General features: G+C 48.2%; 17 protein-coding genes across 27 annotated transcripts; 10 read left to right on the forward strand and 7 right to left on the reverse strand.

Annotated features, from left to right (window-relative positions):
* Positions 1 to 93,179: 93,179 nt before the first annotated feature.
* Positions 93,180 to 97,201, reverse strand: DOK2 (docking protein 2). The gene is made up of 5 exons (XM_082656785.1): positions 97,078 to 97,201; positions 95,789 to 96,070; positions 95,478 to 95,556; positions 94,400 to 94,584; positions 93,180 to 93,903 (listed from the first exon to the last, which is right to left on the reverse strand). Exons 1-5 carry the CDS (start codon positions 97,138 to 97,140, stop codon positions 93,274 to 93,276), a joined length of 1,239 nt encoding a protein of 412 aa, XP_082512911.1. The 5' UTR covers positions 97,141 to 97,201; the 3' UTR covers positions 93,180 to 93,273.
* A 5,320-nt stretch (positions 97,202 to 102,521) lies between these two features.
* On the forward strand, positions 102,522 to 188,589 carry XPO7 (exportin 7). 3 transcript variants are annotated; one of them, XM_082655736.1, is made up of 28 exons: positions 102,522 to 102,594; positions 151,028 to 151,174; positions 153,449 to 153,542; positions 154,081 to 154,247; positions 155,255 to 155,347; positions 157,664 to 157,768; positions 159,391 to 159,556; positions 161,418 to 161,491; positions 163,278 to 163,397; positions 165,122 to 165,268; positions 166,032 to 166,204; positions 167,774 to 167,967; positions 168,423 to 168,528; positions 170,850 to 170,985; positions 171,502 to 171,575; positions 172,736 to 172,816; positions 173,741 to 173,804; positions 174,215 to 174,323; positions 175,299 to 175,405; positions 177,690 to 177,778; positions 178,516 to 178,623; positions 180,817 to 180,899; positions 181,073 to 181,287; positions 181,519 to 181,657; positions 183,501 to 183,661; positions 184,993 to 185,091; positions 185,631 to 185,758; positions 186,998 to 188,589. In XM_082655736.1, the coding sequence occupies exons 1-28, from the start codon at positions 102,577 to 102,579 to the stop codon at positions 187,089 to 187,091; spliced, it is 3,291 nt and encodes a 1,096-aa protein (XP_082511862.1). In that variant the 5' UTR covers positions 102,522 to 102,576; the 3' UTR covers positions 187,092 to 188,589. The 3 variants fall into 3 exon arrangements, with proteins under 3 accessions (XP_082511862.1, XP_082511864.1, XP_082511863.1); XM_082655738.1 differs by having other exon boundaries at positions 185,648 to 185,758; XM_082655737.1 differs by having other exon boundaries at positions 155,255 to 155,320.
* Positions 160,490 to 161,298, forward strand: LOC309823462 (mitochondrial transcription rescue factor 1-like; the record flags this gene model as incomplete). Its single annotated transcript, XM_082655739.1, has 1 exon — positions 160,490 to 161,298. The coding sequence occupies one exon, from the start codon at positions 160,490 to 160,492 to the stop codon at positions 161,138 to 161,140; it is 651 nt and encodes a 216-aa protein (XP_082511865.1). The 3' UTR covers positions 161,141 to 161,298.
* Positions 188,590 to 196,876: 8,287 nt separating the features above from the next.
* NPM2 (nucleophosmin/nucleoplasmin 2) lies at positions 196,877 to 218,851 on the forward strand (the record flags this gene model as incomplete). The annotated part of the gene is made up of 9 exons (XM_082656924.1): positions 196,877 to 196,951; positions 197,218 to 197,370; positions 197,470 to 197,634; positions 197,801 to 197,926; positions 215,964 to 216,057; positions 216,845 to 217,017; positions 217,187 to 217,221; positions 218,486 to 218,519; positions 218,630 to 218,851. 9 exons carry the CDS (start codon positions 196,877 to 196,879, stop codon positions 218,672 to 218,674), a joined length of 900 nt encoding a protein of 299 aa, XP_082513050.1. The 3' UTR covers positions 218,675 to 218,851.
* Positions 218,852 to 224,323: 5,472 nt separating this feature from the next.
* Positions 224,324 to 229,318, forward strand: FGF17 (fibroblast growth factor 17; the record flags this gene model as incomplete). Of its 2 annotated transcripts, none has more annotated exons than XM_082657446.1 (5): positions 224,324 to 224,358; positions 224,530 to 224,566; positions 227,503 to 227,680; positions 227,920 to 228,026; positions 229,025 to 229,318. In XM_082657446.1, 5 exons carry the CDS (start codon positions 224,324 to 224,326, stop codon positions 229,316 to 229,318), a joined length of 651 nt encoding a protein of 216 aa, XP_082513572.1. The 2 variants fall into 2 exon arrangements, with proteins under 2 accessions (XP_082513572.1, XP_082513573.1); XM_082657447.1 differs by having other exon boundaries at positions 227,536 to 227,680.
* Positions 229,319 to 247,300: 17,982 nt separating this feature from the next.
* DMTN (dematin actin binding protein) lies at positions 247,301 to 259,164 on the forward strand. Its single transcript, XM_082656360.1, is given in 15 exon segments — positions 247,301 to 247,440; positions 247,678 to 247,752; positions 248,145 to 248,300; positions 249,228 to 249,272; positions 249,612 to 249,711; positions 250,096 to 250,152; positions 250,407 to 250,559; positions 251,021 to 251,145; positions 251,767 to 251,872; positions 256,745 to 256,809; positions 256,982 to 257,030; positions 257,206 to 257,332; positions 257,334 to 257,460; positions 257,744 to 257,824; positions 257,959 to 259,164. Coding segments are annotated over 15 exon segments (1,398 nt in total). The 5' UTR covers positions 247,301 to 247,422; the 3' UTR covers positions 258,073 to 259,164.
* Positions 259,165 to 263,377: 4,213 nt separating this feature from the next.
* FHIP2B (FHF complex subunit HOOK interacting protein 2B) lies at positions 263,378 to 277,856 on the forward strand. Of its 4 annotated transcripts, none has more exons than XM_082657403.1 (17): positions 263,378 to 263,471; positions 267,967 to 268,045; positions 270,210 to 270,382; positions 271,044 to 271,148; positions 271,434 to 271,556; positions 271,774 to 272,001; positions 272,108 to 272,304; positions 272,617 to 272,725; positions 272,957 to 273,033; positions 273,395 to 273,584; positions 274,180 to 274,325; positions 274,415 to 274,543; positions 274,710 to 274,800; positions 275,003 to 275,146; positions 275,486 to 275,626; positions 275,839 to 275,939; positions 276,174 to 277,856. In XM_082657403.1, exons 1-17 carry the CDS (start codon positions 263,427 to 263,429, stop codon positions 276,310 to 276,312), a joined length of 2,217 nt encoding a protein of 738 aa, XP_082513529.1. In that variant the 5' UTR covers positions 263,378 to 263,426; the 3' UTR covers positions 276,313 to 277,856. The 4 variants fall into 4 exon arrangements, with proteins under 4 accessions (XP_082513529.1, XP_082513531.1, XP_082513532.1 ...); XM_082657405.1 differs by lacking the exon at positions 276,174 to 277,856 and adding an exon at positions 276,069 to 276,156 and having other exon boundaries at positions 275,839 to 275,943; XM_082657406.1 differs by lacking the exon at positions 263,378 to 263,471 and adding an exon at positions 263,945 to 264,053.
* A 1,507-nt stretch (positions 277,857 to 279,363) lies between these two features.
* On the reverse strand, positions 279,364 to 282,116 carry NUDT18 (nudix hydrolase 18). Its single transcript, XM_082657086.1, has 3 exons — positions 281,852 to 282,116; positions 280,706 to 280,919; positions 279,364 to 280,456 (listed from the first exon to the last, which is right to left on the reverse strand). Exons 1-3 carry the CDS (start codon positions 282,011 to 282,013, stop codon positions 279,861 to 279,863), a joined length of 972 nt encoding a protein of 323 aa, XP_082513212.1. The 5' UTR covers positions 282,014 to 282,116; the 3' UTR covers positions 279,364 to 279,860.
* A 5,504-nt stretch (positions 282,117 to 287,620) lies between these two features.
* On the reverse strand, positions 287,621 to 302,333 carry HR (HR lysine demethylase and nuclear receptor corepressor). 2 transcript variants are annotated; one of them, XM_082656629.1, is made up of 19 exons: positions 302,107 to 302,333; positions 300,179 to 300,829; positions 298,657 to 299,440; positions 297,287 to 297,437; positions 297,021 to 297,208; positions 295,448 to 295,615; positions 294,494 to 294,583; positions 294,200 to 294,315; positions 293,273 to 293,354; positions 292,716 to 292,879; positions 292,381 to 292,599; positions 292,017 to 292,182; positions 291,748 to 291,817; positions 291,442 to 291,572; positions 291,201 to 291,320; positions 290,987 to 291,102; positions 288,984 to 289,148; positions 288,444 to 288,572; positions 287,621 to 288,306 (listed from the first exon to the last, which is right to left on the reverse strand). In XM_082656629.1, the coding sequence occupies exons 2-19, from the start codon at positions 300,788 to 300,790 to the stop codon at positions 288,244 to 288,246; spliced, it is 3,534 nt and encodes a 1,177-aa protein (XP_082512755.1). In that variant the 5' UTR covers positions 300,791 to 300,829; positions 302,107 to 302,333; the 3' UTR covers positions 287,621 to 288,243. The 2 variants fall into 2 exon arrangements, with proteins under 2 accessions (XP_082512755.1, XP_082512754.1); XM_082656628.1 differs by having other exon boundaries at positions 295,448 to 295,612; positions 302,107 to 302,197.
* On the reverse strand, positions 302,285 to 304,971 carry HRURF (HR upstream open reading frame; the record flags this gene model as incomplete). Its single annotated transcript, XM_082656630.1, has 3 exons — positions 304,887 to 304,971; positions 303,133 to 303,503; positions 302,285 to 302,731 (listed from the first exon to the last, which is right to left on the reverse strand). Exon 3 carries the CDS (start codon positions 302,387 to 302,389, stop codon positions 302,285 to 302,287), a length of 105 nt encoding a protein of 34 aa, XP_082512756.1. The 5' UTR covers positions 302,390 to 302,731; positions 303,133 to 303,503; positions 304,887 to 304,971.
* Positions 304,972 to 309,891: 4,920 nt separating this feature from the next.
* Positions 309,892 to 313,332, reverse strand: REEP4 (receptor accessory protein 4). Of its 3 annotated transcripts, XM_082656350.1 has the most exons (8): positions 313,215 to 313,332; positions 312,332 to 312,404; positions 311,862 to 311,938; positions 311,650 to 311,770; positions 311,119 to 311,232; positions 310,569 to 310,704; positions 310,249 to 310,403; positions 309,892 to 310,155 (listed from the first exon to the last, which is right to left on the reverse strand). In XM_082656350.1, exons 1-8 carry the CDS (start codon positions 313,244 to 313,246, stop codon positions 310,090 to 310,092), a joined length of 774 nt encoding a protein of 257 aa, XP_082512476.1. In that variant the 5' UTR covers positions 313,247 to 313,332; the 3' UTR covers positions 309,892 to 310,089. The 3 variants fall into 3 exon arrangements, with proteins under 3 accessions (XP_082512476.1, XP_082512474.1, XP_082512475.1); XM_082656348.1 differs by lacking the exon at positions 313,215 to 313,332 and having other exon boundaries at positions 312,332 to 312,708; XM_082656349.1 differs by lacking the exons at positions 311,119 to 311,232; positions 313,215 to 313,332 and having other exon boundaries at positions 310,569 to 310,659; positions 312,332 to 312,708.
* Positions 313,333 to 317,865: 4,533 nt separating this feature from the next.
* On the reverse strand, positions 317,866 to 325,643 carry LGI3 (leucine rich repeat LGI family member 3; the record flags this gene model as incomplete). Its single annotated transcript, XM_082656978.1, has 8 exons — positions 317,866 to 319,825; positions 321,899 to 322,063; positions 322,217 to 322,386; positions 323,042 to 323,113; positions 323,214 to 323,285; positions 323,606 to 323,677; positions 324,491 to 324,562; positions 325,438 to 325,643. The coding sequence occupies 8 exons, from the start codon at positions 325,641 to 325,643 to the stop codon at positions 319,008 to 319,010; spliced, it is 1,647 nt and encodes a 548-aa protein (XP_082513104.1). The 3' UTR covers positions 317,866 to 319,007.
* Positions 325,644 to 331,857: 6,214 nt separating this feature from the next.
* SFTPC (surfactant protein C) lies at positions 331,858 to 334,499 on the forward strand. The gene is made up of 6 exons (XM_082656123.1): positions 331,858 to 331,942; positions 332,665 to 332,817; positions 333,160 to 333,282; positions 333,511 to 333,621; positions 333,972 to 334,119; positions 334,307 to 334,499. The coding sequence occupies exons 1-5, from the start codon at positions 331,901 to 331,903 to the stop codon at positions 334,107 to 334,109; spliced, it is 567 nt and encodes a 188-aa protein (XP_082512249.1). The 5' UTR covers positions 331,858 to 331,900; the 3' UTR covers positions 334,110 to 334,119; positions 334,307 to 334,499.
* An 891-nt stretch (positions 334,500 to 335,390) lies between these two features.
* BMP1 (bone morphogenetic protein 1) lies at positions 335,391 to 375,449 on the forward strand (the record flags this gene model as incomplete). Its single annotated transcript, XM_082656805.1, has 20 exons — positions 335,391 to 335,544; positions 342,595 to 342,708; positions 345,628 to 345,792; positions 345,982 to 346,099; positions 346,402 to 346,580; positions 347,326 to 347,431; positions 348,931 to 349,055; positions 349,563 to 349,678; positions 357,691 to 357,793; positions 359,259 to 359,375; positions 359,638 to 359,783; positions 359,885 to 360,080; positions 361,340 to 361,465; positions 362,242 to 362,402; positions 362,802 to 362,982; positions 366,782 to 366,907; positions 369,978 to 370,105; positions 370,491 to 370,704; positions 372,560 to 372,810; positions 374,727 to 375,449. 20 exons carry the CDS (start codon positions 335,391 to 335,393, stop codon positions 374,859 to 374,861), a joined length of 2,961 nt encoding a protein of 986 aa, XP_082512931.1. The 3' UTR covers positions 374,862 to 375,449.
* Positions 375,450 to 382,361: 6,912 nt separating this feature from the next.
* PHYHIP (phytanoyl-CoA 2-hydroxylase interacting protein) lies at positions 382,362 to 387,576 on the reverse strand (the record flags this gene model as incomplete). The annotated part of the gene is made up of 4 exons (XM_082656980.1): positions 387,400 to 387,576; positions 386,035 to 386,209; positions 384,057 to 384,174; positions 382,362 to 382,896 (listed from the first exon to the last, which is right to left on the reverse strand). The coding sequence occupies exons 1-4, from the start codon at positions 387,562 to 387,564 to the stop codon at positions 382,362 to 382,364; spliced, it is 993 nt and encodes a 330-aa protein (XP_082513106.1). The 5' UTR covers positions 387,565 to 387,576.
* Positions 387,577 to 400,191: 12,615 nt separating this feature from the next.
* Positions 400,192 to 407,782, forward strand: POLR3D (RNA polymerase III subunit D). Its single transcript, XM_082657172.1, has 9 exons — positions 400,192 to 400,326; positions 400,554 to 400,723; positions 401,707 to 401,750; positions 402,363 to 402,514; positions 402,677 to 402,801; positions 403,012 to 403,180; positions 403,513 to 403,778; positions 404,195 to 404,347; positions 404,520 to 407,782. The coding sequence occupies exons 2-9, from the start codon at positions 400,559 to 400,561 to the stop codon at positions 404,640 to 404,642; spliced, it is 1,197 nt and encodes a 398-aa protein (XP_082513298.1). The 5' UTR covers positions 400,192 to 400,326; positions 400,554 to 400,558; the 3' UTR covers positions 404,643 to 407,782.
* An 11,699-nt stretch (positions 407,783 to 419,481) lies between these two features.
* On the forward strand, positions 419,482 to 506,285 carry PIWIL2 (piwi like RNA-mediated gene silencing 2; the record flags this gene model as incomplete). Of its 2 annotated transcripts, XM_082656381.1 has the most annotated exons (22): positions 419,482 to 419,676; positions 421,248 to 421,339; positions 421,486 to 421,620; positions 422,122 to 422,328; positions 422,949 to 423,059; positions 425,344 to 425,461; positions 425,916 to 426,040; positions 427,104 to 427,191; positions 427,481 to 427,587; positions 465,589 to 465,777; positions 466,354 to 466,438; positions 467,140 to 467,229; positions 468,717 to 468,857; positions 471,307 to 471,420; positions 472,894 to 473,082; positions 475,381 to 475,482; positions 476,022 to 476,138; positions 476,721 to 476,809; positions 477,934 to 478,039; positions 504,529 to 504,782; positions 505,232 to 505,339; positions 506,129 to 506,285. In XM_082656381.1, the coding sequence occupies 22 exons, from the start codon at positions 419,485 to 419,487 to the stop codon at positions 506,283 to 506,285; spliced, it is 2,916 nt and encodes a 971-aa protein (XP_082512507.1). The 2 variants fall into 2 exon arrangements, with proteins under 2 accessions (XP_082512507.1, XP_082512506.1); XM_082656380.1 differs by lacking the exon at positions 505,232 to 505,339 and having other exon boundaries at positions 419,485 to 419,676.
* Between the last annotated feature and the right edge of the window lie 2,328 nt (positions 506,286 to 508,613).

The following is a 508,613-nucleotide window of genomic DNA, read 5'->3' on the forward strand; positions in this document are numbered from 1 at the left end:
GAGGGGTCACTTACAAAACCTGCAGCCTAGCCTTCGCTAGTGGAAAAGCTAGAGGGAGCAACTTCCATCTTGCGGATTCAGGCGGGAACGCGGCTTCTCCAGCCTTGGAAGCGCAGAGCTGAGGGTCTCCTCCGAACGCCTCACATCTGCCCCATCCTGGGGCGTCAGCCCTCGCTCCATCCTGTCACCCTGCCATTGAGTGGTGCCCGCTTGGAGGCGTGGCCCTAGACAGTGAGTGGAGAACCTGGGGCAGGAAGGCTTGGGGCTTGGAGCTGGGGAAAGTCCCCTCGGGGCTGCCCTCCCTGCCATTCCAACGGGCCTCTTCAGTTCTAGGAAAGGACTTCACATTTTCACTCCAAAAGCTGGGAGACTTAAGGAACCGGCTTCAGAAAAGTTTAGGTTAAGGGTTGAAAACCTGATAGGAATTATACTCTTGGATCAGAGGCTGGGGGCTGGGAGACTGGTATGAATAAATTTTCCCCCTCTCCTCTCCTACTTCCTGGGCCTTCTGGCTGCCCACATGCCCTCCACCACTTCCACATTTCCGTATCCCACCTCGGATTTTCCCTCTCCTAAGGCCCTACTCCAGGCTCCAAAATTGGTGCTAGGCACATCTCTCTACCTCCCCCACCTCAAAAACAATTTCTATAACTTTCTTTTAATCCTGGCTGGGCATAAGAAGGAAAATTCTCTGAAGCATGTATGGGAGCTTTGCTGAGAAAGCAGTGATGAACACCCAGGGGTGGTGCCCACTGATTTCCCATGGTGGCAGTGGGGGAATCTAGTAGCAGGAGGTGAGTGGCTGAGATCCTTCAGGGACTCCAGATCACAGAGTCGTCACAAGGACAATGGACAACACCAGCCAGGCCAACATTCACCTTGTTGTGTCCATAAGGCCCTCTGACCTTGGGCCCTTTCTTCCCTCCTGTCTATACAAGCATCTCCCACTACACCTCAGTCTCTGCTGACCCACCTTCCACCTGAACTGCCCTTAGACATGGCAGAGTCCAAGTGTCACCCCATGATTTCCCAAGAATCTCCCATATGCACGCACCCCTGCCCCATGCCAGGATCTGCAGAGGAAACACAGATGGACATGTGCTAGCCATAGGCAATTTAATCTCTCTGAACCTCAGTTCTCTCATCTATAAAATGGGGATTTTTTTTAAAAAAAACCCAACCTTGTCCAGATGAGATACTGTACACAGAGCAGCTAGTCAAATGCCTGACTCTTAGAAAGTTGCTCGTAAAATGTCACCCCTTTCCTCCAGGATCCAGAAGAATTCGGAACCTATGACAAGGCATAAACACCAAAGTGGCAAATGAAAACCAGAGATAAAAGGCTATGGGGCTTCAAGGGAAATAGAGACAGCTTTGTAGAGGGTCAAGAGAGAGACTCTCAGGAGGTGTAAACAGCTGCCCTTAGATTCACGGATACACGTTCACACACCCTTTCTCAGACTTTAAGGGCCCATCCCAGCTGAGCTCATGGGTAGATGAGCCCACCCAAGATGGCCCATCCGCCATCACAGATCCGGGAGTTATAATGTGCAGGGAGAGGGAGAAAGGGCACTCGGGCCGTTAGTTTCTTCCCCTTCCCTCTTCTCTCTAGGTCTAGTCGTCTGGTGGAGTGGATTCTCTGGAGGGGAAGAACAGTAGGGAAGCAGAAGGACTGGTGGAAGGGGGGAGGGTTGCAGGCCTACCCGAGGATGCACGCATGCGCACACACACTCTCATTAGCCACACGGCTCAACAGACCAGACTTGTGCTACTCCCAGCAGAATCTCATCCCCTCTTTTCCTTCTGTGGAGCAAAGAACGCTGAGGATTCCCTTGCCCCAGAGAGAAAAATCCAACCAGGAATAAAAAGAAGGAGGTGCAACTAAGATGTGTCAGAAACCATGGAGCTGGCAAGCGGAGGTGCCCTCAGCCATGGGACAGCAGCTGACCCAGGGCCTCCCACAAGCCATCAACCAGCACAAACTTACTGGATCCCGCACCACAGTGCCAAGGGCTGTGGGGAATACGGTCCTGAGCAGGACTGCCCCTGCCACGGAAGCGTGCACAGGTAGAGTTAGATCGGGGACCCATGAAAAGAGTGAACAGCCCAAAGGCACACTGGGGCCAAGTGAGAGGAAGGAGAGGTTAGTACCCGTGGGCTTCAGGAGGACTCACAGGGGGATGTAGGATTCGAGATGGACCTGGAAGGATGGTAGAGTCTGGGAGAGCACAGAGGAGGGCACTCTGGGGAGGGGACAGCATAGGTCAAGCACAGTGGTAGGAAAGGTTTGAGGAACAGTCCAAGCGTTGGGAGGAACAAAGGGCACAGGTGGGGAGGGGCCTGACAGAGAAGATCTGGAGGGTCCGATCGGGAGGTACAGTGGAGGACAAGCATAGAAGGCTTAGCCCTTGTTCCCCTAGGAGCCACTGAAGGTGTTCGAGCAGGCCAGTGGCATGAGAACAGTGTTCTAGAAGATTGATCTGACAGCTCCATGAAGGATGGAGACAAGAGATGGGGTAGGAAGCGATTTTAACAGCCTCAGCCTGAAGTAATGAGGGTCCAAAACAGGAAGTAGTGCTGGCCTGAACACGAGGAGAGGGTTGTCAGAGGCTCTATAAAGATGAATCGGCAAGATGTGATAGTTTCAACACAGGGGACAAGGAAGAGGGGAATTACCTTCTACTCACACAGTGACCAGCCAGGGGACAGTCCTGACTTCTCAGACTTTGTCATTGGAAAAAATAATTAAGGTAGCCAACTTTATGGCAAGATACATGTGGATATTCCTTTAATTTTTATAATAACTCTATGGGGTAGTTACTATTAATAGCCCCAATCTACAAATGAGAAAACTAAGGCAAAAAAAAAAAAGGTGATATAACTTGCCTAAGGTCATATTTTAAGTGGCAGAACCAGGATTTGATCCAAGCCCCCACCCTGCTAACCTCTATGCCCTGAATAAATAAGCAAAGTAACAGCTCTCCAGGCTATAAATTTTCATGTCCCAATTCAGAACATCTTAGATACCCCCTTTCTCCCTGCCCTGTCCGGCAACAGAGTAAAGAAATCATGAGAATTGAAATTTCTTTTTTATCTTTCCTGTGGCCTCGTCTGGCCTAATCCTTGGAGTTCAAATCTAAAGCCTAGAAAGGATCCTGTCTTACCATGGCACGTGCCACAGTGTCCAACTCAGTGCCCTGGGCCTGAGTCATGATCATCCGTGAGCTTTCCCAGGCCCGTTCCAGCCCTGTCCCCCCTCCTAATGGCAGGCTGACCCACTCACCAACCTTCCCTCCCCACAGGGGCCACTCCAGATCCCTGAGGCCCAGCCTGGCCAGAGTGAACTAGTCTGGGGATGGAGAGCAGCAGGGATTTAACTAAGGCTTCTGATTCCCAAAGAGTGAACAGGGCTGCTGGGGCGGGGTGGGTGGGACCAGGCTAGGAGGAAAGCAATGCATACCGCAGTCAGGGGCATCGATTTCTCTAATTGATTTCGGTCTGTGCTCCCGGGTTTCATCATTCTCTTTAGAGGTAGGCACCAGCAAGAGGTGGGAATCTGGCTTTACTTAGCCTCTCCCCAGGGCCTCAGAGACCTCTCTGCAGCTGCACCCATGCCAGAGAGGCCCCCCTAGCCCCAGGGTAGGGGATGAAGGGATGCAGACGGGGAGTCACTCGGTCAGGAAGCTGTCAGTACCACCTCAGGTAGATATAGCACCTCATAGTTTCACAACTTCTTTCTCCCAGATCTTGAAGCCCTTACACCATCCTCCCTCCCTCTGGGAAGAAGGCGTTGCCAAATCAGCATCCCTTCCAAGTGAACAAACTCAGGCTTGAAGATGGCCTATGACGAGGCCCAGGTTACAGTGCAGCCAGCAAGTGGCAGAGCCAGGACTGGAGAGTAGGTGCTCCCACACCCTGGTCTAGTAAGCTTTCACCTTCGGACAGAGAAACTGAGCATCCAGCCAGCCAGGGCTCCAGGGCTCTCTGCTGCTTTCTCCCATGCAGGAGATCACGGAGGAAAGGGAGAAGGCACCCAGCAGTTTTGGGCTCTTCTTTTCATCTGGGATGGGTCTGGGAAGGGCTTTTTCTCTAAACTCCTCTTCCCCCAAAAGTCACAGGCGTCCTGAGAAAACTGAAGCCCCACACCTCCCCTGCCACCTTCACAACTCCCCAGTGGCAGCAGGAGCTGAGCTGGTAAACATCCCTTCTGATGAGCTGCTGTCAGCTTAAAATATCCCAGCTGTCGAAACCTCCTCCCCACTGGCACTGGCTACGCTGCCCTCAGCTGATGCTGGCCCCATCCCGGCCGCGCCCCAGCGTTTGTCCTCATGCCAACCCTGCACTTGGCAGACCCCAACTGCCTTCTCTCCTGAGCATGCCACCCACCCCAGCTCTCAGGCGCTGGTGATCTGCCAGGTTACCCAAGGTCAGAGGCAGAAGCCAGGGAGAGGGGCAGTGATTGCTCCTGCTAAGCTGTGGGGAGCCGGCTCCTGCTGCCTGGAGCCCCCCGAGAGAGCTCTCAGCCCCAGCGGCTCCCCACAGGCCTGGCAGGGTGGGTGGAGCCTCAGAGCTGGGTCTGAGATGGACTGTCACTTGAAGGGCCCAGCTTGGTCTCCAGGGCCTGGAAGGCAGCTCACATGGGGCTCTGGACAGAAAATGGGGACCAGAATGTCCCTCTTGGAGCAGACATGCCTTCCTTAGGCCCACCCTAGAGTTTGGCCAGAGGAGCACATTTACCTGCGTGCCCACCTCCCTCACCCCAATCTCTTGTCCTGGGAACTTCTTTTCCCATCATCCAGAAGGTTGTTTCCCTATCCTCACTGTCCCCAGGTACTAGCGCTTTCCTGTTATCCTATCTCTCTTACTGCTCCCAGGGGGAGGGGTAATGTTTAACCAGAAAGAATGAATTCCAATCATCATCAGCCCTCAGGCTCTTAGAGTTGGAAGGAACCTTCCTTGACAACAATAAAAAACGGTCAAGTGCAGAGCACTCAACAACTCACAAAGTTTTTTTCTATAAATTCATCTCTCTTAGGCCTCCCAAACAGCCTCTTGAGGTGGGCATTTTTCGGACGAGAAAACCTAAAGCCAAGGCACCCAGTGACTTGTCCGTGATCACAGTGAGTGGCTGACCTAGGACCTGAACCCAGTCCTGACGGATTTCAAACTCCCTTATTTGGGAAGTGGTCTTTGCTTAAACGGTTCAGTAAAATAAAATCAAAATAAAATCCTTGTAATTACAAAAACTAAGACAATGTCACAGAAACACTTCCCAGGACAGGGTACTCCCGGGGCCCCCATTCCCTGATTCCAGACAGCTTTGGATATGTGAGTTGTCCCTTTGCCTCCCATAACTCCATGTCCACACAGATGGGAAGCCTGAGGGAGTCTCCCAGAAGTCCCTCAGACCGCACACGTCCCTGGACAGCCAGCTGCCCGTCGGCCTCCCTGGTGGCAGGCCTGCGTGGATGGTGTCTGCCTGCAGCAGAGCAGGCCGAGTCCGCTTCTGTCAAAGCCATCAGGTACAGTCCCCACCTCCTACTCCACAGCCCAAGTCACCACACCCCCAAAGCAGGTTCGGTCTGGAATGGGCCACTCCCTGGGGTCCAGGCACCCGCTGCCTCCCTATTCCAAAATGGGTGAGTCCCTGCTCCTTGGAGGGTCCGGGGCTGGCTTCACTAGAGGGTCTGCCCTGCTGAGAGCAGTGTGCGCTCCACGATTCTGCCATCATCCTGGACCTAGAGTGGGTCCCATTTTATCATATTCTTGCTACCTGACTCCTGGGATGATACCCCAACTGGCAAGTGTGGCATTTTGGGGTTTTTTTGGGGGGGGTTGGGTATTTTTGGGGTTTTTTTTAACATTTTTATTAGAGTATAATTGCTTTACAATGGTGTATTAGTTTCTGCTTTATAACAAAGTGAATCAGTTATACATATACATATGTTCCCATATCTCCTCCCTCTTGCGTCTCCCTCCCTCCCACCCTCCCTATCCCACCCCTCTTGGTGGTCACAAAGCACAGAGTTGGTCTCCCTGTGCTATGCGGCTGCTTCCCACTAGCTATCTATTTTACGTTTGGAAGTGTATATATGTCCCTGACACTCTCTCGCTTTGTCCCAGCTTCCCCTTCCCCCTCCCTGTATCCTCAAGTCCATTCTCTAGTAGGTCTGCATCTTTATTCCCATCTTGCCCCTAAGTTCTTCTGACCTTTTTTTTTCTTTTTTAGATTCCATATATATGTGTTAGCATACAGTATTTGATTTTCTCTTTCTGACTTATTCACTCTGTATGACAGTCTCTAAGCCCATCCACCTCACTACAAATAACTCAGTTTCGTTTCTTTTTATGGCTGAGTAATATTCCATTGTACGTATGTGCCACATCTTCTTTATCCATTCATCCGATGATGGACACTTAGGTTGCTTCCATCTCCTGGCTATTGTAAATAGAGCTGCAATGAACATTTTGGTACATGACTCTTTTTGAATTATGGTTTTCCCAGGGTATATGCCCAGTAGTGGGATTGCTGGGTCATATGATAGTTCTATTTTCAGTTTTTTAAGGAACCTCCATACTGTTCTCCATAGTGGCTGTATCAATTTACATTCCCACCAACAGTGCAAGAGGGTTCCCTTTTCTAAGTGTGGCATTTTGGAATGAGGGTCCAACTAGGGTTCAAGTTCCACTTTTGACCTGGGCTTGCTGGCAGCCCAGGAAGGAGTTCAGTACTGTAGCACCATGCACGTAGTCAATGCTCAGTAAGGCTTTCCACGTTGCAAGAAAGAACAAAAGGAAGAGGAAGGCTGAGCTATGTACTATTGGAATCTCTGTCCTCTCCTCGTCTCCGTCTCCATGTTAACTCCCCAACTCATCTTCCACCAGTGCACCCCATGGAATGAGGGAGCAAAGTGTCCTCGGGTTCTAGCCTCCAGCTCTGCCCCCAGCCACACATGTGACTTTAGGTCCCCTGGAATGATGATTCCAGCCTCACAAGGAAGAAGGAAGATCAAATGAGATGCTGAACAAGGCAGTGCTTGGAAATGTGTGTGGTGCGGCGCTCTGCAGGTGCAGGCAGCAGCCATTCTGTTTGGGGGCAGCCCACACCCCAGGGGGATGTCTGGGGTCACCCTCTCCCACCTGCTTCAGGGACCAGCAGCCCACGCCCCAAGCACTGCTGGGATAGCTCTTGCTGCTCTAGTGACTTGGAGACAAGATAAAGAGGAACATTCCCATTTCACAGATGGGAAAACTGAGGCCTCCAGATCTCGGCACCTACCACACTCTGTCAAAAATGCCTACTTCTTGTCTATACTCCTCATTGACCCAAGCTCTATGTAGACAGGACCTATGTCTTCTTCATCCATATATCATCAGAGGCTGGCACAGGAAGTGCTTGTTGAATGAATGAATGGATGGATGAACCAATGATTCCTCTCACCTGACATAACCTTAGTACAGAGACTCGGGCCGGCATCGCTGACCCGGTTCAAAGCACTTATTCCCTGTCACTGGACTCACTGGGCTAAATGACCCATATATGAATATTTCACTTTCCTCCTATTCTGTTCTTCTTAGAAAAAAATTGATAAATCTGACCAGAGGATTTTTTGACCATTTAAGTTCTTTTCATTCACACTAGATTGGCTTATACTCTTCAAAGTCTAATTCTGCAAAGACTTAGTACATTAATGGAAGTCGGACTCGTTAGAATTCCCGATCTACACAGTGAACTGCCTGGTTCTTACTCGAGAGCGTGTGAGTCCCCCACCCCCTGACACGCTGCCCAGTGACCCCAGTAATTGTTCAGTCTGAAAACTAAACCTTGGTCCTCCCCCAGCCTGACCCCTCTGAAGCGGGTGGCAGGGGTACAGCCCACAGAGAACAGACCACAGTGCTGGGAACACGGGGCTCCCCCAAGAAGGAGTTTCGGAACAGAAGAAAGAGTAAAGCTGAGCTCGTGTGCCCGCACCCCAGGTGGTCAGTGCCCCTCGTCACCTCTGGCTCCCTGGTGTCCCTGTTGCAGGGCGAACCCTGATGGGGGAGCCCCAGTGTCCAAGCTTGCCTTCCGCCACATCCAACTAGTTTCCCGTTTCCTCTCAGCCGGCTGCCACTTTGCAAGGCCGTCTGATAACCCATCCTAAGCCAAAACATAATCTACGTATTTGAAGAGTTGCCAGTGCATCCTTGCATCTTCCAGACCGAGCAAAACTGATAATGATCTGTTTTGGGTCATCAGTCCCAATCAATCAATCACTGAATTCTTTAATACCTTCTCGGTACTCCTCTCTGACGCATATGCATTTTAAAGAAATGTGAACAGAGACAGGCCTTAACGCGAAGTAAAGGCTCTCTAATAGCAGAAATGAGGCACCAGGAGAAGGAGGTTCAAATGAGAATCCGAGAAGATGAATCTGCATCTGTGGCATGTCAGCCGCTCCCCTCTCTCCACTGGGGCAGATGCCGTTGATTGATTACAGCTAAGACTTCTCAGCGCAACGCACCAGGCAACCATAACCAGTCACTTGAGCCGGCACATGAGTCCAGCGAATCCACCTGCAAGTGTGGCTCCATGAATTCTGAATGCCCTCCGGTTCTAAGATCTGGGGTTTGGGCAGGTACCTGGGAAGCTGTTTCCGCCGCCCTTCAAATCACACTCAGGGCTGAGCCCCATGTATGCCCAGCCATGCCAGGAGTGTCCCATGGGGGTGTCCAGAAGGCTTTTCAAAAGAGAGAAAACTTCCTACTCCCTGAAGGAAGACAGGGAAGGGGTGTGTTGGAGCAGACCTATTGTTCCGAGAAAAACCATCAGTCCCTGTTGGAATCTGATCCCTGCTACAAAAGTGCTTCCAACCTCCCATCAGTCCTGAGGGAGGGGGCATTTCTCCCTGAGGTGCTGCTCGGTCCCTACCAGACCACCATACCCAGAAGCTCCATCCATCTCTCTCCTGGCTCCTGGGTGTGACTCAGGCCGCCTGAAGATGAGAAAGGGCCTCCCCTCCGGCCTCCCCGACAGGAGGAGCCAGGAGTCGGGGAGGCCACAGGGCGCGCCTGATGTTGTGTCTGTTAACGAGTGATGGAGAGCGCTTAAACGGGCTGCACAAGTGCCACACCAGAGCCGGCCGCCCCAGTCCCGGGGGCAGGAGACAGGGGATGCAGGCAGCCAGAGGGCACACATTCCCCACCTCACGCACTCCATCCCAGACCCCTGCTTTCAGAATTCAAGTTACAGTTTCCTTTCTTGCCTCCCCACACCTGCTTTTTCCTTCCCGTTGGTTCAAGAGGACGCTGTATGGAGCACCTGCTCTGCTCCCGGTACCATCCTGCTGCTGAGGGTAGAGCAGACAAGCCTCCTTACCCGGGAGCCCCACCCAGTCCTCTCCTGGACACACTACCTTGGGCCAGCCAGGCCCTTCTCCGGTTAGGACACCACCACGTGGGCCTCCTTACTGGCCTTTGGAAATAGGAAATGCAAAAGTAGTGGAATGCCTTACAAGGCACCCTGGCCCATACGATCTCATTTGATCCTCAAAACAGCCTGTGCACAAACAGGCAGGTCAGGCTCTCCAGTCAGAAGGAGGCTGGTTGGCTCTGCCACTTACCAGCTGTGTGACCTTGGGAAAGTCCTTTAACCGATATGCGCCTCCAGAGGGGGACAGTAGGGCCTCCCTGTCTCCCTCACACAACCATCAGCCATCATTAAAGCACCTGCTGCAATAGACACAGGCAAACCAAATCAACGAGGCGCTGCCTCTGTCTTAGATAAGACGGTATCAAAGAGCTTCCAGCCTGGCTGGGGGAGGCAGATGGACAAGCAATTAAGTGCAACAGAGTTTGGAAGCTACAGCGTAAAATTAGGGTATAGTGGGGAGAGGGGTTGATTTAAAACTGGATATGTATAGAAATGGGGATTTTAGAGCAGTCAATGCATAAAGAAATAACACTAAGCTCTTAGCAGGGGCATTCCCATATATGTAATTGTTCCAAGGATCAAAAACGATGGTAGGTGTGAGCCTGCTCTGTAATAAGCTGCAGAAAGCTGTCCAGTGCAAGGTATTATACTACTAATGTAAAATGTCATACCTCACCCAACCAAGATGGGTTGTATTGGTTAAGCGAGGCTACGCTACAGCAAAAAAAAAAACAGCTGCAGCGTCTCTGAGGGTTACACCATCAAGGTTTATTTCTTCTTCATGCAACATGCTCCGTGTAGGTTGACAAGGGGCTCTGCTCCACACAGCTGCTCAGGGATCCAGGCTGACTGACGGGCTGTCATCTTGCATCTCCCGGAACACAAGGCATTCTCAGTCACTGAGGCTGGAGGAGACAGAGCTGGAGTGTGGAGAGCCAGGAAGAGTGATAGGTGTCCCTTTCACCTACAACCCATTGGCCAGAACCAATTACATGGTACTGTCTAACAGCACTGGGACTGGTAGATGTGGGGGAACAGGTGGGATGTCTAGTGGCCATCAATGTCCTTATCACAGGGGCCAAAGGAAACCTCTCTCCATCTTAGGTGTTGGGGCTAATCAGAGAGTCCTTTAGGGAACTCTGTGTCTGGTCCCCTGGGGGCCAAGAAGTCTCAGGGGGATGGGACTGGACCTGAATTCTACCCATCTCCAGAGTGACTAGCCATGGCAGAGAACTCAGGGACAACCACAATATTTGAGTTATGTCGGTGACTCAGATAAGCCCAGAGTTAATAATAATCATAGTTAACATTTATTGAGCAACTACTATGCTCTAAGTCTATAGCACCTAAGTTTTTTCATTTAAGCCTCACAATAACCCAGGAAGGTAAACGGTATTGTTAGCCCCAGTTGATATATGAAGATAATAGAGAAGTCCAGAGTTCTTCATACTCTTCAGTGAGTAAAATAACAGAGCAGGAAGTTGAATGCAGAACTACTCTGTCTCCAAAAACCATTCACTTTACCACCAAGCTATACTGTCTCCCACTGTAGTCCCAAGATCCGGATTCTCACTGGGTATATGACCTCTGGTAAGTCAGTTCACCTCTCTGAACCTCAACTTCCTCATCTGTAAAACGGGATTAATAGAAATACATTATCTCATGGAATTGTTGAGAAAATCAAAAGATTATCTCTTAATTATCTTACAGAAAAGAGTTTTTGTCAACTATACACTTCTCTGCTGTTACATGACCAAAAAATAGCTGTGGATTAGACATCTCTGAGGGACCAGGCAAGAGTCTGAAGAAAGATCACACCTGCTGGATGGGGGCAAAGCAGGACAGATCCCTTATTCCCCGAGGAATCTTGCTGACACACTCGAAAGTGCCCCAGCCAACCAGCCAACTACAACTAGGTATAGACCTTCCTTGCCTCTTCCTCTGGCCCCAGGCTCCCTTTGGCAACTCTGTTACAGCTTCATATTCGTTTATTTTTCCTGCAGAGGTTTCTGCAATATTTCTCCCGAGTGGGACAGCTACATCAATAAGTTCCATTGCATCACGAATGTAATGAAGAGCAGAGTGTCTGGCTTGCTGGCTGGGGCTTCTGGTCCAGTGCACAAGGCACGGTATCACACACCCCTCCCCCCTCGACAGTTTGGCCCCTTATGCCCTCGCCGGCCCTTTTCCCCTTCTCCAGCCTCTAATTCCATTCTGCCCCAGGACCCCGGCTCCAGCCTGCTTGGTCCACACATCCATCCCCCAAAGTGCTGACCACAGATCCTACCCTTCCCCAGCCTGGAGCTTTCTGTCAAGACACTTCCTCCACCTAGAATATCCTCCCATCATCTCTGCCTGTCAGATCCTCCCCGATACACACAAAAGAGTCAACAGCGGTTATCTCTGGCTGATGAGATTACAGATTATCTTTATATTTTTCTTTCCAATTTTCTCTCTTCGGAGATTTGGGGGAATGAGCACATGTTATTTTTACACTCAGAAAAGCACAATGAAGTCATGCTTCAAGTCCCTGCCCTCCTGCAAGGCACACCCCTCACCCTAGCACACAGTCATCTTTCTCCTCTGAAATACTATAGCTCTCAGCTCTATCACAAATTGTTTTGTACTCGAGTTAATTTACTGCCTGTGAATGTCTGATACCCTCAACCAAATCGTAAACGCTGTGAACACAGGGGCACGTCATCCGCATCTGCCCTCCCCTGCATAGCCCTTTGCATACATCAGGGCCCCAGGCACACACGAAGTTGTGAATGAGACTTAGCGATTTCCAGTAACAGGGACAGCCCTGGTATACTTTACATTGGCTTGGGCTGGGGCGGGGGAGGCGGGTGAGATCATTGGAAGTTAGAATGAAGGGGCATTGGAGTGTGTATAACCCAATGGCCTGAATTTATACAGACTTTCTGACATTGAATTTGCCCACTAATAGGGCTTTATTACTCCCACCACATGAGCAGCAAAAGCTAAGGCCTGGAGAGATAAAGCCATTTGGCCCAAGAGTCTAGAACCCACATATCCTGTCGCCCAGCCCATGCCTTAACCACTAAACCACAGCTGCCACTCCAAGATCTTATTAATAGCCATTTCTCCCCCCAGTCAGCAGCTGGACATGGCTTGCCAGGTTAATAATTCGTTCATTAGGTGCCTAATGAATTACTTGTTAATTGCTAACTTGATGCACAGCCAGCAGTCCCCATCTGCCTGGAGAAATGGCAGCAAATAACCATAGAAGGGCCGCCCAAGCTCCGGGTTCTGGAGAGCAGGAGTTTTCAGCCTGAGAGGCTGGTGGCAGTGGTTCCCAGGGAAAAAGCCTCTCTCGGCCAGTTGCCTGGAGCACTGAGAAGTCCGCAGGGAGTGGCACTTTCCGGGTGAGCCAGCACAGACAGGGCACCTCTTGCTGGACCGATAAGTTCCCTACAAATGTTCAGGGCTGCCCAGATCTTCATCCCCCATCTTTCAAGCCTCCTCTCCACAAGACTTCCCCTAATGATTTTCTTATATTTTCATTTTCTCTGAGCTTCCACCACTTGAAGTCAGCACCATTCAATTTAAACGTCACATCGTGTTTTCTCTTGAGTATCGGTCTTGTCTCCCCATCTTGAAGGCTGCTGCAATATCCCTAGTGGACTCCAAGCTTCCTGAGAGCAGAAACCACATATTTCTTGTTTGTCTTCATATCTCCTGTCCCAATAGTGCCCAACTTAATAAGTATTTATTAAAGGAGTGAATAATTTACACCTTCCTGGATAAATGTGTACTAGTCTGCTAAGGCTGCCATGACAAAATACCACACACTGGGTGGCTTCAACAACAGAAATTTATTGCCTCACAATTCTGGAGGCTGGAGGTCCACGATCAAGGTGTTGGCAGGTTTGGGTTCTCCTGGGGCCCCTCTCCTTGGCTTGTAAACGGCCGCCTTCTCACTGTGTCCTCACGTGGCCTTTCCTCTGTGTGTGAGCATCCCTGGTGTCTCTCTGTGTGTCCAAATTTCTTCTTATAAGGACACCCTTACAAGATTGGATTAAGGCCCACCCTAACAGCCTCATTTTAACTTAATTACTTCTTTGAAGGTAATTATCTCCAAATACAGTCACATTCTGAGACAGTGGGGGTCAGGACTCCAACACAGGAATTTGGAGATGGACACAATTCAGCCCAAAACAATTTCCCACCCCACAATGCCTACCTCAGTGCTAGGCATGTATTAAAGAGTCATTACATGCTCCAAAGTTGATAAGCCTTCCATTTTCTCTGCAGGAAGGGCTCACCTTTGTGACCTGGGTTCGCAGTCCTGCTCAGGTGCCAGAAAAACTCCATGGTGGAATATTTAAGGCAACCCTCTTGGTCATGTTGGCTCCCAAATCCTAATAGCTCTGTTATTTTTGAAATCATTTTAGAGGAGCCCTGAATAAAGATGATGATTTTTCACATTTGCATAGCAATTTTTCTTATCAGAGCAAGTACCCGTGTTATCCTTCCAGCATTGCTATGAGGGAGGAAGAAGAGGGTTACGACGTCCATCTTACTGACAAATAATTGAAATGGGAAGGAATTAATAAACTTTCCCAAGTCGTGACTTTCACTCCCAGGTCCCTTCCTAGGAACCCCTGTAGGACGGGCCTCGGTCATTTCCTTCTCTGTGTCTCAACGCCCGGCCTGGTGCCAGGCACGGAGAGGATGCTCAGGGGGTGTTTGGCATTAACAACAGTGGAGCTGCCAGTAGAGCCTTGATCCACAGCGGAAAGAGGCTGACGAATCAGTACTGACTACCACCACCCACCCCCACCCAAGCACCCTCAGGAGAAACCAGCTTGAGGGGCAGGTAGATGGCCAGCTTCAGTGTCTGAGGTTCCCATGCCAGCCTGCTTTTCAGATAAGACCCTGAAGGCCAAGGTTAAATCGAACATGATTCTGGGAAATAATATATCTATTATCACTTTCACACTGCTCCCAGCGACGATAAGGAAAACGTGTTTATGGTACAATCGCAAAATGATTTCACGTATTATTTATTTTTATCCCTTTATATCGCAGGTGTTTTTAGAAGTTCTCTCAAATTCGTTGCGGAGTGAAGCAGGGGATACATTTTAAAAATGCACTATCTCATTTCGTCCTCAGAACAAAGCTTCAAAGAGGATGAGAAGGATATTATTATACCCATTTGGCAGAGAAGTAAAGCAAGGCAGAGAGAGGTCAAGTATTTGCCCAAAGTTGAACAAGGAGCAGCGGGCCTGACTCAAACTATCTGTCCTTTCCTTGGTATCACTGGATTGATGTGGGAAGAACTCTGAGGAAATGGACCAGGAGAGGCCCCTTCTAAGGGCAGGAGGCAAAGAGAAAACTTTGCACCAGCAGGTACCAGATTCTATCTGCAGATGTATCATCTTTGGCAGACATAGAGTTTTTAAGCATTTTGAATGATCTCAGCTGAGGTGCAGACTCCCCACCCCCACACAGGCCGCACCACATCAATCCCCACTGTCCACAGTCATGTTGCCATCCGGATGCTGATGGCTTTTGAGTTTGCAACCCGTTTAGCCTGTGAACAGCAGCCTTGCAGTGGGCTTCCTTGGGCAGCCCAGTGGATGTTTGGGATGGGAGAGATCTTTAGGTATGAGACTCAGGAAGGGGAGTGGGGGAACAGCCAATGCAAACTGCACCCCCCGTCACCCAGCAACAGAATTCTGCCACAGTCTGGCAGACCCTGAACCAGGTGATGAGCTCTGGAGGCTTAAAGCCCCCAGAGGCTGCTTACCCCTACAGTCCTGGGCATAACTGAACCACATTTTTTACCCTCCTTGATCATCCTCCAACACATGGTGTGACATAGGCAACAAAATAAACCAGCCGAGGTCTCCCATCAGCTCAGCCAACCAGGAGAAGTTGTGAGCCTCACAATTTCCATTAAAAAACCAATACAAGGGGCTTCCCTGGTGGCGCAGTGGTTGGGAGTCCGCCTGCCGATGCAGCGGACGCGGGTTCGTGTCCTGGTCCAGGAAGATCCCACATGCTGCGGAGCGGCTGGGCCCGTGAGCCGTGGCCACTGGGCCTGCGCGTCCAGAGCCTGTGCTCCGCGGCGGGGGATGCCACAGCAGTGAGAGGCCCGCGTATCACAAGGGAAAAAAAAAAAAAAAAAACCAATACAAGAAGCACATAGCCGATGACACAACAGTCCCACTGCTGCCTCCCTGCTGGCTTTTTCTCTGATGAACACAGGTGCCCCAAACCCAGACAGGCTCCCTGCTGCTGTGTATAACTCTGGACTCCTGTGTAAATGACCTAAAACATACAGTCCTTCTCCACCCCTCTTCACAAGGGACGTCTGTCTCCAGCTTGGGTGTGGTCGGCCTCCCTCCCTCTCCCCTCCTCCCTTAATTGGTCTGGAGCTTTAGAGTTGCTCCTTTGTGTCATACTGATGTCCCCAATCTCTTCAAGCCCTTCCCTTCCCCAGGCAGAGGCCATCCTAAGCATTTGCTGCCAGCATAGGTCAAACTCTATGACCACTTGGTGCCAACTCCTTGGCACACTGAGGATGCAAAAGGTGTGGCCTGGGGGTGGGGCGGGAGCATGACAGGTCCCAGCGGGATGGGGGAAAAGGGAGGCATCAAAGGGGCTGCCACTCAGAGACCCCCTCTCAGCAGCACTGCGGCACTGCCAAGGACCCAGGAGAATGGCATCGGGAGAGTGGGCTGCGGGCATCCAGTGGAGCCGATGGTGTTGGCGGGAATGTCAGCTACAGAGGCCGAATTCTCTGGGACTCTGTGGCACGAAGAGGAGGCGGTGCAGGACCAAGGCCCCGGCTCCTGGAAAGGGGCCCCAGGAATGAGGTGAGAGATGCACTCAGACACGCCTCGTACTTCTTGTGCCCTGGGTACCAGTCTCGGTGGGATTGGGGGGATCTCCCAGCAACCAGGCAACCCCCGTGGAGAAGGGGAACCTGGAAAGCACCTGGCTCTGCCAGGACCTCAGGGGAGGGGGCTGCCCCTTGATGGCCTTGCAGAAATATTGGACACTTCTGCCCTTTCCAGAAAATCCATTTTCAAATCCCACGGTCTTGGGAACAGGACAGTGGCTGCACTGGCCTCTCAAGTCCCCAGGAGAGAGGGTGGCAGCGTGCAGAGAGCAGGACAGACCCAAACCCCCAAGCTGGGCCAGGACGGAACATGCACTTGCAGCCACCTCCTTGGAGGCCACCAGGGCCCCTGTGGAGTGTCCCTCTGCTCTCTCTGCCTCATGTCTGCCCTGGAACAGAAGGCAGAGCTGGCCTCCCTCTGAGGCAGCATCACAGCTGGTCCACAGCCCAGCCAGTGCTGCAGGAGGTCCCAACCGAGGCAGGGTCTTCCCTGCAGCTATAACCCCTTCTAAATTCCCAAGCCAGGAGACCTTAACTGTCCGCTTTTCCCTCTGTTAGAGAGCTTGGGGCGGGTTTCCCAGGCTGGATCAGCCAGATAATTGAGTGTTCCTCCCAGGACTAAACCCCAAAGAATGTCTCCACTAACCAAACTCTAAGCAAACTCATGGGCGGGGCCCGAGCGTGTGGAGTCTCCTCAGTCCCCTGTCCAGCTGGGGTGAGTGGTGGGCTCAGCAGCCCTTTATATTCCCAAAGTCCCGGGCCCCTTGTCACACGTTCTTCAGTTGCCAGAAATCCTGGGGTCCTCCTGCATACAAAGCCTCCCCCTCCACACGCCCCCAAAGGCTGTCCTAACAGCTCCGTTCCAGGAGTGAACGGAGATCTGCCCCTCCACTCCCACCCCTAGGACACTCATTGCAGAGTCTGCCTTAGCTTCTTTTGTTTTCTTTCACTTTTAAAAAAATTTAATTACAGATTCACAGGAAGTTGTAAAAAATAGTTCAGACCCTTCATGCAGTTTCCCCTCAGGATTACCGTTTACATAACTCTCTTACAGTATCAAAACCAGGAAACTGACTCAGTACAACTACAGTGCATGCCATTTTCTCACAGGTGCAGATTCACGCAACCACCACTGCAACCAAGATACAGAACGATTCTGTTGCCACAAAGGTCCCCCCTCTCCCTCCTCCCCCTCACCTCCCCAGCTCCAGGCTGTCACCAATGGTTTTCTGTCTCTGTTAAGTGTATCACTTCCGGTCTTTGCCCCACTGAGCTAGTGCCCATTGGGAAACACCTCAGACACCAGGCAGACCCCAGCTGAGAAGAGGACTGACCAGAGCAGGCAGGCCCAGGACAGAAGTGGCCCAAGGCATTGGGAGCCCAGCCTCACTTGGATTCAGACACCCCACAGACCTGGAGCCTGTGTGCCACAAACCCGTCCTCACCTGCCCGTGTCGGGCCTGCCCAGTCACTCCTGCCCCATTCAGCCTCCAGGCCTCTTGCTGCCCTAGACAGGGTCCCTCACCTGCCTGGTCCACTCCCCCACAGGTGAGTTCTCCAAAGCAGCTGCTCTCTGCTGCCCCCATCAGGCAGTCTGCCACTCAAGTGTCCCAGCCCCAGGATTTTAATTTGAAATTCTCCCAAGTCACGCTTCCCCATACTGTACCGACATAATTCATTTTTATTACCTAAATATAGAGCTTAATATTTGTCCCTGTTAAATTTCATCTTGTTTGTTTCAGGCATCATTTAAGCCTATCAGGATGTTTTCAAACCCTCAGCTATCTCTCTGGACCTCAATTATCCCTTCTAACTGTCATCTAAAAATTTAATAATCCTGCTCTCTGTGTCTTCACCCACGTCATAGATGAAATGGTTGAACTGAACAGGGTTTAGAACTGAGTTCTGTGGCACAATACTAGGAACCCCCTTCTAAACTGAGATTTGAGATTTAATCAATCCCCTTTAGGGAACAATTTTTCAGCATCTGTAGGTCCCCCCAAGTGCATATCAACTGCACTTCATTTTTTCATTTATTCACAAGGCTGCCACGGATGATTTTACACTGTCTGCTCAAGGGCTGACCAACCCAAGTAGCTAAGCCTCATCAGCCCCTCAGTATAAAACGTGTGCTCACGTTTCCTTTCATACCCAAGTTAGGACGCCTTTTGAGTCCTTACTCACTTAACTAAGGTTCTGATTCCCAAATATTCCCAAGAATACTCAGGATTGTGTGCATTTGTCGAAAACACAGCCCTCCTCAAGGCTACCTGGCTGCTTTACCTGCAAAGAAACTGGAAACCCAGAGACCAGCTCCCTGGCCTTGTTGTAGACCTCTGCCTGATTTGTGGAGGCAAAGATGGCTTTCTAAGGTGGGAGGGAGGACATCCAATCTGCTCAGGACCCAAGTTTTGCCCCTGTAATTGGAAGTATGCAGCTTTTCCCCAGAATCACCAGGGTCCTGGGCCACTAGGGCTCCAGAGCTGTCCCCCACATCCCTGACTGAGGGTCCTGGAGGCCTGGCCCCAGGCCTGATTCCCCCTGCCTTACTGGTGAGTTTCCACCCGTGGAACCATGCTATTCTTTCCTGCCTGCTGGCCTCAGCGGCAGCCATCCAATACATCGGTGTGGACATGGGGTCCCATTCCCCCTGTCTGTGAGCACCCCTCTGCTCCTGTGTATGTTCAGGATAAAAATAGAGACTTAAGAGAGGTACCATCGACAAGGCCAACCCAAACCTAAGTCCCAGGTGCACATGGACAATGTCAGGAGAAGGGTGACCCCCACCCATCACCCTCGGCTGAGCAGAAGCGCCCTGGGCCACACTGCCGATCAAGCTAACAGCTGTCAAAAAGAGGAAAGAAGGTGGGTTGATCTACTTTGTTCCAAGTGAACTCACGCTGGCTTCTAGCAATCACCTTTCTTTTCTAAGAACTCACAAATCAAAAATGTCAGGTATCGGGCTTCCCTGGTGGTGCAGTGGTTGAGAGTCCGCCTGCCGATGCAGGGGACACGGGTTCGTGCCCCGGTCCAGGAAGATCCCACATGCCGCGGAGCGGCTGGGCCCGTGAGCCATGGCTGCTGCGCCTGCGCATTCGGAGCCTGTGCTCCGCAACGGGAGAGGCCACAGCAGTGAGAGGCCCGCGTACCGCAAAAAAAAAAGAATTTCAGGTATCTGTTTTAGAATTTTGCCAGGAATCCACACTGAAATTACTGAATAATCATTTCCAGAATCAGGAAAGGTTTCAGGCTATCTGGGGCCTGATGAATAAGATCCTTAAGTGGAAGCCAGGCTTCCCCAAGCCCTGACAGTTGTTCCTTCCCCTCTCACTCGCCATCATGATCACACACACGCACACGTGCACACACGCATGCGCACACACGCACATGCACCTGTGAGGCACCCCCCCACACCAGACTACACTCAGAGGACAGACAGCCTCTCTAACACAGACATGCCATCCGGCACAAAGACACCCAAAGTCAACTTTCCTGATTCTTCCCCATCTTTTCATCTCACTCAGAATTGCTCTGTCCTCTGTCCATCACCCCCGCCCCCCCCCCACACAGGTGGTAATAAACATCTTCATATCTCTGTAATTGTGACTGTGGCTAAGGAGCCGTATGATGGCAGGGAAAGGGGAACCAGGTGCACAGGAAAGTGCTCAGGCGGGCTCTGACCCGTGCCGCGCACACACCTCCATCTGTCAGTGGTCGCCCTCCCTGCGTGGGGAGTTGGTGGAGCGTTGGGGAGTTGATGGAGCGTTGACTGCCAGTTCACTAATGTCCTTGTCTGCGGACGCTGCAAAGACATAGTTTTCCGTGGAGGAATTCTAAGTCTTAGACTCAAGTCTTCTCAGAATTATAGTAATTAAAGCTGAGAAGAGCAGCATGCCAGGGCCCCTTCTTAACCTGTCATTTCTGGGCTGATGACGGGGATCCGACTTCAAGGTCACTCTGTCCTCCTCCCAGATGTCCTCTCTCTTTCCTTCCTGCCCCTCTCTCCTCTCCAAGCCAGGCCTCAGACAGCCAAGGGCCCAGCCTTCCCCGGTCACTGATGAGAGGCCAACCAGGTCCCCTAGAATGGCAGGAGCCTTCAAAAAGCAGCTCTTGGGAGGCCGCTGAGTCTTCCTGGGCTGGTCTCTTGGGGTCTGGGGCTGTGTCAGAGACAATGTCAGAACTGAAAGAGACCTCAGTACCATCAGAACCTGCTAATTCCACAAAGGAGGAAACTGAGGCTCCAAAGAGAGAAGTAACTTGCTCAAGTTCATCTGAATAGTCACAGGGTCAGAAGGAGGGCTCAATTCTCCTGACTCTTGGTTTATTCCACTACCTCAGGGCCATTGATTGAAGCCAGGCACTGTGCTAGGGGCTTTAGATAAATTATTTCTAATTTTGAGAAAATGGAGTGATTTGCCCAAGGTCACATAGATGGAAAATGGTAGATGAGAAATTCAAGCTCATTACCCTATTCTTTTTTTTTTTTTTTTTTTTTGCTGTACGCGGACCTCTCACTGTGGTGGCCTCTCCCATTGCGGAGCACGGGCTCCGGACGTGCAGGCTCAGCGGCCATGGCTCACGGGCCCAGCCGCTCCGCGGCATGTGGGATCTTCCCGGACAGGGGCACGAACCCGTGTCCCCTGCATCGGCAGGCGGACTCTCAACCACTGCACCACCAGGGAAGCCCTACCCCATTCTTTCTCATAAATAGCTATCAAGAGAAGACAGAAGCAAGTCTAAGTAGGTTTGTGAACATAAGAGTGTTTCTCTCTCTCCAATGGGAGAAGTCCCGAAGGCTATGCCCCGACTATGAGGCTCCACTGATAACATTCAACTCAACATGTCCCTCACAGTAAGGACCACATGTGGCCAAATGTCATCAAAGGTGGGGTCAGGAAGGAGAGATGCACCTGAATACAAGAGACGAGGAAGGACGCATGGGAGAAGGTGTGCCCGGAGGTTGACCTTCCACGAGGAGGATCTGGAATGTCAGATGGAAGCAGGGAGAACCCTGGAATTGATGGAATCTCAAGGCAGACCTAGTAAGACCATAAGCCTCCCTTGGGTATGGTGGCTCTTCGTAAAGGAAACAGAAGGAACACAGATTCCCAGTCTAGCTCCCAGATGTCTGCCCACCCCCTCCCCGTTTTCCATCCCCTGCCTCCTGGATTGACAGGAGGACTGATCAGACCTCAGAGAAAGTGCTGGGATCGTTTTGCTTCTGAACACTGGATCCATACACCACACGCCTACCCAAGCTCTTGGGAAGTTAAGAGGTTTTGCAGAAAGAAGTCAGAGGAGAGGGAGTAGAGGGGAGGGAGCAGAAAGTGGCTGTTTGTGAGCCCGACACAACTTGGGGATGGCCCGAGGGGATGACCACCCCCTTCAGGGACTTAGGCACGCCCCCCGAAACTTTCGCGGGTGCTGGGGCACTGCTTTCTTAGCTCTCTCCATGAGATGAAACAGTTGCCATGTCATCAGCAGTTGAGTTATACCAACCTTCTCATCGTTTTTCTTTGCAAAATGAGGATGATAATAGCATGCACCACACAGGTTGGATTAAATAAGACGCAGAGCACCAGCTATAGTGGCTGGCACATAATCGGCACACAATAAATGTTAGATTTTTATTATTGTCTTTATTTCTAGCTTGATGAAAAATGTATTATTTTTACACTGTTATAAAACTAAGAAAACCACAAGTCAGGTCCCACAAATTTCATTGCCAAAATCATGTATTTGGACAGTTCTATTACATTTGTGTTATTTAAACAAAAATTTACCTTCTCGAGCAAGTGGAGAGGAAAGTGTTCCCTCTACCACCCCAGGGCAGTGCCTATGCCCATAAAATACACTTCTTCATTTCAAGGTGATTTCTGACTGCTCGTCATCATATGCTCACAGTATAATGCTGAGGTCAGTGGGGCAGACATTGTTACACTTCCTTTATTAGATGCTGAAACTCATGGTAAAGAAAGTTTGTTGCTGGACCTAAAGCCAGGTCCCTGATGTCCCGCTCAGCCCACAGTCCAAAAACACTGAACACAGGTAGCTCAGCAGACTGCTTGCCTGTCCACCGCAGCAGGCACAGGGGGCTCTATTTATGACCTGCCCCTGCCCTTTGCTGAGTCCTGCAGCTGTCTCAGGCTTCAGCCCAATCCAACGGGACCCTCACCTGGAAATGAGATGTTCAGAATCTTGAGGAGTCTAGAATCGTACGCAAAGATGCTAAGACTGCTCTTTTAAAAGGAGCATAATACAGATCCCACAGGGGCTTCTGGTTCCAACCCTGCCATTGCCAGCTCCACCACCAGCCCCTGCCCCTGTTCACAACTAATCCTTTTCCTTGCCTAGCCTGTTTCCAGAAAGATGGCCAGGCTTACACTGGTATTATTGCTTTGAGGGGGGTCACAGCTGGTACATGTTCTGATTGGTCAAAGCCCATGTTCCTCCAGGTATCAGAGCTATTCTAGGTATTAGCTATTTTGAATATCACCCCTGCCTGTTTCCATATTTCCCATTATTCCCTTTTGCCCACTCTCCAACAGGTAGGCTGACCACCATTCACCAAACATCCAGGCTCATCCTCCAAGGCTTTGCTCAACCTTCTTTCCTAGAAAGACCTTCCCTTACTAATCCAGCTCCTGTCCACCCTCATGGATTCCAGTCAAGGGCCTTTTCCTACGGGAAGCCCTCCTAGACCATCCCAGCCCACAGTGTTTACCACCACTTTCTAGCTCCCTAAAGGCTCTATTGCATAGGCTGTTTTGTTTTTTTTTCCAAACTGCAGGTTTTATATCCTTAAGGGTCATGGAAATCAATTCTGTGGGTCACAATGAGCATTCTTTAACAAAATATCAGAATATATTGCCAGTGATAGGTATTGAAGCTGGCATACCCATGCAAGTATACATATATATATGTGTTGCATACGGATGTAATGTAAGATCTGTTTCTCAGGGGAAGGTGCAGGTAAGGACACGGCGCCCGGGGACACTGCCCAGCTGCTCCTGCCCAAGAGCGTGCTCCCCAGCCTGGGCTCACAGGCTCTGGGACCCCGGTGGAGGCAGCAGCAGAAAAAAAAATGTTTCACTCTGAGTTGCAGTCAAAACTTTTTTTTAAATATTGGATATTAATGCTTTTCATCCTCAATAGAACCACAAACCTATAATCTGCCTAACTTCTCCACCAAAGATGCCAGGAGTGAGGCCGTCAAGAAGGGAAGGGGTGGGGAGCTTCCCTGGTGGTGCAGTGGTTGAGAGTCCACCTGCCGATGCAGGGGACACGGGTTCATGCCCCGGTCCGGGAAGATCCCACATGCCGCGGAGCGGATAGGCCCGTGAGCCATGGTCGCTGAGCCTGTGCATCCGGAGGCTGTGCTCCGCAACGGGAGAGGCCACAACAGTGAGAGGCCCGCGTACCGCCAAAAAAAAAAAAAAAAAAAAAAAAAAGAAGGGAAGAGGGGGAGCTAAGCTGGAGCCTCTCCCACCTGGGAGAGAAAACATGAACTGGAAAAACACAGTCAGAACTGTCCACGACCTGGCGTGAGTGACCTGACGACAGGCTAAAGAGGGTAGGGCCTCGGCACCCCCAACTTACCTCTCTCCCTAGCACCTAGAACCAAAGAGCAGGAGTTCAAAAGTAAGCGTTAGTGAATAGATGGTGCAGGTGAGGCTAGATCACTCTGGTAACAAAAGAAGAAACTCCATGGCTTGATGTGGTTTGTTTCCCACTCATGAAAAGTCTGTTCTGGGTAGCTGTCCTCCAAACAGGAGCTCAGATATCTGGGCTGCTTGCATCATATCACACTGCCTGCTGCATCAACGCATGGATTCCAGGTAACTGTGGCAGGAAAGAGAGAGCTGGAGGGCTGCACACAGTGACACGTCACTTCCCCTCCCAGCCATTGGCCGGGCCTTGTCATATAGCTCCCACCGAACTGCCAGGAGGATGGAAAATACAGAGAAGCACGCAGACATCTGGTGAGCAGTCAACGTCTCTACCACGACACCGTGTGACCCCCCTTTGCCTTGTTGCTTAACTACGCTTCACTCTGTGTATAGACCTATCCTCCCCATCTGTCCCATTATTCATTCCACTGGGCTCTAGATGTCTGCTCTCAAGTAAGCACTGTGCCGACCTCTGGAAATACAGAGATGACTAAGATGATGCTCTAGTTTGGATCACCCCAGAAGCAGACCCGGAGCCAGGGACCAGAGCACACCTGGCCAACTTGAGGGGATGCAGGAAACACCAGCTGTGAAGAGGGAAGTGACCCAGGAGATGCATTTTATTAAGCCAGCTACCTGGGTGGGTGTCTGAGGTCAATTCCATGGAGAAGCTCTGGAAAACAGAGTGACGCCCATCTCAAAATGGTCCCCACTTGAGGGTTAGGGAGCTCAGCTACTTCTCAACCCATTCCCATAAGCCAGTTATGAAATCCTCATCCCCTTGCCGGATTCTTGGTCTTCTAGGCTCTCCTGCACCTAGCAGTGGTCATGTAACCCCGTTCTGGCCAGTGGGAAGTAAAAGGAGATCTGCTGGCAAGCGTTCTGGGGCAGCATCTGCTCTCTCGCACCAAAGAACAGATGGATTTGCTTCTGGCCTTTCCTCTCCTCTTGTCCTGAAGGCAAATGTGATGCCTTAAGCCACCATAGGCAGCTTGCTACCATCAGGAGTTGAGAAGAAGGACAAAACGCTGACAAGCAAAGCATGTGCAGAAAGGGAGAAGGGACTTGGAACTCGGACAGCATCACTGAACAGCCAAACAATGTCTGCCTGTCTTCTTGCATTGTGAAGGATAACGTCCTCCAGACTTAAGCCCCATCTACCCCAGCACCCTCTACTTGCAGCCCAACGCAATCCTAACCAACCCAAGTGGGAGACTTCAGACAGAGGGAACTTTGTGCACATCTCAGTCACGCGTGGGGCTGGTGAGAGGTCTGGTTTGGCTGGAGGATGGCGTGTGTGTTACAGACTGGAGGGAAAGAGGCTGCAGAGGAAGGTTAAGAGTAGCATATCAAAGGTCCACTTTGCCACACAAAGGGATTCAGTGGAGAGGTTTACAGGGCCCCGCACAATGACGTGAGATGACCATTTGTGTTTTAGAAAATAACTGTATCAATCATACAAAGGGGAAAGGACTAAATTAGGAGTTGGGGATTAACGTATACACACTACTATATATAAAATAGATAATCTACAAGGACCTACGTAGAGCACAGGGAACTCTACTCAATACTCTGCAATAACCTAAATGGGAAAAGAATCTGAAAAAGAATGGATATATGTATATGTATATGTATAACTGAATCACTTTGCTGTACACCTGAAACGAACACAACATTGTGAATCAACTATACTCCAACATAAAATAGAAATTAAATTTAAAAAAATTTTAAATCATACAGAGGAAGAACTCTCAGCCCCTTAAAGACATAGATGATCTCCTGTGGGTGGCGTCCAGTACTGTCTTGCATTCTCTACAATTTCTGATACAGTTGCCACTTAATACTTACTGAATTGAATTGAAATGAAGTTACCCTAATTACTTTCCTGCGACACACTGCTTCCATCAATTGCTAAAGCCATTCAGGCAGGTTTCAGGTGTGTTTCTGGCCCTGCCACTAACCCAGTTTAGAGACAGTTTAAGACCTTGGCCGTGTCCCTTCCTGCTCCGGGCCTCAGCATCCTCACCTGCACAAGGAAAGTGTAGAACTTAGTCTCACTTTCTTGAATAATCCTGGGGACCTCGACAGACTGCATGCAGCAACCAGGACAGGTGTCTGAGCTCCCCACTCTTTATTTCCACAGAACGTGAAGGAGAGGTTGGTGGGGCAGCTTTGTCAAGGCCCTTAGCCACCGAGTGCTGAGCAGAGAAAATAGGTCAATAGCTATGCCATTCCAAACCTGATTTGGGAAACAAAAACTACAGATCGAATATACATATTTCTATAGGTCTCTGATCCCAGTTTGGTTTTTTATATATAACATATACCCAAGTTTGGGGGGTTTTGTTTTTTTACTCTTCCAACTATTATTTCAAAACCAAAGATGAGGGGAGGGAGGGAAATCAAATATTTTCTCATGTGGCATTCAAACAGTGATCAGTTAACCCCCCAAATCAGGTTCGTACCAGGGAGACCCACAAAGATAAGGCGTTAGACTTCATGCTCACACACCTATCAGCACTCCAGTCCTAAATTATATTTGACATTTAATTAAAACCCCAAGGCAATGAAGTCAAGAGCTGAACTACTACATTTCTAGGAAAGGAGCTGCTCTTTAGGATGGATTCATTTATCTCCTGTCACCAAAGGCATCAACATCCCACCATCACCACCACCACCCCACCCCCCGACCACTAAGGGAGAAATACAGTGACAGGAGGAAGGGACCGCCCCCCTCCCTTCCCCTCCCCCACACACTCCCTCAGACTCTGCACCTGTAAGGATAGAGCTGGTCCTTCCCAGATCCCCGGCCATCTAGAGCCGACGTCCCTCCTGGACACTCACCCACACTCCAGCCCCAATTCCCCACTCATTTCCTTTCCTAGAGACAGCATTTTTGCCTGTCCCAGGACATGAAGGTTTTCAGCATTGAGCATTTTTCCTTTTCCCCTTCCCTCTCTCCCTCCTTCCTTTCCTCCCTTCCTCCCTCCTCCCTCCCTCCTTCCTCCTTCCTTCTTTCCCAGCTCCACATTCTAGGGCTGTGCTAAATGTGATGGGGACAAAGACCCATAAGACTCAACTCCTGATCTTTTGCCCCTGGAAATTTTTTTTTTTATTTGGTTGCGCTGGGTCTTAGTTGCGGCAGGCGGGCTCCTCAGTTGTGGTGTGTGAACTCTTAGTTGCAGCATGCATGTGGGATCTAGTTCCCTGAGCAGGGATCAAACCCAGGCCTCCTGCATCGGGAGCGTGGAATCTTAACCACTGCGCCGCCAGGGAAGTTCCTCAACTCCCGATCTTTTGGTGGAAGCAAGGGAACTCAGGGCACGCTGAGGGTCTGCACTGGACAGAATGAGACAATGTGTAGTTCATGTCCATGGTCAACAAGGGCTCCAGACAACAGGGGCTTTTGAGTCAGAGGGGAGGAAGGGGAAACTCAGGCGGGCAGGAAGGTCTTCTTCATGGAGGAACCCGGGCTTGTGCTGGGCCTTAAATACGATGACATCTAGGAAGACAGCAGGAAGAGCAGAGGCATTCCAAGCAGAGAGAACAGCACGTGCAGGGGTATGGACACAAGAAGTAGTGAGAATGCCTTTCTGCCTAAAGAGAAAAGAGGGTCCGTAAAAGGGGTAGAGAAGATGGAGTGGGAGAAGCCTGCTGATAATAGGAAGTGCGGGCGTGGGGTCTGGACTTCCTCTGGAATCCGATAGGCCCTGCAGGGACTGCATGTTGGAACGCTACAGCAGGCAGAGACTGTGCTGCTTTCCGACTTTGCTGGGGATTGTCTGTGTAGCCCTGGGCAGGATGCTTTCTCTCTGAGAAGAATTTTCTTCTCTCTGTGAAGTGAGGAACATCACCCTCATCCCTGCTTCCTCCCAACCTACCTTTCTGGGACCAGGTCGGGGACGAATGGTACCACATGCCAGGTTGGGGACATAGGGAGGGCCCCTGGACTCTTCTTCCACAGGTTTAGGTATCAGACCAAATGGTGCTTGCCTAAATCAGATCACAAACCCAGCACGGGAACAGGACACATTAGCAATGATTCAAATGCACAGAAATCCCACTCTGCTAAGAACAAAGCCTTCCATAACCTCTTGACTCGCCTGGCTCACAACTTCATCTGCAGAAGGTTTAGGAGGTAACAAAGGCAGCAGCCCTCTCAGACTTAATTCTGATCCACCGAGAAGAAATTACTGAGTAGTGGAAACGACAGAAGCCATGAACAGAGGCACAGAAGCTTAGAGGTAAGTAAACGTGTCATCTTAGCAATTCAGAGCGGCCCAGAAAGAGAACACTGGTGCAGAGACTTCTGGAAAGTCTTCGACGCAAAGAGAACACTGGTGCAGAGACTTTTGGAAAGTCTTCGGTGCAAAGAGAACACTGGTGCAGAGACTTTTGGAAGTCTAATTTCAAGTCATTCAGAGAAAAGGTGGCTATAATTCTGTGACCAGAGACTCTAAACGGAGAGACAGCTCAAGAAAGATGGGAAACAATTCCTGGAATCAAGATGCTCACTACGTGACTGCAAAATATTCCAGTGGGCAAGAGAGGAGAGAGAAATCTAAAGAAGACAATAAGAATTTGGGGTGCACTAGAAGCTCTCTGGCTTCAGCAAGAAAGCGGAATTACTAAGCTCCTACCTCCTTCTACATCAAGGAGGATGATCTTTGCCCTGAACATCCAGTTTTAGTCACATCACTCCTGGCTCTACAATGTTCCGTGGCTCCCTCTTTCACTGTGAACGGCCTACCTGAAGCGGACCTGGCTTCCCCTCCCAGCCTCAGCTCCACCCCACCACCGCACTGCCACATCCGATGCCCTGGCCAGGGGTCAACAGGCTACAGCCCACGGGCCTAACAAAGCTCACCGCCTGTTTTTGTACATCCCACCAAGCTAAGAATGGTTTTCACATTTTTTTAATGGTGTGGAAAAATTGAAAAAAAAAATACTTCATGTTGGTAGGAATGTAAATTGGTGCAGCCACTATGGAGAACAGTATGGAGGTTCCTTAGAAAACTAAAACTAGAGCTACCATACGACCCAGCAATCCCACTCCTGAGCATATATCCAAAATAGACAAAAACTCTAATTTGAAAAGATCCATGCACCCCAACGTTCATAGCAGCACTATTTACAATAGTCAAGATATGGAAGCAACCTAGTATCCATCAACAGGTGAATGGATAAAGAAGATGTATATATTCTCTATATATACAATGGAATATTACTTAGCCATAAAAAAGAATGAAATAATGCCATTTGCAGCAACATGGATGGGCCTAGAGATGATCATACTAAGTGAAGAAAAGTCGGACAGAGAAAGACAGATATCATATGATATCACTTATATGTGGAATCTAAAAAAATGATGTAAGTGAACTTATTTACAAAGCAGAAACAGACTCACAGACATAGTAAATAAACTTATGGTTACCAAAGGGGAAAGAGGAGGGAGGGGTAAATTAGGAGTTTGGGATTAACAGATACACACTACTATAGGTAAAATAGGTAAACAACAAAGGCCTACTGTAAGCACAGGGAACTATATTCAGTATCTTGTAATAACCTATAATGGAGCAGAATCTAAAATAGAACATACATATATATATATATATATATATATATATATATATATATATATATATATATAAAATTGAATCACTTTGCTGTACACCTAAAACTAGCACAACATTATAAATCAACTATACTTCAATAAAAAAGAATAATACTTCATGACATGTGAAAATAATACAAAATTCAAATTTCAATGTTCATAAAAAAAATTGTATTGGCACACAGTCACACTCATTCGTGTACAGACTGCTTGTATCGGTTTGCTAGGGCTGCCATAACCACAAACTGTACCACAGACTGGGGAGCTTAAACAGCAGACATTTATTATCTCACAGTTCTGGAGGCTGGAGGTCTGGGATCAAGGTGTCAACAGGATTGGTTTCTCCTGAGGCCTCTCTCCTTGGCTTGTGGACAGCCGTCTTCTCCCTGTGTCCTCACATTGCCTTCCCTCTGAACACATCCGTGTCCTAATCTCCTCTTCTTATAAAAACACCAGTCATATTGGATCAAGGCCCACCCAGGGACCTCATTTTAACTTAATCACGGTTTAAAGACCCCATCTCCAAATACATTCACATTCTGAGATACTGGGCGTTAGGACTTCAACAAATAGATCTGGGGGACACAACTCAGCCTATAACTCTGCCTGTGGCTGTTTTTTCGCTACCACAGAATTAGTTGTGACAGAGACCGTGTGGTCCCCAAAGACTATTACAGGTAGACTTTTACTAACTGTGGATTATTTACTATACAATCCTCTACAGAAAAGGATTACCAACACCCCCCAAGACAATCTGTGCTTGCTAAAGATCCCCCCAATACCACACCTCCCTTTCTTATTGCTGATCTGAGCTCCTGCTGAAACTTACATGCCCTCTCTTTTTTTTCACTTTTTGCATGTTAGTATATTTTATTTTTTTTTACATCTTTATTAGAATATGATTACTTTACAATGGTGTGTTAGTTTCTGCTTTATAACAAAGTAAATCAGTTATACATATACATATGTTCCCATATCTCTTCCCTCTTGCGTCTCCCTCCCTCCCACCCTATCCCACCCCTCTAGGTGGTCACAAAGCACTGAGCTGATCTCCCTGTGCTATGCGGCTGCTTCCCACTAGCTACCTACCTTACATTTGGTAGTGTATATATGTCCATGCCTCTCTCTCGCTCTACCATATGACCCAGCAATCCCACTACTGGGCATATACCCTGAGAAAACCATAATTCAAAAAGAGTCATGTACCAAAATGTTCATTGCAGCTCTATTTACAAAAGCCTGGAGATGGAAACAACCTAAGTGTCCATCATTGGATGAATGGATAAAGAAGATGTGGCACATATATACAATGGAATATTACTCAGCCATAAAAAGAAAACGAAATTGAGCTTTTTGTAATGAGGTGGATAGACCTAGAATCTGTCATACAGAGTGAAGTAAGTCAGAAAGAGAAAGACAAATACCGTATGCTACCACATATATATGGAATTTAAGAAAAAAAAATGTCATGAAGAACCTAGGGGTAAGACAGGAATAAAGACACAGACCTACTAGAGAATGGACTTGAGGATATGGGGAGCGGGAAGGGTGAGCTGCGCCCTCTCATTTTCACTGATAAAGCCCTTCCTATTCTTCAAGACACCAGCACCGGCAATGAGTTTGTGTGTGACCACTCCCAGGGGCATTTGCATTCAAGCCAAAGAAATGAATCCCTCATGAGATAACTTTCAGGTAGTCAGATACACTGAACAGAAGGACAGCAGCACCACCCATGTTCCACACGTTCCACACGAGGGTGGGTGTGAGGGCTGGAGGGCTGGCACCAGAGAGTCTGAATGAGGAACAGGAGACATGGCTGGGACTTAGATGTGGATGGAGCTGTCATCTCTCTGGGAATGGGTGGGTCTGAGGAATGAGCTTTAGAGACACAAGTGGAAAGAAAAGGTAGCAGAAGATTCTAGGCCAGAGAGCTCTAAAATGTTAGGCCTCATCTTTCTCTCTCTCTCTCTCTCTCTCCCTCTCTCTCTTTTTCTTACTCCTCTTCCTCTTCGTCTTTCTCTTTCTCTGCTATGTGAGGACACAACAAGAAAGCAACCATCTGCAAGCCAAGAAGAGAGCTCTCACCAGAGCCCAACCACACTGGCACCTTGACCCCAGACTTCCAGCCTCTAGAACTTACGCGGGCCTCTCACTGTTGTGGCCTCTCCCGCTGCAGAGCACGGGCTCCGGATGCGCAGGCTCAGCGGCCATGGCTCACGGGCCCAGCCTCTCCGCGGCATGTGGGATCTTCCCGGACCGGGGCACGAACCTGGGTCCCCTGTATCGGCAGGCAGACTCTCAACCACTGCACCACCAGGGAAGCCCTGAATGTGGATCTTGATGTTTGAATATGTTTTAACCTTGCACGATGTCTATACTAACAATGTATGGGTTGTTTGATAAATAAATATTTTAAAATAGTTTTTAAAAAAATAAAATAAAAATAAAAGGTTAGGTATCAGAGGAGAGAAGAGGGGCAGCTGAAAGAGGAGGAAAGCCAGGTGACAGGGAATGGAAAGGGGGCTTGGAGAGAGCACAGGGGCACCTTGGCATCCCCTGGAGACAGGTCCCTGAAGCACAGAGTTTCCTGGCGCCCTGAGGGAGATGCTGGCATTGAAGGGAAGTGGCACGGAGAAATGAGTCAGGGACCTGGGGTTCTCATGCCACCAGGTTGCGTTACAGGGCTGGTTGACTGGGCACGAGTCTGTAAAGGACACAAAAACGTCAATGGGATAAAGAAGTAATTAGTACCAAATAACTCGGGTCTCTCCACATAGCTTCTTCAGTAAGCTGGTCCCCACTCCCACTGAAACAGTCTTGGGTTGGAACCCCCAACTCTCCTCTCCGGCACCAACTCCAACCCCACTAAAAAAGGGTAGGATGGATATTTCCCAAAGCCTGTTTGTAGCACACCAAACACATAACCTGCCTGGATATGTACATAAGTGGTCCAGGCCCAGGCTCCAGCTCTACCAAGCATTAGTGTGTGACCTCAGACAGCTGCATCCCTCCCTCAGCTTCAGCACCCTCATTGGAAACACAAAGGGCTGGGTCAGGCCCTTCCAGCAGTAATATTCTGGGAGGGGAAGGCTGAGAGAGATTGGGCATAATGCGGGCCCTGTGGCGGCCTGACAGGTGTGCGGAGGGCTGAGGGGAGCAAGAAAGAGTGCCAGTTGGATGCAGCCCAGAAACCCTCACTGTGGCTTGTTTGCTTTGAAAGCTTAGTACGGGAGTGATGCTGAGGGGAAGGACAGTGACCTTGCAAATGGGGCTACTGGCAGACAGAGGGTGCGCTTAGCAGGCTGAGCTCACGTGTATGTGTGCGCGTGCGCGCGCGTGCGCGCACACACACACACACACACACACACACACTCAGCTGGCGCACACTTGTCTTGAATGTGCCACCCCAGCTGAGGGAGAAGCAAGGGGCTTGGCAAGGAGCTGTGGAGAAGGAAACGACAGAGGGAGATCAGGAGACCCTGTTCTGCTTCAGTCCTGCACAAAGCCATGTAACTTTCCCCATTTTATAGAGAGAGAAACTGAGGCAGCCCTCAGGAGACTATCCTCTTACGGAAGAAGGCGGACGCAGGACGGAAGCCTCAGGCACTGACAGTCGTCTGGGTGGGTCTCACTTAGACTGAAAGGCAGTCCTCCCTCGGCCTCAGCAATCTCATTGGAAACACAAAGGGCTGGGTCGGAAGACTGGTAAATGAAGATGGCTCAGATGGAGGGTGTGATGGAAAACATCTCACCCTTTCTAGAGGAAAAAGCCACAACGAAACAGAGCTGCCATCAGCAGGGAAGAAAGAGCAACCTTCCGGGCACTGAGGCCTGCGGTCAAGTAAATGGTCCCACAGCTTCACCTCCTGGCCCCTCCTTGGTGTCTGCTTCCATGTGCCCAACCTCTAGAAGGAGGAGCCTTCCAGGGTGACTCAAGCCCTCACCTCTGTATTCCTACTCCTCAATTTAGGGCGCTATTCTCTTGACTCCCAGACGTACTCCAGGCCTCACTCGCCGAAGTCCCCCTCCACAGGGATGTCTCAATCCCTCACAAACGTCTCTCAAAATGAGACTCATGCTCATCTTGTTAATTCTGCTCTTTCCGTGCCATGGAATGGAGTCCAGGAGCTGCTGGGGGTTTGGAGGGGACCAGGCTTCTTGCTTGTAGACGTTGAGTCCTGTCCTAAGTTAGGACCACAGGGAGGGAGTGGGGTGGAAATTACATAACTAATTCTTACAGAACAACTGGCCTGGGCTTTACTACTCTATTGGGGTGAGAATTTCCCATCCGAGGTGAAACTGCTTCATCGGGCTCAGGCTCTACTCAGGAAGTGGCCTTGAGGGATGACTTCCGGGAGTGAACACACTGGGGGTGGTTGTTCTCCCACAGTCTCATCCCAAAACATCCTTAATTTCCTCTAATAACATGTCATGGAGCCATCAGCACCCACAAAGTAGATGAAACTCTGAGTGGACCCATTCATAATTCCAGAAGGGCTCCTCTCAAGGGTGACACGCTCCATCCACTAGCTTTCTGTCTGGCATAAAACTGCCTCCATCAGCTCCCTGGGGCCCCTTATTCACCCCTTGTCCTCCCGGATGCAGCATGTCCTCCCGGGCAAAGGCAAGGAGTGAGAGGCTGAATTCTCTGGCCAGCCCTGCTGCCATGAGTTCAGTGTGGAGGACCCCGGTAGGCCTCAGGGGTCTCCAGTGGGGAGTGCAGTGGGCCCCAAACTGCCCTTGGGGAAGCAGATCCCACCAGCCTTCACTGCCTGTCATGTCCCTCGTTCTAAACAGAAGAATTCCTGGCTGCATGAGTTTCCTGCAGCTGCTGTAACAAATTACCCCAAACTAGGTAGCAGAAAACAAAAGACATTTTCTCAGCAATCCAAAAATCAAGGTGTCAGCAGGGCTGTGCTCCCTCCAAAGGCTCTAGGAGGGAATCCTTCCTTGCCTCTTCCAGTTTCTGGTGGCTCCTGGCATTCCTTGGCTTGTGGTAGCATCACTCTAATCTCTGCCTCTGTCTTCACATGGCCTTCTCTGTGTCCCTGTCTCAAATCTCCCTGTCCTATCTCTTATAAGGACACCAATCATTGGATTTAGGGCCCATCCTAAATCCAGGATGACCCTATCTCGGGATCCCTAACTGCAGCTGCAAAAACCCTATTTCCAAATAAGATCACATTCCTGGATATCAAGGGTTAGGACTTGGATATGTCTTTTGGGAGGACACAGTTCCTCCCACTATACTGGTTCACTGGGCATTTTCTTGAAGGTGACGCCCTCTACCCAGCTTTGAGGTCTAGACTCTCCTCTGAGTTATTCAAGGTTACCCATCCTACTTACCCTGCCCCATTCCACGTGCTCCCCACAGCATTCGCCCACAGCAGTCTACTCCGTTCCCCCCTCTCAGTGTCCTCATTCTTGTTAATAAACCCTACTCAAGCTGTCCCCCTACCCGAGCTGTCCTCCCTTCTTCCCCCTGGGTCCCGCCTCAGAGGCTTCCCTGGCCACTCCAGCCCCTGACGGATGGTGGGGAAGGAAGAACCTGGCCCCAAGGCCCTAAGCACTGGCTCTGTCACGTACCAGCTGCTTGAGCTTAGACACGCCTCTCCATGTCTCTGGGCCTCAGTTTCCCCACCTGAAGATGGAAACAATCCCTTCCTCACAGATTGGTAAGGAGTAAATGGCACAATACACATGAGAGATTCTGTCACCCAGTAAATGCCCAGTAAACGTTTGTCCTCTAGTTATTTGATCTTCCCTTCTCTGAATCCAATTCCATTTACAGCCAGCACTGCCCTGCATCCTTTGCTTCTCATCTCCCCAGGTTAACCTTCTTGAGGAAAGGGACAGGATGTGAGCCCTCTCTGGAGTGTCTCACAGTACCTGGCATAGACTTTAGTCAGTAGAGGTCTGATGCCTGGGATAAACTCCACGGCAACACCCAGACATCTGTATTTCAGACCAGAGAGGCGGCCTCGGCCTGGATCCCAGGCCCTGCGTCCCTCTGGTCACCTCCCTGGTCTCCTTACCCCCAGACCTCACATCTCATAGGAGAGGCAGGGCCATCCTGGCTCCTGCAGGCAGCAGACAAATGGGGTGCAGTAATGGAATGAGAGGCACTGAGATCAAATTCCACAGTGATTAAGGTGAGGCGACAAACTCCAGAGGCCAGTTGTTGGTATAATTAGGGTGAGAAGCGAATCACGGCAGGCTGAGAACCCCAAGGCCAGAGAGGCGGGGCCCATCCCCGTTCCAGGAGGACCGCTGTGGTCAGCCAGGTCGAAGGAGATGGCTCTCCATTAGGTCCTGGCAGGGAAGGACGAGCGGGCTGCTGCTCTGCGTCATCTGGGTAGAGCTGTTGAGTGGATGTGACATAATTGAATGAGGCCTACACATCCTGCACCCAGAGCGGGGGAATTAGCAGTCCGACCCTCGCCTGTGGAGACGGCGTTCCGCCCTCATCTGCCTGCATGGCTCCATTCGATGGCCGCCTAGCTGGTGGGTGGGGGGGGCGCCGGGAAGGGGCTCTGGCCAGGGCTGTGGAAGGCAAGGAGGGGCAGCGGGAGATGGGCAGGGAGAGGGGGCTCAGCCAGGGATGTCCCAGAAGAGGGGGCCGTGGGGAGGGGGCAGGGGGATAGGCAGGGGCAGGAGGGAGCCATGGGGTGTTTGCCAGACTGCCAAACGGATGGCAAGGTGAGATAACCAGAGTGAGGCGGGAGGATGGGGCTAGAGGGACCGGGGAGGGATGGAGACAGGCAGAGAGTGGGAGATGAGGGCAAGATAGGCAGGGAGATAACATGACAGCAGCCAAAGATAGAGAGATGAGCTGAGCCATGGAGGGGAAGAAAGGGGCAGATAAAAAGAGGCTTAGTGAGGGCTTCCCTGGTGGCACAGTGGTTGAGAGTCTGCCTGCTGAGGCAGGGGACACGGGTTCGTGCCCCGGGCCAAGAGGATCCCGCATGCCACGGAGTGGCTGGGCCCGTGAGCCATGGCCGCTGAGCCTGTGCGTCCAGAGCTTGTGCTGCCCGCATACCGCCAAAAAAAAAAAAAAGAAGCTTAGTGAGAAAGACCGACTGACGGGCAGCCGGAAGAACAAGCAGACAGGAAGATAGGAGCTTCCGGGCCCTCTCCTGCAGTAACAGCAAGATTTCTTTTTTCCTCTGTGCACTCACTGTGTGCCTAGCATGGTTCTAAATGCTCCACGTTACCTCATTTCTTCCTCACAATATACTATCTTATAGGTGAAGAACCCAGAGTTGGGGAGGACAGGTTACCTGCCCAAGGAGACCCACCTAGACACAAAGGAGCCAGATGTGAACCCAGGTGAAGCCTGACTTCATGCCCACCCCCTCACCACCACACTAGCAGGGGCCCCTCCTGGGTTCAGCCCCAGTGAATCTTTCCCAGGCTAGGGCTCCCCAGGCTGGCCAGATACAGAAGATGTCCTGGTGGCTGTAGGTGTGGAGAGTGGTCAGGAGGCTGTGTCTTTTTCACCTTTCCTGGTCTCTGTCCCCTTCTCTGAGACCCCTGGCCCTCCCCCTTGCCATCGGTGGAGGCCTCTCCAACTCTCAGCTGGCCATCAGTAGATCTCCAAAGTGTGGACTGATGTCATTTTAAGGTATGGCCTCTGCCAGGGGGCATCAGGGAGTAATAAGAGAGACATTTGAAGGACAGTAAGGGTTCCCTGTAACCTTTAGTAACCCAACATGGGTAGATTCCTCCTATACTGACTCAGCAAGCTAGTTCTGGCTGTGTGACCTCTGACCGGGTGGGGAGAAAAGATATCTAGAGACCTGCTACCTGTTGCCTTTGCGCTCCTCCCCCACCCACCACCGCCCATGGAAAATTCCCAGCCACAGGCACAAGCTTCGAAAGCTCGGCCAGCCAGACCCACCCAACCTCTCCCCAGAAGCAGGGGCAGCCTTGCCTCTGGTAGGAGCCACTGATCACTCCTGGAAAGAGCTCAGCTATCCTCCCTGGCTGCCCTCGGTCATGAGGGTCTGGCGAGGGCCCCCTGTCCCGCCCAGCACCTTCCCAGGCCCCTGTGGGGAAGACAGAGGGGTTGCCCATTTCCGCTCACAGACAGCTGTGCCAAGGGGCCCTGAAGGGAGGTGAGAGCCGTTCACCTCCACAGGCAGGTGCTTCCTAACAGCAAAGCTGGGATGCTCGGTGCCCGGGAAGGAGGTGCTGAGCCCTCCTCCTACCTTGGCCCTGGCGCAGCAATGGAGAGAGCAAATCAGCTTCTCCACTCTGCCTGCGGGAAGTGGACTGGCAAGGAAGGCAGGGGGAGAGGCATGGAGGAAAGGAGGGGAAGCAAGGAGAGGTAGGCAGGAAAGAGACTGGAGAAGGGACACCGGTGATAGAATTCACAGCTGAAGGAATGACTTCATCCAAGCCCCTACTTTTACCCATAAGGACCCAGTTAGGTGAAGGGACTCACCCAAGGTCACCCAGCTAGTCCGGATATTGGATGGGGTCCTCCCATAGCACTCCCCTCGTCACATCCGGATGTATGACTCCAAGAGGAAGCTCATGGCTTAATTATCAAGGGGCCAGGAGTCTAACTCTGCCCTGGGAACCAAAAAGCCATGTCTCCTCTCCTGCCCAAAAAGCCTCCATGGCCTCCCCAACCCAGGCTGCCTCCCGAGCCTGGTGGTCAGTGCCCTCCCAACCTGGGCCAACCTCTTCTCCATTCTGCCTCCCACTAATGCTCCCCACATATCCCTGATCCAGCTCACCCCTTGCAGTATGGTGACCACCTGTACTCTTCCATGTTGGCTCACACTGGAATCCCCTTCACTTCAGTGTTACCCTCAGATGTCAACTACTTTGGGAGGCCTTCCTCGAGGTTCCTGGGCCTCAGGAAGCTCTCCCTGTCCTGTACTACCATGCCACATTTTGGGACCTCTTTTACGGAGGAAGGAAAGTAACATTTATTGAGATTTAGCTCTACCTTCAATACGCCTGGTATCATTATCTCTACTTTACAAATGAAGAAACAGATTCAGAGAAGTTAAGTAACTTATCCCAAGATCACACAGCTAACTATTAAATGAATGATGGAGGCAGAAATCAAATCTAAAGCTAACCCTAAAACCCTGCTGTGCTTTGTATTATAGTTGCTGTATATTGCTCATTCACAACCTCTTGTGCAGTAAGTTCCTTCATGTAGGAGCTATGCCTTCTTATATCTTATGTCTAGCTAATCTAGTAGAGTGTTTGGTTTATAATTGGCACTCCAAATAACCATTTTTAGGATGGATAGATGAATGGGTGGATAGATGGATGGATGGATAAGTGGGTGGGTGAATGGATGGATAGATGGATGGATGGATAGATGGATGGATGGATGGATGGATGGATGGATGGATGGATGGATGAGTGGATGGATGAGTGGATGGAAGGATGGATGGATGGATAAGTGGGTGGGTGAATGTATGGATAGATGGATGCATGGATAGATGGATGGATGGATGGATGCATAGATGAGTGGGTGGGTGGATGGATGGATGGTTGGATGGATGGATAGATGAGTGGGTGGGTGGATGATGGATGGATAGATGAGTGGATGGAAGGATGGATGGATGGATGGATGGATGGATGGATAGATGGATGGATAGATGAGTGGGTGAGTGGGTGGGTGGGTGGATGGGTGGATGGATGACAGAAGAGTATAACATCTCCATATGACATCTGCAGAGTGGGGTTTGCGCACGACCCCAGGAATCATAATCAGCCACCAGCAACATCTCAACGGAGTCTTAGGAAAGAAGTGATGATGGGGGCGTCACCATGGAATCTAGTGGGTGGAAAGTTGCTCTACTGCCAGGACAGGAGAAGGCCACTTCAGCAAGTGGCAAGGATTCTTAGACTTGAAACATCAGCACTGAACTGGAATATCCTTAGAGATAATGAGGTCCAACCTCTCATCACCCCTCCCCTCTCATTTTGCAGATGAATAAATTGACTCTCAGGGAGAGGAAATGACAAGCAATACCACACAGCTAAGGTGATTCTAGGCACTCAGTTTCTATAGCAACAAAGTGACTTTTGTATTATACAAGAGGGCAGTCATTTGGATGAATTAGATGATATTCAGTGTTGTGTCCTGATCACAGGAACCTCTTCTGGGAGACCCTTTGTGAGGGGATCGTGGAAAGGTGTGATACAAGGGAAGTCCCTGACGGCCAGGACAATTGACCACCAAGCCCAGGGCACTGAAAGGGGCTGCATCTTCTCCCTGCTGGCATCCTTGCCCAGCCCAAAGGGGGCTTGGCAGTGCAGCCCCCTTAGGCTACCATGTGTGACCCCAAGTCTTGGACTGCATGGGAAGGACTCTTGATCTACTCCACCTGCCTCCATCTTCAGAGGCTACTACAACCCCAGGCCACATCAGCTTCTCCAGGCCACCCTCGGTCCAGCCTCTGGGCAACTGCCCTGGGGGGGGCAAAGGGACCCTCTCTCTCGGGTTGTCGTTATACTCTGCCCTTTGTTCCAGGGGACACGGGCAGTGTATCCAGACACGTTTGTGGTGCTTGTTTGGGCCCCCGTGATGGGTAAACTGAGGCACTGTGCAGCTTGGGCCATTTGTTCAGGCTCACCCAGGAAAGAGAGACACAACCATGACTCCAGGGCCCCTCAGTCCCAGCCGACCCAACCCTGCCCGCCCCCTGAGCCTCGGCAAAGCCCAGAGGCACAGCTGAGCTGAAAGAAAATTCTCCCTGAGAGACAATATCAGCCCTTCTTGTTCTCGTATTCCAGATCCACATCCTCCTGTTTACTAATTTTCATTTCTGAGCACTCATGGGGCCCCTGAAGGAGCTTCACATGGAATTCCCCATAAATCCCAAGAAGAAGGGGAGCATCTGGGGAGGGCAACAGAGGCACAGGGAGGGGGACGACGGGGCTCAGTGTAAATTCTCAAGGCCTATAGATGTCCACAGAGCGTGTTAGGAGCATAACAAGAGAGGCCACAAGACAGGCCCACCCCCGACCTCCCTCCATCCCCCAGCTGCCCCTAATGGTGGCAATAAAGTCTTCAGAGACACAGGGCTGGGTTTTAAGCTCCATGCAAATCCTTGATCCCTCCCCCTCCCCCAATGAGAAGAAACAGCAGCACTGTCACCCCCCACCCCCTCTCCCCACCCTTCATCCTGACCCAAATGAGATCCAGAGGCCAAGCACTGTTACCCAGATCAAATTCCACTGGGAAGAGTTCTCTCTTCCTCCCTCTGCTCTGCCCACACACCTCCTTCTAACCCCTCCCCCCTCCCATTCCACTCCTGGAGATGCCAACGGAGACAAAAGTTGCAGCCCAGGTATCTGAAAGGCCCTGGCTCTCAGGGGGCGGGTGGAGGGGACTGGAGATCCACTTGCCTGGCTGACCCAGAACTGATCCGTGGGGCACTTCAAAAGCTCAGGGTCGGGGCTTCCCTGGTAGCGCAGTGGTTGAGAGTCCGCCTGCCGATGCAGGGGCCACGGGCTCGTGCCCCGGTCCGGGAAGATCCCACATGCAGCGGAGCGGCTGGGCCGTGAGCCATGGCCACTGAGCCTGCGCATCCGGAGCCTGTGCTCCGCAACGGGAGAGGCCACAGCAGTGAGAGGCCCGCGTATCGTAAAAAAAAAAAAAAAAAGCTCAGGGTCTGGTGAGCAGAGCCCCCCAGGAGCACCTGATTTCTAACTCTGCTTCTGCCACTCCCGAGCTGTGTGATTTCCAACAAATCCTGTCCCCCTCTGGGCCTCAGTTTCTTTATCTGTGTAATGAGTGAGCTCCGAGTTTGTTGCTGAGGAAACAAGGGGAGGACTTAGCAAGGGGACTGTGGCCCCGCATCTCATCCTGAACCGGAACAGCCCTGCTCTTATCTCTCTTATCTGCAAGGCTTCGGCTAAGATTTCACTTGAATAAAAGGTTTGGTGGTTGTAAAAAAAAAAAAAAAAGGCAGTTTAAATCCATTGGCCTAGAAATGACCTCTGTGATTCCTTTCTTCTATCTCATTCTGTGATTCAATCGATGCAAATGCATTTTTTACTAGCTGCCCCAACCTGGATTTCACACATTCTTGCCGGTGGTCCCTACAAGACAGTCGTAGTCACCAGGCCTCGTGCCTTCATTTGACTTCAGAAAGTAGGTCCCCCCGAGCCTCTGGCTGGGTGTATAAGACATAGGTCCCACCTTAAGGTTCAGGAAACAGGTGTCCCCCTGAAAAGATAAACAACCCAGCCAGGACACCTATGCCAAGTGTGGAGTGAGTACTTTAGCCAAGAAGGGTTGCAGGGCATCCAGGATGCAGAGGTGACCAGGGGTTCCCAGATACATGAGAATACCAAGAAGGGATTACACTGGCTCTATGTGGGGGGCTCAGCAAATGGACTAAGCAGGCTTCAGGGGTGAGCAGGGAGGTAAGATGTCAAGAGTCAGAATACCTGGGCTTAACTCGGATTCTGTCACCGACTTGCCATACGACTTGGGCAAGCCATTTACATTCTTAGCCTCAATTTCCCCATCGGTACCTAGGATTCTACCCAGCTCCCTGTGATTCTCTCCTGCACCTACCCCAGGCTCTTCCCCAGAGGTGGCCTTGGTCATGGGGGAAGGACAAGGGATGAATCCAAGGCCTGACAGGTCAGACTGAAACCCACAAACTGGGGACCAAACATAGAACCCAGGCCTGGCTGCCCTGGTTCTGCCTCTGCCCAACCCTGTAAGTCAGGAGGGGGCAAGAGGAGGGTGGGAGAGAGGAAAGCCAGGATGAAGAAGGACCGCATCCCACGCTTTGCCTCTCCAGGTTCATCAGCCAGGCTGGAGGAATCCCCACTGCTCAGAAGGGAGAACCCCTAATGAATATTCATAGTCACTAGAGGCCTCATTTGCATCATCCATATCCCCAAATGCCATGAGGATCAGCTGTCTCTGTCCTCTCTGGCTGCCCCTCTCGTGAACAGGAGAGCCTGCCCGCCTAATCCTCATCACTCCTGCAACCCGCCCACCTCCTTCACCTCCTGTCGTCCTGGCCTTTGCCGTGTGCCCTGACCCAGGCCCTCCCCAAGGTGCCAGGCATGTGTCAGACCCTCCACGGCCAAGGAACCCCCTCCACCCCCCAAGCTGAGCAAGCAAGGAGGTCTGAGCCGGTTAGGTGGGCTGCCAGACCCCGTGAAGCAGGACAAACAATCCCAGGGGCTGGGATTAGGTTGGCGAAGCTGTAAAGTGAAGAGATGTGGGTAGGGCATGCGAGGGACACGTGAGGCCCCGTCACTGGCTCTGGGAAACGGGCCCTGCTTGTCCCACCGAGGCCTCCACAGTGACCCAATCTCCCTCCCATACCTGCTTCCACCTCTGGGCTTGACTAGATAATTCAGAACTATCCCCCGGGCGCCCAGACTAACCAAAGTGCAGTAGCATTTGAAACGCAGGGTCTCCCAGGCTCCCTGGGTCTGGAAACAGCCAGTTCTGCCTGCCTTTACCTCCCGAGGCTGGGCACTCGTGGCCACCTCGGGAAGACTGTATCAGACACTACGATCCCAGGCAGATAGGTCTCCTTCGGGGTCCTCTGAGCAAACAAGGCTCATGTGAGTCTCCACCCCTTTGTTCATGCTGTTCCCCTGCCTGGAATGCTGTTCCTATACATCCCCGTGCACAAAGAATAAAATGCAAACGCTACTCCCACTGCAAAGCCTTCTTCGTGTGATCCAGCTGGACTGATTATTTCTCAGAAATCCTCAGTCACACCTGCGGAACCCAAGTGCTTAACTTTCTTTCATGACTTCCCTGTGTGTGTGTCTTTACCTGTGTAATAGTGTGGGCATGTCTATGTGTGCATATGCACGTGTGTGTGTGTGTGTGTGTGTGTGTGTGTGTGTGTATACAACTCAGTTGTAAATCCCTGAGGGCAGTAACGTGGTCCTGTTCTTCCTGAGTGTCCAGTATTCTCCAGTCCATTCCAGTCACGAAACAGTAACTCTGTACATCTGCTGCTATGGGAGTTGCCGCCAACTCCCACCCCGCCCCCAAAGCCCCCAGCTACACCTGCAGCTCCATGAGCCCCTCTGCATCCTCCAGGGCTGGGTGTTTAGGGAGTGGTCAATGTGTAGATGTTGAATCGTGCACGTTAGATCGTGCACCTCTGCCTGGAACCATCACTTCTTTGCCTGTCGCGCCCTCTTCCGCCCGTGGTCACCTCCCAAAGGCACCTGCCAGTGACCGAGAACTCAGAAGCAGAAGTTCCCAGTGGAGTCTCAGGAACTCAGCCAGGGCTCCAGACTGAGGAAGGGAGTGGAGGCTCCAGGAACCCTAAGTCCCTGGGGGCCTCCCCACCTCGGAAGATGCTGGGTGTCCCTGCCTCCCAACCAGCGTACAGGGAGTGAGGACTGGCCAGGGGGCCTGTCCTTCAGAAAAATGACTCAAAGAGGTAGCCGGAGTGCCTTTGGGCCTTCAGCTACAAAAGTGGGTCACCATGGGGGAAAAAAGTCGTTAAAAAAAGAAATCTGTTTCTGGAAACTGGTCTAGTGCTGGCTGGGAGCTGAGTATCCCCTGAGGGAGTTCCAGAAATCTCCCTGTTTTCTTCCCCGGCATCTCCTAAGCCACCAGGTCTCCAGTCTCTGGGCCCCAGAAGCCAAAATGAGCTCTAGGTAGAAACAAGGGGGGCCTCTCCCAGCCCACCCCCCACCACTGCCACCTCGCGGGGGCTCCTCTCTCCGACCAGTGGCCCAGAGCCAGCGCTGGGCCCCTGGAGCAGGGGCTGCCGGGCTACATGGGCTGCGTCGCTCTGCTTTCTGGGTTGTTCCTAAACTGCTCCACTTCCTGTTAAGTAGGACACACCAGGGAGTGAGAGCATGGAGCTCAAAGAGGGGCCGGGAGGATGTGCAGACATTCCCCAGGCCAAGGAAGGGCCTCTCAGGGTCAGCTGGAGGCGGCAAGGCCTAGAAGGGGAGGGGGTCTCGCCCAAGACCACCCCCTTAATGAGTGGTATAGATAGGACTACCAACAGCTGCTCACAGCGTAAGAGGGCTGGACTGGAAGCCAGAACTCCCAGGGTCAGTGCCAGGCTTTGCCCCTGGCAGACAAGTGACCTCACTGCACCAGGCCTCAGTCTTTCCATCTCTAAAATGGGACTAACAATATCTACTTCATGGGTGGTTGTAAAAATTGAACCAAATACTTTATGCAAAAGACATTTGTGTACAGGACTTAACAATATTCTATACAAACATCAGGCATTATCATTCTTCTTCTTAACTACAGTCCCTTTGGCCAAAAATCCCCCAGACTGGCCGGTCACATGTTGATAACTGCTGAACCCGGGGGCATGGGGGCTCGTTATGCTATTCTCTCTCCTTTTGTACAGAAGAAACACAGCTGTGTTTCTGTTTCCACCTGCATAGCCTGCCCTGGCCCTGAGATCCTTGCACTCACATGTGCGGCTCTGAAGGACTCTCAAGGCATGAGTGACCTCTGACCTCTGACCTCCAACCTCCAAGAGTGCCGCTCACGAGAAAAGCAGGAAACGGGGCCGCTATTGGGTGCCTGCTGTGGGTCAATCACTTTAGAACATGTGACACCGGTATCATAACCACTTTATTACTGCTATTATTATTACCATTATTCCCATTTTACAGAGATTTGAGTGACTAGTTTTGAGTCAAATTCTGGCCACACTCCACACCCTGCTCTGAATGCTCAGCCCACTGCCCTTGGACCTGCTTTTCTTCAGCTTAAAGCCATCAACGGGGAAAGGCAGCTTCATTTTTCTCTTTTGTTTTAGGGCACAGGTGCAGACAGTCAGGTTTATCACACTCGTCCACCCCTAGCACGTTATTAAGACAGCGTCCAGATAAAACAAGGTCCCCTCGTGTCTTCCTTCCTGTCCCCTCATTCCCATCCCCACTCCAAATCCGTCTCCTCCACAGGGGCACCTGCTCCGATATGTTTGCTGCATGTCCTTAACTGTGCATATGTCCCTGTAAATTATGGAGCATTGCTATAAGTATGTGTTTTGAATTTTCATAAACGGTGTTGTGTTATGAATTTCTAGTCTGCATTGTACTTTTTTCGGTCAACACTTTTTTGAGACCTATCCTTGCTGTAGGTGGCTGGTTCGATGATTGCAACACTGTGCAGGACATACCCATCACAGTCCATTTGTCCATCCCACACTGATGGACACAAAGGGGGCCCGCCAGCGTCCCTCTGCCACAAACAGCATACCTGTCCCTCTATACCTGTGTGTACCTTTATGTCCCTTTATCCATTGTGGGAGATCTTTGCCAAAATCCATTCCTAGGAGTAGGATCCTTGGATCATAAGGCATACGCATAGTCAATTAATTAACTTAGTAATGATGGAGTCAGAATTTGTAAATTGCCTAGAATAGTATCTTAAGCCCAGTAAGCACTACATGAGGTGTGTTCGATTCAAATAATTACAGAAAATAAATAGCTCTAAATTGCCAGATTGCCTTCCCAAAGAAGGGTACCACCCTACACTCCTACCTGCGTTTCAGGAGAGGCCCCGCCTTCACACATCCTCACCAACTCCATGCTTCATCCAGCTTTCTGACCTGCGCCATTCTGGGGCTCAAGGTCGCCCCTCGATTGTTTAAATTTACATTTCTCTGATTCATAGTATTTGAATCTCTCTTCAGATACTTGTTAATCATTTGGTCTCTTTTCAGGGTAGAAGCGGTGTTAGGAACAGGCTTCCACTCTCCAAGGTGAGCCAGGAAGTCTGAGAAGCTTTGGGACCTCCCGTGGTGGAGGTTGATTTCACATCTTTGGGAAAAAAAAAAAAAGAGGAAGAAGAGATGAAGAAGGAAGGGGGAAATGGGGCAGAAGGGTAAGAAAAGAAAGAGCGAGTTGTTTTCTGTGCAGGTGAATTGTTTCAGTCAATCGACAAAGGCCCCTCCCACCCCTGCCAAAGGCCCACAGAGCAGTGGCCCTCACACGGCGGTGGCATCAGCATCTCCTGGAGGGCTTGTTAAAGCGCAGCTCTCTAGCCCCATCCCCAGTTTCTGAGTCACTGGGTCTGGGGTGGGGCTGAATTTGATAGACTGAAATCAAATTCACTGGCTGAGGTGGGGCTAGAATTTGCATCTCTAGCAAGTTCCCCAGTGGCGCTGATGCTGCCCGTCTGCCCTCCTCTCTGGGCATTAGAGGAGCTCGCCACCCCAGCCAGTGCTGCGTGGTCACCCTGGGCAGTGAGCCCCCTGCAAAAACACCACCCAAGCCATTGGAAAAACCGGGCCACCCAGAGTACCTACCCCACCTGCACAAATTCATGGCAGCTCTCACCTCCAGGGCCCAGACTAGGGGCAGCTGAGTAAGGCCCATAGGAGCAACAGTCAAGGAGGCACTCCCTCTCGGGGCCAAAATCTGCAGGGGTGGCAGCTGAGGGGACCCCAGGTAGGGTCACACGGGACGCACCCAGCCCTGGCCCAGGCCGCTCACCCCACTCCTCCCTTCCCCTGACCGGAAGAACACGCTGCCTTCTGTCACGTTACTCATTTTCACATTATCTCATTTGATTCTCAAGACAACTTCCATCCGCATTTGACAGATGGGGACACAGAGGCCCGGAGGGTTCCTGCAGCAAGTCAGGGAAGAAGCTCCTTCTCTTGCCTCCTCAGCCAGGCGGACCCCTTTGCACCACTCTTGCTGCCCTGCATGTCCCAGGCCTAAAGGAAGCGCCACCAGGCCCCCAGCCTACACAGCCACCACCGTACTGCCCGACCAGAGCCTCAAAGGGGCCGCAGGACCCTGCCCATCCCTCAGCTTCTCACCACCTACCGTGCCGCTCACCTCCAGCATCTTATCTGCATCCTCCCCGAAGCTCTTTGAAGGAGGTTATTGGGTGTTGGGCTGCATCCCACAGGCCTGCAAGCCCTGCAATTGCCCAGCCTCAAGGCCCAAGAAAGAGCCTGGAGTCAGCCACAAAGACATCAATGGTATAATGGAAGGGGGAGCTTACACGTCTGGAGCAAGCTCCTGGAGCGATACCCCACCACGTACGGCCCAGGCTGCGGGCAGGACATGGCAGCAGGGGAAGAGGGAGATTACTGGTTATAGGGGAATTGGCTCATTGGTTGCCAGGGAAACCAGCAGAGGGGAATGCCCCTCACCATGCTTTTGATAAACTATCATAGTGGAGATAGTTCTGATCTAAAGATTAGAAGAATCACTAGCTGGGGTCAGGGGCAGGTACACATTTACTGATTACTGATTAAAAGGGAAAGTCAGCCAGGTGAGTAGGGCATAGGTGAGGCAGGTTCTGGTCGAGCAGGGGACATACAGAGAGCAAGAGAACAGCCATCTTGGATGGCCTGATCATACATTGGGACTACATTCCCATTTCACAGTGGAGGACATTGACGTTCAAAGAAGTCAAAGGCCTTGCCTGAGGCCACAGAGCTAGTTTGCAACTGCTCACACTCTAGACTTGGCCAGCCTGACCCGCTGCCATTAATCCAACCACACCACTCCTGCCCTCCTGGTGCATGACCTCAAACACCCTTCCTTCCTCCTCCTGAGCTGCAGGCCTGCCTCCTCCAGGAAGCCTTCTGTGCTCCCAATCCCTTCCTAGGCACTCCCAGAGGACCCCATATTAGTCAGAGTTCTCCAGAGAAACAGAGGAATTGGCTCATACAGTTGTGGAGGCTGGCAAGTCCAAAATCTGCAGGGTAGGCCACCAGTTTGGAGACCCAAGGAAGAGATGATGCTGCAACTCGAATCTGAAGGCCATCTACCGGCAGAATTCTCTCTTCCTCAGGGGACCTCCATCTGTTTTCTCATGAGGCCTTCAACTGATTAGATGCGGCCCACCACACTGCACAGGGTAATCTGCTTTACTCAAAGCCCACTGATTTAAATACCAATCTCCTCTGAAAACTACCTTCACAGTGAACACTGGAGTGATGTTTGACCAATATCTGGATACCGTGGCCTCGCCAGGTTGACACACAGAATTAACCATCCCAGACCCTGAACTTCTCCTTCTTCGCATGTATCTGACTCTGCCACGGTTACCTGTCTGAGTTGCCACCAGGCTGCCCATTTCTTACAGCGGTCATGCATCTGTCTGATTCACTGCTGTATCCAGGGAACCACACAACGCGATGCCCTGCCCTCGGGAGGTGCTCTGTAAGCAGTCACCGGATGAACAAATGGGACTGGATGTCACTGCCTGACACCTCCCAGTGCTGTTGCCCCAGTGCACGCTGCTGTTTAGTGACCAGTATGCATGGCCTTCTTCCCCATCTGCTGCCCCTCACTCCCTCTCCTCAGTCTCCACAGTAGCAGAGCCCATTCTGACTCAGCTAATCAGGGGACGTCATTGAGCAGAGGGAGTCCGGCCCAACCGTGTGGCTCCAGGCAGATCGTGACCACCTTCCACAAGGGCTCTTCTCCTCATTCTCCCCAGGGCCCTCTGTTCGTCTCTGGATGTGGCAGCCCCTACTACAGTTGTCCAGGCTTTCAGGGGTAGGACCAAAGGAGAGGCTACAGGACTGGCTTCCCTGGGGACACTCCTGTGCTAGGAAGGGCAGGGCTGTGCTGGGGAATCCCAGGGTCCAGTCTGCCCCTGGGGAGCAGGGCTGGGCCATAAAACACAAAACCTGTCCCTGCCTTCCTACCATCCTCCCCCTAACATTTTACCTGGGCGACTTCACATAAAACACGTATCAAGCTCTGTTTTCAAGCAAAAGAGAGGTTGCACAAAGATGACCTGGCATGGCGGCAACAGAGCAGAGGGCTCAAGGTGAACGTGTGTGTGTGTGCGTGCGCGTGCGTGCATGAGTGCGTGTGTATATGTGTCTGTGTGTGTGCATACAACTACACCCTAGGTCTTTTATGTTCACATGTGCAGGTGGAGCCCCTCCTGCCCTGCTAGCCCCCTCTCACTAAACACACCCACACGGGCCCCGGTTCAGGCTTGCTGTTTCCCTGGCTGGGCCCTGGGCCCTGGGCAGAGGCTGCTCTGCAGAGGGAAAGTTGAGAGACTGGGAAACAGCCTGCAGCCAGGATTGCAGAGGCAGGTCATGGCTAAGAGCCTCTCTGGAGCCAGGAGAGCAGGAGAAAGGCTCTTAGGGCCAAAGAGGAGATGGAACTAAACCCAACAAGACCAGTCTAGGGGGGAATCACCAAGGATGCACCTGGATAATGAGATGCAAATTGCCAGGGGGGGCGGGTAGCACGGGGGTGGGGGGGTTGCTGAGGAGATGTTTATATGCAAATGAGCAGACCAGGCCTCTATCTGGACTAAGCTCAGTTACATTTTTTAACCCCTTTTTGGCAGAATTAATCCCCAAGCTGAAGGGGTGCAAGGAGCAGCCCTCTTCATTCTGCAGAGGGGAAAACTGAGACCCAGCCATGGAGAGTGTCCGAGTGGGCACCAGAGAAGTAACCAAGTGCCCAAACTCAGAAGACGTCCAGAACCCCATACCAAAGCTCCTCCCCTACTGACCCCCAGGAATCTGCTTACAGTCCAAGCCCCACGGTACAGATGCATATATGCAAACAACCCAGCCCCCATCTAGGGGCCAAGCCTGCATCAGGCAGAAAAGTATGCGGCCTGAAAGATAAAAGGACCAGGAAGAAGGAGCAGGAAGAAGTTTCGGGAGGGAATAACATGCTCATGGATATGGAAGGGGAAGAAGTCAGGCACAAGGAGGAGAAGGGGCCTAGGGCAGCATCTGCCTGGCATTCCCAGAGAGGAGCAGAGCAGAAGAGGAGGGAGAAGCAGCTGGCAGCCCACACACCTGCAGGGCAGGGCCTCCAGGAATTTTGAATAGAAAAACCTGGGTTCTGATTCCCTTTCTGCAATAGACGTGTGACCTTGGGCAAGTCACTTAACCTGCACCTTGGTTTATTCTCTGTAAAGTGGGAACCAGTGATTCCAACCTTGCCTCCCTCACAGAGGAAACAAGGATCAAACGAGATCCTGGATGGGAAAGCCGTGCAAATGGGCACTGTCGGTATCGAATCAACCAGGGAGCTGGGGTCAGGAGGTAAGTGTCCTCCCCACTGCTGAAAGCCAGTAAGTGTGCTGGGATGTGCTGGAATTCATTCCTAACATTTCTCACCTCTTGAGTTCCTGTACCCAGTGATTTGGGGTGGGGTCAACCCCAAGCGGCTTGGCTTCTGGTCTGGGCTCTGGCACCGGTCACCTGGGTGGCCTTGGGCAAGACACTCCCCTCCCTGGGCCTTAGCTTCACCATGCGCAGAATGAGGATTTTGAACTTGATGGTCTCTGAGGCACAGCAGGGAAGCCTGCTTTTAATGCAGAACAGAGAATCCCGCTGAACCCTAAGGCTGCTGGGTGAGAACTCAAGTTGGGTTTGATTTTAGTTTTTGCTTCTTTAGCAAGAAATTCTTCTCTGCACCACATGGAGCAATGGAAAACATTTTCACTTCCGGTTCAAAGAGCAGAGGGTGGGCCTTTCTGTTCTAAGAACAGGGCCTTTCCTGGAGAGTGGTCAACAGGTCTTTCTCAGTGACTTAAGTGCAGGGTCCTTTCTGTCTGGCTCTCAAATCCTATCATGGAAAGAAACCTGGAGGGTACAGAATGGGCCTAAAAAGCACTGAGCAGGACAGAGAGGAGGAAATGGGAGAAGGGGCCCTGGTCATGGGTTTGGACCCTGGGTCCTGTCCACTGAAAAAAAAGGCACAACCTAAAAGCTGAGAGTTATGTTTTATTCAGCGGACTTGCTGAGGACTTTAAGCCTGGGAGGCAGCCTCTCAGATAGCTCTGAGGGACTGCTCCAAAGAGGTAAGGGAGAAGCCAGGATGTATAGGAGTTTTTGAAAAAAAACAGGTAGTCAGAACATCAAAAGATTACTGTTAATTAAAGAAAAATTAGACATCTCAAGTTAATGAATTTAGCACTTTTCTATGTACGGGAAGATGCAAGAGTCTGAGCTTGTTGAAATTACTCCTTCAATATGCACCTGAACAAGAGGAGACACTTCTGCACACAAGCGACTTGGATCCATGCTGGCCCCTGGCCTCAAGTATAGATGTTCCACCGTCACTTTAAGAAGCATTTATGGGCTTCCCTGGTGGCGCAGTGGTTGAGAGTCCGCCTGCCAATGCAGGGGACGCGGGTTCGTGCCCTGGTCCGGGAAGATCCCACATGCCACGGAACGGCTGGGCCCGTGAGCCATGGCCGCTGAGCCTGTGCGTCCGGAGCCTGTGCTCCACAATGGGAGAGGCCACAACAGTGAAAGGCCCGCGAACCACAAAAAAAAAAAAAAAAAAAAAAAAAGAAGCATTTCTCCACCTTGGCACCATCGACATTTTGTACACTTGAGGTAAGATAATTCTTTATTGCGGGAGCCGTCCTGTGCATTGCAGGGTGTTGAGCAGCAACCCTGGCCTCAACCAACCAGATGCCAATAGCAAGTCTCTAGCTGTGATACCAAAAATATCTCCAGACATTGCTAAATCTCCCCGGAAAGCAAAATCTCACCCAGTTAAGAACCATCGCCTAAAAGGTTTAGGGAAGACAGTGTCCAGAAAAGATAGAGGCTGTACCCCTGACCATGAGAAAGGCCCAGGTTTTCTCTCCCATCACCTCCCCACCCCCACCTTAGCTGAGCACAAGACACATAATGAATTTTTAAGGCCTGATTAAAGCCATGCTCAACCTGGGTACCATCACTCACTGCATAGAAGTTTGGACCTTGTGATGGAATCAACTTGTAGAATCCACGAGCCTCAGCTCAGACGCAAGATGTGTTAGAATCTTATCCGTGGGCCAGAAAGAGTAGGAAGACAATTTAGGATTTGAGGGAAGGAACTTAGAGGTAGAGTGGGCCCCATCCCCATCCTGGGCCCAAATCACAGAATCCAATTTGAGTCCAAATTGGACATCAAGCTACTATTGATGTCCATGAATCCAGTGAATACACTCACTTAGCAGGAGTCCTCACTGATTGCAGAGGTCCGTCTAGGTTTAGCAGAACCCTAGCCAGTGCTTGGAGGTGCAGACAAGAGTTGGCAGAAGTTAGTCAGAGAGACACTGCTCTGGTCAACGAGACTGGGATTCAGACGGGCTCCCTCCCACTGAGGAGCAGACTGCCGTGGCCAGACTGCTGGACTGTTATGCCCAGCAGGTTTCAGAGGAAGGCCAGGGCTCATGGGCACCTGAGGACACCAGGGACTCACCTAGGACACACATTCTGACAGTGGAGGAGCCACTAAAGCCCTTGGTTGCCAGTGACTCAGCTGTCAGATCCTGTTGGAAGGAAAGGCGCCTGGCTGAGGGCAGCTGTACTTACACCTTGGAGCCGTGACATCCATCTCCACGCTGCAGTCTGGGGGATTTCCTGGTTGATAAACTGCCCATCCCCCTTGAGTGCAGAATTCACAGTAAAGTCCTCCATTGTCACGTCATCAAGCTTGACATTTATGGGGTCCAAGGAAAGCCTCCAGTCAGGAAGATTGCAGGATGCGGCATGACACGGGGACGGGGGAGCAGAAAGAGCTGGGCTTTGGACTGTGCCGAGCCCGCGATCCGTCCCAGCTCAGCCATGTACAGGCTGTGTTGCCAACAGCAAGTAACTTATTCTCTCTGAGCTTCAAGGTTCTCCTGTCTAAAATGGAAAGAACAGGAGGTACTGACATCAAAGCACTTTAGGATTAACTGAAATGGCATACATGAGGCTCTGGCACAGTGCCCAACACACAAAAAGTCCTCAACAAATGTGCTTTATTCTCTGACAACCCCATGTTGCAGACATTCCAGGAGTGGCCTCCACCATAAAAGCCTTCCTTACAACACCATGCAATATGTCCACTCATGCTTAACAGTGGTGTGGCTCCCAGGTAGCCATCAGCTGGACTCAGGGCCCCGCAACGACCAGCAAGTGTGCCCTCCCCAGCTCCCCGACCGCCCTTGGGCACAGCCGTTGAGGGCCAGAGTGTTCAATCCAGACCGCCAGGCCAGTGCTCCTGTTGCCCACCAGCAGCAAACTCAGAGACCTACAGCGTGACCCGCTCTGGGAGAAGCCATGGGGCAGGGCCAAAGTCTCTTGGAAAGGAAATGGAGGTCTAGGTTTGCATGAGAACAGCCCAACCAGAGGCCAGTACCAACAGATTTCTCCAAATAGCCTCAGAGATGTGGGTCTTTTTGAGGAAAATCAGAGCCAAGGCTACTTGGCAATAAGCAGCCATTGCTTTCTTTCCTCACCTCCTCACAGCCATCATCATGCTTTATTGTTGACTGTCTCCACCGTTCAACCGTAAGCTCCATGAGAGCAGGGGCCGTGGCCGATTTGTTCTTTGCCACGTCCCCAGCACCCACTCCCCGCCTGATGGACCAATAATTAAAGATCTTTAGAATACAGAATGTTAACGTGTCTTTGAAAAGACAAAGCATGGGGTATCATTAAATCAGGTGATCTGGAAACGTTTTGTGAACTCAGTGAGTATTATTGTCGCTGCTAACGCCTAATGGTTCTAATGGTTTGATAAGTCTGTGGAGACTGCAGTGTCCTGTGACTGAGGCGTGTGACACAGTAGGACATGCACATACCAGCCCAGCAGTGAGTCAGCTCCGCCCTCTCGCAAACCTCATCCAAGTCCATGGACAGGGAATCCGTTGAAATACTGCCAGGGACCCACAGATCATCATCACTCATTGAGAAACACTCGGAGTTAAGCACCTTAAAATGTAAGACGTGTCCTACCTCTAGAACTCCCCAGGCATCAAGAACTCTGGGTGGAGAACCATATTCTGATATTGCCCCGATCTTGAAATCAACAGAAGATAAACTCACAAGAGGTTTTCATAAGATCCCACACCTTCTGCACATATCAGGCAACCTAAGGGAAAAGGAGAGAAATGTGACATCGAACCTCACTGCCACCTTCTTAGGCTGCCACCCCACCGGGGCTGCAGCCAGCCGCCGCTTGCCTCTCCCACCAAAAGGCAGCGTCCGTGCAATCCGTGATGTGTTTGTTCTCCAAACTAAACAATAGCCTCCAGCCTTCAGGAGGCAACGCCATCTCTATGATGTTTTCCTTCCTTGAAAAGCATCACAAAACCAATTTAACTCCTACTAAGAAGACATCCGTGGTATTAGACTTACCATTCTGGGGACACTTCCAGGAATGTCAAGCAATTATGGACCTCTAAGTCCACACGGGCATATTATAATAAACAGAATCCACCATCTCTGATCAGTATGCCCTACCTAACCCCACCTGGGCTGTGCTCAGCCGTGAGATGCCAGAAAGAACAGATAAGCCAATTGCTTTTGACTTGAGTAACATCATCTGGGCACAAATTGATAAAGAAGCCCTAGAGATTATCACAAAAGTCAAGAAGCCTTAAAACTAATTCTGTGTCCTTGCAATTATAAACCCTTTTTGCAAATCTTTTCCAAGGACGAGGCTTCCCTCTTAATTATGCCACAACGTATGCATCCCTGAAATTAGAGGCTCTGTTCATCATTTATGACTATGTGCTTATCTTCCAGCCTGAAAATGCACTTTCACATGCTGATGTGCTGAACCGTCTACTATGCCAGGTTCCAAAAACTGCCCCTGAAAGCACCCTAGAGAGGGGAGAGACGACCACAATGGAGGTGTAGATGAGACACAGTGAGGAGTGCAGTCAAGATGATGTGCTTCAGAGAGAAATGATGAAAAAGAACCTACTCCCCTAAAGCAGGAAAGACCCCTCCCCCAACCTGAGCAGTGGAACAGACTGAGAGGTGGGGGACATTTAGTACAGGGACAGGTTTGAAGAATGAGACAGAGAAATGTAATACATGTCCCTGTTTCTAGGGTCCTTGCAAGCTAATGGGGGAAGGGAATGAGCAAGAAATTTACAAGTTAAATATCCAAACAAGCCATGCAGAGCAAGTGCTATAGGAACTCAGAGGAGAGTTGACTACGAGCTTTGGTGGCCAGCAGGGGCCCTTAAGTAGAGTGGGATCTGGATAGCAAAGGGACCTGTCTCTCTAAAAGGACTTTTCCAATGGACTGCGGAGAGAGGTGATATTAAGGCTCTGAGGAGGCTGGAAAACGACCCCAAAGCCCTCCAGGGCAATGGGGAAAGGGCAAGTACAGAGGTGGGCAGAGACTGGCAGAAACCAGCAGAGGCAGACTGAATGTAAGGACTACGAATGCAAACTCCAGAGGCAGGGTGACCTTATGTCCTAGTTTGCCTGAGACAGTCCCAGTTTACTTCTACTGTCCCACTATAATTATTAATGGTGCTCCCTTACACCCTCAAAAGTCTCCCAGGTTAAATGAAAAATTGTATTGTCACCCCAGTCAAAAGGATTTTTGGACAGTGGCCGACCACACCCACAGGCCCTAACACACCTTCTAACAGAGGGGCTGAGATAATGCAGCTCCCATCCCACCCCGAGGGAGCCTTTCCAGGACAGACCCATGCACAGCCTCATTCCCACCAGAAGCCTCCCCTCCCCACAGAACCCAGATTCTTTCTTTCTCGAATTACCATCCCCTAGAAGCCCTTGACTTCCCCCAGCAAAGGAAAGGGTTGATTTAAATTGAAAAGCTAAAAAGACCTGTTCAGAACAAGAGACTCCATGAACAAATGAAAAGATAAGCTGTGGACTCTGAGTAGGTGGCTGCCATGCGTGCACTGAGAATGAATTTGTAGTCACAATATATAAAAAATCCCTACACACCCAATGAGAAAATGGGCAAATAAAATGGAAAGGCGGGCTTCCCTGGTGGCACAGTGGTTGAGAGTCCGCCTGCCGACGCAGGGGACACGGGCTCGTGCCCCGGTCCGGGAAGATCCCACATGCAGCGGAGCGGCTGGGCCCGTGAGCCATGGCCGCTGGGCCCGTGAGCCATGGCCGCTGAGCCCGCGCGTCCGGAGCCTGTGCTCCGCAACGGGAGAGGCCACAACAGTGAGAGGTCCGCGTACCGCAAAAAAAAAAAGAAAATGGAAAAGCAAATCACAGAAGAAACCCAAGTATTAATAAACATGAAAGATGTTTAACCTCACTAATAATTGTTGAAAAATAAACTAAAACAACAAGGAGACGCTCCTTTTTTTTTTTTTTTTTTTTGGCCGCGCCATGCAGCATGCGAAATCTTACTTCCCCGACCAGGGATTGAACATATGCCCCCACCTTGACAGCACGGAGTCTTAACCACTGGACCGCCAGGAAAGTCCCAATGCTATTTTATATTCACCAAATGAAAAAAAAATTTTTTTAAGTCTGACAATGTCGAGTGATTGTGGACTAACAGGTACTGTCATACAGTTTGATGGGAGATCACTCAGAAAAACAATTTAGCTCTATTTGGTAAAGTAGAAGATGTACGTGCTCCACAACTCAGCAGTTCAATTCCTTGGTACACATCTTAGAACGATTCTCTCACCCATGGCATAAGGAGACCCATGTCTTCTTGTACAAATGAATACTTAGGTACCCAAGAGTAACAATGAAAAAAATGGAAAAAACCTAACGTCCATCAACAGACAAATGGACAAATAAGTTTGGTATAGTCACACAATGAATATTGTACAACAGTTAAAACGAATGAACCAGAGTTATGAGAATCACATGGATAAGCCTCAATAACGCTGAGGGAGAGAAAAACAATTAGCAGATTTATATAGTATAACTGTCTATATACATGTTAAAATATGCAAAACTTTATATGTACATGTGTATATACTCTATGTGTGTCTACTATATACACATGTATATGGAAACATACATACGTAGCACAAGTTTAAAATGATGGGGGGGGGTGATAAACTCCAAATTCAGGAGAGGGGTTACCTCTGGGGAAGAAGGTGAGACAATGGGATTGGGGAGGGATACTCAGGGGGTTTCTATTAGATGTGTAATTTTTTTTTTTAATGTGAAACAAAGACTTCCCTGGTGGCACAGTGGTTAAGAATCTGCCTGCCAATGCAGGGGACACGGGTTTGAACCCTGGTCCGGGGAGATCCCACATGCCGTGGAGCAACTAAGCCCGTGCACTGCAACTACTGAACCTGTGCTCTAGAGCCCATAAGCCACAACTACTGAGCCCACGTGCCACAACTACTGAAGCCTGTGCACCCTAGAGCCCGTGCTCCACAACAAGAGAAGCCCGCACACCACAACGAAGAGTAGCCCCCGCTCGCTGCAACTAGAGAAAGCCTGTGTGCAGCAACGAAGACCCAATGCGCCCAAAAATTTTTTTAAATTTAAAAAAAGAGGGTTGGTGCATGAGGGTTGGGTAGCAAAGGCGACAAACGAAGAGGTCACAGGCTGGGATGAGCTTGAGTGGGCCTCCCCAAGCCCTCTCCATGGCAAGCACCAACCCTACAAGCCTGGCAGGGTCACGCATGGGGTTAGGACGAGTCTCCAGCCTCTGGTGGATAGGGACAGAGCTGGCAGCTGGGCGTGTGGCTCCCCCAGCCCTCCTTTCCCTCCTCTGTCTCGGGCTGGCCTTTGTTGATCTTTTCCCCCGTTGGTCTTCAGCACTTTCCAATATCTACTTGGACACGTTTCCTCTCCACTTTGTTGTGGCAGAGAAGAACACAGTTTTCATCCGCCAGATTGACAAAAGATTAAAATGTTTGATACAGCCCAACATAACAGGTATGACCTTGTTCTGCAACATTCCGGTGTAAGAAATGTTACATTACTCATTTGTCTAAATCCAGTTAAACTTGGCAACAAGCCCCCACTCTCCAGGACTGGCAAAAATATTCAATCTAAGTCATGATTTCGAGGGCCTTCTACCTCTTGAAGATCATACTAAAGCCCTGGGAGGGGCTTCCCTGGTGGTGCAGTGGTTGAGAGTCCGCCTGCCGATGCAGGGGACATGGGTTCTTGCCCCGGTCTGGGAGGATCCCACGTGCCGTGGAGCGGCTGGGCCCGTGAGCCATGGCCGGAGCCTGTGCTCCGCAACGGGAGAGGCCACAACAGTGAGAGGCCGGTGTACCGCAAAAAAAAAAAAAAGAGGGGGAAGAGGCACTGAACTTCAATCTGTCACGGGCACCACTGAGATGTCCGTTGTCCCAGCTGCCATGGTCCTTTCAAAGGCACAAGCTCCATGCCCTTCATGCCAGACGTAGGAAGAGTTCCCAAGATCACATTGCTTAGCTCTGTCTCCTGGAATCTAGAAGCTACCCTATCAGAGGTCCAGCCACCTCCCAAGTCCTTGTGTGAGTCCAGTGCAGGTCCCTGGGACCCACAGGAATCTGCCACCCCAAACCCACAGCAGGAAGCTGCCTCTGGGGTTGGCTCACCCGCCAAACCATCAATTACAAAACAGCATGAGACGGGGGTATAACACCTTTGGATGACTACTCTGACATATTGTTGAGTTTGGGGGGAAACAGCTACTATAGACTGAATTGTCTTCCCCCATAACACATATGTTGAAACCCTAACCCCCCAATGGGACTTTTGTGAAAAGAGGGCTTTTAAAGAGGTACTTAAGGTTAAATGAGGATATAAGGGTCAGGCCCTAATCCAATGTGACTGGTGTCCTTACACAAAGAGGAAGAGCCACCAGGTATGTGCACAGACAGAGGAAAGGCCGTGTGAGGACACTGCAAGAAGGCAGCCACCTACAAGCCGAGGACAGGGGCCTCGGGAGAAACCAACCTTGCCAGCACCTGGATCTGGGACTTTCAGCCTCCAGAACTGTGAAAAATAGATTTCTGTTGTCTAAGCTACCCAGTCTGTGGTATTTATGGCAAACCTAGCAGACTAATACAACAGCTAAGCGTGTGTGTGTGTGTGAACTAAAAGCAGCAATCCTAGAATCTAGGCAAGGGACGTTCCGCAGCCTGTGTGGTGGCTTTCCTGTGCTACTCTACTGGGCTTTCGGATCAGGTTGACCCCTTTAGTCTGAATTAAACATCCCAGGGACAGGGGGAGGGGGAGGCCCAGGATGGAGATACTGGGTTTTCTACTATAAGAAGAAGGTTGACGTGACCATACTTTTAGCCAATCTGGGGACTGGTACCCATGATTATCTCTGGGCAATGGGATTATAAAGGGATTGTACTTGTTTTGATTTATCCGTGTTCCCTCAATTTTCTACATGAACACGAACTGCTTGGGCAATAATTGAAAATAGTAAGTTATGAACTTTGAAGATATCTGCCATTCTTCTGGGCCCAAATCCAAAGCCACTCACTCCCCATGTTGCTCCCCAACAGGTGAGTGCATGAGCCTTTTCTGCCCTTGAAAGCCTTTGGGAGTCAGACTCCTCCCCTGCTTCCTCCATCTGGGCTGCAGTTATTTCTGTGCGTGATTTTGCTGCACTGCTGGCCACCCACCTCCCTGCACTCTGCCTGCCTTTGTGGTCACTGCAGAGCTTAGCCTGGCCCTGTCCCATACTAATACTAAGCACTTTTTCAATCATGATTCTTTTGGTTTTTACAACAAAACTGAACAATATCTATGATCGTCCTTATTTTGTAGATTTGAAAAGTAAAGCTCAAACACTGACCAGCCAATGAGCCTCGGGGAAGGAGACTGGGGACCAGGTCCATCTGACTCCAAAGTCCTCATGGCATAACCACAGGCCATGCCGGGGGTCAGACCCCAGGAGGAGAGACTGTGAATCCTCATCTTCGGTGGGGTTTCCATTTCTACCTTATCTGGGTCTGGGCTGCTCTGGCTGCCATTTTAGGCAAAGAACAGTTTATTGGAGTGGGGAGGGGGACCGGGCACCCATGGCTCAATGCAGTGCACGCCCTCTTCCTCTGCCTGCCATGCCAGGCCCTATACAGAGGCCGGTGTTTTCAAGGGAGATGAATACATTCAACTCAGGAATGTTATCTCCCTCGGATAACAGACTAAACTCTGTTCTACCAGGCAAAACTCTGTCCTCCAACAGTTTTCAGTAATAAAAGAGGTATTTGATCTCCTTCTGCCTGATTCACGGTTCAGAACTTGGGCAGGGAAGAGAAGGCGTCATATAAAGATCCCCTGAAATGCCACAAGAGTCCACGGGACTGCCGGGGACCCCGACGTCCTTCCTACTGTTGAACTTCCTATTGTTGAGCTAACTCTAGGACGCGGTTTCTCAACCTTGACATGATTGATATTTTGGGTGGGATCATTCCTTGCAGGAGGGGGCTGTCCTGTGCACTGTAAGATGTTTAGCAGCATCCCTGGGCTGCCAGTGGATACCAGGGGTGTCCCCTCAGTCAGGACAACCAAAAACGTGTCCAGACATTGCTGGAAGCCACGTGGAAGCATATTTGCCTCCAGCTGAGAAGCACTGCTCTAGAGTCTTGTGCCCCAGATTTCTCACCCAGCACAGTGTCAGGACGTGAGCAGAAGTCCCAGACTGGGCCCTTCAGAAACAGACACCAGGGGAAGCACACACAATATAACAGGAATAGGGGCTCTGACCCCGAGTCAAGACTAATTGCTGGGCAGGCACAGACACACACATTCCTAGCAGAGATGGTGAAAGGCAATGAAGGACCCATTCATTCAGTCAGCCAATCAACAAATGTATCTATTTACTGATCCATTAGTATACACTGGGTGCTGGTCTAGATGCTGAGGACACAAAGATCAAGTAGATAAGCAGAGTCCTTGTCCCAACATAGCTAAATCTCTAGCAGGAAAACAGATATTACACAATCAATTATAATAAAGTGTATTAAGAGCTATGATGAAGTACAGGAGGCCCTGAATGAATTTAAAGAAGATGAACTCCGGGACTGGAACAGGATCCTTTGTATCATCCTGAACTATAAAAGATTAGCCTATCCAACAAGCCGTCCTTTCCCCACCCCAGCACCCCGCCCCCCGCCACCAGGCTCCTAAGTGGCCCCTTGGATCTGGAAACCTGGTTGTGACAATAGTCACCTGGGACCAGGTAGGCCCCAAAGTACTGAGGGCGTGTCAGGATTGTCAGGATCCAGTTGACTTTGCTCCCTCATGTAACTTCTGATTCCATTTTGAGCCAGCTGAGGCCACAGAGTAATCGAATTAGGCAAATATTATGGGGAAGAAAATGGGCCTGTAAGTAGCTTAAAGTGATGGAAATGACCTGAAGGTGGCCATGCAAACGGTCTGTATAATATCCTGTAATAACCCTGTCCAGGCAGCCCGAGGAGGCAGGCTTCCAATAATGAGGTGTCTGATTAGAATAATGTTCAGTGGGAGAACCTGTGAGTGTCCGCATAAATCAGCCCTGGAGAGCCTCCCCAGTTAGCCGGGAAGGAGACGGGCAAGGTGGGTACCAATGCTGTAACCAAGAGGGAGGCTGCCGGGCAAGCTGCAGAGGTGGGGGAGGAAAACAAAGCATCCCCATAATAATCCTGACATTTTATAGCACTCTACAGTTTATAAACTCTTTTCCTGTGCAATATTTCACCTGGTCCTCACACAGCTGTTCTCAAGATTAAATGAGATAATGGTGTCTTGGGAGATAATTAATGGTCATGACCTTAACCCCAGCATCCAGCATGGTGCCTGGCACATAGTAGTTGTTCAATAAATAGAAGCTATGAAGGACCCCGTAGCAGAGAGATGACAGTTCTCCAATCATCTGCTTTTCTCCCCACTGGTCCTGGGGACACTCAGGAAACACTCGGCTCGCATACATCCTCGGGGAGGTTTCTTTCCCTTTCTCTGTTTCCCAAACATTGGGAGTAGATTAGCATCGTCCTCAGCAGACAGTCACTTGAGGCATCTAAGTCTCTGTCTTTATCTTCCCATCTCCATCCACTCCAGCCGACAAGGACCTAGGTAGGATGCTTCCATGGGCCCCACAAGACACCTCGTTCCATTCAGTAACTGGTATTGTTCACAACGTGCCATTCATTCATTTATGCATATTCATACATGATTATTGAGGACCCAGTATAGGCCAGGGCCAGGCACATGGGGGAAGAGAAGAAAATGGAGCAAACCAGCAGCCATGGCAGAGGATGCCCAGCCTGTGGTCACGCCTCCTCTCGGGGAGAGGAGAGTCAAGGGACCACGGGAGGGGACAGTCAGAGAGTAGGACCAGGCCACACAGCCTCAGGGGAGGCGAGCTTCTGGAGTCCTCACCTCTGTGGGCAGCTGTAAGCTTACCAGGGTTTCCACACTCACTCCCCTGTGGGCCTCACAACTCACCTCTGACAAACATTCCCATTCTCCCTGTTTTAAAGGGAAGAAACGGAGGCCCAAACCAATTAAGCCATCTTGCCTAAGATAACAGCTGAGAAGCAAAAACTTAGTTTTGACCCAGCGTTTCAGACTCCAAATCTGGTCTTTTCTATGTGAACAAATGTATGCAGTGATCGAACACACGGGCACACCCACAGCCTCATTTTGTAGGTCCCTGTGTGACCACTTACACTTACAGAAATGCTTGGTGTCCACACACAAACCCACACACGGATAGAGCTCCACGTTCGTGTACAACCCTCTTGGGCTTTTATCTTTTGATGCCAAAGAGTGATAATTTGGGGAGAGCAGTTAAAGGGACAAAACAGGGATGAAGGGACTTCATCCTGGGCCCTGGAGTGCTGGACTGCACGTGAGGCTTCTGGGGAAGTTTGGACCAAGATGGGAAAAACTTGACCCACAGTGACCTTGTTGTGATGACTCGAAGCCCAAACAAATTTGAAGATTCCTTATAAGTAATCCATTATGCATGAATGTGCTACATGCTTGAGTGGATAAATGAATGAATGAATGAATGTTCCCTCATGCTTTAGTCAGCTCAGGCTACCACAGGCAGACCTCAGAGATACTGCGGGTTCAGACCATGGCGATAAAGTGAATATCGCAATAAATCGAGCCACATGAGCTTCTTAAAAAGCCCAGTGCATATAAAAGTTAAAATTATATTGTAGTCTATCAAGTGTGCAATGGCATTATATCTAAAAACAACAATGTACATACCTTAATTTTAAAAATATTTTCTTGCTAAAAAATGCTAACCATCGGGGCTTCCCTGGTGGCGCAGTGGTTGAGAGTCCACCTGCCGATGCAGGGGACACGGGTTCGTGCTCCGGTCTGGGAAGATCCCACATGCCGTGGAGCGGCTGGGACCATGAGCCATGGCCGCTGAGCCTGCGCGTCCGGAGCCTGTGCTCCGCAACGGGAGAGGCCACAACAGTGAGAGGCCGCGTACCGAAAAAAAAAAAAAATGCTAACCATCACATGAGCCTTCAGGGAGTCATCATCTTTTTGCTGCTGGAGGGTCTTGCCTACATGTTGAAGGCTGCTGACTGATCAGGGTGGTGGCTGCTGAAGGGTGGGGTGGTCGTGACGATTTCTTGAAATGAGACAAAAATGAAGTTTGCCACATCGATTGACACTTCACTTGAACACTTAGAGGCCACTGTGGGGTTATTAACTGGCCTAATGTCAATATTGGTGTGTCTCAGGGAATAGGGAGGCCCAAGGACAGGGACAGAGATGGGGGAATGACCAGTCAGTGGAGCAGCCAGAACACACACAACATTAATCAATTAAGTTTGCGGTCATATTGGTATGATTTTGATGCCCCAAAATAATTACAATAATACCATCAAAGATCACTGATTACAGGGCTTCCCTGGTGGTGCAGTGGTTGAGAGTCCGCCTGCCGATGCAGGGGACACAGGTTCGTGCCCCGGTCCGGGAAGATCTCACAGGCCGCGGAGCAGCTGGGCCCGTGAGCCATGGCCACTGAGCCTGCGCATCCGGAGCCTGTGCTCCGCAAGAGGAGAGGCCACTACAGTAAGAGGCCCGCATACCGCCAAAAAACAAAAACAAACAAAAAAAAAAAAGATCACTGATTACAGATCACCATGATAAATATAACAATAATGAAAAAGTTTGAAATAGTCTGAGAATTACCAGGATGTGACACAGACACAAAGTGAGCAAATGTTGTGGGGAGAATGACTTGCTCAATGCAGGGTTGCCACAAACCTTCAATTTGTCAAAAACACAATATCTGTAAAAAGTGCAATTACACAAGATATGCGTGTATAACAAGATACAATAGGGGGCTTAAGCAACAGACACTCATTTTCTCACAGTTCTGGAGGCTAAAAGTCTGAGGTCAAGGTGTCAGCAGGGTTGGTTTCTGCTGAAGCCTTTCCTCCTGGCTTGCAGACGGCCACCTCACTGTGTCCTGGCCTGGCCTTTCCTATGTGCTCATACAGAGAGAGAGAAAGAGAGCTAGAGGGAGAGAGAGAGAGAGGTCTGGTGTCTCTTCCTCTTCTTTTTTTTTTTTTTTTTTAATTTTTCTTCCTCTTCTTATAAGGACACCAGTTCTATTGATCAGGGCCCCACCCTTATGACCTCATTTAACTTTAATTACCTCCTTAAAGGCCCTATCTCTATATATAGTCATATTGAGGGTTAGGGCTTCAACATAAATTTGGGAGAGACAGTCAGTTGATAACACCTCCATATATAAGCTAGAGGTTAGCTCTGGGGCACAGAACATAGAAACACAGAAAGAGTTCCATGTCACATTCACCCCAGGAACAGCCCCTGCAGGGTCCTGGTTGCTGTGCATCTTGGATACAGCTTCCTTCTGCAGGTCTGTAGCATATGCTCGTGGAGGAGAAAGGTTGTCAGAATGCAGGAAGGCTAATGGGCAGACTCTTCCCTGGTACTCAGGAGCCTTCCGCCTTAGCCCCTCCCCAGTTCTGTAGATGGGGTTGGGGGTACACATGCTCCAAGAGCAGCAGGAAGTAACACAGCCTTTGGAGAAGTGGGTCTGAAAGGAGAAGAAATGAATATCCACATCTGGAATCAGCCAAACTGAGGTGGAGCTATCAAATTCCAACTTGCACAGCTGGAAGGGAGCCTAGAGACAAGCCCATCCAAAGCCCTCATTTCACAGATAGGAAAACTGAGGAAAGGGATTTGCCCAAGTTATAACTGGTCTGAACACCATGGGCTACTGGCTTTCATGAACCCATAACCCAAAACTCTTTCAGCCAGAGTGATGTTTCTCAAAGTGCAGGCTACAGACCCCCGTGGCTGCTTTTTTCTAAAGGCAGATTCCTAAGCCCCACACCAAGAGTCTGTTTCACAATGTCTGAGATGGACCCAGCATGTTAAAAAGCTCCCCAGGTGGAACTGGTCCCCTCCAAAACTTGAGCATGATGCCCCAGAGGTCTGCAGTAGCAACTCAGAAACTCCCAAGTGACACAGGGACAGGGAGAGGCAGCATCTAATTGTGACATGGTAAGAGGAGGCAGTCCCCCATCTGTGACCAGCACAGAGCTTATGGACAGTCTCACATGGAACAATGAGGGTGGAGGTGGACCCCACCCATTTATCAAGGTCAGCCAAGTCCTCCTAGTGAGTACCAGTACCACAGCCAAACTGCCCTTATATCAGAAATATAGGCACGCCCTTTTCACTGGGGATCCCAGGATTTAGCTCAAAGAATAGTAGTAACCAGCCAAGCATGGAAATCTTGATTGTTAACTTGGAAACTTCATGTATATCAAAGTATCCTGGATATTTGCATACTACCTCTTCCAGCCAATCAGAAGTCCCCTCAAACAGCACCAAGCAGTGCTGCAGCTGCGAGGCCACCTGGTGGCCACATGAGGAACTGTCTGACTCTTCCTGATGATGCGTGACTCACCTCCTTTTCTCTTTTTATCTTTTATTACTTCTGTCAGTTGACTCCATCTGAGATCATCTCTTCCATGCAAGTACACACACAGTCTCCTTAATCCCCTTCCTCTTATTAAAGTACATCACTTAGGGTTTTCAAACTCAAATGTCTACAGGGTCTAACCAGAAAATACCTTCACTAAGTGAAGAAGACCTGGTGGGTAAGCAACAGCCTACAGTCACCCTGTGGAAGTTTAGTGCCACAAGTCCAGGTTGCTAGGGCTTCCCATTCCCAGAAATCTGGATATTTTTAAATGACATTTTAATATCCTGGCAAGTAATTCTTTTAAGCTTTAAAATGCTATATGGCTACAGTACTGTATACCTGAAATTTGCTAAGAGGGTAGATCTTAAATGTTCTCACCACACACAAAAAAAGAGGTAACTATGCAAGGGGACGAATATGTTAATGACCTTGATTGTGGTGATTATTTTACAATGTATACTGTATCAAAACATCGTCATACACCTTAAATGTATACAGTTTTTCTTTGTCAATTATACCTCAGTAAAGATGGAAAAATAGAATTTTAAAAAACAGAAAAATAATTGTTATATGGGACAGCATGACACGGACACAATAGCACATGCTAGAGGGTCAGCAGCTTGTGATGTTAGGATAATTCTTGTCCCCTGTTTTCCTTTCTTTTCTCTCCCTCTCTACCTGCCAAGGCCTAATGGTTACAACAACTGTTAGACATGAGAGGACTTAGGTCAATGCTATCTCAAGGAGAAGACAAAGTGGTACAGGAGAAATCCTTGAATTTTTCACCGAAATCAGACATTTAAAGAACTGGTACCATCAGCCCCAATCCCTCGAGAGAGCCCAGAAGAAGCTTTGCAGACTCTCCTCAATACATTTCCATAGATCTCCTCCTCTTCTAAATTAACCAGCTTCCCTCAAGCACCAGGATTCTAGATAAATTAAAGAGTTCTTATTCAATGGAATTGTTTTTCCATTTTGTTTAATTACTAGTATTGTGGCAGTATTTTTTTTCTACCATTTCCAATGCAAATGTGCAGTGTTTCTGCTTCATGGTGGATTAAGCTGGGTTTCATGAGCTAGCTCAGGAAGCTAACCACCACTTAAAAACTACTCCTATGGGGAAAAAGTGCCAAATTCCAAAGAGCCAACTTTTACAGATCAGCTCTGGGAAGTACAGTCTGTTAATACACTGAGGGCTGCCTGGAAAAATGCTGTGTTTTCAGGGGTACATTTTGCTTTTCACACCATTCTTACTTGAATCACAGACTGTGAGGGTGAGAAGATCCTTAGACATCATTTAGTCCACCCCCTCATCTCACAGATGAGAAAAACGTTTACATGTGAGAGAACAGCAAAATGGAGTGACACGCCCCAATTCCCACAGCTAGACAGTGACCCGGGTCCCCAGGCTCCCAGTGAAGAGAACAGAGCCTTTTCAGATGATGGGAAATACCATGGCCACCAGGCAGCCAAAGAAGAAGAGAAATAAAAAACGATCACAGCCAATGTTTATTGAATACTTGGTACATGCCAGGCACCATGCTAGATGCTCAAGAGCACTTAATCTTCTAAACATCGGGTAGCACCAAATCTTATCTCCAATACACAGAGAGAACTCAGAGGTTAAGCTGTCAGCCAGTGCATACGTGTCCGAGTTGACTGTCATAGTTAATGAGTAACCAGGAATTCAAGAAGCTATGCTCTTAATCAAGGTGCTCCTTCAAGTTGCCAGTTTACTCCACTGCCCCAGCATACCCCAGCCATCTGGTGGATGTACTGCTTCACAAACCCCAGATCTGCATCCTTCCTTCCGTGTTGTAAGAGAGGTGTCAGATTTCTCTGTTGAGAAGTACCATTAAGACCTTTCATTTCAGGTAATACACGACAGTCTAGATATCCAGGAAATTCTCCCGGTAAAGAACACCAAAAATACGATCACTAAACATCAATTAATGTTGTCAATGCATAGCTGAGCTGGGGGAAAAGAAAAATTCCCAAAGGTCAAAAATCATCGGAAAGCCCCACCTCAAGAGGTAAGTGCCCACGAAAGCCCAGGGTGTGGTGAGGGGGGATCAGATGATCCCTGTTGACCTAGAGCTTGGGTTTTAATGGATCAACGTGAAGGGGAGTAGCTCAAGAGACAAAATGGGCTCAAGAAGAGTGGAAGGTAGGTGAGCGATCCTGTCACAAAGCCAGAACACCTCTACACCCTAAATAAACCTACCCCACACCTGGATATGGTGGGGATACCTGCCCGTCTCTGCACTGGGTAGAGTCTCCCCTGGTAACTCCTAATTCAAAAATGGCCCTGACATGGATTTGGGGTGAAACTTGTACCAGCTGTGAAGCACCACAACAAAAAATTATTTTAAAATGGTTTTGCTGGAAAAAAGCCAACACACAGACCCTCTCTGGAGGAACATGGTTCAAGCTTAGACATCAAAGAATTCCTGCAAAAAAGCACTAAAGAAATGATCTGCATTCCCATGTTCACTGCAGTATTATTTACAATAGCCAAGATATAGATACAACCCAAGTCTCCATTGACAGATGAATGGATAAAGAGGTAGTATATATATACCAAGCGTAAAATAGATAGCTAGTGGGAAGCAGCCGCATGGCACAGGGAGATCAGCTCTGTGCTTTGTGACCACCTAGAGGGGTGGGATAGGGAGGGTGGGAGGGAGGGAGACGCAAGAGGGAAGAGATATGGGAACATGTGTATATGTATAACTGATTCACTTTGTTATAAAGCAGAAACTAACACACCATTGTAAAGCAATTATACCCCAATAAAGATGTTTAAAAAAAAGATGTAGTACATATATACAATGGAATATTACTCAGCCTTAAAAAATAAGGTAATCCTGCCATTTGCAACAATACAGATGGACCTGGAGGCATTACGCTAAGTGAACTAAGCAGAGAAATACAAATACTGTATGATATCACTCACATGTGGAATAAAAAAAAAAGACAGAACTCATAGAAACAGAGTAGAATGGTGGTTGCCAGGGGCTGGGGAGTCGGGAAATGGGCAAAGGTTGGTAAAAGGGTACAAGCTTTCAGTAATAAGATGAATAAGTTCTGAGCATCTAATGTACACGTGTTGACTACAGTTAACAATACTGCATTGTGTACTTGAAATCTGTTAAAAGAGTAGATATTAAGCATTCTCACCAAACCAAAAAAAAAAAAGGTAACTATGTGAGATGATGTGTGTTAATTAACTTGACTATGGGAATCCTTTCACAATGTATACATACATCAGATCATTGCATTGTACACTTTAAATATATTACAATTTTATTTGTAAATTATACCTTAATAAAGCTTAGGGAAATCAAAAATTACAGGAAATGAGAAGTACCTATAAGGAAAAGCCAAAGGGAGAGAAGTGAGGTGGGCTTCAAGGTGCTGACGCCAATGCAGGTAATGAGAGCAAAAGTAACAACTGACAGTCACAGGGGTTACCATGAGATGGACTCCGTGCTAACGGCTCTACACGGACAAATCCCTGTAACCTTCTGCTGCCTATTCAACCCACCAAGCAATGGCTGGCTTAGAAATAAGCTTAGAGTAGCAAAACTGGGAAGAGCATGATCGACCACCTACTCTCATGCTTTTCAAACTGCAAGTCTTATAATTTTTGTCCAGTTAGATAGATAGATGATAGGTAAATAGATACATAGATAGATGATAGAGAAAAGTGCACACATATAGATAAACACAAATGTATATGTGATGTGTGTATATATATATATATTAGTCAAGGTTCTCCAGAGAAACAGAATAGGAGATATATAGAGACAGACGGACAGAGAGAGATGATAGATAAATACATGATAGATAAATATATCTCCGTCCTCATATACACACACAATATGAATACATATACTGGGTCTCAATGTAAAACGTATTTTTTACTGCAGATTGAGGTTATAAAACAAAAAGGCTAGGAGGGAATTCCCTGGTGGTCCAGTGGTTAGGACTTGGTGCTTTCACTGCCATGGCCGGGGTTCAATCCCTGATCAGGGAACTAAGATCCTGCAAGCCACACGGCATGGCCAAAAACAAAACAAAAAAACAACAAAAAGGCCAGGAAACACTGATACAGTCCCAAGTCACCATTTTGTTTCATGGGAAACTGAAGTCCAGAGAGAGAGCAGAGCCACAGTTGCTGGCCTGGCTAGGACAGAGTCCAGACAAGGACTAGGACTTTCTGCTGCTCCCCGTGGCAGCAAGGTGGCACTGGGAGCCTACACCATGCACAGCTCCAGGCTGGGAGGCTTCCTTGCGTGCCCCTTGGAGAGGGAAGCACAGAGAAAGTCTGGCTTGGTGATGCCTCCTCCTTCCCCACCCCTTCTGCAAAAAGACCTGTGGTCCTTCTGTTGTCTCTCCTCTCCCACTGTCAACAGTTGGTCTCAGGAAAGGAGTTCGTATCCTCCTCCACACAAAGGTGTAAGTTACTCCCATGCTATCTTATTCCTGATTATTTGCTCTTGTACTGAAGGATTGAAAGTTTAAGCCAAAGACAAGAATTCCTCATCCTAGAGTTTCTCCCTGGCACCAGCAACCCAGCAGAGAAGCATTGAGGACACCAGTGGGGGAGGGGAGAACACACTTGACCTCCTTAGTACCTGATGACCCATTGTGTCTAGTGCTGGTTAACCAGGAACTACCAAAAGACAAGGGTGGTCCTAAGGGGTGACCAAGGGGTTAGCATTATTCATCTCCCCATGATCTCCTCCAGCTGCTCTTTTCTCTGACATGGAGCCCTCTATCCTCCGACTTGCAAGGCTGATAAAGAAATTAACAGATAAGATTACAGAGTTATGCTTTTTTAACTGACTTAGCAAAATTTATCATTCTAGATAAAGTCTGTCCCTTCAAAGCCATCACCTTGGGGATGAATCGCTTATTTCAACAATTCATTTCAGGATCTCTGTTTTAGGAATATTAATAATTACCAATTATGCAACGCCTGTTACGGATCAAAAACTACAGCAGGCACTTTACCACTATACCTTATTAAATCCTGGAAGAGAAGTATTGTCCCTTTTTAAACAAGACAAAGCTAGTTTTATTCTATCCGTTACCAAACCTCATCAGTGGCTGCAAAACTCCAATCCCCAATTTTAGTCATCACACTTGGTCTAAATTACTTTAGGCTGTTTCCAGAAATCAAATCTACCCTTGAAATGCAAAGAGTGACCCCCACAGAGAAGAGAGAACAGTGTGTAACATACTAAGTTGGATTTCCCAAAAAGGAGTTCCAGGAATATGATGTGTCATGGCAACATGTTTGCAAGAAGTTCACGGGCCCAAGATGACTACTTTGATGTTTGAACTTGTGTGTGTGTGTGTGTGAATAAAATTAAAATTAAAAAATAGAGTTGCAGGTTATACTCTTAGAGAAACCTACCTAAATGTCTGACCTGGCACTTTGAGAAGGGTGGGAGCAAGAAGAAGGGGTCCCAGGAGTTTCCTGTCCTGAGAGATGAGGGGGCGTGGCCACCACATCACCTGGTGCCCTCCTGTCTAGTCCTGCCTCTTCCTTCTCACCCCACTGGCTGTATTTCTGGTGGCTGCACACAGCTAGTGACAGAGGGGATGGCTTGTATCTCAGCTGTAAGGTTCAGCTGGCCTAGAAGGCTCTCGCTCCCCTTCCCCTGCTTATGGAGGACCTACCTGGGGGTTCTCAGGTGTTGGCCTTATTTTTCTCCCCCTTCAGCTCCCCTTCTCTTTGACCTGGATGACTGAAGTTTCTCAGCCTTATGTGGGTGTTTTGCAGGTTCACTGTCAAGCTCCCCTTCTGACTAGCTCTACATCTCCTACATCCTTCAAATATAGAAATTCTGGAGTTGCCACCAGTCAAGGCGGTCCTTGGTGCAATTGTTACGTTTCCTGAGTCCACTTTCTCTCCTCTCTTCAAACTTCCAACACCTCCTCCCTACACCTCACCCTCAGCCGTGATTCTTATTTCACTGAGGAAAGAGAAGCAACCAGGAGAGAGTTCCAGGGGCTCCCACCACGGGATCTGCCATCCTGCCTCTCTCCGCCTTCCCTCCTGTGACAGTGACCTACCCATCAGCAACACTTCATGAACTGATGGCCACCCCTCCTCCTCAAAACACTGGCTTCCCATGGCTTCCAGGGCGACCACTCTCCCTCCTGGTGCTTCTCTCACCTCCCCGACTGCCCATCTCTGCTGTCTTTGCTGATCTGTCCTCATAGCCTTACTGATTGCAACGCCCCAGAGATCAATCCTTCGTCTTCTTATCGTTTTTCCAAACACTCGCTTCAGAGCGAGCTCGTTGTGTCTCACGGCTTTAAAATACCATCTAAACTCTACTAACTAACCCATAAAATTCCATCTCCAGCCCAGACTCTTCCCTAAGTTCCTGCCTCGTATCTGCACCTGTTCACCCACCGTCTTCACTTGAAAGTCCCATCTTCACCTTAAGCCACCTCACTAGGAACACTTGATTTTCCTTCCAGACCCACACGTGCTGCAGCCTTCTCCATCTCAGTAAACAGCAACTCCATGCTCCCAGCAGCTCAGGCCAGACACCTTGGAGTCCACCTTGACACCTGTCTCTCAACACTCATCCAATCAGGAAATCTCACTGGATCTGCTTTTAAAGACTATCTAGAATACGGTCATTTCTCCCCGCTCACCATCACCTTCCTGCCATCACCTTGGTGGAAACCAGCATCACCTCGTCTGGGTTACTTACTGCTCGAGCTCCTCTCTGCTTCTCCTCTTGTTTCTCAGAGTCTATTCTCAGCACAGCAGTGAGGTGATGTGTTTGAAATTAGGTGCAATGACTGATTTCTCTGCTCAAAATTCTGGACACTTAGGATAAAATACAACATCTTCACCTACATGGGATCACCAGACCCCCAACCGCCCCAAGACCTGGCACCCACCCTCACCCCCCGCGCCTCTTACCTTCCTTTCCTGCCTCTTTCTTCCCACCCGCGCTGCTCCAGCCCCACTGGCCTCTGCCGTTCCACTCCAACCTCTATGCCTGCTGCTCCCTCTGCCAGGAATCCTCTTCCCTGTCCTCTTGGCCTGCTTTTTCTCCTTAGCACTGTCACCACCTGCTGGAGCGGCTGTCTGTCTCCCCATCCCCCACTCGGTAGAGCTTCGAGGCTTTCTCCACTTCCGCTCACGGTGGTACCCAATAGAGATCTCCCGCCCATGTCTCTGAAAAACTCCCCCTGGGCCTGCAGCTGCCTCTCCATCCTAGAAGCCACAGCATCTACCCCTCCCACCCCCACCTACCTCACCCACCCGCTTGGCCCTTTCCACTGTCTTTCTGCCTTGGGCTGCCTGTGGCCGGCCCACGAGACCAGCCACTCCAGGGCAACATCCGGGAACCCCGCAGGGCTTTGCACTCAGTGGGATCTCAGTAAATGCTGGCTGCTTGCAGGGAGGTTTCTATGATGCTGATCTTGGATCCACGGGGCTGAGGAAGGGGTGGCTGAGAGTCCTCGGTAAATACACCCACCCCAACCCTGGGGCACCTAGTGGCCCCAGAGCTGACTTATCAAAGGCCCATTCAGGCCTCAAGAACACCTGCTGCTCTCTTGAGAGCTAAGGGGATCCCATGCTCCTTAGCCTAGAAGGAGAAGCAGGGGCACCTCACAGCCTTCCCACCCCCCTTAATGTACTATTTCTCCACATGTGGGTCAAGTCCCACTGCTGACCCTTGGACGGGCATCCAATAGCATTGACCACACGATGAAAAAGTTCTTTTTCGCTTCTATTTCAAAGACCCTGTTACGGGAAGAATTGCGCCTCCCGAAAAAGATACGCTGAAGTCCCAACCCTCAGGACCTCAGAATGTGGCCTGATTTGGAAATGGGGTTGTGGCAGATGTAGTTAGTTAAGATGAGGTCATACAGAAGTAGGGTGGACCCCGATCCAACATGACTGTTGTCCTTATCAGATGATGGCCGTGGGAGGTCAGAGACCCAGGGAGGAGACCGTGTGGCAACAGAGGCAGAGATTGGAGGGATGCAGCTACAGACCAAGGAACGGCAGGGTTTGCCAGCCAACCGCCAGAAGATATAAGAAGCAAGGAAAGGGGCTTCCCTGGTGGCACAGTGGTTGAGAGTCCGCCTGCCGATGCAGGGGACACGGGTTCGTGCCCCAGTCCAGGAAGATCCCACATGCCGCGGAGCAGTTGGGTCCGTGAGCCATGGCCTCTGAGCCTGCGCGTCCGGAGCCTGTGCTCCGCAGCGGGAGAGGCCACAACAGTGAGAGGTCCGCGTACCGCAAAAAAAAAAAAAAAAGAAACAAGGAAGGGTTCTCCCCTACAGTTTCAGAGACAGCACGGCCCTGCCGACATCTTCATTTTGGACTTCTGGTCTCCAGAACTGTAAGATGACAAATTTCTGTTACTTTAAGCCACCCAGTTTGTGGCAGCCCTAGGCAACTAACACAGATCCTGATTACCTAGGAGACAGTCTCATCTGGGGGCTAGCAGGTTTTTAATGTCTTTCCAACACTTGCTAAATTTCCTTTTTACAAAAGGAAAAACAGTCCTTGGGCTAAGAGCTTCTGGCAGGAAAGGCAGCTAACTAAATTTTAATAACCTTGTTTTGATCTCGTTATATTTATTTTGATGATTACCATCTATTCTCTCGCAAGTGATAACTGGTTTTCATTGCACAATAGAAAAACAAAGTTTCCTTTTTAAATAAATAAAGTTTAAAAAGAGTTCCTTTAAAGAAAAATAGTTATGTCATATTAATAAAAGTGGAATAAAATTATGGCAGAAATAGCAAAGGTAGTGATGGTAAGTGAAGACAGTCTCAAGGAACGCCAGGCCCAGCTATAGCCACTATAGAGCTGCCTGTGATGTCATGAATCATAAATGCAAAATGGATAAAATGAAAATGACAACACATACGATTAGAAAAAATAGGACACAGTGAAACTGTTGTCACATTGGTCTTGCTTTTCTATACCTTTTCTCTGTCACACCCCATCCCCACCCACCTTCTTGGCCTTTCCCCATTCGGGGGCCAGGGCCTACATATGGCCAGGCTCCCTCTTGTCACCAAAGAAGACTGATCTGATAAACTACAGCCCACTGAGCTTGGAGTCAGAGGATGTGGGTGACAGTCACATCGCTGCCACTAACGTGATAAGTGACCTTTGGGCAAATCCCTCAGTCTCCCCAGATTTCAGCTTCCTCTCTACAAGAGAAGATAAAACTATCTTCAGACTCTGAAATCTATGCCTCTGGGATGTTAGTGATTTAATGCATTTCCCTCTTAGGGACTCCTATCTCACTTTAAATTCATAGGAATGATTCCCCACTGGAGGAATTCCAGGTTCAGTGGCACATGAAGGAGAGAGATTTTCAGGGTGGTGGTATGGGGCACTTCTAAAATCACACAGCAGGCACCCTCTGTCTCTACAGGAGCCTGGCCCCAACCCCCAGATGATGTGCCTACCATCATCTCAGACCCCTCCTCCTCTCCCACCAAGCATGCCCCTGCCCCCAGGCTCTCTGCCTTCCACTCTATCAGGAGTCAAAAAGCCAAATGTCCAATAGGGCTGAATACTGCATGTTTAATTTTTAAAAGCAAAATATAGGTATTTATTTATATGCATGTTTGTACAAACACACACACACACACACACACACACACACACACACACACACACAGTTGGGGGCAGGAAAGGGCCAAGGAGAAAAATCAGCTTTGACAACCTAATAAATGTCAATTTCTGAGGGGGGGCTGATTTAGAAGATGAATCCTCACAACTTTAATTGGAGACATGATGGTCTCACTTTGCCCAGCAGCTCTGCCTCTCCCCCAGATCCCTCTACAGATAGCAAGGCCCTTGGCTCACTCTAATTGACAAAGAGGCCTCTGTCTGCTAGGATTTGTTTCTGGGATCTCAGAGATACAAGGGGAGGGGTGCTCAACTGCCCCTCTGAGAGGAGAGACAGAAGCAGCATGACATGGGACACAGCAGCCTCGGGATGGTGCCCACACTGTGCTGGCCCTAAATGAGATCCAGTAGAAACAAAGGAGTCCTCCCGCTGGTGATGCTTATCCCCACCTAACAAAAACTCAGGGGGCACCTTTCTGATCCAGCAATGGTGTCCTAGTCCAAGGACAGAGGGAGGAGGGACAAAGAGGGCTGAGGGCGGTACTAGGAAGGAGACAAGGAAGCCAAGGGCCTTCTCCCGAGAGGTCGTGTCCCATAGTAGTCGGAAGGACGGCCCAACAGCCAGACTGCCTGGAATCACAGCCCAGCCCCACCACCGCTGCACCCTGGATACAGTGCTTGACTTTTCTGGGCCTCAGTTTCACCATCTGTAAAATGGAGATCATCACAGTACCCACCTCTGCTTCAAGAGGTGGGAGACGACCGGGGAGAAGGTTTAAAGGGCTAACACAGGACTTCCCTGGTGGTCCAGCGGTTAAGACTCCGCGCTTCCAATGCAAATGTTACAAATGTTACAATGTTACAAATGTTACAAATGTTACAAATGACTCCAACCCTTCCAAGGGATGAGGGTTCGATTCCTGGTCGGGGAGCTAAGATCCCACATGCCGCATGGCGCGGCCAAAAAAAAAAAAAAAAAGTTAATCGTTAATACAGGTAGTGTACTCACACGCATGTCCAGCACATGGTAAGAGCTCAACAGAGAGGAGCTTTCCAGCCCAGCACGCCTCTCTCAGCCAGAGCCTTGGAGCCGGCACTCCTCAGACGACTGTGGAGCCTTGGCACCATCACCCAAATACGCTGCACGTCATGCACGAGATAGCTCGGCTGTGACTGACTACAGCCAATGTGATCAATCTGGGCGGGAACTGCAGTCCTCACCACCAATCCCAAGCCCGCCACGTCACACCAACCAACCACTTTCCAGTAAAACACAGAGGAACACTTTTCTCTCAAGACCCCCCACTCCGGCTGCTCTGCCCTCTCCAGAACCTCCAGCCATGCTCCTTTGGCCACCCCTGCAGACCCCAGTCCTAGCCATGCAATTTAGGTCATTTGTATATTAGTAATAGCCCAAGTAGCTAGCACGTGCACAGTGCTTTACAGTTTACAAAGCCACCTTTAATTTGCAGGTATGCGTTGTTAACACACTCAAATGGTTCAAAAAATTAAAAATATATATTAAGAGGCAAACAGTGAAGACTCTCTGTTACCCATCTCCTGCCCTTCCAGAACCCAGACTCACCCCCAACACACACACACACAGGTGACCACTGTTCTTAGTCTCTCAGAGATTCTTCTAGAATTTCATTATGTAGACACAAGCAAATACTTCTATTTCCTCCTTTTTTAAACACAAAATGTAACATACTGTACATACTGTTCTACATCTTGCTTTTCTTCACTTAACAGTTTGTCTTATTCATCGATACAAAGCTTTTTCCTCTTTCCTCTTCACAGCTGCATAATACTCCGTCACATGGGCGAACCACAGTCTCTCAGAGAGATTCCTCCCGATGGACATTTACGTTGTTTCAAATCTTTTCCCATCGCAAACAACACTACAACAAATAGCCATACGCGTGGACCTGTTGTACTTACACAACTGTAGTTGTGGGATAAATTCCCCAAAGTGGAATTGCTGGCTCAGAAAATATGTGTATTTACAATGCTGCTAGCTCCTGCCAAACTGACCTCCGTGCTGGTTCCACACACTTCCCTTCCCATGAGAAATACGACAGTGCCTGTTTCCTTACAACTTCACCATTCAGAGTGTGTTATCAAATTTCTGGACCCTTGCCAGTCTGATAGGAAAAATTATTTATCGGTGTAATTTTAATTTACATTTCTCTTATTTTGAGTGAGATCGAACATCACTGTTTACGTTTAACAGCCATTTGTATTTCCTTCCCTTAGATGTACTTTGCTACCCATTTATATCCTTTGGTCTTCGCAACACCCCTGTGAGATACAGAGGGCAAGTATTAATAAGATCTACAGTTTTTAAATGATTAAAGCTCAGACTCAAAGCATTTAAGATACTGGCTCAAAGCCACAGGCTGGTGTGTGGCAAAGCCAAACTCCATCCTGCATTTTTCTCTCACCTGCCTTGCATCACCCCCCTGAAACTGGAACAGTGCTGAGATGTGTCACAAGGAAGAGCCAGGGGACAGGAGACCTGGCTTCCCACAGTGGTTGTGAGTTACCAGCTCGGTGCCTTTGGGCCAGAACCTCCACTCTTGGGCGGATTTTCCGTATCTCTAAAACCAAGATTTGAACTAAATCACCAAGGTCTCTTACAGGAAATAATTATAGTGAGGAGCACTCCATGAATCTTTTATTATTATTTGTTTTTGAGTGGAGGAAATAAAACCGTTTTCAAACCTCCCAAGATGAGAACTTTCAAAGCATACCCGATTATGTGAACCTAGTCTAAGTAGAGGTGTCGGGAACGAAGGGGGCAGGGCGGGGGAGGTGGTGTTGCACTGGAGCGCTGGACTTGGCCCGTACTGACAGCCGATGGTGAGATTTTCGGGAGTTTTGCAGGCCGACTGACGTCAGAGTGATAGCTGAAAGCGGCCAGAGTGGGAATATGTACACCACGGAAATCAGCAAATGTTACAAATGACAGCATCCCCACCTCCTGTCCCCAGAGACGGTTGTCTCTACCACCTGACCTCTGCTGGAGGGTCTGCAGAAAATCACAGGCAAGGAGGAGACTGGGGAGTTGCGTTGAGAAGACTCGCCGGGAGTGTGGAGAGTTCCGGGATTGAGGCGAGCATGCGCAGTACCTGCACGATGCGCAGACAGGCAGCTGGTTCACACGCTCCACGTTACCTCCAGGGCTAAGAGCGTGGACCCTGAGGCAGACGTGGGGGTCAGATTCCTGCTCCCACATGCTAGCTGTGTGACTCTGAGTAACCACTCAGCCCCAGGTTCCTCGTCTGCAATAACCATGGTCCCTACCTCAAGGGGCTTTCTGCAGATGCATGAGTTAATCCACAGGAAGCCCTTAGAACACCTCCTGGCACGATCCTCCTTCAGTGATGGCTACTGTTGCTTTTACTGCAGCTGCAGGGCAAGCGCACCGGAGGAGCATCCTGGGAGGGGAACCTCCCCGTCTGTAGCTGTGGGGCCTTGAGACCTCTAGAACATATCTGACATTCCTCCCCTTCTCTAGAGCCAGTGTCCCTTGATCCTGCTGGGTCTAACCGTGATGAACACAGCTGTCAGAGGAACGCCTGCTCTGGGCCTCCTCCCTGCCCCGCCCACCAGGCCCAGGATGGCGTCTTCAGGATCCCTTCTTGAGAGGGGGTCCTTTCCGTTCTGAGACAGGACTTCTTTCGCTAATCACACTCATGTTGCCGTCTATCTAGTCACCAAACTCTCCGTCTCTTGGCCCGGAGGGCCCTTTTCCCCTCCCCGGTATAGGGTGCTGCTGCTGCATCACCTCCCCCGGGAAGCCTTCCCTGATGCCTCCTTCCCCCTGTCGGGTGCCTGAACTCCAGTGCTATGTCTGTAACCCCCACCTCACCTCCTGAGCACTTGGCCTTGAGCACCTGCCCCTCGAAATTCCTTGAGGTGGGAATTTGTCATTTTCTTCTCTCCCCCATACCTGGCCAAAGGAGACCCTATGGGGGACTGATGGAATGAGGGAGGGAGGCAGGAAGGGACACACCCTCCCCTGCCCCCCACAACACCCTCCCGCCACATAACACCCTCCCCTCCCCTCCACAACACCCTCCCCTCCCCACACAACACCCTCCTCTCCCCACACAACACCATCCCCTCCCCCACACAACACCCTCCCCTCTCCCCCACAATACCATCCCCTCCGCCACACAACACCCTCCCCTCTCCCCCACAACACCATCCCCTCCCCAACACAACACCCTCCCCTCCCCCCACAACACCATCCCAAGCTTTGACTTTCTATTGCAGAGTGACCCCTGCTACTCCACACGGCTGCACTGCTCCCTCCAAATCTTGGTGTGAAAAAAGAGAGAAATTGCTCAGATTAGGGCTGGGTAATGAGCCATGCCGGGTGAGCAAGCACCATATTCCTCACTAATCTTGGCTGGTCCAGAGCTTGCCAGCTCCACAGGCTCCCTCCTCCTGCCAGCTCAGGGAACATTTCCAGCTGGTGGTCTGCCAGGGGGCTATCTTCCCAGGGTCCCCTCCACTGGGACCTGAGAGCTCTGTGGCTCTTGGGACATTGGGCAGAGGAGGAAGCAGGCAAGCACAGAGGGTAGGCCCCAGGGCATTTGCGGGCCCCTGAGAGCAACAGCCTCCTTCTAAGTCCCAGAACCTGCAGAGGCCAAGAGGCTAGTCCTTCCCTCACAGCCAAGCCCCCTACGAAGAGGTTTGCACCTCCTCCAGCAGTAATCCTCCCCCCTCCCCTGCTTTATTCTTCCCCATAGCACAGACTGCCATCCGACATCCCATAAATTGTATTCATTTTCTTTGGTTTGTTTATTGTCCCCCTTCCCCCCAAAGAATGTAAACTCCATGAGGGCAAATATATTCATCTCTCCTTCACTCTGCATCCCCGGGACCAAGAACACTGGCTCTTCACAGGTGCTTGATACGTATTTGGACAAATGGAAAAATACATCTCCCACCCTCAACCCAAACACACACACACTCACCACACACACTGATACCTCTATCCAGACCAAATTTCTGGCTGTCATCTATTTCCTGCTAGAATAATAATGGAAGGTTTCTCTGATAATGAACTTAATGCATGACCACTTTGTAGAGGTTTTTGCATTTTATAAAGGAGGCCTTTAGAAATGATAAAATCTTTCATGAGCAAATGCAATGAAGCCATGATGGGTGAATTATACGGGGGAGATATTTGGGGGACCCCCTTCTGCCCCACTCAGAGTATCTCAAAGCAGATGAGCATATAGGGGAAAGTCGGGCCCCCAAAGCACACAGCCCACAGCTACGCCCCCTCTGAAGCCCACTTCAGCTCCCTCTGATTCCTGAGGAAGCTGTATCAGCCATCCTGACCTCTCCCCGTCTCCCACTGAGGCTTTATTTTGGCTTTTCCCAGCCTGCCAGGGCCTGGAGTTAGAGTGCAGGGGAGCATGGCTGTCTAGAGCAGCCGTCCCAAACCAGGCCAGGCCCCCTAGCATTTCAGCTAAGTGTTACTAGGCCAGGAACCTCAGGTGCGCAGAAGAGCTGGCGGGCTGGCACTGTGGGCACGGCCCCCGAAACAAAGGCCAGGTGATTATGGATGAAACAGAGACCCCGCAGAGTGCAGGGGTCAGTGAGTCAATTGAGGAAATCCTCATGTGTGTAAAGCACGTGTTTGGGCCCCAGGAAGAGGAACATGCCACGCCCCAGGCCACTGTCACCTGCCCCCAGGGCCCCCATCATCTCTGATCTGACCAGGGCTAAGGCTGCTTTAGGGAAGCCAACCCAGACCCTAGCCCGGGAGGACCCCTGAAGGAGTTCTTCAGATTTTCCCTTCATGTAGGAAGATCCCATGCAGCAGGAGTCTGCGCTTTCCCATCCCGGAACCCCAGCCGGCTGAGCCAATCAGATCACCTTTCCTGGGGGCTCTCTGTATGGGGGCCCATCCCAGGTCCAGACCTCCTGGAGGAGTAACTGATGGACTAACCTCCTACAGCCCCACCTTCTGGAGGCAGGATGAGACCCCAAAGACCAAGCCAGCAGTGATCTAAGGGTGCCCACAGGCACCAGCAATGACAAGCCTGGGGCATTAGAATGTGACAACATCCAGATGCAACAATAGAAGTGCATTCTCTCCACCCCACCTCATGACGTTATCTGGGGCACCTTAAACTGCTAGCTCAGGTGGAGACCACAGCCTCACACAGACAGAGCCTAGCCTGGGGTGAGGTCAGCAGGGAGGACTTCTGGGCTGTCCTGGGGTGGGACGTGGGGGTGGGGAAGGGCACTGGGACTCCAGCCAGAACTACCCTCTTCTCTGGAGATGGGGCAGCATATAACAGGTTCCTGGGAACCTAGGCACTCACCACCAGGGCCCTGAGTGCAGCCCCTTTATCCAGATGGTCTCCATTGATCTGCCGGAGATTTTGCCAACAGTTCAGTTCTCTATCCCAGTTCTTCTTGCAACTCCAATCTCTTCCTCCTCAGGCCATCCATCATCTGTCCACCTGCCTGGGGCAGCAGGAAGGGGCAGCCTCTTAAAGGAGCTGGGCCCAACCCTCAGGTGCCCTGCCAGCTGCCCACAGGTACCAAAGCCTCCCTCTGCCCTGGAAGCTGGACACTGGGTCTGGCCATCTGTGCTGCCTCCAGTGAGCTTCAGAGAGAGACTGTGGAGCCGAGATCAGGTGATCTGAGAGTTCTCCACCCCTCATCCCCTCCACGGGGCCACCTTGTGTCCTCTTCCCACTGCTCTTAGTCTGATGCCTCCTGGAAGCTCAGATGACTCCTGAGACACGTGCTGATAAGAATTTAGGCATTTGTCTGCATAGGGGACCCTGGAAGATGATCATGACTCACCATTGAAAAGAAGCACACAATTCCCACTCGCCCCCTGTGATCTTATTTAAGCTGCCCAACAACCCCATGAGGTTAATGGGTATTACTAACCCTATCTTACAGATGAGAAAACCGAGGCCCAGAGAAGTGAAGTGATTTGCCCAACGAGGACCTAGGGCTCTTTCCACTCCGCCACACTGCCTCTTGGAAATCTTCAAGTCACGGAGGACTTTCCTGCAGGGACTGTAATGAATAACATCGGCAGGCAGCTGCCAGGCACGGCCACCCCACCACGCCAGGCGCTCTAGCAGGCTACAGAGGGCTTGGCTCAGCCCAACACGGTCACGTAGGAGCCTGGTGACCTTGGGCAAGTCATCAAGTCTCAAGTCTGAACTTCAGTTTTCTCATTTGTAAAATATAAAAAACACCCACCGCCTGGAGAGGAGCAGAGAACACGGGATGCTCTGGATTCTAGGAAGCCATGTGCCCAAGAGAGGGGCCGTGATCACCACACCCCCAGACGCACCCACACCCTCATGCTTGACACAATGTGACCTACTGTGACAAAGCAGCCTCCACGGCTGACTGACTTCTGTAAACAAAAGCTGCGGTCTTCCTCTCATGATTCCCTTTGTGAAGGGAATCAAGAGTACCAGGCCTGTGGCTGAGAGAAGCAAGGAAGACGGCTACACAGAGCAGGGAAGAGCCTCAGGTCAGGGATGGTTTGGACCTGGAGAAGGGTGTTCCTGGTACCTGAACAAGGGTGAGCCCAGCTTGGGACCATGGGAGGGAGAAGAGGTGGCTGGACTGAGGGACAGCTCTGAGGCCAGCTTCCAAGGAAGGAGAAGCAGGATTTTACAGCCCCTTGCAGGCATCTGCTCATAGAGGACCCCAGTCCATGAAAAGTGCCTCCCGGGTGTTGTTTATGGCTGTCCCCAGGTGCTGGCTCTCTGTCTTCCGTCACTGATACTGCACATATAAGTGATAACATACGGTCTTTGTCTTTCTCTGTCTAACTTATTTCACTAAGCCTAGTACCCTCCAGGGCCACCCATGATGTTGTAAATGGCAAAAAAAAAAAAAAAAACCCTTCAGGCACTGAGTCCTTGGATCTGTTAGCAATGTCTGTCAACCTGTAGCAAAGGAAGGAAACTCTCCCTTTCCTTTCCCTTCTCTGTATCAACCTCCACTATAAGAATGCCCAAGTGTGCAGCCAGTGTTCTAAGTGAAAGCAGGGATGCTGAGAGACAAGTCTTAGAAATAGATACCCAGACATGGCTCCACTGTGGTCTGTGTGAATGGTATCCCCTGCACTTGGGCAGTGCACAGCCTGTGCCACTGTACCTGATGTCCCTGTAGACTATACACTCCTCAAAGCACCCCATCTCTCTGACAACTTGTGCTTTATTCCTTGGTCAAGCATGTCAGGCTCACGTGAGCCCTCATTATGAATGGTGCCCCCTAGAGGTGTTCATTGCTCAACCTGCACGACCAGGCACAGAGCTCCTGCAATGCCATCTCCTCCTATAGGGTAAGTCCTCTCCCGGAGGCTCCTCTGTCCCTCACAGGATGGGACCCACCCCACCAATTCTCCAGACATTTCTGAATTCCAGCAGTGGGCCCCACTACATGTTTAACTTAAGACTTTGAAACCATATTTTCCACACTTCCTCTTTTGAAAGTCATTTCTGCTTCCTTGCTGTCCTGGCGATTTCCCCAAAACAAAGGATTGTACAGCTAAGGGGAACTTTGACAGTTCTTCTTGAAGAACTGTCAAGAAGTTCTTCTTATCCAGCTCTGTCATTTTGCAGATGGCAGAATAAGCCCAGAGAGGATAAGAGACTTGCCCAGCATCCCACAGTCCACAGCCAGTTAATGGCAGAGCAGGGATTAGGGCTCCTAGCTCAGTGCTCTGTCTAGCATCCCTCCTCATGAACAGATGGAGGTTAAGGACACAGAGATGCAGAACAAGCAAAGGTTCCCCAAGCACGGAGGCCTCGACACCACTGGTGGCCTCACTGCCTTCACCACCAAAGAAATCAAAAGGCTTTTTTTTTTTTTCTTTTTTTAAAGGAGGCAGTTCTGTTTTGTCCGCTGGGAGGAAGGATCCTGTGCCGGGCCAGCCAAACCAGAAGGTAGAACCAGGAGAGCTCAAGTTGGTTCTCAGGGTGTGACAAAGCCTGAAGGTTGGAATGTCCCACAGGAAGTTGGCCCAGTCTCTGCCTCAGGCTCAGGCTGGGTTTGGCTGGTCAGTTCTGTCCGCTGGCCCTGCGGGCCCCAGACACTGGCTGCCTGGCTGTGAGCACCCATTCTTACTTCCCGCAGGCCCATCACCAGTCTTCCAGACTTTGCCGATGAAAGCCTGCTGAGTGCTGTACGTCCCTACTCAACAGCTGAGCCCATCTTGCCTGGCCGTGCTCCCCTGACCCCCTCAACCCCTGCCCCAGCACCACCTCCCTGCTGTCCAGAGCCAGCCAGGTTCCCACTCCTTCTCAGCCAACAGTCCTGGAGAGAACCAGGGCTTTTCTCACTGGTTCTCAGGCGTAACCCCAGCTTTGGACAAACCAACCTCTCAGGCCTCCCAGCAGCGCGGGAACCTGGCTTCACCAACCACTCTGCTTTCAAAAGCTGTAACTTCTTTTTTTATAAATTTATTTTATTTATTTATTTATTTTGGTTGCGTTGGGTCTTCGTTGCTGCACGCGGGATTTCTTTAGTTGCGTCGAACGGGGGCTACTCTTCGCTGGGTGTGCGGGCTTCTCATTGCGGTGGCTTCTCTTGTTGCAGAGCACGGGCTCTAGGCGTGCGGGCTTCAGTAGTTGTGGCACGTGGGCTCAGTAGTTGTGGCTTGCGGGCTCTAGAGCGCAGGCTCAGTAGTTGTGGTGCAGGGGCTTAGTTGCTCTGCAGCATGTGGGATCTCCCTGGACCAGGGCTCGAACCCATGTCCCCTGCATTGGCAGGCAGATTCTTAACAACTGTGCCACCAGGGAAGCCCAAAAGCTGCAACCTCTTGATACTTCTCCTTCCTCTGTGAGCAGGCAGGGTGGTCTTATCCCAGTTGCTCTCCCGGAAGCTGCCCTAGATAACTCCTCCATCCTGACTCCTCCCATCCCACTGGAACCTCTGCTTCCCCACCCAGTCACCATCTCAGTCCTTTCCTTCTCTTATCCACACCTTCCCACCCAACCCATCTTCCTCTCCATCCTCCGTCTTCTCTCCATCAGCCTCTCCCCTGCCCTCACCTCATACTCATGGACCAAGTGCTTCCTGTCTATAGGTGGAAACAGGAGCCTGGGAGCCAGGAGCTGGCTGCTGTACCCTGCTTTGGAGTTGTCTGGGCAGGAAAGCTGCCCCTGAGGATCAGGGTCAAGGATAACGTGGGTGAGCGAGTTGGGGGTGGGGGGTGGGGGAGGGGTGGAGTATAGTTACTGGAGGAAACTAGAAAGGGAATAGGACCACATAGCATCCCTTCCCATACGGACCAGGGAGGTAACCAGCAGAAAATGAACAGCCTTGGTCTAAGCTACCCTTAATTAACCTGGGCCTCTGGCTCAGGGCATTTGCTTGGGGACTTGCCAGTGGTGACTTTGGAGAAGGGAAGAAAGCTTTGCTCAGAGATAGTGAAGTAGGGGAATCCAGAGTCCCCTCCCCTTTGTCCCTCCCCCATCTACCTAAAAGGCTACAAATGATCTCCCTGTGGATGTCGCCAGTGTCAACATCAACGGTTTGTTCCTGCGGATTAAGCACAACGGTAAACAAATTCTAATAAAATGTAAATACATCTGAGAGGGATTTAAAACTCAACTTGGCCTCAGTTTCTTTAAGTGGAAGATAAGGACTCAGGCGAGAGGATTGCTAAGGCCTCTTTCTGGCTCAGACATTCTGCTCCTTGAAGTGTTAGGGTAGAGGGGTTTCTCGGCACCCAGGGCACCCAGGGCCCCGGCTGTGGAGGAGCAGGGCTGTGATGTGGCATGGAAAGGGGCACAGGAAGACAGGCGGGCATCAACAGGGGGAAACCTGCCAATTCACAGTTCTGCTAAGAGTTTGGTCTGCCAAGAAGTGCATCCCATGCCGAGGGCCTGCCTGCACCTCCTGCACCTACAGGCCTGGCTGCCAGGTTTCCGGCTTCACCAGAGGCGCGGCACCAACCAACCATGCCTCCAGACCCGATCAGGGCCTCTCTCCTTCAGCCCTCCTTCCTGCCACCACAGGGACCTCCTGCCTCCAGTCCCAAGACAGCTCCTTTCACACTCCCTCTCCCAAGGATTGTTAGTGGTTCCGGGGATGCCCTGCCCCAGGACATTTGCATTTTAAAAGAGACCTGGGGGGTCTTCCCTGGTGGCACGGTGGTTGGGAGTCCACCTGCTGATGCAGGGGACACGGGTTCGAGCCCCGGTCCGGGAGGATCCTGCGTGCCGCGGAGCGGCTGGGCCCGTGGGCCATGGCCGCTAAGCCTGCGCGTCCGGAGCCTGTGCTCCACAACAGGAGAGGCCACAACAGTGAGAGGCCCGCGTTCCGCAAAAAAAAAAAAGAGAGACCTGGGGAGTTCCCTGGTGGCCTAGTGGTTAGGATTCTGGGCTTTGGGTCTTTCACTGCCATGTGGCCGGGTTCAATCCCTGGTCAGGGATCTGAGATCCTGCAAGCCACATGGCGTGGTCAAAATAAATAAATTTTAAAATAAAATAAAAATGAAAAATAAAATTTCCATAAAAATAAACAAATAAAAGAGGGCTGCTGGGAGAGGTTGGGTGGGGGGGGGGAGGGTGGGGTTGGACCAAAATGCTGAAGATGGGATTCCTGGAGCCGATGGGGGAAATGTTTCTGGATGTGGAATCCCCACAGGGCTCCACAAATCACCTGTGTCCACCCCACCGCAAGTAAAGTGGGCTTCATTTATTCTTTCCATCCTGAAATAGTTATCCGTGCCTACCTTGTGCCCAGCAGTGCGTTAAGTGCTAGGGGTACAAGGATGAATTAGGTTAAGAACAAATCCCACCCTTAGCACATTCGCAGTCTAGCGGAGAGACGGTAAACCTCCTTCCTGCCCAGCCTCCAGCTGCTGCTGCAGGGCAGCAGCCCCCGGGGGGTATGTGATCGCACCCGTTGGCAGGCCTTGACAACTGGACCCCCAGGTGCTCCTTTCTGGCAGAAACCTGCCCCCACGCCCAGACGTGCCAGCTGCCAGACCATGAGGGGATGCAGCAGCTCAGATGAAAGGAGGCAATCTCCCCTGTGGCTTCTGCTCTCTGGCCTTTCCTCAGGCCAAAGGCCTTCTAGTCTAGGAAGCAGCTTCCCTCCCAAGCTCTCCCATTTCTGGGCTTGGGAAAGTGCAGGCTAGCCCCACTCTGCCTAGGTGTACAGAGTCTGCCGGCCAGGAGTCACCCAGTCGGGGGCTGAAAGGTCTTTGACGTTGCTCCCTTCCCCTCTCCTCAAATGGTCATCTGGTTTTCTTCCTTCTTATAAGAATCCCAACCAGGTCCTCCCATTTCCACAAAGCCTGAGTTCACCCCAAAGCGAAAGGACTCTGCTTCTCTGGGCCTCCATCCCCTGGCTTATGAGACAGACATCTCTGCCTGCCCACCTGGCGGAACCCCTGGGAGGTAAAGGGCAGTCGTGGGTAACACGGAGCTCTGTGGTCCAGGCACCGTTCTAGGAGCTATGCATTCATTCATTCACTCAGTCTTCACAGCAAGCCTCTGAGAAACATATTATCTCCATTTTACAGATGTGGAAACAGAGGCACAGAGCAGATACCCAAAGACACACAGTTAGCAAGGAGCAGAGCCAGAATTTGAATGTGTGTGTGCGCCTAACCAACTCTACTCAGCTGCCCCCGGAGCGCTTTATAAGTAAGGGAAAGCTGTACAAATTCAAGAACACTATTATTACCCAAATGCTGTTGCCCCCTCAGGCACACCTCAGGCAGCGCCTAGCCCTTTCTGATCAGACACCTGAAAGGACAAGCCTGAGACGGTCCTGGGCTGCAAGTCCCAGAATTACTTAACCCAGCTCTGGGACTCCAGCTCCCCAACAAATCCCTCAGACCCTTCCTGAACCCACCAGCCACCTCTGGCCCAGGGATCCGGGAGCTGGTGTCAAGAAGAAGGCTCTGTCATAAAAGAAAACGAAATTGAGTTATTTGTAGTGAGGTGGATGGACCTAGAGTCTGTCATACAGAGTGAAGTAAGTCAGAAAGAGAAAAACAAATACCATATGCTAACACACATATATGGAATCTAAGAAAAAAAAAAAAAAGGTCATGAAGAACCTAGGGGTAAGACGGGAATAAAGACACAGACCTACCAGAGCATGGACTTGAGGACATGGGGAGGGGGAAGGGTAAGCTGTGACAAAGTGAGAGAGTGGCATGGACAGATATACACTACCAAACGTAAAATAGATAGCTAGTGGGAAGCAGCCGCATGGCACAGGGAGGTCAGCTCGGTGATTTGTGACCACCTAGAGGGGTGGGATAGGGAGGGTGGGAGGGAGGGAGACGCAAGAGGGAAGAGATATGGGAACATATGTATATGTATAACTGATTCATTTTGTTACAAAGCAGAAACTAACACACCATTGTAAAGCAATTATACTCCAATAAAGATGTTAAAAAAATAATAATAATAAAATAAATACTTGTGATGGAGGGGAAAAAAAAGAAGAGGGCTCTGGAGGTGGGAGGGAGCAAGGAGGAAAGAGGCAGGCCTGGCCAGAGCCTGGAGATAGACGGGCCCTGCTCCATGCTGGCCAGTGTCAGGTGGGCCTGGGAGCTAAGGAGCGAAGCAGGTCAGTGATGTACAGCCCCGCCCGCCAGGGGGAAGCCAACCTGATGCCTAATCAGATCAGACACCCCTTCCCAGACCCCCTCATTCCTCCCCCTCCCCCTCCCAGCTCACTGACCTCCCTGCTCGCTTCCCAGCCGCACCCTCCCTGAGATCTCCAGCTGCTCCTGCTGATTTTATAAAGGGCTCTGGCAGGAGGCGGGCACCTTGGCTAATTGAATCAGCGCCCACGAGGCGGGAGGCAGGGGGCTGGTTAGCATCACGGCCGAAAGGTGGTGGCAGCGACAGCCTATGCGCAGCCATCGGGGAGGAGTCTGAGTGAGCAGAGAGGCCCAGACAACCTGGGTCGTGGTTTATTCTGAAGCTCCAAGGTGGGAATTCACCAGGGGGGCCTGGCCGCCCCCACCACAGCCTGGGAGCAAGCTTATGGGATGGACCAGGGGCCAAGATGCACACACATGAACATACACACACCCACACCACACCACTGCTATGCTCTGGAAGAAAGAAAATGTTATACGAGGGGAGGCAGAGAGGGAAAAAAAGAAACATGAAGAATGGTATAGCATGCTTGTGTGTGTGAACACACAGTTACACCAATCTGTGTACGCATCTCTGTGCTGGGCACCAGTCATGATGCCATTCTTATCTGCCCTGATGTCACCTCTGCATAATAATTAGCAAATAAAAGCAGTCCCTAAGTGCCCTGGTCACGGCAGAGGATCTCGTGGTATCGAGAGCTGCCAGGTAGCAGACCTGGAGCCAGGAGACCCTTTCTTGGTGGAGCTGTCTCTTGGTCTTACATTGCCCCCTCCCCTTCGAGACCAATCTGCTTTCTCCTGTATGAATTTGCCCCTTGACAGCAGGCTGCCAGAGAAACACTGTAAGAAGGGCTTCATCTCTGTGTTTCTGTTTGCGGAGATTCATGGCTGAGGCTCACGCCTGCATGAATCCATTTCTGTATAGCCACTGGGCGCGCAGGCTCCACGCACGTGGGGGGAGGGACTGGCCCAGGGAGGGAACTAAGGAATGATGCACATGTCCGAGGCGACGGTGCCATTGAGGATGGGCTGACCCAGCTCTCTGCAGGAAGACCCGCCCGCCCGGTCACATCTTCTGAGAGGGACCCTGCGGGCTTGGTCAGCATTCTCAGGACTCTCATGGCCCCTCCCACTTCCCCAAACCCTCCCTTCCCCTGCCCCCACCAGCCCTCCCCACCTTTCCCCAGGGCCCCAATCTACCACTTTCCCTTTCGAGCAAATCTAGCTTCAGAAGGAAAAGCTCCGAATTCCTCGGATCCCAGCAGGGAGGAGAGAGGCCAGGAGAGGAGCAATTTTCAGCTGAGGGTCCCACACCTCTCGGAGGCAGGCTCCACAGTCCTCCAAGCGGGATTCTGAGGTTCTGAAGGGACAAGCCCTGAAATGCAGATTCTTCCAATGATCCCGCATTCTTTTGGGCGGTAAATCCTGAAGTTCCCTCCTTCGGGTCCAAGCCCCCACGCCTGGCAGCAGCTAAGCCCCCAGTGGCCTTTTCCACAGGCTAACACTGCCCCCTGCTGGGATGCGCTGGGATGTCTGCCTCAAGTGCTCTGAAGGAAATGAGGGAGCATCCCTGCCTAAGAGCTCCCCAACTCCCACCTGGAGAGGGGAACTACTGAACCCCTTAGAGGCATTAGGCCTGCCTGCCTCCAGTGTATTCTGAAGCTGGGATTGGGTGGGGTGGTGGCAACCGGAATAGTCCTTTGGCACAGACAAGAGTCAGGGCTCCTGGAAGGCTTCTCCCTCTGTCTCCAGCCTGCTCACCCATTGCCTCAAATTCCTTTAATAAGGAGCAAAGGCATGGTGTGACATAATACTCGATCACACCCCACGTGGGAGGCTGGGAAGCCCACAGGTCTCTATCTTGTTTCCCTCCCCGGCTCCAGAGCCCCTTTCCAGCTGCTGCGGAGACTCCTCTAGCAGGATAGAGTAAGGCCATCTTAGCCTCAATCAGAAACTAAGCTCACCTTCTTCCCCAGAACTGAATCTCTCCCGAAACCCTATTTCTCTGTGTTCCACATCCAATGTGAATCTAAGATCTGCAGGCCCCATCTCTGCAATGGCATTTGAATCCCCAGCCTTTCTGCATTTCCCCTCCCAATGAAGCTCACTCTGCCCCCAGACCATTTTCCAAGGGTTGTCGGGGTTATTGACCTAACACACAGCTCTACACAACGCCCTGCTCAAAAGCCTTGTCAGTAAGATTGGCCATGTGTTGATAATTCTTGAAGCTAACTGATGGATTCATGGGCATTGATTACACTACTCCTTCCGCTTTTGTGTATGTTTCAAATTTTCCATAATAAAAAAGTTAAAAAAAAAAGACTTTGTCATTCCTCCTTCCCCTTTAATTAGGTACAAATTCCTCCACATCACGGTTAGGATCTGCCTTCCCAACTAGATTGTCCCATGTCCCCTCCATTCTTAATGTAGAACTCTTTCCTGAGTGTATGCGTACCTCCCCCTATGCCTCCATTCACGTTCTTCTACCTGGGATGCTCTTTTCACATTGCTTCCCACCCTTGAAGGTCCACCTTAAATGCCACCTTCGATATGAAAACTTTCTTGGTCCCCCAACAAACAGCTATGTCCCTTGATCCCCAAGGCCTTGATTCACATCTTGTGGCACTTATGTCCACCTTTTGTGATAGACATGTGTGCCCTCATCTCAGCCTCCTCTAGACTGTAAGCATCGTGAGGCCAGGGCAGGCCTTACACGCAGTGCCCCATAATATTGGCTGAGTTGGCCTGTAGCAGAAACATACTGACATCCCTTTCCATGGAAGCGGGTTTTGATGAGAGGAGACAGCACAGAGCCTGCCTGTGGGGAAATGGGATACAAGGGCCAATGGGGAAGTTCAGAGCAGGAAGGGTTCTCAGTGCCTACATGGAGGAACTCCCTCAGTTTACAGACGAAGAGGGCAAGTCTCAGGAAGGCAAGGGATTGAGTGGGAGTAGTTCCATTTCTAACGCTGAAGAGGCTCAACTCTTGCCTATCTTCCAGTCCAGGTTTACTCACACACACACACACACACACACACACACACACACACACACACACACACAGCTTCCCCGCTATTTTTCTGGTGTTGACCCTACCCCAGCAAATGGTTAGAGATGCTTGAAGATCTTTCCTGGGGCGCCCTGACTTGCACAGACTTCTACCTCTGTGGGTAGGTGACGCTTGGGATGGAGCTTAGGCCCAGAGAGGACTTTGCTGCTGGGAGAGGAGGTGTCAGTGGTGGCTGGTTGAAGCATTCACCCCCAGCAGGGCTGTGCCTGTCCCATCCCCGCCTCATACACTCATGCCGCACAGAAATATTTCAGAAACGTTTATGCCACAGAGAAGTCCAAAACCTGCAGGAAGCTGCAGCCATCCTCCAGGCTGCCCGGAGCCACGGCTGTCCCCTGAAGGGGACACCAGCAGGCAGGTGGCCTGCATGAGCCAAGGAGCCAGGGCCACTTGCTGACATCCTTTTGTCCTCTGCCCTAAATCTGGAGGTTCCATTTAGGCTGGTGGGGGGTGGGGGGAAGAGGAAGTGGAAAAGGGGTAGGAGAAGTGTGGGTCTCTTCAGGGTACTCTTCCTGCTTTGGGATGGTGACTCACCCAGCTGGCCCTGGGAGGGACAACTCCTCAGGCCAGACTAAGGCGGCCAAGACTAGGGTTCTGGAAGGAGCGGAGGGAGGTTCCTGGGATGCGGTGGCCAGGAGGAGTCGCCGCAGAAGCTAGAAGGGAGGCCCGCCTGCCCCCCCCCCGCCCCCCGCCTTCTCACCAGCCTCTAAGCCCGGCCCAGCAGGCACAGGACCACTTCAGCCCTGGCAGCTGACGGAGTCCGCATCTCCTCCACCCTCCATCACTTTGGGCCTTTCTTAAGTACCATGACATTGTCATACTCAGTCCCCTGTGGCCAGCCAGAGGCAGCAAAGTCCTGTCCCGCTGGGTAGACATGCTGGAGGCCGCTGGGGTCCCTGTCAGCTGCGGCTTGCCCCCTCCAGGCCTCACCCCGGATCTCCTGTGGGCTGTCATACAGGGACAGGGCGGCCACCCCCTCAGGCTCATCATATATGTGGTCGTGTCGGGAGGGCGGGTGCTCCTCGATGCTCTCGTACAGAGGGTCGGCCGGGGCCTGGGGAGGGACGGCCAGGATGCCCCTCAAGCTCTTCCGCGGGTTCTGTACCACTGCATCGAAGGGCACCGCGTACTCCCCCTCTGGGCCCCGCTGCAGCCGGGGGGCAGGAACCCTGACGGTGGTGGGCGATAGTGGTGGGAGTGAGTCGTGGGGTCGGGAGTAGGGACTCTCCGGCCGGGGCAGCGCCGCAGGGTTGGGGACTGGCTGGGTCGGGGGCCCAGGAGGGGAGGCGTTCTTCTGGGCAGCGATGGCCTCTTCCAAGGCCAGGAAGATCTCATTGCCTTGCCGGGTTTCAAACTCAAAGTTGCCCTCCCCTGAGAGGCAGCGCCGGCCTGCCTCAAAGGAAAAGGTTGCCTGGGTGGAGAAGAAAGCCGATGACTCGCAGGCCACTGGGCGGGGCTGCTTGCCACTCCCGGACCCAGCTCCCAACCACAAGCCTGTCCCCCCAGCCTCTCCCCAAGCTGCTTCCACTTCCCTCCCGCCATGCTTTTGCTTACAAGCAAAGCCCTCTCTCATCTTTTCTCCTTCTTCCTCCCATCCATCGAGTATGAAGCTCGATGCAGAGTTCATCCTCCACCACGCCAGCCACTCTCCACCCTCCCACCTCTCCCCACCTCTTCCTCTCCTTTCCTTCTCCCCCACCTCGACCACCATTTCTCCCTGCCGTGGTTCTCTCCTCCAGCCCCTGGGCTGTGCTGTTTCTCTTCTGCCAGCCTTTATTTCGTCGTTTCTTCCTCCTCCATTCTCTCTTCCTTTGAGGGCCCCTTCGCCCTCTCCCTGACGCTCTCTTTTCTCTCACCGCTCATCCTTCCTCTCACCTGCCCGCGGCAGCCCCCCCCCCCCCACTCACCTTGTCCCGCCCAAAGCGCCGCAGGAACCTGTAGGGCCATTCATACAGCTGGGTGCCCAACTGAGGGCCGCCCCACAGCTCCAGGGCACTCTCCCCGGCCCAGAGGGTGTAGGATCCCCAGAGTCGGCACCTCTCACTGGCTTCTGTGGGTCTCACAGTCACAGCAAACTCCTTGCAGGGGGCCCCTGGGGAGAAGAGGGTAGACAAGGAGGCAGTTCATGGGAAGCAGCCGACCTGTCTCGACTCTGCCCTGCTTTACATAGCATGCCGGGTCTCCAGAAAAAGTATTACCCACGGCCCCATGACCCTGCAGCCTGCATCCTGAATGCCGAGCTGCCCTGCGCCAGGTCAGACTCCCTAAAATGCCAGGAACCTCCAGCCCTCCCTCAGGAGGCATCATGCCCTAGCCACACGCACCCCGACCCCGTACCCACATCCTTCCTGCCCCTCTCACCAGAGCCACAGCCTTATCTCCATCTCATCTCTCTCCCCAAGCCAGCTGCCTCCCCAGTCCCGACTGTCGCAGCTGCAGATGCAGCTGACCCTGCCCTCCCAGCTCTCAGCCTACCCAGCCCCTGCCCATGCCATCAGGTGCCCTCCGAGAGGTGGAGCCTGGATGTCCCCCCCCATGTCCACCTGCTCTCCCCACGCGCCCACCCCGAGGGCTAGACAGAGAGCAGGAGGGGCCTTGCCTGGTCAGCAAAAAGCTCCCTTGCCGCAGGACAGCTCAAATCCACAGAAAGAAAACCATTCTTTTCACAGACAATCGCTCGGGTGCCAACAAGGGAGAGTTCAAGAGCCCCACCTTCACCTGGACCCCTCAGCCGGGCCCTTTCCCACCAGCAGGGCCTGCACAAGAGGGAGTGGGCCAAGGGTGCAGGGCTGACATTTCAGGCAGGCCAGCCTCCACGACCTTGGGCTGTGCCGGAAGCAGCGATTCGGAGAGACTGATAAGGGGGCTGGCCGGGGCCGGGGGCAGCCACAAGGCAGGAAGACTGAGCCGGCAGCCGGCCAGCCCTCACCTCCTCCCCACCACGCCCTGGAGAGAGCACCCGGGGAGCAAAGGCAGGGCCCTCACCTGTGGTCGCACTGCTGTACAATTCATTCTCCTCCATGCGGGGCCGGCCGCCCTTCCCCTTCAGCTCCTTCCTCTGGCCCTGGCGGGGAAGGCCAAAGACTCACCACCATCGCCAATCCCAAGCCCACCACTGGCCACCGCAAGCTTTCTTTCAAAACACACTCAGCCTACTGCCCTGTCTTTATTCTGAACTGGGATTCCTCACCCCCACCAAGGAACCACCTCCAGCATCCTGACCTTGGCTCTCACGACATCTGCCCATGGCAAGCATCCAGTGTCCCGTGCCCTTTCTACAGCCCTGGGTGACTCACGGGGAAGGCCAGGAGGCAGATGGCCTGTATCCAGTCACCCCGCTCTGCAGTGGGGGCCGCCAGCGCGTACAGGCGCTCCGTAGTCTCCAGGAAGAAGGTGCTGGCATCCCGGGGGCTGCTGACCTCCCCTCCGGCCTCAGCCACCCGCAGGCAGTCACTGAGGCGGATGATCTTCCGGGGGGCCTCTCCCCGGCGAGGCTTCTCCGGGCCCTCCTGGAGCTCCAGCCGGGCCAGGGCGCAGCCCGACCCTCCGTACAGCGCCGCCCCGAACCGGCGCCATTTCTGCCCCCAGATGCGTAGCAGGTGGGGAGATGGAGAGATGGTGCCCAGCGGGGAGAGAAGGACCCGGGGGAGACAGAGGTGAAGGTCGGGGGAGACCCAAGGAGGCAGAGAGCCTAACAGAGGCCTTAGGAGTTAGAAAGCATTGGAGATGCACCCCAAGCAATCCAATAAGAGGCCTACAATGACAGCAGAGAGGAAGCCAAAGGCAAGAAAGGCACAGGAGTGAGCCCCATGGAGGCGACTGCAGGGAGGCCGGGCAGGCCCAACCCAGGGGATCCAAGTCAAGAGGCAGAAAACCTGCGAGTCCCGGAGCCCAGAGGGCTGAGGAGGGCAGCCCAAGGGCCCAGACTGGGGAGCACGCTTCTCATTCTCTGTGAGGCCCCATAGAAGGCCCTGTCCCCCGGAACCTCAGCTGACCCTCCTGAACCTTCCCGCCTCATCCTCTGACAAGTTAGGCCATGAAAGAGACAGAGAGAGGAACCCCGGGGTGTGTCCGCTGAGGGAAGGAAGACGTCCTCATTCAAGGAGGCCAAAGAAGGAAAAGGAGTTTGGGCACAATGGGGCCCTGGCTCCCAGAGACCCCAGTTCAAGTCCAGTAGCAGCCAAACGTACCCCACTGGGGCAGGAGAGGAGGAAGGAACCTCCACGGCAACCCTGAAGTATCCCCTCCACTGTGCCTTCCATTCCCTCCCAGGGTGTCCCGGTGAGAAGACGTCACCACAGAACAAGAAAGGCAAGAAAAGCAGAGTCAGAGCCTCTTTTTCCCCCTCCTCCCGGGCAATGGCTGTCAGCAAAGAGCACAGTTTGGAGCCAGCTCGCAGAGGCAACAGCTGCTAAGGCAAGAGCCCTCCCAAGCTTGTACTCTGGGCCCAATGTGGTAGATGGCACAGTCTCCACCATCCCATAAGGGTTTGGGAACATTCCAGGGCCTCCTCTCCTCCCCAGGGAAGTCTCTAGCAGCCCCCCAGCCCCTCGGCTCAGCCCCAGCCCAGCCGTGCTCTTCCTACCTTCCCAAAAGTCTGCTGCTGCTGAAGGTACAGGAAGCCCTGCTTCACCACCACATCCTCCATCTTCCCACCATCCTGGGCCCCTGAGCTTCAGCTCTCTGCTTCCACTCCCGCCCTCTTTCTCTCCTCTCTGCTCTATGTTCCCCCTTCTCTCAAGTTCATTTCCTCTCTGCCTAGAGTTCTGCACTATTCTCGTCTGCTCGATGACGACAGGCTGATAAGCCCTGTGGTTTCTTGCTCTGTGTGTATGTGTGTGTGTGTTTTCTTTTTGATGAGTGAGTTTCACGCTCAAGCCTCCTGCGTTTTCAGTGAGGAAGAGAGAATTTCCAAAAAGCCAAACTCCAGCGCTTTGGTGAGCAGCAACTCAGGTACAGAGACCCAGAAATGAAATTCGACAGTAAAACCAGCAGCCAAAGGCCCCCCATGCTCAAGCTGGATGCTTATTAGCGTGACAGAGCTAGGAGAGAACTTAGAAATCAATCAGCCCAAGTCTGTCATTTAAAAATGAGGAGACAGGCTCAGGAAGGTCTGAGGGATGGGTTCAAGGCCACCAAACCAGAACCCAGGTCTCTCAACTCAGTAGGAGCTGAGCCACACTCACACACACTGGACACATGAGCCTCGCCACTTTCACACACTCCACTGCAACAGTTTCAGTCTGTGGGGAGCACTCCCTGTCCCCCACAATGACACACACTTACACCACCTCCTTGAGCTTCTAGAAACATGAACATTCCCACACTGAAACATGCTATGCTCCCTGAGCACATCTCAACTGTCGGAGTTCACCTTCTTTCCAGCCTTTGAGAGCTTTATAAAGACACTGGAGTTCCATCTGAAGGTTAGCTTTTTAAGTTACAGTAGCAATTCTTATATTTTTTTTAAAAAAAGCTTTACAATGATCAAAAGTGCTTCACAGTTACCAAAGTTTCCAGGCACACACTGTCTCCAGGCACCCTATCTAACCCTGAAAGAAGGAAGGGCAAGTATGAACACACCTGTTTGCAACCCTCCTGAGGTCACAGGAGCAGAGAAGGAAGTACCGGAGCACCTGATCTTTAATTCAACAGTCTTTTTATTGCTGACCCCTGAGTGGGATCCAGACTCCATGCAAGAAGATACATTGCTTTGGGGAAATCTAAGCTCCCCAGAGAATATTTAACTTAGATCCAGATGGTTTAGAGAAGCAATCTGAAGGAGGCATGGTGCAGAAATGTTGGGGGAACCAGAGAACTAGACCAGCACTCTTGGGGTAACCCCATAATGGGTGCTTATGTAACTGAGCCATTTCCTCTACCACAGGGGTTCGGTTGCCTTAGGAAGGAGAGCAGAACAGTACACCGCTCAGACCTTCTGCTGTACATGCCATGTGCTTTACCAAAACAGCTCTAAAAGATAAATGTTATGAGTTCTGGGAGGAGAGGACTGAGTCACGTAAAGCTCACGGCACTCAGCCCAGCTGCCTGGATTTGAACAGGTGAATCCACAGACCAAGGGGGAACCAAGGATGTCGGTGCAGGAAAAGCTCCTTGGGAAGTGGTTAGGAGTATGGAAATGGGTGGCCTATTCCATTTCTCTAGTCCCTTAGGGGAGGCAACATTACCTGGGGGCTGCATGGTGTGTGGTGGACTCAGCATCTCCTTATGGAGAAAAGAAGAGCTTTTCTTTTTTTTTCTTAGGGCCATCCTGGGGGCTGCCAGAGCAGTGCCTTTCAAACTTCAATGTGCAAATCTTGTTAAGAGTGCAGATTCTGATGCAGTAGGTGTGGAGTGAGACCTGAGATGCTGATGCTGCTGGTGGGTGGACCAGACCTGAGTTTGAGGAGCAAGACAACAGAGGATGTTCCCCCCACCACGTTCTCTGATCACCTCCCCGCGAAGTCGATTGGACACATTCCACTCAGAGCCACAGGGGGGCACCCGAGCTTGCCAGATTACTTGGAAACTATTTAAACCTGGAGGCCTGAGCCCCAGGAATTTCAGACACCCTGCATGCCATCCCTTGCCCATGGGAGCTAGAAAATTTCTCTTCCCGTGGCTGTTGTCTGCAGCAGGAGTGAACTCAGAGCAACACCCACTTTTCCTAGCAGGACTTGTGGGAACCCCACAGAGGAAGTACTAACCCCAGTAACTTTCTGTCTGGCCACAGGCAAATCCTGTGAGCAGGGACCCAGAAGAGATAGCTCCAAGACACAGCAGAAGGGCAGAGAACCAGAGGCCCTTAGGTTACCCAGGCACCAATGATAAGGAGAGAAAGCAGCAAAGAGGAAAGGGTCCCAGTGGTTTATACTGAGGTCTGGGTGGGGGTGGGGTGCCCCTTGGCTCCTCATGGCTCTTATTGGAAAGAAAGGGACACGCACCTCATTTGTGCCTCAGTATTCGCCACCAGGACGCTTTCCTTTACAAAGGTTTCTCTCAGCGGGAGTTAGGAACCATACAGATCAAGAGATCACAGCTGCAGGAACTTGGCAACTTTTTGTTACTATCCTCACCAGTGATTAGCAACTAAATCTTTAACACAAAAGGGCTTCTGGGCTTGTCTTTGGGGGCAAGAAAGGAAGGAGCAGAAGAGACTGATTCCTTGGACATGTCTGGAGATTAGGCAACACCCCCCCCCCCCCGCGAGGATGAACGGGGAGGTGCAGCTACTCAAGGGGCAGCTCTGGACACACAACAGGAAAGAAGGTATAGAATGGGCAAGGAGCTGGGGGGGTCCTGAGAAGGATGGAGGACTGAGCACAGAAAAAACGTGAGCGGGGTTCATGAAAGATTCCATCCCTGCCTCCTCCCACCCCAGTGGCTCCTGACCGTGGAGAGGAAGGACCAGTCTCTTCAGTTTCATCCCCAGTCCTCACCTTTTCTCCACTACGTATATCATTATTAACATAATAATGTTACTTAACATTGTGATAACACTTCAAACTCTTTATGTTCTCATAAGACCCCAAATGCTCCCTAGAATGAGACTGAGATAGGAAGAATTTAATTAACTCAAAAGTTTTTGGTTTTTTGTTTTTTTGTGGTTTTTTTTGAGCATCTACTCTGTGCAGAAGTAGGAGAGACAGAGCATAAACAAGACATATATAGAATCCCTGTTTTCATCGTGGTTCTTTTCTAGTTGAAGACCCAGACAATGAAAAGAATAAATATGTAACTAAATAGTTTTGTACAGACAGTGATCAATGCTGTAAGTATGACAGTGAAGGGGTCGGGGACAACTTTCAATAGAGCCGGTGAGAAAAGCTTCTCTGAGGAGATAACAACTGAACTAAGACATCAGTGATAAGAGGGAACCAGCCACTTAAAGATCTGAGGGGAAAACATTCCAGGCAGAAGTTCCTTCAAGGGCAAAGGCCCAGAGGCAGGTACAGCTGGATGTGAGGAAGTGCAAGAAGGGCAGAATGACCAGAGCATTGTGAGCCAGAGGGGACACGGAGAGAGGGTCCCATCACATGGCCTCTTGGGCTATAGCAAAGATTTGGAATGTACTCTAAATGTAATGGGAGGCCACTTGAGGATTTTTAAGCAGGGCTGTGAACTGATTTATGATTTTAAAAGGATGTTCTGCAGCTATAGGGAAAATGGATTATCATGGGGCAAGAAGGGAAGCAGGGAAAGAAAGGACTGTATTATCAGAGCCCAGGATAAATGTGATGGTGGCCTGGATCAGGGTGCTAGCAGTGGTGATGAAGAAGAGTGGCCAGATTTGGGTATGTACCGGATATAGATTCAACAGGATTTGCAATGGATATGGGGGGACTGTTGAAACACTAAGTAATCAGGGCAACTCCTGGGTTTTTAGTTTGAGCAACTGGGTGAATGACGGTATCATTTACTGAGAAAGGGAAGATAGAGGGAGAGAAACAGGTGTGGGGAAGGGTTTTGGTGGGGGGTGGATTTGGGCCTGGCCCACAGGGAGCTGCTATTTCTACGCAATCAAGCAAGTAGGGAATTCGAAGACTGCCACGGCAATCATCACGTCAAGAAGATACCAAGGAAGCACCTGACCCACCACCCCTGCTCTCTACCCTCAGGGAGCTAAGGATTGGACATTGGAAAGTTGTTGAAAAACAAAAACAGAAAAATCCCACATCTCAGGGTCTAGACCTGCCAAAAGCAACAGTCAAACGCTCTGCCTCCAAAGTCTTCTCTGAGTGAATCTAATTGGCGGAGCCGAACTTGCATACAGAACCCTAGCTGCAAGGAAGTCTGGGTAATGTAGTTTTTAGGTGTCCTACCTCTGCAAATCAGGAAGACACACTCGGAGGAGGACGAAGCTTGAAATGAATGCTAAGTACCAGTCCTCTCGATCCACAACAGAAAGTGTGTGTCATTCACTACTATAATCAGTTCCATCGCACGTGGTGGCCCCTAGTCAATACAAACTTCAGACAACCAATACTCTCAGAATCCAGCTAAAATCTAATCTGGGGGCCATGATTGGAAGCCAGAGTGGAATCCAATTGAAAACGGGATCCGGCATTATCTGACACGGATCATTCCTAGTGGGAAAGGCTGGAATTGGCCTCAGCAGGCAGAGCCTTATCTGACCTGACCCAGAGGGATGGCTTCCCCACTCAGACTGAGCCAGGGGTCCTAAAACTCCTTTATCACTCCCCACCACCACCTCCCCCAGCTTCTGACCCCTCTCAGGAGGCAGCCTAGACTGCTGGTTAAGATAACAACCTATTGGGGAAGATCGGAACCGTGCCTTCTGCACGTTTCCAACATCACCACTCTTTGGCGGCTACTTCCATGAATGTTCATCGTGGAGAAAAGGATAGAAATGGAAACAAGGAGATTTGGATTGCTGGTAAAACCCAGGATCAGAGAGCAGTGGCTCCTGTCCACTGGAGCTGAAAGACACAAACAAATTCGGCCACCGTCGGCAGTGTAAAGTAAAGAATAATGTCGGCGCCCCAAGCGGGGGTTTTGGGCGGTGGGCGCACCGGAAGACCCCCCTGGGGGTGTGGTGTTACAGCAGTGGCGCGGCCGCAGAGCGGTAGGGAGCGTCCGGGGGCACGTCGTGAGGACACTCGGGAAGAGAGGAATCCGCCAGGTGCAGGGGTCTGGGCGGGGACAGGTCCTGGCCCCTCGAGGAGCCCTCGCGAAGCCGATGAGCTAAGGCAGCGCCAACTCCCGCTACCGCTCTCGCCCGCCCGCCGGAGCGAGCACGGCCCCTTTAAAATCCATGTAAACAAAGCTTTGTTCCCCCGGCCCCCTCCCCTCGCGCCCCTCGGTCCGCTCCTTCCTCCACCCGCCCGCAGCGTCTCCGGGCCGCTGACGTTGCCGCGCCTTTACGCCGTCCCAACGGCGCTGCGCATTCTCCAACCGCGGCCCCGGCCGCCCGGGCCTACGCAGACGGGCGGTGCTACGCCGCGAGCGCTGCGCGACGAGCCCCCAGCGCGCAGGCGCAGCGGCGACGGCGGCGGCGGCGGCGGCCCGGCCGAGGTGCGCGCTGGGGGGGAGGGGGGCCAGAGAGGAGCATGAATGGAGCAAAATGGCGGATCATGTGCAGGTGAGAGGAGCCGCGGGGGAGGGGGCGGCCGCGGAGAGTGGGGAGTGGGGTCGCACGCGGCCCAAGGGGCTCGGGCCGGCTTGGGGCTCACCGGGCCCGCGCCGCCGCCACTCGGGGCTCCGGAGCCGCCGCCCGTCCCGGAGCTCTGGGGCCTTTCCCGCCTCCTGGGCCGGGGGCCTCCTCCATCCCCTCCCACCCCGTCCCACGCCTCTCGCGCTGGGCTGGAGGTTCAGGGATCGGCGCCCCAGCTGGCACAGCCTACATCGCTTATCAGTGACTGCCCTCCCACTGGAGGGAGGCCTCTTGCAAGTCCTCAGTGCCCCCCAAGACGGGGAGGGGAGGGAGACCCCTTGCCGACTCTGTCCTGAGGGGAACTTCCCCATCACACCCGCCAGCCCTAAACAGATAACAAAAAGAATACCTCGCACTGACAAACCTCGCTCTACCGAGTCTTTCCCGCCGCCTTCCTCTTCACGCCCCCGAGTACAAGAGACCCCCCTCCGGCCTCCTCCCCCCTCCCACGGATGCGTCCTACACTCCCCCACTGCTGGTCGCACAGCCTGCAGGGCCGAGCTCCCCCGTCCTCCAAAATGGGTGCTCAGGCCTGGGCCCGCCCTCCCTCCGGTGCCCCTATCCCCAGTGAAGGAGTTGAGTGCCCACACCTCCTCTGAAACACGGGGTGGAGGGGGTGTGTCTGAAACGAGAGATGCAACGTTGGGTGCAGACGTTGCTCTGGAGGGTCCTGATCGGGCTCCAGGGCTGCCCCAGGCGTGCTTTGGGCCCAGGCCACTTTTCTTCAAAGACACGGCACAGGCCCTAGGAAGGGACAACCCATACCGAACCTAATAGTAGCTGTAGGACTCAGGGTTATTTCTTGCAAACTCGATAAAGTTTTTCCTCTCTGTGCTTTAGATCTGATATTTTTATGACAGTTATTGTTACAAATCTGTTGTCAGAAACCTTTGGATTTTCTAGCAGAGGTTTTGTATTGTGGGAAGTAGAAAAGAGGATAACAAGTGTCGCCTTATTTTGCATACTGTATAGTTATCATTCCTCGAGTAAAGAGGATGATCTTATTCCTCACATTATGTCTACAAGGAGGTGGATGGTGTGACTTCTACCAATTTCTTTGGGAGAGAAGGGACTAAATAAATTCTCAGGCCAGGGATCAGTAGAGTAAATCTTAGAAGTGTGAGGTACAAGTTATCAGGACAGAATTATATCAAAAATTGTAATCACAGATGGAAGACCACAGGATTTGTGTTTCAAAGCCAGTATCGTGGCCTAATTCAGAAGTAGCAATAAAACTTGGTACAAGGTGATAGTAATAATAATAGTGAGCACCTTGAGTTTTATAGCAGCCATTTCTAAGAAGCGTGAAGGATTTTTTATGTGTTTTTTTTTTAATTCTTCCATTCTAAAGGAGTAGATAGGCAAGAACTACTTCTGTCATTTTGAAGAAACAAACCAAAGCACAGAACTTATATGAGATTTGCTTAGGGTAAGGCTAAAGTGGATCAAAGGCTTTTGACTTTGGGTCCCGTGCTCTTATCTATTGGGGGAAAAAAAGTAGTGTCTGTGAGCATTCCAGAACATGGTTTGAATAGATAGCCTTTCTGAATGATGCTTTGGAAGGCAGAGGAAGTCCGTGTACTTTTATGAATATACATCTGTTTTATCTCTTGCAAAGAAGTTTCTCTTAATGTGATCTCTCCTACCTTTTGAACAAAAAGGTTGTCATTCCTCACTAGAGGAAAGTCAAGATGGGTCAAAGCAGTCTTCATAGCAATTATGTCTCAAAGGAGGGTCTGCCTTATTTTTAGTAAGGGGATTTTTTCCCCCACCCATCCCCAAATAAAAATCTACCAAAGTAAGAATTTATTAATTTTTCAAAACAAAGAGGACTATGCCAGTCCATTGTTTTATTTGACGTTGGAGAGTTGTAGTATGTTACTCTCTAAATTAGCGGTCTTTATAACAACAGGGTAAGTTTGCGAGAGCTTTTTCTCTTTAAATAGAATGGGGCATATTGCTTTTCTTTGTTAGACCACTAGATTACTTTTAGTATTGGATACTCGGAAAGTTTAACGTGGTACCTTATTGTAGCAGAAAACCTTCCCAAGAAAAAGATAGATTCTCCCCTGTGTGGAAAGAGTAAATAAATGAAAAGATTAAAGACAAATCTGAAGTGCATTGAGGGGGAATATTTTTCTGAAAACACTATTGGAACATGAAGTTTAAAAAGGAGCCTATCAAAGGTCCAAGACTGATTATTTGAAAGTTTCATAGTAATACTAAATAGTTGACTTATTATGTATCTAGTGCTTGTCTGAACCACCAGGGTGAGCAGTTTTTTTTGTTTTGTTTTTTTTCTATTGACACTAAGCAAGTGTCATATGATTCTCAGGCTGGAGTCCTGAGCATCTCTTCTGATAAGTGTTTAATGGAAGTCACAAAATGGTAGTAATGGGAAAATTGTAATATTTGTGTCTTTTAGCTCTGTTGGTGTCATAGTCAAGCCTCTTAAGAAGAGAGACTTGTAAGAAAGAATCTCCTTGTTGTGATGAGTTTCTTATTCTTGGTCTTAGATGACTCTAACACCCACCATAGAGGCAGTGATTAACTGTAAAAAAAAAAAAAAATCAAACTCATTTGTGTTTATCTTCATAAAATGAACACTCCTCCTTCCTTTTTTTTTTAATATCTAAAGTTAGATTAGATAATGAGGATTCAGTATTTCCACTTGCTGACTACTTATTGTAAGGAAATGAAGATGGCTTAGTGTACAGTGGTAATGAAAAAATTAAGGATCAGATGTTAGCTTTAATTGTGCTAGCTGTATTCAGGCTCTTGAGAGGAAAAGGAAAGCGTATATAATAATTGTATATTAAGTATATTTAACATATAATTATATGTAAATATATTAAATGAAGGATAACTCTGGAGTTCATTGGATTTATTATGTTGTTATGCTGGGCCTTACCCACAGTCTTACAGTATTATTTACTGGGCTCTATATTATGACTGTGTAGTAACAGAAAATACGATTTTCAGATAGTCATATTTGTTTAAATATTGACCACCAGTGTAACTCTAGAGAGTCAAGAAGAATCATTTAAACTGGCAGGTTAAAATTTAACAGAGTGCAAAAGTTTAGCCTGATTAGAGCAAAAGATAGTTGTCTTTTTAGCTTTTAAAACTATGCAAGGAAACATCAGAGGATCTACCCGTGGTTCATTTTGAGAAGAGAATTCTGTACAACTTTCGAACATTTTTAATGGGAAAAAAAGAAAAAACAGTTACTTTTCTAACTTTCTTTCAGTTAAGCTAATACCATAAAGTTTAATGTGTGCAAGGCCCTTTGCTGTGCTGGGCACTGCAAAGGATTCCAGGCTGAGAAAGATACTGGAGCCAGACTGCTGAAGTGTCAAATTCTAATGCTGTGTTGGGCAGGCTTCAGAAGGCAAATGGATACAAGAACTTAATACATTGATTTCAAAGCATGCTACGTTTGTGTTGGATGATATGAAATAGCTACGTCCCCTCACTCACCCCAGCTACCTCTTCTGTGGATTTGTATAAATAATATGTCTGTATTTTAAAAGAACATATTTATATGTACTTGATAATTCTGATTTAGTTTTACTTCCTCTCGTGAGAAAAACCTTCAGAAAAATTAAGGGTTGTATATATGCATGTAGTATCATTCAAACACTTATGCAATAAAACAAAATATATTACTGTAATGGAATCTCTATTTAGATGGAGCCAGGAGAAAGGAGCATTAAGAAGATCCCTGGTCTGTATCTTACAGATAAATTAACTTCCATTTGATCCAGAAATTGATATTCATAACCACCAGCTGTATTTTCTTTTTTCTTAGTTGGGTTTTGAAACCAATATTGTACCACAGCCCTTCGAGAAGGGAAAGTTGCCAGTTTAAACCGATAAGCTGATGTCTCTGTAGGTACAACTACTGAGGCCACTTTGCTCACTTTAGTATACTAAGGAAGATAGTATTTAGATGTTGCATCATTTTTTTTTTTTTTTAACACCAAACATATATTATCTCACAGGTATTCTGAGTCAGGAACCCGGGAGTGGCTTAACTAGATGGTTCTAGTTCAGGGTCTTTGATTTGCCCTCAAGCTGTGAGCCAGGCCTGCAGTCCTTCTCAAGGCTTGACTGAGGATGGAGAGCCTGTTTCCAAGCTCACCCACATGCTCACTGGCAGGCATCATCAGTTAGTTGCTTGCAGGCAGATGGGCTAGGGGCCACAGCGCCTCACTGGCTGTTGTCTGGGGGTTTCAGCTCTTTACCACATGGACCCTTCCTAGAACATAAATTCTAAGAACTTCTGTTTTACATTATGTAATGATGTCTGCTATGTATAAGTGACCCATCTTTGTTACTGTTTTTTTTTTTTAACCTCTTATTGAAATATACCTTCGGACAGGTGCAAAACTCGTAACTGTTCAGCTTGATGAATTTTCACAAAGTGAACACTCTTGGGAATTCCTGGTGGTCCAGTGGTTAAGACTCCACACTTTTCCTGCCTAGGGACCAGGTTCGATCCCTGGTCAGGGAACTAAGATCCCACAAACCGCACAGTGCCGCCAAAAAAAAAAAAAAAAAAAAAAAAAAAATGAACACTCTTCTAACCAACACCGAAATCCACAATATTTTCAATGCCTCAGAAGTCCCTCTGGTGCCCCCCGCTCAACAACTACCCATAGATCCTTCTGCCTGAGGGTAACTATTGTACTATCCTGCCATTTAATTTTTAAGTATGCTTTTAGGAGTCCAGCTGAGGAAGTCCTGTCCATGAGAGCTTAAACTTCAGAGCCAGGGGAGAAGCTGTATAGAGCAGTGGTCCTTCAGCTGTGGGGGGAGTTGGTTTGTTTTTTTATTTTTTTAGAATGTAATGGCAGCTGTGTGCTCTCTAAGGAGGGAAAGTATACCTACACAAAGATTTGCCTACAGTTTCAGGCCATTCATGAACTTTAGAACTCGAGTTTAAAGATACATTCCTTTTTAGATGAAATGCTTACCACATTTTATTGAGAAACTGATTTACAAGTCTTTCTCTTTTGACCTGTGTGAAAGGCTAGTTCTCGGTCTCACTATGTATTCCTGGAGAGTTACATGCAGGCTGAATTTTTAAATATGGAATTCTTGAGGATGATTAAAAACAGTTAATGACTATTAAGCATCTGATGGCCTGTTCTTAGACACATGCAAGAAAGTACAAGATGTAATGCCCTATTTTCGGGGGCGTTGCATGTTAATTGGAGAGATAACGAGCCTGGGTTGAGTTGTGAATTTGCAGTGAGACATTGGTTTTTGTCAGCATGTCTCTGAATGAAGGGACTCTTGCTCCCATCACCTTTTTCCTCCAGTCCAGTACATCTGAGTTCACGCCCCACACTTATAGTGACTCACTGTGACAGGGAATTCTCAATGGAATGAGATTGGTACCCAGGAGTCATATCAAAATCTTGCGGAAAGGAGGGGAATTGTCAAAAATTGGGTCTTAAGTATAGCTGATATTTGCATCCCTCGCTTTTCACTCCTTCATACGTTTGTGCGCACGCACACGAAAACACACATACACACATGCTCCTACCGTCATAAATGGAAAAGATGTGTTTGAGAGAAGGCAGCATTGGAAACTTCATGCTAGCATTTATTGGACTTTTAGCTGCTTGCCATTTTACATGATCTCATTTAATGCTCACAGCCAGTCTATAAGGTAGGTATCATAGAGATAATAGTAATGGAATGTTCCTTGAAATAGGTTGATGAAAGGACTTAGTGTCTCCAGAAGACCAGAGAACTGTTGGAAGATTTAGGTGACAGTTGTGGTGGTGGTTATTGTACAACTTACTGGTGGGGGACCTTGGTTGGGGGTAGATGAAAGGGTGACAGCAACATTTATGGAACATCTGTTATGTGCCAGCACCATGCTAAGCCCCTTTATTTGTATTATGCCATTTAACTGGGCAATTCATTTAGTCTCCTTGAACCTGGATTAGGTGATCTCTTAAGTCTCTTATACTTCCAGCATTGTGGCTGGCATTTCCAGTTGTCATTCCTTACCGTTCTCTCCCAAGTAAACTACATGTTCTCAATTCATATGTACATTGTCATAAATTTTCCTAAAATATTTATTTTTTTATAATATTTTTTAAAATATTTACTTCCTAAAAAATTTATTTCCTAAAATATTTATTTCCATTTCTTCTATCTTAAATATGCCTTCCTCTACCCCACCTCCCAATTTCTTAACTCTCAGAGGTGGTGTTTTTTTGGGGTGGGGGTACTAATAGTCTGTAGCACATCTCACAAACTGAGCTCTGATATACCCCAAATAATAAGTAAAGAGCCCTCTTAGTTGGACAGTAAGTAGTGAAGGACATTTTTTGTGGGCCAAGAAATTAACATTATTAGTCAGATGTTGTTGCTTGTAGACTGAAAAATGATTCTCACTTAAAAGTCCCTGGGTTTGGGGCTTCCCTGGTGGCGCAGTGGTTGAGAGTCCGCCTGCCGATGCAGGGGACATGGGTTCGTGCCCCTGTCCGGGAAGATCCCACATGCTGTGGAGCGGCTGGGCCCGTGAGCCATGGCCACTGAGCCTGCGCGTCCGGAGCCTGTGCTCCACAACGGGAGAGGCCACAACAGTGAGAGGCCTGCGTACCGCAAAAAAACAAACAAACAAACAAACAAACAAACAAACAAAAAACAAACAAAAAGTCCCTGGGTTTAAGCCTCTCTTAGAGAGAAACTAGTTAGGTGAAAAGCAGTCAAAATGCTTTCCTATAAATACCTTGGAAAACAATTAGATTAATAGAATATCCCTTGTACTACATCAGGAAGTTGTGATCCTACAGCTCTGATGGCCTTTTAGAAGTTTTAAGTGTATGAATGTGTGTTGGTCACAAAAGCTGATCTCGTTTCTATTTTGTATGATAAGAAATTATGGTATTTGAAGTGTGTAGTCTCAGAAAGAATTGAGAGCTATGCTAGACATATGCCCTAAAATTTCAGTCAAGTTTATGATTAAATGGGGTGTATTTAAGGTCAGAAATGGGAAAAGCAGGGTTTTTTAAAGGATTTTTTCCAAGTGTATTTAGTATTGTTTGCAGAGTTTTGAAAGCTTGTGTCCTAAGTTTGGCAAATCATTTCAGATCTTTTTTTTTTTTTAACTGAGTCACCTCCACTAACTCCTGAATTTTGGTATTTTATTTCTCTCTTCCAAAAGGACATTGTCTAAAGTCAAGCATGACATTTAATTTGACTCTAGGAACCTGTAACACCGTTTGCTCTGAAAAGAATCTGGGAAGCCATATTTGCATTTCACATATCTGTACTCAGTTAAAAAAATAAAACTCCATCCCAGTTTTGCCCAATGTATAGCCATAAATTATTTAAAATATTATTTATTTTGTGTTAGTGGGTGATTTTTTTTTTATCATTAACTTGTCATTGACCCATCTGACAAGTCGCTGTAAGGTCTTGTCAAAAACTAGTCTAGAATTTAAAAGAATGAATAAAACTTGCTAGAAAATGGGACCTTGTTTTCTTTCCTTTTAATATTTTTGAATTGATAACGTCATTCCAGAGTTGAGCAAGTTTCATCAGGCCTTCGTAAGCATATAACAAATGTTTTTAAACAAATTGAATCTGAGCAACAGGTTCGTTGTTGTTGTTTTGTTTTGTTGTTGTTGTTTTTGAATAAGGACAGTATCTCAGAGGCGTTACAAATGAAAGCTTGTTTTAACATAAAGCATTATTTACTAATTCTTGGACTCTTACATTTTAGTCTTATTTAAAATACATGTTCCAAACAGGGAGATCAGAATGTTGTGAACAGGAAAGATTTCAATTCACAGAATTCCTAAAACCTGTCCCTTCAAAGCTCTTTGATATAGGTTACTATTAATGTGCCCTGCAGATCCCATCCGCTGTGATAGTGTGAGACTTCAGAGTAACTTATCTATCCCTCCCTTACCCATCTCCTCAAATTTAAACAGCACTTACAAAAGTGAATATATCAGTTCACAGAGATTGCTGTGAGTAAATCTGATGCCAGTGGAATCAAGACTTTCTTTAAATCACCTTTATGTGTACAGTAAACAGCATCCATTTAAAGTGTACAATTTGACAAATATATACCTGTGACTGTTTCACCACAATCAAAATACAGAACATTTCCTCCTAACTGCAGTCTACCCCTCCCTGAACCCTCAGCCCCCAACAATCCTGATCTGCTTTTTGTCATTGTAAATTAGTTTGTATATCCTAGAATTTTATGTAATGTACTTACTATGTACTCTGGTTTTTTACTTGTTTTGCTCAATGCAGTGATTTGGAGATTCATTCAGGTTGTTGCATAGTATTAGTAGTTGGTTACTTTTTATTGCTGAGTAGTATTCCATGGTATGAAGTACCACCCTTTATGTATCCATTCACCTCTGCGGGGGGGGGGGGGGTTGGTGTTCAGTTTTTAGTCCCTGTGAATAAAGGGACTATGAGTATTCATGTGGAAGTCTTTGTATAGACACACATTTTCTTTTCTCTTGAGTTAAGTACTTGGAGTAGGATGACTGGGCCCTATGGTATGGTTAACTTTTTAAAGAAACTGTCAATTTTCCAAAGTGATTGTACCATTTTACTTTCTCACCAGCAGTGTAGAATAGTTACAAGGAATCCATATCTTCACCAGCCTTTGGTATTGCCATTCTTGTGGGAGACCTTACTGTGGTTTTAGTTGGCATTTCCTTGATGACTAACAGTGTTGACTGTCTCTTCCTGTGCTCACTGACCTTTCTTGTATCTCAGAGGTTCGCGAACCAGGCTGGTGGTTTGGCCCTACAAACTGTTTTTGTATGGCCTAAAAACTAAGAACAGTTTTTATATTTTTAAATGGTTGAAAAAATCTAAAAGAGAATAATATTCCATAACACATGATAATTACATGAAATTCTGATTTTTTTAATTCATAAATAATAGTTGTAATGGAACACAACCATGCGAGCTCCTTTACACATTCATTGTGTATGGCTACTTCTGTGTTACAATGGCAGAGTTGAATAGTTGCAACAGAGACCGTTTGGCCTACTAGCCCACAAAGCCTAAAATATTTACTATCTGGCCTTCGACAGAAAAAATTTGCAGACTCCTGGGGGTTGTCCCCTCAAATCTATTGCCTGACTTCTGAGTGGGGAGAGGGCTAGCCCAGTATGGTTCTAACCCAAGCCCAATTTGACAGGAACCAGATCAGACTTCATCCATTTTGTTGACTGTGGCATTTATACTGCACTGTCCAAAATGGTAACCAGTAGCCACATTTTGCTATTTTAATTTAAATTAAAAATTAAGTTCTTCACTCACATTTCAAGTGCCCAGTAGTCACATGGTGACTGCCATATTGCACAATGCAGGTATAACATCTTTCCATTATCATGGAAATTTCTTTTGGACAGTGCTACTCTAGAATAATAAAAATTTGCCACAAAACCAGAGATTGGACGCAGAGGTGGAGCATAGGTTATAGAATTGCTTTCCTGTGTGCCTGTAAAAATAAGCTAAATCCTCATTCTCCCAGGTATGTGAATGTAAATGGATATATTAAATAATTTACTTAAGATTACTTACTGTTTATGCTATGAACCTATGATATGTTTGTTCTCTTAGCCAAGGGAGTGAGAGGAAGCAGTCAAATCATAAAAGAAATTCAGAATTCTACTGATAGGAAGTAGTGTTTTAGGGACTTCTAAAAAGTACCCTAAATGTATTCTCCCTCAAAGCACTTTGCAAAAACAAACCTTCTAAAATCCCCGTGTATTTGTAACCATTTTACAGATAAGATGGAGGGAGAATATTGAGGAAGGTATTAAGCCATTACATCACTTATTCAAGGTGCTAAGTCTTGATATAGTAGCAATTCTGGTTCCCTTCAGCTAACTAATTTTAAAATATTATTGACCTTAAAGTATCTCATAATTATAGCGTTAGCTTTGAAAATAACCCAGAAATATTCTAAATTAAAATGGTTGAGATGGCCTATTTTAAGGTTGTATTTAAAGGCTTTCCTTCACATCGGTGAAAACTGTTTTTTGTGGTTCGACTCTTGGAGGCAAGCATAACCAATTCTGAATACTGAAGTGATGGGTCAATAAATATATTATCAAATATAGTCACCCTCTTCTTTAGCAAAAAAGATGTAATTATTATAGTAGATGAATTATCTTGTTCTTAACATGAATAGAAGTGTTTATAAGTTTTTGTTGACTGTTCAGTCATGTCAATATGGTACAACCTAGAAATGTTTTGCTGAAGTAAGAAAATAAATACACCAGCTAACAGTAAGAAAGTAGCATGTTGGTATTCTAGTGATGTTCTCGTATGTAGATATAAGGAAATGTGTAACGAGTGAGGTACAGCATCAATGCTCAAGGACCTGAATAACTAGAAATGTATACCAACAAGGACTATGGCGTGATATAGGTGATGTGACACATGTATGCATAGAACATAATGAGACATAAATGTTAGTCCTCCTTTAGAGACCCAGGAAAGGCTTCTTAAAGTAGTGAATGCCTAAGCCAGATCTAAAAAGACATGGTATTCTTTCTCCCAGTTGGTAAGCGTATACCAGGCAGAGAGAATACCATAAGCAAAGCTATATATGTTCATGGAACATTCCAGGAAAGTGAAAGCAATGAAATATTGCAGCTGTATAGGGAATAAAGTGGAGCAAGGTAAGAAATGAGACTCTAATGGTAGAAGAGAGCAGAACATGAAGACCCTGTTATATCTTAATAAGGAATTTGTACAGTAGATGTGTAGTTGAAGGTTTTTAAGTAGAAGTGACAGAATAATTACATCACTGGGGTGATGGTATAAAAGATTGATTGGATGTAGACAAAGTAGGAGATGAAGCAGTAGTCTGTGCAAGAAATAATTGGGACTTGAACTAACATAATTTAGCTGTAAGGATGGAGAATTAGGAGATTGATGTTAAGGAGGTTATACTATGGGGTTTGGTTAACAGTTGAATGTGTAAAGTGAGAAGGCAGGCTCCCACATTTCTGGGCAGAAAAGTTGAGAGCAAATGAATGAACAGGATGTTGAAAAGATAGTAAGGTCAGTCTTGAATATACAGATTTTGAGGTGCTGGTAAACATTTGAGTGGAGATGTCCAGTAGGCATTGGCTTACTTGTTGTCCACTTGGGTTGGAACTCATGTTTTCATAGTGAAAGTCCATTTCAGTAGCCTTTAGATATTGTAAATATGTAAAGTGTTAGCTGCTCACAGTATACACCTATCATATTTCTTATTAAGTCTTACAGCAACTGTAAAACTTGAGTGAAACCCTGATGTTTTATTCTAGTTTGGTTTCTGAAACAGCCTCATATTATGTTACCAGCAGCAGGAGTAAAAGGCTTTTGACAATCAGCAGTGAAATTGGCATGCATGTAATGCGAAAAAGAGGTCATATTCCAAGGAGTTTGAGTAAACCTTACAATGTTGACAACTCTGGCCATCAATATGTCTTAAAGGTTTCTTTATTGTTAAGGCAGTTAAAACTAAATCTGCTTGATCTTGAAGTAAATCTATAGCCCTTGGTCTGTTTTGTCTCCCCATCCCATTTTTATCTTTTGGAAAACCAGATTAGTTTTTCTTTATTTCCCATCGGAACTAGTGTTTGAGGGGTATTCAGAAAAGGCTTCTTTTTTAAAAACTCGTAATTTCTTCTATTAGAGGATTCTCCTAAATCTTCTATTTCACAGCTTGCCTGATCTTCCTTATTTGGTGACTTGATGAGTTATTGGAAAACATTTTTCATAGATCATATAATAGTGTAAACTTAAAGGCAAATAGATACTTTACAAAACTGTTAAGGGAAAAATTATTTAGAATTCCAGAAAATCAGAAAACTGGCATGTACGGGGTGTGTATGCCAAAACATCTTAGGAAACATTTACTCAAAAACTCTTTTTTACTTTTTTTATCAGAGGGTAAATATGGAACTCTAAATTCTTGCCTCTCTGAATCAGAGTTCAGGGTTCCAAGATTAAGTATTTGTGATTACCTTTATCTTTCTTCCTTTAATATTCTGTTTTGAGCTTCTTACACTTTTTTGTTGAGTCTTCTAAAGGAGTACATACGGTGTTTGGGGTTTTCTCATGGGAAGAGAGATAAGGAGAGTTGAGAAGCTTCCTTCTGAATATTTAGGCCAGTAAAAACTCTCTTTTCTCTTTATCCCTTTATTTCTTACATTTCTTTCATTCTTACTAGCAAGCTTTTAAACATTTTTTAACAATAGTTAGACTGCTAGTCAATAGGCCAGAGGAGATGCTGTCTTAATATCTCAGAATATTAAATCTCACTGTGGCTCAGAAATTACAGGCTGTTCATTCTTGATACAAACAGACTGTTCATTCTTGATACCTGTAATACACAAGTATAAAGAAATAACATACAAATGGGAGAATTTAAGGAAAGTCGGCTTATACACATTGTATATTGTGTATTTGATACATCCATTGACTTAGAGAACCAAAGACACTTTTCTGTAGGGCAAGAAAGTATTAATTGGCATGTGATATACTGTACTACTTTATTGCTACAATTATAGGTGTATCTGACATTCTGAGGTATTAGAAAACTATTAAAATGTCTCCTTATGATGTTATCGTCATTACTGTCGTTTAATGGTTGATGTGCTGTTTTGAAAAATTCCTGTAATTCAAGGATTCAGGATTATATCAATCATGAGTTCCCCAATCACATGTACAGGTTTAAGATTGGAATACTGCCCTGACCCCTGTGTTTAAATGGACAGCTATTTTAATGATGTACAATAGTAGCTTGCTTCCTATTTAATATTACATTTTATTTAAGAAAGCGTTTTAAAGCCAGTTAACATGTCTCCACCAAGTATACTGGTTTTTTTGGTTTTGGGGGTGGTTGTTTTTTTTGCAGTACGCGGGCCTCTCACTGTTGTGGCCTCTCCCGTTGTTACGGAGCACAGGCTCCGGATGCGCAGGCCCAGCAGCCATGGCTCACGGGCCCAGCCGCTCTGCGGCATGTGGGATCTTCCCGGACCGGGGCACGAACCCGTGTGCCCTGCATCAGCAGGCGGACTCTCAACCACTGCGCCACCAGGGAAGCCCAAGTATACTGTTTTTGTTTAGCTACAACTGAGTATTTAATGTTTCATTTATGAATGCTATAATTGTATGACATGTCCATGGTAATGAGAATAATAGTGTTACCAGGTTAATGAAATGGGATTAGAATCACATAATTTTTAAGCTAAAAAGAATCTTAGAGTGTGATGATAAAATTTTTAAAAATTCATATGCCCTCTTTTTGGAGGATAGCTAGCTGTATATTATTGTTTTTTAGAGATAATGCAAGAATTTTAACTATCCCGACCATTAAAATCTTAATTTTGTTATACAATTAGCAGAATTAAAGAAAAATTACAAGTCATCATGCTTAAAGAAGGTTTATTAGACAAGAATAGGTTTAGACAAGAAAAATTTTTTTTAATTGTGTATTTCATTTCTATGGAGCAGGCACTGTACTAAATACTAGAGATAAAGCAGTGAAGAAAATAGGCATGGTACTTGCTCAGAGATAGATACTCAGAAATTGTACCAATAAATATATATTTACAGTTTGTGATAAGTGATACGAAGGAAAAAGGTTGTATTGAAATCTTTTGAGAGTGATTTCTTATTTTTATTTTTGGGTGGGCATATTAAGGAAAGGAAGGGGACAGTGTACCAGACAAAAAGAAATGGCATGTTTAAAGGCCCTGAGGTCTGGAAGACCTCCCCTCACAGAACTGGAAGAGATCATCCTGGCTGCAGCTTAGTGAACCAGGAAAGATGATGCTACAGAGATTAGCAATCCCTAGCATATGATGGATTGCTTTTCAGGTATTCAGATCAGATTTTCAGAGATTTAAATGATTTATTAGAATGCTCATTCTATAAATTAAATGAAAAGAGCAAGGAGTGAAACTTTGTGTAGTGTTCCAGTTCTGATTTTTAGTTGCCAGGGTGGAAGTTGTAATGGCAAGAAGGAAGCACACCACAAAGGAGATCGTGATTATCTATGTGATTTTTTTTTTCCTTCCTGTGTTTTTAGTTTGGCTATTTATTAGAGTTATGAGAAATGATATGACTAAAATAAGCATATTTGTGTTAGTAAATGGGGACTGTCTTTTGAATAAAATACCTTTTTCCCCAAGATAATTTGTTATCTCTAAGAACTATAATAGTTGTATATACGTTAAAAGTTGTGTTTTGGTATATCGTGTGTGTGTGTGTGTGTGTGTGTGTGTGTATACCTTATTATGTTATACATATATAACCTTGTAACCTTAGTTCCAACTAGCTGGAACATTTATTCTGGTATTCATCAAAAATCAAACTGTTTTCTTCAAGAATATTTAATGCCCTTTGATTAAATCATTCTATTCTGAATATATTGCTATTTACATGAGAAAGTAAAAACTCACATTTTTATTATACTTTTCATTTTATCCATTGAAATTCATTATGGGGTAGAGATCTGATTTCACTTTTTCCCATGTGGCTTTTCTCAACCTTGTTTATTGTGTAGTCCACTCAGCTTTTCTCCCATGATCTGTATTACCATGACTGTGATACAAGTTTTCTTTTGGTGTTCTGTCTGTTCCATTGATCTGTTTCTCTGTCCCTCTGCCTATACCATACTCTTAATCAATGTAGCTTTATAATAAATTTGGGTCTCTGGTAAGGCAAGTTCTCCCAGACTTGATCTTCTTCAAAATATTCTCCATTATTCTTGGCCCTTTTTCTCTTCCACATGAATTTTAGGATCAGCTGGTCAAATTTATTATATTCAGTTTGGGTTGCTAATATTTTATTTAGGATTTTTGTAACTGTTCATAAATGAAAATCGGCCTATAATTTTCTTTTGTCATACTTTGCTCTCCCATTATCTGGTTTTGGTATCAAGATTATACTAGCCTTAGACTCAGGTGAGGAGCTTTCCTATTTTTCTTTCATCCCTCCCTCCTCCCTCCCTTTCTTTCTTTTGTAGAGCAATTTAAATAAGATTGGTATTAGTACTTAAATGTTTGGTAGCAATTACATAAATGTTTTTTGCAGTGGGGCAGTAGATCTTTTCAGTTAAGTTGTAATTTTCTAAAATTTTTCATTTTATCAAAGTTTTCCAATTAATTCACATAATGTCCATAGAATTGTTATTTTTTTAATTTCTGTGCTGTCTTTCTAAGTGAATTTCCTTCTTTCTGCTATGTGCATCTTTTAGTAATTATTTCAGCAATTTGAATAAGAAACTCAGTCTGCTTTTGTCTGAAAATGTTTTTCTTTAGCTCACTCACTTTTGAAAGATAGTGTAGCTAGAAATAGAAGTATAGAAATACAATACTGTCACTTTCTCTCACCCATTGAAGAGATTATTCCATTGTCTTCCATCTTTTGTTGTCAGGTATTCTGTCAGGCTCCTTATCGTTTCTTTAGTAAAATTACTGTATGTCTTGGCTGGGATATATAGTCTGGAACAGTCCCAATTTTTTACTCCTATTGTCTTGGGATCCCATCTGGTTTAACATTTGTCTCAGAAAAAAAAAGTGTCCCAGTTTGGAAAATAAATTATGTGCTCACTCTATTTAAGATCTAAGATCTTCTCCTCTTTGTTTTACTGCAAAGTGGGATGGGTTGATATTTATTGATTCTGTTTGATACATGTTATATTTCTTGAAATTGGGGATTTCTAGTTTTCATCAGTTCAGGAAAATTCTCTGAATATTGCCTTTTGCATTCTCTGTCTTCCCTTCTGGAAACCTTTTTAGACATATGTTGGATCTTCTTGTTCTGTCTCCTGTATGTCTTAACCACTCATATTTCATGTCTTTTTTTTTTTGTCTAGTCTGCATAATTTCCACAGATTTCTCTTTTAGTTCACTAACTCATTCTTCAGCTGTGATTATTCAGCTGTTTAACTCATCTTCTGAACTTTTTGATTTAATTGGCTTATATTTTCCAAAGTTTCATTTCGTATTTATTCAAATCTGCCTCTTCTTTTTTTCCAAGTGTCTTGTTCTCTTAAGGTTTTGATTATTTCAACATCTGTACTCATCTCTGTCATGTTATCTTATGTGAATTTCTTACAGGTTTAATTCTTCTGTTGGTCTGCTGATTCTTGCTCTCTTCATGTTTTCAGTCTTAGATTATGAGATAAACTGGAATAGAGAGTTGTCTGTGGAAATCTTGTGTGGCCTGGATCAGATGTGCCCTCTAGTGGAGAGGTTTTATATTTAACTCCACCCGTCAAGAAGTACCATTGGCCCAAGGTCAATTTATATGTTACTTTCTTACCTGCGATATGCTGAACCAGAGTTTGACACCAATCCTTGGTTACAGATTCTCAGGAGATTTTTTTCCTTTTACCCGGAGTCCAGATTAAGATAGACACGCTTCCTTATTGTCCCTATACAGTGGGCAGATTTTAAACTTATATTTTATATCTTTTATTTTTTTTTAGTCTACCTTCTCTCTGAGATATTTTATTTACTAGTATGAATCAAGAATCCTTGGGGACTCATTTCCAACTTGGACCCAATGCAGGCCCAGAGCATCTCTTTTCCTTGCACAGATGTCAAAACGTAAGCCCCTAGATTACCAAGACCGAAAACCAACACCCCACCCTCCATCTGCACCAGGACAGTCACAGGTTATCTTTCATGCTTACTTCTCTGGTTTTTCGTTCTCGCTTAGTTTTTGGCCCTCATTGATTCCCCCTACTCTTTAGTTACCACAGCCACGCATTTAAAATGATTTTTGTCTTATTTAAATAGCAGCTCTAGATGTTTGTGTCAGGAAGGTTTGAAGCTAACTAGTTGACCATATTGCCAGAACCAGAAGTATGAACCTCATTTACAAAGTATTTTTAGATGTACTATTTCTTTTGATTTCCATATCAAGGTGCAAGCTTCCTCCGGGCAAGCAAAATAATTGGAAATTGAGCTTTTTGCCCAAATCAGTGAGAGCCAGGATTAAAATTCTAGTATTACGCTCCAAGTCTAGGTCTCTTGCCAAAACTCCCTCTTTTCTACTAAATACAGGTAGTAGAAACTCATGTATTTATCGGAATGTATATTTGTTTTTACTAAATAGCTTGGTCTTTTGCTTCTTTAGGATTTGAAAGGAATTTATTTTTTCAGGAAGTATGGTTTAGTGGAAAGAGCATTGGATTTGAAGCAACACCTAAATTTTAATTTATTTAATGGCAGCATAACCTTGGGCAAATAATTTTAATCGTCGGGGCTTTAGTTTTCTTACATGTAGGTGTTGTCTGGGGTATTGAGACTTCCTTCTAAATAAATCCGGGGCCCCTCTCATGCCCCCTGCAGTCCCTGTGAAGAGTATGTATGGGCAGGATTTTTCTCTCTCCAGTTTCTGCAAACTCCGGGGACTCAGTCTGCTTTCATTTTTGTTATTTCATTTTCATGTTTCATGTTGCCCCCATCTTTTCTGTCCATTAGGGTTTTCTTTTCCCAAACATTTTTATGGCTTATATCCCCCTGAAACAGTGTCATAGGGCCCTTTTTTCTAACAGTTTTACTCCTAATCACTACTTGAAGACTGACCAAGAGTAACTATAATAACAGTATATATTGAGCTCTTATCATATATCAGGGACTTTGCTAAGTGCTTTTATATATTATCTGACTTAAACCTCACAACACAATCAGGTATATGTTGTTATTTTCATTTTATAGATGAGGAAGCAGGCAGAGAGGTTAAATAACTTGCCCAGTTTCACACACTTAGGTGAAACCCAAATCTGAGTAGGAACCCAAATCTGAACTATTCCAAGTCATAGAATCCTGCAATATACACTGTACAGTAAAGCTCCAAAGGTTACCAAGTTCTAATGGTCATGGTCCATGACCTAATGTTTCTTGATTTCCTTGAGGTGGCAGCTGGAGGCATCTCCCCTTCTATTCTGTCCTCTTGAAAGCCAAGCTCTCTAATCTCTTCCCTCTGTTTTCTAACACTACCTTTATTAGAATCACCTGGGACCCCACTTCAACCTGCTGAATCAAAATCTTGATTGTGGCAGTTTAATTTTTTTAATAGCCCCCCCAAGTGATTCTGATTAGCAGTCATTTAGGGATCACTGGTACTTATTTCTTCCACCATGACTCCCTTTAAGCCCAGAAGATATAATCAACAGAGTAGTTGATTTTTGCCCTTTTGTTTCACAGAGGCTGTTTGAATCTCAGAATCTACAATCCTTCATAGCATCCAGGTCACTAGATTTCGGTTCTGTAGAGAATGATTGTGAATGATGCCTGTCCAAACCAACAATACTATAATGATTGAATCATACATATTCTGTGATAGTCTCAAAAGCTTAATTCCCAAACTTCCATGAATCGTCAAATTTTGTGAGACCACAGTAGCAGCATGTCTTAAGTTATTTCATGGCTCGTTGGTCTGTCACCTGTTCTACACATCCAAAAGGTTTATGTGGCCTTAGAAGTTACGAAGCTTACATATTTCTCTCTTAGAAATTCATGGTATACATTTGCATACTGAAGTACTCTTACAAGTTTTTCAGTTAAAAAATTCTTTTTGTTTTGTTTAACTTGGCAGTTCACAAACTGGAATGTCTTTTATTCGTGTCTTTTATCCGTGTAATTCTGTTAAGTAGCCAGTGTGAAACACTCACTGCTCTGTAGGTAGAATTTTCTGTTTTTCATTCGCAAAGGGGGAATAATATCTACTTCATATAGGGTGGTTTTGAGGATGAAATGGGAGTTAAGAGGTCAGTGTTGAGCAGTTAACTAGGCTACTTGCTACCTACGTAAGTGCCTTGCTACTATATACCAGCCTCAGCAAAATAGAAAACTTACTCTGTCATCATTGGGTCACTCTTGATAGACACAGGCTTTGACTAATCAAATCTATGAGTTTTCAGTCATAAAAAAGAATGATATACTGCCATTTGCAGCAACATGGGTGGACCTAGAGAATATTGTGCTTAGAGAAATAAGTCAGACAGAGAAAGACAAATACTGTATGATATCACTTATATGTGGAATCTAAAATATAATACAAATGAATGTATATGCAAAACAGAAACAGACTCACGGAAACAAACTTGTGGCTACCAGAGGGGAAGGGGGAGGGACAGTTAGGGGTATGGGATGAACAAATACAAACTACTGTATATAAAATAGATAAGCTTAAAAAAATTTTTTTAATAAATAAAATAAAATAGATAAGCAACAAGGGTATACTGTATAGCACAGGGAATTATAGCCATTATCTTGTAATAACCTGTAATATAATGTAACCTGCAAAAATACTGAATCACTATGCTGTACACCTGAAACTAATACAATATTGTAAATCAACTATACTTCAGTTTTTAAAAATCATATTAAAAAAATAAAAGGAATAATTTTTTAAGAAAAAAATAAAAATTTCTAATTTCACGGTAATGTGAAAAACCAGAAGAATATAAAAAAGAAAAATTTTAGGTCATCCATAGTCCCACAATCTAGATATAAACACTGTTAACATTTTGTTGTATTTTCATCTAGTTTTTGTAATATGTAAAATTGGAATCAATATAGCATTAAAAGTGTATTTTCCTATTTAAAAAAAACCAAATCTATGAATTTCAAAATTGGACTGTATTTTTAAATGCCTACACAATAAGGGCTCCAAAAATTTTAAACTTACATATTTTCTGGAATTTTCAATATGGCTAGGAAAATTTTAGATTGACATCTATATATAATTATTGGTAGATTATAAATACACAAATTCTTTTTGGTTGAATGAATGAATCATATTTGGGCTTATTAAATGTACTTCCAAAATACACTTGTCATTAAACTATTTGCTTTTTAAAACATCTTTGATCTGTTGGCAGAAGTTACTTTTGATCTCTCTACTACCAAGATTAAACATCTTAGTACTCGTATAATAGGAAAGACTTGTATCTGCTCTTTTGCTGCCTGACTCCTCAGAATCTGAGCTTAGTATACTTTTCAAGCTGTGCTTGTCTAATTCCTTAGCATTCAGAAGTAGCTCTTAGCCGATTCCTTCCTATTCCCATCGCTGTTCCTTTCACGGCAGGGTCCCTATCTGAAACAGCCTACCAGTTGTCAGAACAGGGAAGGTATTCCTTTTGTGAGTTGATTAATTACTAAAAGACTCACTAAAATCACTGGAGGTTATTGACTAGTAACTCTGTTTAATTGTAGCAGATCAAGCAGAAACTGAAGTACCCTGGACCAACACAGAAACCTGCATTTCTGTTTCTCAGTGCCTGACTCTTGGTATCTTTGTTCCTCTTTCTTAAAGCAGTGTGTATTTGTTGAACAACTACTGTGTTCAAATTGGTATTCAGTTTTTGCAAGTATAAATGATATATGGATAAATGAGAATCTTTTTTTTTTTTCCGGTATGCGGGCCTCTCACTGTTGTGGCCTCTCCCATTGTGGAGCACAGGCTCCGGACGCGCAGGCTCAGCGGCCATGGCTCACAGGCCTAGCTGCTCTGCGGCATGTGGGATCTTCCCAGACCGGGGCATGAACCCGTGTCCCCTGCATCGGCAGGCGGACTCTCAACTACTGCGCCACCAGGGAAGCCCTTTAAATGAGAATCTTGAAAGGTCTTGGATTAATTTCTAAAGAAGATAGAAAATTTGTATTAAGTTCCCATTTTTATTAAACTGTTTTATTACTAAAGCTTCAGAGAAATAAGGTATGGATAATGTTTATGAGTCTTACATATCAGTTTTTCTAAAACTTTCTTAATATATAGCCATTTTTTCAAAGGCAAATTGTGTCTCACAGATCCCCAGTATTAATTTAGTATATAAATTAATGTATCTGTTTTAACCTGTTTTAATGTAACAAATAGGAATAAACATAAAACTAGACATAAATTTCACAGAGTTATCACTCTTAGGCAACTGTAAACGATTTTACAAATTTAAAACAAACCTTAAGACCAATTACATTCAAATTGGCAACATACATTTACAGTGCTAGGTGATGATGTCTATAATGCCAACTGCTGTGCTCTAAATTCTTTTTTATTGAGGTAAAAATCACATAATAGAAAATCCACCATTTTGAAAATATATAATTCAGTGGCTTCCAGTATATTCACAGTGTTGTTCAACCATTAGCACTATCTAATTCCGGAACATTTTCATCACCCCAAAAAGAAACTCTGTACCCATTAAGAAGTTTCTCTAAGTTCTGTTTTGAGTTCAACATGCCGGTACTATTGTGTGCCATTTGATGACCCAGTTCTCCCTCCATTTTTCTGCAGGGGAAACATTCATTCATACTGTAACTTGGCCTTCCCTTGGTAGAATGCATCATTTACATATTAAGCCTACCTCTGCTCTTTTCTTATTAGCCCTCAATTATTCAAGTAGAACTGCTTGACCCAAGTATATCCTTAATCAAGTACATGAGCACCAAAATCATGAGGTAGTACTTGATATTAAGGTGGTTAGGCAGATGATCCAAAATGGGCTTATATTATTTTAAAAACAATCTTAAAAGAGAAAGTACATCACTAAAATTCTCCTAGAGCACTTATGGACAACTGAGACTATATCTGAGGATCCCAAATTGAAGAACACTGGTTTATGTAATCGCTGAGGTCTTGTGTGTACTTAATGAGAATGAGGAGCATGGGCATTTTAAGTCTCTTATTATACTTGAAATTTTTTAAGATAATTGCCCTGCAGTGTGAAAATAATTTTTGGGAAAGTCTTATTCCTGTCTCATTTTGGTGAAAACAAACTTTTTATTTACATAATTTTGCTCACTGGAAACATGAAAAATATTTTCTCCCTTTTGGAAACTTCAAATTGATGATAAAATGAAATTTCATTTTTTGCCCTTTTGGTTATTATTTTGTTCCGTATATATTCTTTGTTAACTAGATATAGATTTTCCTGTAGAATGTGCACATGATTTTCAAGCAGTAACTTATTTTCAGATTTTAAAATTTGCTTTAGAGAAATTACTTCCAACAATTGAGCCGTATTTTTTATGCAAAAGTTGGGTCAAATTCTTATAAAATAATTGTAGGGGCTTCCCTGGTGGCGCAGTGGTTGAGAGTCCGCCTGCCGATGCAGGGGACACGAGTTCATGCCCCGGTCTGGGAAGATCCCACATGCCGCGGAGCGGCTGGGCCTGTGAGCCATGGCCGCTGAGCCTGCGCATCTGGAGCCTGTGCTCCTCAACGGGAGAGGCCACAACAGTGAGAGGCCCGCGTACCGCAAAAAAATAAAAATAAAAAAATAAATAACTGTAATATGAACTGTCTTTAGATATTTATGAATATTTATGAATATCATTGTATTAGGAAAACAGCATCACCAAAACAGACAACTGTTTTTTTAATTTATACTACCCAAAAAGATTAGATTCAGTTTATACTACCCATATCTTTAGTTATTTGTGAATAATTTTTCAACATTGTATCAGGAAAACAGCATCACCAAAACAGACAACTTTTTTTTAAACTTATACTACGCAAAAAGATTAAGTGTGACAGAGTAGCAAAATATGAGGCTAAAGAGACCAAATCATGACATGCCTTATGAACTAAGTTAATGAGATTTAACTTTATTCTGAAAACCAAGAAGTCACTGAAGGATTTTTAAAAATATAATTAGCAGACATTTCCTAATCTTTTATATTTTGTCTGAACTTATCTTAGCATTTGTGTTAAGAAAATCATATTTTTAGATGTACCCTGAATTTTGTCATATATTTGAGAAGTAATTAGTTACCAGCCTCTTCCATAACTAAAATGTCTTTGCTAATGGAGGTAGACCTTTTCAGATGTTAAGCTGATCTTTACACAGCTAAATCTGTAGTTAAATCTAGCCCTTGGTGGCCAGAATGTGCTGTTTGAAAATTTGGCAGAGAAGTTAATCAAATATGTTTAAGTCCATTAATTCTTAATCGTATTTTAAAAGTAATAATAAAAATAATTGGTCACCTTCAGAGGGTGATAGGAAACCAATTCATTATCTTGAAAACTGGTAAAGGAAAAGAATCAAGTATTACCCCTGCCTTTTCTAAGTGAACGGAGCCAGTAGATAACCAAATAGTAGATGAGGGGTAGAATCGCTTTATAAATGTATTCCAACTAATAAGTGAAAAAGAAATTGTAGAATTAAAGTATCACCATTTTATAATCCCCACTGACAGTGGCAGTAATTATCAGTGGCTCCTAACATCACAAAAGAGAGATAATTAGGCGTTATGTGCCTCCTGTCTTGCCAAAGGGGGACAGAGCCTGAGTCTAATCCAGTCTCTGGATCCATCTGTCAATTTTTCGGAAATACCGAGGAACATGCTGAACTGCACCAAGAATATGCAATTGGCAAAACCCAAACCTGGGGAACTCTATAGATTCCTGTTCTATAGAGCAGCTGGGTTCTTCAGTAGACACATTATATGTAAATGAAAGGGAAGCTGGGGAACCCTGTGGATTGAAAGAGACCTAGAAGACACCAATTTTTTTTTTTAATGGGGAGAACTAAACTGTAGTGTCTAGGGAATTAACAAAAAACGGAAAATGGCAAGGAAGTGATTAATGTAAAAGCAGGATAATGGTACAGAACGGCAGGAGAGGGAAGGTGTGATTGGGATGGGGCTTCTGGGGTGGTTGGCAAAGTTCTATTTCTGGACGTGACCGATGTTCACCTTAGAATAGTTTATTAGGTCATCATCGCAATGTTGGAGAAGATGTACAAGTAGCAAATAGTAGTCCTAAGTATTTCTTGGTAAGTAAGATAAACGAGGTAGTTTGTAAGTCCTGCATGAAAGTGGAACAGGGCTTCCCAAAATGATGCTTTCTGTCAACTGCAGGAGCAGTTGTCAGATATTTTGGTCTCAGGACCACTTTACACTAAGATTATTGAGGACTACAAAGAGCTTTCATCTATGTGGTTTATATTTATCAGATTAGAAATTAAAGCAAAATTTTTAGAGTATGTATTTAATTCATTTAATACAATAATCATAACTTGTAAACATTTTAAATTTTTTATTAAAGTATAATTGACATACATTATATATGGTTTTAAGTGTACAACATAATGATATATTTATATATTGTGAAATGATCACCACAATAAGTCTAGTTAACATCTGTCACCATGTACAAACTGGAAGTTTGTGCCTTTTGACTCCCTTTACCCATTTCACCCACCCCCAGCCTCTGGCAGCCACCAGTATGACCTCTGTATCTGTGAGCTTGGCATTTTTTTTGTTTGTTTGTTTCTTTCTTTCTTTCTTTGTTTTAGATTCCACATATAAGTGAGATGATACGGTATTTGTCTTTCTCTATCTGGCTTATTTCACCCAGCATAATGCCCTCAGTGTCCATCCATGTTGTCACAAATGGCAAGATTTCATTCTTTTTTATAGCTGAGTAGTATTCCTCTGTGTGTGTGTGTATCATATTTTGTAAATAATGCTGCAGAGAACATGGGGGTGCATATATTTTTTCAATTTAGTGTTTTTGTTTTCTTCGGCTAAATATCCAGAAGTGGAATTGCTGGATCATATGGTAGTTTTATTTTTAATTTTTTAAGGAGCCTCCACACTGTTTTCCATAGTGTTCGTACCAACTTACATTCTTATCAACAGTGAAGAAGGGTTCCCCTTTCTCCTCATCCTCTCCACAACCTCACTTGCTATTTATTTATTTATGTGTTATTTATTTATTTAGATAATAACCATTCTAACAGGTGTGAGGTGATATCTCATTGTGGTTTTGATTTGCATTTCCCTGATGATTAGTGATGTTGAGCATCTTTTCACGTGTCTGTTGGCCATCTGTATGTCTTCTTTGCGAAAATGTCTATTCAGGTCCTCTACCCATTTTTAAAACGGATTGTTTGGTTTGTTGCTATTGAGTTGTATGAGTTATAAACATTTTTATGAAAAAAAGTCCCAAAACACAAAAATTTAGTAAAGTAGCATTGTTCTGTATTTATTTCTAAATCTCTTTAATGCCTTGCTTAATAGAGTACACCCAGATTCTCATATTTACTTCTGCATTCAGTCTGTTACCATACATTGTTTTGGTTGAAATGTATTTAAAAAAAATCCAGCCTCACACAGGTAAGTAGTTGGAAAAGGGAGGAATATTTTAATAACCTTTTCAGATAATTATGGATATTCTTCTTGGATACTTCTTTGACAAGTAGTAGTTTCATGGAGATTAGTTGCAGTATGGAATCTGAAACCGGGTCTGAACTTTCCTTGCTCTGTTATGTGAAAACCCATTGGTATGCAGGAGAAATGTTTTATGCATACTTCCCATTCATCACATAGAATATTTTTTAAAGTGCCCTCAAGGTTGAGATTTCATAAAAATAATAATTTTTCTGTTCCCTCCATCAAGGATGTTCTTAAGTGAAACTGTCTTTTTTTTTTTTCCTCCAATAAGTGTGTGGCAGTGAAGAATATGAATACAATGACTACTAGTACACTCTGATGCCACTGCCTTGGTTTGTACTAAGTTACCAGCAATTTTATCCACCATTGCCTTTGTGCACCATTTGTGCAAATGTCAATACAGTGAAAAAGGTAAATAATGTCCTAGTATTATTATGAAGATAGCTTGGATCTTATAGACCTCCTGAGAGAGTCTCAGTAACCCCCAGAGGTCCATGAATCATAGTGTGAGAAACACTGAACTGGAAAACTTTGTGGATTCTCACTGGCTGTAATACTCAGCACTCGTCTTTGTCATTTTTTGAGAAAGATATGAAAATTTAACTTCTTGTGTTTTCAAGAATTGGCACACAATGTGGCTTTCCTAGGCTTGTCAGTAATTAAGTACTTGATAATTTATGGAAGTTCCTTTTTGGGCATCATCAATTGGATAAAATATTTAGGACTGGAGTGTTAATATGCTACAGTGGTTGACAGTATGTTTCAAAATATTCTATTTCACATCATCTGTAAAATGTATAGGCCCTCATTCTTTGGGTTGCTGTAACTGAATACATTTCTTTCACAAGTGTTTGTTGCTCTGCTGTTTGAAGAAATAAGATTTTAAGGATATAAAAGCAGATTTTAGTATCAAAGGGTGAGTAATTTTATTAAACATATACAGCATTCTTTATTTACTTCCCTTGAGGGTAACTAAATACAAAATCCTATTTCTTTCCTACAGTTTTTCCTCCAGTGAGGGTGGGACTAGAGATGAGTTCTCCTTTTCTCCCCAAATATCACACATTTAAAAGGCATCCTGCTATAAAAAGCAATTCTTTATTGACAATTTGCTATATGAACAATACTGTTAAATATCGTGGGAAGATAAGTTATAAACTCATTAAACAGTTAATAAATAGGCAGCATATAGTTGAAGTGTAAAAATGTGTGTTGCTGAGTTCAGAGTTGTACTAAAGAAATCAGTATGATCTGAATGTTTAGAATGGCTTCATGAAGGAATTAAGATGAGTCAGTAAGGCTAGTAGAAAAGGGAAATGCTATAGACAGAATATATCTGGATTTCAGCAAAGCACTGGATGAAATCAGGATATCCTCATAGACATTAGGTAATTGGCTGAAATGTAAAATTTAATACAGTCTCAAATATTTGTTGAATCACTGAATAACTAGTTGAATGGCCATACACAAGCATGCTAAGCAATGAGTCATTGACAGCTAGGAACAGGGTCTCTGTTATGGCTCAGGGCTCTGACCATGGGCTTATCCTGTTCAGTACTTTTATTAGCAACTTAGATAAGGACATCCATTCAGTATGCATTTATTGAATATCGCCTGTGAGTTATATTCCAACATGCTCTCAGAACTCAAAAATAACAAACATATATCCTATCCTTTAATCTCAACGGATAATAAAAGAAACGATCATATAAACAAATAGCTGCTGTAATAAAAGTTTAATGGGCTGCTTATATACAGAGTGAACGGGTAAACTGTGTGATAACAGGAGCTCAAAAGATCTCAATAGAGAAGAATTCTCCAAGCGTGACAAGATAAGTTTATATAGATCAATGCATGATCCTACATGTAGGTAAAGAAAAGCTACATAGGTATAAAATGGGAGAGATATAGTTTAAACACATGTTTGAAGAAAAGAGAACTCCTGAAGTTTCTAGCAATGTGGCAGAGTACATTACTTGAAAATTCTTCTGTATAACACCTAGAAATGCTTAGTAAAGTATTAAAGTAATTCCTTTCAAATACGTGGTTGACCTTAGCCCAAAAAAAATTCCTTGGGAGCAAAAATGAGTAGGAAGGGACTTCCCTGGTGGTCCAGTGGTTAAGACCCCAAGCTTCCACTGCAGGGGGCACGGGTTCCATCCCTTGTCAGGGAACTAAGATCCCGCATGCCAAAAAAAAAACATAAGTAGAAAGATAGAGTTGCATAAGTGGATCCTGTTGAATTTGAATAAGCATTGACAAGCTTGCAAGAAATAAGGGAAATCTCCAGGTCCTCGACCCCTATCGATTAATTTAAATGCACCCATTCTAACTGGAGTGTGGGGAGTCAGCAGTGAAGCAGAAGTGGCTCTAGGGTCAAATCCCAAAACTAAACACTTGTGCCCACTGCAAAGTAAGGAATCTAAAGCTGAAACTTCCACATTAATCCAGGACCCTAGAAAGCAATCGGAGTTGTTACCACTCCCTTGCCACTAGCAGAAACAGGAAAACGTAGGTATTCAGGATTTCCACAGCTTTATGTCAGCCAATTGTGAATTTATATTATCCCCCCACATGGGAAAAGCCCCCATAAGTGAGGTTGAGCAGAAGCTGTAAGAGCAGATTTAGATATTACATCCCCTATCATCCCCCCTCACACATACATACCAGATACTTCAGATATTGGAAGATCATCAAATGCAGAATAAAAAATTAAACTATCTATGAAATACTTAACAAAATAATGCATTTTTTTAAAGAACAAAACGTGACCATCAAAAATGATGAGGCGCATTTGAAAAAAAGTCAAGTAGAATATAAGTTGAAAATATAATCGTTGAAATTTTTAAACCCAGTGAATAGGTTAGCATGTTAGACAATGAGGAAGAGTGTTAAAGAACTGGAAGATCTAAAGATGTTGTTCAGAATACAGCACAGGGAAACAAGGACAGGAAAAGTGTGAAATATGAAGGGTCAAGAGACATGGAGGATAGAATATTTAACATACCTAGAAAGAATGAAGGAAAGCCAAATATTTGAAGAATGTTGGCTGAGAATTTTCTGAAACAAGTTAAAGTTGCTTTGCATATAAAACAAGATAACATTTTTTAAAATCACACCTACACATATAGTAAAGCTACAAATTCTCAGAAAGAAAACATCACCTACAAAGAAGAATCATGCTGATAGAGACATCTCAACAGCAATCTAGAAGCCAAAACATAGTACAGAGAGAAATCAATATCAGCTTAGAATTGTGTACACAACAAAATAATTTTTCAAGAATGAAGACATTCTTAGTCGTTTTTAGATAAAGAAAAGTTGAGTTTACCATCAGCAAATTTTTACTTAAGGAACTTTTAAGAAGCATACACTTAAAGAAGGAAAATACCCTAGAATAAGGGTAGTGAGAAGTAAAGCACAGCCAAGAAGTTGGCAAACATAAGTAAATCTAAACAAACATTATATTAAATGACAGTAGTGTCTAATTTTTAGGGCTAAAAATACACAACCAGTAAATCAACTATACTCCAATAGAATTAAAAAATAAGAAAAAAATAAAAATATGAAACCAAAGTAATGGACAATAACAGACTAACACAGGAGAGAACTGATCATAGTTTATGTTCTAAGGGCATTGTTTTCTTCAGGATGGGGGATAAAATACTGCTAACTTTGGGCTTTATTAAGAATGTGAGGTTACTAGTATTGGGGTGGGGGTGGGGGGCGGAATTCAAGAATTAGCAAACCAAAAAAAAATTTTTAATCCAAAAAAGATCAAGGAAAGAAAAACAAAGAGAAAAAGAGGACAAACACAGCACAAAGGAAGAGTCCATAGTAATAACATAGAGAAATAAAGCTTGACCACCACCACCCCCAACATAACAAACCAACCATGCAAGATAGTCACTTCCAATTGGCCTTTAGATCTAAAGTTAAAAGTAAAAGAAACCAGGACTTCCCTGGTAGCACAGGGGTTAAGAATCCACCTGCCAGGGCAGGGGACACGGGTTGGAGCCCTGGTCCGGGAAGATGCCACATGCCACGGAGCAACTAAGCCCGTGCGCCACAACTACTGAGCGTGCGCTCTAGAGCCCGCAAGCCACAGCTACTGAGCCCGCAAGCCACAGCTACTGAGCCCGCGTGCCACAACTACTGAAGCCCGTGTGCTTAGAGCCCACGCTTCACAGTAAGAGGAGCCACCACAATGAGAAGCCCGCGCACCGCAACGAAGAGTAGCCCTGCTCACCACAACTAGAGAAAGCCCATATGCAGCAACGAAGACCCAATGCAGCCATAAATAAATAAGTAAATGATGCTTGGGTTTTAAAATTTAAAAAGTAAAAGAAACCAACATTTAAAAGATAACATAGGGCTTCCCTGGTGGCACAGTGGTTGAGAGTCTGCCTGCCGATGCAGGGGACACGAGTTCGTGCCCCAGTCTGGGAAGATCCCACATGCCACGGAGCGGCTAGGCCCGTGAGCCGTGGCCGCTGAGCCTGCGCGTCCGGAGCCTGTGCTCTGCAACGGGAGAGGCCGCAACAGTGAGATGCCCACGTACCGCAAAAAAAAAAAAAGGACAAGCAAAACACTAATCATAAAGGAAAATAATGATAAATTGTACTGTATTAGAATTAAGAACTGCTCTTCATCAAAAGACATCATTAAGAGTAACAATACAATCTACAAAGTGGGAGGCAAGATTTATACACATAACGGGCAAAAACTTTAGAGATCAAAATAGTCACTAAATAGCAACAGACCCAGCTCCTAAACTTGTATGCACCTCATGAAATGGCTTCAGAATATATAAAGTAAAACCTGATAAAAGTATAGGGCAAAACCACAAATCCACTAATTAAAAATCACTCAGTCATTGATTGGACAAGGAGCCAGAAAGAATAAAGCTACAAAAGATTTTAACACAAATTACGGGGTGGATCTGATGGACAGCACGTTCTTATCAAGCACACATGGGACATCTACAGAAATGAACAAGAAACAAAAAACTAAAGTATCAATAATAAGCAGATGCTATTAGCACAGAAGAAGAGTGAGTGATGGATCTGAAAGCCAGAGACCAGAAGGTTTGCATTGAGCGGTAATGGAAAGTAGATAGGTGCATTTGAAGTCAGATAGTTTACCAACTTTGTAATATGGATCACCCCAATATATTGATCTAAAAGTGAAGTCTAACCCTTACTTAGAAGCAGGACACCTAACACCATACACAAAAATAAACTCAAAATGGATTAAAGACCTAAATGTAAGGCCAGACACTATAAAACTCTTAGAGGAAAACAAAACACTCTATGACATAAATCACAGCAAGATCCTTTTTGACCCACCTCCTAGAGAAATGGAAATAAAAACAAAAATAAATGGGACCTAATGAAACTTACAAGCTTTTGCACAGCAAAGGAAACCATAAACAAGATGAAAAGACAACCCTCAGAATGGGAAAAAATATTTGCAAATGAAGCAACTGACAAAGAATTAATGTCCAAAATTTACAAGCAGCTCAATATCAAAAAAAACCAATCCAAAAATGGTCAGAAGACCTAAATAGACATTTCTCCAAAGAAGATGTACAGATTGCCAACAAACAAATGAAAGGATGCTCAACATCACTAATCATTAGAGAAACGCAAATCAAAACTACAATGAGGGCTTCCCTGGTGGCACAGTGGTTAAGAACCCACCTGCCAATGCAGGGAACACGGGTTCAAGCCCTGGTCCCGGAAGATCCCACCTGCCACGGAGCAACTAAGCCCGTGTGCCACAACTACTGAGTCTGCGCTCTGGAGCCTGTGAGCCACAACTACTGAAGCCAGCACACCCTAGAGCCCGTGCTCCACAACAGGAGAAGCCACCGCGATGAGAAGCCCACGCACCGCAATTAGAGAAAGCCTGCGTTCAGCAACGAAGACCCAACGCAGCCAAAAATAAATAACTAAAAATAATAAATTAATTTTTTTTTTAAAAAAAAAGAGGGCTTCCCTGGTGGCGCAGTGGTTGAGAGTCCGCCTGCCAATGCAGGGGACACGGGTTCGTGCCCCGGTCCGGGAAGATCCCACATGCTGCAGAGCGGCTAGGCCTGTGAGCCCTGGCCGCTGAGCCTGTGCGTCCGGAGCCTGTGCTCCGCAACGGAAGAGGCCACAACAGAGAGGCCCGCGTACCACAAAAAAAAAAAAAAAAAAAAAGCAAACATTTTAGGTAGGTAGGTTTGTTTTCGACTTAGTTCACAACCCTACCCTGAAATATTTCAGAATCCAGTGGGCTGAATGGATCTGAAATTATTTCATTTCCTTATAAGTAGTTTCTTTAATCTTATTTGTTTCACAGGCTTTTAAGGACATTTTCAAAGAAACACTTGTCCGAAGATTTAATTATCATTAGTACCATTCATCGAAGGAATATATCATGTTCCTAAATTATATGAGCTGATTTTTGTTCTCCTAAAGAGAAGAGTAGATTGTTCTCCCCATCAAATAAGTCAAATTTGTTAGTGAGGTTATGCTGAGGTACACCATGTCTCTTTCTGGGATTATTTCTATTGTTTTCATTTCAGCTGCTGGATTGTCAGTTTATTTCATGTTATCTTGATCAGTTTGCAAATGTTGCATGGACTTTCTTTGGGTGAATTCAGTTTGAAGTATCTTGCAATATACCATTGTTAATTTCAAAAAACAGCATTAGAAGGATGAATTAAATGTATTACATATAGTATATACACATTTATTCCTATTTCTTTTTCAGTAGTCTTTCTTTAACTCATAAAATTTACATTTACCTTTTACTTTTTTAAAAATGAGAATAACTTCCAATGGGATTTTAATATTCTGCCTTAAATTTTTATAGAAAATGAGACACGTATTAGTGTATAGCACAGGGATTAACACATAACCGGTACCCAGAAAAATGATAGTCTTTCCCTTTGAGGACTTAATGTATATCGTCTTATTCATAGCGAATCCTTGTTAAGAATCATAAGTAGATGTGCTTACCTCTTTGGTCAACTCCCTCCCTTTCTAAATGTGTTATTTCATTTTTTCACCTCTCTGTGAGACCTACCTTAACTACCCTATTGCATGCTGCATCCTGCCCCCATCCCCATATATACTCTCTTATTCGTCACCTTGTTCTGTTTTTTTCCCGTAGTATTTACCACCTTCTAACATACCTTATAATTCATTCATTCTGTTTATTATGATTTGTCTTCCCTCACTGTAATGTCAGCTCCGAGAGGGCAAGTGTCTTTGTTTTTTCACTGATACGTTTCAAACATTTAGAATGGTGCTCAGATATATGTTGTAAAATGAATGCCCCTGTTTCCTATATGATGGAATAGAGACCTTCAAGAGTTAGGGAACTTTCAGTGTCACATAAATAATCTAAAGCAGAGCTGCACATAAAACCACCAACTAAATGTAGATACAGTGAACAGAGTAGAGGTTACCAGAAAGGAGGTCAGGGTGAGGAGGGCAAAATGAGTAAAGGGAATCAACTGTATGGTGATGGGTGGAAACTAAATTTGTGGTGAGCACGCTGTAGGGTATACAGAAGTAGAAATATAATGTATACATGAAACTTACATAATGTTATAACTCAGTGTTACTTCAATAAAAAAATAAATCTTAAAAAAACCAATTATTCATATCTTTATATACTATTACACACACACATGCACACCACCGGTTAAAACCATCCTTTCTTTTCATTGTCTGCCATTCTGCCTATTTAGTTAAAACATTGATGCAGCTTGTCAGTACCTGGTCACACTTGGAGAAGCCTGTAACCATATAGGTGTGTTATCAGCTGTTTTGTTATTGAGGGTCTTCAGCTACTGCTAATGTTTTTTCAGAGCCTCATGTTGTCAGCCCAGTATTTTTGGAAAATTACTTTTAAGGAGTACGGTATTTGTGGTACTAGAACTTACAGTAAGGTCATATATTCATTATGAGTACAGTTAAATATGAGTCCTGTGGTTATGTTGACTGTGAAAGAGAAGATCCTGTGCTGTTTAAACAGTGACAGTCCCTACTGGGATGATGGAGACATAATAGTTCAAGATAGGAGTGATTATCAATAACCTAACCCAGTCTCAACAAATTTAAATAAAGATCATCCAGTACCATCCCTACATTGTTAGAAAGTTCCTCCTTGGTATTAGCGACCTGTTCAGCAGATGTCTCTTCTCTTCTAGAATATCAAGTGCATTTGGCCTCTTTCTTTTCTAAGAATTTAACTGAGGATGTGAGAGATGGTAAAATACCTGTAGTCATTTCCTACAGGTTTGTGAATGAAGACATTAGGGCTGTTCAAAAATAGCTTTATTGGTATGTTGCACACACTAGTTTTTCGCTGTTGTAGCACGTTTTGTTAGTTGCATATGTGGCAACAAATCTGCTAAAATTTACTGTAAACTCTGTTCTTCAGGTGGTGGGGTGCTTTTTTTAAAAAATGAAGACAAACGCATGATTAAGCTGAAGAAACTTACAGAGAAGATATTTTCGATTGTCAACGTGCACCAGAATTGTATTCCTGTTTTTGAAGGAGGGCAGAACACCAGAGATACTATATAAAATAGAAGGCTCATAAGGCAAACCAAGTTACATTTTGCTGACCTTTCCCATTTAGACATATTTTTGAGTGGTGGGGGATGATTTAGAAGAGTAACAGCAAGTTATTTAAACATGAGCATTACTTTGAAATGACCTTATAAATCTAACTTTTGAAGATTTTTCCTGTATACATCCTCTAGCAGAAGAATATTTTATACCAGATAGATACAGTATGGATTCTAATTTATATCTTCAGAGAACCCCTGTCAATTACATCATCTCTGAATGATAGTGTTATAATGCCTATGTATTAAACTAGAGAATTTTAACCGTTTTATTGCCCTGTCAAGTGGACCAGCAGGGTGAAAGCTAGGATATGAAATGGAATGTTTTATTATAGAACATTGGTTAGTAAACTAGACAATATTAAGACAAAATTTGGGGAAGAATAGTAGGAATTTTTATAAATTGACAAATTAGATTTGTTTTTAATAGACTGTATTTTGTAATATACTTTACTTTTTTTTTTTTTTTCGGTACGCGGGCCTCTCACTCTTGTGGCCTCTCCCGTTGCGGAGCACAGGCTCCGGACGCGCAGGCTCAGCGGCCATGGCTCACGGGCCCAGCCGCTCCGCGGCACGTGGGACCTTCCCGGACCGGGGCACGAACCCGTGTCCCCCGCATCGGCAGGTGGACTCCCAACCACTGCGCCACCAGGGAAGCCCTATACTTTACTTTTTAGAGCAGTTTTAAGTTTACAGAAAAATTGAGTGGAAAGTGCAGAGTTCCCATATACCTCCTTATCCTCAAGACAGTTTCCTCTGTTACTAACATCTTGCATTACTGTGCTGTGTTACAATTGATGCGCCAATACTGGTACATTATTATCGTACTAACTGAAGTAACTCTGTGTTGTATGTTCTGTGGGTTTTGACAGATGTGTAAGGGCATGTATTCATCATTAAACTATCATACAGAGTAGTTTCACTACCCTAAACATCCTCTGGGCTCTTCATCCCTTCTTCCCCTTCAAACTCTTGGTAACCACTGTGCTTTTTGCTGTTTCTGTAGTTTTGCCTTTTCCAGAAATTTGCATAGTTGGAATCATACAGTATGTAGCCTTTTCAGAGTGGCTTAGTAATAATGCATTTAAGGTTCCTCCATGTCTTTTTGCAGCTTGATAGCTCATTTCTTTTTAGCAATGGTTAATATCCCATTTTCTGGATGTACCACAATTTATTTTTCAATGCACCTGTTGAAGGACATCTTGGTTGCTTCCAGGTGTTGGCAGTTCTGAATAAACTTGCTGTGAACACTCATGGGCAGGGTTTTGTCTGTAGATGTAAGTTTTCAACTCATTTGGGTAAATACCGAGCTGCTCAGTTGCTGGATGCTATGGTAAGAGTATGTTTAGTTTTGTAAGAAACTGCCAAACTGTCCTCCCAAGTGGCTGTACCATTTTGCGTTCCCATCAGCAATGAGTTGAGAGTTCCTGTTGCTCCACATCCTTGCCAGTAATTGGTGTTTTCAGTGTTTTGTTTCTTAGCCATTCTCTTAGGTGTGTTGTAGTACCTCACTGTTGTGTTTTTTGTTTCTTTGTTTGTGTGTTTGTTCTGTTTTTTTATGCGGTACTCGGGCCTCTCACTGTTGTGGCCTCTCCCGTTGCGGAGCACAGGCTCAGGACGCGCAGGCTCAGCGGCCATGGCTCACAGGCCTAGCCGCTCCGCGGCATGTGGGATCTTCCCGGACCGGGGCACGAACCCGTGTCCCCTGCTTTGGCAGGCGGACTCTCAACCACTGCGCCACCAGGGAAGCCCTCACTGTTGTTTTAACTTGCATTTCCCTGATAATGTACAATGTTAAGCATCTTTTCATATGCTTATTTGCCATCTACTTTGGTGAGGTGTCTGTTTAGATCCTTTGCCAGATTTTTAATTGGGTTGTTACTATAGAGTTTTAAGAGTTCTTTGTATATTTTGGATACCAGTCTTTTCTCAGATATATGTTTTGCAAAGATTGTCTACCAGTTTGGCTGGTCTTTTCATTCTCTTAAGCAAATTAGATTCAGTTTGTAACTGCAATTCCTATCAGCCATGGAAACCGAAAGAACTAGTAACATTAAAAGAAGAGGGGAGGGCCTTCCCTGGTGGTGCAGTGGTTGAGAATCCGCCTGCCAATGCAGGGGACACGGGTTCGAGCCCTGGTCCAGGAAGATCCCACATGCCGCGGAGCAGCTAAGCCCGTGTACCACAACTACTGAGCCCACGTGCTGCAGCTACTGAAATCCTCACGCCTTAGAGCCTGTGCTCTGCAGCAAGAGAAGCCACCACAATGAGAAGCCCACGCACCACAATGAAAAGTAGCCCCCGCTCACCACAACTAGAGAAAGCCCATGCACAGCAACAAAGACCCAACGCAGCCAGAAATAAATAAATTAAAAAAAAAAAAAAAAGAATGGGGGAAACCCTAAGATTCCTGAAGTTGTTTGAATACTCTCCCAGCCAGTTGCATTTATTTGGCTGTGCTATTAATAAAACAAGTATAGTGCTTGAACCTGAAATTCTTTTTATTTATTCTTTTTATTTAGTTTATTTAGAAAACATAGTCATGAAGCTTGATGATTGGGGGCATCAGATAATTGATGATTGTTGGCCTGATCACTTTCTTTGCTCTATTATATGTATTTAATGGCACTTCTAATATTTTAATATGATTCTGCATAAAATATCCCCAGTACTCTAAAGTTTGGATCTTGTACCGTATTGATATTTTAGAACATAAAATTGAAATAATAAATACACACTGACCCAACAGTAGCCCTCTACAGTGTAGCTTAAATGGTAAAGAACTCAAAGACAAATAGCTCTTGGAAACCAGGACTAAATGAAGTGAAAGACTGTACAACTCTCCCATTTTGGTCCCTTTAATACTTAACCAATAAGCCATCACTTTCTGACCTTTAGAAGTCACTTGTTTGACCATACTTGCTATGTGGTAAAGAAAAAAAAATTATTAAATTTGTAAGGAAAAATATATTATCAGTCGATAGTATCATTCCAATTTAAATTGTTAGAGATGTGATTTAACACTCTTAACAAGAGTATTGAACTATTACAGGATTTTTCTCCCTGCATAGACCTGCTTTTAAAACTGAGGTTTTAGGGAAATGATAATGTAGCAGAAAAGCTTATTTACAAGTATGATTGTTTCAAACTGCAAATTTGGGTTCCCACATGGCTGGGTGTTGGCTTCCTTTTCTGAGGTGATCTACTTGGCCTTCATAATCTACTCTCTTACTCAGCCATTTCCATAGCAAAGTACATTGTTTTGGTCTTTTAATACTGTCAGCATGGCAAAATCAAGTTCCATAAAAGGCATTTGAGAGACAAACAACCTTTTTTATAAAGGAAGTGAAGGTGGCAAAAACCAAGTATGTTCTTTTTTTTTTCTTACTGGAACTCCATTTATAAATCATAGGATGCAGAATTTTTATGCCTGAAGTCTATTACAGCTTTTAAATGCTGTAAGTAACCATACTGTGCAGTATTCATTTCAAAGCTATCTTTTATGTTGCACAACTGCCTTTGTCCTTGGAATGTTAGTTTAAAATGATTTCATAGCTCTATAAAAAAAACTTTTCGAAGTTTAATGGAGAATGCTTACTTTGTCAGTTAAGGGCTTTTCTGTGAGCTAAACTTCAACATGGATTTAGGTGAAATCGTCTTAACATGAGAATTCTGTCCTCAATGGCAGCAGGGATCTTGGTGATGACTTCCTCAGCATGACTTGTCCCTTGAGCCACTTTGCTTGATTAAGGCCTCGTTGCTCTCCATGGGTAGCTCAGTTGTCATCCTAGTCTCTCCCTTCACCATCCTCCCAGAATTCCTTCGATATCACTTTCCGGTGTTGGAGTTTCCATTTGCTGCACTCCATGCTTATACCTTTTTATGGTATTACTCTTATTTTGGTGTGATGCACATTCTTTAATAGAAGCATGGGTGATAAATTCTTGTGGCCTTACGTGCCTGAAATAGCTTTGTTCTGCCCTCCCACTTGATTACTTGTTTAACTAGGTAAACATTCTGTGTTGATCATTTCCCTTCAGAATCTTGCAGACATTGTTCTGTTGGCTTGCTGCTGAGTGTTGCTTTTGTGATGCCCAGAGCCATCTGATTCATGATCATTTATGTGTTTACCTGGCTTGGGTTTTGCTTTTGGTTTTGGTTCCCATCACCCATCTCCCCACCCGCGTGGGCAGCTTATAGAATCTTCTTTTTGTCCTCAGGTTTCTCAGATTTCATAGCAATGTGCCTTGGGTATGGCTTGATTTTCATTTATTATGCTGGGCTTTGGTAGACCCTTTCCTTGTGGCAACTGATGTTCTTCAGCTCTAGGAAGTTTCCTTGAATTATTTTGTTGATATTTTCCTCTCCTTCTCTATTCTCTGTTCTTTCTCTGGAACTCCGGTTAATTGGATGTTGGACCTCCGGATCCTGGCCTCTGATTTTAATCTTTGCTGTCTTATTTTCCATCTCAGTTCTTTTGCTCTATTTTCTGAGAGACTTTAACTTTTATTTTCCAACCCTCTGATGGAATATTTTGTCTCTGTTATTATATTATTAATTTCTAAGATCTCTTTTTTATGTTCCTTGAATGTTTCTTTTTTAGAGCACCCTGTTCTTATTCAACAGTTGCAGTATGTTTTGTCTGTTGGGTGAGCTTAATAATATTTTTGTCTTTTTTACTCCCTGTATCTTTTTTCAAGTTCCCTTCTCCCTGCATGGTTTCTGTTTGTTCCAGGTTGCTTTTTATGTGTTTGTTTTGATTGCTATTGTTAAAAGAGAAACTGAGGCATGTTAAAAATTTTAAGAGCTTATTTGAGCAAAAATCGATTCCAGTCAGGCAGCATCCAATCTAGCATATAGAAAGGTCCGAGGAGCTGTACAAAATAAAAGACTTCAGGTGGGAAAGGAGTGGGAACAAGGGAGTCACACTAAGCAAAACAGCAGGTTAGTTATTGCAGAGTTGCTTTCCTTTAGGGGATGGCAGGGGTCTATCAGGCAGGTTACCTAACTAGTGCTAATCAGGCAATTCCTGATTGACTGGTTTAAGATTCCATTTCTGGGAGAGCCGAAACTATAATTTAGTCTCTTTTTTTGACCAACCATAAACAATTCCATTTTAGGCCTGTTCTGTTTTTTAACACTATCTTCCCTGTTAAAGGCTTTCGTCAGATTTCTGGTAATCCTTGATTATTCCCTCATAATCAAGATTGATAGACTACAAAGCTGACTGGAAGCTCTAAATGTGGAGGTGAGGTTTGTCTGCTTGAGGCATCACAGTCGGGTAATCCAGTTGTGTCATTTGTTGGGTAACCCCATATCCGTGTATCTTTAGGTATTTCCTTTGTGACTAATGAGATTCTCGGGGAAGATTTTCCAAACTCCTGCCGAGGGATTACAATTTGGACACAGGCATTTCTGGGTGGAAGGAGCCCAGTAAGGGAAGGCTCAGCAGCATTTGATGTGTATGTAGCTGCTAATCGACCTGTAAACTGTCTGGTGCCCATGTCCTCAAAGGTGCTTTTGGCTGGCTTGGTGTCCCCCAGTCCAGAGGAAGAGGGGCAGTCATTCAGAGGCATCGAGTAAGGGAAGGTATCTGGGAATCTTAACTTCTCAAAAATACTTTTACCCTGTTCTTCCTTGCTTTGGCCACCCCACTTCACCTTAACATCTGAGCATGGAGTGTAAATCAGATTGGCTTTCAGGTTTTTTTTCACCACTGGCAAGATATTCGGCTTTCTTGAGTCGGTTAAGTCAGTTACTGCTGATTTTTCTATATTCCAAAATTTTGCAGCTGTTGTCCTGTCTCCTGTCATAATCCTTGTGGGATTATGATTTTTTTTTAATCCCTTTAGTGTTGTTTTAGTTGGGTTTGGGAAAGGAACAAGATTAGATATGTTGTCTGCCATTTTAATCCAGACCCCTTTAGAAGATTTTTAAGAGTTTATGCAAGACATTTTTATGAAACTTCTACTGTGTGCCAAACACTGAGGCATGCTCTTGTCCTTTCCATGCAGTGTGTGCGTTAGTGCTCATTTACTAAAATCACAGTACCTAAATAGTATAAATGGCCATTTAAACAAACATTTGAGTCATCTGCAAGAGTTTGAGGGTTACGTAGTTACGTAAGTTAATAAATACCTCTCTTTGAACAGATGCCTACAACAATGGTAATATAGTTCTGTTTCTATGGGGAAATATGTACTGAATATCACCCAGTACTGGAAATGTGTGGAAATACAACTGATCCTCATTATTTATGGTAGTTTGTTCTATAAAGTCGCTGAGAACACTGAATTAGCAAATACTGAACCCTTTCTCCTATAGGATATATAGGGTTAAGTTCCTGCCAACCTCTGGTCACATTTTCATCAGACAACCTATAACCTTGTTTTATTTGTATTTCTATTTACAGACACCTTTTTAACACACCTGAATGAAGCTTATCTAACACGTTTTTTCACACAGCCTTCTTGAGCTTAGCAGCACTAGACAGCACTGCAGCACTGTTCCTGGGGCCATTTTAAATGGCAAAATCGGCAACAAAAAGCACAAAACCGCAAAAAAAGTGTCATTAAGTAAACTACAGAAAGGACACTTCTACTCTCATTGTTTACGGTATGAGAGCTGAAGCAAGAACACAAAGCATTGCCTTGTTCCACCTCAGCTGGGAACATGTGTGTCTGGCCACTCAAAATTTTCACCCTTCTGTGCGTGTCTACAAATGTGCACAATTGCTGAGAGTTTTGATTTGGGGATTACAAATAAATTTCAGCAGGTAGGTAAATTTGCAAATAGGGGACCCATAAACAATAAGGGTCAATCGTATATCCTGTCCCCTAGCCCTGCAGGGAAAGGCATTTATAACCCCTCTAGAAGAAACTGCAGATTTTATATGCATTTATGCACGTGCTTAAAAAGCTGCTGTTCTCCAGTTGTTAGTAACCAGTGTATGCCATATAGACGCAGTAATCAAGTTTACATAACTTACCTCATTGACTTTTACATTGATTTGTGAAATAGATATTATTTCTACTTAAAAGAAATGAAAACTAGTTTGAAAGATTTGAGGGGAGTGGGGATTTGCCTGACATCTGAGGTCTTAACTCAGATTGTACTGAACCTCCACTCCAAAAGGATCCTTGTTCCTGCTGCTAGGTCACGGGATGTGTGGGAGTGTTCACCTGGTTTATTTTTTGTTGAATTCTCTCTTTTAAAAATATTTGCCTGATTGTTTTCATGATCTTTTTAATTTTAGTATTTGCTTACTTTTAAATCTGATTTACTTGTATAATTAAAAAGTATAGAATTTAGAGGCTTCCCTGGTGGTGCAGTGATTGAGAGTCTGCCTGCCAATGCAGGGGACACGGGTTCGTGCCCTGGTCTGGGAAGATCCCACATGCCGCGGAGCGGCTGGGCCCGTGAGTCATGGCCGCTGAGTCTGTGCGTCCAGAGCCTGTGTTCCACAACGGGAGAGGCCACAACAGTGAGAGGCCCACGTACCGCAAAAAAAAAAAAAAAGTATAGAATTTAGAACCGGGAGTATCTTTGTTCAATAACATAATAAAATCCATTTACTTTACCCATGAGAAAACTGAAGCTTCAGGAAATAAACTTGCCCAAAGTCACACCGTTAGTTACTAAGACCAGTATCCACATTGCTTAACTCTCAATCTAATTCTTTTCTCTGCCTAAGCTTTATGTAGCCCCGTGTACTCAAAAGATTGTTTTAACCAAGTTTGACAAAGAGTTAGTACCCAAAGTTAAGTCAAAATCTATTGTAATATGATATGCTCACTACTTTTTAACTTTGACATCCGGGAGTGAACCACTGATATGAGACAAAATTGCATTACAGCAGGTGGAGAAAACTCCACTGTCTACAGGGGCCAGACGCTTAGGAACTGAGTCAACTAGAGAGAGCCTGTCCCCTGGGAAGCACTGTGCTCTTACCGTCATTTGATTAGTGACACTTGAAAATGCAGGTCCAGTGTAATCAGATCTTCTAATTTTTCATGGAAAGCTAGAAAACCAGATATCACTATGAAATATTGGCAACTATGTCAGACTTTAAAATGACACTGTAAGACGAAAAACAAAAATGTCTGTGGGCCAGTTGGAGGCTACCAGTTTGAAACCTGTACTTTAGAGGATTCAGCTCATACTGCAGCTTTCATTTCTCTGCACCATTAGTGACTATGAGAAGGAACCAAAACTGGGTTCTAGTGACATGTTAAATGGAAACTCTTGAGTTAAATTTATAAGTCAATAAGCCAGGCACAGTTAGTCTGGCTGTTTACCTCATGAAATAAGTTTTTTACATGTGTTCTGGCTATGTGTTACCCACAGTGCAAACATCATATGTGTTTATTACAAGTTAGGATTGATACATATTTTGAAGTTAAGTGTAGAATTTTGCAGTCTCATATGTTAGCAGACTTGCTGTCCTTATCTAATGCACGCAAGGCTCTGGCACTGCGTTATCACCTACTGAAATACGTATTTTATCTAGATTTACGACAGTAGACATTACATAGCATCTGCAGCCAAAAAGCTTCACTCACCCTCTTAGTACCCTCAGAAATAGAACGTCCCCACGTGCATCCAAAAATCTTACCTTATTTATTTCCTGAGCAAATAATGGGAGTTACAGTTTTAAAAGCAGGAATTGGTGTAAAACTAAAGCATTCTAAACCTAATGTGCAATTGTCAGTTATTGATGCACTTCTTTTCCATAAGTATCAGAAAGAAATAGATGAGAGTAAATACCTGAAGAATTTGGGGAGAACTGTGTTATTCTTCCATCTTTCTTAAAAACGCATTGAAGTATAACATACTTATAGAAAAATACCCAAATTACAAATGTACAACTCAATGAATTTTCTCAAAATGGACGTGCCTCTGTAATCAGCGCCCAAATTAAGGAATGACACATTTATCCATATTACTATTGATGGACATTTGGCTTTCACATTTGGGAACTATTACATTTAGTGCTGCCATGAACATTCCTATACAAGTGTTTTTAGCATGTATCTCTGTTGGGTATATACATAGGAGTGGAATAGCTGGGTCATAGGATATTTACATGTTTAGCTTTAATAGATCCTGCCAGTTTTCCAACGTGTTTGAACCAATTCCGACTCCACTGGCACTGTGTGACAGTTCCAGCATCCTAACCAGTGCTTGATGTTGGCCTTTTCATTTGAGTCATTCTAGTGGATATCTCCTTGTGGTTTGGATTTACATTTCCTGATGATTATCGAGTTGAGCACCTTTCACTTATTGGCCCTTTGGATATTTTCTCGTAAAGTACAGATTCAGGTCTTCTGCACTGGCTTTGTAAACTTTTTTTTTAACTTTTTAAAAATAAATAGTCTGCCTATATAAATACTCTCATTCAAAAAATGAGAATATTCCCCCCCCCCCGCATTGACTCCACTGCAGTTGTTAACATCTTAGAGATCTGCTGATATATGTATAAAACTAAAATGGCTTTGGCCCACAAGATTGCCTTCTAGGTAACTTTATAAACAAGGAGAAACCTTGCGTGGAATGTTCTTTTCAGGCCATTTAAACTATCAGCATTTATTATTAGTAAGAAAGAACAAAATAAAAGTAGTAATAAACACAGACATAACTTTTTAAAACTTCAGCCACTAGAATATATTGCCTTTTTGGTTTCATGGATTTGTTTTATGAATTCTGATTGGAAACAGTCAGCTGGTAATATTACTAATTATAGTAGTTAATTTAGAAAAAGAAGGTAGCTTAAATTTTTCCTTTTAAAAAATATTTATCTGTATAATTGTTGGGGTTTTTTTCTGCTTACAAGTAATATCTGGTTGTGGTCAAAATTTTTAAAGTTATGGAAATACATGACAGAAATTAAAAGTCTCCCATAACCTCAGTTCCCAGAGATAATTGTTGCTGTGTTTTCATCCAGATTTTCCTTTATGAATTTGCTAACATATATCACAAATAATATACTCTACATACTGTTTTCCCACTTGCTTTTTTTTTAATTAGAGTATAGTTGATTTACACTGTTGTGTTAGTTTCTGCTATACAGCAAAGTGAATCAGTTATACATATACATATATCCACTCTCTTTTAGATTATTTTCCCATATCGGTCATTACAGAGTACTGAGTAGAGTTCCCTGTGCTATACAGTAGGTCCTTATTAGTTAATCTATTTTATATATAATAGTGTGTATATGTCGATCCCAATCACTCACTTTTATCCCCTCTGCTTTCCCCCCCCTGGTAACCATAAGTTTGTTTTTTACATTTGTGACTGTATTTCTGTTTTGTAAATAAGTTCATTTGTACCATTTTTTTAGATTCCACATATAAGCGATATCATATGATATTTGTCTTTCTCTGCTACTTGCTTTTTTATACATATAAATTTTTTTTTAATTTATTTTTGGCTGTGTTGGGTCTTCGTTGCTGCACGCTGGCTTTCTCTAGTTGCGGCGAGCGGGGGCTACTCTTCATTGTGGTGCGCGGGCTTCTCATCGCTGTGGCTTCTCTTGTTGCGGAGCATGGGTTCTAGGCGTGCAGGCTTCAGGAGTTGTGGCACGTGGGCTCAATAGTTGTGGCTCGCGGGCTCTCGAGCGCAGGCTCGGTAGTTGTGGCGCATGGGCTTTGTTGCTCTGCGGCATGTGGGATCTTCTGGGCCCAGGGCTCGAACCCGCGTCCCCTACATTGACAGGCGGATGCTTAACCACTACACCTGCCACTTGCTTTTTTAACCTAACAATAGTTGTTGTTACTGGATTTTTAGGAGTTTTGAAAAACATTATCTATGATAATTGGATATTCATTATAGACAATAGGAACGCTTTATTGAATAGATAAAAAATAAAATTTAATTAGTATATCAATTTTATTAGCCTTATACACCTCTTAAATCATTCATTTTCTGGCAGGTTCAGTATGCATCTTTTAATTTACCCAACACAGTTTTTTTCCGAATACACAGAAAAATTCCAACTAAGGAAGATCTAAATTAATAGAGTTTATGAACAGGTTGGAAGTGGCTTGATTTTTCAGCAATTCTTTTTATATTTCAGGCATCCTAATCATGAAAATTCAGCTACCAAATTGATAATTCTGACTACATATTCTTCGTGAGAACTTCTCTGGATTGAACCTGTACTTTTCACTTTGTAATAGGGTGGTGCTTCTGATCATTTCAGGTGGTTTGGGTGGCTGTCAGATCAAGGATGTACTTTGTGGAGAACCTAGTCATCCAAGGGTTATGCTTGTTTTCTAGTTCACTACTCAGCATTATTGGGAATGTCATCAAATCCTTCCTAAAAGCGAGTATCCTGGTGTCTGATTGGAAATCTCCAAGTGGATATTTTTTTTCCAAGCAGTGAGGCTAAAAGTGTATACTGTCGGGCTTTTTAAAGCAATATGTGACAAATTAAAATAAATTCCAAGGTATTCTGCTTTCTGGTGTAGTATAACATCTAATGCAGAAACAAAGTCTTCATTTTCCTGTAACGTACAGGCAACTCTCCGGATAAATCATTAAATTCTGAGGTCCATAGTCTCAACTGGTTGCACCTTATGTTGAAATGAGAATAATTGAGCTGCATTTTCTCTATCCAGGCTTAAAAAACTGTATAAAATAACGTTGTTGCTAAATATTAAGGAAGATATATTCATTTAATACCTTCATGGTAACTGTTGTTGGTGAAATCCAGGTGGTTTAGGTTTGGAGGTTTGACTGTCTTGAGTTTCTTGTGCTAAAGCAGTGCTTTGCTAGTTGAAGATCACTTTCCAGTTTTGTTGAGTATTTCACCCAGACATGCTTTTATGTTCCAGTGGGACCAGATGGACGTTTCTCTGTGGATTATCAATTTGGCAGCCTCAGGAATAGAAAATAGACATTCTTCTCTGGAGGCTCTTCTGTGACTGAACCGGCATCATGTAATAGATGTCCTTATTAAGAACTGGTTGAATGGAAGAAGGGACTGCGTCAAAGGGGAAACACGGTGGTGTGTTGGCTGCTAAATGTGAAATAACTAGTTTCCATGGCTAATCAAACATTGTAGGATAAATTGTTTTATTCTGGGTCCCCAAAAAAGGTGATTCAAAGTAATCTATTAGATTTGCTTTCGAAACATTAGGATCCAAGAGAACAGAAATGTAAATGTCTCATTCCCCTCTCCTTCAATGCGTAGTACTGGCAACCCAAATAAAATGACTTGGTTTTTAGATGTTTTCACTAATTGTTTGGGAAAACAAGATTGTTTCCCATTTGTTTTTCTGGAAACAAAGAACTAGAGCTTCGGTTCTTCAAACTGTTTGTGTAAATGGTCAAATTACTCTTTTGTTTTTTAAACGGTCTTGTTTCCTAAGCTGAGAACTCATTAACAGACTTACCCTGCAGTATGTTTTTGTCTGCTAAATTAAAGCAAATCAAAACAAAGCAACAACCAAAAAGCCCACCATAACCTGCATGTAGTTTTTTAGCAGTAAGGAACTACCGGTGACAGATGCTTAGCCATCGTCTTGTGAACAACTTTGTTGTAGTAAACGAAAACAAGAGTTGCACTGGGGGAGCTACCAGAACTGATTGATCAGACTTCAAGGAGAGTCTATACCTTAAGCAGCCGGACTCTTTAGGGAGTGTCTGTTGAGGATATTGGGAAGCTCGTAGTGCGTGGTAGCTGTGGAGGTTAGGAGGCTGCTGCTGCTCCCTGACACCTAATACCAGATTGTATAACTATCTTTCAGTTTCAGTTAGGGTGTCTTTCTATTGATGTCTTCTGTGTTACGTATTTTGAAAATAATTTGTCCCCTTTTAAGTTAGTCATTTCATGGGGGCGGGGAGGGGGGAACCAGCCTGCTGGGTTGAAACAAAAACGTTGTGAAAGAGATTTAATCCCTTGCTTAGGAATGTGGGGATTTATAATTAAACTGATTCATTGGATGTTTGGCCAGTACTGGCAGGCCTAACACTGACTTTCACATGTGTTTTATGGAATAAATGTAGTTAATTAGCCTTATTATCTATCCCTTGTATTTATATGCTATATGAAAAAATCAGCTATTGCTTATAGAACTTTCATTACTTGAGATCTGGCTTTGCAAGTAGTTTTCTCTGTGCTTTTGAATTGAGGAGGGTATTAAGGGGGACCTCTGGAAGTCAGAGAGGAACAGATTAAACGGGAGCCTAATCAGAGTCCCAAGATGTTTTGAAGGGTGGTTTGTTTATCTTGTTTTGGAGTGCAGGTGGTTGGTTTGTAGAGGGCTCCCTGGAGTGAGACTGGTGATCTCCGTGGGTCAGTATTTGTCTTTCTTGTTTTCTTTAGGTTAATGTTTGAAATTTATTAATCAGATTGAATAAAATAGGTATCCTGCCCTAAGGGCTTTACTGCTTAGTAGAAAAGCTGTGATTTATAAAGTCACAGCATAATGAAATAAAGTGATAATGAAAAGCCTTGGGCAGACTGTGTAATGTATTTTAGGCTATTTACACAGGTTGGTTTGTCTAATTATTATTTTGTTGTTGTTGTTCTTGTCAGAATTGTCTTTTCTAATAGTAGGATCCATCAAACTATTTAAACCAGATCTTGCTCGCTGCTGTAGAAAATACGCTCAGAATTTCTTCGTAATGTCCAAACTGGTCCTTTGAAAACTAGCAGATGTTTGCCCTTCTCTCCAGTCAGTGAAAGGTGACAGTTACTTGAACTCTTACACATTCCTTTCCTCTTTGCTTTTGAACACATTAAGTGGAAGTGGATTTGCATCCCTTTGGGGTTTTGACCAAAGCACGTACCCATCTCCTTCCTGCCTCCCTGGAACTGGTTCAAGATTTGGAAAGAAGGGTTTGTTTGAGGGCGTTTCCCATGTCTTATCTCTGAGCACATGCTAGGGTTGAATTTATTTTGACCCTGCGTTTTAAATTTGGATCCAAAGCAAGAGTTTAAAGTGCAACAGAAGAGAGTCCGCTGAACTTTAGACATGAGGGATCCGGGGAGGAAGGTACGTACTTGCATTCGGAAGCTTTCGCATAGAGGTTGGCCATCTTTGTGCAGACACATAATTGTAAACTGATGACTACTAGGCAAAGTATGTAAAGATCTGTGTGATGCTTACATTGGGTGTTTATGTGCTTAATTGTACAGTGATGACTCTAGTATTCATAATCTTGAAATTGATGGCGGAGCAAGTAAATTCTGAATTTTTATTTGAAAACCTTTTGGAAAAGCTTAGGATAGCTATTTGCAAGGAAAAAAATATGTCATTTGTGATTGACCTTTAAGGGAATGACTGAAAAAGTATCTAGATATTTTAGGCATTCTATCATTTTGTCTTCTAAAGCATCAAATAAAGAAGGCTATAAATGGTTATTATTAAAGGTCACCCAGATTCTCCTCCATGTTGAGAAGCAAGTCTCTCTTCATTGATTATTATTTATCTTTATCCAGTAATTTCGAGCACAAGTATAGTATAGATACTTGGATCTATAGTAGGCTCGACTGATTTCTTTTTTGACTGATCTTTTCCAGAGCCTGGCCCAACTAGAGAATCTGTGCAAACAGCTGTATGAAACAACAGATACAACCACTCGACTCCAGGCAGAGAAAGCCTTGGTTGAATTCACCAACAGCCCTGATTGCCTGAGCAAGTGCCAGCTACTCCTCGAAAGAGGAAGTGTACGTAAGATTTGAAAAATCCTAAAGGGTAACAGCTTCAGGAAAATATATTCTGGTTCTGAGTTTAGGGGTGGATTGGGATAACTTCTGTTCCTTGATTTTTCTAAGTACCTCTGCCTTCTTAATTTCACTTTTAAAACGCACCACACCTGCCAGGTTGGCAAAAAAGGCCTTACAGACTCATCAGGGAAAATCTCATTGAGGAAAAAAAAAAAATGTCATCGAGCGTATATTTTTGTCCTGTAATTTTTCGTCTTGAATCAAATTTCTGGGACTCCTTTTCTGTTTTTTACACTTAAGTACCACTTCGTATCCTTTACAAAGAAGACAGGGCTGTATATAATTGACATTTCTTATCCACAAAGTTCATGTCACCTTGTAAGATCCCTAGTCTTCTCTGTTTTTCCTCCCCTGTACCACAGCTGCTTCTTGTCTTAGAAGTGTAGGGGAAGAAATTACCTCGACAATGAAAATTACAGGAAGTTACAGTTTTTAAAACGGAATTAGAACCTCTTCCAGCTTAAAAATGGCATGCAATGATCAATAATGCTCTTAATGAGACATGATTTGATTAAGTTAATATTTTTGGCAAGATGGAGGTCTTGGGAAGGGTAAGCATCCAACCAGGGTATCACGAAAGGGCATCAAGAGAGTTAGAACCCCAGCTAGACCGGGAGCCAGCAGAGTAGACTAGAAGGAAATGTGAAAAGGAGGAGAGCAGTTAATTTGTTGAGAGTATAGAATTCTAGATGACTTCATTTTTGAATTTGGTTAGTAGTGTTAACAGAATTTATTCAGTAAACTGAACAAATTATAGTTGGCTAAATAATATCCTTTAGTAGCTGAGGGAGCTAACTCTTTTCCCAGGTTTACAAGATTAACAGTCATGGTCAGAGATTGTGTAGGGCTCTGTTCTATTTTCAGATTTTTTTGTAATTCCTTTCAGTTCCTTGGTTCTAGGATTGATCCACTTAGATTTGTACTGTGGGAGATGCACAGCTAGCTCTCATTTGACTCCCACTGGAGCCCCACAGTGTCATTTGTGACACTGTTAACTCCAGTTCCTCATGTTGTCAGTCAACAGGCTGGAATAAAACAGGGTTGGTGCAATACTAAAAACACTTAATTATAGTGGGTTCTTCCTTTTTAATCTCTGTTGACTTCTTAGTGACTTAGCAGATTTATTGGAATTATATGCAGAAACCATTTACATGTTATATAGTGTATAGATATACACTATGTTCTATAGTTATAGTAGCCTGTCTTGCATTATTAGTGATTTGACACACCTGCTTTAGTCAGTTTAAACCATGTTCAAGGGTGTTGAATAAAAATCACATGTCAAAGTCACTTTTATAGATTTTTTCCATAAACTTAAGTTATTTTTATAACTGATGCGATGATGTAATGCATATGGCTAGCCTACTGTCTTAAGGACTTATAGTTTTATGGGAAATTATGTTTGACCCTTGATTAAATTATTTTGATGATTCTGAGTCTGTCCCTGTTATGTGACATTATATAATATAGCCACATGGGGGAATCTGAATTTGCACACGGCTCCTCCTTATACATTATGATCAGATAGAATACTCTGATTCTCCGTAAGGTTAAAATTCATTAAAATCCACACTTGAGAATGATAATGCTATTCCATTGCTTAGGGCATAATTTTTCTTTCTCATAAATAATTGTTATGAATTTACTACTAAAACCAGCATATACATTCCCCAAAGCTGTAGCTGATTGGTAGTTGTGCTGATGGGAAGATAGAATTGGGGGATTAACTACCCAGCATAATGTGGTGGTTCCTTCTAAAACTACTTCTTGTCTTCTTTTTTTTTTTCCCCCTCTTTCTAATGCCATACTATAAGAATATTATGAGGTGGAACTTTTTGAAACATCATTATAACAAGGCTGTTGGAGGGAGAAGATTGCTTGATTTAAATGAAAGAAGAGATTTAGCTTCTTTTCTGAAAAGAGCCCGTGTAACTTCTGCCCCCTCAAAGTGATACAGATACCTGTATTAGATTCAGTTTGATCAGCCATTCACTTTATCCTGCCCTTTGTTCATGACTGAAATCAGCTTATGAGCACATATGCTTTGTGGGGCTCATTTTTCCTTAGTATGTGACCCTTTAAAATCCTGAGGATTAAGTATAGCAAAACCGATTAATTTTCTTGAATTCGAGAACAGATCTCCAAGTTAAAAACTTTATGACTGACTAACTCAATAAAATTGAATTCTAAGTCCTTTCCCCCCTCTTTTCACAGTCATCTTACTCCCAGTTACTGGCAGCTACATGCCTTACAAAGCTTGTATCGCGCACAAATAACCCTCTACCATTGGAACAACGAATAGATATTCGTAAGTAGAGAGTTGTCTTTTTTCTCTTAAAGAAATTAGTTTAGTGATGTTCTGGTAATAGTTACATTTATGTTGCTTGTCTGATAATGTTCTGAAATTGCTAAGCATACAGAATATCTAGAATCCAGTTTCTTTCCAGAATTTGGGCTTAAAAGTGAAGAGGACCCAATATAATTGCTTCTAGATAAAGCCTGCATTATCCTTTCAGTTTTCAGAAGGTTTCTTTCATTCAGTCTTTACTGTCGCTAATAACTAAGAAAAACATTGTTAGGGATTTTGAATTCTGTGCAGACCATGCTATTTAACCATCGAGGGATAGATTCAAGGCTGCCTTACCTCAGATTCTTCATTGTGACACGTTGTATATTCTGAGTTGGAAAGCCTATGAATCTTAAATTCCAAGTCCCATTTCTCAGTAGTGTGAATAATTAGGGAAGTTTAGGGTAAGTAGTTTAAATTTACCACTTCTTAGACATTTAAAGATGTACACCCTTCCCTGGCAGAGCCTTCTACGACGTAGATTACTTTTGTTTTATAGGGAACTATGTGCTCAACTACCTTGCCACTCGGCCAAAGTTGGCTACTTTCGTGACACAAGCACTTATTCAGTTATATGCCAGAATCACAAAACTGGGCTGGTTTGACTGTCAGAAGGATGACTATGTCTTCAGAAATGCAATCACAGATGTCACAAGGTTTTTACAGGTATGATTTATGTATTTCATGGAATAAAAATGGGTGAAGCAATATATGCTTACTTATATATTGATCTGTAAGTGGAATTACTTGGTATATATTCTTCTGTGTCTTTTTAACTCTTCATGTGTCTCGGCTTTACATGTTTAGATGTCAGTACAAAACCTGCTTCATTCTTTCTAATGCTTACATACCATTCCAGTTTAAAATACCATAATTCATTTAACTCTTATAAGTGGGCATTTAGTTAGTATCTATATCTTGACTTAAATAAATACTTCAGTGAATATCCTAGTGTGCGTGTGTGTGTATATATATATCTTTTTATACTTTGAGTTAAGTGTGTTTATAGTGTGAATTCCCAGCCTTTGAATTATTCAATCAGAGGGATGTGTGTATTTTGGGTTTGCAAGGATATTTCCAAATTACCCTCAAAAAAAAGTTGTTCCCTGCACAATTAAAAGAATGCCTATTTCCCTGTACCTCCACCCTGTGACCTCAGCTTTTTTATTTTTCCAGTTTGGTAGGTAGAAAGAATCGGTAGCTCAGCATTTGAGTTACAAATGAGACAGAACAAATTTTCATATGCTGATTTACTACTTATTTTTGTTTTTCTGTGAACTTCCTGTTTATATCTTACGTATTTTTTTATTGGGTTCTTTGTCCTTTTTTGTGTACAGTCTCTTTGTGAATTATCTTACACGTGCATCGTTTATCTTAAATGTGATTTGCTGGTTTCTCTTTCTGTGATATGTATGGTATGATACTTAAGGGTATTTTTTAAATACATAGGGTTTCAATTTTGATGAAGTCAGATTTAGCAGTCTTCTTTTATGGCAGGTTAGACTTCATGCCCTGCAAAGCAGCAGTTTTAAACTACAGTTTCTTGCTACATTGTCTAGGCAGTTTTAATAGCAGCACGGGACTCTGTTATTTCAAAAGTATGACTGCATTCCAAATGCTGAAATCAAGCTGCACAGGCCAACTCTTTCTGCCTTTTTTTTTTTTTTTACCAGGATAGTGTTGAATACTGCATCATTGGTGTCACAATTTTATCTCAGCTAACCAATGAAATTAATCAAGTAAGTGCTACAGCCTTCCTCATTGAAGTAAGTGCCATATTTTTTCTCAGTATTGGTGTTTTCTGCTGTGTGTGGGATGATCTTTTTTGGCAGTTGTGTGCTTTTGCGGTAAGTGATTAATGCCCTTTTGAAACAAAATAGTTCCATTGGGTTTCCCTCTGTAAGTGCAGTCTACCTCACTCTTAATATCCAGATCCCCTTCTGTCTCCAGAATATTTTTTCCTCTCATCTCAGCTTTCCTCAGTGGTATTAATGTTCATTGTTAGAGATGAGAGCAATGGTCCTAAGTCAGAACTTAGGAAACCAGCATCATTGGTGTGCCCCTTCTGCTGTATAAATAAATGTGTTTGTAAAGATTGAAAAATCAGTTCTCATGTGCTATTATTAAAGATTTTGCTGATAATCTTTTCAGAATGCACGAAACGTTCTGCTAAATACCAGGTAATTTTTTTAAATCGTCATTGACATCACAGATAACTACAGAGGAAACACCAGTGGCTTTCTTTTGCTCTGGCTCTTATTTTTAGTCATTTACTTCTGTATCCAGCTAAAATGTTATAATTATTGAACAGGCCAGAATTAATATTAATTGTAACATCTCACCCTTCAGTTGTCAGCTATTAATTACATTGGCATCATTGTTGCTACTGCTCATATTTATGCAGACATTTCTATTAACCCTGAGAAATTTTAACTGTGAGTTGGTACTATTTTAAATGCACTAGCTTATAGTCTGTTAAAATCTGGAGTCCATATTGTGTTCTCTGTCACATGCAATCCCCATTGCGGTTGGTAATTATCGAAATAATAGCTCACACTTTTGAGTGATTTCTATGTGACAGGCACTGTTGTAAGCACTTTACTTATATTAATTTTATTCTCACAATAGTCCTGTGAGATAGGGACTCTGGTTATCCCATTTCCTAGATAAGGAAACTGAGGCTCATAAAGGTTGAATAATTTGCCTACAGTGTCACAGTTACCTGGCAACAGTATATGAATTCAAACCCATATAGGCTTATTGCAGAGCCTGTGCTCTTAGCAACTAACGTATTATTTACCCACTATTACCCCTGTAGTAAGAGAGCATGCGTTAACTAAGTACAGAGATGGTGGGGTTAATGCTCTCCCCTTTGAAGCTTGGTTCCAGAAAATCCATCAGTGTTGGTATTTTTAAAATCTTCGAAATTTTGTCTTTTTTAAGAAAATAATAGAAATGTGTGTGACATATTTAAGATGTAATTATTCTCTGTATTATGATCAGTATAACAGATTATATATAGCATCTGGTATATAATCTAGCATCACCTTTTTATCCAAGACATTTATGATAACACAGTGACACTGAAGCTAAAATTGGAACACTTTGAACCTCTATGTAACTTAGTTTTCTGTTGGCTTTTTTTTTTTTTTTGGTTGTCATTTAAATCAGAAAGCATATTTCTGTTACCATTCCTATTTGAACTTAGAAATAAAATTAAGGGGGCATTCCATAACTTGGTTGTCTATCAGAAATCTTGCTGCATTTTTTCTTTAATGTGCCAGAAGCGAAATGAGCTCCCTCCTGGTTGAACTGAACAGTATATAGAAGAGATTTAAGCTTACAGTAAATGGTTGGACTGAAATTACTCTAGGCAACCTTGAAATTCCTTTATTGCACTCATTGAGTACCTACTGTGTGTCAGAAATAGAGGGCATACTAAAGAAGTAAAAGACTTAATCCTTGACCACAAAAACCTTTAAAATATGACGAAGAGACAAGAACAGAGGAGTGAATGAAAGACGAATACAACCACTTAAGTACTCACTTCTGTGGTATAGACTACATGTTGAAATAGGTTAGAGAAGGAAGAGAGTATTACAGGCTATCGTCTATCTTAAGTTCATGGCTGTTAGTCAATGACTGTTTTAGAAATTTTGTAGTAACTTCAGCCCTGACTGGATTGTTTACCAAAACCCAAGCCTTGCTACTGTCTGGTTTTGAGACTAAGCCACAATACAACATGATAGAAATTATCAGCAATGTCTTCCAACAGTTTGTTAAATTTTACCTCCCTGAGTGCAGAGGAAATTAAAATTTTGCAGTGGAGATACTCACCTCTCCTTCTGTCTTCCCTCTGTATGCGGTAGAGACATGATATCCTGGCTAGCTGTTATTAGCAGCTTACTGTCATCTGCATTCTCTCACTAAATATGGTCTAACAGTAACTTAAATGTTTAAAATGTATTTTGTTATTTATGTTGGTCTTATTGAAAATCCTTCTAGTTTACTTGAAGTCTACATGAAAATTTTTTTCTTTGCAACTAATTCTAAAACTTGCGTTGGTTTGTTTTTCTGCACAGGCAGACACCACCCATCCTTTAACCAAGCACAGAAAAATAGCCTCTTCTTTCCGAGATTCATCGTTATTTGATATCTTCACTCTTTCCTGCAATCTGCTAAAACAGGTGAGATTGTATGCTGGGACCTGATTCACAGATCCTTTTGAAAGGATGAGAATAAGTGGGGACTTGTTATGACCCCATGAGAGTTTATGCATCTCTTTAATCATCGTCATGTCTCACGTAATACATATGTCCGAGCTGTTGAAGAAACTTACCAAACTGAAAGAAAGAATTGTGATTTCCCTATTTCACATCTATTCCCCTAGGTAAAGAGCAGTATGTGAACACTTATCCCATGCTCCTATTTTGAAGGAACTAGTTTACCACAAAGTTTGAGGTTTTTCTTGTTTGCTTTTTTTATATCCACATAAGACCTTCCTATGTGGAGTAAAAGCATCTTCACTTTATGGTGTTTGGATTCTCAGTGCTTTGAAAGCAGTCTCAGACTACATTGTTAGCATACTAAAACAAGCTGGCTCCCCTGTCCCCTGCTGAGTTACAGGCAGCAAATAAACAAGCAACATCTGTAAGGAAAAGTAGATTTTGAACTTTTAACATCCACTTAGACTTCATAACCTGAAGGGGTAGACAGTATCACAGAAGGAAATTACCAGTTTTAAAATAGCAAGTTGGTATTTCATTTATTGATAGACTTGAACTGAGGAAGAAATGTTAACTTGTGAGTTCTACACATGTATAACCATGTTTGGATGCTTTGTCGCTCTAGAAAGCCAAATGGAATTAGCCTCTGGCTTCGTGTTCGTTTGGGGGTTTTTTGTTTGTTTGTTTTCTTGTTCTTGTTCTCATTTTCCAGTGTGTCTCAATTGTAGTATTAGAAGCAGGTTTGGATTTTTCTTTTGTCCCAGTTAATGATGTCCATCTTTTCCTTCAGTTACCTAGTTTTACTTCAGAATTCCCAAAAAATTCTCAGTTTGGGCAAGCTGCCTCGCAAAAGCTGTTGTAGCTCACAAGCTGCCTCGCAAAAGCTGTTTCTAGAGGGAAAAAGCTTTTGAGAAAACTGAGCCTTGAAACCTCCTCTAATACTGATTCTGTCAAAAACAATGAGCCAGCCAGTCACTGAGGTCACAGCTGGTAGAAATTTGAATCTCATAGTCACCGTAGCTCTGGACCACTATTGAGCTATAGGCCGGTACACTGCTGATGAATAAATAAAATTCAGTGGTGATTTTGTTTTGATTGTGGTTTGAAAGATTTTTGTTGATGCTGGCTATGGTAATGTTAAAAAGAGGAAGGAAGATGGGGCAGGGTGTAAAATTTACTAGAACTCCCTCCAGAGTTTAGTCCCAGCCCTGTCTAGAAATAATAAGGATCTAAAATTCAAATAAAGTAACCAAACATCCCATATTGCTTCAGAATTCACTGTGGCCACGATGCCTACAGCATATAAAGAGTAAGTGTCAAAGGGGGAATTTCTTTAAATACCAGCTTCATGTTTTTATAGTAAATATGTTTTAATAGTAAATAAGGAGCTAGGAGTTTCATAGTGATGGAAGGACTTTGAAGGTGATGGAAGTGCAGCATCTTTGGGGAGAGAAACGTCACTTGACTGTGTTGGAATACCGCCCTCCTTTTCTGGCTTAGCAGCCTCCTCGTAAGTAAGTCTGGTAGCAAGCTTGGAAGAGAGGAGTGATTGTTTGGGGCTCATTATGTGGTCATTTTTACAGGCTTCCGGAAAGAATCTGAACTTGAATGATGAAAGTCAGCATGGCTTGCTGATGCAACTGCTCAAACTCACTCATAACTGCCTAAACTTTGATTTCATTGGCACTTCTACTGATGAGTCCTCAGATGACCTGTGCACGGTACAGATTCCCACCAGCTGGCGATCAGGTAATACAGTCGCGCCCTCTGAAACAGGTGGCCTCTCCACTCTACCTGGAGTCTGCAGGGTGGTCTCAGGAACCCCTGGCAAATCCCCTGGTTGCTCTTAGAGAAAACTTAGGATGTCAGTATGGGTCTTTTTAAAGTCAGAGAGAGGCTGTTGGAGGATCCTCCAGCCGGGGAGAACTCTTTAATTACTGGGTTCCTGGCGGATGTGAGTTTGACCTTGTGTTGATCACCTAGAGACTTCTGATATCTTACTCATTTGAGGGAATTTCTAACTTTAAAAACAAAATCAAATAAAAGAACTTGTGCTTATGCTTGGTATTGTATTCCTAAGGATAAAAATTCTTGCTATGAACAGAGTTCTGATTGTCTTAAGTTGTTTGAGAATCAGAAGAATGAATCCATTTCTTAGAGGAGCTAAAAACAAGTGCTTAAAAAAAAAAAAAGAACAGAAAACAAAAAGCCCCTATTAGCTTATCACTTTCAAATGAAATAAACATTCTGTAAGATAAGAAAGCAGGAAGATGTGTGGAGTCCTGCGCTCGGCGAAGCCATGGGGTGGGGGGGCGGGGAGGGGGGAGAGGCGCTGACGTACAGGTAACGGCGCCGCTGCCCGGTGTGCGGTGCCCCTCTGTCCGCTCCCGCTTCTGTTTCTTCACAGCAAGCACATGGGAAATACGGGCAAGGCGAGCTCCAGTCCCCCACCCGCGCTCCTGCCAGGTCTCCGCGTGAGTCTCTGGCGTCCTACCCCAGCCGGGCCAGCTCGGGATGCCCCGTGGATCTGGGGGCTCTTAAGGGCCTTGCGAACCCGGCGGGCCGAGGCCGTCTTCCCCTGGACCCGGCCGTTCCTGTTGGCTGCAGGCGCAGACCGCGAGCTCGAGGACGCTGGTGTCCAGTTTCCCTTGACCTTGAGGACCCGGGAAGGTCCTATGAGCCATGGCTATGACTAGCGTCAGATTGCCCAGCAGCGTTTTAAGAAAGCCAGATGCCTGGATTGGGCTCTGCAGAGCGCTACGAGGGACACCTTCACATAAACACTGTGCTTCCTGGAATCGATACTTATATTTGTCTAGTACCAAGTTAAATGCTTCAAATTATAAAACACTTTTGCATAACATTTTCTCACTGAGACTCTCAGGGCTTTTAATATCTCAAGAATATATTTTCCCATTTTCCATAAGACTCAAAAGTAATGTAAGCTCTAAAAAATCCACTAAAAAGACTCTGCAAAAAGTGGAAGATGAAGGGGACTCTGATGAAGACAGTGAGCATCATGAGATGAGTGAGCCGGAAGAGGAGCCAGAGGACGACCCCAGTGCGGTCAGAGAGCATAGGGACCTGGGCAAAGTAGTGCAGTCTTTCCGATATGATGTTACCCTGAAGACGGGCCTGGATATCGGGAGAAACAAAGTGGAAGATGCATTCTACAAAGGTGAACTCAGGCTGAACGGGGAAAAATTATGGAAGAAAAGCAGAACGGTGAAAGTGGGAGATACATTGGATCTTCTAATTGGAGAGGATAGAGAAGCAGAAACAGAGACAGTGATGAGGATTCTCCTGGAAAAAGTGTTTGAAGACCAGCAGTGAGAAATACAGAGTGGTGTTACGGCGGTGGCAAAAGTTAAAATTGCCTAAAAAAAGTACGCTCAAATAAATGGATTGCTTTTTAGCGATAAAGCTGCTTTCTAGTGGTGGGGGAAGGGGCCAGGTTAAAAAGAGGACGTTTTTATTAAAATAAGGTTCTCCTACCAAAAAAAAAAAAGCAAGCAAGCAGGAAGATATGCTCCCCGATGACTGTATAGCACCAGAGTGTGCCAGCGGCATGGTGCAGACATACTCAGCAAAGTGCTCTTTTGTCTTTCAGCGTTCTTAGATTCTTCAACTCTGCAACTGTTTTTTGACCTGTATCATTCCATCCCTCCTTCGTTTTCACCTCTGGTGAGTCAGGACCACAATTTCTATTTCTAGAACGTAGCACTGGTGAATGAGCCTTATGTTCATTTTGTTGTACAAAATCATAAAAGTAAAGCATAGAAATACTAGGGTTAGTTATCTAGGCTTTTGAGATAAAGCTTGTCACCTAAAGGTTCTCACAGTAAAGTCTTAATTCCTTCTAAATTGTTCCTGGGAATTCCTTGGCGGTCCAGTGGTTAGGAATTCACGCTTTCACTGCAGGGACCCAGGTTCAGTCCCTGGTTGGGGAACTAAGATCCCACAAGCTGCACAGTGCGGCCAAAAATAATTGTTCCTGTCATTAATGACAGATTGCTGCAGATGTCAAGCTCTTTCGGTCTCCCTTTGTATCTGACTTTATACTATACCTCAAATTGACACAGGCTAGAATGTGGGGAATTCACCTTATATTGTCTATTTGAAGATTGTCAAGACTTAAGAAAATTTCTGAAAATCCCTCAAGCATATGTTACATAAATGCTAAATGGAAGCTGTATTGGGAAGGCATATTTGCATACTTATCCTGAGTAACATTTGAAACCTCTTGGGAATGCTGCATTTCTCCTTTAAAGCAATAATTAACCTCCTCAAATCTCAAAATTCATTCAGGTCCTAAAAGGCGTTGGTCTGATATTTCAGATTGTTGGTATAAAATACCATTGTACAAAACATGCAGAGAAAATACAGTAAAGTAAATGGGTGTTTTGCATAGTTTTTCTGCAGTAGACTACTTTCCTGGTAGTAGTACTTTTCCAAATTAATGTGGACCTTCACTTTAGCAGAAACATGAGTTCATGTTTTTTGTATCGTTAAGTTTACTTCAGGAAAAGGTAACACTTAAGAAGGGTAATTAATGAAAGGACTGTTTGTAAAGGGGTGGGCAAAATTAAGGGAATCCAACAAGGGGTGGTGATGTACACCCCCTGGGGCTAGCAATAGTGGGGAGCCTCAAGGGGCAAGGGAAAGAAACCCTGGAGAGAGCTGAAGCTGGGACTTAGGGGAGGGCTGTTCACCAGAGGTAGAGAAACTCTGCCAACCATGGCCCAGCTGGGGATGGGGAGGGGGCTCCTCTTTCTTCCTGCCCTTGATCTCCTGCTGGTACTTTCCAGTGGTTGAAGCCAATGAGAAGCAAGAAGGCAAGGGAACTTGGCTGTTGTTAGTCAACAGAGGTCAGCCTCCCAGGGAGCAGAGCAGGGAGGAGAAGGGCAGAAAATAGATCTGGAGGGGCAAACAGAATATAAATATCTAGCACAGTGGGGAAAGGGGAAAATGTTTTCATTATAAAATCTGTTTTCTTTAGGGCACAGATTGACTTGGTTATTTCATTATAGCACTACAGAGCAAAGGCTGATTAGCCAAAAGGCCTTAATAAAACAAAAAAAAACTAAATCTAAAGCATTATTTAAACTATGAATTGCTTGGTATTTTCAAGCTTTAAATATATATCTTAAACACAAATCAAAGAAGCCATCAGGGTGGTCAAAGAATAAAACGTAGATGAATTTCCAAACTATGGATTTAACTAGTTGTTACAATCAACCTGGATCTGATGCTCTTTTTATTTTTCTTTTAATAAAGCTGTTTCAGATATCCTAAGCTACATCCCCCATCCCCCTTGATCGTTTTTTTATATCATTATAATGGTAGCAGGGGTTGAAAGAACAGCGTTAGTGCCATATGTAAAGAAGAATATTTACAGCAGGGGAAAGGGTAATGAAAATAGCTATACAATCTTTTTGATCATTTGTGTTTGGGTTGTGCCCTGCTTTAGGTATTATCCTGCTTAGTACAGATTGCCTCAGTTAGAAGATCCCTGTTTAACAATGCAGAGAGGGCCAAGTTTCTCTCTCACCTTGTTGATGGTGTTAAACGAATACTGGAAAACCCACAGGTAAGATTTTTGAGAATGTATTTTTATTTGTGTGTGTATATGTGTGTATGATTAGTATATGCCTATCTGTTACGGCTCCAAAGAAAAATCAATCTAGAGGTCACACTTAGCAGAAATCATAGAAAACAGTTCAGTCTGTTTAAATCTTCAGAAGATTTAAGTGAATCTTAATCTTTGTAGATTTAAATAATACCCAGAAGAGGAGCTTGTATCCTCTAGCTTCAGGAATGTAGGAATTGTGGGAAGGGATCCCCTTTGGTTGTTGTTGTTGTTCATTTTTATTGGAGTATAGTTGATTTACAATGTTGTGTTAGTTTCAGGTGTACAGCAGAGTGAATCAGTTATACATATACATATATCCACTCTTTTTTTTTAGATTCTTTTCCCACATAGTCCATTACAAGGTATTGAGTAGAGTTCCCTGTGCTATACAGCAAGTTCTTATTACCTATTTTATATATAGTAGTGTGTATATATCAATCCCAGTCTCCCAATTTATCCCTCCCCCTCTTATCCCCTGGTAACCATAAGTTTGTTTTCTACATCCGTGACTTTACTTCTGTTTTGTAAGTAAGTTCATTTGTACCCTTTTTTTTAGATTCCACATGTAAGCGGTATCATACGATATTTGTCTTTCCTTGTCTGACTTACTTCACTCAGTATGACAATCTCTAGGTCCACCCATGTTGCTGCAAATGGCATTATTTTAGGGAAGGGATCACTTTGAAGGAAAACAAGGACAGAGCTAGTCATTTTTCCCAAAGAAACTAAGAATCTAAAATTTGTTTTTTGTTTTCATTTCCATTTTTTTGAATGTACATTATTTACCTAAGTATATAGGGCTACATTTAGGTGGGAGGGGAGTTATTTCTCGTTCAAATATTTATTCCATAACTCAGTTGCCCTTTTTGTCTTTTTCAGTCCCAGAGACTCAGCTAACACCTCCTTTTTTTAAGTATTTCTTCTTCACACTAGAAAATATCATAAAAACAGTTCACTTTTAAATATACTCTGTTCTCTCCCTCTTTTTAAAAATTCATTTATTCTATCAACAAATTGTATGGAGCCGCCTACCATGTGCCAGGGACTCAGTGGCAGCAAAACAAAACCTGCCCTCCTTCTCTAATAGAGGAGGACATATGTAAGGAAACAAGTATGCTGGTGTAGTATGCAAACAGATGAAAAGTGTTTGATATAAGTATATAATAAAATACATAAACACACTAATATAGGAGTATGTTTATTGTAGCAAAGATGATATAATATATGAAATATTTGTGTAACTTTGCTACTGTAGTTTAGTTGTGCTTAATGACAGATTTGACAGATGTGAAAATAAAAATCTCATTACTTTTCATTTGATTGGTGGGAAGCAAACAGACCAGTCACATCTTAGATCGTGCCCGTTTTCTGCCATTAATCAACTTTACAGCCCTGGGCAAGTAGTGTTGTCCTCCTGGGCTTCTGTTTCAGACTTTTCCAATTGAGGCTAATAACCCCATCTCACAGGATGATTATTATGGACAGATGAGATAATAGATGTAATAATCCCTTTTAAAAGTGACTTTTTAAAAAAATGCTTTTAAACATTATACAAATGTGTCATTCTGAATGATGACCTGCAGCAGATTCCCCCCTGTCCTCATGCCATCCCAGATGTCATTCGGGAAGAAGTATAATGAACCACATTTTACATTTTATTTTCCTCCCTGTGCTGTCACCAGAGTTTATCAGACCCAAACAATTACCATGAGTTTTGCAGACTACTGGCCCGATTGAAGAGTAACTACCAACTGGGAGAACTAGTAAAGGTGGAAAACTACCCTGAGGTCATCCGATTGATAGCTAACTTCACAGTGACCAGCCTACAGGTTTGTCTTTAATTGCTTGTCCTTTTCTTCCTAAACGTTGGAACCTCTTCTCTTACTCACTGGTTTTATTTAACCTTGTAAGAATTTTTTTTTCCCTTGGCAGAAGTGAATGTAAGTATAGGGCAACCCTGCACAGAGTGCTTACTATTGCAGCCTACTCATTCACATTACAGAAGTTCAAGGAGTGTGGTTAGAGGAGCATAAGGGAACTGCAAGAGTAATATTTAGATTCAAGACTGGGAGAATTCCCTTGTAGTCCCCCAAAAAAGGCAAGATTGGAACAGGGAGCTGGGCAGAAGAGTGAAGAGAGACTCAGCGCCCTCTCTTTCTTAGTCATGTGTAGGCAGTGGTTCTCACAGGCGATGGCTTGCATCAAAATCATCTGGGGAGCTTGATGAGAAATGCAGGTGCTTGGGTCCTACCCCCATAATTTCTGGCTCACTAGGTCCAGGGTGGAGCCTTGGCGTCTCTGTTGCTAACAAGCTCTCCACGAGATGCTCGTGCTACTGATGTTTGAGAGCCAGTTACTCAGCCAGCTCAAAACAGCTCTTGTCATTGGATGTTTAATCTCTGAAATACCACTAAACACATTAGACTAGTTGCCATGCACAGAACAAAGCCCATCAAAGTTTATCCTCATTCTCTCGCTCTCTTTTTTTTTTTTTTTAAGAAAACTCTTTATCCTTTGTGTCAGATGGCATGGGACTAATGTATTATGTACAAAAATGAGAACTATGCCTCCTATTCTCTTGGTTTTCCTTAGCATTGGGAATTTGCCCCAAATAGCGTGCACTATCTCCTGAGCCTGTGGCAGCGGCTGGCAGCCTCCGTGCCATACGTGAAAGCCACAGAGCCCCACATGCTGGAGACTTACACTCCTGAGGTCACCAAAGCCTACATCACATCCCGTTTGGAATCTGTGCACATCATACTGAGGTAAGGAAACTGGGCCAGCCTCCCTCTTTCCCCACAGGTATCCTGGCATCCGACTTGCCAGAGATCAGACACCCAGTTGGCAAAAGCGTACTTGATATGAGTCATATCGGAGCTAACACCATAATGGGCATTTTTTTCACGTTAGCACAATAGCTGAGGAGAGCATAAAGTCCAAAAGAAGAGTTTTTCTCTTTAATATCCTATTCATGTCCCTACTTCACCAACCATAGCAGTATCTTTGAATACAAAGTATATCAGTATAATGTTTGTCCTTGCCAGTGATTTCCTTTAAACATGAGAGAAGCATTTATAAGCTATAGATGACAACAATTATGATGTGTAAAATATAGGTGCTTAATGTGAACTTCTAAAGAAATGAGTAGATAAATAAGCTACACAATGCAGAGCTTACTAGAAGATGTAAGAATTCCAGGCAGCCGATCACTGACTGCATTATACTGACACATGGTTTCTGTCTTCCTTGACTACTAACTGGACCAGAAGTCTATAGTAAAGAAATGTCAGACCCTTTAGAAATGACCTATGTAAAATGGAGTTATTCTAGGGACTTCCCTGGCGGGGAATGGTTTAAGACTCTGAGCTTCCTGCGGGGGGCATGGGTTCGATCCCTGGTCAGGGAACTGAGATCCCACCTGCTGCATGGCGTGGCCAAAAAAAAAAAAAGAATGAGGCTATTCTTTGTGTAGGGACTTATCTTGTATACTTTTTTCATTGGCTGTTTCTCAGGGGAATTTACTTGGACTCTGAAGGTTTGGGGTGTTTTGGGGTTTTTTTAACTCAGATTCTTAATTTGCTCAGAATCAAATACTTTTTTTTTTTTTTTTTGCGGTACGTGGGCCTCTCACTGTTGTGGCCTCTCCCGTTGCGGAGCACAGGCTCCGGATGCGCAGGCTCAGCGGCCATGGCTCACGGGCCCAGCCGCTCCGCGGCATGTGGGATCTTCCCGGACCGGGGCACGAACCCGCGTCCCCTGCATCGGCAGGCGGACTCTCAACCACTGCACCACCAGGGAAGCCCTATAGTCATTTTTTTTTAATTCTACTTCGTTTGACTATTCATAATATTTATACATTTTGCTACAGGAATATTGTATTGGACATGCCACAGCCCAGGGAGGGTTCGTATTACATGGTAGAAGCATCATAGTGCCTCCCTAAAATCTGAAGATTTCTGAATTCCAAAACACATGTGGTCACAATGGCCTCACACAAGGGACAGGTTACTTGTAGTCACAAAGTTTACTTAGTCAGGAACAAACAAGAGGCTGAGAACCAAGAGCTTTTAGGGGTGAGAAGCATAGGACTGAGAGGATCATGGCAGACAAATGTTAAGCAACTGGGAATTGGAAGACTGGACACCAATGGGCAGAGCATACCTACAGGAGACTGATGCTAGGTTGAGACACCTTCCTTCCTTGGTAAAAAGTGGGGTTGGGATCTGGGCCTCTACAACAGTACGGGGTGGATAAATGGAGAAGGAGAACTGCTGCGACAGAGAAATCAGTAGGCATATTTTAAGAGAGCGCCTTCCTTCTTCCCTTGGGAGTAGAGATGGACTGGAAGATCCCCTGGAGGATACAGGTCTGGTCCAGCAGCAGTTGGACCAGCTGTCTACAATCGGGCGCTGTGAATATGAGAAGACGTGTGCACTCCTCGTGCAGTTGTTTGACCAGTCTGCCCAGTCCTATCAGGAGCTGCTCCAGAGTGCCAGCGCCAGCCCCATGGACATTGCAGTGCAGGAGGGTGAGTGGACAGTGGACTGGGCCTGGCAGAAGGTGCTGTCAGCACGCTTTCGCTCGTTGCTACCTCTCTTTCACCCTTCCCCCCAGAATTCTTCCATCATCAGTTAGCTCCATACACACAAAAGAATATTTGATAATAAATGCCACAGGGAACTAGGGAGGAGCACCTGAAATCATACCTGCAGCGGGTATGTTTAACTTTAAGAAAGTACTGCACTGTAAAAATAACGACCCTGTCTGATAGGGGAGCCTTGGTCATCTAATGAATTTCGCCCTTGGCATCACCCTTACCAGAGCAGAGGAGTAGCTATTCTCTGGAAGAAAAGTTAAACTTTATGACTTTTTCAGTTTCTTGAGATTAAGGAAGCTCATAGTAAGAAATGAACCTCACAGTGTGGAATTTCTTCATGAAATGATCACTGGTGGTGACACTAATGGGTCTTCTTCCTGTTGCAGGAAGGCTGACGTGGCTGGTTTATATCATTGGTGCAGTGATTGGTGGCCGGGTCTCTTTTGCCAGCACTGATGAGCAAGATGCTATGGACGGTGAGCTTGTCTGTCGGTAAGTGCTCCCATGGAGGCTTCCTATTTCACTGCTATGACCCTCCCACCCCCTTTTGGGTCGTGAGACCAGGGAACTTGACATGCTTCTGTTAGTGCATTTCTCCCCATTTATAGAATATAAATATAATCTAAGCTGATTGACCATGAAGAACTGTTACAAGTTCAAATTCAAACCTTTTATTAAGTACAGCAACAACCATGCCTGCAGTCCTTACTAAAAAACCATCTGCAGTAATTCAGCAAAGGAAATGATGGATATAGAATTAAGCATATTGGATACAGAGTGGAGAGTAGCTTTTAGTTCTGTTTAAGTGCAGCACCTCAGAGTTAATGAAATGTGGACTGCTTTTGCCTTACCAGAGTAAGTCTAATAGGAAGCTGTGGGTCTTCAACTATCCCCAAAAATGGAATTACAGAATTTCTACAGCCTTTCAAATCTCTTGACCATACACTTTCCCTCATACAGGATCTCAAGTTACTTCGTGTCTGTGATTCTAATCTTACTAAAAACCTGTAAATGAGCATTTAGTGATTTCTGAAACTTTACTTAACATAGAAATAAAAAGGCAGGACTTTTTAATAGCCTGCAGAGGTTCTCAAACCTTTTCTTCAGGACTCTTTACCTTCTTAAAAAGTATGGAGGCCCTCAAAGAGCTTCTGTTTATGTAAGCTATATCTATCGATACTTATTGTATTAGAAAGTAAAACTGAGAAGTTTTTAAAATATTTATGAATTTGTTTAAAAATAACAATAAGCCCATTTCATGTCAACATATGTTTTTTCGTTGTTGTTTTATTTTTTGTTGTTGTTGTTTGTTTTGTGTGTGTGTGTTACGCGGGCCTCTCACTGTTGTGGCCTCTCCCGTTGCGGAGCACAGGCTCTGGACGCGCAGGCTCAGCGGCCATGGCTCACGGGCCCAGCCGCTCCACGGCATGTGGGATCTTCCTGGACCGGGGCACGAACCCACGTCCCCTGCATCGGCAGGCAGACTCTCAACCACTCTGCCACCAGGGAAGCCCCATAATGTTGTTTTTAATAACTATTTTTTCAGAAGAAGTGAATGAGAAAACTGGCTTTGTTTTAATGTCTGGCATAGTAGAAGTCAGCTGGATTCTCCTTTCTGCTTCTGCATTCAGTCTGTTGTGATATCACATGTCTTACAGCCTCTGGAAAACCTCACTGCAGCCCTCATGTGAGAATGCGAGTGAAAGGGCAAATAATGTTTTAGTATCTTTATGAAAGTGGTTTTGTTACCTTGCAGAGAACTGCTACCCTGAAGGGTTCTAAACTTTCAGATGCTCTCCTTAGAGATAAACACATTTTAACATGATGCCTTAGAATTTATTGGTCCCCAGACATTTCAATCCATAATTTTTATTCTTATTCTGAAAATCCCCATTGGTCTCTTTCCACCCCCACTTTATCTGTCAGATGCCTATCTGCCCTTAGGTGCCTTAATCCTGACTAAAGTCTCCACGGCATATCACACTGGCATTTTTTGAAGAGTTGATCAAAGATTTAATAAAGATGAAATCCAATACCTTTCTGATTCTGTAGCCTGCTGTGATACTGTGTGTCATAATATAGATTGAGTTTAGACAGTGTCTCATATACTGGTTCTCAACTTGAGTGTTCCAACACGATGAATGAGTCCAATTCACTCATGATGTCACAAATAGTTTGTTACCTATTTTCACTATCAAAATGCCAAGTGACTCACTTGTAATCGCATCATTCTTATTCATCCCAGCATTCCAGTATGCTTTCTTTTGAGGGGATGGGTGCAGGGAAGAGGGATGAAGTCACAGGTAGCATATCTGCTCTTGGTCCCTGGAAGTGTCACCTGCCTGTGAACATCGTCCTTCATGTGTCTCCTTTCCTTTTATGGCTCCATGAGAAAAAAGATTGAGAGCCACTGGTATTTAGTCCAATTGACCTCATTTTATAAATGAGGAAGTGGGGCTCAGAAAATAAATTGCTTTACCCAGGGTCTCACAGAAGTTTCAAGGATGACCATAACCCTGGTACTAGTGTTTTTTCCACTATTTTTAAGCAATTATGAGTTCTGCCTCCATCTACAGTCTCGGGCGACTGGAAGTTTTAAACATGTAACCGGTCCTTCATACTCCTCGGCTGAGGTTCCTGTAGGTCAGAAATGGAGAATTTTGTTCCCTCAGTGGAGCTTAGAGCTTGCAGAGAATGCCTTTCCAATAGGATGGGTGAGGAGAGGGGACGTGTGCCTACTTCAGGGGAGGTTGGTTTTCTGCAGTGACCAGGATATCCTGCTGTTGAGAGAATCATTGCTCTTCCACCTCTAGGGTGCTCCAGCTGATGAACCTAACAGACTCTCGCTTGGCTCAGGCGGGTAACGAGAAACTAGAATTGGCCATGCTGAGCTTTTTTGAACAGTTTCGTAAGATCTACATTGGGGACCAGGTGCAGAAATCCTCTAAGGTAACAGACTCTCAGTTGGCTCCATTTAGTTCTCACTTCTGGTTGTGGCATTTCTGATTAAGAGAAATGACAGAGAGCAGTTTAGATACAATCTCCAGATTTCATGTATCAGGATAAACCAAATAGCTCCTCTCGGCCTGTAGAATTTGGGGAGACTCATCAAAAAATTGGGTCCATTTTTCTAGTACTTCATGTGCTTAATAAATGACCAGTCAAAACATCTGTTGGTCTCCCCCAAATTGGCAATTCTCAGTCTCTGTACATGAGTTGATGTTCAGAACAACAAAAGGTTTTGACAGTCTTTTTGTAATTTCAGGGTTGAAGATAACTCAGCATCTATCCAGTATTTAGTAATACTTAGAAACTAGCTCATTCCTTCAGTAAAGACTTCCCCAGCATTGTTGTCCAGTTTCTTCTTATATCTTAGGCTCCTGAATGAGGACAAAACAATACTGGGATACGATTTTTCTAATCCATATTTTCTGGTTACTTTCTCTTCCCTAAACACACCACCAGCTGTACCGCCGACTCTCAGAAGTTCTGGGCTTGAATGATGAGACCATGGTCCTAAGCGTCTTCATAGGAAAAATGTAAGTGTTTTGGCTTGCCATCAGCAAGAGTCCCTTGCAATCCTGTTGCAACTGTAAAATGTGATCTTGGCATTGTGCTGCCAGTGCCTTGGTATTCCGGCATTGATCGTTTGCGTCAGAAAATTGTGCATTTGAGTGTGTGACAAGCTGTGCTTAGAGATATGGCCCGGCCCCAGAGCATTCCAGGCTTGTACAGGCAAGGATTTCATTTTGTTCACACAGAATCTCATCTACAGCCTCTGGAATCACGGGTGAAGCCCTGCCATGGCATTAGCAAAACAGACCTTCCTCCCCAGCGATTGGTGCTCAGCTCCTCACCAGATCACCCTGCTGCCAGGATGCCCAGAGTGGGCTTTCACTTTCTGGCACTGATTTCCACTAGGTGTGCCCCCAGGAGCAGAGCCCCACTCTAAAACAAGGCTTACTCCTCTCAAGAAGCATAACACCCTTCGAGAGTCTTGAATCTCCAAAATCTAGTGCTATTGTTTGGATTGTCATCAAAGTTGGAGCTCCTGATTGGCCCTTTTTTATTTTTTGTTTGTTTGTTTGTTTTTTAAGTTATGCCCCTTTGTTTACATTTCCCCCTTTTTAGGAGCTCAATTTATCAAAGCACACATTAGGAGCCAAATAAATATATTACCCAGGGCTTGTGCAATGTGACGTTTTGCCTCCTTCCAACCATCCCAATCCTAAACACTCGTATCCATGAGCTGGTTAATCATTTAAGATGAAAAAAGCAAAGGGGGTCTAAAGGACTCTGCCAGCCAAGAACCCAGAAGCAAGGGCTACTAGAATTCTGCAGCTGACAGTGGATGGTGCAGGTGCAGAATTGCATACGTCTGCATGTTATCACTGCCGCAGAAATCTCTTACCCTTGCTGCAGAAATCAGCCCTGGAGTGCCCCAGAATTCCAAGGGCCTGGGTATGGGCCAGTGTAGCTTTGGAACCAAGTAGTGAAGATTATCTGAAGGATAATTTTTCTAGTCAACCAAATGTAAGTACGGAGATTTTATACCCATTTTTTGTGGTTGTGATGTCTGTGAAGTGGTGATGCAGATGTGTGGTGACTCTTGATGGATGATTTTCTTCTTCTCCCAACTCTCAAAGATACCAGGCACATCAAAAGTGTCTCCTGCTTTTTTTTTCTTTTTGTCCTCCAGCATCACCAACCTGAAGTACTGGGGCCGTTGTGAACCAATCACCTCCAAGACACTACAGCTTCTCAATGACCTCTCCATTGGATATCCTTTTCTAAGCTGGCTTCTGGGCGAAACAGGAACTGTGGAGTGCCACAGTCTTAGAGATCATGGCCTCCTCCATTTCTCTTTTAATTTAGCTGTATGTGTACTTAAGTATCTTCCATTCTCATAGGAACCAAAGACAATACCCAAACAGAATCCAGGAATAATTCCAGACCCTAAAAAATGAGCCAACCGACAAGCTAATAGTCTACCACAGATTAATTCCTGTCTATCTCTAAGATCCAGAAATACCCAACAGGTCTGTCTGATAGGTACACACTCTTTGTAAACAAGGTTTTAGCATAGGTGGCAGCAAAGTCCATCTGAATTTTTCTATCAGCTTATAGGTAGAAGCTGCCTGATTACAAACTTTGCAATAAAAGTAGCCACTACACTTCCTCTTGACTTGGACTCAGTCTGCTGTAAAGGTTGAATTGCTCTAAGACAGCCTTTCACAACCAGGGGTCTGCAAGAGAAGTAAACCCTATAAAAATGATCTGAGTGACTTTTTTCTCAGTTCTCCCAAAGATCGTACATAGCTAGTCTCATTCTAAATGCATAGGAGAGAGGTTAATTCACCACACAGTGGATGCCTGACGTGGGCTTTAGGGCTTAATTCTCTCTTAGAAGCCCCATTGAGAAAAGCTACTCTAGGATATCATGATTCTTGGGGGAAACTGCTGAGTTTTATCTCTTTTCTTACAGATAGGACTTTGGTATGGGTATTCTCTCACTAATCAGTTAAATTCTGCTTAAAAGAGAACACCTGTTTTTCCCATTTGGCAGTGCCATACTCAAATGGTTAAGAAAAATAAGATAGCTGGGTATGGAATTCATAGTACTCTAACCTAGAAAGTGCGCATCCTGCATTAAAGATTCTTAGTTTGCATCACACTTTCCTTGACCCTCTTCCTTTGTCTTTACATACAGTAGTGTAAGGAAACTGGTGAAGCTGAGTGCGGTACAGTTCATGCTGAACAATCACACGGTGAGTGGTTGAGCCCCTCGTCCTGGTTCTGCTCTCCAGCCACACACACACTCTCTCAGCAAACAAGGGAGATGTTTAAGTTGAGCTCCTCGGCGCTGCTGCCGCCAAAGGCTGTGCCCTGACTCCTGTCACACTGCCAGGTTACACTTACTGTCGTGAGAGCTGCTGTTTGGGATCCAGATAACCTGAGTTATGGTGAAGTCACCGACTGTTACTCATATGGAGATAAGTTAGTTGTAGGTAACAATAACAATAGTTTTTTTTAAAAAATTTTAATACCCCTTACACCCTTAAGGAATGATAATAGAGCCATTAGCTTGAAAGGGCTCAGTAATTCTGAAATTACTGGCTTGCATTCTACCTCTGACCCATGTTTTTATCTTTTTAACTTGTTTTCTTTTTTTCAATAGAGCGAGCACTTTTCATTTTTGGGTATTAACAATCAGTCCAACCTGACAGACATGCGGTGTCGAACTACCTTCTACACAGCACTTGGGCGTCTCCTCATGGTGGATTTAGGTACTGCAATAAGTCCTAGAGGCTCATGAAGTAATCTGGCATGGTTCTAAATTTTCACTTGAGGCTAGAAAACTAGATGTGGGGGAGGTCTTTTTTGTTGTTTCAACAGTAACAAAACTAGCTGAAATGACAGTCTGATTTCACCAAGAACAGATCATGCTATCATGGTCCCTGTAACTGGAAGAGAAAAACAGTATGAGTCTGAAGTTTTCATTTGATGTGCAGTGGTTCTAAAATTCTATTCATAATTCTCATCTATAAAATAAGGGAATTGAGAATTCCTAAATGCATCTTGTTAGCCAGATAATCCTCTCCTCCCACACTGAGGTGCAACCCACCTGAGCCGGCCAGCACTCCTCAGTACCCACTTCACTGGCACATGTGAACCAGGAGAGCTTAAGCACCTTTCTGGCTCTGGTTGTGATATTAGCAGTTTGGGCTCAACTTATAAACTGAAGCTTAATAGTATCATAATTTTTTAGCTATTTAAATTTAATCCTACTAAAATTACATTATAAAACCTTCTATATTTACGAAAGATTACTTAAAAAAACAAAAAGAAAGGTATAAAAAGAAGGGCCTCTCCACAAGCGCCTGAATGAAGTTCAAGTCTCATCTAGTTCTCATACCCCAGCCTCAGTCCTTTCTCAACTGACTATAGTTCTCAATTAAGGAAACATAAGCAACATAGTACGTTGTACACATCAGAATCTCCGATATTGAATCTCAGTATTGAAAAAATTGGGGCATCCCCGGACTAGATGATTTCTGCCGTGACGATTTTTCTAGTTTAAAAATTATTTCTATACATACATTTTATTCTGAAATTGCTACTAGTACCTATTGGGATTATCAAGGGACCCCCTCTGAATTATCCTTGGGTCTGCTCATCTGTCATACCATCTTATTTTCCATGCATACACAGCCTTGCATTTTTTTCTGTTGGGGTCACACCCCGGCTTGTTTTCCTTGCAGGAGAGGATGAAGATCAGTATGAGCAGTTCATGCTGCCGCTCACAGCAGCGTTTGAGGCTGTGGCCCAGATGTTTAGTACTAATAGTTTCAACGAGCAAGAGGCAAAGGTGAGTCCTTCACCCACTGATTGATCAGCTTCTGGTTGAGGGCAGTCCCTGAGAGAGACTTGATTGGGTAGCACTGCAGAAAATGGTGCTTATCCATAAATTTTCCACTAATTTAGCTTTTTACTCAATCTCTTGGACTCCAAGGATTTTGAAATAGAAGAACCAGTGTAAGTTTATAAACTCTATTTTTATGTTAAAGTGTGTTCTTAAAACAGCCCTTAGGATTTTTTATCTAAGTTTTTAAATGTATTAGCATCAAGTTATTTTATATGTTTTCTCATTGCCTTTTTAATCTCTGTTGTATATTTAGTTATGCCCCCTTTTCATTTTCAATACTGCTTATTAGTGCTTTCTCTCTTTTTTCTAGACGTCTTGCCAGAGATTTGTTACTTTTTGCTTTGTTTTAGCTCCATTTTATCTGTGTTTTGTATTTCATTCATTTCTACTCTTTATCTTCATACTTTTTCCTTGGTGTTATTCTGTGGTTGTAACTTCTTAACTTTTCAGCCCTTCTTTCCTAATGTAATCATTTAAAACTATAAATATCCCTCTAGGTATATTATTCCACAAGTACTTTTTGGTTTTGGTTTTGGTTTTTTTAATTGGCATAAAACTTACTGTCTTAGCCATTTTTAAGTGAATGGTTTAGTAGCATTAAGTATATTCATATTGTTGTGGAACAGGTCTCCAGAATCCACAAGTTTTGGTAGGTAACATTTTCCATTAGCATTCAGTTCTCTGTATTTTCTAATTTCCATTAAGATTTCTTCTTTGACCCACGAGTCATTTAGAAGGGTTTGTGAATTTCCATACAAATGGAATTTTAAAGTTACCTTTAGTTATTGATTTCTGGCTGTCAGAATGGTCATTTCTTGGTTTTTTGCTTTCCTCATCTTTTTACTTCATGCACACCTGCTCTCTTTACCTATAGATCTCTGTACCAAAACCAGAAAACACTAGACTATTAATATTTGTAGGACTTTTTTGCAGTGTTCATAATGACACTGATACTGAATTTTAGACCCACCAAATAGCTCAGGGGTATTGCCCCCCAAAATGCCAGACTTTACCTGACATTCTAAAATTCTCCTTTTTCATCTTTAGAAAGCCTCTTAGTTTTCTCTCTCCAGATTAGCAGGGAAGTCAGAGAGCAACACCATTTGCCCAACTCGCTTCTCTTTACTTCAGCGTTCTGGGGTCTGAGATGGGTACCATTCAAAGCTAAGGTTAATGTGGAACAGATCAATAACAGGATAGAGTATCAACCACTGTCAAGGATAAATGAGGGATATCAGTGAATATCAGCCCTTTCCCCCATCAAAAAACAAGTAAAATTAATGAAAGAACCACCTTGGCCATGAACTACAACCATCACCATATCTCTGTCGTGCCTCATATAACAAGTCTTTTAGATTGCCCATGTCTTAGACTTAAAATTGAGCTTATGGTATCTGTTCAGGAATAGAACTGTTTGCTTAAAGCAGACTGTTAGCAGAAGTGCAGACATTTTTGATAAATGAGTCAGGATACCCAACTGTGCCTACTGACGACTGTTAGCTTTTGAAAGGGCTTTTATTGCTGTTCAGAGCCCACTAGTAAAAGTTCTACTGAGAAAGAGAGCACTGGATTTGGAGTCTTGGTGTTGTAAGTCCTAATCCTGGCCCTCTTGCCACCTGCCAGCACAACTATGGGCAAATTATTTGACCTCATTAGGTCTCACTCTTTTTCTGTAAAAGTATAGTATTAGTACTTCTATAGGTCCAAGATCCGGCACATCAGTCTAATTTCCAGACACCCCAACCAAAGGGCAGATACCTGTAGACTCTTGTCTTGCTTCTGGCGGAGTCTACATTTGCATTCCTGTGGCACTGGCACCTTTGTAATTAGATGTGGACCAGACCTTTAGGAATATGCCTCTTCTCCCTCTTCTTGTATGTACTTTTTTGCCTTTTTTTCCCCTTATTCTTCTTGAATAAGCTTTTTTGCTTTTCTACTTTTTACATATGATTTGTCACATTAATGTCTTAAAATTTTATCAGCCTCTATTTTTGCCATGATGGGCCAGGAACCATCCCTTTCTCTTGGAATAAAAAGCTTCCAAAATCAATTTTCCAAGTGAAGAGATTCCATTCTAGTATGGAAGAGATCGATTGAGAATATTTGGGAAGGAGTATTTGTTGAATGATGGGAGGAAGAATTTGATTACGGATATGTGAAATCCCCATCAGGTGGTTACAGGTTTGGTTTTTCTTGTATCTTAACATATTTTTGCCTTCTACTACAGCGAACTCTAGTTGGCCTAGTAAGAGACCTGAGAGGGATAGCTTTCGCCTTCAATGCCAAGACCAGCTTCATGATGCTGTTTGAATGGATGTATCCTAACTCAAACTAGGAGCGTACCACAGCAAGCCTTGACTGGAGTGTGAATGGGTGATGAAGTCATCAGGGAAGGTGGGGGGAAGGAGTTGTGAGGCAAAAGAAGGTGAAGAGTTACCCAGAAGGCCTGCCATATGTCTTGTAAGCTGTCATTCCACAGTGGTCCAATAATATGATGCCGCCTGCTTTGGTCACTGAGATTGGGAAATGAGTGAGGTGGCTTCTCAGTTTCTCTTTTGGGTCCCAGTTATACACATGCCTGTGGAATTGTTGCATGGGAATTTTGCTACACTTAGAAAAGAGAGACATTACAGTCTACTAAAAAAGACGGCTGTACTAGGAATTAGAATGTCTGACCTTACTAACTTCATAACCTTGAACAAATCACTTCAAATCTAAGTGCCTCTGTCTCTCGGATAGTTAGGTAAAGGAACTAGCTGCTTCCCTGTCACATTACAGAAGTGGTAAGAGGACAGAACAATATGAAATACATTGTGCTCCTCAGAAGAAAGGCATTATGTAAATTACAATGTGTCATTAGATGCCTATTACAAGTTAAAGGACACACATCGCTTTAGCACCTTCTGGTTAGAAAGACTCTTAAGATTAGCAAGGAAGAGACGGGAAATTAGAGAACTACAATTTGGTAGACTGTGCTTGACCAGTGCTGAGAAATTATTGTAAGTTCTGTACCTTTCTGGATTCAGAATTCTTCCTTAGCTTTTCATTTACAGCTACCCATCCTACATGCCAATTCTCCAGCGGGCAATTGAGCTATGGTACCATGATCCAGCCTGTACCACACCTGTGCTCAAGCTAATGGCTGAATTGGTTCATAATAGGTAAGCAGGGAGATTTTCAAAGGGTACAGCTGCCCTTTTATCTGAGCGATCCCTAAGATAATTTGCTTTATCTAGTGTTTTCAGCAGATTGTGGAAGATATTAAGATTCACTGCTGTCAAAATTTGAAAACCTCTAAAAGATTATAGTGTATGTTTTTATTTGTTTGAAAGAAGGGTGTCCCCAACCACACAATGCCATAGCTGCATGCAGGAAATAAGTCACTTTAAAAAGAGTCTCAAGGGGCCTCCCTGGTGGCGCAGTGGTTGAGAGTCTGCCTGCTGATGCAGGGGACACGGGTTCATGCCCTGGTCCGGGAAGATCCCACATGCCGCAGAGCGGCTGGGCCCGTGAGCCATGGCCGCTGAGCCTGCGCATCCGGAGCCTGTGCTCCGCAACGGGAGAGGCCGCAACAGTGAGAGGCCCGTGTACCGCAAAAAAAAAAAAAAAAAAAAGTCTCAAGATAGCCACTCTTAAGAGAAGTGAATTTGGCAACCAAAATTCTGATTTCCCTGCCCACATGTATAAAAGTTAACATTTAGCGATGATGCCACGTCCATCACATTCTATAGTTCACATTTCATAGAGACTATTGAGAGGGATGCAGACATGTTAGAACACTCAACACTCTTTCTGCAGAAAGGGATTTGTTAGGCAGATTACAGCTGGATTGGTAAAGATTTATCTTAAAAGTGAGAAAGATTTCCAAAATACCACATTCTAGATTTGCCCAGCAACTTAGGGATGGAAAGGAAAGAAAACTCTAGCACCTTGACTTCACTAGGATTTCAGGTCTGTATCTGCCTCTTAAGGCACCCTGAGAATTAATAATTTTTAAAACTGTCTTAGTGAAGAAGTGGGTAATATTCATAGAAGCTATAGCCTCCCATGAGGCTTATAGTTAAGACTTGTTCATTTATACAATAGACATTTAAGAACATCTACTCTTTGCCACTTAGGCACTTTCATCTCGATTGTGCCAGACAAAACCTCTGCCCACTTAGATGTGCATTCTGGGGGGACGACAGTAAAAACAAAGTGTGGAAGATAATTTCAGACAGTGGTACATGCTATGAAAAGTTAAATAAGGTAATAAAACAGAGGGGAATTGGAAGGAGAGAAGGCCTCTCAGAGAAGGTAATATGAATGAGCAGAAAGATTCTGGTATCCCTGCAAGGATAAGGGGGAAAAGCATTCTAAACAGAAAACAACTGCAGAGGTCCCAAGATGGGATGAACTTGCTGGGACTTGAGACAGCAGAATGCCACTGGCTGGAGCCTGGTAAAGGAGGGGAGGTCAAGGTAGGCGACGAGTCAGACAGATCGTGTGGTGACTTAGTACAGCGGTAGTGAAGAATGGCGTGTACTCTCATTACACGGGAAGCTACTGGAGTATATTAAGCAGGAATTAAAATGGTATCATTGACATTATTTAAAGGTCTCATTCTGGCTACATGTGGAGAATGAGACTACAGGGGCAGGAGTGGAAGCAGAAGGACCACACGGGAGACGGGTGGGTTCAGGGCATATTGTAGAGCTGGATCTTGATGGATTCTGTGTAGGGAGGGGAGGAAGAAAGAATCAAGAGGACTTCTGGGTTTGAGACCTTAGCAGCCATGAGGTCCGTGACGCTCATTAAGCAGGAGAACAAACCAAGGAGGAGGAGCTCTGGTCTAGGGCACAGTCAGGAACCCGAAACTCAGGTTGTTGACATCGTCTGCCCTCCTGACCTCACTCCCCTTGTAACATTCTCAGTTCCTTTACAGCTTTTCCTCTTCTAAAGTGGACACGATGCTCGTACCCCTCCTTCAGTTGCTACTGAAGCTGTAAAGGTGAATGTAGATTAAAGTCTGAAGGGCTGTGAGTTAGTACGACCAAGAAGTGACTATGATAAAAGCTAAACTTTAAGCAACTTGAGAATTTTAAGAGAATAATTTTATCTACTGCCTCATTTTCTTTGTTTCTTTTAAACGTTTTCAGCTTGAGCAGCAGAACTTGAATCTAGTATGTTGGTCTTCAAGATACAAGCTACATCACTGGTTATCTTGGGTTAACTTGGTTATTTCACATTAGGATAAGTAATCTGCATGTCTCCGTGCAAAAAGTATCACCTAACGTACTCAGGGGAGAGCCTGAAGTAGCCTAGTCTTCCAGCAACATACCTCTGACTTTGTCTCCTCTGTGTTCTCTGCTCAGATCCCAGCGACTCCAGTTTGATGTCTCTTCCCCCAATGGCATCTTACTCTTCAGAGAAACCAGCAAGATGATAACAATGTATGGTAAGTGCTTAAGAGGAGCAGAACCCTGGAAGTGAGTTCCAGCTCAGTCACCCCTCTGCAGTGTGGGTCTCATACGCTCGTGTCACAGCGCCAGCTGGTGCCAAGAGGATTGAGGCAGTATGTGAACTGTCAGTTACCACGTGATTGAGTAAATATATATCTTGTCTACTCAGGCAATCGCATCCTGACACTAGGAGAGGTCCCGAAGGATCAGGTCTATGCACTGAAGCTCAAGGGCATCTCCATCTGCTTCTCCATGCTGAAGGCTGCTCTCAGTGGGAGTTACGTCAATTTTGGAGTCTTCCGTCTCTATGGGGATGATGCCCTGGACAATGCTCTACAGACCTTCATCAAGCTGCTTCTCTCTATTCCCCACAGCGACCTCCTGGTAAGCCCTAAGCGTCGTTGACAGGATCCGAGCCCTACGTCATGTCAGTCTTTTTTTTTTTTTTCTGCTGAGACCATGATTGAATGTTTCTCTGAAGAACTAGAAGCTGGCTCCACCTAGGTCTTCTGTCTTCCCGTCTGAAGGGAGCTAAGCTATTTTATTGAAGATCTTGCTCCACACATGCTGAGGTACACAGCAGCTAAGCCGATTTTCGTCCTCCTTCTCCCACAGGATTACCCCAAGCTCAGCCAGTCTTACTATTCACTACTGGAAGTCCTGACCCAGGACCACATGAACTTTATTGCAAGCCTGGAACCTCATGTCATCATGTATATTCTCTCTTCCATTTCTGAAGGACTTACTGCACTTGGTAAGCACCTGGGTGGGCGGGCGGGTGAGCTGGTTGGTTGGTTTTTACCACTTAGCTAAACAGAAGGAGAGTCTTGCCCCAGCATCCAAAAGGATTACTGCTTTGGGGAGCGCATCCTAACAACAGAGTGTATAATTCATGGGTACGTTCTCAGGCAGCAAATACTTAGTGATGCCCTCCTGTGGACCAGGCACTGTGCTTGGCACTAAGGGTACAGTAATCAGTCCTGTCCTTTAGGAGTTTTTTATCTGGTAGATGAAATAGACATGTAAACAGACAACTGCCTGTTTACCACCCTTACCTGTGTACACACAGCAGTAGGGTAAGTACGGAGTGCTGTGGGAGGGCTCGGGAAGAATACCTAAACTCCTGGCTTTGAGGAGGTAGGGTCCTGCAAGGCTGGCTGAAAGAGTTGGCATCAAAGCGTAAACCTAACAGGTGAACCGGCCTTATCAGATTAGTGGAGGAAGAAGCTTCCTAGCAGCAGGAACCGCAAGTACTAGCACCTGTTGGCAAAAAAAACCCCAGGAAATCCAGATGGCTGGCACACTCGTGCAGAAGAGAAGAGGGGGAATGAAGTGAAGCCGGAGGGAGAGAGAGAAGCAGGGGCAAATCTGGAGATCACAAAGGCTGCCCTTCAGCCATATCAGTATGTTTGGGTTCTATCCTTAGGGCAGTGGAAGGTTTTACACAGCTAGCTCCATAAGTTTTTTCATCCTGTTCTACCTGGTTCTTGTCAACCATTTTGTTACCACGCTGCATCCCAGCAGTCTTAGTCAGTGTGTATGTGTTCAGAGAATACAGTACATTTTTATCTTAGGCTGAGCAAAACATAAATAGGAAGATTAAGTCAACTGCAAAATAATCACAAAATATTGCCAATGCACAGAGAATGACTTTGGATTGTCTGCTGTGGTGAGTTAGCCACACCTCTGCTCTGGGCCACTTCTTTGATACGCACTTACCTCCAGCAGGGGGCGTAGCCGTATCTAGAACAGTCCAGCCGGGGTATCAGACCCTGCTTTGGAAGGCTGTTTTTTAGCTTCTTGAAAATAGGGGGACCTCTGCATGAACGGAAGCAGCATGCTTTACTCTTTTAGGCCTGTGGCCTGTGCCTCACCTAGTCAGCTCTGTCTGCAGGCTGTGCTGCAGTGTCCCCTTAATAAAATGAATAGACAAGTCTGCAGCTTCCCACCACACACTCCCCCGGAGATGCTATAGATAAACAAATATTACAGCGCCCCACTCTAACGAACTGTAGGTGTTGATAGGCTGTATTAGTTTAGTGACAGTCACCCAGGTAACTCAGAATATAGGCTCACACTTCAGACTTGGATTCTAATCACAGTTCGTCCAGTGACTAGCAGTGTGACCTGGAGGCAAGTCACATAACCTCTCCAAACTTCAGTTTACTCATTGGTAAAATGGAACACCTACCTCCTGGAGTTCTCAAGAGGATGAAATAGAGATGATAACCTGTAAAGTCCTTGGCACAATGTTTGGCACAATAAAAATACTTGCTATATTGTAAGCTATTTGATATTTTTTATGAAGCATAAGACATAAATCCACATCATATTGAGTCAATAATTTCAATATTGTTTATACTGTTCTCTATTATGACAGGCTCATTTTCAAACTTAGAATTGGACCTTGCTGTATGATGAGGGTGAGAGGTTAACAGGCAGCATCCCAAGCCGTGGTCTTGGCTGCACTGACCACAGTTCCCAGTCTGACTGGGGACCTCTGTGGGATCTCAGCTAAGGGCAACTTATGTTCACCCGAGTCACCATGACCAGCTTAGTATCCCTGCTCTATTCCACCCCTCCCCCCTTTCTTCCAGACACCATGGTATGCACAGGCTGCTGCTCCTGCCTGGACCACATTGTGACATACCTCTTCAAGCAGCTTTCACGTAGCACCAAGAAGAGGACAACGCCCCTGAACCAGGAGAGTGACCGCTTTCTGCATATCATGCAGCAGCATCCAGAGATGATCCAGCAGGTAAGGAGTATGAGGGCTAGGAGGCAGTGTGGGTGTCCCACGGTGGGAGAAGCTCTCTGTGAGAGAGGAGAGGCCAGGCAAGATGAAGAGTCTGACTAACATCTCACCTGGTTAATGCTGCCAAGGTGAATTTTACACCTTAAAATTGCAGTGGATTTTCAGTTACCTGAGTAATCACTGGATATGGATATAGAAAATCTGAAAAAATCAAATTCTGAATTGTTCTCCGAGTGTCACAATAACCCCCATGCCTTGGGCCTGTCCCATGAGCACTATCCTCCTTCCGTGACAGTGACTTTGCTCATCCATTGCTGTAAATGGAGCATGAGTTAGCAGTATCCAGCTGTAAAACTTGTACTGCCACTTGCAAAACAGAAACAAGAGTGCAGGACAGGGAATTTCCTGGCGGTCCAGTGGTTAGGAGTCCAAGCTTTAACTGCCAAGGGTGTGGGCTCGTTCCCTGGTTGGGGAACTAAGATCCCTGCAGTCCTCATGGCGCAGCCAAAAATAGATTGTACCACCTTTGCTTTCAATTTAAAAAAAAAAAAAAAGAGGGGCTTCCCTGGTGGCGCAGTGTTTGAGAGTCCGCCTGCTGATGCAGGGGACACGGGTTCGTGCCCCGGTCCGGGAAGATCCCACATGCCGCAGAGCGGCTGGGCCCGTGAGCCATGGCCGCTGAGCCTGCGCGTCCGGAGCCTGTGCTCCGCAACGGGAGAGGCCACAACAGTGAGAGGCCCGCGTACTGCAAAAAAAAAAAGTGCAGGACAAAAAGAGATAACTGACCATGTGGAGATCAAACCATATGCTTACCATAATTTTATTTGTATGCAACATCTTTTCAAAAATAAGATTTGCAGGAATATACCAGATAAAAATACATAAGGAAAAAGAATCAGCGGAAGTAGACTTTTAGCCAATATTTTAACCAATCTCATCTTTGTCTACGTTGTTCTCTAAAGGAGTAGTGAACATCCCCAAAATGTTATAAAGCTCTCTCTTCTGAGAAAAGATCCTGGGAGCTACAGTGCAAGGTGATTTTGCCTATTATAATCATTTACTTGACCCATCCCATTACCCACAAAACTCTAGGTTAACTGGAAAGGCCCATTTTTAATTGAATTTTCAAACCAATTTAAAGAACAAGAAAGGATGTATCTTAGAAACAAAACTTACCTTGTAATAGAAGATTTAAATGAAGCTTCATGAAATATTCGTCTGGTTTACTCTAGATAGAAAAGACCTTCAACCTAATAAACACCTCTGTTTGGAATCTGTAATTCTATCTTGAGTAGCCACACACTAGGTCACTGCCTCAGATTCTTCATTTCCAGATGCTGTCAACGGTGCTGAACATCATCATCTTCGAAGACTGTAGGAACCAGTGGTCTATGTCCCGACCCCTACTCGGCTTGATACTACTTAATGAAAAGGTAAGAGAACAGCTCCCTGGTGTCCAGGGCACTGAGAAACACTTACAGCAACACCCTACGGTGGTGAAAGAGGGAAAGTGGCCCATTCTCTGAGCATGTCCTATTCATGCTCTGAAAGGCATATAAATCACTTAACGGTTAGAAGTCAGCACCTGTGGCAGTTCAGACAAAAGGGAAAGGATGAGGAAGTGTGACAAGGAGAGAAGATACCTAGAGATCAGAGCACCTAAGGCCTAAGTTCTAGTTCCAGCTCTGCCATAAACAGACATAAATAAGTCTAGAGGTTCCTATAAAAGAAGAATCTGGATCAGATGACCCTCACAGCATTTACAAATTTAAAATTCTAGATTTTTAAGTAAGATAAAGATATATTATCCTACAGGTGCTTGCTTGAACTTTAAGAAAAACCAAGTATCCAATTTTAATAGATATTCCATTTCTTGGAGGAGAACACTCCTTCCACTCTGCAGATGATGGAGGGCTAGTCAGCCTTTCCCCATCTTCTCTCCTTACTGCCCCCCCCCCACTTTGCCCTACAGTATTTTTCTGACCTAAGGAACAGTATCGTGAACAGCCAGCCACCAGAGAAGCAGCAGGCTATGCATCTGTGTTTCGAAAACCTGATGGAAGGCATTGAGCGAAATCTTCTAACGAAAAACAGAGACAGGTGAGTGTAGAAGGCTCTGGCAAGAAACCCTAGGCAACTGTTACTTTTCAAATCATTGAAATGAGGGAGACTCCTTAAAAGTCTTTTAGAGGCCGTCTAAAGCAGTGCTGCCCAATAGAAAAGCAAGCCACAAAGTAATTTTAAATTTTCTAGTTGCCACAACTAAAAAGGGTAAAAAGAAACAGACAACATTCATTTTAATATATTTTATTTAACCCATGTATCCAAAATAATGTGTCCATGTGTAATCAATATTTTTAAATTGAGAATTTTAAGATTCTTTTTGTTGTACTAAGTCTTCAAGATCCTGTGTATTTTACACTTAACAGGGCATCTCAATTCATATGCTACCTTTTTTTTTTTTTTTTGCGGTACGCGGGCCTCTCACTGTTGTGGCCTCTCCCATTGCGGAGCACAGGCTCTGGACGCGCAGGCTCAGCGGCCATGGCTCATGGGCCTAGCCGCTCCGCGGCATGTGGGATCTTCCCGGACTGGGGCACGAACCCGCGTCCCTTCCATCGGCAGGCGGACTCTCAACCACTGCACCACCAGGGAAGCCCCATATGCTACATTTTCATCAGAAATACTTGATTTGTATTTAGATTTCATAAAACTTACAGTTGCAATTAGATTCCCATACTCAAGTTGTTCCAGACATTCTTAGAAGTTGTCCAATAACTGAATTGAACGTCAGGTTTTTCTAAACTGATTTTTAAATTTTCTTTAATTTTAATTAATTTAAAATATGGCATTTTAATTAAGGTGCGATTGGGGAACTGAATTTTAAATTTCTTTTAATTGGATTCAGTTCCTCAGTTGCCCTGAGCACAGTTCAGGTGGTCTACAGCCACGTGTGGCTAATGGCTGCCATACTGGACAGCACAGGTCTCTTGGCATTAAGAAATGAGACAGCTTCATCCTCTCCCAGCTCTCACTTCATGAGGGTTACTTCCCGTCTCTGTCAGTGAGATTCCTTTTGTGCTGCCATGAACCCAAGGTGATCCTCAGAGCCCCAGATTTGACCAGATCTCGAGGCCTGCCGTGAAGTTGTCAGGTAGAAAGGGGTGCAAAACTAGCCCAAACTTTCCCTTAAAGTCTTAAGACTGAGATTAACTGACCTTAGAAACAACCGATTCATACGTTCTGCCTCTCAGTAGCCACTTGTCTGCTAGAAACATTTTAGGCAAAGATCTTTCCCTTCCACCCTGCTCCCCCAACCTCCATGCATCCTCTCTGTAGGTTCACCCAGAATCTGTCAGCATTCCGTCGAGAAGTCAACGACTCGATGAAGAATTCCACTTACGGCGTGAATAGCAATGATATGATGAGCTGACACCTCCTTGGACTCTACCTGTACAGAGCAGCGTCCCTTTGGTCTGGCCCAGAGGGGCGAACAATTACAGTGGAGAGGGCCTGGCTGATCCCGGCCCCCTCCTCCAGGGGTGTGGGGAAAATGGCAAAGGTCAACTAGCTTCTTCCCCAGGGAATAGGGGTGTGAGTGCACTCACTAGGGGGGGCAGGGCGCTGCTGGTTCCTGGGGGATTGGGTGGGAAGGGTGGTGGGAGGAGATAGAGACACAAATGTGTGAGACTCCAGCCCCCTCCTCCTGGGGCCGCCCACGGGGAAAGAACCCCAGTGTCCTGTCACAACCTGCCTTGTATAAACATGTACATTTTTTCATAACATTTTGAACAAGGTTTATATTGACTCAAGTTTAAAAACAAAGTGTGACTGAAAAATTTTTACAGAGTCTAGTGCACCAATGCTGATGTGAGGGGTTATGTATGCGAGTGAGGAAAAAATGTGTATTCTGGTGGCCTGAAGCTTTACTGGACGAGGATGTGTGAACGTGCAGAGATATATTTAGTGACACAGTGTAGAGAGGCAAAAAGAAAAAAAAGAAAAAAAAAGTAAAAATTCCAAATGTATATTTTTTCTTATTACCCTTTCCTTGCCCCCCAAATTATCACTTCCTGTTACTGTATCACCCTTGTTATTAGGAACTCTAAGCCATGCGGAGCACCATCCCTCCCCCTTCAACCTAGATGCTGCCCTAGGTCCCTTGGCCTCTTGCGGTGACAGACAACTCCAGCTAAAAGTGTTTGGTGTTCTTAGCTTCATCCTCTTTCCCACTTTGCTTATCCCCATCCTCAGACATATGCCTCTTGCTTTTAAAAGCCAGATGTAACTCTATGATTTAGGGTTCTCGGTCTCTGTACAAGTGGAGACCAGAGAGAAGGAATTAAGCCAGTTGCTCTCCTGTTGAGCAATCTGGATGAGTCCACCAGAGGCCCAGTCGTGTGTGGCCAATAACGTTTAGTCTTCCCCAGCCCTCGAGGCAGTGTGTGTGGATGTGTGCGTGTGGATATTTATATATGTACCCTGCACTCGTGAATGTATGAACTGGGGGAAGTTACTACAGCGGAGGGGTTCTTAATAACAAGGTCTACCTAGCATGAAGTATTTAACATTCTCCCACCCCTTTAAAAATATACATTTTTATAAAATGAAAACCATAATAAATGTTTTGAATATTAAAAAAAATTAACCTACGGAGGAAAATTAATGGAGAAAGCTATTTGCCTTGTACTTTTTCCACAATTGTTGCTGCTAGTTGTACGCATCTCTAGTTCAGCTCTTGCCCATGGGACACTCATCAATTAGGTTTTTTTTTTATTTCTCTCCTCTACCCCCAGAAACAAGCCTGTTAATTTTTTTTTCCTTCTCCTCTGGCGACTGTGTGGTGAATCCTTTCTTGCGTGATCAGGTTGCGGATAGACTTGTAAGGGTGTTTGCTGCATACAGTGTAAGCATTGTGACCGCCAATAAACTTCAATGGTTTCTACTGACCTGGTTTCAGCAATCAAGTCTAGTGTGTCTGCAGGGACATGTCTCACTCTGAACTCATGAAGATGTTTGGAACATGCATTCCTAAAAGCCAGTGGGTGACAAGCATCCCTCAACCTTGTGAAATTAGCTTCTCATTGGACTAAGTCTGACTCAATGTCATTTAAAAATAGGATTCATTTAGTTGATATATATCTGTATATAAAAAATGTGCTGGGTCCACAGTTATAAAAGTGAAGCCACTTACGAGCTTCCAGGTGGTAACCAAGAAAGAATAATTGCAGAAATCCCAGTTTAGTTAATGTTCTGACATATGCTCCTTAACGTGGGCTGGGTTTCACTCATTAGACCCCGACAAGTTCAAGGATAAGTCTTATCCCCCAAAATACTTGGCAGACCTCATGAGCCAGAACTGTCAAATGAAGAACACTACCAGGAACAGGGACTGTTCCTCATCCCCCATGCTATGTAGTGCCTAGGTGTTAAAGAATTTAGTTGCCAGGAACATTGAAAAGTATTAAGGTTCTGCGATACCTACCTGTACCTTAATGCAGAGTTGTATTCAAAAATCACAGACTCTAGAGAGCCACTCTTGTCCACTAGACATACTGCTACCTTTGTCTGCTGTTTCGGTCTCTGGCCCAAAGTTATTTCACAGGCCCCCCCCCCAAAAAAATGTATTCTAATAGCTGGAAGGCAAATAGAATTGATTCATCTTAGCCAAGTCTGTCTCTAAACCGAATAGAAAATGGTCAGGCTGCATTAATATGTAGAACACACCAGTCACATGTTCCAGTGACCTGGAATTCTAATTCTGCAGTAAATAAGACAAAAAAATAACTTTCTCACAGGTACTTGAAGAAGAAACCGTCTCCCCCAACTATCCTGAGCTGCTGATTGACCAGCAAAACCCCATACCCCTCCCTTTCCTTCCACAAAAACAATTTCAGAAGAAACTCACCAGAGCTGGTGTCTCCTCAGTGCAGCCCTAAGCACAGTCCAGTCATGACTAACTGCCATGGGGAAAATCTTCCCCAACCACATCAAACTTTTTAAACAGTGAAGCTGCTCCTTTCTTAATTGACAGTTATAAGAGGGTGACCCAGAAAACAGCCTTTCTTTCTGATCAGTTATCAGCAATTTCACGTGACTCAACCTAGTAAATGTGCAGGCCAGTTATCTTTAAACCTTGGTTTCCTCAAGACATCTTGTGGAGGTCTTATTCAGTTGAAGCATGAGTTTATTACCGTCTAGGCTATCCTGGGCATCAAGTCAAGTGTCTTTTGACAGTGTTTCCTGACACAAACTGTACACTGACAAAACACCTAAAGTCTTGACTGAGGATTATTAAACTGTGTTATGTATGTATGTATATATTGGTTTGCTGGCTCTGCCAACGAATAGGGTTATTTATTCCCACGAAAGTATAAATCAGACAAAGGATGAAGGATGAAATTTTAGGTTTTTAGATTTTAAGAAGCAAGGACTTTCAGCCAAGTATCATTTTTCTAATGACAAATGACAACCTACTAAGAAATAATAGTTTTGTATTCTGCAAACACAAACTTATTCTTCAGAACTTGTTTTCTTCCCCCCAAGTGGAAAAATATTCTAATACCTTATGAAGTTTCAACCAAGTTGAAAAACAGACCACTTTTCAAAATATCCATGGTCATGGGGTAAGATGAATTAACTCCAGAGAGCCCAAACACCTCTCTATATCCTATCTACCACCAGCCAACCCTCCCGCCACCCAAGATTTTCAGCTAGATCTACAAACGTTAAGTTGCCATGTGCAGCTACCCAAGTGCCAAAGCAGAAAAGGAAAGCAAAGATAATTACAGGGAAACTGCAAAAGCCGTAACTGATTAACAGGGCCTGGGAAAATGTAAATGACTGTAACTATTTTAAAGTCCTAGTTCTTTAAATATTTTTAAAGTAAACTTGAAAGGATAAAAAGGTACTCACCAGCCATAATTAATACAACAACCGATTAGGTGGTAAATAACGTCTAAGAGGATTCTTGCCTCCGTAGCATGTCTCCTGGGTCCATCACATCTACTTTGGGTTTCTTAGATACCCTGGAATTCACTGGTCAGCCACTTTTGTGTATTTCAGGTCAATGGGTCACTAAACAAATCAGCTGCCAGACAGTGGGACATCAAATGATCAGAATGGAGGATGAAATCAAGCTTGCCATATTATGCCTCCTTCCTCAGAAAACCCTTGTGGTTCTCAGGACTGCCTGACTGCTGCCGTCTGTTCATTCATCTGCATCCACTATAAGCCAAATATCTTTTTGAGGGTCAGCAACAGAAAAGGAAACTAAACAGAAAAGCAAAGAACATCATTTGCAAAAGGCAAATTCATTGCCACTCTTGTGTGTAAGATCCCCAACAGTACAAACTGATTCCAAAACAGTGTAGTGAACAATACTTATACAAGCACCGTACACAGTTATACTTTAAGTTCTGCTTGACAATCATGAAGACAGACAACTCATAATAAATGTTAAGCATAACAGCATCACCTGTATGGCCCAAACCATCCCATTACTGGGTTACAAAAGAATGAAGAGTGACAAGTGGGGAATCTCCTAACCCCTACTGGATAACGAATTAATCAAGTCCATGCATATCTGGATTCAAGGTCTGGAGGACAACCAAACCCAGGATAAAAACTGATTTAACTGGACAATGGATTTGGCCTTATGTAAAGCTCGGAGGGGCCACTCTTCCCGCGTCTGATAGTAGTGAAAGGGTGGGCAAAGGTAAGAGCAGTACCTTCGAAGCCAGAACCCACACCATACCTCCTCAGCTCTTAAAGACTGATGACACTGCAGTGAGAGTAAGGCCTCCCCAAGGCTGAATTAGTCCACCTGGAAAATTAGTGGCAATGAAATCACTTTTCAGTTTAAGTATATAACAGGCCATTATCATTTCTATTTACCAGGAAACCAGTTCCCGACCCTTTAACACCTTGCGGTCTGGGACATGTCACAAAGCAAACAAGTCATAAACTACCAGCCGAGGAGCTGGGTGCAGGAGAACGCTTCTACCCAACTAGGCCGCGGCCGCTGCCATATCTTCCTCCACATCCTACCTCGTGCCTTTAACCCCGTCTGCAGGGCCCTCTCCTCTCGGTCTAAACTTTCTTGCCCTTTGCTCACCTTTACAAACCCAAAGTAGAGTCCCACTTCCTCTGTGAAGTCTCCCCCTACTGTCCCTAAGTCTCACGGGTTTATCTGAGTTATTGCTAACCCCACTCCCTCCTCGTCCCAGCAACCAAAACGTGCTCCTCAGGAGCCGGGGCCACACGGAAAAGATCATAATGAGTGAAAGGATGTGTATCTGGGGCGTGGGAAAGTCTGCAGAAGATGGGAAGTGGGAGTTGGAGAGTAACCGCACCTTCATTTGGGTGAAGCCCCTGCAGAGCGAGCCCTGGGCTGCCTGCGTTGAGCGGGTTAAATTCACATCGTTACCACAGGCCTCTACCAAACGGAAAAGAGCAGAAGCCTCTGACACCAGCCGCACGCGCTGCGAAGGAAAGAGAAAGAACTCACCCCCAACCCGGCACAACTTCCGAACAAGCCTCCGCGCCCCGGAGGCGTTTCGGGGCGTTCCTTCCGTCCCCGCCGCGCCTGCGCACTCTCCCCAGGCGCGTCCTCTCCGCGTCGACGCTCACCCCACTTCCGCCGCTGTGCGCAGGCGCAGTCATGACTCCTTAAGGCTGGTGTCCTCTTTGGTTGCCGGGGCGTTCTTCTTGGGCAAGGCCAGAGTTGGGCCGTGTGCCCGGTGGGGGTATCCACGGTGATAGTCACAGAGGCACTGTTCAAGGACTTGATCCCTGGATGGGAAGAACTCAGTGGAGTGGGCAAACAAGCTGAAAAGGTTGATCATTGCGCGCTCTGTTTGCTCTGGGATAACTGAGGAGCCACCAAGAGGAGCGTTAACGCAGGAACGAGCTAATCGGAAGAAGACAGGGAAGAACACTCAAGCAGCGCAAAAACCCTGAGGCATGAAACATCTTGTACCTTTTTAGGAGCTGCAAAAACAGTATGACTGGAGGGAGAGTGCAGTCCTCTACGTGTCTGGATGAAGGGTGGGGCACAAGAGGTTGGGATTTGATCCTAAAAGCCATTAAGTTTGAAAGCAGCCTAGTGACCAATCTGTAACTCACCAACTAGTGAGTAATAAAGATTTGAACCAAGACGAGGGCTGTAGAGAGAGAGCTGGGAAATACTGGGGTCAAGGGGTGGAATCAACAGGACTTTGGGAGAGTACAGGAAAGTGGATTGTAGTATGATTCAATTGTAGTATGCTTCTGCTTTTGCAAGCAGAGCACCTGGAATTCAACAAAAAATCAGAAAATAGAAGAGGGAACACTCCCAATCATTTTATGAAACAAGCACTCCCTCATACCAAAACCAAAGACATTATAGAAGAAAAAAGAAAACTTCAGGCTGATATCCTCATGAACATGAATGCAAAAATACTTAACAAAATATAAACAAATCAAATCCAGGAATATATAAAAAAGCATAATACATCGTGACCAAGTGGGATTGGTCCTAGAAATGCCAGGTTGGTTTAAAACATTGAAAAAATCAGTAACTAATTCATATAAACAAAGGCAAAAAAGTTGGTCCTCTCGATAGATAAAAAGCATATGGCAAAATTCAATACTCATTCATAATAAAAAAAAATTCTCAGCAAACTAGGATTAGAAAGAAACATTCTTAAGAAGACATCCATGAAAAACCTACCACCAACAACATACTTAAAGGCGAAAGACTGAATGTTTCCCCTAAGATGGAAAACAAGGAAAGGATGCCCACTGTTACCACTTCTATTCAACATTGTACCTGAGGTCCTAACTAGAGCAAATAGGCACAAAAATCAATAAATATAGAAATAAAAGACACACAGATCAAAAAGGAAGAAGTAAAACTGTCTTTATTCACAGATGTTGTGATTTGGGGTACAAAAAAGCTACTGGAACTAATAAATGAATTTAGCAAAATCAGAATACAAGGTCAGTATATGAAAGCCAACTGTATTTCTATATACTAAAAACAAATTATTAGGACATGAAATTTTGAAGTATATACTATTTGGTATAGCATCTGAAAACATGAAATACATAGGAATAAATTTAATAAGAGGTGTGCTGGATCTGAACACTAAAATCTGTAAAACATCGCTGAGAAAATTAAAGATCTAAATAAATGAAGCGATTACAACGTGTTCATGCATTGGATGTCTCAAAATCGGGATGACAATTCTCCCAAAATTGAACTATGCATGCAACAGGATCCCAATAAAATCCCAGAAGGCTTTTTTTTTTTTTTTTTTTAGAAACTGGCAAGCTGATTCTAAAATTTATAAGAAAATGCAAAGACTCTGGAAGAGCCAAAACAGTTTTGAAATAGAAGAACAGAGTTGAAGGACTCAACTACCTGATTTCAAGATTTACTATAATGCTACAGTAGTCAAGACAGTGTGGTATCAGCACTAGGGTAGACAGACCAATGTAACAATAAAATCCAGAAATAGACCAACATATATGGTTAATTGATTTTTGACAAAAATGCCAAGGTAGTTCAATAGAGAAAGAGTCTTTTCCAAAAATGGTGCTAGAGGAATTAGATAACCACTTAGGAGGAAAAAAAGGAACCTTGACCCTTACCAAACACTATGCACAAAAATTAACTTCAAATGGATCACAGTTTTAAAAGTGAAAGCTCAAACTACAAGGCTTCTAGAAGGAAACAGGAAAATTTTTAATGGGTTAAGCAAAGATTTCTTAAAATACCAAAAGCATAAGGCATAAAAGAAAGAAATATTTGACTTCATCAAATTTTTAAATTTCTGCTCTCCAAATGATACCATTTTTTTAAATGAAAAGACAAGCCATAGATGGGGGTGAAAAATCTTTGGAATACGTATACTTGACACAGAACAGGCATCCAAATATATATAAAGAACCACAATTCAATAAGAATAACTCAATTTTAAAATGAACAAAATATTTGAACAGGTATTTTTGCAAAAGAAGATACACAAATGACCAATAAACATTTGAAAAAATACTCAACATCATTTGTCATCAAAAAAAGATAAATAAAAACCACATGTCACTATATACATCCACTAGAATGGCTAAAATTAAGAAGACTGACAATGCCAAGTGCTGACAAAGATGTAAAGCAACTGGAATTTTCATACATTTCTGGTAGTAATGCAAACTGGTACAAGATTTTTTTAAATAGTTTTACAGTTTCACATAAAGTTTAATGCACACCAAATGATCCAGCAATTCCACTCCTAGGTATTTATCCTAGAAAAACTAAAACATATATCCATGCAAAGACTTGCTCTCAAATGTTCATAGCATTTTTATTCATAATAGTCCACAACTGGAAACTACCCAAAATATCCATCAACAGGTGTTATCAGTCAGGGATGTAGCACAAGGAATTGGCTAATGCAATCATAAGAGGTGGCTAGGCAAGTCTGAGATCGGTAGGACAGGTTGTCAGGAAGAGCAGGCTGGAAGCTCTCTGGCAGGAGCTGAAGCTGCAGACCACACGCAAAACATCTTCAGGGAAACTTCAGTTCTGCTCTTAAGGCCTTTCAACTGATTGGATCAGACCCACCCATGGTACTGAAGGTAATCTTTCCATAAAGGCAACTGATTGTAGATGTTAATCGCATCCACAAAATACCTTCAGTAGCAACTGCCAAGTAGAAGGTGTCAGCCACACCCTCAGTGTGATTGAATAACTGGGTGCAATAGCCTAGCCAAGCTGACACATAAAACTGACTAGCAGGGCTTCCCTGGTGGCGCAGTCGTTGAGAGTCCGCTTGCCATTGCAGGGGACACGGGTTCGTGCCCCGGTCTGGGAGGATCCCACATGCCGCGGAGCGGCTGGGCCCGTGAGCCATGGCCGCTGAGCCTGCACGTCCGGAGCCTGCGCTCCGCAACGGGAGAGGCCACAACAGTGAGAGGCCCGCGTACCAAAAAAAAAAAAAAAAAATTGACTAGCAGGTATCTGGATATACAAGTGTGGAGCACTACTCAACGATACACAGAAACAAACTACTGATACCACAACTATGGATAAATGAATCTCAAACATTCTGCCCAGCGAAAGAGGGCAGACCAAAAGACCCTGTATGATTCTACTTATATGAACTTCTAGGACAGTCTACTAATCTACAGTGTCAGAAAACAGGTAAGTGTCTGATGCCAAGTAGACAGTAAGGGGAGGATATGCACTGCAAAGGGAAACGAGAAAATTTGGGGGCGTAACAGAAATTGTGACTTGGCTGTGGTGATGGCCACATGGTGTATACATCTGTCAAAATTCAAATTATACACTTTAAACTGGTACATTTTTATATATGAATTATTGCTCAATAAAGCTGGTATTTTAAAAAGAAAAAAAAAAACTGATTCTTGCACAGCAGAAGCTCCAATCAGGGTTGCAGAAAGATAAATCCAGTTCCTCCAGCACCATTTTTGGAAAAGACTATCCTTTCCCTTGACACCTTGGTTGAAAATCAGTGAACTTTATATGCAGGTGAGAAGTTTCCAGGATGCGAATGATGGATATGAATGCAATGAGAGAGATTCCTGGTTATTTCTGTCTCCCAAACAGAGGTGTTACTTGAGGGCGGTGGTCAGCTGAAAAGCTTCCTCCTCTTCACTACCCCCCACCCAAACAAACATTTAAGGGCATCACTGTGCTGTGTGAACTGCTGTTTGTGAAATGACGCCCTTGTAAGGTCACTCGCAGTGCCCCGTGGTGTATTCCACCCCTTCCTAGCCTTGGGAGAAGTCATCCTTCTGGAAACAGGGCTCTTCCTCTCCGAGGACCACAGCCCTGAGGGTCAGGCCCTCTGGGCCTGGCAAGAGGCCCACACTTAGAGGGTAGGGAAAGGACACGAAGAAAGACGATGAGCACGAAGGGCCGACAAGGCTGCGCTTCCTACCTGGTAGCAAAGCATCTCCACGCTGGGCGCTGGGCGGGCTCCGGCAGCAGACCTCAGTCAGTCCCTATTGGTCAGGACCGTGGTTCTCACGGTGCGGTCCTGGCCCACCGGCGTCCGCCTCACCTGGCACCTGTTAGAAATGCTAATTCTCTGGGTCACACCCAGACCTCCCCGTGGGAAACGATGGAGGTGGGTGAGGCCTAGCGCTTTGTGTTTTAACGAGCTCTCCAGGTGCTTCTGAGGAGCGAAGAGGAGGAAAGAGTGGAAGAACGGAATGGGGCTGATGAGACATCTCCCGTTGCCCCTTCCCAGGCTTCATAACCGCCCGCTGTGGGCGGCCGGCCCTCAGGTGAGGCCAGGATGAGGCCGGAGGGAGGGAGCCCAAGAGGGAAGCGATCCGAGGAGGAGCCTATGGCGTGAGCCTTGCACGCGGAGTAGCGACGGTGAGGTGGAGGAGGGGTTGCGAGAGGGCCGGGGCCCGGGGCCGAGTGGACATGAGACCGGGCACCGAGCCGCCTTGCCCGCGGCTGACCGGCGCTGCACCCCTGGGGTGCTGGGAGGGCCGGCGGGGCAGCCGGGCGCCTCGCTCACCTCTCCCGCTCTGGGCGATCTAAGCACCGTCCTTTGGCGGAGCGCTCCGCCGGGGTGTCCCCAGCTCGGGTGTGGGCTGCCTTGTCGGCCGGGGGTTGTAACGCGCCCTTCCTCGCAGCTGATCGGCCCCCGCCCCGCATCATGAATCGCAGCCGTACTAGCAGCACCTCCGAAAAGGCGACACTGGCCTTGCTCTGGGGTGAGTGAGGCTCCAGGCTGTTCTCGGAGCACCTGGGGGGCTGGGGGTACGTCACCGGGGGCAGGGGGTGCGCCTAGGGCTGGAGGCAGAGAGGCGCGCCTCCCTGGAGCCTGCCCGCCCCACGCCACGCCTTCCGCCCTCCGTCTCCCTTCGCAGGCTGTGAGCTGAGCCAGGAGAAGCCGACTTGGACCTTCAGACCCCAGAAGGTGGGGAAGCAGAACTGTATGCTGCTGCTTAGTACGGTGGGTACCCCCCAGCCCCAAGGAGGGGCGGAAGGACGGAGCAGGGAGGGACTTGGACAGCCACAGAGGAGCAGGTGGGATTGTCCCGTGCCCGCAGCTGGAACAGGGTTTGCCTCCTCCGCCCTCTGGGTGAAGAGGAGCCATGCTCGTTTTCCACCCCTCTCAGATTTGCCTGGGGGAGAAAGCCAAAGAGGAGATGAACCTCGTGGAGATCCTGCCCCCAGCAAGCCAGGACGACAGAAGGAGGAAGCCCATCACCCTGGCCTCTCTTCGGGCCTCCGTCCTCCCCATGGTGAGCCTTTCCCTGCGGGCCTAGGACACCCTGGCTCCAGGCCTAGGAGGCCTTGCTCAGGCCTCACCCGCTGCGTGGGAACGGACCCAAAGGTGGGGTACAGGCTCCTGTACAAGTACAACCAGTGCTAGAGAGGCATATAGCCCAGGACTAAAAGCTTGGACCCAGGAGGCAGGGAGCCCTGTTTCCATCCTAGTCCACAATTTTTTTTTTTTTTTTGGTGGGCCGGGGGCGGGGTGGCCGGCTGAGTCCTAACCACTGGACCGCCAGGGAACTCCCTCCTAGTCGGCTCTTTACCAGCCGTGTGACTTTGGGCAAGTTAAATAACCTCTCTACAAATCACATTTTTCAACTGTTTACTGTTGGAGACCAGTGTTGACGATTTACATACTGCCTGTGTATCCAGATTGTGTATCCAGAAAGTCTCACTCTAATAACTTATTTTGAGTTTTCTATGCAGATCTTCTTTGTGAGTAATGGCAGTCTTTGTGTTGTTTTTTTTTGTTGTTGTTGTTGTTTCTTTTAAATCCAGGTACACTGGCTAGGACCTCCAGTATAATATTGGATAAAATGATAATGGTAGATGTCCTCGTTTCATTCCTGATTTATTTATTTTTGGCTGCGTTGGGTCTTCGTTGCTGCTTGCAGGCTCTCTCTAGTTGCGGCGAGCGGGGGCTACTCTTCATTGCAGTGCAAGGGCTTCTCATTGCAGTGGCTTCTCTTGCTGCGAAGCATGTCCTCTAGGCACACGGGCTTCAGTAGTTGTGGCACGCAGGCTCAGTAGTTGTGGCTCGCGGGCTCTAGAGCGCAGGTTCAGTAGTTGCAGCACACGGGCTTAGTTGCTCTGCGGCATGTGGGATCTTCCCTGACTAGGGCTCGAACCCATGTCCCCTGCATTGGCAGGCAGATTCGTAACCACTGCGCCACCAGGGAAGTCCCCCCCCCCATACCTGATTTTTTTTAAAAGGAATGCTTCTAATGTTTCTCCATTAAGTATGAAGTGTTTGGTAGATACCCTTTGTCAGGTTAAGGAAATCTCCGTCTAATCCTACTCTACTTTGAAAAATTGAATTTTCTTCTTTTTAATCATGATTATCAAATTGGTTATCAAATGCTTTCCTATTCATATTATCAGGGGCTCTCTCTTCTTTAATCTGTTAATGTGGTAAGTTATACTAATAGAATAATATTCAATCAACTTTGCATTCCTGAGATAAACATTACTGATCGTATTATAAACTTCTAGATTTGCTTTGTTAATAAGACTTTTCTTTAAAACTTATATACTCATAAGTGAGGTTGGCCTATAAATTCCACATCTTATTTGGATGTCAAGGCATATTAGCCTCATGAACCGAGGCGTGGCGTGTTCCCTCCTTCCATGCAGCAGAACAGTGAATATGAGACCAGGATTATCTGCCCTTAAAGACCTGGGAGGCTGATCTGTAAAACTGCCCTCAAACCTATTTTTTTTCTCTATCTATGAGATCTCCCTAAATCTCATCCATTCCCGTAGTTTTAAAGACCACCTATGCAAATGAAGACTCTGACATTTATTCTGTAAACCCAGCCTCTCTGTTGTGCTCCAGATCCTCTGTCCAACTCAAAACACTTAACAGATATCTAATAGATATTCCAAACTTAGCATGTCTAAATCCAAATCCTTGATTTCTATCTATAATCTCTTCCCCCATCCGCAGACCTGATCCTCTCCCAGTAAATAGCTATTCCTCCAATTAGCCAGGATAAAACCCTCTTTCTCTAACACCCCATATCTGACCCACAAGCAAATCCTGTTGGCTCTACCTTCATCTAACCACATCTCACCACCTCCCTGCTACACTGTGGTCCAGGTGACCATCACCTCTTGCTCAGGCTTATTGCAGGGCCTCCTAAGAGATAAAGCTGCCTTCATCGTTGGTCCCCTTTAGTCAATTTCATGTCCCCCCATGCCAGGGACACACTTGCCCCCGACTTCAATCTGGTCTTTGTTCAAATGTCATCTCATTGAAGGGTCTTCCCTGGCCCCAAACAGCACCCCCATTTCTACCCCACCCATGATCACTTTTTCCCCCATAGGACCCATTACTGACATGAGGTTTCATTTGTGCATTGTCTGTTCCCCCCAACCAGGATATAGACTCCAAGAGAGCAAGGATTTTGCCTGCTTTGCTGCATTATCCATACAGCCCCTCTACTAGTGTCTGGTATGTTGTAGGAACTCAATAGATAATGAATGAGTGAGTAAATAAGTGAATGAACTGTGTGGGACTGGTTTGATTTTTAAACTATTGTGATTTATTTAATAGGTTTAGATCTTCTCAGATGTTTCTATTTCTTTGAGTCAGTTCTTTTATTAGCTGTATTGAGATATAATTTATATACAGTAAGATTCACTAGTGTTAAGTGTGCAGCTCGATGCATTTGACAAATTGTGCAATAGCCACCAACATCAAGGTAGAGAATTTCCACCGCCCTGCCCCCAGTTCCTCACGCCTCATGCAGTCTGTTCCTTCCACCTACCACTGCCTCTGGCAACCATTGATCTACTTTCTGTCACTATAGTTTTGCCTGTTCTATAATTTCATTTAAATGGAACCATACAATATGTAGTCTCTTGTGCTGGCTTTTTTCACTTAGCACAATGCTTTTGAGATTTATCCCCGTTGTTGATAAAACAGTAATATGCTCCTTTTTTATATCTGAGTAATATGCCACTCTACAATTTATATAAAATTTGTTCGTTCGCCTGTTAATGGACATATGGACATTTGGGGTAGTTTCCGGTTTTTGGACTATTGTCAATCAAGCTGCTAGGAATGTTTGAGTGTATTTGTATAGACGTGTTTTCATTTCTCTTAGGTAAATACCTAGGAGTGATATTGCTGGATCACATAGGAAGCATATGTTAAACTTTATACAAAACTGCTAAACTATTTTCCAAATTGCTGTACCATTCTGCATTTCTACCAGCAGTCTACGAGAATTCCAGTTGGTCCACATCCTCACCAACACTTGGCATTGTCAGTCTTCTTAATTTTAGCCAATCTAGTACATATACAGTGGCACCTCATTGTGGTTTTTATTTTTCCTTGAGGGTTGGTGGTATTAACCGTCTTCTTATTTGGGTTTTGGTCTTTTGTGTATCTTCTTCTGCAAAATACCTGTTTAGATGTTTTGCCCATTTTTAAATAATTGAGTTATTCTTATTGACTTGTAGCAGTTTTTTTTAATATATTTTGGATATAAGTCCTTTATTACAAATATTTTCTCCTAATGTGTGGCTTGCCTTTTCATTTTTGTAATAATGTTTTTTGAAGAGCACAAGTTTTTAATTTTGATAAAGTTCAACTTAACATTTTTTTCTCTTATGGTTCATCCTTTTGGTGTCCGAAGAAATCATTGCTTAAACTAAGGTCACAAAGGTTTCCTTTTATGTTTTCTTCTAGAAATGCTATTGTTTTAGCTCTTATATTTAAGTCTATGATCCGTTTCAAGATAAGTTTCTTGTATGGTATGAAGTGAGGATAGAAGGACATTTTTTCCAAATTGATATCTAATGCTCCAGTATTGAAAAGACTGCTCTTTCACTGACACAGTTACCTTGGCATTTGCCAAAAATTGGTTGACCAGATGTGTATGCATATATGTCTATACACTATTCTGCTTCATTGATTCATGTTTACCCTCATTCCATACCAAACTAATTTGATTATTGTGCTTTTATAGTAAGTCTTAAAATTAGATCGTGTGAGTCCTCCAATTTTGTTATTCTTTTCCAAAACTGGGTTGACAAGTCTAGGTCCTTAGCATTTCCGTATAAGTTTCAGAATCAGCTTTCTTTAAAAATAAGTCTGATGGGATTTTGATTGAGATTGAATTGAATCTATAGATTACTTTGGGGGGAATTGCCATCTTGACAATTTTGAGTCATCGATAATTGAACATGATATATTTCTCCATTTGTTTACATCTTTAGATTTTCCCAGGAATGTTTTGTAATTTTCAGGGTCCTGGTCCCCTACGTACTTTGTAAAGTTTACCCCCACATATTTCATGATTTGGGGTGCTATTAAAAATGAGATTAGCATATTTATTGGAAGAAAATTCACATACCATAAGCTTCACTCATTAGAGTATATAATTCAGTGATTTTTAGTAAATTCAGAGTTGTGCAACAATCACAATCTAGGTTTAGAACACTTTCATCAACCCAAAAAGGAACTCCATACCTACCAGTGGTCACTTCCCATTTCCCACATTCACTTACCCCCAGCCTTAGGCAACCACTAATTTACTTTATGTCTATAGGTTTGCCTATTCTGGCAAATCATATAAATGGAATCATAAACTGTATGGTCTTTTGTGACCGCTTTCTTTCACTTAGTATAATGTTTTTAAGGTTTATCCATGTTGTTGCATGTATCAGTACTTGACTCCTTTTTATTGCCAAATAATATTCCATTGTATTGATATACAACATTTTGTTTATCTGTTCAGTTGGTGGACATTTGGGTTGTTCCTACCACTTGGCTATTAGGAATGCTGTTATTAACATTAATGTACAAATTTTTGTATGAACATACGTTTTTTTTTTAACATTTTATTTATTTATTTATTTATTTCTGGCTGTGTTGGGTCTTCGTTGCTGCATGCAGACTTTCTCTAGTTGCGGCAAGCGGGGGCTACTCTTCGTTGCGGTGCGCGGGCTTCTCATTGCAGTGGCTTCTCTTGTTGTGGAGCATGGGCTCTAGGCATGTGGGCTTCAGTAGTTGTGGCTCACGGGCTCTAGAACGCAGGCTCAGTAGCTGTGGCTCATGGGCTTAGTCGCTCCACAGCATGTGGGATCTTCCCAGACCAGGGCTTGAACCCATGTCCCCTGCATTGGCAGGCGGATTCTTAACCACTGCGCCACCAGGGAAGTCCTGAACATAAGTTTTTATTTCTCTTGAGCATATACCTGGAGGTGCAATTGCTGGGTCATATGGTAGCTTCATATATATAACATTTTGAGGAACTGCCATATTGTTTTCCAAAGTGGTCACACCATTTTACAATCTCACCAGCAATGTTCGGGTATTCCAATCTCTCCACATCCTCACCAACACTTGTTTTTGTCTTTGGTTTTGATTAGTCATCTTAGTGGGTATGAAGTGGTAGCTCACTGTGGTTTTGATTTGCGTTTCTCTAATGCCTAATGATGTTGAGCATCTCTTTATGTGCTTATTGGCTATTTGTATATCTTTTTTGGAGAATTTTCTTTCTTTCTTTTTGTTTTTTCTTTTTTGGCAGTGTGGCTTGTGGGATCTTAGTTCTCTGACCAGGGATTGAACCCGCACCCTTGGCAATGAAAGCATGGAGTTCTAACCACGGGACTGCCAGGGAATTCCTGGAGAATTTTCTGTTCAAATCTTTATTAATTTTGTAAAACTGTGTTTGAGTTTAATGTATTTTAATATTTGTCTTTTTACTATTGACTTGTATGCGTTCTTTTTTTTTTTTTTTTTTTTTTTTTTTTTTTGCGGTACACGGGCTTCTCACTGCTGTGGTCCCTCCCGTTGTGGAGCACAGGCTCCGGACGCGCAGGCTCAGCGGCCATGGCTCACGGTCCCAGCCGCTCCGCGGCATGTGGGATCTTCCCGGACCGGGGCACGAACCCGTGTCCCCTGCATCGGCAGGCGGACTCTCAACCACTGCACCACCAGGGAAACCCGAGTTCTTTATTTTACATACAAGCCTCTTATCAGCTTATTTGCAAATAGTTACCCCCCTTTCCCTGGGTTGTCTTTTTACTTTCTTGATGATATCATTTGCAGCACAAAGTTTTTTGTTTTCATATAGTCCAGTTCATATGTGTTTTCTTTTGTTGCTTCTGCTTCTGGTGTTGAATCTTAGAAACAATTGCCTAACACAAGGTCATGAAGATTTACTCCTGTGTTTTCTCCTACGAGTTTTAAAGTTTTAGTTCTTATATATAAGTCTATGGGCCATTTTCAGTTAATTTTTTTATATGGGATAAGGTACAGAAATGCTATTTAAAATTTTTATTTTATCATTATTCAGTACTAGTATATAGTTATATAATTGGTTTTTGTATTATCTAACCTTGCTAAATTTGCATATTAGTCCTAGTAGCTTTTCATTGATTCCACAGAATTTGCTATGTATTTATTCATGTCATCTGTGAATAAAGTCAGTTTAACATCTTAACTTTCTATCTGTATGCCTTGCGTTTCTTTTTGTTGTCTTACTTCACTGATTAGGACATCAAGTACAATGTTGAGTAAAAGTTGTAAGAGCAGGACTATCCTTGCCTTTTACCGGAGGGAAAGTATTTAGTCTTTTACCATTAAGACAGACGAAGGATTTTGGTAGATGTCCTATATTAAGTTTGAGGATGTTCCCTTCTATTCCTAGTTTGCTGAGATATTTTATCATGAGTGGGTGTTGAATTTTGTCAAAGAATTCTTTTTCTGCATGTAGTGAGGTGATTTTTTTCTCCTTTATTTTGTTATGTGGCAAATTACATTCATTGATTTTTTCAAATTTTAAACCCACTGTGCATTCTTGGTATAAGCCCCGTTCAATCATAATGTATTACCTTTTTATATATTGCTGGATTCCATTTGCTACTATTTTATTAAGGATATTTTTGTCTATGTTATAAGCAACATTGGTCTATGGTTTTCTTGTCATGTTTTTGTCTGATTTTAGCATAAGGTAATTCTGGGCCTCATAAAATGAAAAGGAAGATGTTCTCTTCTATTTTCTGGAAGAATTCATGTAAATTTGTTTTGTTTTTTCTTTTTCTTAAATGTTTTGGTAGAATTCACCTGTGAAGCAATCTGGTTAACTACAAGTTAAATTTATTTAATGGATATAAGACTATTTGGTTTACTTTGTTTAGAGAGCTTTATGTTTGTGTTTTTTAAGGAATTTTTCTGTTTCATCTAAATTGTCAACTTTTCTGGCATAAAGTTGTTCATATTATTCCCTAATCCTTTTCTGTATTATCTGTATTAAAGTTTGCTCTTTTGTTCCTGATGTTGGTAATTTGTGTCTTCTCTCCTTTTTACCAGGTCCAGTCTGGCTAGAGGTTTAACGGTTCTATCAGTCTTTCTCAGGAACCAAGTTTTGGTTTCATCAGTCTTTCTCTATTGTTTTTCCACTTTTGTATTTAATTGAGCTGTTCTTTATTCTTCTCTTCTGTTTATTTTGGTTTCAGTCTGATCTTTTTCTAGTTTCTTAAGGCATAATCTTATATTATTGATTTTTTTAGACCTTTTTCAGATATAAGCATTTCATGCTATGATTTCCTTCTAAGCATCTTTCTAGCTTCGTCCCACAAATTTTGATAAGTACTATATTCATTTTCATTCAGTTCAAATTATTTTCTGGTTTTATTCTTCAGTCCCTGCGGTACTTAGAAGTATGTTTGCTTTTTAATTTCCAAATAGAGATTTTCTAATTCTTTGTTTAATTGATTTCTATTTTAATTTCATTATGGTCTGAAAATATGCTTTATATGATTTCAGTCTAAACAGTGTTGTGACTTGCTTTATGGCCCATAATATGTTCTATCTTGGTGACTCTTTCATTCACACTTGAAGAATGTGTGTTCTCCCATGGTTGGGTGTATTGCTCTATAAATGTCAATTGTATCAAGTTGGTTGATGGTTTTGTTCGAGTCTTCCATATCCTGACTCATTTTCTGTCCACTTGATCTATTAGTTACTGAAAGAGGAACGCTGAAGACCCCAACAATAATTATGTCTTTGTCTCTTTCTCTTTTTAATTATCAGTTTTTGCCCCATGTATTTTAAAACTCTTTTATTAGGTGCATCCTAATAAATCCTGCATTTCTAGGATTGTTATATCCTTTAGGTTAATTGATCCCTTTATCATTATGAAATGCTCCTCTTTATCCCTGATAAATATTCTGAAGTCTACTTGGTCTGACTAATATAGTCAATCTAACTCTCTTTTTTTTTTTTTAATTTGTTTATTTTATTAATTTATTTTTGGCTCTGTTGGGTCTTCGGTGCTGCGCTCAGGCTTTCTCTAGTTGCAGCAAGCGGGGGCTACTCTTCATTGCAGTGCACAGGCTTCTCATTGCAGTGGCTTCTCTCGTTGTGGAGCACAGGCTCTAGGCACACGGGCTTCAGTAGTTGTGGTGCACGGGCTTAGTTGCTCCGTGGCATGTGGGATCTTCCCGGACCAGGAATCGAACCCGTGGCCCCTTCATTGGCAGGTGGATTCTCAACTACTGCGCCACCAAGGAAGCCCCAATCTAGTTTTCTTTTGATTAGTGTTTGTGTTGTATATTTTTCCTATTCTTTTATTTTGTTATTTTACTTTAACCTCTGTATCTTTATGTATAAATTGGGTTTCTTTTAGATAACACCTAATTGAGTTTTACTTTTTTATCCACTTGCTATCTCTGCCTTTTAATTAGAGCACTTAGACAGTTAATATTTAACCAAATTATCAACAAGGTTGAGTTTAAATCTATCATCTTGCTATTAGTTTTCCCATTTGTCCCATCTGTGCTCCTTTCTTCCTCTTTTCTGGCTTTTTGGATTAACTAAGCGGTTTTTTTGGTTACATTTTCATCCTCAATATTGGCTTCTTAGGTGTACCTCATCTCTTTGGTTTTTTTCTTAATCATTGCTCTAGAGTTTACAGTATGCATTTTTAATTTACAACAGTCTATAGTGAAATAATATTATACCATTTCATGTACAATATAAGAATCTTAACTACAGCACACTTCATTTACCACTTCCCATCCTTTGTGCTATTGTTGTAATAACTTTTGTTTCTACATATGCTATAAATCCTACTCTACATTGTTGTTATTTTTTTCTTTAAGCGGTCTATATTTTAAAGAGATTAGAACTTAGAATAAACCATTTTTATATTTACCATTTCTGGTACTTTTCACTCCTTTGTGTAGATTCAATTTCCATTTGGTGTCATATTCCTTCTGTGTGAAGGATTTAAACATTTTTTGTAATGCAGATCTGCTTATGATGAATTCTTTAAGCTTTTGTATGCCTGGAAAGTCCTTATTTCATTTCAGTTTTGAAAGGTATTTTCACTGGGTAAAGAACTCTAGATTGACTTTTTTTCCTTCCAACACTGAAAAAAATTTCTCCATTGTCTTCTAGCTTGCATTATTTGGAGAAATCTTCTCACATCCTTGTCTTCATTCCCCTGTATGTGATGTCTTTTTTCCTCTGGCTGCTCTTAAGATTTTCTCCTTGTAACTAGTTTTGAGCAATTTGATTATAAAATGTACTGGGGTTCACTGCACTTCTTAGATCTGTGGATTTACCATTTTTGTCAAATTTGGAAATTTTTGGCCATTATTCCTTCAATCATTTTTTTCTGTTCCCCCTTCTCTCTCATCTCCATTGAGGAATCCAATTACATGTATACTTGGCTCCTTAAAGTTGTCCCACAGTTCATTATGCTCTTTTCGTTTTGTTAAAGTATTTTTCCTCTGTGTATTCATTTTGGATAGTCTTTATTTACTCAGTTTCATTATTCTTTTCTTCTGCAGTATCTAATTTGCTGTTAATCTCATCAGTATGTCTTCATCTTAGATATTGTCGTTTTCACCTCTACAAATTTCAAGTCTTCCATGTCTCATTTTCGATCTTTCATGAACATATGGACTATAGTTTTAATGTTCTTTTCTACTAATTCTCATTTATGTCATTTCTGTTTCAGTTTTTATTGAATTTTTCCCCTCTTCATTATGAGTTGTAGCTTTCTTGTTCTTTGTATGTCTGGTAATTATTTTTTAATAAACTTATTTACTTATTTATTTTTGGCTGCGTTGGGTCTTCATTGCTGTGTGCAGGCTTTCTCTAGTTGCGGCAAGCAGGGGCTACTCTTCGTTGCGGTGAGCGGGCTCCTCATTGCGGTGGCTTCTCTTGTTGTGGAACATGGGCTCTAGGCGCACAGGCTTCAGTAGTTGTGGCACACAGGCTCAGTAGTTGTGGGCTCTAGAGTGCAGGCTCAGTAGTTGTGGCACACGGGCTTAGTTGCTCCATGGCTTGTGGGATCTTCCCAGACCAGGGATCAAGCCCACGTCCCCTGCATTGGCATGCAGATTCTTAACCACTGTGCCACCAGGGAAGTCCTGTCTGGTAATTTTTGATTGGATGCTAGACATGAATTTTACTATTTGGATGCTGGATATTTTTACAGTTTTATAAGTATTCTTGAATTTTGTTCTGGAATGCAGTGAAGTTACTTAAATACCATTTGATCCTTTTGTGTCTTGCTTTTAAGCTTTGTTAGGGATTTAAGCTGAATTTAGTCTAATTTTGCCCCACTACTGTAGCAAGACCCTTCTTAGTACTCCAGTAGATGCCCCATAAATTATGAGATTTTCCACTCTGTGAGCTCCAGACACCTTTATGATGATTCTTTCTCCAGCCTCAGGTAGTTTCCTTGCATGGATGTTCCGATTACTACTTAACTGCATACTCAAGGGGGCCTTCTACAGATCTCTGGAGTGCTGTCTTTGCAGCTTTTTCCTCTCTTATGAACTCTAGGTGCCTTGGCTTCTCTGGGTTCCAGTTCTATTTCCTAAACTCAGAGAGACCACTACGTTTTGTCTGGGTTCCCCCTCCCTGCACTGTCCAGGAAGTAAGCTTGGGCAACCATAAGGCTCATCTCATCTCTGTCCCATCTCTCAGAGATCACTGTTCTTCCTTGACTTGTATCCAGTGTCTTGAGAGCTGTTGTTTCCTACGCAGGCATACCTGGTTTTATGGTACTTCACAGATATTGCGGGAGTTTTGTTTTTTTGTTCATTTGTTTTGTTTTTTACAAATGAAGGTTTGTAGCAGCCCTGCACTGTCAGATGATGAATAGCATTTTTAGCAATAAAGTATTTTTAAATTAAGGCACGTACATTTTTTAGACATAATGCTGTTGTACACTTAATAGAATACAGTATAGTGTAATTATATGCACTAGGAAACCAGAAATTTCATGTGACTCACTTTATTGTGATAATCGCTTTATTGCAGTAGTCTGGAGCTAAGCCTGCAATATCTTTGAGGTATGCCTGTATTATAGTTTTTTAGTTGTGTCAAGCTGGAGAGTAAATTCAGTCCCTGTTACTTACTTGGCCTGAACCAAACATCTCCTGAGTCAATTATGATTACTTATATTTTTCTAGATATTGTTCACGCTATTTGCTAATAATATTTTTCATCATGACTATATCTGTTATTATATTCCTCTTTTTAAAATTCCCAGTAGTGTTTATCATCTTTCCTTTTTTCCCTTCATTTCAATCACTGGATATTAGTCTTTTTCTTTTTTTTCAAAGAAAAAGCTTTTGATTTTGTTGATGTTTTCTATTGTTTCCTTATTTTTTATTTTATTAATTTCTCTGGTTATCTGCTTTCTTTGTTCCTTTTTCTTACTTCCTTAGTTAGATATTTAGCCCATTCATGTTCTAGCTTATTTTTTCCAAGTAAGTTCTATTTATTTATTTTGAATAGTACACATTTCCCTCTGAAGATGTTTTTAACTGCATCCCTTAATTTGTGATTTGTGGTATTTTCACTTTATCTTACTTTAAATATTTTCTAATTTCCATTATGATTTCTTATTTGATGAATATTTACTTCAAATTTTTTAATTCCCACAGGTATGGGTGGGTTGAGTCATCACCCTTTTTCTTAGTGTAATTGCATCAGAAAATATGGTGTGTGTGTGTGTGTGTGTGTGTGTGTGTGTGTGTGTATATAGACCATATCAATTCTTTGGTTATTTGTTGAGACTCAATTTGTGGCTTACTACGTGGTAGTATTATAGGATTCTATGTGTGTCCATTAAATCAGGTGTATTAATTGTGTTCAAACCTATATATATTTTGTCTCCTGATGTATCAATTAGCAAAAGAAATGTGTTAAAATTTCCTGTTATGATTGTGGATCTTCGGGTTCTTCTTATAATTTTGTTTACTTTATATATGTTTATTTTTTTAATTGAAAATCGTTTTAGATAATTGTAGATTCACATGCAGCTGTAAGAAATAATACTGAGAGATCCCTGTATGTTTTGCCCAGTTTTCTCCAATGGTAACATTTTGCAAAACTGTAATATAATATCAAAACCAGGATATTGACATTGATACAATGCAGGGATCTATTTATACAATTTTATCACCTAAGTTCCTATATCCACCACCACAGCCAAGACACTGAACAGTTCCAACACCCCAGGCATCCCTCATGTTGCCCTTTTATAACCACACTCACCTCCCTCCTGCTCCCTCACCTCCCCCTAACCCCTGGCAACCACCAATCTGTCCTCCATTTCTAAAATTTGGTCATTGAAATAGAATCAGACATATGTAACTTCGGGGGAACTGGCTTTTTTTTCTCAGCATAATTCCCTGGAGATCCGTTCATTTTACTGCTGACTGGTATTCCGTGGTATAGTTGTACCACAGTTCAACAATTCATCTGTGGAAAAACTGGTCTGATTCCCATCTGGGGCTCTTACAAATAAAGCTGATATGAACATTTGTGTATAGGTTTTTGCGTAAGCTAAGTTTTCATTTCTCCTGGGTTAAATGTCCAGGAGTGCAATTGCTGGGCCATATGAGGGTGGTTACACATTTAGTTTCTTAAACTGCCAGACTGTTTTCTAAAGTGGCTGTACCATTTTGCATTTCTATCAGCAATGCATAAGTGATCAAGTTTCTTTGCATCCTCATCGACATTTCATGTTGTCACTATCTCTTTTATTTTAGCCTTTCTAATGTATGTGTAGTGATGTCTCATTGTGCTTTTAGTTTGCATTTTCCTGATGGCTAATGATGTTGAACATCTTTTCATGTGGTTTTTGCCATATGTATGTTCAGTTAGGTGTCCATGTCTTTTGCTCATTTTCTAGTTTTGTTACTGTTGAATTTTGTTAATTTTTTATATATTCTAGACACTAGTCCTTTGTCAAATATATGGCTTGCAAATATTTTCTCCCCAGTTTATAACTTGTCTTTTCATCCTCTTCACATGAGCTTTTATGGAACAAACGTTTTTAATTTTGATGAGGTCTATTGTATTCTTCCTTTTATGACTTTTGATGTTAAGTCTAAGAACACATTGCCTAGTCTGAGATCATGAAGGTTTTCTATGTTTTTTGTCCAAAAGTCATAGAGTTTTATGTTTTACACTTAAGTCCATGATCCATTTTGAGTTCACTGTTGTATAAGCTATGAGGTTTAGGTGAAGGTTCATTTCTTTGCCTATGGACGTCCAGTTGCTCCAGCTCCATTTGTTGAAAAAGCTTCCTCCATTTAATTGAGTTTGCACCTTTGTCAAAAATCAGTTGCAGGTATTTGTGTGTGTGTATTTCTAGGTCTTCAGTCAATCTATGTGTCTATCCCTCTGATATCACACTGTCTTGATTACTGTGGCTATAGTTTATGTATGTTCAGACCGTGTTGTTGATGCATATAATTTACAGGTTTAGCTTTCTTGTAGAATTTTTACTTTCCTTGTATAATTGTAAATATCTTCCTTGTCTAAATTTTTTCATTATGTGGTGACCTTCTTTATCCCTAAAATACTTATTGAATTAAAGCTTATATCGTCTGATATTAATTTGTTTCCCAGATGTCCCTCAATCTCCATTATTCCTTTATTCTTTAGTAATGGATTCATGACTTTTAGCTGGTCACAAGGCTACTGAGAATAAAAACTATGTTCCCTCTAAGTTTGGCATAACCATGACGTTCTGGCCAATGCGATGTAAGCAGAAGTGGGATCTACAACATCTGAAAAATGTCCTTAAAGAGAGATCATGTGACCACTTTGTTGTCCCTTCCTGGAGTGTAGATGTGATGACTAGAACAAGAGCAGCCATCCTGGGCGAGGTGGGAGCCGTGTATTGAGAATGGTAGAGCAACACGGTACAAAGAGGCTGGATCCCTGGTGATTGAGGAGTGGTGTACTCATAGCTTATGTATGGACTTAGTTTATGAGACAAAGAAGTGAGTGTAAGCCTGTGTAAGCCACTGTTATGGAGTTTTCTGTCACTTATTACCAAACCTAATCGTAACAAACACTACTAGCTTCATTTTTTAGGGACTTTATTTTTTAAGAGCAGTTTTAGGTTTACAATAAAATCGAGAGGAAGTTACAGAGATTTCCTATATACCACCTACCCCTACACATACATAGCCTCCCCCATTATCAACATCACTCACCAGAAAGTACAACTAGCTTCATTTTCATTTTAGTCATGTGTGGCTGCCGTAACAGAGATCCAACTATAGGGGCTTAAGATTTATTTCTGTATTGCATAGAAGTCCAGAGATGGGCAGTCCAGAGCTGATGAGATGACTCCATGGTCACCAAAGACCAAGTCTCCTCGTATCTTTCTCCTGTCTTTAGTGCAGACCTACCATCCTCAAAATCACCTTACAGTCTAGGAAGGCTGCTGCAGCTCCAGCCCTCACTTCTACAATTAATGTAATAGGAAAGAAGCAGCAAGGGAAGACCACAGGGACTTCTCTCAGTTCTCTGTCCACCTTTTAAGGAGTCTTCCCACAAGTACCACCTTCCAAATTCTGCTTATAGCTCATTGATCCAGAAATTAGTAACATAGTCACAACTGCAAAGGAAACTGAAGAATGCAGTTTTTGGCTGGGTATAGTATTTCAGTAATATCAGGGTGCTGTTATTATGGAAGGAAAGAATGGCTATTGGATAAGCAACTGGAAGCCTCTGCTGTACCTGGTATGTATATTTCCATCTCTTTACTCCAGCATTTCTCCGTCCTTATAAGGTTTCTTATAAGCAGTATGTAGCTAGACCTTGTTTTAATCTATCCAGCCAGTATAGTCCGTTTATATTGATTGTGACTTGCTAATATACTTGGATTTACTTGTAGCATGTAGTTTGTGCTTCTATTTTCCTTGCCTTTTAAATTTGTTTCTTTTTTCTAGTTTTCCTGTCTTTTATTAGATTGATTAAAGTTTCTTTTCCCCTTTTCTACTGGTTTAGAAGCTATAGAATCTCATTCTAATCTTCATTTGTTCTCCTTAATTTTTTAACAGTCATGCATGATCAAAGTCGAAAATTAATGTTTTCTTCCTCCCAAACCAGGGGATTCTAATTACTTTCATTTTAACATACATATTGTCATCATGTAGCATTTTAGCTCCAACGTGTTTTAAACCAGCTCAACACTAGTCATGACTAGGGTTGTTTTATTTTACGGCAATGTTTCCTTAGGTATGTATGTGTGTGTGTGTGTGTATGTATGTATGTATGTATTTTTATTTATTTATACCAATTTTTTTCTCATCACTGCTTCTTGCACCTACTTCTCAATTTAATTGCCATCTTTTTGAACATCCTTTTGTAGACCTGGGAGTAGTAAACTTACTTGGGCTTTGCTCAGAAATACCTTTCTTTTATCCTCATTCCTTCATGATAGTTTGGCTGCGTATATACTTCTAGGTAAGAGGTCTGATTCCTGACCTCTTTCTGATTCCTGATGTTGCTGTTGAAATCCTCAGTCTGCCTGGTTATTGTTCCTTTTTTGGAAATCTGGCCTCTTTGGTTGATTTTAAGCTCATCTCTTTGTTCTCATCTGTCATTTCACCATAGTATGTTCAGGTGTGGATTTATTTTTATTTATCTTTTCAGGGATGAGGTTTCCTGCATATGAGGATCTGTCTTGGATCATTTCTGGAGAACTCTTGGTCGTTATCACTTGGAACACTGACTCCATTCTCTCCAGTCCCTACCTCTGATTGGATGCATGTTGGACCTTCTCACCTGTCCTCCACGTCCAGCTTCTCTCTCATATTTTGTTCATTTCTCTCTGTGCTTCATACTGGGTAATTTCTTCCCAGAACTTCTCCAATTTACTGATTCTTCCTTCAGCTGCTTCACTCTGCTTTTTAACCATTTGTTCACTTTACTTCAATGCTAATGTTTTTGATGTCTAGAAGCTGCTTTTGGTTCTTTTTATTTTTATTTTATTTATTTATTTTTTTTGCGGTACGCGGGCCTCTCACTGTTGTGGCCTCTCCCGCTGCGGAGCACAGGCTCCGGATGCGCAGGCTCAGCGGCCATGGCTCACGGGCCCAGCCGCTCCGCGGCATGTGGGATCTTCCTGGACCGGGGCACGAATCCGTGTCCCCTGCATCGGCAGGCGGACTCTCAACCACTGCGCCACCAGGGAAGCCCTCTTTTTCTTCTTTGTAATATCTTGTTCTTATTATTTTGATTCCTACTCTTATATTTATTTGATCTTCATCAAACATTTCATGTGGTTTAGGTTGTTATTCTCTTATCTCAGGTTCCTGGTTGTACATGTTGTTTTGTTCTGCTGCCAGACTCTAGCAGGGTTGTTTCAAACCTCTTCCAGTTTGGTTTGGTTCTGTTTTGTGAAAGAATTCTGTGTGAAAAGAATTCAGAGTGTCCCTAGAGACTGGTTTTGTGTTTGCATCTGCCGTTTGCCACAGGAAGATCGCAAGCCTGGGATTTTATACAGATCTCTTGGCTTGGCAGTGCCCACCGAGTAAATTCAGATTTGCTCTAAGTGAGAGGTACAACCACAGCTGTTAGCTTCTCACAGGAGACTCTGTTATCCCACCCCCAGGTTCTTGTTTCCCTCCTTTGATGGTGGGTCCTTTCTAGTTAGATGGCTTAGGGTCCTTCAGTCCCTTCTCCTCAACCCTCACCATGGGGCTTTTTACTGAGATGTAGCCCTTTGAAGGTCCCCTCCCCAAGGGTTTGTCTCCTGTCCACATGAGTGTCACAACCCAAAGTCCTTGCTGTTTTCAAGGACATCCTCCCTTCAGCTGTGGCATCAGCCTCTGCACAGGCTGCTCTTCTTTCTGATGCACAGGGACACTTCTTTCTGTCTTACCATTCAACCAAGCAGTAAAAACATTGAATCACATTTTATCCAGCATTTCTAGGTGTTTGTGATCAGTTTTCACTTATCTGCTTCCTCTCTGAACCAGAAACTCTAAGTTAATCTCTCTAAGCCTCAGTTTCCCCCTCTGTAAAATAACAACACCTCCTTTGTGGGCTTCTTGTGAAGATTTAAATGAGATAAAGCAGGTAAAATGTGTGGCATGGGGCCTGGCACATGGTAAGAACTCAAGAAGTTTAAGTATCATCATTGTTACTCTAGAAAATTTGCAAAGTTTGGAAAAGTGTAAAGAAAATAAATGTGGTACTGTCCACTGAAAATTACGGTTAGCACTGTAATATATTTCTAACCTTTTTTCCTATGAATATTCACACATTACTTATAAGATGATAGGAAGACTGTAATACAACTTTGCATCTGCTTTTCTCATTTGATCAATGCCTTAGTCAGCTTGGGCTGACATAACAAAATACCATGGAGTGAGTGGTTTAAACAACAGACATTTCTTCCTCACAGTTCTGGAGGCTAGAAGTCTGAGATCAGGGTGCCAGCACGGTCGGGTTTTGGTAAGGGCCCTCTTCCTGGCTTGCAGATGGCTACCTTCTTTTTGTGTCCTCACATGGCCTAGAGAGAAAGCAAACTGTCTGGTCTCGTCTTCTAAGGGCACTAATCCCATCACAAGGTCCCCACCCTCATGACCTCAACTAACCCTAGTTACGGTCCCAAAGGCTCCATCCCCAGATACCAGCACATTGGAGGTTAGGGGCTTCAATGTAAGAATTTGAGGGGACACAGTTCAGTCCATAGCTATCAGACTATTTAACGGCTGCACCTCAGCTTGGAAGACCGTCTGTGATCTTGGCAGGAATGAGATTATCAGATCCATGTTCTTCTCCAACAGAGTCCACCTCAGCAGGAAGGTCCAGGGGGCTGAGAGTGCAGAGAGGTCCAGGGAAGCCCTGAAGCATGTGTGGTTGAGGGGAGGGAATAAACTGAGCATTTCTGCCTGAGGCCAGCCCCCATCCCCCACCCCCAGACAGGTACCAGGCCCGAGTGGCCTGTCCTCTCTACTCCTGCCCCTACCCTCTACCCCCTACCCCTGCAGGTTGTCCTGGCGGGATTGGAGCTTTCTCCTCCTGTCACGTTCCAGCTCCGGGCTGGCTCTGGACCCGTGTTCCTCTGTGGCCAGGAATGTTATGGTAAGTCCAAGCTTGGACCCAAGAAAGGTCTGCCAGTACAGTGCTCAGCACAGGGCCAAGGACATAATAGGTACTCAAACACTTGAGGGATTCTTGAATTATTGGAGAAGATCCCCAAAGGCAACAGAATCACCAGCAGCCTGGACCAGGAGGCCATGGGCACGCCTCCTAGCCCCAGTTCTCCTTTACCTCTCCGCCACGTCCTCTGTGGGCTGCAGCCCTCCAGCCATAACACGGGGGTGGGGTTATACTTGGTTCCATCTTCAAGTGTATTCCTCCTAGTTGTGAGGAATAAATGGCATATTCAGAAAAAGCACTTAACATAACGCCTGGTACCAGAGCACACTCAAAACATTACCTGCTATGAAGTACATCGCTGTAGCAGTAACATGGACCCTGGCAATTCGCTGTGCTTTTGACTCTTTTGACAGACCTTTAACTGCCTTCTTCTCTGTCCAGTGGTGCCTCTTCCATCAGGGTTCTCTCCTGCTCCAAACCCCGGGCGGGTTCCACCTGCCTCAGGATGAGGCCTGAGTTCCTCCGCTGCTGTGTCCCCACCCTCTCCCTCCTTCCCCTCACACTCTCCTTCCCAGTGTGCCTCCCCCTCCGGCCCGGCCAGAGCCGCAGCTTACCACTTTCCCTGCCCTCCTGCCGTGGCCTCAGCCCTCACTGCCCTCCCCACCCCGCCAGCCACACTTTGGGCAGGTAGATCTGGGAAGGGGAGCCTGGCAGAGACCCTCGGGCTCAGAGGCCCTGCCTTCCTCCCACACCATCGCTGACACTTCAGACCAATCCTGGGAGGAAGAGGAGGGGGAGGAGGAGGAAGAAGAGGAGGAGGAAGAAGAGGAGGAAGAGGAAGAAGATGATGACGACGAAGACACAGATGTGTCCCTGGAGAAGGAGACCCCTGTCAAACAAGTCAAGAGGCTGGCGCCCCAGAAGCACACAAGCATTGCCAAGGTGAGGGAGGGACACCCCCCCCCCGCAAAGGCTCCTCAGAAACCTGGACCAGGTCTCCCCAGTTGAGTGCGCTGAGGCCCGGGGCAACACCTGCCAGGTGCCCGGCGGGAGTCTGCTCTGCCCCTGGGCCTTGCCAGAACTCCCAATAATGCTTGTGTTTGGTTTCCAGAAAAAAAAGGTGGAAAAAGAGGAGGTGGCAGTGAGGTAACTCTTTCCATCTATTAAATGAGCCAAAATCTTTTAGTTGAGGTACATCGTGCTTGAAAGAGGATGATGCACATGTGTGTGCAGGTGTGTGGTACACGGAGACACAGGTGCACAGGTGTGCTGCCACTGTCGGTTGGCACAGTCTTTCTGAAAAGCATTTAACAGTTCTTATCTTCTGACTTCTTCCCACTTATGGCAGTTCCTTCCAAAGAATCCCATCCAAGATATGAGGGAAATATATGCACTAAGAAACTTATATCACTGCATTATTCAAATAATAGTATAAAATGGAAACATTGTAAATGTCCATCAATACACCAGTTGCTTAAACTATGTCACGTCTTCTCAATGGCATGTGATATAATGCCCATGAAGAATATAGCAAACTGGAAAGTGTTTCTAGAATTCAAAGAGCAGGATATTAAATTATTTTCATTTTAATATTTAGTTATTTAATTTTTGGCTGCATTGGGTCTTAGTTGCGGCACGCGGGATCTTGGTTGGGATCTTCGTTGAGGTGCGCAGGCTCTCTAGGTGTGGCCCGTGTGCTCAGTAGTTGCCGCGCACGGGCTTAATTAGCCCACGGCATGTGGGATCTTAGTTCTCCGACCAGGAATCACGTCCCCTGCATTGGAAGGTGGATTCTTAACCACTGGACCACCAGGGAAGTCCCAAATTATTTTCATTTTATTTCACAAACAAAAAAGTTCTGAAAGGAAACAAAATGTTAATATTAGTAGGAGGTAAAGAAAAGTATAGGCAATTTATTCTCTATTTGCTATATTTTGCGCAATGTGGTTAACGTTACTTTTATGATAAGAAACATTTGTGTCTTATACACAAATAAAGGAAAGCAGATAGAAGCTTAAGAAGAAAAAACATCTTGTTTAAAAAGAGAGAGTCAGGGACTTCCCTGGCGGTCCAGTGGTTAAGACTCTGGGCTTCCGCTGCAGGGGCCACATGTTCTATCCCTGGTCGGCGAACTAAGATCCCGCATGCCGCGTGGTGGGCCAATAAATAAATAAATAATTTTAATTTAAAAATTTAACAATTTTAAAAATAAAAGAGAGTCAGAGTGGTCCCTGGCAGGTGACAGGTGGAGAGGCAAACCTCTGCAGGTCACAGCCCCCTGCTTCCTGGAAGTGCCCAGGGCCCAGCTCTGCAGCCTGGGCACTAGTAGGAGGGCCCGGGGCTACTGGCATCAGACTGAGCTCTCTCTTTCCTACATCCCCACTCCTTGCCCAACCCCACCCCGTTCCAGATACCATCCTAAAGACAGGAGCCCTGTGGGAAAGGTGAGTGCTGATAAGAAGGGGCTGGTCCTCCTGGGGGAGGAGGGATGTTCTCTGGGAAGGTGCCAGGATGGGGAGAGGGTGGAACACTGGAGCAACGCCTTCTCCCACAGGCCAAAACCACAACCAGACCTAAAAAGCCAGGATTTAAGAAATGAGGAGCCAGGAGTGGCCTGGCCACAGTGACCGAGGGAGGGCCCGTGAGACCACCATGCTGAGTCTGAATGTGATGGACGTGTTGGGGGCAACACAAGAGCTCCTCACCCCAACTCTCGGTTGCAGCAGGCCCTGGAGGGAAGAGCCCCGACCTCTCAGACCCACAATAAAGTTTGCTTTGCTAGGACCTTGTTGCAGCTGTCTCTCCCTTCCCCGGGAGCTGTCCTTGCCGGCTGCAGTGAGCCCGTGAGCCCGGCAGAGGGCAGCCGTGTGCCAGCACACCCTGGCCTGCCTGCCTGCCTGCCAGCCAGCCAGCTGTGTTCTGCTCTTTATCTCCCTCTCCCCCCACCGCGCCCCCCCCCACGCCCGGCACCACTACCCCATCCCCAGCTTTGGGGGAAGGACCAAGTGTCTCAGCCCCTTTCCCAGCTTCGACCTTCAGCCCTCAGGCCTGAGGGAGGGAGCTAGAGCTGGGGTGGGTCTTCCTGCGTCCACACTCCCTTCTGACAGGGCCTGGCTCTCCAGATACAGAACTGAAGGGTGACAGCTGCCCGCCGCCCCTACCAGGAAGGGACCAGCCTGAGGGTCTGCATCTCAAGGGCCGGGCCTAGCTCTGCTCTCCCAGGCTTGCGTCCTGTTACGTGAGCTGCTCACAGAGACGTCACTGGTGTGATCTGTGTCAGGCAGGAGCCCAGAGGCCAGCACCTTCAAGGAAACCTCCCAAGTGGGGAGACAGGCAGGCTTCCTGGAAGCTATAAAGTATCTCTTCAGGAGGTGGGCAGGTGAACAGCTCCTGGGCTAGCATTCCCCAAGGGCAGCAGTCGGAGCCACAGGAACGGGGTTCAGTAAATTGTTGGGGTGAGACCAACAGAGGATTGGAAGGGGGGTGAATGACCCATCGCGTGGCTCTGACCTTCTGCCCCCTCCCAGCCTGCAGAGCCACTTTGAAGCCGGGTTCACCCACGGTGACGTGCAGGTGGCCGCCCCCCTCGGGGTCTACTTGCAGGGCCTCTGCTGGGCTTCTCCCTGCCCCTAACCAGCACCCCCATTGGCCAGGCCTGAAGTGGGCCAGTGGAGAACTGGCCCTGCCCTCTCTCCCCAGGACCCCCAGGTATGGGTCCCAGAAAGTTGGAGGTCTCTGAACACCTGCATGGGAAGGGCAGCCGGCAGGCTTGAGTCTCCCCATTCAGCTTCTCTTGATGCCAGAAGAGATAGAGGAAGGCAGGGCTGGCATTCTTGCTTCCGCTTTCTACACCCCACACGGCAGATGTGGGCTTTGTCCCACCCTCTAACAAAGGAGAACATGCTACTGACCTCAGTCCCCCAGAGCGACAAGGGACATCAGTTCAGGTCTGGTTCCAGGTAGGCAGCTGGCACTGACCATGGCTTCATGCCACCGCGATACAGGGTGGGCAAGACAAAGTCCTCCCTTCAAGTTGCCTACAGTCTAGTGGAAACACAGGAGCCAACAACATAATTTCAGTTACTGTCCAGCGCTTTGGAGGACATAAAACAGGCTAATTTCCAGGGTGGGGAAGTGCTGGTGGGGTTTTTTTTTGGGGGGTGGGGGATTTGGCCATGACGCATGGCTTGTGGGATCTTAGTTCCCCAATCAGGGATCAAACCCACACCCCCAGCAGTGGAAGTGCAGAGTCCTAACCACTGGACCACCAGGGAAGTCCCAGGAAGTAGTTTAGTTGGATCTGAGAAGGTCCTTCAGAGGAGACGATTGACAAAAAGGGAGTGGTGGCTACATGTAGAGCTGGCAGAAGGACATTCCTAGGAGCAGGAACAGAGGGTGCAAAGGGCCTGAGGCAGAACAAGCAGAGTGGTTTGGACAGAAAGAAGGCTGACGTGATTGCAGTGATAACGCTGTGAGCTGGGTGCTGCTCTAAGTGCCTTCCATGGATTCACACCTTTAATCCTCACAGCCATGCCTAGAGGTGGGTGTTATTAGCCCCATTTCTCAGATGTGGAAAGTGAGGCACAGAGAGGTTAAACAACTTGCCCCCCGAGGTCACACAGCCAGGATTCACACCCAGGTAGTCTGGCACTAGGGCCGTTTTTAACCACTCTGTGGGTGAGAGGGGGACGTGGAAGTTTGAGGGTGCCAGGAAGCCTCAAACTGAGAGTGGGAGTTAGAATTGAGTCCATGGTATAACTGGAGCCCAGGAGGGGCAGCTCCGGAGCCAAGTTATTGCAAAGCCTGTGTTGTCGCAGGTACTTCGCTCCGCCAGCCCCAGGCAAGCGCCCCTGTTCTCTGGCTCCGCAGCAGGACTGCACAGAAGGGCACTTAACAGCTAGACGTCTGACAATTTGATTTCCACGTGCCGGCAGGCGGTGGGAATCAGATAGCAAAGATGGGGGGGTGGTCTGCCCGCATTGCTACAGTGCTCTTTGCCCTTCACCCTTCCCCAGCCCTAGCCCTTCTGTTTGTCAACAGGAAAAGGGTGGGCTGGGGTCAAAGCAGGTGGTGACAAGTGGCCGGCATGCAGGTGGACTCTGGGTCTGCACAAGCTGGGCTGCTAGGAGCAGGCGTGAGACGCCCCCTTTGTCGGGGGAGGTGTTGAACTTGGCACTGTGGGATGGGATTAACCACCACGGCCTTGACTACTCCTCACTCCCCTTATCACCTCCTGCCACCCCCCATAAATGGTAATGAACCCTACCCTTCTCCCCCCGCCGCCCCCCTCCCCCGCTCCCAGGTCCCTCTGGTGAGGGGAGAAAGTCAAAATTTAGGCAAACTGAGGCTGGACCACGTAAGAGGGTCTCTGCCCCTCTCCCTCGTTCTGGCGGCACTTGACACTTTTCAGGAAGTGTCCTTCCTCTCAGCTGACAAGATAGCAGTTTTGGCAGCATCAGCAGTGGCCATTTCCTTTTTATAAATTAGGAAGCTGAGACCAGAGAGGTGAAGGGACTTGCCACAGGTCACATAGCCTGTAAGGGCCGGGGTCAGGGAATGGGGATAAAATTCAGAGTCTGGGACTGGAACACTCCCCACTTGGGGCCCACCGCCGGCCTTCCCATGGGGGTAAAGGGGCAAACGGAGCCAGAAAGCCAGGACTGCAGGTGCAGAATGGGCTACCCAGCTGTGCCCCAGAGCCCCCTGGCACCAGCCCCCTGTCTGAGCCCCAAGGCCAAGCTTGACTGTGGGCATCTGTTACCATGGAGACCCCGGCTGGGCTGGGGGCTGGCCAGTGACAGCAGGCCCTTCCCCCACTGATAGGAACCAGGTTCTCGGGCTCAGAGACCTTGGGCCCAGATGGAACTCCCCACACCTGCCTCTCCTCACTGCCTTCCGTCTCCCAGCTGACCCCTCCACCCCTGAACCCCAAGCCTGAGCTGTCTCCTCCATGCCTCTCTGCTCTTACCTGTGACTCCTGGGGATTGAGGTCCGGAGGAGATAGCTTTTAATACCCTACCAGGGAGCTAGGAGCTGGTGAGCACGTGAGCATGTGGGCATGAGGACAAGGTCTTCCCAGAGAATAGAGACAGAACCAGCACCGATCACAGTGGAGAGGTAGATTCTAGATGTTTCCATGGAAGAGGGAGAGTTTAAATGGGGCCCCAAATGGTGGTGCGAATGTGGAAAATGGAAATGATTGCTACCTTGTTCCAACTATGCTGCTAACTAGCTGTGAGACCCTCTCTGGACCTCATTGGTGAATGAGGAGTCTGGACCAGATGAAGACTCTCTAAGATTCCCTTCCAGTTTTTTTTTTGCGGTACGCGGGCCTCTCACTGTTGTGGCCTCTCCCGTTGCGGAGCACAGGCTCTGGACGTGCAGGCTCAGCGGCCATGGCTCACGGGCCCAGCCGCTCCGCGGCATGTGGGATCCTCCCGGACCGGGGCACGAACCCGTGTCCCCTGAATCGGCAGGCGGACTCTCAACCACTGCACCACCTGGGAAGCCCTCCCTTCCAGTTTTGACATTCTTTCCAACTGATTCCAACCCGGGACACCCCTAGTTACAAAGGTCAGGGCCGGAGCCAACACTGCATTCCCCAGGCCAGCTCGGGCTCAGCTCACCCTTGAGCCCCCAGCGGGGCACCTGGGGCGGAGCTGGGAGCCAAGTGTGGAGCTTGACCGGGTGGGCTGGAGGTGTCCCTGCTTGTCGGTGGGTGGGGAGGGGTGGCAGACAACTTTGTGGATTGATCTAGCTCAGGAAGGTGAGAAGGAGGCCTGGAGGTGAGAGTTTCACCCTCCCACTCATCTCTTTAGGTAAATAAATCCACAGCCAGCATTTCCCCTTCTCTTCCCATCCTGGAGGCACTGAGACCTCCAGGGAGCCCAGAGCTGAGGTGTAAGCTTCCCTCAGAGATTCCCCCCCAAGCACTAGCCCCCTTCCACAGTCACCATCCGCCACCTTCTGCGGGGAAGGAACCGCGTAGAGTTCCTGGTCATCAGCTTCCAGGACCAGGAATATTGGGACATCATGGGTGGGCGCTATGCTGGCCCCGGCAGGCGTGGGCACAGTAGAAGGAATCTGTGTGGGAGAGAAAGAGCATGGACTTTGGAAACCTGGCTACGCCATTCACTAGCTGGGTGATCCTGAGCAAACGACCTACCGTGTGCCTCAGTTTCCTCCTCTGCAGAATGGGGTGATACCTGGTGTGGTACAGAGCAGCGTGGGACCGGAGGTTAGAAAAAGAAGAGGGCGCTGGGCACTTCATCCCAGACCGCTGCTGAGGGGCTGCAGGGAGGAGGCCCTGGGTTCCTCCCAGCTCCCAGAGGTTCTAGGGATGGCTGCTGTCGTGGGAGGATAACAAGTGAGGCCCAGAACATATACCTTTGACTTCTGCCTCAGTGCGGCCATCTCACTGGGTCCTCCAACATCCCGAGGCACTACTGTGCCCATCTCTCAGAGGAAACGGCCAAGGCCCGGAGGAAAGCGGCTGGTACCAGTGCACCCGCTCTCCTCACCATGGGGTCCTTCTAAGGCCCCACCTGCACCTGCCTCCCTACCCCTGGTCCCCAAGCTGTGGCGCCCACTGTGTGATGCCCGTCGGGACAGCCTTAACCCCTCCTTCCCGGTGGCCAGACAGCAGACAGGGGGAGTAAGGGATGACAGAGGCAGTGGAAGCTACGCTCCTAGCCAAGCCCACCTCCTGCCCCCTGGAGGGAGGCTCCTCCTTTTAAGGCTGCTGCTGGTAATTTCCACCCCCAGACCCAGACCCAGCGACCCCAGGCCTGGAATGATACCTGCAGCTCACCCTAGGGGAGGTGGGGCAGGGGAAGCTTGCCCTGAGAGGGGAGGAGGGGCCCTGCCGTCGGGTCCGTGAGGGTCAGTAAGAACGCAGGAGCCAGCCTCTGGGTCTAGAAGCCTCCAGCAGCTCCATCCTCTGCGCTGGGGTATCCCAGAGAGAGGCTGACAGCACCCTCCACCGACCCCCGCCAGCAGCTGCTTTGCAGTCTCACTGGCCAGGAAGGTGGACTCCTCACACCTCAGTCTCCCAATTACGCCCTCCTCCCCCCTCGCCCTCCTCCCTTCTCTCCTCTCTCCTCCTCCTCCCGTCTCTCTCCTCTCCCCACTGAAAACCTGTGGCTTGGAGAGACCTTGGCTTCTCTGGGACTCTGCCCCCAGGGACTGCCCACATCTGCTCCTGACTCTGGGGGCAGGAGGGCAACGGCCCCAAGAAATCTCTCCGGCGATGGGAGCCGCCCGCCTGCTGCCCAACCTCACGCTGTAAGTGCGCTACCTCTCGGACTGCCGTCTTGTTGCCATTTCCAGCCTCGGGGGCAGACCCAGTCTTCCTGGGACTTGCACACGGACCGCGTGGGGCAGGGGTGGGTGCCTGTTGCGCCCCGGGGCTGGCTGCTGGCACCCACACCCAGGCCCGCCTCGTCTCCCACACAGGTGCCTGCAGCTGCTGATTCTCTGCTGTCAAACTCAGGTAGGCGGGCGCCCCCCACTAGCTTTTCCCCGTTTCTCCCACACTACCGATGGGGGTGGTCAGTCTCCTTTCCGTGGACAGAGGCAGATCCTGGCCTCACCCTGAGTCCAGAAGACTCTGAGGTTTGGGGGGGCGGTGGGATGGGGTAGGAGAAGGGGCCACAGCAGATTGGGGGATTGATGGAAGTTTTGATTTCAGCCCTCCTTCTGACACCCCTCCCGTGTTGCCCTGGGGTCTCTTCTGCTCCCTCCATCCCTCCACACTGTGTTCCCCCCAAGGCTAAGCGCGTGGGGCAGCCAAGCCTGAGGGATGGAGCCCGGGAGTGGTCGGAAGAGGGCGGAGGTGATGGCTCAGGTGAGGCTTGCACTTGCGAGTACCTGAAAGGACAGGTTTCCACGCAAAACCGCCTGTCTGTTCCACTCACCACCCCGCTCCCACCAACACGGAGGTCCTGTGGGTCGCGGTCCTGGGTGATCGCGTGGGCAGTCAGAATGCCCAGCCAGGGTGGGCGACTCCTTACCTACAGGGCAATGAGGTCAAGCCCGAAGAGGTTTGTATGGGATGAGATTCAGGGTTTGCTTCTCCACACCCCCCACCCCAAGTCAGCGCCCGCCCCCCCGCCCCAGCCTCAGCCCCCTATGTGAGGCTCGGTCCCTTTTTGTGATCCTCCATAAAAGTGCAGCTATTAAAATGCACTGGTCCAGAACCGCTCTGGGGAGAGATCCCTTGGCTTTCCCAGGCCAGAGGCCCGCTTCTCTTCATATCCAGTGGGGACTTTTTTTGAAGGTAAATGCCTTTTCTCTGGGAGAGGGAAAGGGGCTGCCTTTGAAGCAGTGGGGGGGTGGGAGGGAGAGAGGGAGAGACAACCCCCCCTTTCCTTCCCCCTTTTGCTCTAGCCCCCGTTCCAGGCCTTTTGCTTCACACATCCAGGGAGAGCAAGAAGAAAGCCCCCAGCCTGGCCGGGAGGGGTCTGGGGGTGGGCCCAACCTGTTCTGGAGGGGGAATTAGCACAATGGTGCGGCGGGCCGGCGTTTATGGCCTGGCTGAGGCCCCATTCAGGACCCGGGGAAGGTGGCAAAGCTGTCCTTTCCCCCTTGAAGTGCCCCCTCGCCCCCCCTCGGAGGGGGGGCCAGCAGGCCGGACCGCAGCCATGCTTGAGGGGCCGTCTGACAAGCAGCTGTCTGCAGCAGTGGAAGGGGAGGTCCCCCTGCAGCGGGAACATGAAAGGGACAAGCAAGGTCCCGCGGGGAGAGCGACTTGTGGGCTGTGGGCTGGGGGGGGCGTGGGACTGCTTTTGTGCAGGGCTTGAAGGGGGACGAGTAGAGGAGGGGGCTTCGGGGGGGCCCTCTCTGCTCCCGACCTGGAACAGACGGCCAGAAGGAGGCTGCCCGCCAAGAGGGGCGGAGGGCCTGAACCTGGGCCAGGAGGCTCGGGGGGGCTGGGGACAGGCCGGACCCCACCCCCTGGCAGGGAGGCAGGTCCCCCACCCAAAATGCTGGCCTCAGGTTTTCCCAGGGCGGGATGTGGGGTGGGCAGACCCTGCCCTCATAGGCTGGGAATCCAGGCTGTGGATGAGCCAGGGTCGGACCTGGGCAGTGACACCCGGGAAGGGTTAACCCTGAGCAGGTTCCGCTGAATGACAGCCTGGAGCTGCTCCCTCACCTCCCCGCTCCTCAAAGATGATACTTCCCACCCCTCCCTCCAGGAGAGAGAGGCCCCTCACAGATGCTGGTCTGGGTCTAGCTCTGTCGGGATGGTTGCGATTGGGCCTGGGATAGCGGCGGACTTAGGGATCTGGGGCAGGGAAAGGCTGTCCCAGCACAGGCCAGCAGGATCCAGGTGGAGAAACTTTTTAGTGCTAGAGCTGAGGCTGTCACCAGCGGCTGGGAAACGTCATCCCGGTTTGCACCTTGCTGGAGAGAGAGGGCAGGAAGTGGTCTGTTTCTCTCCTACTCAGCACTGCAGATGGGTAAGGAGACACCAGGCCCGGAGGAGGTACTCGTCCTGGCTTTGTGTCGTGTGCGGGTGGAAACGTCCCCTCTCCACTCCCCTGGAAGCAGCGGGCGGTAGCATCACCCCGGCTGGCCACGAGCCTCTGTTACACTGTGGCACACGCAGGTGGCCTCACAGGGCAGCCACTGGGCCACCACTGAGGGCACCTCTCACCACCGCCTCCACCGCCCTCAGCTAGAGGGGAGGAACGCTAGAAGGGGCACTGGCTTCTCTGAGGGCCCTGAGCACCCAGGGGGAGCGGCAGGGGAGATGGGCGTGAGCTCAGGAGTCCTTCGTTAGTGCTATAAAGAAATGCCTCCAGGGGCCCTGCAGGAGCCTACAGAGAAGGGTCTGAGAGCTCCCAAAAAGGTCTCCAGTGACTCTAACAGACCAGCTGCTGTGTGTGCACGTATGTGTGTGCGTGAGTGTGCACACACGTGTGTGTGCATGTGCTGGGCGTGGGCTCCTTTGAGGCCAGTGCGGAGGACTGGGGAGACATCTGGTCACCCTGGCTAAAAGCGCCAAGCCCCTGGAGTTTTGGAGAGGAGACAAGCTTCCGTCCTAGAGGCAGGACAGGCGTCTGTCACTAATCAGCTGTGCGGCCCTGTGCACTTCCTCCCTAGACCATGGGGATTAGATACCAGCAGCTTGAATGTTCCTTCCAGCTCCCAGAGTCGTGATTCCAGGCCTGAGCTGTATCACCAAGTGTCCCCAGAGCTGGGCAGCTACCAGTCCTGTGCTCCAGGGCAGACGAAGAGCCAAGTCACAATGACTGGCTCACACACTGGCCTGGGAAGGTCATGGCCAGATGCCCCCTGCACCTCAACTTCTCAGAGCAAATGACCTGCCCCACCACACTCGCCTCCGCACCCCTCCCCTGGATGGACCTGCGGTGGTGTCACCCAAAGCAAATTGACACTATTTTTCCCTTGGTAACCGCAAAGGGGGAGAATCACCCGTCTCCTAATTTTAACCAGTACGTGAGGGACCAGGGTGCCATGACCGACCAGCTGAGCCGGCGGCAGATCCGCGAGTACCAGCTCTACAGCCGGACCAGCGGCAAGCACGTGCAGGTCACTGGGCGTCGCATCTCCGCCACCGCTGAGGATGGCAACAAGTTTGGTGAGGCCCAGCCCTCCCCGGAGGCCACCTACGCCCCTACCCAGCCTTGCCTGGTCCATCCCCAGACGGGTCAGGGTGGAGGCTGCAGGGGGAGAGCAGGGAGAAGCCTCTAGGAGAGGCCCCGAGGGCCCCCCACCCAAATTCAGAGGGCAGGCTGGTAGGGAGGGGTTCCCTGCACACCCCTGGGCCAGCAGCCCCGAGGGACAGAGGTCTTTCTCCCCCACCCCCCACCCCCCCAGCCAAGCTCATAGTGGAGACAGACACCTTCGGAAGCCGCGTGCGCATCAAGGGAGCTGAGAGCGAGAAATACATCTGTATGAACAAGAAGGGCAAGCTCATCGGGAAGGTGAGGCCCGGAGGGCAGGGCGTCATGAACGAATGCGGCATGCAGGGCCCCACCCAGGGCTCTGACTTCTCCTGCTCTCACCCCACCCCTCGGCCTCTCTCTGGTCTCTCCGGTCCCTGTGGGTCTAGAAGCCCTCTGAGGACACTGGCTGACCCATAAGAATCCTTGGCTCTGAGGTGTGAGGCACTTTCCCAGCAACGATGAGGAAGAATTTTAGCACCTACATCATGTCACAGCCTCTGTGTCGAGGGCTAAGAGCTGATCAGGGTTGAGAGGCCAGAATCCACGCCCCCTCAGGTCAGTGGGGTCCTGGGCTCCAAGTAACAAGATTCGTGCTAACTGCCTACTAGCGTAACCACTAGTTACACTCCACAGTGGTGGGTCCAGAGTTGCTGTGCAGGGAGAATTCCACTTCCTTTGGCATCAGCCAATCCTGGCTTCTGATTCTGGCTGTTTTCAAATATTGGCTTATTTTTGTCAAGTCTCAGCCTTCTCATCTGTAAAATGGGCACGGTGTCAAGATTATCTATAGAGCCAGATGGGCGGCTGCCTGGCTCTTTACACAGTTGGTGTTCTACAGACGTTTTCCCCTTCTTTCCATCAGACTGTCGCGTCCCTCTCCTCCACCCAGCAACACCCTTCACGCAGACCAAGGAACGTTCTCCTATATACGAGTGCCCACTGGGTATGCACTGAACTGCACAGTTACCTTGATCTTTATGAAACAGCTGGGTAAACGGAGGCTCAGCCTGGCTAAATACCTTGCTCAATGTGTACAACCTCCAAATGACAAGGCTGTATTTAAGTCCAGATCTGACTCCAACAAAGCTTGTTCCTTGACCCCTCCTTTGCCTCTCCAACAAGGGTGCCCGTCTCACCGGGCAGGAATTCTTGGGCTCACAGCCCCTGTCGCTCCCTCCTCGGTCCTACAACATAGGTCCATAAGGCAGACTAGCCAGCCAGGGTAGGCGGACAAACTCCCCTTCCTTCCCCTGCAGCCCAGCGGGAAGAGCAAAGACTGCGTGTTCACAGAGATCGTGCTGGAGAACAACTACACAGCCTTCCAGAATGCACGGCACGAGGGCTGGTTCATGGCCTTCACGCGGCAGGGCCGGCCCCGCCAGGCCTCCCGCAGCCGCCAGAACCAGCGAGAGGCTCACTTCATCAAGCGCCTCTACCAGGGCCAGCTGCCCTTCCCCAACCATGCCGAGAGGCAGAAGCAGTTCGAGTTTGTGGGCTCAGCCCCCACCCGCCGGACCAAGCGCACTCGGAGGCCACAGCCCCTGACATAGTCAGGGACACCCCCGGGGGGGCAGCCGCCCCTCACTCATGGGCCTTCCCATCCCCTTCCCTTCCTAATCCAAAGACAGGGCTGGGGTGGAGGCAGGGGAGCCAGAGCCCCCAAGGAGGATGCTGAGGACCACCGAGCATCAGAGACCCCCCACCGGAAAGGCGGAGGACTGCCACTAACCAGGGCTGGCTCCTCAGGGCCCCACCCTGGCGTGGCCCCCTGGGGGCGGGGCAGGCCCCCCAGAAGGGGAAGGTAGAATAACCCGAGGTCAGGCTCCCCTGAACCAAGTGGGCAAAGTCAGCGGATTCAAGGCGCTGCAGACACGGTCTGGAGGCGGCTCTCCTCGAACTCTGCTGCCCCTGTCTCCCTCAGTCTGCCCCCCAGCCTCCAAATTCCTCCTGGCCAGACTGTAGGAAAGGACTTTTGTTTTGGTTTCAGGAAAAAAAAGAGGGAGAAAAAAAAAAAGAGGGCTGGCCATTCTTCACATTCCACTACCCAGGCCTGCACCCTCTCCCCCAACTCCCAGCCCCGGAATAAAACCATTTTCCTGCAAACGGGTTATCTGAAGCGGGGTGGGGGGGTGGGGGAAACAACTGCAAAGCTGAACTGGGGACAAACTTGCTCCTCCGAGAGAAGAAGAGGCCGGCGCGCAGGCCCGGGGGTGGCGCGGCAGGTGGAGGCCAGGCCGGGCCCCGCACGTACCCGCAGGGGCAGGGGACAAGGGGGCAGGAGCAGCGGCAAGGGATGGCCCGGCAGGCCCGCACCTCCGCCCCGCGGGAGGCTGGCGGCCCGGGGCGCGCCCCTCCTCCGCGGGCTCAGGTTTCCTGGCTGGCACCGCGCGTCCCGTGCTACCTGCTGGGGCGCAGAAACCCCAATCCTGGGGCCGGTCCGAGCCTCCGGGGCCGGGGCCGCTGGCCGGGCAGCCGCGGGCGCTGCAGCCTCCTCGCCGGGAGCCAGATTACTTTTTTCCGGTGAGGAGGTCGGGTGGGGGAGGAGGCGCGGACAGGCGGAAGCGGAGGGAGGGCGAGACCGCGTACATTGCGCCCAGGTCCCCGCGGGGGGGCGGGGCGGGGGCCACACCTGGGGGGACAAGGCGATTAGAGGCGGCGGCCCGGGGTGTGGGCGCGGGCGGGGGGGAGGGGCAATCCTCTTCCCTCCCCCTCCCCCTCCCCGCCCAGAGCTCCTCTGGGGGGCTTTCCGGACGGCTCCAGGTGTGCATTCGGGGAGTGGAACTAAGAGGCCATAAAACCCGCCTCTTTCCTCCTTTGCCACGGTTTTTAATTTTGTCCATTGGGGAGGCCCTTCCTAGCAGCGCCCCTCCTCTGCTCTTCACGGGGAACACCTCACTGAGCCCGCTCTTCTGCGGACGGACCCCCAGCCTCAGTTTCCCCTCCCTCTTTCTGAGAAAATGTTGGGGAGGGGGATTTTGGAGAGAGAAGGAGGATGAACGACATCTCTTCCCATTTCTCCCAACAGTGGCCTAAAAATGAAGAAAGAATGGGAAGCTGTGGGGGGGGGGCTGGTTTAGTCAAAAGGGGAGGCGAGTGGCGCGTAGTCCAAGTTGGGGGGCGCGGGGGGTCACTCACCTCTCCCTGGGTGAGGACCGGAGCCAAGGCTGACACCCCCAACTCGAGGCAATTTAGACAGCGGCAGCCAAGAGGGAGGTCCCCAGGCCCCAGGCCATGCTCCCTCCGGCTTGTCGTAATCACTTTTCACCAGGTTGCTTTTTCCTCTCCCCCCCAGTCACAAAGAGCCTTAATCCTGCTGAAGACTGCGGGAAACGTGTTGGGGGTCGTTTTCGGGGGAGGTGGGGAGAGTGTAGGGAGGGTGGTCTGCAGCCACAGCTGATAACTGGCGAGTTCAATGGGATTTTCCACGCAGGGGCAACGCCCAGCAATTACCTGAGGACAAAGGGTCGGGGCCCCCAGGTGTGGAGGACTGGACTTGGGGGGCTGGGAAGGAGGTGTGCCGGGGAGGGGGAGCTCTTACAAGCCCTCTGATTTCCGCAGGAATTTGAGACATTCTTTAAAGCTCAGGCCCACCCCCTCCCCACCGGCTCGGGTTAGAGACAGCTTCAAAGGTGGATGGGGCCCTTTGTCTCGCCTCCCCTTTCTTCTCTGCCTTTCTCCGGCCCCTCCCTCCCTCTCTTTGACCTCCCCAGCACAGACAGGCCTCTGGGGGACGGCTCCAGAAAGCCCTCACTGTTTCCTTTCTTGCTTTCTGAGGTGAGACCTGGCAGGGAGGGACAGAGGACGGGGAAGGGTGAGAGAGGAAGGCCGCTCTGGCGGCCTGTGCCATCTCAGACGGGGCCCTTGCCCCAACCCCAGCCGGAGCCCGGCAGCTCTGACGCCCGCTTGTGGCCTTGGGTCCCCCAGCTGTTGGTGCTTCCAGGCTCCATAGCCAGGGTGCCTCTTCATGCTCTGGGGAAGTCTCTTCAGCTCGTTCTCTCCTACCTGGTGGTGATTTCGAAGATGCTAAAAGGAAGAAGGCAAAGGAATGGGTCTCTAATAATGGGATGGGGGGACGGGATTTAAAGTATCTGTGTGTGTGGCAGGAAGGAGGCTTCCCGTGGACCTCTGATGGCTACAGCAACCCTGGTTGCTTCTGGGCGCCCTAAAGCTCCAAGGAGGTGGGCGGGTAGGGATGGACACAGGGCAGGAAGACAGGGTGAGTTGAACACATCCGTTTCAGGGAGGGTGTGACAGGGGGAGGGCGGCGGCGGCGGCAGCAGCAGCGTGCCTCAAATGCTATGCCTGTTTAGGATTACCAAGAACTCTGGCTAAGAATAGCCTACGTATAGATCCTGGCTTCTCTGTCCTGTCCTCCAAACGGCCAGATGAGGCGGAGGGGAGCCGAAGCAGGAAGTCGGGGCGGTGGCAGGGGGCGGGAATCCATTCACATTTTAGCCCTCGCCACGTCTCTCTAGTCAACCCTGTCCCTCAGACTCCGCTGGCTGTGACTTCCCAGTCACCCAGCCTCAGCCTCACAGCCCTGGACAGCTACGAGGACCACCTGTCCTTGAAGCTCTTTCCTCCCTCACCTGTCCTAGGCGGTCCTTTCTTCCTTCTCTCGGGCTCGCGGACTCTTCTCTTTCCTGGCCCCTCTTCACAGAAACATGCCCCGAGATCTGTCACTCTCTCCTCTCCCTGAGCAAACCAGCATGTCAGCTGTCACCCCCTTTCCTCCAAACTCTGGAACCCTGCACCATGGCCGGACCTCACGGGGATCTGTCTCAATGAATGCGGTAGCTCTCTCAGCGGTCTTTCTCCCTCCTGACACACACACACACACACACACACACACACACACACACACACACACACACCTCAGCACATCACGTAGTTTGTTCAGCTCACCTTACCTTACCACAGCTCTGCCCGAGTCACATCATCACTAACAGACTCAGCATGGCTTTCAAACCCCTGCCCAGTCCTGCCAAGGCCCCCCGCCAGCCTTGTGCCTCCAGCTCCCCTCAAGAACGCTGGCAAAACTGCAACCATTGGGGCTTCCCTGGTGGCGCAGTGGTTGGGAGTCCGCCTGCCGATGCAGGGGTCCGGTGCAGGGGACACGGGTTTGTGCCCCGGTCCAGGAGGATCCCACATGCCTGAGCCTGTGAGCCATGGCCGCTGGGCCTGTGCGTCCAGAGCCTGTGCTCCGCAACGGGAGAGGCCACAACAGCGAGAGGCCGCATACTGCAAAAAAAAGAAAGAAAGAAAAAAAAAACTGCAACGCTTGCAGTCCAAAAGACACTCTGGGCCCATCTTTTTTTTTTTTTTTTTTTTCTGGTCACACCACGCAGCTTGTAGGATCTTAGTTCCCCAACCAGGGATCAAACCCCTGCCCCCTGCAGTGGAAGCTTGGAGTCCTAACCACTGGACCACCAGGGAATTCCTGCTGGGTCCATCTTTTTTTTTTTTTTTTACATCTTTATTGGAGTATAATTGCTTTACAATGGTGTGTTAGTTTCTGCTTTATAACAAAGTGAATCAGTTATACATATACATATGTTCCCATATGTCTTCCCTCTTGCGTCTCCCTCCCTCCCTCCCTCCCACCCTCCCTATCCCACCCCTCCAGGTGGTCACAAAGCACCGAGCTGATCTCCCTGTGCTATGCGGCTGCTTCCCACTAGCTATCTACCTTACGTTTGGTAGTGTATATATGTCCATGCCTCTCTCTCGCTTTGTCCCAGCTTACCCTTCCCCCTCCCCATATCCTCAAGTCCATTCTCTAGTAGGGCCCATCTTTGCTCATGAGTTTCCCACTGCTTTGCATGCCCTTCTCCAGAATGCTGGCACGTCCAGACCACAGCCATGTCCTCGGCTCTACAGACGCCCCTCACTCTCCCAGGGGCAGTGGCCGTCTCTGCTGCCCCCAGCCCCTCCGGCCATTGACTTGCCCTGGCCTTAAGACACATATCACAGCTCGTCCAGAACTGTACTTATCTATGCTCGTGTCATGGTTCCGCTGGACAGCAAAGGCCTCAGATGTAGAACTAGTCAGTCTTTGCACCCCCCCATAGTACCCAGCACAGTACGTTACACAGAATAAGTATTTCTTGAGGAAATAACCCAACTGAAGACCCAGAAAGAAGTCGTTGGCCATTGGCCCAGCACCCTGTGGTCCCTGAAGGTAAAGGTAGGATGAGAAGCCAGAATCCTGCCTCCAAGCTCCATGCTTAGGAGGACTTGGGCAGGAGGGGTCCTAAGCAGTTAATCCAAATATTTGTGTATTCCCTACAATGTATGACGATGTGCTAGCCCTTCAGTTAATAAAGAAAGATGGACAAGATAGTGTGTCATCCCCTGTCAAGCTCTCAAGACACTTGAAATTTAATTGGGGGGGACCAACCCATAAAAAGGCAGTTCTTTTGAGGACTTTTGGAAATCTGTCTCTTACCCCTAAGATAGCAAAGCAGCATTTGGTACATCCCCAAAGAGTGAAAGGGGAGAAAATAAGGACACTGCTGTGTACTGAGCTCCAGAGATGTGCCAGGCAGTGTGCAAGGTGTGCTCACATGGAGCCCCTCATTTTGCGGGGTGAGATTGTTCCCGTGTTGTGTGTGGGCAGGCTCAGATGGAGAGATGTTAACTCATCCAAGATCACAGTCCAGATTCTCGCCTGTCTCTGTTTTGTTTTGGTTTTTTTTGGCTGCATTGGGTCTTCGTTGCTGCGTGCGGGCTTTCTCTAGTTGCGGAGAGCAGGGGCTACTCTTCGTTACGGTGCGCACGCAGGCTTCTCATTGCGGTGGCTTCTCTTGTTGCGGAGCATGTCCTCTAAACCCTCGGGCTTCAGTCGTTGCGGCACGCGGGCTCAGTAGTTGTGGCACGCAGGCTCTAGAGCGCAGGCTCAGCAGTCATGGTGCACGGGCTTAATTGCTCCGCAGCACGTGGGATCTTCCTGGACCAGGGCTCGAATCCATGTCCCCTACATTGGCAGGCGGATTCTTAACCACTGCGCCACCAGGGAAGCCCTCTCACCCGTCTTTTAACACCTCGAGTGGGATGTTCTCCACTCCTCAGCCAGGCACGGTGGGTTCTGGGATGTACGTGGGGCAGGGGCACTGGGAAGGGCTGGGGTTTGCTTGACCTTGAAGATAGGAGCAGGATTTCCGTCAGCAAAGAAGACCCACCAGGGGGCAATATTGAGAGTGAAAACAGCATGAGAAGAAGGGCTTCAAGGCAGGAAAATGTGAGGTCAGTTGTGGGAGTGGGAGGGCGAGCAGTCGATCGGCTTGGCTAGCACTGAAAGTTTGCAGCCAGAAGTGGCAGGAAAGGATTGGGCCACGTTATGGAGAGCTGGGTCTCTGCTGTGACAGGAGGAGACAGTGAGGGCCTTCAAGAAGGGGAGTGACCAGACGCGATTGTGGGGTTGGGGTTCAGGGGAGAGGCTGGTCTGGTGCAGCTGCTGGGGTTGAGGCTCTGGGGTCCAGGAGTCAGACAGTCCAGTGATCGGAGGTGGGGGACGTGTCCTCCAGACTGATGGGAAAGGGTCACTTGGAGGCCCTCGTCCTTTCTTTTGTTCTGCTGGCCCAGTTCTCTGTCACTGTCCCTTCTTAGGTGCACAGGTGCCCAGTCAGCCTCTCCAGGAGTTAATGTTTAGACCTCCCCGGGCAGGTCGGTGCAGGGGGCGGGGCAGGGGCAATGGAGTGAGACGGAGAGAGGACAGAGAAATCTACGCACAGCCCCTGGGGAGGGGACAGGCGGCAGGGCCAGCGTCTGGTCAGGACATCTGGCAGCGGTGACCTTGCTGGGGAAAAGAGCCAAGAACTAGGTATCCTGGGCCTGGGACCACCCGCCTGAGAGGGGCAGGAGCCCCAGCCCCCTGCTGTGGACGCACGTGCCCATCCTCAAGCCTGAAGGCGCTCCTGAGCCTAAAGGTAGCTTGTGCTGTTAGCAGCCTGCTGGGTTGGGTGCGGCCAAGCCGTGCCCAGGAAGCCCACCCCGGGGCCTGGGCTCACAGGCACCTGGTATTCAGTGTTGCCTGCTTCTGGGGGGAAGCCTGTGCCTCCCCTGTCCTCCCAGCCTATTGGGGTGGCAGGCAAGCAGTGGGGGAAGACCGACCGTTCAGCTGGCCTTGAGGAGTCTGGGGTCTTCCCAGGAGGAGGGGGCTAGAGGCAGAGTAAGTCTCCTCATAGGGCGAGGCCAAAGATGAGGGGGAGGCAGAGCCTGGCAGGCGAGGGAAGGGTCTTCTGGCCTGGCTGTGCCCTCCCACGTCCCTCCCAACACCCTCCCCCACCCCCACCCCCCCACACATCAGGATCCCTCAGCAAGGAATGACCTTGACAGCTACCAAGCCTCAGGTCGACAGAGGGAGCCCTAACTCTGCAGTCGCCTTGGCTCCAGGGCTGGCTTGAGGGGGACTATTCCGCCCAAGGTGCTCTCCCGCCCCTGGAGGGACATGCCTATGGAGAGAGGGGCAGTGGGAATGGGCCTTGCGGGACTGGAAGAGTGCTGTCCCAGGCTCTGACCTTCTCAGCCCATGGCCCACAAGCCCGCCCTAGCCACACCCGGGACCTCTCCTTCCTGCCAGAAACCACCCTCCGACCCTTCAACATAAGCCGTCCCTCCCTTGTTCCTATCGCTCTTCCCAGCTCCACGCTGAGCTTTCTGGAATGGGGGACGTGGCCCAGTGCCTCCCAAGACCGGCCTGCTATCTGGCCCTGAATTAAGGTTCTCCTTAGGCCGCCCCAGGAGCCAATCCCAGAGCGTTACGGAAGGAGAGGGAACAGGAGGGTTGGGGGGGCTCAGTGGGAGCCCCGGTTCCTGAAGCTCCCCCACCCCCACCCTGGCACCGAGGCCCCCTCCCTCCATTGCTGAAGAAGAGCTACAGCCGCCTCCTCCCCCCTCCCTGCCGCTGCTGCCTCCTCGGCTGAGCCGGCAGGTTGTCTTGGCAACGGGAGGCGGAGAGGAGATGCGCTGAGGGATGGAGGTGTATGTCACCGAGGAAGCTGCCGAGCCCCACGCCCCAGGCCCTTGAAGGTACCGCAGACCCCCTCCCTTCCCCTCCCCCTGCCCTCTCCCCTAGGCTTCCCCACTCTATCCAGAGTGCTCATTTCCCTGAGGAATGCCCCCCTCCTCCCAGCCCAGCGACTCCCACCCATTCCTCCTGAGCCACCTCATTCCAGGCCCCTGTCCACAGCTGTCCTTCCTGGCAACCGCTCATTCCAGCCCTGCCTCTGGGGACCCTTGCACCGGAAGGCAAATATCCTGGAATGGGGTCTTGGGGGGTGGGTGGCGCATGAAAACAGGGAAGGAACCAAGATAGTGGGGGAAAAATCAGGAATCCTAAAGGGCTACCTGGCACTTGGTCTCCTGGAGAGGGGGAGGGAGGCTGTGCAGCACTAGGGTGGGGACAGGGCAATAAGGGTGGGGTTGAAGGGGCAGAAAGCTGAGAGGCCGGGCTGGTTGTCCAGAAAGGCCTGGTTCCCCTCTGCTAAGGCTGTGGCCCGCTCCTGCCACATCAAAAGTGCACCTCCTCCTGCATCATCTCCTGGCCTTTTTTTCATGGGTCGATGGAGCCTGTGTTTCTCTCCCACTCCCAGGCTTTCTAGTACCTTTCCACGGGCCCCTCTCCCGCCTCTGCCGTACATGCAGCAGCTGAGCCCAGATTCTTTCCACCCTTCCTCAGCCACTCGGCTACCTGCCTTTTTCATTTCTCCTTTCTTTCTGGAGCCCATCCTTCAGGATTCATTCTTCTCTGTCTCCCACTAACCCAGACACATCCCCCCCTTCCTGGCCCTACCCGTCCTCGTCTCTTTGAGAAAGAGGTCCCAGGGCACACCCTCACCTGTCCTCTCAAGACCCTCCCCGCTGTGGTTTTTCCATTCAGACACCCCAGAGCCCCCTCCCCAGATTCTAGATTTCCCCAACGACAGCTGATACCATCAGCTGACCAGCTGTGGGCAGCGGTAACCAGGGCAACAGTAAGGGCTGCCTAGGTAGGCAAGTCTGCACAGAGATGGAGAGGAGGCCGTGCTGGGGCCAGGGTCAGCTGGCCGGGCTCCCTCCCCTGCTCCCGGAGGTCACAAATGAACCAGGCTCTGCTCTAAGCCCAGAGGGAACGAAAAGGCCAATGACAGGGGCCTGGAGTCATGGAGGTTTTCCCAGAGACATTCCTGTAGTTCAGTGCTGGGACCTGGACATCACCTGGTGAGAACTTCTCTTGAAGACCCCGCCTTGGAGAGAGATTGGGGTCCTTCCCACTCACCACCACTGTGCTCTGTCCCCGGGGGATTTGAGTTACCCAAGGGCCAACCCGGTCTCTTGTGCTGAGCACCTGGTTTCTCGAATCTTCCCATTCTATGCTCCCCAGGAGAGGGTTAATCCTTGGGTAACCAATTCTGGCATCTAGCCCACACCCCTGCCCCTCACCATCTATGCGCTTTTGCACCCCAGGGAGGCAGGGACCCCAGCGGCCTCTGTGGTGCTGGTAGGTGATGAGTGGGAGATAGAGGTGCTTGGGGAAAGCGGGTGTTGTCACCCCTCTGTTATCAGTAGAGCCCCTTCCCCCTGACTCAAACTCTGGCTGTTGAGGAGGCTGGAGGGGCTGTGTGTGTGAGCGTGTGTTGCAGGGCTGGGGGTGGGTGTGGGAAAGGGAAAAAGGCCAGAGGCTGGCCAAGAGTCTGCTTCCGATTCTGCTTCGTCATGATGCCCAGTTAATGGTCCTCTTGTTTGAAACGGATTGAGCTGCAGCAAGCGAGGTGGAAGAGCAGACACACAAACACACACCCGCAGGCCAGTGGCCACACGCTATCAGCTGGAGGTGGGGAGGGTGCAGGGGTGGGTGGGAGCCAGCGGCCCGCCCACCTGGCTGCCCGCCCGCCCCGCCCGGCCTGCCCACCGGCGCACACACCCGGCCCGGGGATTGCGCGCCAGGCTGGCGGAGAAGCAGGGTGGCGGCGAGGGGGTGGGGGCCTAGAAGGGTAAGTCCCCTCCTTCGCCGGCTGCCCACCCACTCACCCACCGCAAGCCAGCTTTTTTTCTTGTTATTTGTGCTCTGGGAAAGCACGCCGGGCTCCTGGAAGAGCCGCCTGTTACCTGGGCTTTCAGGAAAAGCCGCAGCCCCGGGATCTGCGCCTGTCCCCGCCCCCACCCCGGGGCCTCAGAGCATCTGGGCCACCCTGTCCGGGAAGAGGTAGGTGGCAGGGTCTCCCACCTGTCTTCCCCTCTGTGGGCACTTTGGCCACAACAGCTTCCTAGAAGTGAGGCTCTGGGTGGTGGCAGGGATCCCGGGGTGGGGGTGGGGGTGTCAGCTATGGCCCCTTGTTCAGTGGGAGAATGGGCCGGACCCTGGGACTAACTGGGTTTGATGTGACCCAACCTCCTTCCGATTCGGGGAAGAGGGGCTGGGGTGTCACATGCTGCCACCCGGGGACCCCTTCCCCCAGCTGTGCTGGTCGGAAGTCCAAGTGCTTGGGGGGTGGAGGCTGTGCCTCGAGTAGGCTGAGAGCTGGGCCGTCTTTGCTGAGTGGTGGAAGGGAAGGGGGCGTTGCCGTCTCCCGCCACCGTGCCACAGATGCTCCTGTTGTGGGGGGAGCAGTTCACTCAGAGGCCTGAATGCCATTGGTGTGAGGACGGCTCCTTGCGGGGAGGGGCCTGAGGAGCCTCCTGCTAGCCCTTAGCCGGCCAGGCTGGGGTGAGGACCAAATGCAGAATGAGGCTGGGTGGCAGGGCATGGCCACAGGCCTGACCACGATGCTCTCCTGGTGCCGGCTGTTGAAGTGCTTGCAGGGGCTGAGGGCCGAGCAGACACGCAGGCCTCCAAGGATCGAGGCGCCCCCTTGCTAGCTCTGCCCCTCCCTTGGCCTGGCAGGCCAGGCGCCCTTTCCCGGGCAGGCGCACCCGGTGGTTCTTTCCCAGGGCACTGGGTTGCCGAGTTGCGAGAGGCACGGGTGTAGGAGAAGGCAGGCAGTCTTGCTTTGGGAAGGGGTGGGGCCCAGAAAGCGCCCACGGGATGGGTAAGTGGGCGCTCTGTGCCAGGGACGGGGTGTCAGCACGTGGGGTGGGTGGCTGTGAGCGTGGAGAACCGGAGCCAAGGGGAGGATCGGTGGGTGGCGTGAGTGGGTGTCACAGGCACCGCGTGTCAGCGTGGGGGGTGCCTCACTGGGAGAGCGGGGGCGTGCGTTCTGCAACCGTGTTTCGGCGGGGGCTGCCTGCGTGGGTGAGGTGCCCGTGCCCACGGGGGAGGCTGGCCTCCGCGCTGCTGGCCTCGCTGTGGCCACATGTCCAACGCCGGGGCCAGCCTGTCCACCTGGGGGTGCGGGTCCGAGGAACTCCTCATTCAGAGCTCATACATGTGTGTAACGACCAGAAGAGGGACGCCCCCAGGATTCAGAAAGCTGAATTTGGGAGGCAGTCGCCCTTGCATCTCCCCCAGCCCTATCAATCAACTGGTACAAGTGACACCACAACCCACCAACAGGACCAGCTATAAATAGAGACCAGAGCAGGAACAAGCTGAGGACCAAGCAAACCTAAGGGGCTGGGAGGGGGGACACAGAAAGAGGGCCTTCTTCAGGGGTGTGTGGAGAGAGGATACAGAAACCCAAGCGAGAGTGCTAAGAGAAACTGTGTGACGAGATGCATATTTGTGGGGGGGAGGAGGAAAGAAGGAAGGAGGCGCCCGGGCCCACTCCTGCTGTCATCAGAATCAAACGGGGAGCAGGGCCTTGAGCAGGTGGGTTCCCGGGCTGGGACCCTGATTCTGGGCCCACCTGCCCCTGCCTGATGCTTCCCCAGAGTGCGAGAGGGTGCTGTTCAGGGTTAGCATTAGAGGAACCCCAACTCTAGTCCTAGCAGATAGAGCAGGGCTTAAAAATGGGGGTGCGGGAGAAGGATAAAATGAGAGGAGGGGCGTGGGAGCTTCATCAGTCTTAGAAAAGGCGCAGGCGCAGGCTTGGCAGAGGTTAAGAGATGTTCTGATGAGCCACCGGCCGGAGCAGGGCGATTTTGGGGGCGATTGTGGGTGCCCCCTCCCCACGCACACACAGACACAGACCCCACCCTCAGGGCATGCCGGGGGGTCTCCCCTGTTGGGCTGGTCTGCTCCCACCCACCTTTCCCCTCTCCACCCTGGTATGCTGTTTTGGGAACTGGTGACCTAGCTGGATCCTGCCTTTATTTCTGGCATTGAGTTGTTGCCACAGTAACTGCGGGGGTGGGGCTGGGAGGGAGAGAGGGTGAAAGGGAAGCAGAGCTGAGGGAAGAAAGATGAAGAAAGGAAAGAAAAAGGGAATGGAAAGCAGAAATAGCGAGATGGGGCCCGGAGGCACAAGGCAGGCAGGCACACTCTGAATGAAACTGGTGAAAAAGGAGAGCGGGGAATGCTTGCCCACCTGACCCCCAGCCCACTGGGCCAGCTCAGCCATTTCGCAACTCGTTTACTATCTGCAAGGCCGGCCTCCAGCCCGGCTTGTCCTTGCCCCAGGGCACAGAGCCCGTGGCCCCCAGCCTCTCTGCTCTTGTCCACAGGCCAGTCCAACGAAGCAGGATTCTGGTGGCTCCACGGTATAAGGTTAGCGCACGGGACCCCAAACCCCAAGTTCAGATTAAAGTGAGATCCTTGGGGACCCACTGAAAAGAGCATTCATTGGCTTTGACCTGAGACAGACCTGGGTAGGAATTCCAGGTTGGCTTCAATGGGCCGAGGCGTGGGGGGCATGGGGGGAGGCAGGTCAATCTCTCAACCGCATTTTCATCTCCTAATTGGGAGACATGAGCTTTGGTGAAGCTAGAGAGGATGGGTGAAAGTCCCTGGCCCAGAGCAAGTGATGGTTGGTTTAGAACAGGGCGGGAAGCTGGACTAGAGGATACCAGGCTGCGGTTCTGCCGGTTGAGCCTTCATTTCCACAAGTTGAGGGAGCCAAGGCCGGCTCAGCCCCTACCTGTAGCGGGCGCCCGTGGGAATGGGTGGGCGGGCCTTATCATCAGGGCCGAGCGGCTCCAGTTGCCATGGAGACGGGGCGGTGTGAGGTGGGGCCCGGCTGGGGGCTCAGATAAGGCGCGGCTGCACAGCTGGGGTAGGGTGGGTCCGAGATGGAAGAACTGGGCGCCGCCGGGGCAGCTGAGATGGCCCTTCCGCCACCTGGGCTGGCCTTCCTCCGCAGCTCTTTCCCTTTCCTCCCTTTGCGCCCTCCCTTCCTGCTGCAGTCTGCCCTCTCGGTCTGTCCACGGGAGGCGGCCCGGGCCTGGGAGCGCACATGCAGAAACGTGGGGTGTGCACGGGTGCGGACGCGCGAGGAAACTGGCTTTGGGGGAGGGGCTACGAGTGGGTGGAGTAAGCTTATGCGGGGCGTGATGTGATTTGGGAGAAGGCAAGAACAGTCTCTCCCTTTCTTTCCCCTCCCCCCTTTCCCCCTCCCCTCCCTCTCTCCCTCTCCCCCACCCCACACTCCTACTCCACCCCAAAACATTTTCCCTGATGGCTTAATATTTAACGAGTAAGACCTTCACTCATCAAGGTTAGCCCCAAATTAAAATGCCATGTCCCTGGAAGGGTAAGACATTAACAATTTCCGCAGCGTGCTTTCTAACACACCAGGCGCTGGTGTGCAGGTTCCTGATGGAATGTGGCTCAGGGCAGAAGGCGAGGAGACCCAGCCTAGGGGATGGGCACGGGGCTGTGGACAGCTGTGGAGAAGAAGGGGCAGGGGACAGAGCAGGGACATCATTATTCTGAATCGTCTTTCCGAGTGGCTGTGTCTGTGGGACAGTGGTCGTGCACAGGCGAGTGGGGGTCTCAGTGCAAGACCTTGTAACCTGTGACCTGGCTCATCTTGGACCCCTCCTCTCCCTCCCTGGGCAGTGACCACTCTGAGAGGCAGTCATTACCCCACTCTGTACCCACCCGCAACTGGCGTTCGAGGGCAGGGTGCCTGGACCACCTCCAGGTTCAGCCTGAGGCTCCAGGACACGTAGAAGCTCTCCATTCTCCACCCCTCCCCCGTGCCACATTCCTCCCCCTCCCCCCCCCCCCCCCCCCGCACCACCGCCCTTCCCCCGACTGTTCCAGTCCTTTCTACTCTCTTCAGTCTCTGCCTAACCCACCTGTAGGGTCTGTATATGACCTTATCTCTCACTTTTCCTGGGAAAATAGAAACCTCCCAATCGGCCTGCTCCAAAGGCCCCTAGATTGCAGTTACCCAACTTTCCCTTTCCTCTCCTTTCAGGGAAGCTCAGGCTTTCTTTCCAAAGGTAGTCCTTCACTTGGGCCTGGACCCAATCCCTCTCCCCTTCCCCTGCTGGGACCTTCCTGCCTCAAGTGCCCCCCCTCTCCTGCAGCCACAATTTCTTTTCTACTCTTCACTCTCCACTGCCTACAAACGTGTTCAGGTCTCCCTTTTCCTAAAAAACCTTCAGCCAAGCGCACCTCCTGCAAAGTAACTCTCCTAACCCCCTCCTGCCCTTCTGTCACACTTCTTGGAAGTGCCCCTCCCCCCGCCTGTACACCCTGGCCACCTCTCCCCACCCCCATCCCTATCAAGGAGGCCTCACTATTCCTCTGCAGATGCTCTCAGAAGCCACCAGGCCTTGACATCCAAAGTGGCGAGCTGTCACTCCTTTCTGCATGTCTTGCCTTCTCTGGGCGATGGACTCCTGGCTTCATGACATTCTTTCTCAACCCCCCATCCCTCCCCACAACTCTCTCTCAATGTTTTTGGCACACTTACTGTGTAGTAGGTCCTTTACTAAAAATACAAAGAATCACTAGATACACTCCCAGCCCCTCAGGGACCTGGCCATCTAGTCTTCCCCCTCCCTTTCATGCCATCTCCAGCTCCCTTTTTCTTCGAGTCCCCTAGCGTTTCCCAGGATGCTGGGTTTTGACCTTCTTTCTCCCTCGGCAACCTCATGGGGCAGACTACCACCTCTAGCTCAAATGGCTCCCAAATTTCTGTTGCCAGGTACTGCCCCCACCTCAGCCTCAACTGGCAAGAAGTGAACTCATTGCTTCCCCTTCTCCTGTCATTGCTACCTGTTCCTCCCCAGCGGTGAGGGGTGGGGGCGGGGGCGCTGTCTCCAGATCAAGTTCTGTTTTGCACATTCTGCCTCTAGGATTCCTCCCACTTGGCCCTTTCCATCTTGGGCTCCAGGCCCAAGTCTAGAGCCTCACAATCCCCTGCCTGAACTACTGCCGTAACTTCCTGGCTGGTCTCTCTGTGGACCGCCTCTTCCTGTCTATTCCATCTGCCAGCCTGCAGCCTGATTCATTTTCCCAAAGCACTGCTTGGATCCATCACTTCTTTGTTTTAAATGTTTCTAAGCATTCCATAGCGCTAGTTGCCCACAGAATACATTCGGAATCCCCTAGTCTAAGTTCAAGGCATCTACAAATCTGGCCCCCAACCTCCTGCCCCAAATCAGTCTCAACCTCATGAGCTCCACGGTTCAGCCGTATTTGCTGTCTCCAGACAGACCCAGTGCTTCGCCGTGTCTCCAGTTTCCCTCATGCTGCTGTCTCTTTCAAGGATCCATCTTTTAGTTTTTGCATGATCTCACACCGGGCATCTTTCAAGGCCTGCCTTAAACACTTCCTCCTCTAAGAAAACCTTTTTATTTTCCCCTCTTGACACCCAGCAGGAGTGATTCCTCTCTCCTGTGACCTCTCACAGCCCTTTATACTATCTTATCAGGCACACATAATTTTCTGCTTTGCATGGGCGTTATCTATACATATGGCCTCATTTCTGGAGGGGCGGCTTAGCTCCTTCGACTCATCTTTCTGTTCTCCACAACACCACAACGCTCTGTGGTCATTGCAGAACAGGTGCTCAGAAAGTAGTGAATGAGTGGATAAAACAATACGTGACTGGGTGGGCGGGTGGATGTATATGGGTGGATGAATGAGTGTTTGCCTCTTGGCTAAGCCAGTGTATAGCTAGTTTGACAATGTCTGTTAACAAAGTAAAGACGAAATAGGAGTGAGAGGGAGCTAACAGCTCTTTGAGTATGTACTAGAGTTTATTCCAGTCCTCACACATCTAGTTAAAAGCGTTACAAAGTGAGTATTAAGAAAGCAAGAGAAGGATGAAGCTCTGGGATGGAGCCCTTCCATGGGCACCTAGTCACCAGTGTGACTCTGATGGCCAGAGTCTTGTCTTGGAGAAGCCTTGGCTCTAGAATTCCAAAAAGACTTGAGAACTGTGGCAAATGCTAGTCTATCCCCACAGTGAACCTGACACAGTACTACGGAGGCACTACGAAGCATGCCAATGCTGAAGACATAGTCACTGTCACCTCCACGACTCTGGACAAGTTTTTAACCTCTGCGAGCCTCGGTTTTCCTCATCTGTAAAATAGGTCTACCTTATAGGATTGTTGTGGGGATGAAACAAAATAATCCTTGTAAAGTGCTTATCAAAGTACCCAGCATGAGCGTTCAAAACATGATAGCTATTATTATTGTGGTAGAAATTAGCAGTCATTCTAGTTAGCGAGAAAACATGTCAGGCAACATAATCAAGGACTAAGTTATATGCTTCTCTTTTTAAGTCCCACTGGAATTCAGAGAAGAGTTTGTCAATGCGGACTAGAATAATAGGGGAGGCCTCCAAGAGGAGGAGGGTTTAGCATGGCCCTTAAAGGATGGGTGGCATCTGGGAGATGAGAATAGTGCAAGAGCGTGCGCAAAAGCAGGGAAGTGGGAATAAGGGCTGCTGGTGCAGCAAGTAGGTGGTGGAGACACAGCAGAAAAGCGGCCTGATACAAAGTAACAGGTAATAAAATTGGAAGCACCAATGACCTCAAGTCTTTCATGACCTTCTGTGGCAGAGTGGCTACAGAAAGCCATCTAAGGTTATCAGTCCTCAGGGAGATAGAAATAATAAACGCTCTACATAAAATCTATGTTTTAAACACTTCACATGTTGTAACCTACCTAATAGTCAGAGCAACCCTGTGACACAGATACTATTACCACCCTCCATTTTATGGATGAGAACGTGAGGCACAAAGAGGGTAACTTGCCCAGGGTCACACAGCTTCTGAGTAGCAGAGTCTCCTCTCCCCAGGCATTCCCGTCCAGAGTCCATGCTCTTAACCACTACATTATTGCTGCCTCTTTCCTGTACGTCTGTAGTCATCAGCTCGCTTCACTCTATGGCTTACTGCCAGCCGTTGGAAGACAGTTCCACTGCCACCATCACGTCAGAAACTCAGCCAGGCGTTCATTGAATGGTTATTTTTATTTATTTATATAAATTTATTTATTTATTTTTGGCTGCGTTAGGTCTTCACGGCTGCACATGGGCTTTCTCTAGTTGTGGCGAGCGGGGGCTACTCTTCGTTGCGGTGCGTGGGCTTCTCATTGCTGTGGCTTCTCTTCTTGTGGAGCACGGGCTCTAGGTGCGCAGGCTACAGTAGTTGGGGCACACAGGCTTAGCTGCTCTGCGGCACGTGGGATCTTCCCGGACCAGGGCTCAAACCCGTGTCCCCTGCATTGGCAGATGGATTCTTAACCACTGCGCCACCAGGGAAGTCCCACTGAATGGTTATTATGTGTCTGGTCCAGGGGTGTGTGGGGAGGATGGGAGGGTTGCTAAGGGAGTTACTGAGGAAGGAGACCTGGGCTGTGGCCCCAGGGAACTCCTACTCTACTGCTGCAGACAGGACTCAACTTCTTAGGAACCAAGAGAGGGCAGTGCCAGCCTGGAGGCCTTCCTGCTGAACTGGGGGGCCCTGACTTGCAGCAAAGTAGCACTTCAGAGGGCAGCCTCAGCTCGAGGACTCCGAGATGGTGGGGAGCTGGGACGTGGCCTTGGCCCCCAAGGTGTTTTACCAGATGCCTGCAAGTGGGATTGCCTGCTGTACAGGGACAGGCACATGGGGGTGTGGCTCCCTCCAGCCGCCCCCTCCCTTCTCCACTGGGAGAGCGGCAGCCCCCAGCCAATGACCTGAGCGCTTCCCACCAAAACGCCTTCGCTCTGTCCTCCCCTCCCCCTATTAACGTCTCATAGTGTTACTAAGTCCCTCTGTGTTCAACCTTTCTGGGCTATGAGAGAAGTGTGGCACCGTGGACATAGACTGAGGGGAAGGAGGTCAAGGGCACCAACACAGCGCCAGGGAAAGGCCACGGCAGAGGCCGAGGCGAGTGAGAACCTGGGCCTGAAATTGACCCGCAGCCCCGGCAGGGCAGGTGTGAGGAAGCAGGGATGTGTAGGCTGCCCCGGGAACGGCTGAGCCCTGCCGTCATTTCCTTTCCAGCCAGAGAACAATGGCTCAAAAACTAGTGCAGCCCGTCCACCTTCCCGTCTCGCCGCGGGCCACATGCGATCTCCGGTCCCCGAGGCTGAGCGAACGGAAAGCCGGAGCCCCGCTCCCGGGAGACACGCAGGGCCAGAGGGGGCTGCCCTCGTCCCCGCCCTCTGAGATCGCGGGGCTCGACAGCCCCGGCTGGCACGTTCTCCCTCCCCTTCCAGGCCCTGCACTCGGCCAGCAGCCTGGAGAGTCACCGAGGGATGAGGACGCCACAGCCCGGGGGAGCACCCTTTCTGCTCTCGCGGCCCCGAGCGCGCAGCGCCCAGGAGCCGGATAGAGCCTGACGCCCTGTCGTCTCCCCTCGCGCACAGGGCTCTGCGAGTGATCCGGCCGGCCAGCTCCCTGCTGCATGGAACGGCTGCAGAAGGTGCGCGGGGCTACACCCACGCCGGGGCAGTGGGGTGCCGGGGGCACGCGGTGGGGGCCAGGCTCCCCGCGGAGGGTCAGGTCGGGAGTCGAGGATGCCACCTGGTGGTTGCCCGCGGCGCCGCACCCCGGGGCCCCAGAGGCCTAGAGAAGCCCTCCCCTGCCCCAGCCCCCTCCCTCCGGCCCGGCCCTGGCACCCACACACATTCCCACCCGCCCGCCTTCTCGCTCTCCCCAGCAACCACTTACCTCCCCTGGGAGCGTCAGCTCCTCCCGAGGCTCCAGTGTTCCGGGCTCTCCCTCCAGCATCGTGGTGAGTACCTCTTGGCCACCAGCACCCTCAGGCTGGGAGGAGGGAGGGGTGGGGCGCACGCCGGCCGCTGGGCAGCTTCACTCAAATGATGATGGTCCTGCCAGGGCTGGCAGGCAGAGAGAACCCCAGACCCAGAGAAGGTTCTGCACACCCCCTCCTGCTGGTCTGGTACTGTCTCGTTGTACCCAAAGGGCTAGGTGAAGGACTATCATTGTTTTAAGGTGACACTCTAAACCTTTTAAATGACAATAATAGAAATATTAACTTACAGGAGCTGACATCTAAAACGGCCGCCCATCTTCTTCCTAATAAATTGCAGGTCTGGCTTGTAGGGCCAGTATTCTAAGGGAGGCTTTTGACACCTCTGTTCCATGTGTACCATTTCCCTTCAGGCCAAGATGGACAATCAAGTGATGGGCTACAAGGACTTGGCTGCCATCCCCAAGGACAAGGCCATCCTGGACATCGAGAGGCCTGACCTCATGATCTACGAGCCCCACTTTACCTATTCTCTGCTGGAACACGTGGAGCTGCCCAGAAGCCGGGAGGTAAAGGGTGGGAGGTTCCTCTTGGACAGGACTTGGGGGAAGGGCTCACCCAGCCACACTGGGTGGGAGGCAGAATCCCTCTCATGCTTTCTTTCCTGGAGGCCAGACTTCAAAACAAGAAGGGGACCTGTGCACAGGAATCACCAGTCAGTTGGTGACCTGGGTATTTGTGCAGAGCAGGCAGAGATGGGCTGGCGGCTGGAGGCTAGCTCCAGGTGGAGAGCAGGGGAGGCCATGTTTGAATGGTAGCAGCACAGAGCGGGGTCATGTAGGAATGGGGTGGGACTGGGCAGAAAGTGAGCAAATTTGTGGAAAGCGCTCAGGAACACTGAGCTCGGAGGCCGGAAGTCCTAGCTGAGTGTGACCTGTGTGACGGTGTGGTCTCAGTTTCCCTTCCTATAAAATAGAGGTGAGACTTTTACCCGTCCACCTCACCAGGGAGTCAAATGCATGAGATACCGGAGGACAGGTACTTTGTACACTGTGTTGGAGAAAGGGGCAGTGTCATGGCTGAGCAGAGAGACGGGGCCAGGCTGTGGGGAGACTTAAATGACTGACAAGGGGCCCGGACTCCATCCTGGATGCTGTGGGTCTTGTCCCTTCCCCCTGTTGCTCATTGGCTCTGAGGTCAGAGCCAGAGCCCCTCCAGCTGGCCCTCAGAGCACATGCACACTGCTGCAAGATCCTCGACTTCTTCTGCTTCTTCGTGGGTCCTAGGGAAAGACGTAGGACCCTGTCTAGGGAGAGAGAGGACGGAGGGCCAGCCCTGGGAGCTGGCAAGGACGAAGAGAGAAGAGGTGGCCCAGAAATTGGCTGGGCAATTGCAGAGTTGAGTGTGTGGGGGGGTGAAGTGACCCACCTGGGGTCCTAGGGACAAGGGTTTAATCCCACCCTTGTGGCTCTGACCAGCCTCCTCTCCATTCACAGCGCTCGCTGTCACCCAAATCCACATCCCCCCCACCATCCCCAGAGGTGAGTCTGCCCCGCACCTGACACTTGCCCAGCCCTGCTCTGACCGGGCTCAACCCCCTTCCCCACACACGTCCAGACTGGGCTTGGCAGAGCCTAGGGGGTGATGGAATCAGTGGACCTTGTCCTGTCACTGGCCAGCTCTGGGTCCATCTACGTCTGACCCAGGATCTCTTTTAATCCTTTCTCCTGGGTCAGGCAGCATCAGCAGGTCGAGTCCTTGGATAGCCTTCCTCTGCCCTGGGGTTGGGGGCGTGTGTGCTAGGGTGGGAGGATGGAGATGGTGGAGGGGGCGGGGTGGGGGACCTGGGAGCTGCAGTGAACCGTACTTCTGCTCTGCAGGTGTGGGCGGAGAGCCGGTCCCCTGGAACCCTCTCTCAGGCTTCAGCCCCAAGAACCACTGGCACGCCCCGGACCAGCCTGCCCCATTTCCACCATCCTGGTAGGTTTTGGTGTCAGCATGGCGGCATCCTTGCCCTAGGTCCTCTTTTCTTCCTTCAGGAACCCAAGCCCCTTACTCTTAGTCCCCCACTCTCTGGAATACATGCACACCACAGAACTGGCCAGACCCCCAGATGCCGGACCCCAGGCAGAGCTCCCAGAGGTGGTGGGCCCTGCTGCATCCTCCCTCCCACCCAAACAGAGAAGTGCAAAAATCCCAACCCCTGAGGGGTAATTTCAGGATCTCTGGTTCTGTCTTGACTCTTGGCAGGAGCCCCTGAGTTTCCTGCCTTCTCCCAATCCATGTCTCCATTCCCTCCTCTGACCCAGCCTCCCCGCCATCCTCATAGCCTCCTTCTCATCCATTCTTGCTCCCTCTCCACAGAGACCACCCGCCCAGATTACAACATCTACAAGAAGCCACCCATCTACAAGCAGAGAGGTGAGGGTTCCCCTGACCGACCAGAGCCCCCTTTTCGCCACGTGCCGGGAGGCTGTCCTGAGGGTGGGGGGGTGATGGGAAAACAGATGTTCATAACAGCATGTACACTGCCCTGTGCTCTTCCTTGTGCATTGCTTTTACACCCAGGAGCTCACAGGTGTGAAGAGGGAGAGAGGAGGGAGTGGGGGGCTAAGGTGGGAGGTGGCCTCCGGGGGGGAGGGTGTGCCCGGGCTGACCTTGACCTCCCCCTGCAGAGTCCACAGGAGGCAGCCCTCAGAGCAAGCACCTCATTGAAGACCTCATCATCGAGTCGTCCAAGTTCCCTGCAGCGCAGCCTCCCGACCCCAACCAGCCAGCCAAGATCGAAACAGACTACTGGCCATGCCCCCCGTCGCTGGCTGTTGTGGGTAGGCGAGAGAGGCCCTGCCGAAGCCCCAGGAACCCCCCACCCCCCGACCTGCATGAACCCTCCAGGCTCCTGCTTCCCCCGTCCCCTGCAACCCCATCGCTCTTGGCGTAAGCGGCCCTGCTTGTTAATCATTTAACCGCTTTCCGTTCATTTCTTTGGCCGCTCAACAGACATTTGTCGAATTTCTACTGTGTCCCAGGCTCTGTGATGGGAGCTCTGGAAAGAGAAAGAGGAATGAGATGAGGTCTTGACCCCCAATCGCTTTCAGTCGTGTGGGCGTGTGTTGCCCACCCAGCTTCACCGCAAGGCTAGAAAACGTTGCTTTTATTTTATAATAATGATTTGCGGTGTTCCCTTCAAGGTCGCAGCTCCGGGACATGCACAAAGCAGCCCCTGACAGATGCTCGTTGAGCGCGCGGTTGATTGACTGATGTGCCCGCTTTGGTCCGTATTTCCCAGAGACAGAGTGGAGGAAGCGGAAGGCGTCGAGGAGGGGGGCAGAGGAGGAGGAGGAGGACGACGACGATGACTCCGGGGAGGAGATGAAGGCTCTCAGGGAGCGTCAGAGAGAGGAACTCAGTAAGGTAGCATCTCGCTGCCCCACCCGCATCCCTGGGCCGCCCTGGGGACAGAAGTTCCATTCTGATCTAAATGGGTACATGTCTGAAGAGCGTCCTGGTGAGAACATGTGAGGAATTCCCTTTCTTTGCCGGGATGTCAGGCTGCCGCTTTTGAAGGGACACTAGGATTGCATGTTGCTTTAGGGGGACACCGCTTACTGTTAGGGCCAAAAGCACAGAAAAGGGTGGTCCCGCCAGGGCCAAGCTTCAGCAGGCGGAGTAGTTCATGGGACGAGGAGAAAGGAGAGAGTAGGCTGCTGGCCTCCAGGGGAGGAGAGAGGGTGTAGAGAGTCACGGAAAGGCCACTGATGGTGGCATGGGCCTGTGCTCTGGGCCTTGTGACCTGGTTTGCAGAAGCCCCTGGGGCAGAGTTACACTGAGCGGCTCTGACTCCTTGCTCTCGAGGGTGGCCAGACCCAATGTGGCCGAGCTTCTGACCAGGACAGGCTCCATGGGCTCCAGGCACCACACAGCCCCTCAGGAACTCTGTCCCCACTTCTGCCTGGGATGGACCCAACTCTGAACCTTTTGGGGATGAGAAACAGGTATCGACGCCTTGGATCCATCTTCCTTTCTCCTTGCCAGGTTACTTCTAACTTGGGAAAGATGATCTTGAAGGAAGAGATGGAAAAGTCACTGCCTATCCGACGGAAAACCCGCTCTCTGCCTGACCGGACACCCTTCCATACCTGTGAGTGTCACCAAGGGGGCTCAGAATCACCTGGCCAGACCCTGAGGCCAGAATCAAGTAGTCTGCTGAGTCTGTCTGTCACACGCCCAGCGCTGTGCTACTGTGGGTATAAGAGACATAGAAGTTTCGGTTGCTGGCTCAAGGCTCTGGCGCTCTCCTTAGGGCAAGAGTACCAGTCATGGAACAAGATGAGATGACAAAGGATGGCATCAGCTAAAGCAGAATTAGCACACTTTGTTTAATTCGACAAACATTTATTGGGTGTCTACCATGTTCTTGGCCCTGAGGATATAAAGAGTAAAACACTATAGTGCTGCCTTCCGGTAGCTTCTGGTCACGGGGAAAGTGACGTGAAAACTGGGGTGTCAGTGCAGCATAGCAGGTGAGAGGTACACTTCAAGTGCTTTGAGAGGACGCTGATAGGGCCTGGGTCCCAGAGTTGGAGTCTTGAAGGACAAGACAAAGTGAGTGGGGGAGAAGGGCAGCACAGACCCCAGGGACAGTGTGGGAGCAAAGGCCAGGAGCAGCAAACATCCAGCCAGCAGAGAGGACCTCCAGGAGCCTGGAATTACAGCGCACAGAGCGTGCTCTGCGGTGGCTGGGGCTTTGGTGCCATGCTGCACATCACTGAGGCTAACCTGGGCTTCCTTCGAGCATGATGGCTGGAGAGGAGGGGGGCAGATCTGAGAAGCCCAAACTGGAAGCTACAAGTCCTCTTAAGAGCCTGGCCTCGGAAGCCACAGGGCATCCTTCTACTGCCTTCTGACAGTCAGAGCAGCTCCCAGGCCGCCCAGACACAAGGGAGAGGAAAGAGATTCTGCTTGCTGCTGAGAGGAACCACCCAAGGGCACACAGGCTGGGAGGTAATGTTGCGGGCCATCTTCAGAGGCAGTCTACCACACTTTCCAATCATCTGGGTAAGGGCTAAAAATATACATAGGTCCAGAGAAGATGGAATGGGTTTGAGAACTATACAGGCACAGTCTGTATAGAAATTGCCCCGGAATTACAATTTTTCATCTTTACGATGGTGCGAAAGCAATAAGCATTCAGTAGAAACTGTATGTCCAGTTTTGAATTTTGACCTTTTCCCAGGCTAGTGATGTGCGGTATGATGCTCTCTTGGCTTTTTTTTTTCTTTTTTTTCTTCTGTTTTTTTTGGCCGCACCGTGCGGCATGCAGGATCTTAGTTCCCTGACCAGGGATTGAACACGCGCCCCCTGCAGTGAAACCGCAGAGTCTTAACCACGGGACAGCCAGGGAAGTGCCACGATGCTCTCCTGAGATGCTGGGCAGCGGCAGCGAGCCTCAGCTCCCCGCCAGCCACATCATCACGACGGGAAACAGCCCATACACTTACAACCATGCTGTACCCAGACCACCATTCTGTTATCCACTTTCAGTACAGTATGCAGTAAATTACATGAGAGGTTCAACACTTCATTGTAAAATAGGCTTTGCCCAGCTGTAGGCTCATGGAAGTGTCCCGAGCACGTTTAAGGTAGGCTGGGCTGAGCTCTGACGTTCAGTAGGTTTGGTGTATTAAATGCATTTTTTTTTTTTTTTGCGGTACGCGGGCCTCTCACTGTTGTGGCCTCTCCCATCGCGGAGCACAGCCTCCGGACACGCAGGCTCAGCGGCCATGGCTCACGGGCTCAGCCGCTCCGCGGCATGTGGGATCTTCCTGGACCGGGGCACGAACCCGTGTCCCCTGCATTGGCAGGCGGACTCTCAGCCACTGCGCCACCAGGGAAGCCCTAAATGCATTTTTGACTTAACGATGGGTTTATCGGGGCGTGACCTCATCGTAGGTCGAGGAAGATCTGTAGAGGAGATGGAATCAACTGGACTTAGTGGCTGATTGAATATGGGTGGTGAAGGAGAGACGAGTTGGGGTTTTTGTCTTGGGTGCTGGGTAATGACAGACCTGGGGCTGAGATCATGAAAGAGGCAGGTTTCGGGGGAAAGATGAAGAAACTGTTTTGGGATGTGTTGGGTTTTAAGTGCATGTAGGTGGGAGCTGAGTTTGACTGAGTTGCAAGCCTGAGGCGCAAGTCAGGGTTCAAGCAGAATCTTCAGCTTATATGTGGTAGTGGGACCATGAGAAAAAATCCGATTGTGTAGAAAAAGGGGAGGGAAGGGCAGGGTGCCGAGGGCTGTTCCTTGGAGAGCACTCACACTACAGTCCCCTTGGAAGGTTGGCTGGGAGGAGGTCAGAAGGGAGACCCAGCCTCAGGATGCGGGAGGCTGGCCTTGAAAGGGTCGGGGACTTGGCTTTGGGAGCAGGCCACATCAGAAGTTGAGGTTCGGGACTTCCCTGGTGGCCCAGTGGTTAAGAATCCAAGCTCCAACCAGAACAATTTCAGAAGTTCGGACAGGCGTGTCATTCAGACGTAAGGGTAACATTGAAATTAACGGTCACTTTCAAACATAAAAAGGCAATCTAGAAATCATTAGGAGTGAACATCTTATACACTTTAGGGGCTTCCCTGACGGTCCAGTAGTTAAGACTCTGCGCTTCCAATGCAGAGGGCACGGGTTCGATCCCCGGTCGGGGAGAACTAAGATCCTGCATGCTGCGTGGCTAGGCCAAAAAAAAAAAAGAGAGAGAAGTTGACGTCGTCTGCTGAGCACACGGAGGGTGAGGCTTGGTGAGAACGGTGAAGGTTTGGAACAGCTTCTGCTGGGAAAGGGAACTGATGAGAGGCTGTAGGGGCTCTAGTGATGCTAAGGTACACGTTGTGGGCTTCATCTCCATAGCCTGCGGGCAAAAGGGGAGCCCTGGGCTGATGCAGGGTTAGAGTCTGGGTGCTGCTGAGTGTGGGTGAAAGTGGTTATGTACCCACCTATGGGTCAAAGGTCAGGGGGAAGTGGGGGATCAAGACACCGGAGGTTCCCCATGATATTGACCGGCAGATGTGCCAGGAATGTGGCTGAGGGAAAGCTGCGAACAAAAAAGGGCGCTGTGTTGGCTTCCCTGGTGGCGCAGTGGTTGAGAGTCCGCCTGCCGATGCAGGGGACGCGGGTTCGTGCCCCGGTCCGGGAAGATCCCACGTGCCGCGGAGCGGCTGGGCCCGTGAGCCACGGCCGCTGAGCCTGCGCGTCCGGAGCCTGTGCTCCGCAATGGGAAAGGCCACAACAGTGAGAGGCCCGCTTACCGTAAAAAAAAAAAAAAAAAAAAAAAAAAGGGCGCTGTGCCCGTAAAGTGTGATACCCAGGCTTCAGTGTCAAAGCGAAGCGGTTGTGGACGACAAGATCCAGGGGCTGGCCACCGGAAGGGGTTGCATGCTGTAGAGTGGAGGTGAAAGCCACTGGCCTGGGGGACTCAAGGAACCGTTAAGGCTCATATATGGCTGGGACATCCATAGGGTCATCGAAATGATATTTCACCAGGATGATATTTCATTGTGGGTGGGAAGAGCTTCTAATAGGTCTTTTTAGAGAATGTGGAATAAACAGTTAAGGCCCGAAGAAGGAGGCAGAGAGACAGAGATGCCCCGAAGGTTGGATTCAGTCTTCATGCTCCACCAGGATTTGCTAGTTAGGCAAAATTAGCTCTTTAATGTGCACTTGGCCTTGCAAAGTTGAGTAGCGAAATGTCTGCCTCAGTGTCACTGTTGGCATCCTTGAACTCGTATGGGATCAACGGTCATATGATTGCGTAGGTTACTCTCATAGCTGATCAACCTGAACAATTTCAGAATTACGGACAGGCGTGTCATTCTGACTTAAGGGTAACACTGAAATTAACAGTCACTTTCAAACGTAAATAAGCAGTCTAGAAGTCATTAGAGTGAAAATCTTATACACTTCAGGGACTTCCCTCGCGGTCCAGTAGTTAAGACTCCGTGCTTCCAATGCAGGGGGCACGGGTTCAATTCCTGGTTGGGGATGCCATGCAGCATGGCCAAAAATTTTTCAAAAAAACAATCTTATCAGTCAGTTGAGGGAGAAGTGTGTACTTATCACAAAAGAGAAGCGCTTCAACAATGAGGGCCGTGAAAGTAGACAATTCTCTACACAAAAATAAGAAGCATTAAGGGAAAAAAACCCACGAGGGTCCCCAAAACACATTTTGTTCTCACCAAACTTCCAAATAACATTTTATTAAAACGTTTGAAGCAAACAATTCTTCCTTATACTTTGGAGTCTGTCCAGGCTAAACCTTCACACAAAAAAATGCTGGTCAGAACAATTGCTATACCATGCTAGCAATTTCTAGTCATTGGAGATGAAGGAATTTTGAGATTAGTGCAAACTAAGAATCCTTCTAGGAAAACCTGTTACCGAAAACCAATTTTCTTGAATTATAATCTGCAGTGCTTGAAAGCTTAGTGATATTATTGGACGTCGAGTTGAAAGTGACATCCGGTTATGCGAATGTCAAGTCCAGCGACTGCAGTACCATCTAGCAGCTGAAGGTGCTGGGAAAACTGCAGCTTCTGTTTTATAACATCGAGCATTTGAAATTTGATTACCAACATTGCTCAACATAAAATTGTAATAATTCGATTGTTTTGACTAAATTTTAGATTTCTTTTCATATTCCAGAGGTTCATTTCATGATGGTAAGCCTCCTCATCTGACCATCACTGGCTGACTATCAATTTGAACACTCGGACATTTGGCCCAAATGTCTATTTTGTGCACGTCTGTTAGAGAGAGGGGAGGCATTAGGGATAGTTCAGAGCTGCCAGCACAATGTCACCTGCTGAAGGTTACGGGCAGGAGCTGGAAGCCAACAGAGGCCCACCGGCTTCCCCCAAGTCCCCCCTCCACTGCCCTGCTCCTGGCAGGGAGGGCCAGGGAATGACCCTCTGGAATGACTGTCAGGCCAAAGGGTCTGAGACAGGGCCTCCTACTCTCTTGCAGCCTTGCACGTGGGAACATCGAAGTCTTCTTCCCTCCCCGCCTACGGCAGGACCACCCTGAGCCGGGTAAGGTCCCAGGACGGAGGTCACAGGCCTCGTGGGAAGAGTGTGCGTGTGGGGCCCGTGAGGGACTGAGCTACGTGGGCACCCGGGGCGGGGGGGGCGGCCAGACCTTTACAGTGAAGGGAGACGATGTGGAACGCTCCAGCTTCCTCTGATTCCTTTGTGTCCTTTCCAGCTTCAGTCCACAGACTTCAGCCCATCCGGGAGTGAGACCGAAAGCCCAGGTGAGAGGCAGGGCCGACCTGATGCTGGGAAAGGGGCTCAAGAGGCCCCTGGGGCAGCCCGTGTCTGCGATGTGGGCAGGGCTCTGTGGCTGGAGGTCGGGGAGGCTGAGCTGGCGGGTTTGGAAGCCTGCTGACCTCAGAGCTGCCTCTGAACAATGGCTCTTCTCTCCCACAGGCCTGCAGGTGAGTGCCTTCTGGAGGGAGACACGTGGAGCGCGGAAGCCACGGACAGACGGGGGACTGTCAGCGTTGGGGGAGGGGTGCGGGGCTACGGAGTCACCTGGTGAGGACATAAGAAGCCTAGGGTAAGGCTGGGGAGGCCTCCCTGCCCCACTCTGGCTCACTGCGGCTTTGGTCTCCCCAGAACGGAGAGGGCCAGAGGGGGAGGATGGACCGGGGGATCTCCCTTCCCTGTGTGCTGGAGCAGAAGGTGAGGGGCAGGGGCAGAGGCAGGGGATGGTGGGCAGGGGACAGAACCGTCTCTGTCGGGGGCTGGCCAGCTTGGGGAGAAGCCAGGGAAGTGAATGCACTGAGGGGTCCTCCTGGCTGATGATGGGAGGGGCAGCACGGAAGTTGGGGGAGTTGGATGGCAAGATGGCATGAGCCCCCATGGCCCCTGCAGGCTGATAAGGGGGCCTGGGGAATGGAGGGGGTTACGCTGACAGGGACCTCGAAGAGCCTGATACTTACTGCCCGCCTCCCCTCCCCGCCAGATCTATCCTTACGAAATGCTGGTGGTGACCAACAGGGGGCGAACCAAGTTGCCTCCAGGTGTGGATAGGATGAGGCTTGAGGTACGCAGGGAGAATGTGCTGGGTGGGTGAGGGGCTACTGACGGGGCAGCGTCCCCTGCCCGGTGTGGGGGAAGGTGGCCCAGCCCCACCCTGTGCCTCCTGTCCCTACACTGCCGCTGTGTGTCCCCCTGCAGAGGCACCTGTCAGCAGAGGACTTCTCAAGGGTCTTTTCTATGTCTCCCGAAGAGTTTGGCAAGCTGGCTCTGTGGAAGCGAAACGAACTCAAGAAAAAGGCCTCTCTCTTCTGATGGCCCCCACCTGCTCTGTGACTGACCCTCACCCTTGCCGCTTCAGGGCTCTGGAGCTGGGGTCGCTAGACCCCAAAGCATCATCTCTGGGGGGAGCAGGGTGGTGGGGCAGAGGTGGGGTTGGCTCCGTTGCCAAGGTCGAGGGAGAGCAAGGCCTCTGCAGTGCTGGGGCTTGGGGACGTGGACCTCCTTCCCCATGATGAGCTAGGGGTGGGGGCCCCTTCTCTCATCCCTGGTCCTCGCTGCACAGGGCAAACCCAGCGTGCACTCCAGCACACGCAGAGGTAGTGTCTGCACCGTCTCCCTGCCCCCACCCCCATGTGAAGGTCCCCAGAAGAGAGTGATGAGACACGAACATGACACTTAGTGGTCAGGCCTGTCTGCTGTCCCAACCAATGGGTGGGAAGAACCCTCGGGCCTGGTAGGAGGCACGTGAGGGTGGGAAGCAGCCACGCAGGCAGAGAGTGCCCAGGACCCTGTGCACCCAAGCACTCCTCCGCAGCTCACCTGGGCCGGGTTCCCCTGCACCTGGGCCTCCCGCCTCTCAGCCTCCAGCAGGGAGGCCACCCAGCCCTCTAGCTCACCCTGTCCTCTCCTTGTGACCCCCAAGCTTCAAAGCCTCTTGCTCCAGCCCTGAGGCTTCCCTAGAAGCCTCGGCTTAGAGTGGAGATGTCGCCTATACAGACCCCCAGCCCAACATCAGCCTTCAGGCTGAGTCGGCTAGAATGCTACCTTCTAGCATCCAGGGCCCGGGCAGAGCCCAGGCCTTTGGGCTCCCCTGGACGGGATGCGGAGCCAGGCTGAGAGTCCTGGCTACCAGGTCCCACCCACACCCCTGCATCCCCCACCATGCTCTCTAAAGAATGTAATTTATTGGGGCACCCCCCAGCTGCTTTCCTCACCTAACTCTCTGCCCTACCTTAATCACGCTCCCAGCTTTTCTTCTCTCCAAATACACGTGTATATAATTATATATATATATTTTTGCCGGGGTCTGGGTTTTGTTCCTGCCCAGACCCCGACATCCCTTTCAGCCCTGTGTGTGTGATGATGCTGGGGGAGGGGGACTCTGCTTGGAATTAAAAGGTTGCATCAGGGCCCCAAATCTATTTGTTCTTTATGAGCCGCCAGATCTGAGAGGGACAGGTGATGCCAGGCTGAGAAAAGCCACGGAGCGGGGGTTCAAATGGCGGGGTACACGGAGCTGGAGGAGAGAGAGCGATGGCACACATCCTACCCTCCCCCATCCCTGGGCCAGAAAAGCCGGGGGCAGTCTAGCAGGTCCTGTCTGCCTCCTCTCCTTCAGGGGCTGTGCAATGGTGACATGGATGAGGGGACAGAAACTCACACTCTGGAGCATGAATATAGAGCCAGCTGGGAGAAAAGGCTCTGCCCTTCACTGGGCCCCTAAATGCACCCCCTTGGCGGTCAGGCTCATCAGCAGCTGACATGGTTGTACCCCTCCAGGTCTATGATACTCACAGTTCAGTGGGGAGGCCAAACACCCAGTAAAGGTCAACTGTGTAGGAGTGGGCAGTGAGCTGATTGTCGAGGGTCAGATGGGGAAAACTAAGGGGTGGAGAAATGATGGGGGAAATCCAGCAGGAGCAAGGGTCAAGTGGAGGCCAAGGGAGCAGGAGTAGCTTGGTCCTGGATGACTTGGCAGGACCGCCCAGGGGCAGTAGACATGGAACGGGCCTGCTGCAGTGGGTGGAGGGGGTGAAGACGGGACTGGAAGATCAGAAGGACTTTGGGTGTGAGGGCTGGCGGGGATGGGGCCGGCTCACCTGCGGGGAACAGAACCTGGGTTTGGGCACCTGAAGAGGTACGCAGTCCAGAGGACCCGGTGAGTTGGAGGGGGCCCTGCGTGTGAACCCAAGACTGGACCTGGCACCTGAATCAACTCTCCTGCCCTTGGAGGAGTTTCTAGCCCCTTTGGCTGAAACAAAAGCAAAGTGGATAAGAACTGCTCAAGTGTGAATGATTAAGCTGTAGGAGTTCTGCTACATGCACAACATTGATCGTCTTAACAAACTTGCGAGGTCAACGGCACAGGTTGTTTTCATCCTTCTCGAGAATGAGAACACCGTGGAAGAGAGACATTTCACAAGCCTGAAGCTACAAGCAACTAATGATTGCAGACTGGAAACACACATCCCAGTTTCTTCACTGCTAACCTGGGTCATTCCCAGTATAGACACCATTGCCTCTCCAGGGGCAGCAAAAAGAGGAATGGTACCCACACACACGTACCCAGGATTAGGTGTTCAGCAAAAGTTTGGAAGGCTTATCCCGTTCCGGCATGAGGGAAACGGGTGACGAGGCCAGCACCCCCCTGTCCACGGAGCTCCCAAGCTCTTGAGCACCAAGGGGTGTGAGGAGTGTTTGATCACAGTGCACTGGGAAATGTTTGTGGTGCGAGCAGACTGGACTCGAAGTCCTAAAGGATCTGAAGTTCCTGAGAATTTAGAGCGGCTCAAAGTGGAGGTCTGTCCTAAAATAAAACCTTGGTGATTATTTAGTCCATTGGTTTCCAAACCTTTTTAGTAGTCAAATCTTTTTAAAAATTAGATCTTACTATTAGCAATTAGAATACATTTATAAATTGATTTATTTATTTTTTTTTGGCCACGCCACGCGGCATGCGGGATCTTAGTTCCCTGACCAAGGATAGAACCTGTGGCCCTTGCAGTGGAGGCCACGGATTCCTAACCACTGGACCGCCGGGGAATTCCCTGTAAGTTGAAATGTTAATTATTAATGAAATCAATCAATGAGAACAAGGAAGCTATTTGATGGATATAACAACTTTAAGTCAAGCATTGTATATGACAGCCGCCCTTTCACCAAGCACAGGATCTAATTTATTCTTGTATTTGGTTGCACAGTAGGAGAGAATTCTGATTCACACAGATAAGTAGTTACAAAGTTGCGGTGGTTTAAAAATGCATGCAAATGTGAACGGTCACATTCCTCACGTTGTTGAGCGGCAGCAGCTAAGCCCCATCTCTTTGAATCTGGGCTTAGTGCCTTGCTCTTTCAAACTGTTTATTCTGCAACAGCCTTCTACCTTCATTTACGCTGACAGGAGGGAAGGGTTTATTCAAACATCTTCTTCCCAATGAGCTAACCTGGCAGCAGAATTTAAATACATCGGTGGGCTCTATCATATATACAAGTATGTCCACTGACTTTTATTAGAGCTTTTGAAATAAAATTTTAAAAGTTAAACCAAATAAAAGGTTATAAATTTCTTATACACTTCCCCTATATTCTACAGTTCCTTGAAATATCTTGAAGGAAAACAAGTAGATTTAATCCATCCAGCCTGCTTCCTTTACCTATGAGGAAGAAGACCCAGAGAAGAACAGTGTTGGACTGACTTCAGATTGCTTTTTTTTAAATTAAAAAAACTTCTCTGGCCACGCCATGCAGCATGCGGGATCTTAGTTCCCCGACCAGGGATCGAACCACTGGACCGCAAGGGAAGTCCCCTAGATTGCTTCTTGATACACAGAATAGGCTTGTTTCTTCCCTTTGTTCTTATACTTTTTGGCCTAAAAGCCTCCTCTCATTTCCCGTAGGCTCCTCACCCGGGACCAATTGTAGACGAGCTGTTTGAAACATCTATTTTCCCTAAGCAGCTGCCAGTGAACTGAGATCCAAATACTAGCTCAGCCGAACCCTGGCCTCCCCGTGACTAGGTCTGGACTGCAGGCTCCACTCCACAGCACATGGCCAACTCTGGGCAGGCGTTGCCTCCTGGGCCTTAGTCCCACTGGTGAAAGGGGCCCCAAAGGCAGAGCCAGTGCAGTGAAACCCTAGTACCCCACAGCTCCAGGTCCTCAGATCTGTGACAGGGGCTACCCACCTTCCCTCGTGGGACCCCTGGTGCCTCACCCTCTCATCAGATGGTGTCAGGGGTCAGCAGGAACACATTTTGAACAGATGTCAGCCCTATCCTCAGGAAGAATCTCTTTCCATTCCTGGGGGGTAGAGGTGGGAGATGGGAGCAGGGAGATGGGGAATGGGCTTTGAACTGGCAGAGCTGGCTGCTAGAAAGCCCCCTCCCTAAGGTCCCAGCTTTTGACATTCCGGGGAACCCTGCTCTGGCTGAGGGTTCTGCCTGTTTAACTCTTGGGTGTAACTTTCCCAGTGTGTCCCCGACACCGGAGACCCACCTTCTGTTTCTCTCCTTGGTGCATCTAGAAGGGCAAAACGAGGCCAGTGTGACTTCCTCTGCAGGACCTCTGGACCAGCACTGTATCCACTTAAATTAACAAGCAACCGGTGAAATAATTTTTATAATATATTTGGTTAACTCGATTTATCTAATAGATTACGTTTCAACTTGTAATCAACATAAAACATCATTAGTGACTATTTTACATTCTTTCCTTTGTCTGACATGTCTTCAGCACATGTTAATTAGGACTAGCCCGTTTCAGCTCCATAGCCACGAGTGGCCAGTGGCTACTGTGCTGGACAGGGGTGGGGGAAAGAAGTCACGCTGGCCCCGTTTTGCCCTTCTAGACGTATCAAGGAAAGAAACAGGTGTGTCTCCTGTGTGTGTGTGTGTGTGTGTGTGTGTGTGTGTGTGTGTGTGTGTTTGCTGGGGGGGGGACACACTGGGAAACTTATGGCCAAGAATTACACAGGCAGAACTCTCAACCAGAGCAGGGTTTCCCGGAATGTCAAAAGCTGGGACCTTAGGGAGGGGGCTTTCTAGCAGCCAGCTCTGCCGGTACAAAGCCCATTCCCCATCTCCCCGCTCCACGCCCCCATTCCCCCAGGAATGGAAAGAAATTCTTCCTGAGCACATGGCAGTCAGCTGTTCAAAATGTATTTCTGCTGATCCTCGACGTCACATGATGGGAGGCTAAGGCATTATGGGGTCCCACGAGGAAAGTCTAGAGACTTCCAGAACCCACAAACCTTCTCATCCCTCATGGGAAAAACCTGTCTGGTTCCACTCGCCCTTCTCTAAGGGTAGTTCGCTCGCTGCCTCCTGGTTCACCAAGAGGCCCCGGCGGACTTGACCCTGCCCCTCCGCTGCCCCGGCTGCCGGCGCCCCCGACCCCGGCACCCTTCCTTGCTGCCCGGCCCGGCCACGTCGGCTGCCGGCCTCTTCTCCTACCCCAAGCTAGGCCGGGCGGGGGCGGTGGGGCGGGGCGGCCGGGGCCCCGCCTCCCTCGCCGCGCCTCCGGGTCGCCGCCTGCGCCCGGGAGCTCCGCCGCCTCCGCCGCCGCCGCCGCCGCCGCCGCCGCCGCCGCCGCCACCACCACCACCACCACCACCACCACCACCACCACCACCACCACCACCGCCCGGGAACCGGGAGCCGGGCCGCCGTCATGCTGAGCCGGCTCGGGGCGCTGCTGCAGGAGGCCATGGGGGCGGTGAGGCCGGGGACGCCGGGGCGCGTGGGGCCTGCGCCGGAAGGGCGAGCGCGGGGCCGGGGGTGGAGCCGGCCGGCACGCGGGCGGGCGGAGGGCGCGGGCCGCCTCCAGGAAGGGACCCCCCCCACCCGCGCCGTGGTGCCCCTTCCCGGGCCTCCTCACTCCCCCGGCGCGCCCCTCCCGCGGAGCGCTCCCCGCTTCCAGTGGCTTCTTTCCGAATCGCGCGTGTTCCCAGCTCCTCTCCAGGTCGCTCCGGCCCCTAACCCTTCTCCCCGGATTGCTTCCTGTTTATTTCTCCTGCTCCCCGAGTCTCTTCCAATTCCCAAACTCCTCTGTGCCGAGTGATCCCTAGTCACCCAATAGTTTCTTCCCAAAATTCCCCCCAAGGTCCCTCCCCCAGCTTGGGTGCCTTCCTCCTCCCCCACGCTCCTCCCTCCCTGGTCACCCGGCCTTAAAAAATAGCTGCCCCTTACCCTGGTTCCGAGCCCTCGGCCGCTTCCAAGACCACACTCAGGCGCACTCTGCCCTCTCACCTTGGACTTGGGAAGTGCAGGCTCCGGACTGGCCAAGTCCCCAGGAAGGGTACAGATACAGTCGGGGGGCGGGGGGGGGGGGCGGGAAGGGGGTCGCCTGGCCCAGGAAACAGCCGTCTGCAGGGTACAAGCGCGGTTTCCAGAATACTGTCTCAACACCAGGCCAGCCCGAGCCCCACTGACCTTGAGTCAGGAGAGGCCAGCTGCGGTGCGGCCTGGGGCGGCCAGCGGGGACGAGGAGTGTGTGTTTCTGCCATTTTCTGTTGGGGTTGAAGGCTGGTGAGAGGCGCCCACGGCGGCTGTTCTCTTCATTGAGCGAGATAAAAGTGCCGTTTAGATAGGGTAGGCGGGATGCCCTCCAGTTAAAGCAACCCTGCCAAGATTCTGCCTGTAAAGTTAACAGTTCTTTTGTCTCACAGTATAAACCCTCCCCCTAATTGATCAGTTGAGTGTATCACATATTCTCAGGAGAAACACCCTTGGGTTGCATCCCCTTCCTCCCCAACACGCACACCAAATCAGAGCTTGTTAATGAGTGAGAGCAGTCTCAGCCTTAAGCAGACTTGTGAAGAAAGTGAAAAGCTTCAGCTCTTCCTCCTCTCCCACCCGCCCCAGCCCTGCCCTAGCCGGTGTTCAGGAGCCTCCGGCCATCCCGCCTCAGGAGGGGGTTCCAAAATGATCTCTCCTCCCTTCCTCCCCATCCCCAATCAAAATAACTGTCATTTTAGAAAGTAATCTGACACTCCTTCATACCTCTCTGGAAAAGCTCCGTACACAAGGTGGGTGGACTGGATAGACAGGACCCTAGCCCTGAGAAGTGAATTTCTAATGCTTCCTATGTGGAAATTTCAGTGTCAGTGGCTGCAGGAGTATTGCTGGTCAAGGGGGATATTTTTAGGCAGGTGATCTTAGGTCCCTCAGTATACAACATACAGATGACGCCCTGGAAATTTGGCTGGCCCCGTGCGACCATCAGGAGAGATGGGGACCCCTCTCCCTCCCACCCCGAAGCTTGAGCATAGGTCTTCCCAGGGCTGGGTCACCGGGTTAAAACCCCCAGCAAGTTGCTTGACTCCTAGTTAAGGAGGAAGAGTGCTCCTTCCTGCCCTCTTCTGACAAAATAGAATAGCAATCTTTAGTGTTATTTGTAAATATAATATTATCTTTAAAAATTCATCATTTGGTGCAGTTTCCTTGGGCTGGAGTTACAGTAGCTAATAACAGATTCAGGTAAAGATTACCCCCCTGCTTTCTTAGCTCTAACGGTCTGTTTTGGCTAATCTTTGTTCTCCTGTTTCTCCTTTTCTTGCTGGATTTTTTTTTAAATTTATTTTTGGCTGCGTTGGGTCTTTGTTGTTGCGTGCGGTTTTTCTCTAGTTGTGGCGAGCAGGGGCTACTCTTCATTGGTGGTGCACATGCTTCTCATTGTGGTGGCTTCTCTTGTTGCGGAGGACCAGCTCTAGGCGCGTGGGCTTCAGTAGTTGTGGCACACGGGTTTCAGTAGTTGTGGCTCACAGGCTCTAGAGCACAGGCTCAGTAGTTGTGGCACACGGGCTTAGTTGCTCCGCAGCATGTGGGATCTTCCTGGGCCAGGGCTCTTACCTGTGTCCCCTGCATTGGCAGGTGGATTCTTAACCACTGTGCCACCAGGGAAGCCCCTGGATTGTTGTTTTTCGAGTTAAGTCCAGCTTAAGGCTTTAGGAGACTATAAATGAATTTTAAGGCTAGATGAGACCCCATCACAGGCTTATGCGATGACTGTAGCGTGGTCAGAGGGCTTTCCCAGAGACAAGGAACTATGGAAGGGGCTGAAGGAGTTTGCTGAGATATTTAGTAAATATCAATGAGTAATCACTCTGTGCAGAGCCCTTTAGGGGCAGGCAGAAACAGAACCCTGGCCCCCAGGGAGCTCACAGTCTCCCGGAGAGATGACTGCTCACTCAACAATAATAGCATCACGTAGAATGTGATAAGATGCTGTCACTCCATATGGATGGTGTGTTTGGAACGACTGTGCGAGGTGCCACTCCTGTAAGAGTCGTGGTCCCCACAGCGAACTTTGAGAGAAGACAAGACTGCCTGGGCCGCCAAGGCCGGGGGAATACTTCAAGGCCTCTGATTCAGTGTGATTGCTTCCTCCTCTTGTCATAATGGTCTGCTAAGCATTCATCCTGCGTCTTGTCTCCTACACACCCGCAAGATGACTCTTCCTCACACAGTTCCGATGTCACTGACCTGCACCCGGCGGCCTGCAAAACAATAAAAAATTTAAAAAATTAAAAATAAAATCAGACTTCTTGGTTTGGCCAAGAAATTCAAGGCCCCACACACTCATCAATCCATCCTTGGCCCCGACATGCTTTGCAAAGTTCCTTCTGCAGGAAATGTCTCTCCTGTTTCTCTAATTGTTGAAATCAGACCCAGCTCTTCAGGTTTTAGTTCCCGCACGACCTCAGTAAAGCCTCTTTGTTCCACTTGTTGGAAGTGACCCCTCTTCGCCCGAAGGTCATTCTCCACCTCTCCTGTGTTCTCACACTACTTCAGTAGTTGAGTTATTCAGCGTGTTTTATATTCTCTTCTCCTCCATGGCATGTTTCTGGAGGACTGGCTCTTAGACAGCCTTGTATGGCTTGTAACATCAGGCGTGGTGTCTTGTACGTGGTAGGCACTCAACAGATACCTACCGAGTGAGTTATGGAAGGAGGAGACACCCCGTCCTGTGGTGCAGTAAAGCGTGAATTTAGAGATGCATCTGGGGACTGCAGAGATGGCTTTGTGGAGGTGGTGCCCCTGAGCTGGACCTCACTGGGGACTGCTAGGACCTAGACAGGTATAGGGGAATACGGGGCCTCCTGGACAGAGGAGTGGCCGGAGCAAAGACTAAGAGGTAGGGATATAGGTAGGGACTATGCGTTTTTCTCCAGCGAAAATTTACCCTGCAAGAAAAGAGAAGAAATGTGCTTTTTTGGAGAAGTTTTCAGGGGAACTGGTTGTTACCAGTTCAAGGTTAGTTCCAGCTGGGGCATGGAAATGGAGAGAGCACTTTGGGAAAGCGGGGAGGTTCGGGGGGTGCTCACAGCAGATCAGAATTCCCCCTGGGGCGATCGAAGGAGTCAGAGGAGATGTGGACAGGAGCAGAGCGGAGAGGAGCTAGGGGTGCACGGCCTGTAGCCGTGGACAAAAGATGCAGCACATTATAAGTAAGGTACTTCCTTAATATTCCGCTAACGTTATCCATCTGGCTGAACTGAGCTGTCGTGGCCTTCAACCCGGATTTTCAGACTCTCAGACCAAGAGGGACCTGAAAGCTTTGTCTTTGCCACATTTTCCGTCTGTATCATTTTGATTTTGTTTTGGTGGTGCTCTCCTGTTTCCCTCTATGTACCTCTGTTGTAGCATAACCACGATATATAGAAATGATCTGTTTCTGTGTCTGTTTCCCCTACCATCAGTCTTAGCTGCTCTGGGACAGGGGATATAGAATCATGACATGTGCTCATGTCACAGCATTTCCAGAAGGGAGAGGGGGTGTGAGGAAAGGAACCAGGAGATGGTTGGCAGATACGGAGACAATGTGCAAATGTCCTGGAGAAAATGCTTAACTGTTCAATTTGAGAACCCACGATCACGGTGCCTCCTCCAGGGCCTAGCACACGTCCGACACTTAGCAGATGGTGGAATGTCCTTCCTTTTTTTTTTTTTTTTTTTTTTGCGGTACGCGGGCCTCTCACTGTTGTGGCCTCTCCCGTTGCGGAGCACAGGCTCTGGACGCGCAGGCTCAGCGGCCATGGCTCACGGGCCCAGCAACTCCGCGGCATGTGGGATCTTCCCGGACCGGGGCACGAACCCGTGTCCCCTGCATCGGCAGGCGGACTCTCAACCACTGCACCACCAGGGAAGCCCTGGAATGTCCTTTCTGATGAGTGCGGCGACCACTTAGGTTGTGTCTGCTCTCTCCACAGCGGGAGCCCAGCATTGACCTGCTGGAGGCCTTCGTGGAACACTGGAAGGGCATCACGAACTACTACATTGAAAGCACAGGTGGGGCTTGGTCTCCTTCCGTGCAGGGATCCCTGGAGGGAGCAGGGAGGAAGGTGTGGGTGGAGTCACCCTGCAGCTCAGAGATGCAGGTGTCCTGAGGAAGGTGACATCCGCTGCTCACGAGTTCAGAGTGGGGGCTGCCCCACCCTGACCTTCTGGGAGGGGACCTGTGGGAGGTAGGAGTGGGGACAGGGAGGCTGAGGTCTCACTGGCCTGACTCTGCAGCCCAGAGGTTGAATCCCACTTGCCCCCAGCTTCCAGTTGGGCAGAATGTCCAGGCCTTCAGTCTCCAAGTGCCTGGGCCCTGTGCCTAGGGCTTACTGATTAAAGAAAAGAAATGGAATAAATTCCTCTTTTCCGTGAGCCAACTTACAGGGCATTTCTCTTGTAGAGACCTGGCAAGGCATGTAGCACACCTGGTCCTTCTCCCCAAGCCGACACTCTAAAAAACCAAAGCCTTGGGTCATCTGGGCCCATCAGGATCACTCACCGAGGGGGCAGCGTCTCATTGGCTGCTTTGTAGTCAGTATGCTGGGATTGGTGGAGATGCACTGGTTGCCAGGTAACCTTTCCTGCATCCCTAGCCTTCCACCGCCTGGAGTTCAGACTGGGGTTTGATTCCAGCCTGCACCTTTCCTAAAGGCTTTTTTTCCAGCCTGAGCCAACCCAAGAAATTAAAAGTGGCCTTTGGACACTCTGAGGGACCCTCTGAGCGTTCTGTTAGACCAGGTTCCTCAGTCTTGGCACTGGTCACACCTGGACTGGATCATTCTTTGTTGTAGGGGGCTTGGGGGGGGTACAGTGTATGTTTAGCAGCAACTCTGACCTCTACCCACTAACTGCCAGTAGCACCCCTTCCTTCCCCATTGTGATAACCATAAATAGCTCTCCAAACATTGCCAGATATCCCGGTGAGCAGGGGCAGGATCACCCCCAGTTAAGAACGATTGCTTTAGACTGAAGATCCCTTTTGTTTTTTTAAGCTGAGATATAATGGACACATTAGGTTGGCCAAAAAGTTCGTTTGGGTTTTTGTAGCATCTGACGGAAAACCCGAACGAACTTTTTGGCCAAGCCAATATAACTGCTGTAATCAATTGAATATACTGATTCAGTACATGGAGATATGGAGAAATGATCCCCACAATGTCTAGTTAACATCTGTCACCACACATAGCTACATTTTTTTTTCTTATGATGAGAACTTTTAAGATCTTCTCTGTTAGCAACTTTTAAACATACAGTAAAGTATTATTAACTGTAGTCACCATACTGTACATTCCATCCCCAGGACTTATTTTACATCTGGAAGTTTGCAGCTTTTAGACTGAAGATCTCTTGACAGGGAGCCCCAAGCTACCAGAGACTAGGAAAAGATCTAGAACTGCCTTGGGTCCACCTGGGGCTTCACCTGGGCCCAATCCGTTAATTTCCAGACTGGTCCCTGGACCGGAGATGCAGGGGCGGGCGAGGTGAGCTGCCCTGCTTAAAAGCCAATGCTTTCAAGAAAAGCTAGGGGGTGCTCCAAGGCCAGTCCCAAAGTACCAAAACTTTCTTTATAAAAGTACTCTACCCTCTGAGACTGACTAAGAAAACCCCACTAATCAGCTTCTCCATTAGGACCTGGGCACTGTGCAGTGAGTTTGAGTCTGAACCCATGGTCATGCATGGATTTTTTTTTTTTTTTTTTTTTTTGCTTTATAAAAAAAAATAGAGTATTGCCTTCCTTGAGTATAAAAGAGACATAAACAGGCCCCAGGAGGTTATCTGTTTGGAAGCTGATCGAAGCTGGCTTCTAAATAGTATAACAGAGACCCCTGAGCCCACAGCTTTCCACTCAGGCCCAGAGCAGGCCTGAAGCCCTAGCAGGTGTGCTTCTGTAGGCCCCAGGGTTCAGAGAAAAAATGCTGCTGCTTTGCTCTCATAAAGTGCTGGGGCCTGCACACATGCTCCGTCAGAGGGCTGTATCCCGGGCTTCATCTAGGAGGTCTTTTGTCTTTTTAACTAGAGAGGCATCAACTGTAAACTTCCCTTTTCTCTGGTCTCTGGCCTGCTCCAAGTTGGCCTCCACCTCCCTCCACCCCCTAGGCCCTGTGGGCTTGACCCCATCCAGCCAGAGTGCCTCTCTTCACCCCATTCACCTTGTTTGCTGAATCTTGATTAGATGAAAACACCCCGGCCAAGAAAACAGATATTCCCTGGCGGCTGAAGCAGATGCTGGACATCTTGGTGTACGAGGAGAAGCAGCAGGCGGCGGCCGGTGAGGCGGGGCCGTGTCTGGAGTACCTACTGCAGCACAAGATCCTGGAGACCCTGTGCACGCTGGGCAAGGCCGAGGTGGGCAGGACCCCGGGTGCCTCTGGAGCTTTCCACCTGAGCCGGTGTCCGGCAGGTCTACCTGTGCTCCTCCCGGTGCTCACACTGGGGGCGGGGCACTGAGGCTGTCTCAGAACACCCCGAGGCTTCGGGCCCTTGCTTATTTGCTTTGGTGGCGTGTTCTCGCTGTCGTCGGGGTTAAGGACATGTTTCCTTTCGTTCAGTCCGCGTTCGTTCATCAAAGATGCACTGAGGACCAGCCGTGTGCCAGTCTGTGTCCTGGGCACTGGGGACCCGGCAGTGATTGAAACAGGCGAAAACTCTAGTGGGGAGAGGCAGAATAATCAAAGGAGCCCACGTATAGTATGTTCAGTAAGGACAAGGTTATGGACGAAAATAAAGCAGGAAGGGGGCGGGACTTCCCTGGCGGTCCAGTGGTTAAGACTACGCGCTCCTGATGCAGGGGGCACGGTTGGATCCGTGGTCGCAACTAAGATCCCGCATGTGCGGCCAAAAAGGAAAAAAGCAGGAAGCGGGCTTAGCAGCGTAGAGGAGGCCAGTTTCCAAGCGTGAGGGAGGGAGGCTGGCGGAGAAGGCCCCTCCGCGCAGTGAGGGGAGGAGCGGTCTGGGCGGGGGCGTGGCCTCGCCGCCTGACTGACAGGCACTCTCCCCCGACCCGCAGTACCCGCATGGCATGCGGCAGCAGGTGCTCCAGTTCTTCAGCAAGGTTCTGGCCCAGGTGCAGCATCCCCTCCTGCATTACCTCAGCGTCCACAGGCCTGTGCAGGTGAGGGGCCCAGAAGCTAAGGGGCGTCTGGGGGTGAGGCCTATGCTTTCAAGAAAAGCTAGGGGGTGCTCCTAGGCCAGTCCCAAAGCACCGGACCTTTCTCGACAAAAACACCCTCTGAGACTCTAAGAAAGACCCCAAATCCAGCTTCTCCATCAGGACCCGTGCCGCAGGTTTGAGTCTGAACCCACAGTCGTGCACGGGTTTTTTTTTTCTGCCGCCCCATTCTTCCTTCTCTTCCCTGCCACCCCATTCCCCTCTGTCTCTGTCCTGCTCCGCTTCCAGAAACTTCTCCGACTTGGTGGGACAGTTCCTGGATCCCTCACAGAAAAGGAGGAGGTGCAGTTCACCACTGTCCTCTGCTCCAAGATCCAGCAGGATCCAGCCCTGCTCACCTATATTCTAGAAGTGAGCGCCTCTGGGGAACAGGAGCGGGAGGGCCCAGACCCCAGGGCAATCCCCCGTGGCCCTTCTGAAGAAGCAGGAGGATGGAGCAGGAACCGGGGAGGCACTCAGGCAGCTTCCCCTCCAGCTCCACGCTGAAGCCGCCCACCCCGTATTCCCAAGGGGCCATCATGGGGCGTGGTCTGCACCACAGCCTGGCCTCACGCAGCCTCTCTTGCAGGGTAGAAAGACCGTCGGTAGGAAGGAGGCATCCAGAGAAGCCACCGCCCTGCCGAGAGAGGCAGCCGGCGTCAAGAACGAGGAGCAGCCCCACAGCAAAGCTCCTGACAGGGGTGCCCGGGGGGCCCGGGCCTTGAGCACCCAGCTGCCTGCTGAGACCGAGGAGCCAGATGGAGGCCCTGGGGAGAGCACCCTCATCACCTCGCTGATTGGCTTGTGCAAGAGCAAGGTGCCGGCTGCCGAGACGCAGGGAGCAGGGATGGGGAGGGCGAGTTGCTGGGAGGGCACTTGGGGGATCCGCCGCACGTCACTGAAGTCGTACCCTTATCCCCTAGAGAGGTCGGGTGGCCCTGAAGGCCCAGGAGAACTTGCTGCTCCTGGTAAGCGTGGCTTCCCAGGCAGCTGCCACCTACCTGGTGCAGAGCAGCCCTTGTTGCCCTGCCATCGTCGAGCACCTCTGCCAGCTGTACCAGTCCCTGCCCAGCTTCCTGGACCCCGCAGACATTGCCACTTCAGAGGGCATCAGCTGGAGGTAGGCGCTCGGCCAGGGAAGGCTGGGCTGCATCTTCAGTGGCTAGAAGCCCTGCCCGTCATGTTCCCGGTAGCGGCTCTTCTTGTTTTCCAGGGGGCATGGGGACCCCTGCTGGCCACCGTCTTCCTGAGGTCACAACCCATGCCCAAGGGCCTTCTCGCCTTCCAGGAAAGCATCACTTTGGCTTCTGCCCTCAGAGCCCCCAGTAGAACTGACCCCCCGCAACAGAGGTTCTAGGGCAGAGGGCAAAAGGGCCCAGCTTCCTGGACATAGCTGAAGCAGGCCTCACAAACCTCCCTCGCTCTCCCTCAGGTTACCCAGTGCCCCGTCTGATGAGGCTTCCTTCCCCGGCAAGGAGACCTTGGCTGCCTTTTTGGGCTGGTTTGATTACTGCGACCACCTCATCACAGAAGCCCACACGGTGAGCGGGGTGGGCGATGGCAGGGCTCTCCTTGGGTGTCCCCCGCTTCATGGTGCTCTGTTTGTGTCTCTACCTCAAGGCCCCAGGGGGTCTCTTGGGAGCTGGGTGGGGCCCGGGGTCAGCAGAGACCCTCTACCTGTTGTCAGGCTCTGTGCAAGGACACAGCTGTTTCTCAGTGGAAAATTGCCGATCGGAGGTAAAGTGTGTTTGAGAGTGTCCTTTGGCGCCCAGGTGGTGTCGGAGGCCTTGGCAAAGTCTGTGGCTGAGAAGTTATTTGTGGAGATTCTGCAGCCCCAGCTCCTGCATGTGTAAGTTCTGTGCAGTTCCCTTGGGCGTAGCCATAGTCTGGGCGAACCACCCACCCCACCAAGCCCCTTCCTGCGCCTGAGACCAGGGACCTCCTTGTCCAGAGTCATCGGAGTCTGTGGGCTCCGTCAGTTGATGTTTGCCTGTTCCCCTGACACACTCGTGGCTCAGAGCTACGTGGGCTAACAAAGGCCTCCCACCCTTGGACTCTAGGACCTCAGGAGGGGGTGGGGTGTGAGCAGAGAAATACCAGCCAAAAATGCAAGGGAACCAGGAAAGTGCGCTGCCCCCTACACCCCTTCCCTCCCTGCCCCTACTCTGGTCTCAAGGGCCCCCGCCTGGCTCAGCGCGCCCTGCCTGTAGGTCTGAACAGAGCATCCTGACCTCCACCGCCCTGCTCACCGCCATGCTGCGCCAGCTCCGCTCCCCTGCGCTGCTGCGGGAGGCCGTGGCCTTCCTCCTGGGCACGGACCAGCAGCCTGCAGCCCCCGAGGACAGCCCTCACACCCTGGGCGGCCACCTCGTCAGGCACTGCGACCACCTCTCTGATGAGGTGAGGCGGGCCAGGCGGGCCCTCCTCTCTAACCGCTCCCTGGCCCCCAACCCCTGCCCAAGGGACTTCCTGAAGCTTCTTCCCGTTTGCATTAGCTTTCCAGGTGGTTCTACCTTTGAGGCCATTGAAATCCAACTCCCCACCCCCACCCCCGCCCCCGCCCCCAGCCAAAAAAAGGCAGAAAAAGGCAGTGACCCAGTGATTGGTAGCCAAACTGCTTTTGTCACGCAGTTAATTTTCTGTGATCACATACTTGTGATGCCACTTTTTATCTTACAAAATGCTTTTATATTCATTTGGCTTGTTTGAGGCTGACAGCTCCGGGCCATTTGTTAGACGTGGAAACTAAGGCTCCGGGGAGCCAGTGGGCTTGCCTGATACCACACCTCAAATTAGTAATGGGACAGGGACCAGCCAGACGTCTGGTTCCTGGGCCAACACCCATCTGCTCCCCTTAAAACCTGCCACCTTAGCCCCCGGCTGGAGGAGGTGACCCCCTCCTAGGGGCACTCCTCTTACCTGGGTGAGCACTTCCCAGGCACCCCTAGAGGCCGGGGTGGGGAAGGGGTGTCCTGCTGACCGCTTCTTGTCCCAGATCAGCATCGCCACGCTGCGGCTGTTCGAGGAGCTGCTCCAGAAGCCCCACGAGCAGATCATCCACAGCCTGATCCTGTGCCACCTCGAGGGCCGCCCTTACGTGGCCCGGGGCTCGCCCGAGCCCGAGAGCTACGAAGACACCCTGTAAGTGAAACCCAGTGCCTCGGGGAGGCCTCAGCACCCCACACCAGTTCCTGCGTTCACTGGTGCCTCGCTTGTCTGCCCTGGCACAGAGATCTGGAGGAAGACCCCTACTTCACGGATGGCTTCCTTGACTCTGGCTTTCAATCCTCCATGAAGCCTCCCCCTGCCCCTGTCACCAACCCCGATGGCAAAACAGCGGTGACTGAGATTGTCAACAGGTAGGAGCAGGTCAGGAAGTCTGAGCCACCTGAGTTTTGTTCCGTCTTTGGCCACAGCCCTGCTGGGGTGCAGCCAGGAGAGTGTTCCCTCGGGGCTGGAGGTGGAGTGGGGAGAGCAGGGCGGCCCAGGCGGGGACACCTCCACACCTAGGGTCCTGTCTCTTAGTTTCCTCTGCCTCGTTCCTGAGGAAGCCAAGACCTCGGCTTTCCTGGAGGAGACCGGATATGACACGTACGTCCACGATGCTTACGGACTGGTGAGTGTCAAGGCCTCTGCCAGCGCCCAGTTCTCACCGCTCAGAGCGTGGGGTTAATACGCTCTGCCTCTGCGATCTCCCGCCCGAGGTGCTCCCAGCTCTGGCCAAGTGCCCGAGCCCCACCTGCCTGCGTGGCTCCCTCTGTCTGCTGGTGCCGCCTGGCCGCTGGGTCCACTCTTTTAACTCTCCCCTCCTGTTTCAGTTCCAGGAGTGCAGCTCCCGAGTGGCGCCCTGGGGCTGGCCACCAGCTCTCCCACCCCTGGACCCCCATGAGCCCGAACGGCCTTTCTTTGAGGGTCACTTCCTCCGAATGCTGTTCGACCGCATATCCCGGATTCTAGAACAGGTGCCCGACAGGGCTGGGCCCCTGCCACAGGGCGAGGGCCTCTGGAGTCCTTCAGGAGAGCAGGGCCCAGCCGTGGGGGTCCAGTCATCTTCTCTGCTCTGGCTCCACGACCCCCCTCAAGCCCCACCTTTCCCCAGGCGGGAAGCCCCGTCTCGCCTCTGCTCCACATGCCCTGACGTGCCCTGGTCCTCAGCCCCAGGGAACCCATGACACACACATCACATGCATCTCCAGCCCCCGCGCGCGTTCACACTGGCCAGGCGCCTTGCTGGGGGGTGGGGGGCGCAGAAGTGCTCACTGCCTGTGCCAACCCTTGCTTGTCCACCGTGCTCTCCACAGCCGTACAGCCTGAACCTGCAAGTGACCTCAGTCTTGTCCCGGCTCGCTCTCTTCCCCCACCCCCTTATCCACGAGTACCTCCTGGATCCCTACATCAACCTGGCCCCTGGCTGCCGGAGCCTGTTCTCTGTGCTCGTCAGGGTAAGGATGCCCAGGCCAGAGGGAGCATGCCAATGCTGAGGACAGGAAGGGAGGGGGACAGGACAGGGGTGCTGGGGGCTGCAGGAGTGGGCACCCTTGCCAGCTCCAGGGGAAAGCACTGGTACCACCCCCCTCCCATGGTGCGACAGAGCAAGGGACCCTGCGGCAGTGTCGCTGGTCTCCTCCTCAGTCCCCTCTTGTTCCCACTCTAGGTGATCGGGGACTTGATGCAGAGAATTCAGAGGGTGCCCCAGTTCCCAGGCAAACTGCTTCTGGTGCGCAGGCAGCTGATGGGCCAGGTCCCCGGGGAGCAGTAAGTAAGAGAGGGAAGCGGGTGCCCAAGGAAGAGCCCTGGGGTGGGAAATCTAGGGCTTCCGGGTGGGGGAGGCGCCAGGCCGGGGACAGAGGAGGGCCCGTTGCTGAGGCCTGTGGTTCCTCACAGACAGAGGTGGCTGCCGCCGGGTGATCCCTCACAGACACTGGGATACCACGCTGGCACGCTCCCCACACCTCCCAGCCGTGACCCCCGCCATGCTGTCTCCTTCAGGCTGGACCACCAGACCCTCCTCCAGGGCGTGGTAGTCCTTGAGGAATTCTGCAAAGAGCTGGCTGCCATCGCTTTCGTCAAGTTCCCCCCACATGGTCCTCACCTGCGCCTCTCTGAACCCCCGGAAGGGCACGTCTGAACCAGGAACACGACACCTCTGCCCAAGAGCTGCCTCCCGCCTGGCACTGCCGCCACCACTGTCCTCCCGGGGTGGGGGCTTGGCTCCGTCTCCTTCACATCCCGGGGACCTCCGCCTGGGTGGAGGTCTGGGCTTCCACTCTCGGGTTAACTCAAGACGACCTTGGCCTGTTGGCTCCACCAGACTGGGTTTCAAGGAGTGGGTCTCCGAGGTATCAGAAGCCAAGTAGCAAAAGAGGTGGCTTTCTGGGCAGCATGGTGTCCTCGGGGCCTTCTCTGGGGAGCTGGGTGACGGCCAGGTGAGCCCCCAGACCCAGAGTTTCATGTGTCCTGTGCCTGTCACTTGTCTCTGTGGGCCATCTGTGGCGAAGGCCAAGACCTGAGACTCATTCCAGGGGCACGAGGGGGAGTGAGCTGATAGCTCTGAGGCTGGTCAGGACCACAGGCCAGAGAGATGCGGGCACGACCCTACCTCCGCCACACCAAGTACCGTAGATGCTGCCGAGACTTGACATTTTCTCTCCTGCCTTCTTGGCTTAACCCCTGGGGGAGCGGCCGTGGACAGCAGGGGAAGCCCCTCTTCCCCCTCAGCCCTCCTGGAGACTGTTGCACGATTGCCAACAGCCTCATGGCAAATGCCCAAAGCATGCTCCGCACCCAGCTGGGGGCAGCCGCTTATGAGAAGCTTGATGCAGCTGCAGCCAGGGTGGGAGAGGGCCTGGGGAGCCCCGGGGGGCTGGATGCCAGGCTCCAGCTCCAGCTGGTTTCTCTCTGGCGCCTTCTGAACTTGTCTCGGCAGGTCCACGACACCTGGGCAGAGGGGCTCAGAGACCGGGGGAGGCCAGGCCTTGCCCTTAGCATCCTGCCAGGGTTCTCCATGGAATTCAGTCCCAGCGGTGCTGGAAGCTCTGGGTCCGGGTGAGGCCAAGATGCCCACCGGCCCGTGGGCCCCACCCCAAGGCCTGGCCGGGGAGTGGGGCTGGGGCACAGGCAGCCAGCCGGTCATGGTGTGGTTCTCCCTGCATGACCTCCACGGCGGGGGCCGCCACCCCGCCCGGCCCGAGTATGTCTCAACCTGCAGGAGCACCCAGGCGGCGCCAGGCATTACCTCACAGCAAACGCAGTTGCTGGCTTCACTCCTGGGCAAGGAGGAGCAGGCCAGAGCCCCACTCGCTTCATTTTTCTGCCCATGCTGCTTCGAGAAGCCGTCCACAGGTTGCCAGGAGGTGACGTGAAAGAGGAGGAAACTCAATGACCTCTACCTCTCCTGCATCCCTCCAAGCTGAGGAAGATTTAACTGCTGCCCCGGAGGACACTGTGCACGTGCCTGCACGCGTGTGTGCACACGTGGGCGTTGGTGTGGGACAGGGGAGCAGAGCTCAGCGGGCGAATTGGGTCTGGACTCTTCGATTCAGAAAACGTTTGAGCGTCTGGGAGTCAGACAGTCCGCTCCCCGATGCACTCGGGCATTCGCACCGTGTCCCCTGCTAGACAGCACGGCAATAAATGGTGTGGTTGTGTGGACGCAGCTGCCCTGTTCTTCCGCACCCTTTGTGTCCTTCTGCCCAGGGCTCCACTGCTGATTCAGGCCCATCTTCCCAAGGAAGGCGAATTAAATTCCTTTTCCAGCACAGGGGTGTACGGGGGCAGTGTGTGTGTGGTGGGGGCCGGAGGGGGGAGTGGTAAACAGAGACAGGCTCTGGCAGTGCTGATCTGATGTTCCCCGGCACCTACGAGGAGCCAGCCTCTCGGCCAAGCAGCACTATTTTTGCGCGGCTTGCCTACAGCTGAGAGCCGGCAGCCCTGGAGACGCCACGAGGGAATGGGCCACCTGAGGCATCTGTATGCAAGTCTCCTTTTTAGTGTTTATGTTGTGAGCGGTATGACTGCTTTAGTGGTGAACGGTGGGCCTGATACTTTAAAAAATCTTGTCCCTAAGTGTATGCGTGTGGCGACCCTCTGAGGGGGGGGTCCCCAAGAGTACTCCAAGGCAGGGAAGATGAAGATGCAGAGTGAGGCCTGATCCGTGGCTTTCGCCTCGTTGCTTTTTAAAAGCATCCCCCTGTGGGTTGCCTTTAAAAATACCAGTGCTCCAATCCCGCCCTCCACCAGTTAATCATGTCTCTGAGGGTGGGCCCACAGTTGTTTTTAAAGCTCTCCTGGTGATTCTAATGGGCACCCAGGGTTGAAAACTACTATAGGCTAAATAATGGAAGATCACTGTCTTTCAATGTGGATGTGGACCGGTGGGTCTCTCAGACGCTGAGAGAAGGGAAACCAGAATGAAAGGGTTTGTCTCCCTCATTTGGAAAACATCTGTCTGTAGAGGGAACAAGAGTATTCCTACCACAGCCCCAGAGGCCAGAAAAACAAGATGGCAGCACAGAGAGGCAGGGAAGGGGGGCTTTGAGGTTATCCTGGTCCTTCGGTGTCTGTCAGAGTGGAGTTACTTCAGAAGGGAAACCCAGTCAAGTATTTCCCTGCTCAGAACAAAACCTGTATGTTAGTGGTGAGTGTATAGCAGTAAGTAGCGTGAAATATTTTCCTCATTTCCTTTGGTTTTCCCTTAAACTTTAGTAAAATTCTTTTTAAAAATAATTCCTACCATGATTCAGCTGAGCTGAGGGGAAATGAAGAGAGGGTTTTGGTCTGGCTTTGGGCTGGAGTCGTACCAAGGCAGAGGCAGGAGCCTGGGGGGCAGAGGGAGGTCGGGAGGGATCTGTCGGAGAAGCTCAGGCAGAAAGACTGGGGGAGAGAGGCAGGGGCAGCTCTCACCGCTCCTTGCCCACCTGAAGCTTCTCCTGGCCTTCTCACTGCTCAAACCTTGGAGGGGATGTAGTCACAGCCCACCTGGCAGGCACATGAAGGAGCCCCAGCGGGCCCAAGACAGGCTGTGGTGGACGAAGGAAGCCTGCCAGCCACTCACCTGCAGTGTCGCCTGCTGTCTGGGAAGGCCTGGGTGGTATCAGCGGGATGAGGGAAGGCGCTTCTCTTGATGGCAGCCCCCCTTTCCTGCTCACTTCCAACCCACAGAGACATTTAGGCGGGAAGGCAAAGTAAACAACACCTATTTACTCAGCCAGGGACCCACTCCCTTGCAATGACCTCCCCCAGCACCCCTTCCACGTTCTAAGTGCCTGAGAATCTGGATGAGGCCCTTACTGAGGCGGGCACGGAAAACGATGAGGAGGTGCCACCTCAGGTCCAGAAAGTCCTCACATCCCCTTAGGGAGTCGTGCCCTCATTGTGCCCTCAGGGCAACTGGGTCCTCGAGCTCTGGACTCCTTGCTTGGTTGAAGGCACTGTCCCTTCCGATGCAGTGCAGGGACCTGCTCCATGGCAACAAGAGATGGAAGTCCCCCTGGGAACCAGAACTGCCCTGCTCCCCATGCAACAAGATCTCTACCAACCCCCTGTGCCTCTCAGAGGCAAAGCCTCCTCTGAAGCACAGACGCCATCACACAGGCGGTCAGACGGCCTGAGTGTAAGCGCAGGTTGTGCAATTACCGCCCATGGGAACCCAGCTCCTGGCCCACTGACGGCAGCCTCCTATCGGTTGATTGGGACAACAGATGATTCCTGAAGCCTCTGTAAGAGCTGGCTTTGTAGGTCTTCCTCCACCACCTTCCACCAAAAGAAGTTCTCGCCCCGAACCTTCGGGGGCTCATTTTGGATACCTGGATTCCGAAAAGCCACCGTCACCAGCACGTTCAGGCAGATGCCATCGGCTTGGTCTTTGCCCAGGTGCTGCAGTCCAAGCAACCCCTTGGTCTCCACTGCCAAGTGGTGCAGGGTCAGACACTCCTGTAGCAGACGCAGGACGGCCATCTTGATGCCACCCCTCTGCTCTATGGGAGCAAAGCCACAGGCGGTGATGGGCAAGTGAGGCATCCCCACTGTGCCCACCAACACCCACACTGTCTGGACACTGGTAAAGGTGGCTACGAGCCGCTGGCAGACCAGACTGCAGGGAAGCTCTTGGGGCAGAAGGAGAGGGTGCCCGGCTCGCTGGCGATACTGGGCGGCTAGCTCTATCAGATGCAGAATGTCGTGGGCTCGCAGCGGGGTGGGCAGCGAGGTTCGTGGGTACCAGCCAGCCTGCAGGGACTCCGCATCTGCCTCCTTGGGAGTCTTGAGAATTCCACCTGGGGGTGATGTAGGTGACAGGGTAGGGGGAAAGGTATTATGTTGAGGGAAGTGCTGGGCCCGGCAGAGTAAAGGGCCACCCAGGGATCTAGTCCTGACCCAGGGGAGGCCCTGAGTCAAGTCCTCAGGCTGGAAACTGGAGATGCCAGGTTTGTACCAGCCAGAACAGGGGCTCATCTCACCTGAGGACAAGCTGGGGAAACGGTGTCAACTGCCCTCTGCCCACACTGCCATCCACTGGGCCATACCTGTGGGGCGAGCGAGAAACACAAAGCGGATCCAGGAGGGGCCCCGCTCCTCCACAGATAGCAACGTCAAAGGCTCACACTGCAGCCCGGCCTCCTCCTTCACCTCCCGCTGCAACGCCTCCACAATGGTCTCCCTGGGCTCCATCCTCCCCGCGGGAAGGTACCACGACCCACGGCACTCCTTCTTGGCCTCCTGGATCAGTAGCACCTCATCCTGAGGGGAGAGGAAGGATCCTCACCCACCACAGCCGGGATGGGAGCTCCTGGGGAGCAGCACAGCCAGCAGCCTTTGCTTGCCCTGGGTCCATAACAAATCTCAGCTATAGCTGCTCAATACCCACATTCTGGGGGACACCCTGAAATTGTTGCGCTCTCCAGACGACTGGCCCTTGTGTGTCTGGGGACTGCAGCTGCCTCTGCAATTCATCCTTCCTTGCACTCAAGTTTCCGTTTCAGAAAGGGGCTAAGATTCCTGGGAGCTGCTTCAGGGGCTGGACATTAGGCCTCCCAGCGAGGGCTGCCATGTGTCCTGCACTGATTCATGTCTGCATAAGTCACTGCATATCTCTCACCTCCCCTTGTGCTTTATAAACTGCTTGTGGCCAGTCCTCACACTGGAGTCTAGACTTTGAGACACACCCCAAACCCTCACCCCGTACAACTCCTACCTATGACTCCGGCCCCTTCTAACTGTTGTCACAGCAACTTGTACAGGGATCAGCACCAAAAAGAGCATCACACAGGGGGTCAGAAGGCCTGAGTGTAAGCGCAGGTTGTGCAGTTACTGCCCATGGGACCCAGGGGAGGTCTCTGAAGCACTGGACAGGTCTTTAAGAGAGCCCACTCCGCGGCGGGCACTGTGCTAGATTCTGGGGAAAGGAAGAGGCGTAAGATAGCCTCAAGGAACTGAGGCCTAGAGGGATGGGACAGGCAGGCTCCTGGGCCTTAGTTTCTTTCTTTGTACATCGGGACAATGGCACGGTTGGGCTGCACAAGGCTCAGATGTAACTGTGAGAGTGCTTTGCAAAACTGGGAAGAGCCACACACCAGGAAGCGGTGGCTGTTGCCGGTATGTCCTCTGTCCCCACCGGGGTTGCCTGCGAGCCCGGGAGGCCTGGTCGGTGGGCCTGACGGGCGGACGCTCACCTGCTCGTTGAGGAACACGGCCAGCACCACGTAGCAGACGTTCTTCCGCAGCCGCACCTGCGCCGGCGTCTCCCCGGCCGGCCCCGAGTCATAGTTCTGCACGCGCAGCCCCCGGCCCCCCAGAACGGCCGCCAGTGTCCCTGCCAGGTCTTCCGAGGCCATCGGGTCCCCAGGGAGAAGGCGGGCCCCCCGCAGACCGGCCAAGCCGGGTGGGATGAACTTGGGTGACCGTGGAACGCGTCGCCCTCACACCCTCCCCCTGCGAACTCGGGCCAGACGCGCTCGCAAAGCGGAAGCGCCCGGAGAGCCCTGGCCGCTGATAGGCTGCGCGTCACCGCGACCGGCCCGGATTGGCTGGCTCGCATCTGTCACGGTGGGGCGGGGCCAGTCCGTAAAGGGGCGGGGACAGTCCGTAAGGGGGCTGGGCACCGCGCCCTGGCAGTGCGGACCCCGCCCCGCTTCTGCCTCTCTATCGGTTTCTCCTCTCTCTTTCCCGGCGCAGCCAGCCGCCAGCCAAGCTAATTCCTCCCGCGCGCACTTGTCTGCACCGGTTCCGACGATGATGTCATCCTGCCCGCAGGCTGCGGAGCGCCGCAGCGGCCAGCGACGGTGACGTTACAAGCCCGAGGACGTCCCCGGGCCCGAGGCTTGGACCCACTGTCCAGCTTTTGTCGTAAACAAACCATGGCCTTGCCCGAAATGACACTTCCCAGATAACCTTTCTTCACTAAAAATGGACTTGACTGTCACGTGGCAGGGAGGACACGAGCTCCTGCCTTGGAGGAGATATTGATCTAGTTGGAGACGTGGACATAGACATATAATGGAAAGTCAACTGATTTATAAGCCAAGGACTAAAAGATTGGTTTGGGCATGAGATGCTACAGGCGCTCAGAGGAGTGAGGGAGCAGAGCTGGGATGCTCAAGGTGTGCCTGGCGATGGAAGGCGGGATTTGGGGCAGAGATCAGCCTGCCCAGCCCTCAGTATTCTCCCGGCGCCCTGCCTGCCGCATTTCCCTCGCAGGGTCAGGGCCCTCTCCCCTGCAGGGGCCGGGTCCTGCTCTTTGTTGTCCCCCGCCCCCCGCCCCCGCAGTTAACGGAGCCCTGGAATATTGAGAGATGGTGTGTGGGTTGATTTGGGGAGCTCCTGCTTCCCCTGCAGCCTGATCTTTCCTCCTCAGAGCTTCCTTTAACCTCTTCTCAGGACAGGAAGGCAGGGCCAGCTGGAATGAAGCTGAAATCAGCCAAGTCTGAGCTCTTCAGCCCCAGTGAGGGCTCCCCTTTCCCTCCTGCTGGCTTTGGGCATGTCCCTTTTGGGGGAACAGTAGCTTGGTGGAGCAGACAAAGCGCTGGACTTGGAGCTGGATGCCCAGCCACTGCTCCCTGGCTGGCTCTGTACCCTGAATAAGTTGTGGGCCTGTTTGCTCATGCTGTATGCTCCTAACAGCTCTTCCTTCCCAGGGCTGTCGGGAAGGTGAGACATCATGAGAGGAGCTCTGGGGGCTGTCTGGCGAGGGTCACCACCACCAGGCAGCCCACCAACCCTCCAGGCTGGGCCCTCCTGGCCGCAGCACTTGTTGCTACCACACAAAGGCTCATTTTCATGAAATGTGCCTACAGGGCCACGGTGAACTAGACCTTACTCTCGGGAATTCCAGCCACACCAGATCAGCCTCCTTAGGCCCTTCTCACATACTGAACTTACTGCAAGGTCCCTGGAGTCAGGGTGCTGGATTAGGCTGTGGAGTATCCCCAGGGGACCCGCAATCTTTTGAGGCACTTGGTGAACGCTGCTGCCCCTACCCCTATCCAAGACCTGTCACGTCCCAAACAACTGAACTCACAGGGCTGAAGTCAGGCCCCCAGGACTGCACAGCAACTTGTCGATGTATTTGCCGCACATACATGCGTGCGTGCGTGCGTGTGCGTGTGTGTGTTTAGACCTTGATTTTCCCATCTGTGAAGTGGGGACAGTGTTAGTCCCAGACTCCTTTCTGCCTCCCAGGGATGATTTGAGAGAGAGTGAGGTCATGTCTGGGCAGGGCTCGGAGAGTCTCAGAGGCAGCCTAAGATAAATACCAGATGTCCTAACTGACCGGAAGAGCAAAGGCTGCAGCAGACCGTGTCTCCACTCCCCCCATTATCACCGGGAAAAGCGCTCCTCTCCTGTTAAGTGGACCTAGTCACCCCTGTGATGAAGAGCACATGAGAAACTTGAAAACCAATTGTAAACTGTGAAGGGCCCCACGGGCAGAAGGCCCTTGAGGGGGTGTACCCAGGCCTTGGCAGATTCTGAGAGGGACAACAGAAAGTAGACTTTCTCAAGGTGTTGGGAGACAGAGCACACACCAGACTGAGTCAGGAGAAACCCCAAGACAGAACTGGAAAAGCCAAGGGAGGGAGGGGGGCTGAGATAGAAACTTCCAGAACGTGAAACAAAGGTAGGTCTCCATCAGCTTTGCTCTGCATCCTCCATTCCCACAGAGGGCAGAGCACTTGCGGGTGTGGGTGGCTGAGCAGCACAGTGGACGGAAGTGGCTGAACTGGTTGGCCCCGCGGTGCAGTGCTCCCAGCACCCACAGGAGCCGGGCCTGAGCCAGCCATTTTGGGGCCTGTGGACACACGTGCATGCGAACAGGAAGGCAGCATAGGCAACCTCGGAAACAGGCCGGGCAGGCAGGGTGGGGCAAGGGTGTCTGTGAGGCTAAAGTCATTTAGGGAGCAGCAGCCCTGGTCCTGGACAAAGCAGGAAGGGTGAGGAGGACAGTAGCCCAGAGTACGGGGAGGAGGAGGTCTGGCTTCAGCCTGTGCCCCGCCACTAGCTTGCTGGGTGACCTCGCGGGAGCCACATCTACCCTCTAGACCATCTGTAAGGTGGTTGGGTGGCTCCTAAAACAGACAACTGGTGAAATCCCAATAAAATCCGTGGTTTAGCTAATGGTAGTGTTCATATCAATTTCTTACGTTTCAATCATTGTGCCACAGTTCTATAAGATGTTACGGATGAAGGGGAACTGGGAACTCTCTGTAGTATCTTTGTGACTCAACTGGAAACCTCAAATCATTTCAAAATTAAAAGTCTAAAAAAAAAAAAAAATAGGACTTCCCTAGCGATCCAGTGATTAAGACTAGGTGCTCTCACTGCCTAGGTCCCGGATTCAGTCCCTGGTAAGGGAGCTAAGATCCTGCAAGCCGCATGGCATGGCCAAAAAAAAAAGTCTAAAAAATGTACTTAAGGGCTTCCCTGGTGACGCAGTGGTTAAGAGTCCTCCTGCCGATGCAGGGGACACAGGTTCGTGCCCCGGTCCAGGAAGATCCCACATGCCGCGGAGCGGCTGGGCCCATGAGCCATGGCCGCTGAGCCTGCGCGTCCGGAGCCTGTGCTCCGCAACGGGAGAGGCCACAGCAGTGAGAGGCCCGCGTACCGAAAAAAAAAAAAAAAAGTACTTGATAAGAAAAAAAAAGGCAGCATTGGATATACACACTCTGAGGTCACTTCCAGCTCTGAGGTGCCTCTGTGATAGCCGGGCCAGTGAGCAGGGCTGGAGCAGGTGGACAGTGGGATACAGGGAGGCAGAGGCCCAAAGTGCAGGGCTGGACTGAGGGGTGGCCTGCTGAACCTCCTTGAGGAAGAGGGCCATCAAGTGCCCCAAGCTGTCTCAGGGTCAGTCCCTACCTGGACCGGTTTTATTCCCAGGTCGAGTTCTGAAACATTTGGTCCACCTGCTGCTCGCTAGGAGCCAGACCCAATATGCCCTCAAGGGTGCTGTGACCTGCCATGAAAGGGGAGGCCTCAAAGAGGCCTGGACGGGAGACAGGGCCTGTCCCGGGGCCATCGCCATCTTCCCACAGGAAGGACACCGTGTTTGGGGTTCTGGGGTGACATCAGGACACGGCTATACAAGGTGAAGTGTAGGTAAGGATGGGTCACTCCGTGCCACTTGGAACGTGATCAGCTCTGAAGTGCATGTACCGGAAGGAGGAGGACAGAGGGGACAGCAAGCCCATCTGCAAAATCCATTAACCACGAAGACTGTAATGTAAATGAGGCGGCTTAAGTCAGGAAACTTGGTTCAAGTCCCAGTTCTGCCACTAAAATTGCTGTGTGACCTTGGGTGACACACTTAACCCCGGCCTGCCTGTTTCCTCTTCTGTAAAATGGAAATAAGTAATATCGACCCCAAAGTTGTGATAAGGGATTCAGTGAGATCCCTGGCACATAAAGTGCAGTAGTTCCTTAATTTTTTCTTTTTGCTTTTTTTCCTATCCCGTGGAAAAAATGAAAATAACCTAGCTTTGTAAACAATGAAGAAACCTAACTTTTTTAAAAATGAGAGATGTTTATGGAAATCACTGCCTAGCCACTTAAGGGAATATACGCAGCCATTTAAAGTAAAGGTTACATAGCAACCCGGGAAATGATTACATTTTTTTTTTGCGGTACACGGGCCTCTCACTGTTGCGGCCTCTCCCGTTGCGGAGCACAGGCTCACGGACGCGCAGGCTCAGCGGCCATGGCTCATCGGGCCCAGCCGCTCTGCGGCATGTGGGATTCTCCCGGACCGAGGCACGAACCCGTGTCTCCTGCACCGGCAGGTGGACTCCCAACCACTGCGCCACCAGGGAAGCCCGATCACAATACATTTTTACAGAAGGAAACCCAGCATGGCTTCCCTGGTGGCGCAGTGGTTGAGAGTCCGCCTGCCGGTGCAGGAGACATGGGTTCGAGCCCTGTTCCGGGAAGATCCCCCATGCCGCGGAGCAACTAAGCCCGTGCTCCACGACTACTGAGCCTGTGCTCTAGCGCCCGTGTTCCGCAACAAGAGAAGCCACCGCGATGAGAAGCCTGCGCACCGCAACGAAGAGGAGCCCCCGCTCACCGCAACTAGAGAATGCCCACGCGCAGAAACCAAGACCCAACGCAGCCAAAAATAAATAAATAATAAATAAATTAAAAAAAAAAAACAGGAAACCCAGTACAAAGCACCCCAATTCATCCATGTGTAAAACAGATCCCTGGAGAAAAGACTAAATAAAGGAAATACACCAGAAGACTAATAGTGGTTGGATTGGAGGTGAGTGGAGGTGGGTCTACAGGTTTGTTTTTCTTATTTTCTAAATGTTCTGAAAGTATATTAAATTTATAATAAAAAATTTATTTCATAAAAAAACATTCCCTGAACCACTGCAGGAACGACTGTAACACGACTTGGAGGATGTTGTGGTGAGATGTACAAGGGCAGGGGAGTGGGTGGAGTCACACTAGAGGGTCCCGGGCGGGGGGGGGGGGGGGGGGGGCTGTCAGCTGTCTCAGGTGACCGGCCAGCGGGCATGGGGCTGGCCATGGGCACCGAGGGCAGAAGGCTGGGCAGGGGATCTACCCGGCCAGACTCCCGGAGCTCCAGGTCAGGTCAGACAGGAGAGATGGGGTAGCCTGGAGTTCGTGGGGAGAGCGAGGGTTCCAGAATCTCTGGTGCCACACAGGGAGATGGCCTTGCTGCTGTGGCCCAGACCTCTGCCTTGCCCGCTGTCGCTGTCAGGAGTACCCTCAAGGGCAGCCCCCTTGGAAGGCTCCACCTGCTTCTCTGCGGGAGGGAAGGACCCTGCCCCCCACCCTAAGAACAGGCAGGGGTGTTTGAGGTCCCCGTGACCACAGCCTCAGCCCCCTCCCACCCTGCTCCATTTCCATGTGTCCCCTCCCTCCCCAGTCCATGTGGCCTGCAGGAGCAGGGCCAACCACACGGCAGCATTCACAAAACAACAGCCTTTAATGGAAATCAAGAAGGAAGGAGGCGAGAGGAGGGTGCAGGGATGGGGCTTCGCCCATATCAACCCCTCCAGCCAAGCCTGGGTAGTGGCCTGATACTGCCCCCTCCCCACACTTCACAGCTCTCTGGCAAGAGGGCAGGATGTCGGTGGCCCTTGTCCAGCACGCCTGCAGTGCAAAGGGCCGCCCGGGAGCCCAGGAGGATGTGGGGGGGTATAAGCAGAGCTCGGGCACAGGTGAGACAGCAGGAGATGAAGCAGCAGCAGCAGCAGGTGTTGCTTAAGCCAGAATGATTTCCGAGGACCCCAAGGAAGGGCTCTTTGTCTCCTGGGTTGGCGGGCAGGGGTTGGAGGGAGACGGTCACCCCCAGTGTGAGTCTGGTACCATGGAGAGGAGCTGGGGCCGGAGCAAGCGCCAGCCTGCAAAGGGCAGATGCGAGCTTCAGTGGCACCGTGCTTGTCGGCCTTAGGGCCCAGGGCAGGCGCAGGGAACGGGGTGCCCTGCTTGTGTCCAGAGTGCTGCTTGCAGGATTGAGCGGAAGTCCCCGTTCTCTGCTGAAGCTGGGCCTGGGCTAAGCACTGGTCTGCCTGCTCCCAACCCCTAACCCCAGACACCTGGGATCCCCCTATTTAGCCTCTTGCAATGTTCCCACAGCCAACTTCAATGCTTGGAACACAGCCCAGTCCATCTAGGAGAAAAGGAGACGACAAGGAGTTTACAGTCATGCCCCGGGCTCTCCCTGCCGAGAACACCCTCCCTGGGCGCAGCTGTGCTGTGGGGGGAATTGGGCAGCACACTCAGGCTCCCGGCCAGTGTCACACTCACCTGGGCATAAAGCAGGCGGCAGTCAGGGGGCAGGCTGGGCCCCTGGTGGCAGAGCTGAGCAGAGAGGGCAGAGGTCTCGGGGGACAGGAAGTGCTGCGTGACACTCACTGTGCTGACCAGCCCCTGCACCTGTGCCAGGGAGGGGGCGGGCAGGAGGGTCAGTGGGGACCCAGGATGACGCACCCTGCCCCACTTGTTCCTGAAGTCTGCTTCCCCAAATGACCCCCACCCAGCTCTCAGAGAGCAGAGGCCCTGGATGCAGCACTAGCCACCCCCAAAGGGCGTGGCCCAAACCAGGCCAAGGGGATGCCAGAGACGGCACAAGCAGAGTGCGCACCCAAAGCCCAGTTGGCTTGCTGACTTCAAGACCACTAGGCTTCTCTTCCCTGCAGCGGAGGCGTGACTTCCTGCTCTGCCTAGCTCCAGAGGGGAACTGAGACGGACGAGGGTGTTCTCAGAGGGACTGAGAACACGCTGGGGAATGCTTCCGATATTCTGAGCTCTCCGCAGGGCCCCCGCCTGCACGCGCCGGGGAAGCACCTGGTGGGGAGCCCCCGCGGGCACCAGCACGGCCTCTCCGGGGGCCTGCAGCAGAGTCCAGCAGCTCACACCCCACTCCTCCCGCAGGCGCCGCCGCAGCCCTGCGTCCAGGTAGCAGCTGCCCGGGGTGCCAGGCTCCAAGTTTCCAGCCCCGGCCGGGCACACCTCAAAGAAAAGGAGGAATGAGCAAGGCGGGAGGCTAGGGCGGGGCTGCAGGAAGATGGGGCATGGGCTGCCCAAAGGCCAGAGGCACAGGAAAGAGCTGCAGGGGTCAAGTCTTGAAGGGCAGGGGGAGGACGTAGGGGTGGGAGAGAAAGGAGCAGGATGGTGAAGGGCTGGGGTCACTCAGGTTGGCAGAATAGAGATTTGGCTGGAAGGAGCTGAGAGGAAAGGATTAAGGGCTCTGAGGCTGGGGGTCTAAATCCCGTCTTTTCCCAGGGCTAGATGCCTTGAGTAGCCTCTGTGGCCCTGGCCCTGGGCCCTCTGCTCCCTCCTTCAAAGGTACCCCTTTCTCCACAACCCAGGAAGACGTCCTGCATAACCTCAACTCAGAAACTGTCTACACCAGGAGCTCTTAATTGTGGAGTCCTGTGAAGATCCTGAACTGTGTGCTAAACTGTGGGTGAGCAGGTAGCTGTATGTCCCTGGGGAGACAATCCAAAGCGTTCGTCAGATTCTTCTGTGATCCCAGATCCACGGAAGTTCTGACTCCCCAGTGGATGGACCAACCGGCTTGCCTGTCCAGGCTGAGGCCTCTGAAGCAGGTACAGCGCCCCAGAATGGGGAGCTCCTTGGGTAGATGGGACCTCGTGGAGGCCAGGGCCCAAGGAACACCTGCAGAGGTGAACCCAGCATCGTGCTTCAGCTGCCCATCAGCTCCATCCAGCCCTTCAGCTAGAACTTCAGCCATTACTCCTGGGCTTAGGGCTCAGGCCTCCAAGACCAGGCCATGGGAAGAGGGGAGGCTGGTGAGTCAGGCTGGACCCTAGGGTAACCCCAGGCAGGTGCCAAGGAAGTCCAGCCTGGAACTAGAGCAGTGTTTCCCAGGCCACCCAGTGAGAACATGCCCCTCAGACCTTCCCGGTGAATTACCGGGCTTGGCTATGCGGGACTGCCCACAGCCAGCCACACCCAGCTCAGACAAGGCCATCTATGTATGAAGGCGTGCTGCTGTCTGCTCCCCTCTGCGTGTTCCAGCACCTGTGTGAGTCCATCCGTGTGTGTGCATCTCCTGTGGGCAGGAGGGTGGCAGTAGACAGCCATGTTGACACCTGCACGTCCGTGTGTGTACATGTGCCTGAGCAGGGGTGACACTTGGTGGGCGTCCTTTCCCCAGGACAGTCAGGGCTCAGCTGGACTTTGGAACCACGGGGCCTTGCCCACCTCCTGCTCACCCCCTCCTCTTCTCCTGCCCTGCCCCCTCTCCTGGCCCCATGTCTCTCTCCACCTACCACACTGCCCCCCCTTAGCCCTTCCTTGCTAGCACCTCAAAGGGCACCTCCTCATAAGGTGCAGATTTCCGAGAGGGGAGCAGTGGGACGGATTCTCAGGTGAGCTTCCTGTTGCCCTTCGGCCAGCCCCACCTAGAGCCTGCAGCGGGGAGGCTGCCTGCCCCCAGGGGGAGCACAGTGTAGCGACCCGGGCTGGGAACAGCCACAAGCTTGGGTCCCAGCTTTACCACTCAGCCTCAGTGTTCTCACCTGCAAAATGGGAAAGCAGCAGTACCTACCACACGGGGTGGTTGTGACAATTAACAGAGATAATGTACCCAAGGCCCTGAGCACAGTGCCCAGCCTGTGGCATCTCTTGCTTCATTTCATCACTAGGTCCCCCACTTTCTGTGTGCCCCACCGCACACCTCTTAGGAGGGCCTAGTCCGCCTTCTCTGCACCAGTGGAGTCCAGCTCACCTGAGGCAAGGGAGCGAGCACACGGGGCACACACACAGAGGGAGAGCTTCTGGGGCTGGAAGGGGAAGGGGAGAGCTCCCGGCTCCCTCCTCACCATCTGGAGGAAGCGGCGGATGCGCTGGGCGTCCTGTGCCCGGAACACGTGCCACACGGTGCTGACCTGGCTGCCCGGAGACCAGAGCCCCTCCCCGTCCAGGGCTGAGAGGAAATCTGGGGGAGGAAGACAGCTCAGGAGGGCCCAGGGCCAGCAGAGACAGCACCCCGCATCTGCAGCCTGCGCCGACCCTTGCTTCCGGCCAAGGACGCACCTTTCTGTGTCCGGTGCCAGGCAGGCAGTGGGGCTTCAGCACGCACCAGGACACTGACCAGGTCGGTCACCTCCACACAGAGATTCTTGGTCCCCAGGTGCCCACACTGTGGGCTCACACCTGTATGGAGGTAGACAAAAGACACTTGGGAATGGGCCCCAGGACCTCGGCACTGACGCACGTGTTCTCGGAGATGACAGGAAGTGGGTAGGGACTGGGCAGGAATGGAGTGGACACTCACCATAGGCCGCCCACAGCTGGGGCTCCAGTGGTCGCAGGACAGAGCCCCAAGGGAGGTAGGAGGCCAGGTTGAGTTTCCCATGGCGCGCACAGTACTCTGGGAGTGGCAGGCTGGCAGCCAGGCTCTCCACCCTGTGTGTATGGGGGGTGGTGTCATGCCCAGCAGGCTCAATCCAGGCACCAGAGACCCCCTCGAAGCCCCCAAAGCTAGAGTAACTTCCCAAGGCAAGCACAGAGCACTGAGCATCACAGGGCCAAGGAGGAGAGGCAGGGAGGCCCGGCCAGCCAGCCCTATGGTACCACACACCTGCTGGTGTCCTCGTCCCCCAGAGCTCTGTGCAGCAGGAAGACCGAGCCCTCATCTGACTTTGGGCGAACTAGGGGAAGAGACAGAAAGGCCATTGGCCCAGGGAGGAACCTCCTTGGCCCAGAGGCCCTCCTCCCGTGGCAGCAACAGAGTCCAGTTTCTGCTCTGAGCTCTACTTCCAGCTGCCCCCAGGGTCACTCTGGGACTTCGATGCCCCCCCAGCATCATAGGGGCTCCCAGCTCCTCCACCCCACATCAGGGATACTCACTCTCAGGCCGGGAGAATCCCTCCCAGAACGTTGTGCTGCCCAGGCTTGCGGGCTGGGGAGGTCGGAGCGGGGTCAGTTCCTGCACCTGGCCTCCAAGCGCCCCTAGGGCTTCTGTCCCCCACAGGTGGCCTTGCAATGTCCCCTGAATCCCTGACACCAACACGGGCTGTAGTGGGGAAAGAAAGGGGGACACGGGCAGAATGGATGGGGTACCCAACATGGCCAGGCCGGGGCATGTTGTAGGGGCACCAGAACGGCGTGGGGACAGGCCCTGTTTTTCCCTCCGAGTGACGGACCAGGTCTGCCTGGGCCTTGGGATCAAGGCCCTGAGGGTAGGTGAGGCTGTGAGAGCTGGGAAACTCACCTGGCCCTGCCTCCAGTGCTCCTGGAAGAGGTGGAAGCCTCGCGGAGGCCTGGGCTCCTGCAGCCACAGCAAAGCCCCGGGGGGAGGCAGCCGGGACCGCACCGGTGAGAGGGGCAGGCCCGGCCCGGCCCGCAGCCCCGGCCCCAGGGCTCTCTCCTGAATCTTCCGTTCCACTACCTGCGCGATGATGCTGTCCAGGATGTTGGTGATGCGGTCGTCCTGCGGGGAGGGAGGGGCGGAGAGGCAGGCGTGCTCAGGACCTGCCTGACCCTGCAGGGAAGGCCAGCCCAGTTTTGGCCCCAGGCCCCCAGCCCTCCCTTCGGGCCCTCGCTCACGCTGGGCAGGGCCGGAGTGACAGGAGCGAAGGCCATGTGTATCCGTTCGTGCCCCAAGCAGAGTTTGACAGCAGTGGAGGCCAGTAGTTCACAGAGAGAGGGACAAGGCAGGGGCCCTTGGCCAGCACGGTCCTCTGCCGGGGTCTCTCTGGAGTCTGGGGTCTCTGTGAGGAAGGAGAGCGGTGAGGGTCTTCACCTTTCTCTCGAGGCTCCATTGCCCATGTGCTCTTCCCTCCTCTCCCGGTGGAGTCTGCTCTGTCCTCACTGGCACTGCCCATCTCAACTCTGGTCTGGATGCACTTGCCTCCCACCAGCCTTCCTGCCAGCGTGTCTAGGACCTCTCCAAGGAGGGGCTCAGAACAGGGGTCTGGCTGGAGACGGGTTAGGAGGCTTGTCCTAGATTTTATTTAGATTTATTTTCTTTGGAATGACTTGAGAAGAGAGATGGTGACGGGAGGGCTGGGGGGATGGCTAAAGCCATTCCAATCTCTCCTGGGGATTCCAGCCTGGCTCAGCCTCCCCCGCACAGTCTGAGCAAGGCGCAGGGGGCTGCTCACCCTCTTTAATGTCCTTGGTCCTGTTGGTATCCCTGTTGCAGGAAGGTTGTGGAGTTGGGGGAGTTTTCTCCGTCGGCTCCTTCTGTTAAACCCAGCCGCCACCCACCCCCATCCAACCAGAGATTTAAAAATGGCAAATGCATCTCAATCCAATTCAACCCACAGGTATTAACAGTAGACTCAATGTTAAGTCCTAAAGTCGTGTTTACAAGGAGTGAAATGTCATACGATACAACGTTAGGTGGAAAAAAGTTGCCCGTGGACTTATGCATACAGCACGATCTAAAGTATACTCAAAAGAGGCTGGAATAAATATACAGGCGAATGACCGGAAAGAAATTGTCAAAATGGTAACGGTGGTATTGTAAGCCACTGCTGTTTTCTTCCTTATCCTTGTCTGTATTTTCCAAATTTTCCACAGTGGGAATGTGTACGGTGCCTGGCACACAAAAGGCATTTGATAAACCCTCTCTTGAATAAATGACTTTTATAATAAAAACATGAACTTCATAAAAACTCTGTGAAACGCACACTGAGCACCTGCTCCGTGTCAGGTGTGGGGAATGCTGAGAAGGTGGGCCGACACTCCACCTGTAGGAGCCTGCGCCTGGGGAGTGGAAAGACGGGACTCCAGCAGCTCTAGCAAGATGCTGGAACGAGCACAGAGAGGGTGGGACCTCCAGGCAGACAGAGAGTGCGGACTGCTGCTGGGCGGGGTGGGGGGAGGTGGGGCGGAGGCTAGAGCTCTCATGGATCCTCATCCCCAGGGGAAGAAGAGAAGAAGCCTGATTTCACCCAGCTTCCATGTACCTCTTCGTTCCCCTCGAAAGAGAAGGACCAAACCCTGCCAAAGTTAGGAATTTGCAGACACACCGCCTAACCCTGGGGCGCACCAGCCAGTGCCCTGTCCCGTGCCCTGCTTCTTACCTGCTGGCCCCCATCCCCAGGGGTCCACATCCGGGCATCAGCTTGGCAGGGGCAGTGCCCCCGGATGTCAAACTTGACCCAGACCTGGTGCATTGCAGTGCTCAATTCCGCCATAGCTGTGAGGGGGAGAGGGGAGATGGAATTTGCCAGTCACTGCAGACAGGGGGCCACTTCCATGCTGCTCGGCCTCATCAACCAGGAGAGCATGGGATCGGGCTGAGAGACATCCAAACAGGAAGCTGGTCTCCCCCAGGACCTGCCCTCTGTACGCCCCACCCCTCCAAGAGGGCTCACCCTGGCTGGAGACAAACTGGGTGAGCATCAGGGAACAGGCACTGTGCCCAGCCTCCTGGGTACACTTCTCCATGGACTGTTCCTGAGAGCCTGTTGGGGGTAGGAAAGGAGAAGCTGCAGGTCAGGAAATCAAGATAAACCCAGGTTAAGGTCAGGGAAGAAGAGCAAGGGCATGATATCAAAATCGGGGACCTTGAGAATCTACAAAACATGGGCTTTCTGGGAAACCAGAGTTCCCTAGTGACATAGGATCCTTTGCTTGCAGAACGCAGAGCCGTTAATATGCTGAGTGCGTTGCAAGATGCAAGACAATCATGTAGAATATGGTATTCCGAAAGGTTTCTGACCCTGGCGCTCTTTTTGGCCATGTCTATTGGAACACTGGGAAATTTCAAGTGTTGAGGTGGCGGAATTGAGCCAAGGGAGAGAAAGCTGAGAACCTTGAAGAGAGCAGGACTTGGAATCAGAAGACCTGCCTTTAAATCCTGGGCCCAGCACTTACGAGCTGTGTGACCTTGCACAAGTCACTTAACTTCTCTGAGTTTTTCTCATCTGGAAAACGGAGGCAGTAATACCTACTTCACAGTGTTGTGAGGTTTAAAAAGGTGCAAGGTGAACAAGGTGGGAGATAGAGAGTAGGCACTTGGCTTCTTCTAAGGATATGGGCATGGCCCTCTGATCTGGGGAGAGGAAACGGTCTGCTCTAACGGGCATTGAGCAGTGGTAGCCGAGGCCGCGGAGGGAGACTTTCTCAGGGAGCCACAACCAAGAAATGACCATGAACTATTTTTTTTTTTTTTTTGCCATGCCACGTGCGGGATCTTAGTTCCCCAACCAGGTATCAAACCCGTGGCCCCTGCAGTGGAAGTGCAGTCTTAACCACTGGACTGCCACAGAAGTCCCTGGCCACGAACTCTAGAGCAACCCTTCCGAAGCCCCCAGCTCCTTTCCCACCTTCTTTCTCCCTGGTCCTCCAAGCGCCCGCCATGCGACCACAGGCCACACACAGCCGGTGGCTGCAGCAGGGGCATCGCCAGTGGGTGTTGAAGAGTCCATGGTGGCAGCGGCTACAGCAACGTGGAATGCCTGGGTTGTCCTCTGTCCCGGCTGGCCCCTGGCCTGCTGACCACAGGAGAGAACAGGGTCAGAGGGGCCTCAAGTCAGTAGCCCCTTTGAGGACCTCATGTGGGAGGCCTCCAGGAAGGGATGGACACACAGGAACAGTTTCCACTGAGGGGCTGCCCCAGAAGGGAGACAGGCTCCCTTACAGGCACCCTTGAGTGCCCGACAGCCCCTGTAAAGAACCTACTCGCTGCACCGTCCGTCTGCAGCCAACCCTCCCAGGCCAGTGCAGGCTGCACCCCCCTGGCGGCCGCCCCAGGGCTCCCTGAGCCACAGGACTCCCCAAACAGTCCTTCCTCCCCCCAGCCCACAACACAGTGGTGTTTCCTCAGCGGATTCCTCTGTAGCTCAGAAGAGGAAACCTTGGGGGGCTGCTCCTTCCCTCACCCAGAGTTTCAGACCAAGCCCTTGCTGGTAAGTGGGAGGTTGCCAGTGTGCACACGTTCATATACTCCTCAACACACACTCGTCCCATCCAGGGCTGGGTGCTGGGCGGGACCTGGCACTTGCACTCCCAGCACTCACGTCACAAGGGGGGAGATGGGCCCATAAACATGGTAATGCTCGTGGCATCATGGGGTGGGTGCTAGGGTAGGAGTGGGATGGAAGGAGGAGGGTGGGGACAGCTGCACAGACGGCCCTGAGTGATGAGTGACTTTTCATTCACCAGGTGGGAATGGAAGGGAAGCGCGTTCCAGACAGAGGGAGCAAAGGGTGCCGAGGCCGGAGTGGGCAGACAAGCTCAGGTGAGCCTAGAGGGCCGGCAGACCATGATGCCAGAATCGGGGCGGAGGGAGTGGCAGGGTGGACAGGGGCTGGCTGTGAAAGGGGGAGGGGCTGGACTTTCTGGGACAAGAGGGAGCCACCAGGGGGTTCCATCCAGGGAGTGACAAGACGGCAGGAGGGTCTTGTCGTTCCCCGTGGAAGGGATGCAGGAGGGACAGCCTGGAGCCAGAGGGATCAGCTGATTGCCTCGAGCTCCTCCCATCTCTAACCTCGGCCCCAGTCCTACCAGCTTCCCAGGGACCGACCGCCTGCCATCCCGGAAGCCTTCCTTCCCTTGCAGAGCTGCAGGGAGCTCCGCCCGCCCCCCGCCTCCCTCCCGGTGCTCTTGCAGACACTTGGCATTCAGTCTCATTTCCCCAGCAAGCCCAAAGCTCTTAGAGGGTTGGGCCAGACCAGGTTTTACACCTTCCCAACATCCCCCGTCCAGGCCAGAAACTGGAATACAAGTTGACTCAGAGCCTGAGCTGGGAATAAGGGCGCAGTGGGGCAGGCGCTCTCCAGCGCTGCCAGCTGGTTGGTAGACAGTGCTGGGGGAGGGAGGTCCCATGCTCCTTGTGAAAGCACTGACCACAGGACCCGGCCGTCCCGGGGTCCTGAATGCCTGGTGGGGCCTGCTCACCTTCCCGCTGGGCCCAGGCCAAGACCTCCCGCTCCCTCCGCAGCACGCGGCACAGTCGGTCTCCCAGAGCACTTAGCAGGTGCTTGGCGAGGCCCATGCTGAGCCCGGCCTCCTCCGGGCCAGACCCTCCTCCCTCGGAGCTGGCTGCCGAGTCTTCCTCCTGCCGCTGCTCCCCTCCCAGAGGCAATCTGGAGGTAGGGCAGAGGAAGGTGAGCGGGGAGCCCCACTGGGAGGATGCTGGGGGCAGCCAGGGGCAACAGGCTCACCTGGGCACTGGCTGGGAGTGGCAGGCCAGCCCTCCCGCCTCACCAGCTGCCTGGGCACAGCTTTGGCACTGAGTCATGCCTGCCGGGGGAGCCGCGCAAGGTGTCTCCTGCAGCCCCGGGTCCTGGAGGCTGGCCCTGATGTCTCGGGGTCCTGAGGGGACAATGTTGCTGGTCAGGAGGCTGGGCTTCCTGGGTTTCTGTGAACCCCAGGCCCTGCCTTAGCACCCAGCCTGTCCCCACACAGAGCCAGCGCTGCCCCTAGGCCCGGGCCTACGAGGCCTGATTCGGAACGAGAGAACCAGGCAGCCGGAAACTTCAAAAAGGCTGAGCCCTAACATGGCCTCATGGGCCGAGTTTGGGGCAGCTGCGGCGCAGGATCCAGTCGGTGTAGACTTGGGTTAGCTCCGCCTCAGCCTCCGTGATACCGTTGGCTGTGCGACAGTGTGAAGAGACAATCCCGACGTGGACGGAGGGCGATGGAAGGTGAGAAGGCCGGAGAGTTTCAACACAGGCCACAGGTGCAGTAACCCAAGAAGTCAGAGGGGCCTACAGCTTCCCAGCCCAGGCAGAGGCCTGGAAGAGCACAGACAGACCCATGCCAGGTACAGGGGTGCAAGACCAGCGAAAGAGTCCTGATCCAGGCCCAGCGGTCTGGGAGGCCAAGAAACCGAGGTGACCCCGAAGAACCGAGGCTGGGACCAAGCAGCGCCAGAACCCTCCGTGAAGGGCAGAGCTTGACAGAGGGGTCCAAGATGCGCCCAAGTCCTAACACCGGCAGAGTCCAAACTGAGTTTCCATGATCCAGCTGGCCCAGAGAGTAGTTGTTCGTTCCTCAGGCAGGACAAGGGGTCCTTCAGGAGATGTAATCCCCCCAATGGGGGATTCGTGGCACAAGTAATCACAAAAGTGACTGTTCATTGAGTGCTTGCTAAGTGCCGTTTACGTGAATGATATTGGTTAATCTTTGCAGCACTGTCTACGGGGTAGGTGCTGTCTTCATCCCCATTTTATAGATGGAGAAACTGATGCCCAGAGAGGGGAAGTAACCAGCCCAAGGTCACACAGCACCAATCAGCAAAGTCAGGAGCCAGGGGTTCTGACTCCGGAGTCCACACTCTGAGTCCTGTCATTATACTGTCACCAGAACGCCATGGCTCGGGAGTAGGCACACGAAAATAGAAGCCACATGCCGGACGGGTCTGGCCTGTACATGCTAAGGACTCCCAGAGAGCTATCCCGTCCAGGTGGGCAGCTGGACAGCAGGGTGTGATCCACTCATAAAAGACTTCATCCCGCCTCCCTGCAAAGCCCCAGTCCCGGCTGCACCCTCCCAAGTAGGGCCCCCTGCAGGCCCTCCCCTGTGCCCTTACCTCTGTGGTCATCACGCTGTTCTGCCTCTGCCTTGTTCCCAAATGATGAGTCCAGCAGCTCCTGCCAACCTCTGGCCCCCTGCCCCGCACTGCCCGGGAAGGGGCCGGACGGGCGCTTAGCAGCTGGGCTGCCCACTGCTCCCTGGACCTCGGGGCTGCTCGCCCTCTTGAGGGCGCGCAGCTGGGCCGCTGGGCTTTCCTCCTCCCCAGAGCAGCTGTCTGGGCACCCAAACTGCTCAGAGTGTCGTGTGAGCCACGTCTTCTTCAGCTTGGTGTGATGGCTGGGCGGGCAGGCCCTGGGACCAGGGGCCTTGTTTACTTCCTCGCTGGACTCACTCGGCCCACTGGTGCCCCCCTCCAGGTCCTCCTGGTACTTCCCACAAGGGCCAACACCTCCATCTCTAGCTGGTGGGTGAAGTGAGCAACGGTCCACCTGCGTGGTAGGAGGCCCAGGAGAGGGGCACCTTGATGTGGCCGACGGCCCCAGCTGGTACCCAAAGCTCCCGCCTCCCGGTACAGCCCAGACATTGCCATGAACCAGGCCTGGGGAACAAGTGGGCCACGGGGTCGGGGGAACAGTGTCTGGATGCCCCAGGACACGGGGGCAAAGATCCTGATGCCTGCCGACTCCTGTCTCTCCATCTCTCTGGTGGAGTGAAGGGCGTTCCACCTCCCCAGTTCTCTGGAGATGCCCCCCAGGCGCTGAGCCCAACAACCCGGGTTCCACAGTTGCCAATGGCTCCTTGGCCAGCCTGAGAATGCTGGGATCCTTGCGGTAAAAACCCTAAAGAGAGGAGAAGGGATTAAGCTCGTGCTGACTTTGCTTCCCAGTGCTTAAAAGGATGGGCAGAACTGACAACCAGCAGGTGTGAGCCTGTGTGGCTTTAAGGGTTGTGAAAATACTGAAGAACATACTGGTTAATAGGCACTGGTCCCCTAACTGCCTCCGCTGCAGCCCTGGCTACCCCAGATCCTTCCCCAGGATTTCTCAGGCCTCCCCATAACCCAGCAACTAAAGGCTTAATGCCTGGCACAGTCAGAGGTCCTCCAGGATCTACTCAGATTGTGTGATGCCCTGTACCACACTGGATTTAAAATATTTTACATCTCATCCCTGAGGTGACCCTGGGGGTCCCTTGTGGGTGAGGTACCAGAGGTACAGGCCATGGGGCCACCTGCCCGTCCCACTCCCAGATACAGGGCCTTGTCTGCCCCTCCCCCCAGGACAAGACCACACATTCTGAGGCCCCAGTTCCCAGGGCCTTGTTCTGGGTGGACAATGCATGAGTCAATTCCTGAAATGGCCCAAAGGCAGGTGAGGCCTAATGAAATGGGTTTGCTCAGAAGAGGAATTGCTTGGGGTTGACTATGTCTGAGCTGACAGGCTCCTCCTCTGCCTGGGTACCACCTTATCTTTTCATCCGAATGGAAGGGCAGAGTGGTTTGGCCCCGGCAGGGTTGCTCAGGGGCCACTGAGCCCCGCTGCATGGCCCCCAGGTACCCTCTCTGCTCCAACACTCACCTTGCTGCCTAATCCGAAGGCAGAGGGCACTTTGGGCTGGACTCCGGAGCACCCCCAGGGGTGCGGGGTCAGGGGCCAGTCACATGGACGCTCTGCGGGCAGGCTGGACACTAGGTAGGGTGGCAGGCAGCTGGGCACCCAGAAGGGAGCTTGCTCAAGGATCTTGGTCTCCAGAAGAAAGGGGCAGTAAAAGGGTCGGAAGGCCACAGGGTCACTCTTGGGAGGGCCACCGTTATGCTCAGGAATCAGTGGGCCGTAGCAAGGCGGGCACGCTGACCCACGGAACGCCAGCGGATGGGTAAGCATAGCCTCCTTCCAGCGCAGCGCCCCCTTGCTGCCTGACCAGCTAGCCTTCCTCTCCCCGTTCCGGGAACCTTTGCCCTCCACCAATGGGAGCGTGTCCTTGGGGATCTGGAGGAAGCCAGGGGGGAGCCAGGAGTCTGGGGTGCTCAGGACACCCCTCCAGAAGGGAGCAGGCTCTCCCAGGCACAGTGCTGCAGGGCTCAGGCCATCTTGCGGTGGGGTATCCGGCTCTGATCCCACGATGCCATTCTCAGGGGCTGTCTTCTCCCAGGCTGGGCTGTCCTTCAGGAAGCTGGGCGTACTCTCCATCACTCTCCTGCCCTCATGGGACTCTCCCAGAGGGAGTCCCTGGAGCATAACCACCGAGGCGTGAGCTGCTTAGACACATGCCTCAAGCACCCTACCGCCTGGTACAGAGTGGGCACCGCCCTGGCAGCACCAAGGCACCCCAAACCAGTAAGACAAGTGCCAACCTACAGCTGGGCTCCACGTTGCCTGCTACAGGAGACTCGAACGACCCGCCTGAGTGGGATGTTCCAGTGTGGGAGGTCATCCCTTCCCCTGAATGCCTGGAACTTGACAGCCCACCTGGGCCAGAGCCCTCAGCAGAGACTGCTGATTCTAGGATGGCATGTCCTGGCCTCGTCGAGCCTGGAACTGGTCATGAGCCATGCGGAAGGACAGAGGGCAAGAACCCAAAAGAAGAGCTCCGTGGAAGGCACTACACTGGGAGACAAGAAGCTTGGATCCTGGCCCTGATCCAGTCACCTGCTGTGTGACCTTGGGCAAGTCACGTCACTCCTCTGGTGCCCTTGTGTAAAATAGGGTTGGGAAATGGGCAGTCTCAGAAGCCTCTTCCCTGCGCTGCAGTCTGTGGTTCTGGGGGTGCTGCTTCCCCACCCCCAGCCCTCAGCCCCACCTAGGCTTGTTTGGGTGGGAAGTGCAGACAGGGTAGGCTGGAGTCACGGGGGAGAGCAGGGCGGCTGGCTGGAATCTCTCCCTACACCTGGGCAGCCCCGAGTCTGCCTCTTCCAGGTGCTGTACAGTTTCTTGGCTTCTGAGGCAGAGCCCAGGACAACTGCTGGGGGCTGGGATCTCCACCACTGCCCCCAAGGGAAGGAGTGAGCCGGCACAGGGGAGGGGAGTTAGATCTAGGCCTCAGCCGGGATGGGTCAAGATGCCCCAGTCCAGCCGACAGTGCTAGGGCGGCCGGTGGACGCTGGTAACTGCAGCCTGGCCGAGGGGAGGGAAGGAGGCGGGGAAAGCGGGCTGGGGCCCAGAGAGAGGCAAAGGAGGGAAAATTGAACGTGCGTGCAAAGGAGCAGGGTGACAGGTGGCACCAGAGCCCCGGCGCTCTCCCAGCACGGCCACGTCTGCCCACTGGGGGAAGCTCCAGGAAGGAGGGGAGGGAGCCCAGGGACCCGTGACACAGGGCGCTCGGGTTTTCTGGGGCCACCGCTCCGACGCGATCCAGCCCCGTCGGGCATCCTAACTTTCAGAGGTGTGGCCAAGCCCAGAGGAGCAAGGGGAGCTCATTCCCTGCGTGCGGCGCGGGCTCGGCTCAGAAATGCCCTGCTATGGGCGTCCCCAGAAGGCGAGCGCCCGGCGCCCCTCTCAGCCCTTACCTGGGCTTCACGCGCCGGGCGCGGCGCGGGCGGCGGCGGTCTTTGTGGCCGACGCCGGGTGCCCTCTCCCCATGGGCTGGTTCCGGGGCCTCCCGGCCGGCGGGCGAGAACTCGTTCGTTCTCCCGCTCTCTGCTCAGCGCGCTGGCTCTCTCTTTTCCCCGGGGCGGCGGGGGCGCTCTAGGGCCGCAGGTTGGAGGGGTCGGGCTCCGGGATCTGCAGGATGCGGCACACGGCGCGGATCGGCCGCACCAGCTTCTGGGCCGAGGCCGTGGGTTGCGCCATGGGACGCCGAGACTCCGTGCTGCGCTGCGGGGAGGGCCGGGCCGGGGCTAGGGAGCGGGTGCCCCCGGAGGGAGAGAGGGAGCCGGGCCGGGGGGAACGCGCGCCCCGGGTCGGAGATGGCGGAGTGGGGGGAAAGGCCGAGGGGCCGGGGGAGGGGGTCGTGCCTGGAAGGGAGGCCGATCCCGTGACCCGGGAGAGAGGCACCAGCTACGGCGCAGCAAGGCGCGGCGCGGCTAATGGAGGGAGTGCCCAGCGGAGAGCGCAGCAGCACCTCTGATCGCCATCGCCAGACGCGCAACTGAGAGTGGGGAAGCTGCTCCGCCGGTTTCCTCCTCCAGCACCCTGCGGGGAAACAGTAGCCCGAGATTCGGCGGCCCCGCCTGGGCCTGCCCCCTCCCGGGCCCCGGGGGCTTCCGCCAACGCCCCGGCGATGCCACCGGCTGCGCACGGGGAGAATGAGCCCTTTGTTCCCCCCTCCCCCCCGCGGCACCCGGGCGCCTGCCGAGAGAGGCTCCCCCGGGGCAGCGTGCCAGCTTCCCAGCCGCCCCACCCTCCCGTGGGCCCGGCCCCGGAGCCTGGCAGGCGGGCAGCACCCCCACTATAGGTGCCAAGCCCGGGAACTGGAGCAAAGGGCGGGAGGGGCCGGACCAGGCCACGATGGGGCGGGGTGCCCCCAGGGGTGCCAGGGCAGGGCTGCTGGGAGGGGTCAGTGCCAGAGCTGGCAGGGGCAGTCGAGTTCTCACGGGTCAATGATGGGCGCTGTGACCCACGCCAGCCACCCCGTGCTTTCTGGACCACTGGCTCTTGATCCTCTCCAGCTCTGGCACGCGGGCACACACGCTGGCCCAGGTCTGCCCTGCCCGGTTCCTCATCTGGCCAAGCTGCTCTTCACCGTTCCAGACGCAAGCCCCCTCCCAGGGCACAGTGTCCTAGAAGGGTCTAGGCTCTAGTCTGTTCCTGGTCTAAGGGCCCCAGTTTCACCAATCGTCCAGAGAGGAAGTGGGACCAGATGCGCTCCACCACCTGCTCCAGCCCCGTGTCCTGGGGGTCTGCGCCATCCCGTGCTCCTAGTGTTTCCAGGCCCGCGCTGGAGAGGAGCCCATGGGAGTGGCTCCTGGGAGGGAGCAGAGAGGAGGAGAGGAAATGGGAAAGCAGGGCACCCTCCACCCGAGGAATCATCCTGGCCCTTCTGCGAGGGTGGTTCCAGAGCACAGACACAGACAGATTCAAACACACACAGACAGATTCAGACACACACAGAAACCCACACGCCCAACGGGCGCTTCCCTTCCCCTCAGGCACCCACGTCCCACCCCGTGACTCCCCTGCCTCCCTGTGGAAGCCATCCTTGGCCTGCCTTCACCCAGCCCGGGACAGAGAGCACCACCCACCCACCCCCATTCCATCGAAGGGATGAGGTTTTGGACGCCTCTAGCCTTGTCCCAGGTCACACCACCATCCCTGGAGCAGGAAGCCATGAGGGTGGCGCCCTTCCAGGGACTGGAGGGGCGGCCGGGATCCTTTCACCGGTTGAGGAGAAGAGGAGGGGTGCTGAGGAGAGGAGGCCTGAAGGGGTCGGCACCAGGCAAGACTTAGGTCATGTTGGCACAGATTCTCCTGGCCCCTTCACCTTCCCCCAGAGGCCGGTTCTGTGACAGGGCAGGCTGGTAGGGGTTGTTTACATGACTGAGTTATTAACACGCCCTTCCTCCTCCAGCTCCCCTGAGGGGTGACCTGGACCTGAGTGTGCCAGGGGAAGTGATCCTGGAGGGTCTAACCCAGACTGCAGGCCCCAAGCCCCAAGCCCCAGCCTTCCGCTCCCAGGCTGGCTCCAGGATGTGGATGGAGGGCTGGGGTGTGCCTGTAGTCCCCCATCTGTGTCCTCTGGCAGCCAAAACTTGTGGGAGATTCCAGGGGGAGATTCCTGCGGCTTGAGGCCTAGAAGAGGCTGGGCAGGGCAGGGTGGGAGCCTGGGCTGTCCAGGCCCCGAGGGGATGGGGACAGCCCCAGGGGAGTGGGACAGACACCTCCCCCCACCCCCTTTGCCAAGTCTTTCTAGTTGAGATCACTGTCTCTGGACTAGACCAGGATTCTCAGGACAGGCTCCTAAAATGCCCAGGGGGTCGTGGGGGGGATTGGGGTGGCGGGGGAAGGAACCCCTTTCCACCATCGCCCAGCTCCCCATCCTGCTCTACAGCCCATGCCACAGGCCCACGGAGCCCTTGGAGCCGGCTGTTCTGTGCCTGAGGACAGAGCAGATCTGAGGAGCCACACAGAGACACAAACAGAAGGAAAGCCACGCAACGTGTGGATACGGTGCCGGATCCGTGGACACAGGCGAGCTGACCAGCACCCCCAGACTCGCGTGGGTCCGCTCCGGCCCCGCAACGACCCCTCAAGAGCACTGACACACACACACTGATACACACGTTCCCGCTGACACGCGCAGCAGCACTCCTGAGCCAGCTGCCCTCACGCTGTCCCCAGAGCCCCTTACCTGGGCAAGCACAAGTGCCCTTCGGGCGGAGCAGCCCCCTGCCCAGGGGAGGGCAGCAGGCGGGGGCGGGGAAAGGAGCCCCGGAGAGTCAGGCCAAGCTGCCACTAATCCGGGCAGGGAGAGGGGGGGCACCCACACGTCAGAGCGGGGACTGCCGGGTGGAGGGCATCTGAGGATATCCCCTCCCACACACGTGGCCGTCTGGGCACCTAGCCCTACTTCCCCAGCCCCTCTATCCTTCAGACAGCTGAGGCTGGCCTCCCCCCACCCCGCCCCCACCCTTGTGGCAACGCCTGGGGCGGGGGCATGGGGGAGGGGGAATACCGGGGAGAATTCTCCCAGGACCTGGGGAGAGGGGCAGAGGCAGGGAAGTGTGGAGATGCTTCTGGAGCCAGGAGGAAGCTCCGTGGCAGATGCCCCCTCCCCTCTCACCCACCCACCCACATCTCTGACCTAGTTCCTCTTCTCAGTCTGCACCTCACCAATGCCCCTTCTCCTTTCACCCAACCTTCCCTCCCCTGCAATCCAGCCACCCTGGTAGAGAAAGCTACCTCATTCCACCCCGGGCTCAGGACCTTCTGCCTAGTAACCCAGCTCTGGCCCCCGGGAATTCCTAAGCAGCGGGCCTCATCCTCCTGCCGGGGCTTCTACGCCTACCCAGCTATAGGGCATCCCAGTCCCTGATGCTGGGCGGGGGACAAGGGGGCGAGAGCCGGAGTGCTCACCTCCTCAACCCCGTAAAGGGTGGGGCAGTGCCAGTCACGACATCTCAACTCAGCCTGGGCCAGGGCTGTGTTGAAACAAGAGGCTAACCACGCTGCTGCCGCCCAGAGCGGCAGCGAAAAATGCAGCAGTGGGGCTAGTGCACCTGGAGGCCAGAGTAGGGAAGGGGGACTGGGACCGGGAGGGGCCGAAGAGGTAGGGAAAGAGAGGAGCCACCAGAAAGGTCCAAGGGACAGCTGGGCTGTGGGGAGGAGGGAGAAGGGAGGGCTGGGAATGAGGGGCCACCTGCTCCTGGGAACTCGGAGGCAATGGGGGCATCCCTCAGAAGCAGGCAAGATGGATGGGGAGGACAGAGCGAGCGCAAATCAGGCAGGGCTGGTACCTGGGCCAAGCAAAGGTGCGTGCTTCCAAGGGGACTAGCCTAGGCTCTTCATCTCCCTACCAGTGCCCGGCGTGATTCTGCCTGGGAAGACAGTGGGCACACTGGTGAGTAATAGAAGGTGGGGGGCCGTGGGTAGGCCAGAGGAAGACCTAACCTTCCCTAGGAGCCAGGCCAGAGAGGGCATGGGCTGGGCCAGTAACCCCATGCAGAGGGAAATGGTGCTGGGCAGATGTGTCAGTGATTCTCAGAGGGACAGGGCAGGCTCTGAGGGAAGCCCAGCCCACACCCAATGCCCCAGTCTCGGGATCACATGTGCTTGTCCAGAACTTGGAATTCTCCTTGCCCCTTCCCTTCTGGCCCCAGGATGTCTTGGAATCCAAACAACTGCAGCAGACATTCGCCAAACGTGTTATAGAGACCTGGGCATATTCAAGGCTCTGTGATGGCCACCAAGGAGATGCAGGGTACAAAGATGAATGTACAAAGTCATCCCCGGCCTCGAGGAGCTTCTGCTCACTTGGTCCATGTTCTTTTACCAGCAAACATTCCCTGAAGCACCTTAGGTGTTAGGCCCTGTGCTGGGCACTGCAGGTAATGATTGGAGTCGGGCATATTAACAAACGTTAACAACGTTTCCAGTCCCAGCCTGGAAAAATCAGGGGAGCATCACAGAGGGGGTGATGCTTAGCTCAGAAATGAGGGAATGAGTACTTCACCACGTACTACAATATTTCACTTGGTCTAAACCACCATTTGCTCCAGGCCAGGATACAAAAGTAAGACACAAATCTATTCATTATGAAGTCACAATGTAGTGGGGAGGGAAATACGATGTGCTCAAGGCAAAAATAGAAGCCCATGCAAGCACAGAGACAGCGTGGTCTAGGTGAGCAATCAACCCCAAGGGCAAAGGGAAGGTTACAGAGGGCTTCCTGGAGGAGGTGATGTCTGAGTGGGGTTCAGAGGGCAAATAGGAATAGGACAGAGTGTTGCAGGGACAGGAGAAGAGCATGGAGACATGAGAGAGTCCAGACTGATGAGGTGGGGAGCAAGTAGCAATTGGGGCCTAGGGGAGTCTGGTTGGTCAGGGAGCGGAGGGGGCGATGGGCACATGAGCACAGCCCACGGCATCGTGCCCCCAGGACAGGGTGAGTGGGCCAGAGGTCAGGAGCCTCAGGATCCTCAGGAGGGGTTGGAGTCAGGGGAGGATTCTTGGAGAAAGCAGATCATGAAGGAAGGCCGCGTCGGCCTGGATGGAAGACTCTTGGGAGCACAGGGGATGCACACAGTGCAGCAAAGGCCTGGAGGCCAATGTTGGAATGAAAGTGATGCGTTCTGCGCGTTCTGCAGATAGAAATAGGAGCAGCGGGGCAGCCAGGCTAGCCAGGAGGCTGGGGCTAAGACAGCCATCAGGGACCATCTCTGATTCAGCCCCGGGGCCCAAGTGACCCTGCCTGTCACTGTAAGGCCCCATCCAAGGAATGAGGGCTGGTGAAGCCCAGCTCCCAGGAAAACTCCCTCACCAGCCGGCACCTTCAGGCCTCCCTCAGCTGCTCCCCGCTTTCAGTTTTTATCTCATTTTGTCCATTTATCACACACTCCTCTGTTTTTCTCTCTCGGTTCAGGGGTGTGGATTCTGCCATTCCACCCCCACCAAGGCGACTTCTGGACAGACTTGCATCAGGAGATGGGGCCCTGACCCACAGACAGCACAATCATGGACAAGTTGCTTCACCTCTCCAAGTCTCAGTTCTTCCATCTGTAAAATGGCTATAACCCCGACCTGACAGGCTTGACAGGAGGATTTAAGGAAATCATCTATTTAAAATGCCCAACACGAGGTCAGACAAACAATCAATGTTTCTTTATAAATTTATTTATTTTTGCCTGCGTTGGGTCTTTGTTGCTGCACACGGGCTTTCTCTAGTTGAGACAAGCAGGGGTTACTCTTCACTGCGGTGTGCAAGCTTCTCATTGCAGTGGCTTCTCTTGTTGCAGAGCACGGTCTCTAGGTGCACGGGCTTCAGTAGTTGTGGCGGCTCAGTAGTTGTGGCTCACGGGCTCTAGAGCGCAGGTTCAGTAGCTGTGGCGCATAGGCTTAGTTGCTCCACAGCATGTGGGATCTTGCTGGACCAGGGCGCGAACCTGTGTCCCCTACATTGGCAGGCGGATTCTTAACCACTGCGCCACCAGGGAAGTCCCCAGAATCAATGTTGGATAACTGCTAGTTTCCTTCTCCTTGCCTCCCAGGCAAGAAACTTTCTCATTTACTCTAGTTCTGCACAGTGGTTAAGTACACTGACTCTGGAGCCAGACTGCCTGGTTTCCAAGCCCAACTCTGCCACTTACTAGCTGTGTGACCTCGGGCAAATTACTTGCCCTCTCGGTGCCTGTTTTCCCATTTGTGAAATGGAGATTATAATCATAGTATGTACCTCATGAGATTGTTGTATTAAATTAATATATGTCGGGGGCTCAGAGTAGCCCCTGCTGGGGCAGCCACATTCTAGGTGCTAGCTCTCACTTGATTTTGCATCCCCAGTTTCTTGAAACATGCCTGGTACCTGGGAGATGCTCAATAAAGATTTTTGAATGAATAAATGAAGAGATAAATCAACCCCATGATGCAAGGGAACACCAAGATAGGAAGTCATTGAACACCAATCCGTGAGGAGCTAAGCCACCCAGCAGATTAAGTACTTCTCCCAAATAAACTCGGATAATCCCCATACCCAGAGTTAATCCACACTCCTCAGGTCACTCCGGGTGACCACCCCATTTCCTCTCTTCCTACCCGACACTCTCACCCATCTCTTGACTTAATCGAAAGCGGGAAAGAAGAGGAGGCATGTGGGTGGGAGAGGGGAGCAGCCCGGGGACAGTACAGTAAGACCAGCATCCAGGGGCAGGAGAGGGCAGGGCTGGGCACTGGCTGCCCCAGGGATTAGAGTAGGGGATGGAGTGGAGCCAGCAAACAGCCTGGGTCTCAGAACAGAGGAGATTCGTGGATGGGACTGGCTGATGACCAATGACCACGAGCAGCAGGGAGGGTCTTTGGAGGCCGGGCCAGAGTCCTGCATCATCCCTCCAGCCAGCTAGCTGACAGGCCAGCCTCCAAGCCCCGCCCTCCTTGACCTGGAAGCTGGGGGCAGCCCAGACCCTGGCAGCTGCTGCCCTCTCACGGCCACTCCGCAGAGGTGCAAAGCTCCCGTCAACCTAAGTGTTTACGAACTCGATGCACCGGGAGCTGCCTAGAGGCCTGGCAGGCCCTTGGAGGAAATCGGCCTCCCCAGCCCTCATCTTCCGCACAGCTTTAGCTAATCCCCATGAGATTATCGTGCTGCCTGAGGTCCCTCCACACCTTCGCTCCCACTGGTTTCTACTTCCCGTCAAGGCCTGATCCCATCCCCTCCGGATTGCATTCTTAGACTCTGGACTGCCCCCCCCGTGCCCCCCTCCCCGCCACTCTCCCATCCGTGTTCTCAGAGGTCCCCAAGAGCTTCCCATAATAGTACTTGCCGCATCGCAACAATCTGTCGATGGCTACCTGCCCCGGAACACTGGGCCCCTCTGGCAGTCTGTCTGGCCTTTTAGCACCAGGCCCAGACTGCCCTGGGGCAGGCTGTTTAATAACACGTGGTGTGAGGACCGGGGCTACAAACCAGAAGAGACAGGGCACTTTGACGCATTTATTTATCAAAACTTCCGCAAACCTGGCCTCATTCACCAACACAAACCAAACAACCAGGACACACACTTGGCCTTGGAGAAGGCTGTGAAGTACTCGGAAGGACACGAAGGAACGAACACAGCTGGGTGGGCTTTGGGTTTCGTTTTCCAGGGGGCTGGGGAGGGCTCTGGTTCAACACCTGGGAAGGCAGAACGGCGAGGAAGACAATAAATAAAACCCTGAGCCCGGCCTGCTTTGGTGCATCGTGGGTGCAGCCCCACACATGGCCTGTAACCGACAGCAAGAGTCAGGAGGGCAGCACCCGGGCAGCTGGTGCAGGCAGGCCAGATGTGCAGCCAGAGGTCCCCTCCAAACAGTCCCAATGCCCTGCAGGGCACGAGGTAAGACCGGGCCAGGCTCCGTAGGCCCTAGCTGTCCATGTCTGAAGGCGTGGTCTTTTTCCTCGTCCGAACCTTCAGGGAGCGCGTGGTGCCCTGTGGGGAGAGAGAGCAGGCACCCCGTGAGAGATCCGGGCTGAGGCGGCCACCAGGGCAGCTCGCTCCCCTTGTGCCTTCCTCACCACCGACCTCCCGCACTGGCGGCTTCCTCTTGACCACACGCAGACTCTGGGTACGGCCCAGAGGCTTCTCTCGGGGCCGCGCTGATGGCTGGGGGACCACTTCTGTGTCTGACCAACACTCATCCTCGGTGTCACTGTCCTGCAGGCCCCCTGACCGGTACCCTGTTGTGGAGGAGAGGGAGGCCGGGAGGCAAAGCTGGGCACGGACACAGTCTGAAGGCCTGGGGCCAGCTGAGCCAGGCTTTCCTCTGGCCCTGGGGGGAGCCACAGCTGGCCTGGAGGAAGCCATCCCTCTCGGGACAGCTCTGGCTTCCTCTGTCCACTCACCGATGGGTGGCCTGCGGTGGGGTACCTGGTCCTCCAGGTAGAGGGGATCCTGGTAGGTGGGGGCGGGGGCATCGGAGATGGTGCGCAGGTCCTGCATGGAGAAGCTCCGCAGCCTTCCGGCCAGTGCGCCCTGACTCTGCAAGAGAGTGGGATCAGCTGCACCGCCTGACGGAGGGGGGCAGGGCTCCTGGCAAGAAGGGGCCTCAACCAGGGGAGCTGCCCAGGAAAATCAAGGCTGACCTGCAAGCAATTCCTGGGGCACAGGCCTCAGAACCGAAAAAAACACGGCAACCTCCTAGCCCTGTGCCTCTGTGGCGCCAGCAAGAAGGTAGGGCCTAGGGCCCAAGAGCAGCCGCTCACGGTCAGTGTCAGCCAGGGAAGTCTGAACTTCCAGCTCTGTGCTCCTGCCAACGTCCCACCTGCCACCTCTCGCCCCTGTTCCCCCGGCCTGGACAGCTGCGATCTCTCGGCTCCCTGACAGACAGCTGGACTCGCTCAAAAGGCCCTGGGGGTGGGGGTGGGGAGGGGGGAGGGCTGGGGCCCAGGGCACCTTGGTGGCTGCCTGCACAGCAGCCGAGGCGGCAATGTTGAGGCCCCGCTTCCCAAAGCTGAGCACCGTCTCGTAGCTGCGCTCCTTGGCCTGCACGATGTAGGTGTCGATCTCCTGCGGACACGGTGTGTGGGGGGGGGAAGCTCAGGCGCACAGCCCTAGTCACTCCTCTGTGGCCCAGAGAAATCACTGGGAGCCACGCCTCCCAGCCCATCCCACCCACAGAGCACAGGGCTCCCCATCCACTCACCGGATCCTACACCTCAATGATCGGCCGTGCTCCAGCCTCCCCCCACCATGCCCAAACCAACTTCCAGCCGGTGTTTCACACCCCCTAAAGGTCATTCACATGTGTCCCCATTTGATTTTTCCAGAAGAGGAGGAAGGCTAGGCTCTGTCAAGGCCCCATGGCTAAACAGCAGTAGGACTGGGATTAGAGCCTAGGTGTCCCCAGTGTCTCGAGCTGCAAGTCCAGGGCTCTTCGCCTCACACCCACTCCTACACTGCCCGCCCTGCCTCCCGCCGCGGTACCTTCTCATGGCGAGACAAGGATGGGTGGACGAACTTGCGGTAAAGCAGGCTGGCCCCCTTGGTATAGGGCGAAAGCAGCCACAGCACAAAGGCCATCTTGATCTCGTAGTAGAAAGGGAACCTGTCAGAGCAGAGCGGGTAAGGTCCGCCAGGGAGCCAGGCCAGGGAGGACCACCCCCTCCCCGCAGCCCACAGAACCCCAGTGCCCATACCAGGAAATAAAGACGTCTGTGAAGGTCTCCACTGCCATGAAGAGTGCAAAGACGATCCAGTACATCATCCACCGGACCTGGACCGGGAGGGGCGGGCAGAGAGGTCAGAGGCCAGCAGCTGCGCCTGCAGTGCCAAATCCCCTGTCCCGGGCTGACCCAGCCCCGAGATTCCAGAAAGCCCGTCCCACTGCATTCCCCTGGCACCTGGCTGGCCTTAGAAAGTTGCCTCTGAGAAGCCGCCACTCATTCCTGTACCCACCCCAACAGGCTGCACCCACAAGATCCTGCAAAGAATCCCAAGAGCCCATCCTCCATCCACACCCACTCTGCTCCAGGGTACGCCACCAGATTGTACCCCTGGAGGAAAGGGAGGCCAGCTCAGACTCGCCCACCTCGCCAAATCCTACCACACCCCCAAGGCTGTGGTCCCCCCACCTGAGCTGAGCCCTCCTGCCCACCCCCGCACTCACATATTCACGAATGTTCTTGGTCTTCACAGCCTTGTAGGAAGCATAAGTTGGGTACAGCATCCCAAACACCAGCCTGAAGAGCAGCCCCCAAAGCAGAGGGAGAGTGTGAGGGGCGCCACTCCCCACGCCCCTGCCAGGTGGCGGCCTCCCCCGCACCCCACATTCCAGGTGGCAGTGCCTGCCCTGTTCTTCCCGCTTGGCTTGCACGACCTGCACCTGAGTCAGTGCCCTGGAGGCCGCCTCCCCACCCTGCTGTTTACAAACATCCCAAGCCTGCCCAGGCCTGCACGAGTGGCCCATGGGTGCATGATGCCGCGAGAGCACAGACAGCCACTCCACAAGGTGAGTGGGAGGCAGGCTTCTGAGCCATGAGAGCACCAGGCTGTTCCCTCCCCTGGACGTGCAATCAGGCCCAGGGCCACCAGACCTGGCACTGCCAGGTTGCAGGCAAGGATATTCCAGCCAGGTAAGGAGTAGGACGGAGTGGGGAAGCTGGGGCCAGGGTGGTGAGTCACGTGACTGACTGCTCAGCTGGGAAGCCGGCACCTGGATTCTCTGCCCACAACGTGCCACATCCTGTGTTTGCCAAGGGGTGGCTGGCCGGCCTGTGGTCCTCCGTCCCACTCACCTGCCTGCAGTAGGTGTGTGACTGCAGGGGGTCGCCATCAGCCAAGTAGGCTTGAGTGCGAGGGGACAAGCACACGGTGCCCAATGCCTTGTGCAGGCCCGCAGGTCCCTTAAACCTTGCGGTGAATGTTGGAGGGAGGGGAAAGGTGTGACATAGCTCAGAAAAGCCCCCTTTTCCACCAGACATTCCCAGCTTCCACCCCAGGGGCGGGCTGACATCGAGGGATAGAGAGGGTATTTGAGCGGCCATACTCACACCACCAGGCGACAGATCATCCAGGACACCATCCTGCAGTCTCGGGAGCGAAGGGAGATCCCTCCAGGAAGACGCCCAGAGGGACGCTCACGCCTGCGCTGGGATGGGATCAACAGTGGAGGTGTGGAAACTACAGGGGCGCTCGGGCTGCCCCTTGGTGGAGGCGGAGCCCACCGCCCACTGACTCCTCAGTGCTGGAAGCCTGAAGAATGGGGAGACCAGCGGGCCGGGGCAGGCAGGAACTGAGTTGGGAGCCGGTACCGGCCGGCACGCTCTTCCGCCCCGCCGCTCGGGCAGTTACGCTCCGATCCGCACTTCCTGCCCCGGAGAACCAGGCGTTCGGCCCTTGCCGGGGGCGCTGTGGGTCCCGAGCCAGAGGTGGCTGGTCGCAGCCTGCGTTCCTGCGGGTACCCACGGCCCCAGTGCGCCTGGACACCTGCACCGTCCTCGGGGCGGAGTTTGCAACTCACTTGAAAGTTGCACGGAACTGGGCCCTGCCCAACCCCAGGTCTCCGGCGCGTGGCGCAGGCGCAGTGCGGCCGCGGAGGGGGCGGGGCGAGGTCAGGGAGGTGAGAGGCCTGCCCCTTAAAGTGGCGATGCGCCTCCGACTGGTGGATGGGGACCGTAGGTTGAGTAGCCCTCCGAATGGGAAAGATTTGGGGGTAGGAAGCGGAAACAAAAAGGTGCGGACTTCCCTAGTGGGGTAGTGGTTAAGAATCCGCCTGCCAGTGCAGGGAACACGGGTTCAAGCCCTGGTCCGCGAAGATCCCACATGCCGCGGAGCAAGTAAGCCCGTACGCCACAACTCCTGCGCTCTAGGGCCCGCGAGCCACAACTACTAAAGCCCGCGTGCCTAGAGCCCGTGCTCCGTAACAAGAGAAGCCACCTCAATGAGAAACCCGCGCACCGCAACGAGGAGTAGCCGCCGCTCTCCACAACTGGAGAAAGCCCGCGCGCAGCAATGAAGACCCAATGCAGCCCAAAATAAATTAATTAAATAAATAATAAAAAAAAAATGCGACGGGGGAATAAAGAAATGAAGGAAATCTGGAGTCCAGAGTTTTCGCGGATCTTCACTAGCTCCCCTCTTTTGCCTCGTTTTCTCCTTCTGTGAAATGGGAATGGGCATGAGATGGGTCGACGTCCCCCGTTAGAGGCTCAGGTGAGAACTAGAAGGTTTGGCTGGGCACCAGCAAATCCGGGTCTTATAGCACTACGTCGGGAGATCAGTAAGCGCCTCAAGCGCCTCGAAGATGCTGAGGTGACCTAGAGGGAAAGTGGGGAGGACGTGGAGGAGAGAGAACCTGAGGGACTCATCACCCCCATCCCGCTCACCCTGCTGAAGAGTGGGCTTCAGGAGTTGACTTCTCTCTGGGATACCTTTCCAGAGCCCACATCCTTGGGCAGGCTGATTTGAAAGATTCTGGGTGGAGTCCCCAGCCCCCCATGTCTTCTTCCCCAAAAGTTTGAAATCCCACCGATTTCCGAGAGTCAAGAACACAGATATCCCTGAGACCTTAACAGTATCAACGACTGCCATTTTGTAGTGCATTTTTGAGCGCAGAGACTTGATCTTTACAAAGATCCTTTTTTTTTTTTTTTTTACCATTTAGGAAATAGGCTCAATGGTGGAAAGTAACTTGCCCAACGGCACCTGATGGCGAACGATAAATAAGTGCTTAGAGGGCTTCCCTGGTGGCGCAGTGGTTGAGAGTCCGCCTGCCGGTGCAGGGGACGCGGGTTCGTGCCCCGGTCCGGGAGGATCCCACATGCCGCGGAGCGGCTGGGCCCGTGAGCCATGGCCGCTGAGCCTACGCTCCGCAGCGGGAGAGGCCACAACAGTGAGAGGCCCGTGTACCACAAAAAAAAAAAAAAAAAATGCTTAGATTAATCAGTCTTCTGAGGGCAGCCCTGGGAGGGGACAGGGAATGGAAAAGCTCCTCTAGGAGGAAGGTGTGTATCTGGAAGAAGGTGAGAGGCTCAAAAGAAAAGGCTTACAATATTGTAAATCAGCTATACTCCAATAAAAAGTAATTAAAAAAAAGAGAGAGAAGGCAAACGTTGCTGCTTCTACAACTTTCCACGTGGGGCTGCATTCTTTGTACCTCTTCTGCTAGGTGCCTCATTCCTCCCTCTGAAAATGGGGAGCGCATCATCCCCCCCGCACCCCGCACAGCTTCCCTTCTGCCTCGTAGGGCTGAGGTGAGGGTGACAGCAGAGCTGCCCAGAGCGTGGGGGTGGAAAACTTGGGCAGTTATTACTTTTTATTAGAGCTACAGTTAACACTCACCATCTATCAAAAGGATGGAATAGCTAATGATGGAGGGAAAGGAGGCTTCTTGGGAATAAATAAACACTCAGTGATTATATAGTCATAATTATCATCATCAGTTTTATTGGTGTTGCTGAGTGGGAGAGCTTGCAGTGAACCTGGCCCACAGGAGAAACTCCCCCAAGGCCCTGATGCCTCCCTCCCCCCGCCTAATCACCTCCTCACATTGGCCCTCGCTCCCACCCTAGTTTGGAGGAACAAGAACCACCCAGGGCTAGGATCCCCTCAGGAAGGTCGCGGTCACCATCCATCTCTGGACACAGACATTGTAATGAAGGTGAAAAGTATCCTTGTCTCCTTGGAGCAAAAGGATATGACTGACCCTCTGGACAGCTCAGGAGGAGCAGGGGGTACAGAAAAGGGAATGGACATCCATTCCTCCAGAAGTTAGGGTACCTGGGCTGACTGTGTGCATGTGAGCCTCGGGCCCTTGGTACCTGCTGCAGAACTGCCTCCCCTCCCCCACCTTCGCTGCCTTCCAGAGTCACCTGACCTCAGCATCACAGGCCTCACTTTACCCCCATTCGCTGGAGAGTAGCTCCCCTGTGCCCACCCTAAGCCAACCCAGCCGGGAATGTCTCTCACATGGAGACTCTTGGTCCCGATGACTGTGCTTGGAAAAATCTAAGGGACAAGATGTGAGAGGTCTGCTACTGAGAGCACGGAGGGGCGTGAGGCTGACAGCTGAGGGGGTCACCCTCCTGGGCTTTGGCAGTGAGTGGACTCTGCCTGTCACGCCCATTGGTCCTGAGCTGTTGACACAGTCACCCGGTTACACTGAGTTGCTAAGCAGCTCTCTGGACATATGATGACCCACCTCTGGCAGGTGACCAGGCAGGCATACGGTGGGCTCCATTCCCCACGTGCAGAAAGCTGGGCATTCAGGGGGAGAAGTGTCTCCCAACCCTGGCGGGTGCCCTGGGGGAAGTGACAATCACAGTGATGTTTATCTTTCTACCGGGCAACAGAGTGCCAACATGTCTGGGAGACTCAACCCTCTTTCCCTGGCAACCTCTCCCTGGCACAGCGTGAGGGCCCATTCCCTATTTGAGAAAGCAGGAAGGCATTCCCAGGACAGTGTGGCTGGGGGGGTCCCAAGAGATACCTGCTAAGTCAAGAGCACGTGACTGTGGTTTTAGGAGGTGGAAACCCAAACACATCACCTATGAGATTCCCTATTGTGAGGCGTGGGCATCTGAGGCTAAAGGTAAGATGTAGGGTACAGGGGCTCTGAGACTGAAGATAGGTCAGGAACCCTAATCCACAGACAGAAGGTCTCCCCAAAGATCAACCTTCTCCTCGCCCACAAAGCAGCCTTCTCTGAGCCACCTGGGTATCTCCTAGAGTCCTACAATCAAAAAAAAAAAAAATCTTAGTTCTGTGCCAGACACATGATTCTAAGCCTTACATATATTAACACATTATAAATCTAATGCATTCAAATCTCATTTTAACCCTCTCACATAGGTAGCACGATTATCCACATTTTCCAGATGAGGAAACTGAGATACAAATAGGCGAAGGAATATGGTTGAGACCTCCAAGCTAGTAAGTGGCAGAATCAGGATCGGACAAAGTAGGTTTTATTATTTACTTTACAGAAGGAGAAGCTCAGCTTGGAGAAATCAGTCCACTTGCTGGAAATCTCACACCTAGGGCCGAGGGTGGCAGCGATGACACATATTTGTCCAGCAGAGGGGGGTGGAGAGGAGACGGACTGCTGAGCTTGTCCTTGGCCCTGTTGGTTGGATTTGACCTGACCGAGGGACAGCCTCCAGTCTCAGCGGGCCCCAAGACTGTGATCTCCAAGAAGGAACACTTGGCCGTGAGTCAGCCCCAGGTGACGGAGACGAGTCACACTCACCCAGCACCTGAGCGTCATCACCATGAACTTCTGACCCCAGCACCGGCTGACTTTGGGGTGCCTACTCACTCCTCAGAGGGAGGGGAGCAGGGAGGAAGGGGGTCTGAAACTGACGCTGGCCCCCTGCAAGCAGCAGGGACAGACAACACAGCTCTGTTCTTAAGGAAACAGGTGCCGCTCACCATCACCATTGGATACCTGAGAGCCGTCAATGGGGTGGAAACTTTTTATTTGAAGCAAGTGAATCAGAGCATTGTCCCCAAGTGCCCCTGGGCATCCTCCTACCTGGAGGTCCCCACACAGTCTGGGCACACGGAAGAGACTCCCTGCCCTGTGCCTTCCCGACCAGCCTAACATCTCAGAGCCCTCTGTTCCCAGCGTACAGCAGAGGGCAGCAGAAGCTTGGCTGCCAGGTGCCGCTCCCACAGGACCCTCCCTCCCTCCCCGCTGCGGCAGTCAGCTTGCACTGAAAGGCAGTGCTCCTGGGGTGTGCCTCTGTGGTTTGGAGGGGCACCAGGGCCCCCAGGATGCTCTTCAGCCCACCTCCACTCCTGGCACCTGCCCAGATGCCTCAAGTGCTTGCAGCGACCCCGGCTTGGCCAGCCCTTGGACACACCCAAAGGAGCTAACACAGCGCAGGGTCCATATCCCAATGGTGGGGCTGAACCCATTGGTGTGGTCTGGGGCTGGGGCGGCTACAGGAAAGAAAAGCAGAAAGGCTTTCATCTGGGTGGTCTCCTGTTCACCAGTGAGCTGGATTCAGGGTCAGAGAAGGAAACTCCAGTGAGCACTGAGACAGCGCTGGGAAGAAGGCAGGGTCTGCTGGAGCTGTTGTTATTGCTTCGGGCAGAGGGGCTTTGCCCCCAGGAGGTCAAGCTGGTGTCCAGAGGTTGGCACCACCATTCCAATTGTTTTCCGCTGCAGGCTGGCCACACCAGGGGTGAGCAGAGGAGGACAGGTACTCTGTGCCCCTTCAGGAAGAGAGGCAAGGTCATGGAGGGGACCCAGCGCTGAATCTGCATGTGTGCCCATGGAGATGGGAGTGTAGACAGGTGTGTGTGCGTGTAACTGAGGGAGTCTGTCCGTGTCCACGTGTGCGTGCAGAAGGCGGGGAGCGTGGGTGAGTGCACCCGGCAGTATGAAGGATGTGGCCATGGGCTGCAATGCAGAGCATAAGCAGGTAAACAGACACCTGGAGCACCAACAGGAAAGACCAGAGGGTCAGAAGGATAAGCTGAAGAACAGGAGCGAGCGGTTCAGCCTCCAGCCCTCCCAGGACCCCTCCCTGGGCCAGAGCATGTGGAAGGCAGCAGAGCAAGGGAGGTGGTGTGGGGTGAACCGGCGTCCACATATGGGAGGGCACCAGGGGCTGGGTGGTCTGGTGCGTATACAAGACTTCATGCTGATTACAGTGAAAATTAAGTGGCATCCCTGGGCTAGAGTCCACAGTACGGTCCATGCTGGCCGGGGGGATGTGTACGTGAGGGCATGTATGCAGGTTGGCTACATGTGTCTTCACACAGGCAAACACGCTGCTCCCCCGGAGGCTCCACCCAGCCTCCAGTGCTCCGAGGAACCCAGAGGCCTCGGACCCCCTCTAGGCACTGAGATCCACCACCACGTGTCGGTACACAAGTGTCTGTCCCTTGAAGCTGGGGGCCAGGAGCAGCTGGGCGTCCCCAGCAGGCACGTAGCAGAAGGCCCGAGGGGCCTGCACCGCCAGCTCCTGGAACCGCACAAACTTCTGCCGCCCCTCATCCCACTGGTAGATCTGTGTGAAGGAGAAGTCGCTGCCCAGGGCCAGGTAGCGGCGGCCACCCACCAGGAAGGGCTGCAGGGCCAGCGAGCCCCTGGAGGGCAGCGCCTGCACCTCGGAGAAGCGGGTGCCCTCCCAGCGCAGGATCTTGGAGTCGCCGATGTAGCGGCTGAGACACAGGTAGCTGTCGCGACCTGCGCGGAAGTGTTTCACAGCCTGGGCATCAGGCACCTGGGTCACCTCGCCCTGGGCCACAAACTGCTTCTGGGTGCGACTCCACTGATAGATGATGGGGGCCTGGGAGCTGCTGGACACGATCAGGCGTGGCTTGCCCTCGCCGTCTACAAATTCCAGGTCAGTGTCACGGTGCCAGGCATGCAGGGCCTGCTGGGAGTAGAAACCGTTCTGGTGCCAGCGGTAGAGGCTGGTGGCCCCCGCCTTGGAGCTGTCAGCCACGGCAAAGTACCAGTCGCCATCGATGCGGAAGGCCTCGAGGTCATTGGGCTTGCGCACGCGCTGAGGGTCGATGTCCTGCAGCTTGGTGAAGCGCGTGGTGTTGGGGTCCCAGTGGTAAATGTAAGAGCCACCAAACAACTGGGCCACCACCACATACAACTGGCTGTCCACCACCATCGGCTTGCAGTGCACTGCAGAGGGGGCTGCAGGATAGAGGGAAGCGAGTCAGGCAGCGTCAGGGGGCCCGCAAGCCCCTGCCCCACGCCACACCCTCAGAAAAGTGGGTTGGTCCCTTCCAACAGTGGGCGAAGACTAAGTCTCTTTGCTACAGTATTCTCTCCCTGCTGAATATCCACTGGGTGCTCGATGCTTTCTAATTGTCTCACAGCTAATAATCAACCTCAGCATCACCCTCCCTTTGCTCTTGACCCCAAGGTTCAACTATAAGCTGACACTGAGCACAAAGTAGGTGCCGCTAGATATCGACCGACTGTATAACCGTCATGTCCATTATTGAACTTTTATTGTGTACAGTCACTGTGCTAAGTGTGACCACATTGCCTCAATGAATCACGCTGAAATACACCCTATTATTTTGTAATTTCACACAGAAAGTAACTGAGGCTCGGAGTCTTAGTGACTTGCCCAAAGCTACCCCACTGGCGAATGTCGAGGCAGGTGAAGGAGAAAGAGTTTGAACACAGCCACAGCTGGTGACAAAGCCTAGGTAAACAGAGCCTTGGAGCCTTGTGTATGAAAACACAATCCCCCAAGAGCTCCCACCTGTGAAAGGGCTTTTATGTACAAGAACATCTGCACCACAACCAGATTGCCCGGACCCCTTCTCAGGCACCGGAGTCGTGTGTGGACACACTCTCGCCTCTCTCGGTGTCCCCAGTCATCACCTCTCCTCTCCTGCTTGCCAGCGCTGCTTCACCACCCTCCTCCTCCTCGTGATCCCACCTGTCTCCCAAGGGAAGCCTGTGCTGAGCCTCAGGCTCTGGAAGTCACCGCCCTGAGTCCTTTCCACAGCCTTGGTCTGTGCACCCAGATGCTGATGACTCCCCCAGCTCCTGAGCAGCAGCTTAGACCCTCCTTCCCCCCACACCCACAAGCCTCTCGAACTCTGGCATTGCCGAGACTGAGCTCCATATCTACCCCCAAACCTGCGTTCTTGATTTCAATTTGCGGCTCCACCCAGTCACCCCATCCTGAATCCTGGGAGCCATCCCCAACACTGCCGCCCTCTCCCTCACCCACCGCTGACCGGTCCCTAAGTCCTGTCAACCCTCCCTTCTGCTTTCTCATACAGTTTGTGTAAGATTGGTATTATTTCTTCCTTAAATGTTTGATGGAATTCACCATCTGGCCCTGGAGTCTTCTTTGGGAGAAGGGTTTTTTATGTAACGACTTCAAGTTCTTTCATAGATACAGGGCAATTTAAACTTTCTGTTTCCTTTTGTGTCAGTTCAATCCCCCCTTATTCTACCTCTCCATCCACACTGCTGCTGTCCCAGTCCAGGCTCCAGCTGAACCCCTTCTGGTGTGCCCACCTGTCTTGCTTCGTGCCTAGCACTCTCCACACTGCTCACAGAGGGAATTTTCCAAAATACAGATTGGATTGATTCATACACTCTGCTCAGAACCTGTCAATGGCCTGGTCCTCATCTCTCTCGGGTCTCGTATGCCACTCTCCACCTGGAACATTATGCTGTCATCCGGTGAGCTGCTAACTATTTACACGTGCATGCTCTCGCATGCTAAGCTGTTGCACACCCTCTTGACTTTGCTCATGCTGTTCTCTCTGCCAGAACACCCTTCCCACATTTTTTCTCCTAGCTAAGTCTCCCTCAGCCTTCTAGACTCGGCTTAAACTCAGCGGATCCCAAACTGAGCTCACTGGCCACTCCTATATCTCCCTTAGTTCTCTGGCACCGTCCAGTTACTTAAGCCAGGATCCTGGACATCACTCCTCCCTCTCCCTCATCCTTCAAGATTCAGCTTAGGCATCTACTCCACCAGGAAGCCTTCCTTGATTGCCCAGGGTAGGCCTCTCCTTTGTGCTCCCAGAGCATTATGGTCATGTCTTCCTCCTAACACCTACGTATTATCTGGATGTTATGTGTGTATGTGTCAGCCTCCCCCCAAAGACTAGAAAGTTCTTATGTGCAGAGACCATGTTTCATCTATCCTTCTACCTATAGGAACTCAATGAACAGGAACAATGGAGCCCACCCCACCATAAGGACCACCGCAACCAGGCCAGGCGCAGATACCTGGGATTCTATCATAGTCTCGAAGCTGCCTTTCAACATAGTCCCACTTGAGGATGGTGCAAGCGCTGGCTCCTGGCTGGGCCAAAGCCAAATAGAGGTCACTGGAGTAAAGGAAGGGCTCGGCCGACACCGCTGGGAAGGACAGGGTCTGGTACAGCACGAAATCTGCAGGGATGGGTCGGGCGGGGGGTGTGGTGGTTAGGGAGGAGGGTAAGAGCTTTCTGGGTGGTGAGGGTTACTCGACTGGCAAGGCAGGGTGCTGGGAGCTTCCCTGGGGAGGCCCAGCCTGATGCCCGAGGTGGGGCAGCTTATTCCTACCTGTGGTGATGCAGTCGAACTCCCGCAGCGGCAGATCCTGCACCTTGTGCTCTTGGAAGCGGGGCGGGCTGGCGCAGTAGATGGGCGCCACCGTGGTGTTGGTGTGTGCCAGCCACTCCACCAGCCACTTCACCTTGCAGTCACAGTTGAGCGAGTTGCCCCGCAGGTCCCTGGATCATGAGGGTAATGGAGGGGCCTCAGAGAGGGACAGGCTCCCAGCTGCTCTGCCCACCCAGGCCATCTAGGTTTTCAGAAGTAGATATTGTCAAGGCTGCTGTTGGTTGCTCATGTGGCATCTTTGCGCCAGTTAGGAAAATGTTCCCCTTGGCGTGGGTGCAGCCCCGTGGACACGTGCTTGGCCAGCAGAGTGCAGGCTGAGTTTCATCCCCTACTTGCCTCCTTGGCCAGGTGCCTTTTGCAGTGTATGACCTGCACGACTATCTGTTGCATCCCAATTCCTCCAAACCTTCCACAATCCAGGGCTTTTGTGTTCTTGTAGAAATACTGATCAATGACTGTGGCTATGCTATCAGACTTTAACATAGATTTAAATCAAACATAGCTTTTAAAAGCACATGTTTTAAAAAACATATATACATAACGTCTCGTGTGCATTTTAAGAGGGCCCACAGATGCCTTGAAGAACCCCAACTTGAAAGGCTGCCAATCTATATATAACTCAACCTAGCCTTCTCCCCACCCCAAACCCAAACCCTCCCAGCCTGTCAAGACCTTATGATCTTCCCAATTCTGGCTCCCACACCCCTCCCTCCAGGGACGTGTCCCTCTGTGCCATTGTCAAAAGAAGTAGGACTCGGGCCTTACAAGTCACTCAGGATGTCCAGGGGCCGAAAGATGTCTCTAGGCAGCGTCTGCAGGTTATTGTTGGCCAGTGAGCTGCAAGAGAGACCCCTGGGTCATCTGAAGATCGTGACGGAAGCCAAAGGCCACAGGAGACAGGGGGCTTTGGTCTGGTGTACGAGTGTGATGTACTCACAGGTGTGTCAAAGACTTGAGTCCTCTGAAGGTAAACTTGGAAAGTGCCCAGATGTCATTGTTCTCAATGAAGCTGGAGAAAAAGAGCACTTGTCTCAGCCACCAGTTGGGAATCCCGGACCCTCGACCAGCTACTTCCCATGCCCCACCTAGATTCCAGCCCATGACCCTAAGACAGGCTTCCATTCTGAATCTGGCGACATTAAGTCTGTGGTGACAGGGCATCCGGGCGGGATGGTTTAGGCAGAGGGATGGATGAAATGACCTTCTGCTTGGGTCCTGCAGTCAGAGGATTCAAGGGCTCTCACCCCCCCTCCCCCCAGCCCTCCTCACTCCCCTCCCCCTCAGCCCTCCTCCCTTCCACTTCCCAATTCCCCTTTCCTTCCCACGCACAGGTACTGCAGGTGAGACAGTCCTGTGAAGGCATTGTCTCCAATCAGTGTAAACTTGTTGGAATTGAGTAACCTGCAGAGACAAAGGTGGATTAGAGCTTCCAATGGCACACCTGCCTCGCCAGCCCCCAGCCGGCTGCCTCACCCCCGGGCCATGCCTCCCACCCTTGGGACCCCAGCAGAGAACCCCAGAGCAGCCTGGGCGGCAGGTCCAGGCAGGAGCCTGCTCTGGTCCCAGAAGCTCCCAGGGTCCTTATTTGCTCCTAGGGTAAGAACAGCCAGGGGCGGACCTTTCCTGTCAAGCTGGGTCCTTCCCCACTGCTCTGTGCTCCCACCCTCACCCCAGCTCTCTCCAGTCCCTCCCAGATGGATGGCAAGTTTGAGGATAACCACATATATTCTCTCCTGCAACTGGGGCTTCAAACATAAACAGCCCCTTTTAGAATTCCAGACCCTCCCGTCTTCCCTCCCTTTCAGTCCCCCAGCCTTTTCTTCAGAACCTGATCCCTGGGGTCACTTGTCTCTAAGATGAGCTCTCTCCCCTGCAGTGTCCACCCTCTGGCACCAGCCTAAGTTATTGCACCCAATTCTTTGGGATCTGCAGAGGAGGAAAGTCCATTCCTAACTGGGCCCCAAATACCCCCTTCTTTGCTTTTGTGGGCAACCCCCATCTTCCTTCCCCAAAACTGCTGGTCCCTGCAACCCTCCTGACTCCCCACTGCTTCACTGTTTGTGGCTCTCCCATTGGAGAGAAAGTAAGGGACGCCTGCCTCTTAACCTCCCAAGGCTACTCACAACCTCTCCCCTCTCCCCAGTCCAGGATCTGCCCCTTCCCCTGCCCGCCCCCACCCCTCCCCGGCCTCCTTCAGCAAGGCTCTGTCCATACAGGAACTGCAGCAGTGGCAGGTGGGAAAATGCTCCATCGTGGATCTCTGAAAAGGCAGCATTCACCAGCGTCCTGCAGGGGACACCTGAGTCAGTACCGAGGGGAGTATGCAGGGACTCTGCTGGGGTGGCACGAGGTGGACAGGGCAATGGTTTCTGCATACCCTCGCCCTGGAAACTCCCCATGTCACCTGGCTCCTCCCCCAACTTGAGGCTGTCTTTCCCTTCTCACAAGCTCACTGCCTGCCTTCCTCATCATCCTCCGCTACTGCCTCTCTGAGCACTAAGGACCTCAGCCCAAAGAAGGTTCCATTACCCGCACCTTCTCCATCATCCAGACACCCGCCGTGTGCTGTTGAGGGATGGGGCACTGGGATGGGGGGGGTGGATTCGCATCTTGCTCTCAGGGACCACACAGCCTGTCTAGTTCCTGAGGCCGCTTGCTGCAAGTGACAGGCTGGCCGGCCCCGTGCAGAGTGGCTGGCGAGACCAGTGGCAGGCATCTGCCCGTGCCAGGGCACTGTAGGAGTGTATCTCACTTCCACCCCTCCCCCTGCTGCCACCCTTCCCCCACAAGAAGCCTTCTGTCCTTGGTGTGACATCACAGGCAGGGGCCCCCATGCTCATGTAAACAGCCCCCTCCCTCCAAGTCCAGAGCCCTGCACACAGTAGGTCTCATTGATGCTGATGGTGGTGACGATTCATTCTTGGCCGTAAACACCAGCTTTCCCAGCCACGGCTGCTGAGCCTGCACGACTGCAGAGCTCCCAGCCAGGGCTGATGCCTGAATCTGCAGTCCTGAGGACCCCCTGGAGCCCTCCTGGTCCCCACACTTTGTAGAGGTGGAGCAGGGTTTCTCCCCACCCACTCCCAGAGCGGGTTTTTGCCTTCCTCCCCTCTCAAGCTCTCCCACCCCCCCCCCACCCGACCCCAGACGAGAGCACTCACAGAGAGATGACCTCGGAGGGCAGGTTCCTGGGCACTGCCTTAGAGTCCACGCAGAAGGCGGTGTCCCTGGTGCAGGAGCAGCTGGGCGGGCACGGGGGCGTCTTGGGGGGCCTCTTGGCGCCGACTTGCAGCATTAGGCAGAGGCCCAGCGTGGACAGCGCCAGCAACCCGAGCCCCGAGCCCAGCCTGGCCCGCAGCCCCGCCATGCTGCCTGCGAGCTCCCGCCCCACCGCTCTCGGCCACCCCGCGCGGGCGCCACAGGCAGCCGCTGCCGCAGCTAGGGCCCCAGCTGCCCGCTGCGGAGAGCGACTCCTCGGGCCCTCGGGCGCCGGCGGCCGTCCCCTCCCCTGCTCGTTCCCGCGAGCCGAGCCCTCGGAGAGATGCAGAGATGCGCGGAGCCCGGGACGAGCCGAGGGCTGACCTGCTGGGAGTACGCGGACTGCGGCGGGCGGCGGGGGCGCGCTGGGCGGAGCGGGGAGTCCCGGGCGGGGAGTAGCCACTGAAAGGAGTGGTTGCGGCCCTGGCCGCTGCTGCACACCCTGCGGGCGGTCTCTGGGGCCATCTGCTCGTGGCTGTGCGTGAGTGCGTGTGTGCGAGGTCTCCTTGTGCATCCTGCACGCATGCACACCTGTCTCTGCACGGGCACAGGCACAGGCACATATTCCCCCGGGCAGGCATTTCTGCGCTATGTATAGATCCATGAACCTCTGTGTACCTGTGCGTATGTCTTGGCGCTCAGCGGCCTCTAAGAAGAGTTCATGGGCATGTCATGTGTCATAAGTGACATGTGTGTATCTGTGTTCACGTCTCCACAGGCTAGTAAACAGAATGTGCCTTTGTGTCTGTGGGAGCTGAAAGGGGAAATATCACTGGAGTTGGAATGGGAATGTGTGGAATTCCAGAACATTCCTCACTCAATAACCACAGCCTGTTGGAGCTGGAAACGGCCTTGGACATTTCCAGTCCAGCCCTTTGTTTAACAAACGAGGAAACTGAAGCCCGTATCAAGAGGAAAGCAGCCCAGCTTGATAGCACATCTACTACGTGTTGTGTACTCTACTTACTTAAGTGCCTCAACCTTCTGAGGTCTTTGATATTAATCCCCTTCTACAGATAAGAAAAGTGAGGCCCGTAGTACCCGAAGAAGAAAGTGACAGAGCAGGGATTTAAATCCACCGGCCCAGCTCCAAAGTCCACAGCCGTTCTTCTATACCAGGGGTTTTCAAAGTCTGGTCCAGGGAGCCCAGAGGCCCTTGAGAACCTTCCAGGGAGTCTTTGAGGTCCAAACAGTTTTCCTAACAATGTTAAGACATTATTTGCCCTTTTCACTTTCATGCTCTTATAGAAGTACCCTGGAATTTTCCAGAGGTATCTTCTATTCAACTGAATTAACAAAATTAAAGAAATTTCCAAAAATGTAAAGCAATGACAGTCTGCTCCCTAATATTTTTGCTTTGTAAAATAGTTAATCTCATAAAAAATTTTATGTTATGTATGTTATAACATAGAATGGGTTTATTATTGCTATTTTAATTAATTCATATTTTAAAATTTCTCAGTAAATATCAATGTGGTAAATATCAATAGGTATAACCCACATAAACAAAAGCACTTTGGGGTCCTCGCTACTTTTGTGAGAGTGTTAAGGGGTCCTGCAGCCAAAAAGTTTGAGAACTGCTGCTCTCTACTACGTTATTTCCCAGGGGTGAGGAGGGGGCATTTGATTGTCCCAAGAGCTCACAGGTACAGTCAGTTGGCTGGGCTGCCAGTCCAGGAAACTGAGATCGCTAGGTATAAGATGCTTCCCCAGCTGTCCCCAGCCTCTGCTAGTAGAGGATTCTCTGGTCTGAGCTTAAGTCCATGTTCTCCCAGCCAGGGATGCCCCTGACCTTGGATGCTCACTTGCTACTGCCCATCCAGCTGCCCGTGTTGCCCTCTCCATGCCAGCTTGTGGGAAGACAAGCAGTGGGGGTGGGGAGAGTGGCTGGGGCAGCTGGGCAACCATCCCCCCCCCACCCCCGTCCCTGGCACGGCTCTGCCCAGCACACAAAGGGCAGAGTGAATCTTGTTCATCCCCTGCGGCTGAGGGGCTGGAAGGAGGAAAAGGGGAGGCACAAACAGGAGTGGCTGCCATGGGGTTCTCCATCACCCACATTCTCAGAGAGGTTTAACTCAGAGACAGACAGAAAGGGGGACTCTGGGTCCTATTCTTTCCTCTCTGTTTTTTTAAAGATTTATTTATTTTTATTTTTGGCTGCGTTGGGTCTTAGTTGCGGCACACGGGATCGTCGTTGAGGCATGCGGGATCTTTCGTTGTGGCGCGCGGGCTTCTCTCTAGTTGTGGCGTGCAGGTTTTCTCTTCTCTAGTGTGGCACACAGGCTCCAGGGCTCATGGGCTCTGTAGTTGTGGTGTGCCGGTTCCAGAGCGCGTGGGCTCTGTAGCTTGCGGCACATGGGCTCTCTAGTTGAGGCGCACGAGCTCAGTAGTTGTGGCACAGGCTTAGTTGCCCCGTGGCATGTGGGATCTTAGTTCCCTAACCAGTGATCGAACCCGCGTTCCCTGCATTGAAAGGCGGATTCTTTACCACTGGACCACCAGGGAAGTCCCTGGTCCTATCCTTTTTTTCTTTTTCTTTCTTTTTTTTTTTTTTAAAGAATACTCTCCAGCCCTAAAGCTCCACAAATTTTGCTTCCAATTTCTGACCATTTAAAAAAATTATTTATTTATTTGGCTGTGTCGGGTCTCAGTTGCGGCATGTGGGATCTTCGTTGTGGCATTCGGAATCTTTTGTTGGGAAGGAATCTTTCCGTGTGATGCGCGGGCTCTTTGGTGCAGCGCAAGAGCTTCTCTCTAGTTATGGCATGAGGGCTCCAGAGTGCATGGGCTCAGTAGTTGCAGCACGCAGGCCCAGCATGTGGGATCTTAGTTCCCCAACCAGTGATCGAACCCGCGTCCCCTGCATTGGAAGGCGGATTCTTAACCACTGGACCACCAGGGAAGTCTCCGTCTGGGTCCTATTCTTAGCTACTGAGAAGAGGTGCCCTGGCGGTGAAGTAGATGATGATAGTCATGAAGATTGGACTTTCACATCGTGATGTCATTGGATCCTCACAACAGCTTGGAGAGGGGGACAGGACAGGCTGTATTAGACCCATTTCGCAGATGAACACACTAAAGCCAAGAAAAGCAGAATGACTTATTCAAAGTCCCAGAGCTGAGCTGGCCAGTGAAGCACTGAGGACATACTGAAGGCATAAACTACTGACCCCTCACCAGGAGCCCCCCCACGTTTGGTGACAGTCTTATTATCATTGAATAGAGTTACATGTTGGCTGCCTGCATGCTCCTTGACCTGAGGGAAGCCTCAGGAAAGCACGGTCTCAGGGCTGGTCCCAGGGCCGGCAGGCTTTCTGGGAAGAAAGACAACCAAAAAAAACCATGTAGCTGTTGGGGACAGCAGTGCCTGCTAAGTGGCAGATGAAAGTGCATCAGGAAGGCTGGGCGATCTTGGAGGAGGGAGGGGGCGCCATAGGCTGGGGTGGTGAGCACAGATGAGGCGTCATTGGTTCTTGCCTGGCCTTTTAGGGTCGGTGGTATTCAGAGAAGTAAAGAGGCGTTGAAGGTGCATTTTCCAGGAAGGAGAAATGGCCTAAGTAAAGGCCAAAAATGTAAAAGCCTGCAGCAGAGGGCTGGTGTGGGGGACGAGGTGACAGCCATGCATGCCCAGCGGAAGGTCCTGCCCCCATTCCTGAGAAGGAAGACAGGAAACCTCTACCAGGTCAGTGCCAGCATCTGAACTTCCCTTATGAAACTTGAGATCACCCTTCCTTCCCCAACCTCCAAATAGGCAAAAACAAGTTAAAAAAGAAAGAAGAAAGAAAAAAACAAAGTTGTAAGAACTACAGTCTAAGGGCAGCCTGCAGGGGAGACTGAGGACCCAAGAGAGCAGAGGCTTCCTTCCAAGGAAGAGATCCCTTTCCCAGCAGCCAGGGATGATGGCAAGCCCTAAGCACAGCACCTGCTCAGAACAAGCCCCACAGCTGGACTATGCGCCCCCTGCCCCAGATGCCCACAGGGACCCCCGAGATGCTTGCCATTCTCCTTGGTTCTCCCACTGGCCCGCTGCCCACCTGGCTCAGGTCCAGTATTCGTGAGTCAGCCAATCAGTCCCAGTGTTGCCAGGACAACCAGGGGCGGGAGTGGGGGCCCTGGGGTGGGCAGGGGTGGGCCCTGCAGGCAGGCTGTCTCCTGCATCTGGCACCTGCACGCAGCTGAAGCTGCACACAGTTGAGAGGAGGATGCTTCTTCCCCCTTTCTCCCCGGAGCCCCCTCCCCCTCTTTCACTCCTCCTAGGACACTTGCTGCTAGAGGCTTAGGCAAATATTTAAAGTGGCAGCTGGGGGGTGAGTAGGGTGGGGGAAGCAAACACTTCTGTCCCTCTCTCCTTCTCTGAGCTTCTCGGGGCTCTCAGCTCAGATGCCATGCCATTGTGCAACCTGGCGGCTGAAGGCTCTCCAGCTGGAGAGGGGGTCCTTGTGGGGACACGGGATCCTGCAAGGGCTGGAGAGTTGGGGGCGAGCTCATGACTGAAGGGCAGGGCCAAGGTGCGAGGGGGCCCCAGCAAGGGACAGGAATTGGGGTGAAGTGTTGGAGTTCAAGTACAAGGAGGACAGGGGGTGAGGCCAAGAGAGGAGTGAGGTGTGGGGCTCTGACTTAACACTCACGTGAAAGTTTAGAGGTGGAGGCGCTGTAGGGAACACCTGGCCCAGCAAGTGGAGGGAGCCCAAGAGAAAGGATGCAGCCATTAGTCGATGTGGTTTACTACAACAAAACAACAGAGATGGCTTTGGGCAAAGAGGCAGGAAAGAGGTAGAGAGGAGAAGAAGATCCAGAAAGTGGTTCATATCTGGGTGAGTAACATTCTCAGGGCAAATATAGGATCAGAGGATATAGAAGAAGAGTGTCGAGAGGGCAGGGTGCGAGGCAACACCAAGCAGGTGGGCTGATTCAGGAACGAGGAGATGGGGACCCCATCAGTCACCACCCTCAGCCCTGTGCAAGGCTGTCTGGGACTAAGTGTCAGGCATGGAACTGCTATCATAAGACTCCAGCTTGATCTCTGAAAATGGTTTGCTATTCACTTGATACAGAAAACCCCACGGAATCATGCAAATCCAGAAGTTCAAATCTTCGTGTTCATTTTAGGAACATCTGTGAAACTGCTCAGGCTATCGAGGGTATGCATATCCAAAAAGCCACCAAGTATTTGAATGATGTCACTTTGCAGAAGGAATGTGCAGTGTTCCCTTGTTACAATTGTGGAGCTGGTAGGTGTGCTCAGGCCAAACACACCTTTTTACAATTTGGGGGCTGGACATAGGGTCGGCGGTTCAAAAAGAGTGCGGAATTTTGCTGCACGTGCTTAAAAATGCAGAGTGATGCTGAACTGAAGGGTTTAGATGTGGATTCTTTGGTCATCAAGCACATGCAGGTGAACAAGCCCCCACGATGTAGCACAGGACTTCACAGAGCTCACGGTCGGATTAACCCCTATAGGACACCCCCCGCCACATAGAGATGATCCTCCCTAAAAAAAAGAGCAGATTGTTCCAAACCCGAAGAGGAGGTTGCACAGGAGAGAAAGCTGTCCCAGAAGAAACTGAAGAAACAAAAACATATGGTCTGGAAATAAATTCAGCATACAATAAATGCAAATAAAAGTAAAAGCAGGTTAGGAAAAAAAAAAAAAAGCCTTCAGCTTACGAACAAGCCTATGCCAAAGAAAGAAAAACTGTGTGTTAGTAAGCATTTATAACCAGAGGGGACAGTGTTCAGAATCTGGGCAAGAATGACTGGGGGCATGTCTGAGGTTAGGTACGAAATGTGTGGGAGGAGGTGAGGCAGATACTTGAAGTGAAAATCTGATGCTCTCAGAGAACTTATGAACCATTTATGAACGCCCACACTGATGCCAAAGCACCCCGTGCCTTTAGTACTGTCCCTGCGGGTCCACAGGGGCTCCCCTTCCTGGAGCCCAGCCCTATGCTTAGGGGAAATTCTGTTGGGAAATGTGGTGGACCCATTGGGTCAGACCCTTGGTTGCCTAAGAGGTTCAGCCTGGCAGAAGATCAGGAAAAGCCAAAGGACTGCAGGGGCAGGCGCCAGCAAGACACCCACGCTGAGAGGTGTAGATCGCCCAAGGGCAGGTTGGCTCACCTTACCTAGCTTTGCTCTTGCTGGGGCCAAGAGGACTCATGCGCCAGCGCCAAGGGCCCTTAGGCACTCTTGCAGCTAGCTTATCGGGCCCTCAGCTCTGGAGGACCAGGACCAAACAGGCTTCAAAGCTGAGGGCTTGGCTGGCAGACAGGGGCTGGGTCTTTCACCTCTGTCCCCTCTCTCTCCCGGCACATATAAGACCCTAGTCACACTTGGAGATGAGGAGGGGAAGGTGTCTACTGCGAGATGGATGTGGGCAGCAAAGAGGTCCTGATGGAGAGCCCGCCGGTGAGTTTGATTGTGTGTGTGCGCATGTATGCGGGAGTGTATCTGTGTGTAGTGGGCCCTACCTCCTCCAACCTCTGGGCCTGTTTCCTCATCCAGATTCATTCACTCAACTAACTTAGGACTGTGCTAAATCAAGGTAAGGACACCAAACACTAAGACAGAGACCCTTGGAGAGATAGACTCGTCAGCCACTAATTCCCATATGAGGGGCCGTGAGTCACCACAGGGGTCAGTGAAAAGGGCTGTAGAAAGCACTGGGTAAGGAGCTACTACTCGGGAGATCACAGGAAGCTTCGCAGAGAAAATAACATTTGAGCTGGCTCCAGAGGAACTAGTTGGAGCTCACCAGCTTGAGAAGAAGGAAGGCATTGCAGAAAGAAGGGATAGTATGCATAAAGGCATGGATGGGGGGCAGGGGCAGGACAGAGAGGGACTGGGCATGCTTGGGATGCCAGAGGTCTGGAGGAAACAGCAGGAGATGAGACTGGTGAAACAGTCTCTCTTGGGTGTCTCCAAGCCAGACCTCACTTCTAAGCATCTATGGGAATCCAGGCCCCCTCCTCCAGGAAGCCTTCACCGATCTCCTCAGCCCTTCTCTGCATGTCCATAGCATTGGTTGTTCAGCCTCGGGAGAGTGTGGGAAGGTGTCCTAGCTGTGCAGGGAGAAGAAAGGGCATCCTCATGACCTCACACCTGTCTCCCTCCCTGCCCCACCACGACAGGACTACTCAGCAGTCCCTGGGGACCGGTTCCGAATCCCCTGCTGTCTTGGGAAGATCAAACGCCTTCTCATCGTGGTCGTGGTCCTTGTTGTCGTGGTGATTGTTGGGGCCCTGCTCATGGCTCTTTACATGAGCCAGAAACATACCGAGATGGTAAGCAGGCCTGGGATGGGGTGGGCAGTGGGTACAGGACAGGCCAGACAAAGGCCCTGAGATGGGGTGGGCAGATAGCAAATTGCCCAAGGGGAAAGAGGGGAGGAGGCAAGTGGCACCTCAGGGAAGGACAGAGGTGGGAACAGGGTGGCAAACCTGGCCTGGGCTTTTTCACCAGGCCCCTGGCCCACGGTGGGATGACCTGTTCCCTCCAGCACCTGGTTCCACTTGGCCTCTCTGAGCTCCCAGGGAAGAAAAAATTGCATTTGAGTAAAGGGGACTGAGGGTGGGCATGATGAGTGGGGAAAGAGGAATGCCAGGCAGCACTATGCCCTCCCCTAGGTCCTAGAGATGAGCATCGCGGGGCCGGAAGCCCAGCAACGCCTGGCCCTGAGTGAGCGTGTGGGAACCACTGCCACCTTCTCCGTTGGCTCCACTGGCATCGCGGTGTATGACTACCAGAGGGTGGGTGTGCCTGGACCTCTTGACCCTAGGGCTACACTGTGCTAGACCTATGCAGCTGTGGACTCGTACATGTCCACCTCTCCCCACACCCCCAGCACTTTTGCCTGAGCCCTAGATTCCAGTATGACTCCCTCCCGTCCCCAACCTAGAGGGAGATGGCCAAGGACCAGAGTTAGGAGTGAGCTAGGCAGTGCCTTCCCGAACCAACTCTGGGGTTCCTGTGCCCAGCTCCTGATTGCCTACAAGCCAGCCCCGGGAACCTGCTGCTACATCATGAAAATGGCTCCGCAGAGCATCCCAAGTCTTGAGGCTCTCACTAGAAAATTCCAGAACTTCCAGGTGGGTGTGTGGGTAAGAAAGAGTGGGCTGTCTCCCTCCCAGAGCTGCTATGAGGAGCATTGAAGATGATGGTTCTTTGTCACCTGTAAAGCGCTGCTCATCGTGGACTGCCAGGTGAATGCCCTCCTGGGATTCCCCTGCACCAAACCTTTCCTACCCACTTACCATCCCCACCCCACAGCCAAGCTGCTGGCCTCAGCTGAGCCCACACACCCCCTGGGGGCTTCTGACTCCAGCACAGCCCCTTCTTTACTCAGAGAGATTGCCTGACACACCTGAAGTCCCACAATAAGGGCCGCAGGTGAGACAGAAACTCAGTTCCCAGCCTCCAAATCAGGTGCTCTTTCCAGGCCGAGCCCTCAGTACCTACCTCTAAGCTGGGCCAGGAGGAGGGCCGTGACGCCAGCTTGGCATCCTCTGGGGACCTGGCCTTCCTGGGCAGCACCATGAGCACCCTGTGTGGCGAGGTGCCCCTCTACTACATCTAGGACCCATCAGGTGAGCAGGTGTGACCTCCAGGGCACTGGAGCAACAGTGGCCCAGGATGGTCATGTCAACTGACCAGGCACTGGGGGAACCACGGAGGCGGGGTCACCTACAGAGCTCAGGGGAGGGAAGGTTCACAGACACCACCACCCCACGTCCCTCTCCCTCACGTAATAAACAGTGTTCCTTTGCTTCGCAGGGCCTCAGCAAGGGACAGCAAAGCTCCAGGAGCAAAGGGTCTTGTGCAGACCGGCAGGAAGCCGCTCCTGCCAGTACCACTGGGACTGGTCCTGGAGAAATGGGAGCTGTGGGGAGAGGTGGGCAGAGAAGAAGCAGCTCCCAGGACCCAAGGGGGTTCCTACACCAAAGAATAAAGCAGCCTGATTGAAAAACGAAGGGTGTACCTCGTCTATCCTCTCACATGCCTCAGTCCCGCGCTTGGTGGGGGCCAGCCAGGGGAAGGCTAGGGCCTTGGGCACGCCAAGCGGGCTTTCCCATTCTCCCCCGGTCCCAGGGTGATGAGGCGAGGGGACTGGGGAGCAATCTGCGGGCTTCAGGCGCCCTCCAGTGGCGTCTCCCGAGGGAGGGAGCGAGACGGAGACGGCGAGAGACAGGACAGAACTAGAGGCACAGGGACCGAGATGGGAGAGCGCGAGGGTCCGAGAAAGGCAGAGTGCGAGAGCCGCAGGCGGGGAAACACGGCCCAAAATCGGGGGACGGAGCGAGGCGGAGGCGGCACGATTGACCCGACGGCGTGTTCCGCGGCCCGGGACGGGCGCCGGGCCGAACACCCCGGGGCCCGGCGCCCGGAGCCCCCTCCCCGGCCCCGCCGCCCCGCTCCCCGCGCCTCCCGAGCCCCCTCCCGGCCGGCCGGCTCTACACCCTCCCCGCCTCCGGCTGGCGCACGTCCCGGCCCGGCCGAGCACGGTCCCGGCCCCGAGGGGGGCCGAGCTCCAGGCGAAAACCCGCCCTCCAGCGAGCTCATTTCCCTAAAGAGGGGGAGAGGGAGGGAGGGAGAGAAGGAAAGAGACGGAAAGAAGGGAAGGGAGAGCGGAGAAGCCGGGCCGGAGAGGGGGCGGGAGACAGGAAGGAGGGAGGGCGAGGAGAGGGAAGGGGAAGAGGTAGGGAGAGCGCGGGGGGAGAGCGGGCGGCCGGGAGCGCCCTCCCCTCGCCGCCAGTCCTCCGCTTCCCCTCTCGTCCGCTCCCGCGTCCGGGCGCGACCCGCCGCCGCCGCCGCCGCCGCCACCGCCGCCACCGCGTCCGCCGCCGCCGCGCCCGCCAGCATGCCCGGCGTGGCCCGCCCGCCGCTGCCGCTGCTGCTCTGGCTGCTCCTGCTCGCGCGCCCGGGCCGGCAGCTCGACTTGGCCGACTACACCTATGACCTGGGGGAGGAGGACGACGCGGAGCCCCTCAACTACAAAGACCCCTGCAAGGCGGGTAGGCGCCCCCCACCCCACCGGCCGATCCCGGGGCGCCCGGGTCGGGCGCGGGCGGGCCGGGGCTGGGAGGGAGGCGCGGGCTGCTGAGGGTTCGGGGTTGGGGGAGGACAGTCCAGTGTGGGAAGCCGGGAGCTGCCTGGTTGGCAATGCAGTGGGGAACAAAAGAAAGAGGGAGAGAGGGAGGGGGAAGTTTGGGGGACTTTTAGGGACTGAAGTTTTGCTGCTGTTGGTGGGAGCTGCCGTGGCTGTCTCTGGTCTCTCCCAGAGGATTCCTGCCTGGGTCCCAGGAGAAACCTGCTGCCAAGGAGGCTTTTCCTTCTACTGGAAACTTTTCCGGCCAAACTCCTCTGTGTGTGTGTGTGTGTGTGTGTGCACTTTTCCCTTCTCCCCCATCCCGGGCTCCAGCACACTGGTGTTTTCCAGCCTGTCTGTCTAGGCTGCCCGGGGGCTGCACGTCTGTCCCGCTGGGTTCAGGGAGGCCTGTATCTCCAAGGAGCAGGTCTCCTGAGGCCCCCACCCAGCAAGTGGAAGAAGAAAGTTTTTCAACGGATCCTCTGAGATCATGCCCACTGGGAATCCCATGTTCCCCACCAGCGGCAGCAGGTTTCTGACCTCGGAGACAGCTGTCAAAGTTAGAAAAGCCAGCCCAGGACAGGAAGTTAACTTCTGCCCGTGTGCCAGAGGACCTACTAAGGCCAAGTGGGGTGGAAAGGGGAAAAACAGAGAACTCAGATACTGTATATCAGTCCTCTGTGTCCCGCAGACACTGGAGGCTAATTAGTCCAGGTCAGGGCCCTGGAGTGTGTGTGTGTGTGTGTGTGTGTGTGTGTTCTTTGTCCATGAAGACCCCGTGTAACCCTTTCACTCCTGCTGGGCCCAGAGGGATTCCGCCTCCTCCCTGCCACACAGAGTGACCAGATGGTCATGCACTCCAGCCGTTTGCCTGATCGGATGACCCTGACAGGCTGCCTGGGACAAGAGAACACACAGGGTATAAGATATCAGAACCTTTCCTCGACTTCCTGCCTCTGACTTCAGACTGTCTCCACATAGCCAGAGCCAGGGCAGTGGCACAGTGCCTTGAGTTCTAGAAGTGCCTGTGTGGAGCATGAGGTGTTGGGGCGCAGGTTGCTCTGGTCGTGACCCGGGGGACCCTTCTTTGGGTGATGTATCAGAGCAAACTGCAGGAATAAGAGTCCTTCGAGTGCGAGGAGGAAAAGCCAGTCCCTCAGCCCTTCCTCCTCCACCCCTGCTGGGCTGTGAGCAAACCAGACATTAGCCTCCATCTTTCTCGCTGGGCTTGGGGTGGACATGAGGCTAAGTGGACAGAGCGTGGGCTTTGGAGGCAGGCAGACCTAGCTCTCAATCCTGGACACACAACTCATTAGCTGTAGTATCTTGGGAATGGTAATTATCATCTCTGAACTTTGCTTTCCTCACCTGTAAAATGGAACTGATAATACGATTCTCCGATTCCCCGTAGAGTTGGTGGTAAGGATTATATGTGAGAACATATATAAAATGCATATGAGAGCATAACACTCAGTAAGCACTAAATAAATGTTGGTGGCCTACCCCCTGTTTTCTGTGCCTCACGCTCTGACTTCATTTTTTTCTGAGGGAATAGGCTTGGTTTTCAGGAGAAGGGAGTGTCTCCCTAACCCCATCCTGGTGTCACTTATTCATTCAACTGGTCTACATTTACTAAATGCCTAAGAGGTGCCAGGCCCTGGCCTTGATGTTGTGAGAGATACAGAGAATTATAAGTCATGGCCCCTGCCCTCAAGGAGCTTACAGTCTAAAAGGAGCACAAGACACACGTGGACATAACCAACTGCGCAAACCAAGGAGGGAAAGCCCGAAAGGCTCAAGGAGCCTCTTTCCCCTCTGCAGCCCTGGTGGTGCCTCTTGCCCCTCTGCAGCCCTGGTGGTAGTGGTGGCAGAGAAACAGTGATCACAGCAAGCTGGGAAGTTTGGGGAGGTCTTTGTGGAGAAGGAGGGCTGGGCAAGGTCTTAAAGAATAGGTAGGAAGCCAATCTGATGTATTTCACTACCAGTTGGAAATTGGAGGGGTTTGAGCAGTGGGAGGCCGAGGGCTCTATCCCCAGTCTCAGATTTCATGGAAGGGTGGGGCTAGCTGAGCTGGAACTTCAAATGAGGACTCTGGAGAAAGTTCTCCAGCTCGTGGGGCTCGTGGGGAGCTGGGCCAGGCCTGGGGGTGGCCAGGAGGGCCTGACAAGGCCAAGATTCAGGGTCAGACCAGGCTTCCCTCCTGGGTGTGACTGGTGCAGCCCTGCCTCCCTCCGGCCTGACTCCTAAGACCCCACACCAACACCCTCAGGCCTCAGGTCCCCAGGCTCTTTCCTCTGTTTGTGTTAACCTCTCCTGCCTGCCTTCACCTCTTGCCCCCTCTGAGCCCTGCCCTCCAGATGCGGGAGGTGGCAGCGGCAGGCGTGTCTGGCTTTACTTCCTTTGGACGCACCTGGCTCTCCCTGCTCCCTCTACCCACTTGATGCTCTCCAGCTCTCTCCTCTTCCTCTCCTCCTCCTTGCACGTGGAGGACCAAGAATGAAAGCCCCATTGACTCCCTGGCTCACCTGTGATGTCTCAGGAGAGCGGGGCCTCTTCGTCTGAGGTCACCTCTTGTTATTACCATCAGAGTGATGGTTTACTGTTGCAGTAAGGACAAAGTTAAGACCCTTGATACCCTGAAGAGGTGCCTGGATCTTCTGAACAAGACCAGAACAACGGGCAGGAAGCCAAGCTGGCCTGTGTGTGCTCAGAGCTGGTTCCACCAAGCCCTCTCTCTCTCTCCCAGGGGGATTGCGAGTCAGCCCTGATTTCTTGTACGTTGGGATGCGGAACCATCAGGGGAATCCTTCCCTAAGATTCCCAGTTCCATTTGGCTGCCCCAGATGACTCAGGACTCTGGGAGGGACCCTAGAGGCAGGAGTTGGGACACAGCTGCTCCCATCAGCAGAGAAGCCCACAGGGATTCTCCTGGGCCAGCGAGGACCTTACTGCAGCCTCACCTGGCAGCTCAGAGGTCTGCTTTGGGGAGGTGAGTTGGGCCAGTAGCTCACCAGCCTTTGTCAGCATCCTCATCCCAGGGGCTTTGTAGCCCAGGTTTGGACTTCAGGGGGCCTCAGAGGAGTAGGTTATCAGCTCCAGAGGTTGAGAAACAATTCCTTCTCTTGCCAGACCACATTCCCCCTCCAGACATGCTGAATGAGTCACCCACCCACCTATACCCCTGCTCCATGAGTCACCTTCTCTTTTAGGTGCCCCAAGGGAGGAGGAAAAGTCTTACAATCTCCCTGGGCTCCAGATGGAGGGGGACCGATGGGACTCCCCCAGAAGAAGGAACTCTCAATAATTCTAGTTTCTCCGGGGATTTGGGGAGAAGATATTGGGGGAGGGAAGGGAGTAGAACGTGTCACTCCTCAGGCCACTAAAGCTTACCCCCTAAGGATAGCTAGGGGAATCAGCTAATCTCTCTTTCTCTCCTCTCCCCTCTCCATTTCTAAAGGTGCCCCTCTCCTTCTGGGGGTGTAGCCTGTGAAATGGGGTATGCACGTGCAGTTCTTTGTGTGTTTGAAAACACTAGGGCTTGCACAGGGAAGTAGTCAAGAGTGTGTTTTTTGTACGTTTGTGGGTGTGCCCCTGCTTTATGGGCAAGTCTGTTCAACTGTGCCTGTTGGTACCCCTGAGTACATGTAAGTGCATGTGCAAATGTGCACCTGTGTGTAAATGTACACCTGTGATTAAGTACACGCAAACACTTGCAGGAGCTTAAGCATGGCCTCCCCCAGCAAGAAGCTTGCATCTGTGTAATGGGACATGCGTAGTATGCCTGGTACACATGGCTTTGGGGCTCCGTCACACCAGCCAGGCTCCTCTCCCTCCCCCTAAAAGGGGAGGAGACTGCAGTGAGGAGGCTGACCTGAAGGATGCGCTGCTTACTCTCTTCTTTCCTCTCCTGCTGGGGGGCGGGTGTGTGTGTGGGGGTGGGGTGGGGGGGGTGGGGGGACTGGCTATGGAGCAGCCATAAGTGCTCCTGGCTGGTTTACAGCTGGAAAACAAAACAAAAACTTTTGATCCTGTGTTGAAAACAACTACTATCCTGACCTTGACCCTGACCCAGGGCTTCCTTCCTGGTAAGGAGGGGCATCCTGGACTCTCCAGGATCCAGATTCCCTAGCTTCCCCGGAGGGCATCCCAAATGAAGAGGGCTTTCAGGCCCAGCTCCTGGCCATCAGGCTCTCCTGCCTACCCCCATCTCTCCCCTCCCCCCTCAGTTCCCACGCATTCTTCAGTCATGACATTCCCACTACAGGGCACTGCTGACAGTGAGCTCCACGGCTAGGCTAGCCCAGAGCTTGGCCCACCTTCCGCTCACCCTGTCCTCCACACCGCCTTGGTCCCGCAGGCCAACACAGTTCTGTGGCCTCTGTACTTGGAATTTAAGGTTCTGCTTCTGAGCACCTGGGGGCTTCACTCAGCCAGGAGGCCAGTGTGGGTGAAAACTCTATGCCCTTGAAAGTAGAGCGATGAACTTGAGATTATAGGGCTACTATTGGGGCGGTATTAACAGTGGCCATTCTGTGGCTTCTTACTGTGCTCCAGGCTTCGTGCTAGATGCTTCCTTTCCATGCCTTATTTCGTGCAGTAATCCTGGGAGACAGATTCTTTTATTTGTTCCTTTTTTATATAGGAGAAAATTGAGGTTTAGAAGAGTTCGTATGACCTGTCAGTGAGAAGTAGTCAAGCTGGGACTCAAAGACAGGTCTGTCTGACTCCAAAGACCTTGCTGTTTGCAGCTATGTCTGAAGATGAGTGTAAATGTCCAGCCACGTGTGTACCTGGTGACGTCTGCGGGTGTGGCTGTGTGAGCCTGGCAGTACAGCGTCTGTGCAAAGGTGCAAAGTGAGCAGAGGCCTGAGGGCATTCACGTGGGACATGAATGCCCGTAGGAACACTGGCACGCAGGGCCCGCCAGCACCTCCGTGGGGTGTACCTACCCTCCCATATCCTTGCTAAGGCCACCCTTGCACGTCAGCTGAGAAGCACCTTGTATTGCTATCCCATCAGTTGCTGAGCCCAGGCCGCCAAGGGTGATGTTTTCAATAAGAGAATCTTTCCCGTGTGGAGGAAGAACTTCTGGGCCACCTACGAGCTGGTGACCTTGGCCAAGTCATTTCCCCACTCACATCCAAGTGTTTTGATCTCTCAAGTCAGGGAGGTGGGCTCAAATCTAGCCACTGTCTTATCTCTCCAAGAGTTTGTAATGGGACACTCCTAGGCAAGTGTGTGGGTGGAGCTTGGCTCAATGGGCATGTCCCTGGTGGGCCAGGATTAATGAATTCATTAATACGAAAGCACTTTGTCAACTGGAAAGCACCACGTAAATTGCAACAGACATTTACATAAGGTGTCACTCTTGCTACTATTACTGGCTTAATGGGCTTGGAACTTGCAGTTGGGTTTGTGTGTGTTGGAGCTTCTGCGTGTGTGTTTTAGGACTGTCTGTGATGTGTGTATTTTCTGGTGGATGTGTGTGTCTGAGTGAGTATTTAGAATATGAGTTCTGCAAGATGATGAACTTGAGTGCAGTGAGCACTGGACCGGGAATCAGGAGGCGTGAGTTATAAATCCAGCCTTTGTAGTGACTAGCAACGTGGTCTCAGTTAAATCATTGCCCTTCTGGGCTTCAGTTTCCACATCTGTAAAATGGAAAGTTGGCCTAGATAACTGCTAAAGTCACTCCCGCATTCTGCCCATCCAGCTCCAGGTCACATCTCTAGAAGAGTGTGTGTCTGGGGCACGTGTTTGCAAGCCCAAAGCATATCGCCGTGATCCTTCACTTGAACGAACGTTATTGAGTGCCTCCCACCAGAAGGGGTGGTACGGGTGCTGCTTGTGCGTGCAGGGTTGTCTCTGTGACTTTTATAGCATGGCTGTGGATGTCACCGTGTGTCTGGAGGAACACTGGCCCATGTGTCTGATTCTGTGTTGATGAGTAGGGGTGTGTGTGTGTGTGTGTGTGTGTGTGTGTGTGTGTCTGTCTGTCTGTCTGTCCACCCAATGGGACATCTGGGGAGGAGAAACCTGTGTGCAAGGCCTCAAGGTTAAAACAATTTGTGTAACGCTGCCCACCAGGCCTGTGTAGCTCTTGGGATGAGAAGCAGATGTCACTGTGGGTGGAGCTGGGGGGAGGCTGCTCTCTGCTCCACCTCCAGCCCAGCCTCTCACCTCCCCCACAGCAGCCCAGCATGAAGCTTGCATCTGAGCTCCTTCCAAAGCGCTCAGCTCCAGGGCCTCTGTTTCTCAAAACGCAGATAGACTGTTTAACCCATCCCTCTGGAAACCTCACCCCCCCAGCTCCAGAAATCAAAATGTCCCGTTAGCGGAGTTCTTTTCCCCCAGGCCTTTCTTCCTCCAGAGAGGGGACTCTGAGACTCAGAATATGAATCACTTGAGAACTATTAAACCTTTTCCTCCAAGCCCATCGGGTGTCCTGGCTCCCCTCAGTATAAGCTCCCCTCAGTGTAATTGAAATGGCATTTGTTAAGTGAATTCCAAACGCTCAGCACAAAGCTAAGGTTATGGGCCCCCGAAGTAGACACTCTGTCCTCTCATCCCCTTTTATTTTCTTGGTAGCACCCATCCCTTCCTGGAATTCTCGAGCTCCGTATTTGTTTACTTGTGTTTCTTTGAAGGTCAGTTTCCTGCGAGCAGGGACCTCTTCTGTCTTGCTAATCACTGGAGTAGCGCCGGCCCACAGTAGGTGCTTACTAAGCATTTGCTAAAGAATGATGGAATAAATGACACGACTGTGGCTTTCGGTAGCTAACAATCTTTGCTGAGATTCCAACTGAAAAATGATCATGAGTCTCCCTAGAGATCCTCAAAGCCCCCATGTCCCTTCCCCTTCGTCAGAAGGCACTTGAGGATTACAGTTGCTGGGGCCAGGGGCTGTGCCCACAGGGCTGGGCTTTCAGTGCTGGGTAAGGGGGGACTGACTCGCCCCGGCCTCTTCTCTCTCCAGCTGCCTTCCTTGGGGACATCGCCCTTGATGAGGAGGACTTGAGGGCCTTCCAGGTGCAGCAGGCTGCGGATCTCAGACAGCGTGCCACCAGCAGGTCTTCCATCAAAGCTGCAGGTACACCCAGTACGGGCTGGCCCCTCTCTGTCCCAGAAATGGGTTCCAGAATTGGAAAAACAGGGAACCTCCTTGTTCCCAGCCAGGTCCTCCCAGGACAGAGGCCATGAGCTTCAACCTAGCATAAGGGCTTGTCTTCCCTTGGGATATCTTTATCCCTTCCCCAGAGCAGTGGCAAGTGTAGGCATACCCAGAAGCTAAGCACCCACATTGTTTTTATTTTTATTTAAGAATCTTTTTTTTTTAAATTAATTAATTAATTTATTTATTTTTGGCTGTGTTGGGTCTTCGTTTCTGTGCAAGGGCTTTCTCTAGTTGCGGCAAGCGGGGGCCACTCTTCATCGCAGTGCGCGGGCCTCTCACTGTTGCAGCCTCTCTTGTTGTGGAGCACAGGCTCCAGACACGCAGGCTCAGTAGTTGTGGCTCACGGACCTAGTTGCTCCGCGGCTTGTGGGATCTTCCCAGACCAGGACTCGAACCCGTGTCCCCTGCATTGGCAGGCAGATTCTCAACCACTGCGCCACCAGGGAAGCCCCCACCCACCTTGTTTTTTGCTTACAGTTTACAAAGTACTTTCAAAAGCATTGTCTAACTTGACTGTCCCCAGTCACCTTCACAGGTAGGTCAGGACAACTCCCACTTTACAGACACAGATCTTCCTCAACTTGTGATGGTGTCACATCCTGATAAAACCATCATAAGCTGAAAATATCTTAAGTCAAAAATACATTTAATACACCTAATCTACTGAACATCATAGCTCAGCCCAGGGTATCTTAAAGGTGCTCAGAACACTTAACACTAGCCTACTGTTGGGCAAAATCTTCTGACACAAAGCCCATTTTATAATAAAATGATGAATCCCTCACGTAATTATTGAATACTGTCCCGAAAGCGAAGAACGGAATGGTGGTCTGGGCACAGAATGGTTGTGAGCGTATGGGCTGTTTCCCGTCGTGATGGTGTGGCTGGCAGGGAGCTGCGGCTCACTGCCACTGCCCAGCATCTCAAGAGAGGATCACGCTGCCTATCACTAACCCAGGAAATTCAAAATTCGAAGTACGGTTTCTACTGAGTGTGTTATCACTTCCGTACTATCAAAACGTTGTAAGTAGAACCATCCGAAGTCAGAGACCATCTGTACGGAAACTAAGAGTCACAGAGGTAATGTGACATGCTTAAGGTCCCAAAGCTAGTCAGTGGCAAAACTGGGACAGGAGCCCAAGCCTTCTCACTCCAAATCCCAGGCTCTTCGCTGCACATCACAGTCCCTCCTGGCTTCCTCTCCTGCTCCCGCTTTGCAAAACTCTATGCATCCTTTAAAGCCCATCTCAAGAGCTTCTCTTGTGAAATCTTCCCTGATCTCATCCCCAAGTCCTGACCATGCCACCATTCGCTGTGCTCTTTCCTCTGGGCTTACACTGTTAGCATCTCACAAGTCGCACCACACTGCAATGATTTGTTTATATGTCTGTCTCCCCAGCTGGACTCAAAGCTCTTCAAGGTCAAGGGTGGGTCCAAGTACACCCCCCCCGCCCCCCCGCAGCGAGCCTGGCACTTGTGCATGTGTGAGGGAATGGGAGGGTTGAGGGCCTGGGCTGTCTTGGTTCTGTTCAGCCTTCTCACCGCTCTGGAATGTGGTCCTGCTCACAGGTAACCCTCCCATTGCCCAAGTGGGGGATTCTCACCTGGCCCCTGTTCTGGGCACACTCTGGTGGTGCCAGGCAGTTGTCCTGTCTGGCAGGAGGGAGGATCCTGGCATGGGCAGGCCATGGAGTAAAGGTCAAACTACCCCAGAGAGCAGCTGGCATTGGAGGGTGACCTGGTAGCCTGGTAACTAGCAAGGCTTACTTGACCTTAGTGGGGATGAGTAGACATGGGACAAGAGGAAAGTAGAATGGAGATTTGGATAACATGGACTTGCCACTAACCCACCATCTGACTTTGCGCAAATCTTGGGCTTTAGTTTCCTCATCTGTCAAATGTAGATAGCGACACTTGCCCAGTCCATCCAGAGAGCTACTGTGTCAAATGAGGACGTGTACTTGGGAATACTTAAAGAGGACATCAAGTTCTGTATGCTCCATAAATATGATGGTTTATTGGCTGAGACGGGACTGTTTCCTAGTCTCAGGTCCCCTGCAGGTCTGGGGCAACGAGTACACCGCTGTTCTCTTTTTCACTGACAGTCAGTTCTCTCTGTTCATGGTAGTTATGAATAGAGTTATAGAATAACCTTACAGTCATTCCATAAAGTCACTGCGAACACTGAACTAGCAAATTCTGAGCCGTTACTCCTAGGAGAAATACAGGGTTAGGTTCCTGCAAGCCTCTGGTCACATTTTCATCAACTCATTAATACGTAACCCAGTCTTATGTGTGTTTCTATTTAAAGACACCTTAATTAATATAGCATTGATTCACTAACGTTGAACTCATGGCCAACAGCACTGTAACTCATGCCTGAACAAAGCTTCTCTAACCCAGGTATTTTCTCCATAAGGTACATCCCAGCCCTCTTGCACTTGGGAACACTAGACAGCCCTTCAGCTCTACAGGGGGGTAAGGGGAGGCTCATTTTAAACAGCAAACTCACCGAGAAAAAGCACAAAATGCAAAAAATGTTGCACTAAATAGATTGTGAGAAAGATATTTACAGTATAAGCTGCAACAAGAAGGCAGCCTGTCGCCTTGTTCAGGCTCAGCTGGGATCATGCCTGTGGGTGACTGAAATTCTTCACTGCTCTGTGCATGACAGCAAGTGACCGTGAAAGAGCTGAGGGTATTGCTTTGGGGGTTACAAAGAAATTTTACTGAGTGGGCAAATACGGAATCCCTAGATAATGAGGGTCGGTTGTAATTTGCTTTCTCTTGCTCTTCATTCCCTTGCTACCAAATGCCTTCTTCTTTCAATTTCAGGAAACTCTTCCACCCTCAACTGTCAGAGCACTAGTGGGCAGCCGCAGAGGAAAAGTCACGGGAGATGGAGAAGCAGGTCCCGGAGCCGGAGGGCAGCAACGTCTAGACCAGAGCGCGTGTGGCCCGATGGGGTCATCCCCTTTGTCATTGGAGGGAACTTCACTGGTGAGCATGATGTCGGGCGTGTGGGGAGCAGTCTGCACCGTGGCCTGGCCTCAGGACAGCCCTGTCGTGCATGATGGTGTGAGTGGTACCTTCTGCCTGTCTGTCCAATGAATGGCTGACTCTTTAGCAATGGGTGGAAGTGGGCCCACCTGGACAACTGTGACAGCCTGGCCTCCCTTGTCCTGGCAGGCAGCCAGAGGGCAGTCTTCCGGCAGGCCATGAGGCACTGGGAGAAGCACACCTGTGTCACCTTCCTGGAGCGCACAGACGAGGACAGCTATATCGTGTTCACCTATCGACCCTGCGGGTGAGCAGGGGCCCCTGGGCACTGTACCCTCGGCCATCGCCCCAACCCATGTTCTGTCCTGAGCACTGCAGCTGTCCCATCTGGGCACGGCCCTGCGTCATCTGTCCCCTCCCGCCATGGGGCATCTCCCCAGGAGCTGCCCCGGATGTGGCTCAGACCCCAGCACACAGTCCGGGCATCCCGCACTCGGGTCCCTCCCCAGCCCCTCCGCTCCCTGGCCCCCCTGGCAGCCACACCCGACCCCTGAGTGGATGCACTCCCCCAGCTCGGGACCGCCCCCCTGAGCTGGCCCCGCCCTCCAGGTGCTGCTCCTACGTGGGCCGCCGTGGTGGGGGCCCCCAGGCCATCTCCATCGGCAAGAACTGTGACAAGTTCGGCATCGTGGTCCATGAACTGGGTCATGTCATCGGCTTCTGGCACGAACACACGCGGCCTGACCGAGACCGCCACGTCTCCATCGTGCGCGAGAACATCCAGCCAGGTACGCTCCTCTACCTGCCCCTCCAGGGCTCCTGGTCAGGGTGGGAGCTGCTCCCTCAAGCCATCGCCTTTGGTCAACTCAGCATTGTAGTCCCAGCCAGCTGGGTAGTCACAGCCCTGCCTGGGGTCCAGACCCTTCCCCTGCAGCATCTCCTCCGGGTCAGTAGCAGCTCAGGGACTGCAAATCAGTTGTCAGATGGGGAGCCAGGAGAGGTCCAGGTCCTGCACAAAGGGGCTGTCTGGAGCAGCCAGAACCCCCCTGGCCTTTAGGGGTGCAGGTGGGAAGGGGTTGGCCCATCTCCCATGCTGCCTCAGCCTTTCTCTTCCCTTTTACCCAGTCTCCTGCTCTTGGCCTATGCTGTCCTCCAAGGGTTTTTTCCTCTCTCCTTTCTCCCCACCGTGCTCTCTCTTCCCTCCCTTCCTGCTTCCTCCCTTTCTCCCCAGGCCTCCTCCACTCTTCACTGCTCTCATCTCCCTGTGGTTCTAGAAATGGGCACCTCCTTCCCATCTTCCCTTGAGCCTTCCCTCTAGCAAGTCCTCAACGCCCCCCCACCCCCCTGCTGGACAGACTCTTCTAGAGACCCGCCCCTCCCCCAGGCTTCCCCTGGCAGCTGCCTAGACCCTCAGGTAGGGGGGCACCTCTCAAGTGCAGGGAGGACCCGGTTCCCCACCTGAAAAGGTAGCACTGCATCCCTCACAGACCCGCCCGCTCCCACCTCCCCACACCCTTTTCCTGGTCTTCGCAGGGCAGGAGTATAACTTCCTGAAGATGGAGGTCCAGGAGGTGGAATCCCTGGGGGAGACCTATGATTTTGACAGTATCATGCACTATGCCCGGAACACATTCTCCAGGTGAGAGATGGGGCCCAGCCTCTTCTGGGGCAGCCCAGCCCTGCCCTCCGTAGGCCTCCCGCTTTGCACTAGCCTGCCCTGCTGGGGTCGTTGGCGAGGACAAGGGTGGGCCTCTGGGTGGCTGCGGCCCCCGAGCAGAGGACCCGTGGGTGCTGCCTGCCCTGCTGTCCTCTTCCACGGTGGGTGCATGGCAGGGCCGGGACTCACAGAGCCTGGGTTCTTCACCTAGTACTGGGCACACCTGGCCCGGGAGGCTGAAACCCAGCTGCTGTGCAGCCGCGTGGTGTGCTGTGGCCCCGGAACCGTATCCGCCCGAAGGAGCTGAGCTTTTCCCTCAACCCTCAGCCAAAGGGGGCGTGTCTCTCTGATGGGTCTACCTTTGCATAATTGGCTGACTGGTACAAAGTCTGGCTTCTGTCCTGGACCAGCCCCGCTCCCCAGCTCACCAGCACGTATACACCTACTCTTTATCCTGGGCCTAGGTTCCCAGAAATCACAGCCAGAGCCCCCAGAGGTAGTGGCCCAGCCTCCCCGTCCCAGCTTCTCCTTAGCAGAGTGTGGGAAACAGCCCCTCCTCCTCCTCTGCCTCCCCCCAGCACCCTAACTCGCACCCCCTCCTGGCCTTTCCCCTGCCTGGCTCTGTCCTCATCCTCTGTCTCTGCTCTCCCAGACCCTGGCCCTCCCCCTCTCCTCAGATGCTCCTTCTAGACCCACTCTTCCTGCCTCCAGACCTGAGGGAACAGAGACCAAGGAAGGGTGGTGAGGTCATCCCACCCACCACACCCACAGACCACCCCCTGTACATTTCCCACCACATCCCACCCCGCCTCCTGCTGAGTTCTACCCAGCTGGGTGTGAGTCAGGGGCCCTGGGGAGGTGGAGGGATGCCTGCTGCCCCTTCCTTCTGCTCCTCCCAGATGGAAACATCCAGGACCTAGCAGGCAGGAACTGAGGGGACAGGGGACACTGATGGATCAGGAGCTAGCGGGGCTGTCCCTGGGGTCTGGTCTGGCCACGGTGGAGCCTGCCCTTTGGCCTTGTCCCAGGTCCCATCAGGAGTAGCCCGTGCCAGCAGGACGAAGTGTTGGCCCTGGGTAGTCCTGGGAGAGGTGTAGTCAGGGCTGAATCAGCACAGGGGGCCTCAGAAGCAGGGCCGGGCAGGGCTGAGACATGACTGACGAGGGGTCTGGAGCTCTCCCGGGGCTGGGAGTTGGGCCAGACTGAGCCGGAGCACCGGTGTGTCCCCAGGGCCTCCTAGGTCCATGTCCCCGACCTCCCAAAGTGTTCCTGGGCTCCCCCAGGCCCTGTGGTATGGCTGCCATGGAGCAGGGTGGCTGGTGGTCAGAGGGCAGTGTAATGACAGGGTGAGATGTCTCCACCCATCCCTGACCCTGCTGAGGAATGTCTGGGCTCTTGCGGGCTCGTGACCTTCGGTGCGCGCATGCCAGCCACCCTCCTTCCCGTCAGACTCTCACCCAGGCTGGTCTTCTCCTCCTCAGGGGCATCTTCCTGGACACCATCGTTCCCAAGTACGAGGTGAATGGGGTGAAGCCTCCCATCGGCCAGAGGACCCGGCTCAGCAAGGGGGACATTGCCCAGGCCCGCAAGCTCTACAAGTGCCCAGGTCGGGGCAGGGGTGGGGACAGGCCAGGGTGGGGTGGAGGGCAGGCCCTGGGGCCAAGAAGGTTGAGGCTGTGAGACTTAGAAAAGGCTGAGGCTGTCTGGCGTCGGGGGAGGGGGCACCCAGGGAGGGGGAGTGTTCAAGTTACAGACCCAAACTGGGGCTTGGATCAGGTGGGGAGATGCTGAGCCACCCATCTTCTGAGGGTGAGAGTGAGGGACAGTGGGAGCAGAAAATGGGGGGCGCAGAGCGATTCTCAGTGAGTGAGAGGGAGTGAGGCCCTCCGAAGGAGCTTGACCTTAACTCTGGAACCCATGTTGCCTTGACAGCAGGGCATCCTGCAGCACTAGGTAGAACGGAAAGGAGAAGGGATGGATCTTAAGGGGACGGGGCCATCCCAGACTCTCTCCTCTCCCCCAAAGGATGCCAGGGCTCAGGGCAGGGAAGCCAGAAAGTTGGGGGGATTGGGCACCTGCAGCCAGCAACCCAATCATTTCCTTTCCTCGACAGCTTGCGGAGAGACCCTACAAGATAGCACGGGCAACTTCTCCTCCCCCGAGTACCCCAACGGCTACTCCGCCCACATGCACTGCGTATGGCGCATCTCAGTCACACCTGGGGAGAAGGTAACTGAGCATCCTCTCCTCTGCCAGGACCCCTGAGTAGGAGAGCTTAGTCCATGTGGCTGTGAGTGACCTACCTGGGGAAGGTAAACTCATTCACCCTGCAGGATGAGGAGAGGCTTCTAGTAGTTGTATATAAATGCTAACTTGTGAATAGCATTTACTACGCGCCAGACATTTTTCTAAGTGCTTCTCAGATCCATTCGCAGGCTTTTCATGTGGAGCCTGGACCTCTCACCCACCCCTGGACCTTCCATGTCCTTCATATTTTTATTGCTCCCAAGAGTCAGCTTTAAGGCTTTATTTCCCTTGATTGGAACTGGGTTCTTAATGTCCTAGTGCAACCTTGAGCTGGGTTAGATTTTATTACCGGTTGCATTGCTCATTCCAACAGCTCTCAAGATCATTTTGAATCAGAATTCCACCATCCGGCAGGTAGCCGTCCTCACTCTGCCATGAGCTCATTTGATAAGCATGTCTTCTGGGTGTTCCGAACCTGGCCTTCGATCAAAATCTTGAACAGGACATGAATTAAAGCAGATCTAAGATCTCCCTCTGAATTGACATCGACCCAGTAATCTGCAGGCTTTGGGCAAAGCTATTCCACTGGCTATGACTATGCTAAATGTCATTACCAGCCAGCCACCGGTCACCACCTTATTGACCAACCACCATATGAGCTGCTTCTGAGACCAGACCTTTGTTGTCTTTATGTCTCTGGCACAGGAAGTGATTAATAAATGCCGAATACATGGATGAATTGCCTTACCAAAACAAATCCACTGTTTCACCAGTTGGTAAATCCCCTTTTAAAAAAGAAGTGAGATTTGTCTGATGTACCTTGTTTCAAGTGAACCCAAAAGTAGTCAAGTGTTTCTTTTCTAAATGGTCATAGACCATCTGTTTAGTTGGGGATCACCACTGAACTCAGTGGTTTGCAATTCCCAGAATTCACTCCACACCCCCTTCCCAACACACGCATGTGCATGCACACATGCATACAAACCCCTTTTGAAAACTGGGAAAGATTTTGTTCTGAGTTCTCAAGATTACAGACACTGCTCACATCTGCAAGTTATTTGAATGTCCTCTGATGTCATTTTTGAGTCTAGAGGCAAAAGCCAATTTAAAGAGGCGCTCGCTGACTCTCCTTCTGTATTATTGAGCTTCTGTTTCCTTTCCAAACGATGCTGCTTTTATTTTTTATAATTTGAAGATCATCCTCCCTTACGACAGACTTTTATTGAGAGCTGAGTAATTCCCTATCTCCCTTGGTTAACTTTCTAGCAGCTTCCCTCAAAAGTGAACCCACCCCTTCCTTGTTCTTGTTCTGAATCTAAGTTAAAAGTTGCATCCTTTTCACTGTCTTGTAGTGACCTTGCCCTGGTTTCCTCCATTCCTCTGCTGAGGGTTTCCAGCCTTTGGAAATCTCACCGCAGATAACAATAATAATAATAACAACTAATGATCATTGAGCATATGATTGGCCAGGCATGTGTTAAATCTCTGTGTCATGTCTTTTAGCACAACGTTATAGGCTGGGTGCTAATGTTAGCCTCATTTTGTATATGAGAAAACAAACTTGGAAAAAGTAACTTGCCCTAGATCTCATAGATCCTGGATTATGGCATAAAAGTCTGTGATTGAAATACCGTGTGAATTCCAAAGCCTTGTCCCATTCCAACAACTAAGTGCCCTTTGGCAACTTGTGTGGCCACTAGGTGCCCAGTGCTGGGCCCAGCCCTGGGGATGGACAGGTGCACGAGACAGTTCGCGGCCCCACGGAGCACAGAGGAGGGTAGAGCATCACTCTCTTTCCCGTTCAGGAGGTTTGCTCAGTTGGCAGGCATATGGCAACTTGGTCAGGACCCTCTTCTTTCCTTGCTTTGCGGGCTGGCATGGGCTGGCCCTAGTCTCTAGAGAGCACACGGCCTTGCCTTAGGAGCCTCTCTGTGCCTGGGACCTGCTCCCTTCATAGCTCCCACAAGACTCCCCATCCTTTTTCAGAGACCTGCCCGGAGCTCCAGGGAGAGAAGTGGGCTACGGATAAAAATTCCAGATTAACCAATGCATGATTGTAGAAATGCAAAAAGTAAAACCCACCCATGGTCCTGGTTGAAATTGTAGAGTTGTAACTGAACCAAAGATGGAACCCTGGGGGACAGAAACATTTAAAGGCTGGGGAGGCAGAAGAGGATGGTACCATCAAGTTGGCATGGCCACTTTTTGTCACTTACCAATTATGTGCCAAAGTATTGGCATCTTACGTGCATGATCTCATTATTCCTCACAACCGTTTCATGACGTAGGTACTGTCATCCCTACTGGAGAGTGGAGGGAATTGAGGCTTAAAGTGCAGGAGTAGGTCTGGCCAGGTTTGCTCAGGTAACGATGGTGGAACCAGCATTCAGTTCTAGGACTATCTGACTCCAAAGTCTACTCTTTCAACAGTAAACCTTAAATAAATCCACGTGTGTTAGCGGATGGACTTTGACATCTGTTTGGCTCCTGAGAGGTTGTTTTTCACTTGCCTCCCAGTTCTCAGCTTATTGCCAGACATGCAAGTGATATGTAAAACTTATCTCGTACAATGTGCGAGTCGTAGGGATGTCAAACGAGAAAGAGCCACTTTGGAGGACTTCTTGGAGGATCCTCAAGTCTTTACACTGCACGTAATTAGCAACTGCCCTGAAGGGGATTTACAGTGTTTCCCAAGCAACGAAGGGAACTCCTTTATGAGCAGGAAAGCGGTTTCAGGAGGAGACCATAGTCAAATGTTGCAGAGGAGCCAGGAAGATAAGAACTTAAAATGCTTTTGGATTTGGCCGTATCCACCCTCATTCCCATCAAGGTCCAACCCAAATTCTGCCTCCTCCCATCCCCCAGCTGGGCAGAGACGACCCCTCCCATCCCTCCTCTGCAAGGCCTGGGCTGGGTCCTCCCTTAAGTCCCTCTTCTCAGGCACCGAAGGGCGTAGAGCTCTGAGCATGGAGGGAAAGTTGATGCTCATTCTTTGCACAGCCGTTGGGCAAAATTGATCGGTAGGCCTGGGGAGGCCACACGGAATGGAGGTTAAGGGTATAAGTTTAAGATCCAGAGTGCCTGGGTTTGACTCCCAGCTGTGCTCTTTACTGGATGTATGATCTTGGGGAAGTTGCTTACCCTCTCTGTGCCTTTGTTTCCCCATTTGTAAAATGAGCCTGGTGATAGTACCTCCCTCATGGGGTTGATACGAGGATTAAGCAAGTTCATGTACATTAAGTGCTTAGGGCACTGCCTGGAACATAGCAGGAATTCAATCAATGTTAGCTGCTAGTATCATTCTCCGGTCCTGATCTGTGAAATGAGTGAGCCCTGGTCAACTTCCCCGGGTACCTCATTTGCCTCCCTCTATTTCCTGCATTCTGATCCGGACCGTCCTGTGAACCCAATATCAAACTATCTAAGCAAATTCAACTCCAGGAGTGAAATTAGTGTTTATCAAGTGGCATACACTGTCGTATGGATGTGTGACACGTATGTATTGGTACCCGTGTCAGACAAGGTCGTAAATTTTACATGTATTAATTTAATTCCCCTAAGTCCTATGAGGCTGGTACTATTACCGTTACCATCTTACAGATAAGGAAACAGAGGCCCAGAGGAGTTAAATGAGGCCTAAGATGTGACTGTAAGCCAGACAACAGGTCCCCCAGGGTTGGCGTGTTCTCCCAACTCCTCCCTGAGAGCACCCAAGAAGCATGAGGAATACTTCCCACACGCAGGGTGCACCTGGGGACTCTGTACCTGTATCTCATTTACCCCCGACTCCCCAGCGGAGTCGTTATGGTCACCTCCATTTTTCGGACAGAGACAGCGAGGCACAAAGTCACCAGCCAGGAAGTGGCAGAGCTGGCCCAGTTTTTCTTGGCAAAGGGCAGTGCCCCTGCCACCGGCGCACAGCTGTTTCCACACGACAGAAGTTGTTACAACTCTTAATTAGACACCTCCGGTCTCAGTATAGCCGTGGCTGCGCCTCCCTGTAGGATGCCCCTGACTGCTCGCCCAGGTCTGTTCCTTCCACGTGAGGTGGCCTCTGCTTCCTCCTGCCTGTGGCAGGTCTTGGGTGAGCCCCGTGGGGCTCTGCCGGCTGGGCACGGTTTCTTCTTCAGAGGCCTGAATCCATCCCCCCTGGACAGAGTCACAGTTGTTTCCGGGGAGGGAGGGAAAGTGGCTGCCGTTCTCAGGGCTGCTTGCTGAGTGAAATGGATTGGCAGGCCCAAGGAGGCCACGTGGAGTAGGGGTTAAGGGTGTAAGTTTAGGAGTCAGGGAGCCCTCACTCGGCCCTCTGCATTCCTTCTTCCGCCCAGCAGCTCTTCGAAAGATATTTTTGTTGTTTGCTAGATATAAAGATAACAGATGCATGTTGTAAACATTTTGAGCAATATAGGAGTGCGTACGGTAAAAAGTGAATTTTCTCCCCTTGATCGTCCTCCAGATCCCACTCCACAGAGACAACTAAGCATTGGTAACACTTGGGATGTCCTTCCAGACCCTTCTAGTGTGGGGGTGTGGGGGTGGGGTGGCCTTCTGTAACTTGCCTTTCACTCAACAATAAATCACAGTCATCGTTCCACGTCAGCACATATAGATCTACCTCAGTCACTTTCGTGGTTGCTTGGCATCCTGTCATCTTGACTGCCCTTAATTTAATTATTTAATCATCCCCTCAGGTCTCCTGATGGATGCCGATTTAAGTTTTGCCAAGCTTTCACTACTACCAAAATAAATACCTTGAAACTTAAATCTTTATACACTTGGGCAAGTATATTAGAATAGATTCCAAAAAGCAAAATTCTATTCAAGAAATATTTATTAAACAACTATTATGTGCCATGCACCGAGGATTCCATAGTGAATTAAACTTCCTCTGTGGTCATATGTGGTCTTTTCTAAAAAGGTAAAATATTGGGTCATAAGACACTGGCTCTATAGCAAGAGTTAGAACAGATTTTCAACTTCAGTTTTTCAAAATGCCAGGACTTGTATTTTTATAATAATAATAATAATACTCCCAATGATGATTAATCATCGAGAGTAATATAGTGCAGTTTTCGGGGGCTCCCTGGCAGCCTAGTGGTTAGGATTCCGGGCTTTCAGTGCCGAGGCCCAGGTTCAGTCCCTGGTTGGGGAACTGAGATCCTGTAAGCCATGCGGCGTGGCCAAAAAACAAAAAAGAAGTAATATAGTGTACTTTTCGTGTTTTTTTAATTTTTATTTATTTTTTGGCTGTGTTGGGTCTCTGGTGCTGCACGTGGGCTTTTGCTAGTTGCGACGAGCGGGGGCTACTCTTCCTTGCGGTGTGCGGGTTTCTCATTACGGTGGCTTCCCTTGTTGCAGAGCATAGGTTCTAGGCGCACAGGCTTCAGTAGTTGCAGCACTCAGGCTCAGTAGTTGTGGTACGCGGGCTTAGTTGCTCCACAGCATGTGGGATCTTCCCAGACCAGGGATCGAACCTGTGTCCCCTGCATTGGCAGGCGGATTCTTAACCACTGCGCCACCAGGGAAGTCCCCTGTAGTGCACTTTTCAAAACGTGATCTCACTCGATTACATCTCAGAGTAACAAAATTAATGAAAGCTCCCCCAAACACAAACATATTTAAACTCATGTGTGAATCAAAAGAAAATATGAAAGATTGGACCATGGGTTCCAAGCTAGGTCAGAAGAAATGTAAGTACACGGGGGTGAAAGGCAGTGAAAGTACAACAGGCTCAGTAGATTGAAGGTTGCAGTGAACTGGAAGGATCGTTGAGCTCTGTGTACAGAGGGAGTGAGCAAGGAAAGATTGGGGCACATGGATGTAGAGTGGGGTCCTTGGATTTGACATTATGGATGATAACAAGGTCCAGGGCATGATGTGCTGGCTGAGAAGGGGCAGAGAGAGGGTGAGAGAGGAGGTTAGGGAATGCAAAGGTCAGGAAATGGCAAGGATAGTGCAGGTGGATATTGAAAACACCAAGAAGGAACTTCCCTGGTGGCGCAGTGGTTAAGAATCCACCTGCCAATGCAGGGGACATGGGTTTGAGCCCTGCTCCAGGAAGATCCCACATGCCGCAGAGCAACTAAGCCCGTGTGCCACAACTACTGAGCTGTGCTCTAGAGCCCACGAGCCACAACTACTGAGCCCATGTGCCACAGCTACTGAAGCCTGCACGCCTAGAGCCCGTGCTCCGCAACAAGAGAAGCCACCGCAACGAGAAGCCCAAGCACCACAAAAAAGAGTAGGCCCCGCTCGCCGCAACTAGAGAAAGCCCGCGCGCAGCAACAAAGACCCAATGCAACCAAAAATAAATAAATAAAATAAAATAAAAAAGTAAAATTAAAAAAAAAAGAAAACACCAAGAATTCTGACGGGGTCGGTGCTAAAGTGACCATGAGCCGGGAGCTCTTCCTTGACCAGTGGTTTTCATTCTGGCCTCTACTCTGTCTGCCTCTAACACTGCAGTGAGCCACAGGGGAGATGGACACCCTTGTCCCCTTCTCCAGCGGGGAACCCAGCTAGCACCTAACAGGTGGGCCCCTTGGGCCTTCTCATGCCCACTGCACACTCCTCGCAGATGGGGGTGCCATTCTCTGGAGTCCCTGCTTGTTGGACTCTGAACATACAGCAGGCTTCAGGGCTCACTCCGGAAACTACTAAGGAAGCAGTTTCCCTCCTAGTAAGGGTGCTTCTCTACCTGTTCATATGCCCCCCTGCTGGGGAGACTTGGTACTTACCGAGGTATCAAACGTTCCTCCAGTATTAGGTGAACGTTTGACGAGTTCAAGGGCTGAAATAAGTTTATGTGAAGGAGGTCCTTAGGGCAGTATCTGTACCTATGTATTGCTGTGTTAGGGTGAGATGCTCTTTCCTCATTTTATGCACCATTTTATGCAGAGGCAAGATTCAAACCCAGGCTCGTATGACTGGAATCTGAGTTTTTCACTAGGTGCTTTTCATGCATATGTCTTATTCTTCTAAGTCCTAAGCTCCTTGACAGGGACGTATCTTTTTTTCTTTTTCTTTTATTATTTATTTATTTTTGGCTGCGTCAGGTCTTTGTTGCTGCGTGCAGGCTTTCTCTAGTTGCGGCGAGCGGGGGCGCCTCTTTGTTGAGGTGTGCAGGCTTCTTGTTGCGGTGGCTTCTCTTGTTGTGGAACACGGGCTCTAGGCGCGTGGGTTTCAGTAGTTGCGGCACACAGGTTCAGTAGTTGTGGCTCGTGGGCTGTAGAGCTCAGGCTGAGTAGTTGTGGCGCACGGGCTTAGTTGCTCTGCGGCATGTGGGATCTTCCCGGATGAGGGCTCGAACCCGTGTCCCCTGCATTGGCAGGCAGATTCTTAACCACTGCGCCACCAGGGAAGCCCTTTGTTTTTTTTTAACTGAAGTATAGTTGAGTGTCTTAAACCCATTCTTGGGAGGCATGCAGACCTGATACTCCCTTCAGCGGTTAGCACGAGCCCTGCCTAGAACCAGCACTCAGTAAATGCGCGATGATGGGTAACTCAGGCCTTCTTCCCTCTGCTCGTCCTCTCTGGACCCTTCATTCCCGTTCAGACCGCCCCCTGCCCCCAGTCCCACATGCCTCCCTGGGCCCTTCCTCTCACCAAGGAGACCTCTTCCCTCTAAAGATGCTGTAATTTATATCATTTAAGTTGACCATGAAGAGAGCTGGGTTTGTTTAACCCTAAGCAACGGCTCCTTGCTAAGGAGATCAGTAACATGAGACCCCAGGTCTCAGACATACTTGCAACGAGGCTGTGCATTTTCAGTGAGGCCTGGCTTGGGGTATCTGGGAAGAATGCTGACTAGAACTGGCAGATGGCTGTGGACGAGGGACACTTCTGTGCCAGGAGCTCCTTTCTGGAACACTTAACTATTTATAACCCATGGCAAACAGCCTCACGAGGCAGGCAGCGGTCATGGGGCTGGTGGGCGAGACCGGCGGGCGATGTGTGGGCAGCGGTGTCACCTTCTTCCTCCCCCATTTCCCCAGATCATCCTGAACTTCACGTCCATGGACCTGTACCGCAGCCGCCTGTGCTGGTACGACTACGTGGAGGTCCGAGACGGCTTCTGGAGGAAGGCGCCCCTCCGAGGTACCGGCACAGCCCCGCCTTACCTCCTCCACAGCTGCGTCCTTCTTAGAACTACTCACATGACACGCTGTGAATCCTCCCCCCAACACTAGCACTTGGCTACGGGCAGCACCCTAGCATGGGAACCAGGGGTCCTGGTATAGTCAGTGCTGCAGCTTCATCACTAAATGTGTGACTTTGGGCAAGTCTCTTCCCCAGTCTGGACCTCAAGGTCCTCAGTATGGGCTTCCAGGCCTCCCTCAGAGGGTGGCTGTCGGTGTATAGGTGTGGGCAATCACACAGGGTGACAGAGGGAGACGGACAGGCCTGTCCTCTCAGCTCCAGGCTCTCTTCCTCATCTGGGCAATTTCAGAGGCTCTGTTTTCTGTCTGCGAGATGTGGCCTGAGGGTGCCCACAGTGCAGCCTGGTGCACCACAGAGACCTACATTCCTGGCACGGTCGCCCAAACCTGTTTGCACAGGGTGCCTTGTCTCGGGGGTAGGGGAGTGGGTAAGTGGGGGATGGATGGGTCAGAACCACAGGACAGAAGATGCTGTAATGGACACAGAGTTAGAGCCTGAGGAGCTACATGAATTCTTCTTCGATCTGGATGTGAGCCTAAGTAGCTCAGGACCGCTCATTGGCGTTAGAACTTTGTCTCACAGCCCAGCCTCTGCCTGAAGCAGGCTGACGAATCCTCGCTCACCATCTCTTTTTTCCCCCAGTTTCTGATGTTCGAATATTTATTAGTCACCCGAAGCAGCTGTCATTACGACACTTCTTGCTACAGAAGAGTTAGCATTTCCAAGATTGCTGTTTCTTTCTTTTTTTTTTTGCAGTTTCTTTTTCATAACTTACATTCCTAGGCCAGCAGCCTCTGTCCATTGCTGTAAGTTGGGAAACACCCATATTATTACGAACACACACATCAGCCCTAGTCAATTCTTGACTACAAAGAATTCCACAGATGGCCAGCCTCGTCCACTTATGTGGATTCTTGTCAGGTTTTATTTCAAAGAGGACATTTTCTCACCCAGTCCCCGGATTCTGGGATTTATTTGGGGTCCCATGGCATGCCCTGCATTTGAGCAAAAGAAAACTGTTGCTTGTTTTTGGTTATTACTTGTTTGCATGGAGAGCAAATAAGAAGGGATAAGTAGTGATGATAATGCTCTTTTTAAAAAGTAAATAAAACACAGATACTGTTGGCTAAGGTGAGGAGTCACCGTTCCTCCCAGAAACAGACTCCTATCCTTTCCCTCAAGGGCAGGAAATCTTCTAGAGTGGACTCTGGCCCTTCAAGGCCAAACTGGACCTTGGACCAGATGCAGGCCAACTTGAATGTGTGTCAAGTGCAGACCAGGGCCAGAGCCCCTGAGCCCCTCAGAGAGGTGGGGAGGGCTTCCTGGAGGTGTAGCCCTGGTGCGGGAAGGGAGAGGGCCTTGCTTTGGGCCTCACTGCCCCCTGTCCACGCCGTCTGTCCAGGCCGCTTCTGCGGGGGCAAACTCCCGGAGCCCATTGTCTCCACCGACAGCCGCCTCTGGGTTGAATTCCGCAGCAGCAGCAACTGGGTCGGGAAAGGCTTCTTTGCGGTCTATGAAGGTACCGAGGCAGGGGGACGGGGGAGTCAGAGGTGGGGTCCCTGGGCACCCTAGAACCACTCCCTCCTGGCACCCCAGAGGCAAGGCCGAGGGCCCGTGAAGGAGGAAGTAGAGATCCCACTGGGACTGGCCAGGGCTAGGGGCACTGGGAAGCTGGGAATGTGGGTGGGCAGGGCTAGAAGAGGGGGTAGAGGGGCTCTCGAACATTGCAGAGCATTCTGACCGACATCCTCTTTTTCCCAACTCGTCCCCTGTCCCCAAAGCCATCTGTGGGGGAGATGTGAAAAAGGACAACGGCCACATCCAGTCGCCCAATTACCCAGACGACTACCGGCCCAGCAAAGTCTGCATCTGGAGGATCCAGGTGTCCGAGGGCTTCCATGTGGGCCTCACCTTCCAGTCCTTTGAGGTGGGTCAGAGACCCCCAGGACGGCCCACCTCCTGCGGGCTTCCGGGGCTTGGGTCTGGGCCGCCAGGCCTCCTCCTGCTGACGGAGCCCCCGACCCCCAGATTGAGCGCCATGACAGCTGCGCCTATGACTATCTGGAAGTGCGCGACGGACACAGCGAGAGCAGCACGCTCATCGGGCGCTACTGCGGCTATGAGAAGCCGGACGACATCAAGAGCACGTCCAGCCGCCTCTGGCTCAAGTTCGTCTCTGATGGGTCCATTAACAAAGCTGGCTTCGCCGTCAACTTTTTCAAAGGTGCCTCCTTCCCCGCACCCCTACCCCGGCCCACTCCTGTGGCCAACCCACCTCCTTTGTTCCTTCTTTTTATTTTTTAAATTTTATTTGATTGAAGTAAGAACACTTAGCGTGAGGTCTACACTCGGAGCACATCTAAGTGTACAAACCAGTATTGCCGACCAAGGCACAGTGCTGTGCAGATCTCCTTGCTTGACGGAAACTTTATGCCCGCTGATTCATAACTCCCCCCCCCCTCCCCCAGCCCTGGGCACCCATCATTCCACTCTTCAGTTTTATGAATTGGGCTATTTTAGATACCTCATGTGAGTGGAATCATGCAGAATTTGACTTTTGGGGACTGGCTTATTTTACTTAAAATAATGTCCTGAAGGTTCATCCGTGTTATCGCATATGGCAGAGTTTCCTTCTTTTTTAGGGCTGAATAGTATTCCACTGTGTGTCTGAACCACATTTCCTTTAGTCTCATCCGTGGATGGACACCTTGGCTATTGTGAATGGTGCTGCCATGGCTTCATTCGTTCCTCATTCACTCACTCAACACACTGTGAGGGATTCGTAGACCCTGGCGCCCTGCCCTTGAATTTATGGCCTAACTGGGCAGAAAAGGTCCCACTGAAAAACTACATACCTCACTGAGTAAATGACAAACGTAGGTAAAAGTAGCTGACACACGGTAGGTGGTCGACAGAGAATCGACATAACAATTCAGGAGTTGCCAAAAGTTTGTACTGAAGGAATGTTGGTGAGATGTGCAGGCAGAAAGTACCGTAGGAGCTCAGGGAGGAGACAAGGCAGCGTGGACGTTTTATCGGCGTGACCCTGGGCATTGAGGGTGTTCTGCCCAAGCCTCATTTCCTCGTCTGTAATCTGGGCACAGTTACAGCCCCTCCATCACAGGCTTCATGTAGGGATTGAAGCAGAGGTGAAAGAATGGTACTCAGCCGGGGATGGCGCATGAGAGGCCCCAGTGAATGGTGGTGGCCACCAGCCCAGCCAGTGTGGTCAGAAGGAAGGCTCCATGGGTCCACCTGTCCCCTCCTTCAGGGAACTGTCCCTTTGGGGTTGTCACAGACAGGATCCCCTGGGGACCGGGTGGGGTTCTGAGCAGGTCACAGCTGACTTCGTCCCCCTGGAATGGGACTGGGGGTGGTCCTAGCAGCCTGAGGGATCCTGGACTTGACTCCCAAGCAGAGGGCAGGAGGAGGGACCCAGGCCCCGGACTGGGAGTCACTGACACCCTTTCCTTACGACCGCAGAGGTGGACGAGTGCTCTCGGCCCAACCGCGGGGGCTGTGAGCAGCGGTGTCTCAACACCCTGGGCAGTTACAAGTGCAGCTGCGACCCTGGGTATGAGCTGGCCCCTGACAAGCGCCGCTGCGAGGGTAAGTGCCCCCGGGCTGCCCAGGACCCTGTTCCCTCTCCCACCCCAAACCCTCCAGCCCGGGTCTCTTCTGCCCTTGCACAGACCCCTTTCCAGAAAAACGAGGATTCCCTGGCACTTTGGTCACTACTCATGGGTAAGGAATACATTGTCTCTTTCAATCCCCCGGAACACACTGTGACCAGGTGTGATGTACTCTGGTTTGGTTTTCATTCTTGTTCTTCTTTTTAAATGCTGATCTTGATTGATTTCATCACCCAGCAGAAGGTCACGATCCACAGTTTGGAAACCACTGTTCTTAGACAGGCACTGAGTTCCAGCCTCTCATTATAAATGTTCCCAGGAGGTAGTGAAACGCTCTCTGACTGTCTCCATCTCAGCCTGATCTTGCTGCCGGGCTTCTCTCCACTCACCTCTGAGCAGCTCCCTCTCCCTCCGTGCCTCCCAGTCCCTGCCCCCTGGTCCTCCCTGCCTCCCTCCCAGCACCCCCTGCCCACTGGTACTGCCTTTCTGGAGCCCCTCACCCCACCCCCCACCTCTAAGCAGACACCTGGCCTGTTCTCTCGCAGAGAAAATTGAAGTGACCACACAACTCCTCCTACTCTGAAGACACCCCCCCTCCCCTGCCTCCTTCCCCATAGAGACCACACACCAGCCCCCCAGGCTGGGGGAACCCACAAACCCACTCCTCCTCCTTCATGCACCCCAGCCTGTGTCCATGCCCTTCTCTAGAGCCGGGACTCCTGGTGGGTGACGCCACCTCCCTTGTCCCCCCAGCTGCCTGTGGTGGATTCCTCACCAAGCTCAATGGCTCCATCACTAGCCCGGGCTGGCCCAAGGAGTACCCCCCTAACAAAAACTGCATCTGGCAGCTGGTGGCGCCCACCCAGTACCGCATCTCCCTGCAGTTTGACTTCTTCGAGACCGAGGGCAATGATGTAAGTGCCCGCCTGGGGCTGAGGAGACGCAGGGAGGTCTGAGGCGTGCGAGCTCAGCCTGGTGCCTGCTTCCTACCCTCCGAAAGAAATACTCCAGGAATGTAGAGGCAGTGTGTGTGTGGGGGGGGGTTCAGAGGAAGCAGGGGAGGCTCAGGGAGGAGGGCCTTGAAGGCCAGGGAGCACGTGGCACATGGGAATGAAGGACGTGGAGTCCAGAAGCCTGTGGGGAGAGGCAGGGCTGGGGGCTTGTGTGGGGAGCACAAGAGGAACTGATGGGGTGGGGTGGCAAAGCAGGTAACTAAAGGCGAAAGGACCCACGGAACAGGGAGCCTCCTCAGGCGCAGGTGGTCAGGAGAGGCTTCCTGGAGGAGGTGGGCCTGGAGCTGCGCTGCCCCACAGGTGTGCAAGTACGACTTCGTGGAGGTGCGCAGCGGACTCACGGCCGACTCCAAGCTGCACGGCAAGTTCTGTGGCTCCGAGAAGCCCGAGGTCATCACCTCCCAGTACAACAACATGCGTGTGGAGTTCAAGTCCGACAACACAGTCTCCAAAAAGGGCTTCAAGGCCCACTTCTTCTCAGGTAACCCCGGACTCCCCAGCTCCGAGCCCCGCATCCCTTTCTTCCTGCCGCTGCGCCCCTGTACTCTGCAGCCCCTCTGGTGCCGGGCAGCAGGGTCTGTCCCCTGCTCCCCCCACTGGCCCTCCACCACCAGGACAGCCCTCCCTGCCTGAACCCCGCTATTCCTGAGCCCTCAAGACTGTATGGGAGCCGACCTGAGGCCGGGCAGGACATAGGCCTGCAGAAAGGAAGGGAGAGGGCGCTCCAGGCCTCAGGGGCCGCAAGCCAAGACCCGAGGGAGGTCAGGCCCTGGGAGCAGGGAGTGCAGTGAGGCCGGAGGCTGCCGCATGCAGAAGAGGAGGGTGTTTGCATTGGACTGTGGGGCAGGTTATCCGGCAGCGGTTGACTCTTTAATCAGAACCAGCACACACCAAATGGGGTCATGCCGGGGCCTTCAGAAGTGATAAGGAGCCTCCCTTCCCTCAACCCCAAAGCCTTCCCACTCCCCCAAGGCCCACGGTGGGGGACTCAGATCCAACCAGCACATGTCTGTTGACAGCTGCCCCATGTAAGGCTAGGGGTCAAGTCCCTTTAAGGGCCCCATCTCCAGGCAGACAGGAGGCCATGGGCTGGCTGGAGCAGACAGTTTGTCGGGGAGCAACCCAGGGGTCCTCATCCCCAGCACGCCTGGTGGACCAGGCATGGGCGGCGGGAAGCCCAGAAACCTCCGAGCGGGTCCACGCTGCCTTCCTTCTCCCCTCCTTTGCCCAGGGTCCTGCATCCTCAAGCCCCCTATGTGGCCGCCCTGCACCCTCACCTGCCCCGCTGGATGCCATGCACTGCCCCTGTGCACTGGTTCCCTGCTTGGTACTGCCAGCCACCCCGCTCTGCTTACAGTGCCTCACAGCCCCTGCCCCACTGCTGGCTGAGACCCTTGCAATGCGACTCCCTCTCTTCCCTGGGCCCACCTGGAACCCGTGTGAGGTGCTCACCAGAGGGCTGAGGGGACGTAACATCCACTCAGGGATGGGCTCGGCCCTGGGGAAACCATTACCTGCTTACTCTTGTCTCTTCCTGCCCTTCTGTTGCTCCAGTCTTGGTAGGGGGGCGGGGCGGAGGGAGACCAGCACCGCATCTGTCAGACCTAGAGCCCAGGGCTCTCCACCCACGGTTACTGCCCTGCCCTGGCCCGACACTGCTACCCTCAGCCCACCCTCAGTTCTGCACAGACGCGCGCGCACACACATGCACACACACACCTGCACACGCACACTTGCACTGCCCCTTCTCACAAGAAACCTGCAGAGGACCCTCACCGCTGGGCATCAAGGTTCAGCCCTCAGGGTCCAGGGCATCTGCCTCTGACCCCCCAGGAGGGGGGCTATTTGGACTTTTGGGACACCCAGCGAGGAGACCATAAGGCAAGAAGAAGAGAGAGCCTGAAGACCTTCAGTGTGACCCCAGCCACCTTCCGGGGCATTGGGCACTGGAGGGTGAGTGCCATCTCCTTGTCCCAGCCCGTGTCCACTCCCTGCTCCTGCCCCTTCTGCAACCTGCATCCCTGGCTCCCAGGAGAGGCTGCCCCCGACCATGGCAGAGCCCCTCCCCGGGCACTAAAGCAGCCCTTTCTCAGGGCTCACAGCGCTCAATACCGCACTCAGCACTCACTCACCCACTCACTCGCTCATTGGGCAAGTATTCCTTTTACCCCTACAGTATGCCAGGCACTGTACTCGGTTTTTGGGGTGCAAATACGAGGAAGGCATGGGGGTCAATTTCAGGACGATCTTTGCTCATTCCGTGAGCTGGAACTCCTGAAGCTCCCAGCATAGTCATCAGTGAGTTACTCGGTGAAACCCCAGGATGGGTTGTAGGGTGCCCATCACCCCACATTCTCACAGGGCTTGTGCACAGGCAGCTTCCACAGGGCCCTCTGTCAGGGTCCCTCACGATGCTCTAACTGAGGAGACCTGGGGAAGGACTTGGGGACTCCACCTCTTGACCTTGGGTTGTTTGGGTCCCACGGGGTCTGGCTCACGTGAGAGTGAATTGGAGAAGCAGGGCCATCTGGGAGCCAGTGCTCCAGCCCTTGGGCCCCTCTCCCAAGGGAGACCCGGAACAGGGCCGCCGTTGTCACAGACTCCGCGGGGCCATGTGAATGTCAGCAGGCATCTTTCTACCTCGGGGCTCATCTCTGGAACTCTGTGTGTCCACTCCCCTTCCCTGAATGCCTGCCTCCGTTCCAGGCACACAGTACCCAAAATGACCATGGAGAGACTGGAGAATATGTGTGTGTGATGTACCCGTGCCTGTGACCACGTGTCCCTCTGTGTGTCAGTTTCTGTGTTCACGGGAGAGCGCATGTGCAGATCCGCCCGAATGGGAGCAGCTGCGCCTGTGAGCCCTCCTGAGTCCGCAGTGGCCTGTTGATGAGTCCGTGGTCTCTGCATCCACGTGTGTCTCTGTTTGTACCTGTGCTTGTGTGTGCCTGTGCATGCTTCCTCACGCACAGGGAGTGAGCCAGCAGCGTCTATCCCTGGCACGTGTACGCAGGTGGCCGATGGCTGACGTGTGTGAGTGTGGTGTCTGTGTGTGAGGGGCTGACGTGTATCCTGTCCGTGTGTGTGTGTGTGTGTGTGTGTGTGTGTCAACCTGTGGGTCAGTGTCTGTGCTGCCGTGTCGGGACGACGGTACAGGGTGAGGGATAATATGTCTGTGGGTGTGTTGGCGTGAGTGTGTGTCTGTGTCTGTAACACACTGTAGTTGCAGCACCAGGAGAGAGCCGAGCTCTGGATGAGGCCCCCTTCCCATGGACTGCTCCCCTCTGCTAGAGACTCTGCGTCTCCTTCCCCAGCGTGCGGGCCTCATTCCCACCCCCAAGGCCTTCTCCCTGCCGCAGGCTTCCTCCCGTCTGTCCCCTGTCGCTGTGCCTCCTCCCACCCGCTGCCCCTCCGTGGCCTGGCTGCTCCGGACATGGCCGTCCTGCATGTGTGTCCCGCTGCCCCCCAACCCCGTGCTGCCCGTGGACCCCCCTCGGAGCCGGGCCTGGTTTTCACTGCTCTCCCTCCCTGGCCCCCGCCCTCCACCCGCACCCCTTGGTCCCTTTTCTCCTTCTCTCTCTCGTTTCAGAAAAGAGGCCAGCTCTGCAGCCCCCCCGGGGACGGCCCCACCAGCTCAAATTCCGAGTGCAGAAAAGAAACCGGACCCCCCAGTGAGGCCCGCCTGGCCTCCCGGACCCTTTGTTACTCAGGAACCTCACCTTGGACGGAATGGGCTGGGGGCTCTGCTGCCGCCCACCCCAACCTCCGCTCTGCCATGCCGGCCCGGCTCCCTCCGGCCGGACAGAACTGGTGCTCTCCTCGCCCCCGCCCCCGCTCACGTGGACAGGGGACTCTCCCTGCCTCCCGCCCCTCCCATTTTGATGGTGTCTGTGACATTTCCTGTTGTGAAGTAAAAGAGGGACCCCTGCGTCCTGCTCCTTTCTCTTGCAGTCTGCTTGTCCGTGTGTCTATTTTTCCACTTGTCCGTCTGTCCAGTAAGCAGGTAATGGTAGAGGGTTCCCATGCTGGTCAGCTCCAGACCCCAGCCTCCCTCCGTCCACTTCTCCTTTCTCTCCGCACAGCTGGGCCCCCCTCAGCCACCTCCGCTTGATGCAGTGCCCTGGACCCCCACCATCGCCTTGACCTCCGCTCCCCACCCTGCCTGTGGGGGGGCGGGGGGAGGGTGAGGTGGACGCCCAGCCGGTCCTCCCACTTCCCCTGGGGTGATGCAGCCCTCATCCCTGCACAGACCGGTCTGCCCTTGCTTGTTCCCCCTGCAGACAAGGACGAGTGCTCCAAGGATAACGGCGGCTGCCAGCAAGACTGCGTCAACACCTTCGGCAGCTACGAGTGTCAGTGTCGCAGCGGCTTTGTCCTCCACGACAACAAGCACGACTGCAAGGAAGGTAAGCGCTGCCAGAGCCCCCGGGCACCTTCCCCTGCCCACGGCCGGGCCTGAAGGGCTCAGCGCTGCCATCTCCTCCGGCCTCTCTTTGGACTCAAGAAGCTGAGTGACCTCTGAGGTCACCTCGTTTTGCCTCCCGCCTAGTGCACGGACCCTCCCCATCCCTCCCGCGCGCCCCCCCCCCCCCAGCAATATCCAAGCCACACACACTTCTGGAGAGGAGGGGCTGCCCCCAGGCCCCATTGTTAGGCTGTTCTGGTAATTAGTGCTCCTTAAAATCCATGTGCAAGTCTTTCTCTTTGTCCGACCTCCCGCTGTCAGGGACGCAAGCTGGGACAGTGGTGAAGAGCACAGACTCTGGTGCCAGGCTCCCAGCCCTACCACTTAGCCAGCCACGTGCCCTTGGGCAGCTGACTTCCTTTCTCCGCACCCGGGTTTGCTCACGAGTGACTCCTGGATGGTACCAGCACCCTCCTCCTAGGGGCGGGGCGCTGTGATGTGCTCCGAGCAGCGCCTGCCTCATAGCAAGCAGTCACGTATGTCACTGTTATCGGTCACATCTCTGACCCCTGGGGACACTCAGAACAGGGCTGCTGCCTCCCTGACATTGAAGCCCTGCAGATCCTTGGAAACAGCTCTCAGGTCATTGCCCAAATCACGTGATACCTCTCTGGATGCAATACAACCCTGGCCTGCTCCCAGTTGCTGATTCCACTGTGGCCCGTGCCTGCTGGGGATGTACTATCCCAGCAGCACAATGTAGACTCGCCTCTGACACTGAGAGTCTGTGTGCCGTTGGGTGAGTCATTTCGGCCCTCTGAGCTTCAATTGCCTCACCCATGAGATGGTCCTACGCTTTAGAGCCCTTGCTTTGAGCACTTAGCACAGTGCCCGGCAAATGCCTCTTCTCACCATTACTAGGTGGACAACCAAAGTACCAGCAAATAAACTGCCGACTAGGATAAACAGAGGTGAAGCACCCAACGGACGTCCCAGGGCTTCCATCCCCATCGCTTCAGGCTCTCCAAATATAGAGTACCTGACTCACGGAGCCCCCATATCTTTTAACTAGGGGAGACCACCTTCTGATGTTGTCTAAACTGTATGCCATCTCTGTACTCTCTATGAAAAACAGGGTTTTGCTAAAGAACCCTCAGCATTGACATCAACAAGATAGCAGGAGCAGGTGTAAACCTGCTGGGAAGATGACCTGTGTGTAGCTCCGATTCACTTTAGAAGAACTCATCGTTTCTTACTCAAGTGCTAGGCTAGTAACAAATCAGTATTTCCTGACCCTCTGTGGGGGGTGTAGCTCTGTGCAAAGTTCTGTAGGGGGTTCAAGAGGGGATCCCTCTGCTCCCGAGGAGACTGCAGTGTAGCTGGGGAGAGAAGTGGGCATGGAAGGAGAAATCAGGGGGTGGGGACAACTGGTGTAAAAATGGGGTGGGGGGCAGTGAGTGTGGACATGGGAAGCTGAAGATGGGTAATGGAAGCAGCTCATAGCTCAAATGTGGAGGCCAGGAGCTCCACCTGCCTCCACCCGGACCGCTGGTGGCCTGCAAGGGCACTGCCCCTCTGGACCCTGGCGGCTGTGCGTTCATCCTGTGAGCCTCTGACTATAGGCACAGCTGTTCAGCCTGCACCCCACCCACCCCTCTCTCCTCCCCAGTCCAGCGGTGCACTGGCTTTTCCTCAGAGGGACCTGTCAGATTGGATGATAACGCTTAAGGAGCATCAGCCTTGGAGTTTGTGAGGCCATGCTGTTCCGAGGCAGAAGGCAGATTGCAGTGGATCAAGGAGCCATGAGTAGTGAGAACATGGTGTAGCAAGTTTTCTTGAAGACAAGGAGACAGGATGGGTGGTAGCAGGAGGAGAGCGTTGTTTCAGGATGGGCAAAGCATAGGAAGGGTTCGTGGCCTGGCCGAGCTGGCAGAGGGAGTGAGCGCGGGTAATGTGTGACATGAGGGTCCCCAGATGGTGGGCAGCAGTGAGCTCCAGCTCAAGGAAGGAAAATCCATTCCTGCCCGGGAGGAGTGGCACCTTCTCTAAGACAAGGCAGGAGGGAAGGTGAGCGGGAAAGGTGAGTTTGCCGGTAGGGGTTGGGAAATTGAAGTTGTTCATATCTGAGGGCCCTGCTTTTCTCCAGGAGGCAGGAGGTGAGGTGGTCTGCTGGGAGCGGGGCTTGGAGTTGAGGAGAGGGCCGAAGGTTCGGAGCCGTAGCTGAGGAGGTGAGAGATGGAGCTGGTGAAGGACGAATCCAAAGAATATCAAGGGGTGGGGGCCCAGCCACGCTTGGAGACCACGAATGGGGTTTTCCAGGATGGTGCCGCTCAAGCACAGCCCTTGATGAGCAGTTGGGGTGATGGCCCACATGGTGCAGCTGATAGAGAAGCAAGTCAACCCAGGAGGAAGTGTTGGGAGGAAGTGGAAGGGTCAAGGCCATGGAGGCCTCTCTAAAGCTGGAGAGCTGTTAGGGAAAGGGAGGGCCTGAGCGCCCTGGAAGAACAGGAGGTGGCCACTGCGAGGGTGATGTGTTTGTAGCATCGAGAATTGGAGGGTGATGGCGAAGCCTTGGTGGTGAGAGGTGAGAACCCATAGAGCTGAGAAGGTCAGGGGCGCGAGGCATGTGGGTGGACCATCCACGTGTGTGTTGACATCACCTAGGATGGTGGCAGGAGTGGGGTGGAGAGAACTGAGTCAGATGCCAAAGTCTTCTGTGGATATGGAAGTGTGGCAGGAGGTCAGAGGATGCCGGCTTCGTGGAGAGCAGAGGTGGTATGGCCAAATGGCCTCAAAGGTCCAGGAGTGTACACAGGGTGCCTGGGAGGGCTGCTTCCATGGCTGGTGCCAGGTGAGGTCCAGCTTGGAACCGAGCAGCTAGATTTCTCCGGGCTGGGTGACTGAATGGAAAAGAAGTGACGTGAGCTTTCATTCCATTTCTAAGTGGGGGACAAGAGAAGCAAGAAAGGGGGAGGAGGGGAGGGAGGGGCTTCTTCCTTCCTTTCTTCATAGGGGCCATTGGAGCACTGGGGTCCCTGCTGATCCCCTTCCCCTCACTCACCTCTCCACAGCCGGCTGTGACCACAAGGTGACATCCACCAGCGGCACCATCACCAGCCCCAACTGGCCTGACAAATACCCCAGCAAGAAGGAGTGTACCTGGGCCATCTCTAGCACCCCCGGGCACCGGGTCAAGCTGGTAAGGTGCCCGCTCCCCACCCTGCTCCTCCGTGCCATCTGCGCATCACCTATTTCCTGTCAGCTCCAAAGCCCCATGTCACTCAGAGCACTGCTCAGGGCCATGCAGGCTGCAGGCTGGTGGCCTGGCTGAGCCCACAGGGCTGCCATCCCTGTGAGAAGCCCAAGTCTGGTGTGGACAGAGGCCCTTTCCCAGCATACAGTGGGTTTGTACCTGCCATCGCCTCATTCCTAGGTCCTCCCCGTCTCCCATCCACCAGCAGTGGCCACTGCCCCGGTGTCCATGAACTGGGGTCCGGGGGCCTTGGTTTGGTGCCACCTGTTGCCCACGCCTCCTGCCCCGGCCACATAATTCCTAATTCGCTGTCCTCCCTCATGCCCTCCAGACCTTCATGGAGATGGACATCGAGTCCCAGCCTGAGTGTGCCTACGACCACCTGGAGGTGTACGACGGGCGTGACGCCAAGGCCCCCGTCCTGGGCCGCTTCTGCGGGAGCAAGAAGCCTGAGCCCGTCCTGGCCACGGGCAGCCGCATGTTCCTGCGCTTCTACTCTGACAACTCCGTGCAGAGGAAGGGCTTCCAGGCGTCCCACTCCACAGGTGAGCCCACCGCAGGCCAGGGTGGGGGCAGCCGGTGCTCTGTGTGGTCATTTGTCCTGGAGGCATCTGCTGATCCTGGTCTCAAAGGCAGGCCCTGGGCTCCAGTCGGAGGTTTACAAAGAGCTCCTGAAGACACAGACAGGCCCAGCCCCTGGCCGGGTGGACAGACAGCATGTCCTGAAGGCCAGACCAGAGGGGCAGAGAGTCAGCCTCCTGGGCCAGGGAGAGGAGGTCCTGATTAGGGGTGCGAAGGTCAGAAAGAAAACAGGGCAGTGACAACAGTGGGTAGAGAACCAGAGATGGGGAGGGAAACCCCTGGAGTCCCCAGAGGTAGGACACTTGTCTGTGTGGTAGGCCACCCACATTCCACCCCCCCAGATTCACGCGTTCATTCATTCCGCAGACATTTGTTAACACGTGGCAGGTACGCGGCAGCAACCTAAGTGCGGGTCACAAAATGAATGAAGCAGGGCTTCCCTGGTGGCGCAGTGGTTGGGAGTCCGCCTGCCGATGCAGGGGACGCGGGTTCGTGCCCCGGTCCGGGAGGATCCCACATGCCGCAGAGCGGCTGGGCCCGTGAGCCATGGCCGCCGAGCCTGCGTGTCCGGAGCCTGTGCTGCGCAACGGGAGAGGCCACAACAGTGAGAGGCCCGCGTACAGCAAAAAAAAAAAAAAAATGAACGAAGCAGACAAACCTCTCAGTCCTTGAGGGGTTTACTCTGCATTTACTTGTTCGTTTATTCAACAACCTTCTACTGAGCCCTGGACCCTGCAGGAGACTCAGAGGGGCACGGAGAGGTGAATCAGGCATAAGCCCTTCACCCTGCCCACACGGGAACCCACAGCCTAGGGGAGAGACAGGACACGGACAGATAATTACAGCAGGAGACAAAACACGCTAAGGGCCTCGCTCTGGGTGTGAGGTGATGGGTCGTTGCAGGCAGGGGAGGAGCCCAAGCACAGCCACAACCCCAGACAGCTCTGGGTGTACACAGGTGACTGCAGGTCATTTAGTTTGGCTGGAGCAATGGGCGTGTGAGGACAGCAGTGAACTGGGAATGGTGTGGCTACAGAGAAAGGCTGGAGCCCAGTCCTGTGAGGCCTGGGACATCAGGCCAACGGTGACCGCTGGGGGCTTGGCAGGCTTCTTGTGGGTCTTAAGCTACCTGTTGGGGAGGCCCCAGAGCTGATGGGTCCACAGTCCCGCTCCTCCCTTTTAACTCAGCCCCTGACCCAGGCCTCGCCCATCCACGCCCCACCCGTGAGCCCAGGTGTCCTGAAGGCCAGAGGGCGTAGGAAGGGGTGGACGGGATGACCCTGCCCTGCCTGCTCTCGTTTGCCCTTCCCAGCACAGGGTCACACACTGGAGGCCCGGAACTCCATCTGGCCCTCAGACCTGCTCTGTTTGGCCCACACTGTGTTTTTTAAAAACATAAGCCAACGTTTAAAAATTAGGAGTTTTCGCATAAAATCCACGAGTACGTCTTCTCGCTTAAGAAAGGGAGCTCAGGCGACACAGGGCCCACATTCTTCCGTGATAGCCATCAGCTGGAGCAAATTAGCAGCAACCTCTTTCAACAAGCGTGCTCTCCCTGGGGCCTCTGCTCAGAGCGGCCTTCCACCCACCACGTCCCCGGGCCTCCGCGGGCATCTCTCCAGAGGGAAAGCCGCAGAGCACTTGTTCCAGGCCAAGGCCTGGGCCGGGTCCAAACCCACCTATCACTAGCCATGTGGCCTCGTCCCAGGGCCTCCATCCGGCCAGGAGGCCTGAATATGGGGAGGGACAGTGCCTGGGCCACAGCCGTGCTCGGGGTGGGGGGTGTGTGGCTGATCTTGTGTCCCCCTCCCCCCTCAGAGTGTGGAGGCCAGGTGCAGGCAGAGGTGAAGACCAAGGACCTTTACTCCCACGCCCAGTTTGGCGATAACAACTACCCCGGGGGCGTGGACTGCGAGTGGGTCATCGTGGCCGAGGAAGGCTATGGCGTGGAGCTGGTGTTCCAGACCTTTGAGGTGGAGGAGGAGGCCGACTGCGGCTACGATTACATGGAGCTCTTCGACGGCTACGACAGCACGGCCCCCAGACTGGGGCGCTACTGCGGCTCCGGGGTGAGACCCGCCACCCCTCACCCCAGCGCAGGGACCCAGCACCTCTGCAGGCCTGGGGTCCCGGCGCAGGGGACAGCCCCTGCCTGGCACGTTGTAGGAGCCAGAGACCTACAAAGTGGGTGGTCGCTCACAGAGGCCCGCCCCGCCCTGGGCCATCCCCACCCAGGAAACCAGGTCCTTTCTGGTCAACACAGAGGTTCCTGCAGCCTCTGGGATAGGCCCTGCCCTGACCCAAGCCTGCTCAGCACGTTTGGTTGGGTCTCCAAGGTAGTTTGCATCTGGAGAGGAGGATGGAGTTCCCTCTGCCCTCTGATTCCCTCGTCCCAGTCCAAAGGCAGCTGACCAGGGCCCGGAATGAGGGCAGAGGTTGGGGCAGGAGCCAGAGACCAGGACTGAGCTGAGTCGTGCTAGGCAGTCGTTCTGGCGGAGCCATGACAATACCCTCATCTCTTCCACTGCCTGTTTCTCTTCTTGGTGAAAGGCCAGCTGGCCCCAAAGCAGATACTGATGCCGCTGTCCAAGCAGATACTGAATATTACCTCTTGGTCCATAAAATGGCACTTTCAGAGGCAGTGGGCAAAAGTTTGCTCGATGCGGTTTTAACTAAGGCCACAGGAAAACCACAGAGGTGGGTTTATTTTCCTCCAGGCAGAGCTTGTGAGTTCTTCTGTTTTTTTCTTTTTCTTTTCTTTTTAATCCTCTCCTCCTTCAGTGAATGTCATCTTCCCCTCACCATTCCACACACATACACACACACACACACACTTTTGCACATGTACTCACACTCATATGCACACTCAGACACGCCCTCCTTCCCATCACTTCCCTAGTCCCCTGCCTCTCACGGCCGTGCTCCAGGGCTGCCTGGGTGCCCCAGGAAGGGTTAAACTTCCCAGGAGCAGCAGTAGCTGCTGAACCCAGCATTGGCTGGTGGAATATCCCCTTAGGAGCAGAGCTTCAGCCTTTGTCAACTGGCAAGGGCCGGGCAGGGCTGGGACAGGGTGGAGAGCTGGGGAAGCGGAGCACACAGCCCCCCTGCCTGCCTGGCTCAGCCGCTCCAGGATCCCCAGGCAACCAAGCTAGTGCCCCCTCCCCACTTGACTCTTTGTGACTCCCTTAATCTGACACCTTTGGGTGAGTCACACACCAAATTGGGTGTCCCCGGGTGGCGTCTTGCAAAGACTTCCATCAGGCTGGAGCAAACGGGAGGGGACCTGGGGAAGGAACCCAGTTCCGTCAGGGCTTCCTGGCATGGTTGCTGGAAATGTCCCCAAGGTTTTCGGAGGGCTTTGAGGGCCAGGGCCTCTTCGTGCTTATGCTCTGTAGGCGGCTGTCATGCTGAGGGCCTGCACACAGAGGTGAGGAGGGGCTTGCAGGCGCCTAGGAAGGGGCATCACCCGGAGCTGACCATGGCCAGCATCGGGGGAGGGCAGGAGCGTGGTGGCCGAGTCCGGGTCTGGGGGACCCAGCTGTCCTGTCTTCTCCAAGAGACAGCCGGGACAGCAACAAGGCGGCCACTCAGACAAGCGTCTCCCTTTCCCAGCTATCCTCTTTCTGTTCCTGCCACCAGCCCTTCTAGGCTTGGAGAGCAGACAGCTTCTGAGGGAAGCCAGGCCCAGCGGGGGGCAGTGCCTTGCCTAAGACTTCACAGCTAACTAGTTAGTAGCAGCGCTGGGTGTGGAATGAAAGTGTAACTCTGCACTTAAGACAAGCTCCTCTACCCCCTGCTACCTCCCCTCCTCCAGGCACCCCATTAAACCCCTGCTCCCAAGAACCCTCCTCCTGCTTCCAGGCGCTGGGGGAATCTGGCGGAAGTCGGGAGCTGCCCGCCTTCCTCATAGCTGGGGAACTCGGGGAGGGAAACAGCAGCCCTGCCCCTGGTCCTCAGTCTCATGCCCACCCCTTTCCTCTGTCAGCCTCCCGAGGAGGTGTACTCGGCGGGAGATTCTGTCCTGGTGAAATTCCACTCGGATGACACCATTACCAAAAAAGGCTTCCACCTGCGATACACCAGCACGAAGTTCCAGGACACGCTGCACAGCAGGAAGTGACCACTGCCCTCACACGGCGGGGACGGGAGGCCCGCTGCCCTCAGTCAACTGAGCCGGACAGCGGGGGCTGGGCAGAAGGCGGGACCCCGTCCCCGTCCCCCAGGTGCCAGGACCTGCGGGCCAATGGTCCAGGTGAGGCAGGGCGCTGGACTCCTACATGAGCCACTGCCCCACGATCCCTTCCTCGCTTGCCCCCGCCAGGAGTGAAGGGCCAGGGCCAGGGAGCCAGAGCTTTCCCTGAGACACTTGAAGTGGCCATTCCTCTCTGGGGGCCCAGCCCGGTGGGAGAGGGTCTGTCACCGGGACCCGCCCACCTTCCCTGCCCGTCTCTACACGCTGTATTGTGTATGGCCGGTGGCATATCTTCATTGTAATGTACATTTCCCACCCCTTCTCCAACCCCGATTTGGTTTTATTTTAAGCCTCCACTTCCCCCTGTTTCCTGGGGCGTGAGTTTCTGTACATGTCCCACAGGAGCCAGGGTGGGAGGATGAAGGGGAGGGAGTGGGGCAGCAAGACAGGGCTTCTCTCAGGCCCAGTGGCTGGTCGGCCACACCAGGGCACCCCAGCCAATAAACCGAAAGTGTTACAGCCAGTATCCTGTGCCAGGTGCTGTCTGGGGTATGGGGCCGGCGGGCGTGGGGTGGCTCGTCTCGCTCCAGATGCGCAGGCTTGCTGTGTCTGGGGCCGGCCCCCAGCCAGGACACCTGGCCTCACTGGCTGCCCTTCCTTCCGTCAATTCCAGGGCCCCAGAGGGTGGGATTTCACGGTCAGGCACACACAGATACGCCTCGCACACGTCAGCCTGCAGGCGCCCCATGTACACACACTGCTCGAAGCTCTCCCACACAGCTGAAGGGGAGGGACATTCTGCAAACAGGCTGTTCGGTGAGGAGGGAGGAGATATGTAAAAGGGGATGGCGTGTGTCTGTCCATCCAGTGTCCAGCCTGGTCTTCTGTCTCTGGGTCTGGGTGTCGGGCTAGGGGAGCCCACCAGGACCCAGAACACCAGCACCAGCCAGAACAGATCCACCAGCTGGCCCCCAGCGCCTGCCCTCCTGAAGGTCGGACCCCACGTGCTGGCCCCTCGGATCCTTCTCTCCTCAGTGAGACAAGAGCCAGATGCTCGGCAGCCCCTGAGCAAACGCTGCAGCTCTGGCCTCCTCTCCCAAGGGGACCCATGGCTGTGTCTTGTCCGGCTTCGTCCTTCCTGCCATTGCCTTCTCCCTGTCCAGGCAATAGTGAGGCACAGACCTGTCTCCCCCAGGCCAGGTGGAGAGAAACTACATCCCCACTCCTTCCCTTCAAAGGAGCCTCTCTCTACCCTTTCTCTCCGTGGATCTCACAGGGAAAGAAAGCCCAGAGAGGACCCAGGTTCTCTGCCTGGACTGGCCACTCCCAGGTTCCAGTGCGAGCAGGCAGCCTGTTTCAAGCCCTGGGGCTCCCCGAGAGCCTTCGGGGGACCGTACGTCTTTTACTGGCCCCAAACTCCTTCCCGTTGCAGAGGCAGATGTTGTGCCAGCTGCTGTCTGGACTATGTGGGGGGACCGACCCCCAGGGAGCAGTGCGGCACGGTGCATCTCATATTGGTCCTTTAGGCAGAAGGCAGCAGTGGAAACCAGACACACGGCTAGTATCTGATGTACACGCAGGACCAGCTCCCATGGTCAGGCTGCAGCCTCCTCTTCTAGTCCTGAGCGCAGGTGAGGGAGTGGGTGCTGGCCGGAGGGCCAGCGAGGTCACAGGCTGTGATGCACGGCCACCCCTCCACCTCCTCTGACCAAACTGCTCAGGACAGCTCAGAGGGCCGTGAACAGAATAGAAAAACCCCCAAACCGTTGGAGCGGCCCAGGCATCTCATCTGGACACTTTGCCAACACACTTGGCCTCGGCTCCATGGCAGAGTTCGTAGTCAGTGGTCACAGCTCTCCTCACCAGCCCTGCAGGTTCCTCCGAAGCTCAGAGCCAGTTTACAAGCCACGTGTGCCAAGAGAGTCAGGATCACAGCCCCGTCCAGACTGCGGGACTGCGGCCCAAGAGAGTACCCAGTCCTCCCCGACCCAGGTCAGGGCCCCTGTGAACAGCAACAGCACAGCCGGAGGCAGCTCAGGACTGACCCATGCAGTCACCCTGGGCACCCGTCCCAAGACTCCATCACCACCGTAGACTCGGGCCCCTCTAACGACTCAGGGGCCCGTGCTGGTGGGCCCTGCCAGTCTTCCCTGGGCCCATCGTCCCAGAGGCTGCCTCTGGGCGCTGCAGGCTGATCAGGAGCTGGCTGCAGGCCATTGATACACATCCCAGAAGTTAATGAATGTGTTCTCCAGACCCGGCCTACCCTCACCTTCTGCCTACTTCAGGCTTCTAGACTAGATGACCTCCAGTGCAGCTGCCCAGCCGCTCAGGTGATTCCACGTCAGAGGACGGAACCCTTCCTCGTCCAACTGTCTCCAAGTCCCTGAGGTTTCCTGGGTCCTGAGTGTGTGGCCAGCAGCAGAAAAGCTAGGATGGACCTGCCCCAGACTGCGCTCCCAACCTGGTAACCAGGTTAAGATAACCACGTATCCTGGAGCTCCGGCCTCCTCCCTCCGGGCACACCTCTCTAGCCCTCGGAGGACAGGACACCAGCCCTGGCCTGGCGGTCAGGAGATCTGGCTCTGCCTTGCTTCGCCCTATGACATTGACCAACTGTCCCCTCCCTGGGCCTCTGCTCCCCAGCCTATCACCTTTCCCCAGCAACCCTTCCTGTCGGGGTCTAGTCTCCAAGAGCCAGAGGGCAGGGCCACGCTTCTGAGGCAGCTGGGGGCTTCCAGGGCCAACTGTTGGCTCAACTGTAAAAGAAAGAAGGTTGGATGCCCTGCACTGCCCCCTCACTCCTTTTTATCCCTCCCCCTCTCCCTTACCCCACATTCTTCTCAGTAGGTCGTGAGAAGGTTATAAGCTTGAATGCAACACAGCCAGTTTGGGGCTTCCCTGGCGGTCCGGTGGTTAAGACTCCACGCTTCCACTGCAGGGGGCACGGGTTCAATCCCTGGTAGGGGAATTAAGATCCCACATGCTGTGCGGCACGGCCAAAAAAATGTTAAATAAATAAAAACATAGCCGGTTTTGAATACAAGCTTTCCCATTTGGTGGCTCCATGCCCCTTGGTGAGTCAATTAACTGCTCTGAACCTTGGTTTCTTCATCTAGATACAGAGGATGATAGCACAGTGTTTCAAGAAAGGAAGAGATAGACTTTGGAGGGAGCCTGTCACAGCGCCTGGATAATAAGCTCTCTGTAAATGGGCCTTCTTTTCCTGTCATCTGCCAAACAATTCTCCAGTTCCTGGATGAAGCTCTTCCTATGCTAAAAGGAAACTTCTGGGTTCACCAGTTTCCAGTCGTGCGTTAGGAGTTTAGCGCAGAACTACATGTGCCAGAGAGGGCAATGCTTAACCCACAGCAAGGCGGGGCTTGCGGGGCAGCGGGGGACATATTTCTGGCTAGCTGGTAGCCTTTCTGGGCACCTCCCAAGTCACACCCTGTGCTTGACTGTCCCTACACACAAAGCTGATTCTAGAATATGTGAAAAGATTTGCTGCCCCAGTTTGCAAAAATAGTAGTGCCTGACTTGGGGAGAGGAGTAAGGAGGGGAGAAGGAGGCCAGATGTTTTCCCCCGAGAGTCAGAAGGCCCACCCCCTCACTGACCAGCCTGCTTCTCCTGCTGCAGCCCCCTCCCAGCCTCCCAGCCCTCCCCTCCCCCATCCCAGGAACATCTGGTTCCAATCTCTTCCAGATGCTGTGGCCAAGCTGTTTTATGGCCAATCACCTCAGCTCAGCTTCCTGAAGGCCTCCCTCCATTTCGGGGAATGGTCCCTCCTCGTCCCTTTCCTTGGGACCTTGGCCACCTCTTTTCCTAACATGGAGAAGAGACACATATTGAAGCCAAATGAAACTGTGAGGGTCCTCAGAACTGGCACCTTCCTTCCCACTTCCTTGCGGGGGGTGGGGGGCTGTCATCCAGCCAGGATTAAAAGAAAGATGCTGTCCCAGAAGGAAAGGAATGGATAGGGAGGTATGGGTGTGTGTGTGTGTGTGTGTGTGTGTGTGTGTGTGTGTGTGTGTGTGTGTGTGTGTGTGTGTGTGAGGTATGAGTGTATGAGGCTGTGCCTATATATTGGGTGTGTCTGTGTTTGTACAACAAAATATCCCACTGTAACCTGGAAGTGCCCCTTGGTGGCCACCACCTCATTTTCCCTCCCTGTCTGCACTAGCTAACTCGGGGCCCCTCTGCTGGACTGGCAGCTGCAGCCCAAGGTTGTCCCTTACCTTGCAGCTCTCTGTGGCCGCCAAAGCTGTCTTCCATATCCAGCCCAGGGAGGCGGGTGTGTGTGTGTGTGTGTGTGTGTGTGTGTGTGTGTGTGTGTGTGTGTGTGTTTATGCACACATAGACCTCTCTCCCTCCGCCAGGTCAGATTAGAGGGACACAGGCCAGAAAGGACCCTGGGGCAGACTCTGGCAGATGCCCTGACCCAGCTCTATCTGACAGGTGCCTGGAGCTGCCCAGGGCTGGCCGAGTGCCGGAGAGCGGCCATCTGGAGAGAGGAAGGAGGGGCAGGCTCTCTGGAGGAAACCTGTATGCAGCGCCCCCCCACCTCAACTGGCTCCTTTGTCCCCCACTAAGAGGACCCTGGGAGCCAATCTCTCCTCCTAAGAAACCCAGAAGGGTTTTGCAAAAGGAAGATTGAAGCCTGTGCCTCTGGGGGACTCTGAAAACCCCTCAGCTGGTGCTGGGGGGTGGTCCTGCCCAGAGGCGGAAGGATGGACCCTGGAGGTCACCCCCCATCCTTAGAGTCCTGGACTCCAAATATTCCCCACTACTCCTTCAAAATAAGCTTCCTTGGCATTTTTGGCTCCACAGCCCCCCCTGGTGTTATTCGGGAACTAGGCATGGCCATGGTCCCCCAGAAGCTCTGAGGAGACCCTGGGGTGGGCCACTGTGTCTGAGACCTGACCCGCCCCTGTCTTACTGTCCCAGGTGGTCCCTGGCATACACTGGGGAGACAGGGCAGTGAACTGGAAGGATTCTAGCTTCTGAATCAAATCCTGGATATTGTTGCCTACTGGCTGTAAGACACGGGCAAGCCTTTTAACCTCTTTGTGCCTCAGTTTCTTCATCTGTTAAATGGGAATCATACGGTGCAGGGACATTGCGAAGACTAAAGGAGCTGATGTGCGTGAAGGCACCTGGCTGGATGCCTGGCACGTAGTAGGCCCTCAGGAAGTGGCATTTGACCTTCAGCTTTCCTTCCTAGTGCAAGGAGGCTGTGCCCCAAGCTTTGGATGACACATGTTCATTTGGCCCTGAGCCAGGCAGTGTCAGGGAGGTGACTCTGTTTTTTCCGGAGCTTTTCCACTCCAGCAGAGGATCATTTTAATAAGTCCATAATAATAGACGCAGAGGTGACTCAGATCTGCAAACGAGGAGCCCTGCTGGGGAGCGGACACTCGGGCTCTGGGGGAGGGAAATTCAGTGACATCTGAGTCTGATGCAGTGGTAGGCTGCTGCAGTGGGAAGGGCTCCAAACAGGGGGCCTGTGGACCTCGGCTAGGCCTCCAGATTGCTACAGGTTGTCCCCTAGGAGGCCTCAGTTTCCCCATCTGCAGAGTGCATGGTAGTGCCAAATTGACCTCCAAAGTCCTTTCCAAGCTGGAGATGTGGCTCTGCTTTCGGAGCTCTGCCTCTCACAGTGAGATGTGGAACAACCTTGATGGTTCCAGGTGGCCTGTCCTGGGGGGCATCCTCATTGGAGCTCTTCTGTGACTATACAGCTTGCCCACCCCACCCCTCCCAGAGCCCAAGGAGAGGCGGGGCTCTCAGGCCATGGTGGTTTATTGATGCACGTCGCAAGCACAGCACACAGGCGGGTGTGCCCCCAGCCCAGGGCAAACACGAGGCCAGGGGAGGGCAGCGGGCCTTTTCCGCTGCCCTCAGCAGAGGGGAAAGGGCCTGGGGCCCACGTCCTCTCCTCCATGCATCTCCCACGGCCCCCAGCCCTGATCCATGCCACGGAGACAGCTGACCACACCACTCCCTGTGGCTACAGAAGAGGCAACCAGCTGTCCTATCTGCCCACTCACTGAGATATGGCCTTGTTGGCCTGCTGCCCACTTCTGTCCTTCATCGCAGAAATCCGGCTGTCACCTTGGGGGCTGCTTCCCACCACCTGACATCACCTCTGGCATCCCCCAAACAGCTGCCTGCCTTAACTGACACCTCTCCCCGTCACCCCACGCAGTCTGCTTGTCCCCAGGGTCCACTCTCACCACTCCCATGACCCGTACAAAAGTAGGAAAGAGGTGAAGACGTTGAGTGGCCCAAGAAAGACCTCACCAAGAACTCCCCAGGGAAGGGCCTCTCCGCCAATAGGCTAGCTTCTCGGTGGGTACCCGACAGGGCCAGTGGGCAGGGGCGCGAGGGGGCGCGGGGCAGGGAAGCCACAGTCCAGATGACACACAGGCACAGGGCAGTGGCGGCGCCGCGGCAGAGCGAGCGAGCAAGCGCGCAGCCAGGCGGGGTGCCAGGGCTCTGGGGGAACGCCCTCACTTCCAGTTCCACGCCGGGTCCCCCCGGCGTGAGGCCGCCCACTCCCGGCTGAGGAAGGGGTCCCTCCGGGTCTCAGGGGTCTCTTGCCCCCTCCTCGACCCCAGCGGCTGCCCTTGCAGACCCAGCACTCTGAGCAAGGGAGAAAGTACGCCGGGATTTACACCATCTCCAGACGGAAGAAGGGGAAACACCAGCAGCCAGGTGCCCCCGAAGCTAAGAGAAAAAGAGGGCCCTTTTCTAGAGGGCAGGTGGAGAAGGGGAGGCACAGCCCTCCCCGTGCAGGAAGAGGGTGCCTCGGGGTAAGAAGCAGGGGGGTGGGGTGGGGGCGGGATGGGGGCGGGGGGGTCACAGCGGTGCAGGAGACTATTTATAGAGGGAGAGGGTCGGGCCTGCGGTGGGAAGCCCCCAGGCCCGACTCACGGGGAGGGGCATTCTGTGATTGGCCCTGAGCGGGAGGGGGTGGGGCTGAGGAAGAGCACGCCCACAGCTCTCGGCTCACCTCCGGAGGAAGGCAAGCTACAGGTGGGCCTTGGAAGGGAAGGCTTCCCCGGGAGAGCCCTAGGCGGCAGGTCTCCTGAGATGGAGGCCTGGGATGAGGCAAGAAACAGCAGGGCAGGGAAACCAGAGGAAAAGGGAAGTCTCTAGAAATCCACCCGCCCCCCCACTCCCCACCAACCTGCTGAGGCTAAGAAGCCTTCCCAGCCCCACCAGGCATGGGTGGGCCATGCCTACCAAGGGACCACCCTCCGTTGCCTCCAATGCCCTGGGGAAGGGAAGGGAAGGGAAGAGGGAGATGGATGGCATGGAGGGAGCAGGGCGGCAGGGGAGAGAAAGCCAGCTCCCTGCACCTATGCCACCCATCACCACCCTGCCTGCCATCTCTCCCTAGCCCCCCAGCTCCCCAGAAGTCCCTAGCGGCCCACGCTGATGTTGCAGGTCTTGCAGCTGGGGTCTTTCTTGGCGTCAGCAGTGGACAGGCTCATGAGCTGGTGCCCGCTGATCTCCCCCAGGGTGCCCAGGGACAGGTCGACAGGCTCGGTGTAGATGATCTCCAGGATGAGGTCCTGGGCGTGGCGGAAGACCAGCTCCCCATCCTCCACGCTGCAGGTCAGGAACTTGTTGCAGGCAATGTCCAGGAGGGGCAGGCGGTCACGGCAGAAGCGATCCCCCAGGGAACCCTTGGGGGCCAGCACCAGGATGGCATAGTGGTAGGCCGTGTACATACAGTAGAAGTCCGCAAAGTAGAGGTTGGTGCTAGGATTGAAAAGGCGCTGGGCAGGGATCTGGAAGCGCCAGCGGCCGTAGGGGGAGTCCTGCGGGGGCTGGCCTGTGTTGAACTCCGTGTTGCAGCTGAAGAAGACCCCGTGGAGCATGCCGCTGGTCGGGGAGCCGTGGCTGCCACTGTTATCCTTCAGGTAGGGCTGCAGCATGTTCCCGCAGTGGGTCCTGCCCACCCCAGGCGGGGGGGAAAGGCCCAGGGGAAGAGAAAATGCCGTTGGTTAGCTGGACTGAGGCTTGGCTGCTATATGCGACCTTGAAGGGTGTCAGCCCAGCTCCCAGCTCTCCCACCAGCTACCGCCTCCACCAGTCACAAATAGAACATTCCAGAATGCAAGAGAAGGGAGGGCCCCAGAGACGGGCTGATCCAGCCCACCTCTTCTCGGAGGAGAGATCTGAACGCGCCACTCCCCAGCTTACAACCCTTTGATGGGACTTGCACAAAAAGCAACGCCATAAAGATCTGTTCTTTCGGGCCCCACCTCCCAACACCCCCAAACGCACAGGTAACCGGTAACATCCTCCAGCGGGAACCCCACCCCAGGTCTTTCCTGCCTCTGTGCCTTTGCAGTGCTCTCCCCTCTGCCTGGGCTGCCCCTCCCACATTTTCCCACCTGGCCTGGCAAACTTCTGATCATCCCTCAGGTGTCCCCTCCTCTCCAAAACCTTCCAGGAACAGCAAGCGCTTACATTCAACAAAATTTTGACTGCCTACTATGTGCAGGACACTGAACTTTACTGAGCAATCACACATACTTATTATATTCCGTCTGTCTGTACTTCCCCTGATAGACTCTGAGGTTTGCCAGAGGCAATTAAATTGAAGCGTGTCTGGTTGGGTGACAGGTGCGGGGCTCAGCAAGCCTCATCCTCTGATTTCCTCTCCAGTCCCTCGGCACCACCTTAAAGGGCGCCCTGAGACCCTTCCCCGGAGCCTCCAGGTTTCCCAGTGCGCAGTAGGAAGACCACAGCCCTTCGTATTGAGAATCCTCTCACTCTGTATTCCCCTCACCACCTCCCTTGGGACCCAGGGCCTGAATTGGAGGGACAGCTGACCTGCAGCCCTAGAACCCAATGAAAGGAACTCTCCAAAAGGAGGATCAAAGCCAGGACCTCGTCCACTCATGACTGTTAGCGTGGTGCCCCAGGCAGCCCCATCCTGAGAGCCCTCTCCTTCCCTGGAGCCTAACATCCCCCCCAGATCCAGCCTGGGTTATGAGGGTGGTGAGGACTCCAGAGGAGGATCTGGCAACTAACAGGGTGGGGGTGATGTCAGACTGCTGGGGCGGCGGGCAGATCCAGGGCAGGAAGGAGAGACCCAGGCGTACCTGGCGTGCTGGAAGTACTCCTTGTGATGGTTGCGGTAGAAGACGGAGAAGCGGAGCATGCGGCCTGCGATCTGCTCGGCCTTCTCCTGCAACTGGGCCAGGTGCTCCTTGGCGTAATCTGCAAGAGTCCAGGTGGGTCAGTCGAGGGCCAAGCGGGGGATCGCAGCCTGCCCCACAGATCACCCACTGCATACCGTGAACGCCGGCCCACCTCTGTCGTCAGGGCGCAGGGGAGACCAGACAGTCACAGCACCTTGGACCAGTTAGGAACAGACCACTTGGCCTGGCTGGGAACATGAGCAGCTGGATGCTGTCTCTCCTTGTCACCTCTGGGCCCTGTTGCCAGAGGCTCAGGGCTCTGCGTCAGAAAAGGGCAGAGGGCTGCCCAGTTTATACAGTCATGTACAGCGAGGGCCCCAGAGGCTATGATCCCAGACCATCCTCGTGTGAAGAGGACCAAGAGGCAAAAGACTGAGAGGAGACAATCTGAGGTCCTTTGGGGAGAGCCCCTCAAATCCACCAGCTAGGAGGCTGCCCACACCACCGCATGGAAGCCAGTTGTAATTTCAGGTGGAGAGTCAGGAGGAAACTGCAGAGAACCAAGGTGAATATTTAGGCAGACCAGGGTCTGGGGCATCCCATGAGAAAGGGGGAAGGTTGGAAACAGCATAGTCAAATTGGACTCCCTGGGCCAGGGCCAGAGGCTGGGGCCGTGGAGCCCAGGCAGGGCTGCTGCTAGCCTAGACAGTGCCTTTGCACAAAGTAGGAAGAGGTGCCCTTTCCTCCTTGAGGATGCAGCCCTGGCCAGGGTGCTGGGTTTGACCAAAGGAGGAGGAACTGAATTGCAGCCATCCCCAACTCCCCAGTTTGCATGACCTCCCACTACATGTAGAGTTCTGGGGTAAACCAAGAGGCTTTCCCTGCAAGGTGTAGGAGCACCTCCAGAGAGTGGCGTTTTGCAGCTGAGCTAAGAAAAAAACACCAGTCAAAAGAGAAAGGCAGGTCAAGGAGACTTGGGGCACAGACTTTGGCAGAGGATGGAGTCAGCAGCCTCCGAGGCCTGGGGCTAAGGATGTTCATGCCCCTTCCTTGTGACAGAGGGAGATCTGGGGCAGTTCTCACCGTGGGCACCAAAAGAATGGAATATCATGGGGCCGATCCTGGGTCATCAGTGAGCAAGTACGCAGAAGCCCAGTATTTGTTCATGTTGGAATTTGCAAGGTAATAGGTGAGTTTGTGGGATGGTTTTCCCAGCCTACGTGGAGGCTCAAGACAAACAAAATGTGATTGTCCTACAAAGTGTCCAGCAACCAATGATCAATAAACAAAACATGGTCCATCCACACAATGGGGTGTTATTCAGCCTTAAAAAGGAAAGAAATGCTGACACATGCTGTAACATGGATGAACCTTGAGGACATGATGCTAAATGAATAATCCAATCACAGAAGGGCGAATACTGTGTGATTCTCCTCACACGCGGTACCGAGAGTGGTCAAATTTACAGAGACAGAAAGTGGAAGGGTGGTTGCCAGGGCGTGGAATGAGAGGGGAACGGGAAGTTGTTGTTTAAGGGGCATAGAGTTGCAGTTTGGGAAGATGAAAAAGGTCTGGAGATGGATTGCACACCAATGTGAATGTACTTAACGCTACTGGACTGAAAAATGGTTAAGATGGTAAATTTACGTTATGTGTATTTTCCCCCACTTATGCTTGCCCCAAGCCAGAAAAGTAACTCCATCCCTTTCTGGAAGAGGTATTGTCAATGTAATTAGCAGTGCTCGCATCTGCCTCCTGCATCAGACTGCAGGCTTTGCGGGGGCATGGGTGGGTCTCATCCATGGGTGTCTCCCCGTTGACCGAAGCATGGTGCCTGCGTACAGCAGGTGTTCCTAAGTGCATGCCGGGTTAAGAGGAAGTCCCCTCCTGACCATTACTAAACCAGATGTGCCAAAGCAGCCGGACAGCAGGGCCTCACCCCCAGTGCAGAACTCGACCGTCTCGCTCCAGCCAGACACGAGGTACTCCCCGTCGCTCTGCTTCACGGCGGTCTGCACTGCCACACTGTACTCCGTGCGGGGGCTCAGGAACCAGTGGCCTCTCACCGTCATGGGCAGCGGCACAGCCTTGGCCACGAGCTTGGTGGGGACATCCTGAGAAATGGGGCGCGGACAGAGAGCCTAGAGTCAGATTGGGGGTCACGTCCACTCTTGGCATTCCCCCAGACCTCCCACTCCCCCAGATGGCCGCCTTCCTGCTGAGGAGAGCCAGAGCCTCGGGGATTCAATGGCTCGGTGCCCTGGCCACCATTTTCCCGCAGAAGCAAGCAGTGGCCATTGGGAAGGCCGTACAGACACTCCCTGGCCTCCACCCCCTTAACACCCGATGCCCGTTCTCTTGGGAACTGAGGAGAAAGACCACTGGGGTGGAGGCCTGCAAAGTTGAGGGCGGCGAGACCTTCTTTTCCGAGGGAGACTTCGAGAGCTCTGCACACTGCAGTGCTGTCTCCACGGCAACGGCAAATGCTGAGAAGCCAGGGAGGAAGGGAAAATATGCCTTCTTCTTTGGGGGGGAGGGTTAAGGGGGTGGTGTTGAACAGTCACGTCACCGTGGCAACTGGCCTGCCAAAAGACACCCAGATTGGAAAGCCAGTTCCAAAGAGAGAGAAGGCGAGTAACCCACACGATGCGGTCGTCGTGGGAACCAGCTCTTCCCACCTCACTCTTCCCCCCTGCCTCTCTGCCAGCTTGAGAAGATGGGAGCCTTCCTCCCGCCCGCCCCCACACCGGCTCTAACCCAGGGGAAGGACATCCCAGCCAGTGCAGGACTCGCCATCCCTCTTCTAAACCCAGCAAAGAATAGGCCAGAGGGTCGGGGACACAGAGGATCACAGGGGCCTGAGGACCAAGCAAACGGGCACAACCCTGTTCGTGGCCCACGTTGCCCACCCGGTCAACAATAAGGCTGCTTTCTCAGTCGAGGGCTTTGTCGGACCCCTGAGACGCCATCCCCAGGTGTGGCGTCTGTGGCCGCACCCTGGGTTTTCCCATCCCATGTGAAGGTCCAGTCGTGATGCCGATGATGGTGTTTGCCGTGTGCTGGGCCGAAGCCAAATACCACGCAGACAATTACCTCAATGAAGCCTCTCCCAAGCTGGCATTATTATTATTCCCTTTTTACCAGTGGAGGAGAGAGGTTAAACAACTTTCCCAAGATTACACAGTAAGAGCTGGACTGGAGTCGGGCCTCTCTGACTCCCAACTGTCCCCTCTAGGCGTTCTGTTATCCTGCCCCCTTCAAGAGCAGGGGCTCGGAGGAGGCGCTCTGGGCACCCTGCACTCACCCGGTGCTTGAACTTGTTGGAGTTCTTATTCTCTTTCTTGTTCAGGTCAATGAAGTAGTGGGTGACCCTCTCCAGGTCACTGTTCTCCATGGTCCAGGAGATGCGAAAGGAGTCACAGGTGATGTTGCTGACCTCAATGCTGTGGGGCGTGGACAGCAGCTCCATGCTCCCCACTGGTTTGGCTTCTGTGTGGACTGAGGAGAGAGGAAGACTCAGCACCTCCCTCCCTGCCACGGAATCTTCTAGAACGTCTTGCTCCCAACATCACTTGCAAGGTGGAACCTTGAGGAGCCATCGATTGCACCTGCCTCATCAGATCTGATGGGAAGATAGCACGAGGAGGACTGGAGGGGTGGGGCCGAAGGTGGGCTGGGGTGGCCCCCTCGGGGGCTCTTGGCTCTCCTGGGAGGTGTCTGCAGAGCAGATGGCACCTGACAGGTGGCGGAGGCAGTGGGAATGCTTCAAACGTGGGGCAGGACAGATTTGCAGCAGATGGAGCCAAGGAGGGGGGCCCTCAGCCAGCAGGCGTGAAAAGAGAAAGGGGTGGGGTGGAGAGAGCAGTGCCAAGCGGTGGAGGAGTGGCAGGAAGCCCCCACCGGGAGCAGGGTGTGAGGGTGAGGCAGGCAGGGGGCTCTGGCAGCCAAGAGGCCCAGGATGCCAGGGCTCTTGGGTTCAGGCCCCTCCTCCCTGGGGGTGACTCAGCAAGGGCCACCACAACTCGGGGCTGGGAGTACGAGTGCCACCGAGATGGCGTGAATCCACTGGTGGTGGGAGGGGACAGTGGGGCCACGGTTCTCTTCCACCTGTAACATTTCAACTCTCGTTCTTTTTCTTTCAGCAGATCCTCTGTCGCTTGACTCTTAAATTACTAGTTTTTACCTTTACATCTCTTGCAGGCCAGCTACGTGCTAATAATTTCACAAACGTCATCTCATGCAAGCCTCACAATAGGTAGGTACTATGATTATCCCCATTTTACAGATGAAGTAGCTGAGGTTGGTGGGGTGGGGGGTGGTACTAAGATGTCGAAGGTCACACAGCTGCAAAATGATTTGAACTCAGGTATGTCTGATTCCAGGGCCCAAGCTCTTTATCACGAAGCTAAGGTTGTGTCCCCTTGTGTGTGTGTGTGTGTGTGTGTGACACATGTGGTGTGTGTGTGCACAGGTGCACGTGGTTTTACCGCTATTTATTGTTCCTCCTTCCATCCTTCCCTTTCAAGGAATTGCTTTTTCTCTCACCTCCCTCTCTCACTCCTTTGCTTCTACCCCTGGCTGCTGTTCCAGGTGGGAAAGGACCACACCACCATTACTCTCAACTGTGCTTTAGCTATAGGACGAGCTGACTCTGGCCTTGACTTTGGCCTGGCTCACGGGAGCTCCGGGGAACAGGGTGGGGAGTGAGAGGAAGGGGAAGTGACTGTCTCTGGGACAAGAAGGTGAATGTGGTTGGACTCTGTCCTGGGGCGTGTGCTCATTACCGCATAGAGCTCATGCCTGCCTCAAGCTCAGCCCAGCACACCTCAGATTTCTGGAGTGTCATCTCCTTTTCTCCCCCTGCCCTCTTCCTCACCCAGGCGCTAAGGGTGAGAGCACCTTGTGCCTTCGAAAGCAGGTACTTCTATTTATAGCTCCCAGAAGGTCCAACCCACACTTTCCTGTCAGTTAAGCCTGCTCCGGAGACTGGCATCTCTGGGCTGCCTGGGCGGCAGGCACAGGGAGAAGGATATGGGTGATGGCCCTCACCTGTCCCAGGATGTCACCTGAATCCTTGTTTCATCTTAGCTTCCCACCCTAAAGTGTGTGCCTGCCTGTTGTGAAATTCAGCCAAATGCCAGTGACTTCGCGTATGGGGAATCCTATGGTGAATAAGCACAGGAGTGCTACCAGGTCCACCCCGAAATCAAACAGAATGGAATCAGTGTCTAGAAACAACTGTATGATAATAAACCAGCTGGTAATTCCCGGGGACAGGTGTGGAGCGGGGGGGGAGTTGCCATCCCTCGGGCTCCCAGTGAGGAGCTCCCCCCAGGAGACACATGTGTGCCCCCCACATGCACACACACATACACACACATGCACCCACGCACACCAACACAGACACACAGCCACCCCAGAGGGCCTGAGTGGCCACCTCCCACCCTCATGGGACACAGTCTACGCCTAGCCTGTGGGTAGACACCTATTCCTGTCCCCGTACTCCTCAGTCTTCTTAGAGGCAGGGGCAGCAGGGGCAGCCGTGTTTGGTGGCAGGGGTCTCCAGGACCTGGCTCCTCCTTTCCTCTCTCCAGTTCTAGGAGAGCTCAGATCACTTCCCCATGCTAGCTTGGGGGGAGGCAGTGAGTGACACTGGGAGAACAATGAAGCCGAGTGGACCAAGGATGGGCGTGCACCTGGGTCTCCAAGCCCTGATGATGGAGAAGGGCAGGGTTTGAGGGACAGGCTGAGACAGCACCTGAGAAACACCCACGGTCCCGTGTAATCCACCCCAAGACAAGCATTTACACACCCACACACAGGCAGGCACACACGCACGCACACAGATGCACTGGGTATGCCCACCCACACCTGCCACACACGGCTGCACACGCCTCCTCAGACATCCTCGTCCCACACACTCACCTACGCACTCAGGTACCCTCCGCCACCTTCCACGTTCTAAGAATGTCCCACAGTTGTCCCTCCACAAGCTGTCACCTCCACACAGACCCACGCATGTTCATGTCCGCAGGCTCTCACACACACACGTAGGCACACACGCCTTCCCACAAGCCATATTTGGGGAAGAAAGGAGGCCACAGGCACCAACATGCATGAGTGCCGCCTCCACAGAGGCACGCTACCCCTCCGCCTGCCTGCACACATGTGTGCGTTCGCATCCACGTCAACCTCTGCCCATATGCTGGCGTTCTCTCTCACGGCTTCTCCAGGCTCAAAGCCACAGACTTTGAAAACACGTTTGTCTCCACCAGGCTCCGCCAGCCCTGATCCTTCACATGCCAACAGGTTTGCGCACCTACGCACGCGGGCCTGCCCACGGACAGAGGCTTCTGCCTGCTCTCCCCACCTCCATCCCCCTTCTGCTCTGGAGTTGTGCCTCCCCACGTAGAAACCCTCTGGTCGCATGCAGTCAGCCCCCCAACAAAATGAACTCCCACACGCGTGACAAGTGAGATGTCCACACCATAAATATACTGCCTCACACCAACCCCCGCCCACACAGCCCCCAGGCTGCTCAGATAACTGATCCCCCCCCACGGACCTCACATGTACATGTATGTTCCCAGACCCACCACACGTGAGCATAAGTGCAGGCAGACAGAACTATGTACGCAAGCAAGCCTCCACTTCCCCGGCAAGCAGGTACTCTTGCTGAACACGCCGATACCCCCGGCCCATGCCCACTCAGAACAGCCGCCACACGCCAGAGGGGACGCATCCCCCCACCCCGCTGTCCCTGTTGGCATCTCTGACTGCAGCAGAATGGTCACGGGCTGACTGTGGTGCCCCAGGGACTGGATCCAGCTGTGAACCCCTTTGCCAAGGGCCTGGGGGAAAGGGGACAAGGTCGTCAGCCCCGGCTATCCAGGTGGGCACCTCGGGCAGTGGCAGGACCCTGGCGCCCCCTAGTCCCTGGCCACCCAAGTCCCTCTCGGGATTGACAGCTGGATCAATGCTCTGGGGAGGAAGGACACTCACCTGGCTCCACCGGGCTCTGCAGAGGAAGATCTGGAAGGGAGGGAGGGGAGAGACCTCTGCGTGGACAATCTCCCCAGGCTGAGGGGCAGCAGCTGGATGCCTGGGTCAAAGGCGGCAGCGCTCTCTCGCTCCCCTGGCTCCTCTCTCAGCTGCCAAGGAGGCTTCTTCCATGCCCCGCAGGCAGCTCCTCCCTGGCTCTGCAGCACAACGCTGCTGCCCCCCGAGAGGCGATGTTCCCAGCCGAGCGCCAGGAGAGAAACGAGCGAAATCAAAGCGGCGGCGTGGAGGAGAGAGAGGCAGAGAAGGCGAGAAAGAACGAGAGAGCCAGACCGAATCTGGCTCCACCAATGGGATCAGTGGCTGCCCAGCGTCAGGTGACAATAAGCAAGCTTGGTCCCTGCTCGCCTGGGCTGGTGGGAGGGGGAAAGGGCAGAGGGTCTCCCAGGGAGCTACACCGATGTCCTTGGAGACAGTGGCAGTGAGCACCTTTCCCCCATTCTTCCAGGACAAGCTGCCCTCAGAAGAAGTCCCTCCAGCACACCCCTGCTTGGAAATCTCTCACTTGAAGGCAGCCCCTAAACTTCAGGATGCTGGGAGAGGGGTGGGGCTTAGCCTAAGGGCTCAGGAGCTCCAAAGCAAGGATTCTGATTGGCGGATGGGAAGGGGGGCTGTGAAGGGGAAGGGTTCACATGGGGTATGTGAGCTGCAGGCGGGCAGGAGGGGGGTTCTGCCTACAGTCTGGATTCTCTCCTCAGGGCCTTTTGCTGATCTGTGGCTCCATTTTCTTACCAACTCAGTCAAGAGATATCAGACCTGCAGCTCCAGGGCCCCCTGATAGTCAAGGGAGAATGTCTGGCTACTTAAATTCCCCAGGGGGAAAAAAAAAAACAAGAGAAAGAAGTTGTGGGGCAGTGAAGGAAGAGCAGAGGCAAGAAAGGGTGGGAGGGACACACAGAGCTTGGAGTGTTCTCATCCCAGCCAACCACCTGGGCTCAGAGAAGCCAAGCCCTGAATACCTTGACCAGAGAGATTCCTATCTGCTGTCTTAACAACAGGAAGCTTTTCTGCCACCCAGAAATGAGGACCCTGAGCATGCCACCATGAATAACACTCAAGGAAATTTGAGTCAAGCAAACAACAGTGACAAAGAGTATGTACGGTGTGGAAACGCACAGGCTTTGCAGTCAGACAGATACGGTCAAAATTCTTGCTCTGTCACTTTCTAGCTGGGTGACCTTGGACAAGTTACTCAGCCTCTCAGAGCTTCAGTTTCTCCATCTGTCAAGTGGGATGATAACACAGGTTTGTTGTCATCACTGAATGAGAAATCACATCGTAAATCTCAAAGCTCTGGCTGATCTACCAGATGTGCCCAGTCACGCATCAGAGCTGTTATCATCACCATCATTATTGACCGTGCCTGCCTGCAAAGAGCCCACTGCCTTTTAGGGGAGAAAAGATGGGCATTTAGAGACCCAATTAGAGAACAAGGCGTATACAGCTAAATTGAGGGTACAGATGTGGATGCACAAAAGGAGTGAGGACCAGCTCCAGAGAGCAGGGGGAGCGCAGGCAAGAGGAGAAAGTGGAAGCAGCAGCGTGGTGGAAGGTGGGGAGGTCTTGGTGCAGACACAGCAGGCAGGCCCTGGGTGAGGGCCTCAGAGAGCCGTAGGAGGCCTGAGCTGAGTGTAGGGACACTCCCTGAGAGGGACTCAGAGGCTGCAGATATCGGCAGCAAAGGTTAGAGGAGGTGACAGTGGACAGAAAGTGAACAGTTCACAGAAAGCAAAGACAGCAGAAGCCAATCCTACCCTAAATGGGCATGGAGAACCCAGGCAAGTTTGGTCAGATCCTGAACCTCACAATGCGGTGTGGGGTGTTACACCGAGGCAGGGTTAAGCCCTCCCTTGGCCAAACATGAGTAGGTCCCGCTCCTCACACACCTACACTGAGAAGTTGAAACTCCAAAGAGATGCACCGTGTCATCTCATGGTCATGGCCAGCATCAGACATCTGGACCGACACCTGGCCCTACAACCCACCTGAGGACAGCAACTCAGTTTCCCCATCTGTAAAGGAAGGCTAGTCTCAGCACACCCCCACCTCCGACCTTCACAGGATGGCACACAGACCGCATGAGATCATGTGTCCCAAGCAGAGAACAGTCGCTATCTGAATGCACTTTCGTGGAGCTGGGCGCTAGTGTCAAGTGAAGACGCAAACCCTCTCAGAGCTCCTGCCTCCTCTTGCCTCAGAGGACTTCTCTGCAGATCACATGAGAAAACACATGGTAAGAAGAAAGCATGATGAGCCAAATATAACTAACTCCGGATGAAACCAAACAACTGCCAAGATGCACTTTGGCTGCATTTTTTTTTTAAATAACTTTTTTTTTTTTTTGCGGTACGCGGGCCTCTCACTGTTGTGGCCTCTCCCGTTGCGGAGCACAGGCTCCGGACGCGCAGGCTCAGCGGCCATGGCTCACGGGCCCAGCCGCTCCGCGGCATGTGGGATCTTCCCGGACCGGGGCACGAACCCGCGTCCCCTGCGTCGGCAGGTGGACTCTCAACCACTGCGCCACCAGGGAAGCCCTAAATAACTTTTTATTACACAAGCCATACGTGATCATTGTAGAAAGACGAGAAGAATTAATTCTAAAATTTGAGAGAATTAAAATTGCTGGTTTCCTCACCATTCAGAAATAGATGTATATGATATATACTTTATTAGCAAAAATAGAAAGTATAAATACTGTTTTATAACCTGCTTCTTTCACTTACCAATACTTTTTCTGTTCATTACATAGTCTTTCTACAGTTGTGTTTTTGTTTTTTGGCCACACCGCTCTTAGTTCCCTGACCAGGGATTGAACCTGGGCCTATGGTAGTGAAAGCACCAAGTCCTAACCACTGGACCACCAGGGAATTCCCTACAGTATTGTTTTAAATTTAAATATGTTCTATTTCTTTGGAGCCAATTCCCATCTCCTCTGATTAACTTAGTTTACTTTTTCTCCATTCTAAACAACACTGCAAGGGACATTCTTGCAGCAAAATCTCTTCCCACGCTTTAATTATTTTTTCCAGCAAAATATTACGAGGTATAATAAATATAAAGGGACCTTATCTGGATACTGATTTCACAGCAGTTAAAATTTGAATACTAACTGGATCTTTGATAATATTTAGGAATTATTAGTTCTGATAATGTTTTAGTTCTTTTAAGTTCTTTTAAGAGAATATCCTTCAGCGATACACATTCTAATATTTATGGATGAATAACATCATATCTGTGATTTGTTTCAAGATAATCTCGGGGGGACATGGGGTGTGTATATGAAAGATCAGCATGGGTGGATAATTATTGAAGTCAGGCACTTTGAGATTCAATAAGCTATGGTCTCCACTTTTGTGCATGCTTGGAAGTTGCCATGTTAAATATTATATCTAAGCTATGATTACAATTATAACAAAAGCGTCTATTAAGCACCAAGACACAGTGCTAGGCATGCGATTCTCACAACGACCTCGAGGGGTCGATCTATCAACCCCATTTTCAAAGGCGGATAGTGGGAAATGAGACTCGATACATAAGGAGTCAAGCTAGAGTCAAATCATGTCTGAGTACAAAGGCTGGGTTCTTCGTGGTAGACAGGCACAGAGCAAATATAGAGTCTGAGGTAACAGAGAATGAGTCTGTAAGTGAAAAAAATCTACAGTCTTAACATTGCTCATGCACTTTTTAGACTCAAAATGTTTACGTCTGTTTCCCCATGGTTCAACTACGTGTGGAGATCTCAGGCGCCAATGAATGCAGACACATCCAGACAGCCTATAAAAACCACCTTGTTCATTTACAAGTGTCGACAATGACAGGAGAGGGCAGTGACTGTTTATGAGAACTGTGTGGATTTCTCAGTGCTTATTTATCTGTTCAAAATTATGTTTAGACCTCCTACAACCCTCACCAGTCACCTATTTCAAATTTACTAAAGAACATTAATTCTAAAATCTGGACACATTCCTGAGTATTCATTCAACTAAAGAATATAATATGTTTTTTTAGCTTTTTTAAACTTAAATATGTAACAACTTTAAGACATGGAAAAATACCGAATTATATTTAAGGACTCTGAAAAGCTATTAGAAGAGACACTAATGAAACGTTGGAGGGGCAGAAGAAATTTCAAGGGAAGATCAAGAACAATGAAGAAAGAATCACAAGTGAAATGAGAAGGGGAAGGACTAATCAGATAGAATGAAGGTACTGGAATAGTCACTAAACTATACCTGAAGTGGACCAGCATAGCATAAGAACTATGGAATACCCCTGGGCACAGCATGGCAAGATACAACACATACTGAATACGTGAACTCCTGCCAGGCTGGAAGGGCTTCCCTCCACACTTACTCTATTTAGAGAGTTGCATAGGAAAGAACCTATAGAGAAGACATAGGAAAATGCAAGGCAAAGATGGCTTTTACATCAATGGTGCCAAAGTTAAATTACAGTTACAATCCACCTGGAAACAATCCACCCTTCTTTTTCTTTTATTTTTTTCAAGATTTTTTTTTTTTTCGATGTGGACCATTTTTAAAGTCTTTATTGAATTTCTTACAATATTGCTTCTGTTTTATGTTTTGGTTTTTTGACCGCAAGGCATGTGGATTCTTACCTCCCCGACCAGGGATTGAACCTGCAGCCCCGACATTGGAAGGCGAAGTCTTTTTTTTTTTTTTTTTTGCGGTACACGGGCCTCTCACTGTTGTGGCCTCTCCCGTTGCGGAGCACAGGCTCCAGACGTGCAGGCTCAGCGGCCATGGCTCATGGGCCCAGCCGCTCCGCGGCATATGGGATCTTCCTGGACCGGGGCACGAACCCATGTCCCCTGCATCGGCAGGCGGACTCTCAACCACTGTGCCACCAGGGAAGCCCTGGAGAGTACTCTTAATGGGAGATGATAATAACTGTTGTTAGGAAGTAAACCCCAAAATGTAAAAGGTAGAAGGCTTAAGTATTCTTTCCTCTTGTCCTTTTGGCCTGAAAAGTGCTGCGGAAATCCAAGAAGCACTGCAGTAAGGAAACTGGTAAAGTATGATGTAAGACAACAATTTGGAATAATATTTAGCCATTAAAAACCATAATTTAGGGCTTCCCTGGTGGCACAGTGGTTAAGAATCTGCCTGCCAATGCAGGGGACATGGGTTCGAGCCCTGGTCCAGTAAGATCCCACATGCCGTGGAACAAATAAGCCTGTGCACCACAACTACTGAGCCTGTGCTCTAGAGCCTGGGAGCCACAACTACTGAAGCCTGCGTGCCTAGAGCCCGTGCTCCGCAACAAAAGAAGACACTGCAATGAGAAGCCTGCGTGCCTCAACGAAGAGTAGCCTCCACTTGCAATTAGAGAAAGCCTGCGCCCAGCAACAAAGACCCAACACAGCCAAAAATAAATAAATTTTAAAAACCATAATTTAGAATATTTAATAACTAAGAAATGTTTATAGTATATTAAGAGAAAAAAGCAGATTATAGAACCATATATAAAATGTTTCCATTTTTAACTTTGATATAATTTTTAAAGGTTACTTTCCATTTACAATTATTACAAAATATTGGCTACATTCCCCGTGCTGTACAATACATCCTTGAGCCTATCTTACACCCAATAGTTTGTACCTCCCACTGCCACACCCCTATATTGTCCCTCCCCCACCCCCACTGGTAACCACTAGTTTGTTCTTTATATATATGAATCTGCTCCTTATTTGTTATATTCACTAGTTTGTTGTATTTTTTAGATTCCACATATAAGTGATACCACACAGTATTTGTCTTTCTCTGTCTGACTTATTTCACTTAGCACAATGCCCTCCAAGTCCACCCATGTTGCTGCAAATGGCAAATTTTCGTTCTTCTTTATGGCTGAGTAGTATTCCATTGTGTATATATACCACATCTTTTTTATCCATTCATCTCTTGATGGACACTTAGTTTGTTTCCTTGTCTTGGCAATTGTAAATAATGCTGCTATGAACATTGGGGTGCACCTATCTTTTCAATTAGTGTTTTTTTTTTTCAGATATATACCCAGGAGTGGAATTGCTGGGTCATCTGGTAGTTCTAATTTTAGTTTTTTAAGAAACCTCCATACTGTTTTCCACAGTGGCTGTGACAATTTACTTTCCCAAGAACAGTGTACAAACGTTCCCTTTTCTCCACATCCTCGCCAACATTTGTTATTTGTAGACTTTGATAATAGCCATTCTGACAGGTCTGAGGTGATATCTCATTGTGGTTTTGATTTGCATCTTTCATAATTAGTAGTTTTGAGCATCTTTTCATGTGCCTGTTGGCCATCTGCATTTCTTCTTTGGAAAAATGTCTCTTCAGTTCTTCTGTCCATTTTTCAATTGGGTTGTTTGCTTTTTTTGATGTTGAGTTGTTATACTTCATTTATAGTTATTATACTCCATTTACAGTTATTATAAAACATTGGCTGTATTCCCATTGTTGTACAAGATATCCTTGTGGCTTATTTTACACCTAATAGTTTGTACCTACTGTTGTACCCCTACTCCCAGACTGACCATTCCCCACTTCCCTCTTCCCACTGGTAACCACTAGTTTGTTCTCTATATATGTGACTCTTCTTCTTTTTTGTTACATTCACTAGTTTGTTGTGTTTTTTAGATTCCACATATAAGTGATATCATACGGTATTTATCTTTCTCCATCTTACTTATTTCACTTAGCAATAATGCCCTCCAAGTCCGTCTATGTTGCTGCAAATGGCAAATTTTCATTCTTTTTTATGGATGAGTAGTATTCCATTATGTATATGTGTCTCTCTCTCTCTCTTTCTCTCTCTCTATATATGGATGCTTTTTAAAAATTTCCAAATTTTCTACAATGAATAAGTATCTTTGTAAAAAACAAAATAAAACAAAAACCTAGGAGCTGCTAGAAAGCTGCTGGACCTCAAAGCCCAGAGAATGAAATCAGAGCAGTTTTATCTAGTGCCCCAGTCAGAAGCTAAGAGCTGCTATGCGTAGCTCTGTAAGGGACAGGAAGAGTTTTCCTTTGTTTAGGTTTAGTTATATAAAACCAATATGGAGAAAAGAAGTTGAAAAAAGTCTGGTTTAGAAACCAACACAATATTAATATATTATTAAATTGACAACAATTTAAAAAATTTTAAGAGCCAATACTCAAAACAATGTGGCAAAATGTTACATATATTCTTATATATGACATACATTTATGTATACGTTTTCTTACTGGTGATGCATATCAACACAACCCTTTGAAAGCAATTCAGCAAAATGGATGAACAACCATAAAATGTGCATGTTCAGAATGGTACAAGCCACTGTGGAAACAGCTTGGCAGTTTCTGATAAAATTAAGCATACAACTATCATTCAACTCAACAACTGCACTTGTGGGCATTTATCCCAGAGAAAGAAAAACTTGCACAAAAACCTGTACATGTGTGTTCATAGCAGCTTTATTTGTGATAGCCCCAAACTGAAAACAACCCAGATGTTCTTCAAAGGATGAATAGTTAAACAAACCATGGATATTCAGCAATAAAAAGGAATGAACTAGTTATACGTGCATGATACATGCAACAACTTGGATAATCTCCAGGGAATTATGCTGAGTGAACAAAGCAGTCCCAAGAAGTCACATATTGTATTATTCCATCTTTGAATGATTTCCACTCTGGAAATAACAAAAGTATAAGATAGAGAACAGATTAGCAGCTGCCAGGGATGTGTGGGAGAGAGGGAAGTGTGGCTGTAAAAGGGCACTAGAGGATGCTTGTCGTAATGGAAATGTCTTGTATTTTTCCTACCAATGTAGATATTCTGGTTGTGATAGTGTACTATAGTTTTACAATATGATACTATTGGGGAACCTATGTAAAAGGTACTTGGGATCTCTGAATTATTTCTTACAACTGCACGTGTATCTACTATTATCTCAAAATAAATTTTACTTAAAAAAATAAAGTACGTCTTCTTTTGGCCAGTTATCAGAAGTCTGGAAATTTGTTCTAGGAATATTATCCAGAAGAAAAAACTTTAAAGGCACCAGATGTTCACTACAGTGGTATTTACAATAGGGAAAAGAAACAATTTAAGTGTCCAAACAGGAACACAGACAAATCGTGGCATAGCCACCCAAGAATTATGCAGTCGTTTGATGCAACAACAAAGCAACGTTATTTGAAAAGGGAGGATTCAAAACTGTGGTACAATGTGAAATCTCTGTGAGGAGGATTGTAATATATTACAGAAGTTTTAATAGTCTATGTGAAATTCTAACAAATGTTTTCCTTTCCTCAAGCTATCTGTAAAGTTACATGGTTTTTACATGGTTTGGGGGTGGAGGAAACGACAGTAAAGGACATTTTTTTATGTTAAATTACAAATGTCGGAGTCACGATAAAAGTTCTTTAAATCTGTCCCCCAGAACCAACAGAACAAACTTCGTTTTTCAGGTTCCAGGGTGGGAACAAGACTGCATACAAGGGCCCACAGTCACGAGTCCAGGGCAGGTGCCATTAGGCACCCGATTCATCCGCTGCAGCTGCTCCAGCGCTATGCCCACAGCCCAACCCCAGGATCCCACCAGGAGTCCTGGGAAAGGACCCTCGAACAAGGGCGAGGATGCAGCCCAGAGGTGCAGTGACCACTCCAAGGTCACCAGCGAGCTGGCAGTCCAGGCTCGGCCCGGCCCAGCCCAGAGCTCCCTGACTCTGAGTCGGGGTCTCGCTCTCTCCCCCGCGTCCCCTGCCCCAACCCAAGCTTCGACCCCAAGGCTCCGCAGCGGCGAACTCCCACGTTGCGTCCAGGCGGCCACCCGGCCCCCAGCCCCTGAGCTGGCGCCCCCACCTCACGCCGCCGGCCAAGACCCCCCGAGCGCTGCAGCGTGGCGTGACCTAGACCATTCCCCGCTTCCTTTTTCGCCCTCTCAACCCAGCTTTTCCCGACTCCGGGAAGAACCGGGAAGAGAAGGCGAAGGGGAGCCAGGCGCCGCCGGATAAATACTGTGGCTCGGCCCCGCCCACCGACCTCACTTCCGCCCCGCGACAAGATGGCGGCGCCCGCGCCGTGCCACGCAGACTTCCGCCCGGCGCCGAGGCCCGGGGCCGACCGCGGGTCGCCTCGGAGGTGAAGTCGGGACGTGCGTGGTGCGGAGCTGCAGCCTGGGTGCGCTGAGGTGCGTCGTTGCCTCGTGCCTGGTCGGGAGCCTGGGGAGACGGCGAGCCAAGGGGTCTGGCCGCGGTGGTCCGGGGAGTCTCGCCACGTGGGAGGGGGAGGAGCTGAGACGCTGCGGGAGGGACGCCCTGACGGGGGGCGGGAGGCCACGTGGGTGGGGTTTCGCCCAGGGTCCGCGTGTCCTCCCCCTCGAGTGACTTCGTTACCCCTCTCCTCCTTCTCTCCCAGGCACCATGTCAGAAGGAGACGCCGCGGGCGAGCCCAGTGCTCCAGGAGGGCCCCGACCCCTCCTTTCTGGGGCGCGGGGGCTTATCGGGCGGAGGCCGGCGCCTTCCCTCACCCCGGGCCGCCTTCCCTCCATCCGCTCCAGGGATCTCACCCTCGGGGGAGTCAAGAAGGTACCCGACGGCACCTTTCTAAAGAAACCCAACTACCCTGAATTCCAGGCACCTGGGGGTTTGACTGATGTTCCTGGAGGGCCTAGCGTGGTGTTGGGCCTCAGGACTCTTGTCCTCAGACTTACGCCGACAATTTCTGGGGCGCCTACCCTACCTTCAAATCAAGACACTGGGTGCAAAATATTGACATGGCTCTCAGAGATGACTGAAGAGCAGAGAATCCTAATTAGCTCAAAAGCAACTTGAGCAGTGTTTATTTCGTTTTTGTGTGTGTCTTGGATACCTTTAACAAACCCACGAAAGCCACGCAGACATAAACTTTGCCTTCAGTTTAAGAGAGTTCTGAATTTGACCTGGATCCCAGTGTGCAAACTTCTGATCCAAAGTATTATGATTCTTAGACGTGGTATCAGAGGCTCTGAGTCCTTTCCTGTTATGTTTATGACTGTAGATGTAAAGTGTAGCCCTTAAAGAAGATGGGGAGGATGACAGCATAAAAGTAGCCAGTTTTTGAAGACCAAAGTTTACCTTTGGAAATTCTGGTGGCAGTCTAACCTGATCCTCTGTTTGTGAGTGCTGGCAGATCTGTCTTCCCTACTTGAGCGTTGCTGCTAGAGCTCTTTCCCTATGATACTGTCTGGTCTGTATAGCAGTTTGAAGACAAGGGGTGAGGTTAGGTAAATTGCTTTGCTATTAGAAGTCCTGAGGGCTCTCCTTTCAGGGGGCAGAAGCTGAGGCTGCTATTTAAATGTTTTTTGATGCCCCTTTTCTTCTATGTGTAACTCCACTGTCACCACGACATGACATTCCTCCTTTTCAAACACATGTCCCTTTCTGTAAGTCTTTGACAACAGTGTGGAATGTGCAGAAGAGAGCCATGTTGGTCTTTGTCCACAGAAGTTGCCCCTTTGGAAGTTTTTATTTTCCCCTGTACTTTGGGATCAGAATTTACCAAATCAGTGACTCCTGTATTTTACTTTCAGAAAACCTTCACCCCAAATATCATCAGTCGGAAGGTCAAGGAAGAGTAAGTAGCTAGGCCTTCTGAATACTTGCCTCTTATTTACTTGTTCTGAATTTGGGCCTTTGGGGAAATAACTAAGTATGTGGCTCAGAAATTTAAATTTGTAGATTTAATTCTTTTCAGTAGTGATTTTCAACCCTGGCTCCCAGGTGATTCTAGCGTGCAAGCTTTAAACAAATACGGATGCCTGGGAGTCCATCCCTAAAATAGTGGTTTAACTTGTTTGCAATGAAACAGAGTGATTATCTTTTATAGCCAGAGTTGAGAGCCAGTAGTTTGGGCAAAGATGTATCAGGTTTTCTCTTAAGCTCTTTTGCAATGCAGCTTTCCTACTTTCAGTCAATACCCAAAAATCCACATTTTGGGGCAGTCTCTATAATTCAACTTTTGAGTTATAGTTCTAACATACACTCTCAAACAGAAAGGTAAAGTACAGTAAACTGAAAGGACTCTGCTTCAGCAAGGAAGTGAAAAAGGTGCTAGACTTAAGATTGGGTGTTCTGCTTCTCATGATGTAGTTGTTGGCTCATGTGGAGCGGAGTGTATGGGAGAGTAAGACCAGTTCTCAGAGGCAGGGGAAGTGAGTGGTTTCGCTTAATCCAGTGTCTTTTCCAGGCCCAAGGAAGAAGTAACTGTCAAGAAGGAGAAGCGTGATAGGGATAGAGACCGACAGCGAGAGGGCCATGGACGGGGCCGGGGGCGCCCAGAAGTGATCCAGTCCCACTCTATCTTTGAGCAGGGCCCAGCTGAAATGATGAAGAAAAAGGGTACAAAGCTGCCGGGGCTCCGGGAGGAAGGAATTGGTGGATTTCAGTTCAGACTGCTCACGAGAAGGGCAAGGGCGGTGGCATTCCCCTGCTTGCTCCCAGTTAGTGTTCCTTGCTGTTGGCCCCTTCCTTACTCCTGGTGAACTGGGTGGTTTCCCACAGGGAACTGGGATAAGACGGTGGATGTGTCAGACATGGGGCCCTCTCACATCATCAACATCAAAAAGGAGAAGAGGGAGACAGATGAAGAAACAAAACAGATTCTGCGTATGCTGGAGAAGGATGATGTAGGTACCAGCAGGCTGGGGGGATGGGGCTTCTTTGTGTGATGAAAAGCGCTTCAGGGGAACCAAGTCGGGGGAAGCAGAGCTCTCTGATGTCCCGGAAGCCTGGTGAGCGGCAGGAATCTTCGATTAGAAAAGGACTAAGGTGGACTGCACTCCCAGGTATTTGTGTGTGCTGGCCCCGCCATGTGACCCCCGACTCTTCTTTGGCAGTTCATCGATGACCCTGGGCTGAGGAATGACACTCGAAATATGCCTGTGCAGCTGCCGCTGGCTCACTCGGGCTGGCTTTTTAAGGAAGAGAATGAAGAACCAGATGTTAAACCTTGGCTGGCTGGCTCCAAGGAAGAGGACATGGAGGTGGACGTGCCTGCTGTGAAAGGTACTCTGTGTCAGTTAACGTCTTGTCTCCTTTTCTCCAGCTGTCCCCCAAGAGCGAGTTTCCCAGACTGCTGCTGCCAGGCCGGTCCTCTCCCACTCCACAGGACCTGAGCACGCTCAGCGGGTTCACGCTGACAGGGATCGGTGGGCCCAGCCTGCGATACCCTTTTCTAAATAAGTCACACAGCTTCTGGATCCCTCTTTCAAAGCAGAGTTTCCTTGCAGCTTCCTGGCTGAGTGACAGTGGAGCAGACCAGGCCGAAGGGATGGGTGCAGTGAGATGGCATAGGGGCTGGCCACTGATAGCCCTTCCAATTCTGTTATCTCGGGCAGTGAAAGAGGAGCCACGAGATGAGGAAGAGGAAGCCAAGATGAAGGCTTCCTCCAGAGCAGCCAGGAAGACGCCGGGCCTCCCGAAGGACGTATCTGTGGCAGAGCTGCTCAGGGAGCTGAGCCTCACGCAGGAGGAAGAGCTGCTGTTCCTGCAGCTGCCAGACTCACTCCCTGGCCAGCCGCCCACTCAGGACGTCAAGCCTATCAAGACGGAGGTGCAGAGCGAGGACGGACAGGTGGTGGTTATAAAGCAGGAGAAAGACCGGGTACGTTCACGATTGAGTTCTGTGAAGATGCAGGGGACCAGGAGGGGAAAGAGCCACCTGCAGGGGGAAGCAAAGGTGTGCCGCCCACCCACGCTGAAATGCGAGAATAATGTGCATTTGTTCTTTCTGCCCGCGAGGGCCTTGGGGCTTTGTACTTCAATGCCAGTTGTATGTGTGTGTTTCACAGTGAGATATTTTGAATGTGTACAAATCAGAGAACATAGACTCTCATATACTATCACCCAGCTTTATCAGTTACTGATATTTTGTCCGTTTATTTATGTTTGCTGTGGTTTGGGTTTTGTTCTGTTTTCTGACCAGTGTCAGGCAGCCCCAGGAAAAGGCCCTGTCTGGGGAGCTAAAGGATGGAGGGAACGGCTCCTTACCCAGTGTCCATCCCCTCGTTGTCTTCTCAGGAAGCCAGGCTGGCAGAGAATGCTTGTACCCTGGCCGACCTGACAGAGGGTCAGGTCGGCAAGCTGCTCATCCGCAGGTCGGGGAAGGTGCAGCTCCTCCTGGGCAAGGTGACTCTGGACGTGACGATGGGGACCACCTGCTCTTTCCTGCAGGTGAGAGCCTGCTGGGTCGGGACGGAGGCTCTCCGAGACATTGAGGAGCGTTGAGGACTCGGTGCTGAATATGGAGGAAGGGTTCTTGGGATTATCACGTTGAAACCACAGGACTGAGCGAGTGATAGGCTATGCGGTTTTGGTTCTCATCTCTCTCTCTCTTCATTGGCAGGAGCTGGTGTCCGTGGGCCTTGGAGACAGTAGGACGGGTGACATGACGGTCCTGGGACACGTAAAGCACAAACTTGTATGTTCTCCCAATTTTGAATCCCTGTTGGATCACAAACACCGGTAAAAGGAGCAGATGGAGGATGGCGGTGATTGTGTCCACGGCTGCTGCCTGCTCCAGACATTTTGTTCTCAAATCTGTTCAACCCAGAAGGCGCCTGTTTAGCCCACCCACTCCAGCCATCGTCCCAGTTTTCCCCACATGGCTCCTTCCCGCAGCAGCTGTGAACGGCGCAGTGACCTTCCCGCAGCACGGAAACTGCACACCCTCACTGCTGGGGGCTTGTCCCTGCTATTTATTTTTATATTTATGGCTTATCTCTTCAACTGACTGCACCCTCCCCAGGTGGAGAGGCGGCACGGTCTGGGAAGGGACGGGCTCCTTCTCTAGGTGACGTCTTTGTTCTCAGGGTAGGAAGTGTAAGGACAGCTGCTGCTGCTGCTCCCGCCTTCCTCCCAACAGGTGGCACCAGAGAGAGAGAGCAGGGACTTCTCGAGTCTGAGACTCAGCCCCAGCTCTGCCCATTACTAGTTGTGTGATTGACAAACTACCTAACGTTTCTGAGTCTCATATTCCTCATCTGACAAAAATGAGGACGATACCTACCTCACAGGGTTGGCATGAGGATGCAGTGGAATATTGTCGATGAAAACTTGCACAAGGCCAGACATACACAGTAGGCGCTCAATAAATGTTAGTTTAGTTTCCCTTCGACTGAATCTATTTTCAAACAAAAGAGAGATTCTGAGAATCTCAGATAAAGTGAATGGAGCTGCTTTATCCCACATTCTTACTCCGTGTCCTATCCCCCCAGCCTGATGCTCTGAAGGTTTGGGTTTGGGCCCTTCTATGCCCTTTTTTTCCTAAGCACTCTTAGGCAAGTGCTTCCTGTCCATTGCTGCGAGGCCCTAGCTGTAGGTGCCATCAGAAGTGACAGAGTCAGAGACTCACTCCTCCCAGTGCCCTGCAGATGCCTTTGGGTGACATGGTGGTCCCAGGACTCCCTCCACCCTCACTCCTGCAGTAAGTAGCTGCTACTCTTCCAGTAGCAGCTACTGGAAGAGTAGCTGCTTCCACTATTTCTCAGAAGAAACCTGTGACCACTCCTGGAGAATTATCACCACACCGAGTCAAATACTGCTGAAAAACAACCCTGGCTGAGATAGTAAGTAGAAGATTTATTGAATAATGGCCTCACTTTGAATTTGAGAGGCCCACCTCTGTCTCCTGTCCTGGCATCAACTTGGATTCCACTGCCACTGGCCACGCTGGCCTTGTAGTTCATTGGTCTGTGGTCTTGTTCCTTTCAGCAGCTCACCACACTCTTGACCCTTCCAGTGTGTGGTCCCTAAGGAGCAGCTTCTCTTTCCTTGTCCCTTGTCTGCAGGGCAGGGTCGGGGAGGCACGTCGGAGGTTGGGGAAGGCCTCCTGTTGCAGTGTTCGTGGTCATTAGACACCGGCAACTCGGCACCCTTTGCTGTGAGCTTAGCAGACCACCTCTGGAACAGGTGTGAACCACACAGACTCCTCTTAACTTAGGTGGCCCAAGAGGTTTTGGAAGGATATGCCTTTCTTTAGTCTCGCCTTCTGTTCCTTGAGCCTATTTTTCATTCATCACCACTGGGGCTTCTCCACCGAGCCCCTCAAGCCGCCTAGCCAGCAGCTAGGAGGCAGGATTGACTGTGTAGTCCCCACATCGCCCCTTCTGTAGCTAAGAGCTCACGTGAGCTCTGTTGGATGGTACTGTTCTGGTCTCTGTTCTCACTGTAGAGGACAGGTGAGCAGAAAGGGTCTTGGAGATGTGTGCCATGGAAGTCCTGTTTGGTCTAATGCTGAGCTTTGATGAACCAACTCCTTTTTGTTCTCTGGGCTTCAGTGTTTGCTGCTTCTCCTTTTCCACAGCTAATGAACTGCCAGTGAGTCTCCATTGTAATCCTCTCTTTCTCTTGGCTGCTTTGGTTCAAAAACACTCTTCTGCTTTTCCCGGCTAGCTCAAAGGCCCTGCCTCGTTAGATGTTTGGTGTTTTGCAGTCTTGAGTTCTTTGACTCCTCCACGGAAGCTTGAGGAAGAGTGTGTGCCACTTTAACGTTCACCACTTTGCCATTTCAAGTATCTTGGGGATCGACCGTTATGACCCTGCGTCACAGTCCCCACGATCTGTCTCTACATTCCTGATACACAGATTGAACATCGTCAATAAAAGTGTGGCAAAAAGACGAGGCAAGTCTGCTTTCTTGGCCAAGCCTCCAAAGCATACATTTCTACCAACAAATAAATGCAAATGACAGGAGTAAAAAGCCCAAAGCCAAATTCATGTATGAGTGCAAATGGATGCAAATTTATTACTACCTGCATCTGTGTGTATGCATTTTGTTAAGATGCCGAAAGCAAGCTGTAGGCTTGTTCATTTCTTAATTACATGATTAAGTGACAGAGTGTGGGCCTTAGAGTCAGGGTGGGGTTTGAATCTAACTCCGAAAATCATTTATCCTCCCTAAGCTCAGTTTTATACATTTTCTGTAAAAATGAGATAATAGTAGCTTTTTAATAGGGTTGCTTTAAATTACAGTGGACATAAAGCATTTATTTCCTGCCAGACAGAAAGGTGCTTCTGTCAGGACGTGATCAGCACAAGTAACAGAAAACTAGACTGACAGTGACGTAAGCAATAAGAATGTTTAATTATCTCATGTAACGGGCAGTCTGGAGATAGATGGTTCCAGAGTTGGGTGGCAGCCAAAACATCAAGGTTTTCTTGGATGCATTTGTTCTGCCATCCTTGGTGTTACAAAGTGGCTGTAACAACTCAGCATCATTTCTTCAAATGACAGTGTCCAGAGCCAAAGCAGGAAGCAAAGTAGACAGCAGTTAAGGAACTTCCTCCTCATTCTCCTCATATCAGGGAGGAATGTCCTTCAGAGGCCCAAAGAGACTTGCCCCTATGTCTCTCTGATAGAGCGGACCACATAACCACCCTTGGATGGGCACTGGCAAAGAGGGATAGGTGGACCAGTTTGTCCCCTGGCACTGACGTCTTGTTGCCTTTGAGACGGGGTTTTGTTAGTAGGGAAGAAACAGGAATGGCACTTAGGTATAAACAGTCCATGATAGTTGCCACCGTGATTAAAAAATACTGTCTATTGTACTAAACTCTAACTATATCTAGGTAGAATTTTTTTTAATGTTCAATTACCTTTTATTCTAAATAAACCAGTTTTAACATCTTAGTGCATATTCTTTCAGACTACAAAATTGTGTATGTTACATATAATGATATAAACATGCTGTTTTATCACATTTCATCTCACTCAAAAATACAGTTCTTCCATGTTAATAGTAAGCCTCTTGTACTTCAGATACTTCTGATCTAGCTGAAAATATCAGAGACAGCGCCCTTTAATCCTCCCAGACCTACCCACATGGTCCAATTGATCACTCACACTTGGCTCTTTAAAGGAAGAGGCTTATTTCCTAGGTATAGTCAGAGTGAAAACAGTGACGTCCATTGCCTATTCATCCCACCCCCAGCCTAGTGCAGGATACTTCCACAGCTGGGGCATCCCCCTCTTAAGATGGCTACAGCTATAGTGACAGATGCCATGTTGACAGCTGCTCTTGGACTGTGGTTCAGCTGCCGAAGTTCTGATGGAGGGTCGGAACTGGAGTGGGCTTAGGTCTCAAGGGCATCATCTGAAAAAATGGAGATAGAATGCCAATTCTAGGAACTCCTCTGTGCGGCCAACTTCTGACTCAGCTCTTCTGAAGCATTTCTTCCGTCCCCTTCCATGGGAGCAGTCACTGGTCCAACTCCCTGAAAGCTGAGGCAGAGGTTAGACTCCCTTCTGTTTGGCTCATTTACATTTAAGACCCAGTCAGTTGGAAAAAATGCAGTCTTGATCATCATTGGCCCAACGGTTTTATCTTGTGTCCTTTTCAGGATTCAGTGGAGAAATAGAAACCATTCTAGGTACTCTAAGCAAAAAAGTTTAATACAGGAAGATAAGTATTTTTAGACTCATTGGAAAGCTGGAAGAGTGAGCCATAGGTTGAGTCTCCAGGATTCAGAACCCTAGAGAACTGATATACCAGGGGAGCTACACCCTCTGCTAGAATCAGGAAGGCGGAGGACCTGGATCGAGCTATGAGGACACACTGCACGGCCGCAATCTAGGGATCAGGCAGTGCCCGCAGTCTCAACTGCCTGGGGAACCACAGAGCTAAAGGTTGCACCCTGGAACACCTGAAGACAACCCCCCACATGCTGAGTGCCCTCTGTGTGCTAGGTACAGTTCAAGCGTAGTATTTGTCAGTGACAAAACAGAAAGGTCTCTGTCCTGGTGGAACTTGCATTCTAGTGAGGGAGACAGACTATAAGTAAGTTACAGAGTATTTAGAAGGTGATGAGAGCTTGGGAATTTTTCTTTTAAAGGGTAAGGGGAGTCTATGGGTGGTCGTATCACAGTAAGTAGGGTAGGCTTCATTGAAAAAAATATTTGAAGTGAAGCAGCCGGATCAGTAGGCAGTGGGGACAGCTAGGAGCTGACACTGTGAGAGAGGGGACAGTATCAGAGGTGGGGTGGGCAGCCCAGGTCCTGCAGGGCTTCGAAGCCATCATAAGGACTTTGGCTTTATTCTAAGGGAAATGATTAGCTGTTGCAAGTGTCTCTTAGGTTTCAAAAGGCTCCCATTAACTGCTGGGTTGAGACAAGGGTAGAAGCAGAGGCACCAGTTTGGAGGCTGCTACATTAACCCAGGCAACAGACGGCAGTGGCTTGGACCAGGGTTAATGGTGGAGGTGTTGGGAGGTGGTTGGATGCTAGATACTTATTTCAAAGGTAGAGCCACCTCGATCTGCTGATAGAGTAGATGTGGGATGTGAAAGAGCAGAATCAAACAGCCAAAGCAGTAGGAAGGTGGGCCATACTTCCACCTTTCAAATCCCAATTGACAGAACCTAACTCACACCCAGCATCCTCGTGCAAGTGATTTTGGGAAATGTAGCATCCGCCTTCTAACCCCAGTAATCCAGGTTGGCACTTTATGAAGTGGTGGTGGTTGCGTGCATGTTCAACCACATTCAGCAGAGTTGGCTTAAGGATCCAAAATTTGAAGGTAAAGCTTTCTGTGGCCATGTCGTGCTGCCAATACAAAGTTCTCTGATTCATTTCCTCAAAACAGTATACTCCAAATGAAAACACAATACCCAAGACTGACTGTACTCAGTGTGACTCACGCATTTTCCCAGGGCAAGATAATACAGGAATTCTTTTGGAAACAGCTCTTACGCTGTACAACATAACATTAATGGCTACATTAGAATGCATCTTTGGACTATCAAAACTGACCCAAATATTCCCTGATTTCTGGACAATTTTGGTTTTTCCAATTTTTCACGATTTTAAAAGTGATGTGATAAACAATTTTGTAGTTAAATTGTTTCTGATAGCCTCATTATTTCCTTAGGATGTTTTTAAATTAAAAATGGCTTTTTTGACATTAAAAGTGTCAAATTCTATGCCATCTTTAAGGCTTTTGGTAGATAACGCCCTCCAGAATGTTTGCACCTGTCCACATGCCCATCAACAGTGTGTAAGAGTTGCTTGTGCATTTGTAAAGTTAATGTATTAAGATTCTGGTTTTGAACTATATAAATGTAAAAAGATGCTGAGTAGAGACCTGACCTGTACTCAGCTGACCCTCAGGGTAGATAACTAATGTTTCCTCTCTTCCCTCTGTCAGACATCAAAGGGGGTTGATGTGTAAAGAACACGCTGCCCCCGCGGTTGGGTTATATGCTTTCCAAAAGTCAGTTGTGTTTTTCCCAAGCTTGCTTTTGCCAGTTGTGTTCACTATTGTACTTACATAATTAAGTTAAACATGGTATAAACTAATAAAATATGAGGATTAGAAGGAAGTATTTCTGATGAAAATAAGGTAAGTACATAATTTAAATATATAAACTGATGAAATGTAAGTGCTAAAATAAAGTTCTTATTTCTGTGTAAACCAAGGTAAATGCTTTGGAAAGAATAAACGTGAGTCACTAAATACTACCATTGAATTAAGTTTAGGCAAGGTAAACGTAAAGATGGGGACAATCATAATTATCTAAAGTAATTCTGCATTCACATTTCCCCGCCAGGTGTCTAGTGCTTTGACTTCACATTCTGCTTTTGGAGATATCAAAACTGGTGATCTTAGCAGTGCATTGTAGGTGTGTGTAATTTTCATGGAATGCTAATCAGTGGACCCGTACTCAAAGAAAAGGACTTGTCCCTACACCAAAAGGGGATGAATGTCCATTTATAAGTGTTAAGTTAAAATATTTAAAATATGTGCATTTCTTTTCTTTTTTTTTTTTTTTTTGCGATACGTGGGCCTCTCACTGTTGTGGCCCCTCCTGTTGCGGAGCACAGGCTCCGGACGTGCAGGCTCAGCGTCCATGGCTCACGGGCCCAGCTGCTCCGCGGCATGTGGGATCTTCCCAGACCGGGGCACGAACCCGCGTCCCCTGCATCGGCAGGCGGACTCTCAACCACTGCACCACCAGGGAAGCCCTAAAATAGATACATTCCTTGTATTAAAAATTTTCCCCAAAATATCAGTTACGATTAGGTTCAGCTAAGAGAAATAGAGCCCCAAATAACAGTGGCTTAACCAAATTGACTTTTGTCTCTCATAAAAATCTAGAGATGCACAGTCTGAAGTGGTATGGCAGCTCTGCTCTACAGAGCCCCAAGGGTCTCCGCTCCTTCCAGCTTACCTTCCCATGGTGTCTAGGGTGTGGTTCAGCCTCAACTTCTAAATTGAAACCAGACCTCTGTTCATTGCATCCCCACCCCTGGCAGCCAGATGAATGAAAGGTTTACATATTTCCCCATCCCCCCACCCCTTGCCAAATGACAGGGCATGTATTCAGGATTATATCTTCTTTAAGGAAGACACCTAAGAGCTGTCCCATAACGTTTATGATTACAGTTGACCGTTGAACAACACAGGTTTGAACTGTTTGGGTCCACTTATGTGGGGATATGGAAGGGACTTGAGCTGACTGTAAGGGAATTGAGCATCCATGGATTTAGATGTCAGCAGGGGGTCCTGGAGCCAATTCCCCTGGGATATGGAGGGGTGATTGTACACACCATTGTCCAGAAAGTAGTGATATGGCATCAGCCTCCAAGGAGGCTGAGAAATGCGGTCTTGATCTGGAATGAGCAGGTACCCTCCTAAAAATCAAGATTCATTATCATGAAAGAAGGAAACGATACTAAGGATCAACCAGCAGCCTCTGGCACATCTATTTCACTTACTTGAAGAATAACTGAACATCTACTGGTCTCAATTGTGACAGAGAAGAGCTTCCAATTTACATCACTTGTGTAAGCAAACCCTCAACTGCCGGCACAGATATAGTGTGCTGTCGTTATAACCACTTCCTTGCATACACTCTCAGTGTCCTTGCCCCTCTCTCCTGTTTACTCATAGGACAAAAGCCCACTTCTGGGTAAATCTAAATCTCTGCCTACTCTGCATCTCTCCTGAGGGCTTAAACCTGGCTGGAGAAGCACCTGACACCATGCTGAGTCATCTCACTTCAAGACCAATAATCTAGCACATTTTCCTTGTCCATCTACTCCTCGCACTCCCCAGAGAGTACTGTGTTCTCAAACCTCCAACACCCCACTCTCAGCTGGTGACCCTGCTTCTTATCGCAGTAAGAAAATAGAAGCAGTCAGAACACCACGTGTTCCCACTACTGTATCTGTCAGTCTGTTTGCAGCTGTGTCCAGGTGCACCGTCTGGCCTGTTACTATGGATGAACTGTCTGTCCTCCTCGCGGAGATCAGACCCTTCACAGGAGCCCTAGATTCCATCCGTCTTACCTACTCAAAGGTTAGTGTTCCAGCAACCCCCTACACACACATCTATTTCCCTCTATTAGGTCAGTGTCACACGATCCAAATAGGCTCTTAGGGATCCATCTTGAAAATAAATTTTCCTTTGAGGTAGCATTCATCTCCAATTATCACCTCTTTTCTCTGCTTCCGTTTGCAGCAAAACTTGTTTTTTAAATACATTTATTTATTTATTTATTTATTTTTGGCTGCATTGGGTCTTCGTTGCTGCGCACGGGCTCTCTCTAGTTGAGGTGAGCGAGGGCTACTGTTTGTTGTGGTGCACGGTCTTCTCATTGCGGTGGCTTCTCTTGTTGCGGAGCATGGGCTCTAGGCGCATGGGCTTCAGTAGTTGTGGCATGCACGCTCAGTAGTTGTGGCTCGTGGGCTCTAGAGCGCAGGCTCAGTAGTTGTGGCGCACGGGCTTAGTTGCTCCGTGGCATGTGGAGTTTTCCTGGACCAGGGCTCGAACCCGGGTCCCCTGCATTGGCAGGCGGATTCTTAACCACTGCACCACCAGGGAAGCCCTGCAGCAAAACTTCTTGAAAGAGTTGTCTTTGTTTATCTCCACTTCCTCTCATCCATTCTCTCTTGAACCCATTCCAATCTGCCTTCACCACTCCTCCCAACGGCTCTTCTCAAGGTCACCAGTGCCGAACTCAATAGTAAACTTGCCATCCTTATGTTACTGAATCTATTATCACATTTGACATAGTTGATCACTCTTCCCTTCCTTAAATACCTTCCTTTCTTGGCTTCAGGGTCACTGTCCTAACTGTTCCTTCTTGTCTCACTGGATGTGCTCTCCGTCTCCTTTCCTGGTACCTCCCCATCAGGCCTTAGAGCATTTCTCTTGCCTGTCTACTCTCGTTCCCTCAGCCATCTCACTTAGAATCATGGCTTTAAACTCTCCATGCCTATGACTCCCAATTTATTATCTGCAGCTGAGACCCCTCTCCCAACCTTACATCCAACTGCCACTCCCTCATCTCTTCTTGCATGTCTGGCAGGCAACTCACCCCTGACTACCAATTTTGGGAAATACAGGGACAAAGAAACATCTTAAAATAACCCATGAGAGTCCCGTCAGCAAAGCCTTGAATCTGTGGGACAAATGACTCAGGTTCTTCAACAAATTGTAAGGGAAAAAAGAAGAATGAAGGAGGAACCTACAGATAAAAAGAGATTTAGGATATAATGTCAATCATACAATGCAATGTATGAACCTTATTTGTATTAATTTTATTTTTTAAAATTTATTTGATCGAAGCATAGTTGATTTACAATGTTGTGTTAGTTTCTGGTATATAGCAAAGTGATTCAGTTATACATATATATATATATATACATTTTCATATTCTTTCTCATTACAGTTTATTACAGAATATTGAACATAATTCCCTGTGCTATACAATAGGACCTTGTTGTTTATCCATTTTATATATAATAGTTTGCATCTGCTAATCCCAAACTCCTGAACTATCCCTCCCCCAACCCTCTCCCTTGGCAACCACAAGTCTGTTCTCTATGTGAGTCTGTTTCTGTTTTGTAGATAAGTTCATTTGTGTCATATTTTAGATCCACATATAAGTGATATATGATATTTGTCTTTTTCTGACTTACTTCACTGAGTATGATAATCTCTAGGTCCATCCATGTTGCTGCAAATGACATTATTTGTATGAACCTTATTTGGATAGCGATTCTGAGAACTGCAGTGAATCTCAGCGTGAAGACTCCATTCGAACTCCTGCACTGGGAATTCCCTGGTGGTCCAGTGGTTAGGACACTGCGCTTCCATTGCAGGGGGCACGGGTTCCAAGCTGCATGGTGCGGCCAAACCAAAACAAACAAACAAACAAAAAACCCCTGCAGTAGGAGAGTCTCGACCAAACTTTAACATGGCCTCTAGCAGTTTAAGGCCATGTCTCTGGGACCACCCAGCCTGTTTTGAGTGCCTGTTTGGAAAAGCTCAGAGCTGTCAAAAAAATTTGTTGTTTGTCAAAAAACTTTGCTGTTTGTTTTAGCTAACACCTGACATAGTCCCCTGGCCTCCCTTTATTAGAGCATTTACTCAAAAAGGGCTTATAATTGTGAATCCTTCCTCTGTCCCTTTGAGATGATATGTATCTTCTATAACTGCGGAGCGTCTTGTCTTAAGGACCCAAAAGCCATTCCTTTGAAATGTAATTATCCGGAAGGAGAGGGCTTCCAGTCTCTGGGAGGATAGAATCCTAACTTCCATAATCGCCAGCAGTCACTGCTGGCCTAATCACGTTTACAGTGACCAACCCTTTGTAATTTTTCACTTGAGTCCTGTCCCCATTCTCCCTTTACAATTCCTCTTTGCAAATCAGGGTGGAGCTCAACTTTTTTGCCTACTGTCAGTAGTTACTGAATAAAACCTGTTTTCACCATTTTAACTAATACCTGACTTTGTTTATCTTTGATATTTTTAACAAATTTTTTAAAAAATCATGAGGCAGTCAGGAATGTTGGCATGTTGACTAGATATTTGATGATATTAAATTATTATTGTTTGTTTTTTTGGTATGATAATGGTGTTGTTATATTTTCAAAATAATCATTAAAAAAAATCTATCCCAAATGTTATCACTTCTTCCTACTTATCCAGCATTATTACCCTTGACCAAACTAACATCCTCTCTTGTGGGATTTTTTTACAATTGCTTCTTAAATGATCTGCCTGCTTCTACGCGCCCCCCCACGCCACCAGTCTGTTCTCAGCACAGCAGCCAGAGACACCCTGGTAAAATGTACCATATTATACCACTTCCCATCTCATTCAGAGTAAAAGCCAAGTCTGTTCAAGCTACAAGACCTCATGGGATCCTCCTATGATCCCTGTGACCTCGTGTCCAGCTCTTCTGGGTCATTCCACTCCGTCCATTTCTTATGTAAAAGAGTAGGCAGGCCCCAGCTTCAGGGGTTTTGCATTATTTTCCCCCCCGCCTAGAACCCACTTTCCCCAGAAACCTTCATGTCTTGTTTCCTCATTCCCTTCAGGTCTCTGAGACTCTCCCTGACCATCCTGCTTAAATTAGGAAAGTTCCACTTCTACTCCTTCTGCCCCTTTCCTTGCTCTTTTTCTCCATAGCATTTATCACCATCTGACATATTATCTATTTCCTTTTTTTTTTGTCTGATATTCCCATTAGAACATAAGCTATGAGAGACTGTTTTGTTCATTACTGTGTCTCCAGAACTTAAAATAGTGCCTTGTACATAATAGACACCAAACAAATGTTAGTTGAAAGAATGAAGGAATGACTGCTATTGTGTGAAGGCTGTGTGTGCTAAAGTATTGATAATTGCATTTCTGAGCAAGTGCAAAAAAGACTTTTGAAGTCTTCCAGGCATCCTCCCAAGGGAAGAATGGCCCTCACTTTTCCAGGGACAAGAAAGGAGCTGGCCAACCTTGTGGGCAGGGCTTTGGGCCAATTCAGTGGACTGTCCTCGTGGCTTCCACTGCTGGGTGTGTAATTGACATTGGTGTTTTCCATGAACATTCCGTGAATTCTCATAAACGCCAGAAGGGATGATACCTGTGGGGAGTTGCTGCATGTAGAGAGGTGCTAGTGCCTTTGAGACCCCACAACCCTATGATCCCTTTTTGGTTTTTTAAATTAATTAATTTATTTATTTTTGGCTGCGTTGGGTCTTTGTTTCTGTGCGAGGGCTTTCTCTAGCTGCGGTGAGCAGGGGCCACTCCTCATCGCGGTGCGCGGGCCTCTCACTGTCACGGCCTCTCGTTGCGGAGCACAAACTCCGGATGCACAGGCTCAGTAGTTGTGGCTCACGGGCCCAGCCGCTCCGCGGCATGTGGGATCTTCCCGGACCGGGGCACAAACCTGTGTCCCCTGCATCGGCAGGCGGACTCTCAACCACTGCACCACCAGGGAAGCCCCATGTATAACTATTTTTGAGTGCACTTGCTACTAAATGTTGGCATGAACAACAGAATTCAGTATACATGTTATTATAACATAACATTGTAACATTGTAAAGTAGGAAGGCTGTGAGGTAGAAGAACTCACATATAGTGTTAAACAAATAACATCTACAAAGAGGGAAGGGGTATCCCACCAATTAGATTCCCGCTTTGGAAATTCTCCTGCTCCAATAATTTTCAAGCTATTCTGTTTTGGGAAGGAGAGGAGAGTCCTTGAATGTATGGATTAAAACGAGGTATGAGATATCTGAGGCTTGGAAAAGCCGTGTCTAGCCCTATTCCATATAGAGTATTTACATGTCTCTACAACATCAGCCGAGGTCTCTGGAAGCTTGACCCCAACCACCTCAGAAAACTTGGGGTTGGAGAGGAGTGCAGTTATTTGCCAAAATGATTGGAGAGGGAGAGAAATCTTTATTTATTTGGAAATTATACCGTTGCTGCAGAGTTAACCACCAATGCTTTTATATAGTTTGAAGAAAGCTCTTCTTGGCTCACAGATTCAGGTATTAATAAATAATAATGATAGGCAAAATTTATTGCAGGCAATCTTCTCCTTGTGCCAGGTATTTTACACGCATCATCTCATTAACGTATATACATTTCCATACAATCCTATGAATGGATGATTTTCTTCCAGTTTTATATATAAGTACAGTGAGGCTTAGAGATCACATAATTAGGTGTTTGAATGTCAACTCAAGCTCTTTCCTATTCATCACCCACATCCTTATATCCTCTAACTGGGAAGGATGGGGCAAGTCAATCTCTTCATGAGCGTGTAAGCTAACTCTGTTACAGGAGTTGCCAACGGCATGGGAGTCAGGATCTTAAAAACGTAACACCAAAAAAAAAAAGTAACACATTTTAACGCTTAGGTTCACTCCTAACTTCTGGACCCCCACTTGGAGCACCCCTTTCGGATGAACCTAGTGCTATAGCGAGCGAAGCTGCTGGAACGGGAGAGGGAGGCACTCTTTGCAGAAGAGCCAATGAGACCGCTGGTTCTTGTGAGTGGCACTTCGTTTGGCCAATGGGTTCAGCCCCGGAGGCACCGCGAGAAGACGGGAACTTGGGGTCTGGAGCATGTGGGACCGTGGCGCTGCGCGAGCGTTGAGCGCAGCGTTCGCTTGAGGACTCGCTGAGGTGCGCGAGTGCTCGAACGCTGGTGAGAGGAGGGGACGCAGGTGTGGAAGGCCGCGGAGGCCAAGGTCGCTCTGCTACAGGCCAGGTACGCTTTCGCTCAAGCTCTTGCTGGTGAACGGGGGCCCCTCCGGCCCACTCGGACCCTCCCCTGTTCTCTCACCCCATATCCCTGGGGAGCCGCGAGGGCCTGTGGGCCCCTGGGTGGAGCCTGGGGCGGGGGCGGGGAGTTGTTATTTGAGGCTGGGGGGGTGGTTAGGAGGAACGCAGGACCTGGGAGAGGTGGGAAGGTGGTGCCTGGGGAGGGAGGGGACTCTGAGGGGGAGAGGGGTTTGGGCGGGCCTGAGTGTTACTCGCACACAAGGGGTGGGCAGGACCCCCAGGGGAGTTTTGGTTTGGGGAATGATGCTTTCTCCAGGGTGGAAGGCATGTAGTATTTGCCTTCAGGAACCTCTTTTCTGGTTAGGCCCAGTCATATGCCCCAGCCCGGAGCTCGCACTTGGAGGGGTGGGGAACGTAGGCCTCACCGGTCCTGGGACCTGCCTGTCCTTGGACTCTCCCAGCTTGTACCTTATAGTCAGCCAGCCACCTGCTAACTAATCAAATGAGAAAATCCACATTAAGGGAGGGCCTGAATCTGTAGAAGTGATGGTGAAGGTGAGGGAGGGGTGGAGAAAGAAGAGGATTCCAGAAATCCAGTGATTGGTAGGTGTTATAGTGTCTCTCAGTGTGTACCAGTTAGGCTACTGAATGTTCTGGTTTCTTCCAATGGTGGTGAGAAGTTGTGAGTGAAGAGGCCAAGCTAACTGAAAAGGAGTTTAAACAATTAAAGGGGAGAACTGTAGTAGCCTTTGAGTAAGGGTATCCTCCCATTTTAGTGTAAAAGATAATAATTTATTTAAAAATTTTTTGCCAGATCCTGAACCGCCTTCACCTATAGTTGACTTAGGAATTGTATGTCAGTCTTGTCTTTATATGCATGGCCTGATTTCTCTGTAGCTAATACTTAAGACACGTTTGCAGAAGTTAAGAAGAGGCTTACTTGTTGGTTACAAAAGATTCTTCAGGGAGCAGGGGTGAGTCCAGACAATGAAGGGAGCCCCTGAAAGAAGGAGTCCTGAAGTCTACAGATTATAAAGTGATTTTGAAGAAGCTTAGTGAGTCTGAGACTTGAGGGGCGAGAAGAGCATCATCCCTGGTTACCTTGGGGGGTGGGGGGAGGTGTTAAATGTCACCTGTGAGACTCAGCAGGAATCATAGGCTCAAACCAGAAAGGGTCTGTACCCTGGAGACCTCAGTTCTGGTAGAGTTTGAAAGAAGAGTTTTATAGAGAGGAATTGGATAAAGATTCAGAGAAGCAGCTAAGGAACCAAGGAGGAGATGGAAAAGTTTAATGTGAAAATAGACTGGAAAAATATTAGGACTCTGGTAGAAGAAAGAGTGACCCAAAACGAAGCAAAACCCATAAATATTTATGGACAAAAAAATTTTATGATATGGCTATGTTAACTATAAACTTACTTACAAAGCAAAATCATGCCCATACATGAAAAGCGTTTCCGTCTACAACTGGTAGTTAACTTACAGGACTGAGTTCTGTAAGAGGCCGTTTGGGTAGAAAATATAAGTAAATTCAAGGAGGGCTTGGCCTTTAAGAGATTGCTGATGGAGAGTGTTTAGAATATTCTGTGCTAAACAGAAGCTTTTGAAGTGAGCATAATATAGGAGGATGGTTGTATCACTGGTCTGATCCAAAGTAGCTATTTTTTTTTTTCTTAATGCTTTGTGAGTCTGCCTTGAAGAAAAAGGAAAACAATTGGGAATCATTTAAATTATAAAATGATGGCAGATAATTAACCAGAACAGATTGACACCTGTGTCCTCTGCAGCCTTGCAATGGATCCTGTCCGACCACCCTTCAGGGGCCCGTCTCCTGTGCACCCATTTCAGTCTGTTCGGATGCCGGGCTCTTGGCAACAGGCTCCAAAACCTTTGGACCCAGCTCTGGGCAGGGCAGGACCTGCAGGCAGAGGCCATGTATTTGAAAAGCGAGAGGAGCCAGGCCCACAGAGTGGGCCAGTGCAAAAGGTAAGACCGTGTCTGCATACATAGTAGCAGCACACAGCTTTTCATCAGGGCAAATAAGGGATTTCAAGGTACTTAGGAAACTGGGAAGCCCTATATGAAAGCAAGGGTTTGTTTTTTTTTCCCTTGAACAAGTGGTTGCCTCTTGGAATATATTTCAAATTCTTGAGTTGAAAGTCTAGAAAAAGGGCCTCGTAATGAATGTTAGATGGACCTGGGTAAATGCCTTAGTTCTCTAGCTTCTATAAATATAAATATATACATACATAAATGATAGGTTTAAAGATACAGTCTTTTGTTTTTTTGTGAGTGTTTAGATTTCCACTCTGGGTTTGACTCTATGGTATTAGCAGCCACTCTTGCCTCTAAGGTCATAATTGTTAAGAATGGTTTCTTTCAGAAGGCTCTTTGCCTGAATCTTAAAGAAAAAGAGGATCTTCAGCTATTGTTAGTGCTGTGTGTATACTCGCATGGACATGCATTCTTAATCTCCTAATTATATAGTAATTTTAAGAATGGTACCTGTCTATAATTAATCTCAAAGAATAAAGAGTTAGCAAATACAGGAAGAATCTAATAGTGCAGTTATGACAATTTTAAGTAGGTTGACAATGTCAGATGTAACGTTCTGTAAGAAGAAACATAATTGACAGTAATTCTGTATTTTTACTCAAATGGATTGCTTGAGTCTATATGTGGCAACTCTAATTGGTGTAACAGTAGTAAACTTCCAAGACTGCTACAGGAAAACAGTAGCAAGTTTTGTTGAGGTTATTTTAAAAAAAACCAAAATTCTGATACCCTTAAATGATCCATTTTTTGGGAAAATTTATTAGCCAGTACACTTGTTCTCTCTTACCTTAGGTGTACAGGAAATGAACTAGAAAAATAATTCTGTTGCATTTGTTATACTGTATATCAAATCATGAACTGTAACTGTTTATGCTTGAAAACCTAATATGACATAAGTGTTTTGTTTTTTGTTTTACATAAATTTATTTATTTTTGGCTGCGTTGGGTCTTTGTTGCTGTGCACGGGCTTTCTCTATTTGCGGCGAGCGAGGGCTGCTCTTTGTTGTGGTGCGTGGGCTTCTCATTGCGGTGGCTTCTTTTGTTGCGGATCACAGGCTCTAGGTGTGCGGGCTTCAGTAGTTGTGGCTCGTGGGCTCTAGAGCACAGGCTCAGTAGTTGTGGCGCATGGACTTAGTTGCTCTACGGTATGTGGGATCTTCCCGGACCAGGGATCGAACCCGTGTCCCCTGCATTGGCAGGTGGATTCTTAACCACTGTGCCACCAGGGAAGTCCAACAGAAGTGTTTTTTTTAAGACCATAAGGATTTAAACAATTTTTATAAGGTATTTTTATTCTTGTAACATTTATAGAATTTGAAGTGGATGATTTTTATTATTTTTTTAATTTATTTTTATTATTTATTTATTTATTATTTATTTATTTTTATTATGATTTTTATTATTTATTTTTTATTATTTATTATTTACCAAGACTGGAAGAAAACCAAGACTGAGGTTTTAAACTACATCTTAGAATAACTTTATTCTTTGACTTTCTATAGGAATCTATGGGTTTGGTCTCAATGTTCCGAGGACTGGGCCTTGAAACAGTGTCCCGGACCCCTGTGGAACAGGAAATGCCTCCTTTAGGTATGTGGAAGACTAACTTGAGAAAACGTGGTGTTATATATGACTGCTTTGTTCTTAAATTCACACAGTTTATCTTCAGAAAAATTACTGTACTTTATAAAATGTTCAGCTCACGATTACAGCTGGGGTTTGACTCTTCCGTTTAGGTAGAGGCATTTTAGGTCGAGGCTTGTCTACCAGTATGGCACGCAAGGACAAAGAAGCACCCCATCCCACTTTTCTGGATCCTTCAGTGTTGGCGTCTGGAGATAGCAAGATGGCAGAGGCCTCCGTTGGTTGGAGTAGGTGGGTAAAGTTGCCTTCTTGGGTAGCCATCAAATTCAGATGAAATATCTGTAAGTCCAGAGAGAAACTCTAAAGTGGGTTGTATTATCTCACAAAGAAACAATGCATGGTTTCATGGTAAGAATGGGTATTTTCCAAGAGTAGTCAGCAGCTACTGACGCAGTCAGTCTTCGGACGAGGGTAAAAGCAGTACTCCACTGCACAGTTCACCACCCTGTTTGCCCTCTTAAGAATTCAGCCTGGTGGTAGTGGTTCTTTAACCCAGGTGGGTCAAACTTCCATCTCAATTTCTGCTGTGGAAGTTGGCCCTGAGAGTCAATATTAATAACAATTGATGCATAAGTCATGTTAGCATATTGGATTTGGAGAGAATCCCAATGCTTGGGTCCCTTTTGCTGACTCCTCCAGGAAGAGAATATAGATTTGGGGGACTCATTTAGATAGGGCATAGATAGAAGCATGATTGAGAAAGTTCTGATTTGCCTCTTTTCAACATTTCAGAACGCTTGGAAGAGGGAATTTGGATGCCTTTTTATTACCGATGGGAAGAGCAGCTGGTGGTATAGGCAGAGGAGTATACAAGGCTCCCGGTGCTCTCAGCCTGAATTCTCAGGATCCTGCCCAGCTGTCATCTCAGCCACCTCTGACCCCAGCCCCACTGCATTCTCTGGATTGCCCACCACTTGGGACTGCAGAACACAAGGAAAAGTAAGTCAGGAGTGCTGCCATCCCTGCTTGGTGATGATGTGGAGGAGACCTTCGCATAGTATTGCAGACTCTGTTCTGTTGTGTCTAAAGTCCTCCTTGGGTGGTAGGTACTGCAGGGTTGTTTTGTTTTTTGCCAGTGGGGAGAATGACAGAGAGGTGGGGCAATTCCTGATGAGGTGAAATGGGGTTAGTGATGATAGTATGTATTTATCTAGAGTCTACTCATGGCTTTTCATTTCCTTCCCAATTCAGACATAATTCTTTGTCATGTTGAAGATAAGGAAATTACCTAGGAAATACATTGCAGCAGTTCATTTTTCTCTGTAGAACTAATTCTTATGTTCTTAGTTAGCTGGCCTAGTTATTCTAGTGATATTACTAGGACAAATAGGGTGACCTTGCTTCTCTAATTAGAGATTGCTAAGAATTTACCTTCTGGCTTTCAAAGCTTCTTTCGTATGTCTTGATTCTTGGTCTGTGTACCTGTAAGCAAAGTGTGAAATACTACTTCCCCCAATCTATCTTTCCTTTCCTTTTCTTTCTTTGCATTTTTGTGGCATGGATTATTTGTTTGTTTTTGGCATATGTGGGTGCTTTTGTTTTTTATTTTTATTTTCTAGAGAGCCTTTTGTGAAGCAAGGATCGAAAGGAACACCTCAATCTTTGGGATTGAACCTTATCAAAATACAGTGTCGTAATGAAGCAGTTTATCAATATCATGTGACTTTCAGGTATTCACAGCTTTTTTTCCCCCTGTATTGTTCACTTCTTAGAGAACAGTAATGAAATAGTTCCACAGGAATAACTGAATTGTTTTTGTGTATAACTCCTGATGCAGCTCCCCCTACAGTAATTCATATATTCATATCCTTGCGGTAAGTTTAAAGTTAACATTTTTTGTGTGTGTTTAGCTATATTACCAATCCAGATTTTTACTTAATAGGTGCAATTTTATGCATGAGATTAGAGGTGGATTTTCTGTAAAGTTAATGAAACTTAAGTTCAGGGCCTTTTACTTGCATAGACCCCTTCATAACCTTTTTAACTTATCTTGTATCTGTAGTTTTGTATTCCTCTTCTTAAAGAGACCCCCCCCCCCAGTGGTATCAAAAACACACCCCACAATACCTGGATCCTCCCTGCATGAGTGCTATACCAGCATTTGATGGCTCACCAGTGATAGTCTAGGGTTAAACTTGAGGGTGAAAAAACCAGAGAAAATAACTTTAATTTTATATCAGTAACTTTAGGATTTATCATACTTATTTAAAAGTTAAGAATTTATATTAGTCTGTGTTCTTTTTTAAAATCTCAGGAGAGCCATTAACTGAAGGTTATTAGCTGGAATTGTGAAAATAAATGAGTGTTCTGGAATATTTATGGAGAAAAAGGAAGATGGAGGACTGAATTTTTGAAGCACAGCTATTAATTGGTACAAGAAGAAGAAGTGGAATGAAAGAGAGAAGAAAGGAACAGTTAGGGGAACAATACCCTGAAGACAGGGTTATAAAGCCAGAAAGAAGGACCCATTTGAATGAGGGAGAGGTGGTTGACTTTGACCACAGGGAAAAAAGTTGTTGAATTTGCTTTCAAGAGGCACCCTTGGTGATTTTCTAGTAGCTTTATTAGTGTTATGGGGAAAAAATGAGACTAAAAGAACAAAGGAGAGCCTGGGCCATGAGAAATAGCCAGTGGATTGGCCACTTATTTTAAAAGTATGTAAGAGGAATGAGAAATGGAATGATAATTGCTTTAAAGGTTTCGGTGAGGTAAGAAACTGGACGTGAACACATATGACAAGTGAAGAGAAGGAGTCAGGAAACGGGGTGAAGTTGAACTAGCAAGAGGGGAAGGTGGTGGGAATGGGCCTGTTCTGGAATGTAAGGGATGGAGATGGGTGTTAATGAGAGGGAAGAGTACTTGCTCTGGAAATGGATTGACAACTGATAATGAAACAGAAAGGAGTGTGAGACTCCTCACGGGTCTCTGCATTGACCAGGCTCTGGAGAAGACATGGATTCTATAAATTTCGAGATTGTAGATGCAGACCTTTGAAGCCACAATGTGAAGAGGATGAGAGAATACCGAGAGGATGTATTACCGTGACTGGTCATCCTGTAGCTTCCTTGACATCATGGGGCTCTAAAAAGACAAATTTAAATATAGTGTCTTGGGCATAATGCCATGTATGTGTGAATTTTTTAGAAGAAGCATTTTGGAATGTGATGTTAGCATGTGAGTGCTTAGTTTGGGCGATGACTGTATTGGATTACCGCTTGATTTTTTTGTTGATGTTATCTTTCTTCATGTACTTGAACATGCTTGACCCTTTTTAGCCTTGGATTTGTTTAAACTTCGAAGTTGTAGAATAGGTTGTGTGTTACTGTGATCTGTTGGGACAGTCATTGTACAAAGTAGCTACTGGACTTTTTCAAAGCTGTAAGATTTGTGACAGTGAATTGATAAAAAGTTGAAATTGCTGTGAGTGAAAAATGGTTAGAGTAAAATCCTATATTTTTTAAAAATATACTTTTAAAAGTGTATATTTCTATAGATGCTAGAGCAGGGATTAGCAAACTGTGGCAGGCCTGCTGGGCAAATCTGGCCCACTGCCTGTTTTTGTAATAAAGTTTTGCTGGAACATAGCCATACTTATTGGTTTACATATTGTCTGCGAGGCTTTTGTGCTATGTTAGCAGAGTTGAATAGTTGTAGCAGAGACCATATGACGTGTAAAGTCTTTCCATAAAAGTTTTCTGACCCTCTGGTCTAAACTCTCGAAGAATGTACACTGACATGATAAGGCAGTTGTGTTTGGGTGGTGGAATTATGGGTTATTTTTATTTTCTGTGAGCCAGTATCCTTGGGTCAGAGTTCTTTTTTTAGTCAGATGTATTGCAATATTTTAATATGACCACTAGATGGAGCAGTAGTCATAAGTGACTGCATCTCTAACAGACCTACCACACAGCTGTAAAGTCAAACTGAAATAAAATCCTCTTTATTATTTTCTAGCCCCAATGTGGAGTGCAAAAGCATGAAGTTTGGCATGTTGAAGGACCATCAAGCTGTCACCGGAAACATCACTGCTTTCGATGGATCCATTCTCTATCTGCCTGTTAAGCTAAAACAAGTGAGACCAAATAGGAAGTGCACTTGGGGACAAAGCACGGGTGGTGGGAAATCATAGTGTCCCTGAACATTTGAGTTGTACTTTCCTATTCTGAGAGGAAAGGCAGACTTCTCCATAACAAAGAAATTGCAAACTGAGAAACTTTTACATCTGAGTTCTTTCTAGTCCCTTCTCTCTTAAGAGGAGTGGTTGGAAGCCTTTGACCTTAGTGACAAAGAATATTCAAGATTGCAAATTCGAAGGGCTCTATTGCTAGTTCTCCATTGGGTTTCTCTTACCAAATTCTTTCATAAGTCCTACTTGTCATGCTGTGATTTTGTCTAGTGTGGACAGCAAAGTAACAGTAAAGAATAAAACATGTTTAAGATATTATAGTGTTCTAGAACACAGTTGGATTAGATTAGCGCTTGGTAGTGTTGTAATTTCTCTTTACTTGCATATGTTTATTTGTTAGGTTCTTGAGTTAAAAAGTCAAAGGAAAACTGACAGTGCCGAGATCATCATTAAGATTCAGTTGACAAAGATCCTGGAGCCCTGTTCTGACTTGTGCGTTCCGTTCTACAATGTTGTTTTCCGTCGGTGAGAAACGGCTGAAGTCTTATTTTCTTTAACCTCAGTCTTGTATTTGTAACAGAGCTCTTCAGGAAGCTTGGATGGTATTAAAATACAGTGCGTATATAGATGAGTTTGGAAACATTTAATAAATAAATGGATGACATTAAGGCTAACTTATTAAAAGTTATCTCAAGTGATTGTCCAGATTTGGGTATATGAAAGTAGGTTTGAAGTAGCTCGACAGAGGGGGCTGGTTTCCTTCCATTCATTCAGGAACTTTAAAAGCAAATGTTTATGGTACATATTTAATGGTGTCAGTGTTGGGGCTACTTGAAGAGGTAGCATGTAAAAATTTTTGCTAGAATTTTTCCCAGTCCTTTGAATTTTTGGATACAGACAGCTCATAATTTTTTAACTTTTCTGAAGACTCCCAAATTTTCATAAAACTGTTATTCCCAAACCACCTTTTTTAAAATGAAACATAGAACCTGATTTCTACTTAGTCAGCTGAACTGCCAGGAACAAACATAACTTCCTAAGCCTGACTGATAGTCACAAATTTAGAAATGGACTTTTTTTTTTTTTTTTTTTTTTGGCAGTACGCAGGCCTGTCACTGTTGCGGCCTCTCCCGTTGCGGAGCGCAGGCTCAGCGGCCATGGCTTACGGGCCCAGCCGCTCCGCGGCATGTGGGATCTTCCTGGACCAGGACACGAACCCGTGTCCCCTGCATCGGCAGGCGGACTCTCAACCACTGCGCCACCAGGGAAGCCCAGAAATGGACTTTCTTGTGCTCTTTTTAGTTAATGGGGAAAAGTAATGTAAATTGAGCTTGGGAAGTCAACTTGATTTTTGGTTACCTAGTTAGCAGAAAAAGCTGCAGTCAGTTGCATATACTGCAAGATAAATACTTTGGTAATTTTTATTTTTCTTTTGGCAAGAGTGTTCTCAGCATAAAAGCTATATTGTGCAAAGAGCATCAACATTTCTGCTCTTTTAGGCTTTCAAAGGAAAATGTAGCTAAGAGCAATTGAACTTAATTATTTTTAATTCTTCTACTAGAAAACCCATTCTTGCTCTTTATTTCAGGGTAATGAAACTTTTAGATATGAAGCTGGTGGGGAGAAACTTCTTTGACCCTACAAGTGCTATGGTACTGCAGCAACACAGGTTGGTGGTGTTTTCTTCTTCCTCACTTTTGAATGTTCTGGAAATAAATTTTTCATTGCAATCACCATATTAGTATTTTATGATAGTGAGTACAGTTTATGAGTTAATTATTTTCCATAATTTAGGTTTTCAGTAAGTTCACAATGATGTTGACTTAATTTGTTTCCTGTTGCTTTCTCATTGTTATTGGGGAGGGGCAGTATCTGCTCAAAGTATTGCCTCAAATGGAGGCATGGAAATATCTGTGGTTCTTTTAGAACCCCAGCATAAAGGCCACGTATGTCTTCAGATTGCAGATCTGGCCGGGCTATGCAGCTAGCATCCGGAGGACAGATGGAGGTCTTTTCCTGCTAGCTGATGTCTCCCATAAGGTCATTCGGAATGATTCTGTGCTGGACATCATGTGAGTGGATAGTGGCATCTACGTTTAACAAACAGTTTTCTGAGAAGTTCAGTAATAGCTGGTAATAAATACAGATAAGCCATTGTTCCGTTTGGGTTTTAAATTGTAGAATAGATTGAGAATGCTGAATTGATGTGCTCTTTCTGTGAGTCCTACCAGGATAGGCATCTGAATAGAGACCTGCTGCACTTAGACTGAGGAGGAATGTATGTAAGTCTCTGGTTACGAAGACTTGGTTTAATATACACCTACCCTGAGTTCTTGTTTAAGTGTATTACTCTAGTAAATATTTACTGTAATAAATATAGATGTGTATAATTTGTAATCGTTACATGAAATCCTGTCTTATACATAAATCTGTGTGCACCTATGATTTTTTTAGGTTGTGTACCTAGAAGTGGAATTACTTAATGAAAAGGTCGAACATTTTAAAGACTTGAAATATTTACTATAATAAGATGTTTAAATATATATTGACTGATTACCCTCTAGAAAATTTACTTAGTTTATTTTCTCACCAGCTATGTATAACTACTGGGTATTACCAAGCTTATAATCTTTGCTTATCTGATAAATTCATTCATTCCATCAACATATATGTATAGCGCTCCAGTTTGTACCAGAGTTTTGGAACTTATCAGTTAACAAAACAAAGATCCCTCTCCTCATGGAGTTTGCATTGTAGTCAGGTGAGATAAATAGTAAATAATAAGCATGATAAGTAAATTGTATAGGGTACTAGAAGTGATAAGAGGTATGGAGGAAAGAAAAGATAGAACACAGGGTAGGAGAGATCAGGAGGACTAGGGGTGGGATGGAGAGGAGAGAGAGCTGTCATTTCAGTAACATGTCAAGCTCATTTGAACCAACACTTGGAACAGGTGAAGGAGTTAGCCAGGTAAATAATTGGGCTAAGGGAATTCTTGTTAGAGGGACAGCTGAGGTAAAGGCCTAAGCCAGAAATATGTCTGGCTCTTCAAGGAGCAGCAGGGAAGCCAGGGTGGCTAGAGCAGAGCAAGTGAGGTGAGGGCAGTGGAAGGATAGAGTAGTTGGAAGGAAGAGCTGAGGATACAGAGCTTTGTAAGTCTGTTGTCAAGAGTTTCGGTTTTAGTGTGAGTGAAACATAGGGCTTGTAGCCAAGGAGTGACACAATGTGACTTGAGTTGTGAAAGGATCCCTCTTGTTACTTACTGCGTGGAGAATAGGTTTGGTGGGATGGGGTAGAAGTGGGGAGACCAGCCAGGAAGCTCTTGTAATAATCCAGTGGAGAAATGAGGGGGTGGCAGCAGTAAAGGTGGTGAGAAGGGGTTGGCCTCTGGATATGTTCTCAAAGTAGCGTTCAGTCAATTTCCCAACTGGGTGGTGGAGTGTGAGAGAAAGAGAGAGGTTAAGGAAGACTCAGACCTTTTTGACTGAATTTGTAATTAATTATTTTGTCTCTCCTAGACTCACTCTCCTTGATAGTGGGGACCATCTCTCTTTCTCTCACATAGTACACCCAGACGTAGTTTATTCCTAGCCTGTAGTAAGTGTTCAAGAATGTTTATTACATAAAAATAGATGTCTTTAAATTCACTCTTTTTTTCTTTATGGTTACTTTATGGTCTTTGTTTTTCTACTTAGAAAGGTCTACTTGTTTTAATTTCCAATGTTTTAAACCTTCTGGAACTTGGTGTGATGTTAGGATCATAATGATTGTTTTGGTACCGTTACACAATTTATTGAAAAACATTTTTCTTTAGATTTAAATCACTATCAAATGCTAAAATACTTGGATTTATTTCTGAATATTTCATTTTGAACCACTGGTTCAAACCAGTGTGATACTGTTTTAATTATTGCAGTTTTATTAGGTTTTATTATTTGTCAAGGAATTCTGTTTTCAGAATTTTTATTCTGTACCCCCCCTTACTCCTTCGTGTGAAACTTTGAATAATTTAGTGAAAATAAGACAGAAAGTCAATTGGCAATTTGATTGATATTGACTAGGGAGAGTGTTCAGTGACACTGGACTGGTTGCTCTCCAGCGTAGCTGATAGTTACTGTCTGGGATTCCCCTTCACTGTGGCGATGACTCCCTTTCCCTCTCACCACAGGTATCCTGTAGTTCGATCCCATGACGACTTCTTCCTGGTTTACTCTCTTGTTTCTGAGCTCTTAGGTGTTTGAAATCTCTTTATTTTACCTTAGTTTGATTGGGCATAAAATTTGAGTTTGGAGATAGTTTTCCCTTGGAATTTAAAAATCATGGTTCCATTGTTTTTTTTTTCCTTTGGTATAATCTTTATTCATGTTCACATATTCTTTCACAGTGAGACTATTTCCTTATTTAAATTTAACTCTGGGTGTTCTCATAGTACCGCTCTATTTGAATACACCTTATTTCTGAATTTTTCCACTTTTTCATTCTGTAAGTGAGTAAACAACCACCTCTTACACCATCCTTATATCTTTTTTACCTTATTTGTACCTTTTGAGCAAGCCCAAACTTGATTTTAATATTGCTTCATCCCTTCTTTTTTTTCATATTTTAATTTTAGATTTGATATGTTAAATGCTGTGTAGGTACTACACTTCTAAAAAATTATTATGGTTAGTAATATATTTTAGTATGGTAAGGCAAGTCCTTCTACCTTGCTCTTATATCCACTATCTTCCTTTTTCTTTCCTATAACTATTTTTCACATTTATTTTCCAGATTAATTTCAGAATATTTTTGTTGAGCTCTCGAGAAAATGCCACTGCAGTTTTGCTCCATTTTCTTTTTGCTTTCAGATTTACTGTTGAAAAAATCTAAAGCCATTCTGATTTCTTTTTTGAAATTAAGTTTATTTTTTATTGAGGTATAGTTGATTTACAGTATTACATTAGTTTCAGATGTACAATGAAGTGATTGAAAATTTTTATAGATTATACTCCATTTAAAATTATTATAAAATATTGACTATGTTCCCTGTGCTGTATGGTATATCCTTGTAGCTTATTTATTTTGTACATAATAGTTGGGACCCCTCTGAATCCCATGCCCTTATCTTGCCCTCCCCGCTTCCCTCTACCCTCTGGTAACCACTAGTTTGTTCTCTCTAACTGTGAGTCTCTTTCTTTTTTGTTATATTCACTAGTCTGTTTTTTTAGATTCCACATGTAAGTGATAAAATGCAGTATTTGTCTTTCTCTGACTCATTTCACTAAGCATAATACCCTCCAGATCCTTCCATATTGTTGCAAATGGCAAAATTTCATTCTTTTTTCATGGCTAAGTAGTATTGCAGTGTGTGTGTGCGCACGCGCACACGCGTGCGCTCGTGTGTGTATGTGTGTGTGTGTGTGTATGTATGTATCTCAGTTCTTCTTTATCCATTCGTTTGTGGACACTTAGGTTACTCCCATATCTTGACTATTGTAAATAATAATAATGCTGTTGTGAACAGTGGTTTGCATGCATCTTTATGAATTAGTGTTTTCTTTGGATATGTACCCAGGAGTGGAATTGCTGGCTCATATGATATATTTTTAGTTTTTTGAGGAACCTCAATACTGTTTTCCTCAGAGGCTGCACAAATTTATATTCTCACCAACAGTGTACAGAGGTTCCCTTTCCTCCACATCCTTGCCAACATTTGCTATCTGTGGTCTTTTTTTTTCTTTTTAAAATTTATTTTATTTATTTATTATTTTTGGCTGCATTGGGTCTTCTTTGCTACACGTGGGCTCTCTCTAGTTATAGCGAGTGGGGGCTACTCTTCGTTGTGCGTGGGCTTCTCACTGCAGTGGCTTGTCTTGTTGCAGAGCACGGGCTCTAGGCGCATGGGCTTCAGTAGTTGTGGCACACGGGCTTCAGTAGTTGTGGCTCGTGGGCTCTAGAGCGCAGGCTCAGTAGTTGTGGCTCAGTAGTTGTGGCGCTCGGGCTTAGTTGCTCTGTGGCATGTGGGATATTCCTGGACCAGGGCTCGAACACGTGTCGCCTGCATTGGCAGGCAGATTCTTAACCACTGTACCACCAGGGAAGCCCCATCTGTGGTCTTTTTGATGATAGCTATTTTGACAAGTGTGAGGTGCTATTTCATTGTGTTTTCTATGTTTTTTTAAATTTTTTTTATTTTTTATTTTATTTATTTATTTTTTTAATGCAGTACGCGGGCCTCTCACTGTTGTGGCCTCTCCCGTTGCGGGGCACAGGCTCCAGACGCGCAGGCTCAGCAGCCATGGCTCATGGGCCCAGCCGCTCCGCGGCATGTGGGATCTTCCCAGACCGGGGCACGAACCCGTGTCCCCTGCATCGGCAGGCGGACTCTCAACCACTGCGCCACCAGGGAAGCCCTCTATGTTTTTTTTTTTAACATTTTTATTGGAGTATAATTGCTTTACAGTGTTGTGTTAGTTTCTGCTGTATAACAAAGTGAATCAGCTATATGCATACGTATATTCCCATATCCACTCCCTCTTGCATCTCTCTCCCACCCTCCTTATCCCTCCCCTCTAGGTGGTCGTAAAGCACTGAGCTGATCTCCCTGTGCGATACAGCTGTTTCCCACTATCTGTTTTACATTTGGCAGTGTATATGTGTCAGTGCTATTCTCTCACTTCGTCCCAGCTTACCCTTCCCCCTCCCCGTGTCCTCAAGTCCGTTTTCTACATCTGCGTCTTTATTCCTGTCCTGCCCCTAGGTTCATCAGAACCAATTTTTTCTTTTTAGATTCCATATATATGTGTTAGCATATGATACTTGTTTTTCTCTTTCTGACTTACTTCATTCTGTGTGACAGACTCTAGGTCCATCCACCTCACTACAGAGAACTCAGTTTCGTTTCTTTTTATGGCTGAGTAATATTCCATTGTATATATTTACCACATTTTCTTTATCCATTCATCTGTTGATGGACACTTAGGTTGCTTCCATATCCTGGCTATTGTAAATAGTGCTGCAATGAACACTGTGGTACATGACTCTTTTTGAATTATGGTTTTCTCAGGGTATATGCCCAGTAGTGGGATTGCTGGATCATATGGTAATTCTATTTTTAGTTTTTAAGGAACCTCCGTACTGTTCTCCATAGTGGCTGTATCAATTTACATTCCCACCAACAGTGCAAGAGGGTTCCCTTTTCTCCACACCCTCTCCAGCATTTATTGTTTGTAGATTTTTTGATGATGGCCATTCTGCCCAGTGTGAGGTGATACCTCACTGTAGTTTTGATTTGCATTTCTCTAATGATTAGTGACGTTGAGCATCTTTTCGTGTGTTTGTTGGCAATCTGCATATCTTCTTTGGAGAAATGTCTTTTTAGGTCTTCTGTCCATTTTTGGATTGAGTTGTTTTTTTGATGTTGAGCTGCATGAGCTGCTTGTATATTTTGGAGATAATTCCTTTGTCAGTTGCTCTGTTTGCAAATATTTTCTCCCATTCTGAGGGTTGTCTTTTCGTCTTTTTTATGGTTTCCTTTGCTATGCAAAAGGTTTTAAGTTTCATTAGGTCCCATTTGTTTATTTTTGTTTTTATTTCCATTTCTCTAGGAGGGGTTCAAAAAGGATCTTGCTGTGATTTATGTCATAGAGTGTTCTGCTTCTGTTTTCCGCTAAGAGTTTTATAGCATCTGGCCTTACATTTAGGTCTTTAATCCATTTTGAGTTTATTTTTGTGTATGGTGTTAGGGAGTGTTCTAATTTCATTCTTTTACATGTAGCTGGCCAGTTTTCTGAGCCCCAGTTATTGAAGAGGCTGTCTTTTCTCCATTGTATATTCTTGCCTCCTTTATCAAAGATAAAGTGACCATATGTGCATGGGTTTATCTGTGGGCTTTCTATCCTGTTCCATTGATCTTTATTTCTGTTTTTGTGCCTGTGCTATCTTGATTACTGTAGCTTTGTAGTATAGTCTGAAGTCCAGGAGCCTGATTCCTCCAGCTCCGTTTTTCTTTCTCAAGATTGCTTTAGCTATGCGGGGTCTTTTGTGGTTCCATACAAATTGTGAAATTTTTTGTTCTAGTTCTGTGAAAAATGCTGTTGGTAGTTTGATAGGGATTGCATTGAATCTGTAGATTGCTTTGGGTAGTATAGTCATTTTCACAATGTTCGTTCTTCCTTTCCAAGAACACAGTATATCTCTCCATCTGTTTGTATTATCTTTAATTTCTTTCATCAGTGTCATAGTTTTCTGCATACAGGTCTTTTGTTTCCCTAGGTAGGTTTATTCCTAGGTATTTTATTCTTTTTGCTGCAGTGGTAAATGGAGTGTTTCCTTAATTTCTCTTTCAGAGTTTTCATCATTAGTGTATAGGAATGCGAGAGATTTCTGTGCATTAATTTTGTATCCTGCTACTTTACCAAATTCATTGATTAGCTCTAGTAGTTTTCTGGTGGCATCTTTAGGGTTCTCTATGTATAGTATCATGTCATCTGCAGACAGTGACAGTTTTACTTCTTCTTTTCCGATTTGGATTCCTTTTATTTCTCTTTTTTCTCTGATTGCTGTGGCTAGGACTTCCAAAACTATGTTGAAAAATAGTGGTGAGAGTGGGCAACCTTGTCTTGTTCCTGATCTTAGAGGAAATGGTTTCAGTTTTTCACCATTGAGAACAATGGTGGCTGTGGGTTTGTCATTATATGGCCTTTATTATGTTGAGGTAGGTTCCCTCTATGCCTACTTTCTAGAGAGTTTATCATAAGTGGGTGTTGAATTTTGTCGAAAGCTTTTTCTGCATCTACTGAGATGATCATATGATTTTTATTCTTCAGTTTGTTAATGTGGTGTGTCACACTGATTGATTTGTGGATATTGAACCATCCCTGGAATAAAGCCCACTTGATCATAGTATATACATCCTTTTAATGTATTGTTGAATTCAGTTTGCTAATATCTTGTTGAGAATTTTTGTATCTATATTTTTCAGTGATATTGGCCTATAATTTTCTTTTTTGGGGAGATCTTTGTGTGGATTTGGTATGAAGGTGATACTGGCCTTATAGAATGAGTTCAGAATTTGCATTCCTTTGCAAGTTTTTGCAGCAATTTGGGAAGGATAGGTGTTAACTCTTGTATAAATTTTTGATAGAATTCACCTGTGAAGCCGTCTGGTCCTGGACTTTTGTTTGTTGTGAGTTTTTTTATTATTGAAATTTCATTACTGGTAATTGGTCTGCTCAGATTGTCCATTTCTTCCTGGTTCAATCTTGTGAAATTGTACATTTCTAGGAATTTGTCTATTTCATCTATGTTGTCCATTTTATTCACATAGTTGTTTGTAATAATCTCTTGTAATCCTTTGTATTTCTGTGGTGACAGTGTAACTTCTTTTTCACTTCTGATTTTATTGATCTGGGCACTCTTTTTTTCTTGATGTGTCTAGCTAAAGGTTTATCTATTCAGAGAACCAGCTCTTAGTTTCATTAATCCTTTCTGTTGCCTTTTTAGTCTCTATTTCGTTTATTTCTGCTGTGTTCTTTATGATTTCTCTCCTCCTACTGACTTTCGATTTTGTTTGTTCTTCTTTCTCTCGTTCCTTTAGGTGTAGGGTTAGGTTGTTCGAGATTTTTCTTGTTTCTTGAGATAGGCTTGTATCACTATAAACTTCCCTGTTAGAACTACTTTTGCTGTGTCCCATAGATTTTGGATCATTGTGGGTTTTTTTCCATGTGTCTTCAGGTATTTTTAAAATTTCTTCAGTGACGCCTTTTTTAGTAGCTTATTGTTTAACCTCTACGTGTTTGGTTTTTTGCAGTTTTCTTTTCTTTGTAGTTGATTTCTAGTCTCATAGTGTTATAGTCAGAAAATATGCTTGATATGATTTCAATTTTCTTAAATTTACTGAGAATTGTTCTGTAGCCTAGCATGTGATGTACCCTGGAGAATGTTCCATATGTACTTGAAAAGAATGTATTCTGCTGCTCTTGGATGGAATGTTCTATATATATATATCTATTAAGTTCATCTGGTCTAATGTGTCATTTAAGGTCAGTGTTTCCTTACTAATTTTCTTTCTGGATGATCTGTCCATTGATGTACGTGGGGTGTTAAAATCCCCTACTATTATCGTGTTACTGCCAATTTCTCCCTTTATGTCTGTTCGTACTTTTTCATGTGTTTAAGTGCTCCCATGTTGGTTGCATATATATTTATAATTGTTTTATCTTCTTCTTGGCTTGATCCCTTGATCATCATGTAGTGTTCTTTTTTGTCTCTTTTAACAGTCTTTGTTTTTAAAGTCTATTTTGTCTGATATATGTATTGCTACCCTGGCTTTCTTTTGATTCCCATTTGCACAGAGTACTTTTCCATCGTCTCACTTTCAGTCTGTATATCTCTGTAGATCTAAAGTGAGTGTCTTGTAAGCAACATATATATGGGTCTTGTTTTTGTATCCACTCAGCTCCTCTGTCTTTTGATTGGATCATTTGGTGCCTTTACATTTAAAGTAATTATTGGTAGATATGTACATATTGCCATTCTTTTAATTGTCTTGGGTTGTTTTTTAGTTCTTTTTTGTTATGTTTTTCTGTTTTTGTTCTCTTCCCTTGTGATTTAATGACTATCTTTAGTGTTATGTTTGGATTCCTTTTTCTTTTTTGTGTATATCTATTATGGATTTTTGGTTTGTGTTTATCATGAGGTTTATATATATGATTATTTTAAGTTGCAGCTGTCTTAATTTCAAACACATTTTAATAGCTCTGCATTTTTTACTCCTCGCCCCCAATGATTACTGTTTTTGATATCATATTTTTATCTTTTTGTTTTGTGTATCACTTAACTACTAACTGTGGATATAGATGATTTTACTGCTTTTGTCTTTTAACCTTCCTACTAGCTTTGTATGTGGTTGATTTTCTACTTTTACTGTATATTTACCTTTACCAGTGAGCTTTCTTCTTTCATAATTTTCATGTTTGTAGTTGTGGCTTTTTCTTTTTTGCTTAGAGAAATCCCTTTAACATTTCTTGTAAAGCTGGTTTGGTGGTGCTGAACTCTTTTAGCTTTTGCTTGTCTATAAAGCTTTTGATCTCTTCATGAAATCTGAACAAGAACCTTGCTGGTTAGAGTGTCCTTGGTTTTAGATTTTCCCCTTTCATCACTTTAAATATATTATGCCACTCCCCCCCTCCTTTTTTTTTCTGGGAGAGGGAAGGATTTATTATTACTTGCAGCAAGTAAGGAGAACACCGGGGTTGTTTCCCAAAGCAGTGTCTCTTGTGCCACTCCCTTCTGGCTTGCAGAGTTTCTGCTGAAAAGTCAGTTGATAGCCTTACGAAGTTCCTTTGTATGTAACTTGTTGCTTTTCCCTGGCTGCTTTTAGTATTCTCTTTTTATCTTTAATTTTTGCCATTGTAATTACAGTGTGTCTTGGTATGGTCCTCTTTGGGTTGATCCTATTTGGGACTCTCTGGTGCTTCCTGGACCTGGATGTCTGTTTCCTTTCCCACGTTAGGGGGATTTTCAGCTATTATGTGTTCAGATATGCTCTCTACCCCCTTTCTTTCTCTCTTCTCCTTTTGGGACCCCTATAATGCGAATGTTATTGCAATTGATGTTGTCCCAAAGATCTCTTAAATTGTCCTCATTTCTTTTTATTCTTTTTGCTTTTTTTTTGGTTCAGCTTCAGTGATTTGCACTACTCAGACTTATAGCTTGCTGATCCATTCCTCTGTATCATTTAATCTACTGTTGATTCCATCTAGTATATATTTCATTTCAGTTACTGTATTCTTCAGCTCCTTTTGATTTTCCTTTATGTATTCTAACTCGTTTTTAAACTCCTCACTCTGTTCATCCATTCTTCTACTGAGTTCTTTGATCATCTTTATGGTCATTACCTTGAACTATTTACTAGGTGGATTGCCTGTCTGTACTTCGCTTAGTTCTGGTTTTATCTTGTTCCTTCATTTGGGCCATGTTCCTCTGTCGCCTCATTTTGCCTAACTTGCTATTTCTATGTATCTGGTAGGTTGGTTATATTTCCTGACTTTGGTGGAGTGGCTTTTTTTGGAGACATTCTATGTGTCCCAGCAGCTTGGTCCCCTCTGGTCTGTATGCCCTATGGGTGTCCCCATGTGGGCTGCATGGGTCCTTCAGTTGTGGTGGACTGACTATTGTGGGTGGTCTGGTAGGCGTGGCTGGCCCTGGTCCAGTTGGTTGCCAGGCCCTGCATTGTGCAGAGGCTGCCAGCCTCTGATTGGCATGACCAGTCACAAGGTGGCTGGCTGTGGAACTCCAGGGTGTCCTGGGACGAGTGCTGGCTCACTGGTGAGCACAGCTGGCTTCTGGCATGGGTGTTTGTGAGACTGGTGTTCCCAGTTGATTGGGGCTGGTTCCTGACACAGCTGACTGCAGGTTCTGGGGTGTCCTAAGGCTGATGCCAGCCTATTGGTGAGTGGGACTGGTTCCTGGAGTGGTTGGCTGAAGAGACCAAGGTATCTTAGAGCTGGTGTTGGCCTGCTAGTGGGTAGGGCTGGGGCCCAGGACCTCCTGGGGCTGTGTCAGCCTGCTGGTATGCAGGAATGGGGCCCAGGGGGTCCTAGGGATAGTGCTGGCTCACTGGTGTGTGGAGCCAGGTCATAGGCCATCTGGTGGAGAAGGTCATGTCCAGTGGTGGCTGTGAGCTCAGGCGGGTCTTAAGGTAGCCTGCCTGCTGGTGGATGTGGCTGTTTCCCTGCCTGGGTAGTTGCCAGATCTGAGGTATCCCAGTACTGGTGCCTACAAGCTGGTGGGTGAGGTGTGGGGTTGGGTCCTGAGGCTGACAAGCTAGAGGGAGGATTCCAAAGTGGTGCTTACCAGCACCAGTGTTCATGTGGTAGAACAAGCTCCCCAAAATGCTGCCAGTGTCCATGTGCCTAGTGTGAGCTGGAGTTGCTTCCTGCCTCTCTGGGAGACTCTCCAGATAAGCAGGTAGGTCTGGTCCAGGCTCCTTTCAAATTACTGCTTCTACCCTGGGTCCTAGAGTATGTGAGATTTTGTGTGAGCCCTTTAAGAGTGGAGTCTCTATTCCCCACAGCCCTTTGGATCGCCTGAAAATAAGCCCCACTGGCCTTCTAAGTGAAACATTCTGGGTGCTCATCTTCCTAGTGTAGGACCCTTGTGCAGGGAAGCCCAGTGCAGGGCTCAGACCTTCACTCCTTGGGGAGAACCTCTGCAATTGTAATTATCCTCCTGTTTGTGGGCTACCCACCCAGGGGTATGGGACTTGATTATATCAGAACTCCATTCCTCCTACCCATCTCATTGTGCTTCCTTCTTTATATCATCAGTTGTAGAAGATAATTTTCTGGTAGAGTCCCATCTTTCTTATCAGTAGTGCTCTGTAAATAGTTGTAATATTGGTGTGTCCATGAGAGGAGGTGAGCTCAGAGTCTTCCTTCTCTGCCATCTTCCATTCTGATTTCTGATTCCAGAATCTATGTTTCTCCCACATGCTCCCTTGGGAGTTTGGGGAGCCCCTCTTTACTCCAGTATTCTGAAATTTTATTTGTTCTTCATTTCTTCTGCATCTCTTAGGATTCTATCTTATTTTCCCTTTGCTTGAAGAACCCCCTGTAGTATTTCCTTTAGTGTGGAATCTGCTAATGACATATCTTTTTGTTTGTTTAAGGTATTATATGTTTTTTTTTTTTTTTTGCCTTTGGTTTTCAGCAGTCTCGCTATTCAGGCATTCCTCATTTTATTGCGCTATGCATTATGGTGTTTTTTACAGGTTGAAGGTTTGTGGCAACCCTGCATCAAAAAAGTCTGTTGGCACCATTTTTCCAACAACATTTGCTCACTTTGTGTGTCTCTGTCATATTTTGATAATTCTCACAATATTTCAAACTTTTTATCGATATTATGTTTGTTATGGTGATCTGTGATCAATGATCTTTGATATTACTATTGCAAAAAGATTACAACTGGCTGAAGGCTCAGATGATGGTTAGCATTTTTTAGCAATAAAGTATTTTTAAATTAAGATACGTACAATTTTTAGACAACGCTATTGCACACTTAATAGACCACAGTATAGTGTAAACACAACTTTTAAAAAAAGTGTTTATTTCACTTTCTTTTTTTTTTTTTTTTTGCGGTACACGGGCCTCTCACTGTTGTGGCCTCTCCCGTTGCAGAGCACAGCCTCCGGACGCACAGGCTCCGCGGCCATGGCTCATGGGCCCAGCCGCTCCGCGGCATGTGGGATCTTCCCGAACTGGGGCACAAACCCGTGTCCCCTGCATCGGCAGGCGGACTCTCAACCACTGCACCACCAGGGAAGCCCTCACTTTCATTTTTGAAAGATATTTTTGATGAGTATGGAATCTTAGCTTAAAATTGTTTTCTTTCAGAGCTTCAAAGATGGCACTCCTCTTCTGGCTTTCCATGTCTCCACAAAGAAGTTTGCTATCATTCTTATCTGTGTTATCCTGCATAATTTTTCTTCTTAGACTGTTTTTCAGATTAAACCAACTTGATTTAATCAATTTGATTAAAAGCTGCCTTTAGTTTTCTTTATATTTTTTAAATTACTGGGGCTCATTGAGCATCTGTGAGTTTACAGTTTCATCAGATGCAACTTTTACATGCACTAGGAAACCAAAAATTTTGAGGGACTTGCTTTGTAATACTCGCTTTATTGCAGTTTGTAACTTAACCACAGTATCTCTGAGGAATACCTGTAATGTGTCTAGATGTGGTTTCCCAGTATTTCTGCTGCTTGGCCCTTCTGTAATCAACTCCTCCTGCCCCCCTGAGTGTGGGCTGGATTTATTGACTTTTGTTTCTAATGAATGAAATACGGCAACAACCAACCCAATTAAAAAATGGTCAGAAGACCTAAATAGACATTTCTCCAAAGAAGACATACAGATGGCCAACAGACACATGGAAAGATGCTCAAAATTGCTAATTATTAGAGAAATGCAAATCAAAACTAGAGAAATGCAAATCAAAGCTACAATGAAGTATCACCTCACTCTGGTCAGAATGGCCATCATCAAAAAGTCTACAAATAATAAATGCTGGAGAGGGTGTGGAGTAAAAGGCACCCTCCTCTACACTGTTGGTGGGAATGTAAATTGGTGCAGCCACAATTGACAACAGTATAGAGGAACCTCCATTACTTAAAAAACTAAAAACAGAGTTACCATATGATCCACCAGTTCCATTCCTGGGCATATATGCAGAGAAAACTCTAATTTGAAAAGATACATGTACCCCAATGTTCACAGCTGCACTGTTTACAATAGCCAAGACATGGAAGCAACCTAAATGACCACTGACAGATAAATGGATAAAGATGTGGTGTGTGTGTATACACACACACACAATGGAATATTACTCAGCCATAAAAAGGATGAAATAATGCCACTTGCAGCAACATGGCTGGACCCAGAGATTATCATATTAAGTGAAGTAAGTCAACAGAGAAAGACAAATATCATATGATATGACTTATATGTAGAATCTTAAAAAAAAAGTTAAAAATGCACTTATCTACAAATGAGAAATAGACTCACAGACATAAAAAAACAAACTCACGGTTACCAAAGGGGAAAGATGGGGAGGGATAAATTAGGAGTTTAAAATTAATATATACACACTACTGTATACAAAATAAACAACAAGGACCTTCTGTATAACACAGAGAACTATATTCAATATCTTGTAATAACTTATAATGGAAAAGAATCTGAAAAAGAATAGATATATATGTATGACTGAATCACTTGGCTGTCCACGTGAAACTAACACAACATTGTGAATCAACTATACTACAGTTTTAAAAAAAGATATGGCAGGGCTTCCCTGGTGGCGCAGTGGTTGAGAGTCCGCCTGCCGATGCACGGGACACGGGCTCGTGCCCCGGTCCGGGAAGATCCCACATGCCGCGGAGCAGCTAGGCCCATGAGCCATGGCTGCTGAGCCTGCGCGTCTGGAGCCTGTGCTCTGCAATGGGAGAGGCCTCAACAGTGAGAGGCCCACGTACCGCAAAAAAAAAAAAAAAAAAAAAAAAAAAATGACAAAAGGGATTGGATAGAATATTACTTTTAAAAAAATTGAGATGTAATTGACGTATGTCATATTAATTTCAGGTGTACAACATAATGTATGTATATATTGCAAAATGATCACCACAGTAAGTCTTGTTAACATCCATTACCAGACATGAACAAATTTTTTCTTGTAGTGAGAACTTTTAAGATTTGAAAGCAACTTTCAAATATACAGTATACTATTATTAACTATAGTCACCATGTTGTACATTACAACCCCAGGACATATTTATTTTATAACTGGAAATTTGTACCTTTTGACCACCTTCACCCATTTTACCTATTTCCTACCCCCTGCATCTGGCAACCACCAATCTGTTCTCTGTATGAATTGAAGGTTTGGTTTCTCCCTTCCTTCCTTCCTTCCTTCCTTCCTCCCTCCCTCCCTCCCTCCCTCCCTCCCTCCCTCCCTTCCTTCTTTCCTTCCTTCCTTCCTCCCTCCCTCCCTCCCTCCCTCCCTCTCTCCCTCCCTTCCTTTCTGTTAGATTTCACACATACATGAAATCATACAGTATTTGTCTTTCTCTGTCTGCCTTATTTCACTTAACATAAATGCTCTTGAGGTCCATTCGTGTTGTCACAAATGGTGGGATTTCCTTCTTTTCTTTATAGCTGAATAATATTGCAGTGTGTGTGTGTGTGTGTGTGTGTGTATACATATATATACGTTTCCTTTTTCCATTCATCTATTCATGGACACTTATGCTTCTAGGTCTTGGCTTTTGTAAATAATGCCGCAAATATGGTAGTGTATATATCTTTTTGAGTTAGTGTTTTTATTTCCTTCAGGTAAATTCCCAGAAGTGGAATTGCTGAATCATATGGTAGTTCTGTTTTTAGTTTTTTGAGGACCCTCCATTCTGTTTTTCATAGTGGCTGCACCAATTTACATTCCCACCAAAGTGTATAAGGGTTCCCTTTTCTGCACATCCTCACCAACGCTTGTTTCTTGTATTGTTGATAGTAGCCATTCTAACAGGTGTGAGGTGATCTCGTGGTTTTGATTTGCATTTCCTTGATGATTAGTGATGTTGAGCACGTTTTCATGTACCTGTTGGCCATTTGTATGTCGTCTTTGGAAGAATATCTGTTCAGATTCTTTGCCCATTCTTTAATCAGATGTTTGCTTTTTTTTTTGCTATTGAGTTATGTGAGTTTTTTATATATTTTGGATATTAACTCCTTATCAGATATGTGATTTGCAAATACTTTCTCCCATTTTGTAGGTTTCTTTTCATTTTGTTGATGGTTTCCTTTGCTGTGCAGAAGCTTTTGGGTTTGTTTTTTTTTTAAGAGAAATGGGTGGTTTTTTTTTTTTAATTAATTAATTAATTTTTGGCTGCATTGGGTCTTTGTTGCTGCGCGTGGGCTTTCTCTAGTTGTGGTGAGCGGGGGCTACTCTTCCTTGCGGTGTGCGGGCTTCTCATTGCAGTGGCTTCTCTTGTTGCGGAGCATGGGCTCTAGGTGTATGGGCTTCAGTAGTTGTGGCTCGCGGGCTCTAGAGCACAGGCTCAGTAGTTGTGGCGCACGGGCTTATTTGCTCCGCGGCATGTGGGATCTTCCCGGACCACGGATTGAACCCGTGTCCCCTGCATTGGCAGGCAGATTCTTAACCACTGCGCCACCAGGGAAGTCCCAATCTTTTTGGTTTGGTGTAGTCCTACTTGTTAATTTTGCCTTTGTTGCCTTTGCTTTTGGTGTCAATGGATGTCACTTCTGAAGTGAGATTATAAACAGACTATGGTGTCTGTCTTGGGTGCTCTCTCTTGCTGTCTCAGGTCACTCACCCTGGGGAAGCCAGCTGCCAGGTTGTGGAGCACCCCAATGAAGTGAGCTTAGAACCAGATCCTCCTTCAGTTGAGGCTTGAGATGTCTGCAGCCCTGGTTGACACCTTGCTTGCAGCCTTGCAAGATGCTGAACCAGAGGCACCCAATTAAGCCACACTCAAATTACTGACCCAGTGAAACTGTGAAGTAATTAATATGTGTGATATATATATTTTTAATATTGACATATGTCATGAATTTTTAAATTTATTTATTTATTTATGGCTGTGTTGGATCTTCGTTTCTGTGCGAGGGCTTTCTCTAGTTGTGGCAAGCGGGGGCCACTCTTCATCGCGGTGCGCGGGCCTCTCACTGTCGCGCCCTCTCTTGTTGCAGAGCACAGGCTCCAGACGTGCAGGCTCAGTAATTGTGGCTCACGGGCCCAGTTGCTCCGCGGCATGTGGGACCTTCCCAGACCAGGGCTCAAACCTGTGTCCCCTGCATTGGCAGGCAGATTCGCAACCACTGCGCCACCAGGGAAGCCCTATGTGTGATATTTTTTAACAGCTTTATTAAGACATGATTCACACACCATTCAATTCACCCATTTTAACTGTGGCTTAATATATTCACATAGCTGTACATCCATCTGAACAGTCAATTTTAGAACATTTTCATGGCCTCAAAAAGAAATCCTGGGGCTTCCCTAGTGGCACAGTGGTTAAGAATCCACCTGCCAATGCAGGGGACATGGGTTCGAGCCCTGGTCTGGGAAGATCCCACATGCCGCGGAGCAACTAAGCCTGTGCACCGCAACTACTGAAACCCACACGCCTAGAGCTCTTGCTCCACAGCAAGAGAAGCCACTGCCATGAGAAGCCCACGCACCACAACAAAGAGTAGACCCCGCTCACCACAACTAGAGAAAAGCCCGTGCACAGCAACAAAGACCCAACGCAGCCAAAAATAAGTAAAATAAATAAATTTATTAAAAAAATAGAAAAAGAAATCCTGCACCCCTTAGCCATCACTTTTTAATTCCCTCATTTTCCCCCAGACATAGGCAACCACTGATATACTTTCTATATCTATAGATTGGCCTATTCTGGACATTTCATGTAAATAGGATCACATAATATATGTGTAATAATCTTTCACTTAGCAATGTTTTCAGGGTTCATACGTGTTGTGGCCTGTATAGGTACTTCATTCCTTTTCAGTGGCTGAATAATATTGCATTGAATGGTTGTATCTTATTTTGTTTTATACATTCGTTTATAGACAAACATTTGAGTTATTTTCACTTCGGGGGCTATTATGAATAATGCTACTATGAATATTCATGTGCAGGTGTTTCTTGTAGACTTACGTTTTCATCTCTTCTGTAGATACCTACAAGTGGAATTGCTGGATCATGTGTTAGCTTTATGTTTCACCATTTGAGGAACCGCCACACTGTTTTCCAAAGTGGCTGTACTGTTTTACATTCCCATCAGCAGTGTGTGAGGGTTCCGATTTGTCCATATCCTCACCAACACTTATTATTATCTGTGTTTATGATTCTAATCATCCAAGTGGATGGGAAATGGTGTGGTTTTGATTTGCATTTCCCTGATGATTAATGATGTTGAAAATCTGTTTATGTGCTTATTGGCTATTTGTATATCCTCTTTGAAGAAATGTCTATTCAGATCCTTTGCCTGCTTTTTAAATTGAGTCATTTGCCTTTTTATTACTGAGTTGCAAGATTTCTTTATACATTCAAGATACAAGTCTCTTATCAGATACATGATTTGGGAATTTTTTCTTATTCTGTAGGTTTTCTTCAGTTTTTTGATAAAGTCATTTGAAACACAAAAATTTTCAGTCTCATGAAGTCCAGTTTATCTGTTTTTTCTTTTGCTGCTTGTGTTCCTGGTGTCATGTAAAAATCCATTGCAAAATCTGAGGCCATAAAGATTTACCCCTATGTTTTCTTCTGAGAGTTTTACAGTTTTAGCTCTTATATTTAGGTCTTTGATTTATTTTGAATAAATTTTCGTATGTGGTATGAGGTAGGGGTCCAACTTCATTCTTTTGCATGTGGATATCCAGTTATTTCAGCACCATTTATTGGAAAGACTGTTCTTTCCTCCACTGAATGTTCTTGGCACCCTTGTTGAAAATCAGTTCAACACATGGGTTTATTTCTGGACTCTCAGTTCTGTTCCATTGGTTTATATGACTGTCTTAATACAGTGCCGCACTGTCTTGTTACTGTTACTGTGTATTAAGTTTTGAAATTGGGAAATACGAGTCTTCCAACCTTGTTCTTTTTCAAGATTGTTTTGACAATTCTGGATCTCTTGCACTGTATATGAATTTTAGAATCAGCTTGTCAAACTCCACCAATATGTCAACTGGAATTCTGATAGGGATCTGTTGAATCGGTAGATTAATTTGAAGAGTATTGCCATCTTAACAAAATTAAGTCTTCTGATCTATGAACAGAAGAGTTTTTCCATTTATTTAGATCTTCTTTAATTTCTTTAAACAGTGTTTTGTAGTTTTCAGAGTATAAGTTTCACATTTATTCCTAAGTACAGGTATTTTAGTCTTTTTGAGGATTTTGTAAATTGAATTTTTAAATTTCATTTTTGGATTGTTCATTGCAAGTGTATAGAAATACAGTTGATTTTTGTATATTGATCTTTTATCCTTCGGCCTCTTTTTTTTTTTTTTTTGCGGTACGCAGGCCTCTCACTGTGTGGTCTCTCCCGTTGCGGAGCATAGGCTCCGGATGCGCAGGCTCAGCGGCCATGGCTCACGGGCCCAGCCGCTCCGCGGCATGTGGGATCTTCCCAGACCGGGGCACGAACCCGTGTCCCCTGCATTGGTAGGCGGATACTCAACCACTGCGCCACCAGGGAAGCCCCCTTCAGCCTCTTTGAATTCATTTATTCTAATAGTTTTTTCATGGATACCTTGGAATTTTCTATATAAGAGGTCATGTCATCTGAAAATAGAGATATTTTTACTTCTTCCTTTCCAATATGGATGTCTTTTATTTTTTTCTTGCTGAATTGCCCTGCTGGGACCTCTTGTACAGTGCTGAATAGAAGTGGTGAGAGTGGACATCCTTTTCCTGTTCTGATTTTAGGGCGGAAAAGCATCCAGTCTTTCATTATTAAGTATGATGTTAGTTATGGGTTTTTGAAGATGCCCTTTATCAAGTTGAGGAAGTTCCTTTTTATTCTTAGTTTGATGAGTGTTTTTATCATGAAAGGCTGTTGGATTTTGTTGACTGCTTTTCCTGTGTCTATAGAGATGACCACTTTAAAAATTCTATCTGATTTTTAAATTGAGTTTTGGATGTTAAATCCACCTTACATTCTTGGGATAAATCCTACTTGGTCATATTGTTTAATTCTTTTCCTATGTTGCTGGATTTGGTTTGCTTGTATTTTGTTGGGAATTTTTGTGTCTGTATTCATAAGAGATACTCGTCTGTAGTTTTCTTGTGATGCCTTTGTCTGGTTTTGATATCTGGGTAATACTGACCTTATAGAAAAAAAAAAGGGAAGTATTCCCTCCCTGTTCTATTTTTTTGAAGAGTTGTAAAGGATGGGTATTCATTCTTCTTTGAATGCTCAGTAGAAATTCAACAGTGAAGCCATCTGGGCTTGGGTTTTTCTTTGTGTTCAGCTTTTCAGTTACTAATTCATTGTCTTGTTAGAGGTTTCTTCACATTTTTAATTTATTCTTGGGTCAGTTTTGGTAGTTTATGACTTTCTAGGAATTTATCCATTTCATTTAAAGGGATCTAATTTGTTGGCATACTGCTGTTCAAAGTATTCCCTTATAATCCTTCTTATTTCTGTGAGGCCAGTAGTGATGTCCCCTCTTTCATTCCTGATTTTAGCAATCTGGGTCTCCTTTTTTCCACAGGTGGTCTAGCTAAAGGTTTGTCAGTGTTGTTGTTCTCTTAAAAACACCAGCGTTTGGTTTTGTTGATGTCCCTGTTTCATTACTTTCCACCCATATTGATTATTTACTTCCTTCTGCTTGCTTTATTTTTAAATGTTTTAAAACTTACTATTACTGGTTCATTATAAAGGGTGCAAACTCAGGAAGAGCCAAATGGAAGAAATGCTTGGAGCAGTGGAGGAGAATAGGGGGTCGGGGGCTTCCATGCTCTCTCCAGGCACACCCACCCTCCCAGCACTTCCATGAATTGAGCAATCAAGAAGCTCCCCCAAACCCATCAGTTAGAGGTTTTTATGGGGGTTCTGTTATGTAGGCATTATTGGTTAGATCATTGGTCTTTGGTGACCAAGTTCAATCTGCAGCCCCCTCTCCCCTCCCCAGAAATTGAGGGGTGGGGCTGAAAGTTCTCAGTTATGGGGCTGAAAGACTAGGTTATGCCTTAGTCTTTCTGGGGACCATCCCCAATCCTGAAGCTACTCATGGGCTCCCAGCCCCCTGTCATCTCATCTTCTGCTTGTTTCAGGTTTAGTTTGCTCTTCTTTATCCAGTGTCTCAAGGTAGAAGTTTTGGTTATTTATTTGAGGTATTTTTTCTTTTTAATGTAGGAATTTACAGCTATAAATTCTCCTGTAAGTATTGCTTTAGATGTATACCATAAGTTTGATTATGTTGTATTTTCATTTTCATCTAACTCAAAGTATTTTTTAATTTCCCTTGTAATGTCTTGTTTGACCCATTGATTATCTAGGGTAATATGTTGTTTAATTTCCACATACTTGTGTACTTCCCAAATTTCTTCCTGTTATTTATTTCTAATTTCATTCTGTGGTTGTCAGAGGACTTACTTTGTATATTTCTATCCTTTTATTGAGGTTTGTTTTATAATTTAGCATGTGATCTATACTGGAAAATGTCACATGTGCACTTTGGGCATTTTAACTTTAACTCAAAAAAATTTTTTTTCTATTTACCAAGGAAAGTGCAAGAGTTAGGATTGTAGTGTGTCTTTATATCAGAAGCAGGGAGATGTTGAGACTTTGACATTAGCAAACCCATGACAAACAAGAGAAAGAAGCACTAAGGTCATCTAAGGATATGTGTTTGTGAACTGTATCTCAGGTTCCAACCACAGATAGGAAGGGGCCATGAGATCAGTGACCCAACTATCATTGACCCTGGAATTTGAACTAAATAAACAGTCACCTTCTTTCACAAATTGACAAGGAATGCCTTCATGACATTTGAGAAATTTGCTTTTTTACAAATTGGTTGCTGATCTAATGGACCTCCAACCATAATGTCTCAGGAGTAGGTTGGCTTGTTTTCAAGACTTATCTGGCTATGCCTCTATCCATTCTTTATAGAACAAACACTCCCTCGTACATTTAACAGAGACAAGGAAATCGAGGACAAAACAAAAACAAATGAAAGAAGACTTTATGCATATTGACAAGTAATAGCAAAAGCAAAATAAGCAAATGAAGAATAATCAGTTTAATAGCAAAAATATTTTCAAATAGTATATCTTCAAAACAAAAAGCCTAAAAACCTTGTACAAAGAGCTAGGTCTAATTATATACCAGATAATGCACTTCTAAACTGAAAGGTCAATATCATTAAAGCAACTAGAGCCTAAAGAAACTAGTTAGACGTCAGATGGTTGTTGGGATTGACTAACTTGGCAGCAGATCTGAAGGACAGTGGAATTAAGCATAAGGGGCCCAATGAGTGCATCTATTGGTTTGAGACTCCCTGGAGTGTTGCCTGGGAAGAGTTTTCACAGTTATCTTGCTGAGACCTCCAGAATTATCAAAGGATGATGAGACCTCTTAGAGAAAGCTGATTTACTGCTTACTACAGTAAGAGACTGTTGATCTTATATAGAGTACTGTATTTGAGAAGTGTGTAGTTCAGGACTGCAGACTTACAACGGGCCAAGTAGGTCAACATTGTCTGTAAAAGCATTGTTGCTCAGGTGAGACTATTGATTGATTAGCGCTTGGTGGGATGCTTATTGGATTATCATTCCCTCATTTCCAGAAACAAGGGGATGACACTGGTTGAGTTGGCTTGCAAAAGTGTGTTTTCTGAGGTGAGTTGATGTAGATTAATTAAGCAGGTTTAAAATTGGTTCTTATGACTACTTGTTACCATTACTACAGAACAATCCATCTTTTCTGAAGTTTGTGGGGATTTTTTTTATTCCCAAGAGTGTATGAATATCTATGTTTTCATCCAGTTTTATTGTTTAATTTTTTACATATTAATTTTTAAAAATATTTTTAAAATTTATTTTATTTATTTATTTTTGATTGTGTTGGGTCTTCGTTGCCGCATGTGGGCTTTCTCTAGTTGCAGCGGGTGGGGGCTACTCTTCGTTGCGGTGCGCGGGCTTCTCATTGTGGTGGCTTCTCGTTGTGGAGCATGGGCTCTAGAGCGCAGGCTCAGTAGTTAGTTGCTCCATGGCATGTGGGATCTTCCTGGACCAGGGCTCGAACCCATGTCCCCTGCATTGGCAGGTGGATTTTAACCACTGTGCTACCAGGGCAGCCTCTACATATTAATTTTAAATTCATAAAGAATTTTAATTTTTAAATGAGTAGGAAATTATTCTATTTTTTTTTAATTGAAGTATAGTTGATTTACAGTATTGTGTTAGTTTCAGGTGTACAGCATAGTGATTCTTCTTTTTTGCAGATTATAGTCCATTATAAGTTATTACAAGATACTAGGTATAATTCCCTGTGCTATACAGTAAATTCTTGTTGCTTATCTATTTTATGTATAGTAGTTTGTATCTGTTAACTTCATACTCCTAATTTGTTCCTCTCCCCCTCTCTCTCCCCTTTGGTACCCGAAAGTTTGTTTTCTATGTCTCTGAGTCTGTTTCTGTTTTGTATATAGATTCATTTGTATATTTTTTTAGATTTCATATACAAGTGATTTATGTTTCTCTGCCTGAATTACTTCACTAAGTGTAATATTCTCTAGGTACATCCTTATTGCTACAGATGGCAATATTTCATTCTTTTTTATGGCTGAGTATTTTTCCATTGTGTATATATACTACATCTTCTTAAACCAATCATCTGTTGATGGGAATTTGAGTTGTTTCCATGTCTTGGCTATTGTAAATAGTGCCACTATGAACATTGGGGTACATGTATCTTTTCAAATTAGAGTGTTTGTTTTTTTCTGGATAATATACCTAGGATTGGAATTGCTGGATTATATGGTAGTTCCATTTCTAGTTTTTTAAGGAACCTCCATAGTGTTCTCCATAGTGGCTGAACCAATTTACATTCCCACCAACAGTGTAGAAGAGGGTGTGTTTTTCTCCACACTCTCCAGCATTTATTATTTATAGACTTTTTGATAATGGACATTCTGACCAGAGTGAGGTGATACCTCATTGTAGTTTTGATTTGCATTTCTCTGATAATTAACGATTTTGAACATCTTTTCATGTGTCTGTTGGCCATCTGTATGTCTTCTTCGGAGAAATGTCTGTTTAGCTCTTCTGCCCATTTTTTGATAAAATTGTTTGTTTTTTTCATATTGAGCTGTTTGTATATTGGAAATTAATCACTTGGCAGTAGCATTGTTTGCATATGTTTTCTCCCATTCTGTAGGTTGTCTGTAGTGTTGATGGTTTCCTTTACTGTGCAAAAGCTTTTAGGTTTGATTAGGTCCCATTTCTTTATTTTTGCTTTTATTTATTTATTTTTTTTGCCTTGGGAGACTGATCTAAGAAAATATTGCTACAATTTATGTCAAAGTTTCACCTGTCTTCTCTTCTAGGAGTTTTATGGTGTCATGTCTTACATTTAGATCTTTAAGCCATTTTGAGTTTTTTTTTTGTATATGGTGTGAGAAAGTCTAATTTCATTGCTTTCCACGTAGGCCAGTTTTCCCCAACACCATTGTTGAAGAGACTGTCCTTTCTCCATTGTATATTCCTGCTTCCTTTGTCATAGATTAATTGACTCTAGCTGCATGGGGTTATTTCTTGGCTCTCTGATCTATTGATCTATGTTTATTGGTCTACAGTGTGTTTTTGTGCCAGTGTCACTGTGTTTTGATTACTGTAGCTTTGTAGTATAGTTTCATGTCTGGGAGGGTGATACCCCAGCTTGTTCTTCTTTCTCAAGATTGCTTTGGCAGTTTGGGATCTTTTGTGGTTCCATATAAATTTTAGGATTATTTGTTCTAGTTCTGTGAAAAATGTTCTGGGTATTTTGATAGGAATTGCATTAAATCTGTAGGTTGCTTTGAGTAGTATGGCCACTTTAACAATATTAATTCTTCTAGTCCAAGAGCATGGGATAGCTTTCCATTTTCTTTGAATCATCTTTAATTTCCTTTATCATTATTTTATAGTTTTCAGAGTGTAAGTCTTTCACCTCCTTGGTTAAGTTTATTCCTATAAACTTTGTTCGATGTAATTTTAAAAGAGATTGTTTTTTTAGTTTCTGCTTCTGATATTTCATTATTAGTATATGTAATGCAACAGATATCTGTGTATTGATCTTACACCCTGCTACCTCGCTCACTTCATATATTAGTTCTGATAGTTTTTGTGTGGAGACTTTAGCATTCTGAAAATGGAGTATCATATCATCTGCAGGTAGAGACAGTTTTACTTCTTCCATTCCAACTTGGATACCTTTTATTTCTTTTTCTTGTCTGATTGCTGTGGCTAGGACTTGCAATACTATGTTGAATGTAAGCAGTGAGAGTGGGCACCCTTGTCTTGTTCCTGAATTTAGTGAAAAGGCTTTCAGCTCAATACCATTGAGTATTACGTTGGCTGTGGGTTTGTTGTAAATGAACTTTATTATGTTGAGATATGTTCCCTCTGTACCACTTTGATGAGCAGTTTTATCATGAATGGATGTTGAATTTTTTTCAAATACTTTTTCTGTGTCTATTGAGATGATCATGTGGTTTTTGGCTTTCTTTTTTGTTAATGTGGTGTATCCCATTGATTCATTTGCGTATATTGAACCATCCTTCTGTGCCTGGAATGAATCCAGCTTGGTCATAGTGTATGATCCTTTTTATGTATTGTTGGATTTGGTTTGCTAATATTTTGTTGAGGATTTTGGCATCTATATTCATTGAAGGTATTGGCCTGTAATTTTCTTTTTTTGTAGTGTCTTTGTCTGGTTTTGGTATCAGGGTAATGGTTGTCTCATAGAATGATTATGGGAGTGTTCCCTCCTCTTCAGTTTTTTGGAGTAGCTTGAGAAGGGTAGGTATAAGTTCTTTATAAGTTGGAAAGAATTCCCCAGTGAAGCAGTCTGGTCCTGGACTTTTGTTTGCAGGGAGTTTTTAAAAATTACAGATTCAATTTCACTTCTAGTGATCAGTCTGTTTAAATTGTTTCTTATTTCTTATATATATAAATTTATTTGTTTATTAATTTTTGGCTGCCTTGGGTCTTCATTGCTGTACGCAGCCTTTCTCTAGTTGTGGCGAGCGGGGACTACTCTTCGTTGCAGTGTGCAGGCTTCTCCTTGCAGTGGCTTTTCTTGTGGAACATGGGCTCTAGGCACGCAGGCTTCAGTAGTTGTGGCACACAGGCTAGGTAGTTGTGGCTCGTGGGCTCTAGAGCGCAGGCTCAGTAGTTGTGGCGTACAGGCTTAGTTACTCCGTGGCATGTGGGGTCTTCCTGGACCAGGGATTGAACCTGTGTCCCCTGCGTTGGCAAGCAGATTCTTATCCACTGTGCCACCAGGGAAGTCCCTCTGTTGTTCTTTTAACTCTATTTTATTTATTTCCTCTCAGATCTTTATTATTTTCTTCCTTCTGCTGACTTTGGGCTTTGTTTATTCTTCTTTTTCTAATCCTTTTAGGTGGTAGGTTAAGTTGTTTATTTGAGATTTTTCTTGTTTCTTGAGGAAGACCTGTATCACTATGAACCTCCATCTTAGAACTGCATTTGCTGCATCCCATACATTTTGTAAAGTTACGTTTTCATTTTCATTTGTCTCTATCCATTTTTTAATGATCCTTTTTTTCTCACTAATTTGAAATGCCACAGGTAATTACTGTGTACTCAATCCTAATCTGTATTTCAGTCTAGTTCTCGCTCCTTTATTATTTCTTTTTTTCATATTTGTTAAGACACAATTGACACACAATAAACTGCACACATTTAAAGTATACACTTTGATGAGTTTTGACATATTTTTGTATCTATGACACATCATAATGAAGAAAATGAACATATCCATTGTCCTCTCAAAATTTACTCATGTTTCTTTGAAACCTCTTCTCACTTTTACTTTTCTTCTGCCCTGTGGGCAGCAAACGCTCATCTTCTCTCTGACACTAGAGATTAGTTTGCATTTTCTAGAATTTTATATAAGTGGAATCATATAGTATATACTTTTTTTTTTTTGCCATGCCACGTGGCTTGTGGGATCTTAGTTTCCTGACCAGGAATTGAACCCAGGCTCTTGGCAGTGACAGTACAGAGTCCTAACCACTGGACTGCCAAGAAAATCCCAGTATGTACTTAGTTGTAGTTGTAGGTATGAAAAGTTTGTTCCTTTTTTATTTCTGAGTAGTATTCTTTTATGTGAATATACTATAGTTATTAAAATCTGCTCACCTGTTGTTTCCACTTGTTGGCTATTACACATAAAGTTACTGTAAATATTAGGGCACAAGTCTTTCTATGGACACATACTTCTGTTTCTCTTAGTTAATACCTGGAAAGTGGAATGGTGGGTCATGTGATAGGTGTACATTTAACTTTCTAAGAAACTGTGTTCCAAAGTAGCTGTACCATTTTACATTCCCACCAGCAGTGTATGAGATTGCAGTTTGTTCTACGTTCTCACCAACACTTGATATATTCAGTCTTTTTAATATTAGAAAATCTGATCAGTATATAGTGGTATCCTGTTGTGGTTTTATTTTGTTTTATTTTATTTCTTTTTGCGGTGAGAACATTTAAGATCCTGTGTTTGATTTTAATGCTTTCTAAAGGTTTTTTAAAAATTTTTATTTTATATTGGAGTACAGTTGATTAACAATGTTGTGTTAATTTCAGGTGTGCAGCAAAATAATTCAGTTATACATATACATGTATCTATTCTTTTAAAAATTCTTTTCCCATTTAGGTTATTACAGAATATTGTGATTTTAATTTGTATTTCCCTAGTGACTAATGATGTTGAGCATCTTTTCCTGTGCTTATTTGCCTTTCATTTACCAACTTTGATGAAATGTCTGTTCAAAATTTTCACCTATGTTTTTTTGTGTTATCTTTTGTGTAAGAATTCTTATATGTGAGAAATATAATCCCTTTATCAAGATACATTATTTGCAAAACTTTTCTCTCAGTCTGTGGCTTGTCTTTTCATTTTTATTAATGATGTCTTTTAAGGCTAGAACAGTTTTATTTTGATGAAGTCTAAATATCCTTTCATGGATTGTGTTTTTGGTGTCATATCTAAGAAATTGTTGCCTAACTCAAGGTCATAAAGATTTTCTGTGTTTTATTTTAGGAGGCATATTGTTTAGCTGTTACATTTAGATCTGTGATCCATTTTGAGTTAACTTTTGTGGACAGTTTGAGGTAGTGGTCTAAGTTCATTTTGTTGCATATAAATACCCAATTATCATAACACTGTTTCTTAAAAAAGACTTTCCTTTCTTACGATTTACCTATGACACCTTTATCATAAACATGTAGGTTTATTTCTGCCTTTCTTTCTCATATAATTTAAAGCTATAAACTTCCCTCTGACCACTGCATTAGCTATAACTCATGATTTTTTGATATATTGGTTTTTTTGTTTTCTTTCAGTTTGAGATATTTCCTAATTTCTCTTGTGCGGCCTTCTTTGAATTATTTAGAGGGTGAAGTTTAATTTCTTGATATTTCCTTTTCTCTCTGTGTTTGGTTTCTAGTCTTATTCTGATGTATTTGGAGAACATATTTTGTATTATTTCAGGTGTTTTAATTTTACTGAAACTTGTTTTATGGCCTAGTATAGAATCTGTGCTAGAGAAAGTTCCATTTGTTGTTGAAAAGGATATGCATTCTGCTGTTTGGGGGTCGACTTTTTTATATATATCAGTTAGGTTCAGTTGGTTTAATAGTGTTGTTCAAGTCTTCCATATCTTTCCTGAGTTTCTACTTATGGTATCAGTTACTGAGAGAGGAATATTGAAATCTTGTCAAGTTGTTTAATTCTTCTTTAAATTGTCAGTTTTTCCTTCGGATATTTTCCTTCGGATACACACACATCTATATTTACATAAATATATATATTTATAATTGCTATATCTTACTGATGTGTTAACCCCTTTATCATTGTGAAATGTGCCTCTTCGTCTCTAGTAATGATTTTGTCTTGAAGTCTATTTTGTCTGACATTAATGTAGCCAGTCTAGCTTTTTTATGGTTACTGTTTGGTATATATTTTCTGTTCTTCTATTTTCAACCTGTTTATGTCTTTGAATATAAAATGTGTATCTTGTAGACAGCATATATCTGGATTTTGGGCTTTTCATCCAGTCTGACAATCTCTGCTTTTGGATTGGCCTATTTAATACTTTTTGTTTGTTTGTTTTTGCGGTACGCGGGCCTCTCACTGTTGTGGCCTCTCCCGTTGCGGAGCACAGGCTCCGGACGCGCAGGCTCAGCAGCCATGGCTCACGGGCCCAGCCACCCCGCAGCATGTGGGATCCTCCCGGACCGGGGCACGAACTTGTGTCTCCTGCATCGGCAGGCGGACTCCCAACCACTGCGCCACCAGGGAAGCTCTATTTAATACTTTTTAAAAATTTTATTTATTTATTTATTCATTTATTTATGACTGCCTTGGGTCTTGGTTGCTGCGCATGGGCTCTCTCTAGTTGTGGCGAGCAGGGGCTACTCTTCGATGTGGTGTGTGGGTTTCTCATTGCGGTGGCTTCTCTTGTTGTGGAGCACGGGCTCTAGGTGCGTGGGCTTCAGTAGTTGTGGCACGTAGGCTCAGTAGTTGTGGCTCATGGGCTCTAGAGCGCAGGCTCAGTAGTTGTGGCGCACGGGCTTAGTTGTTCCGTGGCATGTTGGATTTTCCTGGGCCAGGGTTCTTACCCGTGTCCACTGCATTGGCAGGCAGATTCTTAACCACTGTGCCACCAGGAAAGCCCTGATTAATACCTTTATATTAAACATTAGTATTTACATTGTTGGCTGTATGTCTGTCATTTGCTATTTGTTTTCTGTATGTCTCCTGTCTTTTTTCCCCTTTATTCCTTCTTTATTGCCTTCTTCTGTGTTAAATATTTTTTAGTGTACCATTTAAATTCCTCTGTTGATTGTGTGTGTGTGTTTGTTCTAAGGACTTCAGTAAGTATCTTACACGTATCATAGTCTATTTTACATTAATACATAATTCTAGTAAAACAGAAATTTGGCTCCGGTATAGTTCCATATTTCTCCCCTCTTTATGCATACACACACACACACATAGTATATATGTTATAAACCCAACAGTACAGTATTTTAGTTATTGCTTTAAACAATCAATATAAACAGTCTTATGATTTTTTTAAGAAATGAAGAAAAAATATATTCATATATAGTCTTTTTATATTTACCTACATATATATCATTTCCAGTATTCTTCCTTCCTGTGGATCCAGGTTGCCATCTGGTATTGCTTTCTTTTAGCCTGAGGGACTTCCTTTAGTATTTCCTGTAGAGCAGGTCTTCCAGCAATATGTTCTCTTAGTTTTTGTTTACCTGGGAATGATTTTATGTCGCCTTCATTTTTTTTAAACAGCTTTATTGAGATTGAACTATATACCATACAGTTCATTCATTTAAAGGATACCATTAATGGCTTTTAGTATATTCATTATGCATCCATCACCACAGTCAATTTTAGAATATTTCCATTACCCCCAGAAGAAACCCTACACCCCTTAGCCATTACCCACCCCTACTCCCTATCAAATTTCCCTCCCCAGTTCTAGGCAACCAATAACCTATTTTCTATATCTATAGATTTACCTGTTCTGGACATTTCATATAGGAATCATACAGTATATGGTCCTTTGTGACTTCATTTTCATCTTTGAAAAACAATTTCGGGAATTCCCTGGAGGTCCAGTGGTTAGGACTCCATGCTCTCACTGCTGAGGGCCCAGGTTCGATCCCTAGTCAGGGAACTAAAATTCCGTAAGCCACAAGGCGTGGTCAAAAAAAAAAAAACGGATATAGATTTTTCTGTTAGACATTTTTTTTTTCCTGCCCTTTTCTGCCCTTTGAACATGTCATTACACTGCCTTCTGGCCTCCATTGTTTCAGATGAGAAGTAGGTTTATCTGTTTATTTATTTATTTATTTTTGGGTGTGTTGTGTCTTCATTGCTGTGCGGGGGCTTCTCGTTGCAGTGGCTTCTCTTGCTGCGGAGCATGGGCTCTGGGGCGCAGGCTTCAGTAGTTGTGGCACGTGGGCTGGGCTCAGTAGTTGTGGCTCACGGACTCTATAGCTCAGGCTCAGTAGTTGTGGCGCATGGGTTTAGTTGCTCCACGGCATGTGGGATATTCCTGGACCAGGGCTTGAGCCCGTATCCCCTATGTAGGCAGGTGGATTCTTAACCACCGCGCCACCAGGGAAACCCGAGAAGTAGGTTTTTAACCATATTGTTGTTCTCCAGTATATGATGCGTCATTTTTCTCTTGCTGCTATCAATATTTTTCTCTTTCGCTTTGGATTTTGGTCCATGATGTGTCTAGGTGTGGTTCTCATTGCGTTTATCATACTTAAGATTCATTGAGATTATGGATTTATAAGTAATTTCTTTAATCAAATTTGGGAAGTTTTAGGCCACTGTTTCTTTTAATATTTTTCTTTCCTCTCTTGTCCGCCTTCTGGGACTCTCAGTATATTTATGTTGTCACTCTTTATATTGTCTCATAGGATTTTGTGTCATTTGTCTTTAATATCTTTCTCTTCTTTGCATTGAGTACTTTCTATTGATCTATCTTTATGTTGTTGGCTATTTATTCTGCCATTTCAAATCTGCTGGTGAGTTCATCTTATCAATTTTTCTTTTTTGTTGTTGTTGTTTTTTTGTTTGTTTTTGTTTTAGTTTTGCGGTACGCGGGCCTCTTACTGTTGTGGCCTCTCCCGTTGCGGAGCACAGGCTCCGGACGTGCAGGCTCAGCGGCCATGGCTCACGGGCCCAGCCGCTCTGCGGCATGTGGGATCTTCCCGGACCGGGGCATGAACCCGTGTCCCCTGCATTGGCAGGCGGACTCTCAACCACTGCGCCACCAGGGAAGCCCCAGTTTTTCATTTTGATTGTATTTTCCAACTTTATAGTTTCTTCTTCCCTGCCCCCTCCCTCTCCCCCTCCTCCTCCTTCTCCCCTTTCTCCCCCCTCCTTCCCCTCCTCCTCCTCCTGTTTTTTTTTTTTTTCAGTTTCTATTTCTCTATCGAGATGTGCCCTATTTGGCAATTTGTCATCATATTTTCCTTTAGTTATTTGAAGATGCTTATAATAGCTGCTTTGAATTCTTTGTGTGCAAAGTCCAACATGTAAACCCTCTTGAATAAGTTTCTGTTGACTGCTTTTTTTTCATGATTATTGGCCATGCTTTCCTGTTTCTTTGCACATTTAATAATTTGTAATTGAAAAGTAAACATTTCAGATAACATATTGTAGCAAATCTGGATCCTGTTTTATTTTTCTGAGTTTTGAAAAATTATGACTTGTTCCTACTTAAACTGTGGACTCTGTATCCTCTGTGGAGTGCTGCTGCTGATGTTTCTGCTCAATTTTTCTATTCTTATCTGATATTTTAGCCTAGCTTCCTTGGGATCACACCTTTGTATAGTTTAGAGGCTCAGGCAATAATTTGAGTAGAGGTTGTACCTTATAGGTTGAACCCATAAGGCTTACATTCTCTGCTGATGAATCTATGTGTGGGTTGAAAAGCTCAATCAAAGTTACGGGTAGTTCTCACATGTGTCATGGCTTTCACTTTTAGCAAGTCTTTCCTGGCTTTCTCCTGAGCATATGTAAGTTTCCTAGTCAGCCAAAGATGTGTGGTGAGCTTATCTTAAACCTTTCTATTGCCCTCTGATTTCCAGAATCTATTTGTTAAATTTCTAGCTACTCTGCTCCTTGTACTTGGGGTACAACCTTGGACTAGCAAAACTTTGGTTTTACCCATTACCATAGGTAGCTGGCTTGCTATCCATTTCCACTCCATCCTCAGGTTGTATTTTCCCACTCTGGCAGGTAAAACTGCCCTTTCTCAGTGACTGAAAGGGTGGGATAGAAAAGATGGGGACCATCCCAGGAAAGGTCACAAATTCCTGCTGTTCTTACCAGAAACTTTAGGTGTTGTTTAAAATAAAAAAAATGCTTCTCAATTTGTTGTCTGCCTTTGGTTGATTTCCAGTGTGTTAAAATGGTTGTTTTTAACAATTTTGTCTAGTTTTATACTTGATTTTTATAGAAAGGAATTGCTGACATCTTCATACTGCTGTAATAAGAGGTCCTTTTTTTAATTTCATTTTTTGTTATTGAGGTATAATTAATATGCCATAAAATTAGCCACTTTTAAAATTCACTGGCTTTTAGTATATACACAAATCACTGTATGTAAAAAATGGTGAAAGCTAAATAAGGTTACTATCTTATTCTAGAACATTTTCATCACAACCCACAAAAGAAACCCCTTACTTATTACCCCTTTTTATATTTGAAATGTAAATTTTTTCAGAACTTTCAGATTCAGGTTCCTTTACATTAATTTGCCAGCCATTTTTTGAGCTCTTTCAGCTGGACCCAACTCTTTCTTCAGCTTTTAAAAATTTTTCTTTGTTTCCCTTCTGTAAATTATTTTGTATTTATCTTTTATCCCTTGGACTTGTCTTCTGTGTCTGGATATCCTTCATTTTATCATACTCATCTCTTTATTTCCTCAGAGTGCTAAAACAATTTCTTTCTTTTTTCATGGAAAGGCATTTTATTTTAAATATAGCAGGGTGTACATGTCAATCCCAAACTCCCAATCTATTCCTTCCTCACAACCGTCCACCCTGATAGCCATAAATTTGTTCTCTAAGTCTGTGAGTCTGATTCTGTTTTGTAAATCAGTTCATTTGTATCATTTGTTTTTAGATTCTGCATATAAGCGGTATCTTACATTTGTCTTTCTGTCGGACTTCACTTAAGTATGATAATCTTCAGGTCCATACATGTTGCTATAAATGACATTATTTCATTCTTTTTAATGGCTGAATAATATTCCATTGTATATATGTACCACATCTTCTTTATCCATTTATCTGTCGATGGACATTTAGGTTGCTTAAAACAACTTCTTAAGACCAATTTTTAATTCATAAATTTGATTTTCTAGGCCAAGATTCGCTGCCTCTGTTACCTTTGCTAAAATTTCTAATGGTTGGCACTCTTGCTTTATTTATTTTTTATAAATTTATTTATTTTGGCTGCGTTGGGTCTTCATTGCTGTGCGTGGGCTTTCTCTAGTTGCGTCGAGCAGGGGCTACTCTTCATTGCAGTGCACAGGCTTCTCATTGTGGTGGCTTCTCGTTGCGGAGCACAAGCTCTAGGCATGCGGACTTCAGTAGTTGTGGCATACAGGCTCAGTAGTTGTGGCTCGTGGGCTGTAGAGCGCAGACTCAGTAGTTGTGGCGCACGGGCTTAGTTGCTCCGCGGCATGTGGGATCTTCCTGGACCAGGGCTCGAACCTGGGTCCCCTGCATTGGCAGGTGGTTTCTTAACCACCGCACCACCAGGGAAGCCGCGCTTTATTTTTCATTAAAGCAGTCTCTACTGCTTTCAAATTATTGTCCTTTCATAAATTCAGTAGTCTTTTGAATATCATTAAAAATAAGAATTACTGTTAAAATATTTTTTATTTTATAGATGCTTTTTTCTTTTCTAGAATTAGAAAACTTAGTGTTGAGTTTATTTTTCCCTCTTTCCAGTGTTTGTATTTATGTTTTAATTATTATTTTTAATTTATTTTTTTGTTTCTTTTTGCTTCATATTTTTTATGTTTAAAAGACTTTAGGGCTTCACTGGTGGTGCAGTGGTTGAGAGTCTGCCTGCTGATGCAGGGGACACGGGTTCGTGCCCCGGTCCGGGAAGATCCCACATGCCGTGGAGCAGCTGGGCCCGTGAGCCATGGCCGCTGAGCCTGCGCGTCCGGAGCCAGTGCTCCGCAACGGGAGAGGCCACAACAGTGAGAGGCCCGCGTACTGCAAAAAAAAAAAAAAAAAGACTTTAGTTATGAAAAATTTTAAACATTTTCAAAAATAGAATAGGATAATAAACCCCCTCATTCTTATTTTATATAATCAATAATTATTAATTCATGAGCAACCTGTTTCATGCGGTCTTCTACCACTTTTTCCCACTAAACTTAATTATTTTGAAGCAAATCCTGGACATCTTATTTCTTTCAGAGATATTTCAGTATTTATCTCCTAAATTGACTCTCTCTTTAAAACATAACCATAATGTCATTATTACACCTAAATTTTAAATTTCTTATGATCATTATTATATTGGTCTATCCATAGATTCTTCCTGTACCAGATTCTCTTCATAAATCAAAACCAAAACTGGCAAATGTCAGTTCTTTGAGATCTAAAACAATTTGTTTAAAAGTAGTCCTTTGTTTTAAGAACCTTATGTATTTGTATTTACATGGAAGACTATCTAAACTATATTAAGTTAAAAATCAAGTTGCAAAACACTGTATCTGATATGATTATACACTTTAGGGGGAAATTATTAGTATTCACAAATTTAAGAAAAGCTGAGGAAAAGTGGGTCTCTCACGAATGGAGTACAAACCATGTTCAATTTCTGTTTTTTTATAGTAACACTTTTATTTTATAAGCAACATGTAACACTTTTAAAGCAAAACCATAGTAAAGATTAAAGAAAAACAATGATCCCTTAAAAGTTGGGCAAAAGATATGCACTGACATTTTACCAAAGAGCTGATTTGTAAGGTAAATAGGTACATGGAAAGGTGTTCAACATCATTAGCCATTAGGGAAATGCAAATTATAACTACAGTGAGATACCAGTATACATCTATTAGAGTAACTAAAATAAAAACTAGTGAAAATACCAAATACTGGTAAGGATGTAGAGAAACTGTCCCTCGCTTACTTGTGTGTGGGAATGTAAAATGGTTCAGCTATGCCAGAGAGTTTTTTGGCAGTTTCTTATAAAGCTAAGCATATACTTATAAAACTAAGCATGCACTTAACCATACGACCCCACAGTCACACACTTGGGGCATTTTTCCCAGAAAAATGAAAATTTAAGTTCGCACAAAAACTGATACACAGATAGATGTTCATAGCAGCTTTTATTTGTAATAGCAAAAAAGTGGAAACAACCAAAATGGCCTTCAGCAGGTTAATGGTTAAACTCTAGTACCTCCATACAGTGGAGTACTACTCAGCATTAAAAACAAATGTGCTATTGATACAACAACCTGGATGGATCCTCGGGCATTACGCTTAGTGGAAAATGTCAGTCTCAAAAGGTTGCATAATAAAGTTCCATTTATATGGCATTCTCAAAATGACAGAACTATAGTAGAAAACAGATCTGTGGCTTCTGGGGCACAGGGAAGGGGAAGGAGTGTGACCGTGATGGGATAGCATGAGATAGTTCCCTTTATGATGATATGGAACAGTTCTGTGACTGTGATGGTAGCTACACAAACCTATAAATGAGATAAAATTGCATAGAACCACACACACACACTCACACACACACACACACACAGTCAATGTGTGCAAGAAATGGTGAAGACGGAATAAGGTCTGCAGTTCAGTTAATGATATCGTAACCAGTGCCAATTCCACACATGAAGTTCTCTGTACGAATCCTTTGATTTTATAATTATTTGAAAGTAAGAAAATTTTTTAAAAAGATAATTTTTAATGCCATTAGGCTTTCATTACAAGAATCTTAAAGTTCTAATCTTATATTTATTTATTTTTTAAAAAAATTTATTTATTTATTTTTGGCTACGTTAGGTCTTTGTTGCTGTGTGTGGGCTTTCTCTGGTTGCGGCGAGTGGGGGCTACTCTTTGTTGCGGTGCGCAGGCTTCTCATTGCAGTGGCTTCTCTTGTTGCGGAGCACAGGCTCTAGGTGCTCGGGCTTCAGTAGTTGTGGCACGCAGGCTCAGTAGTTGTGGCTTGTGGGCTCTAGAGTACAGGCTCAGTCGTTGTGACACATGGGCTTAGTTGCTCCGTGTCATGTGGGATCTTCCCAGACCAGGGCTCGAACCCGTGTGGATTCTTAACCACTGCGCCACCAGGGAAGTCCAGTTCTAACCTTTTAATCTAGTGATTTCACTTATGGGAAATCTGTCTCAAAGAAGCAATTTTAAGTATAGAAGAATCTTTATAAAAGACGTTCATCCAGAATTATTTGTTAAGAGTGAAACAATAGAACTATTATTTAAAAAGTAAAACCAGTGAATTAATGTACCCTCCACTTAGTGAAATAGTATTATGGAACCATTAACATAGTTGAAGGTTTTGATTTAAAATACTTTTAATTAATTTTTCTACAATGTTGCATGCATTTAATAGACAATAGTGAGTTAGACAAGCATAAAATGTATTGATGACTAAAACTGTGCAAATAGGAAGCAATAATTCATGAAACTATCTGAGATAAAATCTCTAACCTTATTTCAAAACAACTTTATGTTCTAAGTGCTTTATATGTATAAAGTCATGGAGTTCTCTCAGCAACACTGTGAGTTAGGTGGTTTTTTCTGACTCTACTTTCACACAAGGAAACTGAGGCACAAGGAGGTTAAGTAACTTGCTCAGGGTCTCACATGCTGCTAAGTGGCAGAGCCAAGATTTGAACCCAGGCTTTGGCTCCAGGGTCTGTAGTCAGTGTTGAACTGTTTCAAGTTTCTGATGGTTTTTCATCACTTACTGCAGCAAGTTCTGCAGGATACTAATTGCCTACAATGGTAATAGATGTTCAGTGAGGGAAAAGGGAAGGAAGAGTCTGCGGTTCAATAAATTTGTAGGTAAATGAAACTAAATATGTTTCTCTTTTTTATCAGCCTGATGTGGTAATGTATGTTGTGAACCTCTAAGAAGGGATTATATTATGCAGAATGGACTCAACTTTTTTGATTGTAGAACCTTTTTCACCCCCCTCAGGACCTCTCAAGGGACCAATGTTCCTGAGGAATGTACCGTAGTTGACACTGGCCCATAGAAGAGTCCATGCTCTGACCCACAAAGGAATTCATATCTGGTCCCTGTCTGTCTTCAGCCTACACTGACCGTCTTCTGACCCTTTTTCACCTCCTTGCTCGCCCCAGTCCCAGATCCCTGATTGTCCCCTGCATACCTATGCTTCTGCCTAGGGTGTTACTTACTGGCTGCCGTGGTGTCTCTGCCTGGCAGGTTGCTCCTTCAAGTATCACCTGCCTCTGTAAACTTTCCTTGACTCCCTGTGCATGCTCAGACATGCTTTCTGTGAGTTTCTGTTGTTACCTTGTTCATGGCACTGTTATAGAGGTTGGCTCGAGAGTACATTTGTCTGTGGTGAGTCTTTTCATCTCTTCATATTTAGCATCTTCACCAGTGGTGTCTTCTGATAGGTAGTTGTAATTTCTTCCTTCAGCTAGAAAGGGCAAATATAGTTTAAAGAATGTTTTATTGTTCTTCTGTAGACTATCTCCTAATAATGATACAAATTATTTTGATGATTAGTGTACCTTATTTTAAGGAATACAGTGAATTTTGTCAATTTATAGTTGCTGTTTTCAATTTCATTTTTATCCTTTCACTTTTTTTTTTTTTTTTTTTTTTTGCGGTACATGGACCTCTCACTGTTGTGGCCTCTCCCGTTGCGGAGCACAGGCTCTGGACGCGCAGGCTCAGCGGCCATGGCTCACGGGCCCAGCCGCTCCGCTGCATGTGGGATCTTCCCGGACCGGGGCATGAACCCGTGTCCCCTGCATCGGCAGGCGGCCTCTCAATCACTGCGCCACCAGGGAAGCCCTATCCTTTCACTTTTTTGGGTAATGTTAAAAAGGGAAGAGATGAGGGTCCTATCTCTTAAAAGAGACAGCTGGAAACTTTTGGTGCTACATAGTTGCGATTGTAACTCTAAAGTACTTATTTGCATCCCCTGTGCCTTTCATGCTGCTCTGTGTATACTGCATATGATCCAAAGGTCTTTTGTCTCTTTCCAAAGGCATGCCATGTACCAAGAGCACAAAGAAGACTTCCAGGACGAGTGCACTAAGCTTCTGGTTGGCAGTATTGTCATAACTCGATACAACAATCGTACCTATCGTGTTGATGATGTGGATTGGAATAAGACTCCAAAAGATAGCTTCACGATGTCTGATGGGAAGGAGATTACATTCTTGGAATACTACAGGTAGAGGGAAGAGACTGGGCTTGGGCCTGCGGGTTGGGGCCGTAGTCTCCTGTTCTGTAGGAGGAGTGGCACACAGCAGGACACTCCAAAAATAATTGGATTGGTAATGCACCCAAGATTGATGAGCTCATTTGTGGGATTTGACCTGAATTTGCTACCCTTACAGTTTTACTTCTTTCAGTACTTTTTGGAAGTTATTTCATAAGTTAATCTCAGGGCTTCGAATTGTGTTTCCTTTGCTGTTTTGGTTACAAGTCTGTTTGGAGAGATTAAATTCAAGTCATTAATCATTTGACTATCATTTTGCCTTTCTAGTTACCTAAGTCCTTGAACCTGATACAGTTTTTAAACAAATTCTTTCCTGGACTGTTATCCTATTTCCCCTCTATTTAATTGCAATGTTAAGTTGAGCCTGCTTTTTCCAGTTATGTGTATGCTATGGTGAGTTTCTGATGGATCCTTGACAAGGGTATAATGCAGATTGTGTACCTCAGTCCTGGTTAACACTTTGACTGTGATGCCATAAGAGTGGTGATGCTGCTTCTGAATTTTTCCCCTGCCTCTGTTCGGCTCTAGCAAAAACTATGGGATCACAATAAAGGAAAAGGACCAGCCACTGCTGATCCACAGGCCCAGTGAGCGACAGAATAACCAAGGGATGGTGAGTTGGAGGTGGGGTTCAGGGTGTCAGGCCTATGCTTCCATCTAAGTTCTCCACCCATCAGCCCTGGGAGCCATGGGACCCATGATTACAGTGGAGCTATGATTACAGTGTGGTTGGGGAAAGCTGTGTAGGGTTTTGTCTCTCTCCTCTAGCCAGAGTTGCTTTTGCAGTCTCCTTAGTGAGGAACTAAACATCCATAGAGCGAGTTAGGTTAAGGAATAAGGAGAGTTTAGTGCTAAAGAAGATGAAAACACTGGGTCCATTAGGGAAGTTACAGGCATTTTAATAGAACTGGGAGCCAGGGAAAAGTGCCTTGGTACCTGACTCCTCTGTCTTCAGAGTAGAGAATGAAGATCAATAGGTTAAGATGAGACAGAGGCACCAGCTTGATAGGAGGTACTGTCTCAGCTTATCTGGAGGCCGAAGTGGAACAAAACTTTTAGTTTTTCTAGTTTTTTCTCTCCTTTTGACAATATGAATATTTTTCTCTTTACCTAATACAACAGGCTATCATGATTTGAGGGAGAAAAGGGTAAAACACTTGTAGTGTTTTCTGCCCTCTTCTCTGGGGTTTTGTGTTCCTTAGTGTGCCAGTGGTACACCTGCAAGACCAGCTCTGGGCCTGGGAGCTCTTGTACTGGTCAGGGGAAGAAGATTCTCTTTTACTGCCTTGCTTTCCCTCTGTTCTCTCCTCGAAGCTGCTAAGAGGCGAAATCCTGCTGCTGCCTGAGCTTTCCTTCATGACTGGAATCCCTGAGAAGATGAAGAAGGACTTTAGAGCCATGAAGGTGAGACATGCCTGCTTTGAACCGAAGACCTTTTTGATAGCAGATATAGCTAGAACTGGGCCAGGTTTGCACATCACCTGGGCAGGTTCATTTTTCCTCTATATAAAGCATAATCTGTGTCCCTTCCCACACACTGTGAAAAAGCCAATCAGAACTTTCTTTGGAATGTTGTTACAATAGTAGAACGACTGGATTATAAAGTAAAAGGAAACAAATAGTTCTGGCATCACCCTCACCAATCAGATGGATGACTGTAAGCTGGTCATATGACCATAAATGAGGTTCTTTGAGAGCACTGAATTTTTTTAACATTTCTGTAAGCCTTCAGTTTATTTGAAGGGAGGAGGAGATAATGTAGCAAAAAGTCAACAAGTGAGAGGATGAAATTAAAGGATAGAAGTTTACACTGTGGGGCTCGGGGTGTCCTGGAAGTCTCATGTTGGGCACAGTCTTGTAGGAAATAGCTGGGAGGCAGAGATGTCTGCAGCAGTGTGGGTCTAGACCCCAAGGGCTTCACCTCCACACTGTCTGCTTGGGGCTTTCCACCCTCACACTGCTCTGCTGCCTCTCTCTCAGTCCTTGTCTGTCCTAGTTTTAGAACCCCGGCCCTGTCTCAGATGCCACGTATTGTTTTTAGTAACATCATAAAGAGCTAAAATGAATTTCTGTAAGAGACGTCTTTCATGTTTACCTTCTGATACTTCTGCTTTTAGTATGTAGGTCAAGGCTCCTTCCTTACAGCTCTCAGTAACGTAATGATTTTATGATCTATGGGGTTACCTGTATAGCCCCATAGACTCAATGCCCTAATGACTGCTACACAGGGAGCAACAGCTGCACAGTTCATTAGTCCCAGAAGAATGAAGAAAGAACTCACTTACGTGATTCAGAATCTTCATACACACCTATTAGATATTCGTTCAAGAATAAATATTTAGAAAACACCTATTATGGGCCACACACTGGATCTAACAAGTGTCTTATGGTGACATTAAGTGGCTAGTATCATGTGACATAAAGTATAAGACTGGATGTGTTTTTCCATTCCATTATGTTGGCCTGCATGCCTGGCATAGGGCATTCCCCCCCGCCCCCAGATATTAAATAGATGTAATCAAGCCCCCTTACATGGCTTTGAGAAAAAGAATAAGATTTAGATGTCATAAGAAAAAAACAGTGACAATTTTAAATACTTACTTTTAAGTATGTATGTATATGTATAACTGAATCACTTTGCCGTACAGCAGAAATTAACACATTATAAATCAACTGTATTTCAATAAAAAAAACCCCAGTGGTTAACATTTTAACCTCATACTTCATTCACATTCATGAGATATTTATTAAAGTCCTTGGAGATATTTTTAAATTTCTATAGATTTCAATGGGAAGGAGGTTTTCTATGGAAATTTGTTATACATTAGGGTTTATTTAACCTCATACTGGAGAAGGTAATAACTTAGTATCTCCATTTTGATTCTATTTAGGATTTGACCCAGCAGATCAACCTGAGCCCCAAACAGCACCATAATGCTTTGAAATGCTTGCTACAGAGAATTTCAAAAAATGAGACAGCCAACAGTGAACTGACACGTTGGGGACTCTGTCTGCAGAAGGATGTACATAAGGTAAACCAGAAAATACGATGGTAGGAAACAGCATTAACCAAAGATTTTAGAGCTTTGTGAGACTAGGTGATAACTTCCTATCTTGTCTTTATTTTGCAGTTTTTGCTTTATAATTACACTTTTTTTTTTTGGTCCTAGTCATAATACTTGAATTTCCTTGACTTAATTTGCTAGTATCTCTTACAGATTTTTTGTATTTCCCAGGATCTGAGCTGTTAATTTCAGTCGAGCAAAAGGAATATTGACTTAAAATTTACCTCATTTTTAGTTTTCCAAAACAAATTATTCTTAAAGTTCTCTATGTCTTTTTCCATTTTTCCCCCTACGTTTTTCTTTATCTTTCCCAGTAATTAACTTGTGTTTCTTTGAATATACTACTCTCATTCTTTCCGTAGGCATAAAGTCTCAGACTTGAACATTTTAATTTTCGCATGGCCCTTTCTGCCTGCAATTTGCCTGAGTCCATTCTGTTGTATTTTGTGCAGCGTGAGCCATAGTGCAGAGGCAGCATGAGGTGGTGGTGAAGTCCTTGGCTTTGAATCTCAGTTCTACCACTTGCCATCTTAGTTACTTGGAACAAATTGCTTAATATCTCTTATTTTCTTTATCTGTGAAATAAAGATAATGATTGAGTTAAAGGAACTAAATGGTAAAATCTTCAGCATACTATCTGACACTAGCAAGTGCTCAGTAAATATTAGTTTTTATTACTTTTAATTTTCTTTCTAGGTTATACCAAAATAATTAATTTTATCTTTTCTCTAGTTCTCTTGCACTCTGAATTGACTCCTTGTTAAAAACTGTTTCTTTTTTCTTTTTTTTTTTTAATAAAAGTAATGGAAAGTCAATAAAGAATATGTGGGTACTGTGTAGAAAATGTAAAGAAGGAAATAAAAACATCAGTAGTTTCATCACCCAAAGATAATATCTTAGTGATTTATTTTAGACACATAAAAGATGATATTATTTTCAATATATTTTGTTTCCCTAAACTTTTTTTCTGTGAGGATGAATCTTTTCTTAAAAAATTGTGCTTATAACTGTATATGGTTTTGCATCTTCTTTTTCATTTATTATTATATCTTGAACATGTGTTCATGTTATTAAATATTATTTGAAGAGGCAGAAAAGCCAGAGAAGAGAAAAGTTTATCCATAATCATGCTGTATCAGAATAAACACTGTTAACATTTTGGTATATATCCTTCAGTGTTTTTTGTCTGTGTGTATGTATATGCACACAATCACATGCAGCATGTTTTCAGATGGTTTCCTTTTTTTTTTTACTCAGTTTATTTAGAACTTTTTTCCATGTCATTTAATATTTTTCTAAATATTTTAATGGCTAACAGATATTCATTTTATTAATAATTTCCTATTCTTTTACATGCAAATTGAATTTAGTATTTTCCTGTTATAAATAGTGAATCTGTGAACATCCTTATAACTATATCTTTGCACATGATGTTTATTTTCATAGTCAGATTTATGGAAGTGTAATTGTTAGGTCAGAGGACATTTATGTTTTTAGTACTTTTTATTACATATTACCAACTGCCTTGTAGAAAGGTTCAGTTTTTTACTTTCATAAGCAAAGGTGAACATTCTTGCTAATACAGGTATTGTTATTCTTTGTGTTAAACTTTTATAATATTAAGAAAATCATTAAAATTTTTTTTGATTATAGGTAAAATAAGTATTTTGTTACATTTTTAAGAAAGCAAGGAGTAGAGCTCATAAAAAGTAAAAATCCTACATAATTACATATTCCCCCAGAGATAGTCATTACTAAATGTGGACTCATTCAGTTTTTATAATGCATACATTACTATTTATTTTTTGCAGAAACAGGATTATATTAAATGCACTTAGAAAGTTATTTTAATAATTGCAAATATCCATCATATTGATATGTCATCAACTTAGTTATCCTCTTACTTTTGGATATTTAGATCTAATTGATTCATTATTATTAACTTTAATTTGGTCTTTCATTATATTTATGCTTTTTTTCCTGCTTTTCTTTTGTATAAAGTATAATAGTAGTTTATGTTCAGCCTTATTAAGAAATATTCTCTAATTTTCTACTTAAATTTTTCCCTTAAAATATTCTTAAAGATTATTTTCCTGTTCACCTTGTATTTATAGGCATTTTACATGAATTCCCTGGTTCTAAAGAGACAGTGTTTTCTGATTCCTTTCTTGTGGACCATGTTGGAAGCTTCAATAATTAAAGAGCAGCGCCTATCAAAATTCACCTGTATGTGTGTCCAGAGTTGTATTGACGTGGACTCTTAACTGCTAACAGTTGCATTTTTCTACCATTTTCAGAAGTTATGACAGGGACAGGTCTATATGGTAGAGTTGACCAGGCCCCAGAACAGTATCAGCGTTTTCCTAAATAGTGTTTACAGATGGTTCATGTCATAGGCACTTTATTTTCTGTTTAGATTGAAGGACGTGTTCTGCCAATGGAAAGAATTAACTTAAGGAATACGTCATTTATCACATCTCAGGAACTAAACTGGATTAAGGAAGTAACCAGAGACCTTTCCATCTTAACTGTAAGTGACTTGTGAGGTGGTAAAGAGAGTTCCAGTATTCCTAGAGGTGTGGAAATTAGGAAGCAGGAATTATTTAGTGTCCTCTTTTTGAGAGGAAGTACCAACTGAATTCCCATCCTGAATTATTTACAAAACAGAGGTCCTTTGAACAAGAGCGAGTTGATGAGTTGGTAGAGGGAACCCCTTTGCTTGACCACAGACTTAGGACAAGGAAATAAACTGCCGTGGTAATTCATTCAGTGCCAGCCTATTACCCACTCTCTCTTTGTTCTTCCTTCTTCTTTTCTCTTTCCTTCCTCTTTTTCCCTAGGGTTTCCATGAAAGAAATAAAATTAAAACAGTTCCCACCAAGGCAACCAAAGAACAAAATGGTATTTTTTTTTTTTTCTTTGAGGTATGCGGGCCTCTCACTGCCATGGCCTCTCCCGTTGCGGAGCACAGGCTCCGGACGCGCAGGGTCAGCGGCCATGGCCCATGGGCCTAGCCGCTCTGTGGCATGTGGGATCCTCCCGGACCGGGGCGTGAACCCGTGTCCCCTGCATCGGCAAGCGGACTCTCAACCACTGCGCCACCAGGGAAGCCCAGTATATAATTTTTTTGTTTTGTTTTGTTTTGTTTTGTTTTGTTTGTTTGTTTGTTTTTTCTTTTTGCGGTACGCGGGCCTGTCACTGTTGTGGCCTCTCCCGTCGCGGAGCACAGGCTCCAGACGCGCAGGCTCAGCAGCCATGGCTCACGGGCCCAGCCGCTCCGCGGCACGCGGGATCCTCCCAGACCGGGACACGAACCCGCGTCCCCTGCATCGGCAGGCGGACTCCCAACCACTGCGCCACCAGGGAAGCCCTATAATTATTTTTAAATGTTTTTGGCTCACCTGGTCTCTATGGCCGTGCATAAAGTACACACATTTGTTTCTAAAACTTTTTTTTTGAAATATATTTAAAGAAAAAGTACACTTATGTATATAACTTGATGAATTTTCACAAGTTAAATCTGTGTAATCAACACTGAGGGTTAAGAAACAGAACTTTACCAGTGCCTCAGAAGCCCCACCCCCATGCTCCTAATTACTACCTACCTGGCACCCTTACCCAACCCAAGAATGACCACTATTCTGACCTCTAACGGCATTGATTTTTTTCAGCTGTGTTTGTACTTAATATATACATGAAACCATACTGTATATATTCTGTCATGTCTGGCTTCATTTCTTCAGCCTTGTTTGGTAAGTTTCTCCATACTGTTAGGTATAGTTACAGATCTTCTATTCTCATTGCTGTGTAATATTCCATTGTGAGACTGTGCCACAATTTACTTATCACACACATCTGCATTAGTAATCAGCATTAGATAAGACAGAACTCAGGCAGAGAGAGTGAAAAGCAATTTGTTCTTTAGAATAACATCTCCTGATATGAAGTTGGGGTGTTGGGGAAGTTGTGGGAAGTACTAAAAATAGCTTGTTGTTGCTCCTAGGTCCCCATGCATTTCTGGGCGCTGTTTTACCCAAAGAGAGCAATGGATCAAGCCCGAGAACTGGTGAAGATGTTAGAGAAGGTAGCTGGCCCCATTGGCATACGCATGAGCCCGCCAGCCTGGGTGGAACTGAAGGATGATCGCATAGAGACCTATGTCAGAACCATTCAATCCATGCTGGGAGCTGAGGTAATAAATTAATTTGAGTAAATTTTTAGGATGTCCATTCTGAAATAGTTGAATACTTGATTTTTTTTTTTTTTTTTTGCCATACGTGGGCCTCTCACCATTGTGGCCTCTCCTGTTGCGGAGCACAGGCTCCGGACGCACAGGCTCAGCGGCCGTGGCTCACGGGCCCAGCCGCTCCGCGGCACGTGGGACCCTCCCAGACCGGGGCACGAACCCATGTCTTCTGCATCGGCGGGCGGACTGTCAACCACTGCGCCATCGGGGAAGCCCTTGAATACTTGATTTTAAATTATCTTGGTTATTGATCTGCTGTTGATGATATCCAGGAATCTGTATCTTACTCATGTGCACGTGAAATACTGAATTAACAAAGTAATCGTTATGCCCTTTGGTTGGTTTCGCTTCTCTCCTCCTTTGTTGGCACTCTCACTCACTCCAGCGTTCTGTTCCTCACGTAATTGGCTGAGATAATAGCTGACTTAACTTCAATTTTTTATCTATATAGAACATGTTGTGCTCAGAAAGCAATTTCCTGGGCCAGGTGCCATCTTGCACGATTCAGTACTGAGCTGTCACAGTCTGGTTTGATTCAAGATTCACATTGCTCCAATGATGAACTTGGCAGTGGGCCCATCAGCTTGGTCCAGATAGCCGAACGGGACTACTGGAGCTGAGTAGGTCATAGTGTTCACAACTCAGTAGTTCAGGCCTGCAGTTCTTATCTGTTCGTACATAAAACAGAGGAAGAAAATAAAGGAGGGAAAAAAAGCAGACCAAAAGTTTTTGGAAATAACTAGTCCTTGAATTGAAGAGTCAGTTCTTGTGAGATCAATACTGGAATTGATATTCTAGTATTGACTAGAATACTAGTCAGTCATGACTTTTTTCTCTGTTCATCCACCGCTCTGGGTGTGTCATCTGTAGCAGCACACTCATGTTCTCTCTTTCTTTGTATTTTCTTCCTGACTTCCCATGCCTTCTTACTCTGCCATGGCCTCCCCCGGGCCTGATCATTGATAAATTCTGCCCTGCTTTCAAAAGAAAAACCCAGCTGAGCACCTCAGCTCCCCCATCTCACGACTTGGCCTCTTTTATGTATGAGAGTGCACTGCCAACAGTCTTCATGTAGCATGGATATGAGTGTCATTCATAATGTTGACTCCTATTGGTCTTGCTGTCTCTCTGCCATCTCTAGGGCATTCTGTTTTATTATTCTCTTTGTTTCAGGGTCATAAACTCAGATGTCTGTGGGAGTGAAGTGGGCCAGGAGGGGACTCTAGGGAACTAAAGAGAGTAAACCCCATGACTGCAGATAACAGCCCAGCATTGTCAAATTGATTTTTAGTTTGTTTATTTTTCAATAGAAGCCAAAAGTCTAGATTTGCATATGTGTACACCTACCTATGTTTAAATGTTAATTTTAAAAAGACTTGTGAATCATTATAGGAACTAAAAAACCACATCTGTTTCCTAGATCCAGCCCACAGGCTCCCAGCATGCAGCCCATGTTCTGCGTGGCTTCGGAAGTTCTTTGATCTGATTGCTGGAACATGTGTCCTCTGAGAAGTCTTCATTTAAAATTAATCTTGATTTGGAATAGTATACTGTTGATTTCTGTTTCTGTCATAAAGCGTTGGCAACTTCATTTCACTTGTGTGCTACTTTACTTTATTCAGATTTTGAAGGATCCTCTGTTCTTAATGTCAGATCTCTTAAGCAGTGAGAGGTAGAAGATGCTGATATAAGATATTCTTCTGGCAATATCATTCTCTCTCCTAATCGGAAAGTTAGGAAGATCTACTTATGGATTTGACAGTAGCTTCATTTCCTCTGCATTTGGCTCTGAATCCTTTCTTCTGGTATTGTATCCCATGTTTCCTAGTTAAAGTTCTATGGCATGAATGTAATAAGGTGCTTAGTTTACTAAAGAGAGTGGCAAAAAACATTATAGTGCACTGAAAGCATCAACTAATAAGAAACCCTTGCATATTTTTAAGCCTGGTTCTTTTCCAGGGATCTTAAGTGTCCTAATAAATTAATCAGGTAGTCAGGACCAGCTCTAGGTAACTTACGGTAACTTGTTATGTAGCTAAGCGAAGAAGCCTGGAACCCAGCAAATACTCACTCAGGTTCAAGGACCTTTTTCTCTGTTGGAATGTCCACCATCTTTGGTTCAGTCCTCTCTTTACCCTAAAGGTCCTGTGGCTTTGCAGACTCTTGAACTGCCCCTGACTGGAGCCCTATCAAGGTCCGCTCAGAGTTCCAAAGCCTGACTTATATATACTTTATCTCCTCAAGGGGAAGATACAGATGGTTGTTTGCATCATCATGGGCACACGTGACGATCTCTACAGGGCCATTAAAAAGCTGTGCTGTGTGCAGACTCCCGTGCCCTCGCAAGTGAGTGGAAACTGGGCAGGAGGCACAGAGGGAAACTCTAGCCTCCCTTGAGGCTTGGAAAAGAGGGACTAAAGTAACTATTAGAAGCCAGCATATGTAGACCCATCTGGTGAAACTTTCCTGTTACAGTAACCTGGCTAATAGCAGATGTTCTTTGTAAATGCTGCTTTCATGTTCCCAAATGAGCACTTTTGCTTGTTCATGGGTGAGTCGCCAGGTGGTTTCACATGACTGGGTTCTGAGAGTATAGGCTTTCCTTTGAAAGGAGAAAGCTGGTTTTCCTACGGAGGTTAATTTTTTTTTTAATCTGCATGAGATCTTTTTGAAAGTTTTTGTTGGCTTGTTGTTTTTTGGTTTTGATTTGTGTCGTGTGTGTGCACACACACACAACATGCCTGACCAGAAACTCTAGAATTAGAACTGTTAGTACCCAGTGCATTATCTGCCAGCCCGAGTTTCTTAAACAAATGTAGTACTTGCTCTAGAATTGTTTACATTGTTTGAAAGGTTGATAGTGTCCGCTTTCCCCTCTATTACAGGTCATCAATGTCCGAACCATTGGCCAGCCCACCAGGCTTCAGAGTGTGGCCCAGAAAATTTTACTTCAGATTAACTGTAAATTGGGTGGTGAGCTCTGGGGAGTGGATATTCCTCTGGTGAGTGATGCTGAGATATGTCTTCATTCAATTCAGCATCCCAGAGAGTCCTACCTAGCTATTTTCCTAATTTTCCGCCTAGAATTTTCCTCATTCTCAGTGCTTATAGTCTGAGTGGTTCATTGCTTGTTTTTGTATAGCCCACAAGCTTTAGAATGGTTTTCACGTTTTTAAGTGGTTGAAGAAAATAAGACTAATATCTCCAGACACATGAAAATTATATGAAATTCAGTTTTCAGTGTCCTTAAATGCGTTTTTATTGGAACGTAGCCATACTCCTTTACGTACTACCTGTGGCTGCTCGTGTGCCGTAATGGCAGAATTGAATAGTTCCTCCAGAGACGGTGTGGCTCACAAAGCCTAAGGTATTTACTTTTTAGTCCTTCACAGAAAGTTTGCCAGTCCCTGGTCTTGACGATCTCTGACTTTGTTCATAGTGTTTAAAAAATATCAAGTTGATTGCACTCTTTCTCTTCCTTTCCCAGAACTTATTTTCGTATGTTGCTTTGGGGTTCAGATAACAATTAAAGATGGGGTGATGTGTTGCTTGGATTTTTGGTTTGTTTTTGTCTTCTAACCCAGAGACAATTAATGGTGATCGGGGTGGATGTTTACCACAACCCCAGCAGAAGCATGCGCTCCGTGGTTGGCTTTGTCGCAAGCATCAGTCTGTAAGTACCACTCCTGGCTCTATTGTGTTTGGTTACCTTATTTTAATGCCTAATCTTACTGTAAAGCCAGAAAAAATTTTTGAATATTTAATATTATAGTAAAAGTATACTGAAATTCTTCCTTCTCTATCTTCCTGTGATATTAATTTGTACAATCTCTTATCACATGTGTAAGTTTGTTCCCTGACTACAGTGTAACCTCTTTCAGAATGGGGTCTGTGTCTTGCTGGTGGTGGGGTTTTTCCCCTAGAAATGAGGGGTTTTGTTTGTTTTTTCTGATTGTAAAAATAAAGCATGCTCATGCAAAAATCTCCAGAAATTTAGAAAGTGAAAATTCCTCATGGTCTAGCTTTCATTAACCACCACCAAAGATTTGGAGTATGTATATACTTTTAGGTACTCTTTTATGCATATATTAACATATAGGTAGCTGGTATACACATACAAGTGGCACATTACTATGTATACTGTTCCTCATCTTCTTTTATGTACTTAAACTGTATATTTTGGTCATTTTCCTGTATTGACACAAATAAATCTCCATCAATTCTTTTTAACTGCTGCATGGAATTTATTATATGCTATAGCACTATTTAACTAGTCCTCTGTTGGTGGATATCTAAGTTGTTAAATTTTTTCAATTGGAAGCAGTTTTGTAGCAGATATCCACAATTATGCCTGTATTTATTTATTTTTTTTTTGCGGTACGCGGGCTTCTCACCGTTGTGGCCTCTCCCGTTGCGGAGCACAGGCCCCAGACGCGCAGGCTCAGCGGCCATGGCCCACGGGCCCAGCCGCTCCGCCGCATGCGGGACCCTCCCGGACCAGGGCACGAACCGGTGTCCCCTGCATCGGCAGGCGGACTCTCAACCACTGCGCCACCAGGGGAGCCCATGCCTGTATTTTTATATTCTGTAGCTGGCTTACATGTATCTTTTCCCTACATCAGTGTGTGTTTTTCCATGTAACATAAATGCGTTTGCTGGGTACTTGTGTGACTGGTGTATGGAGAAGCCTGTGTATGCTGACATTCAGCTGTGGGCCTTCCTTTGTGAGTGTGTGTTCATCTCTCTCTCTCTCTCTCTCTCTCTCTCTCTCTCTCTCTCTGCTTGCCTCTGCCCCAGCACCCTCACAAAATGGTATTCACGAGTGGTATTCCAGATGCCGCATCAGGAGATGGTGGATAGCCTGAAGCTGTGCCTGGTGGGCTCCTTGAAAAAGTTCTATGAGGTGAGGAGAACAGCAGTTCTAAAGTATCAGGGTTTTTAAGGCCTGCCTTCCTGATCACTTTAAGAGGAAGTCTGATTTAGTGAGAGGGATCCCAACTCGAAGGTGAGTTTCCTAAACAGACTGACAGGCAGCTCAGAAGCACTGTTTTCAGGCTTCTACTTGTACAAAGCAGCTTAAAGAGCTCAGTGCTTTGATTTGATTTGGTAAGTAATGATTATTTCCCTGGTTGTCAGTCTGATGCCTGTGTGCATAATCTTCAGGCCCTTATCAGGAAAGTCAGGGTACATTTTAGTAATTAAAGCAGCTTATTAATTTTCTCAGCTTTCTATGGCTGTCATTAGGCACTGGTTCTTTTCATTTAAGTTCAAGACCAGTGCCTCCCTGAAAATCACCCCTAGAACTCCAAAGAATGCTAACCATGGAGAATTGCTGTCATTAAGCTGATATTGGGTCTGGAACAGTGAGCAAGCAAGGTACTGGGTTTTGCCTTGGCCAGTACATCAAAGGAAGCACTGATAAGTGGCTTTCATTTCTTAGGGTTCAGTGTTAGCCCTTTGCATAGAGATTAAACAGCAAGAAACTTAATGATTTCGCATGATTAAAGTCAATCTCTAGAACTCCACCTTGTTTCATTTTAGAATAATGTTTCCTATAGTGTCCTTCCAATGGTTTGGTACTGTTTCAGTATTAGAGATTATGTAAACCAGAAGTTAAATTTTGTCCCTGTAGAGGTCCATGTGATATGCTACTTTGTTATGAAGTCCCACTCACACCTTCCTTCTTGTAGTCGCTATTGTTTGCCTGCAAAGTTGTGTATGTCTTTTCAGCCCTAGCTCAAAGATTAGTTCTGTGAAACCTTTCTCATTTCCCCTCCTCTGCTCCATCCCTTAGCTAGACTTATTTCTTTATGATCCTCTCCCAAGGCCCTCTGTTAACATTCTGTGTAGTGATTATCACATCCTGCCTTTTATTAGTTGTTTGTATCCTTATTTATCTCTCCCTCTGGGTTGTAAATTACTTGAGCACTGTTTGGTTATGGATGGTTCTGTAGTATATTACCCTAAAACTTAGTGACATGCAGTGAGCATTTATGATGTTCGCTGTCAGGAAGTTGGACAGGGCACAGTGGGCTCCAGTTCTGCTCCATTTGGGCCCCTTCATGTGGTCTTTTCACATGAGCTAGTTTGGGCTTCCTCACAGCATGGTGGCTGGGTTCAGAGCTTGAGCATTCCAAGAGATTGAGAGAGCCAGGTAGAAAATGTGTTTCCTTGTATACCTTAGTCTTGAAAGCCATGTAGCGTCACTTCCACTGCATTCTGTAAGCCAAGTAGTAGTATCATTGTGAATATGCCTGAGTTTTGGAGGAGCCAGTGTGGGGTAGAGGTGGACTTAAAGAAACAACTGGTATGCTCTATAAGGCCATTACATATATTCTGATATTTCTGTACTAATTACTCTTTCCCCCCTTCATCTATTATAAGGCACTGTTTGTACCTTACAATAAACTTGTGCAGAACTCTTTAGCATAGAAGTTAGCTGGTGGTTAGCTAGTCCTGTTCTTCCTCAGGCCAGTAGTTTTTCCATTTATATTACATCCTGAGGAGGCTTTAACCCAATTTCCCAATATATTTGCTTATCAGTATTGGTATTATCATAAGACTTATATACATGGTATAGTTGAATCTTACCAACAAGGTTAGTTGAATCTTACCAACAAGGTCACCCTACATCATGATGCAGGGTGGTAGTAGACATAACCTGAAATATAAGAGTCAGCAGTGGCACATTACTAGAGACCCACGCAGGCATGAATAATTAGTTCAGTTCATCATTATATTGTAGGACCAAAATATCTCCCAGAGCCATGCCACTTTAGTTTGCAGGCTTCCATTCAACATTGTCAGGTTCTGAAAGCAGCAGTTCATTCGCCATTTCAGACATTGGTATACTTGAGCTAACAGACAATGTCACCTCTTGCTCTGAGTGTCTTTTAAGGCACCAATGTAATATTGTATTTTCCTCATTGCACAACCATTTATTCATTCCTTTATCCTCAACTACCATTCTTCCTTCTCTGTATTTATACCCAAACTTTTCCACCTTTAAATGGAACATTAGGTTTAGCCACTGTGCTGGTCTAGGATGCTGCCAGCAATACTAGTCTAGCAATTGCCTCCCTCTCAGTCCACTGCCATTCACATAGGGTAGGATTACATAGGTCAGAACGAGTGGGCTGTCTCACCTCCTAGGCAATATAGATGCGTGTCCTGTGAACCTCAATTTTGCCCGAGGGGGTGAAGGCACAGTCCACCCCGTTAGGCCCTTAGGAACTCTAATTACAGTTTCTTGCTTAGGGACTGTTATGGGTTGAATTGTGCCCCCTTAAAAAGATATTGAAGTCCTAACCCCAGTACCAGTGAATGTAACCTTTTTTGGAAAGAGTGTCTTGGCCGATAATCAAGTTAAGATGAGGTCATTAGAGTGGGCCCTAATCCATTACGCCTGTGTTCTTAGGAAAAGAGGACATTTGGACCCAGAGACAGACACACATAGAGGAAAGGCAGTGTGAAGACACAGGGAGTGCACCATCTACAAGCCAAGGAACACATGAGGCCACCAGGAGTCACAGAATGATAGATTCTCTGTCACAGCCCTCAGAAGGAAACAACCTTGCCAACACTTTGATTTCAAACTTTAGACTCCAGCACGGTGGAACAGCACACTTCAGTTAGTGGTACTTTGTTATGGCAGCTCTAGCAAATGAATACATGGTTCATCACAGCTTCTAGCACCCAAAGTTGCAGTCCTGGTCCGAGAACCACTGCATCAGGTAGTAAAAAAGAGGGTTAACGTCATGTGGAGGAAAACAAAAAGTATTGTCATAGCAGCATCCTTCCCCACCCCTTGTTCTTTAGATCCCCCAGAAAAGGAGAGGAGTTTATCTAGTGGGGACATTCCCTTGGCCCCTGTCATGTTGAATATGAGTACACACTCATAAAATCATGTAAGCTAGCCCTTCACACCTTTATTCCCTTCATTTTAAACAATAAATGTTTCAGTTGCTCATTCTGATTTTCTGTCAAACTGTTACTCTGGGGATGAAAGTGTGTTCCTTGGTCTGAGGAAATGTGACTTGGCAGTCCAGATTGGTATAGTGTCTTCTGTTTTAGTTCTTTTATAGTATTTTGAGAATTTGTATCTACCAGCAGATATGCAAAACCCAGTCCAGAATAGGTGTCCGTTTCTGTCAGGAACAATTTGTAATCTCCTGGAGCTGCAGAGTCAGTCCAATTTGCCACTGTGTGCGGGGCCTTCCCCTCAGGGAATCTGACCCCAGAGCCATCTGCATTCTCTGTCCTCTTGGCAGACAGAACAGTTTATTGGAATTTTGCACTTCAGAGGGTATGAGAAAAATATGTCTAGATTTAGCCCATTTCTTCATTGCTTCAGCCCTCAGTGTCCACTCATTTCATGGACCCAGGTACCGCTCGAGCAGACACACCAAGATATCAGCTTGCTGGTAACTACTTTCTGATCCTGGAAGGAGGTAGTTACTCCCCATTCACCCTTCCCCCTACTTCCTGGTAACATCTAATCTGCTTTCTGTCTCTGTGGATTTGTGTATATTATATAGAGATAATAATAAAATACATGATCTTTTGTGTTTGCCTTCTTTTATTGATCGTGTTTATAAGGTTCATCTAAATTGTAGACTATATTATTACTTTGTTCTTTTTTATGGATGAATCATGTTCTATTGTATGTTTATCCATTCATCACTGATGGACATTTGTACTGTTCCCACCTTTTGACTATTGTGAATAGTATGAATAATACAGGCTGTGAACATGCCTGTATATGTATTAGTTTGAGTACCTATTTTCAGTTCTTCTGGGTATATACCTAGGAGTGACATTGCTGGGTCATATGGTAATTCTTTAACTTTTTGAGGAACCCTCAAACTGTTTTCCACAGTGGATGCACCATTTCACGTTCCTATCAGCAATATAGGAGGGTTCCAGCTACTCCACATCCTTGCCAACACATCTTATTTTCCTTTTTTTAATTGTAACTCTGGTGAAGTGGTATCTCATTATGGCTTTAACTTGCATTTCCTTAATGACTAATGATGTTGTACATCTTTTCATGTGCTTATTGTCCATTTGTATAACTTCTTTGGAGAAGTCCTTTTGAGTCCTTTCCCTGTTTTTCAGTTGATCTATTTGTCTTTTTCTTTTTGAGATGTAAGAGTTTTTGTTTTTATTTTTACATATTCTGGATACAGAACTCTTGTCTGATGTACGGTTTGCAAATATTTTCTCCCATTCTGTAGAGTGTCTTCACTTTCTTGATTATGTTATTTGATGCACAAAAGTTTTAAATTTTGATGGAGTCCTGTTACCTATTTTTTCTTTTGTTCCTTGTGCTGTCAAATCTAAGACTCTGTTGCCAAATTTGAGGTCATGAAGATTTATGCCTCTGTTTTCTTCTAATAGTTTTAGAGCTTTAGCTGTTACCTTTAGGTCATTGATCCATTTTGAGTTACATTTTGTATGTGGAGTGAGGTAGAGGTCCAACTCTACTCTTTTGCATGTGGTTATCCACGTGTCCCAGCACCACTTGTTGGGGAGACTATATTCTTTATAGAATGGTATTGGCACCCTTATTAAAGATCAATTAGCCCTGGATGTTTGGGTTTATTTCTGAACTCTCAGTTCTGTTCCGTTGGTCTCTATGTCATCCTTATGTCAGTACAACACTGTTTTGATTATTGCTTCTTTTTAGTTAGTTTTGAAATTAGGAAGTCTGTGTCTTCCAGAGTTTTTTCCAATATTGTTTTGGCTATTCAGAGCCCCTTGGAATTCCATATGAATTTGAGAATAGGCACTCCCATTTCTGTAAAAAGGGCCATTGGAATTGCGATAGGAATTGCATTGAATTTATAGATCACTTTGCAAGTGTTGTCAGCTTAATAATATTCACTCTTGCAATATGTGGGCACAGGATGTCTTTCCATTTATTTAGGTTGTATTTAATTTCTTTCAGCAATGTTTTGTAGTTTCCAGGTTCAAGTGTTTCACCTCCTCAGTTAAATTTATTCTGGGTATTTTATTCTTTTGAATGCTACTGAGTATGGAATAGTTCTGATTTCATTTTTGGATTGTTCATTGCTGGTGTATAGAAACATAATTGTTTTGTGTGTTAACCTTTAACCCTGCAACTTTTCTGAACTTAACTAGCTTTAGTAGATTTTTTTCCCCAATTCTTTGGGATTTTTCTATATAGAATCATGTTACCTGCAAATAGAAATAGTCATACTTCTTTTTTCCCCAATTTTGATGCCTTTTATCTATTTATCCTGCTTAGTTGCTCTGACTGGAACTTCCAGTACAATATTTAATAACAGTGGTAAAAACAGGCATCCTTGTCTTTTTCCTGATCTGAGGGCGATAGTTTTAAGTCTTTCACCATTGAGTATGATGTTAGCTGTGGGTGTTTCATAGACTCACTTTATCACGTTAAGGAAGTTTCTTTCTGTTCCTAATTGGCTGAGTGTTTTTATAGTGAAAGTGTGTTGGATTTTTATCAAATGCTTTTTCTGCATATTAGTTTATAACAGTCTCATTCATATTAATACCAAATTGATTTCAGTAGTACACAAAAATTTGTTCCTTTCTGGTACTATGGTGTCCCTCCTTCTCTGTGCTAATTTTATTTTATTTTATTTTAATTAATTCATTAATTTTTGGCTGCGTTGGGTCTTTGTTGCTGTGCATGGGCTTTTTCTAGTTGCAGTGAGCGGGGGCTACTCTTTGTTGCAGTGGTGGGCTTCTCATTGCGGTGACTTCTGTTGCGGAGCACAGGCTCTAGGCACGTGGGCTTCAGCAGTTGTGGCGCACGGGCTTAGTTGCTCCGCGGCACGTGTTATCTTCCCGGACCAGAGCTTGAACCCATGTCTCCTGCATTGGCAGGTGGATTCTTAACCACTGTGCCACCAGGGAAGTCCTGTGCTAATTTTATATTAGGGTTTCCAGAGAGACAGATCAATACGGGGTGTGTGTGTATGTGTGTGTGTGTGTGTGTGTATTTTGAGGAATTGGCTCATGTGATTTATGGAGGCTGGCAAGTCCAAAATCTGCAGGGTAGGCCAACAGGTTGGAGACCCAGGGAAGGGCTGATGTTGTAGATCAAGTTTGAGTTTATCCTATTTGGTATGTTTTAGTCTTCTTGAATGTGTCAGTTAACTTTTGAATCATATTTGGGAATTTTTGGTCCAATATTTCTTCAAACACTCTTTTGCCCCTTTCTCTCTCTCCTCTGCTACTGAGACTCCAATTATTCGTATGTTGTTATGCTTGATGGTGTCTCACAGGTCTCAGAGGCTGCATTCATTTTTCTTCCTTTTTTTCTTTGTTTCTCACACTGGATAATCTTGATTGATTTATCTTTTAGTTCACTGATTATTCCTTCTGCCTGATCACATCTGCTCTTAAGCCCCTCTGGTGAATTTTTCATTTCACTTATACTTTCTGATTCCAAAATTTTTGTTTGGTTCTTTCTTACAGTTTCTATCTTTTTTTTTTTTTTTTTTTTTTTGCGGTACGCGGGCCTCTCACTGCTGTGGCCTCTCCTGTTGCAGACCACAGGCTCCGGAAACACAGGCTCGGCGGCCATGGCTCACGGGCCCAGCCGCTCTGCGGCATGTGGGATCCTCCCGGACCAGGGCATGAACCCGTGTCCCCTGCACCGGCAGGCAGACTCTCAACCACTGCGCCACCAGGGAAGCCCACAGTTTCTATCTTTATTGGTAGTCTTTACTTTGTGAGATTTTCCTTAAGGTCTTTAGATATAGTTTTCTTTAGATCTTTGAACATTATTTAAAAATGGTTGGGGGCTTCTCTGGTGGTGCAGTGGTTAAGAAGCCACCTGCCAATGCAGGAGACACAGGTTCGAGCCCTGGTCTGGGAAGATCCCACATACCGTGGAGCAGCTAAGCCTGTGCGCCACAACTACTGAGCCTGCGTACCACAACTACTGAAGCCTGTGCACCTAGAGCCCATGCTCCGCAAGAGAAGCCACCGCAGTGAGAAGCCCGTGCACCACAATGAAGAGTAGCCCCCGCTACTAGAGAAAACTAGAGAAAAGCCTACGCGCAGCAACTAAGACCCAGAGCAGCCAAAAATAAATATAAATAAGTAAATAATTTAAAAAATAAATAAAATAAAATAAAAATGGTTGATTTCAAGTCCTTGTCTAATATAACCAATGTCCGGGCTTCTCCCCGTACAGTTTCTATTAACTACTTTTTTTCACGTGAATGGGCTGTGGTATGCTATTTTTTGGCATGTTTCATAATTTTTTATTGAAAGCTAGACATATTTATTTATTTATTTTTATTTTTATTTTTTTTGCGGTACGCGGGCCTCTCACTGTTGTGGCCTCTCCCGTTGCGGAGCACAGGCTCCGGACGCGCAGGCTTAGCGGCCATGGCTCACGGGCCCAGCCGCTCCGCTGCATGTGGGATCTTCCCGGACCGGGGCACGAACCCGTGTCTCCTGCATTGGCAGGTGGACTCCCAACCACTGCGCCACCAGGGAAGCCCGACATATTTATTTTTAATTAAAAAAAATTTATTTAAAGCTACATTCCTTTCTTTTTTATTTATTTATTTATTTTTTGCGATACGCGAGCCTCTCACTGTTGTGGCCTCTCCCGTTGCGGAGCACAGGCTCCGGATGCGCAGGCTCAGCAGCCATGGCTCACGAGCCTAGTTGCTCCGTGGCATGTGGGATCTTCCCGGACCAGGGCACAGACCCGCATCCCCTGCATCGGCAGGCGGACTCTCAACCACTGCACCACTGGGGAAGCCGTCTTTCTTTTTTAAAATATTTATTTATTTATTTGGCTGCCTCGGGTCTCAGTTGTGGCATGCAGGATCTTCGTTGCAGCATGCAGGATCTTTCATTGTGACACGCAGCCTTCTCTCTATTTGTGGCTCATGGGCTCCAGAGCACGTGGGCTCAGTTGCCCTGTGGCATGTGGGATCTTAGTTCCTCGACCAGGAATCCAACCTGTGTCCCCTGCACTGGAAGAAGAATTCTTAACCACTGGACCACCAGGGAAGTCCCTAGACATTTTTGATATAATGTTGGCAACTCTGCAAATCAAATCTCCACCCCCAGGGATTGTTGTTGTTGCTCTTCGATGCTTTCCCTGGCCCGATTCTGTAATCTTCGTAATCTAAACTGTGTGTAGCCACTGAAATCTCCCCTTAGTTTAGCTTAGTGATCAGCTAATGACAGGACATAGATTTCTTCAAATGCCTTGAATGTTCTGCACCCTCCAGTGATTGCTAGATTATTTTCTCAGTTACCATGGTAGTGAGGCTGCAGGTGTCACAGCTACCGCAGAGAAAGGGGAATATGAATAGAGCAAGTTAAAACACCACAAAGGTCAAGATTCAGCCAATTTCATTGAATAAATGCTGTTCAGATTGTTTTAAGCCTCTGGTTAGTTTCCACAGTTCTAAAAAAAAGTTGATTTTGACCATTTGTGCAGTGTGCTTGTTGCTTTTATGGTTGAACAGATTTTTGGAGGTCCTTACTTTCTCATTCAAGAAATATTTCTTGAAGAGTGCTTTTGACAATCTGCTTTTGTCAAGTGCAAGTGCTTTTCTAGGTGGACAGTGATTAGAGTTTAGAACCCACTAAGGGTAGATTGCACTAGAAAACCTCCATCATTTTGTTTTAGGGCCCCAAAGGGCTACATTCTAGGAATAAGGGTGATTGAAAGCAAACTGCAGCTCATCTTTGAATTATTTTAAATTTTTGAATCAGATATGATGATCCAGCGTGCTAGTGTTTCTAAGTTTCTCATAGTGCTAATACTCTAGACACCTGGAAGAAACAAACTTGAATCTTCTCCGTATGAACAGTATCATTCCAGGCGCCATGTTATTTCTATTAACAATACTGTAAATACAGGCATACCTCAGAGATATTGGGGGTTCAGTTCCAGACTACCACAGTAAAGCTAGTACTGCACTAAAGTGAGGCACAATTTTTTTAGTTTCCCAGTGCATATAAACGTTAGGTTTATGCCATGCTATAGTCTGTTAAGTGTGCAATGAACAAATGTGCATGTCTTAATTAAAAAACAATGTGTTGGAAAAATGGCACTGTTAGACTTGCTCAGCACAGGGTGACACAAACCTTTAATTTGTGAAAAAAAAATGCAGCTATCTGCAAAGTGCAATAAAGTGAAGCACAATAAAATGAGGTATGTCTGTGCTATGTTTGGCAATTTTTAAAAAGGAATATATTTATATTATACACACATGTAGGCACATATGTGTATATATTTTTGAATATATATATTACATATATACACACGTGTGTGTATATACACATACATATGTCATGTATTTATTATATGAATACATATACATATATATATGTATATCTACTTGAATTTAATTGAGAAGTTAATGAAGCAAAGAAGAATAAGTAGGTGAAGATACAAAACGACAGAAACCCAGAGAGATGATGAGAGCTGCATTTGGGTCCTTTTTCTTTAGGGAAATATGCTAATTCTGGAAGAGGCAGCTGAAACATTGAAAAGCTGTGGAGCACTTTTGAAGACTTAGGGATCAAAAGCTGGAGGCCAGGGCCCCCAAGCCAGTGGTAGTCGTGAGTCTTCTCCCCACTATTTGGGCTGTGAATCTGAAGAGCTGCAATCTAGGAGTAAAGAGCTATAGGTAGATCAACTCTGAATGATACTAGTCCTTGAATATGGATTCAGATGAACTCTGACTGCTAGTTTTACTGCCCACTTGCCAAAAGCAAATAAAAACCCTCTGAAGGAAGATAACATTATCCTGGGCATCAGATTTTTCTGCAATATCTAGCAATCAATAAATAATAACCAAGAATACAAGAGAGAAAATGAAGGGACTGAAAAACTAAGAAAACCAACAGATAATTGATCCAGATGCACAGAGGATTCAGATAGATGAGTAGTCAGACACATTTTAAAATAGCTACACTTAAGTTCAGAGAAATGGAAGACAACATTAAGAATTTTAGCAGGGCTTCCCTGGTGGTGCAGCGGTTGAGAGTCCACCTGCCGATGCAGGGGACACAGGTTTGTGCCCTGGTCCGGGAGGATCCCACGTGCCGCAGAGCGGCTGGGCCCGTGAGCCATGGCTGCTGAGCCTGCACGTCCGGGGCCTGTGCTCCGCGGCGGGAGAGGCCACAACAGTGAGAGGCCCGTGTACAGCAAAAAAAAAAAAAAAAAAAAAGAATTTTAGCAAACAGTTAGAAACTGGGGAAAAATGGAAATTTCTAGAACTAAAAATTATAATAACCAGAATTAAACACTTAGTGAATGGGTGTATTAGGTTGCTAGGGCTGCCAGAACAACGGCTTAAACAATAAAAATTTATTTCCTCACAGATCTGTGGGATGGGAAGTCCAAGATCAAGATGCTGTGCTGGCAGGGTTGGATTCTCCTGAGGCCTCTCTCCTTGTCTTATAGATGGCTGTCTTCTCTCTGTGTCGCATGGTCTCTACTGTATGTGTGTCTGTCTCCTAGTCTCCTCTTCTTAGAAAGACACCAGTCATATTTGATTAGGGCCCACCCCAGTGACCTTTTTTAAACTGAATAACCTCTCTAAATATCTGTTTCCAAATACAGTCACATTTTGGGTGTGGCAGGTTAGGACTTCAACACAAATTTTGGAGAAACACAGCTCTGTGCATAACAGTGGGCAACAGTAGTTTAGACTTAATTGAGGAAATTAAGAGACAATTGAAAGATAGGTAAGAAGAAAATAATCAAACTGCACTGAGATACGGAGGGTTAGAAAATATAACAAGGCAACAGACGTGGGAGTTATGGAGTTAAAATATATTATACACGTAAGTGGTCCACAAGGAGGTTAGAGAGAGCAGAGGGCAGAAAAACAATGGTAAAGAATATTCCAAAAGTGTTAGAAGACATTAAGTCACAGATACGAGAAACCCAACAAATCCCAAGCAAGATATAAAAAGAAAAGTACACTTAGGCACATTAGAGTAAAACTGTTGAAAGTAAAGACAAATATATATATACATATTAAGGCAAGTCAAAGGAAAATAAAAGAGGTTACCTTCAAGGAGCAACAAATTGACTAATAGTGAACTAGTCAAAAGAAACAGTTTAAGCCACAAGATAATAAAATAATAGCTACAAAATGCTGAAAGAAAATAACTACCAATATAAAATCCAATATCCACTAAAAGTAACTTCTAATAAGGTGAAAAAAGACACTTTGTGGCAAATAAAAAATTGAGAATGCTTGTCACCGGCAGATTTGCACTGAAGGAAAATACAAAAGAGCATTTTTCACCTACAAGGAAAATTATCCCAGAAAACACTTAGAAATGGTTAAAGGAATAAATACAGGAATAAAAGTGCCAAGTATGGGGATAAATTTAAATGAATACCTACCATCTAAAATAATAATGTTTTTGAGTGGATATATATTCATTTGTGTGTATAAATTTCAAATTGATGACAGTAATAGCATGTATATCTGGAAGAAGTAAATGAAGTTCCAGTGCCTTTAGTTTCTTGAATTGTTGAGGAAAAGGTGAAAGTACTAATTTATATTACAGTTTGATACACTAAGAGCTATGTTGTAATTTCTAGGGTAGCCACTAAAAGAATGAAAAAAGAGTTATGTAACAATCAAAATGAGAGAAGAGAAAATAACAAAAATTTTTTTAAGGAAGAAAGGAGAAGAATATAGAATAAATAGCAAGCAGTACTTGGACCTTGAAAATGTTATGCTAAGTGAAAGAAGCCAGTCATAAAAGACCACGTTTTATATGATTCCATTCATAAGAAATGTTCAGAACAGGGAAGTTTACAGAATCAGAAAGTAGGTCAGTGGTTGCTTAGGGCTAAGTTGGGGAGAGAATAGGAGGTGGGTAGAATGGTGGTAGTTTAAGAGTGTGGGGCTTCTTGTTGAGGTGATGAAAATGTTATAAAATCAGTTGTGGTGATGGTTTTACATATCTGTGGATATACTAAAAAACATTGAATTTTACACTTTAAATTGATGAATTATATGGTGTGTGGATTATGTCTGAATAAATAATTTTTTTAAAAAAATTTAAAGAATCATATAGAAATTCTGGACTTCTAAAATGTAATAAATGAAAATTTCAGTAGAGGGGCCTAACATCAGATTGGATTAAGCGGAAGAAATAACTACCAAATTTGAAGATAGGTCAGTTGAGATTATTGAGTGTGAAGAAAAGAAAGAAAAAAATAAGGAAAATTAACAGAGGCTCAGAGATCTGTGGGACACCGTCAGCCATAGCAATATAAACATAATGTGATTCCCAGAAGGGGAGTAGTGAGAGAGAATTGGGAACAAAGGACATTGGAAGGAATAATAGCCAAAAATTTCCAAAATTAATAAAGAAGGTAATCAGTTCATCCAAGAAGCCTAACGAACACTAAGTAGGAAAAACTCAAAGATACCCATACCTAGACACAACCAAGTAAGACTGCTAAAAGACAAAGAGAGCATCTTGAAAGCACCAAGAGAATTGCTCATTATGTTCAAGGCATCTTCAATAAGATTAAGAGCTGACTTCTCATCAGAAATCATGGAGGCCAGAAGGCAATGGGATGACATATTCCAAATGCTGGAAGAAAAAGAAGGTTGAATAAAAATTGTATATCCAGAAAAGCTGCTGTTGAGAAATAAAGGAGAAACCTTGACAATAATATTATGCTCAGTGAAAGAAGCTAGACATAAAAAGCCACATATTTATATTATTCCATTTCTATGAAATATCCAGAATAGGAAAATTTGTAGAGACAGAAAAGAGATTACTGGTTTCCAGGCATTGAGGATGCTGGCAGGAATAGGATGCTGGCAGTAACTGCTAAGGGGTATAGGGTTCTTTTGGGGGTGTTGAAAATATTATGGAATTAGGTAGTGTTGATAGGTATATAACTTTGTGAGTATACTAAAACCACTGAATTATACTCTTTGAAATGGTGAATTTTATGTGATTTACATATCATTTTTTTTTTTATTAGAGAAAGTAAGACTCTCAGATAAACAAAAACTAGGGGGATTTGTCACTAGCAGACCTGTCCTACGAGAAATACTTAAGGGAGTCCTTCAGGTAGAAATGAAATGACACTAGACAGTAATTTGTATCCACATGAAGAAGTAAGTACCACCAGGAAAGGTAACTATATAGGTAAACATAAGGAGAGCAAACATTTATTTTTGTTTGTAATTTTTCTTGTAGTCTGTGTCTTAAGAGACAAGTGCATAAAGTGGTAAATATAAATCTAAGTGGATATGCATACAGTGTATAAAGATATAATTTGTATGACAATAAAGGCACAAAGTAGAGGGGAGGGAATGGAGCCATAACAGGAGCAAAGTTTTTGAATAATACCAAAATTAATTTTGTATTGGGACTTCCGTGGTGGTCCAGTGGTAAAGAATCTGCCTTACAATGCAGGGGACGCAGTTTCTATCCCTGGTCAGGGAACTAAGATCCTACATGCCACAGGGCAGCTAAGCCCACGTGCCACAACTACTGAGCTCGCGCGCACCTCAACTAGAGCCCATATGCTGCAAATTACAGACCCCATGTGCTCTGGAACCTGCGTGCCACAACTGCAGAGCCCACATGCCCTGGAGCCTGTGTGCCACAACTAGAGAAGAGAAAACCTGCATACCACAAGTAGAAGTCCGTGTACCACAACGAAGAGCCCGCGCACCGGTGCAACGACAGATCCCACGTCTAAGACCCAACACAGCCAAAAGTAAATAAAATAAATAAATAAATCATCTTTAAAAAAAATAAATTTATTTATTTACTTATTTTTAGCTGCATTGGGTCTTCACTGCTGCACATGGGGGGCTTTCTCTAGTTGCGGCGAGCGGGGTCTGCTCTGCATTGTGGTGCATGGGCTTCTCACTGTGGTGGCTTCTCGTTGCAGAGCACGGGCTCTAGGTGTGCGGGCTTCAGTAGCTGTGGCACACAGGCTCAATAGTTGTGGCTCATGGACTCTAGAGCACAGGCTCAGTAGTTGTGGCTCACAGGCTTAGTTGCTATGAGGCGTTTGGGATCTTCCTGGACCATTGCTCAAACCCGTGTCCCCTGCATTGGCAGGCGGATTCTTAACCACTGCGCCACCAATGGTTTAAATCTTTAAAAGAATCTTTAAATCTTTTAAATCTTTAAAAAAAATTTTTGTATTAACTGACCAAATGAGATTGTTATAAGTTAATATGTTAACTGTAATCGCCAGGTGAAACACTAAGAAAATAACTCTGAAAAATAAAAGAAAATGAACGACAAGGGAATTAATATGGTAACTAGAAAGTGTCTATTTAATACAAATTAAGGCAGTTGAGGAAGAATAGAGGGACAAAAAAGATATAAGGCATGTGGAAAAAAATAGTAAAATGGCAGATGTAAATCTTAACCGTATCAGTAATTACATTAAATATAAATGGACTAAACACCAAAGGTAGAGATTAGCAACTTGGATTAAGTGAAAATATGAAGATGTGCTTTCTCCAAGAGACATATTTTAGTTTCAGAGACACAGGAGGTTGAAAGTAAAAGAATGGAACAAGATAAACCAAAAGAGAGCTGGAGTAGCTATACTAATAACAGGCAAAACAGACTTTAAGATAACAATTCTTACTAAAGACAAGAAAGGACATTTCGTAATGGCAAAAGGGTCAATCCATGAGGAAGTCATAAAATATAAACATATATGAAACTAACAACATACATCCAAAAATATATGGAACAAAAACTAACGTAAGTGAAAGGAGAAATAGACAATTCTACAGTAATAGATGGAGATTTCAAAACTTCATTTTTGATAATGGATAGAACAGTTAGAAATAAGATCAACAAGGAAATAAAATACTTGAACAACTCTGCGATCCAACTCAAACTAACAGACATCTACAGAACACACACCAACAGAACACACATTCTTCTCAAATGTGCGTGACACATTCTCCATGATAGAACATATGTCAGGTTATAAAACAAGACTCAGTACATCTTAAAGGATTAAAATCATGCAAAATATGTTCTGAAACCACAATAGAATGAAATTAGAATATAATATGTGGGACATTTGGGAAAGTCACAACTATATGGAAATTAAACAATATTCCCAAGTAACCAGGAGGTCAAAGAAGAAATCAAAAGGAGATTAGAAAACGCTTTGAGATAAATGAAAATAAAGACAAAACATACCAAAACTTGTGGATGTATGTAAAAAAGTGCTTCGAAGGAAAATTTATAGCTGTAAACACCTATAATAAAGAAGAAGAAAAATCTCCAAATAGCCCAAGTTCCACCTTAAGAAATTAGAAAAAGAAGAGCAAACTAAACTCAAAGCAAGAAAGAAGGAATTGATAGAGATTATAGCATAGAGAAATGAAATGCAAAATTGAAAAACAACAGAGAAAATCAATAAACCACAAATCGATTATTTGAAAAGATCAACAGAATTGATAAGCCTTTAGCTAGACCACCCATGAAAAAGAGAAGATCAGATACTAAAATCTGGAATGAAAAAGACTACACTACTGACCTTACAGAAATAAAAAAAGGATTTTAAGAAAATACTATGTATGAATGGCTGTATGCCAAGAAATTAGGTAACCTAAGTGAAATGGACAAACTCCAAGAAGGGCACAAACTATCAAAACTTTTTAGTTATACCAAACATTTTAAGAATTAATACTCTTTCACAAACTCTTCCAAAAAATAGGAAAGGAGGGAACACTTCCCAGTTCGTACCATAAGGCCAATATTACCTTGATACTAAAGCTAAACAAAAATACCACAAGAAAACTGCGGAAGACATCCAGACTGGAAAGGAAGAAGTTAAACTATGTCTGTTTCTATTTGACATTATCTTACATATAGAAAACCCTAAAGAATAAACACACTCTATTGTAGCTAGTAAAAGAGTTCAGCAAGGTTGAGGATACAAGACTGCTGTACAATAGTCAACTATTTCTTTACACTAGCAATGATCAATCCAGAAATGAAATTAAAATAATTCCATTTATAACAACATAAAAGAGAACTATGTAGGAAAATGTTTAGCAAAAGAAGTGCAAAAAATATACTGAACACTGCAGAACATTGTTGAAAGAATTGAAGAAGACCTAAGCAAAAGGAAAGACAACCCATATTCAAGACTTAATATTGTTAAAGTGGTAGTACTCCTTACATTAATCTACAGATTCAAGGAAATACATATCAAAAGTCTAACATTTTTTTTGCAGGAATAGACAAATTGATTTTCAAATTCATATGGAAATGTGAAAAATTCCAGAATAGGCAAAACAATTTTAAAAAAGAAGAAAATTGAAGGACTCATACTTCTGAATTCAAAACTTACTACAAAGCTAGAATAAACAAGACAGTCTGGTACTGAAATGGAAAGAGACGTAGAGATCAGTTGAGAGTCCAGAAGTAAACCTGTGTGCTTATGGTAAACTGATTTCTGCAAGGGTGACATTCAATGGCGAGAAAGCATAGTCTTTTCAGGAAATGGTGCAGGGAGTACTGGATATCCACATGCAAAAGAATGAAGTTGGATCCTTGCCTCACACAATATATAAAAAATAACTTCAAATGGATCAAAGACCTAAATATAGGAACTAAAACTATAAAACTCTAGATGATGGCATAGGTTTATATCTTTGTGACCATTTAACAGACAACAGTTTATTAGATATGATACTGAAAGCAAAAAGCAAGTCAAGAAAAACATAAATCAGACTTCATCAAATTCAAAATATTTTGTGCTTCAAAGTACAAGAAAGTGAAAAGACAACCCATGGAATGGGACAGAATCATTCATCTGGTATATCTAGTACAGGTATAGTTTCCAGAATATACAGCTGAAAAACAAAGAGACAAATAACCCAGCATAAAAATATGCAAACATTTGAATAGACATTTCTCCAAAGAGCATATACAAATAGACGAGAAGCACATGAAGAGAGCTTAATATCATTAGTCATTAGGGAAGTGGAAATCAAAATCACAATGAGGTACCACTTCACATGAAAACCAGATAAAGGCATTACAATAAAGGAAGCTACAGATCAATATTTCTCATGATTATAGATGCAAAAATCTTCAACAGAATATTAGTAAAGCAAATCTAACAATGCATAAAAAGAATTATACACCATAACTGTTCTGAGTTGAATACTGCCTCTCCAAATTCATGTCCACCTCGATCCTGTGAATGTGATGTCATCTGGAAATAGGGTCTTTGCAGATTCAGTCAGGTTAAGATGAGGTTAGGCTGGATTAGGGTGGGCCCTAAGCCAATGATGTATTCTTAAGAAGAGGGAAGTTTGGTCAGAGTCTTAGAAGGTCATGTGAAGGAGCAGAGACACAGACACACAGGAGAAGGCACTGGAAAGGTGGAAGCAGAGATCAGAGTGATGTATCTACAAGCCAAGAAACACTAAGGATTGCCAGAAACCACCAGAAGCTAGAATAGGCAAGGAAGTATTCTTTCCTAGGGCCTTTGGAGGAAGCATGCGAACCTGCTGATACCACAGTTCTGGACTTCTGCCCTCCAGAACTGTGAGAGAATACATTTCTGCTGTTCTAAGCAACCCAGTTTGTGGTTGTTACAGCAACCCTTAAAAAGGATACAACAACCAAGTGGTTTGTATTCCAGTTATGCAGGGCTGGTTCAGCATTTGAAAATCAATCAGTGTGGTCTGTCACATCAACAGGCTAAAGAAGAAAAATCCTATCATGTCAACAGATGCAGAAAAAGTATTTGACAAAAGTCAACTCTCATTCGTGATTAAAAAAACAAAAAAGAAAAACAAGCAAACAAAAAACAACAACAAACCTCCCAGCAGACTAGAAGTATAGGGGGAACTTCATAAACTTAATACAGAACATCTACAAAAATCCTGCAGCTAACCTTGTACTTAATTGTGAGAAACTAGATACTTTTCCCCTAGGATCAAGAACAAGACAGTTATTTCTTCTCTCACCACTCCTATTCAGCATCATACTGGAAGTCCTAGCTAATGCAAAAAGACAAAAGGAAGTAAAAGTTATACAGTCAAAAAGGAAGAAAAAAAACTTTGCAGGTAGCATGGTGTCTATGTATACAGCTCAAGAAATCAACAACAACAAAACTGCTGGAATTACCAGGTTGCAGAATACAACATAAATATACAAAATTAAATTGCTGAAAAAACCCACAAAATCAATTCCTTTTCTATATATCAGCAATGAACAATTGGCATTTGAAATTAAAAACAATACCATTTGTATTCGCACCAAAAAATGAAACATTAGATGTAAGTCTAACAAAGCTTATATGAGATTTACATGAAGAAAACTCTAAAACTCTCATGAAAAATATCAAATATCTAAATAAATGGAGAGATATCCCATGTTCATTGATAGGAGGACTCAATATTGTTAAGATGTCAGTTCTTCCCAATTTATCGATTCACTGTAGCCCTAGTCAAAATCCCAGCAAGTTACTCTGCAGATATTTACAAACAGATTGTAAAGTTTAAATAGGTAAAAGACACAGGGTAACCAACACAGTACCTAAGAACCAAATCAGAGGACTTCTGTTACTCAAAGCGTTACTATGAAGCTACAGTAATATAGATGGTGTGGTATTGACAAAAAGAAAAATAGACATGTCAAGGTAACAGAATTGAGAGCCCAGAAGTAGACCTATACAAATAGATTCCAGTGATCTTTGATAAAAGATCATGGGCCACTTCAATGGAAAAGGAGAATCTTTTCAACAAGTGGTGCTGGAACAGCTGCCCATCCACATGCAAACAAACAAAACAAACAAAAACTATACCCAGATCATATACCTTTCACAAAAATTAACTCAAAATTATCACAAACTTATCTTTAAAATGCAAAAGTTTAAAAAGTATAGAAGATAACATAGAAAATCTTGGTGACCTTGGGTTTGGTGATGACTTTTTGATACCAAAGCACTATCCATGAAATAAAGAACTGATAAACAGGACTTAATTAAAATAAAAAAACAACTGTGAAACTTCTGTGAGAGGCATTAAGAGAATGAAAAGAAGCTACAGACTGGGAGAAAATATTTGCAAAACATATCTGATAAAATACTGTTATCTGAAATATACAAAGAACTCTTAAAATCTCAATAAGAAAACAACCTAATTAAAAGATGGGCAAAAGACTTGAACAGACTTCTCACCAGTGAAGATATACAGATGGCAAATAAGCATATGAAAAGATACTCAGTATAACATTAGGGAATGGCAAATTAAAACAACAAGATACCACTACACATCTATTAGAATGGCCAAAACCTAAAACACTGACAACACCAAATGCTAGTGAGGATGGGGAGCAATGGGAACTCTCATCATTGTCTGAGGGAATGTGAAATGGTACAGCCACTTTGGAAGGCAGTTTGGTAGTTTCTTACAAAACTAAACATACTCTTACTATACGATTCAGCAGTCACACTCCTTAGTATTTACCCAAATGAGGTGAAAACATATGTCCACACAAAAACCTGCACAAAGATTTTTATAGCAGCTTTATTTATAATTGCCCAAACTGGAAGCAACGAAGATGTTCTTCAGTAGATGAATGGACAAATAATCTATGGTACATCCAGACAATTAAATACTCAGCAGTAAACAGAAATGAGCTATCAAGGCATGGGAAGATATGGAGGAATCTTTTTTTTTTTTTTTTGGTGGTACGCGGGCCTCTCACTGTTGTGGCCTCTCCCGTTGCGGAGCACAGGCTCCGGACGCGCAGGCTCAGCGGCCATGGCTCATGGGCCCAGCTGCTCCGCAGCACGTGGGATCTTCCCGGACCAGGGCACGAACCCGTGTCCCCTGCATTGGCAGGCGGACTCTCAACCACTGCGCCACCAGGGAAGCCCTGGAGGAATCTTAAATGCATATAACTTAAGTGGAAAAACCCAATCTGTAAAGGCTACATACTATATAATTCCAACTATAGGACATTCTGGGAAAGACACAAAACTACGGACACAGTAAAAAGATCAGTGATTGCCAGAGGTTTGGGAGGGTGAGGAAGGGAAGTATAAATAGGGAGCACAGGGGGTTTTTAGGGCTGTAAAAGTACTATAATGGTAGATAAATGACATGCATTTCTTAAAGCCTATAGAATGTAGAAGAGAGTGAATGCTAATATAAACTGTGGACTTTAGTTAATAGTAATGTATCTATATTTATCAGTTGTAACAAATGCACCACCCTAATGTAATATGGTAACAATAGGGGAAACCATGTGTATGGTTGGTGGGGAAGGTGTATACGGGAACTCTGTACCATGGCCTCAAGTTTTTTGTAAACTTAAAACTGGTCTGAAAAATAAAGTCTCTATTTAAAAGCATGCACACACAGTGAGATACCACCTCACACACACTAGGATGGCTAAAATAAAGAAGATAATAAGAGTGTTGTCAAGGATGTGGAGAAATTGGAACCTTCATACATTGCTGGTGGGACTGTAAAATGGTAGAGCTTCTTTGAAAAACAGTTTGGTATTTCGTCAGGATGTTAAACATAGAGTTACCATATGACCCAGCAATTCTACTCCTAGGTATAAACCAAGAGAATTGAAAACATATGTCCACACAAAACTTATATATGAATGTTCATAGCAGTATTATTCATAATAGCCAAAACTGGAAAAAACCCATATAATCGATGAATGGACAAATGTGATATAGCCTGTAATGTAATATCATTTGGCAACATAAGAGAATGAAGGACTGATACAACATGGGTGAACTATGAAAACATTATGCTCAGTGAAATATTTAGTCACAGAAGACCACATATTACATTATTCTGTTTGTCCAAAATAGGCTAATCCAAAGAAACAGAAAGTATGTTAGTGTGTTCCAGGAGTTGGGGTTAGGGTGGGCGATGGGAAATGACTGCTAATGGGTATGAGATTACCTTTTGGGGTGATGAATATGTTCTAAAATTAGATAGTGGTGATGGTTGCAAAATTCGATAAATGTAAAACTTTTGACTTTTATACCTTAAAAGAGTGTCTTTTATGGTATAGCAAATTATATCTCAATAAAGCTGTGATTTAAAAAAAAGCACCACTCCCAAACATCCATCTAGCTTACGTACCCTTGTGGAATCAGCAAAATCAACACATGCTGCCGGGGAAAAACAAGTTCAAAAGGCTGGCTTATTCCTCTGGGCCCCCATCCTTCCTCTGATACTGCCTTCAGGTAGATGTTTTTATATTTTGTCCAGCTTTTCCAGTTGTCCTCAGTGGCAGGGTTTCTTAGAAATCCTGGTCCACCACCTGAAGCCTTGTTGGCAAACTTAATCTCATCTGTGGTTTTATTTTATTTTATTTTATTTTATTTATTTATTTTTTTTGCGGTACGCGGGCCTCTCACCACGGCAGCCTCTCCCATTGCGGAGCACAGGCTCCGGATGCACAGGCCCAGCGGCCATGGCCCACGGGCCCAGCCGCTCCGCGGCACGTGGGATCCCTCCAGACCAGGGCACGAACCCGTGTCCCTTGCACCGGCAGGCGGACCCCCAACCACTGTGCCACCAGGGAAGCCCTGTGGTTTTATTTAATATCTGTATTTAGATTTATATTTCTGGTCCAGCAAATTTTCTGGTCTCAAATTTTCTGGTCTAAGGAAATCTTTACCTTCTTAAATATTATTGACTTTTTTGTTTGTATAGGTATATATCAATAATTACCATATTAGAAGTTAAAACTGAGAACTTTTTAATGTTTTTTAATTTACTTTAAAAATAATAAGCTCAATATAGTTAATAACATAAATATTTATTTTATTTTTTATTTTAATTAGTTAATTTATTTTTGGCTGCATTGGGTTTTCGATGCTGCGCGCGGTCTTTCTCTACTTGCGGCAAGTGGGGGCTACTCTTCGTTGTGGTGCGTGGGCTTCTCATTGCGGTGTGCAGGCTTCTCATTGCGGTGTGCGGGCTTCTCGTCGCGGTGTGTGGGCTTCTCATTGCGGTGTGCGGGCTTCTTGTTGCAGTGGCTTCTCTTGTTGCAGAACATGGGCTCTAGGCACACAGGCTTCAGTTGTTGTGGCACGTGAGCTCAGTAGTTGTGGCTCACGGGCTCTAGAGCGCAGGCTCAGTAGTTGTGGTGCACTGGCTTAGTTGCTCCGTGGCACGTGGGAACTTCCCGGACCAGGGCTCGAACCCATGTTCTCTGCATTGGCAGGCGGGTTCTTAACCACTGTGCCACCAGTGAAGTCCCATAAATAACATTTTAAATTAAAGATTACTTTCAAAATGTTCGGTGATGTTTTACATTTTGGCAAGTGGCTTTAATGTTTGGGTTAGTAAAAGGCAAGTGAATATCCTACATTTAATTTATTGCAGTGTCACACATCATTTACTTTCTGGAAAATTCTACTGGATATTTATGAGCGAATTAGAGTGAAAATGGCAAGTAATGTAGTAGGAGTATTGTGAAATTAGTTTTGACTCTGTGCACTCCCTAAAACATCTAAGGGGAAGAATTGGAGCCCAGAGCACCCATTGAGAATCACTCTGGCCCATACCCTTCATCTGAGCTCCTAGACCACATGTGAGTCTGAGTGCCAGTGTTGCCTTCCACTCATGTGTGAAAATCAAAACCAAGCTACATTCTTGACACTTGCCTTAGCTTTAGCTCTCATGATTAGTAATCACTTAATGTTGAGTTCATCTGTTATTTGGCCTGAGGGTTGAGAAGATTAAACTCAGCTGTAGTTAATTCAGCCCCTTTTGCTTTTCCTGTGGCTGTGGCTGTGGCTGTGGCTGTGGCTCTGGCTCTGGCTCTGACTTCATATTGCTGGACTGGTCTGACTAGTGTTCAACCCTGGAGACAGAAGGGAGTGGGCCACGGTATTGCCTTTGGAATCAAAAGCTTCAGGCAGCCAGTTTCCAATGTGTGAGAGTATAGGTTCTTTCTGCTTCTCAGTTCCACCTTCACTTCCCTTTTCTTAGCACAATTGGGAGGATCTTAGGGTGGAGAGTTATCTTGAGCAAGTGATTATTTGGGGACTCTTCCAAACCTCAGCCTGCCCTTTCTGGACCTGCCACTTCTAGTAGCTTGCCTGGCCTCTTCTTCCTTTTTTTTCCCCCATTTTTTTTAATTGAGTAAAATACACATAACATAAAATTTACCATCTTAACCATTTTTAAGTATAACATTTCAGTGGTATTAAATACATTCAGAATGTTGGGCAGTCATCATCATCATCCATCTCCATAACTCTTTTTTTATCTTGTAAAACTGGAACTCTGTCCCCATAAAACTAATTCCCCATGCTGCCCTCCCCCTAGCCCGTTGCCACCACCCTTCTACTTCCTGTCTCTGATTTTGACTACCCTGAGTAGCTCATACACGTGGAATCATACTGTATTTGTCTTTTTGTGACTGGTTTATTTCACTTAGCATAATGTCTTCAGAGTTGACCCATGTTGTAGTATTCAATACATTGCAGTGCTACCTGGAATCCTTTACCCGTCTTGCTGACTGAATTGTCTGCTAGTTCTTTCACTGAGGCATAATATTCACTTTTTCCTCTAGAGAACAAATGTCTTATACTTCTCTGTTCCCATAGCATTTTATTTATATTCTTTGTTATGTTATTTGTAATGTATTGAGAGTATTTACTTTGTGTCTGTCTCCCCAGTGTTAATTTGAGTTCCACTAATATTTGGAAGGTATCAAGATAATTTTTAAATTTTCTGAGACTAGCACAGTGGCTCATACCTAGTGGTCATTAAGTGTTTGTTCAGTGAATGAATGGAATCACACATAAAAGAACATCTCAGACTTCCAGCAGATACTTATTTTCTACTTGATCCTCACCGTTGTATTCAGTGCTAGGGATAGTAAGCCAACAAGCACAGTCCTGCTTTCATTAATTTATTGTTTCATGTATTTACCCTAGTACTGAAGTGATTTAATAATGTATATTTAACGTTTATGTTTCAGTATTGTGATTTGTCTCATATTTTGACCCCCCTAGATCATAGTCTTATCATTTATGAAATGAAGAGAATGGACTAGATGACCTAGAGAAGTTACCATTGTTGACTGTTATTATTAGATTTGAAAGCTCCTTAATAACAGGAATCATGCCTTTCACTTCTACTGGAATCTTACATAGGGCCAAGTATAATGTCTCACACTCAGGAGTTGGTTAGCAGATTTTAAAGAAAGAGGTAATATCAGTGAATACTTCAGACGAATTTGATTCTATTTTTCACTCCATTGATCTTGTTAGATCCCTTCCCTGTGCTTCAGAATATCTGTATGTCCTTGATCTAGTTTGTTCTCAACTTTTGTTTGTAGCTTAAAAAAATTATATACGTATATACACACACTTTATCCCTCTTAACCCTGAGAAGAAGAAAAGTAAGGTGCTCATTTACATCCATTTTTCAAGTGAGGAAGCTGAGTCTTCAGGAGCACAGCTGAGGAGCAGCACATTCAGACTCAGTCCCAGGTCCCCTGACCCCAGACCCAGTGTAATTCTTCTCTGTTTCCTCATCTGTGAAATCAGGTTTTCTTCCAGATCTAAGTGCCTGTGTTACCCACCCTTTTACACAACGTATCAGTTAGGGGTCTTTGGGAAGTCACAGAAACGTGCTAACTTTAGCAAAATGGGGATTAATTGGTAAGATCATGGAGAGTCTCAGAGGATTCGTGAGAAGGTTGAGCGTCAAGCTGGGAAATGGATAGGGTTCAGAAGCAGGGACCTGAAGAAGCACCACCACAAAGGGAAAAACTCCAAGTGTTTCTTATTCTCTGTCGAAGAGTCAGAGTGAGGGAGGAGTGTTCTTCTGGGGCAGTTTTGTTCCCCCAGTGGGCAGCCTAGAGACATTTTTGGTTATAACTTGAGAGAGATTGCTACTGGCATCTAGTGGGTAGAGGCCAGGAATGCTGCTAAACATCCTCTAGTGTCAGCCCCCAATAAAAGGAATTCACTGGCCCTACATGTCAGTAGTGTTGAGGTTGAGAAGCCCTGGATTAGGGGAAGGTACCTTGATTAATAATCGCACGAATTCCAATGTACCCTGTTGGAGGCAGGAGGACACTTAAAATGCTCTTACCAAAAAGAGGTGGAATAGATGCTAGACAGCCAAAAACAACATAAAAACAAAAAAGTACGACTGGGGCAATAATTCCAATATTGGAATGTGAAGATGAATCACATGTTTGTAAATACAGTACTTGCGGGGTCTCAGAAAAAAGAGACATTTATAAAATATTTGAATTTTAAACTTAAACTCCAAAAAGATGCTAGGTGATTATTTATTATTAAAAAGGGTTCTTTGAAATGAAACTTAAATTTTCATGTAGAGTAACCTATAAAGAATATGTAGTATAAGCCTACCTAATTCAATGATAAATTAGGGTTTTGAGGGGAATTGTGAACAAAAACCTAGGATGAACCAAAATCAGAATCAAACTGTCACTAACTGAATTAAACCAAAGCACTTTATTTATTTATGTATTTCTTTGGCCATGCCACATGGCATGTAGGATCTTAGTTCACCAACCAGGGATCGAACCCGTGCCCCCTGCAGTGGAAGCATGGAGTCCTAACCACTGGACCGCCAGAGAAGTCCCTAAACCTAAGCACTTTAAAGAAAACTTATAGTTTAAAATGAAACAGCTTATTTTTTAAAATTATTGAAGTCACATACAACTAGAACATAATTATATTCTCTACATGGGGAAAAAATTATTTTTCAAAACTGATTCAAGCCAGCATTTAATTTGATTTGGATCCATGGACAATTTACCAGGACTGGAGTTTACTTAGTTATATTAAGAATATTTAAAAAAAAAAGAATGTTTCACACTATACCTGATGGTAGGATAATATTTAGTAAAGGATCCCCTTTCATTTGTCAGCAACTTTGGATGTTGCTGATACACAGAAACGTGAGGATGGTGGATCTGTGGGATGTGCAGCTGTATGTTAGAATTTTTGCAGCAGTTCACCTTGTTTTTTGCCTAGACAGGTAATTAGTGTTAAATCCAAGTAGTAGGAAGATTGATTCAGCCCATAATTTTCCTTCCTCTTAACTTCTTTTCACACCGTTTCAGTATAAGCCGTATATATGTGACTCAGAGCCTGCTTATTTGGTTTCATATTTTATAACACCTTTGGTGTACCAGACCGGTTTTACTACCCTGAGGAAGTCTAGAAATGACTAGAAGCTGCTTCTCCCTGCCCTTCCAACATGATGGCTTTGGGTCCAGCTGTGAAAGGGACCTACTGCCGTGTCTCCAGGTTGTTCACTGAGTGAGCCTTTCTCTGCCTGTGGTCATTAGCCCCAGGGCCACACAGTTCACCTCAGCAGGGTGTTGTTTCAGGTGAACCACTGTCTCCCAGAGAAGATTGTGGTGTACCGTGATGGAGTGTCTGATGGCCAACTAAAGACAGTTGCCAGCTATGAGATTCCTCAGCTACAGAAGTGTTTTGAAGCTTTTGAGAATTATCATCCCAAGATGGTGGTATTTGTAGTTCAGAAGAAAATCAGCACCAGTGTGTACCTGTCTGCTACCGAGCACTTTGTGACTCCCTCCCCCGGGACTGTGGTAGATCATACAATAACAAGCTGTGAGTGGTAAGTGGGCGAGACACAGTATTTCAACAAGAATAGGTTGGAGAAGTTGTCTGTTCCCTGGGTATTGGAATGGGGAGGTTGCCTAGAGAGATGTGGAATGGGATCAGAGATTTTACTGTTAAAAAGTAAAATTTTAAAAACTATTTAAAAACACACAAACCAACAATGAAGCTTTTCCCTCTTAAGTATATAATATTGAACATACAGTCTTTTCCTAAGACTATGCATGCTTAACCTTCTGCACACAGATGTCATTTCTACCACCATTCTTAAATAGCCTGTTGAGTCAGGAGACCTGAATTCTCAGCCTAGTTTGGTCCTTGTATGTCCTTGATCCAGTCATTTGACCTCTCTGAGCCTTAGGTGAAGGAGCTAGAATGAGCTCCAAGATCTTTTCCAGCTCTGGCCAAATCCAACTATACCATTACTTTGTACTTTTTCCTTTCTAGGGTGGACTTCTACCTTCTTGCCCATCATGTACGACAGGGTTGTGGCATTCCTACCCATTATGTTTGTGTTCTCAACACTGCACACCTGAGCCCTGATCATATGCAGAGGTGAGCTGACCAGTAACCTACTCCTCACTTGTAAATAATTCAGGCCAGGGAGCTAAGGCTAAGACCTGGAATTTTAAAACCACTGAATTAGACAAACTGGATCACTGGTTTTTGGCTTAATAATTTTCTGATTCTCTTTGGAAGCATTTTGAATTTATCTTTTGAAGTTGGATTTCCTAATACTCATTTTCTCTTATATAATCAGAAAAGACAAATACTGCCCACTGCCAGGAATATTTACCCCTTGAGTTTCTTCTTGCCTTTCATGATAATGGTATCTTTTTGAGGTGCGACTGATAATCCTTGTTGTACACTAAAATTACTTGGAGACCTTTCAAAAAATACACCCAGGCTTCACGAACTCCAAGCATTCTGAGGCATTCGCATTTTTAAAAACTGATTCTAATGATTATGACACACAGCCAGGTTTGAGATGCGTTGTTCTTGCGCTCAGATTATATAAATACTTTGCTGGGGTACTTACCTTTCTGCAGCTTTTTCTTGAGGCAGAAAACAAAAACAAAAACATGTTCTCCTTACTGTTTTCCTTGTTTTGATATAAAAAGAGGAGCACCTAAAGTGGGAATTTCCCCATGCCCTCTTGACTTACAAATAGTGGAAATAGATACAATTCCACTTAAAAATAATGATTCCCAAAAGTTGCATCATCTATTCCTCAGTCCCCCAGTTTGCTGGTAAGTATGCTGTGTCACACACCCAGAAGTACATAATGTGCTCCAAATTGAAGATGAAAAGTGAAAAGGATCATGTTTTCTTCTTGGCCTACAGGTTGACTTTCAAACTGTGCCACATGTACTGGAATTGGCCTGGTACCATTAGAGTTCCAGCTCCTTGCAAGTATGCCCACAGGCTAGCTTTCCTGTCAGGACAAATCTTGCATCATGAACCAGCCATCCAGCTGTGTGAGAACCTGTTCTTCCTGTGACTGAACAATCAGGACATGGGCTGGTCAGAGCAATCAGACTTCTGAACTCAGCTGTGAACTCAGCTGTGCAGGATTAACAGTGACTGAAAGGGGTTTTGTGTTGGTGTTTTCCCTTTCACCAACCCAGTAGAATAAGATATCTTTTTTTTCTTTTCTCTTTTAAACCTGATATCACCAAGAAGCAGTTTCCACCCTAAGAATCAGCTAGAAATTGTCTCGTTGCCTTTGTAGAGCACATGGGGGTAGTCTGCTACTGCGTAGATGGGGTGGGTGAAGACAGGGGACCCTTCAGGAGCCTCCAAAGCCAACTTGAGCTGTAGAAACCCGCAGAAGCAGCGATTGCACTTACAAACTCTGTTTACTAATAAGCAGTTCCCATTTCTGGTGCCAGAGGTGATAATGAATGAAGTCTTTGCAAGTTTCTTAAAGTAGAGAGCTACTTTATTTGGGCAACTGGGAAAGGTAAGAAGGCAAGGTTTTTCAAGATATGCCTATTGCTGGAAAATGTGAAAGGCATGTAGTAAAACCAGCTGGTGGGATAGTCAGGCCCTTGCTGACCTAATCTTCTCTAGGGATTGAGTTAATGACACGTGACTTGAGCTGGCTTTGAAAGAGGCGTTTAGCTATTCCTTGGCCTCCTAAGAGAGGCCAAATGCAGTTTTTTCTGTATATTTCAGTTGCTTTATAGCATGCCATGTTGATTTCTTCCTCCCTCCCCTCCCTCCCGGCCACATATACACACACTCAGGCAGGAAGACAGCTTTGCTTCTTGTTACTGACCTTTAGTAAGTTTCAGTTTTTTTTTAAATTAAGCATCAGAACCTGTGAAATTCAGCAGCTTGGAAGGTTCATGAGGGGGCATGAGCTTTTCTCGACCCTTTCTCCCCAGTGTGTCACCTTCTTTTCTGTTGATACGTTTGCAAATTGAATCACTCATTTCCCTTGCTCAATACCCTCTTCCCGGCTGTTGGCTCATTTTGTTAGGAGTTTTTCTGAATCCATGTTACGATTTCTAGAAGTTGGTTTTGGGAAACATGACACTCCTTCCAAAGTCCAGACGTTTCAGTTTAGAAAGTTGTCACTGTGTCTGTGGGTTTCAGTGTTTTGGGGAAGCACTGTTTTTGTGTGTTTATTTTTCCCCCGTTTAAAAATTTCCAGTCCCTTCAGGGCTAATTCAGTCATACCTTGCTTTACCTGGGTTTTAAAAGACAGTTACATTTAATCTTTTCAAATTTGTATTTATTTATTTTTTGGTATGATGGCAGGGAGGGGACGAAGCAGAAATCCCTATTTTATATGACAGTGTGTGAGAAGAGAAACTTCAGCTTAGAAATCTTTAGAAGAAGAAAACTGAGCAGGCGTTGCGTTGGCAGAGGGGGAGCGGCTCTGGGTGTCAGTGGTCTTAAGTGCACTTCGGTTCCGTTTGGAGTGAGGGCCAGCAGAAGGCTGAGACCTGGGATTTAAACACCATGGAATCAGACACATTGGATCCCTGGTTTTTGGCCTAACAGTCTCTGATTCTCTTTGGAAGCATTTTGAATTTGTCTTTTGAAGTTAGATTTCCTAATACTCGTTTTCTCTTATATAATCAGAAAAGACAAATACTTGAATATAATACAAAAATTTCACTTTTTATGCCTGGTTTTCTTGTCTTGTTATTTCAGTCTTAATGTGAAATGACTGAGTCATGGGGTGGGAAATAAATAAAAACAAATTCGTATAAATGTGTAGTTGTGTTTGAAATAATGTCATTGACATACGATATTGATATAGTTCTTTTCCTCTGTAGAGCTGTAACACTTGTTAAAATTACTAATTTGTTACTAGGCATGCTGGACGCAGCTCCAGTATTAGTACCCAGGTAATTTCACTGAGATCTGGCAGTAAGATTTCTTGGAAAAGACTCTAACAGTCTTACTTCTGGGACAAATGAGGCAACTGTGTGTGTGTGTGTGTGTGTGTTGTCTTGTTTTCAAAAATCTCTTTTCCCATCAGACAATTTCCGTTAGCCTAAGTGAGAGCCAGCTCCTAAGGGTGACCCTCCCTTCTCACCTTTTCCTAATGCTTGCCCTTCTTTGCATGTACTTCATGGTGTGTCTGTAACCTTTAAAAATACCTTCCCAAAGCACCCTGGCTGCTTGCCTCACCACTACGTCCTTTTCTATTTATTTAGAAACTCCATCTTAAATGATGCAGTGCTTCTTGAACTCATTCTAGAAAGAATCCAATTTCTTTTTTATTAATTTTTTAAAATTAAAAAAAATAAATTTCTTTTTTAAAAAAAATTATTGATTGATTTATTGGCTGCATTGGGTCTTTGTTGCTGCA

The sequence above is a fragment of the Grampus griseus genome (assembly GCF_964374135.1).
Source record: "Grampus griseus genome assembly, chromosome: 6".
NCBI classification, from domain to species: Eukaryota; Metazoa; Chordata; class Mammalia; order Artiodactyla; family Delphinidae; genus Grampus; species Grampus griseus.

Bases quoted from the DNA above. Each gene is read 5' to 3' on its own strand.
- HR (XM_082656629.1), bottom strand. From the start codon at position 300,790: ATGGAGAGTACGCCCAGCTTCCTGAAGGACAGCCCAGCCTGGGAGAAG. The intron at 297,209-297,286 runs GTGAGCCTGTTG...CCCTACCTCCAG, and splicing joins CACTCCCAGCCAGTGCCCAG to ATTGCCTCTGGGAGGGGAGC. The intron at 294,584-295,447 runs GTGGGAAAGGAG...TACCCCCAACAG, and splicing joins GAGGACCAGGGAGAAAGAAG to GCTCTCAGGAACAGTCCATG.
- DOK2 (XM_082656785.1), bottom strand. From the start codon at position 97,140: ATGGAGGATGTGGTGGTGAAGCAGGGCTTCCTGTACCTTCAGCAGCAG. The intron at 96,071-97,077 runs GTAGGAAGAGCA...ATCTGGGGGCAG, and splicing joins AGCAGCAGACTTTTGGGAAG to AAATGGCGCCGGTTCGGGGC. The intron at 94,585-95,477 runs GTGAGGGCCCTG...TCTTCTCCCCAG, and splicing joins GTACAGCAGTGCGACCACAG to GGGCCCCCTGCAAGGAGTTT.
- FHIP2B (XM_082657403.1), top strand. From the start codon at position 263,427: ATGCTGAGCCGGCTCGGGGCGCTGCTGCAGGAGGCCATGGGGGCG. The intron at 263,472-267,966 runs GTGAGGCCGGGG...CTCTCTCCACAG, and splicing joins TGCAGGAGGCCATGGGGGCG to CGGGAGCCCAGCATTGACCT. The intron at 275,627-275,838 runs GTAAGGATGCCC...TTCCCACTCTAG, and splicing joins TGTTCTCTGTGCTCGTCAGG to GTGATCGGGGACTTGATGCA.
- XPO7 (XM_082655736.1), top strand. The intron at 166,205-167,773 runs GTAAGGAAACTG...CCTTGGGAGTAG, and splicing joins TCTGTGCACATCATACTGAG to AGATGGACTGGAAGATCCCC. The intron at 173,805-174,214 runs GTGAGTGGTTGA...TTTTTTCAATAG, and splicing joins TCATGCTGAACAATCACACG to AGCGAGCACTTTTCATTTTT.
- REEP4 (XM_082656348.1), bottom strand. From the start codon at position 312,631: ATGGGCCACTCGTGCAGGCCTGGGCAGGCTTGGGATGTTTGTAAACAG. The intron at 311,939-312,331 runs GTGAGTGCGGGG...CTCCCGGTCCAG, and splicing joins CCAAGAACATTCGTGAATAT to GTCCGGTGGATGATGTACTG. The intron at 311,233-311,649 runs GTACCGCGGCGG...CCGTGTCCGCAG, and splicing joins CCTTGTCTCGCCATGAGAAG to GAGATCGACACCTACATCGT.
- POLR3D (XM_082657172.1), top strand. From the start codon at position 400,559: ATGTCAGAAGGAGACGCCGCGGGCGAGCCCAGTGCTCCAGGAGGGCCC. The intron at 402,802-403,011 runs GTAGGTACCAGC...CTTCTTTGGCAG, and splicing joins GTATGCTGGAGAAGGATGAT to TTCATCGATGACCCTGGGCT. The intron at 403,181-403,512 runs GTACTCTGTGTC...TATCTCGGGCAG, and splicing joins GGACGTGCCTGCTGTGAAAG to TGAAAGAGGAGCCACGAGAT.
- SFTPC (XM_082656123.1), top strand. From the start codon at position 331,901: ATGGATGTGGGCAGCAAAGAGGTCCTGATGGAGAGCCCGCCG. The intron at 331,943-332,664 runs GTGAGTTTGATT...CCACCACGACAG, and splicing joins TCCTGATGGAGAGCCCGCCG to GACTACTCAGCAGTCCCTGG. The intron at 333,622-333,971 runs GTGGGTGTGTGG...TGCTCTTTCCAG, and splicing joins GAAAATTCCAGAACTTCCAG to GCCGAGCCCTCAGTACCTAC.
- NUDT18 (XM_082657086.1), bottom strand. From the start codon at position 282,013: ATGGCCTCGGAAGACCTGGCAGGGACACTGGCGGCCGTTCTGGGGGGC. The intron at 280,920-281,851 runs GTGAGCGTCCGC...CTCTCCCCTCAG, and splicing joins CCGTGTTCCTCAACGAGCAG to GATGAGGTGCTACTGATCCA. The intron at 280,457-280,705 runs GTATGGCCCAGT...CATCACCCCCAG, and splicing joins GTTTCTCGCTCGCCCCACAG to GTGGAATTCTCAAGACTCCC.